General features: G+C 36.0%; 5 protein-coding genes, 1 long non-coding RNA gene and 1 other non-coding gene across 37 annotated transcripts; 4 read left to right on the top strand and 3 right to left on the bottom strand.

Moving 5' to 3' along the window:
- The first annotated feature begins 6,112 nt into the window (after positions 1 to 6,112).
- LOC122829384 (mucin-5AC-like) lies at positions 6,113 to 35,312 on the top strand. 25 transcript variants are annotated; one of them, XM_044113884.1, is made up of 36 exons: positions 6,113 to 6,222; positions 7,932 to 7,983; positions 8,060 to 8,095; positions 9,301 to 9,375; positions 9,468 to 9,530; positions 9,651 to 9,713; positions 9,834 to 9,896; positions 10,017 to 10,079; positions 10,200 to 10,262; positions 10,383 to 10,445; positions 10,566 to 10,628; positions 10,749 to 10,811; positions 10,932 to 10,994; positions 11,115 to 11,177; positions 11,299 to 11,361; positions 11,482 to 11,544; positions 11,665 to 11,727; positions 12,873 to 13,916; positions 14,625 to 14,899; positions 15,290 to 15,354; positions 15,514 to 15,662; positions 26,521 to 26,580; positions 27,647 to 27,683; positions 27,749 to 27,933; positions 28,216 to 28,625; positions 29,230 to 29,294; positions 29,513 to 29,661; positions 29,967 to 30,026; positions 31,295 to 31,704; positions 32,238 to 32,302; positions 32,521 to 32,669; positions 32,975 to 33,034; positions 33,733 to 33,917; positions 34,096 to 34,157; positions 34,261 to 34,403; positions 34,619 to 35,312. In XM_044113884.1, exons 2-36 carry the CDS (start codon positions 7,950 to 7,952, stop codon positions 34,708 to 34,710), a joined length of 4,629 nt encoding a protein of 1,542 aa, XP_043969819.1. In that variant the 5' UTR covers positions 6,113 to 6,222; positions 7,932 to 7,949; the 3' UTR covers positions 34,711 to 35,312. The 25 variants fall into 25 exon arrangements, with proteins under 25 accessions (XP_043969819.1, XP_043969817.1, XP_043969816.1 ...); XM_044113882.1 differs by having other exon boundaries at positions 14,601 to 14,899; positions 33,736 to 33,917; XM_044113881.1 differs by having other exon boundaries at positions 14,601 to 14,899.
- A 1,514-nt stretch (positions 35,313 to 36,826) lies between these two features.
- On the top strand, positions 36,827 to 43,014 carry LOC122829386 (5-hydroxytryptamine receptor 4). Its single transcript, XM_044113911.1, has 3 exons — positions 36,827 to 39,198; positions 39,867 to 39,929; positions 40,968 to 43,014. The coding sequence occupies exon 3, from the start codon at positions 40,981 to 40,983 to the stop codon at positions 42,037 to 42,039; it is 1,059 nt and encodes a 352-aa protein (XP_043969846.1). The 5' UTR covers positions 36,827 to 39,198; positions 39,867 to 39,929; positions 40,968 to 40,980; the 3' UTR covers positions 42,040 to 43,014.
- Positions 43,015 to 45,083: 2,069 nt separating this feature from the next.
- On the bottom strand, positions 45,084 to 58,077 carry adra1d (adrenoceptor alpha 1D). The gene is made up of 2 exons (XM_044113910.1): positions 56,657 to 58,077; positions 45,084 to 46,011 (listed from the first exon to the last, which is right to left on the bottom strand). Exons 1-2 carry the CDS (start codon positions 57,648 to 57,650, stop codon positions 45,461 to 45,463), a joined length of 1,545 nt encoding a protein of 514 aa, XP_043969845.1. The 5' UTR covers positions 57,651 to 58,077; the 3' UTR covers positions 45,084 to 45,460.
- A 69,297-nt stretch (positions 58,078 to 127,374) lies between these two features.
- ctnna2 (catenin (cadherin-associated protein), alpha 2) lies at positions 127,375 to 426,120 on the top strand. Of its 7 annotated transcripts, none has more exons than XM_044113695.1 (18): positions 127,375 to 127,744; positions 142,602 to 142,708; positions 159,693 to 159,888; positions 163,909 to 164,075; positions 165,853 to 165,972; positions 166,732 to 166,998; positions 198,690 to 198,893; positions 323,608 to 323,688; positions 335,127 to 335,279; positions 373,456 to 373,548; positions 376,664 to 376,820; positions 378,296 to 378,496; positions 389,748 to 389,899; positions 399,958 to 400,071; positions 408,186 to 408,367; positions 410,653 to 410,758; positions 422,266 to 422,400; positions 425,030 to 426,120. In XM_044113695.1, the coding sequence occupies exons 2-18, from the start codon at positions 142,607 to 142,609 to the stop codon at positions 425,315 to 425,317; spliced, it is 2,718 nt and encodes a 905-aa protein (XP_043969630.1). In that variant the 5' UTR covers positions 127,375 to 127,744; positions 142,602 to 142,606; the 3' UTR covers positions 425,318 to 426,120. The 7 variants fall into 7 exon arrangements, with proteins under 7 accessions (XP_043969630.1, XP_043969636.1, XP_043969634.1 ...); XM_044113696.1 differs by having other exon boundaries at positions 127,386 to 127,560; XM_044113697.1 differs by lacking the exons at positions 127,375 to 127,744; positions 142,602 to 142,708; positions 159,693 to 159,888; ... (2 more) ...; positions 166,732 to 166,998; positions 198,690 to 198,893 and adding an exon at positions 252,083 to 252,126.
- Positions 153,821 to 153,894, top strand: trnai-uau. The gene has a single exon. It is a non-coding gene; the product is annotated as a tRNA-Ile (tRNA).
- LOC122829272 lies at positions 198,780 to 200,436 on the bottom strand. The gene is made up of 3 exons (XR_006370347.1): positions 200,288 to 200,436; positions 199,036 to 199,143; positions 198,780 to 198,869 (listed from the first exon to the last, which is right to left on the bottom strand). It is a non-coding gene; the product is annotated as an uncharacterized LOC122829272 (long non-coding RNA).
- On the bottom strand, positions 286,406 to 289,913 carry lrrtm1 (leucine rich repeat transmembrane neuronal 1). The gene has a single exon (XM_044113702.1). The coding sequence runs from the start codon at positions 288,779 to 288,781 to the stop codon at positions 287,207 to 287,209; it is 1,575 nt and encodes a 524-aa protein (XP_043969637.1). The 5' UTR covers positions 288,782 to 289,913; the 3' UTR covers positions 286,406 to 287,206.
- Positions 426,121 to 493,014: the final 66,894 nt, after the last annotated feature.

The following is a 493,014-nucleotide window of genomic DNA, read 5'->3' as shown; positions in this document are numbered from 1 at the left end:
TACCATGTTTGCTTGGAATTTCAGAGACATGTTCTTGGTAGTTCATAGACTAAAATAACAAGGTTAATTTTACTTTATACCTATTAAAAGTAAAATCAAAGAAATTGGTCATTTTAAGTGGTTTCTTATTTTTTTCCAGAGCTGTATGCCTGCATTAAATGAATCATATATTTTATCAGTAAAGTACAGAACACAGCCTTAAGGTAAATATTCAATTTGTTTGTTCACCAGGAAGAAGACAGCTTAGTGTAAATAAGCCCAACATTAACAATGAAGACACTGTTTATTTTATTATATAAAAAAATAAACAAAAACGACTCTGAAGTGTTTTGTAAGACAACTTCTTTGGAGGAATTCATTTAAGAACGTGGGCGTAACCATGACTGACACGCAAGTTGGATACAGGCAGATGTCACTTAGGCGTTAAATGTTTCCAGAACAAAAGGGCAGAAGTGAAAACAAACCTGAATGTTTGGTATGCTTGGGATGTTTATCGTCATCTTGCCATTATAGAATACATTTCACGCTTTAATTACATTAGAAACAAGTTGCAACAAGCAAAGTTGATGAGGTTAATTAATTTGTTTAAAGTTATAAACATCAGAACAAAGGCAGGCATTGAAGACATTGGAGGTCTTAACAGCTGAATTACTTTGTTCATATTAAGGTTTTGTCCAGAATGGACTTGTGTACCAGCTTCTATACTTCGTAGATATTACACAATTGCATTAATCAATGATGGGACCAAAAACTTTGTCCTTTAGTTGCTTTGTTGGAAACCATCAAAGGTTTTAATCTAATTCAGTTTCTTTCTGTCAGTCTTTTTGCAGCACAAACAAAATGTTCTCTGTTTCTCCCCTAACCAACCTGTGCTTGATTAACCACAGGTTGGTTAATCAAGCACCAACCTGTGGTTGGTTAATCAACCAACCTGGCATTAATATAATTTAGAAAGAAAAAAAAACTATAGTAAACATGCTATTAAAGCCCCCTCTGCTTTCATTACACCTCAGCTATACCACAGCCAGATCACTTGCAAAGTAAAAATAAAATGTTGTAATTTGCGATTGCTTTTTATTGATGAATGGATGGATCTATCAAATTTTAATATTGAGTTAACGTGACCCCCGCTAGCAGAAAATGTCATTCATTGCTATTTTCATCTTTCTCCTGTGCACAAAAAACACTAAAGTTGTCAAAACGTGGTTATAAAAATCCAATATTAAACATATCATTGTTGAAGCCACAGTGTTCAAGGTAACAAAAGTATTAACTTATTGTCTGGAAATTATTGTGTTTTTATCAATTATTACAGAAAATGAAATCAAATTTTACATAGATTAATTACACATTGAGTGAAACATTCCAAGCTTTTCTTTCTTTAATGCTGCAAGACTATGTCTTACAGATGTTGAAAAACCAACACTCAGTGTCTCAGAAAATCTAAATATTGTGAAAAATGCATTCATAAAAAGTTGCGTAGATGGGAAGGGTACGGTAGGGAATGGTGCACCAGCAGCAAGGATAACCACTGCCTTAAAATGATTGTTAAACAAATCCATTTAAGAATTTGTTAGCAGATGACAAGGAGTGGACCGAGGTTGAAGTCAGCGTATCAAGAGCTACTATGTGCTGGAGAATCTTGTATGTGCATGGGCTACTAATAACTCATTGCTCATGTTAAACCTCTTCTCAAACACAGACAATGGTAGAAACTAGACTAAAGAAAAGAAGAACTGGACTGTTGATCAGAGGTCCTCTTTTCAGATGAAACAAAAGTTTGCATTATAATTGTAAATACCGTTTAGAGTAACATTTTAATTGAACGGATGTAATATTCTAATTTTCTGGGACACTAAATTTTATACTTCATTATCTGTAAGCCATTACCATCAAGATTATAAGAAATAAAGTCTTGAAACATTTTGCTCTGTCTAATGAGAGCATACAATGGATGAGTTTAACTTAGTAATGTTAAAGTTCTAATATTATTCAAATTTTTCCATGGACATAGACAAATGCATTACTTGGCCAATGTATTTGGATGCAATAATTCTAATAAAGCAAGTAAAAGGTCATTTTTGCTTTGTAGTAAAAAAAACAAAACATTCAAATCATTGTAGACACTAAATTGAAAGTTATTCACATTAATAAAAGAAATACATCTCAGGTAAAGAAATGAAAAAAAAACATTCCACCTACTCTCAGCAATAAGGACAGGATTTGGATCACTCTCTCTTTAAAAAAGTATCAAGTATATATGATAAACTTGATACTTTCTGTATCAAGAGAGTATAATAAATTAAATAAAAGCACATTTTGGTTATCTATCTAGAAGTCAGTAGATGCTCCTATTTACTATGAAATTAAAGAGAAAGCAAACAGCATGGTTGTTAAAAGACAAGTACTTTGTGTTTAATATTTTCCATTGTACATCATTTTGTCACTAATAATTTTGCACTAATTAAAGACAAAAAGTCTCCATGTGCAACAACCACCTATTGTGTTAGGCTACACAGAATCAGTCAATCACGTCGCACACCCTGCTGAAAGCTGAGAAAATTCCTTTCTTTTCAAGGTACAAGCTGTAGTAGACAATCATTATTTCACTATGAGGTGAATTGGTTTTCTCTTGTTACACCAGGTCTGTTCATCATCCAGACATGCCTAATCCATACTTTCAGCAGGTAATCTTTTCAAATTTATTCTCAGTAACAAATCTCTCTCTTTGTTTCTGTGTGTCTTGTCTCTTTTAATCTCTGTAAATGGAATTCTTCAGTTCTGCACTTTGCTAAATTTGTAGTACATCTTGTTTCTAGAGCTTTGTGCTTTTTAGTACTTTGCCATTATTCACCATTCTTCACATTCAAATTAGTGCAACAAGAAAAGGTTTTGTTTGAATAATTTATTCAAGTTAAACACAAATTATTTGTGTTTAATTACTTGTGTTTAATTTAATAAACTCTATTACAGCAACTCTAACAAATGGAGAACACACGCCTTCTTGAAAACAATCTGATAAACTTGAGCAACGACTCTTTCAGGGTCTATTCATTTGTTTTGGCAAAACTAGTCACTCAACAAGGTTTGCTTGGAAAGTCCTGCACACATACATTTTTGAAGAGCTTTTATTATAATTGGAAGGTGTCCAGATTCTGACTTTCTCACTGGAAAACTTAGGACCATAAAGTGATACTCCATTTGGAATACATATGATTTTCCCTATCATCTTTCAGATACAGTATTATCTAAATGAAGATACTTCAGTTTGCAATAATGATTCACTATAACATATATTACAAAATAGTTTTTTAGAACCCCAGTGTGATATCCGACTTGCACCTGACTTTGTACCCCAAAAACAACTGTGAAATTCTTGTAGAGAAAAAGGAGTCATATCACATGCTGTATGCATGTCCTGGGTGATGAATAAAAGACTTTTATACCATTTTCTACTGAAAAGCAGTCTAAATTTGGATGTTGTGTTTAGTATTATGCTACTGCAGATAAAATGTAGAAATTCCAGAGTAATTCTCAAAGTAAACATTTTATTGTGCAGCGTACATTCACTGTTACATTGTAAGGGTTACAATAACCTCTCTTTTTTTACTCCTCCTCCTCTTTTCTGTATGCATGTCCTCTAGTTATGTTTAAAAGCCAGGTATTGAGGGATTGAAACTGTGAATATTTTATATGTGTCAGTCTCATGCACCATAAAGCATCTTATTTGTTCTACTTTTCCAATTCAGCATGCCACTATCCTCCATTTTCCTTGATCAGGATGTCATGTTGGATTCCATAGACCTCAGAAATCGGAATTAGGATTAAGGAAGTATACCAAACTTATTCTAAAGATATTCTGGTTGAAAACCACTAGGATCTGTATATTGTTGAATTTAGAGTCTCGTCTTTCTACTAATAGTTGTTCAGTAAACATGACTTATGTATATTTTAACATGTTTCCATATATTTCAAAGAATGGTAAAAACATATTTGCTATTAGATCTTGAAAAAAGCACAAATGTACATTTGAATTATTAAAATGTAAACTGACAGAATATCAAATGATGTTTATTGCTTCAGCAGCCATAATGGATTTAATGGATTTCATGGCTGGTCAGAAGGCTGTCATTTTTCCCAAGTCAAAGATGGGGCAGGCTTTGTGGGTATGAGGGCATTTTTGTTTTCTGACACTATTTGAGTACAAATGGAAGACATGATCAAGCTTCCTGTGATAATCAAGGGAAAATAAGGGTTGTCATATTTCACTCTTACTGTTTCCAACTTTGATTCTATGCTACATCTATGATGTATTCCCTTTATCTTTTTGGAAATTTTGATATTTTATTTTGGATTTATTTTAATTTTATAGAATTCTGTTTGCTCCTAATCATGTAAATAATGATTAGGAGCATCATTATTTACAACTCTTTGCAACGGTTATTAATTGCAATAGGCATCACAGTGCAAGAAAATGGAAACAAAAATCATAGTAGCAGTACAGCATCCAAAACAATGGGGAAAAAAAACTAGTAGTGTTTTAGCAACTCAGCACAAAATTGTGCTGCTATTACAAAAAAATTATTATTTTAGTAGAAAATAATCTATAGGTCCTTTATAACTTCTGAGTTGTTAAGAGGATGTAACTTAAGTTTGTAAATCATGGTGACCAATTATTTTCAAGTGACAAATCTTAGAACAAGTATGTTAGGTGACAACTGAAAAAAAAAATCCTTTCAGTACCAAAAACCAAATACAAATTCAGAAAGTATTTATGATATTGTTTGGGTAGTTATCGTGTAAATGCACCTTAGATAATATGATCAGTACATTTTGTCCAGTCGCTTGAGTCTATACAACAATTCACTCCAGGAACTAAAGAAAAAACAGATACAGAACAATTAAGTCATTACTGTCATGGGTTTCAGTGTAATGTTGTCAAACTTGCTCCTTGTTAGAGGAGGAGCACCACACCCAACAGACTGGAAGTCCTCTATTCTTGTGAAAGATGGCAATATAAAAAAAAAAAACCCCATTGACAACCATCCTCATTCAAACAATGGACAAGAACTGTGTTACACAACATGACTAAGACTATTTGTTGTTAAAAAATATTAAGTGTTTTCACAATTTAAAGATTCACCAGCGGTCATAACAAGGAAAAGTAAAGATCGGATATCTCAAATTTACTTTTTCTCCACAAGTGGCTAGAGTTTCCAAAGAAAAAAATGGAGAAAGAGAGTAAGGATACTTAGAACACAGTCTAAGTCCAATGAAGGTACCTGAGATGTTCCTTTATTTAATTTGACTGTACCGTCTGAATGTCCGTACTAGTCACTGCTTGTGACTACTACATTCTCTTTAACGTTTGTGATTATTGTCCTTGAAATGTTTTTCAAAGACTTCCGTGTTTCCTTTCCTTTAGTTTTAAAACCATGAAGTCAGCAATACTGGCTCAGTTCCTGCTTCTGGACTTCAGATGTTAAAGTGTCGATGTTCAAGACAGTGTACCCCTATTACATGTATATATAATACATAAAATTGGGGAGAAAACCTGTAAGTGGTGTTGTAATGGTATGCCATATACACAAACTAGTTAAAATTTCACAGCTGCAAACTAAACTCAAGAGTTAACAATAGACTTTAAACTGTGTTGATATAAATTCTTTATTGCTCAAAGTTAGGTTCCCACAACTAGGTCTTGTTCTGTAGGATAGTTTGTCAAATGTTTCCTTCTGAGTTTCTGCTTATTTCTGCAGTTTCCTTACTGGTGTAAAGTTGATTTATGGTAAAAATTACAAACTGCTTGGAAGGCAAGGTAACAACTCTAAATCACAACATCCCAAGCACTACTCATGCATTTTGGTATATTAAACTGCTCTAGTAATTTAAATGCTGCTTCTGTATGTGCCATCCAGATAGCATAGATGCTGACTGCATTACTCATCACACTTTTTGGGCCTTTTTCTTAAACCTACGTCAATGTGAACCTCATCCTTCCTCATCCAGCCTCTGTCTGGATTGTTTCTGTCATCTTGCATGAAACGAGTTTAGCTAGTTAGGTTAGAAAAAGAAAGAATTTGTTGCCTCCTTTAAAAAGCCTCTGCCACTGATAACTCCTCATTTCCATTGTCTGGCTTGAGGCAGAAAGGTGTTTGTCGCCTTCTTTTTCCAGACTGTGGTGACTGTAAGGGACCTGTGGGATAGTTGGACTATACTGAGGTAGGGGAAAAATATTACTTATTTATCTCATTTATATTTCTTCTTTCAAACCCAAAATTTTAACTTTCAAAGATGAAAAGTCAATAATTTGTGGGAAGAAAAAGAGCGCTTTCCATATTTTTCAAATCTTAAATTTTCTGAATGAAGCTTAGACTTGTTGAGTTACTTTGCAACTATGTTGAAATTAATTTAAATTCCTAATTATAAGTATTCTGATGTATGGTTCTTACTTTTATGGATTTTGCTAAATGTACATTTGCTTTGCATTGTTTCATGGTACTTTAAATGTGAATTCAGTAAAAGATGACAAAAAAGAATGACAGAAGAGGCAAATCACGCATATGAAAAAACATTATAATGTGTTATAGGATTATTAATATGTACATATATAATTTGTTGGTTTTGCAGTCTGTGGATACTCACTATACAAAATTTTTGTAGAAATTAACAACAGTTGTGGTCTAACTTTGGAGAATTTCAAACCATTTAGGATTTTTACTTCATCATTGTATTTTGGCAAATGTATTGTAGTTTAACCATTAAATTTCTTAGAATGAGAGGTCATCTATGGAGTAAGAGAAGGTCATTATCAAACACCTTATCTTATCCTACAAATATTTAGAAACACGTAATTAGGAATATCTTGAAAACTAAAAAAAGATTATTGTTGTTCTGGAGTACATTAAAGGGCTATTTTGGCTTCTGATTAACATCAAAGTGCAGGGGCCAGAAAGCAGTGAAATATACAATTGTTTTGTCATCATTATTATTAGTTTGCTTTATCTGTAGGTACTTTTTCAGTGACTCAAAACCAAGAACTTAAATGAGAAATTATAGCTAAATGTTTTATCTACAAAAAACTAAAATTTTCATTTTATATTCATTCTATTTTTCATTTGAAGGGTCCTGGAACTTAAATAATCATATCTTTCTATCACTTGTCTTATATTATTACAGTCTACACAAAAGTCCAGATCAAAAACTGGTGATTCACCTTATCACTGCATGAATCTGACATTTCAGTTTTTCAGAAATGTTTGCTATTCATCAGTTATTCATAAAATATTTATATAAACATACTTTGTAGGTAACAACAAGAATGCTGTAGCTTCTGCTGTTATATAGAAATACTTAAAGAACACTGCTTAATTACAGTTTACCTTCATTGTTTGCTAAGATTTTAAGATGGTTAAGGAATTTGTTTACAGTGTTTGTCCTGTGGAAAGTGGATACACCTGTTAACGGAAACTGCAGATAGGAGACTGCTTTGTCATGTGGGCAAGAAGTTTCACAAGCTTTCCTCTGGAATGTTGGTGTACCCGGTTTGACCACCCTGCACTGCCAAAGAGTGTTGAAAATTTCTTAAGACTCTGCTGTGAGTTAATTAATCTGTTTCAGGGTGAGAATGAAGATACAAAACTGGTCCAACCAGATTCACTGAATAAAAGGAACATTTGTTCTGGTGAACATCTCAACCTCTGTCCTGGGCCCATTTCAAGTCCTGGATACTTAGAGTAAATTAATTTATGAGCCGCTTTAATTTGTTAAATGTGACATGATCCTTAGGCAACAGTAAAGATTTGTAAGCGGTAATATGTTTTTTTTCTTAGAGGAAAGCAGAAACCAGATCTATGTTAATAGTAGGTTTACAATGTTCTGCAAAACAAAATATTATTAAAATGGTTTTACTTTGAATATATATTTCACAGAAAGCTGACACGTAGAGGATGGCACCTCACATGTTCCTTCTCCTGTTAGCAGGTAATGGAAATGTTAAAGTTCATATTTGAATATGCAAATGTGGTTGAGCTACCCATTGATAACAGTTTTTCTACAGGTCTAATAGGAGCAGCAACAGCACAAAGTAGTACAGGTAACACATTCAGATTCACTGCGTTACTTAAATTTTGAAGTTTATTGTTGTAATTTCACAGCGTATACCTTCAGAATAACAACAATTTCTAACAATGCCAGGAAAATATAAAGGACATAATCAGATAGTTTTAATTTTTTAAACTAAAAAATCTACAGACAAAGTTACAACCAGTAACTAGGCAAAAGCAAACAATTGCTATTTTTATAAATAAAAGAGGGAACATTTTTTAACAGTAAGTAGGTCTTCCTCTAGCCTTGAATGTATTTTGAAACATAATTACTGGAAATTATTTCAATAAACCCAAAGGTTTCAAAGTCATCCAAAACAAGCTCTCTTGCATATTACTTCAGTCAATGAGTAACATGGCAGTACATAACTTTTGCCACTAGTGGCCAGTCACAACAAGTGAAACATCAGGAAAAGTATCATAAATAAAAATAATATTTGTTATTTGTGCTATAATACTCATAATTGGTTTGGAAAATGACAAAATATAACTAATATCTCCTGTAAACTATAAGATTTCTCCAAGTGATTTCCACTATTCATAAAAAAAGAGAAAATGACTTCACACCTTTTCTTCTTCAGCTACTGGAAGACTTTTTAGGGCAATCACATCGCTACCATACCATTACAGATTCAGAGGCCAATGTTACAGCCAATACCAGTTAACAAATATTTCACTACAAACAACTGACTCTCTCTACAAGTGAATTTAACATCATTAACATTTAGAGCAACAACTTCAGATGTAGTAATTTTAGCTTCAGTCACTGCAATGTCAGCAGTCATTACAACCTCACTGTGAAGTAAAGCCTTAACATTTGCAGCCTGGTGGCCAATTGTAGTACCATTTTCCACATTCAATGAAACTACATCCTAAACCTTTAAAATTTCACTGAATCCCAATTTAACTTCAGAACACACTATTTCTATCTCAGTTTAGTAAACATTGCAAGTGTAGCAAGTAGCACAACCTATTTAACATTTAAACATTTTTTACAGGCTGATACTCATATTTTAATAAATATATTTTTGTACTTCATCATTTATGTTTGTATGAATTTAAAATTAAAACTTCCATTTTATAGCTATCATGTATTTTTATTTTGTGTAACCAGTAACCACAATAAATTCTGCCTGAAAGAATTTTATTTAATGTTTTTCAGTTTAAGTAAAAATGATTTCATTTGTAACAACAGAAAGCCCAATAACTACATCACCAGAGGCCGTGAACTCAACACTAAATATCACTGAGCTCACAACTTTGGCATCAGGTAATCTTCCTTTAGCAGAGATAAAATGTTGTGATGAGCTACATTCATCCAAAAATCTAACAACCTCCTAACCAATTCTCTGCATTCAACAGATAATGGAACAGAGTCAACAACCAATGGAATCACAACACAAGAGACTCAGCCAACAATCTCAGGTAATATAATTTCTACTAATATTATCTGGTATCATTACTAGTAAAATGGTAATGATAATCTGTTTGATGTGCAACAGATTTATCAGACCTTTAGTTAATTCTCTGCATTCAAATTAACAGCCAGTGGAACAGAGTCAACAACCAATGGAAACACAACACAAGTGACTCAGCCAACAATCTCAGGTAATATAATTTCTACTAATATTACTTGGTATCATTACCAGTAAAATGATAATGATAATCTGTTTGCTGTGCAACAGATTTATCAGACATTTAATTAATTCTCTGCATTCAAATTAACAGCCAGTGGAGCAGAGACAACAACAAATGGAATCACAACACAAGTGACTCAGCCAACAATCTCAGGTAATATAATTTCTACTAATATTATCTGGTGTCATTACTAGTAAAATGGTAATGATAATCTGTTTGCTGTGCAACAGATTTATCAGACCTTTAGTTAATTCTCTGCATTCAAATTAACAGCCAGTGGAACAGAGTCAACAACCAATGAAAACACAACACAAGTGACTCAGCCAACAATCTCAGGTAATATAATTTCTACTAATATTACTTGGTATCATTACCAGTAAAATGATAATGATAATCTGTTTGCTGTGCAACAGATTTATCAGACATTTAATTAATTCTCTGCATTCAAATTAACAGCCAGTGGAACAGAGTCAACAACCAATGGAAACACAACACAGGTGACTCAGCCAACAATCTCAGGTAACATAATTTCTACTAATATTATCTGGTATCATTACTAGTAAAATGGTAATGATAATCTGTTTGCTGTGCAACAGATTTATCAGACCTTTAGTTAATTCTCTGCATTCAAATTAACAGCCAGTGGAACAGAGTCAACAACCAATGAAAACACAACACAAGTGACTCAGCCAACAATCTCAGGTAATATAATTTCTACTAATATTACTTGGTATCATTACCAGTAGAATGGTAATGATAATCTGTTTGATGTGCAACAGATTTATCAGACATTTAATTAATTCTCTGCATTCAAATTAACAGCCAGTGGAGCAGAGACAACAACAAATGGAATCACAACACAAGTGACTCAGCCAACAATCTCAGGTAATATAATTTCTACTAATATTACTTGGTATCATTACCAGTAAAATGATAATGATAATCTGTTTGCTGTGCAACAGATTTATCAGACCTTTAGTTAATTGTCTGCATTCAAATTAACAGCCAGTGGAACAGAGTCAACAACCAATGGAAACACAACACAAGAGACTCAGCCAACAATCTCAGGTAATATAATTTCTACTAATATTATCTGGTGTCATTACTAGTAAAATGGTAATGATAATCAGTTTGCTGTGCAACAGATTTATCAGACATTTAATTAATTCTCTGCATTCAAATTAACAGCCAGTGGAACAGAGTCAACAACCAATGGAAACACAACACAAGTGACTCAGCCAACAATCTCAGGTAATATAATTTCTACTAATATTACCTGGTATCATTACTAGTAAAATGGTAATGATAATCTGTTTGCTGTGCAACAGATTTATCAGACCTTTAGTTAATTGTCTGCATTCAAATTAACAGCCAGTGGAACAGAGTCAACAACCAATGGAATCACAACACAAGCGACTCAGCCAACAATCTCAGGTAATATAATTTCTACTAATATTACCTGGTATCATTACTAGTAAAATGGTAATGATAATCTGTTTGCTGTGCAACAGATTTATCAGACCTTTAGTTAATTCTCTACATTCATTATTAACAGCCAGTGGAACAGAGTCAACAACCAATGAAAACACAGCACAAGTGACTCAGACAACAATCTCAGGTAATATAATTTCTACTAAAATCACTTGGTATCATTACCAGTAAAATGGTAACGATAATCTGTTTGATGTGCAACAGATTTATCAGACCTTTAGTTAATTCTCTACATTCAAATTAACAGCCAGTGGAACAGAGTCAACAACCAATGGAAACACAACACAAGTGACTCAGCCAACAATCTCAGGTAATATAATTTCTACTAATAGAAATTGGTATCATTACCAGTAAAATGGTAATGATAATCTGTTTGATGTGCAACAGATTTATCAGACCTTTAGTTAATTGTCTGCATTCAAATTAACAGCCAGTGGAACAGAGTCAACAACCAATGGAATCACAACACAAGCGACTCAGCCAACAATCTCAGGTAATTCTACTTCTACCACAGTAAAATTGCAATGGTGATCTATGTATTTGCTGTGTGAAATATTAATCAATAACCAATGAAACCACACGAGTGTAAGTGACTCAGGCAATACTTTCAGGTAGTCCTACTTTTACTGCAGTGTTACTTTATGGTGATATGATTATTTGCTGTGCAACAAACCTAACAGGCTTTCACTGAAATCTCTGCATTCAATTCTGCAGCCATTGTAACAGAGTCACCAAATAATATAGCTGCAACAACACAACAAGCAACTCAGCCAACAGTTTCAGATAATCTTTTTTCTCTCATAGCCAAAATGTTACAATAAGATGATTCTTTACTGGACCATCAAATCTTGAAACCTTTTAATAAAATTACTGCATTGAATTTCTCAGGTAGTACAACAGAGATGTCAACTACTGTAATGTCTTAGGATTACAATAGGGCATAGAAGGCTTTATGGGTCAATATGGCTTTATGGATTACTATTTTTGTTACTAAAATAGTGAAGGTTTCAAGTTTAAATGGAGAAAGAGTAACTTAATTCTTTTACAACCCTCATAATATTCATAATCCTCATGGTACTTTTCAAATTGGTAGATCTAACTGTTATAGCAAAAACTGTTAAAAACAAAAACTGTTAAAGAGAATATCTTCTTTGTGTCAAAAGAATTTCTATTACCTTACACTTTTTGTATATAATTGTTCTATGCTTAACTAACTTAATTTTAAGCAATGAAGCTTTCACAACAGACCCCTTGAGTTTGAAAAGAAAATCACTTTGATTTCTAGTTTTATGTTACTACATAACCCCTACTTAAACAAATATTTGCATGAATATTGTTCTTTTATGTAATGTAACTTCTGAGGCAGTCATTAGCATAACAAATACATCACTAATCTTCACCATACCAGATAATCAAACATTTTCTTTCATCAAATTCTCACTGAATCTTCCAATAACGTTGGAAGGATACCTATTTTTTTGAGAACAATTACAATTTTAGGGACAGTGTTTTTGGTTTAAGTTGGTTATACTTTTTAAATAAGCTGTTTTGTTTGCAACATGGCTGATAACCAGTCAACACAATCTCATCCACATTTTATGCAATTCTCCAATCTGCAATACTTGACTTCACTTTCAGTTAGTCCATCATCACCAGCAGCCAACATCACCTCACCTCCATTCAGTGCAACTTCTGAACCAGTCAGTTCATCATCACCAGCAGCCAACATAACCTCACCTCCATTCAGTGCAACTTCTCAACCAGTCAGTTCATCATCACCAGCAGCCAACATAACCTCACTTCCATTCACCGCAACTTCTGAACCAGCCAGTCTAACATCACCAGCAGCCAACATAACCTCACCTCCTTTCACCGCAACTTCCGAACCAGCCAGTCCAACATCACCAGCAGCCAACATAACCTCACCTCCTTTCACCGCAACTTCTCAACCAGTCAGTCCAACATCACCAGCAGCCAACATTACCTCACCTCCTCCTTTCACCGCGACTTCTGAACCAGTCAGTTCATCATCACCAGCAGCCAACATAACCTCACTTCCATTCACCGCAACTTCTGAACCAGCCAGTCCAACATCACCAGCAACCAACATCACCTCACCTCCTTTCACCTCAGCTTCTGAACCAGTCAGTTCAACATCACCAGCAGCCAACATCACCTCACCTCCTTTCACCTCAGCTTCTGAACCAGTCAGTTCAACATCACCAGCAGCCAACATCAGCTCATCTCCATTCACCGCAACTTCTCAACCAGTCAGTCCAACATCACCAGCAGCCAACATAACCTCACCTCCATTCACCGCAACTTCTCAACCAGTCAGTTCAACATCACCAGCAGCCAACATAACCTCACCTCCTTTCTCCGCAACTTCTGAACCAGTCAGTTCATCATCACCAACAGCCAACATAACCTCACCTCCATTCAGTGCAACTTCTCAACCAGTCAGTTCATCATCACCAGCAGCCAACATCACCTCATCTCCTCCATTCACTGTAACTTCTAAACCAGTCAGTTCAACGTCACCAACAGCCAACATTGCCTCAACTCCATTCAGTGCAACTTCTGAACCAGCCAGTCCAATCCTTCTATCTTCACCAACACTCACTAGTAGCTCAACAACCGTAAATATAATCTCAACCCTACCCATGTCCACCTCACTGCCAGGTAATTTTCTGTTAACAATTGATTTATATGTTGGATTTAATAATGAATGAATATGAGTAATGAAGTATAACAGATTTGCCACATGTGTACTTGCTATCTCTCAAATGGTAAATCATATATTTTAATAGTTCACGTAGCTCCTATCTGCTAACATCAATCAAGCCAATTTTTACCATCACAATCGTAATTTAACGGCAATATCTTGCCATTCATCTTTGTGACTGCATGAGTATATCATGTCATTTTTCTCTTCTGCTTAGAAATTACGAACTATAAATAAAATGCTCTATTATTCTCAGAGACTACCTGAACACACCTCAATAAACATTCACCAAAAAAAAATGACCCCAACAGTTAACAAGAATTTACTAACTATTAGTGAAGCAGCACAAATTGTCGCTTATGAGTTTCACTTAGAGTATGATTAAACATGATGAACCTTAATCAAGTGTTTGAACTTCTACTAGAGTCAGTGCCTATTTCTCCTGAAACTTTGCAAATGAACCATTTAACACAATCTCAATATGATGTTTCTATTGCTAAAATTAATTTGGTAGCAGTTTGTCCAGCTAATCAGAGCAATTACAAATAGTCTTTTGAATTATTGATGTGTTGAATATTTAAGTATTGCAAAAAATACATAGTGTCAAGTAATAATTTTTTAAATCTTTTTGTCCTGTTTAAACAATGTAACCTCACATGAAACAGGTACAACCTCATCAACATTCAGTGAAACGCCACCATCTACTCTGTCACCTGTCAGCCAAACCTCAGCACCTAGTATCGCAACTTCGCCATCTACAATACCATCAACTAAACCAACAACTACTACAACTGCTGCTACAACTACAACCACAACACCTGCACCACCACCAGAGCCAAAAGTTACATTAGAATTTAAGGTTGCGCAAACATTCACACCAGCGTTGACAAACAAAGAATCACAGGAGTTCAAAGATCTTGAGAAAAATGTGTCTACAGCAGTAAGTATTTCATTCAGAATTGTATGTTATATTCTTCCAAGTATTATACTGTTGTAATTTTTTTAAGATAAGCATCCAAAAGATTGCAACATTAGATAAATACCAGTGTACCATGTTTGGAAAACAACATAACATATATTTGAAACTAACACAGTTTAAACTGACGCTTGACATAAACATGCTTACACAATCTATGGTGTATGTTTTTATCTAAAACTCTTGTTTATTTAGAAAATGTGCGCCTTTTACAGAAACATTTCCAAAGATTTTTAGATTGCAATAAAAATGCATATGAGGAAACAATAAAATGGCTAAAACTGTTACTATTTATATAATGAAATGTAATTCTTCCATTTCCCTTTTTTGTCTTTCTCCTAAAATTCTTAACAGCTTGACGATGTCTATTCCAAGAAATTTGGACCTGCTTTCAATCGAACTGTCATAAAGGGATTCAGGTATAAGGAAGAGATTTCCAGCCCCATTATTCCTTTGATCTTTTTTTTTCAGTCATGATATGGCTACCATGATAGAATAATATATATATATATATATATATATATATATATATATATATATGTGTGTGAGTGTGTGTGTGTGAATTATTTGTGTTGCAGACAGGGATCAATTGTCGTCGACACTGAGCTGATATTCAATAACGTCACAGCATTACCAGATATCAAGGATGTTGCTGAAACTTTAAAGAATGCGAGCTCTACCCCTGGTTTTGGCCTTGAAGTCAACACATCTAGTATTGCTGTAGCTGGTAAGGTTTCTTTACTTCCACTTAAAAATGTTGACTCTTGTAAATTATGACGGAAACTGTTAGCTTTTATGTTAAGTGTTTTTGCTTCATGTAGTGTATACAAGGTTGCCAAGTCTCTTTCTGGAAGAGACTTAAATCTTTAATTTTTCTGCATCTAATTCTGCTCCGATGTATCTCACCTTAATTCAGTAAAACACTTCCACTCAAAGCACTCTGCTTTCTGTGATTGTGTAATTACAATACTACTCAGTTAATTCTTTCAAGGTTTCTGTTCACTCTACAAGTACTTGGAGTTTTTGTGGTACTGCATGAATACTACAGAGTGATTTGAGTGCTCAGGGTACTCCATGCTCCCATCTAAGCTCCACCTGAAAGATTAGAAGAAGGGGGAAAATATTTGGAAAAAAATCAAGCATAACCAATAACTATTAGCAGAGTCACTGATGTGTAATTTATTTTCTTTTACCTTTTAGTTGTAATACCAACTCCAGTCCCAACTACAGCTACAACAGCGACAACGACTGCTGTAACAGGTATTTTCATAGAACATTTGAAAACAATCATTATGTTTTGTTGCTTTCTTTTTTTTTTACCAGACCATGTTAATTTGAAAACAATCATTATTAAATTGACCTATGAATGCAATGTCTGAATATTTATAGTATTTTCGGTGTTTCACATTATTCTTTTGCACAAACTCATAAACATTCATGAACAAGTAAACATGACTTTGAAGTCTTAAAGACTTAATTTTTTGTGATAATAATAATAATAATAATAATAATAATAATAATAATAATAATAATAATAATTATTATTATTATTATTATTATTATTATTATTATTATTATTATTATTATTATTATTATTATTATAACAACATCTGGGGGCTGCACAGTGGTGCAGTTGGTAGAGCTGTTGCCTTGCAGCAAGAAGGTTCTGGGTTCGATTCCCGGCCCGGGGTCTTTCTGCATGGAGTTTGCATGTTCTCCCTGTGCATGTGTGGGTTCTCTCTGGGTTCTCCAGCTTCCTTCCATAGTCCAAAATAAAACATGACTGTCAGGTTAATTGGTGTATCCTGTATGTCTCTGTGTTGCCCTGCGACAGACGGACGATCTGTCCAGGGGGAACCCCGCCTCTTACCGGGAACGTAGCTGGAGATGGGCCCCAGCAACCCTCCCGACCCCATTAGGGACAAGGGTGAACAGAAAATGGATGGATGGATGGATAATAACATCTTTCCAAGTGTTACATCCCCAGGGCAGTCTATGGGTCTTGGGAGGGGAGCTGTAACAATAGATAAACCCAGGAAAAAAATGAGGAGACAAAACCAGGAGAGTAAGGTTAAAGGTTTATTGTTTAAGGGGGATGGGAAGACATCTCAAAGGTGAAAAAAAGAGACCCTAAAAGGAAAAAAGAGGGAGAATGACAACAAAATCAGGGTTTCCAGCAGAAAAATCCTCCAACACAGGCATCACAAAGCTGCAGCACACATGTTGCCCAATTGGCCAAGAGGCCCTGAACCTCAGTTTCCCAGCTAGCCTTATACTCTGCTGATCAGGAGGCAGAGTGAAACCAGCTGGGCCTGCTTAACCCGCCGGAGCACAGCAGCAACCTAATTGGGGGGGAACTCACACATGCAGCCTCTACTGCATGTAACACCAAGAAATAGAAAGTTTGCAAGAAATTTTATAGTATTTTTTTACTAAATCAACTTCATCACCAATAATTACTCACCAGACAGATCCCATGATATCAGCATCACAGACACTATATTTCAATCACATTACTTCACGATAATGTGAATGCAATATAACATAAGGGAAATGTCCAGCCCATGGTCTTTCTGCATGGAGTTTGCTTGTCCTTCCTGTGCATGTGTGGGTTCTCTGGGGGTGTTTTTGGATTGTGAATTCTTCCTTCTCTCCTGTCAGGTTAATTGGTCTCTCTAAATTCTCCCTAGATGAGAGTGTGTGAGTGCATGGTTGTTTGTCCCGTCTGTCTCTGTGTTGCCCTGTGATTGACTGGCAACTCGTTCAGGGTGTAGCCTGCCTCTTGCCCGAAAAATTCGCTGGAGATAGGGACCAGCTCCCTTCCCGACCCCACTAGGGACAATGGTGTACACAAATGGATGGATGGATGGATGGATATATGTATGCTTGATTATGGTTTCTAATCAAGCAGTTTTCCATTTAACTTCAACTACAGCAAAAGCAACGACATTCATTAACATTTCACAATTTGTATAAGTTTAACATTTTGCATATGTTCAGTGACAGCCGTGACTTCACCTCCAACCAATGCAACGACTCCAGTAACTGGCGTGACTTCACCTCCAACCAATGCAACGACTCCAGTAACTGGCGTGACTTCACCTCCAACCAATGCAACTTTGACAACAGGTGATATTTTTTTCTTATTGAACTATTTTTTTTTTTTGTGTGTTATCTTGAAAGATAAATTTTAAAAGCACTGCAAATACTTGGCTTGTTCCTAAAGGTAATGTATGCAATGTTAAAGTTTGTGTTAATAATAATAATTATAATAATAATAATAATAATAATAATAATAATAATAATAATAATAATAATAATAATAATAATAATAATAATAATAATAATGTAATATTTCAAACAAGTACAAAGCTTGCAAGAGAATATGTATTTTTCACTCATTTAGCTTCATCACCACTAATTCATCACCGGACAGTCACCATATTGCATTCATATTACTCCTCCATAACAAACAGAAACTTCACCAGAAGTTAGCATGACTTTACTAAATAGAAAACCAGTAGCATTGAATCCAATTAGTCTACATTAGATAATTCATTCTCTTTTTTTCCTGCATTTATTTTTTGCCCTTTGGCTTAATCTAGGTTACTGTAAATTTGCCCTGTCAATGAATAACTGTTACTAATTTTACAACTTCTACTGTAAAAGCAGGAACTCCAGCAGTAACTACAACCACAATAGCAATTACATTTGCCAACCTGACTCTAGTGTTCAGAAACAACTCTGTTCTTCCTGAATTAAACAATGCTCTGTCACTGCTGTAAAGGGAGCTTCTTAATTCTAACACACTGGGTTATATAAATGGCAGCTTGGTTTTAGGTAAGTTACAAGAGATGCAGACATTGAAGTATGATAAAGAGTTAATATTAAAATTACAAAGTGTAATGCTAAACAAACATATTACCAATAAAAAAGTTAAACACAATTACACACACATGCATTCTTTCAAGTCATATGTGGAATTTGTAATACAATTCAAACGACTGCTGTAACAGGTATTATCATAGAACATTTGAAAACAATCATTATGCATTGTTTTTTTAACCGAACCATGGTAATTTGAAAACAATCATTATTATTGAATGCAATGTCTGAATATTTAGAGTATTTTCATATAATTCTTTTGAACAAACAACATAACCTTATCTCCTAAACATTCACTAACTAGTCAACATGACTTTGAAGTCTTAAAGACTCAATTATTTTGATAATAATAATAATAATAATAATAATAATAATAATAATAATAATAATAATAATAATAATAATAATAATAATATCTTTCCAAGAAATAGAAAGTTTGCAAGATCTTTTTTTGTATTTTTTACTAAATCAACTTCCTCACCACTAATTATTCACCAGACAGATCCCATGATATCAGCATCAGAGGCACTATATTTCATTCACATTACTTCATGATAATATGAATGCAATATAACATAATGGAAACTTCCGGCCCATTGTCTTTCTACATGGAGTTTGCTTGTGCTCCCTGTGCATGTGTGGGTTCTCTGGAATTATGTAATTATCTCCTAAAATGAACAATGAATACCATGTATGATATTTTGAAAACTGTTTTATGCAGTTATTTTAATGTAAATATAATATATTCTTCCTTATGAACATTCACAAATAACTTCCCTAATAAACTACATGACTTCATCACAATTTAATGCAGCTTCACCTACACAAGATATAACTTCACTGCCAGTCAGTTCATCATCACCAGCAGCCAACATCACCTCAGCTCCTCCATTCACCGGAAATTCTCAACCAGTCAGTTCATCATCACCAGCAGCCAACATCACCTCACCTACATTCACCGCAACTTCTCAACCAGTCAGTTCAACATCACCAGCAGCCAACATTACCTCAGCTCCATTCAATGCAACTTCACCAACAATCACCATGAGCTCAACAACAGTCACTATAACCTCGACACTACCCATATCCACCTCACTACCAGGTAGTTATTTAGAGCTTGATTGAACATAATGAATCTTAACAATGTGTTTGAACTTGTACTTGGGTCACTGTCTCTTTATCATGAACTGTATCTGAACCACTTAACACAACGTAAAAACAATGTTTATGCTGCTAATATTTATTTTGTTGCAATCTTTCTAACTCTAGGAGCACTTATATTTACATTTATTCTCTTGAATCATGCTTTAAATGTTTTTTGGGAGATATTTTGAAGTTACACAGTGAACAATTAATAATGCTTAACTCTTTTTGTCCTATTTAGAAAATGCAACTTTACAGCAAACAAGTACAATCTCACCAACAGTCAATACAACTTCTGTAGTGGTCATCCCAACATCACGACAAGTTGACACCACCCCAACTCCTCTCAATGCAACTTCTGTTCCAATCAATTCAACATCACCGTCCACTGTGTCAACTGTAAGCCAAACGTCAGCACCTAGTATCGCAACTTCCCCATCAACATTGCCATCAACTATGCCAACAACAGCTACAACACTTGCTACAACTACAACTACTACAACTCCTGCTACAACTACAACTACAACACCTGCCCCCCCAGAAATGCCAAGAATTAGGTTAGAGTTTAGGTTGGTGGCAGTATTCATTGACGCGCTTTTAAATAAAGAATCAACAGAGTTCAAAACCCTTGAGAAAAGTGTGACTGCTGAGGTAAGTTTCGTTCTTATTGTTTATAATTGCTTGTCATATCATATGATTCATGGCATTACAATGATTAAGCTTTAAAAGATCAGCATTCCAAGAGATTGCAACACTAAATAAACCCTGTTTTCCCTTTTTGCAAAACTCCTGTGTATACACATCTATATATATATATATATATATATATATATATATATATATATATATATATATATATATATATATATAGATAGATAGATAGATAGATAGATAGATAGATAGATAGATAGATAGATAGATAGATAGATAGATAGATAGATAGATAGATAGATAGATAGATAGATAGATAGATGTGTGTGTATTAGTATCATTGAAGACATGCTTGACATAAATTTATGTACATTAGTTATGGTGTAAGTTTTTTCTCTATTATTAATCTAGAAAATGTGCGCCTTTCACAGAAACAAAATTACCACTGTATTATATACCAGGAGGGTTTCAAAATATTTTTAAATTGCAATTAAAAACCATGTAAAGAAAAAATGTAATTAAACTATGCAAAATGTTAGACTTACACATATTGTGAAATGTTATTTATCTATTTATGTTTTTTTTCTCCTAAATCTCTGAACAGCTTGATGGAGTCTATTCTAGAAGATTTGGGCGTAGATTCCTTAAAACTATCATCAAAGCCTTCAGGTATATATAAGAATAAATAAGAATTCAGGTACAAATTTAGGTCCTTGAAATAAGACATTGCAAGCACCTGAATTTTTAAAAGCAGCAAAATTATAACTTTGCTTTGACTTACAGCAAAGTTGTAATTTCATGATACAAGCACTTGTTGATGTTATCTTCATGGTATAAATTACAAAATAGATATTAAGTATGTGAAAAATGTTTAATTTCTGTTGCAGACAAGGATCAGTTGTAGTTGACTCTGAGCTGGTTTTCAATAATGAGACAGCACCACCAAATGCCAGTGATGTTGTGGATACTTTAAAGAATGCAAGCACCAGCCCAGGTTTTAACCTGACCGTCAACGCAACTGGTATTCTTGCAGAAGGTAAAGCTTATTTTCAAAATGTTGAAACTGCTAAACTTGTGTTTCTTTCTTAAGTGTTCTTCTTCATATAGAGTATACAGCGCTGCCACAACTCAGTCTTCTAGAGAGAGATGCAGGCCTTTTCTTATTTTCTCCCTCTTTATCTGTGCCCAGATGTATTTTACTTTAACTAAGCAAAGCACCTCCTGTCAAAGCAAGACATTTTTTCTACACAGCTCTCTGTGATTGTATTAACACAGTGGTACTTGGACATTTCTGTCTCAACTTCTGATCGCTCTGCTGATGGTTGCAATTTTGGTGGTGCTGCTTGAGAGCTGCACAGTAATTTAGATGGTCAGACTACTCTAGATGAGGCAGCTTTATGATTTGGTCCTCTCTACTTTATCACTCTAAAATAAAGTAGAGTGATACTTTCAAACATTTTCAATTCTGAATGAATTTTTTATGTCTGTGTTTCTATGTCTTTAGTTAGCAGTGGTCTGAGGATATCGAGTACTTTTGAGGGATCCCAGGACGTTTCCAAACTCAGAGAGCAAATAAACATATTCACCTTTGTAATCCCATTTGTACATTTAGTCAAATCATCAAGCTTTAGAAACAGCTTGTTCAATTCATTCCAAGGTCTTATAGAACAAAGCATTTACATTTCTCTTTTTATTTTTTGAATTAAAAAATCAATATTAGAAGAATTCCAATTTTGGTATAGATCACATCCATGCTCCCATCTAAGCTCCACCTGAAAGATTAGAAGAAAGGGGAAAATATTTGGAAAAAAATCAAGCATTACCAATAACTATTAGCAGAGTCACTGATGTGTAATTTATTTTCTTTTACCTTTTAGTTGTAACACCAACTCCATACAAACAAGCGACAACGACTGCTGTAACAGGTATTTTCATAGAGCATTTGAAAACAATCATTATGTTTTGTTTCTTTTTTTTTACCAGACCATGGTAATTTGAAAACAATCATTATTAAATTGACCTATGAATGCAATGTCTGAATATTCATAGTACTTTCGGTGTTTCACATTATTCTTTTGCACAAACTCATAAACATTCATGAACAAGTAAACATGACTTTGAAGTCTTAAAGACTTAAATATTTAGTGATAATAATAATAATAATAATAATAACAATTATTATTATTATAATTATAATAATTATAACAACATCTGGGGGCTGCACAGTGGCGCAGTTAGTAGAGCTGTTGCCTTGCAGCAAGAAGATTCTGGGTTCGATTCCCGGCCCGGGGTCTTTCTGCATGTAGTTTACAGGTTCTCCCTGTGCATGTGTGGGTTCTCTCTGGGTTCTCCAGCTTCCTTCCATAGTCCAAAATAAAACATGACTGTCAGGTTAATTGGTGTCTCTGAATTCTCCCTAGGTGTGAGTGTGTGTGTGAATGGTTGTGTATCCTGTATGTCTCTGTGTTGCCCTGCGACAGACTGGCCATCTGTCCAGGGGGAACCCCGCCTCTCTCCGGGAACGTAGCTGGAGATGGGCACCAGCAACCCTCCCGACCCCATTAGGGACAAGGGTGAACAGAAAATGGATGGATGAATGGATAATAACATCTTTCCAAGAAATAGAAAGTTTGCAAGAAATGTTATTGTATTTTTTTACTAAATCAACTTCATCACCACTAATTACTCACCAGACAGATCCCATGATATCAGCATAACAGGCACTATATTTCATTCACATTACTTCATAATATGAATGCAATAATGGAAACTTCCGGCCCATTGTCTTTCTGCATGGAGTTTGCTTGTGCTCCCTGTGCATGTGTGGGTTCTCTGGAATTATGTAATTATCTCCTAAAATGAACAATGAATACCATGTATGATATTTTGAAAACTGTTTTATGTAGTTATTTTAATGTAAATATAATATATTCTTCCTTATGAACATTCACAAATAACTTCCCTAATAAACTACATGACTTCATCACAATTTAATGCAGCTTCACCTACACAAGATATAACTTCACTGCCAGTCAGTTCATCATCACCAGCAGCCAACATCACCTCAGCTCCTCCATTCACCGGAAATTCTCAACCAGTCAGTTCATCATCACCAGCAGCCAACATCACATCACCTCCATTCACCGCAACTTCTCAACCAGTCAATTCAACATCACCAGCAGCCAACATTACCTCAGCTCCATTCAATGCAACTTCACCAACAATCACCATGAGCTCAACAACAGTCACTATAACCTCGACACTACCCATATCCACCTCACTACCAGGTAGTTATTTAGAGCTTGATTGAACATAATGAATCTTAACAATGTGTTTGAACTTGTACTTGGGTCACTGTCTCTTTATCATGAACTGTATCTGAACCACTTAACACAACGTAAAAACAATGTTTATGCTGCTAACATTTATTTTGTTGCAATATTTCTAACTCTAGGAGCACTTATATTTACATTTATTCTCTTGAATCATGCTTTAAATGTTTTTTGGGAGATATTTTGAAGTTACACAGTGAACAATTAATAATGCTTAACTCTTTTTGTCCTATTTAGAAAATGCAACTTTACAGCAAACAAGTACAATCTCACCAACAGTCAATACAACTTCTGTAGTGGTCATCCCAACATCACGACAAGTTGACACCACCCCAACTCCTCTCAATGCAACTTCTGTTCCAATCAATTTAACATCACCGTCCACTGTGTCAACTGTAAGCCAAACGTCAGCACCTAGTATCGCAACTTCCCCATCAACATTGCCATCAACTATGCCAACAACAGCTACAACACTTGCTACAACTACAACTACTACAACTCCTGCTACAACTACAACTACAACACCTGCCCCCCCAGAAATGCCAAGAATTAGGTTAGAGTTTAGGTTGGTGGCAGTATTCATTGACGCGCTTTTAAATAAAGAATCAACAGAGTTCAAAACCCTTGAGAAAAGTGTGACTGCTGAGGTAAGTTTCGTTCTTATTGTTTATAATTGCTTGTCATATCATATGATTCATGGCATTACAATGATTAAGCTTTAAAAGATCAGCATTCCAAGAGATTGCAACACTAAATAAACCCTGTGTTCCATTTTTGCAAAACTCCAGGGTATACATATATATATATATATATATATATATATATATATATATATACATATATATATATATATATATATATATATATATATATATATATATATATATATATATATATATATATATAGATAGATAGATAGATAGATAGATAGATAGATAGATAGATAGATAGATAGATAGATAGATAGATAGATAGATAGATAGATAGATAGATAGATAGATAGATAGATAGATAGATGTGTGTGTATTAGTGTCATTGAAGACACATGCTTGACATAAACTTATGTACATTAGTTATGGTGTAAGTTTTTTCTCTATTATTAATCTAGAAAATGTGCGCCTTTCACAGAAACAAAATTACCACTGTATTATATACCAGGAGGGTTTCAAAATATTTTTAAATTGCAATTAAAAACCATGTAAAGAAAAAATGTAATTAAACTATGCAAAATGTTAGACTTACACATATTGTGAAATGTTATTTATCTATTTATGTTTTTTTTCTCCTAAATCTCTGAACAGCTTGATGGAGTCTATTCTAGAAGATTTGGGCGTAGATTCCTTAAAACTATCATCAAAGCCTTCAGGTATATATAAGAATAAATAAGAATTCAGGTACAAATTTAGGTCCTTGAAATAAGAAATTGCAAGCACCTGAATTTTTAAAAGCAGCAAAATTATAACTTTGCTTTGACTTAAAGCAAAGTTGTAATTTCATGATACAAGCACTTGTTGATGTTATCTTCATGGTATAAATTACAAAATAGATATTAAGTATGTGAAAAATGTTTAATTTCTGTTGCAGACAAGGATCAGTTGTAGTTGACTCTGAGCTGGTTTTCAATAATGAGACAGCACCACCAAATGCCAGTGATGTTGTGGATACTTTAAAGAATGCAAGCACCAGCCCAGGTTTTAACCTGACCGTCAACGCAACTGGTATTCTTGCAGAAGGTAAAGCTTATTTTCAAAATGTTGAAACTGCTAAACTTGTGTTTCTTTCTTAAGTGTTCTTCTTCATATAGAGTATACAGCGCTGCCACAACTCAGTCTTCTAGAGAGAGATGCAGGCCTTTTCTTATTTTCTCCCTCTTTATCTGTGCCCAGATGTATTTTACTTTAACTAAGCAAAGCACCTCCTGTCAAAGCAAGACATTTTTTCTACACAGCTCTCTGTGATTGTATTAACACAGTGGTACTTGGACATTTCTGTCTCAACTTCTGATCGCTCTGCTGATGGTTGCAATTTTGGTGGTGCTGCTTGAGAGCTGCACAGTAATTTAGATGGTCAGACTACTCTAGATGAGGCAGCTTTATGATTTGGTCCTCTCTACTTTATCACTCTAAAATAAAGTAGAGTGATACTTTCAAACATTTTCAATTCTGAATGAATTTTTTATGTCTGTGTTTCTATGTCTTTAGTTAGCAGTGGTCTGAGGATATCGAGTACTTTTGAGGGATCCCAGGACGTTTCCAAACTCAGAGAGCAAATAAACATATTCACCTTTGTAATCCCATTTGTACATTTAGTCAAATCATCAAGCTTTAGAAACAGCTTGTTCAATTCATTCCAAGGTCTTATAGAACAAAGCATTTACATTTCTCTTTTTATTTTTTGAATTAAAAAATCAATATTAGAAGAATTCCAATTTTGGTATAGATCACATCCATGCTCCCATCTAAGCTCCACCTGAAAGATTAGAAGTAGGGGGAAAATATTTGGAAAAAAATCAAGCATTACCAATAACTATTAGCAGAGTCACTGATGTGTAATTTATTTTCTTTTACCTTTTAGTTGTAACACCAACTCCAGTCCCAACTACAGCTACAACAGCGACAACGACTGCTGTAACAGGTATTTTCATAGAGCATTTGAAAACAATCATTATGTTTTGTTTCTTTTTTTTTACCAGACCATGGTAATTTGAAAACAATCATTATTAAATTGACCTATGAATGCAATGTCTGAATATTCATAGTACTTTCGGTGTTTCACATTATTCTTTTGCACAAACTCATAAACATTCATGAACAAGTAAACATGACTTTGAAGTCTTAAAGACTTAAATTTTTAGTGATAATAATAATAATAATAATAACAATTATTATTATTATAATTATAATAATTATAACAACATCTGGGGGCTGCACAGTGGCGCAGTTAGTAGAGCTGTTGCCTTGCAGCAAGAAGATTCTGGGTTCGATTCCCGGCCCGGGGTCTTTCTGCATGTAGTTTACAGGTTCTCCCTGTGTGTGTAGTTCTCTGGGTTCTCCAGCTTCCTTCCATAGTCCAAAATAAAACATGACTGTCAGGTTAATTGGTGTCTCTGAATTCTCCCTAGGTGTGAGTGTGTGTGTGAATGGTTGTGTATCCTGTATGTCTCTGTGTTGCCCTGCGACAGACTGGCCATCTGTCCAGGGGGAACCCCGCCTCTCTCCGGGAACGTAGCTGGAGATGGGCACCAGCAACCCTCCCGACCCCATTAGGGACAAGGGTGAACAGAAAATGGATGGATTAATGGATAATAACATCTTTCCAAGAAATAGAAAGTTTGCAAGAAATTTTATTGTATTTTTTTACTAAATCAACTTCATCACCACTAATTACTCACCAGACAGATCCCATGATATCAGCATCACAGGCACTATATTTCATTCACATTACTTCATAATATGAATGCAATAATGGAAACTTCCGGCCCATTGTCTTTCTGCATGGAGTTTGCTTGTGCTCCCTGTGCATGTGTGGGTTCTCTGGAATTATGTAATTATCTCCTAAAATGAACAATGAATACCATGTATGATATTTTGAAAACTGTTTTATGTAGTTATTTTAATGTTAATATAATATATTCTTCCTTATGAACATTCACAAATAACTTCCCTAATAAACTACATGACTTCATCACAATTTAATGCAGCTTCACCTACACAAGATATAACTTCACTGCCAGTCAGTTCATCATCACAATAGCCAACATCACCTCAGCTCCTCCATTCACCGGAAATTCTCAACCAGTCAGTTCATCATCACCAGCAGCCAACATCACATCACCTCCATTCACCGCAACTTCTCAACCAGTCAGTTCAACATCACCAGCAGCCAACATTACCTCAGCTCCATTCAATGCAACTTCACCAACAATCACCATGAGCTCAACAACAGTCACTATAACCTCGACACTACCCATATCCACCTCACTACCAGGTAGTTATTTAGAGCTTGATTGAACATAATGAATCTTAACAATGTGTTTGAACTTGTACTTGGGTCACTGTCTCTTTATCATGAACTGTATCTGAACCACTTAACACAACGTAAAAACAATGTTTATGCTGCTAACATTTATTTTGTTGCAATCTTTCTAACTCTAGGAGCACTTATATTTACATTTATTCTCTTGAATCATGCTTTAAATGTTTTTTGGGAGATATTTTGAAGTTACACAGTGAACAATTAATAATGCTTAACTCTTTTTGTCCTATTTAGAAAATGCAACTTTACAGCAAACAAGTACAATCTCACCAACAGTCAATACAACTTCTGTAGTGGTCATCCCAACATCACGACAAGTTGACACCACCCCAACTCCTCTCAATGCAACTTCTGTTCCAATCAATTCAACATCACCGTCCACTGTGTCAACTGTAAGCCAAACGTCAGCACCTAGTATCGCAACTTCCCCATCAACATTGCCATCAACTATGCCAACAACAGCTACAACACTTGCTACAACTACAACTACTACAACTCCTGCTACAACTACAACTACAACACCTGCCCCCCCAGAAATGCCAAGAATTAGGTTAGAGTTTAGGTTGGTGGAAACATTCATTAACGCGCTTTTAAATAAAGAATCAACAGAGTTCAAAACCCTTGAGAAAAGAGTGACTGCTGAGGTAAGTTTCGTTCTTATTGTTTATAATTGCTTGTCATATCATATGATTCATGGCATTACAATGATTAAGCTTTAAAAGATCAGCATTCCAAGAGATTGCAACACTAAATAAACCCTGTGTGCCATTTTTGCAAAACTCCAGGGTATATATATAGATAGATAGATAGATAGATAGATAGATAGATAGATAGATAGATAGATAGATAGATAGATAGATAGATAGATAGATAGATAGATAGATAGATAGATAGATAGATAGATAGATAGATAGATAGATAGATAGATAGATAGATAGATAGATAGATAGATAGATAGATAGATGTGTGTGTATTAGTATCATTGAAGACACATGCTTGACAGAAATTTATGTACATTAGTTATGGTGCAAGTTTTTTCTCTATTATTAATCTAGAAAATGTGCGCCTTTCACAGAAACTAAATTACCACTGTATTATATACCAGGAGGGTTTCAAAATATTTTTAAATTGCAATTAAAAACCATGTAAAGAAAAAATGTAATTAAACTATGCACAATGTTAGACTTACACATATTGTGAAATGTTATTTATCTATTTATGGTTTTTTTCTCCTAAATCTCTGAACAGCTTGATGGAGTCTATTCTAGAAGATTCGGGCGTAAATTCCTTAAAACTCTCATCAAAGCCTTCAGGTATATATAAGAATAAATAAGAATTCAGGTACAAATTTAGGTCCTTGAAATAAGACATTGCAAGCACCTGAATTTTTAAAAGCAGCAAAATTATAACTTTGCTTTGACTTACAGCAAAGTTGTAATTTCATGATACAAGCACTTGTTGATATTATCTTCATGGTATAAATTACAAAATAGATATTAAGTATGTGAAAAATGTCTAATTTCTGTTGCAGACAAGGATCAGTTGTAGTTGACTCTGAGCTGGTTTTCAATAATGAGACAGCACCACCAAACGCCAGTGATGTTGTGGAAACTTTAAAGAATGCAAGCACCAGCCCAGATTTTAACCTGACCGTCAACGCAACTGGTATTCTTGCAGAAGGTAAAGCTTATTTTCAAAATGTTGAAACTGCTAAACTTGTGTTTCTTTCTTAAGTGTAAATATAAATGCTTTGTTCTATAAGCCAAAGGCTTATAGAACAAATTTACATTTCTCTTTTTATTTTTTGAAATAAAAAATCAGTATTAGAAGAATTCCAATTTTGGTATTGATCATTTCCATGCTCTCATCTAACCTCCACCTGAAAGATTAGAAGTAGGGGGAAAATATTTAGAAAAAAAATCAAGCATTACCAATAACTATTAGCAGAGTCACTGATGTGTAATTTATTTTCTTTTACCTTTTAGTTGTAACACCAACTCCAGTCCCAACTACAGCTACAACAGCGACAACGACTGCTGTAACAGGTATTTTCATAGAACATTTGAAAACAATCATTATGTTATGGTTCTCTTTTTTTTTACCAGACCATGTTAATTTGAAAACAATCATTATTAAATTGACCTATGAATGCAATGTCTGAATATTCATAGTATTTTCGGTGTTTCACATTATTCTTTTGAACAAACTCATAAACATTCATGAACAAGTAAACATGACTTTGAAGTCGTAAAGACTTACATTTTTTGTGATAATAATAATAATAATTCTAACAACATCTGGGGGCTGCACAGTGGCGCAGTTGGTAGAGCTGTTGCCTTGCAGCAGGAAGGTTCTGTGTTCGATTCCCGGCCCGGGGTCTTTCTGCATGGAGTTTACAGGTTCTCCCTGTGCATGTGTGGGTTCTCTCTGGGTTCTCCAGCTTCCTTCCATAGTCCAAAATAAAACATGACTGTCAGGTTAATTGGTGTCTCTGAATTCTCCCTAGGTGTGAGTGTGTGTGTGAATGGTTGTGTATCCTGTATGTCTCTGTGTTGCCCTGCGGCAGACTGGCCATCTGTCCAGGGGGAACCCCGCCTCTCACCGGGAACGTAGCTGGAGATGGGCACCAGCAACCCTCCCGACCCCATTAGGGACAAGGGTGAACAGAAAATGGATGGATGAATGGATAATAACATCTTTCCAAGAAATAGAAAGTTTGCAAGAAATTTTATTGTATTTTTTTACTAAATCAACTTCATCACCACTAATTACTCACCAGACCGATCCCATGATATCAGCATCACAGGCACTATATTTCATTCACATTACTTCACGATAATGTGAATGCAATATAACATAAGGGAAATGTCCGGCCCATGCTCTTTCTGCATGGAGTTTGCTTGTCATCCCTGTGCATGTGTGGGTTCTCTGGGGGTGTTTTTGGACTGTGAATTCTTCCTTCTCTCCTGTCAGGTTAATTGGTCTCTCTAAATTCTCCCTAGATGACAGTGTGTGAGTGCATGGTTGTTTGTCCCATCTGTCTCTGTGTTGCACTGTGATTGACTGGCAACTTGTTCAGGGTGTAGCCTGCCTCTTACCCGAAAAATTCGCTGGAGATAGGGACCAGCTCTCTTCCCAACCCCACTAGGGACAATGGTGTACACAAAATTGATGGATGGATGGATGGATATATGTATGCTTGATTATGGTTTCTAATCAAGCAGTTTTCCATTTAACTTCAACTACAGCAAAAGCAACGACATTCATTAACATTTCACAATTTGTATAAGTTTAACATTTTGCATATTTTCAGTGACATCCGTGACTCCACCTCCAACCAATGCAACGACTCCAGTAACTGGCGTGACTTCACCTCCAACCAATGCAACGACTCCAGTAACTGGCGTGACTCCACCTCCAGCCAATGCAACGACTCCAGTAACTGGCGTAACTCCACCTCCAGCCAATGCTACGACTCCAGTAACTGGCGTAACTCCACCTCCAGCCAATGCAACGACTCCAGTAACTATGCCAACAACAGCTACAACACTTGCTACAACTACAACTACTACAACTCCTGCTACAACTACAACTACAACACCTGTCCCCCCAGAAATGCCAAGAATTAGGTTAGAGTTTAGGTTGGTGGAAACATTCATTAACGCGCTTTTAAATAAAGAATCAACAGAGTTCAAAACCCTTGAGAAAAGAGTGACTGCTGAGGTAAGTTTCGTTCTTATTGTTTATAATTGCTTGTCATATCATATGATTCATGGCATTACAATGATTTAAGCTTTAAAAGATCAGCATTCCAAGAGATTGCAACACTAAATAAACCCTGTGTGCCATTTTTGCAAAACTCCAGGGTGTATATATATATATATATATATATATATATATATATATATAGATAGATAGATAGATAGATAGATAGATAGATAGATAGATAGATAGATAGATAGATAGATAGATGTGTGTGTATTAGTATCATTGAAGACACATGCTTGACAGAAATTTATGTACATTAGTTATGGTGTAAGTTTTTTCTCTATTATTAATCTAGAAAATGTGCGCCTTTCACAGAAACTAAATTACCACTGTATTATATACCAGGAGGGTTTCAAAATATTTTTAAATTGCAATTAAAAACCATGTAAAGAAAAAATGTAATTAAACTATGCAAAATGTTAGACTTACACATATTGTGAAATGTTATTTATCTATTTATGTTTTTTTTCTCCTAAATCTCTGAACAGCTTGATGGAGTCTATTCTAGAAGATTTGGGCGTAGATTCCTTAAAACTCTCATCAAAGCCTTCAGGTATATATAAGAATAAATAAGAATTCAGGTACAAATTTAGGTGCTTGAAATAAGACATTGCAAGCACCTGAATTTTTAAAAGCAGCAAAATTATAACTTTGCTTTGACTTACAGCAAAGTTGTAATTTCATGATACAAGCACTTGTTGATATTATCTTCATGGTATAAATTACAAAATAGATATTAAGTATGTGAAAAATGTTTAATTTCTGTTGCAGACAAGGATCAGTTGTAGTTGACTCTGAGCTGGTTTTCAATAATGAGACAGCACTACCAAATGCCAGTGATGTTGTGGAAACTTTAAAGAATGCAAGCACCAGCCCAGGTTTTAACCTGACCGTCAACGCAACTGGTATTTTTGCAGAAGGTAAAGCTTATTTTCAAAATGTTGAAACTGCTAAACTTGTGTTTCTTTCTTAAATGTAAATATAAATGCTTTGTTCTATAAGCCAAAGGCTTATACAACAAATTTACATTTCTCTTTTTATTTTTTGAAATAAAAAATCAGTATTAGAAGAATTCCAATTTTGGTATTGATCACATCCATGCTCTCATCTAAGCTCCACCTGAAAGATTAGAAGAAGGGGGAAAATATTTAGAAAAAAAATCAAACATTACCAATAACTATTAGCAGAGTCACTGATGTGTAATTTATTTTCTTTTACCTTTTAGTTGTAACACCAACTCCAGTCCCAACTACAGCTACAACAGCGACAACGACTGCTGTAACAGGTATTTTCATAGAACATTTGAAAACAATCATTATGTGTTTTTTTTACCAGACCATGTTAATTTGAAAACAATCATTATTAAATTGAGCTATGAATGCAATGTCTGAATACTTATAGTATTTTCGGTGTTTCACATTATTCTTTTGCACAAACCCATAAACATTCATGAACAAGTAAACTTGATTTTGAAGTCTTAAAGACTTAATTTTTTTGTGATAATAATAATAATAATAATAATAATAATAATAATAATAATAATAATAATAATAATAATAATAATAATAACAATTATTATAATTATAATTATAATAATTATAACAACATCTGGGGGCTGCACAGTGGTGCAGTTAGTAGAGCTGTTGCCTTGCAGCAAGAAGGTTCTGGGTTCGATTCCCGGCCCGGGGTCTTCCTGCATGGAGTTTGCATGTTCTCCCTGTGCATGTGTGGGTAATTCATCACCGGACAGTCACCATATTGCATTCATATTACTCCTCCATAACAAAGAGAAACTTCACCAGAAGTTAGCATGACTTTACTAAATAGAAAACCAGTAGCATTGAATCCAATTAGTCTACATTAGATAATTCATTCTCTTTTTTTCCTGCATTTATTTTTTGCCCTTTGGCTTTATCTAGGTTACTGTAAATTTGCCCTGTCAATGAATAACTGTTACTAATTTTACAACTTCTACTGTAAAAGCAGGAACCCCAGCAGTAACTACACCAACTACGATAGCAATTACAACTGCAGCACCCACAGGCCCTCCAACTGCCACTGAGGGATTTCTTTTTATGATATTTGGTCTCAACCAAACATTTACATCAGAATTGGCCGACATCACTTCAACAGCTTTTCAAGAACTGGCTTCAACTGTGGTCAAGGAGGTAATTTAACTTTACATTGTAACCACTTTGCGTAAAAAGACTGCCAAAATTTAATAAATTAGAATGTATTTAAAGATCTTTTAAGAAAATGCTAGAATATAAGGGGAACAACTATTACTGCAAAAGTAGCACATTTACTTGGTGCCAGTGCGAATTTAACATTTTCATTTTCTTTCAGATTAACAGAATTTGCCTTGGCCTCTTCACTGGTTACAGTCGTTCACGCGTCAATTCCTTCAAGTAAGACTATATTACTGTCACTGTCAATATTTTATTGATGTTTTGTCATTAGGTTGCTTTTTAAGGTGCTATAATTAGATTTTTTTTGTTTGTTCTCTTTAAGGAGTGGATCTGTAATTGCCAACATGAGTCTAGTGTTCAGAGACAAATCTGTTCTTCCTGAATTAAACAATGCTCTGTCACTGCTGCAAAAGGAGCTTCTTAATTCTAACACACTGGGTTATATAAATGGCAGCTTGGTTTTAGGTAAGTTACAAGAGATGCAGACATTGAAGTACAATAAAGAGTTAATATTAAAATTACAAAGTGTAATGCTAAACAAAAATATTACCAATAAAAAAGTTAAACACAATTACACACACATGCATTCTTTCAAGTCATATGTGGAATTTGTAATACAATTCTAAAGAAGTTTCTCACTAATATATTTAATTCTGTTTTTAATATTTTCAAATCAACAGCATCGGGCGGTCCTCCTCAACCCACAATGGGAAGTTTGACTTTCTTTTCGCTCATCATGCTGGCTGTGGCACAGATGCTGATCAACTCATAGTACCTGAAGCAAGTGCATTGTCATTTGTTGCAAGCAGGCATGCCGTAATGCTTAAGTTTGACATAACACATGCACACTGTGAAAGTTACCAAATGTGGTAAAAAGATGTGTCCTGTGGGTCAAAGATTGAGAAAGCAAATTGGCATGTCCTATTTAATTTACTAATCAACTTATGTATGTTTTTTTTTTTTTAAATACATATTTCTTTCATTTTATTGAGTAATAGCTTTTATGTAAACATACAAACGTCTAAATTATCATGGGTGATATATGTCTTGATAAATGTAATTCATGAGTCAGCAAAATACATTATGTTATTTAAATCCATATTGCCCCTAAAGAATCTCAATGTGGTCAGTGTAGTATGTTGTATAATCTTATACGAGTGGAAAAATTAGTTTATTATCAAGATTATGTAATTTAAACTACTGTATTGTATAAGTTATTTGATAGTAGACTGTAATGTCCTGACAATTATCTGTGGTAAGTAATAAATAAGTAACTTTTAATGATTCCTGTTGAATATTTTATGTATGTTTGCAAAATGCAAAAGATTAATTCTACTATGGATCAAAAATATAATTAAAGATTACCTTTAAAGACCTGTGTTGGCATTATTTTATTTTACTTTGTTTTAGATTTACATTGACATTGTAAATCATGGCTTTTTTACAGACTTATGAGAATTTAACTATTATAAAGTTTATATTTTTGATCAAATTTGTTACAGATAGTTGAAAACAGAATAATACATACTAATAAAAAGACATTGCTTTTTGACGCAGTGTAATGTTGAAAATATTTTCGCCTTTAAGTTGTGTAGGATTATCAAGATAATTTATAGTTTTTACATGCCAGATTAATCAGAATTTTTTATATAATTTGTTTTACTTCATATTCATTAAGGTTGCTCTTCCTTTAAACCAGTTGAACAAGTGATAATGATGTAATGGCATTGTAAGTTTTTGATTAAGACGATTTGAATTAAATTTGAATTATCTATGGAGATAAGCACAACTCTAAGGGAGAATTGTGAAATTCCTCAATGAATCCATCCCTTGATAAAATGCTTAGATATTTAAATTTTCTCCATTTATTTGGCCAAACTGTTTTATTCAAGTGTAAACACAACTGCAATGATGAGTGCTGTGCTCCAGATATCTACGTTTTGATTCAAAATTAGCACATCAACCAAAGACCAAAAGCAAAAGGCTTTAAGATGCTTTCTGCAGAGTGTCCTTTACTGTTATCAGCACTGTAACAAGCAATGTACCAATATGAACTGAAAGCCCACTCTGAAAGGAATTACTTTAAAGGCAAAACAAAAAAGCCCAAAACAGTTTGGAAATGAAGTTGTGAAAAAAGATCTTGACTAACTTGTCCTATGGTCTGATGAAGGCAAAATTTAATTATAATTTTCAGAAGAGTGAAGTTAAAGTGAATTGAGCTGCCTTTACAACGTTACTCAGGAAACAAGAAATTGATTGATTGATTGATTGATTGATTGATTGATTGATTGATTGATTGATTGATTGATTGATTGATTGATTGATTGATTGATTGATTGATTGATTGATTGATTGATTGAAACAGTAATCGTGATTGATTAGGCAATTGAAATTGCATAATTGTGCACAATTTGTTTTACTCTATCTAAAGAGTTTCAGTATTCATTAGCAAAAAGGCTGGATTTCTAGTCACACCAGTATGTAGTAAGTTGGACATACCAGCAGAGGGCTGCCTTCTACCAAACATGATGGATATTTTTGCACAGATTTTTTCAAGTTAGGTATAACGTCTGTAAGAACAGTTAAACTTAAGTTAAGATTTAAACTTTATTCAATTCTGAGCATCTAATAACTGCATGTTATGTTTTTTTATCTTGATTAATTAAATTGATTTTATTCAAACCAATTTTTATTGGTTGCCTTTTTTTATTTTCCAACCACAAAAACCTGGTGCTACACTACAGAGCTACCTAACGGACATGGGGATTTTTTTATTTTTATTTTTTATTTTTTTTGTACCTTGCAAAACTTTGCATTCCCTTGTAATAAGCAAATACACCCTGATCTATTCTGTATACAGTCACAAATGTCAGTTTAAAATTTAAAATATAAACACATTTAAAGAGTCTCAGTGAAGACATGTTTTTATATTCTTAACCCATCGGTGCAATAAATTAACTGAAAATCGATTTATTCACTGTTTATGTATATGTGTGTGTGTAAAGTTGAAATGGAACTACACATGAAAACGGTCCTTTATTAATCATTCAGACTACCAACACAAAAAGACACAATCAAAACTGTCAATTGACTTCATTACCCCTTGAAAATAACTCAGAAATAGTCCGAATAGTTTGGATGTATTTTTTCCTTTCTTTCCTTCTTACGGAAAGTTTCTATTTATCTCTAAGAAGGGGTGGAAAGAGATGGAATCTATTGGACCCATCAAAAGCAAACAATTTTATAGGCTTGCAACTGCCTTGTTTTTTTTGTTTGTTTGTTTTTTGTCCAATACTGAAACTAGCACAATATTTACTTCTAGTGGATTTTACATGCAACGGTCCGTATACTGCATGCAAATAGGTTGCCTAATTTCTTTTAATTATTAGGATTAGCTTAAAGAAAGGTCTCTCTCAACCAGCAACAGTCACAGGAAACATGCAAAATATACATAAACCAATCCAGGCTTCTCAAAAAATGCTATGTTGTTTCATTTTGTTCAAGGTGCAAAATATAACTTTAATAAAAAATATGTTTTTTTTTCATAGTTGTTAAAGCTGTCACCATGTCGTGATAGTTTGCTATGAGACAGATAATCTCCTCCACTTCCTCCATGAGCAACTATTGCTGTCTAAAATAAAGCACCGTACCAACCAAAAACAACCAATCAGAACCAGGAGGAGGGTCTTAGAGCTGTCAATCAACCTTATTCCTTCACTGCTAAAAGTGCTAATGGCAGAGAACCAACTTATATTTACAGGAAAACCTCCTGTTGTTGAGATAGGATAGTGTTGGACGCTGACAAACAGGGTCAAATGAAATAATATGAGCTTCCATGTCTGCTATGGTTTTTTTGTGCACACATTTATGTTTAATAACCTCACAAGGTATTTATAATGACATGAGTAATCATATGAGGTAGGTCACCTTATTTGCTGTCTATTGAATTCAACAACGCACTAGAATCAATATGATCTCATTTCAGGAACACATATGCACCATGCTGCCTTGCCTGTAGAGCACACTTGTTCTACTCATATGAATGACCGGTTTATTAATACAAAAAATTAGCTATTGAGACTTTTATTCAAGCCCTGATTAAAAATTCCCCTATGTTTAATTAGAATATATTTGCCACACTTGAAAAGCGGTTGTCACTGGCTGAGGCCCAGGAGCTCAACAGGATTGTTTTAGGTCCATTGAACCCTGGCGCACATGAAAAGGATGACAAGAGCTGTTTGGCAGTGTGTAAAAATTTGCACCTATGAAAAAAATACCTCAGAATTGTTTTCAGATATTCCCATAAGACCTCAGTTTATGGTTTTAGAAATATTCTGAGATTTTGCTGTGAAATGCTGGAGGAAGTTATTAGAGCTGAAGCAAAATTTAGCAAAAGTAAAACTCAGATGTTTACTTTTCATTTGGTTACCAAAAAACACGTTCATCTCTTAGCAACAGATTAACAACAAAACATAAGATTTTTTTCTGCTCTTTAAATACTACTTAACCCTTTAACTGCCGGTACCCCGATTGACCCATTGACCTGCATGTGACAGAATTTGGGGTGACAGTTAAAGGGTTAACTTAAACTACTACTTAACAAGAATTGTGCATTTGGTGAATTTGGCAGAAAAGTGATTTTTTTTTTCTTTGTCATTGGTAGTAAATGTAAACAAACATTCAACACAAAAGCAAAAATCTGATTTATACTTTCTGGCAGTTTGTTACCAGAAAAAAGTAAAATCAGATGTTTACTTCATAGCACTTGGTTACCAGAAACACACTCATCTCTTACCAACAAATTAACAACAAATATTGTAAAAAAAAAAACGTGAAATTTCTTGGGGTTTTTTGTCATTAGTGATAAATATATCATAAAACATATGTACTTGTCTGTACTACGTTTTCCACCAAGTTTGTGTCTCTGTAGTTCTAACTGGAAGCTCTGCCCTCCTCTGTAGGATCTTAGTGTTTCGGATCTCTGTAGATCTCTACATTTCAGCCCTCATCAGTGTTCTGTTGCTATGGTAACTAATCCTATGAAAACTGTCATGTGTGAGTGAGACACTGCGGGGGAGACAGAATTCTATTTCTGTTTTGACTCTGACACAAAACAGTGAACAGTTAGAATTTTGATTTTAATTTGGCTCTTTTTCGCTAATTACATCGCCATGGTTTCCTGAAAGGCCAACAGAAGTATTAGCCCGCATACGTAGACCCAGCTGTTTTGATACACAGGGGTGCACGAGCCGCATTAACGGTGAGAAGAAGCAACAGTTATTTTGAGGTGTAGAGTAATGTGCCTTCCATACATTGCATGGTGGCATTGAATGAAGCAAGGCATTTCAATGCTCTCCTATGCTTTGCTATGGGAGTCCCCAATAATTTGGAAGTGGAAAAGTTGCAAAATTAAATAATTGTCGTTGTAAACCACAATTAACTTGTTCGAAAAACAATAGAAAGTTTTCATGTATTTGGTCCTACTTTCAGTGGCAGTGCCATCTTTTACAATACATATAGCAAATTATCAAAGTATTTTGTGTTGTAAATATTTGTGAATAAGTCCCAAAGTTAATTTAAAATGGCATTTGTTATTGTTATTCTCTTCTGTGTGAATTAGTTTTCTTAAAAGCAACTGTATTTCTAAGCTAAAATTTTAAATTCCCCTATGATTAACAACTTTATTAATAATACTGTCTAATTTAGTTCTAAGCTTGGATACTACACTGTTTTTTCAACATACAACAAATAACTGACTGTTTCATCGGAGCATTTAAAATTCTAAGTCCTTCATTTCTATAATAATTTGAATTGATTTGGCAAGGGAGTTGTTGGCAGAGTATATTTTGTCAAGGTAGTTATTGTTGCATGAATTCATCAAAACCCACCTCCCACCTCTCCCATCTCTGTCATCTGGATGAAACAAAGGGTGATAGAGCATTTTACTATGGAACAGACATGAGGGCAGACGATCATCTCTCCTCCGTTTAGGTGAGTTACTTTAGATCACAACCTAATGCAAACAATGTATATATAAATTAGCTTGTGATTGCTATTCTTAGTACCATTGATTAAGAGGAGGCATATAACTATTTTAATTGATGCTTGAAACATGTTTGTATAGTCTATTCTTGTTTCTGTCAGCATCATGCATAAGCTGTTTCTACAATAATCCACAACAAGTACTAATGTAGCCAAGACATAAAAATAGATATTGTAAACTATTTATATATAGTTTTAATTTCCAGAAGCAAATAGCAAAATGTTTAATCAAATATTACCTTTTTAAAATATCTTAGGCACTTATATGTTTTGCAAAGCAATTTGCAAGGGAGGAAAAACAATGATGCTTTGCTTAGTGACTGTAAAATGCTTGAATCATATTAAGTAGAAAACTTTGTGATTAAAAAAAAACAATGCTATTCATGCATTGAGCTGTGACTGTCATTCATGCAGATATGTCAATAGGATTCAGCATTAAGAGAAATAGTTAAAGTTTACATAGACCTGAAAAAAAAGTGTATTCACACAGAGATCAGGGTCAGAGGACAACTTTATATACACAATGTCAGTAAATGATAAAATCCGAGCTCTTTCCACCAACTGAAAAACCAAAATGTATTTTGTCCGAATACTCGAATATTACATAAAACTAATAAAAAGGAGTCTTGCACAAAAATGCCAGCCTATTGATTAGTATGTCTTAGTACAGCACATTTGCACCGAATACTCGGCCAGAGGTCTTTTTGCAGGTATTACTGCATCAGTGGAGCGTTACATGGAGGCGATCATTATATGGCTCTGCAGAGGTGTTAGGAAGCCCAGGTTGCTTTAATATTGGCCTTAAGCTCATCTGCTTTGTTGTCTCTGTTTTTTCTCATCTTCCTCATAATAGTACTACATAGATACTTTATGGAGTTTATGTCAATATGAGGCCAAAGCCCATATTTTGGCTAATGCAAAATAAAAATTCTTTGAAGGTATTTTTTATGTGTTTCTGGATTCACATTTGAATGTGTGTTTTGACAGGTTTGAGCAGACCATGGAGAACAGCAGCCTGGCATGGCATGGAAATGATAACACTTCTCTTCCTATTGAACTACCATCATGCGCCACACTGAGGAGCCAGATCTCACGGATTTTCCTGTATGCCTTCCTCTCAGTTGGCACAGGCTGCACGGTTGTGGGAAACTTCTTGGTTGTCTTGTCTATTTCCTACTTTAAACAGCTACAGTCTCCAACAAATTATTTTGTTCTGTCCCTTGCAGTGGCTGACTGCCTTGTCGGGCTGCTAGTGATGCCTTTTAGCATGATTCGAACTGTGGAGGGATGTTGGTACTTTGGTTCTCTTTTTTGTAGGCTTCACTCCAGCCTAGATGTCATGCTGTGTACTGCCTCTATATTCCATCTCAGCTGCATTGCCTTTGATAGGTATTATGCAGTCTGCAATCCCCTGGTTTACTCCCTAAAGATGTCCAACAGTCATGTAGCTCTCCTCATTGCTATTTGTTGGACTGTTCCTATGCTCATTTCATTTGGCCCCATAATGCTAGATCTTCATGTTGCTGATGTTGACATCTTTATTCCTTCAGACTTGTGCGTGTTCTTGGTCAGCCGAGTTTATGCTGTCATGGCCTCTTTGGTAGCCTTTTACTTGCCTATGGCTATTATGCTTGTGGCATACTGGAAGATCTTCAAAGCTGCAAAGCGACAGGCCAAGCAGATTAGTGCCATGGAAAGCCAAATGGCTGCTGGAGTGGGCAAAGACTCAAGCAAGAAAAAAAGACACCGCAGCACTATGAAGAGGGAAGGAAAGGCCGCAAAAACTTTAGGTATCATAATGGGAGTTTTCCTTATCTTCTGGATGCCTTTCTTCACTGTCAACATTGTGGATCCGTTCATTGAGTACACCACCGAAGGGGTTGTTTGGGATGTTTTTCTCTGGTTGGGATATATAAACTCATCTTTAAATCCCTTCCTGTATGGATTTTTCAATCGCTGTTTTCGTAGGGCGTTCCTCATGTTTCTCAGCTGCAAGGTGTGTCTACCTGGAATATCGTCTGGAATGGAGTTGTCGCATTCTAAGAAAGAGAAAAACTAATGTAAAGAGTCATTGTGAAATTAAGGTATCTGTATATGTTTTATATAGTTATAAAAACCTCAAGTAAGAGCAAGACTTTTGGGTGATAATATTAAATTAAACTCCAGTACACTAGCCAGACCCCAGAGACGACAGCAGTCCCAGCCTGGCCACCCCTATAAAAAATGTCTATGACACCACTAGGTAGATGCTACATAACCCTTAAAAATTTTAAATAAACTTTAATGAAAGTTCTTCCATTGAAAACAATTAGTCTCAAAAACAAACCTTTCAAAGAACAGGCTTCAAATGTGAACAGTAAAAAGCTTTTGTGTTTCTTTTGGTTTCAGTTGGTCATGCTTACCATTGCACATATTGAGCAATGGTAATGACAGTGATCACAATGTCATAAGCTACAGATAATGTTTATGGTGAACATTTTTTATTATTTTGTCTGATATTAAATGTAAATGCTTTCAATATTGTTCTATGTTTGTAAAATGTTTGCGTATTTTATCTTTGGTTTATAGACTAATGTAAATGAACAGTGCCATGTTTTACTAAATCCAATTTAAGATGATAAAGTTTCTATTCCGTTCTGTTCTATTTTAGTTTGCAGCAGTGAGTATTTTATGGCACTGGTATGATTCTGAATGAAAAATACAATTCAGTTTGTTTTTGGCTAGGATTAAGATTTTTCATAAAAATTACATATTATTCTGTGAAAACAAACAATGTATTGTTGGTTTTGTAGTTCATAAGCATGGTGTGCTTATTTACACCATGCTGTACCATTGACCTATGGATCAACAGAAAGCTATGTGAGGGTATAAACAAGCATTAACTGGCTTGAAACTTGATATTACTAAATGATTAAGGTAAACAGAAGACATAAAACTGATGTTTGAAGCATAAACTACATATGACTATGTAACAACAAATTTTCTTATAATGATAGCCAAGTTATTATCTAGATACGTCAAACAAACCTGTAAAAAATAGCCGGCGCACTGCTTCTAGTTACCCTACGCAGTCAGTTCACATCAGAACCTAAAGAGCAACTCAGAGTGTGGTGTAAAAAAAAAAAGAGAAAGTCCTAATTTATCTATTTGTTTATTTATTTATTGTGTTCTAAGGACAGCTTTTGTTTATTTTTCAAATGTTTTAAATTAATACACAAGATACATGTACGTTCTAAACATACTGACTAAAATTAATAGTAATTAATGGAACATTATTTTTGATGTTTATTGAGGATTTTAAAGATGGTACTCGGCAAAATGCAATGTCCGTTACTGGTTTCGTAATTGATGTGTATGATGTGTTTATGATATTTTTATGTTTTCATGATGTAAACACTTTGAACTGCCTTGTTGCTATACAAATAAACTTGATTGACTTATTTTAAAAAAGCCTGTCTAATTTATTTCAAGCTATCCAAAACAGGAATGTGGTCTTGTGTGATGCTACATGTACATCTGCTGACAGCATATAAATATTGAAAGCATAATTCACTTTATGCCTAATACTGCATGCAGTAAGGTAGTCAGTGAAAAAAATTGGCTTTCGAAAACATAACTTGAAGGTCTGTGTTCTTCTGCATAATGCCTCCTAATGTAAATTGTAGCTTAATCCCAGATACTGATTGCCCAGATTGCACTGCAAATTAGTCCTTCTCAAAATAGTCAGCCACCAGCTGCAGTCTGTTTATTAACGTAGAGCCTTACTCAGAGTCATCGTTAAAACAGGATCAAAGCTGTCAGTTCACAATTAGGAGTCTGGGCAGGCTGTCACTTTGGCTGCCTCTGATGCTTCATGTAACTGCAAGCTGTGAAAGTGGAATCAACATATGGCGGTGGATGACTTTTCTAACACGAGTTGGTAAAAAGCTTTGAAAAGTTTTTTCTTTCCCCTGTTTATTTATTTTTTCCAGGAATTAGTGAGTAAATATAAGAAAAACTTATATTTACTTATATAGGAGATGTTTCTAAAAGCGTATCCTGATACTGGCTGTGTCAAGATTTTCTTACCTTTCTCTATCCTCTGTCTTTTCTCTGAATTTTGAGCAAATACCGGCAATCTGGATTGTGTAGTGGGGTCTGCTACCAACAGATGTCATCAGATCCCATCAGATGGAGGTCCAGCAAATTTGTTGGCTGAATAAACGCCACATACTCCTTAATGTGTTCTCCAAAACCCCTCTAAAAGGTTTCATGAATACAAATCTTATTGGAAAGTAGTTAAGTGAATGGATAAAGGGTGCAGTGGTTGCACACAGATAAACACAGTGGAAGTTCTAGCAGAAAGGCCAGCTGACACAGCCCTTCCTTCCATGGCTCCTAACCCCCCTTGTTTATGGAAAGTCCTAGAAATCGAGTAGTAACATTTTATTTTTACATTTGATGACTATTCTTAATTATCACTAACTATTGTTTTATTTCTGTGCTGACATTTGTTGTTTACACGATCATAATAAAGATTCTCATTAAAACGGTGAAATAGCTCTTTAGTTTAGAATAAAACGGCAACCTGTTGAACCATATAAAGTGTGTAGAGATAGTACATTTAATTTGTTGCTTTTAAAGATGATTTATAGAACATACAAAGCATAGCCTTTAATCAAAAAATATATATGAATGGTGTTATAGAGAAAAAGGTCCAAATCGAACAATGACATTTTCTAAATGCAGTGGGTTCATTTAACAGTGTGTTCTTTTGTCAAGCATAAAAATATTTTTCTCAAATGTTTTTTTTTTTCTCAAATATTTTTTTTTCCCTTTTATTTTGCTTTATGTCTGACAAAAACATTACATTACAAAACACAAAGAAGCACATTTATTTCACATTTGCGATCACTTGACAGGGCAAATTACATTTTGATGTACATATTTGTATCAGATTGCCCTACAAATGCAACAGAAGATAAACTTTATAAACGTTTTGGAAGGAATATAATATTTCTGATATATTACACTCCAAAGTTTGAATCAACAATAAAAAATGCACTTTTGACTTTTATGCTTGCAATTAAAAGATTTTTGTTCCTCCTATTTCTTTTTTTTTTATCATAGATGTCACAGTTGCATTATACACATCACCAGTTGCCTAATAATTAACACAAGGAGGCTGTCAGAAATATAATTTAACAAAATACATCAACACAGATTAACCCACGTTATGGGCTGAGGAACATGAACGTGTGTTAAAATGACAAAATATAAATCCAGGGACTCAAAACTGTACTTTTTATCCACATCATGTACATAAACACGACTTGAAATGAAACAAAGATTAAGTCCAGTTTGTGCTGGTGTCATGTCATTACTCTTAGTTTTGCCGTTCTTTGTGTTTTCCGACCATAGATGTATGCTCCATCACAGTGTCTGGAGAGAAGAAGCAGCATGGTTCTTTGAAAATAGCTAAAAGTGTCCTCAGAGGCTCTCTAAATGTCAGTCTCTTTAAGGCCATAACACTCTGCCAAATCGTAGAACTGAAAACTGCTCTGCTCACAGGAATTGTAAATCCCCATAGAGACTGTTTCCACTGTTTCAGTCTCCCCCAGGGCCGGTGGGGTACCTTTTCCTGTTCCTCCTTTGATTTTATTGGAGAGATCGTTCACTTTTTCTTTGAATTGGAAGGAGGACTTTTGCAGGGGTGAAAAAAGACTCAATTTCTTTAACCCCAGGGAGCAATGTTTCCTCTTGTGTATCAACGACCTTCCACAAGATTCGTGCATTGGATAGCCAGCAGCGTAGTCCCTCATCTGATCCCTGGTCATTCCCTTCACAGCTGTTCTCCACCTCTGGTCATAGAAGCGGCGCAGGACCCTCCTCTTTTGGTGACATTGGCATCTGAGGAGCCGAGTGAACGCCCGCTGGAACTCTTTGCTGGAGCAGGGGTAGATCACTGGGTTGATGCAGCTGTTGAAGTATCCCAGCCAAAAGATAAACTTAAACACAGATTCCGATGGTTTCAGTGCTGGGAAAAAAGAACCTGAAAAACAGATGCAGACAAAAAGAAATATGAGTTTTGTAGCAAAATCTTTGCAAAGTAAGAAAATTCTTACTTTTTTTTTTTTTTTTCCTGAAGTAGCATCTTTTAAAAGCATTCCCACCCACAAAGTGTCTTTACATTTGGCACAAATGTCGATATATTATAATATATATATAATGTCGAGTTTGGTAAAAGGCCAACACAAAGTAACCGATGGTTGTTAACTGGAGGGGAAAATCTCATTCACACTTATAATCTTGAATAAAATTTTATTAAACTAATACACAGATTCTATGCTTCTACTTAGCCGTACTTCTACTTATTTACACCCTTTTTTGAGGAAGAATAGAAGCTACAGTTTAAGCCTGAATATAATTATGAAGTGTCTGGCCCTGTAGCAGCATAAAATGAGCATGCAATTTGTTTTTGGTGTTTGAATTAAACCAAGAGGACCAGAATAACAAGAAATACATAAAAACTTGATTGTTCACGTAATATATCTCTTTATTAATCTAAATTGTAGTATTTCCTTTATTTAAATTACATGTTAAATTTATGTTAGAGTGAAAATTATTTTCCTGTGCAGCTTCTTTAATCAACCTTTCTTGTCTTACATCTTGGGGATATGCTAGAATTTATAAAGAAGCTTATTATTTTGTGCTAAAAATACTTTAATGAAATGTACTCAAATTAAAATACATGTGGAAATTCAATGAGGTATCCAGACATGAAACTTGGCACTAAATCCCCATGCACAGTAGGCATGACATGTATTTTTAAAAGCTCAAAATAAAGTACGGTAGTCAGTCAATCAAAAATGTTAGTCCACTTGCAGGTTTTTTACCCATTTTATTGGAGCCAAAGTGAAAGAGTTAAATCTTCCTACATAACTTTGGAGCATGAGCATGCCTAGCTCTCATGCCCTTGCAAGCTTCCTGACCCACATGCAGAAATCACTCAGATACTCAGCATGCAAAACGGCAAGTAGCTTATAAAACGGTGTGGGAAAGTGCATATGCAGTGGATAATCCAGGTTTCCTTTCAGGGCAGCGTCCATCGTGGACAGAAAAGATGTTAGATGGAACATGGACTGGGTTATACTGCCGGCTGAATCATATCTTTTGGTTGTGCAAAACCTCTGAGGAAAGAAAGGTTTTTCTAGGAGAGCATCGGAACTGAGCATCGGAAAGTGGGCAGACAGGGAACCCAGAAAAGGAGTGAAGCTGTGAAAGACGGTCAACAACATTAATATTTGATCTCTAGGATCAATTGGAATGCATGTGTGATAGAATTTTTTTTTTTTTTCTAAAGTGCCTTTAGATGACATTTGTTGTAAATTGGTGCTGTGTTCTTTGAAAGCTCCAGAGATTTGTGAGAGCTGTGGTTCTCAACGCCGGCTCGCTGCCTCCCATCTCCTACATGTTTTAGATATGTCCGTTCAAATGATTGCATGGCTGTGTCCTTGAGGACCGGAGTTGGGAGCCACTGTGTTAGAGAATGTTAGTGAGCAAGCAATATCAAGACCAATAAACAGCTGAAAGCTCAAAGAGAAATTTCAATCAAGTTACGAACATCCCAAGTTTGAACATTTCATTGAGTACTTTGTGGTGCAACATCTTAAAATGTTAAGAACATGGCACAAATGTAAACTTGCCAAAACATGGCCATCCACTGAAATTTTTGGAAGAGGGTTGAAAAGATAGTTGGGAAAAATTTAGGGAATGCAGCAAACTAGGAAGAAAAGTGAACACTGCATGTCACAGTAAACACACCATCCCCACAATGAAACAAAGGAATGTTTACATTAAGCTGAGGGATTGTTTCTTTTGAGCAGGACAGTGAATATGTTCAGATTTGATGGAACAATGCATGGGTAAAAATACAAGTTAATTATTTTAGTAATTTACTAACCAATAACATATTATGTTACATTGCGTAGTTAAAATACAGGCCAACATCCAAGTCCAAACTCTGCAGATGCTTATCCATGCAATTTGTCTGAAGTGGAACTCTTTAGGATTCAATGGAAAAGTCTATTAAAATCTGCAAAACCCTATAGTTACCAAGATACAAGGAAATGACTTTGAATTTGAATGCACACCGCACTTTTCAGACATTTATTTGTAATTATTTTGTATCATTTGTTTCCCACTGCAAAATAATGTATCACCTTACATTGTTCTATCAACAAAATAGAAAACAAAAAAATATATATATTTTTTTATATTTTTGCAAGGCACTATGATATCACTGCAACACTTTCTTGACCATAAGTGATTCTATTTTGGGTCACCATACTTTCAGAGTGTTATGAGGTTGTAGTTTGGGGCTCTCTGTTGTCCAGAGATCGGTTTTCAAACTAAAACATTTCTTTTTTTGTAAAAAAAAAAAAAAAAAATAGCTTTCTTACTAAAGGGTTGTTGATGTTTGTAGCATTCTGTAAACTCCACTCTTTCGTCCTTTTTTTCTAAAAAGAAAAAAAAAGGTGCTGCAAATAATTTGTGCTGTACAAAGAAGTATTTAAAATTTTGAGCTGAACAACACCTTGAGCACAACACAAAAAACCAGTGTTGTTTCTTTCTAAAATCTGGTTTTGCTGTAAAATACTGTATTTTCTTGAATGTTTTGTTTCTGATTGCTTACTGTTCTCCCACCTATCCTGACAACCCTCCATTCTAGGCTTTATATGTCACACAGAACTGAACAACAACACAGTGGCTGTTTGGCAGCATGCTAATGTCAAGCCGAGAAGTTCAATTGTCTTATGTGTAAATGCCGTCTATGTAATTTTCACAGTGATGGTCTCATGCTGTTCTGATATCATCTACTGACAACACACTGTGTACCAACAAATGCAAAGAGGATGGATGTCATCTACTGAACCATAAAATGCAGCCTACAAGAGGAGGGTTTTTTTTACAGGACTGTTATTTATATCTCACTTTCAACTTTGACAAGAAATATTCACCAAGTCAGATCTGCTCCCTTAATATGAATAGAGCTATTGAGGGATTTTTTTTTTACGCAGATTTTTCTTAATAAAATGACGTCACCTTCAAGGCAGACGGCACATGATTCACCACTCTGACGCAAGGCCAAGCACCATGACAACAGGTTGATCTTTTTTCCCCACTTTGCTTATTTACTGCCTGTCTACTTGTTTACGTTTTTGTTTTTGTTTTTGTTTTTTATGTCTGCAAGGCGACTGCCCTTTTTGAATCCTATCTTACTTTGGTGTTTCAGTACGTACACAGATTTACATTTTAAGACAAACTGTGAATGCAAGCAAAACCTGAGGACTTTTGATTAAATACTGAATCGCACCCAGGAGTCTGGAGATCTGTCATGATTCTCAGGAAAGTTTTTGTGATGACTCTTTTTATGTGAGCAGAGATAATCTTTAACAGCTCTCTGGTGCAACGCTTTGGGAGTTATCTCTTTCAGATTTAAAATTTGAGGCACATGTTTTTTTTTTTGTTTTGTTTTTTTTTTTTACCCTTCAAATCTTGGTCTCAAGTCGTCACCAGGTACTTTGCTTGAATTCAGTGAATGGATGCCACTATCTTTACCTTACTGTCTACAAATATATTGTAAAAGAACAATGCTACTGAACTACAGAGCAATTTATGTTATCACACTGCAACAAATCAGAATATTTTTAATACCATTCTATGGACTGAATACTTGCAATTGTAAAGTTTCTACATGTAAACACCTTTGGAAAAAAATTAAGAGACCCCTTAAAATGATCAGTTTCTCTAATTTTACTTTTTATATGTAAAGGTTTGAGTAAAATGAACTTGTTATTTTATTCTATGAACTATGACAAGATGCAAAAATCTCGTATTTATTTGCAGAAAATGAGAAATGGTCAAAATCACAAAAAAGAAGCAGTGCTTTCAACCTCAAATAATGCAAAGAAAACAAGTTTATATTCATTTAGAAACTCATGTTTCTAATGTTTTACTAATGCTAATGTTTTAACTCAGAAAGAGTCCAGAAATCAATATTTAGTGGAATAACCAGGAGGTTTTCAATGGGGTTCAATGCAGTGGGCTCTTTATTTTTTCTAGAGCTCCATATTGGTAGTTATTCAGATCAGTTTTAGCTTAGAGGCATGGGAGCTTCATGTATCAATGCATTGCAGGGTTTTTGTTGTTTTGAAGGAACAAGACATGTCAGAAAAGCCATGGTTCTGGGGGAAGTTGAAGCCTTAATAATAAAAGTAAATTGAAAAAAATATAATGCCACTTAATTTACAGACCTGAGTTCAACATTGAGGCTACACATAAACCTTATATACACCAGAGTCGTGTTAAGACCAAAGACTCAGATTGATATTTCATCTATGTAAAACTGACTGGTCTAATGCTGTTCAAGGCTTAAACTTCTCAGAAGAATCACAAAAACCCATTTAAACCATGGAAAAATGCCAGGAATCATAAATTAAAAGTTAGATTTCACTCAACATAAACTAATTTTATTACAATTTTGATACTACAGCTGTTTCAATGTGTGGAAAAATAGTGTATTTTTATTTATTTTATAGGTAACAACTGAAAGAAAAATTGTGTATTTACATATTTGTGTAGTGGAAGGATGGAAACAATATTTCATATATATTAAGTCTGAAGTGTTCTTAAAAGTTATGCAGGCTGAGGACTGACAACCAAACAGTCTCCTAATGTCAACACAGACAATGTCCAGGTGACTGTGGTGATATTGGGAGAGTGTAAAATGTCAGTTGTTCAGAGTGAATCATATTTGTCAATCATAATGACTCATACAGCAACAGTGTCTCAGTGGTCAAGTTGCTCCTAACAGATGGCGCAGCACTGGTAGTACGTCTCAGCGGCAGATGAGAAATTGTATTTAATTTGTTTTTGTTTTTTTTAGGTGATTAATGTTATTGCACTGAAATAAAACAATGAGTGATTTATTCTTGGGCCCACTTCCACGGTTTCTGTTATCAAACAGTCCAAGTTTAGACTTTTGATTTTTAAAAAAAGTTCTCATCTGTCACATCTGCACACGCAAAGTCAGCATGCTGTAAGATATGTGTAGACTAGAGCATTTTCAAGAATTCACCTCAAGCACAGAGGCAAGGTGGCATGTCTACTTAGTGCCACTGTTCAACTCAATGTAAGTACTTTGCTGCCCTCTGGTAGCAGAGTTACACCAAATAATGCCGAAGTTCACTAAAAGCCTATTAAGTATCAAAATATGCTGCGTTTGTTCTTTACAGATTTATTTATCTGTTTACTAAAATATATATGACTAAACTACGGAGCCCTCTAAGGGACATGGGGAATTGTTTTTTAGGTTTCCTTCCAAAACTTTTGCGAGGCAACACAATAGGTTTTGCGTTCTCTTGCAATAATGTACTAATCACCACATCCGGCATAATTGAATACTGTAAGCCTTTCTTGCGGTGGCCATTGTACTTTCTGCTACTATATAAGGTTTTCTTAAAGTTTTTTAGTCATTTTAAACTTTAAATATTTCTTTAATATTTATGTTTATTTTTTATTTTCATTAATGTTTTTCTTATTTTCAATCATTTTTCTCCTCTGGCCATTCTCCTTTCTGTGAGACAGTGGAAATTAAAGTGTGTGTGTGTGTGTGGGTGCGTGTGTGGGCGTGTGTGTGTGTGTGCATGTGTGAATAAACTTGCCTTGCCTTGTATACTATAAGCAAATTGTCTGTCACAAGTGAGCCCAGTGATAAAGCTCATGTTGTTGAATATCTTGTTTTAAATTTACAGGAATCCTGTAAATAAGATCATAAACAATTCAAGGAAGGAGGTACCATTTTCTTTTGGTTGCTTGCTTTTTTTTTTCTTTTTAGAAATGTATACAAGACATCATGAAGCACAACCACTGTACAAACATTTACTGTACATACACAGTAACTGTTTCTAGAGATTACAATCCCACAGGTACTCGAGTCTGAAAAGCCTTATATTTTATAAAGTAAACTGCTTTACAAGCTCTGGGGTTTGCATCATGTGATGTCGTCATGAGGCTGTGCAAAAATCCTATTTATCGATGATAAAAAAATTTTATATTAGATCACAAAAATAGTCAATATTTTGGTGAATTGTTACAGTTTAATTTGTCAAGATGCATGGTCTTTTAAATGATAGCTTTTTTTTAAAGGCAAATCATACATATTTGTGCAGTGGAAATATGTATGATTTCTCTGCATTTTTTAGTAACTCTTTGTCTAAAGCACTTACATTTTAAAGATAAGTATTATCAGAGCTAAACTGTATGATTTAAAGAAGAGACAGACTGGTACGTCTTCATTTGCATCATCGCAGACAGAAGACCCCGTTGGCCCAGAGTGCTAAAATTACACCTCTGTCTCTCTGTAAAAGATTACTCATTAATGATTATCTCCTCAATCGACCAAAATCAGTGTGTCTGACTGAGTATGTGCAAGCAAGATCCTCCATAATCATCAATCAGTCACTTAGCAGTCAGCCCACAGAGAGGGATAAGATGGTACGTCATTAATCCCTGTGGGGATGTTATGTTTTGAAATAAACCCTGAGAGGAAGTCGGCGTACCACCCTGCACTGAACAACGTCTGTGGCAAAAGATCTGCTGAACAGATGGTTTTAACCAAGACTGATTATTTTTAAAAAATGTATTTACCCTTATTTCACCAAGAAAATCCAATGAATATTTAAAAAAAAATTTGCAAGAGAATCCTAGCAAAGACTGGCAATGGCTTGAAGAGTTCATTTCATTTCAGCTCGAAGGGTTTTATGCTTTACAAACTAACTGCAAAATAATATTCCCCTATAACTGATTAATGAAGCCTATTAGAAGCTATTAAGGCTCATAAGGAATCAGTTATTTCAACAACAGAGATTATATTAAACTTATTTGTTTTTTATCACAAATTTAATGTTTGAGAACTTAAATGTGCTTCATAAGACAAATGGATTAAACATTTAAGTCCTGTTATTAAAGACTAGAGTGTTTGGTTGCTGTGGTAATTGTAATAAGGCTCATTTATGTGTTTACACATCTATAATCACAAGAAATAATTAACTCTATAACACTTTGCATAGATATACACTTGCCATTTTCTCTCCTATTGAATAAATTATGTAATCAGTGGCAGCAGCTTCTGCTTTTGCATAATTTTCTGTCTTTGCTGAACAGCTCTAAAGTAAGAATAGAGTGAGATATCAAAAGACTTGATGGGATGCTTGGGATTTGTTCAAAATGGCTTTTACAATCAAACAAACACATTGATCAAACTTCAGTTCGATTTCCTTCAGAGGCATGTTTTCAGCCTTTTGCAATGACAGGCGACAGATTGTTACTCTGCCGTTGTGCTATCACACTTCACAAAGGTCATTCGTGTAGTACTGAAGAGAGACATTTCAAACTACTTGTCTTCAAAGTTTTCATCAGAAAATTATAGAAAAATCAAAGAAAACATTTTACTCTCACAGAAAATGTTGATAGTTGCACCAGTTGTACACACATCCTTATATTTCTATGCAAACTGAGGACTTTGTTTTGACTTTCATAGTGACTGTATTTATGCCAAACCCAAGCACTTTCCTCTTTCCACTTTCCAAAAATGACCTCCCTTTTTTGCAACATATTGCAAAAGTGGCCCTCTATGTGTTACATAGCACAAGTACACGCACACACACACACACGCAGACACGCACACACACACCCACACACACACACACAAAATATGAAGGAAACCCGTCAGTAAGCAGGGTTTTAGTTCAAGGATAGTTTCTTCATTTGTGCTGAATGTGTCTACTGCCTCTGCAGTGGTCAAGAGCATTTGTACAATCAACAATAGGAAATTGGTTTTTAACAAGCAAAACTGAAAAAAAAATATCATGAAAAAATCTATAGCTCAATGAATAGTTGCTTTTTTCCCATCTGTTTATTTATTTTTTATTCTGACGGCAACACCAGGTTTGTCTTCAGAAAATGCTAATAATGTTCCCAATTTCAAAAAAATGCTAAAGGCCAGACAAATCTTAACAAAAAATTCAAATAGAAATGATGAAGAATGATCAAGTACAACTCAAACTGGAAGGGAATGTAACTGTGATGAACAGTGGCCTCCAAATTGAATTCTGCCTACAGCCTCATGGAAATTTCAACTAGTTTCAACAAGATTCAGTCAGAAAACCACTGCATTTATTACATATTATCAGACTTTTGTTCTTTTTTTAATTAAAAAGTGAAAGTATTTGTAAAATCAAACAATATTCCATACACAACTTATTCCTCTCCCCATCCAGACGTGCAACATGGCAAAATCTATATTCATGTTTTACCAAACTTTTCAAGAAAGTTTAAGAACCCTGTTTTAAAAGCAGGAAGTGCCATTTAATATGAAGAGTTTTCCATGACTTTTCTGCCTTTAAATATATGAAATCAACCCTCTATAAATATTATTAACATGGCTGTTGCAGCCCTTTGGCCTTAGAAGCATTTAGTTTCATTACTGAAGAAGGCCAGTCTATTGGCTTCTCCCTCAAGCAAGTTATATTAGTCTTCTCATAAGTTCTACAGACTCAGAATAATTATGGGCATGAATTATGATGTATTGGTATCTTTCTATCCAATTTGTTTCCTCCAAATATTTGACAACATCATTGTGAGACTATATATCCTTAATATTTTTAAACTGGTTTTATGTAAAAAAATAAATAAATAAAGTCTAAATGAATATGCAATAAATTTGGCGTTCAAATGATGCAGGAGTCATGTCTTTGCTGCTCCATTTATAATTACGATAAATGCTTGATTTTAATGAAAATAATGAAATAATCTTTTGTGGCCTTTTTCAGGGTTTTTAGTGCTCCCCCGAAATACCCTTTTTGCTTGGTTTTATTTTACCAGAGACCGTACCTTACATGTTTCTATGGTTAATTTAGAATTACTCACTGACTAATTATGATACGGGCTGCACAGTGGCGCAGTTGGTAGAACTGTTGCTTTGCAGCAAGAAGGTCCTGGGTTCAATTCCCAGCCTGGGTCTTTCTGCATGGAGTTTGCATGTTCTCCCTGTGTATGCATTGGTTCTCTCCGGGTTCTCCGGTTTCCTCCCATAGTCCAAAAACATGACTGTCAGGTTAATTGGTCTCTCCACATTCTCCCTAGGTGTGAGTGTGTGTGTGAATGGTTGTGTGTCCTGTATGTCTCTGTTGCCCTGCGACAGACGGGCGACCTGTCCAGGGTGACCCCGCCTCTCGCCCGGAACACAGCTGGAGATAGGCACCAGCAACCCTCCCGATCCCATTAGGGACAAGGGTGAACAGAAAATGGATGGATGGATGGATGGATAATTACGATACTGCACTTTCAGCTAAATCAGTAGTAGAAAATGCTTAATCACTCTAAATGTGGCAAATACATCAATTATTAATAGTGAACATCCATTGTTAATATGAGAAATATCTTATCTCATCGGCAAATAGTATTCACCTTTGCAGAGCTTTGTATTATTTTTTTTTTTCAGATTTAGTCACATTTAAGTAATGAACTTCAGTGGATTGTAGTGAGATTTTGTTTGACAGGTCAACAACAACAACAACAACAAAAATAATGATTGTGAAATGGAAAGATAATTATACATGGTTTAAAGATGTTTTAAAAACTTAGAATCTGAAAAGTGGTACGTCTGTTTGTTTCTGGGTCCCTTTAACGTGATACCCCTAAATAAAACTATGCACAAACAAATTTCTTCAGAAGCTATCAAATCAGCAAAATTAGTCAGTCTTTGTGTAATTTAGCCTTAAAGACAGCTGCCCTATAAAGGACTTAGTGAACAAAGAATCACAAACACCAAGAAATATAACTGACATGTAAGGGAGAATGTTGTGGAAAAGTTTATAGCAAAATTAGGTTATAAAAGATCATTTCAAGATTTTTTCAGAGGATTGTTTTAATATCTATCATATAAAAAAGCAAAGAGTACAACACAGCTGCAAATCTAACAAGACACGGAGCAAGCTGCGCAAGGAGTGCATTAATGATGGAAGAATACTGCACATTGTCTTGGACATGCCATTATCAAGGTGTGGTGGCAGCGTCATGCTATGGCAAGGTAGTCAGTGTTGATGGAAAGATGCAGGAAGTCAATAATAATACTGGTAGAAACCTTGTTAGAGGCGGCAAAATGTTTGAGACTGGGGTAGAGGTTCACCTAAAAGCAGGAAAATGCTCTAATTTTCCTGCTTGAAAGAAAATATGAACAAATTACTAAAACTTAAAACAAGACTTACAAATTTTTGTTCACAGACTATTTTCCTCCAATCTAATCAAACTAACCATATGGTATTTGTCAAGGAGAAATGGGGAAAAAAGTCCTGTCTATCAGAGTAAAGCTGTAGGCTAATTGATGCAAAAAGTGTTTCTACTCTGGGCAAAGCAGAAAAGTCATGCATTACACACTTTAAAGATTTTTTGGAGTGCTGGGGGACAAATGGAGCAATTTGTTGTTTAGACTTGACATAGAAAATGTTTAAACACCTCTGCAAAGAATTACGAGTCTGGAGTAACACAACACACGTATGGCTTGGAAGGCTTCAGTAATCGAAGAGCTGCTGGATAAAACGCGTTTAAGAAGCAATAATAAATCTTCAACATACCTAACGGCAGAAAGAAGAAGAAAGGCAGCCAGCAGAGGATGAACATTCCAACCACGATGGCCAGAGTTTTGGCAGCCTTTTTCTCCCGGGAGAACTTCATGAGCCGCACAGATAGGGAACTTCTGAACGGATGAGCCTTACTGTTCTTGGAGCTGGCAGAGCGCGCGTCCTCCAGCACGCTGCGGCAGTGGATCCGCAGCACAACTTCTGCGGACTTGTTTCTCTCCCTTTTGACTCCCGCTTCGAGACTCTTGGTGGTCCTGCGGGCCACTATGTATACCTGAAAATACATGATCAGGATGACCATGAGCGGGAGGTAAAAGGAGAAGAGGGAGGAGAAGAGCGCGTAACCCGGCTCCTCTGTGATCCCGCACACGGTCTCATGCTCGGGCGGAGGTTCCTTCCATCCCAGAAGGGGGCCCACGGAGATCACCGTGGAGGACACCCAGACAAGCACCAGGATAACAACTGCCCTCCGCTCGGTCATAATGCTCGGGTATTTCAGACAGTATTTTACTCCGATGTATCGGTCTATGGAGATGATGCAGAGGCTTAGGATGGAGGCGGTGCAGCAGAGCACATCCACAGCTGCCCAGATGTTGCAGAAAACCCGGCCGAACACCCAGCATCCCAGCACTTCTAGGGATGCGGAGAAGGGCAGCACGATGATGCTCAGCAGCAGGTCTGCCATTGCTAAATTGACGATGAAGAAGTTTGTGATGTTCTGCAAGTGTTTGTTGCACACTACGGACAGGATGACCAAAATATTCCCGACGATGGCCACCAGAATGAAAACGGCGAGGAAGATTCCGGTGCCGACGACCTGCGGGTCCATGGTGAAGTTACCGCATTTAGTGACGTTGTCGTCGGGAAAGATGCGCTCCAGAGCGGACACGTTGAACGTTTCAAAATACAGCCCATAGTTGCTTTTATTCCTCAAGTTAGAGTCAGTCATTTTTCGCCATAAAGAGAAGTTTAGTATAAGTTTTCTCATGAAAACATCATTGTCTCATGAGAATCATAAACACAGACCAACACTTCACAAAAAAATAAAAAGATGCTTGTTCAGAAAACAAAAATCAAATCACATTTTCTGAAAATGATATTGGAGTTCTTCTGCGGTGTATTTGAGAAAAGAAGGAACTGAATGTGCACTTAGGTCCATTTCAGCTTTCTTCCTCCAAACGATGGTTTCCCCACTGCTGGCATCCTCTCAACTGAGTGAGAGCTGGTACAGCGCGTCTGAACCTGCAGCTCCACCCACACCACGACTCCCGGTACAGTCTTCACAAGAAAGCGATTATACACGTTCACCAAGATCTGCACTTTGTAAGTGATATATCTCTGACTGTCTTTACTTTATGCACTGCAGAAAGGAATTCTGCAGAGTAGTACATTTTAGCTCTTAAAATAATTTTAACTTTAACCAACTATTTAGCTCATTTGTCATTGGTGTTTGGTAGTTGCTGAACAAGAAATACGTTTTTAAGGGGTGTAATGAATCTTACCTAACCATTTCAACTCTGCATTCCCAGAATAAGACAACATGGATAAGCAGCATTCAATTTTTATGCTCCACAAATCTGGAACAAACTTATATAAACTACAAAGATGCTGAAACACCAAGTTTATTGAAATTAAGACTAAAAACCCACCTGTTTAGATTTGGCTTTGGAGCACTGATTAATTCCAGTTGTCCTTACAATATTTAATAGTGATTACTCTTTATGGTGGTTTTTGATAAAATGTAATGGTTGCTGCTTTTTTGCTGTACCAAACAAAATTAGGTACTGCATTATGGTTTTATCATGGAAAACACTTTTAACTGGCTTGTTGCTAAAATGTGCTACAAACTTGACTTGCATGTGACTGCTTCAGGCACATTGCTTACTGCAGCCCTAATTTTAAACACCAGATGGCGCTGCAGAGGAAATTTGCTTGCATTCATCAATTGGTAGCAGAAGAAGAAACTAAGCACTTTCCTCATCCAACTGTAAGTACACCTTGACCCTCTGACTTTTACCTTTAGCAACAGTTTTTGCTATTAATATCAACTTTCGGTGTAAATTCAAAAATGAGTATGTCTGTAAAAACTCAGTCCTGCTGCTTTTTCTGTTTGGCAAGTTTTATAAGGTGTACATGGAAAAAGTGCACAACCACCCAAAATGCATGGCCAAACTTCTTTCCCAACATGGTCTGCACTGACGTCTCTTGCAAAGACAATAACAGCAACCATGAATTACCCATGAGGCAGTCTTCACCAGTGACAGATACATCTTTACCCTGTTGGACAAAAGGTTAAGATGCTACTTTGCTGGCATACATTTGTCATAATGTGTTTGGTTGAGGTAAAGCTAAGGTGGAGACATCTACTTTAATAAAGCCTTTTAGAAAGTTTCACTAAAAAACAACCTACAGGTCTTTGCACATTGTGAACAGAACGGGGTGTAGCAATAATCTCACGGTACAATATACAATGTCCAATATTCTGATAACGATACGATATGTATGACAATATTTGGCAAACGATGCAATTCGATGCAGTTTTACGATTTTCTGAAAGATTTTAGAAGGACAGAGTGATTTTAGTGACATTTTGTGTTCCACAGACTTGGATTTAATGAACTGAAAACTGGTTAAAAGCACCAACTACACAATACCAGACTGATTGGACAGAGTTCAACAGTCTGAAGTATTAGGTGAACCAGATGAATTGGTTAAATCATGATAGTTTTTTTTTTTAGTGTAGCATGAGCTACAGTTCGCCCTACACTGCAGCTTAGCTCTCATATGATAGCTGGAACCACAGCTACTCTATGAAAGCACAATGCTACTCAAAGTCTTTTAACTAACTAATAAAAATTTAAACTGGGAACAAAATAAATAAATAAAATTTAAATCATTAAGTTAAAGTAAATCAGCATATAATCTACATGCTGATGTGTGAAGTACAAGGGCCTTTGACTAGCTGCGTAATTATCCATCAGTCTTTTAGTTACTTAATGGAGGAAAATTGTGAACAAATCTTATTGAGTCTAAAGTAAAACACTGACAACGTCCTGCACATATGTGTCAGAGCAACATCAGTTAGTCTATATAAACTAACCAACAAGTCTGTGCTTACAGGTATGTTGTAAAATGAGTGGCCCAAGCTGTGAAGTTTCCCAGACATAATAGGTGTCATCTCCTGGGCATGAGGGCGCTTTGAAAGGAGGACAGGCCTGTCCAAACCTTCAGGGAGCCTGCAAGGAAAAGGTCAAAGAGTCACCCAGACGAAAAACAAGTTGTTGGAAAACAAAAGGCCCAATGTACCTCTATTTGATGTAGCAACATAGATTGTCTCTGAGGCAAAGTCATGGTGCATCTTTAGAAAGGATGAATTAACAAAGACACCACAATGTATACAGTACACTATGACACTACCAATATACAGTGCTGTTTCTCTGAAGTTTATTCCTTACAAATGTCTCACTACTGCTGAGACCGAAACAGTAAATATATTCTTCTGACAGCTTATTGCTGTATTGGCTCTGTAGTCACCGACCTGCAGATATTTCTACACATGACAAGCAATTCAACAAATAATCAATCCATTGCTGTCTTTAGGAAATGTATTACAGACAGTAACAAAGACTTTTGTGTCCTTTTTAGAAGTCACAGCCTTTAATAATCCTAAGTATATTAAGGGTAAGAAGGATGAAACATTTTCTTTCAAATTATTTCGCACATAAAAACAAAAGTCAAAAACTTGTCATACACCAAGTTAGGTGAAGGGTGATGTGTCTCTCAGGCCATGTGCCTGGGCTTAGCTTCAGTTTTAAATGTTGGGTTTTTTTTTTACATTTTAGAGAATATGGCTGGACGGACGGATGGATGGACAGATGGATGGACAGCCACAAGGGAGCTTTTGATTTATCTTGGTAATTGCTGTTATGCTGATGGACTCAAAGCTCCTATACCATCTAACAATATTCCACCTAAACAAAAAGCTTACAATATTCCCTGACAATGGCAGTTTTTTTTTTAAATACAGCTTTAATTTATGAATAAAAACAAAGTTTTCAACAAATAACCGTGCTCTGTCAGACTTTTAAGATCAAAACTTCACCGCAAATCACATCATTTTTACAGCTTTCTCAGAAAATGTCTTGTCTTCCACAAATCTCTCAAGCAAAAATTAATCCTCCATCTGAAGTCATTTCATTGCTAATTCTCAGGTTCATTAGAACCACTAGCTAGTGTTAACGAAGGCCTATTAAATGATATCTGCATCATCCAATTTGGTTGAAATGCATGTTAGATTTACAAATGCGATAGACCAATGTGAAACATCTTTAGTGAGGATTCTGTCCTCCAGTGGGGGTTTTTATACAACCTAAATTGTCATGTTGCCTTTAGGAAAGAATCTAACTTTAATTTTACATCAGTATTTTGTCTTAGGCCAGTTGCTTTTCTCTTTCAAATCATTGTGAGTCATTCCAGTGGTCTGACTAAATCATCCTTACTGAACTTTTGAAAACAGTTCAAATTATTTCCAGCTCAACTTCTATTTATAAGATCAAATTTGCAGCTATGTGGAAAACTCTGCTTGAGTTTATTCATGCCCTTTACGAGAAAATGACTCAAGAAAATCTTTCCAATCTTCTTCCTGCTGCTGTGTTCTTAAATTCATCACTAAAGATAAATAAAAACATAGCCTTAGTGAGCTTTTGGAAGGGTTTGCTCAGAGGGTAGTCATGGGTGGTCATTTGGTCTTCTAGCTTTTAGCCACAAAGTGACTGCATAAAAAAACACAATGAGTGCTTCCTGACCTTTAAGATGAAACCTTCAAATAGGCTTTTGCTTTATTTTTTCTTACATCTGAAAAAGTGGACTTATATAAGAATCTTTATCTGTGGTTCAAAGGTCAGATTTATGTCAGTGATAGCAGCCGGGTGTCATAAAGGCTTTACGGGAAGATTACATTTTTAGAGATAACCTTGTACAACTGATAAGGAAGGTGACGATTTGCTTGAGGATAGGTTAAAGAAGTGGAGTGTGATCCATTCTGAAATAGATGCACGACTACGAGGTTAGATGCCTAAACAAAGATGCCTAACTTCTATGTCTATTAATCTAGAGTGAAACTTTCAACAGATCAAAGCCCAAGAAAGCAACTGATACAGACCAACTATCAGTGGCTGTGCTCACCCAAGGTGACTTTCATTCAACAACTACCACTGCCTATTGTCTCCAATTAGAAATATGATTGCTTTTATTACTTTACTATGTCTTGTAATTTAGCAATTGTTGTCAAAGGTAATTAAGGATTACTTTTGATCCATGTTGAAAAATTCTGTTTGTTAAAAACAGTTTTAATTGCATTCATTTTGTGTCAGATTGTTTCATATTCTAAGAACCAAAGACTATTTTATATTTTTGTTTATTACACTAACACAATGTATCAAATGCACAGTGAAGCTTACTTTGGTTCCAGTTTACAGTCAACTTGCTTTATTGTTTGGTTGGTATAAGATTCTTGCTAATCTAAGACTTACTGAAAGTCTGAGTTGTTTTTGCGATGCATGTAATCTATCATGTCAACGCGCATAAATTCCAAGCTATGCTGCGGTCCTGAGGCAAAAGGCTATCTGCCTCTCAGCCAGATTGAATGTTTTAATATATGCCTGGGATAATAAACATCCTTTAGTACATGTGATTTTACGCAGTACATGGTACATGCACTATGCTTACTTTGTCACTGTAAAAACATAGCATGTTCTGTATTTTCTTTTGTTTTCATGCACATATTCTTCATCTTGTTACTTGTCATAGTAACTGGCCGATATAAATTGATTTTAAAGCAAAAAAGATTTATTCAATTTGTTTCTGTGTCATTTTAAATATTTCTAAATTACATTTTTAAAGCTGAGTGAAAACCAGGAAGAGAGGTTCTGTTGCTCTTTCAAATTTGAAGTTCCATTAGTTATGGTACTTACCCATTTATTTGCACTTTCACAGTCCCAAAAAATCGGCTATTTTCTTTGTCAAACCCTCAATAAAGCAATCTGCTCTGCTGTTTGACTGTATTTCTCCTTATCGCCTCTCGCCAGAATGTTGATATCAAGATGGCCACAAGTCAAGTCATCTGTTTATGTCATTTAATGCGTGATGTGTCAGAAGGTTAAATGTTGGAAGGGATCACATATTCACCACTTTCTACTGTGATGTTTTACACAATGCAGAGCAAATAAAGCAAATTAACATCTCTGAATGTCATGGGAAAAAAATTGCAGTGAATGAAATCCATTTTGTATTACACAGTCGTTCTTTCTTTTTAACTTTGAACCTGATGTAAGATGAAATGCATCTTTCTGTCTGCGGTTAGAAGTATTGAATTTTACCTTTTAACTGCCTCAGAAACCCTGATTGTTCACATCAGGCTCACTGATTTCTCTTAATCATTATTTTGAGCTGGAAGGAAAAAGAACAATTTATTCCATCAGCCTTTGCTGACATCATAACAATCACCTTTTGATGTAAAAATGATACCCAGTGTGTCTCGAGCTCTCTAATACTTGTTTTCATCAGACACCCTACCTTTTTTGTTGAAGGGCACCTATTTTCGCTTTTTTTTAAAAATACAATTTTATGGAAACATAAAATGACTTCATAAAATCTGAAATAGACACAGGGTTGATATAGAGGTTTGCATGTTTTTATGACCCTGACAAGTTTAGATTTTTGAAAGCGGTGTAACATAACGCCTGGTGAAGTGGCAGCTGTGCAATGTAAATTATATTATGATTGCCAGTCTGGATTGTTGTGTTATCACAAATTCTGTTGATCTGCAAGTCCTAGAAGCCAGACCTGACCAGACCTGATTCTATCCAGCAGGGTGCAGTTCACAGACTCCTATCCTCTCCTGGTGCAGTGAACACAAGGAAACATAAGTCCAGATATACATGAAATGCTCTAAAAAGTCAAAATGAACAGCACTATGCTAAAATGTTTTTTCATTGACTTTCAAAGAGAATGAAAACTTTGTGGCTATTTTTGTATGACAGCTGGAGAAACAAAAACATAAAAAAATAAGATTATTATTACATACAGTTAAGTCCAAAACTATATTTAGCCTTAGAAGTTTTAGGTGTAAAGTACCAACATGTTTAGTCTGACAGGAAGTAGTATTACGATCATGGAATAGCCCAGCCAGAGTCGTACTCTGAGTATCCTAGAGAAGTCTCTGTGAATGAACTTAAAGTTTGCAGAGATTGCAAGGAGAACTTCAAACCTCAAAGACTTATCTCTAAAAATTTATTGTATTTTTGTTTGGATTGTCTTCTGATACCTACAGTTGGTGACAGCTGTTCACACAATGCCTGTCGATTGCTGGGACTTTTCAACACAAGTCATTCACTCAATATAATCAACTGGATTTCCTATGATAAGAAACGTTTTATAAATTGGTATAATAAAATGCACTTGACCGTACTGTTTTATAACTAGGACTGAAAATGAATTTCTGTAATTGGTGGAAATGCTCTATGTTTTAATGACTTGATTGAACTGATATATATTTCCTTATATATAATGTATCACTTTGTGTTGTACAGACATTTTCTTGTTAGACACTGTTAAATTAGCAAACTAAATTAAACTGAAAACTGAATTGTATTTTTATCTTGAATGGCTAAACTGAACTTTGACAGTACATAACAATGTCCTCTAATGTATTGCAATGCACAATGTCTTTCGTGCCACTCAATCCCCAGAACAACGGGTTTTTCTCACAAAAGTAAATTTGAAAGTGCTTTTTAATTTTTTTTCCTGTGTTGCCAAAATACAGCCATCAATTAACAATAACTGCTTACTACAAGTGGAAATTTGTACATATTATGAGACGCAATGCAATGATTATACGTGCAGCACATTTCAGTCATGTTTCTGCGAAACATAATAGTATACCTAGTGGACTGTCGAGGTCATAGCAACCTTCAAGTTGTTTATAAATTCACTGGTTGAAACAGGTTCTTAAGTCTTGGTCTTTTCTGTGTCTCTTGTGTTTTCAAAACTCACCACTAGACATGTCTCCTATTCCCCTTCTAAATCTCCTTGATTTTATTTTACTTTTCTATAAAAACTTTGATAAAATGCATTAATTCACTGGTAAAATTTGAGTTTTACTTAAACATAAAAATCCACGAAATACAGCTTTAGACTTTCAAGAACACATCAGATGGAATAGGTAAACTAAAAAGTAATCTCGTGAAAACAATGTGAAAAATTAGTTAACAATAATAATCAGGAGAGATAACAAAGTATTTCAAGCTATACTAATTGGAATTATCTCAGCCAAAGTAGCACCTTGTAGGGTGGATTAAAAAAACATTTGGGAATAAAGAAAGAAATCATTTCACATAAATATTTATATTCTTTAACACCATTCAAACCCCAGTCTGGGTCAGCTGGCGTTCATGTGTGTTTTCAATCCTGCATGTTTGTTTACATCACATAGAGAGAGACACACTGACGGCAATATGCTTCACGCATATGCAAGATGAGCACGCATAACTATCCAGTAAAACTCTCTCTTGGAGTGTAAACTTTTACCATGGAGGTTTTTCCACCCTTTCCTATTCAAAGCACTAAGTATGCCATGGTTCACTGTATTCTATAGTTATTATATTTTTATATATCTTGTTCAGACACCCACCTGAGCATCATGTGCATTTAAAAAAGCACTATTCAGATGCTCAAAAAAGCAACTATTTTAATATTTGTAGACTTAACATTACTTATAATTCTAATGAAAGAATGGATCAGAAGGCTTGTTTGAAAAATTGCTTCATCTCACCTGAGCACTTACTAGAAAATGTAAACTGAGAGGATTTACTTATAAGGGCTGATTACATGAAACAATACATTACAACATTTTGCAGGGATATTACTAATGCCACATAACACAGCTACACCTGAGCAGGACTGATATGTGCAGCTTCTTTAAATGTGCTAACTGTTTGACTGCACAGAGAAAATAGAGTAGGTTAATAAGAGACACCCCAAAGAAATATAGCTTCTCTTCTAAATCTCTAAGGTTATATTTTGAGGCAACCTATTGTCCTCTGACAGATGATATATAGACCTACATTAAATCAGTACCTGCTTGTTTTCTGCGTCTTATAAAGCTTTGGACAGAGAAAACAATTGAATGCTTACCTTGGCTTGTTTCAAGCAATTTTTCTTGCAGTAGATGGAAGCAAGCAAAGTTCTGGCTCAGATGTAAGAAGGGTTCATTAATGGTACAAAATTCCCTTATCTGTACTTGTCAGACTGTACATGTTGATCAAATTTAATGATTACTTTACATATATTAGAGATAAATAATTTTGGATTTAACTGTGTGAAGATAGTGATTGCTTTCCATCCTCAATTGTGTTATCGTGGCCTTTCTATGACAGCATGTAAATCTCACGTCACTTTCATCCACCGACTAAGTTTACTGCGACATCTGCTCTGAGTGTCTTCCAGAAAACACAGAGGCCCTGCAGCGCCTTTCTCACGGTACACGCGCTTGTGTGTTTGTGTGTGTGAATTGCTGAAGTCAACACTGACCCTTACAAAAAATACTGTTAAACGCAACACAGAGACATGTCCCATGGTGGTGTGGGTTGTGCTTGATGACTCTCTATGGAGCCAGCTTCATTTGTATATTTGTGTTTCTGAGAGAAGATGTTGTTGCTAACAGAACAGCGAGAGACATATCTGACTTTATCATCGACTCATTTCTAGGTCCATTACTCACCAGTGTGATGATTTTACCAGTGTGTACATAGTTAGAATTCATGACATTTTCAGTGCTTTCATCCAAATTGCAAGAATCACTGTTCTGCCTGGGGCTCTTAATGTGAACCCAATGTTAGCAATCTTCGGCATTCCAGGACCCGTAACAGTGATAAATATCTAATTATTTAAAGCTGCATGAAGTGAATTATTGAAATATTTCAATTATCCAATTGCACTGCTATTTTCTGAAGACGTTCTGAAGGCTGCTTTACAAAGAAAAGAAAAAAGCAAAGGACACATTGCAAAGGAACACGTGTGAGAGAAAGAACTCCAATTATTTCCCCCAATTTATTTATTTTATTTTATATATTTACATAAATCTTTATATCTGCAAAAATGGGTTAAATAAACTGGCATCTTCCACTCTAATTTCAATAGTTTATGCTAAACCAAAAATCAGCAGGGAAATTATGCTGGAAGCAGTTTACTTTATCAGACTTATTTTCAAAACCGTCCCTTTCATGTTCTGCCCTAGGTGGAAAAACATAATATTTGCTAAGATGATTGAGTCATGGAAAAATAAGGCTGGTACTGATGAGATAAAGAAACAAACAAAAAATATACATATATGTGCAAGGTCGACAGCAGTGACGGGGTGGAAATAATAAAACCATATTACCAGCAGCATTTAGAGGCTGTTCATTTATTAGTAGCCAAGGATAACTTTTTTCTTTGTTCTTACAGCCAAATCAAGCAAAAAATAATTGCAGCTATGTGTCTCCTTGTGTCAGCCAGGTGCCAACTCTAATTTGCACTGACAATTAAGAGAATTTGTATAAGGTGTTCGCTAATGATCTGGAGATTATCATCAAGACTGAAATAGCAAGTTTGTATTTTTCAAATAATTCTGGAGATCAATTTGTGAAATAGATTGTCCTTCAAAAAATATATACTATTGGACTCAACACATTTGTGAACATGCTGTTCAAACACAAAATGTAGATTTTGTTTGATAAATCAACATCAAGAAGCCTGAAAAATTTTTAACAGAAAAAATGTAATCTGTTGTTCACATTACAGGTGGAACTCAATAAATTACAATATCATCAAATGGGTGATTTACTTTAGAAATTTGGGTAATTGAGAAATACGGAACCATTACACAGTATTTTTGAATATTTATTGTTTTACTACTAAAATACCCCCATTGTTTTAATACAGAACTGCTATCCCATGGCTTATACAACCATAGGCAAGACTGCACACTTAAGAGTCATTAACACCCTCCACAAGAAGCACAAACCACAAAAGGTCACTGCTAAAAATGGTGGCTGTACACAGAGTGCAGACTGCATAATATAGGAAAGCTGAGTGGAATACAATTGTGTGGTAGAAAGCAACTGCAAAGGCAACAGGGATAAGAGGGAGTTGGAAAACTAACCGGATTTAAGAGTTTGGGGCAGATTCATAAGGTGTGGACTGCAGCTGGACTTGGAGCTTCAGGAGTTGCCAGGAAATGAGTTTCAACCAGGGGCGAAGTAACATTTCCTCAGTGGGGTGATGGGTTAGTGGGCGGTGGTTTAGACCAGTGTTTCCCAACCCTGGTCCTCAAGGCACACTGTCCTACATGTTTTAGAGGTTTCCCTGCTTTAATGTGCCTGATTCAACCTGTTAATCAGTCATCAATTGAAATCAGCTGCACTGAAGCAAGGAAATACCTAAAACATGCAGGGCAGTGTGCCTTGAGGACCAGGGTTGGGAAACACTGGTTTAGACCATGGAGAAACTGTCGTAGTCACGCAGCATGCTCTCATGAAATAGAGTAGTTGTTGTTCTGCGCCACTATGCCTCTATCAAACAGAGGTAGTCAGGCTACCTCTAACGGTGTTTGTGTTTTGACTATTCCCTTTTCGTCCATTTATTTTAGTTCAGGTCTTGTCCTGTCCTTCTCAGGGCTATTGTAAAGCCATGAGAACATTTTCTGATCATCATATGATCAAATATCATAAAATTTCCTCCACACATCATCATATTTGGAGGAAACCAGGCACTGTTCATTATCAGGTTAATATCATCCTTGCAGTCTAGCATGGTGCTGGCATCATCATGCTATGGTGCCAGCACCATGCTGCAACAGCAGGAATTATATAATTATGTAGGTGGTTACCCTTTTCTCTTAAAGTAAAGTTAATTTACAGCTGAAGGCATAATTTCAGATTATGTCAGGGATTTTTTCTAGAATGGAATAATCTCTTTCCAGCAACTTGGAAAGAGTTGCTGGAAAGCAGTTAGAATTACTGTGTTTTTGTTGTGAAATCATAATGACTTGGGCAGAAATGTTTACTGAAATGGAAGAGCACAGTTCAGCTCATCAAAGAACAGGATAATAAAATGTTCTCAGTTTAGTTATGAATGAGAAAAACTATGATCGTTGTTCCTTTCCTCTCTCAGTAAATCCAAATCTGTGGCTTTAAATGAGCCGTTTCAATTTGCAACCCCTTGAGACCTCTACAGGTGATAAACACTGGCTAGGGAAAAACCTCATCCGTGACTCACTGATCCGCCTTCTTAGACTATGATTAAGCAGCTGCCTTGTTGTCTACCGGTGTTATTTCAGTGCCAGAGCTGTCTCTGCAGATTCCCTCTCAAATATCTTGGGTAAAGGCAAAGCATGACAAATGCTGTTTTTGTTTTCAAGAGAGAAAACAAGCTGCTCAGTTGGTTTCAAAACTATTCACATAGAAACAGGGCATCTAGAATAAAGCTGATATTCACAAGTGTATACTGAGATTAAGTGAAAACAAAGTTACGTGTTAGGTTGAACATATACTGCAGGTACCTTATCTTAGAGGTACTAAAATACAATGATGGTGCATTCAAACATTAATGTAATTTATTGAAATTTAATTTGCTAGACCATCAAGTACAGACCTTTTGAGGCTAAGGATACATAGTTTTTTATTTTTTATTTTATTTTATTTTACCCTTTAACAAAATTCAATGCCACTATTTACCTTAAAACATCACCAAAATAGTTAACAGAGCCAGTCTGTGCATAATCCTGTAAAGGTCTTAGAATATTAATTAACAAACAGCATCATTAAGACCAAGGAACACAGCAGATGGGTCAGGGAAACAGTTCTGGAGAGCTTTAAACCAAATTAAGGTTATAAAACAATATAGTGAGGTTTAAAACTCTCACATAGCTCTGTTCACTCCATCCACCAGATTATGGCACAATCTATCAAGACATGATCGATTTTTTTTGTTGCTCTCTAAACTAATGGGTTGATCTATGTTTGTGTTTTATTATTTCTCTTGTGCTTATATAGTTCTGATAATCATCCAAAATTATTTAGGCGCTTCTGCTATTGTGGCTGCTCAGGGATGACTGACAGGTGCAGGAAGCCATGACAGTTTAGTGATTTGGAGTTGATACAATAAATTATTCTGCCTGAAAACCTGTTGGCAATTCAGGCCTCACAAATGTTGCCCAGCCATGTTTTGAAAACAAATTAAGATGGCACAGGCACTTACAGGAAAATATGGTGTGACAAGGTTCACACTGAATGCCAATTTGATTATTTTTGTTTCAGTAACAGTGATTGATGGTGCATATCTCTTCCCCTCAGAATGATTGACTATGTATAGCTGCTTAGAGAGCGTCATGATGAGAGTACAATGCAGTTTTTACATAGGGCAGCTCAGTTTAGGACTCAAAATCCTGATTTTAACTAGTCTTACGATTAAGAGTACTAGACATTTGTTTAATGTACATAATGTTTATTTATTTTATTTTAACAAGAAACGGTTTTTCAAGCTGACTGCAGTGCCATAATGTGCTGTCATGTTTATTCCAGAACCACACATTAAAGTTCCTCTTCCTAGTACATAACTTGACTTTTGGGTCAACATCTCTACAGCAAGCCCATAACACAAAATAAACAGAAAAATCACATAAAATTATATGTATCTTCAGCTGTTAAACTAATATATTCTCATGAAATGTGTGAGGTTATGGATTTTTGTATGTGTTTTTCTGTTAATTTAGTTCCTGTGTAGTCTTGTCTTCCCCTTAACTATCTCCAGCTGCCTTTTGTTTCCCTGATTATTCCCTTGTGTGTATTTAACCCCACCTGTACTACCTGCTCCCCTCCGGGTCCTTGTCATTGCTTTTGTGTGTCTAATGTTCAGTATTCCCAGTTCTACCAGTGTCTACGTTTCTTTGCGTCATAGCTCATGACTGTTCGCCTTCGTGTTTATCATTAAAACCGTCATTTCTCACAACAACCTGGGTCCACCGCTTCCTATCCTCACCACCTACTACTCTATTTCATGACACAGTGTAATGAAAAAGATATTTTCTGGTCTCTGACTCTATGCTGTCTATAGCCCTTGTTTCAACCTTTCTTCATTTTCCACTTTGTTGTTGTCTTAAGTGCCTCTTGTTGAACTCTAACAGCAGTTCTACTAAATATTGTTCATGACACTAAACAAAAAGTCAAGGACAGTCATTACTGGGGAGCTCAGCAATTAAAGCCTACAGAAAAAAATCTGAACAAATGCAGGACCTCAAAACTGAAGAAGTTCTTTTTGTGCTTCCTGATAGCTGATGCTTTACTCTTTGAGTTCTAATAAGAAGAAAATGCTCAGCAATCCTAATATTTGCAGCGAGTTCTTCCTTTACTGAGACAAATTCATATGTCCCTAGCATATCATACTCATTTGACTTACCATCTCCAGGATAGATATTTACCCCCAGATTTATTCTGTCTTTGCTTTTTGTCACACCTCAATATTTCAAAATACCACTCTAATTACAATACAGGACAAATATAAATTGAGTGAATACAAAAATGTAGTTTTTTTTACTCACAGTTATACTTGCTAGACTTTGATGATCTGTTTTATTCACATTCAGAAGGCCCTGTTTTACGTTTACACCATTTGTTTGCTATGTGAATACCCACAAGAAACTTGTATACTGTTCAAAGCACCCACATAAAATATTAATTTACGTATTTTTCTCCCGTATAACTGGGAAAAATATGAAAATATAGCCTTGTCTCTCCAGTGGTAGAGATTGGACCACCAGGAGCTTTAAAAGATTTAATTCAAATTTACTGAAGAATATTAGAATTGTTTCAAAAAGAGCTACCAGATGCATTACAAAAATCTAAATTCAGAAAAAGGAAGTTGTCACGGATTTAAAAACCTCAACCATGAACAGAAGTATGACCAAAATGTTAAATCTAATAAAACCAATAACCCGAGTGAGACGAAAGTGATCAGAGTCTAGAAAAACAATATCAAAATTCCACACCCCAAGACTAAAACCCACAGATAGACAACATTTACATATAAGTACAGTTTTAGTCAATCTTTTTAATGGAGACGTGTTTAAAGGTTTGACAACAGATGCATATCATGTGATATTACACAGAGGCCTTTACGACAAAATCTCACTTTACCATTGTAGGTTGGATGTGAGCAGGAAACAAAAGTTTAATAAAGAAGACTTATGGGAACCAAAGAGGCTAGTTTTTTTTCCTTTTGCTCCACCCAGTAATTTGCTTTTATCTACATCTACAATAACAAACACAGTAATTAGCCAGTCTAACCTCAGCCTGAAGGGGAAGAAAGGAAAATCCTCTGTGGTCGCTGTTTCTTGGCTGTAGAGCATCCACACAGGTCGGTTCACATAACCTTAACTTGGAGTAGAGGAACAGTTTTCTCTTTCTTTCACTGCCAAGTGTGGTTATTGTTTCATGCTGCCATTTATTTTACATTGGCTTGGCACTCACCATTTTGTCATGGGTGGGTTTGGGCATTTCTGGAAAAAAAGCAGACAGGGTGATTTTTTTTTCTCTCCAACTGCCAGTGAAAACTGGCAAAAAGATTAACCATCAGTCAGTCTGGTTAGATTCTGAAGGAAGCTTGCAGTATCCATATATCTTCTGAAAAAGACAATTACACAAAGGATGAAAGGGGTATTCATCTCTTTGGCATAAGACACTGGTCTCCTATTAAGCTTCTTGAAATCAGTCAGTGACTCCGTAAAATAAGATTTAAGACATAATAAGTAAAAACCTACAGGACTGGAAAGGACAGAAAGAATTCTTTATTGGATTGTTTTCTGTGCAGTGTGACAGGCTACATATGGTTCATAAGCCCTTGAAGGTAAGTGAAACCGGAGAATCATACTTCTTGTCTACAGATGGCTTATGTACATATGTGTTCAACAGTGTACGGTGTCTCTCATGATTCATCAACGTTATATTTAAGTGGAAAAGACAAGTCAGACAAAGTGCAACTAAAAATAGTTTGGGGACGTTCATTGACATTCAGCATGGCACAGCTCTAGACTTAATGGACATGTAGCAGCAAAATTATGTCCACCGGGGCTTCATTTCAATTCTGCATTGGAAACAATAATGAAGTAGCACTTTGTATAATCGGGTATCCACAAAAGCAGGAGAGGAGACAGAGTGAGACATTAAAGTTTCAATTTTCACAGGGTTTACATTTGCTAGCAAAGGAAGCATTCTGTTTACTTCCACATACAACTGAAGGGAGACTGAAATTGTTTTGCTTTTATGCATCCAAAGCTAAACAACAAGTATTGCATGGACAAAATGGCTTTGAGTGAGGGGTTAACTATGACTTGATTAAAAAAACAAAACATTAAAGAGCACAGACACTGAAAAAGTAGAGCCTGATTTTGAGTGTGGATATGCAGTGATATAAACACAGAAACAGAAGTCACAGTGCTTTGTATGTGTCTTGTTCTGATTATTTTCTGTTCTTCTTTATTTTGTGTCTTGAAACTTAAACAGGCCTTATAATGTTAATGGGTCAGATTTTCCCCTGTTTGTTTATTTTTATATACTTTTGCATGCACTCTTAAATATATATATATAGAGAGAGAGCACTGCACAATGACAAAGCTAAAACAGGAATAGAGACACTTTTCCTGTCACGATTTGAGCTGACAGCAGCAGATGTTTGTTTCTCCTCTTCTGTTTGTTCGTCTCTCTTTTTGTCTGCATCTGTTTTTCTCTGCAAGCTTCCCTAGTGCACATGTTGCTTATCTACTCACTACCAGGCTGTTATGTATATTCAATATGTTCTCTTGTCCTCACACCATGGTATGTTGGATCCTTGTGTTTGCCAGTGGTGAAAAACGGAGCCTAGCTTCTGATTCCCCTTGTTCTTTCTTACACACAAAAATGCTGCATTATCTCTACAACCCAAATTCTGTTGGAACTGAAATCATTGCTCATTTGCAAAATAGCATAAGGTTTGTCAGATTGGATGGAGAGCATCTGTGAACATCAACTTTACTATCCTGCCCCAGATTGTTAATTGGATTTAGGTCTGGACTCTGATTGGGTCACAGTAATTTGAATAAACTTTTATCTAAACCATTTCATTGTTGTTCTGGCTGTATGTTTATTGTTGTCGTCCTGCTGGAAGGTGAACCTTAGGCTCACTTCTGAGTTTATGCTGCATCTAACAAAGCTGCCTTATACTTACCTAATTTTGTTTATCGCATTAATATTTTAATACACATTTGATATGCATGGTCACTACAGTTGAACTAGGTAGTTGGTGTGGATGGTGCCGGTGTAAATCCAGTATTAACACCATTGAGATGCATTCATGTAATAGCTGTAGGGCTACTGTCAAACTACAAAAATGGCCGAACGGGGTTGAGTGTAACGTAATGGGATCTGAAGGAGGGTGTGGTGTGAAATGTCTCATTCACATAAAAAAACCCAAACAAAAAAAAATAAAGACACCGATTTGTAGAGCTGCAATAACAAGAATTTCAGTCCAAAGCATTGCAGTTTTGCTTTATATAGACCCTTATTGATTGATTGATTGATTGATTGATTAAAAAGGAAGGCTTTAATAGTATGATACACCCAATAACAAAATTCCCCAAAAGATAGAAATATCTTCATTTAAATATGCATATGTATTTTATTTGTTGAATTCTTTTCTTCCTGCAGAGCAAGAAAGGAATGTTTTAATGAAACATATCTGCACTTCCCGTTTAATATTTAATCAAATTCAGTTTATTCTCTAAACAGTAACAAAGACTGCGTTTGTATTTTATAAATTTCTACACTAATTCCTGTATCAACCTGTATTTTTGTTCTTTTAGAAAACCAAAAATACTTAAGGTGTCTGTGTGGCTCCGATGTTGACAGTTGCTTCTTGCAGAAAAACATAGAACAAGGTTAAGAGGAGATTTGCAGGGAGGCAGATCATGACCCAGAGGCGAATAATTCTATCTTTATCTTGTCGTGCCTTGTCTACATGACGCCAAGAATGTCACCAAGACACGAGGATTTACAGGAGATTTACTGCAAGTGTGAATAATTCATGAACCTGGGAGCATGGCTTTTATGTTCACATTTTCTGCTAGGACAACTGATAACATCATGAAACAGACATAATGGGTCTTCTGAAACACTTCTGCATTTCACTCAGAAGTGCATTTTGGAATAATGTCGTATTATTTATTGTAACATTTAATGCTACACAGGATATTTAAAGAAATGCAAAAATTAAACAATGAGAGTGTTGCTGCCAGTTTTAGTCCAAGTCCACATGTAAGCATTTATCTGGGAAAACCATTCCATTTTTATATATTTCAGCCTGTCATAAACATGAAAACTCTGTTTTCTTATAAAAGTATTTCAATCTATCTTTCTGTCCATGCAAATTAACCTCCTGGCATCATGTTTAGTAAATCATAACAGCAGGTCATGGTTGTTTTGAAGACCCTGTGCTACGTTACCTATTATGTTTTTGCATGTTTAAAACAATGCTCATTGGCATATTTGTGCAGGTGTAAGTGGATGAAAACTTTTGTGAAAGTGATCAGGTGTGTAGATTATATTATTTTTTTATATAATATGGCAGATATATTTGTTTTATTAAAAACCTGGCTATGTGTGTACATGGCCTTAAAGGAGCGGTTCACATTTTCCAGGCACTCAGTGCCATTTTATAGAACAATAAAGTCAGTGGTGGAGAAAGTACTCAGACAATGTACTTAAGTAAAAGTACAAATACACAGACAAAAATTTACTCAAGTAAAAGTCAAAGTACCACATTATTATTTTACTTAAGTAAAAGTAAGAAAGTACAAGCTTTTAAAACTACTTAAGTATTAAAAGTAAAAGTACTTGCCAACCATAATACCTAATGGCTTATATAATGTCATTAAGTGTACCTATCGTATTTAGTTTTAATAAATCAGTAATGTACCATTTTAATGAGCAATGCTGCAGATAAAGCATGTTTTTATTGTGTGACAGTTTAGATTTAGATATTTTATTCTATGCATCAGAATTCCAGGGATGACCTGCAGGGTTACATGTAATTAGGCAAAATGAGAGAAATTATTATACCTTTGAAATGTTTTATTTAATTCAAAATAAACACGTTCAAAAGAAAATTGTTTCCCTGAAAAAAGGGACTTTAAACTGACCTAACAAACATCAAGCGATTTGGAAACATCTAGTCTTTCGTCCTAACAAAACATGAACTTAACTTTTTTGCCAGCTATTTTGAGAGAACTCTTAACAGAAAGGGGCTGAGGACATTCAATCAAGGAAGAGGAGTCCAACTTGGAACAGCCACATAAAGTTCTGTAGCCTCTGTATATGGGTGCGCCTGATCTGAATGAAATTGGTCCCCCCACATTCTTCAAATCAGACAATTGGTGTCAAACATTTGTGCTGTTTATGCAGAATTTTTGTTTGTTTGTATTGCTTACCTTTGAAGATATTAATGAGCGTCTAAAAGTCCAAAGGTCAACCAGCCCCCCACCCCATTTACGAAGTCAAAATTACCTTTAAACGTCCATTGATATTTTCAAAGATAAAGTAGGAGAAACTCAAATTTTGCTGCACAAAACATTTGACATTGATTTGAAGAAAGTGTGGGGGTCAGCTTCAGTCAGCCTACTCTAATCATAGCACCACATTAACTTCTCATTTTAACATCACGGCAAGAATTTCTTGTTCAGCTTAAGCAGAAGTTGGTTCTCAAAGTTTTTAGAGTCCAGCCTGGCTCTTTTGGGTGAGAAAATTTGTCCTGCTATACTGAAGAGTCTTTCGCAGGCTGCTGAGGCGGGCAAAGGTGTGTTTACTTTTAAAGACAAATTAAACACTGCCGGAACTGACTTGAGAATATCCATGGTATCACTTGTGCTGGCCAAATATGCATCTAGCTGTCTGGTAGTCTCTTGAATGTTGCTCTTAATGACTCTGAAGTAGTCCTCCTCATCTGATGAGCTTGAGTTGTTCCGAACGAGTTGCACTGGCTCTTGATCCAGGTTTGTCTTGATGTAGTCCAGTCCTATATAGAACAATCAAAATTAATACCACATAGGAAACATAATTCATCAAAATTTTATAAATGACACATAAATGTCACCAATATACTTTTAAAACCACAAAGTAGGTCTTAACAACTACATATGTATGACCATAATGGGTAGCACCTACAATTTTGCTCCTTGGTGGTATGAGAGGAACAAATAAGGAAGGTGAAGACTGGATATAATTTATTCAAATCATAAACTACTATACACTATGTAATGTATAAAATTTTTGATTTATAGGTAATATTTTCTGGTGACCAGGAACTGTTCTTTGAATTTGACAACAATAGAGTATTTAAAAAAAATAATTAATGGCCATTGAGGAACAATTTATATGATTTACCCATTTTCAGCATGTCCTCATTGCTTGTCCAGGATGTTCGGAACTTTGGAAGAAGAATCGCTCCTGCAATGAGTTCAGGGTCAGCAAGCGCTAACATTTATTTAATAACCAAGACGTGAAGGAGTTTAGCGTCAACTTATATGTAACATTCATGGCGGGAGACGTGATCACGACCGCAGTAATCACTGTTACTTGCAAGTTCATGCTAGCTTATAACAATATACAGTAATCGTATTTATTTACTGCAGTCGAGTTCAACAAAAAGCTTGCTAAGATTACATAAAACTTCACTAACACAAATTAATTTAACATCGATAGCGTTTAGCAACTTAACTTACCTCAATATGTTTTTTCAAATTTGATGGTGAATTTTTGAAAGATAGAATTTCATGCTTTCGGGGAAGGCAAAGGCGGCATTGGAATCTCCAGGAAGCGTTTTTTGACCCAGTTATTTCAAAGAAATCTTTTAAATAAGGCCATGGGTGGAGCAGGTCTTCTGGAGGATGACTATCCTTGGACTCCATTCTGGGGGTTAATGATTCTGCAGGTCCTGCGTATTGTGCTGCTCTTCTTGAGGGAGGGCCTAATGGTTATTTCCCGCTTTGGATTGGTTCAGCGGACTGATTCTGCTCTCGCCATTGGATACTTTCAAACTAACGAACAAATCAAAAAACCGAAATGCGTCTTGGATGTAACGAGTAACGAAACGCTGTATAGAAATGTAGTGAAGTAGAAAGTACAGATACTTACTGTTAAATGTAGTGGAGTAAAAGTAGAAAGTATCCATTATTAAATCTACTTAAGTAAAGTACAGATACACGGAAATTGTACTTAAGTACAGTAACGAAGTACTTGTACTTCGTTACTTCCCACCACTGAATAAAGTAACTCTGTTACCTTCAGTTGTCATAAAAATGCTGTATATCAAACATAACTTAAAATAAGTTTGATTTCATAATGCGACGCTTTGAAATTGGGCCTCTGTCTCTTTAAGAAGCTCCTACTCTTTCCGACACTCTGCCTTCAGCATGTCATTACAGCAACGTTCCTCTCTTATGCTACTTACAAACATTTTTAGGAGTATTGGACAGAGAAATAGTTTGTATGATGAGCTCAGGAGATGAAAGGGCACAAAGTGTAATCTTATGATGTGCAAAGTTGGAAGAGTTATAACCCAAAACATTGGTGGTTTTACCAAGCAATTACTCAGGAAGCCTAAATACGATTAACTGCCACGTTTTTCAGATTTTGTCTTCCAAAGATGAAAACATTACTTTTGCTTCCACTCCACAGTTATCATATAAATTATTAATAGAATTCAATGTGATTGTTAGGTGAAAATGTGCAACAGTTCAAGATGTATGAATGTAAAGCAAAAGGCTAACATGCTATTGTGAGCCTCAATAAAGGATTATATAACTGTGTGTGAAAGAGAGCAAAACTGCAGATCATGAAGATGCTTGTAAAGATAAATGGTATGAAATAATGTTGCTGATCTTTAAATTGTGCTATAAACATCCCCTCATCTTGACATTAGTGAAGAATTCATTTCCAAAAAAAATGTTTACTGTGTTTCTCACAAACAGTGTCTTAACATATTTTTGTCACTTTTCCATCCCTTGAGCTTTGGCGTTTGCGTGGCACCATAATAGACCATGAAGTCATTCTGTGGAGCTGCTGCTGCAGGTGAGGTTTAAATAAAATATGTGAACATATTGATTGATATTCTGTGAACCTCTTTCTGCTGCAACAGCCCTGCATCCATAACAACGAAGACTGAAAAAAAATCCCATAAAAATCTGCCTCTTTTCTTAAACCACTCTCTGTTGCAATAAGTATTGTTCACCCACTGATTCTCTGCCTTCTTGTACCATATTGACGTGATAAAACTAGGTTTTATCAAACTTACTTGAGTTGTTATATTTTCTACATTACGTTTTTGTTTTAATATAAAGACAATATAAAAACAGGATGGGTCACAATATCCTCAGGAGTGAGAAATTGAGTTTAAACTTCCACAGACAAGCGGTACCAAAAAAACAACTAAAAATCAGCTGTGTTTATAAATAGCACTGTTGTCAGTCACTCTGTTGTTTATGAGATCCCTTATGGCAGTTCTGGTACGTCATCCTTTGTCACCACCCCCGTATGTTAGCACATCATATGCTCAGAATGCAGTCTTAGTAATGAGAACCTCATCCATTTTGTTATATTCATGTTATTCAGTTAAGTTTGCCTGATTGTCTCCTGCTTAACAAAAGTAATTATTAAAACATATATATACACAGTTAATTAGAATACAGATATTAACATTCTTCTGTGAAACAAGTGTGTTCTTTTTAGCAGAAATATCTGAAGAGGAGCAAAATGAGTAAAACTGACTGAGATGAAAACTTAAAGTGATCTACAGAAACTAACAAAGTGCTATGTAAGGGTATTTATACCCCTTGAACTTAAGTTTTTGCTTTTAAAACCAAATACTTTAATTCATTTTCTCCTTGTGATTCCTCTTGTAAGTTTTTGCTGCCAGTTCTTGGGTACATTGTGGGAATTTCAGGGCAATCCAATGTTAACATTTTTGTGTGATAGTTGAGTTTAGTCTTAACAAAATTTCAAACTATGTTTGACTTTGTGTTGGTCTACCACTTAAAATCTCCACAAAGTAGACTTGAACATTATGGTTTTAATGTGGCAAAATGGGAAACATTTCAAGTTTTGTATGTGGCATCCTGGTGTGAGCTTAAAGTCTTATTTTAATTGTTTAGTGTCTTTTATAATTGCAAGTGTACATTTTTCTTTTACTCAAGTGTTTTATTGAATTGTCAAAAGTGAGGAAAGTGGAATACAAATTGGGACACATTTCATAATAACAATTTTTTTTAAACTAAGTTGAATGTTATGTGAGAGTTCAAAGAAACTGGAATAAAACATTTCAGTTCAGGTGATCTGAATATTAAATCTAATCTGAAGGATCAAACAATATGAGAAAACTATACAATGAATAATCAAAGCATCTATGTTTCCGAAAACTAATAATTTCCAAAAGGCTAATGTGACTCTTAAAATGTGGATTCCCCCAGTGGGAAACTGGAGAGTGGGATAAAGAGCTTGTTTCAGCTCTTAGTGCCCAGTTCTGCATCTGTGGTGATGCATAATTGGAGGGGGAAATAATTGTGAGTCCCCATAAAAGCTTTGCAATTGCATATTTCACAGTGATCTACAAACAAACTGAATGGAAACATTTAGCAAGTTGCTAAAATAAGTTTTTGCTTTTTATTATACTTAATAAAATGCATGTTCAACTTTTACTCACTATACAACTTCTATTTAATGCTGCATGCAGTGTTTCTGCTCTCTCTTTTATTGTAAACATTCATTATTGACAAGCAGAAGAAAAAAAGAAGTTTATAAAAGTATTCATTATCCTTACAATTTTGTCTTTCTTCAGGTCCGTGTTGAAGACAAGCACTCACAGGATGATGCTACTATGAACCATAGCAGCATCATCTGCACCTCATCTTGAATCCTGGCAGCCATGATGGTGTGTAGAGTTAGTTTTCCTCCTCACTTGCCATTTCTGTTTCATTTGTCCTGAGCGTCTTCTTCCAGATGTCTGCTGCATCCCCTATATGGTTCACTGAAAACTTTAAATGTTGCTTTTTAAAGGGGATGTTCTAATATTGGCTTTATTCTTAGCAATCTTATATAAATTACAGATTTGTAATAGTTGTCTTGTCAACCTATTCTCCCACACGATCTGTGGATCACTGCAGCTCCTCCAGAGTTACCAAGGGTCTCTTGGCTGCTTCTTTTAATAAAGCAGCTACCGATTCATCAGTGTTGATGAATTGTAGGTTTGCCAGGTGTGCCACACTATTTTAGATGATGATTGAACAGCGCTATGAGACACATTCAGAGCTTCAAATATTTTCAAAGCATAAATCTTTGACCTTCTCTATAATTTTATACATGGTCTGTGTCCTGTGTTCCTTGGTCTCCGTGCCTTTTTTTTCACCAATGTTCTAGAGCAAACTCCCTAACAGCTGAATTTATACTGAAGTTGGTTACACTCAATTTCATTTTGGGGTATTAGAGAGAAGGAGTTGTATCCATATAGCAGAATTTGTAGGAGAGCTTAACTGTTGTGAGGGCAGAAAAACAATCTCACACTACAAGTTACTATTAAAGACACATTATGCCATTTTATAACACATTGAAGTAAATATACTTGCATTTGTTATAAAAAGAGATTCTGTTTCAGAAAGGGATAAGATGAGAATTGATTCTTTGTTTGGTAGCAAAAGTTTAATCACTTATGTAAATATATTTCATATACTATATATTGACTCAACACTGTAAATATGTGAAGTAACTGTACCAGAGTAATGGGCAATGACTATCTACAAACAATGTTTTTCTGTAAAACATGTTGGTATACAAAAATGTTTTCAAAAGAAAAAAGTACTGGTAAAAAAAAAAAAGGGAAAGTAATACTGATCTGAGCAAAGAGGTGGTATTAGCACTGGGACTGTCCCACTCTTAACATCCAAGTGGAGATAAATCTCTTGGCTGCTGTCTGCTCTAGCTGTGGGAAAATTCCTCCGATGTCATTAGGGGAAGTTTGCTTCATCCGGTCATACACAGAAAGTGTAAGGAAGCAAGGCTAGGATCCCCACAGCTTTCGCCTCTGAGCAGGGGTTAAGGAAAGTGTTACGGATCAGATCCCATGTTTATTTATCTGTTCATTTGAATTGGCTTTAGAAGAAATGCCAGAAAATATACAACAAGGACTTCTTGAATGTGCGTTTTTTGTGCATCATGGTATGTTATAGTTTTAAGAGCCCAGTAAAATTAATATTTTAAGAAATATTTCTCTTTTTCCTATATTTTAATTTTCAATTTATGTTTGGAATCAGTGTAGTAATATGAATACAATTTCTGTGAAGAAAAAAATCACACTGTCACAAATATTTTATAAAAAGACCTACTTTTTTAATTTCGAGATGGCTTGCTGTAAACTTTCCTAAATTTATTAAGATAATGTATTTACCTATACAAACCATTAGCATCATATATTTTTACTTTTGTTCAGAAGACAAAAAGAACAAAAGTACTTAGGAGGAAAACTTAGGAGTGGGAAAAAAGTAAAGAAAGTTTAATAAATTGTTGCTTTTACTATACCTAAAAGCAAAGTTATTTACCTCAGGTTATTTTTATTTTGCGTAACATTTTAATTTGTATCACTAGATGCATTGCTAATGTTTTGCAGCAGCCCAGCCAGAATCCTGACTTGAATCTACCATATTAGAGAGACTGTGGAGGGAACTACAAATCAGGGTGATGAGAAGAAGACCTTCCCAGCTGAAAGACTTGAACCTCATCACCGAGATAAATCAGTAAAATACCAGTAAGAACATCTTAAAAAGCTTGTACTTAATTATAAGAAGGGTTTGACTGTTGTAATGATAATACATATATTTTGATTATACTACTATCTTTTGAGATATGCTTGTTATTTCCCATCAAAAACAAACTGGTTGACCGATCTGCCAGTGGTTTGAAAAATGTATCTGTTAAATGTATGGAATGTAAAGGTTTTGTACTGTTGACAAACTATCTTGGACATTGAACCTACATTCATTTGACTTTTGAAAACAAGTTGTATTTTTTGTATTTGCTGTAGACAAAAACTGTATTCTGGACTTATATCAAAATTTGAGGTTATTTAACAAAATATTGTTCTTTACAAGTAATAAATGTTAAAATGTCTTTAATTAATTATCATTTTGGTGTTGGGTGCTACAACTACCCTTTCAAATTCCATTGCAGATTTTGAACAGAGTTTGGTTTGGGTGATCAGGATGGGAGCGAGGGTATCCTCCTGAATCTTTTCTGAAACCTAGCCTTGGTTTACTTAAAGCAGTCATTGTTCTGTTGGAAGATTCAGCGTCAGCTTCTCCACACATGGCCTGACATTTTCTCTGATATGATTTTCTGACAGTTTATGCAGTGCAAGAGGAAAGGAAGCAAACCCAGAGAATAACAGAGAAGAGTTTCCCTTCAGTGTTGGCTTCATTCTTGCTCCTATTGATATAATCCCACCCCTTCAATGAGCTTCACTTTACTGCATTTAAAAATTCAGTGGGGGATTTTGGTCTTTGAATGTAACCACTAGCTATACATAATCCTAAAGCTATAGACAGAACCTTTTTTTTTTTTACAGAAATTCTTTGAGCGAGGAACATTATTTCCTTGTTCATAATTATAATTGAGTGGACAGTTATTTTCTGTTCAAAACTAGGAACTGAAGCTTAATTTGCTGTATGAAGTAATGACCATAATAAGCCTCTAAGTCTGTGAAACGATAAGGTGATAATCAAATGTCCAACATAAATCTACATAAATAGCACAGGTTTAGTTAGCTGCTTGCCATCTGTTTTTACATCAGCCACGGTGCTGTTGCTGGACCACCCAAGCAGATTTTGTTCTCAAATACTTTATTGCTCAAGCATTTTTTTTTTTTTTTTGCAAAACTGCCTTTTACAAACTAATGATCTTAATGCTGTAAAAATGAATTTTTCTCATGGTGGACTCACATGAGTAGTTTGCACCTCACTCATTTCAATTAAAAAGGCAACAAGAAGCATTTTCTCAGTTTATGAAGGGGAATCTCTCCTCATTTCGCTGCCTTTCAGTTGTGTCTGACTGAACTTGTGACCCAAACAAGAAGAAAACTGCCATGAACTGGATTAAAATCTTGGTTTTGAGGGAACAGTGATAATTGTTGCCATTAAAGCTTGTTTATCTTCAGTGACTGTGTAATTGCAGCATGAGCAGCAGAACCACAGAAAGACTTGTGTGCACAGGGAAAGAAAATGTTTCAATATACTGATTTCATCTGGAAAATGTGTATATTGGCAGATTTGTTGTGTACTGCTTCTCAGTAAATTCAAAGGTTCAGATTTGGTTTTCACCAGTGTCCAAATATTGTTTTCCCTATTAAAATTGATCTCACTGTAGTATTGGCATTAAAAGAATGCTACTATTAGGCTAAACAAGGTTTACAGTACAGGTAAGAGAGGCCGCAAAACATTTGTTAGCAGATTTGAAACTGAAGGAAAACATGACAGAAATATTTTAATAAAACTCATATCATATCATATCTCTTTTCGAATTAAATTTTGTTTGTATATAGAACATCCATCCACAATAGTGCCTCAATTTACTTCAGAAAATCTAAATTATATCCAGCTTTATGTGGTCTATTCAGTATAATCCAACATCTTTAAGGCAAATTACTTAAATTCTAAATTGATTTTAGTGATAAAACAATGCAGTCAAGTTAAATTATTATTCCAGTTGGTAAAATGCTTTATAAAAAACCTAGCCTACTGCAAACATTCCTCATAAACAAGTGTCTGGCAGAAGTGGATTGTTAATTGAATGGTCTTATCGTCTCAATAGACCATACTGAGCATGTAAGTGGAAAGAACCAGAACCTGGCTGTATATGTTGTGACCGACTATGACTTAGGAGTAAACACACAAAAGACAGTGCATCAGGAATGTATGGATAATGCTCCACTTTTCCCACATTTTGTTGTGTGCAACGTAAATTCTTTGTGTCAGAAAGCTAAATCTGCGCATGACTCCTTCAGTGTTACTGTGAGGCTCTTAGCTGCCTCTTTAAACTTGTAGTATGTAATTTTTATAAAGAATTTTTAAACATTTTTTGTATATTTGTTAAAACTGTCACCATGTTGTGACAGTTTCTCATGAGAGAGAATCTGTGAAAAGATTGTTCTTCTCCACTGTCTCCTGGGGCAACTATTGCCGTCTCCAGAAATGCACCAAAAACAACCAGTCAGAAGAATCTAAAGAACTCACAGGACAAATTACATTTACACGTAACAGCAACATGCAAATGAACAAGATGCGTATGTGTGGTTTTTAATTTTATCCATGTAATTCCACATATGTATAAGTATTCATGTACAGGAAGCATGAAGCTTCTGGGGTATTTTGATTTTGCTTTGCTTTTGCTCTTTGTCATAATATTACCAGGAGATCAGTGACTGGTGAAGAACAAATGTTGGTTATTTCATTCCACTCTAAAAGGCCCAAATTAAAATCCTAATACCAAATAAGGTTACTCCACTGAGAAATTTAAAAACCTCCAACCACAGAATTTGCTTGAGTAGAGGTTTTCAGGACAGACACCACTGTCGTTAATTATCATGAAATTTTATTCATCTGCATCTTGTGATTTCAGTCCTACACAAATGTTTGGATAAGGCTAATGAAGGAGCTTTCAATGCTGAAATTAGCTAATGAGTTAATGATCCAGTAAATATTATGACTGTAAGCACATATGCTGAAATGACACAGGAGTTAACAGAACAAACCATTAGGCCATATCTGATTGCAGCGCATTACCTAGGCAACCAAGTGCTTTTTGGTCTGCTTCAGCCGAGGCCCTCTGGTCTACAGAGCACAAACACACAGCACTTGACTTGGACAACCTTGATATGTTTCAGATGGCTATAATTTGCCTTAAAATGGGAAAAGTAGCAAAATTTGGCAAGCCATGAGCCAGGTTACATAAGAGAGACAGTAAGCAGTATTTTGACAGCAAATGCTTGGCTCTTGTTTTGTTCTGCTTTTCTTTTTTTCTAATTGACATTCCTGTATTCCATCTACTTGAAGAAAAGCAGTACTGAGAAGATACAGAACAGCTTTACCTGAAGTGCTGAGGAAAACACTGAAGTACATAAAAATGGGAGATTTAGATTCATATTTTAGGTCTGGTCCCATAGCTTTTATCTTAAGTGGATAAAGTATCATGTATTAGCAATGCATTATATACAGTGTATATATATATATATAGTCATCTTTAGCTTATTTCTGCAAAATTTGACTCCTTGTTGCTGTGATGCATATGTACAGTCTACATGACGTGAAAGCTGTGACTGTAATGCAAACAAATAATGACTGAACTGGAAATCAAAAATATATGCCACCGTGATAAGTGCATAATTAAGTATTGTGTGTGTGTTGTGGCATCATATATTTTAGCACAATTTTTGAAAAAAGTCTAACGTTTTAGTTGTTTTTATGGGTTTTTTTTATGGCTTTGTATCAAATAAGAGCATAAAAATCATAGTCTTATTATAATAATGCTATGAAGAACGACTTCTAGTTCTGTATTAGTCACTTTAATTTCCCTTCACCAAGTCAAGAAAAGCACAATAAAAAACATTGAACTGTTGTTCCTTTCCTAAATCATAATATCAAATAACGAGTACTAAATATTATTCATTTTCTTCCATTGTTTTTCTATAAGACCATTTTTCTTTTTTTTATGATGATGACTGTCAGTGCCTGCGACTATCCTGCAGTATTCAGAACAATTCAAGTTCACACTCCTCATTCAAAAAAAATGTAATAACTGTGAAATTGCACTCTTTTTTTATTATCTGCAAGCCCCTTGGGACACAGACTGTGACATGCACCTGGCAGTTCATAAGTTGGTGGGAAACCAGATTATCATAAAATAGAAGCTATAGGTTGAAACAAGTCTGTTCAGTGCAGGCTGTTTGAAACTCATGGGTTTTGTTAAACATTCAGCAAATAAGTTTATTTGAAGTCTCAAACCATTGTAATTATCTTAAGTATCCTTTCCTACATGCACAACTTATCTTCCTTTATTTAACAATGTGCAGCTTTTAAGGACCCCTTAATTCAGCCACTTTATTTGCCATTTTTATGTTTGTGAAAGTAGTGATGCATGTTTTTACGTTAAAACTATTCATCAGGTCTATTGGTAACCAAACCTAAATATAAGATGTTACTAAAAATCTCTGTGTTGAAGCACTTGTTAAATTCCTATAAACATAGAAAGTCTGTCATGGATTCTTTTCTAAAAGGAGAAAGAGAGGAAGAATGTTGATAGAAAACTACATATGTCAAGGCTTTTAGTATTTTAAATCATGTAAGTACACCCAGAGAGTAATTCATGAAGGAGTGCAATTTCCATATTTTGGATCGGCTTTGCATTTGATGTCTGCTACATTTCAGTACTGAATTAAAAAAGCAGGTTGTATTAAGTACATACATGGACATCAAGTCCAGAAAATAGGAGCAAGTTGCATATATTTCTGCAGCTCATGGTAGTTGTCCATTCTTTAGCCTCACTAGGAGCACTGCAGATATCAGAGATCAAATGTTTTGCCTTTTTAATTATGAAATTAGCAGAACTCCAGGTTATGACCTGACAAGGCACTCTTTAAAATTTTAAGACCAACATCTGACCTGAGGGGTCACAGCAGAATGTCACTTTTTTATTAATGAGTGATTCTACAGATAAAACAATGGGAAGATGCAGCACTTTATCTAATTCTTCTCATGATGAAAAGCATTGAGTTAAAATAAACTTTATTAATCATCACAAAGAGTGAAGAAAATATTCTTCAGTCTGTGATTTCCTTACCTGTTTTTTGTAAAGCGTGTAGCACAGAAGGAATGCTTTTTTATTTCTACCACTGGCTTTCGTCTAATAGTATTTTTTAGGACAATCTGTGTAATGAAAATAGTTCCGGTCTTTGAAATTCAACAGCTACAACCAGCTTGCACATTAGTAACTGCTAAACATGAAAAAGAACAAGTAAAAATCAGCATCTTCTACACTTGTAAATATTCATGTGAGGATTTAGCTCCAATTTCTGCTTCCAACCCTGTAGAGCTCCAATTTGACTGTTTTATACAGTGAGTAAATCTTCCTGATATTTTGTTTCTCAAACCATGAAAGTAAAAATTTTCTCGTCCTAATGATGCTTGTTGACACTAATACACTCAGTTAATTTTAAACATCTAGATAATATCTAATTGGATCATTCCAAAACATTTTTTCTTGGCTTTGATGATTGACTCTGTTCCCCATGCATGAAATCAAATCAGTGATAACTGTGGCACTGAAGGCAAAGTCTGTGTTTTCAGCGGTTGCACCTGGCTATAAATAAGCACCGATCATTTCCCAAACACTGTAATCAGACAGAAATATGTGCTTCTAATATTAATGAAACACCACTAACTCTAGCTTGGTTTGCTTTATCCAGAAATAGATTATAACTTTAATTTGAGACCACGTTTCCTCAAGGTCATTGTGTTCATGTTAATTTTTTTTTATATACAAATATCAGCAATGTACAGTCATATATTTAGTGTCATCCAACTTCTTTTCAAAATTCAGCCAGCCAGCTGGTATCTCAGTATTTTCAGTGAGAATAATCTCTGTAATTTAATTTTACACTTTTTTTTTCATTTTGTATGTCTGTACAGTTGAATACATTTTTTTTTAGTTCAAGCCACAGTGCAACAAGGTTTTGCAATCATTACTACCATTTTTCCTATCACAGTTTGAGGTCTATTCATGTGCTGTCCAGCATTTCGATCAGTTCTCTGCAGTGTTCGTTCGCTACAGGAGCTATTTTGATTTCTACAGGCTGCATAGCCAGACAATGGCAGATAGAGAGTGGCATTTTAACAGACCTGAGTTATGTAAGGCCGAGTGCGACCTGACTCTAAATGCAGAACCATTCGTCATTGTAGATGTCAGACTGGGGGTCGACACTCAAAGTGTCTAAGCCTGGTGATGGAGTCTGGATGGCATCATGATGGAGGTGGATGAAAGGAAGCTGAGCCAGTCTTGAGGGAAAAGGTGAAGGCTGTGAATGGCAGGTAATGACACCAGCTGTGTATCTTTTACTCTGAGAGACGGATTCTTTAACACGTACAGTCTGATTCACTTCGATTTAAACAGCAGAAGCTTTTGTGTATTAAGCGGGTATGATGTTCTCACAGATTATCAACCTGAGTCATAAGTCCTCTGTGATAAATATAAGATATAGAGAAAGTACAAACCTGGTCTGACTCTGTGATCCCGTGTTGCCACAGAACAAATTTTACTTGATATTACTCAAGACGTTCGAGTTCAAAGCAGAAAAGTTGTCTTAAGTTTAAAAATACACACATTTTTAGACTTAAAAATTTATCAGAAATTACATACCAACAGATGTTTCAAATTTAATTGGTACTTTCCAGATTAGTGATGTAAAGCACTTTGAACTGCCTTGAAATGTTGAAATGTGGTATACAAATAAACTTGATTTGACATTTGTCTCTTTGTTACAGTGGAGAAGTAGAGAAACAGCAGCATGAGCTCATGACATCCAGCTGGTTGTTCTGAAAAAATGGCTATTGATACTTCCTAAAGTATTAATTGCTCTTGAATCTTATCAGATTTTGCTACATTACAACCACAAACCTAAATATATGTTCTCAGGTTTTTTCTTTGATGATGATGTTGTGTTTTTATTGTTGATTCTATGTTGCATTGTGTTTTTGTGTTTGATTTGATGTAAAGCACTTTGAAATGCCTTCCTGCTGAAATGTGCTATACAAATAAAGTTTGATTGATTGATTGATCCTTTTTCCGAGTAGATACATTTAGAGTAGAAGAAACCCTTTTCTCATCATTGGAAGTGTCATTCGTTGTTTTTTACAAGAAATTGTGAATATGTAGAAAAAATGCATATCAAAGAAGAAATTATATTTAAATGCTTAGTGTGGTGTAAAATTAACAATGGACACCATAGGGAAGCAAAGTGGTGCCAGCATTATGCTATGAATGTTTGTCGTTTTCCTGGACTGGGAAACTAGTGAATCCATCTAAGAACAGGATCTCCTCAGTCTGAAAGGAAATATCTAAGAGGCTGCAAAAGACTTGAGGCAGGTGCAGAGGTTCAACTTCACCCACAACAGCGACCTCAAACATGCAGCCAGAGTTATGAAGTGAAATGGCTTGGATTAAAACATTTCATGTGTTAGATGAAGCCATGAAAACCCCTATTGGCAAAAAAATGCATCTACAAAGTATTTATTTTTTCCTCTTTTTTTTTTTTTTAAATGAAAGCCAAATATAATTTTCCTTCCTCATAATTATGAGCTGTTTTTGCTGGTGAAGTTTGAGCTGAAGGGAAGAAACTAAAGAATATTTTAGATCTGGAAAACTTATGATTTAAATTTTTAACTGACATGTCATTCATGTTCTCTCTTTTTTTCTGTTTACGTCCTAGATTCAGTGACCTGCTTGGAACTACTGTCCTATTGCATTAACACAGCTTAGCAAAGCATTAGCTTGCATGAAAAACAGCCTTATGCTTGATTTATGCACACTTTCATATTTTTCTTATATTAGTTGACAGCACATTTATTCATGGCAAACTAAATGATTGGAGTGTGTGCTCTGGTCCCAGGCAAAAAACTCCACTGGCCTAAAACGTCACCTACCCACCACTGTCGCTGATTGCTGGTATGTTCGGTTTGTTTCTTTTTGCACAAAGTCTTGAAAAATTAAATTAAAGCCACACATTTCAAGATGAAATTGTAGCGCAGCCATCTTGATCACAGAGTATTTGAAAGTTTTCAAACACTCGTAGATTTTATCCTCCCTACTGAAGAGGATGTGGATGGGAGCTCAGCTGCATCCCTCAAGCAATATTTGCAAGCCCTGCCTTCACAGTTGGGAATATATTTCTGAGATTTATACACAAGCTTTGAGTGTATTAGAAATCCATTTGGGGATAAAATGCATACTGAGAAAGTCGGTTCTAAGGCTCTCCAAGACAGGTGGACAGCCTTGTGGATATTGCATCAGATGGGACACTGAAAGCAACTTTCAGGGAGAAAATTTTAACAGACTTTTGGCTTCACATTCAGCCTAAGCATCCTGAGCTGGCTGATTCTCCTCTGAAATGTGTGATTTCGTTCCCACCTATCTACAATTGTAAACATGGATTTTCCACAATTGTTGGCCTAAAAATAAAGCTGCACAACCAGATCAGTGTGGAGTGGTCCTGAAACTCCCCAGTTCGGAGCCAAATATTTATGCCTTCGTACCTCAAAAAAACCCAAAAACCCAGCACCACTCTTCTCATTAGGATGAAAAAAGAGGAACGCAATAAGTGAGTTAAGAGACTAATATTTTTAGGTTGTTTATATTAAGATGTTCTGTTATTGTGGCTCAATCCCAAGTTGTATGGTCCGTGATGAATGGCTTAAGTGGTCCTCAAGCTGGAAAAGTTTAAGAAACACTGATTTAAACCAAAATATTTTGTTTATTAATGTGTTTGAGGCGTTAACTAACTCTTCGATACAATTAACATCTGACAATGAACACTTTAACCTATTTTGTTACTGTTTGAAAACCTAATCCAATATGTTGTGTCACCTGATGCTTAATCGCTGCTTAATTGGTTCACATTTGACCCAGAGCTGTGCTAATAGCACAAGGAGGTTCTTTATAACTCAGCAGTTTTTAGAGAGCATGATCTATTTTATGTGCACTGTAGAAAGATTCCTCTGTTTGAGCAAATAGTTAATAGTAACTCTCCCTCCTGTGTGGTGGACATAAAGACAGAAAGTTTCAGACAAACAAATTTGCTTTATTTTATCCTAAACAACATAATTGCCCATAAACTGCTTATATGTTTACATGTTTTTTGCTGTCATTGTTGTTTGTTTTATGTTTAGAAATTAATTAATTACGACAGAGCTGACAATGATGCTTGCAATCTTAATATTGGCTCACTCAGTTGATGCATTGTGATTAATAATAGTTCTTGAAGAACAAAGAAACATTCTCCAAAATCAGCTATCCTTAAAAAAGGAGGTGTTTGTGTATTGTTTCTGTACTGTAAAGCCTTTCCTGTTTATTGCATGCACTTAAAGCTGACACATTCAACTTTTCTCTCGAGTGCAATTACTTACTCTTGCACTTCATTTGTTTGAGAGTAATGTGCTTTGCTCTTGTTTCCTGAAATGTGTGAACTTGTGTTGTTTTCTTGATGAATATGTATTAGAACCTGCCAGGACTGTTGTTTAAAGGTGTAGTTTTAACAATAAAGCCTCTGACTCCATTAGCAATTTGATGAAAGTTCCCCCTTGTGAATAATGGTAATCAGTCATTTACAGTAAAACCAAATAAAATCAAACATTGGCAACTTTCTTGTGTTTGGAGGTGCTAGCAGACCAACAATAAGTGGACAAGCCAATCTCCAGAGAGAAAAGGAGAGGCAGCTTTGAATACTAAAGTGGAAAAGCAAATTAAACCTCTGATGAAGCAGACGCAAAGGCACAAATTCAAAGAAGAGGATGTGGAAACAGAAAATGTGAATTACAGACACCAGCTAGACTTATTTTAGCATTTCAAACAGTTTGAAAAATATCTTTGACAAATTTTAAAGGACAAATACACCTCACATTAGTTTGTGAGGTTTTAACTTAGATCAATGACCTTGTCTGTACGTGTAACACTAAGCGTCACTCTGCATTTCTACGAAATGTATTTCTAATACTAAGCTTCTAGTATTAAGAAGTAAAAGATTAGTATCTTGTTCAAATACAGGGATCATTTTTGTTCCTTATGTAAGTTCACTTTTTAACCCTCGTCTGACCTTACGCATTCCGATTACCTCATTATTTAAGGCAAATGTTTCTGGCTGTTTGCTTTGGCTGGTGTTTAATTTCACCTCATTTCTCCTACCTATCTTTCTATGTGGACATCAGAAAAGAAGTGGAACCTCAGAGAAAAAAATCCCATTAAGCTGAAATGTGTTGGTCCACAGTCAAGCAGGGATTGTGAGTGGAGTGTGGGGAAAAGGGATGTTTTTGAGAGTGATGACTCATACCAAATGATTACATGCTGTTGCTATGATGATGGAAAGCATGCAAGTTTGCATGCATGTGCATTAAGTGGCTGGAGGAGCCTTCTGATCTGTGTGCACGTTCACTAACTTGTAACACAGTGTCCATTGATCATCTCTTCCACTGATCTCCAAAGGTCATTTCACATGCATAATTCATCATCCTTATGTCCTTTATCAGAAATGATCCATGTCACCATGGTTAGAATTTATTTTCTTCTATGCCTGGTGCCTGGATTTCTATTTTTAGTTTTGTATTTGTAGTCTTTGACCATATTAGGATCACTGAAAGCGACAGGAGTGTAATGGTACAAATATGATTACGTTAAAATATACCACATTTTAATGCAGTTGTAACACAGACACTGCATGTTTTATTCAAGAGAAAAACAAAAAGAGAAAATTGTCATCAATCTACAGAAACTGATCCAAAAAGCTGCGTTTATAACCATCTTGTCTGGAACAGAGATGTTGCTTTCTTACTAGTGTTTTTGGGGTTGTTGTCTTAACACCAACTTCAAAAGCATTTTCCCTTTGGCATGAAGCAAAAAAATGACCCGTTAAAGTATTTTTATGTGTTGAAACTAACAGAAAATCCCCAGAAGTGAGAAATAGGCTCAGCATCACACAGGAAATAATCTACAGATGTTTGATCTGACCTCTCTGCAGGTCATAGACCCAAAGGAAACAATTTTATTAGTGATTCATTTTATTTAACAAATTTCATGTTCTTCAGTCCAAGTCATATTTTTCAACTTCTTGCAACAAGCTTGGTTTTGTCCAATAAATAAAAACAGTACTCACTGGTAATTGTAGAGTTCCTCTGATTACCCTAAAGCTCTCTGGTATGAGAATTGGGCATTTTAGCTTATCATTTAAATAGTAGTTTCCTCTTATACTCTACAATTTTCTTGTTTGGTTACCATTTTCAGCAATTTGAGATCATTATCAGCACTTCTTAATTTGGTTTTCAATTCCTGATTAGTTTTTAAATCGGAGTACACTGTTCTTCTGAGCGGTGCCTGGAATTACCCATTTGACTCAGATTTTCTTTGGGAGTACCCAATAAGCAGCATGTATAACATTTTCTTTCATCCTCAAAAAACTGCCACCTGTTTGACATTTTTCACAAAATGAATGCCTTTGCTCAATGAACTTTACACTTCTAGTTATAATAACACTCCTTCCAGTTACACAAAGTCATTATATGAATGTCATACATAATTTCTGTCAAAAGCGGTGATTTATCTGGTTGGTCATGTTAGATCTTATAGCTTTTCCCTGTAGCTCTAACGTAGGAATTTGTAGAGCGTAACACATCAAAGGTTCTGATTGACAGCCAGGAGGAAAACAAGAGCTGGTAAGGGACAAGGGATTTCCTCTTGCATGGAGCTAAACACAATCCACCTTTATTGTAGACTATTCACCACCTGAGGGAAATGGAAAAGATTCAGTTCATGCAGACTGCAGATGAAATGCATGAACCTTCTACTTAATGACTGTGCACATTATCCTCTGTACCTTGGGAATAATGTGTGCACTCAGAAAACAATCTTGGCTTCTTTACATCATAGTACAAAACATACCATAAATAACAGAAGATCAACGTTGGTTGCAACAGTCCTGTTTTAGATGTATAGCTTACTTTTTTAAGCTGATACAGTTGCTTCTGGTCTGTGTTTTGTGTTTGAATCATATGATGAGCCAATAAAATATCTATTTTCTACAGTGAGTATTATTAGTAAATACTAAAATGCAACATTCAATCATGCTGTGTTTGTGTTTCACTTGCAAAAATAATTTTTCAGCTCCTAATATCACCCCTCCATTTGAAGTCAAACAAAACAAACTTATTTTACAGTTTTACTTTTTCTATTGAAAGTGTTTTCCTTTTATCTCTTCGTGCCATTTTTATTGGATCAAAATTGCCAGTCAAAAGTTCAGCAGAACTCATACATCCTCATATTTGTCATTTTTTTCCCCATCCAGCTAATTTGCATGTCTTTTTCTCTCAGTGGCTGGTGGCCTGTTTCAACCTCACTCATCCAGAATTCTCCTGGGATGCAGGAGGTTCAAAGGGTAAGTCAAAGCTTATGGGAACTAATCTTCACCAGTACGTTCTCTTCCTCTCACATCACCATGCATGTGGTCATCTCAAGTGTCCCGAACGGAGATCTGGTGTTTGTAAGGAATGCAGTCTCCCTAGGGGTCAGCCGTGTTGACAAAAGAGAAATAACAAAATAGCTCTGGTCAAATATTACTTGTCTACATAAACAACAACAGGAAAGTCAGAGATCATTTTCAAAGTTCTCAAAAGTGTGACAAAGATGTAAATATTATTTTTACAACTATAAACATATTTTCTTGTCTGGTTGTTTTGTTTTATTTCAGCAGTTTGTCTATTAGCTTATTTTTATGCTATTTCAAATATTTTTGCTTGCTTGCAGCAACACCTGTTTCCTTACAGCTTCAAATTGTCATCCCAGTGTCAATAACCCAAGCCGTACACCTTTATATGCAAGGCTCATTTTGCAATCATTCTGCAGTTTAAAAAACTTTATTTTAAGTGAGTAATCATGCTGTATAAATGCAAGGCATGACTTTCATTTTAATGTTCAGATTTCTAATGAAAGATGGCAACAGAAAGGCTAATATCTTCAGAGAAAGAGTGTTTGTTCACTGGTGTTTTTATTTTTTTAGTTTTTCCTGCCTCTTGACAACAACATTGACTCATTTATTCCTAATGAAATCTAATCTTCAGGGCCTTTTAATGTATTTTCAGTCAGCTTTTAAAAAATATCAGTGATATGCCAAAGGAAAAGTAAAGTCCCATGGAACCCAACATCATTTACCCAACCCTAACCTAGAAGAACGCACATCCCAACATGCTGTAAACTCCTAGAATACGTTTGAAATTATTATTTTACCTTCAGGTAAATAGTTTCAGATCTCTGGGTTTGTGTTACAAAAGGTTTACTGACTATTTTTACAAATATTTTATAGAAGAGGATCTGGGTTTTTTTAATTTTGTTATTCCTACTGTACTACGTGAACCTTGTTTTTTTTCTACTTAGCAACAGAGATGAGCTCCAAACCTCCGCTATTCAGGACAGAAAACAAGTCCATAAACTGGATGGATGGATGGCTTGTGTTCAAAAACATCCATTCATATCATATGTAATGCATGGGCTACAGAGTGCATGACTTTCAGCATTTGTTCATGACTGAGGTCTTTCTCTTTTCCAGCTTGTTCAGCTGCAAGACATTTTTGAAACAGGAGTATGTTATGCAGCATATAATTACCCCCTTTATTTAATTAGAACCAGTAGAAAAATCCAAATGAAAACTGGATCTGGACTTTTGGCTCTAAATCTTTCATTTTTTTCATTGCATCACAAAGTCAAGAAAATATTTGTCATGTTGTGTGGGTCATAGAATGAATCTGTTCAGGAGATTTATTAAAAGGTGACAGTAAATTACAAAACATCTTTATTGTGAAAAAGGCTGCTTGGTAGTCTCCTATGTTGAGCCCTTTAAGGGGCGGAGCTTAGAGCACCGGTGAGCAGCATGCAGACGAAGAAGGGGAGAAAAAGGGAAAAAAGGAGCTGCAGAGTTTTTACCGTTCGCAGTTGTGTATTCCATCTTGCTGTTTGCAGTTTGTTGTCACCTTCTCCCGATGTGTGTGCGTGAAATGTAAGTAAGTAATGTCGGGAGGGTGGGTGACATTGTTTATTCAAGAGAATATGTCAGTTTACCCTTAATTGATAGCATGCAATGCAAATGCGTAAGAGCTACAAAACGTGGTTTTCTTTCTCGTGCAGTGTATTTATCTAGAAACGAGATGTTTGTAGTTATTAACATTGCAGTTGTTTAGCATGGGTAATACTAGTTCAGTCATTTGTTGGGAAATATTCGGACACTGATTTTGTATTATTGTCTGTCTTTCTAGAAAAACCATACACACGGTTACAAGTTGAAAATAAACAGCAAGTACAAGTTGAAATTCCTGGAGTGCGACTCTGCGTTTCTTTGGAGTTCTGACCGGACTCACCACAGTGATCTGAACTTTCCACCAGCAAACAAATTCCCTAAGTTTTAATGGTCCTTCGAGCCGGAGAGCAGATTGCTGTTTAAGAATGCAGAACCAAGAGTCAAAGGCATTGGACACTCAACCCAAACGACGAATGTCAGTTCCTTCCTACCTGTCAGATTATGACTTAAGTGGACCTGGAGCTCAGAGTAGATTCCGGACAGCAGCTGCAGGGGAGTTATCAGTGGAGCAGAGGGCACTAGGGTGTACAACTACCAGATCTCTATCACCACCTATTAGCCAGAGCTTCGACATGATGAGCCTGGGGGATGATGAGGAGCAAGAACTAGAGCTTTGTCAATCTATGGGGCAAGTCACCGGGGAGCAGCAGACCAACCAAGTTCCTGAGTTCAGTGCTGCTCTCCAAGAGATGCGCCAAGAAAATGCTGAGCTTCGTAAACAGTTTCAGAGCCTGATGGTTGCTTTACAGTCCCAGCCAGCATCCCATCAGCCTCTGCTCCCACCTCCTCCACCTCAAAGTGTTTATAGTGGCGGTTATGGACCTTACCAACCCCCTACTGATTCTCCAGCATACCAGCAGCTACAATATCCAACATACAGCTCACGAAGAAACCTGCGATTAGATTTCACTAAACCTAGAGTTTCTCAAACATCCGGTGGTTTGACTCACAGCCTGTACTACGCAGACACACCGCAGCAAAGCGCATCTTCCTATTCACATAGAGATTCTACATTTTTCCAAGCTCCCGGATTTAATGAGCCACAGAGAGAGACCACATACAGGGGGCCGAAGCCCACCATCCCCAGATTTACATCACCAGATCCCAGAGAGTTTGCACGTATGAAGATTGCCTTAGAGAATCTATTACCAAGCGATGCTACAGAAAGATACAAGTACCAGATCCTCACTGATCACCTCCAGTGTGAGGAAGCTTCACTTGTAGCAGACTCATACTGCAACTCAAGGCAACCTTACACTGATACAATGCTGGCTCTCACGAAGATGTATGGACAGCCCCACAAGCTTGCAGTGCAACGGATTGCAGAGTTAATGGATGGACCAAATATACGCAGTGGTGATGTTAGGAGTTTTCGTCTGTTTGCCCTCAACGTGCGGTCACTAGTCGGCATGTTGGAACAACTAGGGCAAAGAGGTCAAATCGAGTTAGTCTGCGGCTCTCATGTTTCAAGACTCTTAAGTAAACTTCCCTATGACCTCAATGCCAGCTTTAAGAGATTTATCCACCCACTGAGAGTTGCCATTCCTACCCTCATGGACTTTGCTGATTGGCTAGAATATGAGCTAGAAATTCAGGAAGACGGCATGAAGCCCCCCAAGAGAGAGGAGTCATTTAGCAAGAAGCCTGATACCAAGCGCACTCCCAAGCCCTCAAGTAAGGCTGCTACTATCCTCCTGGGCACTGAGAAGGTCTCTGGATCAAATAGCGTAGCAGCACCACCTGCATCTCCTGTCAACAGGTCAAAGGAGAAAGAGAAGGTTACGGCCTACTGTCCTTATTGTGACAACGACAAGCACTTCCTGAACAACTGTTCTAACTTTAAGACTTTGACCAAAGAACAGAAGGTGACATGGATTAAAACAAATAATAAGTGTTGGCGTTGTGGACGTAATCACCAAGCAGCCAAGTGTACACTTAGAGCTCCCTGCAAAACCTGTGGTAGGAGACATCTGTTAGTGCTGCATGAAGTGAATGAAAGAGCAGAGGAAGAACAAGCAGCAGTTCCATCTTCAGGAGAAAGTTGCCTTGTTAACACTGCTAACAAAGTCATGTATGTCGACCGGCCAGTCTACAACTGCAAGGTGCTACTGAAGATCAGTAAGGTACTCCTGAGAAATGGTGACAAGTCCCTCGAGACGTATGCCGTCTTAGATGATGGATCTGAGCGGACAATCCTACTTCAGTCTGCTGCCAAACAGTTAGGTCTTAAAGGAAGTAAAGAGGTGTTAGCTCTTCGTACAGTCAGACAGGAAGTGGAGAAGCTCCACGGGCGGCTGTGTCTTTCACAATTTCCCCAGCAGCCAACCCTGACAAAGTGTATGGCATCCAGAATGCCTTTACAGCTGAGCAACTGAGTTTAGCAGAGCATTCCCATCCAGTTGTCTCACTCCAGCAGAAGTATAAACATCTGTCAGGTTTGCCTCTCCTCCTCTCAACAGAGTCCGTCCCATGTTGCTGATTGGCGCTGATTACACACACCTCATTACACCAGTGGAGCCAGTCAGACTAGGACCACCTGGTGGCCCGGCAGCAGTGAAGACTCTTCTCGGATGGACTCTACAGGGACCAGCTCAAGCCATTGAATCCATCACAAATGTGAGTCACTGCCTCTTCACATCTCTGTCATCACCCACAGAGCTGTTCTCCTGTGTAGAGAAGTTATGGCAGATGGATGTGCTCCTTACGCAGTGAGAAGTTAGCAGTCAGGTCACGACAAGATCAAGATGCAGTTAAGCTCCTGCAAGAAGAGACGGTGAGAGTCAATGTTAGTGGTGTTGAGCGTTATGCTACACCCCTTCTTCGGGTCAAGAACATGCCTCTCCTGAACGCCACACCAGAAGCAGTGTTGCCTCTCCTGAGAGGCACAGAGAAGCGCCTTGCCAAGTCACCAGAACAAGCTGCTGCTTATCAGATGGAGATAGAGAAGCTTATAGGATCTGGTTATGTAGTGAAGTTGGTGGATCATCAATCTGAGACCAGTGGTGAAGCTTGGTATATACCCCATCACATGGTTCAACATAATGGGAAGAACCGGGTGGTCTACAACTGTTCATTCCAACACCAAGGTAACAACCTAAACCAACTTCTCTTACCAGGTCCCACTCTCGGCCCTGCCTTGTTAGCGGTGCTCCTACGTTTCAGGGAACATGCTGTGGCATTCAGCAGTGATATTCGTGGCATGTTCCACCAAGTGAGGCTCCTACCAGCAGATCGACCCCTGCTTCGGTTTCTGTGGCGGGACATGAACCGAGACAAGCCCCCTGATGTCTATGAGTGGCAGGTACTTCCATTTGGAACAACTTGCAGCCCTTGTTGCGCAACATTTGCGTTGCAGAAGCACATCATGGACCACAGCCAACCAGAAGAAGATGTTTGTGTTGCCATTAACAAGTCTTTCTACGTGGACAACTGCTTACAGAGTCTCACATGTCCAATAGCGGCCAAGACACTCGTTGACAAACTGCGCCACCTGCTGGCTGATGGGGGATTTGAGTTGCGGCAGTGGGCCAGTAACAATCCAGATGTCATCCACCATCTTCCTCCAGACCTCAAGTCAGCCAGCTGTGAGCTGTGGCTCAGTCAAGGTCAGTCCGACATCCAAGAGCCAGCCCTTGGGCTACAATGGAACTGTAAGTCTGACACCCTCACCTACAAACACAGACACATTGATTGCTCAGTAGCTACTATGAGGAACATTTATAGAGTTTTAGCCAGCCAGTATGATCCTCTTGGCTACATAGTGCCTTATACCACCCGAGCTAAAGTTATCGTACGCCACCTGTGGGAGAAACAGAGAGATTGGGATGACCCACAACTCCCTGAGGAGCTGCTGCAGAAGTGGCATGCATGGGAAGCAGAGCTGGAACAGCTGCATAAGATCACACTGCCTAGGTGCTACACTAGTCACAGGCTAGACCAGCCCAGCTGTATGAGAGCTATCCATGTATTCTGTGATGCCTCCGAACAGGCATATGGATCAGTGGCTTATCTCAGGACAGAGAGTCCTGAAGGAGAAGTTGAGGTTGCCTTCCTTGCAGCTCGGTCTCGTGTTGCTCCAAAGAAGCAACAATCTGTACCTCGGTTAGAGTTGTGTGCGGCTCTAACAGGTGCTCAGCTCTATAAGGTCATCAGCACTGAGTTAACTCTCCCCATACACAGCTGCATATTGTGGTCTGACTCAGCCACAGTTTTAACCTGGTTGGGTTCAGACTCCTGCAGATACAAGGTTTTTGTGGGTACTCGTGTGGCGGAAATACAAGAGCTGACGGAAACTTCCACATGGAAGTATGTGCCCTCAAGAGACAACCCAGCAGACGACATCACTCGTGGCCTCACTATACAAGACATCAGCAAAGGCAGTAGATGGACAGATGGACCTGAATTCCTGAAACTAGCTCCAGATTACTGGCCTCATCTACCACCTCCACCCCAGAGTGATCCTGAAGGTGAGCTGAAACGACAAGCTGTTTGTCTAACTGTGTCCAGCTCTAGTGTTCCAGATCCACTCCAGCACCAAACTTGGGACAGCTACTTAGAGGCTGTCGCACATCAGCTTCACGGGGCGGCTGACCCCGACCACCCTCTCACTGCTGATTCCTATGCTGCTGCTGAGATCGAAGCTCTACAACGAGCTCAAAGAGAATCCTTCTTGGAGGAAATAACCCAATTAAAGGCGGTAAACCTATCACCAAATCCAGTCGTCTTCTTCTACTTGCACCTGAGTTTGATGAGAAAACAGGGCTCATCAGAGTGGGAGCCGTTTACGCGGAATCCAGACCTGGCTGTAGATGAAGTTCACCCCATTGTTCTGGACCCCAAACACGCTCTGACCCAACTCATCATACAAGATTATGATGGTAAACTCCAACATCCCGGCCAGAAAGGGTGTTTGCCGAGATCAGAAGGAGATACTGGGTGCTACGTGGACGTGAAGCAGGTCGTCATCAGAGATCCTGTGTTGAATGTAAGAGGTGGAAAGGTCACCCTAACCCACCCCGGATGGCGGACCTCCTCCAGCCAGACTGCGCCTGTTTAAGCCGGCATTCTATTCTACAGGTGTGGATTGTTTTGGGCCATACACCATCAAGATCCGACGCAGTAATGAGAAAAGGTGGGGAATACTGTTCAAATGTTTAACTACAAGAGCAGTACACCTTGACTTGATTCCCAGTATGGACACAGACTTTCTTAATGGCTCTGAGACGCTTCATAGCCAGGCGTGGGAAACCCAAGGAAATCCTCTGTGACCAGGGGACAAACTTCCGGGGAGGAGAACGTGAGCTGCAGGAAGCATTTCAAGTTCTTCATCCTGACCTCAAAGATCATCTAGCTCGCCAGCAAATCAAGTTCATTTTCAATCCTCCTGGTTCCCCACACTTTGGAGGCTGCTGGGAGCGGGAAATTCGCTCTTTAAAACTGCTCTTCAAGTTGTCATCGGTGCCCAAGTCGTTATTGAAGAGGTGCTGCGCACCGTTCTGATTGAAGTTGAGGGGATACTCAATTCAAAACCCCTAGGTTATACCTCTTCTGAAGTGGCGGATCCTGACCCGGTGACCCCCAACTATCTGCTCATGGGACGGCGGGATGCTTCCCTGCCACAAGTCATCTATGACAGCCCAGAGATTCTTGGGCGGAGAAGATGGAGACACAGCCAGATTCTAGCTGACCATTTCTGGCAGAACTTTCTGAAGTTCTACCTGCCAGGACTCCAAGCCCGCCAGAAGTGGCAGACTGAATCAGCCAATCTACAAGTAGGAGATGTGGTCATGATCGTGGACAAACAGCTCCCGCGAGCCCTCTGGCCTGTGGGTAAAGTCTCTCAAGTTTTTCCTGGACCAGACACCCGGATCAGATCAGCTGAAGTGACTGTAAAGGGACGATCTTATATTCGACCCGTGGCAAGACTTGTCACCCTACCTGCCCTGCCTAAGGACGATTGATTCCCCTTATTACTCAGCCTTTTTTTTTTGTTATTTGTATTCTCAGGTGAATACAGGGGCGGCTGTGAAAAAGGCTGCTTGGTAGTCTCCTATGTTGAGCCCTTTAAGGGGCGGAGCTTAGAGCACCGGTGAGTAGCATGCAGACGAAGAAGGGGAGAAAAAAGGGAAAAAAGGAGCCGCAGAGTTTTTTTACCGTTCGCAATTGTGTATTCCATCTTGCTGTTTGCAGTTTGTTGTCACCTTCTCCCGATGTGTGTGCGTGAAATGTAAGTAAGTAATGTCGGGAGGGTGGGTGACATTGTTTATTCAAGAGAATATGTCAGTTTACCCTTAATTGATAGCATGCTTCATTGCATTAATGCGCGTAAGAGCTACAAAACGTGGTTTTCTTTCTCGTGCAGTGTATTTATCTAGAAACGAGATGTTTGTAGTTATTAACATTGCAGTTGTTTAGCATGGGTAATACTAGTTCAGTCATTTGTTGGGAAATATTCGGACACTGATTTTGTATTATTGTCTGTCTTTCTAGAAAAACCATACACACGGTTACAAGTTGAAAATAAACAGCAAGTACAAGTTGAAATTCCTGGAGTGCGACTCTGCGTTTCTTTGGAGTTCTGACCGGACTCACCACAGTGATCTGAACTTTCCACCAGCAAACAAATTCCCTAAGTTTTATTTATGCTAGTCTTTCCTGATACCTTTTGCTTATCTCTTAAAAGTTTATCTTCTGTCAACATTTGTGCATCCAACCAGTTAGGGTGTATCATTATTATTATTATTATTTAGCTTGCATATTGAGAGATCAAACCGTGAAAAGAAATGTTGATTATTTGTGTAAATAATTGAAATCTGGAGATGGTCATGCTTTATTTGTTTTCACTTATTTTATAATTATTTGGTTCTGACACTGGATCTGTTTACTATTTATGTGGTTTTTTTGTTAATAAAGTGCAAATGAAGGATAACTAGGTTATTCTTGATATTATGGGTTTTTTTTAAAAAAAAAAAAGTATGTTAGTCATTCTCTCAAATAATAGGATTTATCTCACTTGCTAAAATACAGCTGCTTCTATTGCTGTTTGTTATGAAGAACCAATGTTCTTCACAAGATGTGAAGACAATAAACAATAAAAATCTAACTTTTTAAATGTCACCTCAACAGAGCAATGATCTTTTACTCGCCGAGTACATCAATCAAATCAATCAAATTTTATTTATATATCACATTTCACCATCAAGGCATTTCAAAGTGCTTTACATCAAATCAAACACAAAAATACAATGCAACATAGAATCAACAGTTAAAACACAACATCAAGTCAGATTCCGTCAATAAACTTGCAATTGATTATGTTTCAAATACAACTCTAAACAAGTGGGGTTTTAGTTGAGATTTAAAGGAAGTCAGTGTTTCAGCTGTTTTACAGTTTTCTGGAAGTTTGTTCCAGATTTTTGGTGCATAGATGCTAAATGCTGCTTCTCCTTGTTTGGTTCTGGTTCTGGGGATACAGAGCAGACCAGAACCAGAAGACCTGAGAGGTCTGGTAGGTTGATACAACAGCAGCAGATCTTTAATGTGTTGTGGTGCTAAACCATTCAGTGATTTATAAACTAACATCAAGAATTTTATATTTCTTTATGTAGTAAAGTTTAGCAAGGGTGAGTACAGCTTGATTCAGGGTCACAGAAAAATAATAAAATGAAATCTTAGTAGCCGAACCTATCTTTCCCTAATACAGTTGAAGGATTCAAAGTGGAGGCTTATGGATGACGGATCAGAACATACACCAGTCAGAGAATATCCTCTGTAAAGAACTTTATTTCTGTTTTCTATAGAAATGTTTACTAAACTTCTGGCTGATGGAAATGAAATAACACCACTCTTATATATATTTAAGCCACAGCTGATGAGGAAGACTGAACCTTGATAAACAGTCTTGGGAGTTTTATTGGAGAATCCCATATACAAGATGACATCTTCTTTTGGTCGGCTGTGTTCCCTATTCCTCCTGCAGTGTCCGTTTAGATTCAAAATGTGCTTCATACATTCTTTGTTAGAGGTTAAAATAATCATTTTTGACATGGCCAAGCATACATATCACTGCTCAGATCCACTGGGGACTTGGCATATTAAAGGAACGCTTGCCAAAGTCCCACATAAACTCAGTTTAATATCTTTGGCAGCCTATAACTTTTTCTGTTGCTTTCATTCCAGTACAACATGGATTGTAGTCTAAAAGCACTTCACGTGAGGTAAATAGCTCACCAAGCTGTGACTGTGAGGCTTTCATGGTCTGTTTATGACAAGTCGTATAATGTGGTGTAAATCACTGGTGAGGTGGCGACAGTGCTTCATTCACCAGTGAGAGACGCTGCACTGCTTATGACTATATATAACAGGAAAGATCTGCTATTTGTCAAAGCAGCGGTAAAAGTGCCGAAATTAATTTTTCTTAGAAATATTCTGCCTTGCAAATGTTTCATACCACTTTAACATTTTTACATTTTGTCTCTACTGTCAACTTCATGATGCTTTATTAGAAGCTAATATGGTACATCCACACAAAGTGGTATAAAATTGTGAGATGAAAGGAAAAGGATACAGAATGAACATATATATATATAAAGTGTAGTGTGCTCCACTGAATAGTTTTGTTGTTTCTAAATGAATGTGAAATTGTTTTCTTTGCATCATTTGATGTCTGGAAGTGCTGCATTTTTTCCATCATTTTGACCATTTCTCATTTTAGTGAGAAATGGTCCAGTTCATAGAATAAAAGGACGATGTTCATTTTACTCAAACATATACTATTAAAAAGTAAAATCAGAGAAATTAATAATTTTTAGTGGTCTTTTAATTTTTTCCATATATATATATAATTTTAATAAATTATATATAAGCATATATTTATATATATTTAACACTAACTGTTGATGTTATTTCCTACATCAACTGTTGGATGACATTTTCACACAAGCCTCTCAGCAGCACTCGTCTCAGCCATTAATTATACAACAAGTCTGTGTGAGCTTCCTTAAGGAAAATGATGTCAGAATATTTTTGTTAATATTCAGCAGACTCCCACAGGTTTTCCTTCACTTAAATGAACATGGCACTCCTCAGCTGCTGTCAGTGGAGGTGTTCAGCTGTGGACATAATTTGGGATTGCAACTGCAGGGAGCGAGCTTGTTTGTGTAAGCGAGCAGGTATCCAACCCGGTGTGCTGTCAATCTTTAGGTGAGGAAGTTTGATTTTGGGACTGTCTGTGTTTCTGCTGCACAGTATACAGTATGCACAGAGTGGGAGGATGTTAGTAAGGACATTTCCATTTGCGTTTTGTGCTTCACTAGCAGACCACATACTTGTTTCGATTGAAAAAGATGTACCTCCAATGCCAAATGTGCTGTGGTGCATAAGCAATACAGTGAGGACAGAAGTATTGTTTCTTTGTAAAAGTTGAAAATGTGGAAAGATATGATAAAGTGTAAATAATGATAATAGTAATGAAATGAAATTTCTCTCTAAGGTCTTGTTGATAATTCAGAAGAAATGCCCAAGATAAGAAGGAGCCCATTTACAGTACATTAAGACCGGAATACTTGTTTGATGTGACTGAGAAATATACACTCACTTCCTAATAGTTGGGTGAACACTTTTTGGTCGCAAAACTTCCTTAAATACTCAATAAATAAATTAATTGAGCAAATCCATAAAATTGTTATGGCTGCCAGGAATGTCATTTGAATCTCATTTTATTAGTTTACTAAAAACGTTTGTAAAAGTCAAGTCTTTACCCTGTCTGCTAATGGAAAGAGAAACGTTTGTGAACCAAATTGCCAAAACAAATGCAATCCATATATTCCTATTTAAATGCCAAACAATGTGGTCTTCAAATGATTAGCTGCATTTAACTTTAAATTCAGTATTTGAATTGTACATACTAACTTCACAGCGTTGGAAAACTTATGAAAAGCCTCGACAGCCTGTTGGTTTGACTCAATATTTAGAGAAATTCAGACTTTCAAGGAGAACTTATCTATTCACGGACCAACTCCACACCACTAAACAGCCCAGGGCATGTCATATTTTCAACCAATATACCCTTTTAGCTACACTTTGTCTGTATAACCCACTCCTGATATGATTCACTCCTCACCTAAAGTGTGAAATTAACTTTGGGTCAAAAGGCAATTACTGTCGCAAATGAAAAACCTTTCAAAGTGACTGATGATGAAAAGTGTAAAGGCTAAGGGAAGTGTTGGGCCACAAGCAGTCAACATAAAGCTTAAAATGGAGGATTACGGAGCCAACTCATCTTGGTTACTTACAGAAATGTAAATACCCTGAGGTGCAAGTGTTTGTCTTTTGTCTTATCTTTGATGGAATAAATCCTTTCAAAGAGTAATGTGATTCACTGTGAGATTAAAAAAAAGAGAAGAATTTTATCTCTTGAGGGTTGTGGGATTCATAAGACAGATTTTCTTCATGAATTGAAATTACAGTAAAAGAGTAAATTTTGCATGGAGAAAGATTAAATGAACACCACCTTAAACAAACACCGCAATCATACACTTGACTGGAAATGAGCACAAATACTTTTTTGTTCACTGAAAAGACAAACTAGTCTGTGTTTTTCTGCTATAAATCATTACGTGTCTACTCTGTTTCTTATTATGTAACTGCACTTGTAATCTACACTGATTAATACAGATAACCATAAAAAGCAAGAAGTTAAAAAGCATGACTAAGAGAGTATCCTGAGGTCTCACTGGCAATTTGCTATTGATATGCCTTTTGACTCAAACTGAAACTAATGTTGGGCTATTGAATGGAAAGAAATGGAGGTAATTATAAAATGAAGAAGTGAAGAAATAGGCATGTATTGAAGCCTGAAGAGGATCAGAGAACAAGCAACATCCTTTCATGATGGTCTGGTGAAGTTGCGATCTGAATTGTATTCAAGTATGGCATAAAAGACAATTTGTCTTATGATACTCTCCTGATTCAACTGAAGACAGTTTTCTTTTCTTCCCTTATTCAACATATATACTAAGCTAAGAACCAGACAGGTTTGCCTTTATCTAAAGATTCAATCATTGTGATTGATTAGAGTTCAGTGCATTTTTGACACTACAGATAATCTTGTTGCCAACATTTAACTTTATTTTGTTGAACACAGATACATTTTAAATATTCAAAAACTGCCATATGAATATCATGATTTTTTTTAACAATATGGAAGTTGTGGAGTGTGACTAAATTGACAGCTTGTGACAAAGTATGTACACCTCATAATAACAGGTGCCAGCCATTAAATGAATCATCACATGTTATCATATTTAGCAGCAGTGAGTGATGGTGTCTTTGCCCACAAGGCGAATCTCTACAAATATTCAAAGGTACATGATGGAAGACGTTTGTTTGTCAAACCTGTTCCTCAATATCATGAGCATGAGATATCTAATTGTAGTAATTGTTGTAGTTAATTAATTGTAGTAGTTTAAAAAAACACTTAGGTTCAAATAACCTACACCACAACTTTTGGTCCTGCTGTAGTTTGTTCTAAGTAAAACTACCTTTATAATAAAAGGCTTATTTTCCAAGTTCTATATGACCGCATCATCTGGGATTATCCATTTTGGACCATAACAATGGATCCTTGTGGAACCATAGCAATGGTCCAAAATGGATCCTTGTGGAACTCCATTTTTTAGCTTTCAAAAGTTGTTCTCATATTGTGAACTTTAACATATTGTTCTCACTTTGTCGTCCTTCTCATAGACAGCAGGGGACAGCAGGAACTGTCTGACTATATTAACCTCTGCATAGAGCTTTCATTTTAAATCCCAGTAATGTTTGAAACATGAATTATATTATGTGCCTCTGTCCTCAGAGTTTAATTAGGGAAAGGATGCTGCCTCACTGAGAAAACAGAGACCTCTAATTGGAGAAATGTTTTGTTCTTCTTCTGTTGTTTGTTTATTACAAAAGGTCTAAAATCATCAGTCATGAAATATTTCAAAGAAAAGGATGCATTACTTTTATGTTCTTTGTTGAAAGTTTTGCCTAAAAACAGAAAAGAAAGAAGCAGCTCAGAATTGGTTCTCACTGTCGTGTATCACTGCAGTGGAGTTGATTCCCAACATCTCTTGTGTGTGTTTGTCTATACAATTTGCAGTAGGTCTCATATTATCTAGCAGGGCTAAGGGGAGAGACGGTTCAAAAATCCTTCAGGCATTAATTGGAGCTTGAGGAGCTTAATCAGCTGCTGTTGCAACTAAAAGCTCTTCTATTTGAGTTGTTTTTTATCAAAATAGATTTTTTGTTGTTGTTGTTGAACCGTGTTGGCACTAGTATAAATAAGCCAAATTTTGAGATGAGCAAATAAATAAATTTGAGGAAAATCAATATCCACAAATAAGTCAGAGCTTGCAATTGGCTTCACATGTCTTATGGAATGTTTACCTTTATGTTTCACTTTTTATTCTCCTTCTGCACTTATGTTTTCCTGTGGGATTTTCTATTTTTTTTTTCTTTTAAAAATTGCTATTTGGGTCAAATTCCCGTCTCTAATTTCGAGGCACAGATTTGCCAGATCAAACCTGTTTACAATTGCCTTTGATGTGAATTTTTATGTCTACCATCTGAGGAAGTCTCGCAGTCAAAATCACAACATTGCAGTTCCTGTATTCATGTGGCTGTGACACTGGCCAGGCATAACAGACAGCAGGACAGGAGCTCACTTCTGAGTTTGCCTGTTTTCAGATGGGCGTGTCTGATTCGGAGAAGGTCACTGTTCTTTTTTACCCTGGCTATATGAAGTCTGCCTGCTGTTTGCTGGGAATGAAATTCCCAGCAAACATCAACAGAATGTGCCTGCCTGGGGGAAGTGGATTATTTCATTACTAAATCAAATAATGTCTGTGTGTATCTAGCCCTGTGTCTGGGTCATCACATTATAGAAAAATAGTTTTGATCATTTCTCACAGAATGTCACCGGGAAAAATAATATTGTGTAAAAACTGTAAATATTATTCCTAGTTGTAGAGGAACTACTTTTGGAAAAACAACAGAAGAAGAAAAATGTTTCTGTTTGAATAAGAAGCTACATCATTGGATGCACAAAATGTTTTTGTAGAATATCTTTTACATTAAGAATGCATTATTAACATTTTTAACATGCATTTATGATACATTTGTCCTGAACAATTCAGATGTAGCGTGGCTGAAATAGCTGTTTCCATTGACCTAAAAATTGTCTAAACTGGAATTACAAAAATAAATTTGCCTCATAGAAACATGGGAATTTCAAAAAAAGAAAGCTTGTTTGTTGATTAAAAGCTTTTCCATCTACTATGGAAAATTATTTTTCAAATCACATGAGTCACATCCTTTTGCATACAGCATACATTGTCCTGTGTTGTTTTTTTCCCTGTAGTAAAAAATGTCAGTTAGACATGTTAGACATATTCACTTTGTTAGGGATTAAAGTTGAGGTCTTCCTCGAGGTGCTTATAGTAAATCAACAAGGTTTATAATTGTTCCAGTAGTTCCAAATTATTCAACTTTGCTCTTTCATCGTAAGTTTGTAATTTTATAATAAAAACTGTAATAATGGAGATAAACTCAAGATTTTATATAATCATTGATAAGCTCTGACATTTAAGGTGTATTTCCACTGGGCTATACTTTAGCCATATGAGATTTTTTTTTTTGTCAGTGCTTGAAGCACTGTGGCCATCATATATGATGTGTTGCGAAACTGAATGACTGTCTGTAGGCACTTTCAATTCAACATGTCAAGAGGGTTGAAAGTGTGGGAAATAGACAATATTTCACTTTGGGGTACAACAAATTGCATTGATAAAACAAATATTGCTGTCTATAAGTAAAAGTAATCTTAAGAGTTCATGTTTAGACTTTTATAACAATAGGATGTGGTGAAGAAACCATATTTAGTGTTTTACATTTTTCTGTACAGTATATAAGTTGAGGACACTTTCAAGATACAGATGTCTGTAATCTAACTATGTAACTGGGACATTACATAGTGAGTGGTAATGCAAATTCAAGGTTACATTCCCTGTTTTAGAAGAATGTTTGTGATACTGACAGTTTCATAACTGCATTTATTAAAGATACATTTCAGCATTGTATGAATCTGTCTTAATTAAAATGTACTCTGACATATTTATATATGTCTATTACCTCATACAGTCACGGTTCTTGCATAAGTAGACAACTGGGCAAATGCTGCCTTTGCTGTCCCACAGTACACAAAGCTTACATCCACTCCCCAGACCAAGGTCATTGTGTAAACGAGTGACTTTTAAACTTGTAAATTAATTTTGTACAGGTTTCACAGCTCTATATGTTGTGTTTTCAACATAGATTTAAACTCTTTGCATGAAATATATGTAAAATGTGCATTACACAATGATAGGTTTTTTAAGACATCTTATTAAAGCCACATCTGGCCTACTTTTTTGACATGATGTTGATTTAGATTTTGGTAAAATGAGTGCCACATTTACAGTGAAGATAATCCTTGCAATTGCTTTCTGTTAATGTTTCCAAGTTAATCAAACCCACAACCAACTGGACGGTGAAATTCATCACTTGTGCAAAGCACTTGTGACGTTTGCGTTTATAGTCTGCCACCTTGTGGCGGTGTTGAGTAGTTGCACACCAAGTTACAGAATACAAAGAGGTTTTTCTGGTACAATTGCATTTTATAACAATTGATAATATTTTATTATATGTTGCTTACTGGTACACTATTGAACACTGTCTTAGCTTTGAGCAGTAAATGTTCCTTATTAGAGATAAAATTTAAAAGCAAATGTCATAAATAATCCAATGTTGGTTTTATTTTTAATCAGTTCCTGATGTCTAGCTTTCATCACCAAGCAAAGGTTAATATTGTAATAACAGACAGTTTCCCTTTCTGTAATATATCTGTAACTGAATATGGATGAATTGCTTTCTGCATTGCATTTAATCTCTGTAGATTGTGTAATAGCCAACATAATGCAGTTGATTCTTAAATGTCACTCCCACTTAAAGAAATAAGACTGTAAAATTGTCCTGTGTAAGAATGTTAACAATAGAAGCAGGTAATAGACTAATTACTTTGGCTTTTACTTCAATAGTTTGTGAACCCGCTCATTTGGTAACCTTAAATATAGATATTACTCACTTTGACCCATTTTTGGGTTGTAAATGTGACCTAGTATGTTGGGTCAATCCCATAATCAAAACCTTTTTTGTTAAACCAGCCTATGTCACATTCTGTTCATATTTGACCCAGTTATTCAAAATAACTCAATTTGGGAGCTAAATACAATCTTATAACAAATGGCAAATGTTTTGCTTCAATTCACAGAGCATGCATACTTTAGAAATGTAGGAAGAAAATAAGCACACAGGGGGAAAAAAAAAAAAAAAAAAACAAGCTTGCACTGTCTGGGAGAGCATACGAAGCAAAGAAACTCCCTCCAAGCAAAATAGTTCACCAGATAGCAGCAACCTTTCTAGATTTGAAGCTTCAATCATCAACACAAGCCCAGGGAGGCTTTCACTGGAAAAGTCACGCTCTAGTGATTTTTATTTGATGATATTTTTTTATGTAGCACTGTAAGCATGCATGGAGCCTGAAGAGCTAATCAGAGAATGATAACCATCATTAGAGCTAGTTCTATTGAATTAACTTTAATGTGTCTCCTTTCCTTTAGCAGTTTCTTTGCAATGTAAATTTCACAGTTTGAAGAGTCAGAATAGATAGTAAATATAAATGTTTTCTGTGCATCTCAGGGTCAAAAGTTACATAACCAGCAATATTATTAATACTTATTCAGGTAGTATTACAGGCGAAAATCAGAGATTTATATAGACAAAATTACTTTCTCTATCACACATAATGTCTTACTGCAACTGAAGGTTGAAATTGTAAGTTGGATTAGATAGTTTAGATTTTTTCTTTCCAACAGTCAAAATGTTCTACTGCTTGTGATTTCAACCATTTGCAACAGACTAGAAAAAGCTAAGTTGTATTATATACATTATACACCTTTTTTTCTTGATATTTTATAACTTTTAGGTTCTTCGGTACTGAACAAATATATGTACTCATACATCTTAAACTTGTTCAAATCTTTTCATGTTAAAGCCCAAAATTCCTCTTTGTTTTATGAGGATTTCAGGTAACTTTTATGCCACTGCTGAACTCTCAAACACTTTTAAAGGTATGAGTTTCATTCATTTGTTGTAAATAGGCACTCTATACATAAACTGAACTGAATAGAAAAGTTTACATATAATCAGTCATTTGTCAAACAAACTTCATTTTAAAACTTTCTGCTTCTTTTATGGTCATCTCTGTATATAGGTCAAAAAGCTTTTACAATTAGATTTGTGCATACATTTTTAAAGCATATAGCTGTTATCCAGCACTAATGAAAACAAATCTACTCATTGATGCGTGTGTGTGTGTGTGTGTGTGTGTGAGAGAGAGAGAGTGTGTGAGTGTGGGAATTCTTCTGAACCCTAACTGACATGCAGATGCTTCTCTGATCACATTCCACATGCATCACTGAAACAACGCCATTGTTAAATTTGTCCCCTTGACTACTGCGCTGACTTATTGGCAGTGTTGCAGTAAGTGCATCTGCACACATTTTCTCACATGAAACATTTCCCTGCATTATCATATTTCCCATTCTCTGGGTTGATAACTGTGAGTGTGCGGAAAGAAATCAAACACCCAGAAAGCCTATAGACACTTCAGAGATGCTGAAGGAAAGTTGTTCCAGCCTAATTGATATTGATGAAATTCAAAGGATATCTTTTCGCAGGCAACTCTTTTTTCTGGGTTAATACTTCACCAAGAGTAATTTTCCGATCAGAAATACACCACTAGACCTAATTCAAAAAGCAAATGAGCAAGAGGATTAGAAGTGAGGCTCATGCTAATGGTGAAGTAATTTCACTCTCAGGCAGATAGAAGACTCTGCAAGAGGATTTATCCAATCTTCTCCAACTCCTCTGAAATCCTCTTAAATTTATTAGGCTAATATCCCAGGGACTGAAATGATTTTAAATCAGACTCTCCAAAACAAAAGTGCGCCACCTTTTTATTGTCACATCTTTAGCTTTTGTTTTTAGAATATTTATTACTTAATATAAACAGACGGTGCTTAAAATACTAAGATATGCAGAAAACAATTCTGCTGCTTATAACTTTTGACAAATTTTCTGCAATATTTTGGCTCACAACTTATTTCAGTGGTCTTCCTGTTAATTGTATAGACCAGGCTATGGCTTATGAAGGAAAGTATAAGAAGATAGAGGTATTTATAAAGTATTTCTTTATTCCACAGTAGATATTCCAAAGTCAGCATGTGCAAACCATTTCCTCTGTTCTCAGTACAATATAGATTTACTTTTGTTTTTACCATCATTTTGGCTACACTCATTATCCAGTACGTCTCATTAATTAATTGAAGACTAAGGCTTTCATTGTTTTGGAAAAGCTTTGTTACAGTCACTAACTCCAGCTCAGATGAACCAAGAGAGCAACCTGGCAGTAAAAAAAGCAGTGAGCATGGCAGCGTATTCAAGAGATAATTTCTCCTTGGCTGCTTTTGCTACTCAGACGTATATCTCTTCCTGACACCTTTTTTCATATTTCAATGGTGAGTGGATATTGAACCTACTACTTGTAGCGGTTTCTCCAGCAGTTAATTGACAATTCTAAATGTTTTATTCAAGCTGTTCAAATGTTAAATTGAGTTTATTAATACTGAATCAAAGGGAGCAAAACAAGATTCAAGAAAATAAATACTTTACTTGTCTTTAAAGATTAACACTGCAGAATAGGTTCAATGTTTGTAGTGACACATTTTGTTTTCATTTCATCACATATTTACCATTAAAGTTTTTGTGATGTTTTCACCATAGTGCTCTAATATTCCCCTTAATGGCAAAAAAACATCAGCCTCTTTGACCTTGACGTCATAAGAAGACAATAAAGAGCTACTATTTAAACTCATGCCTCTAATGAAGTTTGCCAGTATTTGAATTTTGTCTTTTTTCTATATGCAAATCCATGAAAGGTGTATATATATATATATATATATATCAAACCACCCTGCCAAGTAACACCTTATGGGTGAGAGTCTGGTTTCCCCAGTGGATTATTTGAAGCAGTAAAAATATCCTCTTGGTATTGAATGTCTCCAACCTGCACACAAGGTAACAACATCACCATAACAACAGGACAAGGTGGCATTTATTAATAACGGAAAATAACTCTGTGCTCTTAGGGTTTTTTTTCTTTGGGTATTCAGGGACTTTTTCTGCAAACTAAATTATTAGACTTCATTAGGTGAAGAGTGAGCTAAAAAAGTAAATATTGATGTTGCAGTCAGTTTATATCTCAAGCAAAAATGATTTTAGAAGATTTCAAACAATTCTTCTTTCTCTTCCCAATTTGATAGTGAATGATGTAAGAACGGCAACTGCCCGTCTGACAGAAGGCTTTAACATTGCAAGGCAGGGAGGAGCAGATATCAATTGGAGACCACAAAAAATATTTCTTAGTTTTCTCATTTTAATGCTGAAACACTAAACTCTCTGTCCCATTGGTCTTTAGGACCTGTTCTGTTATTTTCTATGGCTAAGAGTATGAGCAATAAAAAACATGAATAATTCATAAATTGAGTGGATTGTCTTGCTAAGGTGCTGAAAGGCTTCTGATGGCGGTCTCCCATAACTCTCTAGCCATTCAATTAGGAAGGCACCCACATCTGAAGGATCGGACTGATTTTTCTTTCTGTGTGTTTCCATTCTGTTTAACAACGATTTCATCCACAATATACAGTAGCATCGATATCTCTTTGTCTTAGATCAAGCATGAATCTAAGACATGCAATGGCTAATTTAACTGTTATAAATTAGCCATTGCCCTAGCCTTCATTATTCATGCACTAAAACCATACTACCACTACTACCATCTGAAAGTATTACATTTGTACAGTATTATTATCACTTTTGCCTGTCTGCCCTCCAACACTCACACAGTGATCTCTTCATCCTGGAGCAAAGGAAAGACAAACACCAGCACAAGCAATGGTAACATTCAGCCCTAGATACCAACTTATCTCCTGAATTTGACTCCTTTTCCTGGAACTATAGGATATTTGCAGTTTATTTAATTGTGTATGTTGAATATTAGCAACTCACCTCATGCCTCAGTGAGATCGAAAATCCCTGAACCCTTGGGTGCTTTGTTTATCTCTGTTATTTTCTAAATAAACCTTTTAAAATCATTCCTCTGATTAGTAAGATTGTCACTGCTAAAGAGTCTTGGTTACCATCATGACACTCTGAAAAAAGGACGCCTTGGGATCTCCTCAAGACATCTGAAGAATGTTGCTGGGGAAAGGGATGTCTTTGTTTCCCTTCAGGGTCTGTTATTTCTGTGACCTGAGCTCAAATACGTGGAAAACAAAGCGTGGCTGAATAGGGGGATTTGTGTTGATCTATAATGTCTATCATTTATAATCATAATAAAATACAAAGAGGTTTGTCCCTGAAACTTAAGAAAATTCCAGGGATGTGAATACTAACTGTTTTGCTAAACCTAAACAATGTACACCATATTATGTATGTTCATTTATTTATTGCCAACATTAGTTTTCCGATGCTAACTCTGAATTTGCCATGCATATCTTGATGTGGCAAAAATATATCATTATAAACTTTAAGTCTAGTTTTTACTTCATACTAAGAACAGAAGGAACTCAGTGACTGATGGGGTTTGCTCTGGTATAGAAAATAAGAAGCAATGCTCATTGTGGTGAGGAAAAGAAATCAATGACAAGCTTTAGCACTCAGCCATATTGTTGTTCCTCGGCATCACTTAGATCCATCTGCAGTGCAGATTTTGCACCCAGAGGCCACATTGAGAGCAAGTAGAAGAGTGTAGGAGTTGTATGTGATGAAATCAACTTCCTCAGGAGAAGGGATTTTAATACTCTTTATACTGTACTCTTTCAAATTGTATATTGAGTACATTTATTTGAATTAAAGTAACTTTGTGAATTAAATAATAAATATGCATGTATATGCATGTATATGCTATATAGACAAATACAAAATCTATAAATACAATACTGTACTTATCTTTAAACTTAATGCAAAGACTCAATCAGTTTGATTTTTGAAAAAGCTCAAATACTTTAAAATTTGAATTAAGTGGGATTGAGAAAAATTTACAGATTTATAGAAATCCTTTAGAAGAAAATCTTCACATTTTGATTGTGAAGAATTTATTCTTTCCGATTTATTTCTGTTTTCCATCTTTCTTCTGGAGCCATGTTTCATCCACAGTATTGTTACAAATTAATCAATCTTTAACTGACCTGTTTTTCAATTCGATCCCAGTCATGCAACCTTTCAAACTGTGCATCGGGTTCATTTTAATATTCAAACTTGTTGAAAAGTGTTGTCCAGTGAAACCGAGCGGATTGCACTGAGCCAGTAAATTGTAGTAAACCTAGTAAACCGACAGTGGGCGGTCATTTGTATTGTGCCATTGACTCTTAAGCAATCCCTCATACTGAGCATGTATACAGTGATGGGAGAAAGGAAAACTTCCTTTGAATAGGAAGAAACCAATAGTCTATAGCAGAGCTAGGGTGCTATAGCTCTGTAGCTGTCGGATCGGCCCCGCCCGGGGGTCGGCCACGGCCCCTGGCAGAGCACCAAGAAGATGATCAAACTTGACTATCTAGAGCAGGGGTGGGCACTCCTGGTTTTTGAGGGCCGGTCTCCTGCAACATTTAGATGTATCTCTACTTCAACACACCTGAGTCAAATAATGAGGTCATTAGTAGGACTCTGGAGAACCTGACTGCACTTGGGAGGTGATTGAGCTGTTGGATTCAGGTGTGTTGGACCAGGGAGACATCTAAGAGATGCAAGACACCGGCCCTCGAAGACCAGGAGTGCCCACCCCTGATCTAGAGGAAGTAAAAGTCATAACAACCTAACCCACTAGGATAACCTAACCCACTAGAATGAGACATGAGAGAGGCAGAGCCGGGGAGAACTGCATTCCCCCAGCCAGGTCAACCCATACACTCTACCTCTCACTATCAATCAATCAATCAAACTTTATTTGTATAGCACATTTCAGTATCAAGGCATTTCAAAGTGCTTTACATCAAATCAAACACAAAAATACAATGCAACATAGAATCAACAATAAAAACACAACATAGTCAGATTCCGTCAATAAATTTGCAATTGATTACGTTTTGAAGACAACTCTAAACAAGTGGGTTTTTAGTTGAGATTTAAAGGAAGTCAGTGTTTCAGCTGCTTTACAGTTTTCTGGAAGTTTGTTCCAGATTTTTGGTGCATAGATGCTAAATGCCGCTTCTCCTCGTTTGGTTCTGGTTCTGGGGATGCAGAGCAGACCAGAACCAGAAGACCTCAGAGGTCTGGAAGGTTGATACAACAGCAGCAGATCTTTAATGTATTGTGGTGCTAAACCATTCAGTGATTTATAAACTAACAACAGTATTTTAAAGTCTATTCTTTGAGCTACAGGGAGCCAGTGGAGAGACTTTAAAACTGGTGTTGTGTGCTCTATCTTCCTGGTTTTAGTTAGAACACGAGCAGCAGCATTCTGGATCAGCTGCAGCTGTTTGATTGATTTGTTGGACAGACCTGTGAAGACGCTGTTACAATAATCAATACGACTGAAGATAAACGCATGGATGAGTTTCTCTAGATCTGGCTGAGACATTAGTCCTTTAATCCTGGAAATGTTCTTCAGGTGATAGAAGGCCGTCTTTGTGACTGACTTTACGTGGCTTTGAAGGTTCAGGTCAGAGTCCATCACTACTCCCAGGTTTCTGGCCTGATCACTGGTTTTTAGTTGTAATAACTGAAGCTGTGCACTGACTCTAGATCGTTCCTCTTTAGGTCCAAAAATAATAACTTCAGTTTTGTTTTTGTTCAGCTGGAGGAAGTTTTGGCACATCCATACATTTATCTGTTCTAAGCATCTGTTCAGTGATTGGATGGGTTCTGGATCACCTGGTGACATCGTAATGTAGAGCTGTGTGTCATCTGCATAGTTATGGTAGCTGTTATAACCTGAGTTAATGGGAGCATATAGATATTGAATAAGAGGGGTCCTAGGATTGAACCTTGGGGTACCCCACATGTGACCTTTGACCTCTTTGATGAGAAGTTTCCAATTGAAACAAAGAAATCCCTGTTCTTTATGTACGATTCAAACTATCGTTAAGCACTGGACCGGAGAGTCCGACCCAACTCTCCAGTCGATTCAGTAATATTTCATGATCAACAGTGTCAAAAGCTGCACTGAGGTCCAACAGAACCAGCACTGTGGTTCTCCCACAGTCCGTATTTAGATGGATGTCATTGAACACTTTTACAAGGGCAGTTTCTGTGCTGTGGTGAGACCGGAAACCAGATTGGAAGGAGTCAAAGCGGTTGGTTATTGTTAGGAAGCTATTTAACTGTTTACACACAACTTTTTCAATAACTTTGCTGATGAATGGGAGGTTGGAGATCGGCCTGTAATTCTGCAGAAGTGATTTGTCTAGATTGTTCTTTTTTATCAGTGGTTTGATTACTGCCGTTTTCAAAGCCTGGGGGAAAACACCTGATGAGAGCGATGAGTTTACTATTTGGATCAGATCAGTAGCAACAACAGGCAGGACTTTCTTAAAGAAATGTGTGGGTAGGACATCCAGACAGCAAGAACTGGAGCTTAATTGACTTATAATTTCCTCTAGGGTTTTATAATTAAGTAGTTGAAATACTCTCTCACTCAGTGCTGACTGGTGAGGTTGAGTCTGGTTGAGAAACACAGGACACAGGTGCAGTATGCTTACCCGCTACCCACACTGAAGCTGGGAACTGGTTCACAAGAGAGGAGCCTTCTAACTCAGCAATCTGCCCCCCATTCTACTTTGACCGGCCACCACTATCAGCCAGTACACCAGTTGGTTAACATGGTGTACAACTCTAGCTGTTGGAAATACATGGCTGAGTCATGAGCCACAGGGATTTCTTAAGCAACTCCCCCTGCTGCTTGTGACAGGTGCTACCTCCTTCCAACTAGTAGTTTGATCTCTGACCTCTGAAGGAAGACATTTCTTTTTCAATGTCCTCCAGGGAACAGAAAGGAAATTTATTCTTTGAATATTTGCAACCTTAAAAAAAACTAGATTTTTGTTAATGAAGTGACATTTTTCTGGAATTTTTGATCTTCTCACGTATGTGTCATCACCATTTCCTGACCTTACTTGGAGAACACATTTTATTTTTTATAAAAGTGGGAAAGGGAAAAAAATGTACCCTACAGCTTCATACTTCAAAGACTTCTTTCATCGAGATATTGATCAAGAGTTTACTATTCAGGGCTGAATAATCTGTCAGTGTTTGTACAAAAATATGCTGTTGACTTGAGAGGAGGAAACATTAAAGAGGGGAATTTATCTCTCTGAAAAATCTTTCCACTTTCACTGATGAAAGCCGAAAAACAGAAAGTTTAACATCTTCTCTGTAGTATCATAAAGGAAATGTACTGCTTCTTTTTTAAGCCTCTCTAAATAAGGACATGAAGATTGAGGGACTTAGTTTTTCAATTTTGCTTCTGCTCTGCACTCTTTACCGAAACAGCTTTCACAGTCGCATGGAACTAAATGGATTGCCCTCAGAAGTCATTTATTGTTCTCACATGGTTACAGTGCGACAATATGTACTTCTGAGGAAAGTAGAGTTTGTCTCCAGCCAGTAGTTAGGATGTCTGGAGATTTAATAATAACCTGCTTGTTTATCAGAATTAGACCTCCCTGTAGAACTGACTAGAAATAGGTAGGAGTATTTGTTCAGAGCTTTGTGGCTGTTTATATTTTGATTGTTTTGACGGTAATCTGCAAAACAGCAAGTAGTTTGTGATATATGAGCTTTAGTCAAGTTTAATGCTTTCTGTCAAATTTTTTTTGTTGTTGTTGTTGTTGAGAACAAAAGTTAAAAAAGCAATTTCTTAAATTTATATTCTCACTCCTTTTCCTTATTTTACAGGGAAGAAAAAATACAGAATGTGACGCATTATGTGCTTCTTTTTGATTACTATCTTAATATCACACATTTGCGACAAGTAGTTTCATATTAGTTATTTCTAGACCCTGTATTGTTCTACAATATGGTGAAACAATACAAAACCAACCATGATCTATAAATGACATTGTATGTATGTTGATTAATATCATCCAGTTGTAAAAACTGACAGTTACTGATCAGTATTTTCCTGCAGCTTATTATGTCTTGATAGACTAGTTGGAATAATACTCTGGAAATTTTTTGCAGACTACACTGAAGCTGGAGGCAGAAATGCTTATATAAGCAAAGTACCCCTCTTGTGTGTCGTTAGAGATCTTATAAAAGAGCCACCTTCAAGCTAATTTGTTCTGAAGATAAAACATGCTCCATGAGTGCAGGTTGATCTTAGACACATCACTTTAGCTTTGACCTTCAATTAAATCTTTTAGTTTTACTTCCTGAGCACACAGATAACATAAAATGAATGTCTTTTGAGTCCTTATATGAACCCAAACAGATGGCAATCATTTAGAATATTGAGATTTGGGATGAAAGCCTCCAATTCATAAGCGCAAATACAAACTAACAGGCAGATGCTGTTATAATACTGTCACAGTAAATCCTTTTGTAAGGTGTGCCTCTCTGGGAGATGCACCACAAGCTTATCTGGTCCGCACACTCCTAACAACCCTGGGGGTTCACAAAGCCAGCTGCACATCCTGCAGGGTGATGCAGAGAGGGCAGCCTGAACACAAACATGCCACGTCCTCTCTGGATTCATAATATTCCAAACTACATTTCACAAGCATAACTTTTTTCACTGAAGCATAAGCAGGGATTTTAAGGGCTTCATTAGATTGATAGTGTAAGTAAAAAATTTTAATAAATAATTAGGACATCTGTTAGACCCTTAAAGGAATGGATATTTGCAAATAGGCAAATATGTTCATTATATGTGGATAAACATGGAGTATTTCACTGACATATTGTTGTAATGCTTTTTATTGGCATTACAACACCAACCAAACAGCTAATCCCATTCTACATAAAAACCTAGTGGAGTGTTGGCATATTAGCTTTCTGCTAATAGAAACCTCTGAACATTTTCAGTAAAAGGACTCCAAAATCCTTTGTAATTATAAAAGACGGTTTCTGCAATTAAGAAAATAACAACAAAGTCAAAATGAAGGAAGTTTATGCAATTAGTTTATACCATTATGCATTAGTTTATGCAATTAATCTGCCTGTGACAAAAACAAACACTAGCAACCCTTGATAATAGGGGCTAATATGCTAATTTAATGTCTAGGTGGACTAAATTTGGCAAATAGGACAGATTCCTGCATGTGAAAATCCCGCTGATAAGGAAGAAAGAGGAGGAGACGTAACATAATTTACACACGGTAATAATAAATCATTCCTGGCAGTTGTCTGAAAGATTAATTTCATTCTGTTTTTAAATCATGAACAGTATTTAATTCATTACTTCAGCTACTTAGAACATTTTTGGCTGAAATAAATAATAACAGAAAACAAGTGATGAGCCCATGATACAGTTTGACAAGGCAGAAACATTTGGCATTTTCTTGATATATCCTGGACTGGTTTACTATGAGTTTTTCTAGCATCTGTGGGATCACTCTAGAGGGATCATGAGAAGTGTGGTGAGAATTCAAATGCAATCACTTTCCCTCTTGATTTCAAAGACTGAAAGGCAATCTGACACACTTCATAACATCAAAGTCATTTTGAGACTTACAGTATGTTTTGTCACAATTCATACTATCCCTTTTCTTCTAAAATAGCTTCCCCCCAATTCAGCTCAGTTTATTCATATAGCGCTATTTTATTGCACATGCCATCTCACGGCACTTTCCAATAAAAAGCGTTCAATTCAAACCAATCATACAACCCATAGTCTTGCTTCAGCTTTGAATAAGCTGAAGGCTTTTAATTGGATTTTGTGAACTTCCTCATAATAAACAATTACAATAGTCCAGCCTTGAAGTAACAAATGCATGGACTAGTTTTACAGCATCACTCTTGAACAGGTTATTTCTATTTTGGCAATATTCTGAAGGTAAGAGAAGAAAATCTTTGAAACCTATTCAAGATGGGATTTAAATGACATATCCTGGTCAAACATAACATAGGTTCCTTACTCAGAGCAGGAAATTTAGAGTTGTCTAGGTGTTTTTGTCTTTAAAACATGCCTGTAATCTATTTCAACCTGGAGAGACTCAAGCAAAGAAAAAGCTGCAGTTAGAAAGTTTTATTCGACATGAATGAATTAATTTTTTGCCACTCGTCCCCCGGCAGAAGTCTTGGGTGCTGTGAATTGCAATAAACTTGGATGAGTGGTTTAGGATGAGGATTAGAGACGTCTTCTCCCCGGAGCCCGGACACTGATGGTGGAGGTCAAAAAGAGGAAGGAAACCCGAAGGAGCCAGAAGAACAAGAGTGGAGAAGAGAGGTGGGCTAAAGTTCAGCCGGTGATCAAATGATGCAGTGGATGGAGGGCCTTGTAAATAGAAGCCTGCTTGGTGTGATCTAATGGTGATTAGCTCCAGTAGAAGCATTTGACGCAGCGACTGGATGATGCTCGTGAATCTAAAGAGAGTCTTCCAGTTTGAATTTACGCCTATTCCTCATCTAAGTGTTTGGATAAATCAAGAGTTAGAGATAAATATCACTAATTACCATCACCATAACAGTGGAAATTTATTCAAGTCTAATGATTTTACGGGTTGGAAGAACATTGTGTATATAACTGGTCCAAGCACAGAATCCTGTGGTGCTCCTCAAGTAACCTTGGAGTCTGAAGAAGATTTGAACAAACTGGAAACCTTGAGCCTCTGATACACATTTATTCAACACGAGAGGACAATTTTTAAAAAAAGTCAAGACACTAAGGTCAGACATTATTAAAAGGAGCAAAGTAAGTGTTTCATTACCTGGCCATTGCCTTCTTAAACCATTCAGCTTGACTCTTCTCTCCCTCGGTGTTCCATCTTGGCTTTCTCTTATTATCCTGGATTTCTCTGGTTAAATTTTAACCAGGCCAATCAGAAGAAGGAATTGTGAATGATGACATTGATTTTCTGCACTGTTTTAGAATTGTAGTCTACCTGTAGTTTGCCAAGGCAAACTCATTCAAAAGTTCAGTTCAAAACTGAACAACCACCACCCACTGTAAAAAGAGAAGTGTGCAGCTGAACAATATCGCTGTTAATGGAATTTTATATTTGGAAGTGTGACCAACATTGACTGAACTACTTGTACTAAATTACTTCTGCTACTGCCAATCATTTTAAGGTTGCAGTTATCCCAGCTGATTGTTCACCTCTGTTTTCCTTCCACTCAACTTTTTATTAATATGCTTACATACAGCACTCTGTGAACAACCAGCTTCTTTAGCAATTACCTTTTATCTCCTCTCCTTGTGGATGGTGTCTGTCTGTTAGACAACTGTCAAGTCAAAAGTGTTGCCTATTCTTGCATAAGCCATACCATAGCATTTCTATACTTTTTTCAGTCATATGTAATTTCCAAAAAACTGAATTTGACATTTTCATCAGCTGTCATTATAGATGGTATAATCATCAAAATTGATTAAAAAAAAATACTTGAAAATAGTGCTCTGAGCATAATGCATATGTAATGTATTCCACTTTATGAAGACATTTTAAGTAGCTGGATACACCTGTAAGTCAATTCTATTTTGCTTCTATATATTGGAAATATATCCTAAATCTCTGCATTCTATTTTACATGCAGACAGTGACATTATGTTCTTGCTGATACCTTTGACAACTGTTCTCATTGTCTGCAGCAAAAGACACACTGCTTTATTATGCACTATGTTTCTCCAAGTCGGTAAGGTACTCTCTATCTTCTTCGAGAAACCTGAAATTACTTCAGATTTGCTTTTAACAGAAGTGGTGAAAGAAGAGCTTTTGCCTAAAAGATTCTCCGACCCGGAGTAGTTGTGCTTTTGATTGCAAGGCCATTTGAAGTGCCCCCTCATGATTCAGGAAATGTGAATAATGTTTGCACAATGTTAGAGAGGAGCTAACAAAACCTAAGTCTGGTTATGTAATATCATGATCTGTTGTCAATTGAAAAACAAGTTACCTCAGTCTCCTTTTACTGTCCTTAATTCTGTCTCTTTGAGGATAAAGAGTTGAATTTTGAAGGCTTTGAGATTTGAACACTTTTTCTCTGTTTTTTTGTAGAGCTCTTGAGTACAGCAGATTGATCCAATGATGACCTCTTTTTGTAAGAGCACTAAAAGCCAGTGCAGGGACGTGTGGTAATCAGTCCCTAAAGAATAGAATAACTTAAAGTTAGGAAAGGAACTGTACTGTGCTGTGTTGAGTGTGGAGTTTGTGGACATACATCAAAGTAAATACACACTGGATGAACATCATTTCTCACCTTAAATCTCACAGGAAATCTTGGTGCATAGCTCAACAAACAAAAATATATTTATGGTCTTTAACTGCCCAAGGTTTTTGGCTTGCACTACACACAATAGAGTAAGCTGACAACTTGTCAAACTCAGAGATGGGTTTATTCCCATGGTGGTTTTGTCTTCTACAAACTATGTCTGCTCAGAGGCGCACAGAAAGTAAAGCTTGAATGCATCTAAAGACAATTCTAAAGAAAACTGTTAGCTAGCAAGCCTTGTAAATGATATGTATTGATAAAACAAGCAGAGACAGTACACAAAATAAATAATAGAATAGAAAATAGAAGTGGTTTAGGATGAGGATAGATTTAGAAAATAAATCTATTAAGTTAAATCAAAATGCCTGAAATTAAAGCATCTTTTATACTTAAAGAATGCTAATTACTTCATTCACTCAGGTATCTTGCATTATGATTTAGACCTTGATTGCAACTGCTTCCAACTCAGCTAACATTCAGTTTAAACTTTAATGAAATTCAATGCAATCAGGCTAACACACATAATTTCCCTGGTAGATGAGAAATGCATGATCCATTGCCAATTAATGGATGCTGTCACATTGCTGAATTTGTAATTAAGCACCTGGAATAACTGGATAATTTGGACTTGTTGTTGTGAAGTATAAAATGTTTGCTTCCAAGCACCTGGAATGGTATTATTTCCCTCTAACAAGCGATAGAAATTCCAAGATCTTTTAAAATATGAGTAAATAAAATAATAATAATAATACTCACGTCACATAATCTTGTGATTTCACCATCATGAAATGTTTAGCATTTGAAAAGTTTTTTCCAGATGCATTGTGTGTGAGTGGGGCTTTAATTAGCAATTTAATGCAGCACAAAATAGTAAAGAAAATAGAAAACTGACAATAACATTTTATTTTACAAGTAACAAACTATGTCTACATTGAGATTAAATTATGCTACAGAACAGTGCACTAAGCAGCTTTAAACAGGAAGATTTTTTGAGAACTAACAATAAACACATATACAAATGGGAAAATTTTTTGTATTATATCTGTAATATATCAATTTTCTCTCAGTGATCAACAACCACCTTCATTGCTGATGTGGTGTCATGTGAGCATCTCTCATTGTAAATATCAAAATAGCAAATGTGAACCTAATATGTTTCCCTTATAAACAATAACCTTCTTGGAAGTTTCAACAAAGTAACTTCAAACATTATGAAAAAGTTTACTTCTGTAATAAAGAAAAATAAATTGATGATATAAATATGTTATGCAAAGTAGAATTTTCCTATAATTAAATTTTGTAATACAAAACAAAACCAAAAAATACTTTAGCTTTTAAATAAACTTTGATTCACCTCATATATCAAGTCAGCAGCCTTTTCCATGATTGTGTAGGCCATAACATAATATTATTCTATTCAAAATCTAACTTTTCTATTTGTGGTGGGAGAATATTACAGGCAGAAGTCTTTCTTCTGATGAAAGCAAACCCGAAGTAATTTCAGGTTTCCCAAAGAAGATTGAGAATAATATTTGCAGTTATTGACTTTGAGACTTTGAGAAACATAGTTCATTATAAATTAGTGCATCTTCTTTTGCAAGCAATAAGAATAGTCACCATCAATATCAGCAAGAATGTAATGCCATAGTATTAATAGAACATGCATGCACAGATTTTGGGTAAGTTTCCAGTATTTGAAAGAAAAACAGAAAATGCTTTAAAGACTTTACATATGCAGGTGGATCTCAGTAGAATTACTATTAATATGTGATATTTTTTTCCTAATAAAATAACGTTCAGTTTTCATCAGTTATGTATGTTATAATCATTAAAATGAACAAAAAGAAACTTTTGAAAAACGTGCAGTGAATCTTTATAATACCTGAATTTCACTTTTAGAAGTGAATTACTGAAATAAACGTTTTGATGACGTTCTGTTTTATTTTGCATCTCCATATATTCTTGCATAAAAGCGGAGTAATACATTACTGCATTAGTTTAACGCCATCCACGGTAAGAATGGATCGCCACTTCTATAATGTGGCAAATAAAAAAATAAAAAATTTAAAAATCCTGCTCACTCTAAAGAGTACGCATGCGTCAATGACAGAAAGAGCCGCTCCTGATTTGCCAATGCTGGAGACGAGCAGACGGGCCACTATTTTGCAAAGCTCGCCGCTACTAGCGCATCGTCGTCCGCACCTGCCTGCATCGTTGTTGAGGTTGGAGCGCTGGGAGGGGGTCATTATTTTGCAGCAGCCGTGGGAGGAGGAGAGGCATTTCCGACTCACCGACAGAAGCGTGTAAGCCTCAGATTCAGCACCACAAGATTAAGGAGAGCGTCCGGAACGAGCCGATTGTTACTCTCCGGGGAGGTTAACGGATCAGGAGGACGCCGTTTTTCTTTGGGAGTGCACACAGTGAGACCAGGCGTTGCTGCTGCACAGTTTGTGGACCTGCTACAGGAGTTATCTTTAACGGTTAAAGGTGCGTATATAGATGGTAGAGAAGGCTTGTGAGCTGAAAGATTTATTTTGCTAGCAGCCTGTAGCCTTACACTCACTGCACCGACTGACGACCGGAGACGTGCAGCTAACATTAGCTTAGGCGAGGTCCGGCTGTTTCATTCAGCATTGTAACCACAGCTTACCATCTTGCCTACTTAAGAAATAGCTGCATGGAAAGTCTGCATATTTAATATTTCTGCTACAGGGTGGGACGACCTTTATTTTTTGAGTTGGACTAGTCCCGTTAGCTGAAAATCCCAGTGTTTTTTCACTCCCCAGCGCTGCTATCCAGTGAGCCCCGGTGCTGAAAGCTTGTCGGGCAAAGATGAGCCAGGCTGCTAGGCTAGTGTTGCGGCTAAACTAACGGGCACCGGGCACTTCTGGTTCTAAATCCGCGTTCGCACACTTGCTTTCGGGGATGTTTAATTATTCACCAGCTGTTTCCTAATTAGCGCCCAACGTGTTAACTGAAGTGCAGTTGGTGTGTACGCTTGTCCTCGTCTAGTTTTCTTTCTTGTCTAATTTCATTGTCCAGAAATGTCTTTGTTTGGAGTTCATCGCATCATTTCTGCAGTAGTTAATGGAAAAGTTATTTTAATCTACAGCGTGTGTGTTTCTGATTTAGCCATTGTGTCATCTTCCTTGAGTCGAGGATGCGAAGTAGCAAAGTGGTGCTACATGCCTCACCCTTACTTTAGAGCGGAGTCTCAATGAGCGCTTTTAGCACGGACAAACAACACGATGAAGAAAGCTGCGAGCTTTGACATGTGTATTACGAGTGCCAGTGTAATATTTTTGTCTCCCGTATATATTATAGCGCAAATTATAATTTCTGCATGTTCTTTAGCAGTTCAAAATTCACTTTCAGTGTAATAAACTTATTTAAATCACTTCAGTGCAGTCAGCGTTGTGGACTCAACGATTGTACAGTACAGTTACAGTATAAGTCAGACCCAGTGTAGTTTACCACATTCCCTTCAGTGTAACTGGAGAACCGGGATCCCATGGGCTTGTAGAGGTTGCATAGCTCAATTTAGCATTTGAGCTCATGATAGTCAGAAAGGCATGCAGACCCTCTCTGTCACTTCTCGTCTGCGTCTCTTTCTGCTTGTCTTCTTCCCTGTTACTCGCTATGGTTGTTATTCTATTCAACTTAAATGAACAAACTACAGTTGACACAATTTAAAAAAAAAATTTATTGTTATGCTTAATATCATTCATAGTCTTGTCGGACTTTAGATTTGTTTTATTCATCCAACTAGAAAGTTTGTTTCTGAAGGAAAATGATACAGGCATTTCACTAAAGGTAATAAATGAGCATGAAATTAATGTTTTTCTTTTTCAAAGAATAAATTAGAAAATTTGTACCCTTCTCAACAATTGATGGATGAGTCTTTAATTCAATTATACAAGACTTCACAACAAATTTTGTTTATAGGTAAAATACAAAAAGCCAAAACAAAACAAATATGATAATAACTGCTATCAAATATGTCTTTCTAATAATTTTGGCATAAGGGCTTGTTTACAAAGACATCATGCCAGATGTTTGAGAATAACATTTTGTAAAAGACTTACTAATTTAAAAAGGACACAAAATGCATATTGATCAGATTTTCTTAACTGTCTTTAGCATCTCATTTCACCAAATGCATGCATGGGTAACATTACTAAAACTAGTGTCCTTGTGTATTACAGAACGAATATGTGAGGTTCCACAGGAAAACCAGGAACAGAAACACAGACAAGATAAAAAACACAAATGTCTGAGAAAATAGTGTAGTGTGATTCTTTGTTTTTTTGCAAAACATACTACTAGTTGAAAAGATGAAGAAACTACTGCATGCTTGGAAAGCATTTTCAGGGGTTTGGAGGGAAACTCACAGTCTGTACTCAGTGCAATATGACTGTGACCAGGTGGATGAACAGTGGTGTAAGTCACGCTGACTGATCGCATCTAGTAGCTGTAAGACTTAAAATAAAATATTTACATTTATTATGTCGGGCTTTCTTCAAGTAGAAATAAAAATATTGTCTAGCGTGTTTTATATTTATTGTTTTCTTCCACTTAACTGGGGTCAGGTTGTGGGGTAGTGATCTGATGTTCACGAACGATCTGATTCTTTTTAAATGCTTTTTTTACCCTGAACGATAGGACTCAAGTTACTTTGCAGTAACCAAGTCAGATTACTGCAAAGCACGAAGAGCCTTCTTTGACACTCTTAGGTAGCTAATGGCGTTTTGGGGACAATACTTTGGAAGCTATGATTCTGAAGAATTTTCACTGATCTTATTTGCAAAGCGTCAACATTTAAATGGCCATATGTTCTTCAGTTTTGTATGTGTACACCATTAGAAAACTTTGCAATAACTTAAAATACCCCCATGGGGAATGTGTTTCTAGTTTTGTCATGATCAGTCATGTTTAGATTCTTACTACCGTAATTTCCAGACTATAAGCCACGACTTTTGTCTCACGCTTTTCACCCTGTGGCTTATACAGTGATGCGGCTAATTTATGCATTTTTTTTCTAACGGCTGCCAAGGGCGCTCGAGCAGAAAAGGTAAAAGTGACACAGGCGGAATATATGTATCGAGGAAGACGCGAGTTTAATTCAACTTTGCGCTTTGTGCATGGATAAAATTAGCATGAACAGACCCCCATCATGGAAAATGCAAGAAGAAATGCATATGACGCAGCTTTCAAGTTAAAAGCAATCGAGCTGGCGGATAAAGAAGGAAACAGAGCTGCTGCACGTAAACTTGGCATGAATGAATCGAGGGTGAGACGCTACCGTGTTGCTGCTGTTACTGCCGCGTCACAGGCACCGTTTGGAAAGAAAAGCTAAGGTATATTATTAAAACTTTGAAAACTCTTTCTGAGTACCGTCTTTCTTTGTAAATGTTCAATGTAGGCACATGCGGCTTATAGACAAGTGCGGCTTATGGATGTACAAAATATTTTTTCCTTTAAAAATGTACTGGGTGTGGCTTAGAATCAGGTGCGCTTTATAGTCCGGAAATTACGGTATTTCTATGAGAAATAGAAATAAGTTTTAATGTGGTTTATCGTATCTGGCTGTTTTTTTTTTTTTTTTTTTAAAGCTTTTGTTGATCACTTTCTAATTTATCCAAATAAATTACCTAATTTATTTGGATAAATTGGTTAATTTATCCAAATTGGCTAATTTGGATAAATTAGCCAATTTATCCAAATTCACAATATCCCATGACATTGGTTGAAAACTCAAAAGGATTTCACAAATAAACTGTTTTTTATGTAATAATGAGTTTTATGAGTTTCAAAACTCATTAAACTTACAATTTAGACGTGGTTCCAGTTTCAAACAACCATAACTACTGCTTCTTAGCATTTCTATGCTGATCCAAAGCTAGTAAGGCTTTGGATCAGGCTGCACTCTCTTGCAGCCTGAATCAAACATGCATGTTCTGACCTGTCCTAGAAATTAGTTACCTGTGAAATGGCTTATTTCATCTTTGTGCTTAATGTGCTTGCATTTTAAACACTATATTTCTACTCGTAATATTTAGCTTCTTCCCTCAGTTACACTATCCACATTACTGAGTTGTTGGCGTGCCCTGGCAGCACTTACCCATAGTGGCGTCACCAATCTGAATAGGATCAAATTATTTATTTTCCCACTGGCTGGTCTCCTGTCAAGCTGAAAATTGGCCTATTCCATTCACTGGCCAATTGTTTTAAATTTAACTCTGAGCATTTTATCGTTTTCAAAGTGGCTTAATTAGATTGAAATTTTTTTTTAATATTCGTCAATGCCATTTGTCAACATGGCTGTCTGTTTTATCATAAAGCCCATTTCTAAGGCCAAAATGCTGACTAATTAAAATGGAAAAAACTAAGAAACATATCACTATGACAGTAAAATAAGAGCTCACCCTTTTTCAATAAAAACAATCTAAAAATAATTCAAATTAAAAATTTTAAAAACCTATCTCAATACAACAGTGTTATATCAGGGTATCAAACTCAACAAGTAAGCAGAAATGAAGACGGGTTTTCAGGAGTTTCTTGAAACTGTCTTGATATTTATTTTAGTTAACAATTCATGCATCCCAGAATATGTCCTTTACTAGATAATGATGGGAGGCAGACAAGGGAGAAGCTGTGCTTTCCGGCTGCCAAGCTTGGACAGACTCTCTCCTGCCCTTTGGGAAATAGTTGCATATGTTTATCACTGTCTAAACATCTGCCTGAGACCTTAATTTATACAGTACTTTTAGATTCACTGTTTAGAATACAGTATATATAAATGTTTTACTGTACATCGTAAATGCTGAATTCTGTTGCTACACAGCAGTGCTTCCAACTGCTGAACCTCCAAACACAGTTTGCTAGTGTGAGTTTGTTTGATTTTTGGCATCTGTTAGTACTTTATGCTTTAAAATGAATTTGACAAATAACCATTCTTAAATAAAAAATAAAAAGTGCTTTCTCAGACACAGTGCTAACAGTTACAAGATGATTTGTCCTTCATTGAAGAAAATCATCGTTTTGAAGACGCAGTTCAGCTGGTATGCCAGTACCTTCCTATTGCTGTACGACCTGACAGTCATCTTTATGCAATCATCTAAATGTTCTGAATCAGCTACTGCATGTGATTTGAGGTAGACTGTTTGTTTCTTTTAGTCAGTTCTAAGGAAAGGACACAATTTATGAGCGAGACTATGCAATCAATGACAGCCAGGAGTGTTTTGTGTTTCCTGTCTCCTGGGAGAGCGAGTGTTATTGACAGACTACCATAAACCCCCCTGTTGTTAAATAGAAGCATGGCTCTGAGGTAGCCATGGTTTCCCCTCTAACTGGAACAGGATTGCTTGTGCTGTTAGCCTCTATTTTTTACTCACTTGTGCACATGTCTGATAGTTTTTAGGAGATGAGGAAATAAAAGCAACACAGACACAATCAAAAGCTATAGCTTTATGTGTCAGTGTGAAACTGCATTGTCTTGATAGCACACACTGAGACGGTGTGGTAAAGATTGTACTTACTGTATGTTTTTAACATGATATAATATGTTGTAATAGTGTTGTCATTCCACTGAATGGCATGTGAAATGGGAATATGCTTAATTAACTGGATATTTATTCCATTTATATATACACTCCATATATAAATAGAGTATATATATATATTCCATTTATATACTGTCAACACACTTGACTGTGTTGAAAGACACTTCCCTGTGTCTTTCAACACTTGACAGTTGAAAGACGAAAAATATAAGTGTAAAAATATAATTATACATATATAACATATATATATATATATATATATATATATATATTACAGTACATTATAAATAATAGTTTAATTTAATATGTATAATGATGATCAAATAAGTAGATGAGCCACCAGTGCTTTAAAATATGCTGTCAGCAGCAGCATAGGGAAGCAAGAATGAATGAGCTTACTCTCTTCAAACTGTTATATGCATTTTCCATACACCAGAACTGCAACCACAGTACCCATTAAAAGGTCCATGAACATTAATGTCTTTCTACCAACTGTTATTTTTCACAGCATTATGTCCGACCAGAAGGAAAAATCAATTCATCCATCCAGCCTCAGTTACCCAAGTCTGTTATCCTTCTTAGGGATGCATGATATGAGAGGATTTTGTTTTGATGCAAGAATTGAATAAAAAAAATAAAAACATATAATTTGGTCTTACTAAAAAGCTTCTTCTGGTTGCTGTTTTCAGATTTAAACAACTCACTTGTAGTTAATTAATTTTCTACCCATTTACCTTCTAAAGCTTTTTATTCTTCATTGAAGAACAAGTGCTGGTAAATATATCATTGATGTAAAGAGTCTGAATGTATGTTATCTTTTTTGGAGTTTCCGTTTGAGTTGTTTGATCAAATGTCAAACATCTGTCTTCTTCTTATAGTTACATTTTAATTGTATTTGAGAATGCTATGAAAACTTTGCTTTTAGCCAAAGATGGCTATGTGGAAAGAGGCAGAGTAAATGTGAAGTCTTTTTGAAGACGCAGTTCAGCTGGTATGCAGTTCAGCTGCTCTCACACATATAAAATGTGTGTGAGACCACACATTTTATAGAAGATACTTTAATTTTGTTAGGCAAATCTGCTATGCTAGGAATTTAGTTGTTGTCACAAATCTTGTTTATACTGTATTTGTTTTGGTCAATTGGTTCTGAGAGTTGTAGTCATGGCTGATTAGGCTTTCTGTTGAAGAATTCATCTCAAAACAGCTTTCTGTAATGTGGAACCTAAAATAAATCAAATAAACTTTTCATGGGCTTTGGAGGGCCAGGCTTTTATATACATTCTGCTACGCTTCACCAATTATTTTGGCTTGATTTTTTTTCTTGTGAATTCATTTGGAAAATTCATGAAAGGGTAGAATCTGTGACCAATGTTTATGCTCTAACAGGCAGGAAGGAAGGAAAGAAGTAAAAAAAAAAACATCAGCTATCAATTTTTTTATGAGTCAATTTTTCTGAGACAAACAAGGGAGCCCTGGTATTTTAAGATTTTGTTTGCAACTTTTTCAAAAATAGTTTTATTTTCTTGTCTTAAAACCATCTTTGAAAAATCAAAAAATATGTTTAAAATTCAGTATACAAATTGATGAAATTATCCCTTTGCATCCAGTTTGCAAGAAATATTTACTCTTGGTTAAGTGGATACTGTTTGTGACCTCAACCAGGCTTCTTTTACTGTTCTGTTTCAATTTTATATTGTGCTCTTAAATAATCTGCCTAAAGTAAATGCTATTATGACAGATGGTTATGCACTGCATAATATGATATTTATACATTCACATTCACTTTATCATGGCAATGTGGAGGACAGTTTTACAGAGCACAACTTGTACTCTAGTTAAATTGGTCTTTACAGAAAGGCTGTTTGTGTTTAACCCTATACCTCTTTGTAGTAGATGCTCATCTCTCTGAACTCAACAACAGCTCAGCAACCCTTTTAAGGATATTTTCCTAGCTACCCTAAATGCTACAAACTCCTACAAAATTGCTTCTTGTCCTGGTTGGCTGCCCTATTGATGAGTATAGTTACAATTAAGAAAAATATTAGTTCTTTAACTTAATAATCTTACAATTGTGTCAGAAATTTTGTCTTGAAGTTAGTTTCATAATGTCAGTATGTGTCTTTAAATATCATTTGTGTAAATGGTGTTATCCTACTCTACTTTTTTTGATGTAACTTTTGTATTCCAGAAGTCTCGCTCCTCTTAGGTCTTTACGTCTCTTAGGATTGACCAGCTCCTCCTCCACACATTGTGTGTCTTGTCATGGTAAATTCACTTCTGTTGTTAGGCAACAACCTGACTTCTCTATTACCTTGGAAAATTTGAATGCTAACTGTTGAAATAAATCAAGATGATGCAGCTGTTGCTTGCTGTAACAGCTTGCAGTGGGTGAGATTAAACAGAGAACCTCTTTTCTTAAAAAATAAAATCACCTTTTATCAGTTTTTTTGTTTGAATCTGCACAGATAGTTCCAGGCTTTTATTAAGATAATCACACTGATGTGACAAATAAGATCAAAGTCACTTTCTCAAGCAAGCAATGTCTCAGTTCAGTTTGCATTTTATTTGTGTTGCATGGATAAGTGTTGTTTGAGACAATTACAATTTTTGATTTGTGTAAGGTAGTAAAATATAAAAAGCATCCTCAGACTTTTGTAGATGATTTCCAGTTATCAATTTATTTTACTAATATCAAATTTAACTTCAACAGCAAGGACTATTGTAAAAATTTGACTATAGACTATAGCTACATTTTTAAATAAATGTAGATATAATTAGCATAAATTTGATCACTCTTGATCACGCTTTTTGTAAAGCCCTACATGTAATGAAGCAGATACTCCTGAGTTACCATGTCAATGGAATGATCTTTTATTTATATCTTATACAATGATATAAGTTGAATTTAATATTTCGTGTCACTCAAAGCAACTGAATGCAGTTTGATTTTGGATAGGAATAGTTTTTCTTAGTTTCTTCATTTCATTGTACCAAAGTCATAAACAAATCCCATATGATGTAGGATTAGAGATGAGCACTCACAACTGACCTATTTATAGGAGACCTCTGTTGCGAATTAATCCCAAACACTAAACATTAACTGAACTGTGGTGTGATTTAAACAAGTAAAACTTGTAAGCTTTAAAATACAAGCATATTGAGATGCATTACACTTGATATGCAGATTTAGAGAGATGACACGCCACAACCCAAACTCTGGTCTAATAGTGAAATTGGTAGGCATTCTCACATGAAGTAAAATAGGGCATATTCATGTAATTCAGCATTGATTTTGGTTTAACAAGAGATAATACTTCACCTATAGAATATACAACAAAACAAGACATTATTGCAACTATAGAAAGGGTAAATTTTTATGCTTTCCAAATTTGGTGGTTACCATGAAATTAAGGAAAATACAATCATGTTAATCCAACTGCCATCTCAATTGAATCTTGCATATTTCATGCATTTCATTATAGCTCTTCCAAGAATCTCAGTACATTGCATTACTGGCATACCAGTTCCCAAAACATATTGGCTGCTTTGTTAATTTCAGTTTTCATGCTTTACTTTTAGCAGATTTTTTATTAGACTCTCACAATTTGGCTCTAGAGAGCAGTGATTGCTGACACACTGGGGTTTGACATCTGCTTTTTAGAGATACCCCCACTGCTCCATGCAAGGATGTGTGTTTAACTCTGCTCTGAATTTGGGTCAGTGTGGACACTTTCATATAATGGCAAATGACAGGGATTGTACTTGCAAAGCTAGTTGGATATGCAGAGAAAAAGAAGAACCGTGGTTTGGTTCATGCAATAAGCAGTTTATACTGTGTGGCTAAAAAGAAAAAAAATGCATAAATAAAACTTGCTGTACTAGAACCAGCAACTAATGTTTTAGTATTTTTGATATATTTGTTTTTACAGTATAATAGTAATTTCCTGTTTAAATGTTTTGCTGTCAATATGATGTTTATCTTAAGAGCAAATGTAACTGTTAAAACTAATTTTATGCATAGTGTATAAGATACATTTTAAAGATTTTTGTTTTTTAAAAATTTTTCTATTTTTCAAATGGAAAAATCTGATCTTTGAGGTCTGACCTGACTTTTTTTTTTTTTCTTTGGACTACTACAACTTTGTCCAAAGTAATTTGTAGTTTCAAGTATATTTGTATAGCATATTTCAGCAACAAGGCAGTTCAAAATGTCTTAACAATAAAAACATCACAAACATATCATACATTGGATTTTGTCAAGTGTCATCGTTAAAATCATTAGTACACATTAAAAGTTTGGCCAATCTTCCATTTGCTATGGTTCAAAAGCAACTCTAAACAGCTGGGTTTTAGTCTTGTTTTAAAGGAACTCAATGTTTTATGCAGCCCTCTAGGAGACGAGGATTATTTTTTTTGCATTACCTTGCAAAAGTATTGTGTTCCTTTGCAATACTTTTGCATAACCTCGCAATAGGTTTTGTGTTATCTTGCAATAATGTACTAATCTATTCATGGAGAATAATTAAACAAAACTGTCAGACAACTTATTACCCATGATAATAACTAACAAATAGTTTGGATGTATTTTTTAGCTCTTTCCTACTTATTTTTTTGTTTATATCACAGGTATGTGGAGCATTTCTATCCTAAAGGAAAAGATATAAAACTTCACATATTTCACAATGAGATAATAAGATATATGGAAATACCTTATGAAAACCTTATATAATAGCAGAAAGTACAATGGCCACCATAAGAAAGGCTTGTAGTGATTGTGTCTCTTGTGCTGGTGGGTTGAATTGTTTAAAGGGTTGTTTTTATGTGCAATTCCATCTCAACCTTACACAAACAGACATAAACATGCAGTGAACAAATCGATTTTCAATCAATTTTTTGCACCAAAGAGTTAAGAATAAACATGTTTTCACTGAGGCGCTCTATATGTGTATATATTTTAAATTTTAAATTGGCATCTATGCAAAATAGACCAGCAAATATTGCAATAAGCATATTGCGAAGTAACACAAAACTTATTGCGAGGTAACCGAAAAGTATTACAAGGGAATGTAAAGGTCTTGTGAGGTAACACAAAATAAATTTTTTTCCCCTGTTCCGACGGTGCGTCATAATGTTTCACCTGTTTTCAGTTTTTTGGAAGTTTGTTCCAGAAGTGAGCTGCATAAAAACTGAATGCTGCTTCTCTATGTTTGGTTCTGTTTGTGGGGATGCAGGGCAGACCAGATCTGTAAGACCTGAGAGGCCTGGAAACCAGGCATTCAGTTATAAGGAAACTGACTGACAGCATTATAAAACATATTTGGTTCATAATGCCTGCGACAGACTGGCGACCTGTCCAGGGTGTATCCCACCTCTCGCCCGAAACATTCACTGGAGATAGGCGCCAGCACCTCTCCTGACCCGACTAGGGACAAGTGTGTACAGAAAATGGATAGATGGATGGCTTATAATGCTGTCAAACTGGAGCTTGAATAACCATCTGTTTTGTAGAAACCATTGTGTCATACACTAAGCCATGCGACACCTAATAAAGTCTAATAATGAAGTAAAATATGCCACCGTGGATTTAAAAATGCCACTACACACTAAATAAACATGAACAGGTGATTCATTAAATGAGCACATAGATATAAAGTACATATAAGAAACAACCTTACTTCTTTATTACCAATTATTTTTATTAAAGAGCTTGACTCAGCAAAGATTTTTTTAAATTTTATTTATAAAATTAATAATATGTTTTGACCCATCTGGCAGTGATGAACATAACGATCGAGCACCGACAAACAATTATTGTAAATAGAAAAACTGCTCAGGGTAAACACCTGGCCAAATGAGACCATCATTTCACATCCGCTAGCAGTCGTCTCTCTGCCGTGTCATCAGCTTTAGCTTTTAGAAGAGCTGACACAAGCAGAACAGAAGGTAATATTGTTTAATGGTCAATAAAAAACAAAAAACATTCAGGAGACCCTTCATTACCTGACAAATGAACCAACTTACTTAGGAAAGCAGCATGTGGCCAACTTGTTTCATATCCCATTATGACAACTCTGACATTGTTGCCAACCTTGCACCTTCATAATAAAATATGTCATCCAGTCAGCAGTGACGGAATGTAATATATGTGACACGGGGCCCGTGTCCAGCTTAGCACTGAAGGGAAATGAGAATCAAGCAGAATTGCATAGGAATGTAATGGCATAATGCTTACATTACGTCATTGCAAGAAAATATGACTTAGCAAAATGACTGATTCAAACACCAAATTGGCATGTGAAAATGAATAAATGAAATTATAATTGAGAACCATTGCAATTATTTATTTTTAATTAAATAATAGGGAAATTACCACTTTTACTATTTTTCTGCTGTTGTTTCCATGAAAGTTTCAATAAATATAAATAATTGTATTAATATTTTAAGTCTACCCTTCCCAATCTGTATCCATATTCTAACCTTATTATTACACAGCTTTTCATTTTATACGGGCTGGTAAGTAGCCTTGGATTGCGCGGAATAACTGGGAAAAAATAAGGGAGGCACATGTTTTGCAGCGACAATCTCCACTCTTTCATCTATGTGTGCATGTATGTGTCTTTCTTGAAAAGTTCATGTAAATATAAATTTTTGTAAGCAATTCTTGCACTTTGCAAAAAGTTATTTCTTATGTGCATGTTTTCCTTAATATGAATAAGTCTGATTATTGCATGCTGGGTACACTGGTGTCTTACCTATTGGTATGACTATCTTTGGTTCCAGTTTTCTTCATCAATTATTCCTGTAACAGAAAACATGAATGCTCAATATATTTTATCTTGAATAAGCAGACATGACAAATGAACTGAGACAACTGAAGTACTTTTTGAGGCCAACACACAAAACAAGAAAGCTAATTGACAACACAACCACACTTTGATGAGCTTTCTATGCCACACTCAGCAGGCACAGTATCTGCAGTCTAGTGATGAATTGAGCATTAAAAGGTCTACTTTGCAGCTCTAAAACAAATTGCTGAATAGCAGCACTTAGTGAAACTTACAAAATCTCCTTCTGTAAAATGGGGAAGAAAAAAAAACAAGATTGCTTGCTATGGATTTATCAGTTTTGTGTAGTCGTCAAGTAACTTATGTTTCTGCTGAGCATGTCAGTGTTTGTTTTTAGACTATTTGAAGCAGATTTCATGTTGCAGATTAGGCACATCTACAACATATAATAATATATGGGAGATTAATGCATTAAAAAAACAACCAAAGTGTTTTTGGTCGGATCTTTTGATGTTGGTATGTATTGTTTTGTATGCATTTACATGTTTGATGAGCTAAAACGTAGTTTCAGATTTATTTTAGCTGAAATTAAATTTCAGCACTTCAACACATGTAAATAAGGTAAATTAGATGAATATAACATCTTTATATTTACTTGTCCTATTCCCTGTAGCAATATTCACTTTGAACTTTGTATGCTTTTTGAGGAATAAGAGAGAGCAATGCTTTTTTGCTTTTGTTTTGCGATGTTAATAGCATTGCATCTGGCAGTTAGTAAACTTGGTTTAAACAAAGGCCATAAATGCACTGAGGCAAAAATAATAGCCATTAAACTGCTTGGCTTAATTTATGGCAGACTGTACCACTGCTGACCTTTTGTGATCCACACCTCAACTCACACAGCTTATTGTAGTCACTCTTGAGAAGGAGCAAAGCAAAAATAATAAATCAAATACACTGACAATATCACATTGTGAAAAAATATTCAGGAATTGACACTATGAAAACTGTGTAACTTAAAACTTGTCTGAGTGATACTAAAAAAAATTTTACTTTTAAAATGTTACATTGCTTTTGATTTCTTTTACACAGTTTCTTACCTCATGAAAATATTCAAGACGATGCTCTATTGTGAACTCCTTAAGGTATGGATGGCAATCTGATCAAAGTTATCAGATTTCCTACTATACATTCACCCGAAACTGTGTGTGAGTAGCATAAGAAACCCCTGCCCCAGTTATGTCATACTTATTCACATTTCATTATCCCTTTTGCTTCACTTACATTGACAGTACACTCGGTCAGTCCCAGCTGGTCCAATGCAATGCTGCTTTCTGCTGAAACACACCGCATGCTACATGCCAGCTGTTTAGCCTCTGGAGTAAACTTATATAACATTTGCTAAATTTGAATTATTTTAAAACATCAGTATGGAAGGAAAGGCTCTGACAAGCTAAGAAGCTGATTTCTGAAATGCTGCTTAGTTGAGACCATTTCTAGATTTTCTTTCACACAAAATAGTTTTTTTTTTATATGGCACTTTGGTCAGATAACTGTGTAGACCCCCACCACACCCAAAAATGATTTTTTTCCCCTCCCTTTTATCTGTTTTTCTGTGCTGTTTTCAGTGAATGATCTCACTTTACAGACTTGCAGCAACTCTGTATTTTTTTACCAACAAAGTTTTAAGTAATTAAAATGCTGCTCAGACTGTGAACAAATGTAGGCCAAAACTTTGCTGAATAGCAACTAGCTCAAAATGTTTACAAAGAGTAACGTATTTCCCCAGTTCAAGCTAAACCTAACAGCTTAGGTAATTTAAATTTAGTAGAAATTCTTATCGTCATGCAAGAATTTACCTTGTAATGTGATTACAGTTCCTAACAGTTAGGAAACTGGTCAACCATTTATGTGTGCTTTGCTGTTGACCTCCTGGCTTGCTTGATGAATAGAATCAGGATTTGCTGAGTGTCACTCGACCCTCCTACCCCCAAATGTTGCTTCAATGAAAGTGATTCACATTACAATGCAGCTTTACAAAAGCAGCCACAGTGTCACAGATGAGCCAACCCAAGTCTGACACAGCCAAATATTTCTGTGCATGCAAATGGTCCCAGTGGATTTAGAGGAACATATGTATGTAGTTTTACTTGTTTTGTCATCATTTCAGGACTTCACTGTTAATTTTTTGTTTTTGACTTTTCCAGGGGATTTTGTGTTATCTTGTAGCTAGCTTTTTTTCTGTTTTGATAACAACAATTCAAAGTAATTTTCTATAGTCTGCTCTGTACTGAAGGCACTGACTTGACCTTTTACATAAAGGAATAGCTTTTCTGTTTGAAATATCCTTGTGGAGCTACAAAAATAACATTTTAATCTATGTTAATGATGTTCTAGAATTGTCATAATAACCTCAATGTGCTGTGCTTTCAAAGACTGATGTGTGTACACCTCATTAATTCCTCACAATTTATTTGGAATGACTGTTTTGTTTTTCAAATGCTAATCACAAATGTTTTTGTGCAACCTCTTGTTGGTGGAGACAATTTTTTTTGTATCCACCAATAAGTGTTCACTTGCTATGAATTTGGTTTATAAATTGTCAATTTAATTTATTTTTCATAAGTTAGTATCATCAACTGTTTGAAATTGGGTCAAAAATTATAATAAATGCAAGTGGGTTGTAATATACAAGCTTTGCAAAAATAATGAACTATTCAAAAAGCACAGATGTAATTTGAGCATTTATTATGACTGTTTGTCCTCACAGTTCCCCAAAATGATTAAATAGTACATCGATATGCCAACGTGGGTACTGGTTTTCTGAGTGCCAGTCTACACAACTCAACACTTGTAAATTTATAAATGTTATTATCATATTGCCAGTAAACTAAATGTTATTATCATATTGCCAGTAAACCACTTAAAACTGTCTAATATGTACTATGAATCAGCAACTTTTTCCCCTAACTGTTTCTGTTCGTCTAATCCTAACAGAGACCATGACGACTGCCACTTCCCCAATTCTATTGAAATGGGACCCAAAGAGTCTTGAAATCCGCACCTTGACTGTGGAGCGGCTTCTGGAGCCCTTGGTCACACAGGTAGACGAAGAACACACTTGATATGTATGAAATAGATTTCTGGCAAAATGAAACCAGTTCTTCTTGAGGCACTGAGAATGTGTGGTAATAATGTGCAAAAAAAATTTAGTTCAAACTGGAATTTGCATTTTTCCCATTTCTATTCTGAAATTAGGAAAGTAAGCATCTGTGGAATGTTTTACTCTTAAGAATAAGCAATAAGTTCTTATTGTTCCTTAAATAAGTTCCTTAAAAATGCAGCTCCATTCAGTTTCCATCTCACTTTTATTCCATAAGCATGTTAGATCATGGATGGATACATACAAGTGCTCTTCTGAACAGTAGTCTTTTGAATAGTAGTCAACATTTAATAATTGTTAAGATGTAAAACTGCATATTAGTTTTACAATCATTTGTCCTTTTTCTGGACTGATTCGCTCTTTGTTATCTCCATAACATTTTAATTTAGAAAATATTACAAAGTGGAATCCATAGTTACAGCTACTCCATCTCTGCCTCAGCTCATTAAGAGGTAAACGACCAACATTTACTGCAAGTTTTTATTTTGACCATTATAAAATTATCATTAAATAGATGGCAGTTCTAAGTCATTAAACTGTTTCTAACTGTTACTCTTGCTAATATGAATGCAATTAATCATAGTTCAAATCACTCTATTTTTTCAATTGTATTTAATTATAGTTTTATGAAAAAAAAATACATTGTTTTATTGCCCTAACACTTTGAGATACAGTATAAGAATTAACTTTTTATGTATAAAGGTTAAATGGTGCATCCTATCCATATTTTATAGTGTGTTCATTGTTTTTTTGTGCACAAGACATATGCATTCAGTGACAACAGAGCACAACATTGTTTTTAAAGATTCTCTCAAACGTTCAACTATAAACTACTTTAGCACATAAACCTCAACCTCTTTTTTCCATAAAAAAATAAAAATAAATTTTGCACTGCAGGACATGATGTTTCCTTCCTTGCCTGTGTCAGATACAATGTTGACAGCGCTGAGATTATTGAGTGTACCAGCAGCCTTCCCCAGTGGTCTGGTGTTCCTTGGTTGACTTCAAAGCGCTTTTTATTTTTAATCAAATCTCCTGTTTTCAAACTACTGCATGACCCCTGCAATGTTGCCTCGATATATATCAACCCCTTCATCTATTTAGCTTTCTTTGCTGCTCCATTTTGAAAAATAATGTTATCCTTTTTTTTATTTAGAAAACAAATGTGCTTTCAGTTTTTGTAAAAAATGTGCCTCTAAAATTTTCCAGATTTCTGTCTTATCAGGTGGTTAGATGACATTTTTAGCTTATATGTTGTATGTTGCCATTTTACATACAGATTATCTGGTTTTACATATGTGACTGTATGACAAAATTGGGACAAATCTCCCTCACTTTTACATGCATTTATATCCTGATTGATTTTGATGGTATTATGTCACTTTCTTTTTGAAAGAAAATTATTATATAATCATATTGCTTTGAGTTGTGTTGCTATCAAGTGTTTGAACAAACATTGCTAAAATATGAGAAAATGTAAGCCTGTCCAAAAAAATTAAGCAATCAGACAGCATAATTATTAGTTTTTTGATGGCTCTCACTTAGAGAGTTTCACTGTGCCTTTTTTTTATAGTGCCTTGAATTAGCCAGATCTGGTCTTTGTTCCTTTTGAGTGGTCATCAGACTGACAGGTAACTAATTGCATAATGTCAAGGGATGGGAAGCTGATGAGGTTTTTTCAGGAAGGCAATGCTTGACTGCCTTTACACCAAATTATGTGAATGTTGAAGACCATTTTTCATGAAAAATACTTTCACATTAATGTCTTGATTTTTATCCTTAGAAAACCTTTTGGTATCTACAGATTTTTATCTGAATGTTTTTAGAGAAGTCTGTTCTTTTCATTCTTGTGGATGTTTTCTATATACATGAAGACATCATATTTTCTTAAAGTATATTCTAGTAATGATATATTTGAAGTTCTTTTAGGATATTTAAAAAAGTGAATTTTATTGTTTTTTTTTTTACATATGCCTTTTTCTAAAGCAAATCAAACTGAAGTAGTTTATTTTTAGGATTTACAGAAATTGTGAAGTGTTTTTTGTGTGAACCAGGCACTTGTTCAATTGTTTTCTAATCAACTTGGATGATTGAGGATGTTTGGACGAAGAAAAGTGTTTTTTTTTCAGGCTTCCCCTGACATTGGTTGAAATACCAGTCTTATTTATCATGACCAACTTTATCATAGACCAGCTAGTGAACCTTGCAGATATGTTGCTAAAACAGAAAATCTGTCTTTATGGCTCTGTGTACAAAAAGCCTGCCTGCAGATAACATATATCTTTTATACTGCGGGCAATAGCAGCATTTCTTTAAAGGATTATATGAAAGCAGCCTTCAGGGGTAGCCATAAAATAGCCACTGTGTAAGGTTGTGGTTCCCAGATCCTGTTTTGAGGGGACTGTTGTGTAAAGCTTAGACATATTCCTGGTCCAACCAAATCCCGTTCGACAGTTTTTTACCTTTTTAGCATGCCGTTATGTTCAGTAGAAGCATGACGGTAGCCTTTAAGTACATGAGTTTAGGACCACTGATCTAAGGATTATTTTTTTATTTGCTGCAAAAGTCTTACTCCTTTCATGTCATATAGACCTCGCATATGCTTAATTACACTTTACGTCAAGTTGGTCCCTTAAAACTCTAATGCTACAGGATTCATATATTAATTGCTTTATTAATTATTAAAATTCTTCCCATCAACAGACTTGGAGTGGCTGACTCTGCAGTAGGATGCTATTGGGGAGGTTGGCTCCATCTTTGGAATAGTTCAGCAAATAAATATTTGCCACTTGGGGGCATTTATAGATTGTTAATGGAGCATTTGAATTTAAACTCAGAGCTAGATGGTAAGATGACCATCAATTACAGATGGTGACTTTGCAGCAGAGAGCTCCTTGATTTACAAATTCGTAAAAGTTTTATGAGGATTAAAGCTGTTGAAATAACTTCCTTAAAAGTTAGTGTAAAAGTCTGCATTAGTGTGGTGTGAGAAAGTAATTTCCCCTGCCTGTTTTCTTACTTTTTGGCATGTTTGTCACATTTCAGTGTTTGGTTGTGTTGCAAAATGAGAAAAAAAAAGAAAATATAAAATCAGACAGGGGCAAACTTTTCAAACGACTGTACATCTGTTATGTTTTTCTCTTCTGAGAATGGGTCACAGGGTAACAGGCCTAGAGAGCCCTCTCCCATGGATGGGTGGATGGATCGATTGATCTTTGCTTCTTTATGAATGTAAAACTGTAGTTGTACCATTATTTAATTTTAAGAGATGAATTTTGGGTGCTTGGGTCACAGCTGTATTGTACATGTTGAACACACATTCAGGCCAATGTGGTATACAGCCTTTACATGTGATTCTGTGTGATTTTATTTGGCTTGTCTTAGTGTTTACCTATTCTATTGTGCCTTCAAAACCTCAAAAGGAGGACACCAAGGAGAAATTCTGTTTAGATGAGCAACTCTACTCTTCCCTTGAATGAAAAAACGTATAATTCCATTTCCAAGACGGAGCACACGGAGGAAGTTTATGTTAGCCTCTTCAAGCTTAGTCTTTCCAGAAAGCTTTCCTAAACTATGGAAATCAGTGTTATATTTGAAAATGATAAAACAGGATAGGAAAGTCTAATGTGACTTACTGGTAGAAGTACTGCTTTATTGGGGCATGCTGTGGTGGTGCAGGGGGTTAGCATGCCCTACGTTTGGAGGCCTTAGTCCTCGATGTGGACGTTGCGGGTTTGACTCCCGGTCCCGACGACCTTTGGCGCATGTCTTCCCCCCTCTCCTTGCCCTCTTTCCTGTCTGCCTATTGTCGCAAAAAAAAAACCCAAAAAAACGAGCCACGAGCGCCGCAAAAACTCTTCGGAGAAAAAAAAAAGTACTGCTTTATTTTAGAAACTATGAAATATAATAATGTTTTATTCATTAAAAATGTCAAAAGCTTGCCTCAAATATTTTTGCAATTTAAATTACTCATGTTTGTATAAGAAACAAGCTGTGCTTGTGTTGTTTTGTGATTACCTATCCTGATTTTAAACAGACTTTCTCTGCAGGATTCCTCTACAGGAGCAATTAACAAGCAGAGAAAGCCAAGCCATTCAGATTTAAATATTTAAAGGTATTTAGGTACATTTAACTGCTTTAGTCTTGTTCTCGCACAAAAGCAACTGAGTAATTACTTTATTAGTCTCTTTATTACAATAGACCATTTCATGTTTTGTGATTTGTCTTAAAGGTTTACATGATTCGCTTTAAAAAAAAGGCAATATGAGAGATCCCATTTTAATAAACTTTTTAATCATCATTGTTTGTATATCAGAAATGGGGAAGCAGGGGTCAGTCCTACCATTTGCACTCACAACAACCGAAAATATTACTTGCATTATAGTACCTCTGTGACAGACTGGCGTCCTGTCCAGGGTGTACCCTGCCTTTCGCCCGAAATGTTCGCTGGAGATGGGCACCAGCACCCCTCCCGACTCCGATAGAGACAAGGGTGTAAAGAAAATGGATGAATGGATGGATAATAGTACTTTGTCTATTTTCAAAATAAACGATTGCTTAAAAACAAAGGATTTTTTCTGTCCCATTAGACAGCAGATGTGATATTTGCAATACAATTTACTGTGAGCTTGTCAAAGTAAGTGTGGAACAAATTGGGCCTGGTTCAATTCCGTTGTCCTTTTATGCTCTTTGGAGGCTGTCACTGAAATACATTAACTGAAGAATTTATCAAAACATGCATTATTTGTTGACTCCACAGTGTTATAATAATGTAGTAGGAGGAAACCTGAAGGGTGGTGCTTGCTGTCAGCTCTGGATGTTTTAGCACTCTTTGTTTTTATGCCATCCAAAATTGGCTATGACTTTTGGTTGGCACCAGATGAACAGAGTTTCTAGTCATGGGGCTTAACATAAAGTGGGGTGGGGGTATGGTTGGTGAGGGGATTAAGGCCTCATGCTGCATCACTGTCATAATCCATTAAGCTAGTGGAAAGGAGTCGGCCCAGACCTCAAACAGTTTTTAGAGGCAGGAAAAGATGCTACACCTCTTGAAAAGTTCATTGAAACTATGGAAGAGTTACTCTCTGAGTTGGGTAATTAAGGATGATTTTTGTTTTGTTTGTTTTTTTCCTTTCAGGCACCATTTAAGATGTACTTAGCAAGTCAGGTTAAACCCAGGAATAACCTTAATGCAAGTATAATCCCATACTGTAGACATTTCAAGTAGAACAAGTAGGACAGAGACAAGTGTATTAAAGAGGGCTGCATTCTGCTTGCTGAAGCTTCAGAATTGTACAGATTTGTACTTCACTGATTTGCACAGAACAAGTCAGAAAAAGCATTCTGACTGGTCTGCATCTATCCAGCTACATATAAGAAACTGCTGGGTATTTTGGCACCTTTTGGAATCACTGCAATTTCGGTGCAGCTTATTCCGTATATTAGTAGGTGAGATGATTGAGAGATAATTAGTGTTATTTACTTCAACTGTTAGTGGTCATACTGTTATGACTAACATGCATTTTGTTTTTCTGATGTACTGAAGCTGTACCAAACTGGTCTTAAGTCTACAGTTACATCCCTATTATCCTGCTATCTGACTTGATATATATTCAAATACCTGTCTTGCTTATATTCAACATGAAGTAACTGTTATTATGAGTCAAAATGTCTTACACCAGCTTCTGGTCCACTATTGACACCATTCACATGTGCAAAGTAATTTCTAAAGATAATACTATAGACCTTAAAGTTTCCCAAAAGGGTGAACTAAGGTTTCCAATACTTATGGACACCCACTCACACAAAATGCTTCAGTCATCTGCCTGATTGTGCATAATTCTTAAATCCTCTGTTATTTTTCATGATGTATAGCTCAATAAAGTAATGTAAACATTTTAAAAGAATTCCAGACATCAAGGGATCTGATTTTAAGTGGGATGTACCAAGCAAAATTGACTTTATTGAGCTTTGTAAGTCCTGTACTTATAAATGACTTGTACTTGTATCTTGCTTTAACTAGTCCAGAGGAACCTGCTTCACACTACATTCAGTCATTCACCTACCGATGCACACATTCACACACTGATTGTGCTAAACTACTACAATGTGCCCATAGCTCCCCTGGGACAGTTTGACAGCAGAGAGGCTACCATTCACCGCTATCACCAGGCCCTTTTACCATACAGACAACAATTGTCATAAGAATGGTTGTATACCACTTCAGTGGACGGCATGGAGAAGGGTTGCAGGTTCTTAAAGAAACAGAGGGCAATTTAAAGGAATCAGATATGGCTACGGTGGGAAGTAAAATTTCTTTGAGTTTGTTTTTCATGTGTACAGATTTTTCATAAAAACTCTGAGAGTGAACCTTGATTGTGCGATAAAATGGTCCTATGTGTCTGGAAATACACGTTTCCAATAAAAGCACTGCATGTTTTTCCAAATAAGTCAGCTTTCTAACGAAGACCATAAGATTATGTGTGGCTGGTTAGCTCAGTTAGTCAGAGTAGGGTACTTATAAAGCCAAGGTCATGGGATCAATCCCCATACTGGCCAATTGAAGCATAAATTTTTTTATAGTCAGCTCTTCAAAATAGCACGAGGCTGTATATTTAACCATTATGCACATTGATTTTGAAAAACATAAGAGCATTTCTACAAATTTTCATTGTAGTGAGCTCATCTAAGTTTTTCCTATATTAACAAATACATAAGATTATGTGTGGCTAGTTAGCTCAGTTGGTCAGAGCAGGGTACTTACAAAGCAGAGGTCATGGGTTCAATACCCACACTGGCCAATTGAAGCATAATTATTTTTATAAATTCAGCTGTTCAAAATAGCAGGAGGTTGTATATTTTACCATTGTGCACATTGATTTTGAAAAACATTAGAATATGAGCTCTTTATTCAAATCTTCATTGTGGTAAGATCATGTAAGTTTTGTTAAATGCATGGAAACTGTACATTATGAGTTACCATGTAATTAGGAAACATCTGTCCAGCTGAGTTAGCTCAGCTGGACAGAAGCTGGACAAGTTGTGGTGCTAATAACGCTAAGGTAGGTGGTTCAATTCCTGCACAAGGTTTGGTGCTAATAACGCTAAGGTATGTGGTTCAATTCCCATACTGGTCAATGGAAATCTAAAGTCTTTCAGACAAACAATACTTCAAAACTAAAAAGGGTGTAAAATAAAATCAAAACTTCAAAATAAAAAGGTTGCAAAATAAAATCAACACTTAAAAAAAACAAAGGTGCAAAATAAAATCAATACTTCAAAATAAAAAAGGTGCAAAATAAAATCAACACTTAAAAATAAACAAAGGTGCAAAATAAAATCAACACTTAAAAATAAACAAAGGTGCAAAATAAAATCAATACTTCAAAATAAAAAAAAGGTGCAAAATAAAATCAACACTTCAAAATAAAATATTTTTGGAAAATACACTTTTAAGCATATTGATTTTGGAAAACATAACAGCATATCTTGAAATCTTCATTATAGTGAGCTCATCTAAGTTTTTCCTATATTATTGAAGACATAAGATTATGTTTGGCTGGTTAGCTCAGATGGTCAGAGCAGAGTACTTATAAAGCCAGGGTCATGGGTTCAAGCCCCACACTGGCCAATAGAAAGTCTTCAGAAAATCAATTCTTTTTAATAGCAGGAGGCTGAATATTCAACCATTATGCACATTGATTTTGAAAAACATACCAGCATAACATGAAATCTTCATTGTAGTGAGCTCATCTAAGTTTTTCCTATATTAACGAAGACATAAAATTATGTGTGGCTGGTTAGCTCAGATGGTCAGAGCAGGGTACTTATAAAGCCAAGGTCATTGGTTCAATCCCCACAATGGCCAATAAAATCATAATTATTTTCATAAATTCAGCTCTTCAAAATAGCACGAGGCTGTATATTTAACCATCATGCACATTGATTTTGAAAAACATGACAGCATTTCTTCAAATTTTCATTGTAGTGAGCTCACCTAAGTTGTTCCTATATTAATGAAGACGTAAAATTATGTGTGGCTGGTTAGCTCAGATGGTCAGAGCAGGGTACTTACAAAGCCGAGGTCATGGGTTCAATCCCCACACTGGCCAATTGAAGCATAATTATTTTCATAAATTCAGCTGTTCAAAATCGCAGGAGGTTGTATATTTTACCATTGTGCATATTGATTTTGAAAACATTACAGCATTTCTTCAAATTTTCATTGTAGTGAGCTCATCTAAGTTTTTCCCATATTAACAAAGATATAAAAGTATGTGTGGCTTGTTAGCTCAGTTGGTCAGAGCAGGGTACTTATAAAGCCAGGGTCATGGGTTCAAGCCCCACACTGGTCAATAGAAAGTCTTCAGAAAATCAATTCTTTTTAATAGCAGGAGGCTGTATATTCAACCATTATGCACATTGATTTTGAAAAACATGAGAATATGAGCTCTTTATTCAAATCTTCATTGTGGTAATATCATGCAAGTTTTGTTAAATGCATGGAAACTCAACATTAAGAGTTACCTTGTAGTTAAGAAACTTCTGTCCAGTTGAGTTAGCTCAGCTGGACAAGGTGCGGTGCTAATAATGCTAAGGTAGATGGTTCAATTCCCATACTGGTCAATAGAAATCTAAAGTCTTTCAGACAAACAATACTTCAAAACTAAAAAGGGTGTAAAACAAAATCAAAACTTCAAAATAATAAGGTTGCAAAATAAAATCAACACTTAAAAATAAACAAAGGTGCAAAATAAAATCAATACTTCAAAAAAGGTGAAAATTAAAATCAACACTTCAAAATGAAATATTTTTGGAAAATACACTTTTAAGCATATTGATTTTGGAAAACATAACAGCATTTCTTCAAATCTTCATTGTAGTGAGCTCATCTAAGTTTTTCCTATATTAACAAAGACATAAGAGTATTTGTGGCTGATTAGCTCAGTTGGTCAAAGCAGGGTACTTATAAAGCTAGGGTCATGGGTTCAAACCCCACACTGGCCAATTGAAGCATACATTTTTTCATAAAGTCAGCTCTTCAAAATAGCATGAGGCTGTACAGGTCCTTCTCAAAATATTAGCATATTGTGATAAAGTTAATTATTTTACATAATGCAATAACAAAAATTGAACATTCAAATATTTTAGATTCATTGCACACTAACTGAAATATTTCAGGTCGTTTATTGTCTTAATACGGATGATTTTGGCATACAGCTCATGAAAACCCAAAATTCCTATCTCACAAAATTAGCATATCATGAAAAGGGTCTCTAAACGAGCTATGAACCTAATCATCTGAATCAACGAATTAACTCTAAACACCTGCAAAGCAAGAGGGTATGACAGGAAAGATATTTCTGAATGAATAGGCTGTTCCCAGAGTGCTGTATCAAGGCACCTCAGTGGGAAGTCTGTGGGAAGAAAACGCTGCACAACGAGAAGAGGTGACCGGACCCTGAGGAGATTGTGGAGAAGGGCCGATTCCAGACCTTGGGGGACCTGTGGAAGCAGTGGACTGAGTCTGGAGTAGAAGCATCCAGAGCCACCGTGCACAGGCGCGTGCAGGAAATAGGCTACAGGTGCCGCATTCCCCAGGTCAAGCCACTTTTGAACCAGAAACAGCGGCACAGGCGCCTGACCTGTGCTACAGAGAAGCAGCACTGGACTGTTGTCAGTGGTCCAAAGTATTTTTTTTCGGATGAAAGCAAATTTTGCATGTCATTCGGAAATCAAGGTGCCAGAGTCTGGAGGAAGACTGGGGAGAAGGAAATGCCAAAATGCCAGAAGTCCAGTGTCAAGTACCCACAGTCAGTGATGGTCTGGGGTGCCATGTCAGCTTCTGGAGTTGGTCCACTGTGTTTTATCAAGGGCAGGGTCAATGCAGCTAGCTATCAGGAGATATTGGAGCACTTCATGCTTCCATCTGCTGAAAAGCTTTGTGGAGATGAAGATTTAATTTTTCAGCACAACTTGGCACCTGCTCACAGTGCCAAAACCACTGGTAAATGGTTTACTGACTGTGCTCAATTGGCCTGCCAACTCTCCTGACCTGAACCCCATAGAGAATCTGTGGGATATTGTGAAGAGAAAGTTGAGAGACACAAGACCCAACACTCTGGATGAGCTAAAGGCCGCTATCGAAGCATCCTGGGCCTCCATAACACCTCAGCAGTGCCACAGGCTGATTGCCTCCATGCCACGCCGCATTGAAGCAGTCATTTCGGCAAAAGGATTCCCGACCACGTATTGAGTGCATAATTGTACATAATTATTTGAAGGTTGACTTTTTTTGGATTAAAAACACTTTTCTTTTATTGGTCGGATGAAATATGCTAATTTTGTGAGGTAGGAATTTTGGGATTTCATGAGCTCTATGCCAAAATCTTCTGTATTAAGACAATAAAAGACCTGAAATATTTCAGTTAGTGTGCAATGAATCTAAAATATATGAATGTTCAATTTTTATCATTACATTATGGAAAATAATGAACTTTATCACAATATGCTAATATTTTGAGAAGGACCTGTATATTTTTCCATCATGCAGATTGATTTTGAAAAACATAACAGCATTTCTTCAAATCTTCCTTGTAGTGAGGTCATGTGAGTTTTTTCTAAATAAAATCAATACTTCAAAATAAAAAAAGGTGAAAATTAAAATCAACACTTCAAAATTAAATATTTTTGGAAAATACACTTTTAAGCATATTGATTTTGGAAAACATAACAGCATTTCTATAAATTTTCATTGTAGTGAGCTCATCTAAGTTTTTTCTATATTAACGAAGACGTAAGATTATGTGTGACTGGTTAGCTCAGTTGGTCAGAGCAGTGTACTTACAAAGCCAAGGTCATGGGTTCAAGCCCCACAATGGCCAATAAAATCATAATCATTTTCATAAATTCAGCTCTTCAAAATAGCAGGAGGTTGTATATTTTACAATTGTGCACATTGGTTTTGAAAAACATTGCAGCATTTCTTCAAATCTTCCTTGTAGTGAGCTCATCTAAGTTTTTCCTATATTAACGAAGACATAAAAGTATGTGTGGCTGGTTAGCTCAGTTGGTCAGAGCAGGGTACTTATAAAGCCAAGGTCATGGGTTCAATCCCCACACTGGTCAATTGAAGCATAAATTGTTTCATAAAGTCAGCTGTTCAAAATAGCAGGAGGCTGTATATTTAACCATCATTCACATTGATTTTGAAAAACATTGCAGCATTTCTTCAAATCTTCATTGTAGTGAGCTCATATGTTTTTCCTATATTACAGAATGTAGATGATGTCATCTTAATCTACAACCCAGTGGCTATTAGCAATTTGGATTATAACAGGTTCTCTTTTGCTTCATTACATGGGTCACTAACAGCTTCTCCAGTAGTTTCAGAATGTTTGGATTTTCAAGTTACTGACCTCTATTCATTGTCAACAGATGGATGTACTTTTTTTTACTCCACACAGGAAGGCAGGATGTTTTCCAAATCATTTTAATGTAAACTTGAAGGATCGGGTAGGGTTAAATAGGTGATGAACTCTTTTGGCTGGGAAGCTTTCATTTTTATGGATCTTTTATTAACAACAGGGATGAAGTAGGCAGGACTAATGAAAGTTTAGTTTTGAAAAACACAAAAGCAGATCATTGAGAGGCAATGTTTTAGTTTCTAAATCAAACAGTTTTTACTGCTTCCCAGGATAAGTTTGAAAAATCTGGCAGACTTTCAAACTGTCAATGATTTTTTTGAGATAATCATCAAAACAAATACGTAGTGAGAAAATAATTAAATCTGTAAGTGGTCTTACAACAAATACTTTGTAGACTGTAAGAATAGCCAGCTAATTCTTAAAGGGCTCTGTCAGCATCTGTCCTTTCATTTGTGCTCTGAGGTCAGTTCTGGATCTTGTGAAACACAGTTTCATCGGTCTTCGGGATGTTATCTTTTGACACTTTGCGATTTCAGCATATGGCTTCCCCAGGGTCCTGAACTGCTGCTATGCACAGATGCTGCTGTCCTGTTTTTTTTTTTCCTTTTTCAAAATAGAGAAAACTCTACACAAGGAAAAAAAGACATGACACAACCTATCCCTTTGGCTACAGCAAAGAATAGCAATCAAAATCTAAAGCTAAGCTCCCTTCTTAAATCTCTTAAGCAGTTAAATAAGTTTGTTGAAAAAAAATACTTATTTGATACCGGCGTATTGTAATATGTTCTTCAAGTGAACATATAAGGTATTGTATTTTAAATCTCTTTCATGTATATATATACATATATAAGAGCTGCTGTCTTTTGTGTAACTTGTTCGTGAGAGTGAAGATTTAATTTGTCCTCTAGGGATTATTCCAATGCATTACCTCCACAGAGGAAATAATCCATTGCCCTGAGAATTTACTTTTTTATGGAAAAGATTCTTTTTCTCATGCGTATGCATGACCGTTGTTAATCAAAAAATGAAAATAGGCAGGTTTTCCAATACACCATGTGGCTATTGTCAGTAGTTATTTATTGTTGCAAATTGAAGGGACACAGTTACAGTAATATAAGTAATATGTAAGATGAAAAAGAGATGTCTTATAAAAATGACACTGTCGTAGAAAAAATCTAAAGATTTGTATTTTTTCATATATTGTCTGGTTGCAACCATTGACTCCCAAATACTTTACCAAAAGTTTGATAGGACATTTGTTGTGATTTAAAAAAAAATCACCAGGACGGACCAAAACCATGTGAGCACACGTGCAGGAAATCAGCCGACACAAATAATCAGACTTTACTTATTTTATCCTTTTTAACGCTAAAAAGAATGAGACGCTTACCCTCAGAGGCTAATTTGTTGTGACGTGAATACACTGGGATTAAACAGCATCTGATCAAAAACGGACGATCCATTCCTTATGTCTAAGACACGCCTTCTTGGTCGTCTGATGAACTACGTTAGCTAAGGAATGTCTGCTGAGAAGTAACTTGATATGGCGTCAGCTTAAGTTTCACTTCTGCAGAAAGCTCCTTGTTTGAGAGTGAAACATGCAAGATCAAGTTACATTCCTCCAAAAAGCTCTTTGTGTATAAATGAAACATGCTATGTGTGAAAACAGCTGTGTGCATGAGTACATGTGCAACCCTGGATAAGCGTCCCAACACATTCCAACACAAAGTAATACAAACTCTGAATTATCCATTGGAATGTTTTATTGTGGTGTGTATGCTCATGCTCGTTGTGAAGCTCAAAGGAAATTAGTTTAAGTTCTTTTACAGTGTCATAAAGGTTTTCAGAAAAACTGTAACTAGTTTCCTTGTTGAAACCCCCCCCATCTCTACATAATAATGCTGTCACCATCATGCTTCAGGATGCTAATGGTGTGTTTACAGAGTGCAGTGTTATGTTTTTATCCCATGCAACATTTTGCATTATTACTAACACGTTAAATTTTGTTTTGATCTGAGCAGAGTACTTTCTTTTGAAACGCTTCCTTGTTTAGTTATCAACCTCCCCAGTATACATACAACTCATTCTCAATTAGCCTTTGTTGGGTCCCCTTATTTACTCCTGTCAAGTCCCATTACTTCCCTGTTGTTCTTGTTTCCTGTTATTTTTGTTCTGCTCTGGCTCCCTGCATTTCTCCATGGCTTTTTGTTAGAACGTTTTGTTTTTTCATTCTTCATTGAAACTTCAAAATCTACTGAGATTTTGAACAGTTCTAAATGTTGTTCAAACATTTAGAACTGTTCTAACAGTTCTAACTACATGTTAGAACTGTTGTTCTAAATGCAGAACTGCTGTTATGAATTGCACCAAAAATACCTCCATAAGCAGTAACTCAAATCATCACAGAACATCACATTGTCTGACAAAAAGAGAAAAAATGATTATAATGTAATTTTAGCCAATTTTTACAGTCAAGAATGAATCAAGTATATTATACTATGATAAGAATAATCCTGCATCCCTGAAAGCAAAATAAAATCTGCAGTTAGGATGATAATAATGCAAAGGAAGAATGAAACAAAAAGATTTACTGAGGCCTTAAAAAGAGAAAACGTCAAAACCTATTGCTGTCAACGCAAAATAAATCTCGGAGTTTCACCCTTAAAAAATATCTGGAAACTTGCTTAATTTCTGTGTTTTTACTTTCTCTTTTAAATGAACAAACTGTCTGCTTTGGTATTTCTGTTTTGTTAAATTTCTTTACAGGACTACCTGTATGGAGGAAGTCGAATCTCCTAAGAGATGAACGCTTGTGATTATGCACATGCATGCAAACCTTCCTTTCTTATCATTAGTCGCTAAAGCATCACTTCAATGAAATTCATCCAATGAAAAGGGGTCTCTGAGGCTGAAGGCAGAAAATTGAATGGCTACGCTTTGCCATAGGGATTTACGACTTACTGGTGAGCCCACTGGTCAGTACACCATGGAGGAAAGGTCACATAGCATTTAAAACCATTGAGCAGCAGTATAACAGGAAAGCAAGGCTTGGCTAGAATTTTCCTATTTAAGTTAAAATACAACTGTGGGAATGTCGGGGGCATATAAATATGTAGTTGAACCTCTTAAAAGCAAACAAGCAACCATAATGTTGGCTTGCATCGACTTACTACCACTCATAGAAATAAGATGAGGCTGTTGACTGGGAGTCTGTTTCGGTAAGATGCTATTCTGTTTGTAGATGTGCATATCATAGAGTTCACAGCCTATCTGTTCTGACATCTATACAGACTATATGCAGGACTGTAATGTTTGAAAACCTTCTGGGTCTGAGAGTTTGTTGCAGGGATGGTAAAGCTTCTGGTTGATAGTAGTGTACATAAATTTGGTCCACCAGAAAATGCTAATATTCACAGTAAATAAGCTGTGAATTAAAGTCAGTTACCAGCTGCCAAGGTAAGGCTGCATTTCAGAGACACTGAGTTAATTTTTGTTTCGAGTTTGGCCACATTTGGGTGCACCAAAGGATGCTTAAATGTCATCATCCAACCTAAAACTAAAATATTTTCATGACTGTACACAATATTAAGAGACACAAAAAGGTGAGTGTTGCAGGACCCTATACAGGGCAGTACTTTCAACTTTCAGATTTTTTCTGTTTTTTGTTCTATTTCACCCTTACATATTTCAAAACAGCAAAAATACATATAATTACTAGCCAAAGATGCTTTGACTAAAAACATAATTAAGTTTTTAAATAATTTTATCAAGGGGAAAAAACAACGTAAAAACCAATGGGGCTTTTGTAGAAAAGTAATGACCTATTTTCGCCATCCAAGTAAAAGCATTTTTGGCAATTGTCTTGCTTTCATAATTACTTTAACTTAGTCCTAATAGAGAGTTCTTTGATAAGCTCAGCCTAAGGTCATACCACAGCAACTTTATTTAATTTGACTAGGCCACTGCCTAACATTTATTTATATCCATGTTGAGGTGGATTTTCTGGTGTGGTTTTTAACATTGTCTTGCCTCCTAACCCAAGTGTGCTTGGCATAAACGCACAAACCGATGTCTGGACATTCTCCTGAATGTCCAGGAGGAGACATTAATAATAAAATATTATTTCACCTTAAGGGCTTTAAACATTTCCACATGTGGTGCCAGTAAACATGGCCCCACACTTGTTTAAAATAAAAACATCAAACTCACATCTACAAGAAGAATAGGACAGCTTGTACTTATATACACTTTCTTATGTTTCTCATATTATAACACTGGAATGTAAAACTTTCCAAAATGTCTGGACATTCAGGAGAATTTATCTACCACTATAAATTCTGGTAGAGAACAGAATTTATGGTTCCAGTAATTACAGAAGGTTAGTCAGATTCTGAAACAACCCAAGACCTTCACACTACTGTTTATTTTATTTTACTTTTTTTTTTTTTTTTGCTTTCTGACATTTATAATGTAATTACATCTGAACTTTGCTCCTGCAAAGGTTCACGACTGTGCCATTTATTTAAAATTTTTTGACAAAGTTTGTCACTGTTGTTCATATTGCTCCTTAAGTGTAACTGAGCTGTTGCTTTATAATTTGCTTTGAAATAATAAGAAGGCAATGTCATGATGGGAAGATAGAATAAAAACAATTATTCATGATATTAATACATTTGCCAAGGGAGGTTTTCAAAAATCTTAATTTACTCTTTGAACAAGAACACTGACACCTAAAAGGTTATCTTGGTCTCATATCAGCGACACTATTCTTAGATTAGTCAGGAGTGAGGACATGCATCATTAAAGTCTATATTCCAGGCTAGAAGCCCTGAAGTGATGCAAGTTTGATAGGACATAACATTGCTCTTAGTCTTTTCAGAGTTTAGATTCTTACTTTACTCATATTTTAATAAGTAATTAAATCACGTCATATACACATTGAGGCCTCAGTTCTTATACTAACTTATTACTGACAGCACTGATTGTAAAAACACTTTTTGGCTTTTAACTGACCAATTCTATTTACTAGCAAATTTCTTACTTTTGTCAAAACCCCTAATCTGGGATGTTGAGCTGTTTCACCCAGGTCAAGTTTCATATTATGAAACTTGGGTCATTTCATAATATCTAGATGACATCAAAAATACTTTGTCTCCTAATTTACAAACCAATAGAGGGCATTATAGAAATATGTAACATTGAACAATATTACAACACTTGAATGCATATTAAGAAAATTTTAAAATCTCTAGTAAAGTAATTACTTGTGGACAAATGGTGTGATTCTGTTAGCTAGTTTTTTATCAGCTTTGTAAATGTTGAGTTTTACATGAAGGAATGTAAACATTGTGATCACTGGCATTAATTAAAAATTAATCACCAAAATTGGTACAATACTCTTATTAAAGACAAAACCAACAAAACAAAGTCACAAACACCTTTATCTATTTTTTGCTGTTTCTTCCTCAAGTAACATTAATGCCTTCTCATGTTTCCCAGGTGACGACTCTGGTGAACACCAGCAACAAGGGACCCTCCAGTAAGAAGAAGGGACGCTCTAAGAAGGCTCATGTTCTGGCAGTATCTGTGGAGCAGGCCACCCAGAACTTTCTTGAAAAGGGTGAACAAATTGCCAAAGACAGCCAGGATCTCAAGGAAGAGCTCATTGCTGCTGTGGAGGATGTTCGCAAACAAGGTGTGTTGATGTTTTTGCTGCCTAACACTGGAAATATAAACTGTGCTGTAAGTAGAGGTGTGCGATCCTGGGAATTTTGGTATCCATCTGATACTGAGTAACTGCAGGGTAAGTAGTTACTTACCCAATTTCTATACGGACATTTTTTACTTAAAATGTCATTATCGTTGAATAACTTGGTGATTTGACGTCACTTCATTGAAAATAATTATGATGAAATTCAGGGCAACGATATTGGCGAAATACGTTTTTTATATTAAACAACTAAAACATAACACAATGGAACAAAAAAGAAATAAAGTGATTCCCTTTCTACCTTCTACTACACACAATTGCTTTTTTTAAACTAACTATAATCTGCATGTAATCTAAGTAGGAATATTATTTTCCCTTCAATAGTTCACACAAAAGTGTTTTCATAGTCCATATTAATATTTAAAAACATTATTATTTTTTTAAGGAAATAACTAATTAAAAAACTTCTCTAGACATGAAGACAAGAGCTTATACAAGAGAAAAATAATATTGAAGAAGTTATTTATTCATAGAAATTAATGGATGATTCTGGCTCAGTGCTTATGGCTAAAATTGAGAAGCACTTGTGACTTACCTTTCAGTAATGATGTTCCCACTGACATTAATTTGCTGGATCCGGTGAGTAATTGACATAAAATGCTGTTTGGGAAAGATCCTTGAGTGTCAACAAACGTCAGATTATATCACAAATTTAGAAGGATTTAGTGAATTGAATTGGCAAAGGCAAACTGATTGGTACCCATTAGTTTTTTGCTTTACTTGATGCATCCAGCCTTATGAATGTAGTGAATCAAGACCAGGATCTGTCTAACATGAAGCTTTTGCTTAAAACATATTTGCTTCCTGCCTTTTGTTATTCATTTGGAAAAGAGCTCATTAATACTAGCATTTTGCATATAAGCAACATCTCACTTTAGCAAAAGCTGTGCATGCTGAGTAGGACTTCCACCATTTGTCCTGCAATCCTAACCTTGAAGAAGATTTTGATAGTTTACATGTTTACTTCTGCTGTTTCCAAAATCTTTCCTTGTTAGTTTGAACATCTGTTGCTAAATTCTGTACAGTCCTGTCTGTTTGTTGTCACTTTCTTCTTTTTTGATCCCAGCATTATCAGTTGTATTTTTTAACCATGTGAGAAAATGGATGTGTGCTGTAGGGAGTACATAGAAAGTATGCTCAACATTTTCTTTCTGAAAAAAAAATGTTGAGCTGATCTGTTGAGAGCAGATCAGCTAGTCTTAATTCACATCTTCTCAAAATGACAGTGAATTCCCTTTTAAGTAAAGGCATTTTCAAATATTATAGCTTCTCTTATTATATTGAATTTTCAGCAGTTCTTGGCTGCTACTGCAATTCTCTGTTGACTTGTGTGCTAGGACAAACAGGACTTATGAGGTGTTTGCAAGAGAGCCTGTCCTCCAAATGGGAGCACATGCACAGTTAAACCCATACTGAAATGGAACAGACTTTAAATCTGTCAGAGGCTCATGGCTTATGTCTTACCAAATTTGTCATCATGTTGAAATTAAATTACACATTTTGGATCAGAGACAGCACCCAGAAGAATCTGGTAAAATCTAGTTAGATATTGCTGAAGGACAGACTGATGTAAGCATGCTCTTCCGGTATACACAGCAGTTATTTTTTGGACATTCAATCCTATTTTTCTGTACTCGGAGAGATGTTTCTCTGTTGACGACTGACTGAGCCTTAAGAATTGACGTTATTTCTGTGAGTGCTTGGCATAGTGGTGCCATAGTCAGCACCGTTTCATCACAACACGTTCTGAGTTTGAATCCGCTGGTTGTTTCTGTTTGGATTAATAATTTTAAACTAATCATACTTTAGGCACAGAATTGAGGTGTCAAGATTATACCATATTAAAACAGTAAAATAAGGAAAGTCTTTTGTGAAAAGGTATATTTAGTATGTTGTTGACTGCCAGCTGTCAATGATGCTAAAGTTCTCATTCTCAGTGTTCTGTCCTCAAACTTACTGCATGTGTATCTCACTAGACAGACACTGAATAGTCTATGGATTTACTTCCATTGCTTTAATCCATAGAAATCTTGTGGAACTGAAATAAACAACACCGTAGAGTATTGCTCTTAACAGTTGTAGCTCTGTCTGTGAGCTCAATAATTCTGTGCAAAACAACAAAACACACACAAATAGACCACACAATGGTACTGCACAGTTAACATAAGCATAATGTTAACAGTTAATACTAACTTATATGTAAATCTATGAGAAACTATTAGCCCCTCTGCTAGCATGCTAACACCAATTCCCTTGAAAGCCAAATACAAGTAATCATGCAAAAGTCTGTGTAAAGTTTCTCAACTTAACTAAAACTGTTTTATAATGCACAGTAGAGCCATAGACTCATGCTTTAGTCATGAAATAAACAATCATTTTTTTATCGTACAGACCTGTGAGCCAAAAATCATCAGGAATACCAGAGCTTTGCTGGAACTTTCTATTTTCACAGATACTGCCAGGGGTTGCTAAACATCCCAAATAAGTAATTTAAAGCACTCGCATCCATACCAGCACTCTCAGGACTCTATAGTATTTATAGTTGTCCTTTTGTTTTCTTTTGTTGCACTGGCACCAGCCCATGTGAGTGAAGGAACAAGCTCCACGATTCATTACTTAAACTTGGGAAGTATAGATTTATAGTGTTTTATCTTGACCCTTGTTGTAATTAACAAAACAAACAAAAAGCTTTTAGGATTTTAACAGAAAAAAGAACATTTTCATTACAACCACTTATTTATTTCTTTGTCAGTCAGTAATGTCTTCCTACTACACAAAAGTCACCAAAATCCACTAAACAAGATGTTATTGAATTGTCAAGTCTCAGTGTGCTGACCTCAGATAACATAATTGACTTGTTCTCTCCCATCTTGCTGAATTGTGTCACTCTGCTGGAGATCAATTATACCATTGATCTCCTGACTGTATTCAGTTAATCTCAAGTAAATAAAAGATTTTCACATACTGTGATGCACCCTAGTTTTGATTGATTAAGTGCAGATATAGACAGATTACAAAGTAATCTTGTCAAATAAGCATTTATGATAAAAACCATTCAGAAAAAAATGGCACTCTTTTTTTAGAAATTGGAGATGACACAAATCACAATAGTATCACCTCTACACTTTGTACAGCAGCTGATTGGGAATGTCAAATATTTATTTTAACATATATGAAGGTGTTTGTTTTGCACTTTTGAACATCTTTTTGTAAAAATCTGCCCTTTGAAACATTTTAATGTTAAACATTATTAACATACTGTAGTGAATTTATTATTTGACATTGGGTCAAGAGTTGTTTTCCTAATCTGCTCCACCTAAGTTACATAAATAACTTCAGGACATCGATAACTTGAATTACTGCAGTCTCAACAGTACTGAGTGAATTTGGCTTCTGTTCAGCTGTTGAAATGAAACCAACAAGTGGACTTATTAAAATAATAACATGCATTTCATCTTCATAGTTTCACCTTTAATTACAGCCATTCCCATGGCTCTGAGGATTCTTCTCTGCACATCTGTAACTTTTCTCCTATGCTACTATTTTGTTTGACACTGTGCTGCTTGTCTGTTGACTTGATTTGAATTATTAATTGCAACAGAAAAATTAATAAAGCTAACACTACTGTATAAATCTTGTATGAAAAGGCTTTCCACTGTTGCACTCTGTCATTCCTTCCCCACACATTGTATTTTATAGAGATTTATTAGCTCCTATGTTTTAGCATAAATAATGTATATGAGTTAGGTATGAAAATCTTTTCACTGTGAACCACTTGTACCACACTCGTACCCATATGGTTTACTGAGACCCTGTAAATCCAACTAAGTTTAAATTATAAGTGATTATATAAAGTGATTTTAGTGGGCAGCCACATGCTGACACAAAAAAAATTGGTGATTTCTCTTCTGCTTACCTCACTTTTTACACAATCCATTTGTGCAGGAGAAACGATGCGCATAGCCTCATCTGAGTTTGCTGATGACCCTTGCTCTTCTGTGAAACGTGGCACCATGGTGAGGGCTGCTCGCGCCTTGCTGTCTGCTGTCACCCGCCTGCTCATCCTTGCTGACATGGCTGATGTCATGAGGCTGCTGGCCCACCTTAAGATTGTAAGTGCAATTAGTCTTGTGTTATGAATACATCTTAAATGGATCTTCAATGACCAGCTTTGTGGTTAAAGGAATAATTATGTTGGGTATGCTGTATTTAAGCGTATTATGTAAAATCTTTTATGTCATGTTAGACTGTCAAAAACATACATGGGGTGTTGCATTGAATCTTTCTTGCATGTTTGAATAATCCTTGAATCTCCTGGGGCAGCTATTTGAGCACCTGCTCCCACAAAGTAATTTCTACAAAGCTTCTCTTTGGAGCTACAGTCTCCAGCTGAGTTTCCACCTGAAGAACACCCCTCTTTCCACCCTACCCGCTTGGCTCCACCAGACTAGAGGCAGCAGCAATTAGCAACCAATTGATGGAACTGCTGAGGTTATCATACAAACTTCCAGCACTTTTAGGAATGGTTGTAAATGACATAATGAGAAGCATTGTTGTGAAGACGTAATAAAGGTGGAGTGTCAGAAAGAGTTGGAGCTACTTAAAGAGACCATCACCAATATCCAAGGCGTCAAATTGCATTAAATTTGTTTTAGGGTATGCGTAATATAATACAGCATTTTTATATCAAATGAAGGTAACACTGTTACTTGATTGTGCTCTAAAGTGAGATTATATGCCTGGAAAATACATAATGACATCCTATTAGAATTGCATCCCAAGAGAATAAAAAACAGAGATCCTTTGCTGAGGTGTGGTTTTAGCATCATATGTATGTTTTATGAGATAATGAGTTCCTTTGCTGAAAGAGGCACACACACACACACACACACACCCACACACACACACACACACAATATGTGTGGCTTTTATATGATGATAAAAGCCATATATTGGCTTTTATCACCAAGTCACACATATTAGCATATAAATGAGACGTGGAGAAGAATCTTGGAAAGAGACATCACCATAAATGCCGTGGTGTAATGAACTACACTCACTGTAATCAGTTAAAAAAACTCAGGTTACTTGGCAATTTATTATTACACTAGTTCAGGGCTTGATGGGAAAAATAAATATATAATATTTAAAGTGCCAATATTTTGTGATATAAAGCGCTCATCCCAGCAGACAGCTTCAGTCATCCAGTTTATCATTCACACAAATGAGCACTAATTGTTCTTTCTTTTTGCTTCATTCTTTGGGTTCACAGAGTTAATTTAAGTCAAGAGATAATTGTGCGAAGGCAATAGATGAATAACTCATTTGTAGGGAACAGCAGCGAGCAAGAGGTGTTGACCTGCCATTCAAGTTTCTCAGATCTTGACACAATTGATATGTGCCAGATGAATTTTCCACTCAGTGGATAATTAAAGTCGCCTCACTGCGACTTTAAGAATCTGCTATTCGTCTATGTAGCACCGACACTCCCCTATTCAGGGAACCAGTGAAATTCAAGCTGACATGGGTCAGGGTTGTTTCAGCTGTAAAATAGTGACCAATACTATTAAGCACATGGTCATGATATTCTGCCTGATTGGTTTAGGGTACAGAGGAAATATGTTGAAGAAACCGAAATGTTACTATTTGGGCTTTATGGAAAATGCCAGTGAAAACTGTACATTCTCTTGAACACACTACCTTTATGGCAAAATAAAGTGGGAGGCTTTTCTTAAACGGGTACTTGAAAGCTGGTTAAATTTTATGGGAAGACCAAACTACAGGGCAATCTTGGAAGAAAAATTGCCCAGTAAAGTAAAATATATATTTAATGCTTTGACTTGAGACTTTGAAAAATTTTGAGTGAGTGTTTGCTTGTGCATTTGACAGGTTGAAGAGGCCCTGGAGGGAGTAAAGAATGCTACCAATGAGCAGGACCTGGCAAACCGCTTCAAAGAGTTTGGAAAAGAGATGGTGAAACTTAACTATGTGGCGGCTCGGAGACAGCAGGTAACTGTCATGCCGTCTTTAAAGAAAATCAGGAAAATAAGCTAAGAATGAAGACAATACAATAAGTATTCTTTCCTAACTTTTCTATCCTGTCAAGACTTTTGTTTAATCATTTTCAGAAATTGCTTATGTAGTTGGATGAATCAGCTGGTAAAATATGGTGTTCAGGCTTAATTTTCTGCTTCTGGATAAAGCATTTTAATGGATCTAGTCATGGATTCTGACAGATTACATTTTGGAAAGTGAAGAAAAATCTGTACAGTGTCACTATAAGATTCAGATAGAATCTTTTGAAAGTGAAAATGAACCTGTTGAGTCTGAAAATAACTTCTTCAAAGTTTTTCAAAAACTAGGTAACTACTGACACATTTTAGACTGTGTCAGTCTAAAATGTTTTAGACTGACACAGAGGTCAGCTACCCTGCTGCCAACTTTATCCAGAGCAAAGCCCTGAATTGCATCCATTCCAGCTTCACAGCTGCCAATCTGCTGACACAGCTTCAGCTTTATGTGTTTGGATTGATACCAGTTCATCAAATGGGACGGGAATTTGTTTCCTTCTTAGAAAAGATTGGAACCATTGCATAAATGTTTTCTCTCCTGTGAATTCTTGAGATACTCAGCATGGCTGACATTCACTTCCAAACTATCAAAAGAGTTTTTCTTATAACATTGTCTATTTGTTTTTCCATATATTTTTCTACAAAATATGAATACTCTATTTGGGTAGTGCTCACCTGAGAATTTTTGTCTCCTAAGGAGCTGAAGGACCCTCAGTGTCGGGATGAGATGGCAGCTGCTCGTGGCGCACTTAAGAAAAACGCCACCATGCTGTACACGGCCTCTCAGGCCTTCCTGCGCCACCCAGACGTGGCAGCTACACGTGCCAACCGAGACTACGTGTTTAAGCAGGTCCAGGAGGCAATCGGAGGCATTTCCAGTGCTGCCCAGGCCACTTCACCCACCGACGAGAAGCACGGCCACGCTGGCATCGGAGAACTGGCTGCTGCCCTCAATGAGTTTGATGTAAGTCACTCTGCTTTCTCTGTTTTTGACTGAAAATACTGTAGTTGGTTCAGGTGGATTTGCCCGTAGATAAGTTGTCCATAATCCTTACGTAACTGGAAAATCTTCAGTGGCTTTGAAACTCACTATGGAGGAATCAACATCAGCATCACTCCCTCATTTTTACGAGACCCTCTACTAGAAATAAATCTGAAATCGTCAGTGTATTTAATTTCTTACCGCATATATCCAATTTTTAAGTGAACGATTATATTTGCCCTGCTTTACTATTTTTTAATAAGTCAAATTTTGTGCTCAACTGAGCTTTTCAAACATTATTCTCTGCTGCCCTCTGGTGGTTGCTTAAGGACAGTGAGAGTGGCTGTACCTTATAATCTGTTAAGCAGATTTTGTTTTTTTGTTGTTTGTTTAGATTCTATTTGGGTTATTCTGTCTTTATATATGTATATTTATGTATATACCTGGAAATAGAAAAAGCTAGAACATGAATAAAAAGATTTCGATTCTGTCAAGTTGTAGCTTGCAAGCTCCTCCAATCCCTTTCCCCTCAAAAAAATGTATGTCATGTTTCTTATTTATAAACAGGTTGCTTGGTAATCTTCTGGTTTAACTGCTAATAAGGAGAAGTCTTTTTTTTAGAGAGAGATTTATCAGACTTGTGTAACACATTTTCAATCAAGTACTGCACATTTTCAATGATTATGGTTCTATGAAGCTCTTACTTGAAAAGGAACCCTCTCCCAGTCTGAAGACTGTTGAAAAATGGAGAATAAATTTTAGTCTCCTCTTACCAGAGCATAGTTTCCCATGTTTGCTGGATCCACTACCTGACTTCTACTTCTTTTACTTTGTTTTTTTACGATGACTTTCTTCTTTCTCTTCTTAGATGCTCTTTAACTTGAGTACTTTATCTTAGCTTAATACATAAAATCCCTATAAATCCACTAAAGTATAGAATAGAATATGCCTTTTCTATTTACAAGCTAGTTGACAAACTGCTCCATCCAAAGCGTTAAATATTATTAAATACAAATATAACCATAGACAATATAAAATGTATTTAATAATAATAATAATAAATATGACTGTGGTAAATACAACATGGAAATATATTAATCTATAAATGAGTCCAGAGAAAACTTTGATTTTAGTCACTCAGATTTACGCATTATAAACTCTACAGGCAGAGATGATTGCCTGTGGCGCTCTGTGGTGTATTTCGGTATAATGAGTCTCTAATGTGACAAAATATGAAAATGTTCAAATTGCTTCAATATTATTGCAAGACATTATACATTCTTCAATGGCAGCAAATTAAGTTCTAGTCACAAGGTGAAGCAGTTTGTAAAGAAAAAAAAATGGCTCGTAATGTTTTACTGTCAACTTTGTGGTTTTAAAGTTAACCAGACTATTTGGAGATATTTTGTTTTTCTTTTTATAAAACAGTGGTGGTCACTGTCTGTTTTAGATGCTGTTTATGATATTATGTAGTAAAAACTAAAACTCACTGAGGAGAATTTTCTCTTAATGTGCTGCAAAAGGGCTGATATTTCCCTCAGCAGTCTTTGTTATCCATGGAACATGAGGCTTATTGAAGTCTTGATAAGTTATACTCTCTAATGATATTTTTTTAGCAGTTTCTTTCATTCTATAGTTTTAGAAAGCAAAGGTAAGGGCCTAAAGCTATGGACACAGTACATTGCTTCACAGTCTTCACAGATTTTGAAAAGACTATTTAACACTAACATACTGGTTTTAAATAGTTTTTATGTTAGGATCTCACTCTAACCAATTCTGGCTGTGGCCAGACCAAAGACTATAGGATTTATCAAACTAACCTAATGTGTCAAACGTGTGGTATTCTTGATTCTCAATATGTTAAGCTAAACCCCAAATAAACCACTTTATTGTATGAGTTGCTGAAAATGAGAACATTTTTACCTTTGAAAATTTTGTTGGTTATTTGATGCTCATAATGTTGAAGATACATAACATAAAAATGTTTATAAAAAAGAGAAAAAAACAACAACTCAAAATTGATGTTATCGGGTGTGCTGTGGTGGTGTAGGGGATAGCACGACCCACATTTGGAGGCCTTGAGTCCTCGACGCAGCCGTCGCGGGTTTGATTCCCGGACCCGACGACATTTGCCGCATGTCTTCCCCCCTTTCTCTCCCCCTTTCCTGTCAGCCTACTGTCATATAAGGGACACTAGAGCCCACAAAAAGATCCCCTGGTGCGGAGAAAAAATAAATGAATAAAAAAAAAAAAATTATGTTATTCTACTCCTTTTTATGACAGTTGGCAACATATACTTGTACTGTAATCATTAATAAGTTCATTCTGTCCAACTAATTTCTTTGAGCTAAATCTGGATGCAATCATGTTTGTTTGAGTGCAACATAAGTTAGGATAGGGTCTGTTCCTTCAACACACTGGCAGACTCCAGTCCTCAAACCCATCTCACTCTAACAGATTACTGGGTCAACTCTCCCTTCTGACTGCCCCCAGCCAGTGCAGACTGACGCAGTTTTTTCCCCACAGGAAATTGGGGGGTAAAATTAGGCAAATAGTTGTGTAGTGTGACTCCAACTTAAAACACTGAAATATTATTTTGTTCCTGTTGCCTATTTAGTTTCTAAACAATTCCTTCCAAGTTTGGTGTTGTTTATATTATAAACTGTTAGTTACACAAAGGTTTGACCTTTAGAGACATTAAAGATTTCATGATTAGGCATGACTGTAACAGCAAATAAGTGGCATGTTTTATCATATGCGATTTTTTTTTTCCTCTTAATTTTTCGTTAGCTACATAAATGTGTTAATTCCACCAACTTAATAGAAATAATGCCAATTCATTCTTTTGACATTTGTACCTTAATTTCATATTTACAAGTGGCCTTTTAGCTCCTCCTTCTACAATTTTCTACCTCCAAACTATTTAATATTGTATAAGTTTATTTTTCAGTTTTGTTTTAGCATAAAATAAAAAAAATATGGCTAGAAATGGTCATTAAAGTAATAAAATCCCACTTCAAATTAAATCTAATTGTGCATTTATTTATTTATTTATTTTTTTGGAAAACTTTCCATTTCTTTTCCTTCCCATATATTTTGGTTCCGACCCCTAGTTGGGCTCAGTGATTCTTACGCAGTATGACAGATTATGACCACTGGTCAAGCTCAGTTAACGCTAAGCAACCTTACAATTTAGTACAAGTAGATTATAGAAATGTATTGCATGATTGATATATAATGCCCCATTGGGGACGGCACCATTGCATACCTGAAAGTTTTAGCATAGAAGAAAAAAGCAAAGGTGACGAATAATTTTCGAGAAAAGTTTTAATTTGTAACTAATCATTAGGTCAAAACATTTAATCTAGTTCTCATCTAAAAAGGTTTCTACTAAAACACACTTTGGAGTTTCAGTTTGTTTGTTTTGTGCTGTTGGAATCTAAAGTTATGATAAATCTTTGAGCTTCTGTTGCACTGGGGTAGATAAAAGCAGCCATTGTTTTCTTTTGTCAGATTAGATTATGGTCTTGCCACTTTATTATTTCTGCTGTTCTGCAGTTTCACATCTTCCTCGCTTACTATCTTATTTTTAGTAGGATTTACCTCACATTGATGCAGATTTTCCATTTTCTTTCCGTTAATTAGGTTAAGTAAAAATGTCCCAATCGGATTTGCAGAAATTCTAATAGTAATATTGCCTGTGCAGTCTTTTTTTTTTTATTATTTATATTTTTATTTAGAAAGACAAATTTCCATCACATTCGTTGATTACAGCTTTTCCCATTTAAGATCGTACATGAGTATACTACCGGAATGTTTAAATGAATTTTTCCATACTGTCTTTCTAGTATTTTTACAGACTATTTCTAATTTTAATTGTAAACAATAACAAAAATGAACAGACTTGAACAATAATGGGGATTGCACCATCTCAAGCAATAAAAAAACAACAACACAAGAACATACAAGGGGGGGGCACATACTTCTCAAGAACAGTCAAATGAAGTCAGATCTAGTCGGTTTTACATACTCGGTCCATTTGGTCCAGATCTTATAAAACTTTCCCTTTTCAACTTGGAGGGAAAAAGAAATCTTTTCCATAACATAAATCTGGTGAACAATTTCAATCCATTCATCGACAGTGGGTGGATCTGGTTTTAGCCATTTCCTTGTGATGGCTTTCTTACTGGCTGCCAGTAGTATTGCCAGGAGTTTTTTGTCTGTATTTGTCCATGTGTCCAAATGTAAGTTACCCAAGTACAACGTTTCACATTTGAATGGAATCTTTACATTAAATACATTTTCAATATGTTTGTGGAACTCTTCCCAGTATGGTGTTATTACTTGGCACTCCCAAAAAACATGGAAGTGGTTGGCTCCCTTAGACCCACAAAGCCTCCAGCAGGCGTCATCGTTGTTTTGATATCGTCTCTGAATGGGTGTAACAAAAAATCGTGCGACATTTTTCCAACAAAACACTCCCGCCATGTGTTCGATCCAGTTGAGACCCACTGCAGTTGACATATTTCTTCCCAGCCTTCTTGCGAGATTTTAACCTTAATTTCCTTTTCCCATTTCCTCTTTATGTATTCTGTATTCTCATGTTTAGACAGCTGTATGGCATTATATAACTTAGAGATAATTCTACTGTCTGAACTGGGTTTAATTAGTGATAGAAATGTCTCCATGAAACTTGAATCACTCTTTCTCAGCCCCTCTTTAAAATTTCTATTAAAATAATGTCTCACCTGCAGGTACCTAAAAAAATCATCTTTCTCCAGTCCATGATCCTTCTGTAGGGTTTCAAAACTCTGAAATATCCCTTTATGGACAAATGAATAATAGGTAGTTAATCCTTTTGAGATCCATAACTTAAATCTATTATCAATCCTATTAGGTGCAAAATCCGAATCGTAGGCACACCACCTCATAATTTTTGATGTTTTTCCTATTCTGCAGATTTTAGCCAATTCCTGCCAGGACCTGAGAAAACTACCTGTAATGGAGTCTTCTCAGTGCCTCTAATTTTTGTTGAGTAAGTTCCTTCATAATGTGTAATGTTTTTCTAATGTTGTCTTGGGTCCGTCTCTGCCTGACAAAACCAGTCTGGTCTTTATGTATTAAATCTGGTAATATGTTTTCTATTCTTTTAGATAGTATGGAGGTGAAAAGTTTGTGCCTGTGCAGTCTTTTAGCATTCTGTGCATGTTGTTTATAAAAATAGTAAAATAAATAATCAAAGAACTTATTTACTTAATAAAAGCAGTGTTTTGCTTCTTTCACTACTTCTACAAAATGTTTATGCAGTCACATTTTCACAGATGAAAATCCTACAGCTGTGACTTTAGATGTTTCGAATACAGTGCAAATATAAGGTACAAAAACTTAAATGTAAAGATTGATGTTTTCTTTAAAACCAGTGTTGCTTGATTAAATAAAGTGAGTGCCATTTTGTGGTACTCGATTGGAAATACAAAATCCATGATTAGGACTTATACCTGATGCTTCTGCTGAGCAGAGGAAATGTTATGTAAGGAGGGCAAAAACCTTGAAGTAAACAAATTAAATGCATGGTCAAAGTCATTTAAAGGCCAGAGGAATCAGAAACCGTGTTGCAAACTGCCACATTTACTTTAACACTATCCTGATATTTTTATACAAGACTTTAGTCTGAAATTTTCACAACTCTGTTCAACAAAAAACTTTTGTGTTTTAAAAAGTAAAAACTCTGAATTCAATTCTATTCTATTTGTTTGGTGGACAAGCAGTAGTTAAATGAAAGAAATTGCCCTTTGCTGAGCCTTTTGCGGTTGCCTGAAGCTGATGCATATTTAATTCCCAGCACCACAGAAACAGACAATTGTCAGATCTCAGAATACTAATACACTGATTTAGTGAGCTATGAGGCATGGCCTGTGTGGCCTCATTTAGTCTGTGTGCATGACTTTGCATATGCTCAAATTTTATTTAATCATTTTCACCTTTGTTTAGTAACTAAATGCATGTACATATACAAGCAAGCTTCCTCTATCTGCAGTCGGTAATTTACCCTCTATGAATCCTGCTGTATCACATACAGCACTACTTATTTTAAGGTGATGATCTCTGTTGTCTACGAGTTATTGTCAGACTGTCAAAACTTATCTGAGTGTCTGTGAAACACATAAACATATTTCAATGTTTGAGCTATTTTGAAGTTTTTAAGCAAGTTTTGAAAAAGTTGTAGCCAAGAGTCTGCTAAATTTATTAATGTGTTAAATGATTACAACACACTCTTTTAGAGTAGTTTATTTCTCTGCAGGAGTAAAGTTTCAAAAGGTTTGGCACAGATTGTTCACTAAATTGAGATCTGCATTTCAACTAGGCTTTGATAATCAACTAGTCTCAATTATTTTGCAGCCTCAAACATGTTTTCATGGATTTCCCAGTGTTTAACTTCACCTATCTTTTAATTAACTCTGACCAATTTCCCAGTACTTCCAAAACATTTAATTCCCACAGTATGATGCTGCCACCACCATGTTAAGATAGCGGGAGTAGTATCTCCAAGATTATATGCAGTGCTATGTGAAGCCAAAATGTTAAATTTTTGTCTTGTTTGACCAGAGCATCTTCACATTTGACAAATTCTCCCACTCATTTGCAAAGTTGTGATTTGTGTATGCAGACTGTGTCAAACACACAGACAATTAACTTTTAATATTTATGCTGTTTTTCAGTCTTGTGGGGGTTTTGAACAAGCTGTAGCTTTAAATGTTTTATTCATGTATGTGCATGTGTGAAGGGACGTGGACAAGCTGTGCTCTCTGCTTAACTGCTCACAATTTTGCTAAGACTATAAGTATGGCTTATTTAGTCAGCACCCTGTTATTACTGTTTATTACAGCCTTCTAAATTCAGATACTATGGAACATTTCAATCAACGAGGAACTCAAACATTTAATTAAGGGACACACTGACTTCTATCAAGCCCATATTAAGGAGTTATGTTTTTCACATTGTCAATGAGTAGGGCTATGTTATTAAATTAGTTAGGGAAACCAGGGGAACGTACAGAACACAATATCTCTTGTTTTTATGCAAAAATCCTTTGAACTCAGCTTGTTCCCTTTTACATTTTAGGGCATCCTAGTGTGTGTGATTGAATAGGAAATCATGTTACACCAATTCTCTCCGTAGGGCCTTTCACAATGCCGTTTCTGACATTAAAGGTTAGATAAAAAATTAAAACAGTATGATCACAGTCAGGTCCACAAGGCAGTTTATGTGTACAACAGGAAAAATGATGACATGACCTCTTCTACCTTTTCTTCTACAACACCGAACATTAGTTTTGAGTAAGTCCACATAGAAGTCTGAGGGAGAGGTTGTATTACAAAAATAGAGGTCAGCTTCAGCTCAGGTTTAGCATCATTTGACATATAACAGAGAGGCTGACATTAACCTCAGTCCACCTTTTATCTTTTAAGAGCTTCTTATCTGAAATATCACAGCACTTCTTTTGAGAATGAATGCTTTGAACAGAATGCTTTGAAACCTTGCAAATAGTTTTGCTTACTTTAAATAGCTACGTTCTTATATATAAAATATATATAAAATATATATATATATAAAAAAATAGAAAATAACATATAATGTCTATTTAAACTAGTTTGCCCTCAAGTGTAACAGCTTAATTCTGTTCAGTGTATTGAAAAAAACAGGAAGTTTGTTCCTGACTCACCCTATTATCTCTCAGATCTTCCCTTCTGCTCTCTGTGGAATTGTGTTTTATTTTAGCAACAACCATTTCTTAAAAAAAAAAAAAAAAAAAAAGCAAAACAAAAATATTGTCCATAGCTCTAAATGAAAAGGAAATGAGAATCACCACTGAAGTACAAATTCAATCTCAGACAAAAATCTATCAAGATAAGAAAAGAATAGGAAAAACAAGCTTACACAGAAACAAGTTGTCTTTGACCTTCTAGATATTCAATATTTTTCCTTGTTATTCACTAGGAGCAAGCTAGAATATTATGAACACAGACACATGTATAAAAAAAGCGACTTTTGAATAGGCGTCAACAGCTGTGACCACAATGCATTCAAAGTGGGTCACTTTGAACCGTTGTTTGTTAAAATATAACAAACAGGTTATATTACTACTAAAACAGGTGTCATAATCCTATAACAAATTTGTTTATTAATAATATTGTCAGGTTTTGGTAAATAGCATTTAAGGATTACCACCTCTGACTCTCCCATTCGAAAAGAGCCCAGTCATGTTTTAACAGAATATAAGCTTAGTGTTGGAACAGATGGAGTAAAACCCACTGGGAACGGTGATAAAACCAAACAGAAGCATTCACTTACATTTTTAAGCCATTGCATAGACATGCATTATTGCAGGTCTGTTGGATTAGAAGACTGTGAAATAAGTCACAAATTCCCTGTAAAAAACAAGACAGTTACATTAAGTTACAGGGCAAACAGAAACGTGTATTTCTTTTGCTTTATTTGTAAGCTTTGGCAAGCAGACAGCTACTGCTCATACCTGATGACTGCAGTGAAAAATGAAATATGCAAAAAAAAATTCTAATCTTCATGTCATTTATTTATTCATGTCACTTTAAGCGCCTTTATCTTTGTGCAGTCAAATAAGAAAATGTTTGGTGGAGCCTTTTTACATTGGCACTTATAATCTACTCTGCTGCTTCACACTTTTTGATGTCACACAAAGTCGTCAACACCGAACAGCAGGAATGAGCAAAGTAAGTACCTCTCACAGACCTTTTTAGTATTAAACAAACTGACATTGTGACTTGTAACCGATGTAGAAAAAGCCTGTCAGCAGAAGTATGAATTATAGGAGAGCTTCGTTTTATTCCTCTGCTGCTGCTGCCTTCGATTACAAGAGCCAAGAGTGGGGAATAGATGGGGTTGTCTTTTAACATAATTGTGATTGCATCAAGATGATTGCCTCGTCCTCAGCTTTCATTCTTCTTCCTCAACCAGCAAATTAAATTTGTCTTTGTGCAGGGATAAACTATTACGTCTTAGAATTTGGAAGTTTTTTCTTATTATTATGTCAAGTTTGGCTGAGTGCAGTGTCCTTTGTGTGTCACATCTGCTTTGTGTGCATCAGTGCAAACAGGTGGTCAAAGGTGCAGCCGTTCAAACACATTTACCTCAGCTTCAAAGCACACAGGGTGTTCTTGCATTGGCCAGCAGATGGCAGTGTTTACATGTAGCTGTTCCTGGTCTTTTTTTCTCCCTGTCGCTCTCTCATTCCCCACCCTCTTTCTATCTTTTCCATTTTTATCCCCTTTTCCTGCAAGTCCTTAGAAACAGAGATTTCCAGTCGTGCTCATCATCAGTCTGCGTCACCCTGTGTGGTTTTGTACCATTAATGAGATTGAAGGCATTTTATGGTTCTGAGATGTTCTGATTTATGGAGATACCTGAACTGATCTTTGTCAAAGGGGGATTCATGATTAGATTACAGGGCAGAGCTTTTCCAAAATGACCACCAGGACCAGATAAGTTGTACAGCATCACCTCCTTTTCTGCCAGGATATTCCCTTTGATATGCTAGTCATGTTGTCATCAAACCGTCCTCTTGCACCTGATGTAGGAACTTATAGTTCCTTCATTTGTACCATCTATACACACACACACACGTTCACACGCAAACATGTTTTTCATTTGCACACCTCTCATGGAGCATAGCTTAGAGCCTGTGGCAGAGATCCAAATTGCACTGGATCATTTTCCCATGGTTTACATTTCCATTTGCTCATCCTCCAGTGCACATCTTTTGCTATTTCAGAGGTTGTTTCCTTTTCCATTTCTCTTTCTTTCCTTTTTTCCTTTTTTTGTTCTCATTGTCTGATGTGTTTTGAGCCACAGAGGTGTTTGAAATGCTTGTATGCCTCCATGCATACTCTTAACCCATTTGGTAGCAGCCTTGCATTTTTATGTAAAATCCCCCCTCCCATATATTGCAGTGCCTGTTGTCTCGCTGTTCAAGCATATGGTCCTCACTCTGCATAAATTATGGGCTAACTGTAACTGGATTTACTTGCAAGCTGAAAGGAAGTGTTCACGACAGGCCATCGCTTGAACCTCACTGTAGCGAGCTATGGCTGCGTAAGCTGCTCCCCAATGATCCATGTGGCCATCTGTGTCGAGAGTGGTGATTGGACATGTTTATGGTTATTGGATAATCCACTGAGACATTTCCTAAAGATCATGCGGAGACTCCAGTAAACATTAAAGATGTCAGAGCAGTGAGAAGAAATATGATCATCTTCTCCATCTCATTATTGCTTTATACAGTAATGAGATGGAGTGCCTGGCAAAAGTATTCATACTTCTTGAAATTTTTCCCATTTCGTCCTGTTACAACCACAGACTATTATGTGATTTACCAGCACAAAGTAGTTTTCATTTGTGAATAAGAAGAAAGATGATGCATGTTTTCTTTTGTTTTGTTTTACAAATTAAAGTTTGAAAAAAATATCTGATATCAATTTGTATTCAGGTGTTAATGTTTATTAGAACCACCTTTTGCATCAAGTCTATTGGGTTATGTTTCTACCAGCTTTGTACATTAAGAGAATGACATTTTATAAAATCTGCTTTGTAAAGCTTCGCAAGAAAGCTTGAGCTAGAGTGATATTTCTGCAAGGATAAATTTTGAAATCTGGGCACAAATAATTTTTTGGACTTAGGTTGGAAATTACACTTCTTTTCGATTGTTTCTCTACTTGCTTCACCCATTTAGAGAGTCAATTTTTGTCCATTCTCCATTGCTAAATTGCCCATCTTTCAAATCTCTCCACAGAGTATCAGTTTAATTTAGGGCTGGACTTTGAGTAGTCAAATCTTACACATTAAAATGCTTTGATATAAACCATTAATTACACTGCAGCTCTTGCTCTGACCATTATCCATATGTCTGCTGAAGAATAGCATCCTCACAGCATGATGCTTAATACAGTTTTGTGAAGTGTTAGTTGTAGGTCATTCATAGCATTTTGTGCATGTAGTCCAAAATATTTTTGCTGTAGTCTCATCTCACCTAAGCACCTTTGTATATATGTAAAGATGATTGAATAACAATTTAGACTAAAGATTTTATTTTTAAAAAACTATGTATTTTATTTTCAGTTTGCTGTTATTTGGGTATTTGTGTTTTTATAATTTATAATTTACAAATACTTTTGTAAGATGATGTATATGATAATAAATTACGATCTTATTCTTTTTATATATCCTTTTCCTAAGATGTTAATAACTTGTGCTTCTGTAAGAGTAATATGCAGACAAGATAAAGTTTTTATTGTTGGTGAATCTTGATAGATGTATTATTAATATAAAGGGACAACACTATGATGACCCTCTCATGGGCTGTGGTTGTATATTGTGTATGAGAAACTGCAGGACTAGCTGCAGAGACTATGGCAAGGGAGCAACCTGCCTGTAATGTATGGAGATGTATTCATAACTGAGGGATAGCTTTGTTGGTAATTGCGATATCAATCTGTGCCGTCTCATCTTTGCTGTCTTATTTCAGGCTCCTGTTTTCTCCCGCTTTTCCTTTTTGCAAACACACATAACACTCACACACACACCCCCACGCTTTCACTTTTTCTCTTCTCTTTCCGTTTCTATATTTGTGACTTTGTGGGTTTTCAAGATAGCATTCTGATCCCCACAACAATGACACTTTGATGGTGAAGGTTAGAGGTTTGCATGTGCAGATGCACAATGATGTAGAGATACAAACGCAGGACTAAAATACAAATGAAAGCATTGAGCACAGTGCCAAGTGCCACAGCTATTGACAGGAACCCTGTTGTACTCAATAAAACTCCACCCCTACTGTCATTTTCACCTTGACTGAGCCACGTGTTAGCCCAGAGGTACATCTCTTAATTACAACATCCTTTGCCTGCTGATTCGAACACTGTCTTGTTTTCCATGGACAGATGCACCTGTCAAGAAAAATATGAATAGGGGAACTAAGCTGGAGTAATGGGACATGACCAGGGAAAATGAGGAAGTATCGGTTTGTTTGTTGCCATTCAGTAATTGGCCACACAGTCTTGTCTTGATGGCAATGAGGCATCAGGGAAAGTGGAAAATTTGATAGGAAGAACTTTCCAAGAAATTTAAAGGAGTTCTTGGTAAACAGAATCCATACTCATCTGAGTTGAAGCTTTTTCTCTGAGGTCCACTGTGCTTTCTCCATCTAGTATGACCTGAAATATTTGAACTGTACTTATTTTCACTCATAGATTTAGTGTAGCTTTGATTACCGTACTGACATGCAAACAAGGTACAATGATTGCTTGTATTTATGGGTCTGAACAATGAATATAAAGTAAAAATAACACTATTGATGCTTTGTAATAAGACTAAAGTCTAAGGCTTCATGTCTTTGTCATTAATTTATCAATCTTGGTTTTAACTCTTATCCGTTAATTTCTCACTATTTGACCTGGCTCACATTCAATGTAAGTAAGCCGGAAATGGGCCCAAGTGAACAGAAGTGGATATGTCCCACCTTTCTCTTCATGTATGGACAACCACTCAAATTAAACAGAAACAGCCACCAAAGTAAAATACTTTTCTGAATCTTCAAATCCCTTTCCGCTGCTCTTGGGACTGGATTTTTTAGTGGGTGCAGCAAATTACTTTTTTTCTACTATCTTGCCTTGCAGTCAAGGTCTTTCAGTAAGAGCCTTAAATGCTTGCTTGCCCACTCAGCTCTGCTTGGTCTCATGAATGCGGGGGCTTGCTGGCTCTTGTACAGCACATGCACTGGGTATAAACACATGGACACAGAAAGTTTGAGTTGGAACATGTCAGTCACCTAATAAGGCAAAGTTTAAAACTAAGTATCATACTCCTCTGGATAAAAATGGACATGTCATATAGATTAATGCAGAGAGAAGCTAGTTTAACAGGCAGCATCACTCCTCACAAATGTCCTTGATAGTTGATCAAATCAACAGTTACCCAAGAAATATCTTGACTCCATTTTGAAATGCAATTTTCCTTTTTATATAGATCCCCATTGAAATGAGAATGGGCTAGAATAAAACATTCTCTGCATAACGTGGGTATTTTTGTATTTACACGACTGTAAAGCAAATGTATGGAGGGATTTAGCTGTTTTATTGAAATTCTGCTATTTAAATTAGAACTGCTATGAACATATTTCATTTTACAGTTAAAATAATATTACGTGTGATATTAAATTATTGCTTGAAAAATATAGAATAAACCGTGTTCTTATTCTTCACCCTATGAAGTAAGACCAGTACAACCAGCTCATTTTAGTTGCTTAATTAGTTGGGCTAGTCAACCTCCATTCAGCTGATAAAGAAGCATGCCACTCATAGATTGCCAAATGTTTTAGAAAGTGTTACATTGAAGGGAACACTTTTGGGTTCCACATCATTACAGTCTATGTTTTTGATAAGCCAAAGTATTTCCAAACTGCCTTTGTCTCTGTTGTTAACAAGACAAAAATAGTTTAAAACAGAGACAAATTCTTTCAGTCATTGTGCAGCAACAAGTTGGGGCAGGGGAACAGACCTCTAAGTGTTGGGTAGCACAGAAATGCAAAATAGTTCCTGGTCTTATGATATTATACTATAGAAATATCTTTGTACAGACATTTAAAAGACCTAAAGTAAATGCTTAAGAATTATCTTTCAGACATCTATCAATGTGTTATTTTATTGTACATACTGGATGGAGGAATATCTAACATAGAAAATAGGTTTAAGCTACAGTCAAGTATCTGGTTAAAGTTAGCAATCTCTTATATTTACTAAGCTAAAAGAGCGCATACAAAAGTTTTAAATTGTTTAGGAATGTTTTCAAAGAATGGAGGGAAAGTTATTCTCCTGGATAGATGAATAAACCATCCAGATGGACGATTCAGGCCAGTTTTTCAAAATAAGCCAGTAGGAATGGCTCCTCTTCTGTGGATCTACAGGGGGCAGCTGAAGCACCCAAAGAAAGGATTTGGAATAATCTGTCATTGGTTGTGTATGCTGTTCCCCATGAGGGCTTTGTTCCCTTGACACACTACGATTTTTTTTTCTTTCACTTTTTTTACTCCAGCTTTTGGCAGTCATAATACCAAATGAAAGGCCTACAATTTCCATAAGACCAGTAGCTGCACATGCTTGTTAGAAGTACTCACAATTTCCCCTGTGGGTTCCTATGTGGAAGCGATGCCTCTCATCTCTGATATAGTGGCTTGAATGAATCTACCTTTGTTGAAAGGCCAATTTATTTGTCATTTAGACATAATGAAGAGTCTTGCTGCAGTAAAGTTAAACAATCATCCAAAACCCATCTCTCGTACAGCCAAACTGAGATCTGAAGAAGTTGGATTTTTATTTGCTCAGAAAGTATAATAGAAGTTTTAAAATTAAAGTTGTCTTTAATTTTGCATGTAAAGAAAAATCTAGTTCAAAAAAGGAGCAGGAGTTCACTTACTGCAATGTCAAATTTAAGTTCTCATGAAATTTATGCTTTTTAATAGCTTTATGTGTAATTTTCTTTTCAGCATGAATGCAGGGAGGATCACTTCTTGATTGATAATTCTACACTGATCTGAAAGAAACATTTCCTCTCATCAGGATTGCATTTACTTTCAAGAGTTATTTTGCGGCAAAGAAATTGACTTTCTTTTTCATACTTTTGCTTCTTTGACAGTATGTCTTCATCTTGTTAGTTCCACATCTTTTGCCTTTATCCCCTTTACAGTCTTTTAAATCTCATTATGCTATCTACCAAAAGATCTGCTGTCTGCACATGCTGCTGTATGCAGCTATTTCCTCCCTACCAGGAATGCCATGGAGGCTTTCAAAAGGAAATCTTTTTCAGCTGAAGGTTTTGAACCTTTTCTGAACCACCTAGCAAATGTCACTGTAGTGATTTGTGAAACCTTTAAAAATGTTTTCCCCCTTGCTTACCAGCCTTGCCTGCTACCGTTCACATCTTCATAGGCCCTTCAGACATGTACATACATTCTCTCATATTTTTTTAACCAGTCATGTGAAACTCAAATTCAAAATGGAACATTTAGCACTTTATTAATTTCCAGCTAAAGATAAAATTACCATTTGTCTGCTGGGCATAGTTTTAATAAGACTTAGATTGTCACTTTGTGCAATGAGAGATGAAGGGCACACATTTATTACCCTCCATTTTGTTTTGTGGAATCAGCCATTTAATGTATTCAACATCACTTTAGTAGGTTTCACATAAACAGCTTTTTATAAACAAATAAAATAAATGTTTCATTTTGTTTTAACTGCAGACAGGTGTATATCTTAAAGCAAAAATGCCAACTCTAGCTCCTTGGGGAATGGACATAGGCAGTCTCCCAGTTTTGTAGTATAATGAGTTGTGAAATAGTGAAAGTTTTAGAGCCACGAATATTTGACATCATATTGCAGCTTAAACAATTTTAAGAGATGACAGAAAACAGTTCCCCCCTACTGCTGTGATCTGACAGCATTTTTCAGCCTGTTGGATCACTGGCTGAAAAATGGCTGGTTACACTGTGAAAAGTAGAACAAGGAATAATATTCTTTGCAGCAAAGAAAGTATCGTCAAGACTACTCCTAAAGTCAGCTAATTTGTATTTATATATATATATATATTTATATATATATTTATTTTTTGTTAGAAAATAACAATAAATACATGGTATAAAGAACAATTAATGTAAATGTAATAATAAATATATCATACGGTCTAAGAGCAGTGGAACTAACAGGATAAACTGTCTTTATCCAGTTTTAGATAAAGACAGATTATGTTATACATTCTTTATGTAAAGAAAAGCATGTTACCATGGTATTTTTACTTAAGGGAATTTTTTACTTAGAGTTTTTAATATTTGGCCCCTGCTGGACCCTGAGCACCCCTGATGTAAACCATATTGAAAACTTGGTGACATAAAGGTTTATTGCAATGACAACAGAGAGTGAGATACTTTATTTAAAAAAAGCACAGACAAAACATAGAACATTTTGGATGGCGTTAAAATGTAATCAAATGTGCTGATCGAGGTATTTGGCCAGCTTTGCAGGGGAAAGAGGACTTTTTATTAATTACAGCACTGTCCATGCTATCTCATAGAGCTGCATTCACAATGGTATTGTGAATACAGAATTGATGACCCTTTTGGACAATTTTTATCTAATTTTGCCTGTTAAAAACCAGTCTTTTGCTCATCTTTTGTACTCATGCACAAAATGATTACAATGTAACTTTATCACTATTGAGTGTTAATGATGTCTGAAACTGAAACAAAAAATGCGTTTTGTTTTTATTCTTTTGTTCTATTTTGTTCTATGGCAGCTTTGTATGGCCAGAAGTTTCTTTTGTTTTTTTCTTTTTAGAAAGGGATTACACATTTGAGTTTCCAGAAGCTGCTATATGGATACTTGGTTTGAGCCCAGCTGACTTAGACAAAAAAATTACAAGCGGTTAGATCATTCGAATGGACATACATAATGTCTATTGGAATGATTTCTTTTGAAGGGATTGCAGTAAAGAAGGTTTGGGGTTATCGTTGTGCAAGGCTGAATTTGGAGTAGCAGAAAATGAAAAGAAAACCGTATTCATATGCAAATGTCGACAAGTTCCCGTGTGTCTGCACAGTTTTCAATTATGGAAGAGATATATATTTATGACTAGTCCAAAGCAAAGTGGACAGAGCTGTCCGATTCCATTTTGTGAGTTGAGCATTACCTTGCTAGAGTGCCATTCTCTCAACAATCCCGACAGTCTGAACCTTTAATCTTCAAAACCTTTTAATGATGGTAATTCAGTTCAAGAATTCAGGGAAATCATAGCAACTAACACAGTGTGGAGTTAAAGAAAGTCTAAAAATACACATTATGTTTTGTGATTGTAATTTTTTCTTTACCTATTGCACATTGGAGGGATAGTAGCTCCTTAATGTTCCATGAGACAATCTATTTTGACTCCATTGCCAGTATTTTAAAAAATAATGTTCTCTTTTATGATTTTAATGACTTCCATTCAATTATTCTGGTAATTTTCCGTCGGTGCCTACTACTGTAAGGTTTTAGACAAGCTTTCATCTCTGGTTTTTTTCTGTTTATTCTTTTCATGCATTTTTCAGAAATCCCCTTAAATAGTATTTAATCTAGAAATGAGCAAAAAATAACTAAAGGGTTTTGGATTCTTATTTTGGTTTTTATGGACATCCACTTGGAATTATTGTTTTTAAGGGGACGTCTAGAGATAACATAAACCTTGGGTGTCTCTGACTCACTAACAAGGCAAAAAGGCTTAACTCAAAGGCCTCATCAGACCAAATTCCTCCAAAGTAGTAAAACTATGTCAGATAAAACACAAAACCAGCTGGTAAAGGAAACACACTTTAATAATCTTATAAAAGAACACCGCCTCAAGAGAAAAGTAACAGAAATCCCATTATTATTCTGTAACTACATCATCAATATATACACACAAAATGCTACAACAGCATATATCAACTGTAAAGGCCACAGTGCTGTTTGTCTGTGTTTAATACAGCATCAGAGGATCTATGGTGTCATGGCAACCCTTTTGGGTGCATGTAAGAAGTGTCTGCGGAACATAACGTAATTTCTGTGACATGGCTGAGACACCTGCCAGTGTTTTAAGCTGTGTTAAATGTCATCAAGACCCAAGAGAATCACTCTTACACAATGGTACATGCATACATGCTTCTGTTCAATCTCCTGTTGAGTAATTTAAAAAAAATCCTTCTTCCCTCCAATCCTTCTTAGCTCAACAAGTTCCTATTAAGCAAAGAAAAGACAAAGAAACATACTTTCAAATGTTAATTGCATCTCTTTATTCTTGCAACGTCTAATTACATTTATTTTATTACAATACTTGCAATAAACAGCACTTAATGAGGGGGATTAGTAGGTGAGCCATGATGGGCATAATTACCTCTTTAAACCATCATCGTATACATGTCTAAAGTCTATTGTGAGTGGAGGCATGGTGCTACGAAAGTCCTTCATCATTACCTTCTTTCAAGTGATTCTTGAAACCATCTTTTGTACGTCTGTTAATTTTATCAGCAGTGTCAGATGATTCCATTTTTAGGCCCAAACATTTCCAAATCTCCACATTTCCAGGTTTACTATAAAGTATTTCCTTAAAGTAAGACATTTAAACAAGACTTGCTTTTACAGTACCACCTGAGGGGTCAGGAATAAAGCTATAGAGAAGTTCAAAGTAGGGTTTGGTTATAAACCCAGAGATCTTTGCACTGTTTTTTTTTTCATCATCTGAAAAACATGGTACAAACCTACCAAAGCATAACCATCCACCTGACTTAACAAGCTGGGCAAGAAGAACATAAGCAGCCAAAAGGCCTGTGGTCCCTGTAAAAAGCTTCAGAGATCCACAACTCTGGTCAGACAGTCTATTTTGAGGTTAAATACTTTGTGTTCTTAGCAATTTTGTCTTTATGGCAGAACATTGAGAGAAACATTATTAAAAAAGCAATGCAGTGAACACAGGAAATCTGTGAATGAAAGTCTTATGTTGAGACGACACCAAAATATGGCTTTGTCCTGCATACAAAAGGACAAAGGAGAGAAAGAGGAGAGAAATGTGTAAACACCATCCCCATGGTCTAACTTTGTGGTGGCTCCTATGGAAACTATTGAATGGTTTTAAGGTTCTCTTTCAAGTAGAGATACAATAGAATGGTTTGGTCAAAACATAATCCTATTAAAAGGCTCTGTCAAAGATCAATGCCAGTTTTTATAAACTACTTTTCAGACATTCTCCATTAAATCTAACTATGCTTTAGCTGTTTTGCAAATAAGAGGCAAAAAACAGATATCTAGATGGCTATAGCTAGTAGAGACGTACCCAAAAAATTTGTGACTTTAATTGCAGTGGAAGGTACAAAATATGGACTTAATGGCTGAATACAAATGCGTGGCACACTTTCCAGATTTTATCTTGTAAAGCAATTTTAAAATGATGCACTACTTTGTTTTGGTTTATCATATTTTTGCTTTGCAAAAATATGACATTTCACAGTTTAAATGATTATTACAGATGAATAAAACAAAACTTGTGTGCTTGTAAATGCAGGCTTGGTTTATTGAGGGTCTGTCACTTTCTTTGAGTTTCAGTAAAGTCATTTTTTTGTATTTGAGCAATTGCATTATGTTTATCAGTGAAGTGCAAAAACTAAAGTTTCCAAAAGAATTTCTTTCATGTTTTGTTCCCAGCTGGAAGCAGGAAACTCCACATTTGTACAGTCCCCTTGTATGCACATCTCATTATTTTCCAGACAGTCACAGCATGGAGGTAATACTAACACAGAGAAAAGCCATCTGACTTAGTGGGAAATGTCATGCAAGTAGCTGGATAACTCTGCATGTGCATATACGGTTGTTGCTATACAAAAGAGCGACAATGTGGACTCCTACTGATGTTAGTGCATGGAGAGCACTCAGGTGTGCTCCTCTGACTAGTTGTGTGTGCCACACCCCATGATGAAAAAAGAGAAAATGCGATATTACAGATCCTTCGCCCCGGTCCTGCAGTTCTCTTCTGTGAAGGCAGGAGCTGGCTTGCCGATATGACGCTCTTTATACTTTCACTTATTATCACCTCGGGTCCAATTAAAAATGAAGATGGCTTTCACACATTTCTAAATCATATTTCTTAAAAATTACATTCAAGAAGGGAAAGAGCTATGTCAGACTGTTTTAAAAAAGAAGACGGTATTAGATTTTAAAAGTGATTAATTAACTTGACAACTATTGTGACCTTCACAGATCTGAGCTTTCCTTAGTTTATTGTGTGTAGAAAGCAGACATAATTACAAGCTCGTCAACTAACAGGTTTCAGTATGCAAATTACTTTGCCTTTCTAATCTTTGATATGCTGCAGTGAATTTTAGCTGTTGACATAAGTTCACACAGGCACTGATCCAGTGACAGTGTGCTGCATTCTTTATTGCCCCCAACTTTTTTGCAATGTTTTCTGAACCATCTCGATACCTAATTCACAATCCAATTAGCACCAATGATATTCTGGTGCAAACCAGAATATTATTGGTGTGTATCTCAAAACAGTGAGATACACACAGTGAGATACACTGTGTGTGAAAAATTACTCCTTGATGCTGTTGTCATCTAAATATAAACTTGTACTATAAGCAGAGGAGGCACACAATTGAGAGGTAAAAAAATCGGCTTTGGATCCGCTTGTCCTTACTAACTGGTCAGATTTATCGCAATGCTCCTGAGTTTCGTTGTGTAATGACATATGTTCTTATTCACAGAGGTAATTTATTTGTTCTTTTCATAAAACACTGAATCAGAAGTGTTATATGCTGGAAGGTTAAGTAAACATATGGTTTGTACTCTGGATGTAAATGAAGAGCTTGTTACCTGACACTTTATTCATGTTCTTTGCTAAATAGCTTGACCTCAGTCAGAATTAATGAACAACATCTCTGAACATTAACTGCCAAGTTTTCACAAAGATTCTCAACTAGTTTTCAATCTGGACTACGCCATTGAAGCAAATTAATTGCTAAAAGAATCCATTGTATCTCTTTCTGTATGTTTAGCGTAGTTGTTCTGCTGGAAGGTCAGGCTCTGCCTCAGTCTAGAGTTCTTTGTAGCATTCATCAGGCTTTCTTCCTGGCTTGCCCTGTAATTATATTTGTATTGAGCTGGTTATAGTTGATATCCAGCAACTCAAACCACCTGCTACCACCCAGTTTTACCATCCATATAATTTTGAGTGTAAGGTATCTGCCACACCGAGCTTTACGTGACTTGACTAAATGTTTATATTTACTGTTCACCTGCATGGTTTGTTTGCAACCGACAAACAGGATTTTTAATGGGTACATTGTAGGGGTTGAACCAATTAGTCGACTAGTCGACTAGTCGACTCTAGGACATCTCGCGAGTTTTTACATTTTATGTCGACTAGTCGCAGTCATGTGATTGCCGGTGGTGACAGCCTGTGCTGATCTGACAGCACAGTAGGCTATACGTCACAAGACACAAGAAAAATAAGTTAATACATTAGTTTAAATGATATGTAGATGGATGCATATTTGTGGTTTTACAGTGTTTTTAAAAGGAGATGGAGTTGCAGCTGCAGTCAACTACAAAACACGAGCCGTCTAAAACTCGCCCCCTTCCCCTAAGGATGTCACTTAGCCGGCTCGCGAATGTCTTTGTCACGACGATCTAACTAATACATTATGATGTTATGTTGCTGATTAAATAAAGATCTGTGGTAATGCCATCTAAAAGATGTGCGTTTCCTTTTGAATGTTGGTTTCCCAGCAACTTATTATTTATCATAAACTATCCCGATGTTTTGTTGTTTCACTTGTTGCTGTTCTGTGTAAATGCCGTATTTTTCCGTGAAAACGGGTAATAAAGCCTGTACGTTACTCCAAAGTTTGCGTCTTTCGTTGCTATGACATCACAACGACTAGACAACTCGACATCGACTCGACTTTTATCATGTTGACGTTGACTAGAAAATATCTTAAATCGTTCAATCTGCTGAGTCAGCAGAGCTTCCTGCCACGCATCGGGCGGAGGAGAAGCAGGTGGTTTCGTTGAATTCAGCTGTAACCAAACGGGATCCGTTCATAACAAGTTTGGCTTGTGATGTTCCAAAAGCACCATGTAGTCAGTGTGATAATTTGACTGCTATAGTAACTATCCAGAGATCATCAGCATCAGCCGGTGTTTAGAAAAAAAAAGTCAGACCCGACTTTGTGCAACAAACTTTTCCCCGCTGCTCACGAAGAATGATCTGCTTATTGCTCTTTTAATTCTCCATAATAGACTTAGTAAAAGCAGGAGAAGGGGAGTGTGTGTGTGTGTGTGTGGGAGGGGGGGGGGGTTAATATTTGCCGTGAAAATAGCTAATAAAGCCTCCAAGTAGTTGTGAAGGGTTTTTGCGCTTACGTCACTATGACGTCACCGCGACTAGTCGACATCGACTCGACTATTATCATGATGTAGTCGACCTTAAAAAATATGTAGTCGTTCAACCCCTAGTACATTGAATACATTGAAGGGTGTGGTTGCATTTCAGCAAAGTGTGAAAACATTTCAAGGATATAAATATTAGTTTTAATAAAATCTTGAATTTGCAGAGTATCAGATTTTATATACATTAAAAAAGGTGTTTAATAAATAAATCTTTCTGTAAACATGGACTTTTGTGGATTGTGTTTTAATTAGATAATTAACTCATAAGCTGTTTAGGCCTGGTATGAAAATACACAACTATGAATTGGTGGGTCTGTCCAAACATTTGCCTGGAGCTGTCGTCTGCTGCCAGAGAGTCTGGGCACTAACCCAACTACTATTACCTGTATAGAGGAGAGAATTTGTGTTGGCTTTATTATGCTACTCTCATGTATTAGTAATTACTGTGCTACATTTTTAAGAATTACAGAACATCCATACCTTACTGTTCTGATAAGAAAAGCTTTTTGTCTCCCTTACTATCTGTAGCTTTGAAACAACAAGATAAATGGAGGTCAGTAAAACAGATCTATTATAAGAGCTTTAGCTATGACAAAGACATTAAAGTTTTTATTTCAGATCTGTCATCTGACATTCCAACAGCCCAGTTTTAAGGAGTGCTCAAGATCATAATTGTTTTACCTCAGAATCATAACCACATACTGCCACTGAAAGATGGTATACTTTCTACGATGATAACTGCCTGCCTCTGCCAGAAAAAGTCGACAAAAAGGGGAAATAAAAGATTACTCACCCATTGTAACTGTGATGAATTGATGCATCATTTTGTCTTCCAGCAGTGTTTCCATTTTTGAACAAATGCTTCATGGCAAGGCACAGAAATAAGTGAGTGCAATGAGATATCAAGTAGCTTAAACCCAAGGCAACAAATTTCTCTTGAAGTGACTCAGTTGTGGTGTTGTATGGGAAAGGGAAAACTGATGACCTAATTGATGGAAACACTATCTTTCACATGATTTCAAGATATTCAGATAAGAATATCCCACAGTGAGCTAAATTTTTGAAAATAGATTATGATTAATGTTATTTCCTTTTGACAATCAAGCTGATTATGAGCAGTCTTAACCTTTCACCATAGGTGTAGGAGGCCATAATCAAATCTGATATAATCAAACCTGCTGGATCCAAATTCAGAAATTAATCAAAATATGTTGATCACCGGCAATGATATCTTTTCTCAATGTGTGTTTTAGGATGTAGAAAGTAATTTCATATATTTACGGTAACATTAAAGAAAAACCTCTGACAATTTATGGATTATAACTTGTAAGCAATCTGGTTTTACCAGGTTCTAAAGTAATAAAAATTTTTGCATAGTCTTCTTTGTTACTGAAAGAATCCTTTACTTTTAAAATTCTTGTGCAGTATATATGAGAAACGTTTTCCTTTCGGAGGCGCAGTTGGTAGCACTGTTGCCTTGCAGGTGCCAAGAAGGTCCTGGGTTTTGGAGATTGGGTGTTCTCCTTGTGTATGCGTGGGTTCTCTCCGGGTACTCCGGCTTCCTCCCAAAGTCCAAAAACAGGACTGTTAGGTAAATCAGTCTTTCTAAATTCTCCTTAGGTGTGAGTGTGTGTGTGCATGGTTTCTTGTCCTGTAACTTTCGCCTGGAACTTTAGCTGGAGATAGGCACCAGCACCTCCCAACCCCACTAGGGACAAGAAAATGGATGGATGGATGGATGGATCTTTCCTTTCACAGAGAGATTTTCACCCTTGTTGCAACAGAAACAATTTTACTTAATAATTATGCTATTGCTCCAAGGACTCCCCGGTTACAGTTACTCAGAAGAAACATATTTTATTCCATTTAAATATATTGTGTCATTTTATATGTCAAAATGAGCTTACTTGTTATTAATAATATCGATATTGTTCATTTTATCAGATTTGCATGTATTGCTGTTTTCCTTTTCTTTAGTTATCTGTGTAATGGCAGCATTTGGGCAGTTTTTATTTAGTGGACTGCATTTTTTCCCCGCTTTATTTTAAGACAACCAAGGTTAGCATTGCTACAGCACTATTTACCCTTTTTGTACTTTTTTCTTTGAATACCAATCCCTCCAGTCTAATTTTGTTAAAAAGACACAAATAGGATGACAAAATAATACAATAATACAATGCAATCATTGATACATAACTTAAAAGCATGCAAAAGTAGACCAAGAGTGAGTAGGTACCCCATTAGCAGAAGAAGGTAGTTTTGAGGACATTTTAGATTTAATTTCTGTAATCTTATCAACAAAAATGTCAAATAAATTTGTTAGAGTACACAGCAGGAGAAACAAAAACAACAACAAAAAAAACTTAAGGAATTTCTCTTTTTTATTATTATTTACAAGTCTAGAAAAATGTTTAAATCTGGTCTTTTTCACCATTTAATTTTAGGGAGACTGTCCGATCTCCAAGATAGAACTTGTGTACGTTTGTAAGATTAGTTTTCGTGCATAGTTGTTAAACTTTGTGACACATTCTCTTTTAGCTGGGAATAGACACATTTATCCAATGGCACACATTTTTCTGTGAGATATCACTTGTTTTAATAGGTGCCACTTGATCCAGAATGGATGAGCATTCTCTATTAAAGCACTGGATTAAAGTGTTCACATAATTTCCATCAGAAAGCAGAGAAATGTCAATAATGACAAAGAATCTCTCAGCAGAAGTCTAAGTCATTATGTGTCTATGAGCCTGTAATTTTGCTTAAAACTAAATTTAAGGTCAATAAATTATGTTTACTCAGTTGTACATCCTCTACAAATGCATTAGTCATACTGATGGCCAAAGAAAAGACAAGGTCCAATATATGGCCTTTTACATTTGAGGCTGACATGATAGCATAGAATACAAATAAGTAACAATCAGCTCAATAGCAGGCAAGGTGTGGCCAAGCCATGCACAGGCGACACATTTCTGCACATTTCTGCTTCAACTTCTAAAATCAGGATTTAACTTGGTCGTAGTTGAGAATAGGACCATTAAAACAAAAAAGACAATTAAAACACAGTTGTGTTGCTTTTACTCACAACTGCTGGTGCTTTTACACTATTTCATGTTGAATTTGACAAGGTCAGTCTGCTCCACAAAACAGGCATTCCACAAAAAAAACTTGAGTGGTAATTCTTTGCCCATGTTTCACTACAGGAAAGAAAACAAGGCATGTGTTCCCCATGGTGTTTTTGTATGTGGATTATAAATTATCTTCAGTATATGCAGTATGTTTTTTTTCTCTGAAACTACCTGTCCTAAAATGCTTTGGAGCAGGTATGACACCATGACACTGGTTAAAGCTTGCTGCTCTAGCCCAGCTCCTCCCTTCCCTTTGTCCTCATTAACAGACCACTTTGAAGAGAAAGCGGTCACAGCATGAGACATTGTATGTCAGAGAAAAATAAAAAATGAATAGATGCCTGAGTCAGGTTAGACAATTTATGTCAAGTTGTTTGAGAAACTGTCTGTGTTTATGAAAGATAAAGAATCACCGCAGAGCTTTCAGATGATCACCACATGGGTTTTGGTTTTCAGCATGACTTTAAAGATGCATCTGGATGGTTTCAAACTGCAGCATGACCAGGTGGAAAATCACAGATATAGACATGAATGCTGCAGTAAGGGCTTTTCCATCCAGCTTCACATGTGGGAGACACTGCAAAGGAAAAATCCTTGCTGTCAGTTTACAGAAGACATTTTCTGCCACGTGGCTTAAAAACTGAGTGTACTTAAAGCTGTTAATATCCTAATTTCCACATAATGAAGCTGAGAAAATTAAATGTTAATAATCTATTATCTTGGATGCTGACTTAAACATAAAAAATCAAACTTCAAAGCAGTCAATTAAAGCCTCCAATTAAATGTCTTTTTTTTAAATAAGTAAAAATGACATGTAAAGTGGGGGGGGGGGATATCAAACAAATGCTTCTGGCAACATCTCTAAAAACACAGTCACAGTTTGCAACAGCCATTATTTCTCTTATAAGTCATTCAGGAAATTTACATTTATATACTGGTCATTTCAATAAATTACATTGGTTAGTGGTAGAAAAACTGAAATGCTATTGAATTAAAAATATTAACCAACAAAGCTCTATAAATATAAGAGCCTATTTTTTTATGCTCCAGTCATACTCACCTTCAAGGAAACTTAACAAATTGTATATTGCACAAATTTAAAAAGTCTTATTGGTAAGAACAGTTTATCGTACTGCACATTTGTGCAGTGTAATAAATTCTTAGAGAATGAAAACATTTCTTTGAATATTTTTAAACCAACTCTTAAACAGTGATTACAGAATTGTATTAGCTGTAGGGATCCAGTTGTTGAGCATTTAGCATGTCTTTGTCATAAAAACACTATTGTGTATTTTTATTTCAATATTGCAGAATTTATAAATAATGTTCATGTTTATTCTTTTTTTCCCCCTCTTTTTTATTGAAAAACATGTTTTTTTCCCCCCTAATTGGTGTATTTTCATTAAGTGTAATTTAAGTTTGTGCAATCTCATTGTTGGAAATGCAGCTGGTGATATGATAGTAAGATTTCATAGTGCTCTGTTGGGACATATGATACCAAAAAAAGAATTGAAGGAATTCCTCTGATTTATAATTTGTGGTTTCTGAGTGATTGTACTTGATCTGTTTACTGACAGCAGCGATACGAGTCGACTATTGCGAGTCTATTTTAATCATTGGCTGTAAAAGGCCAAAATCTAACCAAGAGTCAGGTGCTGTTCATTAGGTCAGTCAGTCAGATGGCAGGGTATGACCTACATCCCCCCTGGGCCATCATGAAAACAAGATTTTGTCAAACATAGTGAAAGTCAACATCAGGCAGTTATTGAACCCTGGAACAGGGCCACAGAAAGACAGTGCAGTGGTATGCTCAAGACTTTGCTGAAATCCCTTGTAGACAACATGGTTGTAATTAAATATTGGTAAGTCCTGGAAGGCATGTTGGATATAGGCTGATGTGACATGCACCCTCTTTTTTTGTTTCTTGCCTCAGAGTGGGGTCAGAGTAATAACCTCACTCTTTGTGGGCCAAACATTAAATTGCCTTTGGTCTCGATGCACTGTCATAATCAGATGGTATACTCAAACAGAATTACAGACCGCTACGGACTGGCCCAAAATCCCTGCGGGAAAAAGTATGCTCCAGCCATTGTGTCTCTTTAAGTAATCTGGCTTTTTTTGAATAGGTTTTTAGATGTACAATGCATTAAGAAAGACTAGGTACAAGATACTTAGCAAATGTTAAACTGAGACAAAAGTATGTTTTTGTCAGGTTGTATAAAAAAAGATCAATAAACAGACTTAAAATGTTATAATGTGAAAGTTCAGATTTTTGTAGGCATAATACAAAAAATAGCTTTTTGTGTGGTGCATGCTGTATTTATAAAATATAAAGCGATAAAGGGGAAAATACAGGAAGAGGGTTATTTGAACTTTGAAGGAAATCAGTAAGAGTTCTCTGAGCAGGGGTTGTCATCACAGAGCACTCATGCTTTGAAAGAGTCTGAAAGCATTTCCTTCAAGCTTTACCATTTCATAGCACTGCAAGTGTGGTAATTGTACAATATTATCCAACAAACAAGAACATTTTCTAGTTGGACAAAAACCTGCAGTCACACTACTTTATGGCCTGACACTTTACTCACACTTAAAGGTGCTGCATACAGATAGATCCTAATAAATTAGATTGTAATTTAAAAGTTAATTTTAGTAATTCAGTTCCATATGTGGAAACTAAAATATTGTAGTTGCATCCAAAATATACAGACCTTTAGCAGATTTGGATTTAAAGTATATATTTTAAATTTTACTAAAAGGTTTCCCCTGAGTGGCAGTAATATTAATGTTTTGAAGCCACACAGCCAGAGTCTCAACTTTAAATCTTGCACACTCTCAGTGCACACAATCAATAGATTAGGGTGATGGCAATAATTTATTTCCAAACTCAAACATATAGAGCTCATTGCAAAAGATTAATTGCCAAAATAATGAAGTAAACATCCTGGAACCTGCTCAGCAATCATAAAAACGCTCTACTGACAGTAAAAATTTTTAAACAATGTATATGATTTTTAGATGTCATATTCTTCATTAAAATGTCAGCCATCCATTTTCTAACACCCTTCTCCTTAGAGAGGTCAGGAGGGGAGCTGGTACCCATCTCCAGCTAATGTTCCAGACGAGAGGCGGGGTACACCTTGGACAGGTCGCCAGGGCAACACAGAGACAGAAAGGACAAACAACACACACTCACATCTAGGGAGAATTTAGAGAGACCAATTAACCCAACAGTTTTTGGACTGTAGGAGGAAGCTGGAGAACCTGGAGAGAACCCACGCATGCACAGGGAGAACATGCAAACTCCATGCAGAAAGACCCCGGGCCGGGAATCGAACCCAGGACCTTCTTGCTGCAAGGCAACAGTGCTACCAACTGTGCCATTGTGCATTAAATGTCAATAAAAACATTTATTATTATTTCTAACTGATACTTCTTTCATATTTTTAACCATTTTCTATCTTGGCCAAAATTGTAATTGTAATTTTAAATGTAAATCTGCCAGGTGTGTAGACGGATGGTCACAGACATGGATGTATAATGATAATTTATAAAGAAGCTGGATAATGGTGAAGTGCTTCATTTGGACTAAAAGTGAAGAAAAGAAGCTTAGAAGTAACCACAAAAAAATTTGGAAGCAACAGGGAGATCTCCAGCCTTTAGGATTCACAGGTTTTGTACAGAAACTTGAATCTGTGCTTTGAAAATCAAAATTTGAAAAGCAGGGTTCCAGAGTCTGGAGGAAAAGTGGAGAGAGACACAATAAAAGTTGCTAGAGAATCAATGTGAAATTTTCAGTTTCACTATTTGAGGAACCAAATTGTTTATAGTGCCTTCTCCACCTCTTTAAGTCCAAAATCAGCATTTCTGTAGAACACAAAATTATGAAGCATTCGTGATTCCCTCATTTGACTAGCTTTATGGAGATGCTGTTTCATTTCCTAGTCTGCCCTGGCACCTGCCCACACTGCTAAAAGGAACAACACCTGGTCCTTAATTACCATGGTAACTGTCAAAGACAGCAAACCCAACAGTACAGATAAGCTGAAAGCTGCCGTTAAAGCAACAAAGGCTTTCTTAACTTCTTGTTGGTATCACAGGCCAATTGCCCCCATTCTATGCTACACTGATGCATTAATTCATGGGGGGAAAAAAAACAACCTTTACCAAGTATTGAGTGCACATGTTGTAAATGAACAGACATACGTTATTATACACTACTGAAACTATAGTACCTGAGTTTCACTTTCTGATTTATTGAAATAACGATTCTAATTCATTGGAGTCTCAAATAAGATAGCAAAAGAGAAGCAATGATGAACGTGCATTTGTTGATCGGCACTAATGTTTGCATTGTTCCTTAAATTAATTACTATCATGTTATTTATTAGGTATGTGAGACACATTGTTTTTAACTCAACAATTACAAATTGTATTATTGTTGACATTTTTCTTTTTATTTGGAAAAGTCTGGGTAAGCTACTATAGACATCAAAGTGACCAGAAAACAGGACAACTGCTGATGATTGAGTAGGTTCAGAAAACTTTCATATATTCATTATCAAACCTTGAGGAAGCTTTCCCCCCCAGTCATAATCATGTTTTTTAAAGATAACTGAAAAGATTTCAGTTACATTTTTTTTTTTTTTTTGGGTGGTTGCTTTTCCATTTTTCGTCTTTGTTTATTCCCAAGTCTCTACTATAATTGTACTCTGACAAGCCATGTGGAATAAAAATCTAATTTCAGTCTTAAGGGATGCTCTCAGTTCCTCTTCGTGGTCTTTACTTCTCTGGACCTTTTCATACTGAGATACAGAGTAAATTGAACTTTTTTTTGTTCTACCAAATTTGTAATTCCTGAAATAGATGCCATCAGAAAGACTGCAAATAAGGGCAACACATCCAACCTTTTTCTTAACTCCTTACTCCCATGGTGAATTTAATCATGAATCTTCATATGCAGAATACGTTCATGTAAGATATTTTAGTGCAAACATTTTTATCTTGTGCAACAACATATGCGCTTGTCAGCCTCAGATAAAAAGTAGACTTTAGAGATCTTGTTCTTTCTTACTTTAGAGGTTATTTGGCATCATTTGACAGTCTGTCATTCTCTCCCTGGAGCAACCTGCTTCAAGTACACTGCCTCTGTTCTTACAGTTTTTTAGCATATGCCAAACTCACCACATAAGTTATTTTTATAGCTTTTCTTGTCAGATTTACTTGCAGACATTAAAATCACAAAAATATATCCTAATTTTAGCGTTGCATCCAATGTTGATTTATTTTACCAATTTTTTTTTAAAGCTTAGAATTATAAACCATAATTCGTAATGTCATTAGGTGAGGCTTAACTTAAAGGACTGATCATAAAACACAAAAGCAAGGCTCGCCTCGTCTTTCATTTTAAAGGCTTAGTGTGGCGTTTAATTGGAGCAGTAGACTTTATTCAAAATGTTTTAAATACAAATGAAAGAAAACCACAATAGCATCAAATAAAACGATTTAAGAACAATGCTAATTAAATAAGAAGGTGGGCAGTTGTTTCAAAAACAATATGAATTCAATTTAGAAATAAAAGTAATACCAGTTAACAAGCCTTAAAGATAAAAGATGGACATGTCTCAAGTAACCATGAACAAAACAGAGTTTCAGGAGCAATTTTTGAACTTTTACTGACAGATTTAAAAGGGCAATGTTTATGCATAAAAAGAAAAAGAGGAAACACAAATAATAAGTTGATTGGTTCAGATGTTCAACTTACGGTAATCTTTTCCACCTTTAAATCCCCTCCATTAAAAGTTTCCTCCTTCAAAATAACTGTGTTTCTTAGAAATCTATTCTTATTTTTTAAATGTAAATAGCAAGAGGAACTGCATCATTATTCTGAGCTCAGTGTACCTGCCTGTACATTTCCCCTACTTCAGATCAGAGAGCAGAGATATTCAACAGACTGAAGGTAGACCTCATTAGTAAGCGTCAGCACTTAAAATACAGGCCTTAGCAGAGGTCACTATAACCCAGTGGCAATAGATCTCAATGAGGTTTCCTTTTGGGTTTTTTGTATGTTATGTTCACACTCCGACTCTGGTTCTATATGGGAACCTTAATCAATTACCGTATATTTAAACTATATATAAAATATGCATTTTGGAGAACTTGCCTTGTAAGACGGTCAACTTTCAGGAAGAAGCAAACTGTTGCATTGTGTATGGCCCTATTGTACAAACATTTTCCAGGCTGGTGAGCGAGAATCAACTTGGAGTATGGTCAACAGATAACACAGCCATTGATCTGTTTTGACAGATTATTCCCTCCAGGCAAATGCTGCTGTTTTTTACTCCGGGGATACTCTCATAAAACACTTGACTCACATTTTTCTAAGTCAGTATGGATAGAATTGAAATACAGCTTACCACGATATGTTTTGGATCTCTTCTGATCTCTTTTTTCAGCCAGTATAGCCCGTCTTAGTTTCCTGACCTTATACATGTTTTCTTTATTCCTGCAGAACAAGATCATCCTGGACCCTTTGACATTCAGTGAGGCTCGTTTCAGACCCTCTTTGGAGGAGCGCTTGGAGAGCATTATCAGTGGGGCTGCACTAATGGCTGACTCATCATGCACACGCGATGACCGCCGTGAACGCATTGTGGCTGAATGCAACGCTGTTCGTCAGGCCCTTCAAGACCTGTTGAGCGAGTACATGAACAATGTAAGTGCAAAAGTCCTTTGTGCACCTTTTGGAAACAAACAAACCACTTAAACATGCTGTGTCACTCTTATATCTAATACATATATATATATGTGTGTGTATACATAAAGTATTTGTGTTTATGTGGGAGACACATATTTACTTTTCTACTGTTCAATATTTTCTGACATTTCTTTCATGTAGTTGTAGCTTATCAATCACTTTATCCTTTTCTAAGGCTCTTGTTGGGCTTTGCTGGGTTTTTATTTATCTGTTTCAGGAGTTAAGGAACAAACATCATATATGATATACATGAAAAAGAACCCCTTAGGTATATAGGTGATGCTGGATTGTTTTTTCTTGAATTGATCTGAAGGCAGATGAAAGAAAATGAATAATCCACTCGCTCTATGTTTTTATCAAGTGCAAAGTGCCAAGTCTGTAAAGTATATTGGTAATTTCCTCACCATCTGTTACTTTTTGTGAATCCCTTTGGTATTATCTCTATCAGAGTGCTGCTGCAAGCAGGTTTGATAATGACCAAAGAGGACAGGGCAAGGTGAGGTGTTGGTAAAAGTCAGTTCTGATGTGTTGAGAATAGATGCCATGAGGATCATGTCTGTTTTCAGCACATCAGTGTGTTAGGAATTAGGAAAATGCCATCTATACATGTAAAAATATATGTTTTTATGTTTTTTTGAGTTCAGTAATGCAGGACAGCCTGTTATGCACCATTGAGGATTCTGCGAACATGGCGAAAAAGTAAACAAAATAGCTAAAAAGCTTATTTTACGTAAAAGGCCACTGCTAATGTGGGCAGTGAATTGCTAATGTTTGCGGTAATGTTAATGCACTGCCTTTTGATTTTTTTTTTTTTTCAGATGTTTACTTTGGCACTTGGTTACCAGAAAACATGCTCATCTCCTAGCAACAGATTAACAACAGATATTGTTATTGTTTGAAAAACATGAGATTTTCTCTGCTCGATTTAAATACTACTTGTCTTACACTACTTGACAAGAATTGTGCAGTTAGTGAATTTTGCAGAAATAAAAAAACATTTTCTTTGTCATTGGTATTAAATATATTATAAAACAGACATTCAAAACAAAAGAAAAAATCTGATTTATACTTCGTGGCAGTTCGTTATCAGAAATAATCGCTCATCTCGTAACATCAAATTAATTATTATTTAGAAAACATAAGCTATTTTGAAATACTGTTTTTCTGCTTAGACACAATAAATGTACAGTTGGTAAATTTTGCAAAAGTAAAAATCAGATGTTTACTTTGTGGTACTTGGTTACCAGAAAACGCTCTCATCTCTTAGAAACAGATTAACAACAAATATTGTTATTGTTCAAAAAAACATAAGATTTCTTCTTTGGAAATACTATTTATCTAACATTACTTACCATTTAGCAAGAATGTTAAAGTGGAGGTAAAGGAATAACCTGTTTTTAGAGCTGCCCTCTATCCCATTAAACACTTGAGTGATCAGCTTTGGTGTGCTGTCATTGACAGTCTAACCAACACAACCACATAGGCTGACTTGTTAAGGATGCTATGGTATGATCGTATGGTGCGATCTCACAGCAGTGTGTGACCCAGCTAGTATGAGCATTGGGTACTTGGCTGTGGGTGCAACCTACATACCAATCTTCCAAAACCCAACTAACAAATATAGTTTACTTACAAATGTGACTCTATTTAAAGTTAAGTAAACAACATTTCTAAGGCTTCGCCAAGATAGACGTCTACAACAAAAAAACAAAACAAATGCCCATCATTATTAGTTGCAATCTACAGGCATCATTTGTGGTAAGAGTGATTTGCTTTATCTCTCCAGATGTAAACTGACATACAGTAATCACTGGTTAACTTAGAAATTTGAAACATATTTTCTTTCTCCGTAGAATTGTATTTTGCTGCTTTCTTGTTTACAGTACTTGGACAGTTACAGCTTCTTTTTTCTTAGTTTTTGTGCTCCAGCACAAAAACTAATAAGATGCAGTCACAGCTACGAAATAACCCTCGCTTGCCTGCTGCTGGTTACTTATTGGTTCATTAGAAGCAATGGTATCATCATCTGTCCTACTAAGATTGCACTTGGAGTCTGCGTTGGTTGTTGTAGCCTGAAGTATGGCCATCTGTGAGCAAATCTGCTTGGGTGGTAATAATACTTACGGCAGTAATTCTGCTTATAAATATGTATTAATAATTCTTTCTAGTACTTTAGAGTTTGTCACTTAGGGCTAAGCTGAGAACATTTATGATATCTAAGCAGGGTTTTAGAGCAGGTGCTGTTTCAAAGAAGGAATCAGATGTTAAGACTGAGAACATCTAAATAAACCATTCTTAAAATGTAGGTGAGCCTAAAGAAATCAATTTAATTTTAATAAAAATGCATTTACAGTTTTTTGTATTTGTTTTTCAGGCTGCTGCTCATAAGGACTCATAGTCCACTTGTGACCAATTTGTGAATTAATCCTTAAGAGATACTTAATAATGTTTACAATTAGAAATTGTAAACAGAGTTATAAAACTTTTATAAATTCTTAAATTGTCAGTGAGTGCTACAAAATGCACACAGGTGTTTGTTAGTGTTTGTGGTAATGCATAGGAAAGATTTATCTTATTTTTAATTAAATTGTTATATTTGATGTGATCAGCACTATCCTTTTTTTCCTGCAAGTCTCATGCAATTCAGTTTTTATGATTCCAGAATCTTAAAATGAAAATAAGCCATCTACAGTACAGGCTTAAATTAGAACGCAACATGCTCAGGAAAAAAAAGGGATATCTTTTGCTGTATTTGGGATCAACGACTTCAGTTTTTTGTCATTCTGCTCTTTCCTGCTGTCAGAACGAAACCATTACCATAAGTGGTTTGGACTGCTCTAGTCAGATCAGTTAGAGAAATCGGACATTTTTGACTTTAGAAACAACAGGACAGGCACCCGTCTACATTTACACTTTATTCAAAATAATCAGAGCTTCTTTGACTTGAAACAGACATGCTGCTTACACAACACTGTCAAATTATTACATCTGTTGGTGTATTTCTACATAGAAACATGCAGTAGAATAGTATAGATACATCTCGTTTAAGGGAATAAAAACACAGAAGATATTTGATTGTTACTTGAATGTGTCATAGTAGTTTCTTTCCTGTCACCCTTAAAAAAATAAAACCAATTTGTGTTTCTGAACACCCACATACTTTTTCTACTCCTAAGTCAAGCCAGCTTTTTCCTGAAGTAATTGTGCATTGGTTCATTAGGCCCATGAGTTGTGTTTCAGAGGCTACAGCTGGGAGATTGTTGACAGCCTCTGGCTGTCCAGGCTAAGAACTGAAAGTAAATCATGGAAGCATTACGAACAAAATGCTTCCTTTTTTAGCTCAACTCCCCCAATAAGTTTACATCAGGAACCTGGAGTGATTTCAGTAGAGAATATTGCTATGGACCTGCTCATAAAGAGCAATGTTAAATAGATTGAAATATGAAACTTAAAAATGTTTATTTTTAATCAGTTTTCTTTCATACTCCAAATGAAAGAATGTTCATTTGGAGTATGAACATTCTCCAAATGTTCATACTCATTTGGAGAATGAATATTATGTTACTTATATAACATATAGTAACATAACACTATATGTGATATGAGTAACATATAGTGTTAAGTTACTTCTCTGGAAGGCATTGGAAAAACAGATTTGAAAAGTATTCTCTGATTTTCCAATTAAGAAAGAACCATCTAAGAAAGATGGATAGAACAAATTAACAAATTGCTTATTTGTTCTCTTGATAAAAAAAAAAAAATGGCTTAAAAGATAACCAATTCCATTCTATATCCAGAAGTATATATGTAATCAATTCAACCTAATCCAGTCCCATAGATTCAAATTCACATTGTCAAATTCAATTTGTTATACTTATTTTTAAAAAGTTATATGTTTAATGAAGTCCAACTAATTGCATTAATGCTAATTCATCAAGTACTTCTCCAGAGCAAGTATATGATGAGTCCACTCCTTCATCTAGATGGAGATTCAAGTTAGGGCTGCACGATTTATATTTAAAAATAAAAAGTAAAAATGACTGCATTTTTTCCCTAAACTTACAATATATATTGCAATTTAAGCCAATACAAGAATTTTCAGTGTGCTCGGAATAGCACATTGAGTTATGCTGTACCACTGCCATCTGGTAAATAATTAACCAGGACTGATCCTATCTCTTTTAGCGAACGTTACAAGTATGGTTTTTGATTGTGTTTCAGAGTTATTCTTATTGTTAGAGTTGGATGATGATGGCATGTGCAATATGCCTATTTTCGTCTGCCCTCTGTTTCTCATATTTTATCACTTTGTGACTATTAGCATTTTGGGCAATGTCATCAATGTCTGACGTGAACATCTGCTGCTGTAAGACTCTGTTCAACTGGCTGAATATTACATTAGCATGAAAAATACACCCATGTCGCAGAAACTGCCACTGTCCATACAAATACGACATGACTGACTCCCACATTAATGTTCCCCAATTTTGATGTTAATGCTGACATACTGTGCATTGCTTGCAAAAAATTATCATCTTGGGAAGCTCAGTCTACTTGATCGGGTCCCATCTCTCGCAAAAGTCCAGAGTCCAAAACTTGGAAGAGTTTGCTTAAGTTTTGCAACATGCCTAGTCAAACACAGCAAACCATCTCACATCTTATCTTGTGGTGTTATATCAATGTTTAGATGTGATGTTCTCCCATCGCATGCCCAGGGTGTTTTTGGTTTTCCAATTTTCTCGATCAGACCAAAAGTGTCCATGTTAGAGATTCCTTTTATTTCATCAATGGAGTGAAAGTGTGTCTGCATGGTTGCATGCATTGTGTGTGATGAGTGTACCCTCTCTTTTACCTGATGACGGCTCCGTCCCTCTCTAACCATGAGCAGGATGAAATGGCTATAGAAAGGGAATGATTGAATGAATGAATCACAACATGCAGTGAGAAAGTTTCTTGGTCTGTAAAGGAGGCAGCTGAATAGAGCATTTCCTTTTCAGTACATAATGATAGATCACACGTTTGTCAAAGCAATGTTTGACCACCGAAAGACTGAAAGAGTGGCTGCGTATATTAAGTTTTTTTTTTTTCTTTTTTAAAGTTTACAAAAGTAATGTAAGCATCCTGTTGCCTTTATGTTTCCTCTTCCGTCTTCATAAGTGCCCCCACCCTACCAACACAAATTTTTATAGGAAGCTTGAACCACAGCACAAGGTTAATCAATGTGGTAGCGGGCAATAAATTAGGTTCAAGTGACAGGAGAATGTCCATACCTGTCTCGGCTGCTGGTGATCTGTGATTGGTGACAGCAGGCCCGGCTCCCTGGCCGGTGCTGAATCATCAGGAGCAGCTGATTTAGTTACGGCAGCTCAGACAGGGCCAATCTATCAATTGATCTGGGGTATAATGCATTACTAGCTTGGGTCAAGGGAGCCTGGGCAGAATATAGCCATAGCCAAGAGCCATGGCAGCTGAAAGAGGGCAACTCTGCAAAACTGTGTACAGCTGAGAGAAGGATTTAGGAGGTGTGATAGCCAGCACACGAATGTCACAGTAAGTTGGATGTGGGACATAAAACTAAACAGGACTTGTGAGGTAGGAGGATCATTAGGGGGAAACTGATGGCCTTCTTGCTCACATAGCTCCTCTGAGAGTTGCCATGTAGAATGCTCTAGCAACAGTTGGGTTATCTAGTAACACATTGGCTGGCAACATGTGTTAAAGTATGTCTTTTCACTGAGTTAAAATCAAATATTTGCATACCCCTGTATAAAGGGGTAGAACTTTTTTTTTGTTAGTGACATTAATTAAATCCAGCTAAGCTTTTCCTGTTTCAGGTCAGTTAGGTTTACCAAAAATATTTTCTATTTGAATGACAGAATATGATGCAGAGTAAAATGGCATAATCGGAAATTGGTGCTTTGTCTACCTGACTGGTTCTCCGTCAACCGGTGTTGGGACGTGGTGGGTAAACTACAAATCCATTGATACCGGCAGTCAAGAAATGGGTCAGTTTGAGGTCTTGTTTGCAACCAGTCTGGAATGCCTCCTCAAATGTTTTAAAGACAACTCAATAATTGGAGAATTTTGAATTCTTGACTTAATTAAATAATATTGGTCATCCAAAAATAACCAAAAAATTTCAGGCAGTAAAGTTAGTCTGATTTAATGAATGACATGAACAAAGGAATGTTTTTTTATACCATGTACATAGATATATGATTCAGTTGTATCTGCTATCTCATTCTCTCTTCTGCTCGTCTCAGTAAAAAACAAAAAAAGGTGACTACTTGAATTTAAAATTAAGAAAGGAAAAAAGATTCTCTAAAATCCTAACCATGGTGCTAGTTGTTAGATAGCCCCAGGTCTGATATTCAGAAAATTTTTTCTCATGTAGGCGGCCCCAAGTAGATAACTTTACAAAACAAACAATGTTGTGCTTTTTTAAAAAAAATATGTTTTTTTGCTGCTACATGTTATTTTATTGCAGACCATTGATTAAATAAAAGAAAAAAAATTGTCAAATATTTTTCTAAAATGCCTGGAGACAAATTAGGATGTAGTTTTTGATAATTTTAGATTCTTGAGAATCATTTGTCTGCTTCTTTGCCTCTACTCATCTACAAAACAAATGCAAGAACAAAAAAATATGCTCAAATTAATGAAAACACAATACTACAGAAAAAAACATGTTTTGATCATTCTCTGCAACATATTGACATTTGCAACATACTGACCTTAAGATCACAGTTGGGAACAGTTGTAAGATATGCAAAGAAAGCCAATGAAGCCCTGTCGGATTGTCTAAAGATAAATGTGTGTGTGGGTGTGCATATCTGCTGGAGGGTGTTATCTTGAGTGAAGAACAAGTTCTGTCTCAAAGGATTACAGTTTACTTTAAAGTGATACTCTAAAACTCTAATTAACGAATATGCAAATGCTACAGAAAAACAGCATAAGCTATTGGTCTTTAAAAAAAGAAAGAATTTTATGTCATTCTTAATTTGTAAGCATGTTTTACGTTGCACAAATTGTTTCTAAGTAATGTGGGGCAAAGTATGTTGTCACCAACTTGGATATCTACTAAAGTTGTTGACAGTTTTAGTTGCAAAACAGGCTAAGTGTAAAAAAATCAGGTGCATAAGCAGGAAGTGAATGTTAAGTCTAGGCATGTCTTTTCACAAAAAGGTAAAATAATTAAAGACAGAAAAATTAGAGACTGTACAGTAAGGATAAATATACAGTATAAAAATACTATGCAGCAATTAAAAATGGCATACTCAGATCGAAAGAAATGTGCAACGTTCATATTTTGTACATTTTAAAATGTACAAAATATAAATGTATAAAAGAATAAAAGACAGCAATATACTATTTACAAGAAGAAAGTGTTGCAAGTAACAGCAGTAATGTAAATAATGATGATTATGTCTAACAGCTGCTGGGAGAAAGGATCTACAATGATGCCCCTTTGTGCACCTAAGATGCAGCAGTCTGTCACCAAAGGAGCTCTCCAGTTCATGCATGTGGAGGGAGATATTGTCCAAAAGTAAGATTTCATTTTAGCCAGATTTCTTCTGTCTCCCATCACCTGCACTTGTTCAGAGGAAGGAGAGGGAAGGGAGGCCAGAATTGTTAACCAGCTACACTATAGAACACAGGTGTCAAACTCCAGTCCTGGAGGGCCACTGCCCTGCAACATTTAGATGCCACTCTGCTGCACACCTGAATAGAATAATTCGGTCATTAGCAAGGCTCTGGAGAACTTATCTACACAAAAAGGAGGTAATTAAGCCTTTTCATTCCAGTGTTTTGTGCCTGTGGCACATCTAAAAACTGCAGGACACCGGACCTTAAGGACTAGAGTTTGACACCCCTGCTTATAGATTATGCTTGATGCTACTACAGTGTCAAGAAAGAGCATCCACTTCAATCCAAAAGGCTTCATTTTTATTAGTAAGTATTGTCTGCTCTGGCCCTTCATGTAAAGAGCATCAGGGTTATGACTCCAGCCCAGGTTATTGTTCAGGGGAACACCCAGGTACGTACAAGAGTCCACTCAAAGTCAAAGTCGTGGCACATCACCCTCTCCCTAAGCTGAAGGACTGTGTGATGGCTGAGAACTGACAGGTGTGAAATTTAGAGAAGAAAAGCAGGCAGTCGTCACAAATGAGTGGGATTGCGCAGGGGGGACAGGCCTTGGGGAGGAGTGAGTGTCTGATCAAACCTGACTCCTTAGGCTCTTCCAAACCCCACAGATTTTGTTCTCCTGCAGCTACCCCTCCTTGTTTACTGATCTAAAGGATTTCTTCTTCTCCTTGAGGAGACCCTTTATTCCAGGTTGGATCTTGACTTAGCAGAGCTAAAACAGTCCCTCAGATTTTCTTCAGTCTCCTCAGACCATATCCTCACTGTGTGTGTCACAGCTGGTTCTCTTTGCAGAAGGAGTCTACACACAGGTTAAACCTATATACAGGTTTTAGATTAACAAAGTTGTAATCTGAGCCCGCCAGGCGAAGTATAGTTGATGAGCTGAATACCTCTTTAGTGCTGGCATACAAAAAGTCCTCCTCTCATTGTGATGGAGGTGATGGTGTATTGGTACCTTCTCCTCCAGTCACCACATTTTGATGACAGTACAGGTCCCAAGTAGCTTCCTGCTCATCATGCAGGAAATATTGTGTCACTTAATGGGCTATGAATATGGAGAGCTAACAGCTGATCTTTGGTGTAAACAATAGATAGGACTGTGCTGCTCTCAGAGCACAAGTACTGTTGAAAAAAACGTTGTCCATATACAACAGTCGGCTGCATTATGTGAAAAAGCAAGATGGCATATAACATATCTGAAAAAAAATAAATAAGAAAAAACTCAGGATTGAGTAGGAGCTGCTGGAACAGGCTGCCTGCTCTTGTGGCGCTGGAGCGGAGGTGGTGGAAGGTTTGTGGTAATATGACAAAATGTTACAAAAGATCAACTGAAGGAAATACCCTGTATAACATGTAGATAAGTGTCCCAGTAGAATCCTCTTGCATATTGAAATAGGACATCTATTTATAGGACAGCAGACACTCAGAGCTTTTTCCTTTATCATTTATAATGAGTGTCAACTATTAAGAGATGCTGTTTTTTTGTTCATTTCTCTTTCACTCTTTCACTTGTTGCGTGCAATATCTCAGACTGTTTTTTAGTTCAATAATAATTTATATTTTAATGCAAATGAACTGAGCAAAATTAATATAAGAATACATGTTTGATTTAATCTTATAAATGAAACTAATTTCCTCTTACACAATTGCCCCTCCAGATTTAGCGCTCCCACCACTTTAAATGTCGTACACAGCAATAAATCATTGGTTCCCTATACTCTCACTCCCATCTGTCAACTCCTAATGTACCACACAACAAGCTGCAGTCCACTATGCACCAGCACACCACTTACTTTTAACAATTTAGTTTTATCAGCTATTGAAGGCTGGCTTGCAGACACATCCCTCTGAGGCATTTGCAGGTAAAAACTTTCAATCTAGTTAGGACCTGTGGCATAGGCTTTGGACTATTTATGTCCATTACTTCAATCTTAGTGTAAGTGGAAGACGGCTAAAATGATCAACCCACAGATGTTATCTAGACCTTGTCTGTAAACGTGGTTCAACTCAGTGGCTCCATGTATTGTGACAAACATCCAGCAACAGGTACGCTGAAAGTGGAGGCTGTCTATACTCTGTAAATTGAAGCAATTTAGAGTGCTTAGTGATTGCATTTTCTTAAGACTATGTAGTATTAATGTACTATAGGTAAAGTAAAGACATTCTTTTCAAACGGCATCATTTGTACAAACGTGCTCTTTACATGAATAACAGTTAAAAGTTGGAGTAAACAATCTTAGAAATAAAGGAGCCAACAGTTTCTGTACATCTGTAAAATAAGAGTTTACTCCTGGATGTATCTGATGCAAGCAGGTATCTAATGACCTGGGGAACTCCTCAGGTCATTAGACACATGAATCATACTTGACATGCTTCTAACAAGTGTGAGGAAATTTAATCAATGTATTTCGACCCAAGACTGTACAGTGCTGTTAAAACAGCAGGACAGTACAGTGATTTAAGAACACATGTAAAATGATTCATTGTTGCTGAGTTGGCCAGCAATCTGGAGGCAACCGATTGCATGAGCAGCACTGTCTGATTAATGTTGTAATGAAACCAGTAAAGTTACAAATAAGGCAACTTAACCTACAGAAAATAAAAGCATGCAACATATTGACAGGAAACAATTAACTTTGGGCTCTGTACTATAGTTTTAATCTTTTTAACAGTACCAAACAAATTCAATACTTATTAAAATTTGGTTTTGAATGGAGTTGGTAAATGAGTAATCAGCAGTCTGTTCCAAGTCAAATATCCCACTTTGTTACTTATTGGCTTAGACTTCAAGCAATATTGAGAGAAGTGAGATATTGACACACTGAGACCTTTCTGCTTTCTAGACTGAAAGTGTTGATTGGGTCAATTTGTCTTTAAAGAATCAAGGTGTTTACCTGCAAAAGTTGACATTAAAGCATCAAATGTGAAAGCCAAATCTGAAAGAATAAAAAAGACATGAATAATGGATTGGTTGTCTCTTCCTAAGAGTATACATTCTGATAAACTACTCATTTGGGACTCCTCTCTGGTCAAGTAATGAAAAGCTGAATTATCATAAAAAACTATCACAAACTTTGGTGTTACACTCTGCCCCTCTGTTTCCTTTCTGTTTACAATTCAGACTTTGACTTTGTTGATATATTGGCCATTCTGTGGCTGTGTAGTGCTGACCCACAAGAGAGCCGTCTGCCAAAACTGCCTGCTACACTCATATTGTATAGACCAACACACCAATAAAATAATGATCAGGGTTACTAACTTTCACTTACTGAGCACATGGCTCCAGGGATTTGAACATCAAAAGCAGCACCCAGGTGTAATCAATTCATTGTACACAAAATGCTAGTGGAGTAACTGCGGTCTGACTGAATAAGGCAAAGCACAGCAGGGGGATCTCTGAGATAGATGGTCAGCCCTTAAAATAGGCAAGGCTCCAAAAGGATACAAAACAGAACTTGCAGTCTCTGCCCCAGGCTAAAGAACATTTCTACCTGGGGTAAGTCTGATAGGTCCCCTCTAAAAAAAATATTGCGTTTTTAAGATGAAATAATTTCAGTTAAATACAGGAGCAGTATTGTGTAAAATCTACTTTTTTGAGCTTTACATCATATTAGAATCAAACCAATCAATCAATCAAACTTTATTTGTATAGCACATTTCAGCAGCAAGGCATTTCAAAATGCTTTACATCAAATCAAACACAAAACACAATGTTATTCCTTCCTTATAAACATACCTGGAGTGTTGCTTTGATCCTTTAATGTATGTTTGAAAACTCCTTGAATCGTCTATATCTATATGTAGCATTTTTATAAGAACTGAAGGGAGCAGTCATTCGATAGTGCTACAAAATGGGACATAATAACAATAACATTACAGAACGACATGAAAAACCTTGGAAACGACTTTAAAGCCGATAAAAACTATTGGAAATATTGAATTACTTTTTGCTATTAGATGGATATTTTATGCCATAGACCATTTTCACCACAGCAGTCCACTAAAAGTGCATTTTTTCTGACTTATCCACATTATGAAGTGGCATTTATAATTAAGAACCTACTCCTTCCCTTATACTGTGATCATAATAAAGTCACCCATGTTATTTGACTTCTTGTTGGGGAAAAAAAAGTTTTCTGTTACATAACTGACATTTACTTTTACATTTATACAATTTACCATTTTGTCAGCACTGTGGCAAATCCAGGTTGGACTTCTAGAACAGTTCCCTAATTAAGGCCTTTTAGTAATTAGACAGTATAAAGCTTTTAATGTCAAGCATCTGCAGAATCTGTTGATTGGCATTACTTAGTACTTACTCTCACAAATCAGCAAGGTTTGGAAATGATGAGTACCAATAATGACAACAGAAAGAAGGGAGCATTATGCAAAATCAACTTTTTTGAGCTTTATATCAGGTTATAATGTTATTATTTCATCACAATTTTACTTGGAATGTTGATTTGACTTTCAGGCATGTTTCAGAATTTCTTGGCATCAAATTGGGGCTGCCTAAACACCCAAAGTGGTCCGTTTCCACAAATCTCCTCCATGGAGTTGCAGTCAACCAAATTGAGCTTCCGCCTCACAGAGCACACTTCGTCGGCACCTTCCCCACACAGCTCCATCAGACTAGCAGCAGCAGTGATTAGCAAACACCTGGTGGAACTGCAAGTCTGCTGAACTTATCATAAAAACTACTTCTCAAAACAACTGTAAATGGGATAGTGCAAAGGCATTGTGATGACAGTTATCAAAGTTTCAGTACAGCTGCTTCTTGAAGAGCCAATTTCAAGGTGTCAAATTGCAAAATTAAATTTCTTTTAGGTTATTTGAATACATACCATATTTTGTATAACAATTGACTACTTTACTGTATTGTGCCATAAAATGGCAGTCTGATCATTTTATCAGGGAAATACTTTATAGATTTTGTTTTCTCTTTTTTTCAAAATATGTTTGCTTTCATACCATTGATTGCATTTCTAGTGGGAGTTTAAAGCCTTCCAGTGACCTTCTCTTTTGCTGAGCAAATTCAAATACAAATACACTTGATTGATTGAGTGATTCTAACATTACTTTGAAAGGAAATATGTGTTTGCATCTTAAATTAATTTTATTTACATAGCATCAATTCACTACAAATGTAATCTTGAGGCACTTTATGAAAGAATAATTTTATTTCAATCCACATGCCTTCCAATAGATCTTAGTTATCAAACATTACAGTTAACTCAATTACTTGTTCAATGCAATCTGCGTCATCGCGATGTAACATTGCATTGCGTCATTGATTTGCATCACTCAAGCACTTTGAATGGCCCTGTTGCTGAAATGTGCAATTAAAAAAAACTTCACATGACTTCCTAGACAAGTACATAGTGAGCAGAAATCACTTGTGTTGTCATTGGCTTTACAGTAATCCGCCATTACATTTTGTTGACTAATAAAAAATTGTCCTTCAAATTAAAAGTTACTTTGCAAAGGATATAACTGCAATTCCATGTTTCATGTTTTTGTAAGATTTAGGACATTTTTGGCAAGTGAAAATAAACCCACTGTTATGAATAATTGCAAATAGTCCATTCTTGTTTTAAATCTGGCATTTAGTTACACTGGGTTAAGTCTGTAGTAAGAAGACAATGAAATAATCTTTGCAATACTATCTAATCCATTCAATAACAAACCAAGTCTCAAGGTGCAACACTTGCTATGACCATGTGTAGCTCTTACAGAATGTTCTTTCCTTAGTAATTATGGTTTAAACTTGGAATGGAGAAAAAAAATGGAATTCCTATTCAGACTGCTGTAGTTTTTCTGCTAACTATAGCAGTCTGAGCAACTTCAGGTCACCATTTTCGATTGAGGTGATGGAATAAATGAGATTTTGATTCGGGTTTTAGGCTAAGTCATGTTAGGAAATGAGATAGAATTATCCAGGAACATATTAATATAATAAAAAGCTCTCAGATCTGCCAGTTATATTACATTAGAAAGCTGCCAGCCTTTATTTTCGCCCCTCCCTTTCCCTAGTGCCAATACCCCTTAAGGGCTTGCCGCTTTGAGCAGTGCTAACATGATTGACATTGATAGCTGGATCAAACTGTAGAATCAACCCTAATATCATTATGTGAGCAGACATAGAAGCAAAGACCTGTGCTCTAACTGCATTAGCCTTTACATATACTGGAGTTAGGCATACATAGAACTAAGTGTTCTGGGAAATCAAGCATGCAAGTTACACCACGTAAACTCATACCGTATATAGTGTGCTTTAATCTTTATTCATGCTGTTTTTAGGTAATCCATATCTCAACCATTGAAAAATACCCAGAGAGCAAATGCATACAGATAAGTGCATTTTTTTTAACCTATTTAAAACTTTTTTCTGATGATACACGCTGCCATTTGCTGTAGAGTGGGAATATAATGATAGTACACCTAGCTCTCAAGACGATACGCTACACAATATCGGGTTCATTACAATGAAACGAGATTTCAGCAATACTTGATAGAAATCTAAGAATCCCAGGGTTTTTTTTGTCCATATACATGTATACCTATACATAGTGTAAAGAATTTTACAAATCACAAATTCTGTTTAAAGGAATATGTAACTATTGTACGATGACTCAGGCAAGTTTTTACTAATTCATATATTGACGTTCCAATTCTTAGGTATTCCTAAGACCAGAAAAGTACTGAAAATTACTCCTCTTTCTGCTTTCATATATAACAAAAATTTGTATAAGTTCTGAGAGGGCTGCCACATTAACCCTCTTAAATAACCCTCTTATACTGGTAGCACTATAGGGAATTATACAGTACCTTTGTACAAAAAAAGTTGAAAACCTTGTATCATTTTCCTTTCACTTTGCAATAATGCACTACTTAATGTTGGTCTACAACATAAAATCCCAATAAAATGCGTCGAAGTTCTAAAGCACTGTAAAGCACTTGATGAATACAATGGATTGGATAGGTTGTGCTTCACTGCATGGGTTCACGCATGAGCTACAATTAAAAAAAAAATAATTGAAAATGTTAGCCTCATAAAAATAACATTTGGGACACAGAACTTTCCTAAAGATTTTTTCATGTTCCAAATAACTTAAAAGACACGAAAAATCATTGATTAAATTCCTTTTTACTCATCGATCTGAAGCTTTTGTGTAACCTTTGTACATTCATTGAGAAACAGACAAAACAGATGAAGTATATATCATATTGATTCTTAGTCAACTTCTCCTTTTTATTTTATTGCTACTTTGCTGTAGAGTCAAATTTCATTACACCCTCTGGATCCATGTAATAGCACAAACTCATCTTTGTGTCACTAATAAAGTGATTACTTAGTGAGAAAAGGTCTGAAATGCTTCTTTCATGGCTTCTGGCTTGTAATTCCCTGAATTATTGGGAAAATATGAGTGACTGCGGTGTCAGAGAAGAACGAGAAGGTTGATTGTGTTTTTTGAGCAGTTCTGTAGCTCGCTGACCTTTTAGAGAAATAGAATGTTTTTTTCTTAGATTGTGTACTTTATAGACTCCATTCCTCTCAGTTCTGTTCTAAAGCATTATTGATTTTTGATAGTTTCATTACTCCCATTTGAATGCTAAAACCACATTTCTATTTAAGAAAAAGAGAAGCCATGAAAAATATCATGTTTTTGTGTTATTGGATTTCTAAGATTAATGAATGTATTGTTAATGGATGAATAAACTTATTTACCAGTTGCATTGCTAGCAGTTTGATTCCTGGTCCCTCCAAATGTTAATGGTTCCTTGGTTACTGCATCTTGTTTGCTAGTATTTCCAACTGAATAAAATATTTGAAGAAGGCCTAAATGACTACAGACCACAGCTGTTTGTTCACAGTGGTGTATTAATTTTCTCACAGCTGGTTGTTTAGGGTTCCTGCTGCACACGCTATGGTTCTATGATGGTGTGCAAATCTGCTGATAATCTACAATTTAATATAATATGTTAAAGGGATGTTATTAAAAAACATGATATCTCTTACATATTTAGTGCAAATATGTAAGAGCTGGATTTGAAGACCCTTGCTTTAGATCAAAGAGTATATATGATTTTAAAATGACCTACAATCATGACCAAAAGCCAACTGAGAATCAGTGGCAAGATTTGAAAATTTATGTTTACAGACACTCTATCCAGTATGACTGGTCTTGAACTGTTTTTACTAAAAACAAAATGTGTTTGTGCAAATCTGGTGTTTTGCTGGTGAAAGACTTGCTGCCATAATTGGTACAAAAGCTTCTTCTTCTAAACGGTATCGACTCAGGGAGAGTGAATACAAAAGCATGCCATGCTTAATAATTGTATTTGTAAAAGCAAAGGTTTCGAGCCACCTATCTGTTTTTTTACACTGTTATGCTCATCTTTGTTGTTGCATAGGCGCATGTAAGAAAACAGACTCAAACTCTGTAGGCAATTAATAAATCACTGAGGTTTTATTGATTAACTTCTTTTTATACAATTAATTAAATGTTAAGACACAAAATAGACAATTGTTGTCTTATATCTATGTAGGATACATAAGGCTGTGTTGCTAACTTTTTAATGATGAAATGTTTTAGAAGTTTGTGAATTATTCCTTCTTTTTTTTTCAAATAACTAATTTCCCTGATGAGATTTTTATTATTTTCATTGCAGTTTGCATTGTTTTATAGCTCCACTGAGTCCTGAAACAGGGATGACCTAATTTGAAAAGATTTGGAAAATGGGGTGAACTGTAGTCTTCATACCGGGCTTACATAAGAGCGTTTACTGATGTTTCTTATTGTTTGCTCCAATCTATAATGTATTTTCAATCAATCAATCAATCAAATTTTATTTGTATAGCACATTTCAGCAGCAAGGCATTTCAAAGTGCTTAACATCAAATCAAACACAGAAACACAATGCAACATAGAATCAACAATCAAAACACGACGTTAAGTCAAGTTCCATCAATAAATTTGCAATTGATTAAGTTTTAAAAACAATCCTAAACAGGCTGGTTTTTAGTTGTGTTTGCATCCATAAAAGGTTTACCTGTTACACTCCTACTGTGCTATATGGAACAAAACCCTATTGCTATTTTTATTGCCACTCATGGAAATAACTTTTGTAGTTTTATGTTTTTCCTATTGTTAAGAGAGAAAATACAAGAGTTTAAATTTAGAATATCACCTTTAACTTTTTCCATCTCTCCCCTTTCCCAACTGTCTTTTCATATCTCCCCTTGTGCTCCACTGTAGAGCAACAGATAGCCAAGTGTAATCATGTGCAATGAACCTAAATGGAGCAAGTGAAAATTCACACCACTAAATATCTGAAAATAAGCTGCTAGAAATATGTTGGTTGTCATGAGAAAGTTTAACCAACTGAAACTGTAAGTTGAACCAACAGTTGCCTCAGTTTTCAGAATTACAATTTTTCTGGCCTCAAACAGAAGAAGAAAAATCTGTCATCTGAAGTTATACTTGAAATAATCCCTCCAGGAAAATGTTACTTTGCAAGTACAGCAATTTTGCACCAGTTTATCAAAAATATTGCCAGCATCTCCAGTTTCATGGCTCATCATAGTTTCTGTCAGTCTGTTGGGTTATTTTATAAACTTTGATTTTTACAGATTTACAAAATAAATTTTCTTCATAGTCAATATGGAATGTAAAGTTTCATTATAAAATTGTTATTCCTTTCTTTTTATTTTATTTTATTTTATTTTTTTTAACAAAATTGTACTTAAATTTGCTTTAAATATTTTTAATCAGAAGTCATAACTAACAGTATTCTATCTCTGTACCTTAAATCTTATGACTTGGATTATCTCTTCATGGCTCTTCATGTCCTTCCAAAGGAGAAGTAGCCTTGCCTTTCATGTCCCCAGGCTACTGAAGGTGTGATATCTCATAGTTCAGGGTATCATTTTTAACACAAGTTTATGGTCAATTTCGCTCTGTCATGATTTATTCCCTTCTCTCTGGGAACTAACTGTTCTCACACTTCCGCAAAATGTCTCCTGTCATAGTCTCACAGGCTTCAAGCAAATACAGGAAAAAAGGAGACGCATATATGTTTGCTCTATTGAACAAAAGACACAAACCAATAAGGTTGTCGGGTACATTTTGGGGTTAATAAACAGTCTATTATGGTTTTTATGTTGCATAAGTTGGAGAACTAATTATTTCATTTTGACTATTCAAGCAGATCAGAAGCCCCAAAACAATAAAATGTTAATTTAAACCGTGTGAGTACAAGGAAAAAATGTTTTGACATATTAGCAGCAAATATTCTTTGTTAGCTTCACCTTTTGCCTAATCCTTTCTGAAAACTACTTTATATTGTCTATAGACAGAAGAATATTTGCAGTACAGAAGTTGGGGGAATAATTACAGCCTTAAAAAAATGGCAACCCAGCTGTCTGATTTTATCTCTGTGTCAAACACCTAGAATCCTTCTTGTCATCCTAGAACAGAAGGAACCTCCTTCATTCACAAGGTTGACTGAAAAGCCTTGGCAAGTGTTAATATTTACATATCTTGTGCAACACAATCTTGAGTTTTGTCAGAGAACTAAAACGTCTTTTGTAAGATTGTCCTGGAAAAGAAATCGCCTGCTCAAGAGCACACTAGCTAGTTTAATGAAGCAAGTCTCACAGACACACAGATGCCTGACAATCAGTTATATTAACACTATAATAATAACATTTCTGAGGTTAATGTGTTTGTGGCATTAGAGTTTCTGTAAGATGCCATTTTTAAAAAATAAATCCTGGGTTGATGCAGTAGACTAATAAAGCTCTGCTGTGATCTGGTGTCACCTGTTGTGCTTTGAATTAAACCCAGGATGGTGCATATTCTGGAAGCTTGCACCGTAAGGTCTTGAAAACACAAATTTGAAAATATCTCCTGGTTTCCTGTTTTGTAATTGAGCATTTTCATCACAGCAGTCTGTGCTCTGAGAATGAGTGATCAGTAACTCGGATGTTTAAAGGTTTAAGGCTACACAGGCATTGCACTGCTATCCAGTTTTATTTAACAATATCCCCACACCAATTAGGTGAAACATTTTTACCATTTACAGGTGAAGTGAATAACGATTATTATTTCTTTATGGTGCCTGCAGGTACTTGCTATGTATCAAGCATTAAGTAGATATTTCTTCATCCAAAAAATGCACTAGAAGCAAGAAAAAATGGTAAACATGGATTCGAGTGAGTTTGATAAAGACTACATTCTGATGCCTAGACAGTTAAGTCATGAGTTCTCAAGGCTCGTTTACCAGCTTAGGCTGGTCTGTATGGTCTGGTCCGACAGATGAGCTACAGTTGCTAAAATAGCATAAAAAAAGAGTTTGAGCAACACTGTTCTGAACAGCTGCAGAACATTAAGGACTCTTATGACCCCCAACTACTGCTGAAAGCAACAATTATGGACATGTTGGCATCGGATTTAGACCACTGAGCAGTAGAAAGCTGGACCTTTCTACTGCCCAATGGTTGCAAGGAATTACATTTCCTTCAATGAGATGCTGTGAACATTGTCCTGCTGGAAAACATTTAAGTTTATTTACTGATTTAAGTTAGAGTTTGCATTCACTTGTCAGATAAAAAGTACATCTTGAAAATATACTTTAAGCAGGTATTAAGCATACTTTTCTTTAAGCCCACATTTCTGTGTTAGAATTTTTTTCATTGGTCTGATGTAATATTCTAATCTTAAATGTTGTGCTTTCAATCCTCTATTGCAGTGGACTTTTTTTAGTAGGAAAATACTCTCTGTCAAAAACAAGAGTGGTTCAGGAAGGGTTTGAGGAGCCCAGCAATAAGTTTGTGATCACGACTTGGTCTCAATACGTCCTAGATTCCAATCTGATTGATCATTGGTTGGATGTGCTGATCAAACAAATACAACCCATAGATGCCCCACCTCCTACTTACACAACTTAAAGCATCTAGTGACATCCTGGGGTTTTAGTCCATGCCTTCATGTGTCAAAGCTATTTGGCAACAAAGAGGGAATTACCATCCAGATGTTATAATGCCTGATTAGTGTTTACTTTAAATGTCACCCCTACAATGTTTGCATCTCATACATAGGTTCTGTGTGGACATCAATATCATTATGGTAGTTAAGAGGTTAAACTATTATCAATCATTTTGACAGTTCCCATCGCTCAAATTTCCTCTAGGGGTCATGAAAAGAACCCATGTCAAAATATCCATATTTGTAACAGACACAAATATTTTTTAGAGTTTATATGCAAGTTGACTGCAGGTTGATATCCAAACAGGTAGAACTTTGCATATAATTCACACGATTAATGTGAGCATTTTGTTCAAAGATTACCACTACCACATTCAGGTCAAAAACATAAAAGAGAGGGAAAGGTTTGCTTCTGGTTACACCTGGATACTTTGTGTTATTGCAAATTTACTCTTAAACTTTAAAGTTACAGTTTAGACGTCAAATTAGTTTTAGAGCACATAATATTTATTATATTTCAGCATGCAGTGCTTAATAAGAGACAAAGTAGACTATGCCCTTCAGCAATTTGCATAGCTTTTTCAAGTCCTTATGAGTATTTTGGTGTATACCCTGCAAATGGAGGACAAATTATCCAGGCATTATATTCAAAACGCCCACGTAACAGCCACAATTACTGTACACTGCAACAATTATATATATATATATATATATATATATATATATATATATATAAAATCTTTTTGATGACATATATGTAAATCCAGTTTACTCTTCTAATACTGTTATCATGGATGTTTTTCCTCTGTGACCACATTGGCACAAAGCTGTTTCAGTGGCAGGAACAAGCTGCTGCTCAGTGGTATGGTGCAACATGAATTATTCTGCCCTGCAGGCTTCCAGCCCCTGAGTTCCAGTGCATATCGAGGGGATAGAATGAAGTGAACCAAATAAGAAAATAAGTTTGCCTTATACATGTATTTCCATTCTACAGCTTGATATTTTACATTAGTCTTACCTTGAAAGTGCAGAGTTGCTTATGAATCGTTAATGCCTATGTATGTGAATAAAATTTTGAATTCGGGGAGGGGAGGAAAGATTTTATAAAAAGTTTTTAGAAGCAATTGGTGGTAAGTTGTGAGTGGCGTTCTGTGATTTTGCCCATATCATTCCTTTTCAGGTAAAGATGATCACACAAAAAAAAAAAAAAGTGGAGTTTTTTTTTTTTATTATGAAACTTTATTTGTAGTTCAGTAAAATCCTCTGCCACAAAACATGATTTTTTTGTTTGCAAAATATGATTTGTAAACACTTATAGAGTACTGTACACAGACTGCAGAAAAAAAAATACAGTAGTAGGAAGGAGACAAAGAAACATTAAAATGTTACCTACTGGCACTTTTGCATTTACAAAAATGTTTTTCAGTTCTGTACATATGAAGAGAGAATCCCAGCAACCTGAAGTAAACACTATTGCTTCAGAGTTGAACGTGATGTTTTTTTTTTACCACTTTATCCATTTCTTGACGTATCATGCAGCATTATATTTGTACTGATGCGAGTGCATATATTTATGAGAACAAAATATAAATTGTTCTGTACACATTTAAATCTCACTCTACCTTGCTCAATAGTGTTCTATGCCAGCGCTCAACTCTGACAAACTCTTGACGCGAGGCAGAGAGAAAGTTAATATTCAGAAAAGGAACGCGCATGTGGGTTTTCACCTCCGTCTTCCTCCAGAGATTCACAGTAAAATAAAATTTATTTTGGATATAGCATGAGTAATAAAAGTACACAGTCAATTTTGTGCTAACTTACACAGTAAAACCAGCTGACCAAATGTGCTAGTCTTTGAATAACATAGAGGTTAGCTTGATGGTTTAGTGATGGGCCGGACTATGCTAAGTCATGGGACAGTGCCGGCCGATTAGGATGTAATAATTGAGAGATCTTTGAATCAGCTTGTGTCCCTGACACCAAGTAAACATTTACATGTTATCAGAAAATGACTAAATGTTTTTTGTTTGCTTTGTTTTTTGTTTTTTTTTGTTTTGTTTTTACACTTGGAGTGTTTCGAGAAGCAGTAGAGACTCAAATGAAAGTACAAAAACATGTAGAAAGAGAAGTTTGCATTATAGGTTCACTTTAAATATATATGTATATTTTACTGCTATTACCATCTATAGTAATGCTTAGTCTATTCAGCCAAACAAAAGTTAACTTAGGAACAAAGGCTAGAAATAAATAAACAATATAACACAGCAATCACAGAGGGTGACAAAAAGGGGTAAAGTCAGAAAGAGAAGGTTGCAAGGAAGCTGCTGTTACTGTGACCTACCTTGAGTAAGTGCTGCAAGAGTGAAGGACTAATTAATGGCTTAAAGATGGTTTTTCCTCTAAAACTGCCTTTGGGTAATTACTCACCTAAATGCTGGAGCTGTCACAAAGATAGGTTGAGTCCACATGAAGCCTTAGTCCAACACATGCATTCCACATCATAAGTCAGTTTTGATTATATCATTAATTACAGCATTAATATAATTAAAATTATGAGGCTTCAAATTCAAGCAATTGTGAAATGAAGCAATTAGTATTTTTTTTTATGTTTCTTAAATTAAAATTATGTCGTTGCTCTTGGGTAGATTAAGTCTTGCCCTCTTAATTATAGGACGCATGTACAGTTGAACAATATTTCAGTACTCATTTCAGTAGAATGTGGATTTTCTTTTTGGAGAAAAAAAAGGAACATTTTTCTCAAAATACTAAGTGAGACCAGTGCATGTTGGGGTCCTTTTAAGAAAAAAAACAGCAATGCTTTGCCCCAGTGACTACCAAGACCTTTGGCTTGGGATGAATATACAGTTATTTAAGTTCCAGTCTCAACCTTTATCACAGCTTTAAAATCAGTCAGAGCCCTGACATGAGAAAAGACATTTCAGCTTCAGCTGCTGATATGTACAAGGAGCAGATAAGAAAACAAAAGAAAATTATTGAAACTAATCAATCATGCTGTAATTACTGATGCATGAAACCAAGCAAATAAACCGTCAGGGCCTTTCAAATTTACTTGTAAGAGATAAAGGAAAACAGGCTCTGTGTCACTGTTCATATGGTTAATTTGAATGAGACTATCAGGGAGCATTGTTCAATTCAACTACTTTACATTGTTTATTAATAATATCCAAAACAAGACTTTTTAAAATTGGCAACAGAGTTTCTGGCAAAGCACAACTCCTCCTCCAACAACAAAGGCATTTCTTGTTGTCAGTGTACCGTCTATGATTTTATATCAGTCATGCTCCCAGTTTTTAAGAAATGTTGTCTGATTGCAAGCTTGCAAGCTTCTATTATAGGCATAAAACTATTTTGTTGTAATAAATTCAGAGTTTCTAAATCTGTAAGTTTTGTTCATATACGAGTAACTGGAGCTGCATTAAAATAGAGATGAGTCATACCAAAACAAAGTAAACATGTTTATGTTAACCTTTCAGTTTCACTTAACTACTCTCTATGTAAAAAACGGACCAACATTATACTTCATAAAGTGGGGAAGATGACTTTCACATATACCACCAATTTGAGCACAGGAACTGTTGTTTACAATTACAAAGGCCAAATGTTTCTTTTAGGTGTATCTAAAATAGACAGGGTCTCATTTAATAAGGCTGCAGAGAGCAATACAGTTGATTATTTTTGTGAATGGGGTTTTACGAGCTCCACCTAGAAGGTAAATGTTATAATAATATAACTTTAAGGATTTCTAACAAATAATTTCCCATTTGTATCAGTAGTTTACATTCAACATAGAAAAAGAGATACACTTACATTACTGACATCATTGTACTTTGCATCTTATTCCTACATACAAGGTGATTCATTAACCCCTGACTCCTTGCTGTCAGTTAGGAGAGAAATAATGCACTTTTCTGGGCCTGCATTCTTCTCTCATGAATTGGCATGATCTCAGGCATACTTTAGGGTGTTTTTCCTTTTAATTTATGTAACTCTATATCATTCTTTTAAAATATTGTGCTGATGTTGCATTGTGACAGCATTTGTTACGTTTCACATAATATTGTTCTTCATTGCTACATATGACAGTGCTTGTTTTACAAATTCTGACCAGACAATGTGACACCATGCCTCTGCAGACCAGGTCACAGATCAAGTAGTAATTTTACATGAAATATCAAAACAACTAAAGAAAGAACATAAAGCTACATTAACAATTGTACCAATATGTGACAAAGATAAATAGATTACTATAACTGCTGAAGTATAAAATTTTTTTCTTTTTTTTTTTTTCTTTTACAGTGCAGTCACAGTTCAAGTATTGCGTGACATTTCCTTCACTATTAAGATGCTGCCACACTGTTTTTAATCAGGCCATGTATGCTGGCAAGGAAAAAAGCATGTGACTCCTGTCATGTACACTAAAACCCAGAGTGATTCATTCCTCTGGCAGATTTAGATAAAAAAATATTTTTGTCAACCACGTTTTGGATAGGAAATGAGAAAGACATATTTCAAAAGATAACAAGGAAATCTTAAAAGAATATAATTTAAGAAATAAACAGTTTTAATATACATTTCATTGGGAAATGACTTGCTGAAATGTATTTGTACCTTGCTCAAGAATTGATGGAAACATTTTTATTGGCAGCAATTTAACACTCATCGTAAATTTTTTGCATGTCACCATTAGTCTAGCTGGGCCTCTCCAAAATGTTTAGATTATTTCCAATCATGCACATATTCTTCTGGAAAAACAGACCTTGGGCTGTTATCAGTGCTAACTAGACTTGACTTAGTTCTGATATCTGTTTGTCTCACAGCTAAAATGTGTCTGGATTTTCAACATAGAACACATCCCACTTGGTTCATAGAGATATTTAAAAATAACTAGTGCTTTTGTTGAATATCACTAGTTATTGACCACATTCTGCTGTGATGTGACGTAACATAAATTTCATTCTAATTAGAAGTTGGTAAGATGGTGATGTTATTTGAGGAGTTCAGTGACAAGAATTTACAATTATTATGATCTTGTTTAGGATCTGCGTGCCTTTTTTTCTTACATTATTGCATGTCAAGTGGTTTTTAGGACTGTGTTCCAGCTGCAGCATCCGTTTATATATATGTCATATTAAGTAGTCAAAGGCAATGTAGCAGTGAATGGACATCTTTTGCCTTTGGTGGAGATATTACTGTTTAGTACACATTTTTTAAGACCTTAATCCATCATTCACTAAGTTTACATAATAGATATTTTAAATCCTGGAGCCAAGAATTAATATATCCTCACAAGAGGATAAAATGTAAATGAATGCGCAAAAATAATGTGTGATACTGTAAATGGAATAATGAATTTGAGTCCAGCTGAAGGATTAAAAAAATGGTAAGAAAGAAACAATAGAAAGAAATATTGTTCGATATTAAATCATGTGTAAAAGATTTAATATGAGACTCATAGATTTCTCCCATCGATTGTGAAACCTAGCCTCACGTGATGGATGTTTGACAGGAAAATGTGAATACAAAAATGAAGTGGCAGAGAGAAAGGATATTATCATCATGCAAAACATGCCTTTCCACACTGGGATGTGATTAGTTTTACCAATACCATTCCACCAGTACCAAGAGCCATAATCTATTCCATTTGATTGCACTTTGCTGACAAATAAATGCAGGTCTAACAAGTGAGAGAGTAAGAGGGTGAGGCTCAAGATGCAACTATGCAGTGAAAATGCAATGTGGGTACTGTATAACTGATAAACAGAGCCATCTCAATTGTGCCCTTTGAAGCGGTGCAGTGATAACTGGATTATCACCAGACAATCTGGCTCCATTACAAATGAGCCTCCTTCATTCAGAGCTGCAGATGCAGGGCCACAATGGCTTTTGAACAGGATCGCTTGTCTTTCGTCTTTCCAATGCCATGTTTACTGAAGCAAGAGGTTCCAATAATCTGACAGTGTGGTGAAAATACTGAATCCTATGTTTTCATTGGGTAAAAATTACACCTGGGACAGTATTTGACTAATGTCTTGTTCTCTCAACTATTGAATCACATCATATCATGTTACTGTGTATTAATTGTTCATAATTTTCACTTGGGGGCTTGCAAAAGATAATTCTCTTTAAAGGTGTAAAAACCAATGAGATGGATGTTAAAAATATTATCCAGCATTCAAATATTTTTGCCATATTTGGCTATTGGCTAAAAGTTATAAATGCCTAGATAATAAGCTAGTAAATAAATGTGTAAATTCAGGTGATAGTAGGAAAGCTACTTTGTATTTTGGCAAAGATTTTTTTTTATCCTCCAACAACCCAATAACACAATCCTGTAGATTTCTTTTATGATCTTTTGCACATGTGCAGGTGAGTGAATGCCCCATTAGTTCTCATTTGCCATAAATAGCAATGAATGTGTGGATTCATTCACTGCCAGACCTGAAAGGAGAAATATGTTAGGAACAAAAAGGCTTACGTCCCTTGACAATTTCACTCAGAAACAGTTTTTTTCTTGCCTTTAGAGGTCTCTTTTTTTGAAGGTGCGTAAGGCTTTCAGTTGGATTCAGGTGCTTTCATACAACGTCAATATTTGTATGTGTATTCATTTTATTGCTGTCCTAATTCATATTTTTTCTCTCTTCTCTTCCACATGTGCTGTTCGTTGTGAACTCTTAATCATCCTTACAGGTAAGTGTTTTTTTTGTCCTCTTATCTTTCATCAGCTTTGCCAATTTAAAAACCAGCGTTGTGTGTCGATAAAACATAAATATGAAGAATAGAAGCATTGTGTTGGGAGCTTTACATGAAAAAAGGAAATCTTCAATGCTGAGAATACATGAGAATACACAGACACAAAATACAGTTATTGGTTTATCTGCTTTGGTATGGTTTTATAAATGGATTGGATTGCTGATGTTTTATAATTTTAATATTACTTTTTTTTTTTTAAATACGTTCAAGGACTTAAGAGGAGATCTTGCTTCATAAAAAATAACTCTTAGAAATTTGACTTAACAAATAATATCCTCCATGTAGTTCTATGAACATAAAAAACTGAGATTTGTGGAATAAGGTTCTACAAATCTCACAAGACTATGTAGCCTTCTAATAGAAATTCAGAAGTCTGAATTGAATTGATACAGTATCTCATTAAATGCATAACAACAAATAGAGGCCACAGAGAACCACAGAGGCAAAGACTCTCTGTTGCTCCTTGCTGTTTGTATTTATGGCTGATTTAATGAGAACTCCAGCAGTCAGTCCTTTTGATCAATGTGTGTTCGTGTCACAGTCTCAGGTTGGGTCGTGTCAGGACCTGGGTTGACGTTTCATGCCAACTTCGATTAGTCTGTAAAGTTTTAAAAGGATTCTTTTAGATGAAAAATGATTTATGCTGATTTTACTCATGTTTAACAGCAAACAGCAATGCAATGGTGCAAATTCCCATTGAATCTCCTCATCATTCTAAGACTGCTCAAACCAAACAGCATTCACATATGAAATTGTGAAATGCTATAAGCACTGCTGGAAAAATTTTGATCCTGCAATTTAGTTTTTCACCCTTCTGTTTGTTTGTTCTCCCGTGATAGAGACACAAGTACTCTTTTTATTTTATTTTTTTTTGGTCATACTACTCTTCAAGCAGCTCATGGGGGAGAGAAGGTTGGAAGTTGTTAGTATACTGAGCTGTTCTATATTTTGATAATAATTCTGCATTGGCAGTTTTTGGCCAGTTGTGGTTGAACTTTTTTGTGTGTTTTTAATAAAAACTTATTTGAGGAAGCAGGTCTTACAGACCATTACTGCTCTTTTCTTATACATATGAGAAATTGTTGGATAGCCTTCCGAATACTTTGAAATAGCAAATTCAAACTGTGAGACTGTCATAAATCCCATTTGGTTCCTCATTGTTTTGGCACTCAGTCATAATCCTTACAAGCATTTTCTGTCTTTTTTATATTCTTGGGATATCAATCTCCCATACCGGGCCATGTCTGAAGTAAAGAAATATACAGCCTGCCATTGCTTGTCAGTGCATCAAATCAGTGGAAGGGGGCCCTGAATGGCATCCCCGTAGATTTGAGGCAGCTGCTCTTCTTTTGTATGCAAGGGAATCCCAGAGGGGACGGGTATATTGAGTTTGTTTTGAAAATGATGCTTCCATTAGATGAGAGTCAGTCATCTAGTTCAGCGCTGACTGGCAGAATATCTGATTCTAAATCACTTTCTGGGCAAGTAAGATGGAGCCCAGCAAGATTTAAAGGAGCCTGAAAATCAAATCATCCAAACTGTGAATCATATTAAGAGCTGCACTTTTGCTGCAATAATAAGTCTGACAAATATTTGAGACCTTGATGTTCAACAATAGTGTGACTTTTACTTATAACTTTCTAATGATTGGATTCAGAATTTAACATGCATTATTTTGTCTCAGTTTTTAGTATATTTTTTAATCGTCTGTGGGTAACTCAAATTCCATCTCCACTAGCTTGTGATGTGGAAAAGCGCTAAAGCCTGCACTGGGTTCCAGCTGTCTGCGCCTCTTTGATATAGTAATCAGGTTGCATGACGCTGTGTTTAAGCCAAGGAATAAACACATTAATAAACATTATGCCGTAACAACAATTCAAAGGTTCATATTGCTTTGTGTCAGCTTCTAATTAAAATCCCTTTTTGTCTGTGTTTTGCATTCATTATTTTGAATTTCTGACCTTTTTCCCCACAGACAGCCAGCCACTCTCCTGATTTGTGCTCTGAACTTGCATTATAAAAACAGATTAAGCCGTGGTCTTTGTTTTGTTGTTGATTTGCATTGCATATATAATGGATTAGTAAAACAAAATGGGGTCCTTATGGTCTCCAAGGGCCCATCTGATCAGCCTGTCCTTTCAGACAAATCCATCCCTTTGCAAATTTAGTCGAGACCAAAATTACATATTATAGCACATTCAGGCTTGGATTTAATACAACCCAGAATATAGCTTATGCAAATTGTGGCTCTATAGCTGTCAGAAAAATCAGGAAAATTACATTTGCTAATACAGAAAACAACAAGGTTATAAAAAATAAGCACTCGGTCAACAGAGAGCGGAGCAGTGATAACCAGGAATCAAAGTACAACATATAGGAAGTGCATATAATATGACACTTCACCTATAAATCATGGCCAAGGCCTACATTGTAAGAGTTACTGTTCCTCCACAGCCTCATCTCCAAACTCCTCTCTTAAAAAATGGAAGCACTGTAAATTTGACATGTTATGAGTCAGCACTAAAGGAAAGCCATGAAATAAAACAGGTAAAGCATGAAGAATGATCCTGCTCACATCTTACCGTTTCCACTTGCCTACCTCTTCTCAACTTCAACAACTCCTATTATGAAAGTATATCTTTACAATAGGATATACAGTACTTCTATGGACTGACTGTGAAGTAATACTTTGGAAATAGCATTTCTAATATATAATATATTTATTACCACTTTCCAGACTACCTCTTTTATTTCTTTCTCAAATATATTGTTTTCTTTTTTTATGCAAACCTGTGAACATTGATGCGATTGTAAACATAGTCATGCCACTTGAATTGTTTCTATATTGTTTATTTATAACTATTAGTCATTCAATCCATCTGACATTCATGTTGGAAGAAAGTCACAAGAAATCTTGTTTGCATTTCACTCTAACCAGAACAGACCAAATTGAAACTTTCTTATTTAAATATTAAATGCTGTTTCTGGCAGAACAGCCACATGACATATCACTCTGAACACACCATCCCAAAGACACAGAAGACAATAATCTATTTTACTGTCTCCAATTATCATGATGGTGGCTGCATGTTGATTGCAAGTTGATAGTTATTTTAATATCGGCAATGTTGTGGTTGTAATGCTACAAAATGTTGATTATTTCAAGGGCTATGAAAACTTTTGCATATTACCATAGCAATATATTGAACTAAAAGTTACCATTGCTAGGGAGTTTGATTAATATATACAAAACAGGTGGCTGATTGTAAACTGCAGCTGAGAGAACGGCTCTAAATTAAAGCAAAGGTGGAAGAATCAGAAAACAAATGGGAACTAAAGTGCAGCTCAATGGATGAGAATGAATAAACTAATACAATGCATAAACTAAAATGGCAGGATATGAACAACTATACATTAAAGATATAATCAAAACAGAAAGCACCAATTAAACTAAAAGTTCAACCAGCTAAGGATCCTGACTTTCTCTCCATAAGGTTAATGAAACCGGCACAAATGACCTTTTCTATTGGTATTGGCCGCTAATGTAGCAGGCTTTAAGAAGAAGCCTCGACTGAAGATACTTTATTTTTCCAAGGGTGTATTGTGGAAAGACTGCATGCTGTTCTCTATTATGTTAAGTACCTTATGTAATAATCTTTTTACAGATATCACAAGGGGATCCATAGCAGTGCTTGGGATGAAAAGCAACTACAAACAATATTGTCTAAAATATTTTAGAACATATCAGTAATTAAAAGCAAAAATAGAACTTCTGTGCTCAATGTTGTTGTAGCTTCCTTTGGATTGAAGTAGTGGAAATCATAACTGCTGTATTAATCTTGATCCCACATGCGTTTAGAAATAATTTAGGATGCCAAACGTGAGCTATCTTAGTCCAAACCGTGATTAAAAGCCCAGTTTCTCTTTATTGGCATTAGTTCTATGACCAGGGCTCAAATCTTTTCAAATGACTCTGGGGAAGAAGATCATTTAGTTTTCAAAATGCATTCTTCTAGAATGTATTAAAATTCAAGGCAGTTAGTGCCTTGAAGGCCTGTAGATAAAGAAAGGCATAATGTTTATTGCATAAGAGCCATTTCTTGTTTTATTAGGTGTCTTGTTCTTTTTTATTTCAAAAGAGGTTCAAGGGGACAGTTTTTAGTGCTTGTCATTTAATCTGAAAATTATTTGCAATTAGAAATATGTACCACACATCCTGGTGCATAGTTACTAAAACACTCACGTCAGATGTCTGATATGAAGTTTGGCTTTGACATTCTAAGTATGTGCTGATCTGGAATCTTTGACAGAAAATGTAGAAATGGAGCTACTTTCCTATCTAGTTCTTGAGGACAAGTCAGTTGAAATGTCAGCTGAAAACTGACATTTAGTCAGACTTCATGTAATAGTTTCTCTCTGTAGAGATTTAGTTTTTTGTTCTTTCAAAATAGATTCATAAATGTTGATGAATTTCAGACGTTTTCACACTGGTGCCACTGGTGTCAAATTGGAAAAAAACTTTAATAAGCTAAATCCGATAGTCATGGTTTGTTACTTAAGAAGAACAGGATTTGCCTTCTGTTTTTATACATTTCTATACATGTTTTGGTGTCAAAGAACAACCAACAAGCAGAACTAACATTAAAAAAAAGTAAAAAGAACAGTCAGAAAATTAATGCTGCTTTTTGCAATGATTATTTATAAAAACAATTACACAACCCACCCATTAAACTGAGAAAAGAATGAGCTAAAATAACTGAATTTCTGGCTAAATTAAATATGATCTAAATCAGGGGTGTCAAACTCCAGTCCTCAAGGGCCGCTGTCCTGCAACTTTTAGATGTGCCTCCACTGCACCACACATGAATAGAATAATTAGGTCATTAGCAAGGCTGTGGAGAACTGATCTACACAAGGAGGAGGTAATTAAGCCATTTCATTCCAGCGTTTTTGTACCTGTGGCACATCTAAAAACTGCAGGACAGCGGCCCTTGAGGACTGGAGCTTGACACCCCTGATCTAAATGTTAACCAACAGCAACAACATACCTCTTTTGTAATATTACATTTCTACTCTCAAATCAAAAAAAAATGTTGAATTTTAGATATATATATAGTTTCAGAAGCAACTCTAAAAAGCTGGCTTTTTAAATTAAAGGAACTCAGTGTTTCAGCTGTCTGTATGTATAAAATGCAAGTGTAAGCGTTGAGTAGGGGGTCGTGACCAGCTGCAGCTTACTTACATTTAAAGTGACGAGAGGCCCTAAAACATGTCATTCTGAAGTGAGCCCCAAATAGGCAGAACTGTCCAAAGTGAAATTGCATTACCTGAGAATGCAAAACATGTAATGAACATGTGTTGTATAGTCCATAAACCTAACCCAGGTTGTTCAAGGAAGCATAATAGCTCCCCTTTAATTATTTATTTTTCAAAGCTATGCTGCGTATTTGGCAACATTTTCAGTCTTTTTTCTTTCTTTCTTCTAACCTTGCACACTCTTTGATAGCCCTGAATGAGAGGACCTCTAGTCACTGTCTGCTTTTTTCCATGCCATTGTTAGATGGAAAAGAAAAATGCAGGTAAACATCACAGGGATTTAGTGTGCATGTAGCAGCAACAGGACTAGTAAAAATCGACCAGCGTGCCTGGTAAAGCCCATCCTTGCTTTCAGCACTTTTCTGTTTTAACATGCTTTCTGTTTGTGGTAAATTGTCAAGTCTTAATGTCCAGTAGAGTCTAAAAACAAGTTACATAACTGCAGTTCACACCTCTGCAAAATTAGCATATGGATTATGGTTTTATCTGGTACCTCTTTTTATTGTCTTCTGTTGTTTTTTCTCACGTTAAAATTGTATTTTATGTTGACTTTATTTCTAACACAGCTAATACACAGACATATTATTGTGGTTCACCCAAGGCTGTGACCGCCTCTCGTTAAAATAATTTATGAGTTAACTGGATTAGGATTTTGATAATGTCATCTTATTTTCTATTTACACTATCCATATATTGCATTGTGGATAATTTCATAATTTGCTCTGCTTTTAACACATTGCAATAAAACACAAAGATAAAAGAAATGACATTATAATACTATCTAATTAAAAGAATACTGTATCTAAACAGAAGGTATATGAGGCACTCAGAAGGACTACTTAATTTTAACAACCAAAATAAATCTTGCTATTAGTATTATAGGTAACTAAATACATGTAAGTTATTTTGATTAACTTTGAAGTTTAATTGTTTCAGATTTATGTAAGGTACACTTTAGAGTAAATAACTCTCCAGGAGAAAATAATGTACTTGATTATGTCAGGAATGATTTACATTCATCACTGATCATGATACCTCTACTTTAAATCTGTGAACATTTTCCTGTCCTTAAATCCAAACATTCTTTTTTTTTCTGTACTTGTGAATAAAGTACATTTCTACTCATGATCTTTGGTAAATATGCAGGCAGTTCCTGTCCCAAAATAATAAAACACCTTAACCAGAAGCTGAAGGAGGAATAAGGATTATGCTTTGTTCTGTCAAAGATCTTTAGATTCGTCAGTGAAAGCAATGGTGAAAAACACGATGAATGCATTTCTCTGCTTGAATTCTGATTCCACTCTGGTGATGACCCATCTCTCCAGGGGGCTTTTCATCAGGGCTCATTTGAATGTTTTTTTTCACTCCTCCAGTCCAAGAGTATCATGATGTGAATAAAAACCTTGCATTTCCAGTAAAGGAAATATTTCCAGATGTATAAAATATATAGTTTTTTAATCAGTCATAATTTGTTGTATTAAGTACTGAGCTAATTTTAGAAGTGTTAGTCAAATGAACCAGCAGTTGAAAGGCTAATATTCAAATTTCAAACCGATAGTGTTTTACAAAGAAAATCTAATAAAATAATGTTATGTTAATGTTGTGTCATGCAAGTACAATTAAATATCATTGGATTCATGTTGGGAACAGTGTCACATGTCTGTACAGTGGCATGGCAATACATGACGGAGGCTTTAATTTCTTTTAGTTGAAACCACTGCTTATGTCAGCAAATGATATAAAAAAAGCATAATCTTTTTGAAATTTTAAACTTACAATTACTGAAACATGACTTTCTTAGTATAACAAAGAAAATAAATTTCTCATTAGTCCTTGTTCTTTTCAACATTTGAGTCGTTTTGAATCCTTTTAGTAACAGTTATGGCTTTTACTGGATTTCTTTTCTTACTGTAGAAGAGATGTACAGTGGATGTTTTAAGTGTAATGGCTTTGAACTTCTCCTGATGACATTTATTAATGTTTTTGTCCCTGGAAACAACTGTCACTTTATTTTGTCTCTCTTAATGACTTCATGGCAATTAAGGCTAGAATATTGGGAAATGTTTATGAGGGAATTTCAGAATTATTTTATGGAATAGATCGTATGCACACTTTTGGCAAATGCGTTTGCGTTTTGTTAACAAATGCAAGGCTTTGTTGTGAGAGTTTGATAAAATTCAAAGGTTATAGAAGAAATGTTTTGCATTCACAACATGACTGAATTTTTAAGAAGGCTTCTTCAAAAACATTTCTTTTCAAACAGTCAAGGAATTATTTTTTTTTTTCATTAGTTAGAATTTTTTGCCTTTACTTTCCTTTTATCCTAATGTCCTCAGTTTGAGCTCAGTTTAAACAGACTGTGGAATTAAATAGGAAGTCCAAAAAAGCTAATGTTAGCTTTGATGCAATGAAATTAAAATTGATTATAATATTCCAGACTAATGAGGCACCACTAACAGGTTAGGGCTAGGGCGTTTTCTGTTTTCTCCGTAACTTTAACCATGAAGGTGGAATTGCTCAGCTTTCCAGTTTTACTTGCTTTGACACCAGGATTTGCTCTTGGACAGCAATCAATGTGGAGTGTTCCAGGGCTAAAAACCCTGCAGATAAATACAATAAGACAGGCTGATGCACACTGATGGGATTACGCTGTTGTCGCCATGGTGAACACTGCCTTGTTAGGTGTGACCTTCTCTTGGACCAGAACAAAGGCCTTCAGAGATGATAAGACAATGCTATGTGCTTCTTTTCTCAGCTTTATGTTTTAATTAAAAGGAAAAACATAATGCCTGTATGCCAACACTGAATAAAATCATCTTCTTTTGCTCATATCTGCATTGATCCTTTTTCTTTTTTGTTTTTCCAGGTCATTTCAAAACAATACTGTTGCAAGTGAAAGCACAGGTATATTAGTAAAAATAATAAACATTGCATCAACCGTGGAGGCAGTCCACAATATCTCCTCCAAGTATTTGGCATTGGCTAATTTCTGGTGGGATGATGCATCCAGGGTTAGTAAACAAAGATTTTTTTTTTCTGATTTGGAGAAGTTCAGAGAAGAAAAAAAGAAAAAAAATGAATATATATATACTTTTTTTTTGGCATTAAACATTTTGGGAATTTGTACACATTTAGAAAATGTGTATAGCAGCTCTGGTTCTTCCCCAGATTTTGCTCTGTGCACTCATTTAACTGTTGATGATTAAAGAAGGGGAAACTTCCAAAGTCTTTGTATTCATTTAAAAAAGGCAACAATGACAATAAAAACAAACAAACAAAAAAAACACTTTTAGAAATGTTTTGCACTACTTATCATTTTTTTAAGTACCACTTCAGTTACCCACAGCTTTATTTAAATTTTTTTAATCACCATAATTTGTGATAGTGTGGTGTGCTTGTTTGATGTTTTTACATGGTCAGAATCTATTATAGGCTGACTTTTGTTTTCTTCTAGTTTAGCTCAAACATTAGCCTTTTCTCCTGAAAATAACATTCCTCTATAATTTTGTGCTTGAATTTTCTACCCGGGTTCTAAAACTGGATACACTTTGTACATTTTGAGTATTACTGATTCCATTATAATTTTGTTGGATTTGATGTGAGTGGATAAGGCTTGTGTTCATATTTTGTGCTCACACATCCTTTTTAAACAGCAAAATCAGTTTTGCTTTCCGGAAGTAAATTAATATTAATAGAGACATACACCGGAAGGCAAGTGCTCGAGTGGAATTGGAGCAGGGCCTGTATTAGCAGGGGGGAGGAATTACTTTACATCCTAAAGTGCCCTTGGATTGATGAGCAATGGATGTTGTTTCTCAAAAAATTTCTTCAGTACAGAGATATTGATAAGATTTCAAACCTCCTGCCTGGATTAATAAGTCGTGTAGGCTTGCACATTTTTTTCCGGAAGCGTAATTACAAGAAAAACAAAAATCCTTATGACGAATTGAAAGTGTCTCAGGATTACAAAGCAGATAAAGGCTGCTAGATCCTGAGAACACAAGATGTGAAAAGTGAAAAGGAAGAGATTTTGTTTAGTCTATTTGACTTAAAAGCAATTGGATTCAGCCAAGAAGAAAAGCAACAAGGCCCAGGAGGAGCCTGTCAGTGAGCTCTCCCACACAAAGCATCTCTGCTCTCATTAGTAATGTGTCATCTCTGGCAGCTTTCTACATGGGAGTATGAACATTATGCCCAGCAATTTACTGGCTGATAATTGCATGATGTATCTGTTAATCTTATTTTGTAAGATGAGTTTTTGTTATTTTAGACTGAGATATTTTGGCAATGCACAGTTCTAAAATGACTGGGAAATGACATTCATTGATTTATTTGTCATTAAAACGTTGGGACCAATAACGTGTGTTAATCAAAGCACTTTCATGCTTTTGTTAAGTGAATTTTCCAAAAACCTGTCTTTAAATCGATTCCACTCCTAACCCTGAGCATAAATTGTACTGCAGAGATTGATTGAACCCAGACTGTCCCATGTTCTGTTTCTACACAGTGCTGATCTACTGAGCAGTCCTGTGTGATCAGCAGGGATCACCATATTGGGGATCGAAACAGGCTGTCTGCCTTAGAAAGAAATTGGTTTTGTGCATGTTTGCAACTCCTTCTCAATAGTCCCTCACTTGTCATTCCATGCCTTCTACGGCCTTTTATTTAGATCAACAGCTCACTATGCAGCAACATTTGTTTCTATTGTGTTGATGGGATATAAAAATGCAAATATTTTAATAATTATAATTTAACTGATCTCATCTTAACAATAATTTGAGAAGTCTGGGGTTAATTTTTGTCACCTCTTTTTAATTGATGCATACGGTTTTGATGATGCATGTATATTAAGTGATAGACGAAGGCTGGACTATTTTTCTCTCTTTCTTTTTCTTGCATATTTTTTCTTCTCTTTCTGCCCATCTCTCTTTCTTGTCACTGCTAGCACCAAGTTCAGACAGCTGCATTGCACTGAGGATTTGAACACTACTTGATTCGTGAGCTAGGATCAATTTCAACCTGGCTGGCTCTCTGCTTGAGCAACTTGTGTGGCTGCCAGTTCAGGGCTCTGACCTGGATTACAGTTCTCAATCAATGGGACTCAAGATTTTAACCAAAGTAAGCAAAGAGAAGGGTTGGCCTTTTAATGTCTTACACTCATGTTTTCTCAAAAACAGACTTTTGTCTTCTTCATCAATGTAGATTTTCATAGATTGCTTTGAACTATATTATAATTTGCATGACAAATAATGATACAGGTCATTATATACCTAATCTTAGACATTAATACTTATGGTGTATATAGATTTGAAGCTATTTTTATGCAACTGTGGTATCTATTTTTTGATTAAAAAGGAAATGGGCAAATGAGACAATGTAATAAAACCCATTTTAATAAAAAAATATGATTTCATTACTAGCGCTGGTATAATATCCTCAGTAATCAATGGAAAAATCTTTACTGGCATTGCAGCAATTAAAACCGTGTTATAACTGCTGACCAGCTTTTTAGATGTTTTCACTGATACTTTGATTTATAGGTTGTGGTGAGCTCCACGGTTTTGAGATTGGAAGGTATTTTTGCCTCACTTTAATCTTTACCTTCCTCCACAGATTCTCATCAGTTTCAAGACAAGATTCTGGCTAAGCCACTGCAGAATGTTACCATTACTTCCCATCAGAAAAAAAAGTCAAATCATTACCCTACTCCTAATTTTACCTTGTGTAGGAACAATTTTGGGCTTAAGTGTATCAATTTAATGTTTGGGTTTTTTACTGATTCCTCTTTCTGCATGTAGACCTTTGCCTTTTTTTAGTCATATATTTTGTAGTTTATTGCATAAATAATGTTCAAGGAATTGAGGCTAATTAGGTTCATAGTTCATGTGATGTTATAAAAAACTGCCAGCATCTACTATTGGATCTTTTAGGTTCAAGAATGCATTTTTTCTGAAACAAAGCATCACCGTAAAGGAGGTGTGTGTTTTTCTTCATAAACAAGGAGACATTTACAAGACAATTACAGCTCACTTAAACTTCCCCATCTTTACAGTAAGACCTATAATCAAACTTGGATCAGGATGAGTTGTAACAAACAAAGCTAGATGAGGATTTAAGCTTTTCTTGCCACCATTATATCAAGAAGTAATTATTGACAGTAAGACAGGTGACAAAACATGCCCAATCTCAGTTGTAGAGAGAAACATTTTTAAGGCTCTTGCTCTCATCTCTATGCAGTATGCCAACAATTATGAATGAAGCCTTATATTTTATGCCTAATAATGCATACCCTTTTCTTCTATTCATGGCAACTGTAGCCAAGTAAAACTTTAAAGCTTAGAAAATATAACAGTTTCATCTGAATATAATTCAAGATTTGTCACTATGCAGAAATGCAAATGTGGAGGAAACTTGGGGAAAAAACCCCCAAAACAAACAAACAAAAAGACCCCTCTAAATCAGAACCATGAAGTACATTTGATTTATTAGCAACCCTGCAAAATCTACAGTAGCAATAGCCCCTGTTGTATTAAACTGATGGTTGTTTATTGATGAATGATGATTAATACCATAACATACCATGCAATACCATACTATTCCATGCTATTCCACACAATCCCAATTATTAGGGTTTTGATCATATGTTTATATTAAATGTTAAACCAAAATAACACAGGTAAAATAACAAAAAAGTACACAAAGGTAAAATATCTAAAAGTTATTAGACAAGGAATACAAAACCAAGTTGAACTACTGGAACAAAGAGTAAAATAAATTCTGTGTTGTCTATATCTTATATTGGGTTAAGGACCAGAGAGGAAGAGTCTATTTTTAAATGAGATTTAAGACAACAAGTGAAGGTTTCTGCAGTTTTGGAGTAGCAACCATGAAAGCATGAAGGGAATATAAAGTTACTGTTGGATGCAGCATTTCAAACATAGAAAATCAGACAAGCAACTTAAATATAAATAAAATAATACTGGAATGAATGGCCACCACTTAGGGTAAAAACAAAACAGTTATAAAATATCAAGCGGTCACAGCATGATTACTTCCATACAGAATAGCCTTATGGTAAACAAGATAAGATGTAATAAGCATAAATTACTATATAAAATACCTGACAAATGATTGTCAGTCAGACTCTCTGGCCTGTCAAAAAATACCAACATTTTCTTATGTGTGTTTTTTTTTTTTTTTTTGTAAACTAAATTTACCCGGGAAGTAATAAACAAATTCCTAAAAAGAAATTTCAAATGTTACACATCACAATAAAGCTGCATTCTACAGCTAGTGAACTTGCTGAAGAGATTCATGTGCTTTGACTTCACTTGTGCGTCCTGTTTTATCTTCTCCTGCCATGCTATCATTGCAAGCTGAGCTATTCATGAACATTGTCTCTGTGAAGGAACAGAGGATTTACTTGGCATCTAGTGCTTTTGAATAGATTGGTTCTTTGAGGCAGACAGGCATGTTTTATGGCTCCTTCATTTTGGAGTGGCAGTGCCAGAGTGAGGTGTGTCAACACAACAATGATCACACAGAGCAGCTGATTCAAACCGCTGACAGCAGACACTGTTGCTGTCATGTTCAAAGAGATGTATTCAGACAACACAAATGCCTTTACTATCAATAGTCACCTAATAGCAAGAAATTTGAAATTGAATTACAATAATGCAGTGGTTCCCAAAGTGTGGGGCACAGTGCCATTGTTTGAGGGTGGGGGTATGGATGAATGAAAAAAAAAAAAAAACAGTTACACAAAGTGTTTCACTGTAAAGATGGTTTGTAATGTGTTTTGTTGCAACCTGAAGAGTGACATAAACTTCAGTTTGAAAACAAAATATGTGTATAGCTTTATATCTGGTTGAATGTTGTGTGCACCCAGTTGATTATTATTATTATTTTTTCTTTCTTGGGGGGGATTTTATTGTAATCTATAGGGGGGCCCAGAAAATCTTTGGGAACCACTGTAGTAATGCAACAGCAGAAAAATTATACTGTTTTGTAATTTGATAAATGAGAATGATACTGTTGAGTGCAGATGAGGTGAAGAGACGCTTACGACTGCAAACTTAGGAAAAATGAGTCAGAGGTTTGTCTATCGAATACCTTCAAAATAGTGAGAAAAGGAGGAAAAACACTTAAAAGTAGATAAAGCCTAAAGCGCTGCAGGTTCTTCTCATACCGTTAAACTTTCCGATCACATATTCCTCCTCTCTAAATAGGACGTGGAGAAAGAACGTAACAGAAGGAGAGGGAGGTTCAAGGACAGAAAGGGGAAATGTGATTGATCTAAAGTGAGATGTGTCTGGCCTGGCTTTCAAAGCTCAACCTCGTTGCAGCTCATAGATCCAGCCGTCCTACCTAAGTCAGGGTGATGGAGGAGCTTGTCTGCCTCGGTGCTGCAATGAGAAAAGACGTGGAAAAAGGCATTGTACAGGTGGCAACGGACAGGTCTGGAAGTCTGCCGGCGCAGATGGAGCCAGAGGCTTTTTTGGCCATATTTAAATATGTTAAGTTAGTTAAGTGAATAGAAGATACCTGACTTGCATCTTCTCTAAATTTTGTAGCTTTAAATTTGTAGATGTCACACCTGTTTTTCCTGGAGGAAAAACAACCTCAGTATTTATAACTATGTTATTTAATACCTGTTTGTTTATCATACAATCATAAAACCACATTTGTAGCTATGTGACACCATACTCTGGAAATTTACAGAACACTTATGTCACCACAAAAATCTGAATCTATGTGCTCGTCAGTTTTCTTCTGCCGGCATAATACGTGAAGTATGAGCTGAGTGGTCTGCTCTCCCTCCACAGGCCGTCCATCTAGGCAGCATCATTAAGTTCAGTGGAAGGACAGATGTAGCTCAGAGTAAGAGTGGAAAAGCAGGGTGGGAGGACAGGTTGTTCACCTGCAGTTGGCAGTTTGTCCTCACGCATTTTGCTTTGTGTCTGTTTTGCTTCTTATGACTGTCTAGGCAAAATAGTGTTCAGCAACACTGAACACTGGCACTGAAATCTTAGACAAAATGCAGAAGCATGAAATTAATGGGTGACAAACTTGAATATACAGTGCCATTCAATAGTACATTACTTGAACATTTCACATTCATGATAGACCACAAGCTTCATTGTATTTGATTGAGGTGACCAACTGGAGTAATCTGGTTTCAGATTCACAAAAGCTGACTACAGGAGCTGTATGCGCTTTTCAGATTTGGAAACCATGCATTATCCTTTCTCTTCACTTAAACACTATGTTTTGTTGATCTCACACAGATATTGCAGTTTGTAGCTCAAAGGGTATAAAAACCTATGCAAGGTGTGATATACAAGACAATATGATCTGGTGAATGATGGATTGTTTAAGGAAGAGAAGGGCTCATCATTGTTTGGGTAACAACAGAATTTTGGACTGGGCCTGAATCTACTTACTGCCTTCCCTGGGGCAAGAGAATGCTCTGAAAGCTCCTGGCCAGTTTTTGGACAATTCTGGCATCACTAATGAGCCTAGTGGGCCTTAACTTCTGCAGCAGACAGTAACCCAGGCAACAGGCTTCGCCAACGCATGCTCCCTCAGATTGTTTACAAATGACAAGTGGCTAAGGTGAGAGCTTGCTGCTAAAGTAGATGTGTTAACCTGAGCAAGCCTGCAGAGCTGTTATAAAAGTGCAGCCTTTATTGTTCACTTTTTTCCTGCTTTTAAGAGAGACATTGCTCTTAGTTTATTGCTGCAAATTGATTAATAATAAATCCCACAAAGTGGATTTTAAACCCTTGTTTGTTGCTCTTTATGTTTTGGATTCTTTTTGGCTTTTGATATTTTATTTTCTCCTGCAAATGATTCATCAGTGGGAAGTCATAAGTCCTTGAGTACTCAATTTTCATGGTTACTTCTGACAATTGTAAAGTGATTTCCCCCCCCTCCCCCCCTTTTGTGCCTCTAAATGTTAAGAAATTGTGTCATGTTCGACTGTGTTTTGCAGGATTGTGTTGTTAGAAGTTATAAAGCACCATTTGTTCTACGCTGTTTAAGGGCAACACCACCTTGCTTTTGTCAGGAAAGTAATTAGCTTACAAGCTGGCTCAAAGATATACAAAAACAAACCATAAGTCCCTAAATCACCAAACCCAATACCAACTTTTAAATCCAACTGATGTTTTTTTATTGCCTTTTCCCATCTGTTTTATTGTGCAAAGGCTACATTACCCATGGGAGTCAGAACCAACTGTTGTGATGTTTTGGGCCTGTGTTTTTATGCCACACAACCATCAATTATCTTGATGTGTTATGCATCTGTTAATGATCTACGTATTTGCATAAAGTCACAACATTAAATGTGTGAGCTTCTCTTGTGTATAGCTTGTTCCTTTTAATGTAATACTTACCAAATGGCAGCTGAACAGTTAATTGCCTCTCAAGATTACATGAGCAAGTGCTGTACAAACACATACCAATTATGTTACACTGCATCAAAGGACATAAGAAATTTTTCTGCAAGTTATGTGTTTGCAAAATGTGAATGATGGTTGGAGAGAACTGATAAAATATAAATAACAGGATTATTTTTCCCCCATTTAATGGTTCACATCAATTGCTTTATTACATATATATCAGATTATTTGGCTCAAGATGTTGATGGAAACAGAGCTGTATGAACATGCTAGCATTAGCCTAACCTGTTGTTGAATTGCTTCAGTAACAAGTTAATAATTTTGGCACAGCATAGTTTATTTTTTTGTCATTTTGCTCATTTAAGAGAATAACAAACTGATCTTAACTGATTCCTTAATGTCCTGTCTGCTTGGTAAGATGGTCTTCAGTCATGGCTTGCCAACTTTCGTTTTACAAGAGTGTAAATAAGACTCTTGTAAGACATCAACAGTAGGAAGAGCACGTTAAATTTTTTAAACATTGTAGCTTTATTTGGCTGGGCAAATAAAGCTATAAAAATAATTCGTAAAACTTGGCACATTCAGGTTACCAGTTGTGGTGACTTGTGCCACAGACAATGAAATTACTAAATATAAACCATGTAACACATATAAAATATAGTTTTCCCTTTTTCTTAACCACACTCAAAATCAGTTGAGCTTTAAAGTATACACAAGAAGTTAAAGTCGTGTTGACAATCTTGAAATTGCTCAAGTCAGTATTTAAAAAAAAAAAAAATGATCAAGAAATCCGTCATTATTGCATTTAAACCCTGAAATATGTTTTAATTTTTACTTATTTAACTTTTTTTTTATTTGACAACTTGTGTGAAAATAAATTATTTTTTATCAAATTGATGAAAGGTGAGATAAAAATAACCTCAAAATAAATAAATAAACATAAAACAAACATGGATGGAATGCCCAAAAATGTGAGTTAACCGTGTTTTCCAGCAAGGATAATATTAAAAACTTATTGTTCAAAAGTTATTTAGTAATAAAATTTATTTTTGTACTTCTTTTGTGTTTACTTACTCTTAAAAAACTAGGGATAAAGATTTGAATTTTAGTCATTTTAACAATTGAAACAGGACTAATACAGATTACAAAATGGTGTAAATCCATCTGTCTGAACACTGAAGCAAAGGATTGAAGAAAAAGTCATATGAAATGACTGCCGTTTCTTATGCCAAGTTCACAACTGGGCTTTTACTGTTTTTTCTGTTTTGTGTTTCATTATTTAGCTACTCTATAGTGTTCCAGCTAACTGGCTTCCTTTGGTCTGGTATGCTGGAGTCCTATCTCTTGATCATACACCCTGGTGGGAAAACACATCACCACCTTGGCAATGTTTCGAGCAGAGATACAGCATGTTGGTGAGGTGTGGAATTGGTGTGCAGTGATGGTCAGCGCTCATTGATCTGTCTAAGGCTGGTATGAGCTCTGTTTCTGTGGGAGGCAGAGGAACAGAGCTTAACCCGCTGTTTGCCATACACACGGTTACTGGGTGGTGGAACTTGCACAGCTAAGAAATGTACACTTTTACAGCGCTAACAAGCTGTAAGAAAGACTTCTGGTGGTGCTAAACGTAGTATTTAATGCTTCTGTCATGCAGCTAATTTGCACTGGTGGTGCTCTGATTCCATGTAGCTGACAGTCATCATGCATTCATGCTCCATTTGGTATTTTGAAGTAAAAAAGTGATTCCCTCTCAGGGTTTTTTCACCTCTTATTTGACTTTTATCCTTAACACTTGTCATTTGTATGAGAAATTTATAAATAAAATTTTGACAACCAAAGTTACCTTGAGAAAAAAAAATATCTTAAGTTTTGCAGTGTGATTAGCCAGGTCAAGACCAGTCCCTTGTTCTGTGCTTCGCTTTGTACACAGGGTCCGGACGCTCCGCTGTTGAGAAATGAGTGTTTGCTGCAGGCTTGGTCTCTGTTGAAGTTTTAAATTTGACTTATCACTAACATTTGCTGTAAACAAACAACCAAACAGAATCATCAGAAAACTTTGCATTGCTTCAAACTACACAAGTGACAACTGGTGGCCGCTCAGACGTACCAGTTTGGTGCAGTGACATTCGAATATGCATGAGTCATGCTATCTGTGTCTGTTGTGGTGACCTCTTCCTCCCATGGTCTATGCCATTTATTTATTTTCTTTTTAACTGAAAGAAAAAAAAAACCTGCATTTGTCATTACATGTTATGTTATTTTCAAGTGCCAATGACACAGCATAGTTTCTTTTTTGTCATTTTGCTCATTTAAGGGAATAACAAATTGATCTTAACTGATTCCTTAATGTGCTGTCTGTTTGGTAAGATGGTCTTCAGTCATGCCTTGCCAACTTTAGTTTTACAAGAGTGTAAATAAGAGCTCCTTATTTACATTTGTACATAAATAGCATAATGTATAAATGCTATTTACCATTTTACATCCAAATGTATTTATATGATAATAAAGGCGAAAGTGTAATAACCCTATTTCAGCCAGCTGAGCTGCAGTGAACAGCAACATGTGAGAGAAGGGCAGTGTTATGCTACTCTGCATACAGTTAGAGAAAACTACAATGACTTTACCACCTTTTTGGCATCTCATTAAACGATCTTTAGCAGCAGTAAATGATGTGATGAAAATGTTACTATTTAGAAAGTGTAACCTTTAAAACTTTTCTATTTCATGATATAGGAGACCATCCTATGTGCATTGTATGCTTCAGAATTTAAGGTATTATTAGAAACATACTTTCATCACTACTTCATATGTTATTTTCCCAGTTAAAAGGGAAATAGGGCTAAGGCCTGGGTAAAATCTGCATATCACCCCCTTCCCATCTTCTTGCTCCTAAATACAGTGCCAGATTCTCCCTTCAAGCTCTTTTTCAAGCTTACTTTTATTTGCTTTGAGACTGGGGGCAAACCCTGATTTAAAAAGCTTTTGTCTGTGCAACACAACCATGAATATGAATATCATCTGCTGACATCAGGACACGAGGCAGATTAAAACACGATTATCTGTCTTGCTGTTATTGTTTCAGGCAAGAGATTTAAAGTAAAATTTGAAAATGAGGCAGCTGAAAGAATTCACCTCCAGCTGTGCTGTTTGTTTACATGTCTAGAGGTATCATGGGCCTAGTTAGAGTTTGTGTACATGAGTTGTTTTTGAATCCGAGTAATTGCTATCCTCCGCCCTCATGTTTGTGACTGCAAAATAAAAATAATGACAAGAGGTCTTTCATTTCCCAACTCACTGAAGAGACACATGAATCCACAAATACAAACCTGGATTACTTAAAAGGGATGACACCTGAATAGTGAACCCATTCAACAATACCGTAAGATAAGTCTTTATTGTGTGCCCTTTGTAGCCGCTGCACTTTTATGCTACACAGCAATTAGCATAACTTTTATTCATCCTAGAACGAGAATTCCTTGTGAATCACCTGAATGCGCATTACATTAAGCATTAGGTTTCTTCTATCACAATACCTTTATGTTGCCCTTTTTTGCAATTTTGTCATGAACACAATCAAATCTTTCACCAAAAGGCAGGGAACAGAGCAGCTCTCAAAGGATTTGCCAGGGTCTCGATGCCATCAAAGGCAAAGCCATTTAAACATCTCCTGTTTAAGTTAATAGCTCTCTGTGAACGCAGAAAATAGGTTTCCTTGGAGACTTGTGTTGATATCCCAAAGCACAAGGACAAGAGTTGTCAGTTCTTCATTTCTTTCTGACTTGAAATGTTCTGACATGAAGCACTACAGTTGTCTCACATATGACTCTTTTCAAAGATTTTACAATCGTTTCCTAAAATATCCTCTTCCAAGTACACCGAAGGCAGTGTTGTACGTCAAAATGCTGTTATAACTGATCAATCATGTGTTTCCAACTGGAATAAATGTGAAATGTACAATGCGTATTTTGTCAAAATCAGATTTTTAGTAGTTGTTGCCAGAGCACCAAAGCTTGTGTCCAGAGGCTTTTTCAGTTTATGTTGTCTTTCTGTTTCATTCTCCAAAAGAAAATATCTCAGGAGTACCTTAAGGGAATTATTTAAATAAAGTCCCGTGTTTATTTGTAGCTTGGGTGTAGTTGCCTCCTACAATGTTTCGCTGCATCTTGTGTCCCCTTCTCATCATCAACACAGTGGTGTTTCCTCAGTTCTTCAAACAAACGTCACCCTGCTGTGTAGCACTCAAACAAACTTCAAATTCCTTTGGCATGCACAAAAATTCTGGGTGCAGTTGCTTAAATGGACAAAAACGGCCGTATTGTCATGAGATTTATTACAGGCAGAGCTTGAACACAATTTTATAAATCTGTTTCAAGTCAATAGTTATACTGTCTATTTTTGTGGCTACCTGTCCGCTTTGTGCGCAGCGACTTCACGTTGAGAGAAGCACACGGTGGGGCATGTCGTGTTGGTCAGACTCTTGTTGGTCAAGATAACAGAAATTCGAGGCACTGGGAACATAGACTTTTAAATTCTGAAATGCTACCTTGAGTCACACGTTACACACTGTAAAAAAATTTCAGAAGAGAATTTCTTTTGTCCAGTGGAAAAAGGGCAAGTGCTCTCTATCATAGTGCTCTGTATCATAGCCACAAAGCAGGGATGCGTACACCAAGTTCCAATTAGCATTTAGATATTGTGTGCCGTTTGATTTCTAAGAAATTTGCACTTTTTGGACCTCTTTATAATTAAAACACAGATATGCTATTATTAGAATTAATTAGTAAAGATTTAACTCAAATAAATTAGACAAACATGCATGTAAACCCCTACTAAACTGGTTGCCAAAGGCACAAACAACATAGCATTTGACCTCTCTAAAAATGTATTTTTAATTATTATTTTTAAATGATAACAGATATGGTGCCACACACTTCAATACTACATTTCCATTCTTCTGTGCTAAGTTTTAACAAGTGGGTGCAAAGTACTGTGACTCTAGCCCACAGCCGTTCTATTTATTTGTTTATTTGTCTACATTCATTTTTCCTGTTGTGGGCAGAGGTTGGGAGGGTAATTACTGATGTGGAACAGCAGGAGAAGAAGCCAATTTAAGTTTGGGTACCAGTGAGATGTGAGGCCAGCCCCGAGAGGCTGCGGTTCTTCACCTGTTCCATTTAGGCCTAGAAGAGAAGAGGGCCACTGGGGCTTGCCACAGTAAGGGATTAGACTCAGAATTTGGACACACTCTGGTGCTCACTCTATCTGTTCTGCTCTCTCTAAATCAATAAATAATAACATGGGAGCAAATTTGTTTTATCTATAAGCACATTCCTGTGACCATATAGTTCAGACTGACTTGTAAAGAAAGCATAGAGTTATTTCTTAAAAAGAAAGAAAAGAAAATCTAAATCATGGTTCTATGCAAAAACAAGAGAATGAAAGAACTGGTTTTGCTTCTTTTTTATTTTGTTTTGTTTTATTTTTATTTTTTTTACTTTGTTCTTTGACACCAAGCAACACATATTAAAATAGACTCTCTGGGCTTTGGACTTTTAAATAAAAAGGAACAAAAAGCGATCAAGGCATAGCAGGAGAAACCAAGGACAAACAGAAACACGACACGATTCAGAGTGTGACAACCGGATTCATCCAGAGGCATTTTCACACACATAAGACAATCTTTTTCGGGAGCTTAGGGCAAGGTCACAAAAATCGTCAGTTTCACTGTTGCTCCAGAGAGACAGGTGCAAAACAGAAACTCCGATTGTGGAAGCGAACTCCACTGCCATGATCGCTTCATTTCAGCTCCCACTGTGAATCGCAATCATTGTCCTTCCACTACTTTCATGCCAGATGAAAACTATCAGCTGTAAGGCTTCCTCTGAGCCAACTGCAAGCCACTTCAGCAGGAACTGAGGTAAACTTAGAAATGCACTGCACATATTTGTCTTCATTTCCAAAGAAAATTGTAATATCTGGAATCAAATCCTTATTTTGGTCAGTTGTGAATTTCATCTCGAGTGTACGTTGTTGAGCATATTTTTTTAGCCAGTCATCATGTCTTGAAAAATCTAAATAGTGACCTGAAATGAGTTTAGAGAAACGTTTCTTCTAAACTACATAGACCCCTAAATGTAGCAAGTGAAACAGCTGCTTTGTTATTTTTTAAAAGTGGAGGAGCAAACCTTTGCTCTCCCAATTTTTCAACCAGAAGAGATCTGATCAATCTCTGTGGTCCAGCAACTTTGCAATTGCAAACGATTGTCATTTGAAAATCTAATTATTAGAAATCAATTCTAAATTTCAGCCCTTCCCGCCTTTACCTCAGAGATGGTTTGAGCGAACTCACTGCATACAGTCGTTTTGTTTCAGGGTGATCTCTTCACTTGGACAGTTTAGAGCACTGGAAAGGAAAGGCAAAATGAAACGAATCTCAATTAACTTTTTAAGTGTTATACCAAAGCTGCATCTCTGCATCTTTTTTCTCCTTTTTCTATCTATAATAATAAATCCTCTTTCTTTTATGAACTAATGAATTTTTTGGACTTAATAAATGTTCTTTCTTTCCTTGTATAGAGGCTTCAAGATTAATTCTTGAACATCAAGATTTAATTATGAACTTCAATGTCTTGCCGAGATGAACACTACTCTTAGTATCTTGGAAATAACCAGTGTCATTAAAAGAAATATCTCATATTAATTCAAAAGTTAGTTACCAAATTTAAGACAAATGTTTTGTACTTCCTTAAAATTAGATAACTCAGGCTTGTGACATTTTCTACATGCCAAAAATTACATAACATTGTTGTTTCTGCCCAATCTTCACAGTACGGTACTCATGTAAAAGTAAGGTTATGACATTTGTCTAATGCAATGTTCATTAAATTTCCTTTTTATTTTGTAAGTCCACATAGTTTTTGGGATGAATTTAAACGATCGTGTTGATTTATTAAACACTAGTTCTTCCTAATAACTCCTACCTTTTCTGTTTTCACATCTTCACACTTCTGTCTGTGTAAAGTGTCACACAATTTGTCAGAGTCACAGCCATTGGACAGCCCTTCAGACTTTAGACACCTCATCTGGATTGAAATTGACTTCTGTCCTTTTCTTGACTATACTGATTCTTCCCCTTTAATTTCAGCTGTGTATTGGTGTGTCATGGTAATTGCGTTACAGTTTTGTACTAAATGGGCTCTGAGCCTGGACCCATCCATATTCTAAGATCACCCCAAAGTGACAGTTATCTGTCAACTGATGCATATTTGTTTTCTGCTCTGTGCATTTCTGCAGCATTCATCTCTATTGTCTGTCAGGAATCGATTTGTCTGCCTTTGTGTCTCTCTATTAAAGTTTATGTGGAATTCTGTGTTTTGACTGTTGCCTTCTGCCCTGCACTGATAAAACCATGTTTACCTAACCACTTGTCATGCCGATGTTCCTTTTTTAATTTTAATTATTTTATTAAAATGCTTTGGGAACCTGCATTACAAATGTATTTACTCATGCTTAAATTTATAATTGCTTTAGATAAAATAAGTTAGACTATCTGATTATTTTTTTAAACAATTGTTATCTGATCATTATCCATGATTCGGTTTGTGCTTTAGATTCCCACTTGAACAGACTACTTTTAATTCACTCTTCTTCTGAATGCTGATTGAAAAACATGCCAGGAAATTTAAAATTTGTCCACGAACAGGTTAGGCTTAGTGAAGCTCTAAGAGTTTCCATTTTTAAATGCTTCATAGCTTAAAGCTTTGACTTCCTCAACCAAGTGATCTGTCATTTTGTTTGATATAGTATTTCATTTTATTGCAACATGAATTCTGTACATTATTCTGTACAGCCCTTCATCGTCATCATACTTTGGTGTTTAACTTCAAAGCTACGATGAACTCAACTAAAGCATACTTAATATTTTATTCAGAGAACATTAAACTAAACTGATTGTTAGTGAAATAGCATTTCTTCAACACTGTTTTTGAAGAAATAATGTTGCTTTATTCTTGAGAAACATGTCTCTGCAAAAGATAAATATGGGATTTTTAAAATAAAAAGTGGATACCCTGATTGTTTAGGATACAATCAGAATTAAATATGGTGCAGTTTGAGAATGTCACACTTTGATAACATTGAATAAAAATACCACTGTGTCATGTTATTATATTAGCTGCAAAAAAAAGTGCAACAGTCAAAATATGTAAACCTATGTAATTCACATACGGAATTCTCTTTTTTTAGAAAAGCTTTAATAACTTTATTTTCGTATTTCTTTCCTGCAAATCACCTTGTGTATAAATGGTATTATGCATACATACTTACCTTGCCTAATTACTTTTATTTAAAATAGGAAAAAAAATGTTTTTTCTGCTGCTGCTAAAATGACAATTACACTTATTGTATGTTAAAGCTATTGCTAACATTTACTGTTATTTTGATGAATTTCTTTAAACATATGTTATAAACAAATTCAGATATGGTAGCTTTCAAGTATTGTGTAAAATATTTAGCCTTTTTTTCCCCTTTTCTGATTTTTATTAATTAATATAAACTATGAATTAACATATTTTTTTTGCGTACTTTCTTCAGATAGCTGACTTTGTCTTTTTTGCTAACAAGAAAGAAATGCAGTAACCTCCTTTAAGGAAGCTGACTGACAGTGCTCAGCAGTACTTGTAAAAGGGGTTGTGCTGTGCTGCTCAACGCTCCAAGCAGTCAGCAAAAAACCCAGGTTATCAACAATTTCTAATGAATCTAAAACAACTTTATGCCATGAAAAGCAATGTTTGTAACCTTGGAATTTGGTTATCTGTATCTCTTGTGGCAAGTAAGAATGCATGTGTTTGTATGCACTGCATTAGGCATTCCTTGTTGTAAATATTGAAAATCAATTTTTACTCAAGGTTGGTGTATTTTGATGTGCTTTGACAAACTATGGACCTTGTGTTTAAATCACAGCGCTTCACACTAACTAAAATGAATTTCTACTCTAAGTGTGTCCTTTGCAACATGTTTATTATAATTTAACTAAACGCATATAATATATTTTATGCTTCTAGCAAATATGTTGTTTAATACATAACTGATTTGAAGTGTCAGCATGCTGTTCCGTGTGTAAAACTGATTTATATCTCTGCAGCTGAGCTGTGCCTGCACTTTCTTCAGTCGAAATGCTGTATGCTTATGTGGTACATAGAACGGCAATGTGTGTAGTATATTGGGCTCTGCTGTTTTTCCAAATTTTAGAATGTGTTTTGCTATTCAGTGTATTTTATAACATCTCAGCTGGGAAAAGGTGAAGTGAAAAGTGCAGTATATGTTAAACCTTTGATAGAACATATGTTTCTATAAATATATGAAAAAAACTGTACAGTTGAATGGTACATTCATTAAATTGGAAGAGGTACCTAAATGAGATGCCAGGAGATAATATAATATGGATCCCTCTAGAGACAAACACAAATTAAAAAATTGTGAAGAAAAATGTGAGAATGTTTTATCCAACAACTTTGGATTTAGTTCAAAGTTGTTTATATATATATAATTTTTTTGTGGCCTAGAGACTCACTTTCTCTAACCATTTTGGAAAGCCAAGTTCATTGTAGTCTATCATTGAAGAGACCAAATCAGCATTCACCCTGCATAGAAATGGTAAAACAGTAATGAAGAAAAAAATATTTTCGGTTATCTTGGCATCACTGAGATGTGCTAATTAACTTATGTTGCTTCTCTTGATGTTGTCTCTTTCAATATTTTTCTAGTCATCTTGAAGTGACTTTCATGGTATTTGTTCGATTTATTTGGTCAGAATAGCATTCAGCAGGTGTTTTGATTGCTTTTCAATGCTCCATTTCACAGAGACAAAGACGTGTCTGAAGCTGCCACAACAACTTTAGGCAGGGGTGCCCCACTGTTCTTTTTTTTCGTTCCTCTTTTCTTTTTCTCCCCACATGACACCTCACTTAGCATACAAAATGTTTATATATCAAATCTAATCTCTCTAAAAACAACCAGTGGTGCAACAAAGACAGAGCAATATGTGTGTGGGCGCGTACGCGTAGGGGTGTGTAAAGCTATCACTCACACACAAACACACCCAATTTTGAGGATGTGAATGGTCACAATCTACTTTTGTAACAGTCTGCATGCAGCACATGTCAGAATAAGCAGCAAGGTAATGTCTGATTGATTGATGGTTTTTACCAGCGAATGCGCAATTCAATATAAAACCAAAGGGAGTATTGATCAATGTTTGATAAACTTGTTGTAGGAGCCATTTATCCTTTTCTGTGTTTATCGCCACCAGGCGATAAACACAGTATTTCATTTTGAGTTCTGTGTGTCTGATGGGGGATGGGTTATTTAAGGTCAACGATGATTCTGTTCAGGTGTTGTTGATAGGATGAGGCAACAGTTTTCTACTGTGCATGGTTGAGGTTTGATGTCAATTTTATGTGAATTGCAATGGAAATAGCAAAACAACAGACTTTGTTCAGATAATAAACGACTTTATTATAAGTCAAACTAAAGCTCGGCTTCCTGATTATTAATTGAGCACACGTAAGACCAACGCCTTCAAGAGTCAACAACCGGTAGCCTAAAATATAGGATTTTAGCCGCTACACTTGTGAAAATGGCTAAAAGTTGCACATAAGGCCAATGACTGCATGCTTTCTAGTGATGGCTGGTCTACAGAGATGGAGAAATGATCTATCTTTAAACATGTGTAAAAAAAATTGTATTAGCCAGTTTTCCTTAATAGTGTGTGTAAATGTAATCTGAATTATTCACACAACCTTATCACACACTAATTCTTATTTAATAGTGAATTTCCTCTCTACTTCTGTCAGTTCTCTGCTTAGCACCCTAGTAAGACAGCTAAATAGCCAATCGTGTGTGGTTGCTTGGGAAAAATAATAAACATTTAGCCCATCAGCATCACTGAATTTATTGTTTTTGGCGTTTTCAGAATCTCAATCCTGTCTGCAAGATGCAGGTAAACCAGTAGGTGGCAGTGACAACCACCTTGAATTACAATTTTGAGGATGTTATTGATGGCTGGTAAGCTATAGCTTCTTTTTCTCAGAGAGTTTTATTAGTTTTAGCAACTATATTGCTCTGCTCTTTTTCGCTGTTGACTTTTTTGTTGACTGTTTTAGAACTGCTGTCTGGCTATGGTTGTAGTTTTGCAATGATGGTGGAAGAAGTCAACAAAGTCATTCAGTCCATCTTGGTCATTTTTCCAAATATTGAGTCGGAACAAGAGGACATTTTATTGTTTCAGCTTCTATTAGCAGCCCTCTTGTTCAGCTTAGAAGTTTTCTCTTCACAGTGGTAGATGATTGTTTACAGTGCCAGCGATTTCTGGTTAGCTTCCTTCACAATCAAGCTGGTGTTTTATGTAGGTCATGGCCAAACATTAGTGACTGGGTAAAATCAGATCCAAACGTTTCAAACTTCAACAGAGTCAACGGCTCCTGCAAGCAATTGTTTCTCAGTAGCTGAGGGTCCAGACCTTTTCCACAAAGCAAAGCGTAGAACAAGAGGCTGGTTTTTACCAGGCAAACATATTTTAAAATCTCCAAAAAGTTTTCTCCTCGAATCACCCCTCGTTTTGCTCCTTCAGTTTTCACATGTACTCAAATCAGTTTACCTGCCCATGCAGAAGAAATCCGTCTCCATAATGAAGTTGCCACCATATTTCAGTGTCATGTACAGGGTATTTTTCTCCTCACATGAAACATTTTTTATGTAGATTTAAAAGGTCACCCAACCATCTTCTTCCATGTGTTTGCTGTTTTACGCTGCAAGTGTGGTGGGAATTGTGTCATGTCAACTTATTCTCAAATAGGACTTGTGGATCAGTTCCCTAGGATTACAATGCATCCTTCTGCTGCTTCGCTCGTTAATGCTGTCTTTGTTCTCAGCTTTCCATTGTAAATTATTCCCTGAAGTTTGTGGATATGTATGTAATTTAGAAAAAGTCTTAAATGGGTATGAATACTTTTGCAAAGCACTGTGGAGGTTTTTACTATCTCGTAATACAGCTGTTGAGATTTTGAAGATATGCATTCCACATATGCTGTTCAAGGAAAACTAGTTCAGTATCCTAATGATTTATGGCATCATGAGAGATACTTTAATGTCATTTCTGCTCTGTTCAAAGAAGGCAAAACAATAATAATTTAGTGGTAACACACACACACATCTTAGCAGTTGCGGTAAAAAGATCCTAAACAACGTTACGGGAAGGAGCCAGAAAAAGCAGCAGATTACAGAAAATGAAACATCTGACTGGCTTTTACTTACAGGAAATTAAGAGAAAAAAAACATGTTATGGAACTGATTTGTAATAACCCTTCAGGTTAAATATTCAGTGTTGTCCCTTCAGCGCTGTTTGCCAAGTTTTTAAATCTTATCAATGTGAATTTGTAGTCATAAAATGTCTCTATAATTGTGACAGAAGTTTAGCTGCTGTGTGAAATTTGCGTGTGTGTGTGTGTGTGTTTGAAGAATTTCTTGGCTCTAGTGGTTTTCATTTCAGGAAAGTTGGCTATGAAAGAGGGGAGAGGACATGCCCACCCCAGCTGTATAAATATTCTAAATATTATGTTTGTTAAATTTAGATACAAGTGTAAGTAATTGAGAATCAGGTTTTTGAACCAGTGGTTTATTCCTATACTTCGGTCTTATGTTATTTAGCAACTCTTAAAAGAGTTTTGTCTACCATAGAGATCTTTTGATCATTGATCTGTCAAAGCAAGGCTCATATTATTGCCCGTCTGTTTTTCATAAAGATACACAAAGTGTTAACATTTGTGAAATACTTAGAAAAGTTGGAGCCTTGATGAAAATAATAAAAACCCTTTTGGCTCTGGTTTGTATCAGAATTTCTTTTATTGAAACTGCTAAATACTGCAAAGGCCATGACAGGAACTTGATTCTTTATTTATTGTCTCTTTGGTAGCACGATGACTCTGAAAGCAGTGGATTTGCATGCAAATTTCACAAGATGTGGTTGAACTTGGTAGGCATTAAATTCTAATAAAGATTCAATTGTAAGATTTTCTTTCATTCAACACTGGTGAATTTTTGCCATCGTGAACTGTTTTTATTTATTAGTTCACTGTCTAGAATTTTAAATTAAAATATAGAATATCAAAAACATCACTCAGTAATAATGGGATTTTTTTTCTCAGTATAGTTTTTAAATTATCTTACACAAAAATAATGATTCTCAGTATAAACTAAGATACAAATGACATTTATTTATGACACGTTTTGGTTTTGCATCTTGTGCACCTAGAAACCACAACGGAAATGCAAATTTGGTTCAATTGGTTCTATTTAAACTTTTATGTACAGAAAATTTAATGAAATTGACACGGCACTGAAAGACTGATGTGATAACTTTAAGGTGTGAAAGAGATAATTTAGGCTAGAAAAGGAGCTGAAAACACCTACATGGGTGGTGGTGTTTTTTTTCCCTTCACTTTTTGTTTTCGAAAAGTAGGTGTTTTGTACATTTCAAATTAAAGTATTCTAATTTGGGTTTCAATAATCGGGAGAAATAGAGCTATCCAAACTCTCACCACTGATTATTTTATCAAAATCTTGTCATGTCATTATCAAGATGTTTTTTTAGGATTATTCTCTTTACAGCACTTGTATTGCTGTTTAATGTTGATTAACAACCTTAGCTGATCTGAAGTTTATTAGATGTAAGTCTGGGTTTTTGTCATTTACTGGATAAGTTGTCAATATGCACTTGGAGTAAATTTAGTTGGCCAGCCACTCCTGGAAAGTTGGACACATTTTCTCCGTTTGATGGTAATGGCTATCACTGTGGTTTGCTGGCTTTGGGACTTTGGCACTGAAACCAAAGCGTTACTGCAGGCTCATTATTGAGTTTGTTGAGTTTTTCTTGCCACCTCTGTTAATACGGGGGCAGTTTTGGACAGTCCTCGTACATGGAACATGCTGCTATTACAAGAATAGCAGCATGTTTTATGTTTTAGCAGACATAAGAAATCTTATGTTCCATTAAAAAAAAGATTCTTTCATGCTTTTTAACTAAAGTTGTCAACCTATTAGTTTCCTTCTTTCTCCCAACTAGACTTCTAAACGAGATGAATATGTTTTTCTGTCTTGTAGAGATTTGTATCATCTTGAAGTTACACTATTTTTCTTCTAATTTAGTTTTTTGTATGCATTCACAAAAAATAATAAAATCTTGTGACAGCAGCATAATTTAATGACTAAAACAAACCTGTTTTCTTTCCCATAAGCATGGCCGAAGGAGTATGTTGTCTGCTCATCAAAAGCTTTGCCTTCTAGTAAATTTATTTGAATATTCCTGCCCTAAGGTTTTTTGTTTTTCCGAAAGTGAAGATTTGACACACTTAACTGTCTGAAAATCAACATTTCTTTGCTGGGAAAGAAAATATTGATTTTCTTTTGTTGTTGCTTATTTGAACATGTTTGTATTTTTATTATTATTAGGGTTTTTTTGTATTTCTGTATTTTACTACCTCTTGCTCGGTTGCTTTTTATTTAATAAAGACAATACTCTTTTTTTATTCCCTTACCTTTCTATATTGCATAAATTATCTTATTTGTCACATGTTTTAAGCTCCACTTTTATGGCTGCTGCTGCTTGGGAGAGCTTTTGTCAATAATTCCATAGTTACCCTATGTGATTCATAGATAAGGGATGTCTAATCAGTTTTCGCATTATGCTAATACTATGCAGCATATTATGGGAGAGTGATAAAATTTATGGTAAGACTTGCTGAGCTGCTAAAATGATCATTACATTTTGTCAGCTGATCAAAAGACTTGGGTCATGAATTGGCTGCAAAAAAGTTGTAAATGGACGTTTCATTTTATTTGTTCTTCTGGTTTTTTAAAGCTGAATTTATACACTATTTGGGATGATGGATCATATTTGGTTTGGGTCTTTCCAACAACAAATAGTGCATGGGCACCTTAGTGTGACTTTCAAAGATGTTCATGCCATCTCAACTTTTTCACCTATTCACATGTTATAGCCAAACATTAATGTGTTTAAAATTTAATGCACTTAAACATGATTTCATGTGGCAGACCAACACAAAGTGTCACTTGATTGTGAAGTGAAAGGAAGCTGTTATCACGTAGGTGGGTATGATGTGTCAAAATGCAATGTAGATTTATCATCAGACATTTTCCACAGCCCACAAATCAAAAACTGATAATTATGATCAAACTGCAGACAGCTCATAGTATCCGAGTTAATGCATCTATTCTACCATTTGAATCTCCATTAAATATGGCAAAATGTAAAAATCTAGAATGTAGAAACCCTTGAAGAATGAGGATATGTTTTTAGCTTATACTGAATGATAAAAAGTTTTAACTTCGTCTGCGATTTGTCAATCACAAAACAGAAAACACTGATTTGTGATGAAAACATTTTAAAGTAATGCAAACCTCTCCTTTTTATCAGCATTGCCTTAAAATCATAACACAACCACCTAATTAAACTATAAATATTACAGATGCACCAGTCAACTGACTAGAGAGTTCCCTTTGATCGGCTCTGATTAAATAAAGAAGTACGGTTTTGAATCTTTTGACATAACAGCCGTCAGCAAGTGGTTTACTGGACTATTTTAGTTACAGATAAAGGTCATAGATATATGCTTTGTTTCATAGATGGGAATAATATTGAAAAGTCTTCAATCTTTTAGCTGAATATGTGTACCTCTGTTAAATAAGCTTTGGCATTTTCCAAAACAAATTTCTTTCATTAAATGCATTGATGCTAAAAAAAAAAAAAAAAAAAAAATCTCTTGTTTTCTGTAAATAATTGCATTATTTACAATAACAACATGTACCTTGATGCCTAAATTGAGGTAATCTTGTAATTCGACAGCACAATCTTTTTGAAATGATCAGCATCACATTTTTCACCGTTATGTTGCATTCCTCAATCTAAAATATTGAAATCATGGAAAATTCGAATCATTCATGAAATGGATCAAACCCCTATCCTTTGAGGTGGGGGTTGTCCACAAATTCACCACCTGAGAACATGTGCTTTGATCAGTATTCTGTCTGTTAATTCTTTTAATTTCTGTCTTATTCAGGGTGCCTACAAAAAGTATTCATACCCTTCAATTTTTATATCGTTTTAATAGCTTTAATAAATCTGTAAAACTCATACTTCAGTCAAAAACTACGGTGGCCCTGAGGTGCAAACCACTTCAGCAAATTGAAAGCACAATTGCAAGTTACAAAAGCACTACAACATTAACAAAACGTAAAGGGTATGTCCCAGTTGGAGACCTAAGAAATCGCTGATTGGACAATAGGCATGAATATATGCAGAGTCCTATTATGTCACCTCCATCTTGACAGAGGCAGTGGAGAAAACGTGCTTTGTGGACTAGTTTCAACGGTCTTACTGCACTTTTGTTTTTTACTATCATTTGTTATAATACATAGAAAAAAGGAATCTTTCACAGATGGAATGAGCAGGTAGAATAAACTTGTGGTTTCTTCGAAAAATGCTTTTGCTTCATAAACATCAACAGCATACACTTTTATACACAAACAAACATATTCTTGTAATTCAAACCTACTACCACAACCCACAAATCTGTAGCACATTCTTCTTTTTATTTTCTGTTACTGTAATTTGTTTTATTCTCTAGAATAATTGTCACTTTAGTGAAGCACAGTGGGTGATGTGGATGTTGATAGTCAGAGGAGCTTATTAAGACTCATACTCTTTCAGTGTTGTAGACTTGTAACAATAAATACTGTTTTAAAATGAATTTCTTCATACAATCTAATTCACATCACCTTCATAAAGTTATGGCTGTTCTAAAATAGAGAAGCACATGTAGCTGCAGTATGAATTAATCCCTGAGTACAAATATGTTCTTCGGTGGAGGATAGGAAAACTGTTTTGACTCGTCATTATACTTTCCCTTCATACACCTCTTCTCCACGCATTCCCTACATTAAGTATATACATAATTTAATAAGAAGCATCTCCATGCATTTTAAACAGTCATGCTCCCTGTAATTTCCCAAAACCTAGCAGGAGGAGCCGACTCTGTGCATGTTTACCCCTGCAGTGCTGAGCAGCAGTTTGTGCACACGTTGGTGTGTGTTGTGTTGATAAACATTAGACCACAGTCTTATCGATTGTTCCTCGCTTTGATTTGATGTGTACAATGACCGTGCTGCTTCTAGCTGCGAAGAGATCACACTGTCAGGCAGAGACCCTGTGAAATCAGCAGGTATCAAAGCCCTGAGGACAAACAGGAAGGGTTAGAGAAATGGAGGATACTTGCCTACTGGGAAGGCCTGGCAGCCCAGCAGTTGGGGGAAAAAAATCCTTTCGTGCAATGAAACCCTTTCAGTCATTCTTGATGCTGTGACCACTGCACTACTATAAATATAGTGGAGCAGAAGCAGAAATATATTTAGCACACTTAAAAAAAAAAAAAAAAAAAGTTACTAATTGTTAATTTAATAATGAAGCAACCATGCCAGACGTTAAGCGTTGACGAAAGAGAAGCAGCATTGCCTACACTGCTGGTTGCCTGCCATTCATCAGCTCCCTGCCAGGTGTGAGGTTGGCAAGCTCCAGGGGCGAGAGGCAGAGATATGAGCGTGTCAGGGGAGGAGAGGCATCATCATCACTGGTCACTGCCTCCTCTCCAACGGCAGATAAATGTGATGCTGTATAAGTCTCTAAGCAGGAAGGCCATAGCTTGAAATTGGCTATGCGTCTGCAGTCCCTCTGTAATTAAGAATGCTTTTGTGATAGTTTTTGGTCCGCCCCGACGAAAGATTGCTTTACTTTTAATCATAGCTGCTCTGGCAGGACCCCTCAGAGGGCTCTGGAGATGAAGACGTGGACTGCCATTAGACTGAGGTGCTAAATTAAAGGTTTCAGTGGGCCTGAAAATTCAAGCATTTGCTTAACTGCGCTGTGTGAACTGAAGCCTCATCTTAGCTAGGCCTTAATTATCCTTCACATACTCTTTGAGTTACATGAGAAAACCAAATGCTGAAATGAATACATATTTTTTATGACGTGCAGCACCTGAGACCAGATGAATGGGAAGGTTTAAAATGCAAGTAATTAGAAAAAAACGCATTTTCTAGTGCATTGGATTAAATTGATTAAGCACAGGAAACATTTGACAGAGCCTCACCTGTGTCTAGCTTTAAAAACAATTGGCTGCTTTCAAACCAAGACAGCAACTGAAGGATTTTCTCTTAGCCCTGTGAAACTCTTACTGCTCGCTGCCTGATGCATGAAGGTTCAAATGCTTCCTTAAAGATAGTATTTGAAAACATTTGAGGACACCAGCGGTGTTGTTTACCACCTTTTCTGCAAAAACCTGTAGGCTTTCAGCTAAAAATGACGAAATTATTTTCATCAGAGTTTACACATTGAGAATTTTGGGGAAAAAAGGCTTTATGAGTCATTCCAACATCTGTCTCAACTACACTTGCTAGATGAAGGTTATGCACATATTATATGAATATTCCTTAAATTCTGTGGCATATTATTGCATATAATTTGATCCTGAGTGAAATGCGTTATGATTAGTCTCAGCTCTCATGTTCTTCTAAATCATGACATCAATAAGAAATAAAAGGTCTAAATTGAGCTGTGTATATCTCTGCTCATACAAAAATGATGTAGGGCAAGCATCTGAAAAGTTTTAGTAATGTGATTTCTGTGTATTTGTTCTGATGCATTTTGCATGCTCTTGTTTGTAAATTCCCTGGGCTTCTCTCTGTGGCAAGAAATAGATTTGAGACTCGAGCTTTGCTTTGTTTGTCTCATTTTGCAGTCATTTTAGATTACACAATATTGATGAATTGGTGGCTGATTGTCAGTTTCCTACCAATTAATATTGTATCATGTATTTGAGCTGAACATTATAATGACTCACAGCTGTCGTCTTGTTTAACTAAATGTCACAATGTAACTGCAATAAAGAACTGAAACAAAAAGCATTTGGTCTGTAAATAAAGTCAACATCATTGATTATTGATAAATGATATCAATAATCATTTATTAGGGGTGGAACCCTGGTCTCCATCACACATCTCAGTGTTTTCTATAAAGTCACTAAATCTGTCTAGTGAACCACCAGACATTTTATCCGTCGTAATGTACATTTCCATATATACACATAAACATAGATTTCACAGACAGCCAAAAAGTGCAGATTTGAATTAATTTAATTATTATAAAAAGGCGAGGATCAACAACTTGCAGTTTCTTTGAGTTATTCCTACTGTAGCTCTATGTGTGATGTTGGTGCCATTATTTGAATATTTAAAATCTTAATTACAGTGGCAAATGGGATATTCTGTGTCCATCTTTGCACACATGAATTTGTTTAGCATGTTAGCGTTGGCAGGTGCTCGACCCCTGGTTCCCTTAGTATTTTAGCTTCTGTCAGTGAATTTGAACTTAGCTGACAGTCCATTTTATCTCCTTTTCACCATCATCTGTATGCGACTCACTGGAGACTTTGTGTAGGGCAACAGCATTTGCTATGATTAGGCACACATCCCTCTACTTATGCCCCTGGCTAGCAAATGCAGAGAACAGGACTGAGAGTGAAGTAGTAAAGCAAGCAAAAAGTTTTCTTCTCTGTCTGTCCCACAGGGACTTTCTGTCTATCATTTTGCCTCCTGTCTGTTTCTCTCTTTGCTGTCTCTCCTTCTAATCCTCTAATAAATCAAAGATAAATCCAAAAACCTAATTACATTACAGTTCACTTTGCTAGTCATTTCCTACATTCAGGACTGGCCTTTTTTTCCTTCTGGCCAAAATAGAAAATGGCTAATGACCCATGATTTATTAATTGAATCATTCCTGTCTGGCCAAATCATTTTGACAGTGTTACCACTAAATTCCATAATTGCTCAGAATGGCATCCTTAATTCCTCTGAGTGTTACTGGTGAGTCAGGGTGGCTGGCTAGGGCAAAGAGTGCAGTTTTAAGCTGATTGTTTTTTGACTGCAGTCACATCTAGTGATCCCGTCTTCTCTCTGTAGTTGTACATGATTTATATTTATTATGTCCCAGTTTGTCAGTGTAATTTAACAAAGTACTTTTTGTAGAAGAAATGTATGTATCAACCAAATCTATCATTAGTGGTGGTGCTAGTAAAAAAAGCTAAGCCTAAAACCATTAAATGTTGACTACACATGTGCATAAATTTGGATATAAATAACTTAACTAATTGGAAAGACAATGATTCTGGTCAAAAGCACACAAATGTAATCTTTGCTTTTAAATTATTTCTTTTATTTAACATCTTTTAAATCTATTTATGTGAGCTCATCTACATTCTTTGAGGAGAAAACAGTAATTTGGAATGTCATATGTTGTTGGATCTGACGGTGATGTATTATAGAGTGAAGACTGAGTAGGCTTCCCAACATGGATTTTGAGAATTACTGTCCCATTAGAAAATCCAGCTGTGGCCCAAGTTTTAACAAACCCAAAATGTCACACTCCAATGCAATGAATTAATTTAGAAACAACTCAATAATCTGCAAAACTCAAACCGATAGTAACCTGTAAGAAGCTGGTAAACCACAGATGCTACCCACAGCGAAATGAGTGTGACATCAGCATGGATTGAGAGCGTGCCAGCCCTTAGTGGGCACTCTCAAATTTAAAATTAAATTTAAAATTAAAATGGTGATCCTGCAGGCAAATATTGCTGTTTTTGCTGAAGGAAGTGTCATAACTTTTACTTTAAAAAGAAAAATCTATTTTGTGTTATGGCAGTGCATTTTCCCATCCTTCCTACATGTTAAGTTCACACAATACACTTTTGTGCTCTTTTTCAAACAGTCAAAAGTAGATATTTACACTTACACAGTGTGGACAGGTGGACCTGCTGAACAAGCACAAGACAAGTCATTATCATTTTCAAACCCTCTTCCTATCAATAAACAGTCTGTTACCCCATATATAGAGAGTCATGAATTAACCAATTGGTAGATGTACTGTATATAGTGTCCCCAGGCATTCTCTGCATTCCATTTTTTTTACACAAACAATAAAATGTAGCATCATCTGTTGAGTTAGGACCTTAATAGAAACTTAGAAATCAATGATTAAGTGAATTTTATGTTTACAGTACATAGCTTAACCACTGAGTAAATGTGTTGTCTTTTTACCAGAAGGCTTCATTCTTAATTTATAGCATTTAATCTGATTTACAAGCTTAGGCATTTGTGAGAGTGAAATGGAGCGCTACACAGGCTCAATTCCTTCACATAGCCAACTAATATACAGTGACATCCCAATTATAGACACACCTCATAAAGACATGCTAAAAGCCTTACATAACAGAATCTTTTTTGCAGTAGCATAACCTTGCACTGATTAGTTTTTAGGAAATTCCAGTGTTTAAGTTGTGAAGATCTATTTAGTGGGGATAAAAACACAATAAGAAAAAAAAAATGTTTTTAACGGTGTTACACTTGTTGGCATACATAAAAATCCTAACTTGTTAAGCATGTCTTTAAACGTCTGTAACGAATAAATGACTTTGTTTCCCAGAAGTGTGTGATGCAGCATAGACAGCCTTTCTCTTAATCTGTTCAAAATACAAAAGACAAGGGAACTTACAATGCAAACATGTGTCTGAAAATGGCTATGACAAAATAGCTATTAGCCTGAACTTGCCTAGATCTACAGTGAGAGCCATAATTAAACAGTCTAAAACAACTGGAACTGTAACAAGAAAGACCACATGAGGAACTAACTTTTCCCTGCCAGCAGTCCAAATCAGGAGCAACAATTTGAGCAACCAGAATAAATTTTACGACAAAATAATATATATATATATATATATATATATATATATATATATATATATATATATATATATATATATATATATATATATATATATATATATATATATATATATATATATATATATATATATATATATATATATATATATAGGCTTACTCTATTCCCTTCATTTCAACCAACACATGTATTCTGACAGTTAATGTTCGGGAATGCTGTGGGTGGTAGCCAATAAAAGTTTATGGAGATGTGCATGTGGCACAGGATGGTTAGTGACTCTTGATGGAAACCGGGCCATGGAGTTTAACAAGCTCATTATAACACAGGCGTGGGACATTAGTCTGCGCCGCATCTCTCACAGAGAAGGATTTTAAAAGGTGTTGACACTTTGGTGTCAACTGTCCTGCAGGTCATGCTCACTCGGAGATGGCTGCTGTTTTATTAATGGAAGAAGAGGCTGAGAGAGAAATCATATCTGAGCAATAAAATCTAATGATTTATGGTAATCTGATATCCAGATCATGACTGTTCAGTATGTTGGGTCAGTATTGAGTGGAGTAATACAGGCAACAATATTTGAAGTCATTATTTTCTTTTCTTTTTTTCTTTTGATGGTTTTAAATAATCTATTATATCTCCAGGGTTTCCGCGGGTGGTAAGAACCAAATGAAACACCTTTTCAGTTTCATTTGAAAAGGTAGTAAATTAAATGAGCTCAAATTAAGGCTAGTAAAAGGTAGTAAGAAGTAACTAAAGGTAGTAAAAAGTAGTACATTTTTCATCATCCCTTCAAAATATTTTTAATTTTCCATTGATGCTCACTTATTGTTTTAAGTTTGTTTTTCTAAAATCTGTATAGCAAATTATAAGTACCGTACTATCAGTCCCTGAGCTGCATGCGTGGCGTTGGAACCGCCTAACGTGTTGAGACTAGCTAGTCATTTCGCGTTTCGCCATGGGAAAATTATAGGTTTTCGCAACTTTGGCTCGATGAGCCGAGATTCAAAGACTAGGAATGACCGAAAGGCATTTTGTAAAGTATGCAGGAAAAAATCTAACTTTGACCTGGAACGACGTGACGGTGATCAAATCAGACCGACTGGAGCGTCCACCATTCAGTGGATTCCTGCGGGGGTTGAGGCTCCACCGTGGAGCAGATTCCCATTTCGTTTTTTGGTGCTAAACGAAGCGAAGTAACTTCAAACTTCAGCTATGAGCTAAAGCTTTACCAGCGATGTGACGGGAGCTGCAGACAGGCAGCAGACCTTGCTTACTCTAAAGTCAGAGCTGAGCTGCTCTGAACACCGCAGCAACTAAAGTAAGTTAAATAACACCAACTGCACCACTAACAACAGATTGTAGGGTGAACATACTCAAAAGTGAAAATTCCACTGCAATTGTAGGAAAAGTGGTAGAACTTTTTCTACAATTGCAGGAAAATCCCCCAACTTAAACTTATAAAATAAACACCTGAACACAGCGGTGGTTGATTAGCTAATTTAAACAACTGCTCTAATTGTAACAATGATCTGACAGAGTTGGTGTGTTGGCCACCAAAACATTGAATTTCCTTCACATGGATATTTGTTTGTTTAAACTTTTCAATGATCTGTGAAATATGATGCCCTTGATCCTTGTTATCTAGTTGTCCTAGTGGTGACAATTAGTAGCAAATAACTAATATTCTATTGAGAATAAAACATCGGCTTGTGAAATTGGAATGTTATTGCATTTTACGAATATTCTTTAAAAATAAAACAAATATCCTAAGTCTTATGGATTTAGGATAAGCACTAAAAATAATGCTTTCTGTTTTTAACGTGAGGTTTTGGTCAAGATAAAGTCACAGTTAGACCTTCAAGTAAGTGGGATAAAGTTTTACATGAGCTGTCATCTTACATGGGTCAGTGCACCGATTGCCGCTTTCTCTCAGATCATAGATCATCAATCTATAAAAAGTTTGACCTGCCGATTTCGATTGTAGCCAGTGCCATTTTTTTTTTTTTTTTTATTGAAATGTTGCTAAATATAGGAAGAAAGTCTCTGAGTTGGTAACAGTGGTTACTATTGATAACTACACGCTTGCAGACATGACCTGGTTGACCAGTCTGTCAGTCAAACCTCTGACTGCAGAGCAGAAGAAGAAAGTGGCTGATTTTTAGACCTTTGCTGAAGTAGAAAAGATCAGAGGATGAGATTGGCTTCATGTAAATATCGAGATCTCTCAGGAGATTGCCGCAAAATTTGCTCGATTTTGTGTTGGCAGTAAAAATAAATATTGTAGAGGTAGTGAAAAGTAATAAATTAAACTCTAGGATTTCTGTATAAACTCTGATCTCAAACTTTCAAAGTCTTGGCACTGTTGTAAATGGGAGAATCAGACCAAAAGTTTGGACACACCTTGTAATTGAACTCAATTACAAGGTGTGTATATATATATATGTGTGTGTGTGTGTGTGTGCATTCCTCGAATAATTTGAGTACCAAAATGTTTAAAATTCCTTGAATTATTTATCTGCCTCAAAGTTTTATTAATTTATGTATTAGCATTTAGCTCACCGTGTTTTGTGCTAAGTGTTGTTAGCAGCATAACATCTTATTTTTAAGTTCAGTCTGGGGCAACCGCAGGGCCTTCTTTAATTGATAATAATCTTGGGTGTATTTATGGCTTTTATGGCAGAGACGGGCAGAATACAGCGGGCTACTGTAGCTGATGCTTAGTGTAGCTTAATGGTTAAACTGCACGCCCATTTGCTGCGTCTGGGTCGCAGTACATGGGTGGTGTAGCACAATATGATGATACATAGCTGGCAGATGTTTTTTTTCTATGTGACTAAGCTGCCACATCCCGTTGCGCACATGGTCACAAAAGCTAGAAATGGCAGGGCAAAGTGAGAGTTCATCTATTGAACTGACTGACGAATACATAAACTAAAAACTACACTATAGACAGAATTTAGAAGTGTTTTTTTGGGCCTTCTGCTTTATTATTAAAGTTAATATAATTTCAGATTTGTGTATAATTTTGGTCCAGGTTAACTTAAAAATTGAGCAGAACAGTTATTATTGGGGATTCTTAATAATGAAATTTGGGGCTGATGATAGTATCTAATATTAATCTTGCTGTTATGGCAGCATTTACCAATATTTTATTTTATCTATTTTTTATTTGATTATTCAATTAATTGTGAGAGTAATCAATAGATTACTCAATTGCTGAAATATTTGTTTTATAACCAACAATCCCAGTGTGTATATTTAGTAGAGGAACATTTGCTCCTCTACTAAACCCAAGACACAATATGTTTGCAAAACGATTACATCTCTTATGAAGGGGTCCATAGCTTATTGCTTCAGATATTTGATAGATTACGGCTTTAACTGAATGTGACTTTGCAAATATCTCAAAGCTGTAGAGGATGCTATCTCTTTTTTTATCCACTCTCTCTGTTTCCTCCACACCTTCCCATCTACATTTATGTTTTCTTCTTTTCTGTTCCCTACTCATGAGCAATTTTATGGACACACACACCCATACACGCCTGCCCGCACGCACACACACACGCACACAGACATATGTCATGACTGCTCTCTGTTTGACTGGATTAGTGCAAATCTGCAAGATTTATTCTGACCATGTTTTCTTCAGCTTTATGTATTTATTAAGTCTTTAATTACTTCCTGAAAAGGCTCTGCTGTACCTCAATCACTGAAAGAAGTGAAACACAAGAGCTAATCTGGCAGTCCCCCTGGATGCTGACATATTAGATGGTTAAATATTGCAAACATTGAAGATTTCTTGACTACATGTAAAAGCAGAAGTGAATGTGGAAATTGTTTTGGAATTTGCAGACAACACCATCTATACTCTGACTGTAGCTTTACCTCAAAACCTGCCTTTTGATAGATCCTATACTTTCTTACTTTGAGATTGTTTTCCCAGTGATGCATGCAAAGGGACGCCAACACCAACATTACAGCTCATCTACATAAAAAACACATGCTTTGATTGATGGCTGTTTTCATTTGTGGCTTTGCTCAGATGGGTTTCCATCTGTCTCAGAATCCTTTTTTTCCTCTACAGAGAACCTCAACGGATGTTTAGATAACAATTATCATTTGTTAATGTCACTTTTTATTTTCATTATTAAAGCACTTTGTCTGGCCCCATGTTTTTATTTGCTTTTTCATTTGCTTCTGTATTTGCCATGATGGACCATTTTTTACGAGTCCATTAATATTTATTCATTCATTTGATCCCATTCAATTGCTCCATTTTAATCTGTTTATGTAAGTACATATGCTAATAGAACCTTTTGCTTTTTGTAATTTCCCATGACATAGAAAGAAAGGTGGATTGTACTTTTTCTAACATGGACATATACAGTAAACTATTTCCAAGTTCACTGTAAGTTAATATTAACAATATGCCATAAGGTCTTTTACATCCAATGATTTGTCTTATTGCTGTAGTTTGGTTCTTGTATTACTAAAATTGCCTATTTACATTTTATATGGGAACATACATTTCCAAAGTTACCTTTGTGCTTTTTGTTTTTAGAGGTGCAGAAAAATCCTATTCATATACCCGGTCCTATTTCAGCTAAGATGGTGTTGCTTAATTTTTTCAAGTTCAAAACATTTAACCACATTGCTAATGGTGTAAGAGTTACACTGGTGGTTATATATCAGAATAAGTGACTGGGAATGATTTGTTTCAAAGCTTGGTCCTTTTGTCTTTTATCAGTAGGTTTTTAGAAGCCATTGTGTCTGTGGGACAGTCAGGAACTCTAAACTTTTCAATAAATGATGTCCACAATAGTTTGATAGCTGTTCACATAGTGTGAATTGCTAGTCAGCTTCTCCGCTGTTGAACCATAATGAACGTCCATTTGCATATTTCATGTGTGCTGATGACATGGCGTCAGCTCATTTTCTTTGGCAGCTAATTCCTTTGAGTTTCACAGCAAAGCTTTCCTCACTTAATCATCCTTTTTGTTTGGTCATTTGCACTTTAAACAGTGCAAGTCATGCCAGTAATTGTTTGACCTGCTTGACCTTTGTAGGAGTTTCATGATCTTCTTCCTTTCACAAATTTACATATGTATGCAATGAAATAGTCAGGACAAAATCCTTTGAAGGGAGTTCTCTTTTATTAGCTTTTCATGATAGGCAGTATTGCTGTTCCTAATATGTTACAGTTTTATGATGTAAATAATATCTTGGCAGTCTTTTGTGCCCAGTATATGTTTGGTCTCAGGACATAATTCACTAAGCAAATAAGAATAGTAATATAAAAAATATATATCAAAGGTGAGACCAAGTTATTGTTGCACAAGTAAGAAGTTGATGGAGGACATTTTGGCAAAAGTTCAGACCTAGCTTGCACACCAGGCATGGCTCCTTTTTGTGTAAGACACCATAATAGTGGTCTGCTTTTATTAGTAAAGTAAAATATATTGGCCAGATTGAAGTTTTTGGTTGAAATGTCACAAAGTGTAAGGAAATATCAAAGCGTATTGATAATTTTACAAGTAGCTGGATATGAGTTATCTTTACTAACCTCTGAAAGTGAGGCAGAATTTGTCTGATTGCTCTTCAGTCATATAATTTATTATTAACTGTAGGGTTTTACACAGTGGTGTTCCACTGTTTTTGCTGAATACAGAAATCATTTGTAAAAGAAGAAAAAAAAAAAGCCTGGCACTCCTAAGTGGAAGGCAGGATGTATTATGCAATATATAATATCCTTTTTTTGCTTTTCTGCCCTGGCAGAAATTCACATAAATATACATAAGTATGGGTGGTTTCCCCTTAAATGCATAAATAAATCTTCCCATAGCAATTTAGGACACTAATCTCTACTTGCAATGTTGTGAACTCGACAGATGTGCAAACTGTAGTTTGGACACCATCTTTTAGACTTTGACTGATATTTTCCTCAAACAGTGGCTCCATGTAGCAGTGAGGCTGGTATGCTGACTAAATCATGACAAGTGATGTATTATATAATGGAATATAACAGTAAACACACTGTTTTCTGTGTCAAAAGGATGAGAGGTTCAGGAATGAAGCCCAGAGCGAGAGAATGTTGTACACCCAAAGGGTCTGCAGTTTCCATTTGTATGAATGGCGGCGTTTACTCTCAATGCTCCAAACTGTTGCTGGTTTTGTTCTTCAGTTTTGAGTAAAATATGCACAAAATGTGTAGGCTGCTTTATGAAAAAGAAAAAAAAAAAGATATGAACTCCTCTCTTGAACTCATGAACAATTCTTTCATTTTAATTCTGGTTAAATGAATCATTGCATTTTGGTAACTTGGTAGATTTTTATGTATCAAGCCATTTCTCGATGTCATGAACCAAACAGTAAAGTACTTGTAGTTGCCTCATCAAATTTGGTTGTGGAAGTGTCTTGTAACAAATTTGTTGGGTTTCAGTAGTTAAGATAACCATTTTTATTAGGTTAGTGTTTCATATTGTTCTACTTTGTCACATTAAAATAAAAAAAACATTGCTTCAAATTTTAGCAGTATCAGTGCTGCTCTAAACAGAGTGTTAAATATTATCTCATGCTACACCCTGGTCAGGCCTATGTGCCGCCTGTCCTTTATCCACATTTATTTCATACCCGGTGTATATTTTTCATTACTGTGAAAGAGGACAGGATATTAGTCTTCCTCTAGGGCCATGGAGCAAGCTGTTAGTCACACAAGCTAGAAGTGTAGGCTATAAGGTGATATGAGACAAGAGAGCCATGTTTTACTTTTTCTGTAGTTTTTTAGTTTTTTATAGAAGGGGGCAAAGAGCAAAGGCAACAGTTGCTCAAATCTGAACAGAATTAATTTACATTCATTGGTCATTTTGTTAGGTACACCTGGCTAATGCTGGGTTGGAGAATCTTTTGCACTCAGAACTACGCTAATTTTCCATGGTTAAATGACATTATTAGGGTGGATATTTAATTGTCTCCAAGTCATATGCAACCAGAACTGTTAAAAAAACTTTCCAAACTGAAGGAAACTGTGATCCTGTAACACCAGGATTTGCGTGTCTGTGTCCTCAACTTCCTTTTTTTTCCTTCTGACTGTAGAATCAGTTTAAAGTGGTTGATATCCGCAACTCCATCTGTTTCTGGTCTTGGCCCGTTGCATAGGATTTTGCGAGCCTGGTCTGTGTGGGGGATGGTGAACAACCTAAAAACCGAAAGCAGCCAGGGTGACCTAAATCAGAAGAGGTGATAACTCAGGCGGATAGCTGGAGATTACCCAGGGATCAAGAGGCTCAGTGGCCTCTCAAACAACAATGACTGGAGAGCATATCCCTTCTTACCACCCGCCCTCTGAGACCCTTATAGCTGTTATAGACTAAAATGTGCATGCCAGGTCTCTCCATAAAGACCATTTGTCACATGGACATTTGTTTGTTTCCTTGTTTAATGGATAAAATGACTCACATGTTTTAAAATGTTCCCAAAAGGCAGACATGCACTAAGCTGTTTTTTTTTTGTTTTGTTTTTACTAGTGCCGAATGATTTTGTTTGTGTGATTTCTGCACTCATTGGTCTTTTTAGTGCTGCTGTAGAGCAGAATTATAGGATTTTTGTCATTGCGTATCATTTTTTCAGTAACCATTTAGTAAATGATTACAGCTATTGAATCATGGCTCAGTTTAATGAAATGGCTTTCAGGGTTTTGCTCTGCATTGTGTGTCTGTGACGACAAGATTCTGTATCTGTATGTATGTGTGACTGCAGGGCTGCTTGTTTCAGGGAGATGGCTCTACCATTAATTAATGATTGATTGATGAGTCTGCCACACTGTGGCCAGTAACAGGCCCAGATTATGCTCTCAGTATATCTGCGAGTGTGGGATGTGTTAGTGTGTGGGCTTTTGATAGTGGGGCAAAAAAGGTTGCTCACTGATTACTTTGTGCTTTGCTTCATTCGAGGAAATAAAAACAATTTGTTCAGGATCGTTAGATATGCCTTTCCCATTCTCACCACATTCACCTTTAAATGATAAATATATGCACAAGTAGCACATACAATAAAAGTAACAGGATTTCTTTTTAAGTACTAAAAGAATTTATTTATGGCTTTATAAATCTGAAACAGCTACACCGTGTTCCAAATTATTATGCAAGTGATATTTTCTCAGATTTTCTTAAATGGTCAATGCAAATGATGTTCAGCATAATTTTCAAGTCATGATCTATTACAGTATAAATCAAATTTTACTGAACAAAGCTCCCCATGAAAACAGTCTTCTTTTTTTTTTTTTCAAAAGTAAAAAGCTCAAATTGCATTGTTCCATATTATGCACAGCAGATTTTCTAAACATTTTATGGATTATAAAGAACTACAAGCGGCCATTCAGGTTTGCACAGCAGTCATCAGTGAACAAGTCTGTTTGAAAATTAATCTTCATGTATGGCTGGGCCCACTGCGACCATTTCTGCTTGTGAGCTCTGATTAGGGTGGCCGAATGGTAGGTTTATGCACCGCAAGCCTCTGGAGGATCCTCCACCTTGAGGTTCCAGAGGCACCAGCAGCTTCAAATAACTGTTTGCTGCTTTCTAAGGGCATTTTATCAGCTGCTTTCTTAATCCGATGAATTTGTCTAACAGAAACGTTCCTCATTATGCCTTTATCTGTGGAAACCCATCTTTATTCTGAATCAGCCACAAATCTCTTCACAGTATTCGTTAAATATACTAATGTTTTCATACCTTGTCATACGGCACTATACTATCTGATGATTTTCGTCAGCAGGGAGATTCTTTCTCTTTCCCATATTGCTTGAAATTTGTGGCCTTCTTAATAATGTGGAACATCCTTTTTAAGTTGTTTTCCTTTAATTGAGCTCACCAGACAAACTAATCAACCAGCTCTCTGAAACTAATTATAGTGATTCAAAGAGTTCTGACACACAATACCATCTATAAAAAAATTTAATGTAATGTAAAATGTAATGTTTATGACACTTAAATCCAATTTCCATAATAATTTGGAACATGGTATATGTCTTCATTTAAACAGAATTGTTTTTATTGCATATTTGCAATGTAAGGACATAAATAGCAAAACACAGCTGTGGAAAACACAGATGTTTTCAGATTCATCTGTAATAATTTGCAGATTAAGGAAGGAATGTTTGCAGTTCATAAAGCTACAATGTACAATAAAATGGGTTGAGGGGGTGGGTATATTGCTCTAGGCAACGCTTGTTCTGGGGACCATCTGGTTGGATTTGGTTTTGGCATTGTCAACTTTCTGTGCTCCAAACCTTTAACCCTCTTTCAGTCTTGGTTGTTCTCTCTGTCACATGTAAATCTTGCAGTTAAGCTTGAGATGATGTGATGTCCTTGTAAGAACAAAGGAGGTATTTCTTACTCATCCTTCATTAAGTATAAAATATACAAAGGAAAAAGTATAAAGCTTGCAAAGCTTTATACCATCAGCTTTAGAAACATGAAATATGCATGTTCAGTATGTACGGTACACCAGGGGTCTGCAACTTTAATCCTTGAGTGTCACTTTCCTGCAACGTTAGGACACATCTCTGCTCCAACACCCCTGGATCAAAACATTGAATTACCTCCTTGACATGCCAGCAATGTTTTAAAGGCCTGAACTAATCAGTTATTTGATTCAGATGTGTTGCAGTGGGGATGCATTCAAATGTTGCAGAAGAGTGACAAATCAGTTTGTGCATGTTTACGTACATTGTTTCACCCAAAAAATAGCCCAAACGTTTTCTACTCAAATATATCACCCAACGCCACTTGTTGGACTGAAGAATCTTGGTTGGAACAATGTTTTTTTTTTTTTTTTTTTTTTTTTACCAGCAGAAACTGTATTTTCTTTTCCTGTGAGAAATAAAATCAATCTCATCATTTTATACATTTTAGATTTTTTATTTTTTTTTGTGTGGAAACCCTATGATATTTTAAAACCATGGTATTTGTACTCTGAAATTGTGAGATTTGCAAAGTAGTCCATGTCTAATGACAAAACTTTTAGATGATGTCACAGGCATTGAAGAACATAGATTTAATAAACTCTAAAAAATAGCTAATGATATTCAAAATTTTATGGTAAATTCAGACCGTTAAGACAAAATGTTTAAAGGTTAGAGTAGACCACACATAAACTGATGTATATTTTTAATATAATACATTTTAACCCTTAGATTAATATTATTTATTTATTCTTTCCTATCTCCAAATTCATCATCACATATGTTCATACAAGCAATGCCAAACGCAGAGCACAGACTCGACTAAGTTCTTCCGCACACATCGTTCTATTGTCATCACAAGCCCATGGGTTTCATTAGTGCCAGCTTTAAGACAACAACTCCCACTCTCCAGTCCCAAATGCTTACAGTGAAGGACAACTTAACACTTGCCTGAAGCCCGCATGCATGTGAAATTGCAAAAAAAAAAAAAGTGTAGTTTGTTCTCTGCTCTCTTTTGACTCGCTCTGAAGGGTCATGCTGAAATGCAGCTTGGCCTTAGGTTGTATGTAGTCAAATTCATAATTTAGACAAATTCATTGTTATGAGTTTTGTATTCAGGATTCAAAGTATGCACGAATATGTTATATAAATGTCAGACTGGAATTGCTTAAATTTTAATGTTATGGTTCCTGCAGTTAAGTAATCACACAACTTGCAAGGTAAACTAGCACTTGTGCTCCACACATTTAATCATCACAAACACTTTACATCTCCGTGTGTTTTCACACGACTAGCACCTAAAATAAAATAAAAAAGGATTAAAAAAACAAGCCAAAAAAACCCGACAGTAAAAGGAATGACGACAGAGAACATCTGTTTTTCTCTTCTGCACCACGGTGACTAATGTAGAGGGTGAAAAAACAGTGAACAGTGAAAAAAAAAGGCATTTATCTTTTCCCCTTTTTTATGGCTACAGTTAGATGAACATTAACTGGACTGCAGCTGACTTTGTGGTTGCACAGCAACAGCTTAAAGATGCTTCCAGGATCTCAGTCCGTGCAGCCCTCACTAAATAAAGGCAGAGCAGAGGAACTTATTTTTCTCTGCAGAACAAATCCCAACCTATTTTTTTATATCCTGCAGCATACTGCAGGTGTCCCTATGTCAGTCTGTCCTATTTGGATTTGTTTGGTTTGCAGATTGTTCATTCCTGACAGTTGTTATCTTGAAATAATAATGGTAACAACAATAAAAATAATCACATCCAATGCTTTGTTACACTTTTCAGTCAAAAAATTAGGAAAACTATCACATGAGCTTCTCTTATTCAGTATTCTGGCGGTGTATGATCCCGACCTTACTGTTGCACGTCCTTGATGCATGCAGAGTGCAGCAAAAGCCGTTTTTGGGGGATTGCATGCTTCAACCCATTTTAATGTGCCTTTTCATTCTCAATACCCTGTCGTTAAGCCCTGCAGCAGGGGCTTGGAGCAACCATTTTGATGATGAGACTGATTGAAATAATGTTTCCGAAGTTGATATTTCATGGTTTTATAGTGTGAGAATGAGGCAGATCTGTAGAGAGACAGCGTTACTCTGCCTTTCTTATCTAGCACAAATTCTTACATAATAAAAATAATATGAAGCAAACGCTGAAAGTATTCGAAGAACCCCGATGTCCTAGTTATACCACATGAATAGAATGTTTGTTTTGCCTTTAAATGCATTTGCCTGTTTAATTTTGTAAAGGCCGGTCATTACTATTGCATCGATGCAAAGTTTCTTTGACATTATTGCACTGTATGTCGGTTTATTATATCCATGTGTATAAATGCCATCTGTAACATATAATGCCCTGCATAGCAGCAGCTTAATGGGAACCCTACCATCAGATTTTCATGCTATTTCTGAATATGCTTTATTTTGTCTTTCCTTCAAATGTCACCAGATTCTTACACTTTCACACTGAATTGTATTTATAATTATTTTTTTTATTTTTTTTACTGTACCGGCTACTTTAGTTTCAGCATGTGCATACTTTTTGTTCCCTGCACTCCCACAGTTCATCTGCCGATCTGAGTAAACTTTTGCTTAGTAAATGAACACCTAGATATTTTACTCACTCCTGGTGTAAAAATCCTGTAATAATCTACAAACTCACACAAATAATGTTTTCTAATCAAAATGTCATGCCAAGAAATGTCTTAGATCACACTTGATGTGGTCGTCTCTGGTCTGATCTGTGAAAATGTTCCTATCTTTATTCATTGCTCACATGGATACCACTCATCCCAGCCACTTGACACTTCCTTCATTTTAAATTCGTTAGCAACAAGCTAATTTCTGTCGCTTATGCCAGCTGCATTTCCTGCTGTCTGACATTCTTGAAGATCCAATCCTTACAAGTTAACATGATTACATTAATAAATATGTGGCATGTTATTGCCACAGGGAGTTGCAAGTTGAAGCAGAGTATTAAGTTTAAGAAACTAGATTATTGATTGTCATATTTTTCTCAGTTGCTGCTGTGTAAGATGCAGCCTGTTCTCTGATTATTCTACATTATTTATTTAATCTTTCATTTACTTCTCAAAGTTCGTAACTTTGCCACTTGGCATGAGCAGTACTGTCATAACAGAAATTCTGTCTTATCATTTTGTCAAAATACTTTTCATCTTCCAAGAAAAGCTGTCAAATTGAGGCCAGTTCTTGTTTTAAATTTGACCGATTTTCTGGTCAATTTCTGGAGACACAGGAGAAGCTGTTGAGGGTTCATTTTTGAATCTCTTTGTATTAACTTAGAAGCCAGATTGGTAGAGGTTACCTTCTCATGCTTGTTCCTTTGTCTGTTTGTTTGTTGCGTGAGTTTTTATATACTGATAAGCTCGATTTTGGAAATGATAATTTTCACAAATATCCCATTTTCAAGGATCGTCCAAGTTTTGACATGCTGAATTTGATGGTCATTTGTCTCTGACAATAAAACCCCCCATGCCCTTTGGCCATTGCTTAAAAGCACTGAATAGAACAAAAATTCACACAGTTCTTGAATAGAAAAAAAGGGAAAAAAGATTACGTTTGAAAACGGCACATAATAGTACTGAACTCATAAAATGTATAATTAAAAAAAAAATTGTAAAATAGATTGCCCTATTTGTTTTCTGAAACTGTTTTTCTTCCCCTCATGGCAAACAGACATGATGTTCCAGTTTACACATTCACAGATGACTGGCATTATGGACAGACTCCTGAAATATCTCATTAGCAGTCATCTAAAAGCTGTTTCCAGACTCACTATATGAATATCCTGGCAATGGACTTACACAGCAGAAGCTGCAGCGTTTTTTACACATAAAAATCAGCGCTTTTTACTAAAAATATGTTTGTATTCTGATGACATTTTTACATATTTTTGACTTAATTCCAGTATATTTCAGAAACCTCCACACGTGTACATTATTTTATATGGACAATTTGGTTTCTATTTCCTCTTAGCGATTAAATTGTCCTAGGTGAAATAGTTGTGATGACAGCTTAAATCTGAACTTTAACAATGTGTTGCTTTTTGCAAGATTATGAAGGTGTTGTGTTCATTATGCCTCTGCATACTAATTGTGTCAATCTTTCACACAAATGTCAAACAGAATACATAAGTGACAATATCTATTATGCAAAAAAGCAAATGCCAGCTTTGTTTTGACAGTACAATAATGTGTGAAAAACGTTTTTTTTTTTTATTTCTCATTAAACTCCTTCGATATCTGATTTTTACTGGTTTGTCTATACAGGATCGATGCTTCATATGCATGCTGTAATTAGCAGCGTCTGTTTGAGATTGCTAAACTCCCCAAAATTCATTATAATCACCTGTCTTGGGCCAATCTATATGTGAACATACAGATTTATGTTCATACAAATTTTATTCAAAATTTCATGTGAAAAAATTAATTAGATCACACCAAATGTGTCTTTTTCTGGTCTGATCTGTGAGAATGTCTGACACATTGTCTTCACATTACCAAGTTTTGCAAACTTGTTTAAATAGTATGTCAGAGCCATCTGAATATTGCATTGGGGCCTTAGAAGAATTAAATTCTTGGTTCCCCTTTGCATCAACCCAACACAGCCAAATTATATGCCTTTAATACTGTTTTGGTATTTTGTGTTTTTCTTCCAGTTATCACAGTTGTTTTACAGCAGTGTTTCTCAGTTCCGGTCCTCACGTCCCCCCCTGCCCTGCATGTTTTAAGTGTTTCCCTTCTGCCACACACTTGGATTGAATATGTGGGTGATTAACAGGCTCCTGCAGGACTTGATGGTCATGCAATCATTTGAATCAGCTGCTCTGGAATAGAGGTACATCTAAAACATGCAGAGCAGGGGGGCCTGAGGACTGGAATTGAGAAGCACTGTTTTACAGGAACTAACAATCAGTTGAACTGTTTCTTTGACAAAATGTGTTTTTCTTGAACAACCCATTCACAGGAATTATTAAGCTAATAACACACTGGGTAAATGGGCTCAAGCATGACTTTTATTATATTTTATAACAATGAAGGGTTTTCTTTGTATGTGTAGAACTGATGCATTTGTGGCCTTCCCCAAGTAAATAAAAGTTATACTGAGACAAAAGCCCACAGGACTAAGCAGCTAAAAAGGTTTCCTACTACTTGGGATGGCTTAGTTATTATGATTTATATCAACCACAAATGCACATTTAATTTAAAAAATAAAAGCTCATGTGGTTGTCAACTCAGCTAAAAACGCTCACTTTATTGGAAATGTAGAATTCATGTGTTTGTCTAAACAGATAACTTTTTCTCAGATAACTTTTTGTCAGTTGATGTTAAATGACCAACTGCGTCTGGCTGTGCTGAATTATATAATTTATCTTTGAATGGATTGTATGTGAATGTATCTGAATCTGACGACATGACTAGATTGTTCTGATATAAACTTGATTGATTCAAATTGAATATGGAGCAAACTGGAGTGTTTATTATATTTGGTATAAAGTGAAGTGCTTTCATTGTAACATTGTGAATTGGTATTATACAAGTTAAGGGCGCTGAGTCAAATTAAGTTGTAATCTTATTTGTTGGCATTTAAGGAACTGTATCTTAAGGTGGACCGCAGCTGATTCAAAATGAACATATTTTAATTATTTTACACCATTCACTCTGTTCAAATAGGCCACCTAAATATCACAGATGGGTTTCTGTATACGGAGAGCAGTAAAAGAAGCTTCAACAAAGCAGTCTAGCCTCTGTCCTGTTTCAGTTTCCAGTGCTAACTAGTTTCCTGCGACAGTGATAAATGATCAAGCTTTTATTTCTATTTGTTCAATGCTGTTAGACTGCACAGAATCATGGGAGCGTTATAAACTTGGATAGATTTCTTTTTACTGCTAGTGTGGCAGAATTGGATGCCTTTTTTTAACCACTGACAAATAGCTGTTTGTTAGCTCAGTTTCTCCATAAAGTGTCATTCTGGTCTTTTATTTTTTTGCAACTGAATACAATAGCTGCCACAATTATGACATAGTCAGTATAATTGTAGCTCTCATGCCTTTCTTGTGTGCATAGTGCAAACGCTCTTTTGTAGTTTCTCTAATCTCACTGCTACATTTTGCTCCATGTATTGCCCATTTATGACTGTTATTGTTAACAAAATGAATGTTTTATTTACGTTGTCAACCTAAGGATATGTTAACAGACCAGTAGTGTTTTTAAAATTTGACATGGAGGGTTTGGATTAACAAGCTGTCTTTTTTTCTTTTTTCTCTCTTTCTCTTTGGCATTCTTGTTGGATGTTTTGGCCCTCTGCTCTGCCTGGATTATTACAGGTAAGTCTATCTCTTGTGTTTTTGGCAAAGCCTCTGGGCTGGATTAGCTCCTGTGCCTAGGCTGTCCCAGTAACAATGCTTTCTGGAATTGCATCTTAAGTACCTGTTGCACCGTGGGTGCATTTCAACCCGGCGATTTTGTAAACAGTGTGCACAGTCCTCCCCCCTTTTTTTCATCAGCTGACACTTGGCGAATGGGGCAATTCCATTTATGCAGCCAATCTCATAGGCTACTGGAGAGATGCCAATCTGGCCTCAAAGATAGGGAAGAAAGAGGAAGCAAGGAGAGCTGCTGGAATAGCTTATATTCATTCTGACACAAATCAGATAAACGGGAAATGATAAATGTTGCCTATTTTTACTACCCTTAACCTGTGTTAACTTTGAATTCCAAATCAAGCTCTTTTGGTTGCAACAACCTTTGAATTCTTATCTGAAGTTTACTCTGGATGATCTGAATATGAATTATTCATCTATTTTAGTGCATAACTTTGATATTTTGTAGATTGACAGACATTTGAGAAGGGAAAAGGATCCTTTGTTTAAAGGCCATCAGTGAAAGCAAAAATGGTTATTCGTGACTTTATATGTTTGATAGCCTCTTTCTAAGCTTACCAGTGACAGATTGGTTGCATTTACAAAAATATTACACTCAGTACTCTTGGACAAAAGCAAATAAAATAGGCATTCAAAAAAGAATTGGACTTAAATATTCCAAGAAGTTACCAAAAAGCAAAGGGAAATATCAGGCATACCTTACAAAGTCACACTTTCCTAAACAGAATATATGTGCCTCCGCACTATGTTGCCTGGCAAGTGCTCACATGATGAAGTTGACATTTGAGATTTTCTTGAAATAGCTAAACCACAGACTTTAGATGTTAAAATCACCCAGGTTGTTAGGAACCAGAATAAGTCTGATTTTCTAGTCTTTAGAGCTCTAGAATACCACATAAAGCCTTAAATTACATTTAGTTTGGCTGCATAAGCAATATTCTAATCGATTTTGCTCTGTGAACATTGAGATGCTATTGTCTAGCTTTAGAAATCTAAAGTTAGTTTAATTTGAAATATCAATTTTAGAAGCATTTTTTGATTACTGTTTAGCTGTGGGTAAGACTTTGCTTTTTTAATAACAGTTAGAAATTTTATTATGATCCCTTTATCTTATTAGCAAGTTATTAAAATTGAGACACATTTCACCTTAGGTGCCAAGACAGTTTTATCTTCTGGCTCCTTAAAGATCACATCTTGTTGGAACCCCTAACACTGAGGATCTTGTGTAATGCTATTAAAATGTACTGTTGCACTATGTTGTTTCAAAGGCTTTGTCTTTTAGATGAAGCAGCTGTAGATAAAACTAGAGGTGCCTCCCAATAAATAACAATATCATCAAACAGTTCATTAGTTCAGTTAATTGGTCACTCTAAATTAGACACTTAGGAATGAGTGTGTGTACGATGTTTTGTGTCCTGCAATAGACTGGTGATCTATCCAGGGTGTATCCTGTTTCTTGTCCAATAGAGACAGCCCATCAGTAGAGAGAATTTATTTCAGTAATTCAAAATATGAAACTCATATACAGGTTCATAAACACCCTATTTGATTAGTCTTTATTTCTGTAAATTTTAAAGGTCATTGCTAAGGAGACTGGATGTATACAGAGAGCTGTATTCAACTATACTCATGGGAAGTTGAGTGGAACGTGACAGTGTGGTAGAAGAAAGGGCATGAAGTTCAATGATAATCACATTTGGTCGAAAGGCAAAGTTCATTCAAGAGTTTCAGGAGGAGAAATAGAAATGCTTCTGTTCATACATGAGTTTGACCTTTTGAGCTAACTTCCGTTAATAATTTATGTGTTGGAAGATATTTTTGTTGACATAAACTTGCTTACCATGCAAGTTCATAAACATTTTGCAATTTCTCACGTCTTTTGACAGTATGCAACACTCCAAGCAAAGCTGGACATATTTAGTTAAGAACAGCTGACATAAATAGTTCAGACGAAGAAAACACCATGTTTAAACTGACTTTCTTGGCTGCTTTCTATATTTTTCCGCTTGACTGTACGTTTTCAACATAATGTAATTTAATCGACATTGATACTATTTGGAGACACTTTATTTATTTATTTATTTATTTATTTTGGCCCAACCATTCTGTCAAGCTCTGCCAAAATAATCTCCCTATAAGACATTTCTATTGGAAGATAACCATGTGTATTAAACTTGCCTAAAGAATATTTTAATTATCACAGCCATTAGTGCAGTTAAAAATATTAATGTAGTTAAGTCTTTTTGTTACAGTATTATCAGAGTATCAGAGTACTCCTGATACCAGTATCTCGTGTGTCACGTGTCTGCAGCAGAAACAATTTTTAAAACCTCTGCTGTCTGCAACAAACATGGATTAAGAAACCACATCAGTTCATGCGTATGAGGTGTTGACATGTTTAGCATTTATTGTCTTGGATTTGTTCAATATCCAATCAGCTTTGCTGGTTTGTTCACCAAAGGTATGAGTAACAATGATAAATGAGTGGAAAATCCTGTGTCCTGCCAGGGATAAAGCTTTGTCGTTCAGCCACGCTAATGCACTGGAATATAAGGCACTGACCCACATCTGCTCTTATACAGGTTACATGAAGCCCCAGATGCAGACCCAGCTGTTGTTGGCCTGTGTATTATCTCACCCACTCACCCCGATGGTAATGTTAAAAGCAAGGCAGCTCATCAGTGCAGGCTAATCCAGCCAAAGCATTTGAATTTCTACAGGAAAAAGCAATTATAGTAATAAACTTAGCCACTGTCTGTCAGTCTAAATATTCAACAGATAACCTTAACCCCATTTCCTATCAAGTTTCACATTTAGCAGCAACGACTTTCTTTTCTCACAGTGCTGTATTTGTGTTAGAAGAATGACTCCTGAGTCATTGTTATTAATTCAGCATTTGATCTGCGTGGTGCATGTAAATGAAGCAGTGGGAAGCAAGACCTATAGGCTGCCTGGAGAGTTAGTCTATGTAATGAATATAATTACACTGCTCTGCTGGACCATTGTCATTTTTTTTTTCTGTTAACTTGCTTTTTTGACTGTGTGTTTCACATCTGTGCTTCATTTCTGCATCTAAATGCAAAAGTCCCTGGGTATGTCGTGTTTTAATTAATCCCCAGTTTGTATGTAGGTAATATAAATACCAGGATTGTGTTAGTGGTTTATGTGACATTGTTAGCAATCAGGATCTGACAAAAATAAAATAAAAAAGGGAATGGGTAAGAGAGAGAGAGATTTTGTATTTTAAAGAGAATGTTGATAATGATTAAGATATTGATCCCTCAAACCCCACCTGTTAAAAAAGAAGCTGAGGAAAGCCGCCCCCACTCAGTCGTTAGTCATCATCAGCTTCTTACAACCCACTGCGGTACACGCAGCCACCCATGATTTAGCTCTCCATCCAGTTATGAGGGGGTGTTAAGTGTTTATTATGCCGCAATGGTCCCAGTCGCAATGAGAAAGCAGAATGTTGCCTGATCAATACCTCTCACAGGAAGCCGGGTTAATTTATTTTTTAAGGATCTGCTTGCATCTCCAAGGGCTTTCTTGCTGTAAGTCGAAATGCAAGTCGTTTCCTGAAGATGTGCAGATTGACATTTTATCACTGACGCTGCTGTTTAGGGACTTGGTGCTGACACTCTTGACACAAAAGTGAAGGCATCACCTTTTGTGTGCTCTACGTTCTGCCTTTGTTTTTGTAATTTGAAACCTGGTTTGCTCTGTTCTCAACAAGGCACAAGAGTCTGACAGCTCCAACTGCTGCGCTTGCTGATTGATTGTGTGGCTAACGTGTTTATAGATAATGCAGTTGGCAGCTCTCCATACAGTTTGAGTCTGCAGGTTTTGTTTGATTGTGCAGCTTAACCATTCACACATACCGTCACAGTGCACACACAAGAGCTCTTTGCTGGTAATACACCAGATAATCACCTAGTGACAGGGACTGGGTGCTTTTCACCTTGACTAACTGATTGGAAAGGCAAAAAAAAAAAAAAAAAAAAAATCTTTTTCATCATTAAATAAAATAAACTTAAATGCTACGAAGTAAAAGCAATGGCAGCATCCATCAATATGGAAGTTGTTACAGCAGGAAGACTGTTCAAAAATGTTTTCCAGAACCAGGGAGCTGCTTAATAATTTACTTAAGGAAAGCTCAAAATCTGCTGAAAACTATTTAAAAAGAGAGGAGACTTGTCTCTGGTTCAATCAGGCTGCAAGAAAGAAAGAGAGAACAGGGTTTTCAGCAAATAACAGGAAGGATGAACTATGTACCGCTAATGTAATATGCTAAAAAATACAGCAATATCTACTCTGTCACCATTTTGTCTTAAATTTACTCGATGGGTGACTGTTAACTGTTGAAGTGTTAAAAATACACATTTTAATGCTGTGAACTGTAATTTTAAAAATAAATTGAAATCCATTGAATTCTTTACTCTTTGTGCATACACAACCAACTCATAGTTTTACCATTTCATTTTTTGACATAACTCTACCTTTATTGACATTGAAGGTGGAGTTATTGACAGACTTTACATGAATGAATATCTGTTGTTGAAGAATCATGAGTGTGTCTGTCATTTCAAACATAAATATTTGCACACAAAACAATGACTTGGCATTTGCTAGCATGTGGGCTGAATATTATTTAGCACATCTAAAACAGCTGCACTTCTGACATGTTCTGCTCCCCTCGTATATTACCTTTAAGCAAAACAACACAACTTTTAAAAAATAAACCACAACCTCATTAGTGCCTGTATCATGCAGTTGGAATGTGAAACATTTATTATTCCTAAAAGTACTGGAGGGTTTCCATACTACAAATTATTTAGTTGTGAAAATATAAAGGGGGCTTGAACATATTATTGCCACTGTGATCCTTTTGGTTACCACTCATCTGTATTGATTTTTACTGAGGGTCATCAATCAAGACATTTATAATGGATGCTGTCTGAGAGCACCTATCTCCCTTTTGAGAATCATCACCTCAAGCTCGGGTCAAGCAGAGATTTGATCTGTTGTCAGTTAGATGAATTGATGTTTTTCTCCTTATTCGCTCCACCTTGCAAACACAGAGAATGAAAAGAGATGAGAGGTAAAGGTGAGCAGAGATATAAAGAATTCCAAAGTAGTTTAATGTAGGCCCCAAAGACTCAAAGCTATTAAAATATTCAAAACCATTCTCGATCACCTTTCGCCCTGCTTGCTTGTTTAAGAAAAGAGTGAAATGAAATCAATAGCCATACCAGTCCCAGCCCTCAATGTCGGGTATCAAATAATATTTATATAAATGAGGCCTCAGCCTCAAATTTACCCTGCAGTTGCATGTTTAAGGACCTGCAAAGGACTCAAACAGGGCTGAAATTCTTGACAGTGTGTGAGGATGGAATAAATCTCAGTCCCCGTCATGATTGCTACAGCAGTCATTTGCATTCTCATGATCTGACAGGATATGATTAACAGCCATGTTGAGTCTTAAAGTGGAACACCTTTGCTACCATAAATATGAAATGGATCATAAATTCCCACATGGCGACTTTGAGCCGTTATTGTTCTCGAAAAGCATGGCTCACGGCAAAAAAATTGCAGAGAGAGGTGCTTTTGCTTCTTTAGTACCTCATACCGACAATAAATGTGTTCAACAAAGTTAATCAACTTTTTTACTTACTAAAAACATTACCATGCAACATTGTGCACACTGTACATCAGGTTTTACAAGTAAATTTCAACTAACTGGTTTGATAGTAATTATTACTATAACTTGCTTTGCTGATGTTAGTTTTAGATTATAATCAATTTTCAACAATAGCAGGGAAGGTTGTGTGTGTGCTCTTAACCACTGAGATAACCTGAGCTATTCCATCTTTTCAAGATTAGTACTTTGAATGTCAAAGAAGGCAGAAAATCTAGTTTGCCATATGTGTCTAGCTAATATTTTTGTCCCTCTAGAATTAATTTTGTTACATTTCTGTAATACTTTTACAAAATAGTGTCACTGATTTACCATTTGTTAATCTATTTTACAAATTTAGAATATTTATGAAATGGAAATTTATTGTATAAATTGAAAATTTTATCATTACATATTTTCTATGTAATGATAAACAGTTTCACATTTAAGCGAAAGTAATCCTAAATTACTGCCAAATTATTATTTTTTTGTCAAACATTCAGACATTTTATTGACTTGGGGAAATTAAACCCTCTTTGCTTCAGGCTAAACGTATTGTCAGGCTTTGTGTCGCCGCTAAAATGTTCTACCAAACCCCCCTGAGCCCTAACATGAACCTTTTTGCACAGTTAATTTCATTGTAAAGAAAAACAAGTTTATTATGGCTGCTAAGTTAAACATTTTTGTAACATTTAAGAAATTGGGTGATATTTCAACAACTAATGTCAAGATATTTCCCAATTGCAAAGGTTTTCTGTTACATATATTCTATTTCAGAATGAGTAGTATTTTTTTTTTTCCAAGGTTATCCTAAATTACTGCCAAATTCTTTTCTCCCCACTTTCAGACATGTAATTGCCCGAGGGACTATCAGTTCTCATCACTCTTCATTAGGCTGATCTTACCTCCAGGCTTTATATTGCCTATAACATGTTTCACCAATTTAAACCAAACTAAACCGTTCTTCACTGTGACATGGCCATTTTTGGGGTCACTTAAATGCATATTCTTGAGAAATACAAAATTACCATTTATGCTTAGGCTTGTTTTTAGGAACTTGAACATGGTAAAGAAAGTAGTCTTTTTGAAACTGTGCATGTAATGATTGTCAGTGATTTCTTAAACACTTTATTCCTGCTGACTTACAAATCGTAAACATCTTTCTTTTTTTTTAAATTTATTTCAAAATAACACAGAATGATGCAAAATTATCGTTTTCACAGAAAAGCATTTGCAAATTCGGTATATCTATGCTGCCCCTGCCGTAGGAGTCTGCAGAACATGGTGAACGGGATGTAAGATGCAGCCACAGTATGAGAATATGCACACTAGAGAGCAGTCTGTTACCTCTTTCTGCAGTGGTGGTGATCAACCAAACCCCCACATCCCCTCCTTTCACGCAGCACACTGTTCATTTCACAGTAGCCAGGAAACACCACATCTCTTAGTTTGCACTAATTTACACAGTGAAGACCAGAGGAAGATTTACACATACACACCTCTGCATGGCCTTGTATTCAACAAACATTTTATATCACATGAAAACACAGTGGTAAACACCGCATGTGCAAATATTGCTTGAAGCTGGTGGATAATCTCCTCAGGAGTTCTGACACTACTTGAATTACATTTTTATCTACATGTGCATGGTTTAAATGATTGAAGAATTTGTGTGTTTAAATTGGCCAAATGATGCAACTTTGTTCTATTGTAGCCAAAGGGTGGTGAACGGCCTAGAATATGATCTTTCTGCTTTCTTTACTTCAATGCAACACGAGCGGCGATGTGATAAAATTAAAACATGCTTACAAAATTGAAATTGATTATTTTGAATCTGTTCACAGTGAAGGAGTGAGGAAGAAACTAAGCCGATAACAAGACAACAAAATGAATGGTAAACCAACAAATGTGGCTGAAGCAGTTTGAGATGAAATGGAGATATCTCTTTCATTTTTATTTTTTTCCCCAGTATTTCATAAATTTCTTTTTCCTCTTTTTTTTTTTTTTTTCTTTTGGTTTGGTACACTGTAGAATCATGGCTCTCTTGTCCAGGAGCACAAAGACTACATCTATTTTCGTTCTTCCACTGGGACAGGCTTATCACATACAAAATGAGTGTACTGTGAATAGTGGTTCATTTATTTAAACATTTTTTGTACTTTACAAAAGAAATAGATTCATTTTTTTTTCAATTTCTCCACACTTGCACTTCTTTTAGCATATTTTACAGACTTTTATTTTTACATTTTTAATTAAACAGTTTTTTTTATATTTTAAATGCTCTTCAAATATTGTATGCACCATAATACAAATGGTTTCTCATTTTCTTTTCCTTATTTTTTCTCATCTTGTTTGTCTCCAGTTTATCTTTAAACAATATTTAAATGTTCTGAAATAGAAAGACACATTAAAGCTCAAATATCCTTCCGTGAGAGAAAAGCTCCCAGTACACAAAACATATTCCTTTCTGTTTTTCGTCAGAGCATCAACACGTCCCATTGCCAGGTGCCCTTTATGCTTTTTGATTTCAAATTAGCAGGAGAGAGCAGTAGCAATAAATCCACCATAGTCAGCCATGTAAAGCATACTCCTTCTACATCACAGTGAAAAGCTGTGTAAAAAGTGTCAAAAAGATGAAATAATTCCCTTTTGTTCTACAACATCTCCCTCTCTTTAGTATCCAAAAAGGGATTTACTGTATATCCACATAATCACAGGTAAAGACGTAGTCAAAAAGCACAGTCACACCTCACATTCTCGTGAAGGTTGCTGTTGGCAAGTGCAAGAGCCGTATTCATTAATGATAACCAGAGCTCCCTCAATGTGATTAGGTTTATAGTCAACATAGTACTCCGGTGTAGAAATTGCAGCCATCTGCTGCATGCTTTGCTTTTGCTTCTGCTTACGACGCTGACTGCTGAAGCACTGCCTCAGTTGCCTTATTCCAGCTGGAAAGCACTTCCATGCCACGTACAGAATGAGAACTACGATGAGAAAGGAGAAGATGAGTGCCATGGTGCCAGTCACTACCTTATGGATCTGCATGGTGCTTTCCAGGTCGTCGTGGCCCACTGTGACAGTATAAGAACTTGTGACGACCTCACTACCCTCACCTTCATAGGGATTTGGGGTAAAAGGTCCCAGAAACACAGAGCCACCCTTGGCCAGATCCCTTGTTGATGAATACAGGCCTGCTGTGGTTACCTCTGCCGACGAATCACATAGCTGAAAAGCATAGACTGCATCCAACACATCCTCACCCTGTGCAGTGTCGGGGCTTGAACACAGCAGGGAGCTGTCACGCTGGCCTCTGAAGGCACTCAGCCAAGAGGCCAAGGCACACACATTGCGGCTGCACTCCCAGTCATTGCCTGCCAGGGTAATGCTGTCCAGAGACGACCACGAATCCAGGATGCGTTGGTCCAAAGAAGTCAAGCGATTGGAGTCAAGCATCAGCGCCTTCAGGTTGGGAGTACTCTCAAAAACATGTGGCTCAATGTACTCGATTTCATTGGCTGACAGGTCAATCTTCTCTAAAAAATGCCAGGTCCACTCCAGAGTGTTGACAACAATTGTGGCATGATTGTTGTGCATGTAAAGGGTACGTAAAGAGATAAGACGAGGAAAATGGGCTAGGTTGACTTTGACCAACTCATTGTGCTCAAGATGCAACTCAGTCAACTTGAAAAGACCAGCAAAGGAATTCCTTGCCAGGCTCTGTAGTTGGTTGTATCCCAAGTCCAGAAACTGCATGCTCCTGCAGTCTTGAAAAATACGCACTGGCACAAATTTTAGAGTGTTGTAGCGCAAATGCAAATTGGTAAGCTTTCTAAGGCCATGGAACAGATCGGGCTCGAGTGCCTGCAGCCTGTTGTATGAGAGATCCAAAATGCGTAGGTTTGGGAGGGGCCTGAAGGTACCGTTTGGCAGACTCTCAATCCGATTGCTGCTCAGGTCCAACTCCTTGACCCGTCTCAGCCTTTCAAATGCACCCTCCTCTACAATGTCAATGTTGTTATGATCTAGATAAAGCCAGGTTAGCTGTGACAGACCAGCTAGTTGGCCTTCACGCAGCTCGGTCAAGTTGTTCTCTCTCATAGACAGGCCCATGGCACTGCTCAGATTGCGGGGGATGTCTGTGAGGTTGAGCCCCTCGCAGTACAGCAGCTTGCTGTCGCAGCGGCACAGCCTTGGACAAACTGCCTCTGCCAAGGAAACAGTTCTCAGAAAAATACCCAATGAACACAGTATCAACCCGGGGGGTTTCTTCAGTGGCCACTTTAAGTACAGTCCAATTAGGAGGAAATCCATTAGCATAAATATCCAGGAATGTCAGGGAGAAAATGTCCATTGAACCACTCTGGATATTATTTTTGCACCTTTCAGATCATTTTTTCAACCTATGTGATTAAACTGTTGAGTTCATTTGGTCTTTGTATTTTATTTGCAGAAATGGATATATTTATTTTATACAGTCCAATACAAGTCTTTTGTCCAAAATGTGAAAAATAAAGAGCAGTTCTGTTTTGCCAATGAGAGATATTGGGCAGTGGGTGGAGAGTATAGGGGATGAAAAATGAAACTGTCTTTTCCAGTCACTCTTATTCAAAATGATTCTTACTCACCCCTATCCAAAAGCTGACAATCTCCATTTAGCATTTTGCTTTGTGCCCCAACACTAATTATGTACGAATCTGAAAAAGACCCCACTGTGGCACACATCCCCCCCCCGCCTTTTCTCTTTTCAGTGGACACCAGATCCTTGGCAGGCTTACAATGTCTTAGTTCTCTTCAAGTGAAAGAGCCAGAAAGAGGAAGAATCCAAGTAGCTTTCAGCGAGATGGTAGGAAGTGCAAGTTCCCCTGTCTGCATGCATGAGCTCTGTCTCTTTTGCTCCTCTGCAGTCTTCTGCTGCAAGGATCAGAGGCAAGAAGAGACAACCAAAGCAACAAGAAAAACCGATGAAGAAGAATTTCTGAGTGTCGGTCTTTTCTCCTCCTCTCTGATTAAGTTTCAGCTGAGCCGTTGAAATGTATTGCTGTTCGTCTCAGCAAGAAATCACTGTCCTTTGAGGTTTACATCCATTTATCTCTTAATCGTGTCTCCTGTGACGAAAGCAAGAAAAAAATATATTGCAGAGGTGACTCCTCTTCTCAGTTTTCTTGTGTAACAGCATTCCTTGTCATCCCAGTGGCTGGTATCTGTTTATAGGCGACGTGCATCCCCTGTGGTTCGCAGGTTTTGTTCACTCCTTTGCTCTCCAAATGTTTTGTCAGCCAGCTGGAAGAGGCTGCTGGAGGCTGGTGCTGGTCCGGCAGGCAGGGGCGGTAAATGTGGGAAGCGAAAGAGCAAGCAATCCCTTGCAGCAGACCAGTACACTGACAGCGCATGCAGAAGCACCTTCTGTTCACTGAGTGTCGTAAGCCACTCACAATTCAGAGTGCTCTCTCTCTTTCTCTCCCTCTCTCGCTCTCTTTCCCTTGATCGCTTACTCACTTGTTCATGCCGCTCCCCTCCTTTATTTCCCCTCCTCCCTCTCGCATCTTACATTTTTTTCTTGCCGTGTTTTTTTTATCTTTGGCTCATTTATTTACATATTCTAAAAGGGTTGGACTTAAACCAGGGACTGACCCACCTATCCATCTCTTGTATTATGAATTGTGCATCTTCTGACTTTTCAAGTTCCTGATATTAGCGTTTCTTTGATTAAGCCAAGAAGTAGTATATAACGTCTGCTTGCATGTTAAGTATTATGTGTCCATTTACATTAGAACAGAGAATGATTACAAACATGTATAATGTTTCATACGGTAGTAAGGACAGCATGAGGAATCACTTCACTTCAACAATAATCCAATAGTGATAAGTTTACACAAGGTGTTTGTCTAATATTGCATATATGACTATGTTTGAATCAATCTCATGCTATTGATATTCATCATTTATCTCTGCCAACAATAAATGCTGGAGTATAATGAGTCAAGACTAGAGTATGACATTCTTCATTTAATCAAACCATCCTGTAGCCAAGCTTTCGGTGTCATTTTCAATTACAGGCTGGCTAGGCATTTTGAATACAGATGTAATTGCTTGCCAAATAATATTAGTATAAAGATATAACATAAATATCTCTCTCTGGAGATCCACTCCCATCTCACTAACCAGAGTTCTCTGGAATTACTGCTTGCTTTGTCATCTTTCTCCTATTAATTTTCAAAGACAATAAGCTGTAACCTAAGCCATGCCATACATCTGGCAAATCAGCCAGGTCTGCAGTCCTGACATCATCTTTTTCTTCTGAGTTGAATCAAATCTTAACCTTTCATCATTACTATTTATTAATTCAGTCTGTTAAATGTTAAATGAACACTTATTTTAAATGTACCCTTTATACAAAGCCAATCCTGTAACATGAACAGAAAATTACATTTTTAGGTTAGTTTAAATTTTTTTTATGAAGTTTGTAAATGTAAAAACTAGCCTCTTGTATTACACTTTCCTTCATACAGAAGGTCTAAGCTCTCTGCTATTGAGAAACGATTGCTTCTTGGAAGCGTGGACTCTGTTGAAGTTTTAAATCTTTTCCACGTACCCCAACGTTTGTCTGTGACATATGTGATGTCAGTTTGGCACTATGAACCTTATGGGGAATTACATGTTCTGTAATTCAACAATCCCCCACTGTGAAGAGAAAAGTGCCGAGATGCACAAGACGGCTGTTTATGTTAATTCAGTATTTGGAAGCAAGACCAATACGGACTGAACAGATTCATTCAGTCTCACTGTCATTGCCAAAACTACAGGCACTATAGTTCTAAAGTAGCACAGAAAATCAACATCTTTCACAACTTCTTCTGGTCACTGATTGGCCTGATAGAAAATCTATGGAGGAATCAAAGTAAATGGGAGAAATGCCAGACTGTGCTGTGAATTGTGATTGGAAACAAGTGGAATTGAATAGGATGACAATGGTCAGGCTAAGTGATCCCTGCCTACACAAAGTGAAGTTAGAGTTGCACATTTTGCCCCCAAAGGTATAGTTTTTCATATTTCTATTATCTTAAATCAAAATATGATTTCAGATGACATTTATTGCCGTTATGTAAACAAACTGAATTAAAACTGTTTCTATCTGGTTCTCCACTTCTATCTTGGCCCAATACATGAAGTGATTCAAAGCAAAATATTAAAAACATTAGAAACATTTTTTAATCCTCAGTGGACAAAATTAATTATATTTGGGGATGAAGACTTGTTTTTCCCCTTTTTTTTTTAGCATTTTATTAACCAGACAATATAAAAATATTTATTTAAAAATATTTTATTTTGTGAATAAATTATTTTCAATGAAAGAAAATGGACTGGAAATGGATGACATGAAAAATGCATGTCATCCATTATGGATGACATGCATTTTTTTTAACCTACTACTTTATTTTTTACATTGAATTTAAAATTGATGTTAAATGAACTTTTTTGAATTATATAGAAAAAGAAGAATCACTGCCCTTCAGATGATCTGAACTTCTTGAGGCTGGAATCATTTGGCCTCAGCTTTAGCATATTTCCTCTTAGCTGTAATAGATGACTACACCATCAGTTAATGACATGGTGCTCTGTAATGACTTGATGCAGCGAACAGAAGAGCATCCAGACCATCAGTTTTAGACTAGTGTGCGTTAGAGTGTGACTCTGCCATGGATGGATGGATGTATGTTCACAATATATTTTAGAAACTTCACTGACTATCCAGAATTCATAGCATAAAAATATGTCCTTGAAGTCTTTTATTCTTCTGTCATAGCTTTTAGAACTAACCATCTTTATCCAGGATGGTGTTTTACTAAGTGTCAAAATTATTTAAAAAGTGCTAAAATTACCTATCACAGATTAGAGACTCATTATTTAAATTATTTAATGAGTCAGAGGATCTGTGAGTTCAGAAATAGTAGGCGAATGATAACTAATTGCTTTGCTGCAGAGATAATGTTGATGGCCCAAATCAGAGAAGCATTGTTTTGTTTTGTGATGGGGTCAGTAGAGAAATATCAAAAGATAATACTACATTTACATTGATATTCAGTTTGCAGCAGACTGAGATTGCCAGAGTTATGCCCCTTTCATATTATCTGGATGCATGTGTGTCTTCTTTGGACTGGTGTGGTAAGATGTGAGGCTTTAAGAATAAAGTGATTCACCTTTTACTTCCTACACTTTTGACATTCCTGCAGCTGCCTCAGTTGTTGATGTCAAAGCAGTTTGCATTGGATACCATTATGAAAGTGTTTAAATACCTGTATGTTGACATTCTGTAAATGCTAAAGAATGTCCTAATACCTGCTACGCTACTTTGATGTTTTGCCAACACTGACGAATACTTACTTACATTATCAAATAAAGTAGTACACGCCGACTAATCAACATACTTGATCATTCAGATATTTTGACTGATGAAATATATTTTATACATCAGCAATGAATGAACAAAGAATTAAAGACTCCTGGTATTCATGTTCAGGACAAAGAAGCTCCTTTTTTTTTTTGTCAATGTTACTTTCTTTCCTTGGCATTGCAGCTACATATTTTCAAAACTTTATTGCTGAATAACAGGCATAAAAACATAGTTTGCTTTTAAATGACATAAGGGAATGAAGAAACTATCATCAAACTGCTTTTCTTCCCAAATGGACAGAACATGATACAGTACCAGGGAAATATGCTAACACAGGTGTATTGCTAAAATTGTGTGTATAAATTAGGGTTCCGCGTTCAGTACTGTTGAGAATACTGTCATTTTTAATATATAACATAGTCACTGACACAGGGATTTTCTTTTTCCCCTTTTTACATATGCATTTATTTTAGTTAGCCACATTCCAAGCTGATTAGCCACAGAGTACTGAATTCATGAGCTAAAGTGAAATTCAAATCAAAATGTGACATCAGATAAACTAACTTAAACTTAAGTACCGTATCTGAGCACATGATATGATTTTTTGGTGTTTGGAAAATGAGCTTTCAAAAACCTCTTGATTATTAAGTTACCATCCGTGGGCACTGCCCTGTTACCTAGCAACACCAGCCAAGCTCAGCCCCTCACCTATCAACCCAACCAGAGGTGTGGCACGTTTGGTCAGATGTTTTTAATGCCGTCTTTGCTGCGCAACGGCTGCTAAGTCAAGTGCTTTGTTGTTAACTTGTCATTCATAAATCACTTACTCCATCTTTCATGGTTGTGCAGTAGGTTATATTTCTTCTGCTTCTGGGTCTAACTCAAATATTTCCAGTTGTACGATTGTGCATCTGTTTTATGTGTATAAAGTCTGAGTGTATTGTTTTGATTTGTGGGGCAGGTGAGGCATTAGCCCATGCTCACAATGTCCAGGTTTGCCACTGGCAGTACTTTGCAATTTTAAGAGGTTTGTTTTGAAAGGGTTATTCAAGTAAACAATAACAATGCGTAAGTAGAGAAAAAAGAAGAAGATATAATTTGGTAGATAAATAAAGCTCTACTTGTTGGTGAATGTTTGGCATTAAGTATGGAGGCAGGATTTATTGAGTACATTAGATGGATAGTCTGGAGTAGTCCTTATCACAAGCTCTATGGTTGCTGGAGAAGAAAAATAAAATCTAAATTACCTTTTGTTAACAGAAACATTTTGAGCAAGCCCTATTTTACAATCTTTTGTGTGAAAAGCAAATAGATTTGAACATTTTTAAAACTTTAAAAACACAGCCAAGCAAATTTTGTAGTTTTGCAGATCCACTTTATTTATTTATTTCCATCACTGAAGTTGGTGACAACGTGACCTTCTTTCTACATGCTGTGTGTTTATTGACACTCAGAACAGGAAAGCTTGTTAGTGTTGGCTGAATAAACCACACTGACACATCAAGGCAACGCCTTAAAATTCTTAGCTTCATTGAATTTTAATGAAGCCCCAGTGACTGACCTTAATGAGAACAATGTTGTTAGCAATGCATACGGTTGAGTTGTTTTTTGTGTCTTTTAAAGTCGTTATCTGACACATTTCCAACCACAGAAATGCTTCATCTTCTTTGCTTCTGTTTTCGTTTTGAAGCGTTCATTTGCCTGTTGCTGTCCCGTTTTAGACGTGTTTTGTTTTAATCGAGAAATGACTGCATCATAGTGATTTGCACTTTTTCAAATTATTGTAGGCCTTACTGTAATTATCATGCTCTTAGCCTAAAGTTCTGTGGTTCTAGAAGCACATCATTTATTTCAGCTCCTGGTGAGTTGTTCTCATTTGTAAAATACATTTTAACTGTTGGCTATTAGCCATAAGCCGATTTATAACAATGTTTTCTAAATCACTATAGAGGGTTAGGTGCATGTGAGAAGATGAAGTGGTATGTGCTGCAAACTTTCTTCAAATTTACAAATGAATTAGATCTTGCGTACTGAACTTTACTTCTCGACATTTTCTTCAACCTTATTTACTTATTGAAAACATATCCACAACCTATTGCACTAGTCAAATCAATTACTTTCTTTCCAGTTCAGTGCTGTAGTCATACTGAAATCAACATCCCCACAGTTCAATTGCCCATCAATTGTTATACAATATAGCTAAATTCAGTTGAGCCAGCAATGTTAAGAAAATATATGAGGAGACCCAGCTGATTGTATTTATGTTCTAGTGGTTCTTCATCCCGAGATGGCATATGGCAACATTGGCTCTCTATTTAAAAGAACAACCAGTTTCAGTACGAGCAGCCAGACGATGGAAAGGACAGGAAGTCAGATAAAAGCTCCAGAAGTACTTCCTGTTGGAAAGAAAAAAAATATTGATTTCTTATTCTGAATCCTCCACACTGGCACTCTTACATTTGCATTGTAGTTTAAAAGTAGGAACCTGACTATTTGAACAATTAATAGCTTTTAGCACACTGTTTTTAACAGTGTGGTAGTTAAAGTGTGCAGGATGTTGATAGAACAACCTTTGTGAGGTTTTAAGTACCTCACAAACTTCTACAAGAACATAAGACAAATTGAAGCACTGGTGATGTAATTAATAGTAGAGGAAAGACCAAATAAAAAGAAAATCAAACATTAACAAGCAAGTTTTCACACTTTGGGCATTTTTTCCTTGTCCTTCAAGTCTAACTTGCTGGATCAATCGAACATTTAATCAAAGGAAGCCATGCAAAAAGTTTAGAAAGAAAATCACTATGTGGTGCTAGCTACAACATTCAAATTGTGACCCCTACTATGTGTGCCTTTTAGTTCTCATTGCAGCAGCAAAAATAATTTAAAACTTTGGGTTTATTGATGAAAGCTGTATTACTTGCAAAGTTGTTATCCCTAAATACTAAATCCTAATTTTAGAAAGTAACTAAATAGGTCTATCAACATTATGTGTAAGTATCTCCAAATTCAAAGCAATTTTTTTATAGAGCACATTTAATTGAACAAATTGTTTATCCGTGTGCTGTACAGTACAAAATCAGTTCGAACCAAGGCACAAGAATAAACAATAACAAAATACAAAATAAAAGTTGAATAAATCATGCTGCAGAGTTTGTAGGGAAATACATGCAAAAATGACAACAAAATCAAATTGCATCGTGTCAAAAGTCATTGGAAATAATTGACGTAAAAAGAAAAACGTAACGTTTTTTTTTCTTTTGTAAGCATGCAGTTAATGGCTAGAAACACTCCAACATTTGTCAACAGTCCATATGATGTTCTACAAGAAACTTTGGGGTCCTCAACTGACACTCTTCAGTTCCTGCTTTTTGTGCTTTATTGTCAAGTGGAAACATCCTGAGGCTTTATCCTGGTTCAAAATGATGATGTAGTGAGAAATAGATTTGTCTTCACCTTTGAGTTTAGCAACTCTTATCGAATCAACTTGGGGTTTCATTTTCTCTTGTGTGAATATCCTCGGATATTGGCTACAGTCTGAGGAACATGCAACTGCCCTCATTTGGAAGTAACTCTAATTTCATATCTAATTAGTAAAAAGCTAATGGCCATTTTGTCTAAATGAAGCAACACATTTTTTAAAATCTCTCTTTAGTCCTTCCTGTAGATTACAAGTTACTTTTGCATTTTTAATTAAACAATGGAACAATCTTCTGATTTTTCCTTCAGGGCAGCTTATTAGTTTTCTAAGCTACAAATTAAGACAAACAAACCATTATCATTTATTTTTAAAATTACTGAAACACTTATTTTGTGTCTTTCATCACTGGAACTCAAGGAGACTCCTTTAACATGAATCCGATCCATAATGTTTAAATGATTGAAATAACTGGAGTGAATAAAATATGTCCATTCTGTTAGCAACTTCGTTAAACATCAAATTACTTTTTCACTTTGTTTACCAAGATTATTTGTGCTTACTAATGACTTTCAATGGGCATGCAGTTAGAAAATTTCTTAATTTATTTATTATTAATCACGCGTAGAAAACATTGTTTCTATAATCCATATGGATCGACAATCTTATTTATCTAAGCGTTTCATACTCGGCAGGTTCCATTCATGATGGTGATTATGTTCTAATGTAACCTTCTTCAGGGAATCGGAGCTTTGACCTAATACTCATTCTGACATTTAATTGCAACAGCTGTCACTGGCACTGTGTTCAACATGCTTAAAGTTTAAGAATATGTTAGTTAACAGAAATAATGATCTGCTTCAAATGCATGGAAAGAGAATAGTCTGAAGTCCTGCAAATGGGATCATTTGTTGACTGGCTGCTCTTTTTGAGCCCAGCTGCCAGTTGAAGTGCCTTTGTGAATATTTGTCTGTTTGAGGAAAAAGAATGGGTATTAATATCCTTCTAAATGGCTTCCAGCAATGTTCAAAGCAAAGTGTTCCCTGTGGAGAGACAGAGACACAAAGTCACAACAAAGAGCAGTCAGACTCAGTGTTGGACATGCTTTCACACAGCAACAAGATCCAAATTCTTCACCCGCCACCGCAGCTGGGAGGAATTTGCAGCTACCTGTCACAGCCAACGTTTCACCCACGTTTGGCAGGTAGATATGTGTGGAGGTTTTCTCTATACAGTGTTTAATTTAATTAAATGTTTTACATTTTTAATCAATTGTATTCTTTTGTGCTAGGGCTTTAATGCTTTAGTCTTCTGAGAGACTACATCAAGTGCCCGAAACCATTCTGTGTAAATAAAAGGATCTTCCTTTAGCCATCAGATGACACAGAAGTCTCAGTAAGAGCCACCATGGCTGTTCTCAAAAACCCGACTCTCAGGACCAGCATACAAGCACTTCTGATAGCTCTGTCGACTCTGGCCTATTGCTTCATCCATAGTCAAACATGCCGCCACGTCTTTCATGTGTCCACAAACCTCTCTCATGTCGGGATTAAGCAGAGCAGAATTCAGCAAACAGAGGTCTGTGATGCAAAAGGCTGAAACACTTGTAAATTTAACTCTCAAGTTTGTGCCGCATGCCTTCTGTCTGCTGGGAGTGTAGGTTAGAAATCCTGAAGCTCTAAATATACTTCCTTTGATGAATTCTATTAATACGCACAAAGGATCAGAAATGTTGACAGCGATAGAGAGTTTCGCCCAAATGGAATTTCTGCAGGTCAGCTTTGATATTTTATTCCAACATGGGTTAAGAAAACTTCTTTAATGTTCTGAAAATGCCTTCACAGAAAATACGTGTTGTTTTGTCATTTGTTTTCTAAAGATATGTTAGACAATTATAGCAATAGTAAGCTCACATCTTGTTGTTTTTTAAGTTTTCATGTTCAGCTGTTGGCTGAAGTGCTATGTTAAGTATCTGCTTATAACTCATTTCAGTAGAACTTAGATGATAAGTTTTTCTTTTTCTTTCAAGACTTGGTGCTTTACTTTGAAAGGCCTACAATTCTATGTCTAAACATGAGCGACATAGGCAGAACAAACTGCGTGACATGATGGAAGAAAATAAGAATATGTCTCTCTTTCACTGTGGACACCAGATTAAGAAATAAAAAAGGCTTGTGCTGTAATTGGAAAACCAAGATTTGATCAGGAAAACAATGTGTGTGAACTGTAACTTAATTGTGCAAGCCATGCACAAGAAAAAAAAAATAAAAATAGTTTCCCAAAAGAATTCTGCACATGTCACTGCTACAGTTTTCTAAAAATTATGAGGTACCAGTAGTTAGTCTGTTTTGCAGTAGACAAATTCCATGTATTACCACTTAATATAAATCCAGAGCAGTTAATCTTGGTGGCTGAAGTTTACAGCAAGTGAACCTTGAAGAGTGGTATAAGGTGGTTCCTCACTAATCCTCTGCTTGTGTGAAACAAGATTGTAAGAACTTGCAATGCCTTTCTGATAAGGGTAATAATATGGTAAACTTACAAAGTCGTTTGAAATCAAAAAAATATGAGAAGTTAGCGATTTTTATTACCAATGAATTCCCTTACTTTTCTTTCTGGTCATGTAGCATGTGCAGAGCTTGCTATAAAGTTTTTCAGATTGGAATTGGTTTAAAGTGATAAAATGTTCTTTGGTCTTGGCTCCTTTTGAGCTAGCTGCTGGTGTCAGCCTCTAGGACCAACTAATTTGGATTAACTTTAAATAAAGATACCAGTAGAGCAGTGTCTATTATTGGTAAAATAATAATAATAATAATAATAATAATAATAATAATAATAATAATAATAATAATAATAATAATAATAATAATAATAATAATAATAATAATAATAATAAAGAAGCTAATAGTTTACACACTTCATGCAGAAAATTTAAAAATGTTGAGCTATCCCTTTAAGAACTCCATGGATGATGCAATTTATCCTAGAACCAGCAGAAGTCATTTCTGTGTCTGCGACTGAAAGGCAGCTCTGCTGTCACATGCTTCAACACCATGCAGCGATCACATGCACAGACCCAACAATCACTGGCGATGTCAGTTATTGTGGTTAGACTTCACAAACATCTATGCTGACAGTGCTCTGTGCTACAAGTTCAGAAGTGTTTTACCTGTGAGGCACAGAAACAACAACAGTGCAACATTGAGTGAGATGCATTATGAGCCAGCAGGGACATTCACTGTTGTTTTTTTATTTCACTTTGCTGCCAGGCTTGTGGACTAGCTCATCTGCTGTTGCCTAAGGTATTTTCTGCTCTTTTGCGACAAACACAAGCAACAAAATTTAAATGTATTTAAACATACATTGGTCAATAATTAAGTTTTATTTGTTAGTTGATTGTTTAACATTGTGTTCATGAATTCAGTCTGAACTGATAAAACACATATGTTATCAGTTCAGTGTGTTCACAGCAGATGAGATTTTAGAGACATTTTAGAGGCTTTGTTTCAATTCCTCCCTTCTAAATTTCTCCTCCTCAAATATTCACAACTCAAATGTTTTGGTCGTTCAGTTTGAACATTTAATAAAAGTAAAGTGTTCACAACAAAACAGTTTCCATTTGCTTCTCAAATAATAATATGTATACTTTACAAATGAAAACTTCAGCAATTGCAGTTCTGTTTTCAATTTGTTTTCTTTTCACAGAAATAACAGAAAAATCCAATAGGCATACAAATAAAACAGATTGAATCTATTGCCTGTCTCCAGGAACCTCTTAAAAAACATTTTGTGTAGTGGCGCTGTACATTACTGCATTTCAAAACAGATTTAAAGAAAAATAAATAAATTTCTGACTGGGCCACGTCGATGAACGGAGGCCAAAAAATCCACTGCTGCTCATCCAGTGTCTGTGTCACAGGTGGTGATGTGCTCTAAAGCTTCGCAACCACTTTACTGATGACTGACCTTGACAGTAATTAATTGCATGATTTATCAAAAACAGGATGACTCCTAAATTCATTACAGACACTGCTGGAGGGGAGCAAAGTTTTCTAACATCTTAGTTTCAAGTTCATCATGTCATACTTTTCATTGGTTATCCACAAGTATCGTCCTGCTAATTGATTTAACAATATTTTGTTATGTGTAAAATAATAATAATTTAATTTAGATATCATATAAAATGTGTATTATGGGATTATGCATTGGTACTAATACATAATTATTGCCAAAGCCAATTATGCTGCTATTGTTTAACAAGATATGCAATTATTATGCAAAAATGCAGGCATCTGTAAATTGCCTAAGGTACCAATTCTTCTGCTTGTATCTTTTCTGCATTATTCTGAGAAAGAAATTGGAAACCTAATCCAATCCAAACAAAAAGTTTAGTCAAGTTCAATATCAGAGAGTTAAAAAAAAAAAACTGAGTCTTATTATACAGTATACAAAAATACCTGGTTTCAAATGTGCAACAGTGTAGGAGAAAATACTGGTTAAAAGCACTGCTTCATCATGTAGCACATTTTTAAACACACACAGACACAACATGATAGTTTAACAATTGTACTTTTTTTCTTTTTCAGCATATATAATATGTTTTAGTATGATTGTAGGCACAGTAATATTGGTATTAAATAAATCCATCCATCCATTTTCTGTTCACCCTTGTCCCTAATGGGGTCAGGAGGGTTGCTGGTTCATCTCCAGCTACGTTCCGGGTGAGAGGCGGGGTTCACCCTGGACAGGTCGCCAGTCTGTCGCAGAGCAACGCAGAGACATACAGGACACACAACAACTCACACACACACTCACACCTAGGGAGAATTTAGAGAGACCAATTAACCTGACAGTCATGTTTTTGGACTGTGGGAGGAAGCCGGAGAACCTGGAGAGAACCCACCATGCACAGGGAGAACATGCAAACTCCATGCAGAAAGACCCCAGGCCAGGAATCGAACCCAGGACCTTCTTGCTGCAAGGCAACAGTTCTACCAACTGCGCAACTGTGCAGCCCACATATTAAATAAATATTATTGTGAAACTTCAGCTCTGATAATAAAAACCTTAATGCTATGCGTTTGCTTTCACAAGAAGCTAACTTTGAGAAAGTTAGTTTCGATGGTAGTGTTTTCAGTAGGCCTCTTCACATAGAATTAAGACCTTGCTAAGCTCTCAATGGCATAAACGATGTAAAGGAACAATGTTAGATTGTGTCAAGAAGACATCTTTAATTCTAAAACTGTTATGGTGTTGTTATACTTCTATAAGTTACCAAACTTGGGTTAACCTTGCAATTTTCCACATCCTTTACATGCTGTCCTGTGCCCTCCCCAAACTATAAATCAGCAGCACCTTCCCTTGATGACCCTATAACGTGTTCCTCTGATCCTGACAGCCCTGATGCATCAGTATGCAACATGGCTGAAAGATCATGCCGCTCTGCCATGTCCATTATCACAAATGGTATCAAGACTGCACCCTAGTTACGTTCCATGACCTTGTCACAATCTTTCTTTATATTAATATATCAATGTCCAACACACCAAGCATCTTATCTGTAATACGTTATGATTGGTGGATTTAGACTGTGACTAGCAAAGCTGTTCCTTCTCAATCACTGCGAATAAATCCACATCTTGGTTTTGACAGGGAAGGTACTTGGGTTGGCATCTTGCCCCCTTTCAAGGAAGTCTAAAATTTATTTCACCAAGCCAAAAACGAGATTGAATAGGGATCAGAGTTCTTCACCAAGAACTGTGTTGTGAATTATATTAAAATATTCTCAAAGTAAAATCCACAAATAAAAGTCTTGCATAGATTTTTGTGCCCTCAAGTTGCTTGAGCAGATAATTGAAATGAGCAACAGTAGTGTCCTCCACTCTTCTGTGTGCCTGGTAAGAAAACTGCTATGGGTCAAACTGGCGCCCTATTTCCTCAGTCTGAATGGCTTTGACCAGTAGCTCAAAGCATTTTAGGACATTAGAGGTCAAAGCCACCTGCTGAAAATCATTAGGTTCTTTGGAGATGACTTTTTTTTTTCTACAGATACAATTATAGATTCCTTTTAGAGCTTGGGAACATTTTGAGGAAAGGAGACGGTTCAGACAGTTCTGTAAAAATATTGTTGGTTGGCACAGATTTTAGGAAGTCTGTCCCTGATCCTTTCAGACCCCAGACTTTTTCTAATGTTAGATCTGTGGAGCACAGACCTGACTGACTGAACACTAAAGCAGGTTTACAGAAGATAGGACAATTGTCAGAACATTGTCTAAAAAAATAAAAATCATTCATGCATTTGCAAGCTCCAACTGCTCCTTAAGTTCTCCTCCTTGTATCTGTCTGCTCCTTTCATTGTTCTGTCCAGTCATGACTTTCATGCCATCTCATACAGTTTTAAGATTATTAATATTACATTTTTCCTCTGTTCTTATATTGAAGATTGTCCCTTCTAATCTAATACAATAGTTGCTATATTAGCTTCCAACTTCTCTTTATCTTTACTATATAAAGATACATCACTTCTTTGTCCCTCTCTGTTTTTGTTTCACCATGGTTTAGTGTTTAGAAAAATGTTAACCTGCTTTGTGTAGAAAATAAGGAGGAAATTACTTAAACCCTTTTGTTATGGATCTCTGTAGAATTATAAAAGCATCCCGATCAGTGCCTTTTGGCAATTCTTTTGATTACTTCAAAGAATTTTCTGACCACACTTTTACCCTCCTCGTAACAACTTTAATCTTTTAAAAAGAGGTTTTTTTTAGTGGGGATAAGAAGTGTTACGTTATGATCAGAGAAGCTGTTTTATTGAAACGTTACACATATCTAATGTTTTCTTTGTTCTAGTGATGCAGGAAATATACTGAAAAAAGTTACCCAACATCTTCAAACTGCAATGGTCAAAATCACCAAGAATAAAACAAAGGTCAGAAAGAGGGACTGGAGACTTTGTGTAACTTGATAAATAGTGTTTGCAGCATTTGTTTTATTGGCTTTTGGATGTATATACTATAATCAGAAATGTATGTGGATGAAAGCCAAACAGGTTGCAGGGAGATGGACAGCAGCTCTATATCCTCGATGCACACAGACGTAAAGGGAAACTCTACTCTCCCAGCCCCTTGGGATTTCCCTCTCAGATCGACCCTCCTATCCCGTCTCATGGGGGATCTAAATCCATTGAGGGTTAAACCACTATACAATTCAGAAGGAGTGAACTGAGTTTCAGTGAAGGATATCAAGCAAGTGTCTCAATATTTTTCTTTTTAGTCCTGATGGTGTGGACATTGCAGAGCACCATAGTGGGGACTGGGATATGGTGGAGCTTTGACCTTCACCTGACCCCGCCCCACTTCCCACATTTAATTTTCAAAGTTTAACACTTCCTCAAAAGTTCTTGAAAGAACAAAATATATCAACTGTCATAAGTTCAAAAATGATGACAAAGGATGCTGCAGATTTCTTAAGTCTGACAAAATATCCCAAGAATCCCGTGTCCTTCCGATGTCCAATTGGTTGTTGTGATGTGAATCAAGCGCACACTGGGTCACACCTAGCAGAGTTCATATAGTATAAAAAAATATGAGATCCATAATGGCGATGGATCTCCTGTCCTTTTCCTTCTAATGCTAATCATTTGTTCTCACTTTTCCCCACTTTTCTATTCTAGCTCTTCTTTTCACTCAAAAACACACAATCCACACAGACCGCTGCTGATTGTCATGCAGTGCCATCTTGGCTATCTTGTCTGTATTTGTGCATCAATCCCCTCAAATCAATCAGAGTTTATCATCAACATGCATTTTTCATAAATCTTGTTTTAACTCTTCCAAATACACCAACTGTTTGTATCAATGCTGTTCTCTTAATCTGCTTGCTCTGACTCAGCACTTCCCTCCTTACTGATGAATGCCACACTCAGCCTCAGGCTTGTCTTAGACTAAACATATACATGCTGAAATCAAGCGAGAGCCTGGAATACTCACTTTCTTTTGTTGCATCAATCTTCTTCGACCAGGCAGGGTGCAATTTGGAACATGTCCTTCGTGTTGCTACAGCCTGACTTTAGCAGTGAGTGTAGTTCACATTGCGTCTAAATTGCAATGACCGTGGAGATTTTTTTTTTCTCTTTGATAGCATGGATTGCTGCAGTTGAATGGTGGAAATGTGGTGAAGGAATTGTGTAATCATTGTAGTTGTAAGGAATAGAGAGACAAGGCATATTTGCTTAGTGGCTCTACTGCCATAAGTGATGCATCAGCTTGCCTACAGCGAGAGCACATTGGGTCATATTGTAGGCATGACCAAACCAAGACAAGGCGGTGTGCTTTGAGGCTCACAAAATGGATTTCTGCGCTCATCCCTCCCACGACTCCACTCAAAAATGTTGGATAACATCATCACAACACTAATAGCACTATGATCTTATTATAGAAGTATTGTACATACACAAACAAGAATAGGAACTTGCTTGCTATTTTAAATTTCAAGGAGAGAGACACTGAGGACTTCACTAGAATCCTATTATGACATTCCCTGGACTGGCACATTTTTGACACTGTTGCGTGCTATTATTGTTATTCTTCCGTCCATTCATTATCTAATATTCTCATTCATAAAAGAATCAAAGGGGTGCTGGTTCTTTTCTTCAGCGGTCATTAGGTGAGAGAGGTTGGGGTACACCCTAGACAGTTCACCAGTCCATCGTAGGGCAACACAGAGATAGACAGGACACACAATCATCCACACACACAATCATACCTACGGACACTTTTGAGTGCCCAATCACCCTGACAGTTATGGTTTTGGACTGTCGGTGGAAGCCGGAGTACTCTTATGCACAGGGAGAGCATGTAAACTCCATGCAGAACAATACCAGGCTGGGATTCAAACCTGTGCACTGTGCAGCCCTGTTGCTTGATTTTAATCTAGTGAAAATGGGGCTCTATAACAAAGGTGCAACATCGATTACTTAACATGTATTTTGTGACATCTGCATCCTCTGCATCAAAATATATTACTTCTAGGCATCACAAACGTCTTTGTCACGTATGTTAGGCCAAGCATTAAAGTTATACACAAGAATCCATCTATGAGTACTGAAGAAAGACAGCATTTTCTGTTTGCATACATCCACATTTGATAAGCAGCCTCAGACATCTTTCTTGGGATGCTTGCAGAAAAGGGTCTTTTCTACTGATAAGTCCTTATTCCTCGTAGACTGTCAAACTAGCAAAGCAGTGTGAAGACTGACTCCTGTGCACCAGGTGTGGTGTCTGCCCAACAACGCACAGCTCAAACAGATCAAACACGTAGTCTAAGCTGTCTCAGCATGAACTGTGAATGTTGTTCTGATGCGGTGACAGAGCATTTTGACCAAAAGCAAACATTGTCGGTCACATTGTGTCTCTGTTATATGTTTTGTTGCTTTTTGGATGAAGATGGAAATCATGATAAAAATGATGACTCCTTTGCAGCTTTATCTCGTTGGTTGTTTTTTATCCTTGGAATAGGGACTGCACTGCACTGGGAGAAATTCGGTGAACTTCTATACCACTTGATAAAATTACACTGACATCAGCTTAGTGGTTAAATGCTGTAATCATTTGTTCTCAAGTATCCAAGTGTGCTTGTCTTCCTGAAACTTTAGGTTTGTCTTGGTGTATTTGCGTTGCGTTCCAGATTAGTGTGGTAAGTTGCTTAGGTTTTTCCCTAGCATGAATGGTTTCATCGCATAAAACGTGAAACTACCAAAAAAAACATACCCAGAAACTTGTGCAATCCAAAAGAAAAATTAAACCTGGCTGCTTTTCTTTATTTTTGGCTTGTGGACTCTGTTCAGGTAGTAGTATCTGTTTCACAAACTCTACAGGGAAACATAATAAAAACCACAGCATCTACACTGTGAATGTGAAACATTTATAGCAAAACCTATTTCTTTTTAATCTCAAATATAGAATACATGTGTTCAGATACTGTGACTATATCTCTTTCACCTATAACTCTCTACAAAAGAGGCTTGTCTGTTATGTTCACAGAGGGAATCCCCTCAACACATTTTTATGACTGATGGGGATTATCAAAGATGTACTTTATTAATCCCCATGGGGTCTTCATCTCTGGTTCACAGGCATTACTCCAGTCAAGGGCAATGAAAATTTAATCTCTAATACCTACCATGCTCAGGAGAATTTTTAGTTCCCTCAGCTTTTCATTTATGCATCACATTATTCATGATAAACATGATAAAATCTGTACTCTGGCTTAAAGGACACATTGCAAAGTACACCAAAAGTCCTTAATAAAATACTAACAGTTGGTGAAAACATACCAAGTTACAATGTCCATTATTTTGAGACATGTTCAAAGTATATTAGATGTTTTTTGTGTATAATCTTTGGGTTTAAAATTTTGATTGTCAATATGTGGTACACATGCAGTTAATTAAATAACTCTAGTGTCCAACTTGTATCTGATCTAAACATGAACAGATGTGGTATATCTGAACTGAAACTTTCTGAAACATCCTTCAGATCTTTTGTAAATCCCTGGACATGCACTGGTGAATACATGTTCCTGAATCCAACCAAGAATAAAAGGGAATTTTCTATTTTCTTTCTATTTTTCTGCTTAGCTGTCTTGAATTTTAAAGTTTGTTTTTCTTATATTACCACATATTCAAAGCACTTTGTTATTCTTTTAACTATATAGAGCTTTTGCTGCTTGTAATGTTTTACTTAAAACTCTGTTATCTGAAGAACCTTTAAAAATACAGGATCTACGTTTACAAAGGCAATGAACGTGTCACCTTTTCTAATATGATGCCCCTGTTGTAAATATTCACTAGAATTGCCTTCTCTCAACTCTGCTTCTACAAAATTTGCATTCAAATTAAAGTTTAATGGAGAAAACGATTGATTAGCACATACATTTATGAAAACTGCACCCATTTTGAGGTTTCAATGATTTATTTTAACTAATTGGTGGCTGATCGATCGACCCATAATCAGCCGATTTCCGTAGAAAATCGCATGATTGGTGATCGCCGATCACTGTCTTTTGTTGCCGATCACCAAAACGATCACCTGTATCTCACTTCTCAGCCTGCGTGTGCAGCTAATCTCTTTCCTTCATTCTGCGCAAGCGCGCAGCAGCAAATCCTGTCGTGTGGAACTATAGCGCTCTGAGAGTGAATGGGGAAGTTTGTGTGTTGCGGCGGAAAATTATCTCGGTGTGAAGCACGACAGAATGCGTCAACACAACAAATCTAATGTGAAATTTAAAAAACAAGCACTTGACGGAGTTTGGCTACATTGAGGCTCAACAACACAAGGAAAAATGACATCCGGAGCGGCGAGATAGCAGGTAAAGCAGCGCACTACTACAAACGCTCACCCGGATTAGCATGAAGGTCAGAAAGCTAAACAAATAACCCGAAAAATAATTCAAGTCTTCGAGCTGGCGGTGAATGACGCTGGTTCTGCTCTTGCTGTTGAACCGCCTCTACGCGTAACTGGTAGTAATATTTCACATATGAAGCTCCGTTTCTGCTCCCCCCGGAACGTCTGCTTAAAGCCGCACCATGTAACATAAACAACAATAACAACAACAAAGATTTTACATATTAAACCTTTTTGTTGTGTCCAAACATGAGATAATTTATGAAAAAATAAATAAATAAAAATGGATCTCCTCTCCCTCCTCCTGTGTTCTGCAGAATTACTCCACTCAGTCAGAAACAACCCATCAGAACCAGCGTTAATCAGCTAGCCGTGCTCTTAGGAAGTTTTGATTCAGCAACCCACGATTGTTTATTTTGACGCAACTTGCATTTGACTTTGAATGAATATTTCCCTCTTTTACTAGACATTATTTGATAAAGGCAGTATTGTGGGATTTATTTGACTCATGTATAATTTAGGGTACAGATAGGGTGACCAGATTTGGGTTTCTGAAAAGGAGGACACTTCTTTTTTTTGTTGGCGGGGGTAGAATCGGCGGACACACATGCGCCAACGATTTCTTTGTCATACAAAGAAACCTGGAATGGAGTAGTGGAACGGAGTGGCAATGTAATCACAATGCACTGTAAGCTATGTAATGTGTTTTGAGGCAGTTGACCAAAATCCCGGACAATTTTTAAATTCCCCCCCGGACATTTTTTTAGGTCTGATAAGTAGGACATGTCCGGGAAAAAGAGGACGTCTGGTCACCCTAGATACAGAGAACCTTACTGTTAAATGTTGTTTAACTGGTTGCAGGTTTTCAGTTGTTCTTTTGACTGAGTAGATGCTGTATTGTGCCTGCAAGTATGTTGCATGTTTACAACATATTTGTAAACATGCAAGTACCTAATTAATTACCGTAGGTGAATTTATTACCAAATCGGAACATCCCTAATTTTAACTGTTCATTTTCAGGAATTATGAAACAAACAAATTCTGTGAATTTCAGTGAGGGAATTAACAAATTTTAATTTGCCACTTTTATCTAATCTAGTCAGAATTATACTTATAGAAACAATCAATAAATGATATTTTTTTCAAATGTTTCATAGCATGTTGTACCTCGACAGGATCTTTTTTGTGGTTGCCAGCAATCTTTTGGTATTGTTCTGGCTCCTGGTTGGTTCTAAGGCACAGGCCCAATTTTTCTATTCAATTCAGGTAATTTCAAGACACTCTCCCTAAAAAAGCAAAGTTAGGTTAAAAATAGTACACTAATTTTTGGTGTAGTTGTAGCTTTCTGCTGTACCTGTTCCCGAAACAAGATTAATTTCTATGTTTGAGGTTTGTCCTTCTTAACACCTCATTTTCAGTTTCAACATTCTGATCCAAATTTCCTCCCTCAAATGAGGTGAACTGGTTAGAATAATCAGGAACCGTCCAGAACAACCAAGGTTCAAGGGTGCCATAAAATAGAAAGTGCTGCTACACTACAGTCACATTCTATATTCAAAGATGTTTCACATCACACTTTGCACTTAAAGGGTGCTAAACAAAAAACTATTTCCTGCTGAAAAAGCAACACTGTCAAGTCATAGTTAACCTTTTAGTTTAGCCACATGGACAAGCCAAAGGCTTTTGGTCAGGGAAGACAAAGATCTAGCTGAAGACGTTTGTTGTATCATCATTACACCTACAGAAATGAGCAGTTCAGTTGCATTAATAAAAGCCTGGAACCAATACAGTGAATCTGTGTGTGTGTGTGCAAATGGGCAAATAGCAACAAATTATTTAAGCTGCACTTATTTTTTGGCTCTACTCCACCAAAGTCTTATTATTATTATTATTATTATTATTATTATTATTATTATTATTATTATTATTATTATTATTATTATTATTATTATTATTATTATTATTATTATTATTGTTATTTAACAAAAAACCTAGCTAATAGGACTGTCACCCTTAACATGATTACAGGGTACATCACTCTATCAATATGTAGAGACTACTAGACCCCAGTCAGTGTGGCAGATGTGTACACTGTGAAGCTACATGGTGACATGTCCCCAAGCCCTACTTTGATGAAGGAAGAAAAAAACACAATTGTTATCACATCATAAGACAACTGGATTCAAAACTGCACCCTTATTAAAATGCAGAGTGCTGTCTCTGGCAGCAGACAATGGCAGCTAAATCCTCTGATGAGGGAAAATTCTCTGCCTTGCCTCCTCTCTGCTGCCTTTGTGCTTGTGTGTGTGTGTGTGTGTGTGTGTGTGTGCGTGTGCGTGCGTGTGTGTGTGTGTGTGTGTCTATGGGTGTATAATACTTGGTTTGAAACTGCTTAAAATGCCTTGCATGATTTACTTTCTCCACCCCAGTCATAGACTTGCATCAAAATCACCCTTTGGCCACAAAGTTATGAACCTGTTGACAGACTAAACTCCTGCATGTCAGAAGGCCTTCATGAAAAATAATTTGTAAATAAAATGCTTTTTAATTGGGACAAGTATTTTTAATTTGTAGGATTTATGAACAAAATTCAACATTACTTCATCTTCACACATTAAAAGCAAAGTTCTTCCATTGTCACATGGGTACATTTAGCTTTGGCAATGCTGGTTCATTAACTGGGGGGGGGATTTTATACAAAGCCTTTCAATTAGAATTTAGTACCTAGAATTACTTAATAAATTTGAATTTGAAGTAAGAAAATAGTCAATATTTTAACTTTTGTCAGTCCTATGTTTAAGCTGTAGTAGGGAGATGATTCATAAAGTCAATCCTCTGTCAGTTACAGCTTCTACAGCTGCCCACCTGCACCAGATGGGCTATGCATAATTAAGATGATAAGCCACTGCAGAAATCTGAACCTGTCACCTTGTTGAAAATAAGACTGACCAGCCCAGGGGCATACTTATTCCAGATGCTCACAAGTTCCTACTGTTCTGCTTTCAAACTGACTGTAGTGATGGGCTGAGCTTTGGTTTACTTTAAATATGTTTTCAAACTCTTATGAAACAACTTTTAACAAAAATTACTTGGATTTTCTTTCTTATTTATTTAACTACAGCTGTATTTATCTTTTAGTATATGGAACTTGCAAATATATTCATTTGAAAATACATTATTCTGACCCCGAGTTATCTGTTTTATAGCCATAATTTGTGGCGGTTTGAGAACACCACGCCTTTTCACACACAAACTAGGCACTAATTAGAACTACTCTCTACTATATAACAGTATAGTCTAAAACAACAAATAATTATTGCTTTCTCTTGAAATTGATACAATATACACAGTGGTGTTTGAACTCTTAAACACACCTGGTAACATTGTTCTGAAAACCTTCAAAAGTCGCCCTAACCCTAAAGTCTCATTTCAGCAGCATACTCTCATATTGAAAATAGTAACTATAAAAAAGTCTGCACTTCATTTGAATATATATTTGTCACATACTTCTTAACATCTGAGCTTAAACTTCAATATAGAAACTCTATTTATACATATCTGTTTTTAATTCTAGTTTTTTAATTCTGAATGGATGATTATTTTACACTGGAATCTGTTTACACTAGTAACATTCACCAAGCTTCCTTTTTTAAAAGGTCAATAGTAGGCCTGTCAAAATAACAAATTTTGCTGAGCGATTAATTGTCTCAAAAATTATTGCGATAAACGATAATATTGTTTGAAGACCTTTTTACACTAATTTAATAGAAATGACGTAATAATGCATGCGATTTCCTGCCAAAGATTGATAAACTTTATTATGTGGTGTGTTACAGTAGATCGTTGTGGCCGCTCTGATCTAAATCAGGGGTTTTCCCCAACTGGGAGCGTTAAGCAGCCTGTTGAATGTGACAAGTATCCAATCAGGAAGCACAGATTCTCCTCGGGAAATTACTGAGGGGAATCCCAAACAGCTGACACGGCGCAACCCGAAGTCCAGCGGACATTGGAGATGATATGTGGAAATAACATTAATGTTTATAAAACATTTCGTGCAAAGAATATAAAAATAACGAGGGGAGGAGTTGGAGCGAAATTGCTACGCAGTTGATGAACCCGATAACTTTTCAGCTGTTCTTCGTTGATGTGACATAAATAGGTTATAATAATTTTCATTCAGTCAGGACTGACACTAGAGCCACATGCATTGCAGGGTTGATTAATACCTGGTTTTAAAATTAGTTAACTGGACTTGTAGCCATTATTTTGTGCCCATTGTTGGACACCACACGGGAGGAACAAAACCGATTGAACCGCTATACCTAGGATTTCTGTCGGCTAATGTTTGGTCTCAGGTTTTGAAAATGGGCCGACAATCGGCCGACAACTCTAAGATGGTGTCGTGTGCGCTGGACATTACACTAAGGAAATGAGGAAGGAAGGGTCAGTGGAGAGCACCGGAGTTCAGCCTTTTTTCATTCGTTGTCATCAACAGAAAGACAAGAAGGCCGGAAGAGACAATAAAGGCGATAATTAAAATGACGTCGATAGTTTAAATTTATCGTACGATTAATTGATTTATCGTTTATCACAACAGGCTTAGTCAAGAGTTTTCAGGCAACATAAATTAAGGTCTATTAAATGTAAATAAGTGCCTGTTGCAGCTTGTCCTTGTTTCCACAGCTGAATCAATCCATGAGTTTGTGATCAAGTCAGTGTTCGTTTAGCCGATGTGTGACAATTTAATAAATCACATGTTAAGAGCTTCATCTGTCTTCCCAAGTGTTTAAATCTGCACCATTTCCAGGATGGCTTGATGAATGACAGCCAGTATTTTCAAGGGTGATGTCTGCATGTCATTTTCTGAAAATACTGTTTGGTCTGTAACAGCTGTGCCGATTGCAGAAACACACTTTATAAGGCGGCTTTAGAAAGAGAATAGATATCCTTTGAAAAGACATAAATCCCTAAACACCCACCATGACACTAAGTCCCGTCCCCTGATCCGTCCTCACACGTTGCACTCATATCAAATTCAGAAATTCTGTGGCTTTACTATTTCTTATTCCTCACACCTAATAGCAGCAACTGCTCTGTTAGTGTCTTGTGCTCCTGCCTGGCTGGTCTGACAAAGCTAACATGAAAGAACAGTGGGAGACATAGTCGTTTTACCAGTTCAACATTTGAAGTTGTTTCCCCTTGGATCATTAAAGCAAGGGAACACCCTGTAGCTCTAAACAGCACATATTTATATATCTTTCTGGTTGAATGCTGTGTTCACTGTGAGCTGGACGCATTATTGTTATGGGACCACCATTAATTAAGTTTTTATATGAGCAATTGCTGGTTGCCCTAGGCCATCAGTATTCTTATAGCTTTCTTATTTTTTATTTTTTGTCCAGCCAATCATTTCTATTACTTAAATATTTATTCTAAATATTTAATATGTAATATGTTTCATATTTATTCTAAACTCAAATAGAAATAATTATGGTTAGCATCTCGAAACAACACATAGATTTATGCGTCATATTTTTTCTATGACAATAAGTGCTGCAATTAAATAACTAAGTATAATAACAAATGTGTTTTCAATTACATATAAAATCACTAGTGATGCCAGTTTATCTTCAAATGTGTTGGTAAGTTTCACAGTTTGCTATATGAGGATAAAAATGAGCAGCGTGAAGATGAGAATATATGTATTGGAGCTGCAAGTGTGAGGTAGGAAGCTATTTGGCACTACAAGGGAACAAGATGATACAGGTTTTCAGGATAAAGATGCATTCCGGTACGAATGACCAGAAAAGGAACATGATGTGGGTGTGAATGTTAAGTAGATTCGGCAGGTCTTTAAACATCTAACGTATGGTAGTATGTATATATACATATATCAACAAAATAAACTGACCAATTGCTAGATAATGATCAGAAATGAACTTTTTCAAAGACTTTATTGAGTACAGTGAATACATACTTTCTTTGTTATTGTCTTGCTTGAATCAAGTTGCTTGGACATCAACAAAGGAAAAAATATATATTTTGGCAGCTGCTAATTTATTGAACTAAGTTACTATATTTTCCAGACTATGTTTTTTTTTTTTTAGTTTGACTGGTCTTGCAACTTACAAGGTACAACTAATATCTTGTTTTTCTTTTTGTGATGCATTGTCTGACTGATGCGCTAAATGTTAATTCAAATAGACTGACAGGAACCCAGGAGTTACCATCTACAGACGCAAAGATGGCTAATTCTGGCAGTGTTACGTCTCAATAGTTGCCAAGGAGATGAATATAAATTACATTGCACGCAGGCCATCTTGGTATTACCTTTACATGCAATTAAACTGACTCTCTATCACCATGGATTCTCTACATGCATCACAGAAGCCAGTTGATCAATGAGCCATGAGTTTGTCGAAAAGCTGGTCACTGAACACGTCATGGACCAGATCATCAACTTAGACGAGTTTCGCCTCACGTTTGAACAAAATCTTAATAAATGTGACTAAAAGACCAGTGTGTCTTTTATATGTTTTCTTCTTCACGATTCACTCTTTGACTGTTGTGACTTTCACACCAATATGACATATTGCCCAAAAAATATAGCAAACTATTTTTGTAAATATGTGCCCAACTGAAAGATGCATTGTCTCTGATTCACTTCCCATTTCCTTGTCTTTGCTACTTTAAATTTTATCTGCCTCATTTAATTTACAGCTAATCCTATCCTCTTATTTACTATGTAGGAAAGAAAACATAAGAAAATGAACAAAACAAAAAGAAAACTGGGCTGAAAATATGATGAAGAGTAAAAGAAGGAGTTTTCCTTTGTGCACATAATAAGGTCATTTTCAAGTTTGGGCAAGTGCTGAATAAAACCTTGACATTTACCAAAGGAGACAATGTTGTGCCACCATTCTTTGTCCCAGCAGCATCCAAACTGGCACTCTGTTCTTTTCATTCACTCATCCTAATTAGGATTCATAAAGAAAGAAAAAGCTAATACGCAACAATTGGGAATATGATATATTTGGTTGCTTTCTATGTTATTTTTAATGTTTTTGTTTAATTTCATTGCTGTCTTGCCATGCTTATATATTGGGAATAAGAGTTTTAACTCTGCTTTGGACTCAAAGTAATCACTTTGTATATATGTTGAAGAGTGTGACTCTGTCTGAACAGACAGACAGACAGACCACAGTGAGTTGCATAAGATCCTAATAAAATACATTTTACTTGTTGTGATTATTGCGGTTTCAACATGACAGAATTTGAAAAGATTCAGAATTTATTTATACATTGCAAGTTGCGCATCACCGTATGTAATAATAGGCTATGTTATGTTGTTACAATGAACTTTACCAGAAAACAGATGGGATCTACGCCGGTCATGAGAGTTGAAAGATAAATGTTGAGCATGCAACATCTCTGTAGTCTGCTTGTGTAAAAAACTGTTTTGTTTCTGTTAATTTAAAAATTTTTTTTTTTTTTTTTTTTTTTTTTTTTCTGGTTAGTATATGACAACAGGGCTTTGAATCGATTCTGTGCCTGCAGCATCATTTCAGGTCCTCTATACTTTTTGGAATATTTGACCAGCATGAAAGCCCCTGACTTTTTGAAAACCATCTCACGTCCACACAGACAGCCTTGTCATAGCTGCATGCATGTGTAGGGAAGTGTGTGTGTGTGTGTGTGTGTTATAAATCGGGTTTTTCGACTGCAGTGAAACAAAAGTACATCAATGATACTCAAACCTTCCTCTCACCCCATTGACTCCCATTTTTTTCTCTACGCCACAGCTCTGCTCTCACAGATATCGCACTGCTCTCTTATTTTCTCACCCTCTGTAACCTATTCTCAGCCTCTCTCCCTTTCTTGCTTCTCTTCTCTCCTGGTGCCCTTCCTTTAGCCCATCCCCAGCAATACTACTTACTATTCAGTTCAGGGAGGCTGCAGGCAGAATTGCTCTACCTCCTCAAACTGCTGCTGCAGGACTTGGCCTTTTTATTTCTCTCTCTCTCTCTCTCTCTTCCTCCCTCTTCCTCTGTCTGATAACCAGACATTTCCCCTCACCTTCTTCTCTAATTCTACTGAAACTATGCACCTAAAGCCTTGGCTTACAGTCCGACACGCTTAGTGTTTAACTCCTTTCATTCCGCTTGAGCTGCTTTTCTTCTTTTAAGGATGCTTCAACTATTAGATCACCAGCATATCTACAGCCATACAATTACCCGAGTAGTGCTCCTCCATTGTTTTTATGATGCAGCATTTGTTAAACATTTAGGAAGTTGTTATTTCTTAAAAGGCAAGTAGTTTTTGACATTATTAATTGTACATTATACATTAGGAATGCAATATCTATACTGGCCAGGTAGATCTCTCAGTCATATCACCTGTATTTCCTTGTTACTAAAGCTTTTTTCAAGTGGAATTGCTTGCTTGGTATGGTAAAGATACTTTCCTTTTTCCCAGGTGGTTCTGGGACATTTTCACTTTGTGGTGGAAAAAAGAAAATGGGAGATAACAATTTTAGCTGAGTTGGACTGACTTTGACTAATAATAAACTATCAGCTTAATGGTGTCTTGGCTCATTCTTTCTGAAAGGACAATGCAGGGCCTGAATATTGTAGAACCTAATGTCAGATAAATCAATTACAGACTTCAGATACACTTTGAATATGCTTTGCTAACATCTGGCAGTCAAACAAAGGACACACTGAGGGGATTGACGAACAGATGGCCTATCTAAAACTTTATTGTTTTCTCTTTTTTGTATTTTTTGCTTCTAACCCCGTCTTTGTTTCAGTTCTCTTTGTACTTGCAATTCATTTTCTTGTTTAGATCTGGCTGTTGCATTATTTGCTCACTTTTGAAAATTTGTCTAGTAGAAATATGTATCAATTCCGTATACTCTCAAGGTAACCTTCTTTGATTCCTGTTGTGAATCACACAAACATTCATGCTTTTTGTAACCTTTTGTATTTAATTAGTGTCCATAGTTGCTTACTATTGGTTTATACAGGCTGTTGCTCTTTTATTCTATATTAACCAAGCAAAGTCTTTGTTTAATACCATCTGTACCCCGCTTTACCCCAGATATTGATAACTAGCGACAGGCCCGGAGTCTTAACACCAGCGAATGTAATGAAAGGAGTAAGTAAACAGCTTCAGCTATTAAACGTAAGGGGGCTTGTGCCTGGAGGCACTCTGGTTTCTCATCACACATTGCTGTTGTAGGCTGCATTAAGTCTAAATGACAAGAGACCAGCAGGGTCAGATTACCCTGCTACAGATACTACATACATCTATGGAGGGGGCTTGCTATATATATGAGCCTATATATTTATTTTCATTTATCAAGAGGCTCATTTTATTAGGAGTGTGAAAGATATTTTTTTCAGTAGCACATTTATTTGAGAAAATGTCGGATAAGCTTTTTTTGTTACATCTAAGCTTGCTTGACTATGTGATTGATTGTATTTGCTGTATTGAGTTTCTGTCAAGTTTGTCTTTAAACAAAAACAATTCCATTTTACTTAGATTAATAAATACTATTCTAAATAAATAATTAGTAAATACTCCATGTAAATAAATGTTCACATGACAAATAAAATAATGGGGACCATATATTCTCAATAACATAATTAATTATTCACATTTCAAAAATTATTTCATTTATTTATTCATACACACATTCATATGTATGTATTTGTAAATATGTGTGTATACAGTAAAATACTTGTCTTATTTTTATACTGCATTAGTCAGTATTTCATTCAGTTTTATGCTGTGCAACAACAGATTATTTAATAACTGGCAAGAAAAACAACTGGGGACTGGAGTTAGGATGAAAATCTGCATACCACAGTAAAGTAGTGTTACGATTGCTAGCTGGAGGCGCCACGTGGAACAGGTGTACCATATGAGGGGCTACACTCCTCATTTGTACCCGGTTTGCTTCCAGGCCCCTGTCCATGTTTTCACCTCCTCTCTCTTCCCTTTTTCCTGTCTAACTCCTACTGAATAAAAGCTACTAACTATTTGTCCCCAAGGGGCAATTCTTAACAAAATTGGTGATGCAAAGACATTTCAAAAAAGAATATCAAAGTAAAACAATGCCTTATATTAATTTGCAGTTAATAGTAAATGAAGATAAATAGTTCTTCTGCAAATTACAAACACAATTAATGCAATCGAAAATAAATGGAAAAATAAAAGTTTTGAATGTAGTCTTGTATATCCTAATTAGATTATTCTGTTCCCATCTACTGTGTTACTGTTGAATAATGTTAAAACCTATCAAAACAAAATTGTAATCCAAACCAAAATATTGGAGAAATCCTTTCTTGCTACAGAAATTATGGTTTGTTTTCTTTGTGGCCATCCTGTAATCACAGTGCCTGATAGCCACTGCTGCACCTCTTTAAGTTGCACTTAATGAGAACATCTCAAATTGGTCCATCTGTGGCACCAGAGCAGAAAGAGCACAACTTATCTTAATGAGGATCTGGCTACCCATTATCCGCTGGTAACCCAACCAACATGCTACCACTGTTATTGCCACACACTCTGGAGCTTACATACACACAAAACACTCACTCACATTCTTCTTATCAGCTTGCCTTCCCCTTTAAGCCTGCCACAGACAGTGTAACCACATTGGGCAGTAATTGTACCTCTCACTCCTGCCTAATTGAATTGACATGGAGCCGGAATTGATATCATTTAACACATTGATCTTGAGAGACAATGAGACGCAGTGCCTCCTGCATCACCTGACTTCTATTTTGTTCCCTCTGATTCATCTGCCCTTTCTTTTATTTGCCATGTTATTGCCTATGAATTACTAAACCAGTTATTACTAAAGGCTTGTCCATCAGGCCTTGGGTTCAGCCTTTTTTTTTTTTTTTTTGTCTTGGTTTGGCGAATTGGCTCCAAGGAAGTTGATGGGATACGAAATGAATACCAGTAATTTAAAATAAATAACTTAATGAAAGATATTAAACATTATAAATTAAAGGTATTTCTAATTTGGCTGTTAAGAGGAACATTGATTACAATAAAACCAAGTATCCCATTCCACTTTTTTCATTTGGTATGTATCAGACCAAATGCACTTTTTATCTCTTCTTTATGAGGTATTGTAGTTTTCACTACAACGCATCTGCAAATTCCAAAATTTACTGTGCGAGGACCTCAGAAAACTGACACTATCATTAGGCAGTTGGCTCACCAGTATGCACCAGCCAGCAGGCCTCTCCTGAACGGACAAAAGAAACTCCACTTCTACACACTCGGTTGTTTCTTTCACAAGATTCTTATTGTTAGCCCACCTATTCTGTCTTTCTGTCCTCCCAACAGAGATTGAATGAGCGCACAGCATGGGGGTGGAAAATAATAGATGAGGGAGAATTGGCAAACACTGTCTGTAAGGCACCACAGGAAGCTTTCTTAACCAGGAAACACAACTTGCATTTTCCAACATACGTATATGGAAAACGAGGGGGAAAAAAACAATCAATGATTTTCCATGGAAAGGAATTGAATTAACCAAGTTATCAAGCTTTTATAAGATGTTAAATGTAAAACAAGTGTCTACATATTGACAGGTTAAAAAGGTCTGCATATCATTCAGAAATAGTTGTTTCTGTAATTAACTTAACAAAATATTTAGATTATTCAAGCACATTAACATCCGTATAAAATGTAATAATGAATAAAATAGTTCTAAGTCCTTGTGAATCACAGCAAAACTGTTGAAATGACTTTTTCACACCTCTCAAGCTTGCAGTTACCTCTGTCATTAACCCACTCTTGTTTTTCCTTCCACTAAACTTTTCCATCCTAGTTTTGCAGAATTACTCTGTGAGCCATCTGCTTCTTTAGTGTCAAGCTTTTGTAGCTTATCATCATGCTAAGAAACTGTGAAGTTAGGGGTTTTTCCTTCAATTGTGTAAGACAAAACATGGCCATAGTGTAACATTTATTTAATAAATAAGTAATTTTTATTGCTCTTATGTAATACTCTGCTTTTTGAGAAATGTAATTTTTTCTGTAAGCCATATTTACTCCCATTACTGGAAATAGTCTGTCAAAAGCAATTCTAAAATATATTTTTTATATATAATTTACCGAAATAAATGAACTCTTTAATATTGTAATTTATACAATAAGTACCTGCATTTGCAAGGACAAATGAGACATTTTAGTTTGTAAATATTTGACCTTAATGTGAGATTGACACACTGACTAACCTATGAATCATCACTGTGCACAGCTTTTTATGCAAAATTTCTAATGGTGAATTGAGGCATGGATGGTTTAATAGGGTGAAAACCCAGAATGAGCAATACATTATTCATCCCATAATGAATGTACTTGAAATATAAATTCAAAAAAGTAATTATAGTTCTCTGAAAGCATAGTTACTTCTAAACACAATCGTATTTACTTTTTTAACTGTGAAAAGTATGTATTTCAAAGATTGGAGATAAAGAAAATGTAAAAAAAAAAAAAAAGAAGAAATATTAATACTACATAGTGGGAGCTAAAAATAAGTACAGGGTTTTATCCCCTCAGTCTGACATCTATGCTGTTTTAATCTTCTTAGCTCAAATTAAAGAGGTTTTGCAAATAAGACGGAAAATTTAAATTCCACTTCTTGATTCTTTTTTTTTTAGAATAAATAAAAGAAAACATGAACATACTTGGTTTGTTTACCACATAGAAAGTAAAATCTTTGAAGTAATTTCTATAATAAAAAATTATACCATTTTTTTTTTCCTGTTTTGCATCATTTTGAAAATGCAGGAACTTTCCAGAGGAAGCTTCCATTAAACATCCCCCCACCCCATTTACCTTTATTACAATTAATATGGGCTGAGAGCATCTGTAATCCTGTTTGTCCCACAAGAGCCTTAATGACACATTAGGCTCTTAAGGCAACACAATGACTAATGTTATGTCCTCTACTTTTCTACTTTGGCATTGTAAAGCCAGTCTGAACATCAAAGCGGGTGTGCTGGTGTGAGTGTGGAAGCTAACATAATGCAAGGTAACATATTTCTGCCTCCATTTCCTTTTCCTCCTTATATGTCATTTAACACCTGGCTAAAAGCCTGACCCGATATGTCAAGATTACACTTGAAAATATGTGAGAAAACCTCCTGGAAATACAAGAGACTGTTAGGAGTTGGATGGGGTTTGGTGCTGAATTTGACCCTGAAGCTCAAAGCACATTGGTCAAGCTATATGCATGTCGGTTTTCTTCCTTTCAGCTTACTGCATTGCCCCACAACAAATGACTGCATTGTGACATTGCTTTTTAGCAGAAGCAGTGACTAACTATAGTGTGAGCTGGAAGATAAATAATTCATTCTGACTGTAATGTTTAAAATCCACGTGGATAAAAATGCTATATGAGCCTCAGCCAAGGGCAATCTAGCAATAAATTATAAGGAAACAGAAAACTTATCCCTTTTTATGGCTTTATCTTCTCAAAAATCAGTTCTTCACCGTTACAGACCTTATACGTTTGCATTCTCATGACGCTTCGATGTACTTGCTGATCTGAGAACAGTTCAAAATGAGTAAAATGTCTATTTGCACTTTCCACAAGATTTTTACAAAGTCAAACAGGAGAAACATGCAAACTATAGAAGCAGGTTTCTGTTAACTTCAAAAACATTCTATGTCTCTTAATTTTGTGCCACCATAATTACTGCAGATAAAAAAAGAAGAGAGAACATTTCCACCATCAACAGGTTGTAGTTCACAGTGGTGGTCCTCTCTGTGCTACTATCTGTTTGTGATGGAAGGGATATGCATAACTAATGAGAGAGCTGTTATTTTTACAAGCTGATTGTGACCAAGACATTAAAAGAAGCTGTTTTAACCTCAGGGGGGCTTGAGGACAGTTTACCGTGACTGTTCATTTGATGTGAGCTCATTTAGTTATCGGTGACACACGGATACGAGGCATTCTGTTCCACTCAGTTATCAAAAGGGCAGAACAATTGTGCAGTAACACAGAGATAAGTCAGCACATTTGGTGTCTCATTAAACACGATAAAGACTAAATAGCTCTTTTACTCTTTCTCTGAGTGGTCAGTGTGTCTCAGTGTTTCGTCATGCGAGGCAGACTTTGGCTGAAGAGAAAGGGTGTTACCAGGTGTACTTTTCTCTTCAAAACCAGATGAGCAATTTGAATGCTTGCTTTTGTGGTAAACCGCTGAAAAGAGTCGGATAGTTGCCTGGCAACAATGCAAATAAATTTGTATGCTGGAAATGTGGCAACAGAGAATGTCTTTACCTTACAATCTGGTGCTCAACCTTCTTCATTTTTATAACTTGAAGCTAATGAAAGAAACTGCAGCTATGTCAAGAATTTGGCTACATCTTTTTTTTTTTCTTCCATTATTGATATTTTGATGTGCAGGAATTGATCCTTCATGAGAGAGATGAGCCACAGTTTTCCATTTGTCAGTTGTCAAAATAAGAGTAAAAAGCCATTAACATGAGTGATTATTTATAGACTTTCAGTTTGAAATGTGATGGCTTGAGACTCGAAACAGCAGCTTAGTGAGAGGACTAGAGGGAGAGCTATCCAACGGAGCAGTAAACAAAGATCATTCCTCACTTTTAAAGAGCAATTTCTGTTACTGTCCCAGTCTCTCACTTGCACTGGTGTAATGGGGATTCCTCATTAACTTGATTAGATTTAGGAAAAAGAGTGAAGGGGAAAACGAGATGTGAATGGCAAGATGTGTAATGCCTGTGCATTATCTTGTGACTTTTTTTTTCCTGCTTTTATTAGGAATAGATGTGGTAGTATTCTTTTGATAAATGAAGCAGAAAATGTCTAGGAACGAATCAAGGTGTTTCTGGAAAACACTGGAAGAATACAACTACATGCATGCAATAGTTTAATATGTATTTATCACAAATCATGTCATTTGTTCAGCATGCAACAGTACAGCTCCCTGATGTTTTATATAATCCATGAAGGGGTGTTGCAAAAATGCAACACACCCTATTCAGATTTTCATTTGTAATTAAAAACATATATATATCAAAGGTTAAAGGTTCTGAATAGCTTTGGAGTGCACTGGAATTCAAATGTGTTAATCTATGGGGTGGAAGTCTATTGTAAACAGTACATTCAGAATTCTTTGAATATTTTTATCAATTTGCGCTGGCTAAAAATACTTTCTCCTCTGTTCGAAATATTTGCATTTAGCATAGTCTGCAATGAGATACTGACACTGTCTTTTTAACCTCAAAGCTAAGCTGTCATCCTGAGTAAGATAGTAAAAGTGAAGCTTCGCTCTTCATGGTTCCTGAGCAGAAATGTTAAGTCTAATTAGCTGAAAGTGAACCCTCTTCTTCGGCCAGACTTTGCAACAAACTGATTGAGAGTATTTTTGTGCGAGTCACAGAAAAGACCCTGTCATAGGAACTCCTACCAGTAACCAACAGTGACTCCCACTGTTTTGGTTCCTGTGCTTGTTATCACCAGAGGAGGGGAAACTAGGGATGGTGGAAGCTAGGCTGCTTGCCCTGAAAAACTCCCTACTGTCAAGTGAAAAGCAGCAGCTTGCGTCTCTGTGTGTATCAGGTGAACCATGTGGTAGTCTGCACCATCCTAAAGCCATCGGTTGGAGTTGGCATTGACAGGAAGTGCAGCACAAAGGGAAATTGGAGGCAACTAAATTGATACTTGCCAGATTGCCTAGTTGCTAGGTAACATCGGTAACAGTTCTGTCAGAATTTCTTGGTCTACAAAACACGTTAGACGTCAGCGCAGTCTCTCAGAAAATGTTATTTTTAATGTTCAAAATCTGCTCTAAACAGCCCCAAATACACCTGAAAAGATATTATGTCATACTGAATGTACTGTCAGAGCATTAACATTGTGTTTTCCATTCCTTTACAGACTGGAAGAAAAGAAAAAGGGGATCCGCTGAACTCAGCCATTGACAAAATGACCAAAAAGACCAGGGATCTACGTCGACAGGTGAGTTCATAGTGTCTTGAAATCACATCTGTCTTTACTCTGCATTAGCATCAAGAGTAGTAATCAAAAATGTTTACATAAATTAGAATACTAATGAAAATTCCATTTATTATGGGAACTTTATCTCTAACTGAGACACATTATGTAGTTTAATTACACACACATGGGTGTTTTATTATCCTTTTCACTTACAGGTAATGAAAACATGACATTTAAAATTAGAATATTGCATCAGACCATTAAAGACATATTTAATACAGAAATGTGCTTAATGAAAAGTATTTTTTAACATGACTGTCATGAGTCCAATTTGACTTTAGTGACTGAATAAACAACTTTAACAGCTTCATTTAATTTTTGATTTGTTCAGCGGTAGAGTTGCTGTTGTGTTTCACACTAATTTCCTGTCCAAATACACTCGAGCCTCAGGTTGCAAACTGACTCCTTCAGACATCCTTCTAGATTTTCTGGTAGAAATTGTGCCGTCAATTACAGAAAGTTGTCCAGGTCCTGAAGCAGAAAGGTAGTCCCAGACCATCACATTACCAAGTACATGCTGTCAGTGGGAAGTTGTTGGTTTTTTTATTAAATGCTATGATAGTTTCACACCCCTGTAAATCACCGATTCCTCAATCTGGTAGTATTGTTCACTTGTCGAGCCTCTGTACCAGTTGCTTGTTAATTTATTTTGCACAAAAAATCTAAAATAATTCTAAACATAAAATATACTGAAATAATTCTGTAGTATTTTTTTCCATAGAATGAATGTAGTTATTAATTTGTGTAATTAAAACAATTTTGACATTTAAATATGCAGCTGTAAATGTATGTATTTATGTTTATTTTCAATTTCATTTATATTGTATAGTTTGTGCCATGGTTAGTCACTGTATTGTGACACTTTTGGCATCCTTATATTTGAGCCCCAAAAGATTTAGTTTCTTTGAAACTCTGAAGACGGTCAAATCCTTCCAGGTGGGAAAATTGCACTGGCTTTGCTGTTGGGGTATTTGGAGGGGACCGTTTGATGGGCTGGCAGGCGGTATTCACTCTGACAAGATGCTCTATTGACTCAGGGGTAGGCTTGACAGAATGGGCGGTGTGTTTAAGCTTCCAGTTAACATGAGAGGGTAAACTCACAATGCACATGCAGGCGTTACATTGAGCTGTGATACTGTAATTATGTCAACAAGACACGTGTTGTGTTTAGCGAGTCAGTGTAGAGACACCAGCACATCCTGAGGGGAGGAGCGCAGTTGTTCTGAGAATTTACGTTCCATGATCTCCTCAGCGAAAGGAGAAATCACGTTGCAAACAAGCCCAAATGACAGGCAACATTTGTGAAATGGGAGCAGGTAAGACCAAGCAAGGCTTGTGACAACACCGCTGGAGACACGGCGTGTTGTTTTCTCTCTCATGCTGATGTGTACACACACGAGACAATTCTAAGCTGTCTGTTATCCAGGACAAATTCAGAAGCTGTCAAGGGTTCTGCTCGATCATGCCTTCATTCTGTATTTGTGAAAAACTTTGCTGTGCCATCATGTCTGGGAAAAGGGTTGAATGGCAATATTTACATTTCTTAAATGTAAAAGGGAATTTATTTTAATTTCAGCATGCCTCACTTGTATATTTTTCATTCAAAGAGTAAAGCTCAAGTGTTTAACTAAACTCCTTTGACTTCCAGCTTGACCCTCTTGTTGTTATTCTTGCGTTAATAATAACACATGCTGGAGAACATTTACTGGACCAGGCAAAAGCATTGCTATTCCTTAAACTTATTTGTATTTTGTCATCCTACTAGAATTCAATGTAGCATATAGCTGTGAAGTGAAAGGAAAAGAACACATGGTTAAAATTTATTTTCTTTTTTTGCAGAGTTTTTGGGTTGTGTTTCTAACCAGCTTTACACACCTACAGACTGACATTTTTGCCTGGTCTTCTTTGGAAGCTAGCTCAACTTTAGTCAGAATGGTTGAAAAGCGTATAAGAACATCAGTTCCCATTGCTTGAAACAGATTTTCAAGCGAATACAGATCTGAACTTTGACTGTGACATACTAACACATATATATGCTTTTATGTTAAGGGTTATGCTGATTCTAATCATGTCCTCCCATTGTTACAGCAGAAAAACAACATGTGTGCTGTATGGTGCTGCCAATAGCAAGTTTCACTGCCAATAAAACTGGGATGGTGATTTCATGATGATTTGGGGCAGTACTTTTCTACTACAGACAAAATAAATGTAATTTTGGTCTCATCTGAGGCAAAGATTAAATTACACACAGCTGTTTACAACCAAATCTGAAGACATTTGGTTGCACTAGATTTTATTTAAAGGAAAATAAAATAATTTCACTTCTTAGTTGTGCACTTTGTAAGTGTAAAATAAAATCTAAATAATTATGGAAGTCTGTACTTGTAACATGAAAAAATGTGACAAGGTTAGTGACATACTTTAGAAGACACTGGAAAGAATAAAGTAAAACTAAAACTCCTGAAGGTATTTTTGTTGCTCTCTTGTGTAGAGTTACATGATAGCAGGTGACTGTTGGTCTGTGCCTCTCAACAGAGTAACCCACTGAAATTTTCATAGGATGACAACAAGCTCTCTCAAGTGCAACAAGCACCATACAGCCCCAGTGACAGAAAAACAATCCATGAAATGCAAAGACCAGACAAGATCACATCTAGACCAAAAGCTTTCCTCTGACTTGATTTCCATAAGTCTCCTCTCCTTTTGCCTTACCAGTCTTTTAACAGCAGGTGACCCTCTGCTACCCAGTTGTACGTCTGGTACCAGCAATGCATAAATATTCTCCACGAATGTGCCTGTTCCATTAGGATCACGTAGAACACGGATTAAAAAAAATTCAAGTATTAAAATAGCAAGATTGATTAAATGTATTAGTATTTTAGAAGAAAAAAAAAACGTTCAGAAATAAAAGCATGTGTTGCCTTGAGAAATGGAGAAAAAAAAGGATTTTGACAAGACAATTGCAAATGAAGAAATGGAAGGCATTTAAAAATGTATGAAGGCAATGATAGCTGAAGTGTGAAAGTACAATCACTACTCTCGAGAATAGTTCTCTATTTTTTAGGCTGTTCTAACCTACCCACCCACACGCTCACACACACACACATGCACGCACCCACATCTGCACAAATATGGACCAATATTACATTAAATAAGTAAATTAAGTCTTGCACCTCAAAGAGATAAAGTTGACACAAAGGTTTATGGCTTGCCATGCTTTGATTGAAAAGACACAGAAATAGGGAGCTAACCAGAAATAAGAGTTCAGAATCCTGCCTGGGGAGCCTTGTTGCTTTCTCTAACCTCCTTCCTCTTTCTCTGTCTGATTTTGATGAAAGAAAGTTGGCAAAACAGCTGGAGTTAAACCTTTGCAATAATTTTCCCTATCCACTTTGTTTTGCTGTAGTTTAATAACCTCCAGAGAGTTTTTACAAAGAAATTGATCAAAATATTTTTGTTTATCCCATGGGCCAATATCAACCACAGAATATTGAAGTAAAAATGTCACATTTTCATATCAGCCTTTATAAAGAAAATAAAAAAAAGCTAATTGTACAGTTTGTCACGCCAAGGTCTACACAGACAGCTGGTTGGAATATATTGCCACATCAAGCAACCAGAACATAGCCAATAAATTTAATCAGAACTGATTTTATTTCCTTCTTTTTGCACATGTGATAGTAAATAGTAAAATCAGTCAATGTGCACCTCCTTTTATACAGCACTTTCTTCCCTTTAGCTTGAAAATGCTAAAAAAAAAAAAAAAAAACCCAATAAACTATATAAGAGGTTTTCAAAAAATAAGGAAAATAAAACCATTACACCACAGAAAATAAAATCCGACTCTGAGGATGATTTTTATCTAAATGATTCACACACCAATGTGTGTCATAATAGCAGTAGAATAGGGCTTAAGAGTAACACGTGACTGTGGCATATGATGGGTGGCAAATAATACACCCCCATTTCATTTACTTGAAACAATATAGTCAGTATCTGGTCGGCATTTGATGCATTTCTCTTAAATTAAACTATCTTGTCTCTTCTAATATCTATCCTCTTAATTGTCCCCAAAGCATATCAGTATTATAATTTTGACATTATTTATGAAAGCAATATTGATGTTGTACAGGTTGTTTAAGCAGTGGCTAAACAGACTTGTACTATATGATCCTTACAAAGTATAATTTACAACCATTATTGCCGTTTTTAGGGAAAATTGAATACCTTGAGATGATAGTGTAAAAGTCACAAGTTGCTTTTCATCAAATTTTTTAAATTGATGATCACTTTTCACCACACCACAAGGTCTTGAGTTCAATAAAACTGAGGTCATAATTTGTTATAAATGTTTTAGTTGTTTAGAAAATGGGTGTTCCTCCGAAGAGAACCCCATTAGCACATTTAATAACAACCAGAATTTAGCATAACATTAACTGTGCATTGACTGTGAGCTGTCGTAACAGATTAGAGATGTTAAATGTCAAAGCAAGCTAATGAGTAAACCTAGCATTCTTTAACACATTAATTAGCCCATCAACCGAAGCTTGAAAATTAGCATTCCAAACTGGCAGTTGTTCTGGACATTTTTACAGCTCAGCTGATTTATGAACATAACAAGCCTGAATGGTTTTACATCACTAGAATTGTCTAAATTTATCTATGTCATTAATGGCTAAAAATAACCACAGAGAATGAAATTGCCAATAATGTTTTTAAATTTGTTACTGGATATGATAAACATGAATGCATTTTTAAGACAATGGACTTGAATGAACACATTACCTACATGATAAGACAAGGTAGGTGTTTCTAAGATGTGGATATTGAGTTGTTTTAAAGATTTTGAACTGTCTTAATGTAGCTTTACAAAACAAATTCAAAAATGAAACTTTAAATTAAAAGTTTTTGACTACAGGAATTTAAATACCAGATATCTGCAAAGTTCTGGATTTCTTAATATTATCTCCAAAAGCAATCCATCTCCATCAACCAAAGAAATAGAAAACCTTCCCAGATTAAGTGATAACATTTTTTTTTTGTCACAAATAGCTTTTGAGGCCGAAAGTTATTTTAACTGTATTTTTAATTATGTAAATGCAAAACCAATTTGATTAACTACCATGAAACATTGAACTTTTACATATTGAATTCTTAGTTATTACTCTAGTCAGATCTCAATATATAGCTTCCCTTATTTGAATGCATTGGTTGCTTCCAGGTGCTTTAGTTTGCTATCACAGTCCAGAGATATGCACGTCAGTTTAATTAGTTATTCCAAATTGACTACAGGAGGGATTGTGCACTCACATGATTGTGTTTCTCTGTGTAAGCTCAGTAATGGACTATATGATGTTACCCTGCTCTAACTCAGTGACAGCCCTCTGCAACCCCATAAAAAATACATGCATTGAAAATTGATGGGTTTTATTATGCCTGCAAGCAACAATACTGCTATCAGAAAGATGATGCCATGCTTTATACAAGTAAAAATAAAAGGCTTGACTATGGACTTGATAGCCAAATGTGGATATATAAGGAGGAACAGAAAGAAAATATATAGCAGGACCCTGTTGCACAGCATTAGTGACGATATGTAAATGTTTTTTGCCTTTAATTAGTATTCATGCAAACTCTGGTCTAACAAAGCTCTCTGAAATGAGCCATGTGTTGTACCCCCTGTCATCTTGTCTATAATGAATATATCTGTCAAGTGATCTCTTTAGGCTGTGTTCTGACTGATGGCTGATTCCTGGATTCCCTATGGCATAACTGCCTCACAAAGTCTGGCCCATATGTTATTTTAGTCTCTCTGTCACTTCCTCTCTTTCTGCTTAAAGATCCTGGAATCATTTCAGTTTCTGCCATTAGTTTGTTGATTAGTGCAGCTGTTTTTTAATTGTTGAGGGTTTGCTGTTAAGGAGAAACAGCTGTCCCAAATCTTCTGAGCTGGAACTGTTTTATGCAAACTAAATCTACCTACTTTTATATATTTTTTTCAGTCCTTTTTTAACAAACTGGTTTTGCAGCTAATAAAACTGTTATGCTTTCTTTAGAAGATAATTTAAAAACACTAAACCGAAACAAAACCTTTAAGAAACTGTTTTAATATTGGTTGGTGCTGCAACACAGTTACACGGCTCGATATTTTCCTATTTCCTATTTAAGCATACTTTTATACAGATTACATTTTTGGAGCGAAATAATTTTTGCAAGGACATAAAGTATTTATTTGCTCTTATTCAAAGGATTCCACAATGATAGACTCGCTTTGAGACCGCAGTCCTGTCAGAAACTTCTTTGTGGTAGAAATCATTTTTCCTCTTTTCAAAAAAGGTTTTGCTCAAACTTATTATCCAATATTTTATGTTGGATGTGGTTTTTTTGGGTTTTTTTTTTTTGCTAAACAAACAGTCCTTTTTTTTTTAAACAACGGTGCTTTGATTAAGGTATTAAACTAATTTAGAAAATACAAGAATGAATCTTGAGAATGCTGCTCTTTTCTCACACAGTCCTTTTTATCATTATCACTTGTTTCTATTTTTTCTAAAAAAGCACCTACAACTGCATTACTTGTATCTTCCGGTGTTTACACACCAACTAGGCATAACGTTATGACCACTGAAACGTGAAACAAGACTGATTGTCAGGGAGTAGACATTTTGTCCTCAAAGCTGATATGTAAGAACCTAGAAAAATTGTGATAGCTTTGTGATTGGGTCCCAACCGACAGATCTGAGAACTGAGAGCTTGTCTGTTGGATTTAGCTCAAGCTAAATCTGTCTCATGAAGTCCAATCCAACTGATAAGCTAGTGTAGTTACAATTTCTGTGACTAAATGGTGTTAATGAATTGGATATTTGAATACTACCATTTCTCTTTTGAAACCCTGCTCAAAGTACCTTCTTAAGACCAAAGATCCAACTTACCATGAAACTAATAACATATTTACTTATCATTCTAAATTTTCTTTTTTAGGCATTGAAATATTTTACTTTTAGAATCATTAAAATCTGGCTGCACATCTCTTAAGGAGAAACAGATGGATATCAGCCTGTTAATGTTTTTCTACAGACTGAATTTTTAAAAACTTTTTACCCCGTATTCAAAAATCGTTAGAAAAACGTTGGAATACTGGAGTTCTCTTTAATTTCATGCTCTGTTCAAATTAAGGCACTGGGATGAATTTTACCAGGTATTTTTTCTGTTTATGGTCACAGAAACAGTTCCTCTTTCCTCCGGTCCCTTTGCCTTTTTCCTTTCACACATTGTCCTTTGCTTCTTGATAAATATCACATATGAGAGCTATTACTTAATTTTTGATTTGCACAGGCTGCTTCCCCTCAGCCATGAGTCCAGCCACTTACATTGTGATTGCTCTTGACATTTTAATAAGAAACCTTCCCAAGCTGACCCCAAAGTACCCACCGCAAAGTGTTCTGAACCTCAAGTGAAACCTAACAGAAGCTGAAGTGCGACAGTAAACATCAAAAAATCCACCACAGTGTTTTCCTGCAAACTCAGATCCTTTCTTTTTGTATTTGGAAGTGCGCTGTCAAACTCCAAACAAGTCGAGAAGCTGTAATGCTGTAATGTCTGAATCCATGCGTATACTCATGATAATTCAGGCTACATTTCTTAGAATCCTTTGAACACAAATGCATTTCTTTGTTTTTGAGTCACGCTGATTATAGTGGATGTTGGCAACAGTCTCCTTTAGGCTTCCACTTTCATGAGAGAGCAGGTTCCTACAAAATACAAACAATTCCCCCATTGAAAGCCAAATGTGGAAAATGAGTGCTAATCTTATCTTTGAAGATTACATGTAGGACCTGTGTATGGGTGAGCTGCACATATTCTCCTCCATCAAGTTTTGTTTAAATAAGACCTTTTTAAGAAAAATTCAGAAGCAGCCAGACATTATTGTTTGTCTGATGGTACATTATTCATTTTTTCACGGTGCATCTCTTGATAGCACAAATTTTAGCAATGGTACTATAACATTTATTTAGTGTTAACTGTATATATATATATTATATATATATATATAATATAGACTAATGTCTGTATTATAGATTTTAGTATATAATACAGACTAAAAGATTTATTATCAGTGATAATTTCAACTGAATGAATGTTCAAACAGCCTGAATATACTTGCAATGCAGAGGACATTTTAGTTGGTTTTAATTATTCCTACATGATATTTTACAGCTAAATAATGGAAATAAATTACATAATTCATGACATGGAAAAAAAGGTTTATTAAGAGACGGGCATAGAAGCTGAACCGAGGCTTTGCAATACAGATACTTAATATTGTTTGGTCACAATATTCAGACAGAGTTGGAGTTGGGACTCACATGCTACCATACCAAAAACATAAATAATTTGACATATGTAACTATATTAAACACCCTACACAGAAGTTGACAAGTCAAAACACATTGAAGTTTGTCTAGAAGATTATTCTTCTCTCAAATATATATTATAGAGCTGGGTTGCTTATTTAGGCAGTAAGGTCTAAGTAGAAAGGAGTTTTTAAATCTATTAAATTAGATTGTGGCTCTTTTGTGAAAATCCACTTATCAAAACAGTTGAAATTTTCCATTTTGACTGTGTAAAATGAGTTATTTTTTTTTGTTTTGTTTTTTTTTTGGGAGGGGGGGAAATTACAGACTAAATATTACAAGGTTTTGACCGAGTTAATAGCTTTGCCATTACATTTAATGGCACATGAATGGTGCATTTATAAAGCACTTTCCTGTTTGTTGTGTGATCATTATGCCATATTTTATTACCATCACCTGCAAAATTTCTCTGTCAAAATGTTTCTATGAAGCAAAAGGCACAACTGTAAAAGCTGGAGCTGTTGTGGCACTGCTCGACTATGGAGACAAATAGCTTCCCCACAAACCTATAATGAGCAGAGCCTGTGCTATATATTGGAATTCCAGTTCTATTTCCTTTAAGTGTTAGTGAAATACAGAGGGAGTGCTAGAGGACAGACAGTGGGAGGGGAGTATTGAGGGAGGTGAGATCTGAAATATTGAAGATGGATTTCTGTGGGAGTGGTGTGTGGGCATTAGAATGCTGATGCTGCAGGAGAGACTGCAACTCAGGAAAGCACTTGTCTGTATCATCCCTCCACTCAAATCCCCGATTAGAATCTGTTTTACATTTGGGTATTCATGACCATGCAGCGACTGGTATCATTTTATCACTTCTTTAACGTGTACTAGCAATGACTACTTCCATGTGCAATTTCCTGAACATTTGCACTAACGTGCAATATGCAGTCTGTTCTTTTTTTTACGAATCTGGGGGCCGCAATTAATTTTTCAAAGAGTTCAAGATACACAGTTTAAATCTGTGACAAAAGTATTTCTGACCATGCTAAGATGTTCAGCTAGTGGTGGACTGGTAACTGATAAATTGGCTAATCCCTCCTTTCACTTGAGTAGATATAGCATTCTTACAATTATATTAAAAGACCTAGGCGTTTTCAAAAACTGAAATTTCCTGTTACTTTTACAGCTCCCGTCTACTTGCAAACAATTGACAAAACTGAGTTTCTTGTAAGCAATTTCTAGTGTGGAGATTTCTTAATCCTCAGATTGTGATGAATATATGTGGCTTAGATATCTGAAGATAATTAGAAACAATTATGTGGAGGTTCTCTTTGCACCTGCTGAAAACAGTAACTGTGCTAGAATCAACAACAATAATGGCGCTGTCTTTCATGCATTTTCTTTTTCCACATCTGTCTGATCTTATCCTTCTGCTGTTTTCTTAAATAACGAGTAACATTTGTTTTGGGAGCATCCTCAGTCTGGCATTACTCTGTCATGTGTTTTCTTTAAACTCTGATGTCAGATTTTCCAAGTTTTGATGCCAGTGAGAAGGCAATTCATATGGTGTCTTACATATTTGCATATTAAAGAACTTGTAGACTCCTCTCCTTTTACTGGTTATACTTTTCACACATTGAAATAGAAAAGGAGGAGTTTATGTGTGTATTTATGTAAATACACACAGAGAAAAGCGTCTTATAACTGCAACACCGTTCATGTAGCTCATGTTGAAAAGCTGAACAGTGGGTTTAGTTTATTTGAAAACACGTCAACGCCGCTTTTAGTAGTTGATAACAAAAAAAAATTGGAAAATCCCACCAGTTTTCTGAATTGTATCTAGAAGGGGGACAAATCCGGTATGATATTAATAACGCTATTCTCCACATTATCACTCACTTATAGGTATTATAGCATTTATGATTAAATCCCACAGACCCTGTAAACACAGATTCGGCCACTGATGTGTGTAGGATGACAACTGAGCTTAAGCTTGTAATGGATTCTTGTGATTTATATGTGACTGAAAGTTGGCATGTGACATCTTTATTGTTGCCTGTATGTCCGTGTGTGTATGTTATATACACACACAGACACTCATATTATTGAAATATGAGCTCTCTTTGTCTTTCTTGAATTCTTAATTTAAAATCTGGTCTCAGAAATGTCTGCATATAGAAGGAGCCTTAAAGTAAATTAACTCTGCTAACCTTCCTTTTAATTAAACCTATTCCTTCTTCATATGATCTTGTAAAAACTAGAGAACAAAAACAGATAGGAAGGAGAAGACAAGTTGCTCAGATATAATCTGAATGTGAGACACCTCTACTGTTTTTGTGTTTGTTGAATATTACTTTTGTTTAATATCAGATAATCGAATAATAAACCACTTAAAAAAGAGGCAGTTAAAATAAGAGCCTACAGTGGTATGAACTGGTGTAACTAAGGTCACCAATGGCAGTAGTATCCACATTATTACTAGGTTTTAAATGTAGACTATAGGTCAGAGTATTTCAATTTGTAGTAAAGCGATGTATAAGTAAGCTACTGTAGACTGTAATCAGAAAATAAAGTTGTTAAATCTGTAGGAATTATTTTCTTACTTTGTTTGAGGTGGTCTCGTATGTATAACTCCCTTTTTCAATTGTTTCTGCATTGCTATTGTGGCATTTCATCAGATATCGCACCTACTGAGACAAAGGATCGTTTACCATCTAATAAAGCAAGCAGTCCCTGGCCAGTTTGTTTCAAAATTATCCAATAAACAAAGAATGTAAGTCACAATGTCTGCCACTATAAAAGTCTTTATGGGAAAAATATCACCTTACAAGCATTTTACATCTCTTCCTTTTGACAACTGTCCTTTTTTCACACACACACGCACACACACACTCACACACCTCTTCTGCAATGCCATTTACGTCTTTTTCATTGTTACTACCGTACATCAAATTCTTTACTGTGTTAAGTAAGACATCCTCAGATCCAAATTTAATTTGCTAATGTAGACTGTTCTCTCTTTTTTCCTTTTCTGTCTCTTTGTTGTAGCTGAGGAAGGCAGTGATGGACCACATCTCAGACTCTTTCCTGGAGACCAATGTTCCCCTTCTGGTGCTCATTGAAGCGGCTAAGAGTGGGAATGAGAAGGAGGTCAAGGAGTATGCCCAGGTGTTCCGTGAACATGCCAACAAGTTGGTGGAGGTCAGTTATGAATTAAACTTTTTGACACAAATCCCTTTCCATTTAGCTTGGTTAAAAGTTTTTCTCAGTATAAACATTCAGTCTTACCCATTCACTATACATGTGTTACTTAAATGCATGTTTGTTTGCTTTTTAAATATTTAGATTCAAAAAATTGTCTCATAAGAAAATTTCAAAGATAGCACTCCACTTTTGCAAAATCACCTTGGAAACATGGTACAAAATAACATTTTTATGCAATTTTATGCTAATGCACTCAATTTTTGATATTTGAAGGGAATATAAAAGGCTTTCATATGAAATTTGTAAGAAAATTTCAACAGCAATGCCACAAGAAAAATGTTTTTGGTTCATCTTTAGTCTCATTCAGCTTGTTAGATTATTCTTTCATCTTTTTCAAATGTGGCCGAGGGAAAAAAAAAAAAAGAAATTACATTTAAAATGTTTTCATTTCGAAATTTAATATATAAAAAAAAAACAATATGACAAATTTATTATCATTGCGGTATTGTTATTTGGAACATTCAACATCATAGAACTGCATTTGGATGGAATACATTTTAGCCAATAGAAAATTATTCTTCCATAAAGGCTGTATATATTGTTTTGGGGAACTAATTAAAACTGAATTTTAACCTGAATGAAAAGATATAGCTCATCTTGCTGTCATTGTCTCCTGTTCATGATACGTCTGCTAATCTTCCCACGTGGCTCTGCAGATACCCGTCATGCACATTGATCAGGATTAAAACTTCTTATATATATATATATATATATATATATATATATATATATATATATATATATATATATATATCACTCTAACTATAAACAAAATACAGTTCAGAAAGGTAGTTATATTGTTTTGAAAGAAATCATTTTACCCAAATAATAAACATTTTGTAACATTCCAATTGAGTTAGTGACCTAAGATATGGAAGGGTGATTTTACTGTATTGTTCAAAAACTAGTGACCCAGTTTTCTACTATCATAATTATGATTCCTTGCTGGACAAAAAGGTAGATGGCTTCACAGAGTTAGTACTCATTGGTGCCACTAATGATCTGATAACAATGCTGCAGTCCTTTTCCATTCATCTTTTTCTCATCCACTTGGTTACAGATTCTGTTCATTTTTAATGTTGATGTAATGCTATAATGCAAAATGGTAATTGAAATCTTTATTACAACCTTTTGTAACACAGTAGCAGGATTCCTGCTTCCTGCGGCATCAGCTAAGAGAGTAATGATTTGCCCTTTTGGTCATCACGGCCTGTCTGCTGATGAGATTGTTCCTACAATCTGAGTTGGTTCTTTGAATTGCACTATGTTAAATCTCTCTTTGGCCCAAGGACATTTGAGGCACTTTGTTTTCTGATAAAGTACAAAAAGATGGAAATCTTTCTTTGGTTTTTCCAAGAAGTTGATTTAGTGTAATGAAGTGAACACTCCTTAATGGAAAGCCTCACATTAAAAAGCCTGTAAGGGTAAAACCTAAATTAAAGCATAGTTACAGAACTGTTGTTTTCTACCGATTCAGGTAATACTTCATTTATTTTTATTATTTTTTTTATTTCGGTTGCATAATCTCAGACTGAAAAATTATTGGAAAATAATTTGTGTTTTAGTATCCCACACAATTTCTTTGAAACTGGATGTAGAAAAAAAGAAGAAAAAAAAAGGAGGAAAATGGATCCTTAAAAAGGCAGTTTAATTATTGGACAGTTCTAACAATAAAATGGGTAAACAACAAAATCTACTGATTTACAAAATATGAAATCCTCAAATAGGAAGTATTTGAATTGTGCTAGTTTTCCAGTTACAGTTATGTTTGTTTTGTTTTTTGTTTTTTTCATAGCATTTGTACATTTGCATTCCTTTTCAAGACTGAACTGAGTCAAAAACAGTAATTATGATTCTCTGTTGCTAGAATTGAACAATATATTTTTAGTACACTACATTTCAGCAATAAAGCAATTCAAAAAAGGATTTTAGGGTTAAAATGCATGTCAATTATTGAAAAGACATGACAGTTACCAACAGAGTAATAGGAATTTTTCAAGTAAAGCTGACTGCTAAGTATATGCATATAAATGTTTTTTTGTTTTTTTTTGTTTTTTTTTTTAAATTGCAGAATCTTTTTTAATTAAAGTTCTATTTAAGCGCTTATCTCTGTACTGATCTGTACATGATATTTACTTGTAGACATTCAGATTTAGGGTATTTTATTGTAACTAATCTTGATCAATAATTGCAGTCAGCAATTAAAAACTTGGATTCTTATAAAGGAACATATCAAACAGATTTAAGATTAAAGGGTTACAATACTGAGTGTTGAAACAAAAATAAATTGATGCTGAATGAGTGATCTTATTTTCAGATAGATGTGGTGCAAAGAGGTTGTAAGAATTAGTTGTAACTCTTTATTTAAAAGAGCTACAACTCTCTCTCTCTCTCTCTCTCTCTCTCTATATATATATATATATATATATATATATATATATATATATATATATATGTTTGCAGGCTAAGTTGATGAAATATTTCAGGCTATGTCATGGGTTTGTCAATATCACTTTCGCTGTCATCATTATTCCGTCATAATTTTTTGTTCAGTCATAGATATAGTCATCATAACAGACACCATCGGAGTCTTTCAGTTTATTACGGTAATTAACATCCCAATCGATGTGTCTGCAGTCATCTTTCTGATATCAGGGAGCCATTAGCTGGACGTTGGGACATAATCAATGACACCAAGGAATTGTCTTTCATCACACCTGCTAGATTTTAGTTTACTCCTGTCTCATTTGCTTTTACGTTTTCTTTTTTTCATATTCTTTACTCTGTGACTTTTGAAGGTTAAAATTAACTCACTACATAGACAGATAGACCTCTAGAGACTTTTATTGCTGCAAAATAGCTTGTTTGTAAAGTAGCTTAAGCTCATTCTGATTATATGAATAGTCTCTACGTACATTAAAATTTCCAGCTCTGCCCCAGATTCACCCCATCCTAACAGATTTGATTAGTTTCCCTAACCCTGCCCATGAAAAGTATCTCCTCAGCATCCTTCTTTGTGGTTGTTCATCAATTAAGAATAATTATAATAACCTTTATTTTGCCAGATAAAAAACCTTGTTGAGATCTAAAATCTCTTTTTCAAGAGGGATCTGGCAAGATAGCAGCACTGTTTACAAATATCAACATTTACATTCAATCAATTAAGAATAATTATAATAACCTTTATTTTGCCAGATAAAAAACCTTGTTGAGATCTAAAATCTCTTTTTCAAGAGGGATCTGGCAAGATAGCAGCACTGTTTACAAATATCAACATTTACATTCAATCAGAAAATCAATACGTTCAGTTTTAAAAGCATAAACTTTGTAAATTTGTGCTGTCATCTCAACCTGTGATGTATTGTCAGTGAATACACCAAATTTTCATGTAAAATTTATTAATACATGCAATTTTTTTATTACTTGTCAACAAGATGTGTTTTCGGTGACTTGACAAAGACTTTTAAAACTCCTTAACTTTTTAATTGAATTCCATGCAGATATTTTGCTGTCATGGCTATTTTTACGACAAAGTTAACATTAAAAAGTAAAAAAAATAAAGTACCAGTGAGGTATGGTTAGGGGAGGAAAATAATAATATTGCTATTTTCACCCTGTGGGTTGTACCATAAAGTACCTATTTTTCATGTAGCTTAACCAATTCTGCTGATTTTTTTCTTCAAAATCAATAAATTTATGCATTTTCCCATTCAAATGGTCGGAAGTGAAGCCAGTGAGGCAGCAGGAAGCTGAGACTCACCTGGGATTGATTAACCTCTCGCTAACTGCACTGACTGTCATTCTATGGGAGCATTCTCCTCCTGTCTGTACGTCGCCAATAAAATGGTTAATAAATATTTAATTCATGAACTGATTTTCCATAATTTAGCTTATGTATGTAATGTACAGTATTTTTTTGTCACCAACTGTGTGTGTAAACTGTTTCGTGTGCGGAGGAGCGATCAGAAACGGCAGAGAACAGATTTGAGGCGAGGCAGGCAGTTCTCTGACCTCATGGTAGGGGGCGCTCATGATCCCAAACGTTGTACCTCCACAAACGCAGAGTAAGAGACAGTAACAACGAGCTAGCCGTACAGTAAAGTCAAGTGCAGCGATATTATATTTATAGTTTTCTCCTCGTACCACATCAATCACTTATTAATAATTGAAAAATAAATGTTAAACCTAAAACCATACTACAGCAACAGACTGAATGTTCTGCTCTTTTTATTTTTGTTGCGCTGTTGTCAGTTGCTCTGGCAACGAGCCTGCGCGTAGCTGCACTGATGCAGAGAGTGAGAAAGAAGTTGTTTCGAGTTGTACTTTAACATTTTTCCCTTTGCTGTGAAGCACAGCAGGAAATTAGTAATATCTACATGTCCCTGTTTAATTGAGTTAACTGAATTATTCTGCGGCAGCAGCGCAGCTGTACATGGCATGTTAAAGAATTGTCTTTTGGCACCTCCAGCGTTGTCCCACATGCGCAAAATTTCTTTATGTAAACAATAACATGCAGGGGGTCTATATTTGTAAATCTGAATATGATTAAGTCAGTGCCTCACCAGCTATGAACCTCACCGCACATCACTGCAAAGTGCAATCACTTTATCTTTTTGCAGTGTTCCTACAGGAGTTTAGAAAGCAACCCATTGTTGATGTCAGTTAACTGCATATCTTCATACATGTATTTGATATATTTTGCCACAGCTTTCCTTTCTCGTTCATCATCATAATATACAGGATAATAATTGTCATTTATCATTTTACCTGCCTCTTTCATTGCCACTGGAAACTGAGCTCATCATTAAATTAGTGCTGCCCACAGCAGTGGGGATGGGATGAATGTCTAATCTTTTAAAGTTACCAAGGCTTCTTTTTTATTGCCACTGCAACCATAATACATTTGTGCCAGCGATTCTTGGACGTCTAAAGGACGTTACGCTTCATCACTATTCTAATGTCAGGCTAAAAATTTTCTCTGACCTTGACTCTATGTGAGTATTTGGAAGACAGCTGACCTGTCTCTAAAACATTTTGTCAATGTCTTTATACCGTAACCATGTTTTTGTTTGGACTGGACAAGTGCACCTGTGCAATGCGTTCTGCTTGGAGTGGGACATTCCTCTGATGGTACTTATGCCCTTTTCCTGCTATCTTTGACATTGCCTTACTCTGTTCTGTTTATTATTAACCCAGTTGTACTGTTGTGGTGTACTGTATTACACACTATTGAAGCAACAGTTTTACAGTTATTTTATTCTCTAAGTGCATTACATTGCTTTATATATGAAATGTCATTAATTTCTTTACAAAAATGACCTCACTTTGGATATCAGGTAAAACTAGGCGATGTGATTATGCTCATGCATAATCAATAAGAAGTTGAAGATAACAAATACTGTGTTGGCCTTGAGGGCTCAGAGATGTGAGATAATTTGCAGACTTTGACTTTTGTAGTGTATCTAAACCACCTCACAGTGTTCCCTAACTCCAGACTGACGGGATTAATGTCCTGCAACATTTATGTGTTCCTTATCGAACACATCATTCATACACTTTTTCAACACATTTCTACATTTTCCTAGAGCCTGTTGGGAACATTTTAATTTTGTCAAGATGTGTTAAAGCAAGAACACTTGTAAAGTTTAAATGACAACTACACAAACCCACTGAAATGTATTTGATTAAATGTTACATCAATATGCAATCAATCAAACAATGCATCCATAATAGATAATAAACATAAACTGTAACAGACCACATCAGGCATTTTTTCATTATAGTTACTGAAAGTCTAATTAACACTTACATTACAAATACTACTGAAGATGCAACCAAATTGTTGTTGAGCTGTAGTTACAGTGATGAGGGAATGTGTGGCATCATTCTAGTGTTAATGAGCCAATTTTGGTCAAGCTTTAGCTGTCCAGCAGATGGCCTCACAATGGCTTCAATTGTGATTTTGCGTACATGTCATGGTTGATTTAATAACAGATTCTGTGGCTGAATAACAACATTGTTACCACTTTCATACTAGGCATAGCAATTTATTTAACTATTTCATTTCCACAAGTGCGTCATGACTAAATATCTACGTTGAGCTCATCTGTCCAAGGGACATTGTTTCAAAAATCCGTGTGGCTAACTAAGTTTTCTGGAATCTGAGATTTTCTGTTGTGTTATATTGACATTTTTTATTCATTCCAGTCCTAAGAAGAGGTAAAGGTCGTTATTGTTTTCCAGTTGTCAGCATTCTTTCTCATTAGTGAACAATTTCTGAACTTTTCCCTCCTACCCATTCAGTTAGCACTCACAACAAAATAATGCTACAATTCTTGAGTTTATGGAGGTAGTCAAACTTGCACCTGTCTGCTAACTCAAGGACTGAAATGAGCACTTCTCATTTTTCCTAATGGAAAAACCCATTGCTTTGACTTCATTCAAAACCAAGATAGTTATTTTTTTCCCCTAGCCTACATTTAGGATGTTTTTTTCCTGTTTATTGTGTAATGTAACGGGTGCTTGAGACATCTTGATTTTGTTTGTTTATAGTTCTTAATTTTATCAAAGTATAGGTTTAAATTTATTCAGTTATTTGTCTTTTTTATTTGAAGTCAGTTTTGTCACCTCTGCATGCTTTAAAAGTATGACACTTTGTTGTTTGAAACAAAAGTCCCTGAAATTATTCAGGGACTTTTTTTATTATTTGTTTTTTATTCAGGAGATGACAATTAAGGTCAGTATATACCAAAAAGGAAATTAGGCTTTTGCCTGTGTCATTACCAGAGAAAATACAGTTAAAACTCTTCATGAAAGTATTTAATTTAATTTAGTAATTTAGGTGAGCTCTAAATTATTTTTCAGTTGTTGTATTCTTTAATTTGGTGGTACAATAAAGGAATAGAGTCACCAACTATACACCTTACTGAGACTTTACACTGCAACTCTCAATATATTCCTGTTTATTTCTGTTTTCATTTCCAGATTCTTTTCCCTTCCCCATCACTTTCATATTCTTCACATTTGAAAGCCAGACATCTAAGGTGTCCATTAGCTATTTGTCATTATAGCATACTGTCATTTTAGTCCATTAGAGAGCCATCACTATTAAGTGATGAGAGAAAAAATGTAAAGAGACATCCTTGTGAAAAGTTGTATGAAATGTTTTTTGATGTTTATTGAAAAAGTTGAGATTGTTATGGTCCTGGGGCATTTTAGGTTTCATCTGAGTTTGTATTTTGATTATTTACTTCAGTCTCCATTATGTGCCTCCTTGCTTCATGTGGTCTGATTCCCCTGTGTTGAAATCATGTGGTCTGTGTTGTTCCTGTTTTCTTGTAAGTTGGCTACTTTGGATTAAATCTGCTTCACTTCAAGTAGATCTCTGTGCCTGGATCCCTTAGTGATTGACAAAGATGACATGACAAAGGTTTTATTATACATTTGTGGAAGCTCAGCAAATAGGTCAGTAAATGGTTATAATGGAAACATGGAAAAAGATGCGTAAGCCTGAAAGATGACAACTTATTGATTTTTCTTGTTTGTGGTGCATTGCAGGCTATACTGGATCGTATACTTAATAATTTTACAAAAATGCGAAGTCTGGTATGTTTAGTAAGCAAAAGGTGACAGGAAAACATGAGACAAAAAGGCCTTAGGGGGTGTTTTACATAGTGCTTTGATTTCAGCAGGAAAGTTTGCATTTGTCAGATCACATCTTGAACTTATTCAGGGACTTTTAACTCAGCAAGAGTTGAGACAACTTTTTAGTACAGAACATAGAAATTAGATGAAGTATGCAAAGCACGCTGCCTCAGTTAATCAAGAACATGTTTACAAAGCTCCTGAATTTACACAGTGCCTGCATATTTAGGAAAGTAATCACTCTGGTATGCAAGGAGAAAATATTCTAACAATTTAACTGACAGTGAAGAGATGTATTTTTGAAAAAGTATTTAACATAAACAATCCATATAATTCACTTTGATTTTCAAAAATAAAATTATCTTCTTTAATGTACCTTTTTGTCACTATTAATTACATTACATTATGCATTAAGGTCATGCAAGAATTGCAGAAAAGAATTTCACTTGGTAAAAATTTATCCGTAGTGATTGCTAATCTGTGATTTATTTCCCTTGAGCGCTGCTTACCTACTGTTTTGCAGTATGGGGGGTCCTAACATGATCTAGCCTTGATGTAAAGTAATCTGATCAATACTACTGCAGACCAAAACAAGCTCCTAATCAGTTGGAAGGTCCCTCTGGAAATCCAAAGGATAATCTTGTATGAGTCGTTAATGTTCTCTTCTGTGGTAAAGCCTCTAAGCCCCAGTATCTTAGTGTTTCCTCAGAGAGGAAAACTAACATAAGTGTTGCACATTTGCTATTATTTCAATATTGTATTGTTTTTTCGGTTGCACTCAGATAGTCAAATGTGGAAATGTTTTGAACTCTTCACAGGGAGGGGACGTACTTTTACATCCTAACATATTTTATACAAATACAGATGTAGTGTGCATACATACAAGATACATATTGGAACAAAACAGCATTTAGCAACATCTTTGACAATCTAAGAATCCCAATTTTTTTGGAATTCTTACTTATTTCTAAGTTGCAAAATTTAAAGAATCTATACTCAGTGGAGAATTTTTCAGTTCAGATATAATCAGTGTGTATATATATATATATATATATATATATATATATATATATATATATATGTTGTTGTTGTTTTTTTTTTGCCGTAGAACCATTAGAATTTTTATCTAGTTTTGTCTAATAAAAAAGCGTTTGCTTTAATATACCACCAAAATTCTGTGAAATGCTACTTGCTCTGCAGAATAAGCAAACATGCTTTAGAGAAACTTTAGCGTCATTACATCTGGATGTTTTAATAGATGGGCTAATCTCACTGTGCTTGCAAAATGTTTTGTTTCCTTATCTTTATCTATGTCGAGGTATATTTTTTTTCTACACTTACCCAAAAAACTGGAACAATTGAAACATGGTGTGTACCTCTTCATTGGTTTTGTAACCAAGTGGTGTTGGCCATAAGGCAGGTTTTGAACACACTCGCCACACTGTGGGGCAGTTCTAGAAGTAATCATCAGATGTACCCACTCTGGCTGAAACTGGGTATAAATTATAAGCACTTAAAAAATAATTACTTAATTTAATTAAGTCACATGTTGACTTCAGCTCAGTAGTGCTTCACAAGACAAGCTTCACTTTGATAAGAAACACAGGCATTTTGACATTGTATGATCTCATGCCTCCCATAACATGGACTCGTTTTTACTACTGCAATAACTCTTAACATCCCTGGAAACATCCTTTCTCTGTTTATTAGAATACTTATGGGTTAGAACACATGTGTGAGAGGACATTTGTCTTCTTCCCTGTGAAGAATTACTGCCACACTCTTAGATGGAATCAGCCAATCTTTCATTGTTAGGCTGACATTTATATTCTATGTGTTGCATCTCCACTGTTCCTAAAATAGCAACGGCAGAAAACAAATGGAAAGTACATTGGCATTAACTTTGCATCCACCAAAGATTGCCCCTGGGCCTCTCCTGCAGGCGGCAAGGAGTCGATACGTGGATCTGATATATGTCTAAGAATACATGAATAGGTGGTAATGTCTGTATGACACATTTCACAAAATCTTGCCCAAGCAAATTGCCATGAAGATAAGCTTTTTCTCTGACACAACAACCTCAACATTCCCACTAAGAGCTGCTGTGGCTTTTGTGAGGGCGCTATGACACAGAGTGGTGGTATTCCTGTCATGTTTTCCACTTATGACACTAAGTGGATTACATGAGATTAAGTGTGACAAAAGAGAAAGCAACAGAGGAGTAAGACTTGGCATAGCATCATGGTTCATGGTTCCATTACTAAAGGAGGTCTTAAAGAAAGACCTCCTTCAGTAATATGATATATAGCCCAGCATAAATCCTTAATTTAGTCATATGCCCAGTGGGGCTTAGTCATATCACTTTAGATGTCCTATAATGTCTTTCTACATCTGAATCATTCACCTTTTTGTCTTTTAGTTGTTGTTTTCTTTACAGGAAAAGATAAACGAAGCAGTTTAGTGGAATTTTTTTATCATTTATTATTTTTATCTTAGTCATACAACACAAAACTAATTGTTTTACCTTTTTTTTCTAAACGTTTTTCTATACATTTGACGACATTGCAATGTTGTATAGCAGGATAAAACAAGTCAAGTATCACCTCACATAGGCTGTTCCTGTTTTCTGCTCCAAAAGCAGGTAACATTAAATAATAGCTCTGTAGTTGAGATTAATTTTAATCATAGTACCACCGTGTCATGTTCTAGTGTTCTTGAGTACCCAAATACAAAGACAAGGGCAGCAGGAGAAAAGTGAAAAGGATTATTTAAGGAACAGAACGGACCACAAAATAGACCAGGAGAAAAACGGGGATTCTGATTTGGAGTAAAGGAGCGATAAACGTATTAATACTGCAGACTTTGTTCCTAACCACTGGCCTGAAAACAAAACTTCTTATGGGATTTTGGGCCCAATAAGGAGCAGTGGGTCCTGACAACATAGTGTTTGTTGGACCTTATAAAGTGAAAAATGCTAAAACACACCCATGTATTTCAATATAAATATAGATCACTGAGTCCCTTATTTGATTTCTGCATACAACTTTGCAATACAATAGATGTCCAAAATACATGTGTAAACAGAGAAGAAACAGTTGTTAGCAGAGGTTCAGTAGCCTCCCTTTGTCTGTTAAATTTCACCATCCATCAAACCACCGTAATTGATGGTGAGGAGATCACGTGGGACTTTTGGGCAGCTTATTCCAGAATAAAAATTGACTCTTTATAGTTGTTGATGGATATTTTTGAAGAGAAAGATCAAAATCAATTCTGAGAATGCCCAGCCTGAAAACAGAAAAATGAAATCACTCACTGACAAAATGGACATTAACAGGCGTAATCATTTAGCCCACTTTCCAGGAGAGACCTCCATTCTCAATTGCAGTTTTTCTCTTTGTTTCTTTATTTTCTGATAAAAGCAGAAAAGTAAAAGCAAGATTTCAAATGATGTTCCTGAAAATGAAACATTCCTGCCAAAGATCAATATTAATATATTAACAAGATCAATATTATTTGTTTTATAGATTGTCTCCAAATGTAGCAGTGACTCTCTTATAGATTGGGCATATTGACTTCTTTTCTAATTTCTTGCTCAACTTCCTCACGATCAGCATTGCCAATATGTCAAACCAGGGTCGTAACTCGTTTTTTTTTGTGACTTATCAATTCAACACCTTCTTTATAAAAAGGGTAAATTAAACCACGTCCCACAGCCATCTTACCTCACCAACAGCAGGTTAATGGCTCATCAAGAGTCTGTTCTCTCTCCTGAAACTGATATCCTCATTCTCTCAACTGCTCATCTTTACTCTGCTGTATTGATGATTGTGTGCACTGAGTGCATGCAAGATTTTTTTTTTTTTTACTGCTGTGTGCATCACCATGATTGCTCTTGTATAAAATCAGGTGTGTGGTCAAAGTCAAAGAAACAAAAGACCTTATAGAGTGGTGAGTCATAGGAAGAGAAATAAGTTTTACATCCTTATAAAACTGAGATTCCAGCAGTATTATTAGTCTGAAGCTGAAATATTGAGAGACGATGAGCAGATACACTGTTGACATATAAATTATGTAAAATAGAACACCACAGAAAAGTTTAATTTTTTAATTTTATCATAATAGCAATTTTAGAGCAAGGGAAGCAAATGCCTTTGTTTAATTAATTATAACTACATTAGATTTCTGGCCTACGATGTACAACTACAACAAACATTGGGTATTTTAGAAACAGATAATAATTAGGCCTCAACTACACTAGTATCACTTTGGCATTATACTGTATGCATTTATTTTTTTTATTTCTAAATACAAAAAGAAGTGTCTTCTGGATGATCAGAAAAATTTCAAACAAACCACTGAAGTACCAGTAGATGGGGATAATCTTAGCCATAACAATAGAATGCCTATAAGAAAATCTCTAATCAGAGAGGCTAACCGGAAGAAATGGCTATAATTTACAAAGGAGCAAAAGCTTAGACAGTAGGGTGTTGTAAGACCTGACTTTCTGATGCATCCAGATTTACTTTACAGTATCTACCAGCCACTGGAGGCAGTACAATGATCTGGGGTTGCTACAGTTGGTCAAGTCCAGGTTCAGCAACAAGGGAGATTAGGGAGAATCTGAGTCCTCAGAGCTAATTTTTGACAGTTGAACAAATTCTTCTGTAGATGGTTCTGTTGTCACCATTAAAAACAAAAAAAATCTTGTGCCCTTTATGTGCCCTTTGTGGACACAAGAGTTGTTTTTTGACAGTCTTCTCAATTGCAAGCAATTAATGTCCACTTCATGCATTTAATTATGAGAACCTATTATTTTGGAGGCTTTTTTTCTGACACCAAAACAGTCCTACTCTGCATAAAATGAAAAATAAACAGATCATCTTTTACCAAATTGGATTGCAAATGCAAACGTGAAAGAAAAGTCTCAAAGGAGCTGCTCCACAGCCTCATCTCGCCTTCCCTAAGGTGGAAAGCCCTAGTTTGAGTGTTCACTTACATCATCAAAGGGCCCTTCTGTCTCATGTAATATTAACATGTGCTAAATCAGTGGCAAACAGCAGCAGTAATGTTTACACAGCATTAGCACAGGCTTGCAAAGCTTCATGCAGAGTGACTGTCTTTGTGTTCAAAGAGGTCCAGACATGAGCAGGTGAAGACACCAGATTATAGCCTATACAGGTTTATTACTTTCCAAGGGCAATGACTGAATTGTGCTCTTCTAGGGCACTCGTACCCAAATTGGCAGTTTTTTTTATTTATTTTTTTTTTATCAATCAGAAAGCTTTATTGTAAGATTTTATGTCCCAGGAAAGTTAAATCTGTTGGAAATTACCCTAGTTAATTACATTTCATTTGGTAATTTTCCATGCACAACACTGAAGTGTGAGCCAATGAGAGGGATCCATTTGGAAAAACCGAGGCCTTCATTTTGGATAAATGAGAAAAGGTTGTAAAAAAAAAAGCTTGCTGGAGCAGAAGAAAAGCCATCAATTCTCATTACAAGTAATAGATCATCTCTTCACATTAGACCTATGGATTTTTACCACTGTAAATGCTGAAGAATACCAGTCACTGTATGAATAATGAATAAAAAGTTTGAGTTTGTATGCCTTCTTACTATTGGTCCAGAAAACACTTTAGGGGAAAATCTTAAATGTTGCTGGCATCCTCAACTGGGAAGAAATGTAAGCGAATGTAATTGTTCAAAGTAACTTTATGATGTGTATTTCACACGTTATAACTTTGCCTATATGAATTATATTTATTTGGGATGTCACCTAATGGATTTTAAAAAACCACCACTTGTAGTTTTCCCAATCTTTGTTGGTAAAGCAAGGGCAAAAGATTTTAAACAGTAGTAAAACGATTTAGGGAAGTCTGATCATATTGTTTAGTTGATTAATGAAGGTAAGAGTTACATAAACTGGCATCTCCTCAATAATGAGAAGAAAACAGAGTGGGATTCTTTCTTGTCATATTTGAGTTATGGGTTTAGGAAGGGAGAGAATTTTGGCACCAAAAAAGACTGATTAAGCAAGGACTACTACAGCTAAATGGGATCTTTGTTTTTAGATGATTGAAAAGATGTTTAAAGACTTTTAAAGGCCACAGATTGGGAGGGGCTTCAATAAGGTTAAGTATGTTTTTCCTTATCCTTATGGTGCCATGCTGAGCTTGCATAGCAGGGCCTTTGCTCTTTTATTCTACCTGTTTTATGTAAAATGTAAGGACACTGGGATTGGCAGATGTTGTGTCCTTAAAACTTTAGTAAGTAGGATTCAGGTGAGATCTGCTAGCAGATTATGCTTTTGGTATGATTCAACTTAGTTTGTGTACGTAGTACCAGCTAAAACTATTTTATTTCATGTCGAACTGTGTAGAATCCAAGTTAATCCACTTAGGTGCACCTTAGTCCATTTCAAATTGTATAATCATATGCAGATCCTTTCACAGGGAGTCCAATCCCACGTATAACGCAATGGCGTTAAATTCAGGTGGGCATAAAATGCCAGGTGTCAAAAAATTTTATTTAATTTATACATTCCATTCTTTCTCTAGATTTGCAGCAACATTACTCTTTACCAACCATGTGGTAACAATTCAGAGAAACCATTGCCTTTTGTTAGAAACAAGCCATGAGAACCATGTTTAGTCTGAGCAGCCATCAGATTTGTGAAGACAGGAAAGAGCTGCATAAAAAACACAAAAGCTATGGAGCAGGGTTTCTTTCTACACAAAGATAACCAAATACAAAATCTACATCTAATGTGTGGGACAAAGCATGCATTGAGTGTAGCAACAGAAATCAGAAAACTGAAGAAAAGTGATCCGTGTGTTCTGCAGCAGTCTAAGCCTTCAGGAAAACCTTAGCCTTAAAATATAAACGTTATCAAAAAGAAGGTTTAAAGACTAGTTTTAAAAGTAGACAAAGTGTCTCCCTGTCAGGAACAAAATGGTTTTACTCTTTTATTATCAGGCAGAATTATGAGCTCTGTTTCGTGCAGGGATTTTTTAAATCCACAACCAGTTTTCAGGTACCTGTCTTGCAAACTGCATCACACAACACTGAGAAAACAAATTTGGGTTTGCTTACACAATCTTTGTGCTTTTTAGCCATTACAATGACATTCACTGTGAAAGAGACTGTACTGTCTGCTGTAGCCATGACAGAAAATGTATCAGGTTCCCAGCACCGCATGATGTGCTGTGTATGGGAAAGAGTTAACAACTGTTACAAACTGCAGCATAATAAGGTTTGTGACCTGTTGTTAGTCTCAGATCATAAACCAATGCATTTGTTTGTAGGCACCATGCCTAATAATATTGTGTTTTTATGTGTAAAAGTCTTGTGTACTGGTCTTACATTTTTGCAAATGCTAAAGCTGTTTTTCCAAAAAAAAAGAAAAGAAAAAAATGGCAGGACCATCAGTCCAGTCAAACAGAAGCAGGACATACACCTAATTTAATTTCCTTTCTTCTTTGACCTAGTGTAGTCTTATCTCTTTCTTCAGCACTTTTTGTTGTTTTATTTATTTCTCCCTTACCATCTCCCATTTTCTTTAAGGCTGATAAGTTCTGCTTTGCTGTGAAAAGGTCACAGATTGGAAGAATACCCTGGAAAAGTAGAAAATGCAGCAGTGCAGCTATGTCTTAAATGGACTCATAATTAACATAGAACATTGCCTCTTGAATATTCATGAAGCAGGTAATGCTCATCCTGCTATCTTTGATCTGTATCAATAGGGTATGCATAAGGCATACATAAGGCACACAAAGCAATTCTTACCCTCCCGCTAGCTCCTCACATCATTAGAATAAACCACCTAGTGTTTGCTACATTAACTCTCTCACCCTGGAATTTATATAGTAAACATAGTTTATTGAACCATCTCATACTGTTAGTTAAACTGTAAAAGCTCTTGGACTACACACATGCTCAATTGTGTGTTGGGATCACTTATAATAGGATATATAATGCTGCAATTGAAGCTTGTGTTATTTTAGGTTCATTTGATCCATTATGCATTCATTGGGTTGATCTTATTGCATTACAGGGAGCCACAGGGGGAGAATGTGTCACATGTTGCTCACAGCTGAAATGCTCTTCCAGAAGAAAATTTAGAGTAACTTGAAAATCTAATGGGACATGTGAGCGTTCATAACTTGGGTGTCAGATTCAGAGACAGTGCTGAGTTAGAACTGAGAGGATACTGCAGAACTGAATTTTAACACGTACTGATGAAACAGCACACCCTAGTAAAATGTGTGTCTAGGACACAAGCTTGTCTCGGGAGTTGTATATTACCAATCTGCACATTTCATTTGGTGATTTGTTTGAATTTTACTTAAAATACAGCAGGATGTAAAACTCTGTTTCCCTGTAAAATTGTTTTATACAAGCATTCAACTCTCTAGTTGCTCAGGCAAAACATGTTTGTAGGTGCAAGGCTATCTCAAATATTATACCACAAGGTTACAAAAAGAAACCCTTCCATCCAATCAAAAAATGTTCTCAAAAACTGACTGTTGAATGGCAGATGCAAAATGTAATTCAAATGAAATGTGAAAGTATGCATCCTCTTACATTTCCCTATCTAATACTCTTAACTATGGCAACCTAGAGAAGAACTCATTAAAAAGCAATTTCAGGAAAATCTCAGCGTTTTCACCAAGGTCGCCTCTCCATGGATGCATGTTTAGTGCATGTTTCTCTTTTTGTACTGAATGGTCAACAGTTCAAAAAGTAATCTTGATTTAAAAAAAACATTGTTTTTTTTTATCTATCTTTGGTTTGTAAAGACATAGATTTACTTATTAAAAAATTTGAAAATGTAAAGTTTTGATAATAAATGCCCATTCCTAACATGGGGTACAAAAGGGTATAGATTTAATAACCGTAAGACACGAGAGCTTCCACTGCACAACTTGTTGTATTTTGTCTAGTCAAGTGTTTTCAATAAACCTTTTACCATTCCCTTGTTCAGATAAGCACATGATGACCAAAACAACATGCACTGGCTGTTGCCTTTTCAATACTTTTAAAGAAGGAAGTTATAAATGTTGTTCTGTTATGTAGAAAAGTGTTAAAAACTTTTTTTGTTTTTGTGGATGATTTTTAATTTGAACACCGGATGCATGAAATCAGTGTTCCTGCAAATGACTGTGAAAAACATGTGGCACGTTGCAGTGGCTTTCAAAAAGATAGTTGATGTTTTTACAGGAAGAAATTACACAGCAGTGTGAAAGGTTTTAATCCTTGGCAGTATTTCTGGGTGGCAAATAACATTTTATATTGGTTTTTGTTCAGTTAGTAATGACAAACAGTACTGGTCCCTGCTTTCTCTGTTACCATGGCAACAGCCATTCCCTTTGATTACAAGGCAGAGGGCATTCAATCAAATAGTTCATTAGGGTTATGTCATTTTGTACTTCAAAATTATCATGGGAAAAACTGTATTCTTAAGAGGATCAAAGGTGGGGCATTGGCTGCATAACTATCTGTTTTGTTGAAATCTTTTCTTTGTCATAATATTTCATTTTTGTAGCAGTAATAATTTGGTCTATGTATTATTAAAAGGTAATTGCTTTCACTTTATCTCATTGTGGAAGGCATCAGTCAATAATATCAAGCATTATAATGTGTTTATGAGCTGAGGCTACACCAAATACATCTGTTACTTTAACTCTTAATGTGTCTTGAAGTGCGTGGTGGTTATCTTGACTTGCATGTCACTCATTTAGCATGGAAGGTCATGTGTGCTCATGTTGTGTGGGAAGCCTATTTTCCAAGCTGACCCTGTGCTATTCTAGGCAATGGGCTCCGCTGTTTGACAGCCAACTTCTGGTCGCTATTTCCCCAGAGGGTTTGAGTGAAGCAGACATCTCTTCCAGCCAACGCTAGGCTAATATACACACAGTCTGTATTTCTTCTGGGCATCAGCACGCAATACATACACCGCAGAGCAGCGACATTCCCAGAGGTGTCAGTGGGACGGGGATGTTTCTACTACACAGCACTCAGGGCTGAAATGAATGGACATCACTGTCATCTGAAGCATGGATTACAGTTCAAGTGGCATCGTAACTGAACTGTAACATAAGGAGCCATGATTTTATTGTTTGGTGCAGAAAGCATTCACTGACTGTACGCAAGTCTTAGCTGTGAAGCTAGATTGCGGTTGTGTGCATTCATTGTGTCAGGAAAGCAGTAATTATGTAAATGTTCTCACACTCACTGCATGATACAGTAGCAACAAAGGACTGGTTTACAATGGAACTGAGAGAACATTAAGGACTCTATTTTGTAAAAGACAAGATCATGACATGACCTGTGGAGAACTTTTATGTAGCCCGGATTTACTAATTCTATGTAGATTTGTATTCTTAACATAAGACCATGCAGTATAAGATTTCAAACTAGCTAAGTTTTTCAGCAAAAAACAAATAAAAATAAATAAAATGGTAAATAGTTATGTAAAATGACTCTAAGTTTTAGGAAATGTTTTAAACAGCTACTTTTTTGTCTCACATTTTGAGCATTTCCTCTTCTCTGTTGTTACAACACTAACTCCTACCATGATGTAAATGACATCATGTTGAAGACCCATGAATGGCATCTTTTAGATTTTTTAGCTGCACGAGCTAAAGTTTTCAGGGGTTTAGATTTTATTCTGAGGCACCACAAAGATAGTCATTACACAGTCAGAGAGGTTTGTTCAAAAACAAGGACACAGCCTTGTCTCATGTACTCCATGTTGGCATGCCCAAGAAGAGGAGCAATAGAAACCACAGTGATATAGCTACTTAATGCTTTTTGAGTTGAGTGGCTCTGTTGAATGGCTTCAGATTTCACATCCTCACCCAGTCATCTGCATGCCCCCACAGCAGGTGTCCAAGTAGCTGCTTCTCATTAACGAGACTTTTCCAAACTTATGTACACCTGAAAGGCTAGGTTTAGTGTCCATTAAAAACTCATATCCAAGAGTCTATGATGGAAGCTAAAAAGAAATGTGTCAAACAATTAAAACTTGACTTTTCAAGTCAAGTTAATTTGCAGATCAAGATCACATTTCAGCAACAGAGCTGTTCAGTAATTTACATAATACAAACATAATACAATAGCCAATTATGGAACAAGCAACAAGAATTATATTTTGTCAAATGTCATCAATAAAATAATGAAGAATAATTATCATCCAATATATTTCAAATATATTAATCAATGTTCCAGTCATTATTAATGAAAGACAACTTTAAAGAGGTGGGGTTTTAGCCTTGATTTAAAGGAGTTTAGTGTTTCAGCACTTTTGCAGTTTTCTGGCAGTTTGTTCCAGATTAGTGGAGCATAAAAACTAATGCTCCACTGCTTTTCAATGATTAATTCTGCTTCTGCAGGCTTAACTCTGATTCTTGGGGTGTAGAGATTAGAACCAGAAAATGTGAGTGATCTGGAAGGCTGGTACAATAACAGATCTTTAATGTATTTTAGTTTGAAGCCAGACTATTCTCTGTGCTACGGAGTCAGTGTAAGGACTTTAAAACCAGGATGGTGTGCTCTATTATCTTAGGTATACTGAAAATGCAAGCAGCAGTGTTCTAGATCAGCTGCAAATGTATGACTTTTTTGACAGACTTGTGAAGACAATGTTGCAGGAATCAGTGCGACTAAAGATTAAAACATGAGTGACTTTCTCTAGATCACTCTGGGAAATTAGTCATTTAATCATAGAAATGTAATTCAGGTGATAGAAGGCTGATTTTGTGATTGTCCTTATGTGTTTGTGAAGTTCCAGATGTGAGTCACCTAGTCAGCTAAAACCTGATCGCTAGGTTCTAGCTGAAATAACTGAAGCAGCCTGCTGACTCTTGATTGTGCCTCTTTAGATCCAAAAATAATTTCAGTTTTGTTTCTGTTCAGCTGTAGAAAGTTCTGACGCATTCACACTTGGATGTTTTAAAAGCCTCTGTTTTTAGAGGTGTTTGGAGTTACCTGGTGACTTTGTAAAGTAGAGTTATGTATCATCTATGTAGTTATGGCAACTAATCTTATTACTTTATTTAATCTGAGCTAGAGGGAGTATATAGTTAGAAGAGACCTGAAAAATTGTACCTTTGGGTACCCTACATGTGACTTCTGTCCACTCCCAGGAACTTCACACAAAGAAGTTTCTGTTCATAAAATAGCATTCAAACCAGTCAAATACTGATCTAGGGCTCCAGTCACTTTAGTAATATTTAATGGACAGTAATGTCAAAAGTTGTGCAGAGGTCTAACAGTACCTTGTTTTTCCGCAGTCTGTATTTTTGTGAGTTTATTGAGTATCTATAGCTGTGGCCCACTTCCATATTCAAATAGACTTCTTTGAATTGTTAAAAGTATTACGGTAATATAGCACACCAAAACAGCCATACTGAAAAGGCTGAGAGCATGTATTTTTGTCTAGACTGCTGGCATGATCATTTGTGTCTCCAAAGCAAAATCCCCAAATAATCAAATGTAGAACAAAGTCTACCAAAGCAAAAAGCCAAGCAAAAACATGAATTATGTTCTTCAACATCTCACTAATTATCTGCTAATGATTATCCTATCTTTAAATAAGTCACTGAAATTGCAACTAATTAGGAACATACCCATTCCAAATGGTCCCTTTGGGTTTGCTGGCAACTCAGCAGGGGAGTTTTGCTCCCCAATCTGTGGCTCCTACATCGATGCCTAATATCCCTGCTGTGTCCTAATAACTGAAATAAAATTATACTTATTTCCACTTCAAATTGCTTTGTAAATATTAACTTTATTCCACATTACTATGACTTCACGTCGATTCCTCTTTGTCTTGATTTTGGAAAGACATATAGCATTTATGTTTAACTACAAACTTGCGTATGTCTTTAGGAACCGTTGATTCAGGTTCAACTATCTCAACATCACTTTCCTTTTTATCAGCAAAACCAGGATTCACCATTGTATTCCTTGGCCAAAATTCCCTATATATTTTATGCGGTGTTGAGATCAGGGCTAATCTCCAAATGGGTTTAAGATTCTGTTCATCACATGCTGCACTAGTATGTCTTGGGAAATCCTTTGGTAACCATAGACACCATTTAAATATTTCCCGTTCTTTGTTTGTCTTCACTCTGCCTCACTTTATTTTCTGTCTCGCCCTCCTTTGCTGTCATTGCCCCTGTTGCATTCATAGAAAGATGGCATGATAAGTGAAAAAGAAGGCAGTGGGGATGAGCAATGCCTGCTAAGCTGGTCTTAGTCATGGGGCATTGTCATTAGATTAATGGAGCAGAAGGAGCCATCCGTCTTCTCTCCAGAGGTTAGCTACACTTTTGGTTGGATAGGGAGAGGAGAAGATGAGGGAGAGGATGCAGTTCTCTTTCGAATGAAGGATTGTGTAGCAGTTAACAGTATAACCTCTATGCCTTTGCCTCCTCTTGTTCTTGTATAAGGAGTACAATCATCTTGGTACATCCCCCTACAACTTTTAAGCTTCATTTTGTCATGGTTGCTGGTGGTGATATATATTTTAAAGGATACCATTTATCACAGATTTTTTTTTTTTACAAATATTAGTAAATTTGCAAGGCAAAACCAAAATTTTTCTGATATTGTTTACGCTTAAACATGACATTTATGACCTAATATCATAGTTCCATTGCCTGGCAATACTCTTGAACTTGTTTTCATATTTTGTCATGTTACAACAACAAGAGCTAGTGTACTTCATAATTGTATAGCAGCACAAGGTAGCGCATAAAGGGGAAGAGAAAGTATAAATTGTTAGAATAAGATATTGGAAGAGCATAGATTTGTAGTTGTCTCAATAAATAGAACATTCCATTCAACCATTAGTTATTATAAGTCAAATAATGTGTAAACAAATCCCAGCTGTATCTGATTGAATTTTAATTATAAATCCAACTGCTTTGCAAAAGCCTCAAAGGTTTGCTGCTGAACATTATAGGACAAACGGCATCATAAAACCATTTAACACCTCAGAGAAGACAAAAGGTTCTTGAGAATATTTAGGCTTAAAAAAGTAGGCCTAGCTTGGAAAATTGTGTGTGCTTTTTAATCGGTTAACCAAAAAAGGAAAGAATTTGGCACAACTACAAACCTACAAGGCATTATTATCCATATAAAGTGACAGGAGGAGATATTAATCATAAGTCTCTTTCATAAAACACTTCATGGTGAGATTAATGCACATTTCTGAATCCCAAAGGACAGTGTAAAGAGTTGGCTGGAAACTATTCAAGCAAAATTCTCACAAGCTTGTGTCAGATGACTTCTATACAAGCAAGCCAGCTTCGCAGGGTGAGGGGGCGTTGTAATGTTTATGCTTTTAAAACAACCCTTGAGAAAACTTGTTAGAGGCTGCAAAAGACTAGTGGCTGGGGAGCAGTTCAACTTCCGCTGGATCTTAAACATACAGCTAGACCAGATGAAAGTGTCATTATGTTTTGTATCTACTTACTCAAAGCTCAGTCCTAAATCTATTTTAGATTCTGCAAACACACTTTATAACCGATGTTCAGAGACACTCTCCGTATGATCTGACTGTACTTGAGCTATCTCACAAAAAAAAAATTGTCTGTCTCAAGATATTCTGGAGCTGGTCACAACATACCCTAAAAATCCTTCAGCTATAACTGCAACAAAAGGTTGTTTTACAAAATGTTGGCTCAGGGGTGAAAATAAAGGAATGGCACACCTCCTCCCATGGCTTTCTCCCACTATCCTAGACATTACTCTTAGATTAATCGGTTTAAATTTGCCCCAGAGGTTCTGAGTGTGTCCATGCTTGCTTTTTGTTCTTTGTCTCTGTGTTGCCCTATGATTAGCTGGCAGCCTGTCCCAGAACCACCCCACCTCTCATGCATTGACTGCTGTAGATACCAGACCCAGCTGCATTGATAACTGGGAATTAAGAGTGCATTGATGGATGTTTTCCTTATTCCTTCTACTTTAAAAGTACTGCTTTGCATTTATATGAAATCAGATTTTCTAAATGCAGAAAATTTTATGGTTGAAATGTGACAAACTGTGAAAGTTCAAGGACTATCAAGGTGAATACATGGTACTTTATGAAATACCATGTATTCAGTGTTGGCTTTGGATTGGTCACGTCTGAACTAGCTAATGATGTATTTCTGAGTCTATTCTTACAAGTATCCTTCAGCTGGTTAGCATATTGATAAGAAAACATTCACAAGGTCTGAAATTGCTTTGGACAAGGTTTTGATGCCAAAGTACTTTATATTTATTGCTCTGTTCTCTCAAGATCACTCTCCTACTTTCTGTCATATAACTGTTTAATAATTTATTTATACATATATTTGCAGATAGTAAAAAAAGGACTTTTTTTGTACTGTGGAGCAGTGCATACAGACTGGGGAGAAATGACTAAATGGATTCGGTGATGCATAGCAAAGCAAGAAAGGTCCTAAGTCTCAATGGATGTTAATATTCAGTGTATAATGTAACATAATTGCTATTCATACCTCTTTTAAAATTGGATAATAAAATTTTGTTTAACACTAAAATATTTATTACTTGTGTAAATGCAATGTTCCTTCCTTTAAATAATATGTAAAATCTTCATTAAGCAGCAGAGTCTTTTTAATTAATGTACTTCTGAATGAACATCTGCACAAAACATTCTTAATATTCTGCTACTCACAGCATTAAAATTTGTATTAACACACACAGTTTGACGTTGAGTTCTTGCTCTACTGAATTAATTCCAAAAAGTGGGAAAGCAATGAAACAAAAACTTGCCAAGAGTTCAGCAACAGCATTAGCTAAAGAACAAAGACAATGGTTACCATGGCAAATAATTCCAGACTCCTTTGCTGTACCATATCCAGCCAATTACAGCAAAAGTCAGTGTCATCTGGGTGGCAAAGGTTTTCCGCTTCTGATGAGTCGCTAGCTCTGATGAGTGCTCGGCACAATCTAGACACTGATATTTTAGGTACATCTGTGAGCTACATGCACATTTAAAACATGCACAACTAGGTGCTATCGGCTTGGCAAACAACCCCATATGTATTCACAGAACTGCTGAAATGATATGATTATCTGCCTGGTTGCTTGGCACATCTAAGTGATACATTGTTGCTCATAAATTTTTCAGTGACTGCTTTTTAAATGTTAACAATGTAGCTGTTATTTGCTGTGGGGGTAACACTGGAGTGTTTGTCCAATAATGTAAAGCAGAAAATGCAGACATTTTGATGCTAAGTGTGGTTGAGGTGCTTCTTGTGTTGCTTTGTCAAAAATCAAGGCCTTTCGTCTTGCTCAGTCACTACCTACTACACTCCACTGTAATATGTGATTACATATGATGAGGTATACTAGTGGAAAACTCAGTTATTGTGTGCAGACAGTTTTAGGGTTTAAATGCCTTTTCCAAGAGACTTAAGTCGTAAGACCTTAGTCCCTTCTCTATATCATGTGAGTATATTGACTGACCAGCAGTGTCAGAAAATTGAACTTTTTGATGATAGGTCATAGCTGAAATTTGATCTGAGCTGTGGGAGGAAAACAGAGGTTATGAGATCTCCAGTCATCTAATAATAAGTGTGTGAACTGAAAACACAAACACTTACAGTAGAAGAAATTTAGACAGAATAGTAGACAGTTTTCTAACACATAATAACATAATGTTTTATTATAGGTTGGCAAATTACCAGTGAACAGCAAATTGCTCATTACATTTTCTAAAATAGTTAATGAGTAATATAAGTGAGTTACCGTACTTATCAGGCAACAATTAATATTAATAAACCCGATGGCCAAATGTGGCAGCACAGAAAGACAGCTGTCATCCTGATTTGTTCTAAGAAATGATGTCTTAGTTGGAGTCCAAAATATATGATTTTTGTTTTGATCAGTGAATGTGTTATCATTTCCAGATCATGCTGACATTATAACATCTTGGAAGGTGTCAATGTGAATGAAAGACTACATTAGATATTTGCAGTATCAGTGAGGTGCTTCATATGAAGTATTTCAACAGTTTGTAAGGTGCAGGGCTTCAATTGGCTGCAATATTATGTATAAATCACACAAATGAGGAAATTTTACACCGATAATTGGTAGATTTATGTTGTTCAAAGGCATACATCAATGGTAATAACACATTTGTAAACTTTTTTATGTTGTTTTGGGTTTTTTTTTAACCTAGCAGGTGTTTTCCTTGTTCCTGTGCCAAAATAAATACTCTTCAACAACCAATCCAAACCCCAAATAATTTCCTCAGTGCAAGCAAATTAGAGTGCCCTCAGTGGTAAAACATGCAGGTGTTACTTCCACCTTCAGTGTACATCATGTAGACTGCTTGACAACAAAGCTGTTCAGAACATGTTCCCATGATTCAGAAAGGCCTGTAGGAGGTTTATTTTGTTTATGTGCGAGGATAAATAAAACAGATTTAATTCTCAGGTAAATAGCTAATTACACTGCAGAGCAACAACACCTATACAGGCAGCAGCTGTGAGACTGAATGGTGACTCAGTGTCCCTGTTTTCAGTGTGTAAATAACACAAAATGTTATAGGTTGAACTTTGCCTTACTAATTAAAGATTGCCAGGTAAATTGAACATGATGAGGGCTTAGACACTATTATACAAGGAATAATAGTCACTCAATGTACTTGCAAAAGCCCTATTACATATAATTCATAGTTTGTCAATACATTATAAAGAAAATGACAAAAATCATGTCAGTTGGCAGCCCAGGCTAAAAAATATCTACTTAATGAGATATTCTGCTGATTGGAATTTTTTTTTTTTTGTTTGTTTGTTTGTTTGTTTTGTTGCTGCTTTTTTTAAAGAATTATTTTGGTGACTAATTCATGCCACCTGATTACAGTTCTAATTTGATTAAATAAGTATCAATAAAATCCTTTCCTTCAAGGTGACCTTGTTCAACTTAGTGCTACTAAGACCAGTATTCTCTCTATGTGAGGCCACAAGTAGAAATATACAATCTTACAATCCAAATTTCTGGAGCTTACTTGTTTTGCCTTTTTTTCTTCCTTTTTTTTAATTGTTTTTTCTTCATATATTATCATTTTAACATTTAATAAAGAACACTTTAGTGTACTTGTGGTGGTAATTACTGAACAATAATGGATGATAGCTCATTTTAATTCTGTTAACTATGCTGTTCACTCTGCAAACAGCCATTACCATGATGGCCTTTAATGTCTTCACGCTTAATTTTTTTTTAACCTGAGAGATAATCACACAATCCTTTATTTAAAAGCCCTAGAATCACAGTGATATTTTCACATGCAAGTTAAGATTAACCTTTAATCCAAAAAGTAAATTCCTCCCTCTGATGCAACCTAAAGGAGTCATTTTATTTTTAGTTAAAAATTGTACTGTAAAATCAACAACCTTATTTTTATTTATTTTTTAATTGTGAGTTCAACCAACTGAAAGGACATTAAGATATTTTTTTCCTGAACTATAAGCTGACTTGTTTACATTTTTCAAGAACACGTTTCATGGACATGATATAGAGTGAGTAATTATTGATTCTTATGAGTCATAATCTCTTTTCAGCCATCCCCCAATATAAAGGTTGAGGCATTACAGAATGACAACTGCTGACCTTTACTATTGCGTGCATTTATTATCCAACAGGACTAATCATGCTTTTCTTGTGCCTAAGATAGACATGAGAAGGCCAAGGGATGTGATGTGGAGAAATGTCAAGGTCTTGCTGTGTTCACATTTTGTCTGAGATAGGACCTTGCTGTTATAAATCCTTTAGATCAACTTAAAATCTGGTCTTGTTTGAAAGAAGCTACCGTGCTTTTAATCCAGTGGGTGAAAGGTAATATGAACATGCTCGCTCACAAAAGTCAGAAATAATAACTTTTATGATATTTCTGACCAACCTAATCAGTGTTCAGCCACTGTGTAGGCAGAGAGACAAACCGAATGTTTCCACATGGACTTTAAGCTGGAGCTGGCTAGATAAGTCTATTTAAAATGGTTGTTGCACATATTCCATAGTTTATTCTTGTGAGAGTGGGCATAATTTTAGTATGATGTTTTAGATATTACACATCATTGAACTGTAAGTCAGAGAGAAAGCAGATTCTTCTGCCTGTATTCATTTTATCATGGGATTCAGTGTATGATGGAAACTGGGCAGCATGTAAATGTCGTCTACATACTCAGACGTCACTTTGCACTACTTATAGAAGTAGTTTGTATAATATGAAAAGTTTTCCAACATTTTTGTGCCAAAGCAGCTGACATCATACACAGGTACATGTCAATTAATATGTTTTAAAAATGATTATTTTTTCTCATTCAATTAAAAATTTAAACTTTATTACACAGTGATCTATTTCAGTAATCTATTCCAAAACCCAACATTTAGTTGGGTTTTGGAATAGATCTGACCTGAAGACAACTTATGATCTATGAATTATTACCAGGAGGAAGATGAGAAAAGCTAAAACCAACAGTGCTTCCTTAGCTGTCCACAATGATGCAGTAAGTCTGGCAAAGAATTAAGTGCACATAGTTTACTGGACACAATTTTCAATATGCCAACAGTATATATATATATTTTTTTAAAGTTCTGTTTTGTGCTATTGTTCTTTTCTGAGAAACGTAAAGATTTGGCTTTTCATTCGCTGTAAGCTAAAATCAACTTAACTGAACAGTGTTTTGAAAACACTGAAAACTTGAAATATTTATAACTGTATCTAATGATTCTACACCAACACATATATAAGTTTAAGTATTGAAATGAAATAAAATAACTTTTCCATTAAATTTTGACTGTAACTGATCTTGTAGCACCAATATGTAAACTACTCTTTACAGTAAAGTGGGTTAAACATTTCAATTCCCCTGAAACAGTTTTAAATAACTTCTGTTGCAAAGGGACAGATAGATTAAAAGAAACAACCCAGAGGTCCATTTTCATAATTATGTTTTGGTGCCAAGCTCCACTGCTTGGCCAGCACTCTTGGGAGATGAGGGTGGGTGGAAGAGAGCGGGGGCAAAGCGGAGAAAAATCAATATTCCAGTTGAAAAAAAAGCTTAGCTGTGTTTTTGGGTGGGTGTGGAAAAGACCTGTGAGAGAGGCTGCTTGTCCCCTACAACTACAGTACTAACTTCAACAAAAGTCAAAAAGGATTGTAACGTTAAAAAGCCACAGTGGTACCAAATTAAATAAAACATATTTTTTCTTCATGTAGGGTCCTGTAACTCCTTTGTCTGCCCCACTTACCATTAAATGTTCATAGTACAGGGAGCCAAAACTAGTCTACTTTGTCCTTACTACTTAAGATGTGAGCACAGCAAAACAACGAGACACCCCAGCCAATACAAAGTGTGAACACTATAGTTGCCCTGTGCCTTGGGCAAAGTGAGTCAGCCATTTGTTCTCCTCTCCTTTCTCTCCTTAATGCACCGTCATTCACAGCCACCTGAACAAGGTAATCCAATATCCAGGACTTTAAACCGAAGCTGAACAGCGAGACACTCCTCTACACCATGTCCTGGCACATTATTTGATTTGTTTATATTGCTTTCAATTACCTATCTCTGTCCCTTGTTGAGCTCAATAAAATTTTATATTGTGGATATTTATCTCTGGGTGCCCATTCTCTCCTTCCAGGGCCTAGGCATTCAAATTTCGGTGTAAATATGAATCACATTTTCAAGTCTCTGCATATGTGGCCGCATAAAAATCCCTTTGCTCCTTGACATTTATAAAGGAACGAACAAGCCTCCTGCAAAACAGATTGCCACCGTCTTCTTTTGTATTACATCAGTTGCCTGTACTACTCCTCCTTGAAGTGTGTATCTACATCTGCAGCCATGTGCACAGTTGTATGTACTTGTCTGCATTGCCATCCACCCCCTGTGCTTGTTTCCAACCTAGCTAGCAGCACGGCTTCACATCCCCAGGAGTTTACAGCAAATTATCATGTTTATCGAGAAGCCAGCCATGGTTTTAGCAGTAGTCAAACCTTAGCCGTGACTCCAGAGAAACGACCACTGTAAATCACACTGTCAGAGTTTTATGCAAGCTCAGTCATGGTTGTCAAGGAGACTGCGATGTGATTTTAGTGGCTGTTTTCTGCTGCAGCCAACCACAGCTTTTGATTGAAAATCATATAGCCTTTCAAAAAAGTCAACACATGCTTCTATTTTGGTAATTCAATAGAAAAACAAGATTCCTCTTTGATTTTTCTGGCAGTTAAATGAAAAGTAATAAATACTGCTAATACATCTTTGCTTTCTTTACAAGGCAAATTGCAACCATTCAATCAAATAGTTCTTATTTCTCATATGGATTCTTTCACTGGCTATGCAGGCTTTTAAAGGTTAGAGTAAAAGTTTGTCTGTACTTTATAATCAAAGACAGTAAAGTGCACAGGATGTTTGAAAGAAAAAGAGAAGTCCTCATTGTGTTGATGTTTTTAATCAACTGAAACTTTCAGCTTTGCTTTTTGGTCCAAGAGAAGATTATTAGCTTTATTTGATAAGGATAAAAGAAGTCAGTTGATTGATGGTCTTTCATTTTGTTTAGCTCAGTTCTTGTGTGGGTCCTTGTCGTGTTGGACTGCTGCCTTGAAGTGGATATTTATGTTACAAACTGAAGCTTTTTTCTGTTGTTTTATTTTGTATTCATATCTGGATTCTTTTTCTTACTGAACTTGGAAATGAAAGGTGTTCTCCAATCGATGAAGTTTATATAGAACTTTACAGAAGATGTTTTTTTTTTCTTTTTAATTTATATTAAACAGTGCCACTTGATTATATTGATGAAGGAAAACCTGGAAAGAGTTTAGGTAAAATCCACTGTAAAGTGTGATGTGTTGTGGATGTTGTAAAATTTGTTCTGTTAAAAAAAAACAACACACTTCGTGCCAGCAGGTGGGAATAATAATAATTCAATATGAGAAAATCTTTAAAATAATGTCTGACCAATAATTCCTTCACAACAAATGTAACACTGTGACACTGTTTGCTTTTGTATTACATAACTCACAAAGGTTCCACCAGGGTTGTGATTTCTTACACAGACATCTGGAGTATGTATGGACTGTTTAATCAAATTTGAAAATCTCCAAGTATCTGTCTCACATTTAAACACAATTCTGTTTTTTAAAATGTAATTTTTAAAAAAAATTATACATTTCTGATCTTTGCCCAAAACTGAATTAATGAGGTTCAAAGAAAGAAAAACATCTCAATCTTACAAAATATCCAGACTGAGGCTCTATCTCTTTTTCACACCCTTAACACTGTTGCACCTTCCTATCTAATAAAGCACGTATTTATAAAGAATAGTAACTTTTTCTGCAAGTTTTTGTTTGCACATGACTATAATATACTAAAAGCATACATTTTGATAAACCTTATCAAATCAGTGATAATGTCAGCTAGCATTAGCCTAGCATTCAACCATGTCTCCTCAGGCAAACACCATCAGCTGCAGCAAGATACACTTTTATTAAAAGCTGTATGTATCAAGTCATATCATCCTTTAGGAGGGATCCTCCTGTATTCTTGTTTAAATGTCAGATATTAGTTTTTTGTCATCTTTACTTTGCAAGTTCACATACTTCAATATAGTCTTCAGTTATGCTTCATTAGTACTGCAGTTTAATGGGAAATCAAAGAAAATTTCTACATGTTTATGTTTCTCTAGAAAATCTTAAAGTTACTGTATCTGTGCACACTTTTGACTCCATTGATGATAAAATGAAAAGCTTAAAACATTAATATGAGGTCTGAACTCAAAATCCAAAAAGAACAGAAGCTGAACTCTTAAGCGCTCTGTTAAAAGCAGTGCGTCAAAAGATGACTTTAATAATCTAATGCACTGAGAAATAACTTTACACACATTGCAAGGTAATTAAGATGGAAGTCATCTGTGTGATAGAAAGTTATGGCATGTAACTAATTCTCAGTGTGTGGAAAAGACCAGGCTGTTTCATTTACATAACTGCTAGTGTGCTCCCATTGTGCATCTCCACCTCAGTTAAATGGTCCTGTTGTAAAGGGTTAGTCACAGGGGACCTGTACAATTGCTTGTGCTGACCTGGTAGGAGCTTTGTTAAGGAGTCATTGACCGTATAGAATCAGGTCATTGAACTACTATGTTGCCATCAACGGGTCATTGTGAGTGTCTTAACCTTGGGACATTACAATTTTGCATCAGAGAATAATGCACTAAGAAGGACTTTTCTTGCAGTAACAAATAGAAGTTAGTGTTACTCCTCTGTACTTCATTTTTACAGTTGTTCATGGTACTGCATGATGCCTCTCTGCTATTTTTCTGTATTTATTTTATGTGGAAAAAGAGTTACAGTGACTAAAAAGTCTACATGCTCCAGGTAAAATGCCAGATTTTTTAATGTAAAAAATCAAGAACAACATTTCAGAACTCTTTCCACATTTCTTCTATCTTAATCTGGATGTACAAGTGTGCTTACCCTCAAATTAATACATTATACTTTTTACTTTTCTCACACCTTTCTGGTTAGGACTCCATCAGCCTGGTGCATCTGCCCCCTCTTCCTTGCAAAACCAATCCTAATTGGACAGATTGCAAAGAATATATATATTTTTTTGTGCATATTATGGGTCACATGGACATTGTCCTGAATTATTTATCTTTAAGAATAATTTAAGTAATATTTTTTGTGTCAAAACTCTTGGCATTTTAGGTGGACCGGTTGTTTAATTTTGTTTCCTGGGATTATGAAGAAAAGATTTATAAACGAAAGTGTGGCATTATTGGCATTAGAGATTCATCTGACATTCTGTTTCCGATGAAACCACCAGCTGCCATCAGTTTTCAGCACTGAACCAGGGGGTAAGCGGCAGAGACTGTTCATGAAGGAGGGTCGGGCAGTACTATGAACCTGTCACTTTGTAAACAGTCAGTTCGTAAACAGCGACTTAAGCTCATTTCCATGCCAACTTAAGAAGTGTAGAGAACCTCTAAGTGCATTAGAGTCACTCGCAATTTAGGTCCACTTTGTCTTTTTGCTGGTTATGTGTGGGTTGGCAGAACAAGGTAGCAAAGGGAGAATTTAAACAGCAGTCTGTAATCATGGTGACTCACGCTTCGTGTTCTAGCCTCACAACTTAGATTCAGGTGAAACAGTTTTGTGGCTATGAATGATACGGCTCAGAATACTGCATGTAATATTATTTCACAATTTATTGTGACACATTGATATCCAAAGGTGACACTCAAAGATTTGCTCTCTCTTTAAGCAAGTTTAGATGTTTTTTTGTTTTGTTTTTTAGTGAAAACGTAAAATTAGAAAAGGTAATGTTTATCAGAACACGTTTTAAGTGTGGAGTGAGCCCTTCAGCTAATATCAGGCTGAACATGGTTGGAAATCCATTGCCTTTGTTCTTGTTTTTCACACTTTTCTTGTTTTAATATGCCAGAAGGTTTGGCATTGCTTTGATGTCGCAGCAAGCCCGATGGGCATTCCTCCCGAGGCAATAAGCACTTCACTCTTTAATGGGGATTGATTTTCAAAGTTGTGGTTCACAGTCATTTACAGCAGGTCTTGAGCTCCCGCTGCCTGGCTTTCCCGATGGACTTGAACCTTGCACAACCTTGACTGCATGTGTTACCTAATGTCATGCATCTCCACCTTCAGTCTCTTCCAGTTCATACAGTGAATGTACAGTTGTTGCCATTTGAAGCCAGCAGCATGTGACTAAAACAAATGCTAGTGCTCCTGCAAGGGCTGGCACTACCATACAGATAGAGTTCTTTCAAATGTTATTATACTATAGCCACTAACTTCATTTTATTACTAGACCAACTCAGAGTACAGCAAAATTGTAGTTTTGGCAGTTTTTACTGGAACAATTATATTATTTGGTGTCTTCCAAGTTCGCACATGCATAGTCTTCAACATTATCATAATTTCTTTGCTAAGTAACTCAACCTCAAGAAAATACGTTCCTATAGCTTCCACAACAATGTTTCATGAGATGAAGGCATGTTCGAGGTAATGTTAGCTTTCCTCTTGACAGAGTGTTGTGAATGTGGTCTCATCTTACCAGTACACATTCTTGCATGTTTGCTTTTTCCATAATTTGTAACAGATTGAAAAGATGACTTCTTGTATTTCACCTTCATCAGTAGTTTTCTTCTAGTGCTGGTTGCATCTCTGATTAATTCTCGCCCTATCCTGCCTATCGGCATAGGTTTACATCCATGCTTTTGTAGAATTGTAGATGTGCCACACTCCTTCGTTTTTTTATATTTTGAATTACTGACTGTTCTGTGAGATGTTCAAAGATTATAAAATCATTTAGTAACACTATTTACAAAACAGGGTTACCCTGATCAGTCTGCTGCATCCCTTGGTCTCCATAATGTTATTTGATCACTAATGTTCTCAATCTGCACCTCAAAAACCTTACAAAACAGCTGCATTTATTCTGAGAAGAACTTACAAATAGGTGAATTTGATGACTAAACGCATTGTTTTTATTACTCAGGATGCCAATGTAAAGAAAGCTCCTACTTACATTAAAGGATTTTATTTGTAATAATATCAAGTACCATCAATGTTTCTTGTTTCACTTCCCAATTTTCCGTAGATTTAGTTCAAAGTATGTAGTCACTATTTCATGGTAATTATTACTATAGCTGCAGTATTTGTTCCTGCATCCTGCAACTGTATTCTGCTATTTAGGTGTTCTGCTAAGAGACAGTAAAGAAGCAGTAATGCTCTGGACCTATTCAGTGAAAAAAGAATGAAACACTGCATTTTATGTCCCTTCACTAAAAGCTTCCCAGTAACAAGTTGAGAGTACAGATGACTGATTTACCATAAAGTAACCATCAATGTCCTCTTTAGTAAATTTTTCTTGCACATTATTTTTCAATTGAAGTTCTACTTCCTGCTTTCCTCTCCGACAAACTGTTGAGCCTGGAACCTTGGCTAACACCAACGTTTGGATTGGTTCCATTTTTAAATGTTCTCTAGTGTAACTGCTGGTAATGGCTGCAGAATTGATGCTTTGAAGGGAGGTACTCGAATTATTGAAACCACTTTGAGGTCAGCCGATTGTGAACTTTGCTTCTTGTGAAGCGAGAACAAGACAGACCACTTTAAGATGTTACTCGACGTCTTACCATCATCTTTGCCTCCATATGACACATAAGAAGTCCAATTTAACCACGCCCCAGCTGGAGCAATGGAAAAAAGCCGACATTGTCTGATCGTCTTCCAGTTACTTGGCTCCATTTCAGTGATTTAAACGACTAACATAAGAATACTCATCTCTCCATGTGCCATGGAAACCGTCATCAAATTAGAATTGAAGTGATTATCCGCAGCAGAGTTAAAGGACAGAATCGATAGTTCTTTGTTCTAGGCTAAAATGAAGAATGGCCATTCAGCAGGGATCTCTCTCTGTTCCTCTTTTTCTCACACTCACACAAACACACGCACTCTCTTCCATCTGCCTCTTTGAATTCCTTATTCGGCTCCAGTGTCTTTGACCATATCAGCATTAGTCTTGCAGAGTGTACTCTCAGACCTTCCCTCTTGGTTTTTCTCACCCTTGTCAGAAAAAAAAAGAGAAAGAAATTAAAACCCAAAGGAGACGTGCTTCCTTAGATGATTGCAATTAGTAGTTTGGACTAGATTTTGCATTTTTGGCCCCATCCTTGCACTCTGTGTTAGGTAACAGGGAGTGGGAGTGGGCCTGTTGGGCATGGTTCCAGCTTCCAGAGAGCCCTTTGCCCCTTTTGCCTCCTGAGAAGCAACAGCAGTCAGAAGGCTGAGCAGAGCTGGAGACGGGAAAGCATGTTAAGAGGATAAAGTCAGAAAAGAAAGATGTAATTTCTGCTGGTTAAGTGGCGCTGTTGTATTCTAATTGAATCAGTGATGAATGTGAATTTGCATACAATTTTTATTTTTTTATTTTTGGATGCCTGCTTCTTAATGGAAGTGCAAGAAAATGAAACATAAACACTATTTCAAAGGAAATATTAATTGTGATTTCAGGATACTTGTTCAAGAGTTACACCAAGTTGCATGAGAACAAAAATAATTGCATCACAAACAGAAATGTGTTTATTCATTATTAAAGAAGTAATACTTTGCAAAAAGAGATAAAGGTATAATATTTGTTCATAAAATATAATTTGGGGGCAAAAGAAGGATATTATTTCTATGAGATACCAGGAAAAACACCAAAAAGACAGAAGCTCTAGCAGTTCTTTAGTGGATAACAATTTCGAGTATCCACAAACCTTTCCTGATTTCAAATGCACTTTGGAGAGACAAGAAAAAAATATTTAAAAATCTTCAGTCCATAATAACATCACCAAACATCAGCATTTAAGTTGGAAAAATATGCTTTTCATGGTTCTCAAAGAAATCCCATGCAAACATCCACTCACATTTATGGGGCGCCAACTCACAATCACACACTTTCACTCTGTCACTAACGCCACTTCAAGCACACGTACAAGCTCACTACCCCACGCGCACGCCCCCACACCTGCATGCACACCATGCTTTACATAAAGGACTGTAATCCATCAATGTGCTCATTGCTGTCACGAGTAAAGAGACGGAGCTCTAAGCAAGAATCCTCTAAAACAAATTTGATTTACCTCAGTTTCTCTCCAACAGTGACATGAGCGCTAGAAGTGCTAATGCAGACTGGCACCTTTCGCTGCCAACAGGCACACGTCTGTTCAACTCAGTCTCAAAGCCTGAAGGTTCATGCTGAAATCTGATTTGTTTTGGAATGAGATTTGGGTTTTGAAGGGTTTTAAAGTTATTAAAATTAGCAATGAACTGCAGTGAGGGTGTGGAGAAATTGAATAACTCCATGAGGAAAACGAGCTTTGTGCATGCGTGTGTTTGTTGTTTGTTATAAAAAGTGAATGATTCAGATGTGGGGATTTTAAATATTCCATTTTACACCTCTGATATACTTTACTTTGTAAATTTAACCAGCCAGCTCTTTATGATATTGCATCCAGAGTCCATATTACACAGTCTTTAAATTCTTTGAAACACATTTAATCAATTTAGAGCTAGTGAACTGTTAAATATTGTGTTTAGTTAATGCACCAAAATTAACTAAGGAATTAAAATATCAACTCAGATAAGTTGACATATATTTTCAGAAAGCCAGCAGTCTGATGGAAAATATTTGATCTGTAAACGTCTTTAAGAGAAAAAGAAAGATTTTTTTGTTGTTGTTCATAAAACCCAATTACCACCTTAATTATGAAATTAGGCAACATGTCTGCACTAACAAAACTCCTCAAATATTTAGATATGCTTTCTTATCATCAGAGCAGTGTTTTGGAAATGTTATCTTAATGACTTCTGGTTTCACTGTTTATGTTGCTTGAATCAAGTCATTTTGGATCCAAATAAATTCAGTTGTTTTTTTTTGCAACCTGTTCAATGCTCTCTTCTTTCTTATAAGGTCCCTGTACTAAGTAAAAAGTCCAAAAATGGTTTGTTTTTTTACAGTCGTCAGTCAGTGTTTACAGCAGTAATGTAGAAAGATCAGTAATTAAACGACTCTTGTAAACTGTGAAGTTGTTTCAGGTATGTAAATTCAAATTGGCTCGAAAGTTTTGTAAATAAGAGAACCAAACAGATTGCATCAGATCATTGACTTTCAGCATTCACTCTTCCTGGATGAGCATGTGGCAACAGCACTCAGCCCCTTGCTATGTGTTGGTGAAGTTACAGCAATCCCTTATATTGAGCATGCATGCAGCAAAAGAAAAACTTCCCCTTAACAGATTGAAACCTCCAGTATGAACGGCCATCTGGCATGACCCACTGGGGGTTTGAGAAGACAGAGCATGCATGCACACACACACACACACACACACACCCAGAGAGAATCACAGTTCAGAAGTACTTTTTATGTAACAGACAAGTTAAAAGTTACTGGAGGTAATTTTTTTTATGGCTTTGTTGATTAGAGAAACAGAGCTATGCAAATAAGATCTGAGACAGTTTTCTATAAGTTGGACGAGAGCACAGACCGTTTGTCACAGTTGAAGCTCATCCAATTGCTGTATCTTAGAGAAAGACGTGGTTAACCAGTGAAAGACAGGACCAGACAGGACCTTATCATCTATACGTTTTTGGCAGCAGTGGCTCAGTCAATGCCCGATTCCAGGAAGGTCTTAGTTAAACAGAAGTTCAGATCCAAACTAGATGTAGCTTCTACGAAGAGAAAAAAAATGGAGCGTGTTAAGTTAAATGATGGGTCTAGTTTCATAAGAGAATCCTGAAAACCAAACCACGGCCCTATAAATGTACTTGTGTAAACTCTCAGAACCACCAGTGAATCTGCAGTCTGAGAGCAGCGCTCTGTTACTGCTATACACATCTGGTGTTTTTTAGTTGGCCTACACTTGTCATTTGTTTTCCAGTGAAAATTTTAAGCTTAATTTATACTGTAGAGCGGCGGTTTTCAAAGTGTGAGGCGCGCCTCCCCTGGGGGGCGCCAGAGCACTTTAGGGGAGGCGCGGTGCGAGGGAAAAAGTAAACCGGAAAAGCTATCTGCTTGCTGTCTACTGATGTGAGAGAAACGTCTTTTACGCACACGATCAACTCTGTGGATTTAGGAAAAAGTTGGTACTGTGGGTTGCGCATGTGGAGCGGGGATCAGTGGAAATGTTTCCCACCTTAGAGGATGTTTTGGCCAGTGATGTCAGTAACGTTTCTGACGTCGGACCACTTTTTCCCGTAACGAGTAATCTAACGCGTTGCTATTTCAAATCCAGTAGTCAGACTACAGTTACTTATCAAAATCATTTTTGCGTTACTATCTTCTATTGTTATTTAATCGTATTTCCTCTACTCGTCTTGTCGAGTGACCGACGTCTCTATGCTACAGAAATGTAAACAATGGAGGGAGATGCGCATTTTGTTGGTGGAAAAACTGGAACTATTTTCAGTTTCTGTCGCCAAGTCCGATTATTATAAGCGGCTTTGGGCTTCATCTTTTAAAAAGTAAACACAAAAGTTTAATGAGCGGCGGGTTGCGCCTTTTTGGGCTCGTTTTTGAACGTGAAGTTACTCATTTGGGCTTGGAAATAAGCAGAGACTCAATAAATCCCAGAATTTGTCCGTCATTAAGCTAGTTTTAGTCAGTCTCTCCCTGTTCATCATTTCCCGGATGATCCGTCCCGCTGTGTCTTTGTTAATGTCAAGTTAATTTATTACCTCTCAATGACGTCGAGCTTCGCGTTGCGCTCCAGAAAACTGCAAATATCGAAACCAATATGAACAGCGCAATAAACGTGAAGGCATTGGGCTCCTTGGAGGGGGGCTCACCCTTTCATACTTTGAAAACCCCTGCTGTAGAGTAACTGATGTTTCCAGGTTCATTTTAATGTAACCATGTCTCTCTTTTTTTCTTGCTTGCTTTTGTCCAGGTGGCCAACTTGGCTTGCTCCATCTCCAACAATGAAGAGGGTGTGAAGTTGGTACGGATGGCAGCCACCCAAATCGACAGCCTATGTCCACAGGTAAGTGCTTGGAAAAATAGTTTAAATGCAAGCTGGATACATAGAGTGGCCAACATTTTTTGGGGGTTTTAGCCATACTCAACTGATCTCAAAAGATTAGGTTTGGATAGTTTTCTAAGTATCTTATGGTATATATATATATAAAATGGAACAACTGGAAATGGCAGAAAAAAGTCATAGTATGCAGAATTCAACGAATATCTATAAGTAATGAATTGAAAGAGCTTGTAGCAACATTTCGCACAATGCAGACAAACGATGATGTTAAAACTGGTCCATTATTTCCTAGGTTTAGGGTAATCCTTTTCACATGGGACACAACGCAGAATGAGAAGTGGAAATAGAGAAGAAAAGCTGAAGTTAAGATTCAGACTTTAATGTTCATTTTCCGCTACGTACACCCTCTATAACCCACTAACTCTGAAAACTTGGGAAAGAATTTTCTCCTGATACCCCTTGGACACGCTCAACAGAGACGGATTAAAAAACATAATCGACTCAGACTTTGTGACTGGGGAAAGAGGAACAAAGAGGAAGTGGAACAAAGAGTGATTTTTTTCCCCCCCTCATCTTTTCTGAGTGAGTTTAGCCCAAGTTTCTTTTTCTTCTACATATAGCACCATCTTAAACTCAGCTGCTGCCACATCCGAGAGAAAATGTTTACGTTAAAATAAATTGAAACAGAAGGTATACAGAAGAGCACTAAACAAAAAAATCAACAGCTTTGTTAGTTAAATACTGACTCTAATAAAATTATTTTATCATTATACAATTTCTCTGCAGTTTCTTAGTTACAGTGTTTATAGAGACAAGTGCTGCAAATTAGGTCACAGTATAAGTTCTTTAAGCTTTTCACTTTGTCTGTTAAAATAGTCTTAAAGTTTACCAAGGTAACCAATTCGGACAATTTATTGTGTGTTAATCAAGGAAACTGTGTTTGCCTGGGGGTACCTAGGTAAACCAAACAAAGGCTATTTGGAAGATTTTGAAGATTTTGTGGAACTAAAAAAAGTTAATTATTTCAATCTGTGTGAAAAATGTACCATTTAATACAGACAATGATTAGATTTTGTGCACTTTGATGATATAATATACTCACTGTGTTTGATCTGTCAATTAATTAAAAAAAATATCTTATGGTACTTCATTGTTTGTTTTGTTTTGGGATTAAAACAGTTTTGGCAGCAATCCACAACCTGAACTGAGGTTGTCACATGTCTCTTAAAATGCATCATCTTCAAGTCAAGTCAGTTGTCAGTCCCATTTTAAATTAACACACTGCATCATCTGCCTTGTATCTCCTCGTTCTCTTGAATACAGCATCATTCTCTCCACGTTTTGTATAATAATTAGGTTGGATTGAGTTGTTGGGGACCAAGACATTAGTTATTGCTGAAGGACTCAGGCTTTGAGCCAATTTAAAGGCCGAGGAGTTCACAGAGATTTGTAACAAACTTCAATGGCTTGCTCTGGGTAGAATGCCAGGAAGGAATCTTGTCTCTTAGAGCACAGGTTCGGAGTCCCCTCCCTACTCCCGCCTGCATCTACCACTGAAGCCCCAGCCGTTTCAGACCTAAGGCATGAGTGGGAGGATTCAACGCCATGTCTCATAATTGTCAGAGAAAATCACTTTTAAACAGTAAATACCATGTAGGCAGTTGTTTTCTGTGGCACAAGATGGCCTTGCAGATGGGCCGCAGTCCTCGTCAGGCGCTGAAGCCTTCACAGCTTTTTGTACCAAAATCATTTTCTCTGATTGACATGGCAGTGTCAGATCTCCTTTATTTTGTTATCTAAATTTCTATGTATTATTTTTCTTTCTGTTATTAAACAACTTTTGATTTTTCTAAGGTGAAAATTAAATATTGTTGAATATTGCGGAATGTTAGGTTTGAGTGCATGCTGTAAGTGGCATGTCAGCTTTAATGTGATTAAATTTGTTTAGTCATTATAATACTTTAAAAATAAAAAAGAATAGCATTTTAAGTAGCACAAGAATAGCAGAAAGCCCTATAAAGTTTGAAAAAGTTTAGGATTTTCAATGAATGAATGACTACTACTTTATGTTTGACTACATTTAAAAGTGGTGCAGTATATGACAGCAATAATGTTATTCATTTTAGAGCAGGTGGTTGCACTTGCTCACAGTATTACTCTTTATTTTACCACATATTTAAGGCCAGACCGGTTCTTACCTTGCACAATGTTTTTTTTTTTTTTTTAAACATACAATTTAAATCAAAGACACCAAAGAATATCCCTGTAACTTGGTGCAGTCCCACTAAATGCAGTATAGTAACTAGAGTAACTATCGACTATAATGTGAAGCAGAAAACAATTCTCAGTAAATCTTCTATGAATATACAATGCTGTTATTCATGCTGCCAGTGCCCTGTCTTTTCACACAATTTAGAAAACATTAAGAAAGACAGTTTTCTGGAAAAAACAGAAATCCTATTGAATATATGAATTTTTGCATGTCAAGGCTTAAAATCTATTTTGTGCAAAACTGTATTCTAACCTTCATCTGAATCTTTTGAGCCATGATTATCCTGGATTATATTTTTAAGCCACTCACTTTGGGTTTATTCAGTTGGCTGACCTGTTTTTGCCTTTACCTATAATTTACAAGTCATATAGATACAACTGTGACACTTCAGGCTCCGATAGTTAAATCGAAGTTGGCTAAGACATCTATTTAGAGTCGGTGAGAGCAGAAAATGTTGCAAGATTTAGCTCCATATTTCAGTTCAAGATTTTCCAATTTAACATACTGCAAGTGTACACGTTGAGGCTATAGGAGCGGTGCTGTTTTGTTTTTCTTTTTCTTTTTTAACATATATGTCCAACCTTCTCACAAATTCCACATTATCTACTTTTAAGGGTTATTTTGTTATTAAATAATGGACTGTTGATTGTGAGTTGCAAATGAAGCACTGCAGGGTTATTTTTTATGTTGTTGTTTTTTTTTTGTAGCAATAAAAAGACATACTTTTAATAATATATTAAGACACGTCCTAAATCAGAGAGAACTAGTAATGTGCACAAATTGTTTTATTTTTGCCATACAAATGCATGTGGAATGCTCTACAACATGATTTGTCTTCCTTTCCAGGTTATAAATGCTGCGCTCACTCTGGCCGCTCGGCCCCAAAGCAAGGTGGCCCAGGACAACATGGACGTGTTCAAGGACCAGTGGGAGAAGCAAGTCCGCATTCTGACTGAAGCAGTGGATGACATCACATCTGTAGACGACTTTCTCTCTGTGTCAGGTAAAGAGCGGCAAGTATTATTTCCAGATTGCTGTATGTAGTTTATTAAGATTAAAAAGATCTACCCATTTTCAAAACTTTGCTCATCAAGAAATAACAAGTCAGACATTCTTTACTTACATAAACGTAAACCAAGAATAAATAAATTTAGATCGGAGGGTTTGCTTTAACCAAGTATTTTCTGTCTTTGACCGGCTTTTTAAAACAATGATGGACAAATCTGAAGGCCTTCTGTCATTTTCACATGATGACTTTGTGTATACATAATACAACACGGAAGAAACTAAATTAATCCAAAAGAATTTTCCCATCTGATCATCGTATGTCACCTGGTCATCGTACTCAATGCATCTCACTGTCCAGGAACTTACAGAACATTTTAGAGTTAAGGGTCACGGACCGTTGCAGCTGAACTGCTGGTGCAGAATTTGCACATGTGGAGAAATCCCTGTGGAGAAAAAGTAACATATTTTCATCTGCTTAATGTGTGACGGCTCAGTGTGGATTCCCTGTTCAGTTTGTTGGACTGAATATTACTTAAGCTGAGTGAAAATTAAGTACCATTAAAAATGTCACTTTGAAAATCAAATTAAGATGTAAAAAAATGCATCATTACTATTTTTTTTACCTCATCAGTCAAAATCACAGACAAGAAAAGAGTGTAGAGTAACTCCTGGTCAGGAAAGAGAACATTTAGAATGAAAGTTGGTTAATTTTAGATTTCCTTTTTGACATCAAAGCATTTCCTATTTGAGCAATTGTTTTGTTGTGTAATTTGTTTTATATTTCTTTGGAGTTGGGGCGTGCTGTGTGGTGTAGGGGATAGCACAGCACACATTTGGAGGCCTTGAGTCTTCGACGCGGCCGTCGTGGGTTCGATTCCCGGACCCAACTGACATTTGCCACATGTCTTCCCACTTCTCCTTCCCCCTTTCCTGTGAGCCTACGGTCATATAAGGGACACTAGAGCCCATAAAAGACCCCCTGGGGGGAAAAAATAAAATAAAATATGTAGATTTCTTTGGAGCAAAAAGAAAATATAGACCGAGAGAGAGAGAGAAAAATAAATTTTTGTTTAAATGTTGAGGAAATGTAAAGAATTTTGTGGGACATCATCAGATTTATATAGCTCATTATTTGTGTGTTGGGATGAATGGTGTAAAACATTTATTGCTTTACTGCTTCAAGATGGCATCCATTACTTTTTTTTTTGAGATGTCACAATCTCATTTGTTCATCTCAATTGTTTTCACATTTGGGGAGCATTCTGCATAGAGTGTCAAGACAGAGTAATATTATTAATTGTGTGGCATAACTTGCATTTCACAGTTGCAGTGTTAATGCCATGTCCCGACATGTCCCAAAAAGTGCTTGGGAATCTTGATCTCAGACAGTATTTGTGTTTCCTTGGAGAGAAAAAAAGAAAGTATTGTCTCTTTTGTTTGGTTCAAACCAATTTCATTCCTTTTCTTCAGAGAACCACATCCTTGAGGACGTCAACAAATGTGTAATTGCCCTGCAAGAGGGAGATGTGGACACTCTCGACCGAACTGCTGGGGCCATTCGTGGACGAGCTGCCCGTGTGGTCCACATCATTAACGCTGAGATGGAAAACTACGAACCTGGGGTCTACACTGAGCGCGTGCTGGAGTCCATCAAGCTCCTGTCAGAAACTGGTTAGTGCACAACAGTGGTGTAGCATAAGAACCCATAATTGAACATATTATTTTCACACTCCATCATAGAGTCATGTCCTATAAATGCATATTTTACCATGAATCATTTGAAAATACCGTAGTCTAACCCCCCACAGCCACATTCTAAAGGTTCATATTCTAAAATCTACTGTAGCTTTCAATTCTGGCTGAATGCTCAGTTCCCCACATTTATGATTAGTTTCTTGGCTCTAACACAAAAGCTGGACACCACTTGTGAACCCCTCTACCAGTTCTGGTGCCCGTCCATTTTTCATCGGTTATTTTTCTCTCTCTCTCTGCAGCGTCGGGGCTTATTTTAGAAGACTAAAGTTTATTTCTGTGGTAGGAAAGATAGAATGAACAAATTCCTCCTGTCACAAGTAAAGTGGAAAAATGTACTTTAAGCTAGATATTTCTGTTTTAAGAATTCACCACATTGGATGAGCACACTCACCCCTAACAGGATTAACATGTAATGAGAGCATTTTTTACTGTAAAAAGCAAAAACGAGAGGGTTTTTTTGTTTGTTTTTATTACATTGTAGGGAAAGCTAAAATGGTGGATGCATTAAAACTGGTGACTAAATGTGAAATAATAGCCCTACGACACATACATGCTCTAAAAATGTAGAAGCAAACTAATGATTTTCTTAATTCAGTCCTCTATAGTGTTTTATAATCATGTTCATTCAAGAAAAAAACTAAGCAAACAGAGAAGAAACACATTGAATTTAGTTTTTCTTCTAAAGATATTTGTTCTCTGTAAGAGCTGTGCAAATTGCCTAAAAGTATACTTGTACATGCCCTTTAAAAATGTACTGTCACAAACAGGAGACAAAACAGAGCCACAGGATGAAAGGAAAGAAGTCATTTATCCATTACCGATATAGAAGAATAAAATCTGACCACAATCCGTCCTGTATACCAAAAAAGTAGAACATCTTCTGACAGGCCATTATGCTCTGTCCACCCCCAACCCCCTACTGTTCTAGTTTTTTTTTTTTTTTTTTTTTTTCACCCGCCTTTCTCTACCATCCTCCCCGCTTCAGTTTCTACCTCTCCCATTAGAGCCCATTTAGCGAGGCGGTATATCTGTTGTTTCGCTCGTTACTTTCATCTGCCAGGATAATTGAGAGACACAATCAGCTCCCCTCCCTATTAGCTGATAAGTCACAAACAGCATTCGTTGAGTCACGTGCTCTCAGAAAGCCATCTGTCTAACGCCCCTCTCCTGGTGATCAGCTCCACCATGATAAACTACTTACACTGTTGGTTATATGACAATATAAGGACATTGTGATCTGTTACTGCATAATTCAGCTTAATTGATTAGGGTAATTAATTGATGGCACATCATGGCAATATTTGATGAACACTTGAGGTCAATTTTATGCAACTGCTGTATAACCTTGTTGAGCACTTTGACTTGATAATTATGCCGCTGTTCTATTAATCCTGAAGGGAGCATGTATCTTGTTTCAGTAGTCAGCGTGGCACAGAAGCATTATGTCAGCATTACTGAGAACAAATGGAGAACTCTTGATGATTCACCATTATGTTTGTTCCCCTCTGATTTCAGTTCAACATGCATTTTTTGGTTTTAAGAGTTTAAATGAGATTTAGTGGTTTTTCACCGCCAGTCTGGCATTATATCTCAATGTCCCTACAAAGATTAGATATTTTATAACACTGAAATTATGCTCAATTGTTAGTTTGGTTGCAGAATTTGTTCAACTATAAAATTAAAACAGCTTGGAGTCTGATTCATAGTGATTCATAAAGAGAAACAGAAGCCAAAAGTGATCACATAAATGCTTGCAAAGTCATTAATAGTCAAAAACGTTTTTGTATTTTTGTAGGAGCTCTGTCATAAGCCAACACAAATCAGTGTACATTGTTATTATATTAAAAAAATATGTTATTTCTTTTTCCAAAGAATATCTAAAGTGTTTTGTGCATGTATAATTACTCTCTTTTGTGAATATGTTGTAGAACTACCGTCACTGCAATTACAGTTGCACATTTTCTGCCATCTTTGCACATTTCATGACTTAAAAGCTTAAGCTCAGTCAAATTGAATGAAGAACATACATTTTTTAGTCTTTAGGGTCATATTAGTTCTAAATGGCAAACCTTTATCCCAGTCATATGTCTTTTTTCTTAACTTCTGACACATTTTCTTCCACATTGTCAAATATTTAGCTGCATCCATCTAATCCTCAACTTGACCAGATCTTCTCTTCTCATCTCAAGGACAAGCTTCATCAACAAAGTCTTAAACAAAGGCTGTGAGATTTGCAAAAATCTAAGAAAATCCTTTCTTCCACAGCCGTAATGGACCATTTGTATGTAGAATTTTAAGTCAAGAGGTTAATTTATTGCAATTTCAACCAAGGCTATAGCAAAGCATAATGCATATAAAGTGAAATGCTGTGAATACTTTATGATACTCAGTGTTGTAGAGCATAAAATGCTCTACAACGTTATCCTGATCTGTCTAGTGTGTCCTTAGTCTTGATGAAACTGTTGAAACTAATGATCTTTAATAAACCTCTGAGACGTTCACAGAATAGCTGTATAATACATGGGTTAAACAGCCCACGGGAAGACTCTATTATTAAGATGAATTCAAGAAGGGAGTTGGTTGCACTGCACTTTAATTTTAGAAATGAGAGGAAAGGGGGTTGAATAAAAATGCATACCGTTTCTTTTCGATATCTATTTGTAAAGAAAGCATGTATCAGTTGACTTTTAATTTGCAATTCTGTTTCATACTATTCTGATGTGTTAAATGTTATCCGACTAAAAAGAATTGGACTATGTAGTTGTAAGATAAAAAAGATGAAATTGTGAAATTGTAATATGTCAAAATTTTGTATGGTAAACAGTTAAAGTTCAAGTTTATTGTTTTAATCTATTTTCTTCCTTATGGATTTTAAAAAGGTACAGTTACCTTTGACCAAGATTAAAATAAACAAGCACAAAAATGTTAACATTTCAGACTTGGTATTTCTATCAGATAGTTAGATAATAATATACAGATCACATATTTTGACACATTTTTTCTCTGGAAAAAAGTGACAGTTGCCACAGCTAGCATGATGACTGTGGACTAACAATCTAACTTTTTGACAACCAAACCGCTTCATTGCTGCAGTTCATGTATTTGAAATAGTGATGCTCACCTGTCACTGACAAGTCATCCTTCTTGGACAGGAAATGTGTATTGGACCAATGACATTTCCCCTATTTTCAAATTTGTGTGATATTTCTTAAAAACTTAGAAGCAGAGAGTTCACACGGTTGTCAATGTCAATGATCGATTTTGGATGTCCATAGAAAAACAACAGTGTTTGTGGGGGATGTCTTTGTCAAAATGAAGAAAAATACCAGGAATAATTCTGGATTCACTTATATTGTCCTTAGCTGCAGAAAATGTTCTTGTCACAAACTTGACAGCTTCTTTGATTCATTCACATTTTATCTATTGGACAGTTTCTTCCCAACGATTAGACATTTCAGATTTAGAGTCAAAACACATTTTAGATTTTTGAGTAACTCATTTTCATAACTGTAGTTTTGACAGAGGAGGGTCTGCACATTGAAGCAGTATACATGGGTATCCCTTATTTAGTAATTATAAGCATGCAAAACATAAAAATTTTATTTACTTGGTATTATTGCTCTAATGATTGTCATCAGTATTAATGCTTATCACTAAAGCTGTTATTTTTCCTATTTGAGGTGTGAACAGTTAACCACATACGTCTTATCTTTAAAATCAAAAAATAGTTAGATATAAAGTTGCCACATTGAATCTGTTATTTTGAGACTGGTAGACAGTGATTTTTATTCCTAAATGTTTGTTATTATTGTGACATTTCGTCTGTAAAAAAAAATATAGAAAACTTAATATATTTAACAGCTTGGTCACATTAAACAGCTTGATCAGAACTCGGTTAGTACAGTCTAGACGGTTGCGAAAAGTAGACCAGTCAGATGTCCTTAGGGAGAAATATTACTTAAATTTTAACGATTCTGGATACTAATCAAGATGTCAAGTCCAGGAACCAGCAGTTGTGTTAGACCAGTGTTTCATTGGCTTCACATTTGTCTTTGATGAAGAGCTGTTGTTATTCCTGTTCACCTCTTAGTGGTAGTATTTGTGGGGTGGGGTGTGGGGTTGGGTGTAAGTGCTACCATGCACTTCTTATCTGGACCATAAAGCACTTATTGATCCTGGTGAACTTTTGCCTTCCTCTCCCCTCAGTCCTTCCCTGAACCTGATGTCTATGGATCTGAACACAGTCAAGGAGAAATCTATAGCTGGGGGGAAAGATGATTAAGTGTTGCTGAACAATGAAAAAGGATATAGGACCGCACACATTTTAGAGGGTACCAAGTCCAATTAACTAGACTCTACCAAAAGAATCAATAGCTGTCACCAAAGATTTCACTAAGCGATGTGAGTGAGATTTTAGTGGAATTCATTGATACTTTTCCCCATTTATCCCTTTTCAGATTATTGTGCAAATGTAAAACTTTTTTTTTCCTTTGCCCCATGTGTATATGTTTGTACATTTGCCAGTTTTTGAGTTGTCTATTGGTGCCCTTTGATTACACCTCTGTTTATGCCCACGGCAACTCGTGCCAATCACCACTCCCTCCCTATTATTTCTGACAGCTGCCACACCAACACTACGCTCACCACAACTGCAGTACTTACCCTTTGACCTTGTCTCAATTTGCCCATCCCTCCTTCACACATTGAGCTTGGTCAGATTTATGCTCAGGCAGAGCTTAGGCAGCCAAGGAGTGCTGTGCAAGGCTCTGCCATAGATTCCTGACAGACAGTCAGGTCTGGGATAGAAGTGTGTCCTTGAGAGCTTGAAAAATCAATAGCCTAATGGGAAAGTGGTTATGACTTCTCACAGTTTACCCCCGTCATGCTCCTCCTTCTCTGTTACACCTTCCTACCTGGAATAACGCTCTGTATTTCAAATAATCTACCTCTCAAAAAGACAGAGATTTTTTTTTTAAGTTGATCATTAATGTGAAGCCTGCAGAAAGAAGATTAAAAACTGATGTATGGTCCATATTTTGTCACCATGCCATTAGAGCAAGGGAGGAGTCGCTCCTTGTTATTACATTGGGCTGGAGAAAATAGGATTTAACCAGGCTTTTGCTGTGAGTAATAACACATACAGTCACTGTGCCTCCCGCATGTCATGCCTGTAAATCAGTGGATCAACTGCACTAAAAAGACATGCAGGCGGGAGTTAAGGGATTCGAGGAAAGACACTTCATACTTTCTCCCTCGAAAATAATAGCTCCGAGAACCAGTGTTTTTTTTTCCTATATTCTTAATAAGTAAACCCACTACTTTGTCCTTAGTAGACACCAACATAGACAAAACTATTTGTAATTACACATTCAAAAGTGTTACAAACAACCCAATTTAGAAGCAGCTCTGTACCCCAAATAAGGACTGTTTCATCCCTGGGTTGATTTAATGTAACCGGGTTAAGAGTTTCACCCGGCGCATTTGTTTCTCCTAAGTGTACCGAAAATGTACTGAAAGTTGGTTCCAAAACCAATTTACATACAGAAACTTGATTTTAATATTCCTTTACATGCCTCCTTTGCAATATTTTACTGTGTATTGATACACACACTAAAATCTTGATAACAATTCATAAAATATTAACTGCCATATTTTTGGTCAATACAGGAATGTTGACTGTAACCAGCTACTTGGCAGCTTAAGGGCTCATTCTGTAGTACAAACAAAGTTATTAACACAAACTACTGTTGAAAATATTATACATCATCTGTTTACCATTGACCTGTAATTGAGCTTTAGTGAAATCTGGTGAGAAAGTTGAATTGTGCAAAATGGCGATTTGTGAAGAATAATGAGTCAACTAATAATCTTTTCTCAAAATCAACAAACTGGGTCATACTTTTTGATTAAAATTATCTGCCTTCTATACCAAAGCTTAAAACCAGAAATAATCCTGCAATTTTTAGACAGTAACTAGAAACAGGGAGAAAAACGTGTCCTTTCTCAATACACCAAGTGGCCTTCTTATTTGGTCCATATGTGTGAAACACACAGCTGGCTGAGTCACTTTTTAAATCTGCATCCATTGTTACAGTGATGGGAAAAGAGGTATTATCCAAAATGACAGCCAGATAGCAAACTCCAAGCTTGAAAGGAGAAGAGCTAAGGTCCCTTAATCAGTGTGTAAATAGAGGCGGGAGTTAGAAGAGAGCGCTGATGAGGAAATTACTATGAGACGAGCGGGGCAGAATGAGAATGTTGCAAAAACATTTTAACCAAGATTACACTGTGGGAGAGAAGACCAGATAGAGACCGGAAGGAGGATTTTTGTTATTTTTCACCTCATCAGCGTTACATAAGCATGAGGTTTGTGGTTAGACCGAAGGTCTTTGGAGCTGTTAGGTCAAAGATTCAAATGAAAAATGACATATTTTTGTACTTGTGGTGTGCAGAGAGTAAAACAGCATACTGGTTTTGCAGGAACTGAGTTGGCTTCTCTTGCTGCTCGCTGTTTGTTGAGAGGCATGAAGCAGAAAAGATCAAGATGTGGAAGGTTTTTGTTTTCTTTTTTTCTTTACAATGCCATATAACTGCCAAGTTTTTATTCAATTTTCATCCCTGTGGGAAAAATGGCAAACACTTTCCACTGGACCAAGGGTCCTCCACGTTTTGCGAACACATCAAACTTGCTCTCTAATGTAATTTTTGGTGTGCTGGGGTAGGAAGGGAATTAACTGTATTAGCACAAAATAAACAGCTCTCCTCTGGGTCAACCTATAAACTGCTCCATCCATGTGATTCACATACTTTTCTCCCTGCTCCCTTTGACTGCCTATCTTGTTACGTGCCAATCAATCCAACAGAAACAAATTGATGCTTGCTAGTTTAAAACTAAAGCCACACTGTTCATCATACAGTGGAAATTACTGTATATATTTATTGTTTTACCAAGTAGCCCAATATCAATACACCCTGGGCATTGGGGACCCTGCATTAGAACCCTAAAGGTGAGTTGTGGTATCTAGGACCAAACATTAGTCACCGATCTTTTAACTCCTCTGAGTTGCAAGGTGCCGCCTCCATGGTTTGACTTGTTTGTCCCACAGATAATAACAAATGCTTGATTGGACTGAGATCTGGGGAATTTAGAGGTCAAGTCAACACCTCAAACTCATTATTCTGATCCGCAAGCCATTCCTGAACTATTTTTGATTTGCAGCAGGGAGCATTATTCTGCCAAAAAAGGGCTAAAGCCATCTGAGAATACAATTTCCACCTGTGCTGTTCTGCTGCTACACAGTTCAATACACATCAATCTACACTGAGTATTCTTATACCTTCCTGATACATTTTTAGAACCAGATACATTTCTTCAGCAATTTTCTCTCACCCCATGAACCACCCTTCTATTCCCAGAGCTGCAAATATCAGTTATATTTAGAGCAATTTTGGATTTACTATAATGTACTCCACTGACTATTTTCAACTGGATTAATAAAATTTTATCACATGATGAACAAGTTACATATCTCTGTAAAAGTCAAACGCAATGTATAGCCAGATTGATAATTAAGGTAGGATTGATCTCTGGATAATGCTTGGAAATGGTTTCTGCTTTTGTTTACTTTTTTTATGTTTTATGACTTCACAATAAAACTATACAAGCAGAAAATGAGGGAAAAGTTGTTCTGGCTGGACTATAATGTGAGCGCAGTAAAGGAAGCTAATGACAGCAACATGTTTCCTAAAGGATTAGATAAATTGTAAACTGCTGTTGTAAGCCCTCTGGCCACATTTGTTACAACAGTTTAAGTGTTCAACACTTCCTATGCTCTTTCCTCTCCTGTCCAGCTTCACAGTATGGCAGTTTTTGTTTTTCCTGTCTTGCAGATTATTTCTGGCTATCTGATTGGGAGGGTGGTCCCATGACATTTCCTGATTGGCTTCTGTTGAGGCATCTCTGAGATTCACATGCCTGAATTTCCTGTTTGGGTTTGACTTTCAGCAGATTTGGAAGCGGATGTGCTCATTAGGCTAATAAAGACGTTGCTACACTGTCGTTACAGATGGGGAGTTTTTAATCACTGAATTTTGTAAATTATAAAGATACCAGAAAACAAACTGTGCAAACAGTCTTATACTGTAGATGAGTCACATCCTTATTATTGCCCTGTAACATCTGTGCCAACTGCACTGACGCATAATGGCAAAAGCTTCTGAAATATGAAGAATCTTTTCAAGTAAATCGTGTTTTTTATGATATTGGAAGGCAGCTGGAAGAAAATGCTCTGCTATGAAGATGCAACTGCTTCAAAACACCTCTTGGTTTGTATAGTCACATGAGTCTTGCTTTCTCAAAGGCCTTTTCACTCAAAAAACAGTTAAAACAATCCTATAATGTGACATATTTATGCCTTAAGTACTAAATGGAATGAGAGCCAGCAGTGATTTGCAAAAGATATGAGAAAGGGTAAACACAGTAGATGGTCTTGTGTAATGACAAAGAGCTCTGGGGCCGTTCTTTTCATTTTAGACGATGTAGATTTGTCAACAAATGGGTCCTGCTGTCTTCAGATGGCTACAGGGAATTATTGAAGTTAACAGGAAGCTTTTAACAACGTATGCAGCAGCTGTGGACCACAGGGGCCACCAGAATCCCTTCAAATTATTTACTGATCATTGCAGACACAGATTAATTGATGTTCTGCTTCAGATGTAACATTTTATACCAACTTAGGCAAATCCACTGGCAGGGTTGTACGAAATAAAATTTTACATTTTTGTTATTCTTATAGTTTTATATTTGTGTTACTCCTGTATTTTTGCAGCTCATCAGACTACCGTTGATATGTCAAAACACTCTTAAGGTTCCCGCGTAGTCAGATGTACTGAGCATATTGTATGAGCCAAGGAGACTATGAAATGGCTGACATTTCATAGTCGAACGTATCGTTTGCCTACATTTTTCGTGACAAATCCCTTCATTTACCACAATCCCTGTGGATACAAGCAAGTTTGATGAGCTATTTGGGCACCTTCTTTTTCACCAGGACAGCCACCGCACAACTGTAAGTGCTGCACAAAGTGGCGGTTTGACTGATGCGCATCCTCGCTACTGGTTGCGTGACTCCCAGCTTTATCAGCTTGGTGTTGCATTCAAAGCAGTTTGATGTAAACACTGTTTCCTGCCAAGCAGTTTACTGTGTGGTACAGAGTGTATGTACAAGGTCTTAAGTATTTTTCTTTGCGCAGACTTTAGTTAAGCCTAAAGTTAATTTTTTTGTCATTAGTCACAACATTCAAGAAATCCCTTAGCAACACAAATATTTTACATGAGTACTATGGTAAAATCAAGATTCAGCAAAAAAAAAAAAATCCATCACCTTAAGTCTTATCATTTACAATGTTCTACTCTTAACGTAGTCTTTAAATAAAAGAGTAACTTGAGTATTGCGATTTAATTAAAGTCAGTTTGATGATGTAGCCAAAATTCACAACTATTCAACATATCCAATTTAACACAGCTTTGTCATTCATTTTTGGGAAAAATTTTGAACCGGCCTGTATATTATAGATTATTGCTGTCTCTTAGCTTCATTTGTGACATTATTTGCTTTTAGCTGTCATAATATTGTGTTTAAATTGGGCTTTTTGGATGTGAAATTAAGGTTTGTTCACCAAAAACATTGAGACTGCTTTGTACATCTCGTTAAGCACGTCACCAGGGCATATGGCCTCTGCTTTTAAGTTTTCACGCACTCATTGTACTTCCATAACTTCTCCGTTTAACTACATTTAAGCCTGGCGGGTGAAAAAATCCATTCCTACATGGTCACATTTAATTCCCTTCATCATTTTTCAACTGGAATGAGTGAAATTGCTTCTTACCAGCAACTTTCCTCATTAAGAGCTCGGAGAACATTTAAATATTTCTATTTAAATCGCCTTCCCAGCAATTCCCAAAAGCCTATTTTACGCTTCTGCAGTAAGTGGATTAAACTGAATTAAAAATGAAAAGAAAAGGCACAGTTTTTTGGAGTGCTTTATGTTTAGTGAAATATAGTCTATATTTTACATCAAACAAATAGGTACATTGTGGATACACCTTTAGAGCAAGTGGGGAAATTGATCTTGCTGGCTTTGTATGTAAGTGAGCAGGATAACGTGGAGAATAATAATGAAACCACACAGTTGGCTTTCAGGTGAGAGTTCACAAGCCAAGCTGCAGTACCTTATTGGTCTTTCCCCATATTTTCCTTCTCATCGTCCATCTGTCCTCATTAAATTTGTTTTTCTCTCCAAAACCGATGTTCTTTTAAATGAATTCAAGTATCCACTCTTGGAAAACTAAATCAATCTTTAATCATACGTATTTGCTGCTTATGTTTGTAAGTAAACAATAAATCTATTTTTTTTATTATTTTTTTTTTTTTTTACAAATGATCCATTCTTTCCCCCTCCTTCCTTGTCATTTTTGAATAAGAAATGAGTATTTCATGACAAATTACATGTACACTATAATCACATTTAAAGCTGGTATTGCTGTTGCAAGCATTTATAGTTTGAAAAACCCCTCGATTATAAAGAATATATGAGAATCTTTTTTGTCTCATTACTGTCTACCTCTGTAAATGGCTGCTAATGTTATGATTAGTTTTTCTGCCTCACAATTATTATTAATCTCCCCAGAAGATCTTACAGAAAGGTGGCCTGTTAAATGTTGAAACATAAAGTCAATATTCCTGAATATTAAGAGCCTATTCAATTTCATCACAATTTAGCAGAAACCCACAAGGAGCATAAAGCTCCCAGATCAACTCCCAGCAGTTTACGCTGACAACAAAACCAGCCATTTTTGTCAATTGGTCAGTAGGGGGGGTTTTTTAGGGCTTTTGTTTGGCATAAAAGGACTTTGATGAATGTTTCCTTTCACTGACATTATGACTTGACAGCCTGGACTCTCACATTAGCTCACATACTTATCTCTCTATTTACTCTTAGATGCACACAATTACACTACGAGTCCAGGCACCGGACTATTATTGAAAGGAATTGTTTTACTTATGAAGGTTTTTGTTGTTCAGTTAGAACTTGTAAGCACTTTTGTCATAATTGAAAGAAGCAGATGACTAACAATTACCAAATCTTTCTGCATTTTCCTCTGCAGTGATGCCACGTTTTGCTGAACAGGTGGAAGTAGCGATTGAGGCGCTGAGCACAAATCCCCCACAGCCCTTTGAGGAGAACGAATTCATTGATGCATCCCGTTTGGTCTACGATGGCGTCCGTGACATCAGGAAAGCTGTCCTTATGATACGGGTGAGTTCATCCAGAACATTCACTGAATTTCACCCAGATATCCTACATTCATTGCCAATTAGCCATAACTCACAGTTGCAGTTGAGTTTGTATTATGATACCTTTTTATCAGAACCAGCAATCTGGGCTTTGCTCCCCATGTGTATTGTTAAGCCATTGACCTTGTCGCTGGTTCACCTCTGCTACTTGGACTTTTGAGAGATACTAACCAACTTTTGACAGATACCAACCCTTACAGAACTACCTATTTGTCCTGCTTACTAAAATTTTTAATCTTGCCCGAGGATGTGCTTGCATATGAACTTTAAAGACAAAATTAAAAGTTGCTCCCATACAAATGACCCCTCTCTCCATGTCAACTCCCATAATAAAGCAATAATCAGTGTCATTCATGTCATAATGTTGTTGCCCTTTTAGGATATATTTCTATGTTTGTTGTTACAAGTTTGCTTCAAATTTATACCAGCGTTATTGCAACCAAGGTGGTGTATGTTAGGAGTTATGAGCATTTATGTCTAAGTTCACAAATTTTCCAACCTAAATACCTACATTTTAATAACTGTATATGCAATTTAGCTCTCTCCACTAAATTTAGCTTCTGCAAAAACACAAAAAATTAATAAATTAAGTCAGTTAGGGGTTAGGTATCTTGAAATAAACTTACTGTATATTGATTCACAACTGATTATTCTGTCCGTTTACTGGGGGCATGCTGTGGTGGTGTAGGGGATGGCGCGACCCACATTTGGAGGCCTTGGGTCCTCGGCACGGCCGTCGCGGGTTCCATTCTTCTGATCCGGCCCACGTTTGCTGCGTGTCTTCCCCTCTCTCCTCCCTACCTTCCTGTCAGCTTACTGCCATATAAGGGACACTAGAGCCCACAAAAAGACCCCCTGGTGGGAAAAAAAAAACATTGATTAAAAAAAATGTATTCTGTCTGTTTACTAAATGGTCAAGTAGTAATTCTGCTTTGAACCAGGTTAATATTAAAGCATAATCTGAAGTATTTCACACTCTGCCTGCAATTTGTCAGTATAAGATTCTTAAGTTCAATTTTACAAATAAATATGCTTATTTTTCACTCATGTATCCATTGAAGCTTTATTAAATGCACAGACGTTTGTGCATTTAATAAAGCACATAATTCTGGCATTTTTTATTTTGTAGAAACAAAAAAGGGAAAATAAAGATACAATGCTAATTGTAATTGTCACAGATTATTTAGACATAATAGGAGGAGTGCTAGTGCATTCACATTTTAGAGTTATACTTATCTCAGGTAATCTTAGGACAGACCAGGACTTGTATAATGCAGTTCTGCTGATTCATGACTCTACACAGAAATGTGTAGACACAATGCCTGATATCAGCTACACAGATCTAACACCTCAATTCACAAACATCTCACTCGCACTACTGTGCCTTGGGAGTCTCAAGAATATTCTCAAAGAGGAATTGTGTGGCACTGTCAAATCCTGCATGCTTTTCTTTTTATAGTTATGCCAAAGATGGACTGTATATAAAGGTGAGCAAAAAGTTTTGAACAAAGCAATTTTAACATATCTGGAGCACATGTAAAACTTATGGGAGTACATTTGTCTGCCTATAAAGTTTACATCACTGCCTCTGGAAGTCTCTATTGTCAGAAAGAGTACTAGTGATGTAACGTCCAAGATATTTGACATTACATCAAATATCTTGGACATTACCAGGTGACATCATCTGTCACCTGGAGACAGATGAGGTCCACAAGGTAAAAAAATCTGGAAAAGACCATTTTTGATCCTTTTTTTTGTTTCTATAATCATTGTGAAACTATTACATTGCTATTTTGTTATCTTAAGAGTAGCACAAGAATAACCAGTCAATAATCACTAACTAATTAGTCAGGTCTTCTGTTTGGTGACCTAGCCAATGACTAGAAGACCTAACTACTTAACAGACAAGCCACATTTGTTCACTATGTAAGGAATCTTCTCTGTGTAGGTCATACAAGCTCAAATTTTAGAGAACTTAAAAGTTTTAATTTTATTATCTTTTTTCTGATTCTTAGCTCCAGTATGATGCAAATTTGTAAATACAGGGCATTAACGTTTTAAACACCACTAGTACTTTTTAAATTGCTAAACGACATATTGATCTAAAATATTTTATAACAAAACCATACGAGCATGCAAGATGAGGAAACACGTAAATAAATAAAATATATCTTTCACGTGATCTGTTTATTTTCAAAACTGTCATGATAAGAAAACGCTTCATAACAAGCAATAGCTCCACTCTGTTACAGAACGTACATTTTTCACACAAAACTGACCCTCCTCTCTTCGGCATGTATGCAGGCTGGAAGGATTCCCAATGCAGTTCTGGAAAAAATCTAATTATGGAAAATAATTTGATGTTGGTAAATAATGTAAAACAGGCAGCTTTGAACTGCCCAGGACCAGCTGGCTTCTTAATCCCATCCAAGTTCAATTACTTTCTGAACAACTTGGAAGATCTGTGCTTTCTCTGTTGTTCAGCTCTATCATACAGATAGGAAATGTTGGTTCTATGTGCAGTGATCCCTTTTCCCACTTTTTTTTCCCTATGTCTTCGTAGTCAAATTTTTCTCTCACTTAAACCAAATATTAGGCTCTTTTATATGTTTCCTACTAAAGATCTCATGAGAATTCAATGGATTAAGAAGCCAATTTTCCACAGCATATACAACTCCAGGCAGGTTTAGAGAAGAAAGTTGAGTTATAATGAAACTTTAAAACATAGTTGTGTGATGACCGTCTCAAAATGTGGTCATGTAAATTCAGAAATGTCTCTGGATAGAGCAGCAAGTGTTAAACACAGGACATTATGGATGAAATTCAGTCAGCTGGCCCAGTCTCCAGTGCCTTTCAAAGACATTCTTACGTTTTATTCACACGTAAGAATGTGAATAAAACGTAATAAAACGTAATCTCCAGGGAGAGCTGCAGATCACGGCCGGATGAAGCCAATAGGACCACAGCATCCACAAAAAGCAGAGATGTGATCCTAAGGCCACCAAAACGAATCCCCTCAACACCTTGGCTGCACCTAGAAATTCTGTCCATGAAAGTAATGAAGAGAATCGGTGACAAAGTGCAGCCCTGACAGCGTCCAAATGTCACCGTAAATGAGCCCCACTTACTGCCGGCAATGCGGACCAAACTCTGACACCAGTCATACAGTGACCTGACAGCCCGTACCCCATACTCCCTTAGAATGGGGTACACAGGGCTCGGCCCAAACGTTTGGGCCTGTCAAATGCCTTCTCCAATTCCACAAAACACATGTAGGCTGGTTGGGTGAACTCCCATTCACCCTCCAGGACCCTGCTGAGGGTGTAGAGCTGGTCCAGTGTTCCACGACCAGGACGAAAACCGCACTGTTCTTCCTGAATCCGAGGTTCGACTATCCAACAGACCCTCCTCTCCAGGACCCCTGAATAGACCTTAAGAGTGTGACCGCCCTTATAATTACAGCACACCCTCCGCCCCCCCTTTTTGAACAGGGGGACCACCACCCCAGCCTGGCAATCCAGGGGAACTGCCCCCTATGTCCATGCAATGTTGCAGAGTCTCGTCAGCCTAAACAACCCTACAACATCCAGAGCCTTATGGAACTCTGGGCGAATCTCATCCACCCCCGGGGCCCTGCCACCGAGGAGCTTTTAACCACCTCGGCAACCTGAAATTGGAGGACCCAACCCAGAGTCCCCAGACTCAGCTTCCTCAATGGAACGCATGTTGGTGTGATTGAGGAGATCTTTGATATACTCATATATATATATATATATATATGAGTAGAGCATCAAGACCTGGTGTGCAGAAATAGTCTAAGAATAAAATAAACAATGGGGATAAAGTTTTGGAGAAATTCAATGCAAGGAGCACTATTCAACGCATATAAAAGGATAAAGTGTCTAGCACTACTGTGAGCCCAACAATAGAGAAAGCAGTCAGAGAAGCAGAAAGAGGTTGAGGGATGTTCAGAGTTGATCATAATAATAAAAGAGCAAAATACTGGAAGAAACCCTTCTAAAGGCTGGGGAGGGAATTTTCTTTCCACTTTACAACCATGGACTATTCTGCTTTTCTTCACTATTATCTGGGACCATTAAATTGCCAAAAAATAAATACATTTTGTGTCTGTAATGAGACAATGTGAAAAACCTTTGGGAATGTAAATACTTATGGAAGGCATGATTCTTTATTTAAACCATATGTCACACAAAAAACTTTTCAGTTATTTAAAATTAAGTTAGGTCGAATCCAAGGCACTGCTTAGTTTGGATTGTGTCATTTAAGGCACCAAAAATGATAAAATAACTTAAAGCTATTTTTATAATCATTCAGTTTAAAGGTTTATTTAATACCTCTCATGGCTTTGCAATAGAGAAACTGGAGTTTCACTAGCTTGTAAAATTATCATGATACCATAATAGTTTAATCCTGTGTTAGAATGACCACAAAGTAAACAGCGGAATCATCCCATCATGATGTTCACATAAGTGCCTGGTCTCCTTAGTAACTGGCCCTCTAAGTTGGCACCTCGGCTGCGTCACACAGTGACCTCATTGAAAAAAATGAGGGGGCCGCATTCTTTCTCAGTCTTCATGTATGAGCAAGCATCACTTTTGTTAGGCCAAGTGTCACATTGCTTTAGTGAAACTGCAGAACAAAAATCTGCCAGTTCTTTGGATAAAGTGTAGCTACACTGACATTAGCAGCTCTGTGTTAGGAATCATTGCTATGATTTTTTTTTATTTTTTTTGCATCCGATTGCTTTCATACCTAATAATTATGTGTGAAGTAGCTGAAATAAAACACGGCGAAATGGTGCAAATTTGCAATACACTGTAATTATGAAACAGAATACATGCAACTTAATAAGAACTGATTTTTCCCTAATTGTACTTTTCCAGTTTTCAATCTTTTGACATGGAGAAAACTAACTTTTTTTTTTTTAAAGCTAAACAAATAATTTGTTAACTTTTTGAAATTTATTCAGTGACTCATAGTAGAATTAACTTGGAGATGAGATTTGGATCTAAGATTAGTCAGACCTGTGACCAATGAGAAGGAGTGTCCCTCTGTTCAGTGTTAATTCCTGAAACCTGTTCAATATTTAATATGACCTTCACCATGCAGAGTGAAAAGATGTGTTGAAATGGAGCAAGTGCCAAATATGCTAGATCAGTTAGTCTTAAAATCTGGACCTGGTCTAGATCAGGACAAGACAACAAGTCAATTTGGAATGGAATTCAATTTTTTATGGCTACAAAAAAGCACTTTATTCATGATTGCATGAAAATGAATTAAGTTAAATTTATTTTTTCTTAAAAAGCAGGATTCTCTCCCATTTTTCTAGAAATATTCTTGTAATCACAGCATGATAAAAGGTACACCGCTTGGTATTAGCTAACTATATAGTAACTGTTTTAATCCAGGATTGTGCATTGAATCATTTAAATGTATGCCTTTTTTTTTTTTAGATGGCCATAAATACCAGGTTATATTATTTGATGACAAACTAACATTAGCAAAATTGGAGATGACTGACATCATCCTAGTTTAATTCACCGGCCCTTTCAGTAGCTCATGCTAAAGAAGAATTTCAAATATCTGTTCACATTTAACACACAAGTTATATAACTAACAACTTCAGAACTCCACACTTGTTCTAGACAGGATCTCATTTAAAAAGAAAAGTTGCAAAAGCTGCCAGGCCACAGGTGGAACGAGTCAAGCCATGACTCCTGTAGGCTAAGGTAGTTTCTTCCATAATAAAATGGAGGAGTTGTTGCTTTTTGTATCATTTATCCAAATGTTGATTTGCTCATATTATAAACAGTTGGTAACCACTTCAGAACTCTTTAGACCCGTACAAAAAGGCCCATCATGTTGGGCATAAAGACAGGGTTGGGTTTCAGTGGCGTTTGACATCCCCTGAAGGAGACTGAATGATGTGCTGGTAGTGTGTGAATATTCTCCACTTCTTTTGCAGATGCTGAAGCCTGTGGCCAAAAAAAAAAAAAACAGTGTGTGAGTTGAACAACATCTGGTGGCTAAAACAGAGAGCAGGAGACTGAGATAAGCAACATAATTTCCATCTCCCACAATGACATCAGGGGCCTGGAGATATTAGCAAGCCTAACAAACAGACCCAAAGATGCTGGCCGGCTGTATTACCTTCCAAGCCAGCATGGCATGCAGAGATAGAGGCAAAGTTTACTTGAAGCTGTTTGTTTGTAGATGAACTCCTATAGAATCACACCGACCAGACACTATAAGGGAAAATAGTTCCGTCCTGTGCCATAATTTTTCATTTCATACTCATAAACGGAACTACAAAAGATATCCTTAGCTGAGGTTAAGCAGTCCCAGAGAAAATGTTACTACGTCTAACATAAATATTCCTTATCAATAGAAATGCATATTAATACCTCACCGTTTTTATATGTCATCACATTAAAATCTGAAAAATTCTTGGGATTTTACAGTGTTAAACAGACCAACACACTACATAATTGTGAAGAGAAAGAATGCTTGAATTAATGATTTTTAATGTTTTTAAGCAGTCTTAAAGGTTTAGCCTCTACTCCACTACCCTTACCTTAACTTGTCCTTTGAAGGATGTTGAGGTTTTGAGAAATCATGATTGAACAAATAACATTAGGAATACTAAGAAACACACCAAACAGATCAGGCAGAAAGTTGGAAAGATAATGTTTGAAGGTTAGGTTATTAAACACCTTCTTGCAGATCGCTGTTTAGGTCTTCATCAAAAAATGTAGAATATGCAAACCTACCAAAACATGGCCTTTTACCCTAAAGTGAGAGGCTTGGTAACAGCATTACTTAGAGAGATACATGGTAACTCTGGATTAGCTGCAGAGGTCCACAGCTCAGGTGGGAGACTGTCTACAAGACAAGTAGCCCTGCAATCTATCCATCCGGTCTATAGAAGAGAGGCAAATACAAAATATATATTTTATTTGGAAATTCTATGTATAGTGCTGACATGCATGTCATGCGGTATCTCTTGTCAACCCGCCACATGTCACAGTCTCAACTTGTATTTATGAATAGCCAGACGGAGCTCAAAGGCAGCTATCCCTGCGGATTTATGGCAAAAATGTTTAGTGAAAGAGGCTTATGTGTGGTGGAAAACTGTGGAGATGCTTTTTTTCCCCAGTAGAGACAGGGAAGCTGGTCAGAGATGGTGGGAAGTTGGATTGTGCTAAAAATAGAGCAATCCTGTAAGATCTATAACACCTTCCAGTACAACCATGACGTTAAACAGTAAGAGCTGCAACTGAATAGTTCAGAACAAATCATATTCATGTGTTAGAATGGCCGTGTTAAAGTCCAAACCAGCTTCTAATTGAGTATCTGTGGCAGGACATGAAAGCTGATGTTCACTGATGCTCTCTACACGAGTGACAATTGTAACCACAGTTAAAGGTGATTCTTCAAATTGTTAGCTTAGAGGCATGAATGCTTCATACCTTACTTTTCAGATTTCATGAGGACACCGATACTCTCATGCTTTATTAGGTAACATGTACAGTGAGTGTTTTTGCAGTGACAGTTAAAGAGTCTAATGTGTAAAAAATATTTAAACTTCCTTTCTGCTTTATAATTTTAAGGCACTTTTTGTAGGTCTATCTAAATTCTCATAAAGTATTGAATTTTGAGATAGTAAAATTACAAAATGTGAAATAATTAAGGAATTATTTTCAAATGAAGTGAACAGTGCTACTGTTCACTGTGTCAAGTAATACCCTACCAGTGCAGACTTATCTGTTTTAGCTGTCTTTTCTATGTGAATTTGACTGTTGCCATATACTTATGGTGACATTCAGAGCCAAAAGTATACAAAACCTGGCAAACCAGATGGTATTAAGTTCACTTCTAGGACATATTACACTGAAGACAGGTGCTTGATCAAAGTGAATCAACGTTTGAGACACCTGACAGTAGACCCACCCAAATGATTGCATCCTGAAAATGTTTGTTGCTTTAAGAGAGAAGAGATGGTTACACCCCCGTGGGATCTGGGCTGCCTGGCAGTATTACTAATAGGAGATAAAAAAAACTATGATAGTTCCGCTAACCCACCTTGTTCATGTTATCATTTCTCACCAGGAAACAGTGACCACAAGAAAAATGAAAGAAATAGATTCCAGGTGACAAAAACCAGCAAAGTGCTAGATTATTAATATAAAATAGTTGGTCATCGTGGCTCCAGAAATCACTTTTTTAGCAGCCTTGTAAGTTCCGCCTTTACTCCATGGACCCAAATCTTCTGTGACCACTTCCCATGACAGCATCAAAAGCACCTACTTGGCAACAAATACCTAGGAAATATATTTCTACAGCCATGACATAGTAAACTGTAAGAATTAAGATACAGTAATTCCCAATGTTGAGAAGTTGTAGGAATACGTCATTAATACTTTGAGGATTTTCTGTCCCATTTTATAAGCGTTGCTTGCTAAGACATGCTGAGCTTATGACTTTTTTTCATCTTTTCTTTTTAACAAAAGTTCCAGCCAACAAACAAAATCCAAAAATAATAGAAAGCTTGAAACAAGTTAAATATGTTCCGTTTAACACTGAACTGGTTATTATTTTCCAGCAGCCTTGGTTGATTACTATTTGGAGTTCTTAAGTGTTTTTATACAGAGAACTTTGACAGTATAACATTAGCCAGCTCTTCACCCAACACTTTGTAAGGATAAATTTGGATAGGTGTTTATGAAATGCTACCGTTATTTAACAAATGTACATATTTCACTGTGAATCTTTGTCTTCTATCAGGTCAGCTGCTTAATGTGTCCTGAAAACAAATACGCACTCCAACAGATGAAGTACCCTGTTCAGATTTCCCCTAAATGAAAATGACTTTTCAAAATTGAGACTCTGTTTTATAAACAAAAATTCATAAAATGATAGCAAACTTTGTTCCTGTAATTTATGAAATGTCAGAAAAAAAAAAACAGTTTAATGGATGGTCTTGGAATATTTTACTTGTCCTTTTACAGATTTTTGTTCTGACTTGAGAAGAATGACAATATAAATTTAATGCCACTACACAACAGATGAATATAGTGCATCTTCAAAAGAAAGTTTTAAATCTTACTGTTGTACAGGGACTAATACAGAGGAATGTTTGATCATAACAGATCAAAGAAGATTAGGGACATGAGCGGTTTAAGACCTAGAAGGCATTGCATTTCTTGCCTTTTTATTTCAAAAGCTCAACTAAAAAACTGGACACTGCAATCTTTTTATGTCAGTTTAAAATTATTTCAATTGTAAGGGACAATCGTGCCTTATTAAAGACATGGATTTTGGTGAAAGTGTCTGTGTTCTATGTTTTAAATAATTAAAAATAATATTTTTGATTTAGTGTTTGTTTGTTTTTTTTTTTGTTGTTTTTTTTTTTTTTTACAATTCCAGCTGTCTTCTGAAACCAACCCAGGTATTAGTCTATACATGATGCTTGGCTTCAGATTACTTTTCTTTTTATTCCTCTAGAGCTAATTCCTAGTGCTTTGTAGAAGAAAAAAAAAACTATCTTTAGCATTTGTTCGCTTTTATGTAGTGCAATTCTATTCCTGTGTTTGGCAGTTTGAGATTTAAAATTATGTTCATTATATCAAAAAATTTTTGTCTGGCCTCTCAAAAATCTTAATTATATCTAAATAAACATGTTAGATCTGTCTGTTCAAATCTAGAAATATATAGATTGATATGTAAAACAGAAATTCTTTTCTTTCTTACCTCTTTAGTTTGGCTTCAGGCGTCCACCAATGTCCTTTGGAATAATTTTGCAGGTCATTTGGCTTACTATATACTGAGTTCACTTTGAACTAAATCCACATTTGCTGTATTATATGCGGAATACAAAACAGAAAGAATAAAAGGTGCTTTACCTCTTTAGAAAAAATGAAGCTTATGCAGCTGAATTTTTTCACCACTGAGGTTTGATTGCTCTGTTTTCTTCTGACTTTGCTTTTGTGCTTCCTACAGACACCAGAGGAGTTGGAAGATGACTCGGACTTCGAACAGGAAGACTATGACACTCGCAGCAGGACTAGCGTCCAGACTGAAGATGACCAGCTCATTGCTGGTCAGAGTGCTCGGGTGAGTGGGTAATCACTTCCTACTGTGCTCCACCTTTTCACATGTTCCCCAGTTATGGAACTTGCAGCAAACAAAAACAGGGAAAAGTGCATCTATTTTTCTTCAATAAAAGACAGGCAGTCTACATAAAAGTTTTTAGGTTTTTTTCCAACAGTAACAGTAGCTTTTATGGTTCAGATGTAGTTTGAAGTGATGTCTGTCATGTTCCCAGCAGCACATGAATCAGTCGTCCAACGTGTTCCACTTCTGCAGCATTTAACTGATTCTAATAAGCGTCACGATTTGAAATTAGCACCATTCAGGGATGACAGGTGTAAAATTGCAAATCACAAACAAAGAAGTAATTACCAACCTCCCTTCAGACTCTCCCCAAAATGTGGCACAAACCTTTGCCAAGGCCCCAGTCGTGTTCGCCAGGGTCTGGGCTTTGTTGCACATTAGCAATTTTTCACTTGGGCCCAGCTTAAAGGACATTAAGAGGGTATCAGTGCCTGCTCCCCTCTAGCAACATAGTGTCTAGCGGTGTGCTGCATGTTGAATGGATTGTGAAATGCAGAAGTGTGACTTGGCTCAGTGTCTCTCCCTGTGGCCCAGGCGAGTCTCAGTACTGCCTGCAAACATCGGGGTAATCCACTAAAAGGGCAGAAATAAATCCAATCAAATCAGAAGCCTGTTTTAGTTAAATGTCTGTAATGTGCAGCTACTACCTCCTTAATGATGTTGTTTTTTTATTCTCTGTTGGAAAAATCTCAGTACATGAGTAGAAGGCAATCTTTTCTTCCTCAATGAGCCATTAGGAGCAATAATGTCAAGATGTTTAAAGTAATTCATAGGGCCACTGTCAGCAAACTACCTCAGCAATTTAACACATTTACCACCAAATCCATTGGTCATCCTTAAAAGAAGCAAAAACTAAGTCAGCTTCAAAGCCCCATGGTGTATTTGTTGAACTGAAGCATTTTTATAGCCACTATGTCTAAGTTTATAGTTAAGTGGGCATTAGTGTGATATTTCTTTTAGTTTTGTCCACTCTGAAACTTCCAGTTAATGGAGACATGCGCATTCTTAGCATTTTAGTTTGAACTGCTGAGCTGATGTTGAGACTTTGACTGGGCCATGGCGATGCCTTTTTTCTTTCCTTTTCTTTCCTTTTCTTTTCTTTACTTTTCCTTTCTTTTCTTTTCACAGTGTTTCAGAAAGCTGGTGTGCTTGACCCAGTTTGTCTAAAATTGGTTTCATGCCCCAGTTTTAACATTTAGCTTGCTAACAGAGACATGTTGAGTCTGAACTGTGGCTTTTGATTTTACCTGTTTATCTTTGCTGTTTCTTTGAATAATATAGCCTCGTTCCGGTATAAATATACTAGAATATTCCCTGCTGAGAAGGACTAGGAATCATGTCAAAAGATTTTTCATTTGAAATTACTTCTTCCACTGCAGAACAGCTTTACACAGTCGCTTGAGTTCTGTTAGCAAAGTCTATTTGATAGGAAACAAATGGTGACATTTTAATGGGCCAGTTTTGATTGGAGAATTAATGACATAGCAATTTTATAAACATTCCTCTGAGATTTTGAATTGCTTCTATGTTAATACATTCTTTCAAAATGTAATATTTGATTTGTTCAGTATAGCTGTGTATACAAAGTGTCTAATTGTATATTGGAATAGAATGATAATTGGTTTTCAAAATGTTTCACAAAGAATAACCCGAAACGTGTGTCTGTTTTACTTATTTACCTTGGTTAAGTCAATACTCTGTAATCAGTTTTCTTTGTTGTCAAAATTGCATCTCTTTTTGAGGAATGTCTTATAAACATTCATTTTTACACTTTGCCACAGATTCTCAATAGATTTTGTTAACTTTGGCTGGGTCATGTATATATGTTTTGCCTGAAGCCATCACATTGTAGCTCTGGTTGCTGAACCACTGCTGCAGTCTCACATCTCTTTTTTTTTTCATTTTGCCAGAACAACATCTTATGATCTCTAGCAAACCTCTGTGTCTACATTTTATACAGGTGGATTCTCTTTAATATTTAGGTGATTCTATTTTGGAGTTTCAGAAAAACTGGAACCATAAGCAATCACATTCCATGCTTTTTGTTGTTTTATTTGTAAAAGATAATGTAACTCAATTACAGTGATATGCTGTTTTGTATTGGTTTGTCTCCAACAATATATTGAGTTTGAGAGTGTAAGAAGACAAAGTATGTCTTGGTACAATAGCCAACATGATTACTAACATGTTAGCATCTTGTTAAATTTTAATAGATAAAGTTTAACCTCAGTTCTTGTAATGAAGAGGAAGAACAGACCCATGTTTTGGCTTCCTCCAAGAAAGACTGTGGGGGTCCTGGGTGTGAAGTACTTTGGTTTGTTGTGTTTGTACTCCCACTAGGGCTCCTGCAGTGTAACATTGCAGAGCCATCTGAGCTAAGATGCACCAACACTTGTACACAAAAGAGCTTTACAGTACCAAACTGTTAACTAGTTTTTCTGGCACTCAGCTGAGCTGTGAGTGGGCAGTGCTATTTGAGAACAGTTTTAAGTTGCAAATTGTCCTATTTCCCATGACTTCTAACTGTAATACAGTGATTCAGAGCGGATTAAAGTGCATTAACACATGTTGCAAATATGTTTGGATCAAAAAACGGATAATATTTTTCCTACTTGTACATACTTTTTAAAATTCCCCTGTAGTAAATATCTGGCATACTGACAGTATTTTTCACAGTTAGATGTGTGCTGTTTTTCTACCAGCCGACAGTGTCATGGCCTCTGAGATTAAAATTTAAAACACGCACAGGGCAAACACATCCATAAAAGATGTTTTTTTTTTTTTGGTTTTTTTGCTGTAAAGCAGTGGTGATTTGCACAATCTGCTCCAGTCTGTGGTGTTAGGATAAAGCTCGCTGTCCTCTTACGGTCATGCCAAGTCCACCCTGGTGCTCCGTCTTCTCTTTCAAACAGACAAGGAGAGTAATCCATTTTCTCCATTGGAGCTGACATGAGCATACTGAGGTTTACAGTTGTGATCCCTCCAAGCCCATCCAGTGCAAAGATATCATACAAAGGACGCTTATGTGATATCTCAATTCTACTCTGCTTCACTGTTCTCTCAAGTCTTTTCTCGCATCAAATCTAGTTTAAGGCTTTCTCAGGAGCTTATTCTATTTGTGTTTTGCCTTGCAAAGGGCTTCCCCTTTTACTTTCTTTTTGAGCGCGAGATAATATAAAAAACAGAATAAAAACAAAAAAGTAAATTATCATTTTGTTAAAGAATCTAAACAAAACCTTCGCTTGTGTGACATGCCATGGATGGCTCACAGGCAGTCAAACACACTGTAAACATTTTTAAACACTGTGATTGGATAGCTTTGCTGATAGGTCATCCATAAAATTGAACTCTGAGTGTCTGGGCAGTTTATTTCAAATGAAACAAATTAAAGTCATTTCAAAACGCCGCACTTGGTGAAGAAACCCGGAAAGCGCTCTAATCCCTGCAGACGTAGCCTAGTCGCAGAGTGTATTGGCGCGGCTCTCCCTCGGCTGGATTTGCCACTATGTTAAGCTCCCAAGGCCCGCTCCTTGTTGTTATCAGTAAAGAAGGGGAAGGGATTTGGGGATAAGTGAATTCTAGAGAGCTACTGGGGGAGGTGAGAGGGGGGCTGGGTGCAACACCAAGAGCATTGCTGTGCTCCTCTGACGTCCCAATTGGCTCATGTGTTTACCCCTGTGCTGTGCAGCTTTCCTTTGTGTTCACAAACCCTTTCTCTGCCTTCCTCCCTGACACGCTCTCTTTTGTCACACCATTTTAGAAGTGAATTGCTATACTAACCAAATCCCTGACTCTCTCCCCAACCCCCCTTGAACCTATTTTTCAGTCAGGGAATTTTCAGTCTTTCTCCCCAAGACTTTTAGCTCCTTTTATTTGTGTGGGGGAGCCGTCTGCCCTGATTTAATGTGCTTCTTTTGTATAGAGATTGCAGTGAAGATTCCTATTTGACTCAGAGAATTAGCCACACATGGAATTATTAATAAATCTCTGTTTACATTTGCACTATCTGACTCAGAGCATTGGCATTAAGCAAAATCACACATGGCCGTATCTATGATACCAGCTGTACACTCTTTAGAGTTATTATAGAAATGAGTGAATCATCGATTGCTTTAACAGTTGGACACAGGGACTATAAGAAAACTCAATATGTGAATGACAGCCCTACTGACCTGAACTTTGGCGATTCTGATGAATGTCAGAGCACAGTCAACCGAACTCCTGGTGATTAGGCAGCAATTACCGAGCAGCTTTGTTTACATTATATTTTTGGCCACATTGGACATGAGCACATAATCAGCAAACCACACCCCAGGGTGCCACTGGCATACCCAAACTTCAAGCTGAGAGCACAAGAGCTTATGAAGAGTCAGTGGGCTGAAATTAGTTTGGTTGTGTTCACAGAAACACTGCATTAAAAATGGTTTTAGATGAAAACAGAAATGTAAATGAAACATTTTTAAATCACATTCTCTTTGATGGCAAAGCACTTATAGAGGATTATAAAGAGTATCACATTCTTTCTTATTGTATCTAAACTGAAGTTTAATGTTACTTTATTTGAAGAAATGAAGAGCTTTTAATGTAATATTAAGTCTTAACACATTTATGAAGTATGTGTTCTATTAACTTGCACCATTTTGTATAGTGTGCAAGTATTAGGATAAAAGGTTTGAAATTCACCATATTCTGGTTCATCAAGATATGGTATGCTACTTTCTCTCTTTTTATCTTTTTTTTTTGCTTGTTTTTTTGGGGTGGGGAGCTTCCATTCCTAACAACACAAAGAGAAATAAAGAATGCCGTAAACAGAATGTATTAATGCCCCCAAATGGTTAAATATTCACTAGCTGAATTGTTTTGAAAGGTGAAGAGTTGTCATTTCATGGTTAGAAAAGTACAGTGTTTAGTAACAATTCAGATTTCCTGTTCTTTCCTTTTTGGTCTCTCTTAAATGTTTCAGGTTATAACACAAACATTAATATCACATAACTTGAATAAATCTATTAAAAAAGCATCAAATTAGGATTTTATGTATGAAAAAATATTCATCCAAACCAAAATGGCACTATGTGGAACAATAATAACACCACAAGTTAAATCATGAATTAACTGTGATTAAACACATTTTTTAGTATACGTCGTTTTACCAGTCAAACTAAGAGGTAATGGGTGTAAATTCCTTCTGTGTTATTAGAAAGTGAATTTGCTGGAAGAAAGTATTTAAATACTGTATTAAAACAAGGGATGTGATTACAGAGCTGACATTTTAAGCTGTCTTTTGTATATTTTATTGCAGATTATTAAGGTTCACATTATCAACTGTAGCTACCAACCTCTGTGTCTATTCCCTAAAGCATGTAGACCTCTTTTTGCTGCAGAGGAATGAAACGTTTGTGGAATAAATCTTAAGTGCACGTATTACACTTAAGGAATATTTCAGTGTTCTTTAGTAACTCAATTAAGGAAACGAAGGTTACACATTTTTCTAACCCTGTTTCAAAGAGCAGATGTAAAACAACATTTTTATTCCACATTATCAGGGGCATCATTACTCCTGCTATCCATGCTGCTCCCATATATTCAGTTGAGGACTGTGAATGTTTTCTTCTTTCCTTTTTTGTTGATGAGGTTAGAAATGTGAGCAAATATATCTCTTTCTCACTTTCTGCATTGGTGTTTGCTGTCCAGCTCAGCTTGTTATCTGAGACAGCTTTGCACATGTTGCTTTACTGAGCCAAACTTATTGGTACATTTAAGGCCTCTTGGTGCTCTCTGGAAGTTTTAACTAATATTTTTGTTCAGAGAAATCTCATAGTGCATTAATTCCAACATGACTATAGTCAATGTTTAATGTGGCCTTGAGGTATTGTTTCAAAAATGCTGTCATCCACTCACTTTTTAAAAAATAAAATTTTCTTGACTTCATTTTTAAACAGCTCATTAATACTTAAAAATAGCTAATATTGAGTTTGCAGTCTTTTAGCTTAGAAACTTTGCATTCAATGACTGCCAAAATAATGAACATTTGAGTTTCTTCACAGCTGATTAACCAAAATAAAGTGATTGAGTTTGGTCACTAGCCAATCTCTCTCTACTGTATATCAATAATTTTGACTCAAATTATTTAACTTAAAAAAAATTAAAACCTGTCTGACAAACAAATGTCAGTTACATCAGCTATCTTCTCTATTGTGAGAATATAGCTGATTCTCAAAATATAGGACTTTACCGCAAAGTTCCAACTTTGAGGTAAAGTGAGGACTTTTGTAATGATCAATGAAAAGGCAGATATGAAAAAGTATTGCAAGTTCATCTTACATGGGTCAAAATGAGTAAATTACAAAAAAATAGCAAAGCAGAAGATTCATCTTGACCAATCTATACGTTTCCCTGCTGTAGAAAAATTCCATTTGAAAAGAAGGGAGGGACAACCATTACTACTTGTTTCTTTTTCCTAGTATGTACTGTTCATTAAAAAACAACTTGAATGTAAATGACTTAAGGGCTTTGTCTAATTACTGAGTTAATCTACAGCAGGGTATTTAATATGTAAAGCAGTTATATATATTAGATGTTCAGTTATTGATTAAATGAATAAGAGTACTGCAGCCCCAGATCCCCAAATTCACAACAAATCAAAGGAACGCATGCACTCGCCCCGCAGTGGTAATGTGTTGCCTTGCTAAAAATCTAATATGTGTTTTAAATAGTTCCTTCCTTGCTGTGCAGTCTAAATACATATTAACTTGGTATTTGTTTTAAATGCAAGCAGTGTTTTCACCCCCCCATGGTTTTTAATGGGATTTGCCTCCATGCTGTTGTTTGTGTGTCCTGGCATGAGCAGCAGAGGAAATCTACACTGGGCTTGAGGGGGCTACTTTAGCTTGTTTGTTTATGCGACTCCTTTTTTTTTTTATTTCCAACTAACCACCATGAATGCGCTGCCGGACTCAGAGAGCGATCAGAAGGCCTAAACTCATCGACGCACCCGTTAGCCGCTGATGGGAAAGCTGGGCCGCCACGCCTTTCTATTTATGCCTGTAATTTCAATTTTCTGTTTCCCATTGTGCCTCTCCCTCTGTATTTTCTCTGAAAGAATTTCAGGGGGACAAATAATGCACACTTTTTTTGTTTTCATTTTCTCCTGACACGTCTACCAGGGGACACAAGCAAAGTGACGCACATCTCACTCTACCCTCCACCTTCACCCCCCACACACCAACTAGCTTGTGAGAGAGTCAGGAAGGCAAAGAGATAAGGAGGACTTGGGTTTTTATAACAGAAAAAAATGACAGTTCTTTGGAGGATAGTGAATAATAGGTGAGGTTAAAAAACTAATAGTGACTTTTCTGTTTTTTCTACTGTACTCGTTTTCAATCTGTGCCTCTGGAGTCAATATAATCGACCTAATGGAAACCAGGTTACTCTTCCTTCCACCTCACCTTGCTGACATAATGTTGAAGAAATGCATTATTCATTCTCTGGTCTTAGAGGCAGGGTAATTATACATTTATCTTCCAAATAATACTAGATCCTAACTGTGCCTGTGACCTCGCCACAAGATTTATGCCATTTTGGACCTGCCCCCAAAGGCTGCTAGGAGAGGAAATGTATTTTCACTGCCGGGAAAAAAAACTATGAAGGCAAAAATGGATTTGCTTTTATGGGTATAAGATGTCAAGGGTTTTGAAAAGGTCCCGTCATTAAATACAAAGTCAAGAACTTTATTTGAAAGTGTTCTTAAAGGGCAAGATGACAGAATTAATGTTCAAGTTTGTAGTTACGCAGTTTCTTAAAGTTTTAAAAGAAGGGTGCTTTCGTCCTCCTTTTATCTTCTTGAAGTAGGCACTTCTACTTACCTAATCCCTCTACTTCTTCAACATTTTCTTCATTTTCTATTCTTCCCTCTTCTCTAGTCTTATCTCTTCCTCAATTCCTTTCTCTTATATTCCTTCTCCTGAGTCATGTTGCCAATTTATTCTTCTAAGCTTTACCTTTCCGGCGTCTCTTCTACCGCCTCTGATGCTTTTGTTTTTCTCCGTTGCCTGCAGGCCATCATGGCACAGCTTCCCCAGGAGGAGAAGGCCAAGATTGCCGAGCAGGTAGAGAGCTTCAGACAAGAGAAGTGCAAGCTAGATGCAGAAGTGGCCAAATGGGACGACAATGGCAATGACATCATTGTGCTGGCAAAACAGATGTGTATGATTATGATGGAAATGACCGACTTCACCAGGTAAAATCACCACCTGAAATGGCATTATAAAACATTCAATGATTGTGTGTATTTTTACTCATCTACATTAAAGTGCTGTTATGAAAGAGTGGCAAGAAAATGCATCTTTTTGATAGAAAGCCATCGGAAGTCTTGTTTGCAGTTTGCTACAAGCCATAAAGGGGAACAGCAAACTTATAGATGAGGACACAGAGTTTCAGTCAACATGCAAAATGCAGTGTGACAAACATTTAAAATCGTTCACCCTAAATTCACTATTCCCACAGTAAAACAAGGTAGTGCCCGTGTCAAGATGTGGGGATGCTTTTCTTCAGACGATTCAGACTTTGCTGGAGTAGTTTTTATATAAGAACAGCTGAAAATGACAGTATCAACTAGGGTACTTCCCCCAAAACAATCTGATCCTTGCTGACCCAGTTCATTGAGTTGTGATCCCTTGGGATAAAACAGAAACAAGTCACTAATTACAGATCAGAGCAGTGATTCGTCATGAGTGTCTGTGGCTGTGGTGCTATGACTGCACCATTAATACTTGATGTTGACCACACTCAGACTGGCACACGCAACACATATTAGCCTGTGTCTGAATAACAATCACACGTAGCACACAAATTTCCTCAGTGGTCACAACTACACAGTAACATAATATGAAGCATTACTATCAATGCTAGTAGCATAGGGTGACCAGACGTCCTCTTTTTCCCGGACATGTCCTACTTTTCAGACCTAAAAAAATGTCCGGGGGGAATTTCAAAATCGTCCGGGATTTTAGTCAACTGCCTCAAAACACATTACATAGCTTACAGTGCATTGTGATCACATTGCCACTCCGTTCCACTACTCCATTACGGGTTTCTTTGTATGGCAAAGAAATCGGTAGCACATGTGTGTCTGCCGTCTACCTCCCCCTCCCCCCCGCCAACAAAAAAAAGAAGTGTCCTACTTTTCAGAAACCCAAATCTGGTCACCCTATAGTAGCATCAATGATGCTATCTCAATCTAGCATTGAGCTAGTAACATGTCCAGGACGTTATTATTAACACACAAAACTCATGCTTAAAATAAGCTTTGTTGTAATTAGCATTATTAGCAACTAACCACTTTTCTGGTAACCCGCAGATTCACTAAAGTGATTAGCCGGAAGTCATAACCTTGTTTAACAGTTCCACAGCAACTACAGTGATGTAATAGATAAGAAAACTATATAGGCAATAGAGAAAAATAAACAGACTGAAAAATATAACCCAAAAAGAATTTAAAGATATTTATGCAGCACCAGGAGAGAATGAAACATTTTTGGCTCTTGTCGACACTCAAAAAACAAAAAAAGGGCCAAAAAGTGGATTTTGTATGATACAATCCCTTTAAAACACAAAAAAATTGCCTTGCGTTCAGTGCCCTTTATTAGAATAAATTTATATATAATGCAGTGCAGTCATTTGTCTGTCTTTCTGTAATTTCTTTTCAGTAATACTGCAAATGTTCTGTGAATTGTTGATGCAGTTATTAGCACTATTGTCAGGTTTCAGTAAAGTTATAGGTGCAAATCCAGACTTGGGGTTTTTGTGTATGGAGATTGAATATTTAGTCCATGCATGCCTGGCTTCACTACTTCTCTAACCCACAGTCCAAAAACTTGTTAGATAGTTGGTCTCTCTAAATTACCCTTAGGAGTGAGCATGTATGCATGGTTGTTTGAGTTGTGTCTCTTTATGATGCTCCGCAATGAAGTGACATTTCTAGGGTATACCCCAACCTCTTGTCACCTCTCATTTATTCTGGCTCAGACAATTCTTACAGATTCCCTTAAGGTGTATTATCATATTGTGATACTAATGACTAAACAAGAAATTGTACAACCCTAATCAACAGTTTAGGTTGGGGAATTTGTATACAAAGGTGTATATTTCTGAAATCTGACTATTAAAATGAAAGCTAGTTTCACTGGTAAAGGCCCCCAAAAACTTAGAATACATTTATTATTTACTTTATGCTTTACAATTATGCTCTGCTTTGTGTAGGTCTATCACAAAATAATTCTCAAATACTTAGAAGTTTGTTGTATTGGGATAAGGGATATGGTTTCCTTTACAAATAACTACCTATTTCAGACTTATATATTTAACCTTCAGTTTTTTTCCTTTTACATATAAAAATACATATTTTTCTGTTTTTGGTGGATTTCATCTCTTGTGTTAGTGGTGCTATCCTCAGGCTTAAAGTTTTTCATTATCAGTGGCTTTAATTCTTCCCTCACAGGCCTTTATTTCTTTTCCTTCTTACAGAGGAAAAGGCCCCCTGAAGAACTCCTCAGATGTGATCAACGCAGCGAAGAAGATTGCAGAAGCCGGTTCCAGGATGGACAAATTGTCTCGCGCTGTTGCAGATCAGGTAGCTCCATAACTTAGTTTGTGTCTGTCACTATCACTCTTTGTCTTAATGCATTCCTGAGGGTGTGAGTGTGTACCTGGTAGAGTCCAGGCAGCTGGCAGGAGAGCAAATTTTTAATTTAGAGTAAGTGGGCATAGCCAATGGAAATCTTTACTGTGAGAGTTGATGAGCGTAGCTAGAGTGGTAGAGCTGTGCTGCTGGATGACTTTGTCTCCCAATGGAGCCCACACAGAGAGAGCAAGACAGCAGAACCAAGTTGTGTCTCTAATATAATTAGCTTCCAGCCGAGGTGATGCATTCATTATCAGATGAGTACCTCTCTAAAACATGCTGACAGACCATTTTCAATATCTAATCAATCAGTTCTGGGCTGAGGGACGATGGGAGTGAAAAGAAATAGGTGTTTATGCAGTGTAGGTGTATGTACACATAATGAACTGGGAGGTATTTCAAAACTCTCCCACCAGGTAATTCATAATGTTCTTTTTCATTTCATCTGCCTCTAATAGGAAGTACTGATACCTTGGCCTCCAAACCCACCGATATGCTGAGACTGCCTGTTGTTTTTGTAATTGCAACTGCTGTTGGCTTACAAAGCCTTCGAATAATTACTGTTGGTTTCAATATCACTTGCTGAGCTTCTATCCAGCAGTGCTGAGAAGAAATGTTTGACCAAAATTATCTTTTAGAATTGAAATGATTGTGTACAATTTTGCATCCTCTGCAGTCACGATGAAGTCCACAAATTTTTATAACAAAACCTTCATTGACTAATTATATTCTAGGTCACCCTCTCTCATATCTGCCTTCTTAATTTGCTTTGGAAAATAACCATATTTTTGTGTGCACTCAAATGAAAAATGTAAGCTGATTATTCAGTCCTCTTTTAATTATCTTGTAGCTTTCTTGACATCTTAAAGAGCGTTCAGTTGATACAAAGGTCAGATTTTTTAAATTAGAAGTATTTTACAGTTTTTCTGTCAGTGCTCTTAGTAAACCAGAAAACTGTATTTGTTTTTTTTTTTTTGTTTTTTTTTTTGGTGTGATTTGAGACCTTTAATTTAAAAAAAAAAACTCATGTTCACTCCAAAAGATATACTTTTTCTTAGAAAATATCTCTTTAAAACTAATTGAAGGAAGTTATTTGATATCTGAAGCATTATTTCCCATTTATCTGCTCCAATTTGTCAAAGCAAAAACCTCTAAATAAATGGCTCCTTTGTTTGTCAAAACCTTTATTAAAGAATTAGCCCTGCTAGTCACAGGTATATTATTTTCACGTTTGGAAACCCAGTCACAGTTGATCAAAATGGAGTGTGCCAACATATGCTTAGGAAGTGATAGACCGACGTAAACCCATTTTGTTTTTTATTAGCTACACCTTGCTAGTACTGTTTTCTGTCCCTTTTTACCCTACAAGGTTGAAAACAAAATAGATGTGTTTTCTAGGCTAGTATTTAATTCCAAAATTAATTCTGTGTTAAACATTGGGATGATTGACAGAGTTAAGACCCTCCTCCTGGCTCTGATTGTTTATTTCTAGTTAGCACTGAGAAAGCTGGGAGAAGGCAGAGGAGCTTGATTTTTTTCCACAGATTATTTGTCTCATACCAAACTGTCACCATTACCTACTGCACCTTTCAGTCCAACCTTAGCCTTAAGTACTTACTAAGAATTTAGGAGTGAAATTAGACATGTAATATATTAGTCGTTGTAAAGCAAAGTATAGGATGAATCACAATGCATCTCTGACCACTCCTATAATATCAGGCAAATCAAAAAGTGCACTTCACCTTTGCTTTTATCACATATACTCAGGGATTTTAGATCTGATTTTAGACAAGCAAAAAAAAAAAAAAAGAAAAGACGTTTGTCTCTAAATATGTTGGAATACATGATTTTATTACACCAATATCTCCACATTTTGTACTCCCTCTGTTATTGTGACAGTATGCGACTTACCAGAAATATACCAGCAAGTCTTCAGCTGCTGGCATACTGTGAAGTGTCTGCTAGTTGTTGGAGCTGTAGAGTATGCAAAGCGTTCAGCGGGACAGGAGGCAGTCATTGCTGACACTGTTTAGCTCCAGTCACACCATCCTGAACATATTGCACTTCACAATCTGACTCTGAATTCTGCTTTACTACACTCTCTCCCATGTATCAACAGTCACCAACAGGGATATGTTTTTCTATTTTTCTCAGATGTAACCGCACTTGTTTCTACTTGAGGCCCACACTTTGTAGTAAACAGGACTAAGAAGCTTCAACCATTTGGTTTGTGAGTGTATTTACTTGTTGGCTTGTGGACGGCCAAATGACAATCAGTGTTTAACAAGGCTTGAGTGGAAGGGAATACTGCATGCCATGAGGCAAATCACTTGAAGAACCTGTGTCGGAAATGAACAGTTTGCTGTAATAAAGAGGCCAGGTGGCTTGCCATTTTTGATTCTCACTTTAACATTTCTTAGCCCAGTCCGTGCTGAATATGCAGAGCCTTCTGTCGCACTTCTAGAAACATCAGAGTTTTCTGCTGGACAAAGTGGAATATAAGGTGTTTTATTTTCAGCATGTGTTGACTATCTCAAACATTCACCATGACAAGCAGACGGGAGTGGCCAGTGACTAGTTACATTAACTCTGTTAAATTTACTTTTATAAGGATGTACATTGAGTTTTGAGTTTTACTAAATGATACATTTACTTTTACTTGAGTAACATTACTGTGAAGTGCCACTACTCTTACTTATATGTAATTTCTGGCTACTCTATCCACCGTGAGTAACTTTACTGAATAAAGAAGATCAAGCATGTTTTGACCAATCACCCATAGTTTGTTAAAGTGAGACGATACAAACTTCATCATTTTAATGTTATTTTCTATCTCCTGAGTCTGTTGTGCCATTTTTAGGTCAAGTGAATATAAAGTTAAACATGTATGTTATCGCTGAGGGTACCTTACCCTGGTCTAACGTATATAGACATTACTGTAAGTATTGGTTTCAATAGTTTGAAAATAATTAATTCAGAAAAAATTTTTACTTGATTTTTTTCACAGTAATGTATCTATTTAGGATTTGCAAACAATTTATATTTTGTCCATCTAATTACATAATTTGTAAATATTAAATCATATATTATGATATCAAAACAGTCAGTTAATGAGCACTGGAGTGACGTTTTTACCAAATACTTTTTTACTATTGTATAACTTTTTACTTGAGAAAAAATCTGTTGAAGTTGTGGTGCTTTAACTTGAGTACAAATTCTGACTACTCTCCCCACCCAGGCAAGCAGTACAAAAATGGATAGCTTATTAAAACCAAAGACATCAGTTTTATTCTTTGTCACATCATAAAAACATGCAACACAAGCAGATAACATTGATTCCTTGTCCTTGGTGGGCATAAAGAAGACAAGTATTTTGCATTCGCATATTCTTGTAGGTGGGGTTGTTGAGAACGCTGCAGTTTCACATTATGTAGAAATATCTTTCCACTACTCTATGTAAGTGGTAAACCTTGTCAGTCCTATTGATGAGCACAAGAAGACAAAAATACAATTCAGCATAGAATGATGAGAAGGCAGCAAGCTCTGTCATAGTCATTTCAATATTGTACTTGACTTTGACAAAAAGGCTTTTGGGAACCTCAGTCCCACAATGTCTTCTTTTGCCCTATTTTCTAAGCTTCTTTCTTCTATCTTAAGCACTGACGCCATAAATAATGCTAAATATCACATGTTCTTTCGTCACACTGGATGAGTTGATTTCCAAGTATATGTAGATTTATCAGACTTTAATTTTTTGATAGTTTTTGTATGTTTTTATTTATGCTGTCGGAGTCAAATTGGTGGATATTAAAGAATTTGTAGACTGAGGTTCAAAAGAAAGGTTCAAAGGTTGAATGGACATGGAACTCTAGGATGCCATAAACAGTACCTATAAAAAGTATTCACTCCCTTGCATGTTTACACTTTTATTACTTTAACAAATCAATTATGAAAACATAATTTGGCTTTATTAACCTAAAAAAACTGCAAAAAAATCTTTAATGTTTAAGTGAAATATGTCTTCTACAAAACAGCTGCAATTAAATAAAAAATATTTAACATAGGTGACTGCATATTTATTGACTCCCTTCAAGTCAATATTTAGTAGATGCACTTTTACTCTTCCTTGTAAAATTGTTTGAGTTCTGTCTTAATAGTTTCTGTTGAGTTATATTTTCTTATGATTTAAATAAGGTCCCAGTAAAGGTAAAGCTACATGCTTCTCCTTGACAGAGTAAAGTAGCAGAAAATATATAAGGATGACTGGATGTAGGACTGAATACCTCCACTTTGTTCTTAAGTTTTCTTCAGTGACAGACAGCTGCATTCTAAATGAGCAGTGGAGCGTTTTCAGTAAATCCCAGTAACTGTAAAACTATAACATCATTGCTCCCAACAAACTCAGTGTTTACATACATGCTGGTATTTGCACAATTTTATTAATTTTTGAATAACATTTCTACTGCGGTCTGCACATTTCTGTTGTTGCACAGCAGTAAATGCTGCATTAAATTCTGTGCAATCCAACATAAAATATTATAAGTATTTGCTGCCAAACAACTTCAGTTTTCTTTGACAGAAACTTTGGATGTTTCTGAAATTCATCTAGAGGAGCGGAGGACATATCTCTGAAATAGCATTTATTCCTTTCTTGTCTGCTTCAACAATGGTGCCAAATCTTTGTGAAATGTTCTCTTCTGCAATCTCAGTGGGTGTCATTCAGCTGATTACTATGTAGGGCAAAGAGTTTGATTCATATCACTTTGAGACTGAAAGCATCAGTAACCCCCTGTGGCCTATACGGGGGGTGAGGGTTGAGAAAGGGTCTTGGAGAACGTAGTGATTGACAATCAGGGAACATCCAGACTTTGGGCTGTCATTTCTTCTATTTTACTATGAAGAATGATTTAACATTTTACACCAAATATTTCAGAGCAAGTCTTTAGTGTAGGATTCAATCGTTTTAGGCAATTAATTTAATTAATGCAGTGTATGGTACAGTAGATATTAAAGCTGTTCAGAGAGCTATTTGAAAGTAATAAAAGAACAACATTGTAACTGACTACTGTGGAAATTTCATGGCGGATGAACAAGAGTGCTCAAAAAAAAACAAAAACATTATTTTATTGAAATTTGTTGGGTGCTTGTCTATTGGTATGAATGGTGTATATTTCAGTCCTGTATCGTGCCTGGACATATTACATACATTGACTGTGGTATCACAAACGACAATTTTTTTTATTTTAAAGAATTGTTTATCTTATGGTGAACGTCCAATTGTCTATGCACAGTGCATAAGACCCAAGTGGATAGATAAATATTTGATGAATTAAAGTGAATGTAGGTCAGACTGCTATCAGTTGGAGCCACTTTATATGCTGAGGACAACGAATATCCATTGGTGCATACAGAATGACAGTAAAACAAAGCAATAAATTAAATAATGTAATTTTCTGTGATATTTGAGTGGAACATATTTACATTTTAAAATACGTCTCATACATGGTCGCTGCAGCAGTTTCAAAACAATCCTTTGCACTTTGGGTTTGCTGAAAAGTAAACAGCATGTGCTACGTTAGAAAGGTACTTACCTAAAGCAGAGTATTCTTCCAATAAAGATGAAAGGCAAGGCAGATACACAGTAGTGGGATTGGGTGTTGGTATGAATAAACAGCCAAGTAATCACATTTGTTTTTTTTCTTTTTCATTTAAGTATCTTTTTATTTAGCTTTCAGCTTGAGCTCTGAGTACAATTAAAAAATCCTTTGAAGTGTCGGGTAAAAAAAATAATTATTTAGCTGACCAAAAAGCGTACAGCTAGACATCAAGGTGTTTCATCATTTGTCACATAAAATGCAGGACTCTGTATGCAAAGTCTTGTGGCTTGCTGGCACCAGTGAACCCTAGTGTGACGTGATGTTCTGTGTAAATAAAAGACTCTTTGGTAAAAACAGAAAGGACAGTTTAACAGGCACTACTGGTTGTTAGCAGATTCAGAACAAGATAAACGTAGCTTTGAACGTTGCTTCTGCTGAGTCAATGTATCTAGGCTCGGAAATATCAGCTTGTCAGAATATTGAGTCTTTGTTTTTTGTATAACTTCTTTCATGAAGTTATGAGCAAAGTTTAGGGGGTAACATGTCCACATTTTTCCTTTAAAGTGTTGGCATATGTCAGCCTGTCAGAGTAGATCCAAAAGACAGGAGTTCAAAAGCAGCTTGAGAAAGTCTGCAAAACTAGGAGAATGCTTTTCATTTCTGTTTCCTTTCAGGATCTACATGGCATATGATGAATTATAGCAAATAAGATCAACAAGTATTTACCATTTCATTCCGCTTAAGTTATGAAATCAGCAGTTCTGACTCTTGTAGGAATACAGTATGGAAGAAGGTGGAAGACGATCTCTGGTTTTACTGTTTTGGTTTTTTTTCTTTTCTAAAACTTGACTTATTGCACAGGCTTATATAATGTTTAACATACAGCTATATAAAATAGAAAGTACACCCTCTTTTGATTCTCAGGTTATATGTATTTTGTATACATGTAGGAAATGTACCTCTTAGTTGTTGTAATTTTAGTACTCATAGCTAGACGAGCAGAACCGTAAACTAAGCACCCTCTAAATCAAATAGTAGTTTTCAAGTGTGCTGGGTATTAATCTTTTTTGCCATATTGCTCTGCATATTAATACAATGTGCCAATATTAATTAGCTAATTAGTCAGGTTATTTGGATAAAGGTAATCAAACTGTACCTGTTGTTCACTGTATTGCATTCCCTGCTCTTGAAAAATGCTGTATTTGTTACTGTTATAGGATGCACTACTAATGGTCTTGAAATAGCCTTATTACTGTCTCAGATTGATGGGCAGAAATAATAGCTTTCCACAATATTGATTCGGACCTGCCAAGAATCAGTTATTTAAGTGCTTTTGATTAGTCACAACTAGTTGCTTTTAATCATTATTCCTGAGCAGTAAGGATAGACCTCTTTGTTCACACACTGCTTCTGCCTTTTACTTTAATTTTCTAAATAAAAAGTCTTATAAATAATTTGTAATGTGTTCCTGTTTCTCTGAGGTTACAGTTGCCTAATGTTAAACCCTGATAAAAGCCAAAGGCTTGTCTTTCTACATAAGTACTTAAAATTGAAAGAGGTCTTACTTTATGACAGGTTTCCATTAGAGGGCATGTATCACTGTGTGTATCTGGATGTGTCTGTCACTGTGTTGTCCATATGTCATTCATCATTTGTTTTGAATGTCTTGTTTTTTTCTTTCATTAGATATTTATTGTATGTCACAAAAAAAAAGCCATAAACAAAGATAAGAATAAACGTATTTCATGGCTGCAGCTTACAAAGTGAAAGCTTTCTGAAAAAGCCATTCATCAGTATGGCTTTTTTTATGAGGCAGAACACTAAAGTTTCTTCCTTTAAAGGATTTTGCTAAATATCCATGATTAATTATTTTTTCTTAAATTTGGCATAAACAAAAGACAAAAGACTGTTTTTACAAAACAGGAACTACAGAGGCATTTACGGCCAGAGAGATATTCAGAGGGTCGAACCAAGTCAGGCGGTAAAGCAAGGAGTGTTTTCTGACTAGTCAGTAATGAATTCTGCTTCACTGTGTCAGACAAGGAGGGGAAATGTAAGAGCTTCAATGAGCCCAGCAAAGTAATAGGCCGTACAATTTATTTACATCAACAGGGAATCAGTGATAGCAGTGGACTATTAGTCAGCCATACAGTGGGAAACAATCGTGTCATGTCTGCATCAAACTCGCCTGCGGCAGTGCTGTGCCTGTATGTGTGTGCCTGGGCCTGAAGTGTTGTTTGTGGTGATGCTAGCCAGGAGTGGCGATGCAGTGATAATGCCCAGCAAGAAACATCTCCCCTCAAGACCCCCACTGCACCCGCGCCCCAGTCCTCACCGGCTGCTGAATGAGTTAGCAGCTTCAGATCAGTGTCACTTAATGTGGGGCCAGTGGCAGCTTTGGTCTTCTTTACAAGTCCTAGTCTTATAGTTGTAGAATCCACAGTAAAACCTTTAGGGCTGACTTAATTGGATTAATTGTGATGAAGCAGATATTGAATTAATTGTCAACCAATTTAGTAATCGATAAATCATTCATCTGTAGCATGCAGATTCAAAGCAGTTGATTTTTCTGAAGGAGCACAGTCAGAACTGTCTTTTGTTTATAAAAAGGCTCAAACAGAACTCTTCCAGTGGCATAGGTTCAGCAACACCTGGTTAAAATTCCTTTCCTTTAAATTTCCTTATTTAAAGGAAAGGAATTTAATTGTTTACTTGCATTTATAGTAAAATTTTAATATTTTGTTCAATAATCTTAAGTGGTTAAATGTAAATTCTGCAGAATGTGGCTTTTTTTAATCCAATTAGTTGATTAATTCAGACTAATCAATAGATTAATCAATTACTAAAATAATTGTTATTTGCAGCCCAAGGTACTTTACCATTATACATTTACCAGCAACTTTATCACGTACATCTGGCTTTTATTGGGTTGCACTGCTTTTTCCCTTAGAACACGTTTTTGTGCCAAATGTTTAATCATTGATATAATGGCATCATACATTTGGTGAAGAATTATTGACTGCACATTTCTCATATCACATCCTAAAAGTGTTCTGTTGGGTTGATCATCTAAAAATCAGTTTTTATGACTTGGTACATAAATTTCTGGAAATAGTTGTCAGAAGATGGGCAATATATGTTGTTTTCAATTATGTTTATAGTCTTTTAACAATGAGGCAGCTGAATATATCAATATATCACTTTTGAAAAACTGTATAATAACTATAAAATGTAAAATATGCACGGTAGCAAGCTGTTCTGTCTGTGAAAGTTAGACTATTTTGACCCATGTCTGAAGGAAGGGAACACAATAAACTGATTAACATGCTAAAAGCTTTGCAGTCTGTTTGCATGTTAGGCAAAGTGTTTCTAGATGACACTGATGTTGTATTCTTCTTTAAAGTTTGTGGTTGTTATTCGTTTTACAGCTGGTTTGGATTCAACAAAAGGCATGTCAGATAAACCAGCTTTTGTTTGTGCGATCTTCGGACTAGCTAACAATAATAATGTTAGCAACCAACTGACTGTACTAGCTCGCAGCTGAAAATGGAAACCTACAAAAATGCTCAGTGGAGTACACAGCATAGAATATGTGCAAAATAGCATGGAAGATAACAATAGCAGAATCCAGCAGTGACTGAAAGAAAACTAAGAGCCTAAATGCTGCGGAGCTTGATTGCTGGATAGAGAACTGATGGCTGATTGGAAACAGGGTGCAGCTCTGAGGAGAGACCAGGCAGACAGGCTGAGGTGAGAAAGAAAGATTATAAGAAAGAAGCATGGAGGGAAATAAATAAATAATTTAGCAGACATGAAAAATAAACTAAATAGAAAAAAAAATGTCTTACCAAAGAGAGATCCTGCCAAAGATAAATAAACAATAGTGAAAAGAGCCTGAGATTCGAAACGAAAACAGAAAACAACTAATAAGTCAAAACACAAATAAAATGTAGGAAGCAAAAAACTCAAACAACCCAATTGGACGTAATTTTCCTTTTCTTAGCTAACTGGAGTAGCTTTGATGCCATGTACATTCAGAAAGGCATTCTGCATAACTTAAAATAAGCAGTTAATTGATCTGCTGCCCTTTTGCATATTCTAGTCTCCTGATTTTCTTTTGACCTCTGACCTCTCTGCTGTTTTCACCCTCAGAACTGGTACCAACTATATCATTTTGTTGTTTATCTTTTGGACCATCTGTAAACCAGACAAATAGTTTTCTTTGTAAATCTCAGTAGATCAGCAGTTTCTGTAACACTTAGACGAGTCCAATAACAACTATGCCACATTCAAAGTCCATTCTCTTTCCTATTCAGTTGCTCAGTAATTCCTCTGTGTCTAGACGCCCTAAATGCATTATAATTATCCTGTGTGATTATCAGATTCACTATTGATGTTGAACAATTGAAGAGGTGTACCTAATAATTTGGTCATTAAGTGTACATTTGTGGGCTTAAGAATTAAACGTTTCACTAAACAACAGAAAAAACTGTTTTACACTGAATTTCTAACCATCAGGGAAAAGCATCTCCAGTCAGTTAATACTATTTGTTTTAGTATGAAAGAGCTTTTGACAGAGGAAAAGAAAGGATCTGAGTGGCAAAGACTTCCTCAAGTCCTTGGGGAGGTACAGTGTGCACCTATTAGAGATGTTTAACTTGCCACCTCCTGTTCCCTCAGGCCAGAAGTCAGGTAAATGAGTTGTGCATTTCACTATGCAGGTTTGCTGAATGTCCCAGTTTGGACCGTTTAATAGTAATGCTAAAAAAGGTGTTTCACAAAATGATCCTCGCAGTGTTTAAGCAGCTGATGCAGAGTTTTTTACCCACTGAGAGCTTAGTGGGCCATGGCTAGCTTCTGGAAGGCCTCCAGATGGAATTACGAGGGCAAACTGTGTGATAGCGGGACAACCAATGAGGCCGTCCTTGTATTCCACGCTGGTCCATTTGCTGCACTGTATGAGTAGTCTTTTTTTTTTTTTTTTTTGCTGCTGAAGTAGCACAAAGGACAAAAGGACCAGGTCAGGACTTCTGATTCATTTAAAGCAATGAGGGCAAATGAGTATGGAAAAAGAAGGAATCAGGCCTCCAAGCTAATGCTCTGTGCAAAGAAGTTGTAGAGTAATTTGCATCCCAGAATGTGTGAACCCTGCTGGTTGGTTCCCTCTCATTCTGAACTAAAATAACCCTGACTTCAATCACAAACAACTCCCATATAGCAGTCCAATTTGGCAGAGTTTGAGTCAATTTTGTTTAGAGGGGAAAAAAGCTACGTTTTAGAATTATGCAAGTGTTCTTTAATAGGGAGAGAGATTTTTGCAGCAGTGTATTGAAGCCATTGACCTTTTCTGCTGCCAATTTTGTGTCTTGGAGTGGATTGACACTATAAAATCTTTTTAACAGTGTTATTTTTTTCACATTATACCATTGACAAGGCACGTTAAGTCAAAATTCAACCAAAAGATTTTAATTTATGATTGCAGACACTATTTTACTCGTACATCACTACACTTCTCAGTGGAGATCCAGAGTATTATTGAATCTTAAGGATCTCAATTCCACAATTTCCTGCTCACTGTAAATCCCTTAATGTTTTTTTCTGCTGATTTATGTTATACATTATAATAAACAACTGATGATTCAGTGCCATACAAACGTTTTATACCTTCTTCATCCTTTTACGTTTTTGTTACTTAACATTATGAAAAGGTTACTCATGTGTTAGAATGGCTCCATTAAATTCCAGACTTCAGTCCAATATAGAGTCTGTACTTCTATTTTGCTGTTAGGCAATAAGAACGACTTTTTATTGCACGTTCAGGTTTTTAAACAATTTTTTTTCTTCCCCGTTACACTTTAGTGCCCTGACTCAGCCTGCAAGCAGGATCTGCTGGCCTACCTGCAGAGAATCGCCCTGTACTGTCATCAGCTCAACATCTGTAGCAAGGTGAAGGCCGAGGTGCAGAATCTGGGCGGAGAGCTCATTGTTTCCGGGGTAAGTTTGTCATTTGAAAACAGCACATGATCTTCTCCGTCATCCCTGATGTCCCAGACAGGTTTTTATTACCAAAGCACTTAATTTTGTGAGGATTTGGGTTTTCTCTGTGTTGATTTGGGTTTTCTCTGTGTGTTTATTTTGAGTTTTCTGTGTCTCTGAGTCTCCGTGTTGTCCTGTCTTCCCCTTGATTGTTCCCAGGTGTTTCTCGTTCCCTGATTACCTCCTGTGTATTTAGTGTCACCTGTGTCTCTGTGTCTCTGTCGGGTCCTTGTCTATGCATTCTTGTCCAGTCGTGCAGCCAGTCGCTACCCGTGTTGAGCCCTGGTCTTCCGCTCAGCAGTGCTGCCTGGCCTTTTGGACTGTTCATCATTAAATACCATCATTTCATCTCATTTGGGTCTGCTGTGTTTCCCTCACTGCCTTTCACCAGCAATTCATGACAAATTTGGCCCTACAGTAAACTATTTAAGCTTTTTTGTTTGAGGTCACAATGAGATGACAGGGGAAAGAACTATGCAGAATGATGTTAATGCAAAAACAATAATAATTATTATTACTATGAAAACAAGATCACTTTGCATCAAATAAACAAGATCTGCAGATGGTTTTATAATCATTATTGATGCAGTCAAAGTTAATTTATTAGTAATCAGTGTCTGAAATCCTACCTTTTTAAAGTTACCACAGTTATCTCAGATGAAAATTTAATTAGATTAATCTGATTATGGTTATGCAGTACAGCCCTGTTTGGTAAACCCACATAAATAAGTTTGTTCTTTTTGAATGTTGGGGTTTTGTTACCACCAGAGTAAAAACCTACATATTTACATATTAGTAAATCCTAATATGTCAATTTGAAACAAAGGGCATATTAAAGACAGATAATGTAAGTTTTAGTTTTTTTTAAGATGACAGTGTAGAATTGCCACAGCTCATTGTAAGGTTAGCTCAGAGTTTAATCTTTAGAGAAGGTGTCAATCTTAGTAACTTTTTACCAAGTAGATTTTTACTTTAACCTTTGAAATGTTACAACCCTGAGGGATGAAGAGATAATGGTTGCTATGGTACTTGGGTGAGATTACATTAATCTGGAGTGTTCATGTTGTTTCTCTATGAGTTGAATATTAATTGGAGAAATGCATTTCTAATCAATCAATTCACTGAGTCTGTTTGCTTAGCAGTTCTAATTATGCAATGTGTGGAAATTAAAACTGTATCTTAATGGATTTATCGCACATTTCAGAGTTTTCCACTTTAGTAAAAGGTGCCTCTATTTAATAATTATATGCATGTCCTAATTCAACATGCTTCATTCGTTGGTTAGGAAAACAAATCGTTTTATATAAGAATTCAGCCTCATCATTGTGACTAGATTTGTTTAATTCACAGAAGAATTTCGATCCGTTATTGATCCATTTCTGCCTGTTTGTTAAAAAGCATCTTAAACCAATCAATCAATCAAATTTTATTTGTACAGCACATTTCAGCAGCAAGGCATTTCAAAGTGCTTTACGTCAAATCACTAAACTTAGCTATTTTATCAGTTAAGTCACTTAGACAAAAAAAATACATTCAACTGATTAATTTTCAGAATTTCATTGGCTTTACTTTCTGTTTTGAGATATTTTAAGATTTTATAAGAAATATTTTTGAAAAATATGTATAAAATCCTAAAATATTTAAAACTACTGTCCCACTTACACACCTGCCATCATAAAACAGACTCCTTTATAAGATATCGGTACTAGACAATATGCCTTACAAATAAAAACATCCCATAACCGATCTTTTTTTGAGAAAAAAAAAATTACAAATGACAGAAGTTTTTTTCAAAAACTTGGTTTTATTTCGATCATCTCTTCCAAAAGTTGACCTGGTTTCAAAGTCCAAGTGCATAGCTGCAAATTCAATTATTCAACTGAACCGATTTATCACCCAGCCCTAGTTTGAACTAATTATCTTTAATGTGCTCTAATTCACAAAACTGCTTTAAGACATTTTTTGCTGTCTAAATCCTTAATCATCCTTCTCTTATCTGCATTGTCATACAGTCATCTCTACACAGAAGAAGAAGATAATAATCAGGGCGCTTTCATTTTATTTTTCCATTTACATTATGTTGCTTGCCCATTTAAAGTTCAACTTGACTTATTTTATCATTAATACTTTGGCTTCCAATGCGTGTTTAGTTGATTCTCCACAATTTCTCTGCTTTCTCTCAGCTTTTCCTCACATTAGATATGCAAGTCCTGCTGAGATTTCAACCTTTTCATGGTGGCCAGCTGGAATCCACACTCATTAAATTGAAACAGTTGACTCATCTCAGTGTGATGTAGGAGGGGGCCCCTTGGCCGCCAACCCTTAAATGTCATGCAAACAAAACAGAAGTAGACAGAGGTAGACCTGACCCTTGCATCTGCTCATTACGAAACACTAAAATAAGTAGTATTATAGTGAGGACCATATTTTTATCCATCTTAATCATTAGATGCATCAGAGACCCCAAAAGGTACTTCACATAGCTTCTGCATCCTAATGTTGAAGCCAAAGCCAAGAAAGTAATTTCTCTTCTCCCTCATTTCACACATTGACTTTTTGACGTATTTCTTTATTCTCCCTCTTGTAGTTGGATAGCGCCACCTCTCTAATCCAGGCAGCCAAGAACCTCATGAATGCTGTGGTGCTGACTGTAAAGGCATCCTATGTAGCCTCCACCAAATACCAGAAGGTTTACGGCACAGCCGCGGTGAACTCACCCGTGGTTTCCTGGCGCATGAAGGCTCCGGAGAAGAAGCCTTTGGTCAAACGGGAGAAACCAGAGGAATGCCAGACGCGCGTGCGACGAGGCTCGCAGAAGAAACACATATCTCCCGTCCAGGCCCTCAGTGAATTCAAGGCCATGGACGCCTTCTAAAATAAAAATAAATAAATAAATAAAAAAACACGATGGTATAAATCGTTGGAAAAAAAAAAATCCCCTTTCACATTGTGTTAATCTACTTCTGTTTGCTGTGTGTGTTTGGTGACACCGCAGGAGGACTGCAGTACATATTTAACTGCCTTTACTGTGGCTCGGCTAACACTGTGGTCTTCATGGCTCACAGAACACCAACACACCCGATAGTATTTATTGATCTTATTGTAGCTTAATGTGAGAGCCAAAATGTGACAAACTACTTCTGAAAACTGGGACTTAATATTTATCAAAAGAGGAAAAGGGGCAAATAAAAAAAAGTGTCAGTCGATACTCTAGCTATATCATTAATGTGCTGCAGACTGGCTGCTTGTGAACACACTAAAACTGAATGGAAACTGAATGAGTAGAGGAATCATTCTATGCTGAATAAACTGGTGGTTTGACCCCTCTTGATTTTTATTTTTTCTTCCAATCTGAATGTTAACCTGTAGTTTTAGGAATATCCTATGTTAAAAATCCTGAGAAGCATCAGGATCCGAATAGTTTCCTTCCTCATAACGATTACTATGACAATAATCCACATGGTGTTTTCTTTTTTCTACCAAAGCACATTTATGGTCTAATGTATTCCCTCTTTAAATCTCTTTCATTTACAGATTTCATCACTAACTATGATGAGCTTGTTTGGAAGTTGTGTAGCATATCATTTAGACAGAGAGGATTGATTAGTTGTGGTTTGCTCTGAGAATAGCATACAGTAACTTTATATTCACCCTTCTCTAATAAATTCCTTAACTTGACCCTCTAAGTTTCCTGTGTTGTTCTTACCAGCATGTATAAATAATTGCTTCTCACTTTGAGGGAGTAAGAAGGTAAACATTCACAAAGAAATGCAATCTATCAATTTCAAACACCAAGTTGCATATATTTTTGTATAAGTTTGAAGTTCTTCACAGTAAATGCATGATTGTTTTTTTTGTAGTTTAATTAGCAGAGAGATCAGGTTCGTTCCTGAACTGACAATGCACTCCCTGTCATTTGCCTAGAGGAATTATGTCTTAATGGTTTTTCTAATTTAATAAGTGATGCTGCAATATTCAAGGTAATGGAATGAATCAAAATGTTGCAATGTCTCCACTTTTCTTATCCTGCACTAATATTTCTATGAGCTTTCAGCTGATGGTATTTTTCACCATGACAATTGCACAACATAAATAGTTCCAGTCATTCAGAATCCAAAGCTATTTCCTCTCGCTGTTATCTGCATACATAAATAGGGATGGGATTTATCCTAAAACTGTGCTTTATACCTCATTTAAATGTGGAAAATTGTCAGCCCAGTGAGTTCCTTTTTGCAAAGGGTAATTTCTAATGAGCAAATGTGTCTCTGTGATGTTAAAAATTAGAGAAGGTTGAAACAAATTTGCAGTCAAAACAAATACCCTACTAATTTAACTGTAGGAGTTTAATCTTCACAGATTTAAAGACTTGTATTGAGAAAGTCTTTAAATGCAAAGATGTTTTGATCCAGTGTCATAAGTCAACTTTCGTACTTCATTGTGTCTTAAGGTGTTAATATTTTGAGATGTTTGCATCAGTTCTCCTAAACAAATGTTTTTTTCCCAACATCATAAATGGATGACTTCACACAGAGAATCCCAGATGACATACCTTTAACTTGTCTTTTATTTCAAAAAGGTCAAAGTTCTCCTTGAACTTTTCTTTTGCAAAGCGAGTCATATACTTTCATCCGGATATTAACATTTCTCTTATTGTTTTTTTGTTGCCATCGACATGACATCCACTGACCTTGGCTCTTTCTTTGATATCTACAAGGACTATAAACAGCCTGACATTTCCTTCTCTTTGTGGTTTAAGCTTTGGGTCTTCACCACAGAGATTTGCTGCAGAAATTTGTGAACTGTCATCTGTTTGATGAACTCCTAGAAACTGAGGTCATCCTGCTGAAAACACCTTTCAGTCATGTCACATCTACACTTAAGCTTCTCCAAACTGGATTTCTTCATACCAAAAAATCAGCTGAAGAATACATTTGTTCTTTTTATTAATTAAATAATTATAATTTATTTATTTTAGGGTGTTAGCATTTTATGTGTCAAACTAATGCAAAGAGGTAACTAGTGTGAAAGTGGAGAAGAAAACATGCATAGTTTTCAAATATTTTACCAATAAAGTTTGGTATGCAGTTGTGTCCATCCCACTTTACTCTGACCTGCTGTGACAGATAAAACAACTTTTATTTTGGCAGGCCAATAAATGACAAGTAAATGCTCACATTTCAAACCTTTGCTTCACCTAAGAAACTAAACATTTACTTTAAAAAGCTTAAACTACACCATCTTTGCTTCTCAAAATTTAGCTAAATTTTTCTATTCTGTGGTAGATATAAGTGCAAACTTTTATCAGATGATCAGTAAAGTTTGAGAAAGTTGAACTTCAAACTTCTCAGGCGTAAAAGCCTGTATTGAAGCCAATATCAATTCAGTTTAAGCCCACTGAGTGTCACAGGCTTGAACATAAGGTTGGGGGAAAGGGACCAACAAAATGAGCTGAGTGATCAGCAGTCAGAAAGGGAACAACATAATGTCTATGATCTTATGGTGAGGATGTCGGTTCCCTTTAAGGCAATAAGATCAGAGTAGGGACAACCAACGTGGAGTGTTGCAGAGCTTGTCTGATTCTTGGCATGCCGCTGGGGCCTGGCAGCAAACTCACTTCACGGTGAGTGATTTCAGCGAATTGGGTCGTTTTAAGAGTCGGCACAGTGCTTTCCTTTTACATAGCGGAGTCGTCGAGTCCCCAAAGGCCTCGCAGCCTCACTGTGCTGTTAAAAAATAGAGAACAGATCAGCTAATTGCCACACACGACCTTGATCCTCTCTCAAATCAAAATCATCGACGAGCTGAGCTGTCCCAATAATGGTTCACGCAACACTAGTTTAGATTATTCTGCAATTCAGCCTCTGACAATAAATGATGTTCTTTATGTTTCCACATTGTAGTGCTAATGACCATTAAACACAGCGTGCATTAGGCATCTGTGCATCACCAGAGTACCCTCTATTTAGGAAACAGGGCCACAGGGGAAAAGTAGTGACACAATCCAGTTAATGGAGGGATTAATTCCTGGCTGTGGTGCCGTCTCCACTAAAATAATCCCTGTGTGTATCCATCTCCACAATTCAAATAACACAAACCACGATGGCTGACAGCCTGCTCTCTGAAAATTAAAAAGAAAGTAAAAAGAAATAATTAAAAGGACATAATGATGTTAGCAGAAACGCCAGCGTGGTGTGGGATTTTACCACTTTGATTTGTTAGATGTCTAAGCGGGATGTGGTGTATTGAAGGGATTAAAACCGAGTTCTAATCTAGTTAAACCGACCGCCCTCAGAGCAGACACAGAAATAGATGGAGAGGAAAATGACTGCCCAGGCCTCAGAGGGAGAATGTTGATGAACAGCCCACAACCAGCTGCTGCAATATGTTATTCTGCCTTTCGTGCCACCGTGTCAAAGGCCTTGTGACATCGCACACTTTGCCATCTGCACATATTGACATCGGCGCTCTAAGGGACCTCTCTTATGGTTGCAGAAAGAAACCGTGTCACAGTTGCATGCCCCTCTGTACCCAATCAGCACGGTTTAAAGAGATATAAAAGGTTATCAATGGAACATCATTCTTGTTCTCTGAAGTATGCATGGCTCTAGATGTAGAAAGAAGAATTTTCTGTTTTACTTGGATTCCTTTATCTATGCACAGACACCAGTGATATCAACAATACATATTTCAGAGTATTCCGCTTGAATTCCCCTGACATATTACTGCTACAGATTCATGGCAGACACTTTTGGAGATATAAAATGAAGCCGCAGATTTCTACCTTCCTAATTTATTCATATGTTTACAAATTTTGATTTTCTTTCTGCCAAAGGTCACACCAGATTCACAATCTTATTTTCTTTAACAAGTCACCAAGTGGAGAGGTTCTTGTTAATTCATGATTTCCTCTGAAAGTTGGGATGTTTTGCAAAGGTATGTTTAAAGCTCAGTGCCAGAAAACTATTTGTCATGCTTCCTCATTTCTAACTCCATCGACGGGTCCATCGAGAGGTCAAGCGGACACAGTTCTTCAGTGTGGCTGCCCAGATTCACCCTCCGCCTGTCATCCTCAGTCCATTTTCACATTTCCCACATCCTTTAGAGATGACATTAAGTGTATACATGATTGATGTATACTTTCAATTACGACACAGATTGTGGTCAATGTGTTCAGATACTGGCATCAATATTCAGTACCAAGAAAGTTTTAAACCACTCATACTTTTTCTTTGCTTTGCTCCCAACCTTCTAGTTTAAAGTGGCCCAAATAAAAATTTAACCAGTTTTCCTGAAGGTCTTTAATTTTTTTAGTTTTTTTTTAATTATTGTATAATTTTTTACCTGTTTTCTATCTGTTTTTTGTAAAATGAATTCCAAAGTGGATAAGGTGTAAACAAAAGCAGAAGAATCAGTCCAAAACAGGCTATAGTTAACTCTCCCGCAATCTCTTGTTGATATTGTAGGACAATATGCCACCAAGATAAAATGATTGAACATAAATGCTCCAATCAGTTTAACTCTGACTGAAACAGAGGTAAAATATTCCACTGAGAACATTTTACTTTTAAAGAAGATGATACATCATCGATCCTTGTTGCTCTCTTGTCCAAAGATAACACTTATTGTTCTGTAAAAAAGAATGTGTGTCCTCACTGATTCTTTCTTTACACTGAAAAAATAGATAAAAATAAATGTTATCAGTCAACATGACTTGAATGAACAAAAAATCAGCTTTCACATGAAAACCAACCATACTTTGCATCAAACAGCAATCGCCCCTGTACCTACTTACATTTGCCCACCTTGTGAATGTTAAATTTAGATGAGGCAACTGAGTTCTGCAGTGGTTTAAATGTTTTTCTGTTTTTTGTTGTTGATTTTGGTGCACTCATGTGAGTCGAATAACAAACGATACACATAAACACAACATTTTTGCATCGCCCTTAGTAATCTTGATGTGAATCTTCACACATTGCAAAAACAACTACAATTTACAACCTTTTCTTAGGATATAAAGAATCTCAATGTGTTTGCGTCCCTCATTTATCAGTAGTGGTGACCTCATCCTTCTATCATGGAGTCCAATTTGTTTCATGGTGCAGGTTGAAACCAGCACTCCAGATTAATCCCTGTCAAACTCAAGCCCTGCAGATGCTGTGCTTTTGGTTCACAATCTGTATTAATCTTCCCCAAGTCTCTTCTCTCCGTGCCGTCCTGTGACACTGCTAGATAACACCAACGAGTGGAGAAGAATATCCTTAAGTTTTGTTTTTTTGTTCAACATTTTGTATAATCATGTATTCAAACAACATACATAATTGTGAACTGTTGTAACTTTTTCATGGATAATTATCCCTACAGTGAACACTTATTCAAATGCTGTTTCGTTGAGCACCTGCTGGTTCAGATTTTATACTTTAGAGTCATTTCATTGGACTAAACTTTGTTACTCTAGACACCGCCACCTACTGGGCATCCATCGCTAAAAATACTAGTAACCAAATAGTTATTATTAAAATTGGATACATGTACATTGCTGTCGATACTCCATCATGCTTCACTAGCACTTCTTTGGACTGACAAATTTCTGTCGGCTTATTTATCACTTTGTTCAGGGATAATTCTCCTTTTCCCTTTTATTTATAATGTAATTTTATGGAAATATTCATTGATAAAATGCACATTTGTTTTTCTTAAGAGTCGAAATGAAGAACTGAATCGGGAAGCATTTGACAGAAGTCCAGTATTTACATTTAAGACAAGGTTAATTGAGTAATAAAAGAAGATATTATATAGATTATTTTATTTTTCTCACCGAATATATAGTATTATTAACTTTGTTTGCCATGCACATGTTTTAAGCTCAAGGAGAAGGAAGTTCACCTGAATGGACAAGTAAAACACTCTTTGAAAAGAAAAGGTTTTCCATCTTTAAAGATTATTGAAAACATACAGGAACAACTGATTAATATGAGTTGGTCATTAATCATAACTCCTACATAAAAGGGTCATATTAAATATTAATTCATGTGTCTGCACATTTGAGTTCAGAATTTGGTCAGAAAAAAGCAAGTGAAGCAACCAGGTTAGAGTGATTATTCAACCAAAGGTGAACTTTAACTGCTCCATTGTAAGTGGATGCAAGCTGCAGTCCCCTGCATCATAGTCAGATGTGCTATATGGCCCAACACCATATCCATATATCTCACTGTGCTAGATAAAGGTCACCGTACCTCCTGCATTCGCATGGAACACTTGCAGTGGACATAAATCATGTACTGCACAAATATGTAATGTGAATGTGAAACCAGGATATACTTGAATGCACACACACCACTTACAGCATTGTTCTTTTGGAAATACATCACAGGTTTATTCATGCTAACAGCGTTGTTGAGCTGATCTGACCCACATAGGTCTGCCATATATTTTAATAGTCTGAGAAAATCAAAGAAGACACGCTGCAAATTTTGGTCAGGTTATGTAACGTGAATAAAAACACAATGGGAACAGAACCTTTGTCCTACGTAATTAAAAAAGTGCATTCATGTCAAAAAGGCCATAATGCGTATACTTCAGTTTTAGGCTTACAGCAGCAGCCTCCACAGAAGCCACTTAAATGTGTACAAAAGCTTTTCACAGCTGCTGTACAGGGAAAAGAAACAAAAAACAGCCCAAAAAACAGCTGGCATACTGGCTACATGTTCTAAGCACTTTGGATGCTGTCAAAGGACACCAGGATTCCCGAACAGAACCTCCTCAATTACCTGCTCAGCAGGATGGCAGTGATGGACAGGGAGAAGGAGGGGAAAGGGCAGGGGCTACGCCGCTGCCTCTGGGTGTAATGGACAGTGTGCTGCCAGCTGAAGAGTTTGGAAGGGGACCATGTCCGTAGTGTTGTGCTGACCTTTACAGTGATAGGCAGTTTAGGGATTGTGGGCTGTTATTTTGTCAGTTTCAGACTTGTCAGTATGAGAGAGAAAGAAGGTAAGAGATGGGCAGCACAGTAAGGGGTAGGTAGTTGTAAGAGCCGTCCTATTAGCGAGAGATACCTGGCCGGGGGACTTTTTGTCAAACCTCTGTGGTCAGCTGACATTGTTATTTGCAATGACAAGATGTATAACTTTGCAACCTTTTCAAGAAGCAAAATAAGCTTCTAGTAAAATAATAAATTTGTCATTTATGCTTTTATTCCGATTTTAGCTGATCTTAGACTAATTGTGTCTACCAGCTCCTTCAGGTTACAACTGTCTTGTTGCAGCCTGTTTCCTGTGTGAGCTCTGACAGCTCTGTCCCTTAAGAAGACTCATTGGGTGAGTCTTCTTAAGGGGCTCCAATGTCCTCCAGCAATCTAAAAGCTTGCCTGCTAGCATAAGTCTTTAAATGCAATCGGTAAAGATGAAAGCATGCGATAATGTTGTATCTGTTTCCCTAATGAATGACTGGAGACTCATCTGCTGCCTAACAGTCAATCCCTGAATATCTACTGACATTTACAATCCTACCAATGATGGAGATGTACTATAATTTGATTTAGTGATTGATGATAGGTGAATTTCTGGAAAAAGAAAAGAATGGACCAATGCAAGGACTGATGCCTGGGTGAATGTTACAACTGTTATTCTTGGCATGTTTTTAAAAAAACAATGTCAAATCTACATCAGAGGAAACACAAAAGTAAAGCAAAGTTCTGCCTTATCTGCATTATCTTGATATTGTTATTGTTTTCAAATGTACAATATGAAAAAATGAGGCCCCCTTTTTCCTCTATGTTTTCTTCTTGATGCGTGTTATTGAATGTAAAACATGGTAATTTATTGTAATTGTGTATATTAAATAACATACACCTACAGTAACCTGAGTTTCATGACACAATGAGAGTTATCTGATAACCAGTCTGATTTCTTGGTCAGCCATGTCTGTCCAAAGGCTGCATTCAGTATCCATGTCAACCAGTCTTTGTAATTTTTATTATTGTGTCATGTTCTTGCGGCAGGACATGCTGCTTTTCTGTATGCAAATAAAGATATAAGTTAACAGAAAATATGATCAGCAGAGAAGGAGATGACTGAAAGAAAATGTGGAGGATGTTAAGTCAGCAAGAAATATTTAGCAACCTTCAACTTCGGACCATTCTGGATTGATCCAAAATAGACCCTGTCTCTATAGCAGGGCCATTTGACTTTGTCTGCAACAACTGACAACTTTTGTTTTTAACAGTTATTGCATGGAATGGTTATTTTAGTCTTGATTACATACTGAATACAGTCAAACTCTGAAACAGTATGGATTTCCAAACAATTCTGTTTCATTGCCTTAGGTGCCAATTTAAAGTTTTCACTATATATCAGCTTTATTTTTCTTTAACCATGTGGAATCAACCTGAACTTTGCTCTTAACAGCTAGGATTATCAAACCATGCTGGAGGTCCACAAAAAACTGACTAATTTCTTCATTTACTGTGCAGCCCAGCAGATGGTACCTTAATGGCTTACTGTTCAAAATACATAACAAAAGGGACAGAGCTGTCATTGCTTAAATTACTCAGGAAAAGAGCCAGAGTGGCAAAGACCGAAATCTCCTTTGCAAATTTGAACAAGGTCACTTTAAATTGTTCAGTAGTTGCCCAAAATGGCTGGAGAACCAGCTTGATTTATGTCTGTCTGTAATTGAATGAGGAAAGAGAGTGACCTCTGCTAAGCCTGAAAATTCTATCACACACATGGGACGTGGAAGAATTATTTCCTCCCATCACCAACCATGATCCTCTCTACAACTATTAACTATATAATGAACATTAGCTTTCAGAGAGAGTGGACACCAGAGGAGCTCATCGGCTGGAGTCCATATTTACCCATCAGGAGGGATGTGCTTTCATAGAGCGTAAGAAGCAAATGATGACACTTTAAACAGTGCGCTGCACGGTCAGCAGATTTATTTTATGTGTTCTTTTAGCTGCAACTACATAAAGCAAAGATAACTCCTCCTATAAATCAAGCTACAAAATAAAACTACTCGTTTTAATGTTTCATCATGTCACGAGGTTTCTCTCTTTAGGGAAGTATCCACAAACTGAGGTACAAGCTGTTAGAGTCAGATGGAGCTGAAGTGTATAATGTAGGGGACACTCAAAAGCCATGCAAAAAAAAAAAAAAAAAAAAAACTATTAGGAGAAAAAAGAATGAAAGATGTGTGGAGAGCTAATTTTCATTACTTTTACACGTGGACTCAAGTGTGACCTCTTGGAACTTTTATTAGAACAAATGAGTCTTGATCTTGCACATCTTTTATGTACATCTTGCAGATAAGATAAGCAAAACTCTTGACCAGCTTGTTGAACTTCATTAATGCTGGAGGTTCATTAAACATATGATTATGAGTGTCTGTTCTAAATTGTAATAAATGCATGCTTGTTATGTCCAGTCACTTGTTCAGCAGATTTGATTTAAACCACACTGTCAATTATACTGAATGCTAATTTTGGATGGTTTCTGACTTGCTTTAATTTTAGATCATTTCATATTTTATTGTTCAAATAATTTTTCATTTTACCTATTATTAAGTGGGATTTTAATGATTTTATACAGGCCTGGAGTAAATAAGTAGGTTTTTGTCCAAATTCATCTCAAATTATTTACGTGGCACCCTCTTAACCGTGGGCAACTCTCTTCTGTTAGAACCTTTTACATAAATAAACCTTGATTTGAAGTGATGAACCTTGATGTGAAACTGTTTTATTTATCATCTGCTTGTGTTGGTCTACTATGTTTTCTGAAATCCACAAATAATGCAGCTGTTTACTAGAAAATTTTAAAGCACTTAATGCCTCCTTCTGCTGACAAGGTTTATGGAGATGCTTATTTAAATTTCCAGGAGGACTTGGCACACTCTGCCAAAGTTATCAAAAGCTTGTTCAATGACCAAGGTGTTACTGTGGTTGATTGGACACCAAAATCACGTGACTTAAACCTAATAGAGAATCTGTGGGGTATCTGTGAAAATGAAACACCAGAACTTGGAATCCAGAAAAACTACCTTACCAACTACTTTATAGCCTCCTATAAAGGAATTAGACCAGAGGATGCTTACTTATTCTTATCTACCAACCCTGAATATATAGTTTATGTACTTTGGATCAACATTATTAGCTTTTTCTTCTTTTGCTCTTTCCTTTGGTTTATTTTGTTTGTATTCTATTTTAAATCCTGTAAAGCACATTATATTGCCTTGTTATATAAATAAAATTACCTTTACGTTTACCTTTTACCAGACCCAGCAAAGCAGATAATGTCATACAAATAAATATATTTGTTCAGAAGCCAGACATTTCTATAGTCTTTTGTAATATTGTAATTTACTGAGACACTTAAGTTTGTGTTTTTATCTGTAAGCCATAATCAACATTAAAAGATATAAAAACTTTCATTATTTCTATTTGTAGAGAACCTAGTTAACATATAAGTTTCAGTTTCAGAAATTATTGGCAAAAAATATCAACCTTTTCTCCCCATAGTCTAATTTTTTAATTTACTTCGATATATGAAGTTGAATATGAATACAGTAGTAGGTTGTTTTATTTCAAGGGAACTTAAAGATGTGTTAAGGAGCTTTGAGGATTTCTGGCACCATGGTTAAATTATCTCATTCTCTTTCTAAAGCCTGAGAATGCCATTTATACACACATATATATATATATATTATTAGAATTCAAATAATTTTTCCCCAAATGTATGAAGTTTCTGTTAGGAATATCATTGATCTATTTAAACACATGTTTTATGATTACACTTTGAAATGGCTCACCAATGCAGGTCTAAGCACTGTGCTGCAGTTTGACCTCGTACTCCATTAACCTTACTGGGTATTTGAGCAACATGCATTCTTTTTGTCATTTCTGTTCTACGGAGGGATGAGGACACGGTAATATCCCCAGGCTTTATGCAGCATATCGTCACACAAAGAGCGGGCCTGTTGTGAATGATTCCATTGCTGTCCTGTTTGAATTAACCTTGCCAAGCATGTTATCTAACTCAGAGGCAGTGCTCACAGCATGGCAGCCTTGTGTTAGCCAGTGGCTAATTCCTTCTAATTGAGTAATGACAACAATTCAGTCTAGTGACACCTGCACTAGAAGGTTAGTCCAAAGCCTTGCCAGCACCACACTGAGAAACTAAGTCAAACCTACCTTGTACCACACAGTGCACAGCAGGTGATCTCCTCAAATCCAATAAATCTAACTGCAGGCGTTGAACACACACACACACACACACACACATAGACACGCCTCCACACATTGGTGTTGGCAGGAGCCACATCTTGCAAGAAGTTTTGGTTGTGGGCAGTTTGCTGTGGTCTTATCACAAAAATGCACCTAGACTAAATCATAGCCTGTTCTTGTTGGGGATGAGCCCCAGCCATTGTTTGTGAAGTTATTACCTCGGTACACTGAACTTAATGTTGGGCTTAATACACTGAAGCGATTGTTAACACAAGTTGAATGGCTGTCTTCCTATGCTGGTGACTGTGTGGGTCTTTACCACCCAGGAAATGATACATAAAATTTTGTGGTTACATGTGCACAGGAAGTCTTTATCTTCAGACTGTAGTTTTCACAGCTTACTATAAAAAATACTTTATAGTGTGGCGGTTTAAATAATATCAGGATTTAAGTGTTTGCAAGATCAGAACAAAAAATACAAGTGTGGGGATGACATTACACATGATGGCCGTTTTTTTTAATTCTTATTTTTAATCTCACATTTAATGATGATAAAAAATAAATGTTGATAGAATTGGTATTTAGACATTTATATGCCAGACCTTCATTAATCCTTCATTTCTCCCCCTGCGGTTCAGTTCTTTTTATTAGGTGAACTGTAACTCCTTATCTGCAACTCCTAAAGGAATTAAATTGAAAGAAAAAAGGAACATCCAAAAGCTTAACGCTCCATATGGCCACACTAAGAAATTAAGTCAGATATACATGTTTGATGGCTCTAGCCATCAAACATGTATGTTTGGGCAGGAATAATGGAGCATATGCACGATTAGAGGATTACTATAAAAAACAAACAAAAAAAACTTTGGGAGAAATTTGTGGTTTGTGCCATTTTTTGACAAGAATACAGTTTCACTGACTTGAAATGAACAGATTCCGTGATCAGTGAAAAAGCATGCACTTGGGAATATTAATTAGTCTGTTGCTACTATTTGTCAAAGATCTTGAGCTCTAGGTTTAACTAAATATTCTTCATGCCTTTTTAATTTCATTCATGTGGCACTTAATACTAACAGGAGCTCAGAGTGGGGCACCAAGGTACTGTTATATCCATTAAAATGTTCAACTGCACATTAAATGCATCTGTATCTTCATGTAAGTAGTTCAATCCATCAATATTATGGCTGTTATATTGCTTGACCATGGTCCAAGAGAGACCAATGATAATAAGTTTAGTTTGAACATGAAATATGGTCTACTTCCACAGCCTTGTTTGCGCAATAAAAGAAGCAAAGAAACAAAAATCAATAAGGATTGCTATCGAACAGCAGAGCTGGAAGATGCTGCCAAAAATTAAAGGTTTTTTTTTTTTTTTTACATATTGTTCAATAAAGAAAACATTTTATTTTACTAAAGGAAGTAAAATTCAGATTGCTAATCTATAACGGACTGTAGTCGTGTGGTGATGAACACTTAGTGCACACAAATATCACTGATCTTCCATACTTGCTATTATAAGCTTGAGCTGCTTTAGACATGCTGTGCTTTATATCAATCCAATGTGTGTGCTTCATGTATAAATAACATGTCTAGTTTCTTCTAATGACAAATACTGATAACCTATTCCAGTTAAACCCTGGTTGCATTTGCAACACATTGCAAAACATATATATTTTTAAATCTTTATTTTGTCATGTAACAATCGCAAAGTTGATTGGGGGCTGGGCTACGTGCAACAAAGGAACAGAGGAGTCGAGGTCTGTAGCCTCTGTATATAGAGCGGCCGCTCTAGTCACTGTACTACGTACCAGAACCATGTTTTTTGTGCTTGCGACCAGAGGCTCAACTACATATTTTTGAGGTGGAAGCGAACATCTCACCGGTGCCACCAGGACATAAACTTGTACAAGTGAGCCAAAGAGCCGCTTCTGTTAGCCTGTGTCTAGAACCTCCTATGAGCTGCAGGTCTGAGGCTTTTTGTTAGCATGTTTTCTATCATTCTGATAGTTTGATAGGAAGCCTGATCCAAACTGGCAACCCGCATTAATAAGATGGTGAAATAATATTGACCACAAAACACTATTTATAAAAGATAGCAACATTTTTCCTACACAATTCTAACAAACGTTTTTAATGTTCTCTTCACAATATTTATTTACTATTAATCTATTTGTATGATTTGTTCTTTAAATTGCCATCTATATTATTTTTTGGTCTCAGGAAATGACTGAGGGATGAAGAGACTGATGTCTGTTTTTTTAGGTTCTGATGGGTCTGCGGTTCCTCTCTTGACCCATTCTGTCTGATATCAAACCCACTGGGTGCCACTGAATGTCACCGGCACATTTATTTTAATGCCCCTATTAAACTTCACTGTAATTGTTTAGCCCGTGTCTTCCCACTACCGTCTGTATTTTTGTCAGAGGTTTTAGTATCATGTGGACATTTTAAAAAGACACTGGTTGATAGCAGCTCTCTGCGGCTACGTAGTGTTTGTCTCTAGGTAACCATGACAACAGCGTCAGTTCGTGGGGTCCTATTTAGGTCCCGCAACGACAATTTAGCTGACCCTAATATTTGCCGTGTTTTGTTTTGGTCATTATTATTACACTTATTGTTGAGATGTGTGTGATAGGTGTGTCTATCAGACATTTATAGCAGTACGGAATAAATTGTGTCCGTATTGGACAACAAGAACCACCTGTCATTTTAGGCTAGCTTAAGCTAACCTGAATATTTACAACTCTCTTGTTGGATGAAAGACCTAGACCTTGAAAGACAGTAGGTAGCTTTTCTTCGTCTCTCCAACATCTTTATCCTTCCCCCTCTTCTGTTTTCTGCTTTGTGCCCCGGAGTTTTTTCTGCGCCCCATCTTTAGCTCCCTGTTGTAAAGGCATTACTACAAATTTGGGGGAAAAAAAAACAAAAACGCGCCTCAGAGCGTTCTCGAAGGGACGCTGTCCAAGCTACCTGTATGTAAGGGGAGGGGGGCCTAATCAGTGCTGTTCCTCTGTTATTGATAATTTCATTCACAAATAGCTATTAAGTACATAAAATGCTGACTAGGAAAGAATTCCCCACATCGTTTTTGCACCCCCTCTAGTGCAGCGCCTCTATGCATTGCATACACTGCATAGTCACCTTTTGCGCCACTGCTTGGGACTACAAGTGCAGTAAGAAAAAAAATTCAGTCAATGTTCAATGCAAATAATGTAGGAATAATTTCAGTTGTTCTTTTTCTATGCTCATTGTTTTTACAAAACAGGATGCTGGAGGCTAATTATGTCGTTTGTTTGTGTGTGTTACAGAACCTAAATTTAGCTAAACCCTGAAGGTAGAAGGTGAATAAAATATTTTTAAAACCAAATCGGCGAGGCAGAATGTCCAAAACGTGCTTTCAACATATTAACTTAGCAATAAAACTAGTCTTAACATGATTATTACAACAAATACACCCACCCATTTGTGAGGTCGAACACCAGAGCAAAAGAAGCCCAGATCAGCACAATTCTGTTTAAATCCTTCTGACAGTCAGAAAACACTTATACAGTATAATAATAACAGTTATCTGATCTCAATTTTATTTCATTTATTCATTTGTTTTTGCTGTTGTCAGCAAGAATTATTATCAAATGAACAACTTGGTCTAACCAGCCAGTGTCTAGTAGTGGATATGTCTAATCTAGAGGGAGGAAATGTCATTGTAGAAAATGTATTTTCATTACATTGCTCAATGCAATATAGATCTCAGTTAATTTGGGAAGTGAATAAATCCTGCTTTGCAGAGGCGACTGATGGAGATTTTTGTGGAATGGGAAAACAGATATATAATGAAAAACTGCTATTCTAACAACAGAAGCATCCTGTTTGAAATGTTAGTTATTTGATTTCATTCTCAAAAAAACCCACCACCAAATACTTGATTGCTGTGCATTAAGGGCTTAAACTACAATCATTGCAGCTGATGGTTTTTTTCTCCGCGTCAAAAAGCTTTGCATAGCCCTGCACCACACTCCTTGACCCAATTACTAATCACACTGATAAAAGCAAATCAAACAAGACATAGCATATTGGAAAGTGCTTTTTTAAAATTTTATTTTATGACGCCTACGTTAATAAAAGAGAAGTTCACTCCAGCAGCCTCTCTAGGATGCAGAAAGGTTAATAATCACATCGTTGAAGTCAGGTGGCTTTTGGATGAATTCCTGCTTAACGGTTCCGTCAGTGCATTTAACCTTTCCTGTCCCATGTTGCTGAAGAGAAATGACTTGATCCTTCTCTGTGTACGGAAACACATTCTTACTCTGCAGTCAGCAGGGTTGTGATGGCTACTTGCCATCACAACCCTGCGTTAATTGCGTTAATTTAGGGGTCATAGCAAATGTGCTCTGAAGATTGTTCTCTGTCAGCGTCCCCATCGGTGACAGGTCAGAAGTTAACACTGCAGACCTCATAATGCTGAACATCACAGTTCTCCTTTCAGCTTTTCTTTTCAAATCATTGGAAAATGTCCATATTTGGCATCCAATTTTTTTTTGTGTGAAACTGGTGCTACAGACCAAGAACAGATTCTGAAAAGTTTTAGTGAATTCAAGTCTTCCATTATTTTTGAAGCAACAAGCTGCAACTGAAGCAGTCTGAACTCTGGGCCTGGTAGCGTGTCAGACTATCTCCATTTGAGTTTGTTTTCTCTGTGGTCTGCGACTCCTTGAGGTCATTTATGGGCCTGGTGAAATTATCCAAGAATATTGTTGAAAATGCATAAAGGCCTTGTAAAAGATCCCCCAGTAAAATAAAAGTTTTGTCCTTAACAATGTGTACAGACCATGAGCATTTCGAACTGACTTGTCCCAATTCGGATTTTTATTGATTATGTTCACAAACAAAAGGCATGAGGAAAGGCCTCCTTCAGCCCAGCTTGTAAACAATAGGATTTGCTGCCCGTCACAGCAGCTCTGTCATAAATCTGGGCAATTGTTTTATTTCCCAGTTTACGCAGTTGGAGTTCTTCTTCCAGGAGCTTTTAAGACCCTCAGCAGACCTGTCTTCTAGCGGGAAAACGCTCAGGAATCTCTGCACTGTGGTGAATTCTGTGAAGTATCTGGAAACAGTCACGCACTGTACCCTCTGTAAAGCAGTGCAGTGGGCCTTATCCAGCTGACAGGCCATTGCAGCACACGTCACATTGACAATGTGACGTGTCCCTTAAATACAGTCATGAGATTTCTTCTGTTTCTCTGAAGTGAAAGAAACTGTAAGTAAGGGTAAGTTAAAAGGTAAGTTATAGATACCCTTTAACTTACCCTTAAAGTTAAAGGGTAACTTTAATTATACTGTGTAAAGTTTTTTTTCTGGTGCCTCTAAAGTTTAAATGACCTGATTACAAATCCAGCAGAAAGACCAATGCTGTTTTTTTCTGGTATTTTTATTTTATTTATACTCCTTAACAAATGTTATTTCAATTTGTACTGAGTTGTACTCAAAAAAACAAACTCAAGTAAGAGTTCAGTTTTTTTGAACTCCTTAAAGGACAAAATATAGACAAATAGTACTTAATTACCAAAACACGACTCAATGTAACTGCTTTTCACCTCCAGCTATAATTGTGGGCTATAGAGTTTTAACTAAACCTTTAAAGCTCCACTCAATATTCTTCTCAATTCTCTGAAAATCCTTTGAATAAATACCAAAATGTCCTACAAATTTAAATGAGCAAGCAAAACAAAATTAGGACCGAAAAATCCCAATACTCTTCCTAATTTTCTTACTTTGGCCAATTTACAGATGCCCATTACATCATAAATGCTTATTTTGCCTCTCAACAAAACATTGGGTCAATCTGTCACATGAAGAATTTTCCTTAACTGAGTTATTTCCCAACTGTCTTATTAACCAGAATCAGCTTTTAAGCAAATGACATGCATTTAGGCACTAAAAGGATCTCATTTTGATAACAAAAACGTAATAACGGTTGCTTTGTTTCTTCTCCCTGAAGAGCTTCGGCTGTGATAATGTCTTGATTTAGACCAGCCAGCATCAGTCTTTTAACGTCAGTCAGCTTTTATTTGTTTAATATTGCAGAGAATTGTCCCATTTTGAGGTCCATTAATTCATAGAGGTGTGAGCCATGCGTCTGAGAGAGAAGGTCATGTAAGTTAAATAAGCCTTCAATATTTACATAATGAATAAAATAGTTTGGTAACAGACACTATTACTCTGAATAGTCTTGTTCCATAAAGGGCAGAGTGAGCCCTGCACACTGTGGAGGAGAAATGCCAGCCTGTTCATCTGTGCAAAGGTATTATGAAATGTGACCCATGGTGTGTTGTTTGTCAGAACTTGTGAATGACATTTAATGAATCACGAAAACCATTGTTCTTCCCACCATGGGTTACAGAAACTTAGATTTAGCTCACTCATAATACATTCTTTGTTTGGAGGGCCAGGTGTCCCGGTTTCTGTGGGATGTCACATAATTTTTATTTCTTCTGGCTCATCCCACAAGTTGAGATAATTTCCCTCATGTTGGTCCAATTTTCCAAAGGTCAGGAGAGCAGAACAGACTCTGAGATTTGGCTCATATTAAATGTCTATGAAGAAAGCAGCAAAGGTCCCAACATAAGGGGCGCGTTTAAAGTCAATCAAACTACAAACATGGGTCAAGTGAAGGTTAACATGCTGCCATCTGTGCTGCATAAGTATTTACATCCGAGAAAGATTACAAAATTTTCTTTCGTAAGCTTTAGAGATAATCAAAACATCAATTTCATGATTGATAATCAAGACTGCCATAGAAAATATTACAAATAACAAAAATGACTATACTAACCAAATGCTGTAATACAGCTACAGCGGCAATTAATACTATTGTAAATTATTATAATCAATTCTAATAATTATACATTCATAATGTGTATGAATGTATTAGTGTAGTGAAAAGAGGTGATGCTAAAATATCCAAATATCCTTTTGGGGAATACAAAATGTAATGTCACAGTTTTTTGGTTAGGAATAATTCATGCATCATGTTTACCCTTTTATTACATATTTAGACAACTCATAATTACAGTGGTGTGAAAGATATTTGTCCCTTTCTGATTTCCTATTTTTTGCACATTTATCACACTTCAGTGTTTTGGAACATTCAACCAATTTAAATATTAAATATTAAAGGAAACACAAGAACAAAATTCAGTTTTTAAATTAAGGTGTTTATTATTCTGGGGGGAAAAATTCAAACCCAGTTGAGCCACCAATGGATGGGAACTGTCTTTATTTTTTTATATATATATATATATATATATATATATATATATATATATATATATATATATATATATATATATATATATATATATATATATATATATATATATATATATATATATATATATATATATATATATATATATATATTTAGCATATATATTTAGTTTGCTATACTTTTTATTATTGTCATTGTGTAATCCATTTTGGTATCCGTAATGTGATTTGTTATAGTATTGTTTTGTTATGGTGTTTTTGTGGAAAAAGAAAAATCCACAATAAAATTATTCTTTGAAGAAAAAAATATGCATCAATTTTAATGAGTGGAATTTACATGCCTTAAGTATTTCCAACTTTATCAATGATGCTAATAGTTTGATTTTTGTTTTATCTGCCCAAGACACCTCTGCCTCCTTCCTTCTGTTCTATCCCCTGGATGGTTTTTGGCAAACCGTAAACCGGAGTTCTTATAGCATTCATTCAAATACAGCTTACTTTTTTGCTAATTCTATGTATATAAAGATCAGATTTAGGAAGTGCATCAATAATAATTTCCATACCATGTCTTCCAACAGAGTTGTCAAAGGCAACAGAGTAGCTGTTACTGTGAATGTAAGGTTGCTACCTATCCCATAAAATACAAGCTGCCTTTATTGGGCAACAAAATGTTTCGTTTTGTATTGAAATGGTCTGGAACATGATTTGTCCTGTATTTTTTTAAATGTTCGATAGACACTGTCTTATTTAATAATGTTTATTAAACATTTATTAAATTTTTTTAATAAATGTGTTTTATTAAACACATTTCAGTGTTTAATAAAACACACGAAATATTAAGATCAGCACAATTGTCATGTCAGGACTTACACAGGACCTCCGACCCGCTACATACTGGTGCAACAGGCAAACGCTGCGTCACGGTCGCCTAGAAACAGTCACACCACACATCTCGCTGCTTTCAACATCTGTGCCTTTTTTAAATGTCCAATCAATATTCCAGCATCTCCCAGAAATGAAACGCCTTCCACTTTCACTTCTAAAAGTGAAAGTGGAAGTTAGAAGACTTAACTTTGGCTGAACAGCAGCAGTCAGAATGAACACAAGGCAAATTTTAAAAATGTGTCTGTGTGTGTTTTCATCGGCTCCATCGCTGCTATCTCCATCGTCATCTCAAACTATTTTGTTAATCCATGCACAAAGATAAGTAACTGGGCTCCATTACCGACATCACAAAAGCCGTTTTTTGTCCTTTTTACTCCACCCAAAGAGTGTCCATTTAGTTTTTGCATTTAAACAGCAGTTTCCTTTCATCTGCATTAATTCCACAGCGGCAGAGACGAGCTGGTTTGCTCAGTCTGCACAGTTGTGTCCGTTTCAAACACAATTTCAAAATCATTCACAGCATCTTCGCCGCATTCTATTCTTGCTTAACTTCAAGTTCTCCTAACCACAAAGTAAATTGTGCACAGTGTGATGGACAATACCATGCTCAGAAATGTCCCGTGGTCGGACAGCAGCCTTTGAATGTGATAAAAGGCTCCGGATGGCAGGAGGGTTTTCACATGTCTGGCCAAGTGTTTCTGACAGGAGGAGGAATACGAGGCAGCTGGTCGGGAACACCAGCACTAACGACATCAAAATGGAGACTTTCATCTCACCAACAGTCAGAGACATATCATTCAGTTCTCAAAGTTCACATTTCGATGCAGCAGGTCAACAGGAAGATTTTCTTTAGCATTCTGGGTCTATACTATTCCAGTTAATCTGTGTGTGTATGCATGAATACACTATGCATCTCCTTTATTTTTTCCTCTAAAACCTTGCATGTCGATCCTTTGTCCATCTGTTTTTTTTTTTTTCATGGCTGCCAGAAATGGTTTCTGTCTGTGATAATTGGTGCCTTTGAGAGTCCACAGAGTAAATTCTTCAGCCCTGTGCTTATAACCCACATTTCTTAAATTCAATAAATCGTACATTTTGATTCGTTTTTTCTTAGATTTTAGCACAATCCAGTCTTCTCTCTTTTGTAAAAAGCTCAAGAAAACTGCAGAACTCTTCCACAACTGGCTGCATTATTGACTGCCTAAAAGGCAGTTTGAGAGACAGAAAGGTTGTGAGTCGGAAAGAGGCTTAAAAGGGGTTTGTACATACACCATGTCTCTTCACTTTGTAGAGTACCTGTACAATTCAAAATACTATTATCTGCAGGTGCACTCAGAAAACTAGAATGTTCTGCAACAGTGCACAAAAAAGCAGTAACACGTTTAGTTCACACTGTCTGATATAGTAGGAGTTACTTTTACTGGCAACATCATCAATAAAAAGTCTTTAAATAATTCCATCTTTTATTGCCATGGTTGTAAATATTGCAAATAAAAAACTTGACTGAAATCATCAGGTGTTTTATTAATACTGTCAATATGTTGTAAGATCGCCTTTTGCTAAAGAGACATTACTTGGTGTTTGCCTCCAACATTTAACAATTTTTAATAGGATTTAGGTTTTGGAAATAGGATGTAGATTCATCAAATTGATTTTTGTGAGGGATAAATTATTTCTATATCATCCAATAAAAATTTCCACCTAAGACCTGTTGTAATTTTTTTTGGTAGAGACCACCAGAGTCTTATTATGCAATACGTTAGCAATGTGAATCTATTACAGTCCATTAATTAAAATTTAAATTTGATCTGACTAGGAGCAGGGCTGCTTTCTAAATAATGACATAAAGTTGCTGGTTTCTCTTTATATCTTTGTGCAGCTTATTTCCATATTATCCTCAGTTCTCATAGTATTCCACTTTATTTCTGTATATTTCATTTGATTTCTTTGTATGTCCGCGTTGCACTGTTCTCATAATATGCAGTTAATTTCATGGCATTTGTTTACTCACAAGTATCTATATTAAGGAAGACAATGTTTCATTCAATGCTTATTCTCTACACTGACACACTGATGGAGGCTGAGGAAACAGCTGAAAGCAAATCTCTAAAGGTGGCATATTTTCTTTTATCAAAATATCAAAAAAGAAGTCTGACTTTCTTTCTTTTTAAAAAAAAAAGATCATTTTCAGTGTTTAAATACAGCATTGTTTACTCTCAAACATGTAAACATTTTAAATACGTTTATATTTGTGATGTTTAGAAAATATATTTTCCTGAAGCTGTTCTCTCATGCAAAAATTATTGCCAGACTTTTGGCAAGCTCAAACGGAAGCCACCAGACGTTGGGGAAGGTGGGCAACCTGTTGCCCATCTGCTAATGGAGGTGACCAAACTGCCTCTCAGTGGTTTTTGGCAATGAATAAAATTACAGACTAATGTCAGGTCCAACCCGAAAATGTACTATTACCACAGTTCTTTAAAGGTTTTAACTGAGATCAACCGTTATATTTTTCATGCATATTACATGCATTTGAATATCTATTTGCAGTAATCTAGATAAAATAACTCACCACTATCCCATGTATTCAATTCTGAGAGAAATTACAGCTAAATGTTGGTGATGGGGAGCCTTTGATTTCTAATTTGGAGCCAAATTGGAAAACACTAAATTTGCCAATCTTGCACAACCCGCTTGATTACATTTTGCATTTGTCTGTTATGTGTCTACTCTACAGGGAATAACACTTGATGTCTGTAATTTCATAGTTTACATTTTGATGAATATTGTCTGTTTTTGAGCTCCCATGAAAACAAAACATCAACTGCGTTTGTGCTACCCAGGGTTGAATAATCTATGTAAAATATGAGACAAACCCTCATAATGCAGTAAAATGTATCATTGGCAGTTGTTTAATCACTCTAATTCATGAAGTCCCATCAGTCAGCAGAGGAAGAGATGTGGCTTGATTAAAATTAGTTTTTGTTACACTGGCAAAGATTTAAAAAATGCAAGTCTTTTGCAGATCAGCTGTGCAAATAAGGATACAGATTAAAGCACAAATGCAAATTTAACAATCTTAATAATTTGGGAGATCAGATGTGTGAAGATAAATTGAAAAATCAGCTCATTGTAATTCTCAAGGATAAAGCAACAGTACATTAATAGGTTATAAAGAAGCCTTTGAAATCCAGCTCCTTTAATCTATCTACAAGGATTGTTCTCCTTTTCCTGTTACACTGCAGCACACCCCCATCCTTCCTTCATTTCTCTAGCCTGGGGATCCTGAATGTCTCCAGAGGCCTCCACTTCAGTACAAAAGCGGCATTAATGAACTCTTTAGCCTGTGCAATTGCTCTCAGGAAAAGAAAAGTACAAAAAAAATAACTTTGATGCTTTGTTTTTTTTCTCTTCTTGATTTTCTAAAATGATCAGAGACATTCCTATGTCACTAATTTCTGTCAGTGAGGGGAACATTTTGACTGATTTATCCCCACAGAGCTGGGGAAATGGCAAGGATGAAGCACAGAGAGAGTGCAAGATCATTCTGCTTTGACTGTCAAATAGGGAGAATAGGGGGACGTGAATGAGCCTGGGGGCCCGCACTCTGGATTCTCTTTATAGCTCTGCCATCCCATCCAAAAAGGAATTTTGAATGTAGCTGCTACATATTTAATACACAACTTGTTTCACAGATGTTTCTCCAGACATATTCTACCTCATGAAACAGGTTAGATTATTTTTTAATAAGCCAACATCTCCTGTTGTTATGATGATAAGTTTTAAAGCCCATCAGTGCTGCTTTGATGTGAATGCTGACAGATGTATGCATAAGTGAGAATGATGAGACAAAGGCAGGCAAACGTGGTGCTTACATGCAACTTTTTATGTAGTAATTCACAATAGAGATCTTCAAAGATAGTTGTTTAATGTGAACGTTGTCATTAGGAGCACCTCTAATCAAATCAGAACCCAAGTTCTACATCTAGTTCTGGTTTCTATTAAATAGGTGGAAAACAGGAGATGGTGTATAAATAATACTAATATGGGATGGTGGTGTCCCATGCTAACACAGACCAGGGGTAATAGTCATGATAATCTACCCATGGTTTTAAAAGGTTACAGTTTTATTTCATCAGAATTTTCTATTATGGTTCCAACAGTTTAGTTTTTTTGTAGAAATATCTAATAGGATTTGTATGTATCACAGACTTAATAGCACTGTTTCTTAACACACTGTTCTGTGTTTTGCATAATGCTAAAGTACCCATAAAATTGGTCTGTTAGTATTACTAGTGTGTTGTCCAGTAAACACATCTGTATACCACAAACCAACATTTTAGCATCTCTTCTTTTTGTAAAAAAGAAAAGAAATAAAAATAAATGTTTTTCCTCACCAGTAGAAAAAGTATTTTGGCATGAAATCAGTTTTACATTTTGACATGGGAGGCATTTCAGAAATTTCTTCTGCTCATAGCCTCCCTAGATCCTACTGACTACGTTAAGAATCGTCCGTTATTGGTAAAGTGCTGTGATCTCCACAGAATGTGAAGCTATTTCTATACATAATTTTCCTGGTTGGTGCAGTCAACAACTTTGTATTCTCTCCTTAGAAACTTGATTCTGCCAAACAAACAAGCCGTAGCTTAGCGTTCACGTCCTGGTGCCTCGTGCAGCTTTTTTTTCTATAGTGAATAAACATCATCTACAAAAGTGAATCGGCTTTTTTCTATCTCAGTTTTCTGAGCCCAATCATATTTCTAGGAAATGTGTTAAGAAAATTTGACTGAAATATGACAAGGAGAAGCAAGTCTTTAAAGATGAAGTCTTTTAAGAGAATCAGGAAAAATGAGAAATATAATCACTCAGCAGGGACACCCGGCCTTATCAGGGTTTTGATGAAGTAAGAGACTTCAACTATGAAAGTGATTTTTTTTTTCTTTTCAGAACAAAGGACTTTCTGTTTCGTACAATCTCAACTGGATCTATTTCTGTATTTAAGGGTTTACTACCTTAAAATAAATGAATAAATAATTAGAGCTGACTTAGATTTTGAAAGTGGATTTGAAAAAGTTTTTGCATGAAATATAAAAACTGATCTGCATCTCAAAAACTTTAAATATATGGTAATTTTAATCTAAGTGTAGAATGTATGTAATTTAACTCTTTGGACAATATGAGCTATATTAAATTAGAGTATGCAGATCAAATGTATTAAAAGTTTTGATGAGTCTCCAATGGCTCTTCTTGTGCCAGACAAGTGCATTTAATTATAGCATTTCAGTTTTGAAAACCAATCAATTAATACACATTTCCATGTGTTTTTGTTTCTCTACATATCGTAACATGATAAAATGCATAATAAATTGAATTATATCAGTCATATGCATGTTCTTATTAAAGATCCACTGAATGCTGCCAATGGAACAGAAAAATCTCATCATCCTGACAGTAATGCCATCGCGTGAATTTCTGGGACTATTTTGTGTATCTAACTCCAAATCCTATTATGCTAATTTGAAAACTGGCAACTTCCAAAGAATAAACCTAAAACATACTTTTTTGCTTTTTCACAGTGGCCAATTTAGTAGGTTGCTATTCCTCTCACCCTGCTTGCAGAAGCTTTTAAGGCACACTTTTGAAAGTGTTGGAAGTCTGTTATAGGCCTTTTAGTGGAGTGAATTCATGCTGAGTGTGTGAAAGTACAGAGAGAGAGAGCAATACAGCCACACATGGAGCTCAGCCGCAGGTTTCATGGCTGTGTTTGGTCAAGGGAAAATTACATAGGACGTTAGATATTTGGATTTTATATAATAAAAGAAACATACTCATCCATAACCAATTGTATTATTTTTCTTGAAAACCAACCTGTTTGGTTTCATTTTTAAATGGAAATTGCCTTAGGAAAAACTCTTCACATATGTCAAAATATCAATCTCAATTTCTGCTATAGCATGTTTATGAATGAAATTAGAGGGAGAACAATGTTATACTGTATACAGTATAGGAGTCAGAAGACAATGATGATGATCTTCTCAATAATGAACTTTTTAAAATTTCACTTATTGAAAAAAAAAGGTTAAGCACATGGAAGTAAGTTCCTTTGGGAACAAATTTAAACCAACAACGAGTATTGATGTGAAATAATATATTTGCAAAAATCTTGGCCCAATAGTACAACACCAGAGGGCATGAGTGGGATCATGACTGTCACAGGAAGTTAAAGACAAACATAGAGTAAAGGTCAAGATGCATTACACAACATTTTCATCACTTGCCAGAATCTAATAAAAGTCAATCTGAGAGTTTACACAAGGCTGAGTGGTAGTAATGTGCAATTACCCAGAATTAGGCAGATAAAGATGCCATAGGAGTTTAATGTCTGAACCACTGACTATTAAAGATGTCTGATCATTTTTTCCAGATTGAATTTTTATGTGTTTGTATTTTTTTGATGAACTGTGTGATGCTAAGAGAGCTCTTGTGGAGCCAGCTGCAAACTGCCCAACACTGTATCTACAGATAAGTGCCTTGCTGCTTTTGCTATACAAACTTGCGTGAGTAGTGTAATGCAACAAAAGTGTTTTCATTGCAGGTTTGAGAAATACACCGATTTTGATACCCCCCAAAAAACTAACTCATTGTAGTGCAAAATGTTTTCATCGAAAAAAAAATTTCTTACGAAATTTGCATGTTTCCATTCAGCAAGTTTATTTTTGTAATTCCACTTTGCCAGTTTAAGGGTTAATAGATCTCTGGTGCTAGCAGGACATTCAAAAATAGGTCGCCATTAAACCCGGAAGAATTGCTTATTAATAAAGATTAAAAACTACATTTTTTTTGCTGAGTTGCATGATTTGCAGTCAATGATATCTCTACTTGGTACAGCTCTGCAGACCACAGCACAAGCCAAGAATATTAATAGCTCACCGTATTTTCAAAAAAGTGTTCTTCATACCACCACTGCACTCTAGAAGATGTGATTGACAATACTTGTGGGAAGGTGAAATAGTGGTTCCCTATCCTGCCTCAGTCACTTGTTGAATAATTAGTAGTGTTAGAGTTTATATGTTACTAAAAGTAGAAAATTTAACAAATTATCTTAAATTCAGTTTGGAGTTTCACCATCGTCATGTACTCTTACAACTGTGTGCATCTCTGACAAACTGCTATTCTGAAAAACTTGTCACAGTAAAGAATTTAGCTCTAATGAGTTCCAATTTCTTTATTTCTTCAAAAGAGATCATCATGAAAGGGAAAAGTGTCTCATCTTTGACTCTGAAACAACATGTGAATGAATGGAGCTGTGCTAACTGTCATGGGGGTTTGGACCTTCTGATGAAATATTAAAAGTTTTTTGCTGCAGAGCCTTGTGGGCATGTAAAGACTGGACAAGGTGCCTGCTGCAGTTTGTTACAATAACTAAGATATATGACAGAACTGCACTGCTTTGAGTTCAGCCTTTTTTTTCAATCACTTGGCAAGCCAGCCACATTTGAAGATCAGAGTTTGAAAGGATTTTCCCTAAATTATATGTGGATGCATAATTACCAAAAACTGCTTACTAAATAAAAATATTTAACGTGTTAAATTATTTACCCATGTAATGTAAATTCATTTAGTTGCGTTTTCGAAATTAATTTGAACACAAGCATACCTTTCTGGTATGTATTTGCATTAGTTATTTCCCAATTATTAAATGTTTTCTGTTGCTTAGAAAAAAAATGTCTTTTACTTCTTTCTTTGATCTTCATTCCTGGACAGCAAGTGTAAGACTGGTATCTGGTTTTGATCTATCTTCTATTTACTTGCAGAACGCAGACATCTAAATGTGATCTCCAGACTGAGCAATAAATCTCAGAGCATGCCTTGTTTTGGCACATGGACAGATTTACGACACACAGCTTTGCATATGAACCTTAAGACTATATTAGAGGATTTGGGAGACTGATAATACTTTTTAGAGCTATGTTATGTTTCGTTTCTGCGAACCAAATGAATAACTTAAAAGGATGTCAGGAATTGTTTATTTTGAAATTGAAATAATATTGTGTAATATCCAGCTGAAGTCTTAAAGCAGGTTCTCAGTTTAAAATGAGGAGGAGACTGTTGGTGCTTTCATAGCTCAGGATCAGAGCTTAAATCTCAAAGATCCATTACAACTTTTCCACATATTAGCTCCGTTTCTCTACACCCAAAATAGGGTCAGATCCAGCCAAGGAACAACTAATTGATTTCAGCTAAACCGATATTTACATTTTCTTTAGTGAAGATAATACCTGATTATCTTCATTGCTGATTTAGCTTCCCAAGAAATGTAAACCTTATTGACTTTTGTTGAAAATCTGTGATTTAATCTGGGCAATTTCCAGACAAGTTTCTCCGGCCTACAAAAACAGTTATTGGAAAATGTAGTGAATAAACTTAGAAACAAAACACACTAACATTACATATTTATTCCACCCTCATCCTTTTCCTGAATTCATGCTGTGCATCATGCTAGCTATGCCAAGCTTCTTCTTTTTTATTTCCCTTTTCCCACCAAGCCTACAGGAACTGCTCGGCTGACTCACAGGATGTGGGGGGAGCCTTCCTCACCTGTATCAGTGTGTTCGCAATTCTAAGGTGGTTTTTAACTGTTTTGAACTATAGTCGACACAGAGAGTTTAACTAGTTAGGTACGATTTCTTCCAAAATTATCTGAAGAATACAACAAATTATTTTGAGAAAATATCTTGAAAGCTGCACAGGGCTTCATGCGTTACAAAAAAGACCAACAATGTGCAGCATTTACCAAAAAATTTAAACAAAATGAAAAGTGCAATATAATTATATAAAACTATATGTATTCAAAGCATCTTGTCATGACATTTAGTCAGATAAATCTGTAGCTCTGAGTTAGATATGGTTGAAATGTCAACTGTTTCATTAGTCTGACCTCAATTAAGATCCACTTTCATTCATAAAGCACAATATGTCAGACTAATAAAAATATGAATATGGATTTAATGAGGAAGTGGTTAAAGGAAATAGACTACTAATGATCCAGACCTTTTTCAAATGGAACCTACAAAATGCACCAGATTTATTAGAGAGAAACCTTCAATAATGAAAAAAGAAACTTAACTGAAAAAAAGGTTTTGCATTGCAAAATTCTATTCAAATGAATATCAATGGTAGCAATGTGCTTCACTTTTAAAACATTTTCCTCTAATACCCTGCTTATGTGAATTCAAAAGTTTTTGTGTATATTTCCAGAAATTGCTGAAGGTAACGTCTTTTAGATTTTTGCCTTGATTGATGCTTTTACCCTTGGTATTCACAAAGAAAAATAAAACGTATATAGACATGAAGCTATCAACTTAGCAAAAAAAAAAAGAAAGAAAAAAGAATAGCTATTTAATACATTTAGGAAACGACTCTGGCCTGAATGTGGTGTAAACCACTAATCTTACCTTGTAGAATAATGGCAGTAATAAATTTGTGCCCCAAAATATTCCTGCTGTGGGACTGAAAAGATTACACGATACATCTTGCAGTATTTTTTGCATAGCTGCACATTCAGATAATTAAAATGAAAAAAAAGAGACTTTGTCCACAATGAGTAAATGTATTCTGACAACACTTAACTGAAGTGCTGCGCTGCAAAAGTTCACATCCCACGGACTGCTCAGCTCCACCATTTCATTGGATGGACTCACACAGAGGAAAAATAGCAGTTAGAAGATTTAATATTACAAAGTTCTTTGGCGCTCGAACCTGGCAGAAGACTTGTGAACTGAGGATCACCAAGGGCAGGTGATCGGTTCGGGCGAAGCTCAGGGTTGTCTTCCCCCGGGTCTGAATACTGGTGGTGGAGCAGAGCCTTGAGATGAAGGAGCGCAGAGGGAGCAGGGAAGGTGTCCGTCGGGATAAAGGTGGAGATGAGGAGGAGGCGGGTCGAAGTGCGACTGATAAGCAGGTAGACCCAAAGTAGCTTGTCTTTTTGAAGGGATCCGTGAACGACGATTGGCTGGAGCGGTGCGGCGCACCGGTCCTGATTGGCTGCGGCGGGGGCATGGTGAGTGGATGATGTAAATCAGCTGTGTGTTGTCTAGAACTAGACAGTCCTTTCCCCCAGCCATCCATCCATCCATCCATCCATCCATCCATCCATCCATCCATCCATCCATTTTCTGAACACCCTTCGTCCCTAATGGGGTCGGGAGGGTTGCTGGTGCCTATCTCGAGCAGCGTACCGGGCGAGAGGTGGGGTTCACCCTGGACAGGTCACCAGTCTGTCGCAGGACAACACAAAGACATACAAGACAAACAACCATGCACACACACTCACCTAGGGAGAATTTAGAGAAACCAATTAACCTGACAGTCATGTTTTTGGACTGTGGGAGGAAGCCGGAGAACCTGGAGAGAACCCACGCATGCAAAGGGAGAACATGCAAACTCCATGCAGAAAGACCCCGGAACGGGAATCGAACCCAGGACCTTCTTGCTGCAAGGCAACAGCTCTACCAACTGCACCACTGTGCAGCCCCCTGTCCCCCAGCATTCACATCATTGTCACATAGCGTTAAAGTAAATAATAATAAAAAAACTTAATTATGTGGTATAGGCCTGATAAAAAACAGTCCCTGAGTTTATGCTTTTCTTTCTACAGATAGATCCTAGAAAGTAAAACAAAACTCCAAAACTGCACAAGAAAAAAGAAAAAACACACAATAAGTGTGTGTATATTTTGAATACAAATGCTTTGCCCAACAATTCATATCTGCAGTGTGTCTTAATCTTCAACATACTTTACAGGATCTTGTGTTATTTAACAACATAAAGTAGAGCGTAAGTGTAAACGGGAAAAATAGAAAACAGAATTGTTTTTTTGTTCTTGTTTTATAGCTAAAGTCTAAATAGGTATGTTATTCTCCTTTTATATAGGAGAATAACATATATATATATATATATATATATATATATATATATATATATATATATATATATATATATATATATATGCACCATTTTATTCACAGATCAATACTATAAATAGCCCTTTTCCTCATCATGGGGGAATAAAATGTTAAGGTATCAACAGGAGGGTTGTAAATATTCAGGTTAGCTTAAGCTAGCCTAAAATGACAGGTGGCTGTTGTCTTGTTAGGATTGCCTGTTAGTTGTTGTTAGCCATATAGGGCACAGTGCTAACACAACTAACTGCTAACACAACTGGGCGCAATTTGTCCGGTATATCTATACATGTCTGATAGACACACCTGTCAGTGACAGGCTGTCACACAGATCTCAACAATAATGATCATAACAAAACACAGAAAATATTAAGGTCAGCTAAATTGTCGTGGTGGGGGCTAAATAGGACCCCCGGACGCTGTTGTCATGGTATGTTGGACAACTTCCAACATACTTTCCGTTCATTTCTCTCATGGCTCTCACGTTGTCATTCGGGTCTTTGAAGCCGACAAAGGCGTAGCCTTTTGTTTTTCCAGTCCGTTTATCACGGACCACTTTAGCTTTGAGGAAGGATGGGTATCTGCTGAAGGCTCTAGCCAGGATGTCATCACTGACCTCGTTACATTTGATTTTCAATTTAAAGCATCTTTACAAGATTTACTGCAGCAGAACTGAATAGTAATCCAACCTGAATAGAAGCTGAATAATGAGAAATCTATTGGACTTTTACCAATAAAACGTTGGAAATGAAAACTAATTTCTTTCAGAAACCATCGTTAAGTGAATGAAAGCTCATCAGCACTGCAACATATTGCAGCATATTGTGCCTTTCAGTGAAAAATGCTATCAATCAAATGAAGAAATGAATGCAGGCTATTGTGACACTTGTGGCCACCATTATTGGGCCTTCCTTTGTATGCAAGTTCATTTATAAAAATTCTAAGTTATTCTTACAGTTTAACATTATGTGAATAAATATGTTACACAAGATCACGTTAACATAAATCATTGTCAGACCTTCATATGTTGATGATGATTGTTATTTCAGATTTCTTTTTTTTTTTTTTCAAAGAAAATGGGACTTGCATTACTTTATACTGGCACATATTTAGAAGATCTGTCAGGATACAATTTTTTTTTCTTAAAGTAGCATAAGTTATATGTTAATGTGCAGACTTGACATTTTGTATCCTTGTGCTGTGTCAGACTGCCAGATGTTGGCTGAAAATGTGTATTAGGCTAATTAGATCAGTAACAAGTACATGTATAAAAAGACATTACATTATGTCAGTTGTCAGTCCCACAAATACTGATTGGCATGTACAGAAAACCAGGAAGTATTTGTATTTTTTTATTGTTGTTTTGAAATAAATAGTTGCTGCTGTACTACTTTACATGAGGTAATTAATTTGGATTTGATTTAAAATGAAGGGCAAAATATAGTTGCCTCATTTGTATAACTGTATGCCAGTGAGTCATCACAAGTCCCTCTGTTTAGATATATAATTCTTCTATATTTAGTTTGAGTTTGCCAGAGGCATTTTCATACTGTTTACTGTGTTGTAGTCAAATATCAACTGCTCTGCAGTGACTAAGAAATTGTATTTTCCTTTAAGTGCCACTGACTGCTGAGCTGGCAGATAAACAGAAGGAAGACCATAAAGTATGACCTTGTCATAAACCTTATTGAGTGCATAAAAAGTTTCATTTTCATTTACATATAAGTAACTAAGCAGTAAAAACAAGTCATCAACTTGTGTCAAGTCACTTCTATTTACATACTCAAATAGCACACATTTTCCCAAGAGCCATTCAATTCTCAAAACGCTTCGACTTTTGATTTTCTAAATTAAATCTTTTAATTTAAAAAGCTGTTGGATCTACATTAGTAGGACAGTATTTTAATTTCTAAGCGAACACCTGACCCACTCCTGAAACAATCATCTTCAGTGTTGGCCATTATAAAGGATTCTATGAACATATTGGTTTTGGTTTGATAAGTAAGACTGGGTTGAAGTAAACAACTGATATCTTTTCCATCTTGTTACCATTTGTTTATGTTGTTCAGGAGGGGAAAAGAGGCTGGGTATGTGGTATTTTGTTTGGTCATGTGATAGTGATCCAGACAGCTCATAAAGTGGAGGGATTTATACATATATGTACATATCTGATATTGGTAAATACAGCCATAACAGTTATGTAATAGCTCACTTTTTAAGTCAACCTGGATACCTTTGTCACACACAGAAATGCATATGCAAGCTATGTGCATGGTATACACTACCACTTATTTGTTGCAACCGGTATGCAACAAATACCAGTTGCAACAACTGGTATTTGGTATGAAACATTTTCTGCTTTGTTCTTAAAGCATCTTGTAGATATCAGCTGCAATGCGGCCCGCACTCTGCTCTGTCTGCGGATGGATAAAAACCACCCATTTGGAACCAGCTCGGGACAGACAGGATGTCACATAAATGAAAGGGTTGTCCATTTAAATATGCCTATTGGTCCCCTAAAAAACTGAAAACCCAGGCATTTTCATCAATCAAAGAAAGTCCTCTGGATGCCTTGGACAGAATGTGAGAAGTGGGATATGTCTGGGGAAAGGAGGATGTTTGGCCACCTTAATCTACATATGCCTACCTTGCAAGGTTCACATTTTTGTTTGAATTATAGACATTTTATCAAACACAGCTTCAAGCAAAGACAAGGCCTTGCAGTTTCTTTCTAGAAGCATATGAAAAATATGAAAGTTGACCATAGTTTGACTTTCGAAAAGTATTTTACCAACAGACTGATTTTCAAAAAGCTGAAAACATCTTCGCAGTGCTCAGCAATTGTATTTATAAACCTTCAAATTTTGAAGCATTGCAGCTATAACTGTATTTTACTGGGATTTAATATAATACAGCAACACAGAATAGATGCTTTAAATTCCAGATTTTTACTTGTAAAAGTGTTCTATGACGATGCATCATTTTCATTCTGTTTCTATATGTTCAACAAAAGATGTTTTCTGCAACATCTGTAATTACAGATATTCATGCTCAGTTAAAATGGATGAAGACACGAGTCAGTAAAAAACCCAACTAATTTCTTATTATAAGTAAGGCTATAAAACAAGTGTTACTTATTCATGAATCAAATATGCCTGTGAATAATTACATAATTACCTGTTACCCTAAAATCTTCAATTGTCATTGTGCACTAACTACAGTTTTGCAGCAATGTGGAGAATGAAAGGCATAGTGCTAACAGATACCGTAGTGACTAAAAAATATATTTCTTTCAACATCTGCATTTAAAGCCAATATCCAAGACCTGATATATTTGACAATAGTATACAAGATTTTACACTTTCATTTCTCAAATAAAGAAATCTAAAACAGACTTACTGTGGGCCTCCTACCAAGTTCCAAATGCCTTTTAGGGTTAGAATACAGTTATTAGTCAGTTAAATCTAAATGGGATTTTTTTTGCAGTTAAAGTAAAGCAAAAAAAGCAACATTTTTCTACAATCTGATGCTGAATGGAATATGTATTACCCAATTCTCCTACCTTCTTTATTATGCAACATAAATCAGTGTTGGAAAACATATGGTGCATTATTAATTTGTGTGCATTCAGATGATAATGCAGCCCTTATTATGTCTACATGAACAAATGTACCTAATATATTATCCTCACTTTTTTTCTCTTAACACATTAAGAGAAAATGTATTTTTCTGGTTAGGATACAATCCATTAAGAGAAGACCAATAAATAGAAAAAAACCCCAAAAACTGTCAGGAGTGAATTTTCAGCGTCATGATGACAAAAAGCTACAGAGGGTAATTTAAGATTTAAAATGATTTAAAATAGCACTCACATGGGTATAAAACAATCTAGTCATCCATGAGCATTTTAACAAAGACGTTATTTTAACATAGAAGAAGGTTGAGGTGTAACTTACATATATCTACACAATTTTTTTTAAAACTATTTACATTTTCAAAACACTAGTGGTTTATTGCAGAACAGCAGAAAAAATCCCCAAAGCAATGCAACAACATTTCTGCATTTCTACTGTGCCATCGTTGCTCTGTATCTTATTTTTTTCAAGCTTATTTTGTATACGTTTTGTTTTACAGCTGATTTATTTCTACGTCATGAAAAATAAAACTGTCTTGACATATTTTCCCCATCTGTCTCTTAAAGCTATTCATTTTATGTGTAAGTTTTTATTGCTTTTTGTACTATTTGTGGGCTTTTGAACTTGATCATTTTTCAATTAATTAGTTGAAAATTAATCTAGTCTTGTGAGTGTAAAATGTATGGTTAGTGAAATAGTTCAAAACTGCACCTCAGGAACTATTTCTCCAATTATGCCACTGAATGGTTAACTGGTTAGTACTTGAAATCTTTGCAAAACTTTACTCAATAGGTATTTCACATATTGGCTGCAGGTTTAGACTGTACCACCAGAACTCTGTGAAGAAATTAAGGTGTATTTGTACTTTAGTTAAAAATCAAAATTTTATTGTACACATAGGTGAGTAAATACAGGATTTAGTGTAATTCATTTAATAAAATTTAATAAAAAATATAATGATTACAAATGGAAATTAGATTGATTAAATTGATGGTAAAACAAGAATAAAAAACTATTTATCTTTTTACTTTTCCCTTTACCTTGTTTTGCTGTCCTGTATTGTGTCCTCTATGGGCAAAAAGCCATTACATTTTGTTAAAACACAGGAATCAAAATCAAACTGGCCCTTTGTGAAAACGCAATTGTTCCAAATAGACCTAATAACCCTTGGCGTCAACAACTGCCATTAAACATTCATGATAACTGCCAACGTTTACTACACTGCATTGACAAAATGTTTGGTCCATGTTTCTTTGTAGGACAGTTATTTCGGCCCTACTGTAAGCTTTTCAAGCATGAGCAGATTTTTTAAGGTCTTGCCACAGCATCTCAAATGAATTTAAAACATTCAGAAGAGGACAGACTTGTGTGCTTTTGATTATTTTCTGGCTGCATAACCTAAGGGCACGTAAATCTCTTAATAAACCGATGGCGAGAGATTCTCCACATGATTTTCTAATACTGAGCAGGATTCACTGTTCCCTCCACGGTGGCAACCCACCCAGGCCCCGAAGCAAAAAAACTGCTCAAGACCATCAAGCTACAACCAACATGTCTGACTTTCATCATGTTGTTCTTTTTTTAAATTTGTTTCATGACTAGACTGTCAAAAATAAAGAAATCTGTCAGAGACAAAAAAGTTCCTGGTAATCTTTTAATGCACTAATTTTTTAGGGACAGGTTGAGGTCATTTCTGACAATGCCCTAAAGGACTAATAACCTTTTGCCTGATCTTTAATTACTAAGCTGTTCTGAATCAATAATCCAATAGTAAAATGTTACCTCACTTTTATTATCTTATTATGATCGAACACTTTAGAGTGCTTTAAATGCAGCATTAGTTATTTTATTATGTACAACTGAGTAGTTTACTTGGCAAATTAATTTAGCTCTTAGTAATGTTCTTTTCCATCTTTGTTTTTTTTTTTTCTACTGCCTAGCAGGCTGGGGTATCTCATATATAAATGCCATTACACTTTGCATTAATTGATCATAAAAACCACAAACCAGAAATTTCTTCTGCTAAATTTAGCCTTCCTTGTCTGCTTTCTCTTCAGTAATGTAGTCTTGCTGTGTTTTGTAAGTATTACACCATCCACTTCCTGAGCAAACTCAACTATTTCATGACATTGCAACTGTGTTGAACATATTCATTCCCGTAATGACTGATGTTGCTGACCAGCAAGTTCCTCTTTAAACAGTTTGTCTGCTCTTTCACATTTTTAAATTGAAGAAGTACATAGGAAAATGGTTTTGTATACCTCACCTAAATGACAGAACAATCATTATTTCCTTCTTGTACTTGTCTTAAATATATGTAGGCAATTAAAGTGATCTGAAATTCTCTTCTTATTCAGTTTTCTGTGTAACACACCATTACAGGTGCACTGAGATCTGTTCTACAGGCATGAGCCAAGTTGCCAATAAAAAATAACCGCTCGTTTGTGGCCATCACATATCAAAAGCTTTTTTCTGTGTCTGCCGTTTTTAGGACACAAGATTAATTAGTCTGCCAATTTTCCTTTCCAGCCTTTTGGGAAAATGCTACACAAATGGGATCCTTTCTTTTGCTCTGTTTTACTGTGAAATTGTTGTTGATAAAAAAATTGTCTGAAACCAGTTCACATTGTTACCTTTTAGAATGTATTTCTAATCATCCTGACTGTCATGGATGAAGTACACAAATGGCACCTATTGCTGCTTACAGAATTTCCAAGTGAACCATAAAACATATGGAGGTAGTAAAAGCCCAATAGACATTTATGGCTAATGTCAGCAAAAAAAAAAAAGAAAGGAAAATATCTCTTATAGATAACACAGACCAGATATTAAAACTAGATCTGCAAAAGATTCAATGTCTTCCTGTCAACCTCAGATGTTCCGATACGTTTCCACATTAAATAGAAATTGCATTTCTTGTTCAATATTTATTGTAATTCAAATTGATGCCAAGTGATGTAAATCTAATCCCACAATAGTGCCACAATAAAAATTTGTTTTGAATTGAATTTTAAAGGAGGTGAGTTAGAATGTGGCCTGTAAGGAACCACAATTTTCCTTACCTCAAAAAACGCTCTAGTTGGTCTAATGGGCTCTGTAATACACAAGCTAAAAACGTCTAGGTTAATACAATAAAGTGGGGGGAAGAAAATAAAACAATAAGCACCTGATAATTATTCAGGTGTGGAGAGCTATTATGCAAAATCAACTTTCTTGAGCTTCATCTCATGTTATGACTTTCCCTCCTCCTGGAGTGTTTTTGTCATTTAGGTTGTGTGCCGACATGGATTCAGCATATTGGGAGGCCAGAAACAATCCATTTTGATTCTGAGTAGCAGAGTTTCATATTTTTCCTCTCTGGAACCCAGTTTCAAAGTTTCATAGCTGCATCTTATGTTAGGACGTCATTCCCTAATTAAAAACATACCAAGTTTGTTGTTTTGATTAATTCATGCATGTCTACAAGATAAGTACTTTTCATGTAACAATAATGAAAAATAATTTGTGAAAGAAATTACTTTTATTTATGAAAGAAAATAATTTCAGTTATGTCCAAAAGCACACCAATGAAGGGACCAAACAGAATCTTTTGCCCTTTTTGCAAAATAAACACAATCCCCACTGGGAAACATGATTGCAGAATTATGTTGTGCTGCAGGAATAATTATAGACTCCAAAATATTTACGATGCAGGTGGAGCTCCACCTTCCAACAGGAGGGCCACTGTAAACATGCAACCAGATTTATACTGAAATAGTTCAGATCCAAGCATAAACTTTCAACTGGTCTAGTTGAAAGTGTATTGCCAATAATTCTTTGCTTTTTTCAACAAAAAAAAATATGTGCAAACATTTTGGGTTTATAGAAAGTTGTAGTTATAGTTCGAAGCAGAACAAATAAGTAATCAGAATTAATCAGTACAGTAATTGTTAGTCTATCACCTAAAATCAAAATAAAATTAGCTGTGAAACTATTCAAGTATTACGAATATTTCACCAAAATGTACTCAAAAACAATCATTTAAAAGATACCTACTTGCTTTAGGAGCTTCTTATTTTCCTTGGGGGAAAAAAAAATCATGATTATTGTAAATGTGGGTTACTTGTACTGAGAAAACCCTCTCACCAATAAGTAAAATCTTGTGAAAATAGAAAGAAAAAGTAGTCCATCTCCACTTAACAGTTATCATATTAACCAAGAAAAGCCTTCTTTATTGCATTGAAAATTCAACTTATGTTCATTTTTTATACTTTATGAAAGAACTGTGATCTGAAACATGTTTAAAAAATTTGGGCTATTCTCTTGGTCCTCCATAAAAGTATATTATTGCTGAAGAGAGTGGAGTGTGTTTAGCTAAGGTCACTCTGAAAGTGGACCATGATTGGTGAGTGATTACTTGCAGTCAGTCATCGTTGTGACATGAAAATCCATAGGGAAGAAGAGTTGCTTCTCGCTGGCTGATGTGGACCACCAATCGATGGCCAAGGAAATTGGTCGCTGGTGCAGAGGGTAAAGAGCGGTGGTGGGGTGGAGGTGTTTGGTAAGCGAATTTTCTAAGGATTACTTATGATTATACATTTATTTGTGCTGACACAAGAGCAGTTAGATCTTGAATTCAGTTTTTTTGTAAGCACCAAGTATTTCTATTTTTTTTTTACGCCATTTAGGAGTCTCATAAAAATATTTTCAGTCAAATGTCCGCTCTGACTGCATGGCAGAGTTCAAACATAAGCATTTACTAATCTGCATTTCTGTCTTGTTTTAGCTTATGTCTGCAAGCTAAAATGTGAGGTGTGCTATTTTCTTTTTTTTCTCAAGTATAATTTCCTTTGCTCTCTTTTACACCTCGGTCTCTCACTTTTGCTGGCTTCACTGGTCTAATTTCCTTTTCTCATTTGATCTCTCCTTTACTTTGTTTTTTTTTCTCTCCTTTCTCAGTACCACAGAGAGTTGGAGATGAGCTTATCACTTTCTGCTTCACAGGTCCAAGCTGTCATGCTGGCTCTGTCTAAGCTATTGTGTGTGTGTGTGTGTGTGATATGTATATGGGTGTTGGCGTGTGTGTGTGCGTGTATATATATAGTATGTAAAACTAAGCTTTTCAGCTTAGAAGATAGTACATTCTTTTGTTCCCCTTTCTGTGTTCATCACTAAAAAATTACACACAAACATCTAAATGTTTCATAGCTTTACTGGTGTGAAATGTTGGCGACCTACCAGAGTGCTCTCCACCTCCTGCTCAATTTGCACTTGGCTGTACTCCAACCTTCTGCGACCCTGAATAGGATAGGCAGTTTAAAAATGCATGGATATGTTCGTGGATGTAACGTAACTTGTTTAGTGCAAATCACAGCTTAAACTGGAAGCAAAAGCATAACATATTCAAGACCGTTATCTTACATAACTCTTAAATATGCGATTTGTCCAGCTTGAAGAACAGTATTGAAAATTAAATTCTTTAATCAATTAGGACTTGTGATAATAATTCACCTATTCCATATTAAAGGTTCTAAAATAAATTAATAAAAACTTACCTGTCAAATATGCTGGCCTCTGTTCTTGCTAGTATACAACTTACATCATCCACTGAATCTGACTGTACTGTTTTTAATAACTGCACAATATGCTATAAATTTACTCTTAATGTGCAATCTGTTATTTTTACTTGATTTGTTTGTATTTTCATCTTTGTGTGAATGTACGTGCTTCAAATTGCTTGGCAGTTTGTTCCTGGTACAACAAAATATTCCCACTGAGAGACAATAAAACAATAAAAAAGTTTATGCTGAAGTTTATGACAAAATGTTAAATTCCTGGGATATTACCACCTTAGCTTTATTACATTTAGTGAATAATGCATTCAGATTTGCCAGTACAAGGAATTATAGGCGTATATATCTAATATTTTTTCTGGTTTCTGGAATCAGGTTCTAGATGGTATAATCTTCTAATACCATGCTTTTCAGAGTAGTGATGATATTACATTAAGAATAGAGTAAAAGAAAATGTGTCTAAGTCATCTTAGACATTAAAATTGTCTTATTATTAAAGATGCCATTTTCCTTTCTCTCTTGAATACACAATGCATGCATCACTCATGCATGATTAATCTGGTGATAAGAGGCTTGTTCATTTCACAGCTTCTAAAACGTTGGTATTGCATGCTAAGAGAAGTTACAGGAAAGTGTAAGAGTTCATACTTGGGGGCTGATGTCAACAACTAGAGTAGCATAGACATCCTGCTACTTCACATTTAAGTAGCTTTTATCACCTGAAGCATCAACTAAGCAAGTGTCTGCAGCTGTTCATCATTTCAGAGAAAGTGTTTGAAAGGCTTAACCTGCTTTCTCTTCTTGACCTGCCTTACATCTAACGTGTGGGAGCTCCTCATTTGCATTTCAAAGCCAGTGTACTGATCAAAGGTCGTTCTTGTCCGAGACAAATGACACAATCAAGTCAAAGTCTGATGTCTGATAGTCCAGTTCACTATTAAAAAGCTTACTATTTTTGGAAAAAAAAAAAAGATTGCCAGAATTTCTTCAGTATTTGATTATTTATTTTATAAGTTGAAAGCATTTTGGCACAAAATACAAATATCTTGCTACCTACTAGTACATAATTAGCCCTAATTAGCAACAAATGTAACACATTCAACTTAAGGTTAATTAGAGGATAAGGTTTCTCTATATTGCAGAAGATAATATTTGTAATATATGGGTAAACTGTAATTGCCAACATCTTTGGATGTGGAATTGATCATAAAATCAATTTCACTAGCAACAGACAGGCCTGATTATATCCACATAGGAATAACCATTCTGACTTTGTCAAAAAAATCCCAAATTAAAACTCAATTTTGTATGAACTCGGGTCATCCTTGTCTCCTAATGAAATTAAGAGGTGAGGAGGTTTTCCACGCACACAAGAACCTATTAAAGCCAGAAGAAAATCTGGAGCTCCAAGCAACTTAATGCAATAAGTTACAAGTCTTAGTAACAACTAAAAACTTGTAAAACAATTATTTCTTTTAACAAGTGTTGCTTAAAAAAAAGAAATGTAGATTTTGTATTTATTGAACTGGCCTTATATCATGAGAACCAAAAGAAACAACCAACCTTTTCAGTGCAAGTTATTCTGTGTACAGTATTAAAAATGTAGCTGTGAACTGACATTTCCTGTTCTGTCAGGTTAGTGTCAGTGTAGCACTCTGTTGTCATGCATTCAAATAAACATCAGCAAAGGGAGCAGGATAGCATCTGACAGCATGAGTTGGTGGTCTTTGAAAGGGTTATAGATTAGTGAAATGGTTGGAGCCACCGGGTCCATAAATATTTCTGTGAACCATACATTTTTCTCCGGTCAGCCGTAGCCTCCACATTGCATAAATCCCCTGGGTTTATGTAATAATTCCACTGGGACTTGCAACAGTGTGCCATGATTTAATATTTTAAGAAACACAAAGCTAATTGAAAAGCAGATTCTTACACTTTTACAAACTGCTTGTTGAACTTTATAGTAAGATTTTTTTGAAAAGCCTTGTTCTTCTGACTGCCCATTAATAGAAGATGGAAATGTCGGCCAAATTTGTCTTGGAGTTTCTTGTGCTCCATATTGGTCATTTTTCATATTTATCTGGTGTAATGAAATTTTCTTTATCCTCTTGAAAGACAAAAGGTTTGTAAATCAATAGCATAAGTTCTACTCTAAAAAAAAAACCCTGGGAAATCCCTTATGTCCTGCCTCTATCCATATACATTCTTCTCTATTGAGTGATGCCACATTATTTTCCTCTAAACATTAAAGTCTATTTGACATCATTAAATAAAGCCTATAATTTCCTTAAATACAAATCCATCTGTTTCATAGATTTAAAAACATATAATGATTAAATTGCTTTTGTTTAAGACTATTCTTTAAACTATTGCTAGTATTTCAGTTGGTCGACACATAAAATATGTCTTATTGGTACAAAATATCCCACCTTTTTAACAGCATTACTTCAGTAAAAGTAAGGGTGGTTCTCATTTGGTTTTGACACCATAACTATGTTTTTTGGTTGTTGAAAATATATTCAGCTTAATTTGTCTTCCTTGTAAGCAAGAGAAATGTAGCAGCTTTCATTTGGCAAGCTGGCAAGTGCAGGAACAAAAGGACAAAGGTCAGCACTGTGGGCTTCACACAGCATGAGACGTATTGTCACGTTGGTTCTGTGACTATCATCTTATTAGGACTTTAATACCACAGTTTTGTTTTAAAAAAACCCCACCTCCAATATCCTTGAAACCTAAAGCCAATGCCAACCTCTACAAGTTACTCCTGGCTGAAATGAAATGTTCTGCCTCTTCACTCTTTGGAGTCCAGAAAGAGGTGGGAGGATAATCTGTAAAACTGAGTTTTTTAGCTTCATATTCATGTTATAAAGTTATTCCCTCATCAAAAACAAACATGGAGTGTCGTAAATAAAGAGCAACAGCTTCTTAAAGAGACAGACGGTAATTTCAAAGCATCAAATTGTGAAGTCAAACTTTTTATGAGGTATGTTTGACATTTACAGCATTTCTATATCATCTAAAGGTAACACAGTTACCTTGTAATACATAACACTGCATCTTTCAGATTCCAGCTCCCGTAAGTTATTTTTGAGTAATTTCTTCAACTCTTCTTTGAAAATTGTGATCCATTTGAGATTTATTGCATCATTAACTTAGAGTTAAGAAAAACAAGTTGCACAATTGCACTGCTGTTAATGTTGAAGTTCAAATGGGGGATTTAAATTAAGTGTGTTAATCTTTATGCTGTGTTTTACATTTTTAAGTTCATTATTCACATTAAGCCAGAATTTACACTGGCTATTTATATTTAAACGTTGTGCTTAAAACAACAATAAAAGAGATTTTTATTGTTCTATTGCAAATAAGAATGCTACTAAAATTTCAAGGTTGGTTGATGTTAAGCTCATTTGATAATCTTCCATTTTATTCACTTCAGTTGGCTGGATTGTTTACAGTGTGGGGGTGTAAAGAGATGCTGCAGTCTGAGATCTAGCAGTTATTATGATTCCCTTAGTTGAAGGTGTATGGTAAACTTGACACCCTTTATATGTTTAAGGGTCTTATTTTGACATGTAAAAAGGAAGTGGTTCTTAAGGTTTTACCCTCTTGTACTGATGGAGTCTGTTAATGAAGATGTTGGGCTGGCTGACAGCATTCGATTACCTAAGCACTGGAGAAGCTCCCATCACTTTTAAATTGTTAGTGGAGCATAAGTGCGTGGGGCTGACGATAACTCTCTCACAAATTGAAAGGTTTGTCAGAATAAATACATTGTATGGCTTATCTGTAAAAGAAATTGAATAGCACATCAATAAAGTTAATTGTACAGTTTCACACTTACCCCACCTCAGGGCACTTAAACAGTGATGACATCACTATATAAGCATTACCTTTGATAATGTAAATCCACATATTTTGAAAAACTCAAAAGACAGAGAGAGTTTACATTTCTATCCAGAAGAATACACATTGCAATAAATGAGCTATTCTACCATAACAATACTGTCTTGTAAACATTTCAGTATTGTTTTGGACAAGAAAAGGAAGATGCATTTATTATCATCCAATTAATAAACATATTATAAGAAACTGCTAAGATTCCCTGATGTGAAGGTGTATTGTAAATTTGACACAATTTAATGCGTCAGGTTTAGGTAAAGACAGATTCACTAATTGTGGCCAGTAATCCTCCTCACAGCAGACTACAATACAGTGTTGTTTTCGCAAAAAAAGGCAAGCATCAATCTCCAATAATAATATTAAACTTTAGGATTTCTCTGAGAAAATGTTTATAAGTACTAGCTCCAGAGTACTTAATTAGCTCAGAATTTAACAGACTGCTCCCTTCACAACAATGTTCATCTAAAATATCTCTGTTGGTAACTTCAAGAGAAATGCACAACCAAATCACACCAATAAAAGCTTTGTTAGTATCACAGCATGGTGATTATTCCTCTGGGCAAACTTGCCATTAATATCTTGCAGGTGCTGAATCAGCTAAAGTAAAAGTTTTGACCCTCTCCCAGATGAAAAAGATCCCTTCACATATCCTGTCATATCAGAATATCCCCAGATTACGAGAACCTGTCGACTCATTGTAGCCACAAAGACCAATTTCTCTCTCTTTCTCTTTCTCTCTCTCCATATATATATTACAGATTTTGCAGACTAAGATCTAGCTCAGCACTCACCTTTTTAAGTAGCACATCTTCCATCCCATTGTGCTGTCCAGCTTCAAACACATGCAGATGGAAGGACTGACTAACTGCAAGCCATTAGTAACAATAAAGTTAGTATGTGCTTTGGATCTTCCTAACTTGGACAGCATTAGTCCAAGTTCATCCAAACTTGAACTCTGTGAAGCATACATAGACTAGTCAAACCCCATTTAGAGTACTCAACACAGAATAGAGATACTTTAAAACATGTTTCTAGATTTGTGAAGCCTTTAATTTGCTTGTGAAAATACAAAAAGAACCAGCAGGACCACATTGGACAGGCATGACATGAACTGGGAGAATCAGACCTACACCAGAATATTTCACACTCATCAGATCTGTAAAACCTTTTATTCTGTTGGTGAAACCAAAAACAGGGACTTTCTAGTTTTCAAATATATTGTTAAACCTTGCAGATGTCTGTTTATGACTAAATTAGCCATGGCTAAAGAGTTAGAACTATTTTTAACAAGTCCCTCTTGTCCTGATTCTTTATTATTATTATTATTTCCAGTTGTTTAGTGAGAGAATGCGTCAGAATAGAGGTTCCTTTAACTTACTCAGTACTCCCATCACACACAACCATGTAACCAGCATTAGACAAGACCCAGTGGGACGAGTTAGTGAGGCAGATTTGAGAATTTAAACAGCTGTTTCACTAAAATTAATTTTTGTATGTCAAGGACATATCTGTTATTCTGGTGAGCTGCTTTGCCCGCTCATCAAGAGGAAGACGGGTTTAATGAGCTCACTTGTCAGTGCTGCCAGGAAGGTTGTGTACACACTGTACTATTTAGCAGGCGAGGGGAGATCATGCATGACAGCCTACTCCTTTGGACTGTCAAAGCAGTTTTATGAATACTATGGCAAATGTGTGAGGCAGGTATAAGCCATCTTGACCCCAAACATAATCTGTGTGAAAAAAAATGACATTTTTTTGTTACAGAAATATGGTTAGGTTCTTTTTCTATGTGAATGGGCTGTTCATTAGAGAAAAGTACAGTAGAATCCTCATGCTTATGCATAATATATAATGTTTAAAGATACACCTATTTTTTTTATTACTGTCTTATGTTAAGTTAGACTAAATGTGTCTTGTTTACACATTAGTTAGGATTTTGAAAAATATTTCTATTTGCAATATGGCAGACTAAAGAGAAATGACTTCTCACTTCAAATTTAGAGGTTTGCACTATTACTACTACTTCTCTAAACAGTGTAAGATTGATAAATGTTTTAGTTAACTGCTGACAAACCTGTAGATGTAATTTAAGACAACACCTTCTTTATCCAACTTAAACAGCAATTCAATCTGGACCAAGAGAATTGAGCACAGACAAGAGGAATGCTTTACCACTAACAAATGATAATAATGACAGAAGATATACCAACATACTGCTCGCATTTATTCATTCTTTATGTTCAGAGCTCTTGATACAGCACAGCACAATTTGATACAGCACATTTTTAATGTGCTGTATCAAATTTGGCTTAGCTTGGCTTCAGAGCAAGATACAAGATACTTAATTTATGAAGCAAGAGAACAAAACTTTCTGTGAATTTTGTTTGCTCACAAACAAAACTGCAAAGAAAACCTGTTTGTAACCCAGAGCAAACCAACTATTTTCAGAAAAAACCCTCATCAGAAGCAGATGTGTGTTTATTGAAGACTTTTTGTACTTGTATGTGTGTGGTGAAGCTTTAGCAGAACATTATAACACCTTTGTGAAACCTAGTCAACCCATCATGGGTGCAAAGAAGCAACTCTGGACAGTTTGGGGACAAAATGAAGAAAATACTGTTTTTATTGAGTCAGGACACAATCACAAAACTATTGATTAGTAAGATTATATAACCCTCTCGTTCATTGACCTGTGGAGATGACCCCCAGCCGTTTCCCTCGACCTGGCACAAACAAGCTTGTATAGACAATGGACGGATGGATTTCATTATTAACTCCGGAAATCTTCTGTTGCTCTGACCCTCATGCCATGTCCTGTTTCCCTCATGTCATATAAATATATTAGAGACCTTATAAGTGTAATATGATGTTGCAACTTTAAGTTAAATTTATTTTAACTTAAGTCTTTTTTTGTTGAGGCCTTAGGTGGACAAAGTTTCTGTCGAAATGCAACCAAAGCTTTACTATCAGATGTCTTAAGGTCACAAAAACAATTCCTGACGAAATGCCTATGATGCTATGCCTGAAATGGTCATTAGATTTTATTGTAAGTTGTATGCATGAAAATGAAGCTTGAGAATTCCTGCATTAGAGTAAGCTAGACTTTCATCAAATTGCCTAATGCTCTATGAATTACCACACAAGCTTAATCAACCTGAAGATTAATTATGCATCCATTCTATTGGCTTTTTTTTGGCAATATCATTCTGTTGTTTTTTATTAAAGGCTGAATACCAGCTTCATGACCTTTGCATTTTCATTATCATGATTAAATCGTAGAAGGTCACATGTCTCTGCATTTCTTCTTTGCGTATTTTAAATTCCTATACTGCGATCCTAATCCTGTATATGTTTGGATATTAATGAGCTAATTGTGAATTCAAACTAATAATTTTAATAATTATTATTTTTCTTTTGAAAAGTCTCAGGCTGACAGATGCTAACAAATATACTTTGAGGATATCTTGAGACCAAGATTTCTTTCTTTAAATGTCTTCTTCTGTGGCTCTAAGAATTTGGCATTACATGAAGTTAATGCAATGTGTAATTATCATTATGGTCTTAATTATTATATTATGACCTTGCATATTCAGTTACGGAGCAGGATGTTCTCACATATGGGTGTTGTATTGCTCTACCTAAAATAACACCTTTACACTTCTGCTGGCCTGCATGTATAATTTCTGTCCTAAAATTGTATGGTGTAGTTCTCTGTCTCGTAGTTTTTTCAATAAAAAACAGTGCCTGTTCCAGTATGAATTCAGCTGCTAATACTAGAATTTTATCTGTTTCAATGAGATGGATGCTGTGGATTTATTTTGTTTCTAAGATTTTATGGTAACTGAACCTGTCAAAGTTTCTGTAAATGGAAAGACAGCTTGATACTGAAACTTCTCGGATGAGGTTATTTTCTGCATAGAGTTTATTTGCTTTATTCATTTTGAGGTCATGGAAGTGAACTGACTTTTATTCTAGCCATTATATGTTTAAAGCAATGAAAAACCATGAAGAAATTTTCTGTCAATTAATGGGTCCTAATAAAGAAATACAACCAAGTATGCCCAAGTTTGCTTCTAAGTCTAAATTTTAATCAAAATTTCAGAAGACATGCATCTTCTGAGCAGAGAGAAATGTAGAGTAACCCCTCGAAGAAACTCAGACATGTGTGGGAATAAAATGCAGACTCTACAAAGAAAACCCTGCAACAGTCAAGCTTGTTACACCACACCGCCTTTCCTGACTCAGTCTGTCCCTCTTCTATTACTATAAAAATAATTTTGTATCTCTAGTCAACTCTGCGTTTTAAAAGGATGAAAACAAGTTTTCTTCAAAAGCTGAGAGGAAGGAAAAGGTGCTTATTTGATCACTGTGTGGGAAATGCAATTTCAGAAGAGATGGGAAACCGTATTTGAGGCTGCATACAATATGGAAAAGGGTACATGACTGCATCTCTACTGCAATTTTTGTGTTTTTACACAGGCTTTGGTTTTGTAATTTAATCAGTCCACTAGACAGTTGAAAGGAAAAATTTAAAGGAAACTGGTGAAGTCATAAAAATAGTTTGATTGTGGGCAACATGTATTTTCTTATCTTTGAGGATCTACAAATGCTGAACTAATTGATTCTTTTAGCATAACACTGAGAGAAATAAAAATGGTGGGGGAAAAATAGAAGAAACATTCCCTGTAATCAGAAAGCTTTGTGCATCATCTTGGACATTTCCCACAGACATAAATAATTATAAAAATCTTCCGAATTACACGTTTTGCTTCACGGCATGTAAATGTTTATTAAATTTCCCATCAAACATTGTCACTGTTGGCATGTTATATGTAGAGCAGGTTTTGCTTTGCGCTGGCAGAAATCTCCTATTAATGGACACAGCTGAACTTCAGATCAATAGCCTGTCCTTTCCAGAAGGTCTGACATACTTTTGTAAAACCAACATTGAAGAGAAATATCTTCCAGCATGTGATATGTAATAGTATTTGGTACTCCTACGTTTTCGTTCACTGAAGGCCAGTTCAGAATAGTCGAATGATTTCATTTTAGTCACTCTGTTGAATGTAGCTGTCATTAAAATGTTGGAAAGACCCATGACCTGAGACTAATACCAAGATTAGTGAAATTAGGCAGAAAGTCCATCCTTATCTCCAGGATCTCTTGATAGTCTTGGAAGCTCAAGACATCCTGACACCATCATTTTTAGCCAGGCCTGTTGTAAAGCAATATATGATTCCATTGATTCATTTTTAGTACACTTTCTACTTTTGTCAAATTCAAGTTAAAATTAAAATTAAATTACTAATTATATTCTCTAATTAGTAATTACTGGTGTGATCCTGGTAAGACTTTCTTTGTAATGATGAAAGCAAAAACTCCAGAACCTTGTCTTTGATCTCTGACAGCACTCCGGGATCAAGCTTTTGATCCACGTTACACTTGTACGTTGCAATCTTCCTCAAGTCCCCAGCAATACATTTGCCACTGTGAGGTAGACTAAAAGATGTACCGTTGAGAAAAGGCTTATAATGCATATAGATATGTGTCTAGTGTAAATCCCTTTGTGATTTCAGATTTCTGTGCAACAGCAGTGATTATTCTCTAATGGGCTAAATATTTCCTTAAACAAAGCTCCACTTAGTTATGGAAAAGATCCCCAAGTGATTGGATCAACAGTTTTTGAGATGAGTCAAATAACCTTGGCATGTTTGTCAACAAAAAAGGCAAAACCAATCTAGCATATATCGATATCTTCTGCTTAAATTTTTAAAAGTTAAAAAAATGCATCCCCCTTTCTCCTTTAAAAAACTTATTTTAATAAAATGAAAAATGCTTTTTTTTTTCTTTAAACCACATTATTTCAATTGTCCTGATACCAAATAAAACAGTTATGTGATTTTCCCAGATAATTACAAGGGCCATAGTTTTTCAGTGCCTTTAGAAGATGAAAATAGATGTTATACATGGACGTTTTTAATTTTAATTTTTTCTAACCAAAATTCAAGTCCATCAAAAAAAAAAAAAACAACCTTCTGCCCATCATTGTGTATCAGTCCATCCATAATCCAGCAGTTCAAAGTGTAGTTTATACATTTTGAACTCATTAACAGACTTGTGGTGCAATCTCTGCTTTTGATTAGATGGTTCTGATTATTGTGAACATCATTCCAGTCACCTAATTAATGTCATATTTATTGCTTTCAGAGTTTCTTTTCTATTTATGTCCAGCTCTCCACTCCAACTTTTAACTGAAGACTTGAACAAGTTAATGTCTCTTCCAGTATATTAAGTACGATTGGATTGTTTTCTTGCCAAATTCTGTGTGAAAACAAGATTTCATGCTCTCTAAACAAATCTTTCCCTTTCTGAGCTGATGAACTTTGGCATAGTCATCCTGGAGTGTACATGCCGTTAAGGAACAAGCAATATGTTGATGGAAAAACCTGGACATTCAGCAGATTCATGTTGACACCTGACATAACATTTTGAAAGCTCAACCTGACCAAGTGAGGCATAGATTTGGACTCCAGGCATTATTGGTCCATATTTTTTCCTCTGCTCTATGAAAACTGCTAAACTTTGTATGACCTTTCTGCGACTCAAAAATCCTGTTCTAGAAAAATCAAACGCTTTAAATAGCTTCACTTTTAAGTAGTTTCCTAAGGGCTGCAAAGCAGTTTAGTATTAGTTTAGTTTTTAAATATCAATTTAGTGTATTTTCACTATTAAAATTATTTCTGATTTTGACAAGGAGATGGAACAGTTTTTAAGATTATTAGACTATATATGTGTTGTAATGTAGCAAAGTAGAAATACATTTTTGCTGTACTGAAGTTGAATTTTGGCATATCTTTACTTCATTATTTGCATTTATAGTGATTTTTAGTTTTACTCCACAACATTTTCGCAATAAAATATGTACTTGTACTTGTAACAGGTGGTACCTTAGGGCAGTGGTCCAATGTTGGCACGCAAGACGTGACCGATAAAATAATAAAGAAGTGTAAATTGCATAAATCTTGATACTCTTTCATTTTGTGGATGTGATAGATATACCATTCCTGACAAAATGGAAATATTTAATTATTTAAATATTGGTACCGATCCGGTACCAATTGGTCCACGGATCGGTACCGGTCCACGGCCCGGGGGTTGGGGACCATTGCCTTAGGGCATTACACCCTCCTTGTGGTCTAAACTTTCTAAGAGGGAAGCTGGCAGGGTTGTGTCCCACCATGTTTGGCAATTGCTGTAAATTTGGCGAGAAACTATTTTAAACTGATTGTTTTAATAACTTAGCAAGTCCTGATGTCTTGTCTTTATACAGAAACACAATTTTAGTGACGTTCCCGGTTAAGAGTGTTGTCTGGGTGTGGGGTTGTTTGATGCTGCAGGTAGGCTTTATACAACTGTGGTTTTAATTTGACTGCATTGTATTATGTTTCTATATTGTTTTATTTTGGGGGTTTTTGTCGGGTAAGGCTACTGATTGTTGGCTTGTGCAACACAGGTATGCAGTGTTTTTCGATTTGCTTTAGGGATTGATTTGATTAAAGTGTTTCTCATAAGCTTTTCGTCATTTTTGTATTTTGTGGTTTTCACAGTTCTGCCACTGCTAGTTGCTGTTCTTAGAGTTTGTTTCTTTTTCTTAGGCCGCCCAGATTTTGGATTATGTTTGTTTATCTTTATTAAATGTGAAGGCAGACTAACTATTTTTCACTTGTTTTGTTTACAGGTCACTTCTCTGAACTACTTTACCATTCCATGCTTCTGTTAATCTTAAATATCTGAGACCCGATCCTGCTTGGATTTAGATTACCTGTAATTGTTCTGGAGTGATTCGAGGGTATCATAAATTTGCAGGGAACATCTGTAATGTTTTACGTGGGTTTGTCCTCCCGAAATGTTGTCGAATGTTTTTGGATTGACAATGAATCGATAAAGTTCATTGACTTTATTCTCATTGCTGATTATTACCTCCTGGCTCGGTGGAGTGTAACATTTGGGGTTGTTGGCAGGACGCTCAGATTTGGTATTGAGGAAACTTTTTTGTCATGTTGAAGAGAGCTGACCAAATGTATGCTGATGTTCTCTGATTTGGAAGAAATGTCAGAAATTATAAGGGGTCATAAGAGAATTTAATGTTTCCACTGTTTGAGTTTTAACACGATTGTATCGATTTGATTTATAGCACTTTACTTCCTTGCATGTGAAACTTGTATGTAAAATTAGTTTTTATAAATGTCTATATATATAAATATATATATATATATATATTGTCTGCTTTAGTTGCAAGTTGCAGTAATTGAATAGGATTATAAATGAATCAACGATATCAACAAATTTGCTGAACTGAGTTTGGGAAATTGAGAGTGCAGCTATAATTGTGTCATAAATGTAGCTCCACAAACCACACTTTTATTTGTTAGAAGCTCTGTTTTAAAGCAGAAGGCTTAGAACAGCTTGATGATTATGTCCTCAAAACAAAGGATAAAATTAGTAAAAGCTAGTGTGAATCTCCAGTGTGCACACCTTTTAAAAGTCTTAATCCATCAGACACAGCTGAGCCTCAAATTTATTCATCTGCTGTCAGTTTGAAACAGAAATAATCAGAGTGCCTCATGGAAATCATGGAAAACTGTGTTAAACTGTTGTGTTTGTATTGCTACAACAAATTAGACAATAGACTAATCTTTTGTCTAATTTTTTAAGCATAAACATCGGAATTATTTTTAATTATAAAAACAATGTCTGCTTGTGTAGCTCACTGACGTGTTTCTCAACATATGAATTTTTGTTTAATACCTTAACATTGCAACTTACTGCAGCTTGTGACACTTACGGTGATGACTTACTTACAAAGTATATTTCACCTCCCTGTTTTCTTTTCTAACATTGCTGGTATTGTTCTGACATTTACAGCAAGTACATGAGGAAGAGTGGCATTAAAATTCTCCTTCTGGCTCTGACTGGTTGTTTTTGGTCGGGAGCGGTACTTTGCTTCAGACAGCATAGCTCAATGCTGTCTGAAGGTGGAGGAAATTAATCTTTTCACAGTTTGTCACTTAACATACAGTCACGACATTGTACGTTAAGTTTTTATAAACGCAGCTTTCAGGCTGCATCATGACAGCATGTGAGCAGTGCATACACAACGGTAATTGACAGGACTAAGACTCTCCTCGCTCTGATTGGTTGTTTCTGACAGAGCAGTGTATTTGTTCAGATACGAGCAGGTCCAGAGGGAGAAGGAAAAGGGCCTCAACCTTTTTCACAGGTCATCTGTCTCACATTATTCTGTCACAACATAGTGACAGTTTTGACAAATGTGTAAAAAACATTGAATTTCTTAAAATGTTAAAAGTTATACACTTGGTGAGAGTCCTTTCTTTATGATCCCGGTATCAAGCTATCATCCATAATGCAAGTCTGCCAGACATGTTTTTGATGGGTGCACCAGACCCATCAAGAACATGTGATGCACTTACAATTAGATAAACTACATATTGTGATACTATTCTTTTCAGTTTATCTTGTAATTATTTAAACAGTTTTGATTTAAATAGAATTAAGTAAATGGCACCAAAGAAGTGGTAAAGATAGTTGAATACAGAGGGTCCTCAACCGCTGAACTAGCTAGAAAACTTCAAAAGGTCAGTGTTTTTCAAGATAGAAAAGGGGATAAAAGCAAGTATTCCAAATTAGTTCAGAGTATTTCTCTTAAAACTAAAAAATAGGATTAAATCTGACCACACAACATGCATAAACACTGCGGAAAGAAGAAAGAAATTAAAACCAGTCCTTGGACTGACAGATACTGACTGCAAAAGTATTGTCTTCAATACTTTTGATTATCTAAAGTCTTACCCAAAATCTACTGAATGATTTGCAGAGATTAACAGATTTGGGAGTTCTTGAAAGATGAACAAAATACTTGCAGAACAGAATAGCTGACACAGAACAATTATCACAATCTTCATTTGGTTCTCTGTGTTTCGACAGAGGACTTCCATTGATTTTTAAAGGCTTTGTTTTATCAGTGAAAAGGCTTGGCTCATCAGACGTGTTTGTAATTTGCATAGCTTTTCCTTACATTCCATAAAATGTATTGACCCCAAGTTATCCTGTGGAAAAAAACATATCTGTGAGAGCTGCAGTGCAAAGACATTGATTTAATCCCTTTGTGAAAGCAACAAAAACTAAATTCAATGATGGATTGAAAAATATTGGGCAAATCTAGAAAACTAGACGAGGCTAAGGCTGACAAAAACAAGTTTTGATTTCTCTTTCAATACATAGTGTGGAGACTCAATAAGGTTGTTTTACTGTAACGATATTTATTAAATTCACCTCCAAGGGGTCTCCTGGCAAAGAATAACCTGCCTGTAATGCATTTATTTACATTCTCCATTACTTTTTGCTATGAAAACAGCAACATATAATATGACTGTGCCTGACTTTGCTTGGACACTAAAATCTAAAAATGTTTCAAATTAAGCAACCTTTACGGCAAATGATTTGTTACCTATATTGTCCAACATGATCACCTAACTGCCCTAGAAATTGCTGTGCAGTAAGTGCACAGGAAATAGAAGTTGTGTAGTCGTTCTTTAAATGAACATTTAAACCGCACAAGTAAAAAGATAAGTGCTGCTGATAGTACTTTGAAGAAAAGCAGACCCATGCTGTGTTTAAGACGTTAACGCAACATTGCCAATGCGGGTTGTAGCTGAGCAAGGGAGCAATAAGTGTTTTACTTCCTCTGTGATCATCATAAATGGGTCAAAGTTATCAACACTGTATTTCTACTCTGCTGAACACATTTTACAATAGAGCTTCAGGGTAAATTCGTAGTAGGAACTGATACAAACATTTGAAATTGATGACAGATTCTAAAGGAAGAATTATTTATTTACTTTGATTTCTGGCAATGCACACATGTAATAATCTATGAAATGTATACATTTTCTTTGTAATGTCAAACCAAGTTAGTTGGTCAATTTGGATGTCTAGTAGATGCTTTAAGAGGAGTTTATACAAAAGAATCCCTAGTCAACTTTGCTTTGAAAGTTGAATTCCCTTTTTTTTGGTACATTTCATTGTAAATTACATTACAAACTCTGGATTATCTGGTTTGGCTCACTTCTGTTTCTTAATGTCAGAACCCCAGGAGTTTGCAAATTGAGTTTTCTGACTTTGTTTTACATAAAATCTAGTAAACACAAGGGTCTATAAATGCATAATGTTGACAGTAGAGCACAGACCAGGAAACCCGAAAGCAGCAAAGGGTGCACAGCTAGTAGATAAAAGTTGCATAGTTTCTGCTCAGCTCTATTCACCAAAGTGGTTTTCAAAGCCGATACTGCTGGTTCCAAACAAAATAGATTTTTCCAAACTTTTCTGCTAGCATATCCATTTTAATCAAACTGAAAATCTGGAAAATCCACAGGATTCCTATTTTAAAACCTTCAGCATCAAGCAACCACATTCTTTTACTCACAGTGCAATTTTATCCAAATCAGAAACAAAAGTTGCAAGCGTTTTAAATTAGAAACTACTCTTAATAGCATGTATTAGTAATAGTGAAAGATCTGTGTTTGAAGTAGTTTGAAATAAAAAAAACCACAACAAAGCTAATGTCATTTTCATGTTTGTTTTATGGCTAACTGGTTGAAATAATAATTTAAATGTTCTGCAGCTACAAATTATTGCCATTATTTCCACTGAGTTATTTCATATTTTGTATCATTAACAGCAAAACAAAGCAAAAAAACATTCCACTGGGAGATAATACATGCCACCTTCCTTGAATGCCTTATGTGAAAATGGACAACAGGTCCAATATATTTAGCTAAGGATATTTTGAAAAGGATCAATTACTATTTGCTACTATTGAGGTTTGTTGTCTTAAGTTTTTTATTTTACAATACAAGACAAATACTTGTAAAGTCTCCTACTTTGGCTTGGAAACTTACGTATTTTATCCCTCTTACCCACTGTCCTCTCATGTTAGTATTTTCCTACAAATTCTTTATAATATAATCCTTTTAAAGCAATGCTGTGATGACATGTGAAGGTGTTAGAGAGCTTTTTAAAGAGAGGCCAATTTCAAGACATCAAATTACATTAGTTTGATATATACAACATTTTCATAACAACTGAAGGTAATAGTTACTCGATTGTGCTATAAAATTACACTGTGCGTGGAAAGTATAGAATATGGCCTTTTACCCAAAATTAATTACTGTGAGATTATTAATTGAGACATTTAAAAAATGCAAAACCCCTTGTGTGTTTGCAGCCAGGCTGCAGCAAAAACACGACAGTAATAAGCACAAACTAAGGTCATTCTCAGATGTAAGTGGCCAAGAATGTGAACTTGTGCTCTGTTCTCTGAAGAGGTTAATAGGGATTATTGAAGGAACGTTCTCTGGAGAAACACTGTTGGGATGTCTGTTTTTAGAGCAAGGGTAGGCCTTGCATGAGACTATATTCGTTTCCACTCCTTGCATAAACTGTGCACTCTTGCAGCTGCTTTTTGCTGTTTATGGCACAGTTAGCTGTGATGGAAATAAGTGTTGGCATGAGTGTGGAAAGATTGATAACAGTAAGCTATTGTGGCCAGGGCCTGTGGGACATTGGGCACGGTCAGCAAACTCCCTTCCAAAATTTGGTAATGAACAGATAGAGCTGTCATCATCGTAGTGATAAAACCAGGACAAAGACACTATATCATCACAAGATGAGGTAAGCATACTGGCTTTATCTTTCTTCTTGAAAATGTTAAACATTTAGAAAAATAGTTTGCATCAAAAACAAATGCATCACTTAAATAGCATAGCATGTATGGGTTATCAAGACATGGACAGCAAAAAAGGGACAGCATATGGCAATACTACTGTGGCCATGTGCACATGTTTTCTGCAGTTGGCAAGCAATGTTTTGCAGAAACAAATGCATATAAATTACAGACAGCATCCTGCAAAATTATTAATTGTCCTTCAACATCTAAATAATTTTAGCTGCTTCATAGCTACAAACCTTAATCTGTTTTATTTGGAAAATAAATACAGTTTAAAATTTCCCACAAGCCATGTAAAAGACTGCATGCATGCAGGCAAGCACAGGGAAGCTGCTGAGTGTTGAATGGAAAGCTGACTGAACCAACAACAGGTCAGTCCAGTGGAAAAGCTGTTACAGGTTGGAAGACTTGAGACTGCTTGTATAAGCAGGACAACAACCCTGAATTGCAAGGGATTGGTTCAGGTCAGTACGTATTCATGTATTAGAATGGGCCAGTCAAAGTCAAGATGTAAAATCCACTCGAGGATGTGTGTCAAAACATTGAGCTTGTGCTATTTTGCTAAGACAGATGGGCCACACATTTTACCTTGTAGATGTTAAAGGTTGGTAGAGACATACCCACAAACTTTCAGTTGCATTTGCAGTTAGAAGTGGTTCTGTTTCTATTATGATGAATTATGAAACTTTCAAGTGGTATAAATACTTTAAGGTATGGTACCTGTCAGTGGTATAGAGCAATATCTCACCAGTCAGCAAAAAACCTCTATTTTCTAGCTAATTACAGTTTTATTATTTAAATTTAGCCTGGACTTCAACTGTCATCACTCAGTACAATTTTGTGGTGGTTCAGTAGCAGAATTGAAACTTAGCATTGACTAAGTCTTTAAGGGGCCTTTGTCTTTGTTCCACCTAACCGAGGACATGTGATTTATTTAACTTCAGAAAAAGTTTGTCAGGCTGATCATTATCTGATAATAAATCCCCCACGTCCAAACACTGTATGGAAGTACAGGTGTCAGGTGATAAATTTTAAAAGTACAGAACATCCTGTGCTGTTCTACATTATTGATATTGCCAGGTTCACTTAGTTTTATGTGATTTCTGTCATTTCCACTCGGTTCATGTTCATGCCATTATGCTCCTTGAGACAAAACTGTAGGAGAATTTTGTATTTGATCGTGACTGATTCTGACAAGAACGTTTTGCAATTTGCTCTTTTCCACAGTCTGTCCAAGTAAAGGATCACAGGGTTTGCTTTTGTGAAGTTTGTAATGGAGTAACAAGTCTTTCTGGTAGCACATTTATGCAACTTCAAGGTTTTACTGTCATGGTAGACCTGAACTGAGCTGAAGAGAAGAGAGAATCCAACAGAAAACAAAGGAAAGCCAGGAACTTGAATAGCTGGGAAACAAGTGATTGGCATAGATACGAGGGGGAAACACAGGTGGGTTTAATGGGCTTGATTTCTGGAACAATTAGCTGAACTGAAAACAATTTAAGAAAATAAATACAAATACACAAGCAGCGTAACACTAAGAAAAATAACTAAACAAGGAAATGAAGAACAAAACAAAACAACACAAATGAAACTGAGGATGCATAAGAAAACCAAAACACCGTACAGGAGTAATGCAAAGAGGGAAAAAAATTAAATAATCAGGGCTAAAGAATCAACTATGAAACTAGACATGAACTGGCACGGCAAAACCTGACCAGCAAGGAGTAACATCTTGACATTTACATTGATATAAAAACACCAAAGAAATGCGATTTAAAATTTTCAGAATAGACATCAACACTAAAACCAGACAGACTTTATGGTAGCTTCTTTCCTGCCCTCTGACGTTCATTCATCAGTTTTTCTTCCAGTTCAGTTTTGTTCCATCATAAGCTCCGTAACCCAATGACAAGACTCCAAAGAGCGTTTTTCACTGAGCAGACACTTCCTTGCTGAATTGAGCACATGTGCATGAAAAGAGACACCCAATACATCTAAAATACATTAAACTAGAGTGGTGCTGTCAGTTCTCAACAAAAGCCCTGAGCAAAAAAATACAAGACATGTTTTAGAGGACAAACAGCTGCTTTGCAGTGCAGTTAATCTAGCTGTTAAAATATTTAAAATTGAATTAAATTGTACAAATTTTATGTAAAGTGCTATGAGATTCATTTTTGTTATAATTATGAAAGAGTAATTGCTTTGATAGTTTCTCTTCATCATTATGGCAGCCCATATGGTATTGTGTAGATATATGGCATTTTAATGTAATATTGAGCCTGGATCTTTAGAGGTGTAATAGGACTAATTTAAAGTAACATGCTTGCATTTGCTTGCACAAGCCCCACCACCTAAACAAACTTACAGGCTGTTCTCTTACAAACTACTTACACATTAAACACATGAGGACATTTTTAACCTTTATATCTTTATATTTTTGCTAATGTCAAATTGTTTTGTTTTTATCTGTTTTTATTTTTAGCCTATGTAGCATTACTGCGCTAATCAAATACACTTTTGTTCAGTTGTTACTATTTTAAAGGGCTTTAAAGTTACTTTAAAGTTTTAAAGTTGTAATGTTGCAAAATGTGACAGAGTTAAAGAGTTCACTACTTTTGCAAGGCACTACAGTCATTCTCCTACATGTCAACAACCACTTCAGGTCTCCCATTGGTTTAGTATCACTGGTCTGTCTTTTTTAAACTGATAATGATCACAGTCATGTATGTGCAAGAGGAAATAAATTAGGTCGTATTTTTCACAGTATAGCCATTAAATCCTTGTACTTCTGTCTCTGTGCATTAACAAACTAATTATGTCACATTTTACAAACAACACATGATATGTTGGGTTCCACACATTAAACTAGTATACAGAAACAACAATTGAAGCCCATCATGGCCTAAATTACATATCAATTATGTGCCTGAACACTGAAGGCAAAACAAGTTAATTTGCGTTCCCTATGATTTAAAACAACAGACACAGGCGTTTATAAAATAAACGTGTCAAGGCGTATTTCACAAAATGTGAGTCACCATCATGGTAGAGGCAAGATAAAGGCAGTTTGCTTAGGCTGTCATTCCAGTTTCACTCTTTGTGTTGATGTTTCCTTTTAAGTAAACATATAGTATGAATACATGGATGAAGGGGATGCTGGTAAGATTCCAGTATAACAGAATATTTAAGAGTCAGATGTTATGGATTGAAAATACATTCTGAACTACTTCTGTTTCTGAATTTCAGGTTCAGTACTGCATTGGTAAACACTCTTGTGACTTAAAATGACACTTCCCCCTATACTTTTGTGAAGAGCTGCTTGAAGTGACTCCAACAGGAGGGTAGAATTAACCAATTTTCTGATTAATTCAACCACTAACTATTTTTTAGCGTCCTGGGGCACTCAGTCTGTGCATGGTGCACTGAACTATCAATCATCCAAGTTTATTTGTATAATAAATTTCCGAAACAAGGCAGTACAAAGTGCTTTGCATTATAAAAACACAAAAATACAGAGTTATAGAACACAAAGTCAACATTTTGCCAAGTACCAGCATTACGCTTCAAAATGTTGGTCAATGTTTGATTTATTATGGTTCAAATGCAACTCTAAACAAGTGAGTCTTTAGTCTAGATTTAAAGGAAATCAATGTTTTGCTGTTTTGAGGGTTTCTGGAAGTTTGTTCCAGATTTGTAGTGCATAGAAGCTGAATGCTGCCTCTCTAAGTTTGGTTCTGGTTTCAGAGAGCAGAGCAGAACCAGAAGATCTGAGAGGCCTGGAAGGTTGAAAGAACAACAGATCTTTAACGTCTTTTGGTGCTAAGCCGTTCAGTGATTCATAAATCAACAACAGTATTTTATAGTCTGTTCTCTGAGCTAAGGATTTAGAACAGCCAACCCCATATGGTCAGCAATCAGCAGGTATAGAAAAAGCAGTGACAGTGACATCATGGCAAAATTAAATCAAGCTGCACATATACTTAATATTCATAATATTCACAAAAAAAACATTCAATACTAGAAATACATGCCGTATCTTTAGTATGCTCCCTTTATAGCAGGTTTGTCAGCATGCGCTCCCCAAGGTTGCACTCAGTCTGTGAGGATCCTACTGTGAAGCAATGATTCTCATGTAGAGCTGCCATAGTTTTATCACCCAGGCCGTGCTGCGCTGTGTTCTCCTCCACTCTGCCCCCCCTGTGACTAAAGCTTGACATGTGTCAGTGGTGCATGTTAGTGTCGGGAGATGGGATGGAGAAAGGGCAGTGTTGGTCTCCCATGTATGAGAAATCAATGATTTGCGAAGATGAGAACATTCTACAACAGTGACAGCTTCCCAACAAAACTACACATATCTATACATTCCTTACAAAACATCTAGAAGTCAGTGTTTATTAGAATTTGTGATTTTGATCCTTTTCTCATATTTGCTCCAGAATCTGCAACATAGACTGAAAACAAATTAAACTTTTTAAGGTTGCTTAATATTTTATATGCTCACCAAAGTGAGTATGAAGTTACATCACAGCGAGAGAATAAATCATAAAACATTGTGAGTATAACATTTTACATCTAAGAAATAACTTGTTTCACTTGTTTATGCCATCAGACAACAGATGCAGAGTTGCATCAAAAATTCCACCAAAGCAGTACATTAGTATTATTGAAACCTCAAAATTACTTTGTTACATCTACATATATGAAACAAGCAAGGCAAAAGAAAGAACTTTTTTCTAAAAATTGCATATTTGATAAAACATTTGTTAAAAATCAGAACCATTTAAAACAATTCAAGGTCTGTTATGAGTGGTGAGTATGGCTGGAGTCTAGTGGGTCTGGATCAGAGAACATACCAGAACCTCTTAGTCTGTTTTGTTAAAAAAAATAAATAAATCTTAACTCCTTGAAGGCTAATGCTGCAAAGTTGCCTCATACCTTTACTACATTTTCACTAATGCCTGTTGATACAGATTAAGACTCTTCTTCCATCAACTGTCTTCTGTCTATCTGAGATTGGGAACAGAAGGAAACGCCAGACATCCTCCAGCTAAATCTGAGGGATCCCAAAGCATTTAAACATATCAAGGCTTGTGTTTGAAGCATTTTGCTGCCATCAGTCAGTTATGCCCAATTTTGACTCATTGTTCTGATTTGATTAATAAATGTTTAAACCTGTATTATTTATGCTACAGTATATTCAAAATCAACAATGTCGATCGTATTTGCAATCTGTCTGACACCAAAATACGAATTTATATATTTTTTATATAACTGTTAAAAAGATAAGTAGCAGGAATTAAATATGCCATGGTTGGACTTGCATATTTAAAAACCTGTTATCTAAACAGTGTGGTTTCCTTTAAGTTATATCATAACAATGGAGTAAATATTCGGTGGTAAAAAATGCAATTTGTGCCAACAATGTGTAGTAAAGAAAGTCATTACTATTCATTTACCTAAAAAATCCATTTGGGGCGGTTTTAGGTACCTACCAATAATGTAGCATTTTGATCACAAGAGAGTAAATATACAATAGTAAATAATAATTGGCTAGTAGGAGCTAATATCATATATCACCAATTATTACTGTTCTGGCTATTAGCAGTTTGCAATTGCATGGTAACAATTGAGTAAATATTTGGTGGTCAAAAATGTAATAATTAGGTAACATCACTTTGTATTAGTGTATGCTTATCAAATTAATTGCAATGTAATCAACAAGTAGACTGCCAGCTGAGTAAGAATTAGGCATTAAAGATATTATAATTTGGTAATATTATCCACCAACTATATTAATTACCAAGTAATTTCCCTTTAATGTCAGATTGTAGTAAATTTACCATGAAATAATTATTTCATAGCAATGGTTTAAAATTTGGGTAGTATTCCATATTCACAAAATTATTACAATGTAATCACCTGGTGTTAAATGGTCACCTAGTAAAAATGTAATGTCAGGGCTGTGCCAAAGTAATAACACAATTATTAATACGTATTTAAGTTATTTTTTAAGAACTGGAATCACAATGGAGTAAATATGATAGTATATAAAATTATAATATCACATGCTTCACAAAATGAACACCTGGTTTTAACAATTAGTTGTAATAATTACATTTTCACTAAACCATTATCACCATGTCATTAATGAACTGTGTACAAACCTTTCTCTTATTCTGATGCCATGTGCTTAAAAGAAGAAATAATGACAATACCCAAGATGCTAAGCTATTGGCTTTACCTCTCTGAAAACTATTGTTTTTCCTCCATAAAAAACACTTTAGAAAGAAAACATAGAAAAATACAAACTATTGTAGCATTATTTTGTTCCAGACAATCTGGGATAAACTATTTTAAATAAACATAAAATAGCAGGCAGTGTTTGAGCCTGCAGAAATACCTTAGTGTATGGAAAAGCATAAAATGTTAGTCCTACATTTGGCATAATTTGAAATCGCTGGCATTGTATAGCAGCGTGAATGATTATGAAACTCCAACCGCTTGTTTGAAGAAACCTCCCGCTGAGAGCTTCTTTAATCACAGTCCAGAAGCACAAATTCCAACTTCAAGTTGAGATACAGTATATTTGTAGGATTATTTTATAATTATACTTACTGAGATAGTTTAAAAACAATGATAAAAAGGATACAGAGACTATATTTTGTATAAGAAACAGGGCATTGCTATAACATTATTATGAGTTCAATGAAACATGTGATTGCAAAACTGTGTGTTTTTAAGTTACTTAAGCAGATGATAAAGTTGCTCTACTTTCTACTTTGAAGACATTAAGTTTAGTAAAATCTGCTCACTCAGGTGTCCTTGATCACAGTAATGGAGGTAACTTGAAAGCTCACAAAAAAATTGATAGGAAAAGTTTGATAAGTCTTCGACAGGGACGAAAACTGTCAGGGTGACGGATATCTGAAGTGGAGCGCAACCCTTTCATTAGTCTAGTACAATCCTGCAGCCATCTGTTTCAGATGACATGAGTGGGGTTCACTTGAAGGGCCCATAGGGCTTTACTTACCACTGATTCTCCTGAGTGTTTCCAGGTAAATGACCAGGCAGCTGGGTTTAATTTTAACTTGAAAAAGTGCAATGTTAAGAACTTAAATTGTCTGTTACATCATTGGTTCCTATGTTTAGACCCCTCATTTTAAATCTTAAAATTTTCTACTGGGAAATAAAAACACTAGGGGAGTCTCCATCAACAATATTAATCACACAGAGTTGAAATGTGTTGATAAAACAAAGTAACTAACAGGAAAAAAAGAAAACTTTTCCAAAGTGAGCTTTAGAGCTTACTGAAAACGGCCGGAGAGAAAACTAATGTTTCATGATCAGTGAAGGTTGCACTGATCTCAGAGCTTAAGATATCATTGATCACATGCAAAGCTATGTGAAGAGGGATTTGTTGAAGCAACAAGAGTCTAAAGGGAAAAGGATAATGAGGCAAAGCACAGGCGCTAATGCATAACCAAAAGAGAGAGGCAAGAAGCAAAATGGGAGATCCTAATGTGAAAGTTTATTCTGAGAGAATGTTTGATAAAAGAGACTTCTGTCTGATTGTGTCACCTTCTTATTGTTCTTTTAAAGAAGGTCAATTATATAGCAGTTCTTGCGAGGCTGAGCGAGATATTCAGCAAAGCAGACAGCCACGCACATTGTCGTGGGAGATGTGATGTTTGCCGCAGTAGGTGTGAAGTGAGCGAGCAATGATGAGCAGATAAAGCACTTAGATGAATGTATAACAAGCCAGTAGATTAATAAAACACAAGAAGCAAAAGAAAAAAAAAGGCTCTCTAGCCTTTTCCTTTTAGACCCTTTTTCACTGTTCCCTTGGCAAACTACTTCTGTACCCAGGCATAGGCTCTGTAAATGGACTCCACAGGCTCCAAGCATGGTTGCATTACGCTGAAGAACATGCTGAAAATTAGCATTCAAGTCTCGCCTGCCAGACAAGTCTGGGAATTTGGTGAGACTGTGAATTATGTCTGACTATTCTCATAGTTTCCTTCTGCATACCAGAATAAAAAAAAAGCCCTTAAAAAGCTTAAAAACTGCTTCTTTTTTTTTTTCATCCAGTGAAATGTTTTCCATTTAGCAGGAAATTATAAGGATTCCCTTTGTACTGAGATTGTAAAAGAAGGTTGCACAGAAGCACAACCTGTAAACGTAGGGGGAATTTTACAGGTGAGGTGGGAATTAAATACACTATGTTACCAAAAGTATTTGCTCATCTGGATTCGGTTCACAGACTTACCCTTGAGATGCTAAGACAGCTTCAACTCCTCTGAGAGAGGTTTCCACCAGAAGTGCATTTTGAGTTCCTACACTGATGTTGGATAACGTCTGGCTCTTCATACCAACTCATATTTATCCCGGTGATATTCTATCAGATTAAGTGACTTTTTGAAGACAGGTGTGACCCTTGTGCAGGCCGAAGTTGTCGACGCGGTTGTCACAGGTTTGAGTCCCAGCCCCCTCACCTTTGCTGCATGTCTTCCCACTATCTCACAACTCACTTTCATGTCTCACAACTGTCACATGAAGGCTTGTAGGACCAACAATTGTAAAACAAAAATAAGGGGCTGAGCCAATTTCTGAAAAACTTTTAATCATGATCATCTTTGCATTTTTTTTATTTTTTTTTTACAGAAAATTAGTAAAGAGATTCACTAAAATAAGATTTTAACACAGATGGGAAAAATTTGCTCTGTCCCAGTTAAATCCTACTGGGCACTAAGAAAGGGGGAGGTAGTCTTTTTATGGCTCCCACCTCTTCCTGAGCAGTTTTCCCTTTTTACTGTCTGGCTTTTACATTTTAATCACAGAAATACACCTCAGTGTGTGTTTATTTCTGGTATCAGCTGTGGCACATTATCCAGCTCTGAAAATACCTGGCTGTTGTCTCCACATGTCGCCAGATTGTTGAGGCCTGTAACTTCCTTCCTCCATTTAAAATTGAACGCAATAAAATATCAGTAAACAAACTTAACAGAAATAAAAACACCTAAATAAACACCCTAATTCTAAAATTACTCGCAGTTCGTACAAACGCCAAAGAGGCACAATGAGTCATGCACAGCATAGAGTCCAACCGCTTAGTCTGACCACCACATCACCCAGTGATCCCAAAATCTGGCCACCCCAGTGACTGGGAACCTGGCAGTAAGGCTGCCCAGCAAAGTCAGCTTGATGGTGAATGGCACTCCACACCGTTCAGGACCCAGAGGATCAATTAGGGTTGGGATTTCATGTCAGTTCACCTAATCTAACACCCCACAGGAAAGTCAAGGGGATGGGACCCCTGCCAGGGTCTAGTTCAATCCCTCCAGAACCACGGTCGATCTGGCTTCCATCTTAAATAAATGGCTACAATTTTAAGCCCTATTTAGTTGGCCTGATTGGCCTTTTGAGTAATGTGTCATTATTTAATTGTGAGGGCTTGTACATGTTGTGTTCAGACCACCTGAGAAGAAGTCTAATAAGTTAATTCTACTCATTTCAATTAGCAGGACATAAGCTTAATAGGAGGCTGTGTGTTCTAAGAGCACAATGTCATTTTGATCACAAAATGATGTATTTCAATTGCATATTTAGTTTGTTTTACAATTAAACAAAATTAGCCTGTTCGGCACATTCTTATTCATCACTCTGCATTTTAAGAATTCAGTTACACAATTTTCTTGTTTTCATTTAGCACCACTTGCCTGTTGGGAGAAGATGAAGTTAAGTGAGCTCTCCGTCTGGTAAATTCATGATTTCAAGACATAATTGTAATTAACTGTGCTATAGCTAATTAGTAAGCCCATGGTCACCAGAAAAACAACCGTCAAAATGTTCTAATGAAAACAATTTCCATAGTTGTTGTATTTTTCTGGCTTTTCATTTTCTATCACTTTCTTTTTATCAGTTCCTATCACTGTTCATAATTTAGGTTGTTTGATTAAGCGTAGCCAGTTGCATATGATAATTTGCTGCTTGCTATATTATACTAAATTACATTCTATGGACTCACACTCTAAAATCAGACTCGTACTGCGTCATGATGGAAAAGGGAATTCTATATTTGAATATGTTTTTCCCATATGATATATTGAAAAGTAATTTGATTTTCAATTCATTTTCATTAGTAGCGTGGATCATTAATACAAAACACTGTTGAAAAAAAACCAGAGGAACTATTGAGAAGTTGCCCTATATAATGATGTTGTGCTGTGATGACACAGATTTGTGCACCAGTTCTTTCTGTACCACATCTTATGCTGCCACCACTGTATTTAATTATTGGTAAGGGGTCCTCATCTTTGTCCCCTTTCATATGTATTGTTGCTCGTTTTATCAGAACAATGGACAAGTCTCCAAAAATTAAGGCCTACTCCTCTTTCTATGCTGGTTCAGATGTAATGGCTTTGTCCTTTCTGACTGGCTTTCAGCCCATATCAGTTCAGGACTTTGTACACTTGGGATAATTACAAATGTTTGCCAGCTGCAGCCAGCATCTTCACAACTTTTTTTTTTTGCTTTTGCAGATGAGACTGAGGCACATATTGCATTTCAACCAGTTTATCTTTAGGGCATAGAACCTCTCGCCATCTTTAATATTTATGACTGGCTGAACATTTTTGTTTAGATTTAGACATATTTCTTTAAACAGGTGAAAGTATCACTCTCGTGCAAGAGTTTGCACCCAAGCATGAAGCAGACTTGTAGGGATCCTGAATCAGTTTTGACAAATTTAATCGTATTGTCACAGATGAAAGCAATGTGTTTGAGATGTTGATACATCCACAAATATGCATCTGTATTTGCATATCTGCTACTCAAATTCTGGAAATTGACCAATGAGATGCTACAAAGCCATAATATTTGAGCTTTCAAAAATTGTATAAAGACATAGTAATGTAGTGACTTTAAAAGAGAAAGATGATTGTAGGAATCCTACCAAAGTTTTGACCTTTTTAAATGTTTAACTTGTCTGCCTGGTTATTCCATATTATTCCATTTCTACAATAAACACAACTATACTACTAGTAAAATTACTATTGGACAATGCCTCCCACCCCACTCATGAAGTTGTTGAACTGAAAAGCTCCTTCAGTGACAGACTGCTGCATCCTGGGTGCCCAAAAAAACATTAACAAAGATCTTTCCTGGAGGATAACGAACAAACTCAGTAATTATTTACACCACTGCTGTTATTTGACATTTTTAATTTAAAATAACATTCTGGTTGTTATTTTCACAGTTCTTTTTTTTCTCTTCACTTTTTGTCATTGTGTATATGTATAAACATACATGCACATCTGGTGCATTTCTTTCTTTAAGAAAGAAAAAAGAAATTGCC

This window comes from Gambusia affinis, linkage group LG04, assembly GCF_019740435.1.
Source record: "Gambusia affinis linkage group LG04, SWU_Gaff_1.0, whole genome shotgun sequence".
Taxonomy (NCBI): domain Eukaryota; kingdom Metazoa; phylum Chordata; class Actinopteri; order Cyprinodontiformes; family Poeciliidae; genus Gambusia; species Gambusia affinis.
Note: the sequence above shows the minus strand (reverse complement) of the source record. Positions and strands in the feature narration are given on the sequence as shown.

Bases quoted from the DNA above. Each gene is read 5' to 3' on its own strand.
- LOC122829384 (XM_044113881.1), top strand. From the start codon at position 7,950: ATGGCACCTCACATGTTCCTTCTCCTGTTAGCAG. The intron at 10,629-10,748 runs GTAATATAATTT...TCAAATTAACAG, and splicing joins GACTCAGCCAACAATCTCAG to CCAGTGGAACAGAGTCAACA. The intron at 34,158-34,260 runs GTAAGACTATAT...GTTCTCTTTAAG, and splicing joins TCACGCGTCAATTCCTTCAA to GAGTGGATCTGTAATTGCCA.
- LOC122829386 (XM_044113911.1), top strand. From the start codon at position 40,981: ATGGAGAACAGCAGCCTGGCATGGCATGGAAATGATAACACTTCTCTT.
- adra1d (XM_044113910.1), bottom strand. From the start codon at position 57,650: ATGAGAAAACTTATACTAAACTTCTCTTTATGGCGAAAAATGACTGAC. The intron at 46,012-56,656 runs GTATGTTGAAGA...TCTGTTTTTCAG, and splicing joins CTTCTTCTTTCTGCCGTTAG to GTTCTTTTTTCCCAGCACTG.
- ctnna2 (XM_044113695.1), top strand. From the start codon at position 142,607: ATGACGACTGCCACTTCCCCAATTCTATTGAAATGGGACCCAAAGAGT. The intron at 164,076-165,852 runs GTAAGTGCAATT...TGCATTTGACAG, and splicing joins TGCTGGCCCACCTTAAGATT to GTTGAAGAGGCCCTGGAGGG. The intron at 373,549-376,663 runs GTAAGTGCTTGG...CTTCCTTTCCAG, and splicing joins TCGACAGCCTATGTCCACAG to GTTATAAATGCTGCGCTCAC.
- lrrtm1 (XM_044113702.1), bottom strand. From the start codon at position 288,781: ATGCTAATGGATTTCCTCCTAATTGGACTGTACTTAAAGTGGCCACTG.